General features: G+C 37.2%; 15 protein-coding genes and 1 long non-coding RNA gene across 36 annotated transcripts; 9 read left to right on the top strand and 7 right to left on the bottom strand.

Moving 5' to 3' along the window:
- Positions 1 to 16,024: 16,024 nt before the first annotated feature.
- Positions 16,025 to 40,152, bottom strand: BRMS1L (BRMS1 like transcriptional repressor). Its single transcript, XM_026664485.2, has 10 exons — positions 39,920 to 40,152; positions 34,045 to 34,135; positions 32,735 to 32,862; positions 27,339 to 27,418; positions 24,013 to 24,109; positions 23,027 to 23,110; positions 21,893 to 21,957; positions 20,752 to 20,791; positions 19,950 to 20,076; positions 16,025 to 18,450 (listed from the first exon to the last, which is right to left on the bottom strand). Exons 1-10 carry the CDS (start codon positions 40,053 to 40,055, stop codon positions 18,327 to 18,329), a joined length of 972 nt encoding a protein of 323 aa, XP_026520270.1. The 5' UTR covers positions 40,056 to 40,152; the 3' UTR covers positions 16,025 to 18,326.
- A 4,814-nt stretch (positions 40,153 to 44,966) lies between these two features.
- RALGAPA1 (Ral GTPase activating protein catalytic subunit alpha 1) lies at positions 44,967 to 177,117 on the top strand. 8 transcript variants are annotated; one of them, XR_015746774.1, is made up of 43 exons: positions 44,967 to 45,447; positions 50,906 to 51,016; positions 52,613 to 52,662; positions 54,054 to 54,111; positions 55,109 to 55,152; positions 59,044 to 59,221; positions 60,421 to 60,536; positions 61,326 to 61,464; positions 62,837 to 63,045; positions 63,328 to 63,567; positions 65,149 to 65,340; positions 66,319 to 66,456; positions 69,262 to 69,410; positions 69,648 to 69,777; positions 70,480 to 70,717; positions 72,597 to 72,758; positions 81,401 to 81,541; positions 94,960 to 96,510; positions 98,266 to 98,390; positions 100,556 to 100,772; positions 103,280 to 103,456; positions 105,587 to 105,739; positions 106,812 to 107,005; positions 107,102 to 107,200; positions 107,284 to 107,439; positions 109,988 to 110,116; positions 110,577 to 110,702; positions 113,456 to 113,514; positions 116,601 to 116,709; positions 125,360 to 125,470; positions 129,475 to 129,543; positions 131,665 to 131,799; positions 134,116 to 134,299; positions 137,411 to 138,275; positions 139,477 to 139,548; positions 141,076 to 141,199; positions 142,967 to 143,122; positions 150,980 to 151,138; positions 152,237 to 152,364; positions 164,159 to 164,283; positions 164,823 to 164,853; positions 172,929 to 172,993; positions 175,942 to 177,117. XR_015746774.1 is itself a non-coding variant. In XM_087951841.1 (42 exons), exons 1-41 carry the CDS (start codon positions 45,342 to 45,344, stop codon positions 164,828 to 164,830), a joined length of 6,249 nt encoding a protein of 2,082 aa, XP_087807967.1. In that variant the 5' UTR covers positions 44,967 to 45,341; the 3' UTR covers positions 164,831 to 164,853; positions 175,942 to 177,117. The 8 variants fall into 8 exon arrangements, 7 of the variants coding, with proteins under 7 accessions (XP_087807967.1, XP_087807964.1, XP_087807965.1 ...); XM_087951841.1 differs by lacking the exon at positions 172,929 to 172,993 and having other exon boundaries at positions 94,960 to 95,127; XM_087951838.1 differs by lacking the exon at positions 164,823 to 164,853.
- A 56-nt stretch (positions 177,118 to 177,173) lies between these two features.
- Positions 177,174 to 180,287, bottom strand: INSM2 (INSM transcriptional repressor 2). The gene has a single exon (XM_026664273.2). It carries the CDS (start codon positions 180,238 to 180,240, stop codon positions 178,912 to 178,914), a length of 1,329 nt encoding a protein of 442 aa, XP_026520058.2. The 5' UTR covers positions 180,241 to 180,287; the 3' UTR covers positions 177,174 to 178,911.
- Positions 180,288 to 245,475: 65,188 nt separating this feature from the next.
- NFKBIA (NFKB inhibitor alpha) lies at positions 245,476 to 250,768 on the top strand. Its single transcript, XM_026664491.2, has 6 exons — positions 245,476 to 245,858; positions 246,988 to 247,096; positions 248,095 to 248,305; positions 248,748 to 248,836; positions 248,948 to 249,208; positions 250,047 to 250,768. The coding sequence occupies exons 1-6, from the start codon at positions 245,605 to 245,607 to the stop codon at positions 250,092 to 250,094; spliced, it is 972 nt and encodes a 323-aa protein (XP_026520276.2). The 5' UTR covers positions 245,476 to 245,604; the 3' UTR covers positions 250,095 to 250,768.
- Positions 250,769 to 282,637: 31,869 nt separating this feature from the next.
- Positions 282,638 to 295,090, bottom strand: PSMA6 (proteasome 20S subunit alpha 6). Its single transcript, XM_026664497.2, has 7 exons — positions 294,604 to 295,090; positions 292,879 to 292,973; positions 292,300 to 292,381; positions 291,002 to 291,157; positions 287,917 to 288,095; positions 283,610 to 283,704; positions 282,638 to 282,838 (listed from the first exon to the last, which is right to left on the bottom strand). The coding sequence occupies exons 1-7, from the start codon at positions 294,677 to 294,679 to the stop codon at positions 282,781 to 282,783; spliced, it is 741 nt and encodes a 246-aa protein (XP_026520282.1). The 5' UTR covers positions 294,680 to 295,090; the 3' UTR covers positions 282,638 to 282,780.
- Positions 295,091 to 297,568: 2,478 nt separating this feature from the next.
- PRORP (protein only RNase P catalytic subunit) lies at positions 297,569 to 349,780 on the bottom strand. Of its 3 annotated transcripts, none has more exons than XM_087951824.1 (8): positions 349,567 to 349,780; positions 346,772 to 348,004; positions 345,078 to 345,125; positions 343,773 to 343,905; positions 330,965 to 331,072; positions 299,624 to 299,772; positions 298,183 to 298,378; positions 297,569 to 297,777 (listed from the first exon to the last, which is right to left on the bottom strand). In XM_087951824.1, exons 2-8 carry the CDS (start codon positions 347,728 to 347,730, stop codon positions 297,649 to 297,651), a joined length of 1,722 nt encoding a protein of 573 aa, XP_087807950.1. In that variant the 5' UTR covers positions 347,731 to 348,004; positions 349,567 to 349,780; the 3' UTR covers positions 297,569 to 297,648. The 3 variants fall into 3 exon arrangements, with proteins under 3 accessions (XP_087807950.1, XP_026520278.1, XP_087807949.1); XM_026664493.2 differs by having other exon boundaries at positions 349,655 to 349,780; XM_087951823.1 differs by having other exon boundaries at positions 343,773 to 343,902; positions 349,655 to 349,780.
- A 76-nt stretch (positions 349,781 to 349,856) lies between these two features.
- Positions 349,857 to 378,333, top strand: PPP2R3C (protein phosphatase 2 regulatory subunit B''gamma). Of its 5 annotated transcripts, none has more exons than XM_087951830.1 (13): positions 349,857 to 350,118; positions 353,190 to 353,317; positions 355,466 to 355,570; positions 355,676 to 355,788; positions 357,547 to 357,644; positions 359,185 to 359,255; positions 360,795 to 360,927; positions 362,548 to 362,603; positions 362,690 to 362,765; positions 367,450 to 367,586; positions 368,516 to 368,653; positions 370,269 to 370,328; positions 378,209 to 378,333. In XM_087951830.1, exons 1-13 carry the CDS (start codon positions 350,070 to 350,072, stop codon positions 378,224 to 378,226), a joined length of 1,182 nt encoding a protein of 393 aa, XP_087807956.1. In that variant the 5' UTR covers positions 349,857 to 350,069; the 3' UTR covers positions 378,227 to 378,333. The 5 variants fall into 5 exon arrangements, with proteins under 5 accessions (XP_087807956.1, XP_026520279.1, XP_087807955.1 ...); XM_026664494.2 differs by lacking the exon at positions 378,209 to 378,333 and adding an exon at positions 371,398 to 372,500; XM_087951828.1 differs by lacking the exon at positions 378,209 to 378,333 and adding an exon at positions 371,398 to 372,500 and having other exon boundaries at positions 349,893 to 350,244.
- Positions 372,831 to 384,456, bottom strand: FAM177A1 (family with sequence similarity 177 member A1). 2 transcript variants are annotated; one of them, XM_026664499.2, is made up of 5 exons: positions 384,297 to 384,456; positions 378,285 to 378,461; positions 377,342 to 377,408; positions 375,573 to 375,670; positions 372,831 to 374,451 (listed from the first exon to the last, which is right to left on the bottom strand). In XM_026664499.2, the coding sequence occupies exons 1-5, from the start codon at positions 384,381 to 384,383 to the stop codon at positions 374,239 to 374,241; spliced, it is 642 nt and encodes a 213-aa protein (XP_026520284.1). In that variant the 5' UTR covers positions 384,384 to 384,456; the 3' UTR covers positions 372,831 to 374,238. The 2 variants fall into 2 exon arrangements, with proteins under 2 accessions (XP_026520284.1, XP_026520285.1); XM_026664500.2 differs by having other exon boundaries at positions 377,342 to 377,372.
- A 2,367-nt stretch (positions 384,457 to 386,823) lies between these two features.
- Positions 386,824 to 404,692, bottom strand: SRP54 (signal recognition particle 54). 2 transcript variants are annotated; one of them, XM_087951826.1, is made up of 16 exons: positions 404,542 to 404,692; positions 400,400 to 400,506; positions 399,899 to 399,990; positions 398,481 to 398,565; positions 397,782 to 397,886; positions 397,230 to 397,296; positions 397,089 to 397,146; positions 392,881 to 393,031; positions 391,159 to 391,307; positions 390,709 to 390,809; positions 390,518 to 390,604; positions 390,301 to 390,374; positions 390,101 to 390,209; positions 389,368 to 389,538; positions 387,984 to 388,079; positions 386,824 to 387,265 (listed from the first exon to the last, which is right to left on the bottom strand). In XM_087951826.1, the coding sequence occupies exons 2-16, from the start codon at positions 400,475 to 400,477 to the stop codon at positions 387,174 to 387,176; spliced, it is 1,515 nt and encodes a 504-aa protein (XP_087807952.1). In that variant the 5' UTR covers positions 400,478 to 400,506; positions 404,542 to 404,692; the 3' UTR covers positions 386,824 to 387,173. The 2 variants fall into 2 exon arrangements, with proteins under 2 accessions (XP_087807952.1, XP_087807953.1); XM_087951827.1 differs by lacking the exons at positions 399,899 to 399,990; positions 400,400 to 400,506; positions 404,542 to 404,692 and adding an exon at positions 399,070 to 399,148.
- A 429-nt stretch (positions 404,693 to 405,121) lies between these two features.
- LOC113410081 (uncharacterized) lies at positions 405,122 to 426,598 on the top strand. Of its 3 annotated transcripts, none has more exons than XM_087951832.1 (8): positions 405,122 to 405,682; positions 407,172 to 407,293; positions 417,776 to 417,914; positions 420,202 to 420,323; positions 421,497 to 421,607; positions 424,046 to 424,152; positions 425,646 to 425,736; positions 426,419 to 426,598. In XM_087951832.1, the coding sequence occupies exons 1-8, from the start codon at positions 405,574 to 405,576 to the stop codon at positions 426,530 to 426,532; spliced, it is 915 nt and encodes a 304-aa protein (XP_087807958.1). In that variant the 5' UTR covers positions 405,122 to 405,573; the 3' UTR covers positions 426,533 to 426,598. The 3 variants fall into 3 exon arrangements, with proteins under 3 accessions (XP_087807958.1, XP_087807959.1, XP_026520286.2); XM_026664501.2 differs by having other exon boundaries at positions 405,512 to 405,785; XM_087951833.1 differs by lacking the exon at positions 425,646 to 425,736 and having other exon boundaries at positions 405,505 to 405,785.
- A 3,808-nt stretch (positions 426,599 to 430,406) lies between these two features.
- LOC148133423 (uncharacterized) lies at positions 430,407 to 434,576 on the bottom strand. The gene is made up of 3 exons (XR_015746770.1): positions 434,437 to 434,576; positions 431,887 to 431,945; positions 430,407 to 430,533 (listed from the first exon to the last, which is right to left on the bottom strand). It is a non-coding gene; the product is annotated as an uncharacterized LOC148133423 (long non-coding RNA).
- BAZ1A (bromodomain adjacent to zinc finger domain 1A) lies at positions 434,467 to 486,780 on the top strand. Of its 2 annotated transcripts, XM_087951822.1 has the most exons (27): positions 434,467 to 434,589; positions 441,117 to 441,395; positions 443,193 to 443,336; positions 445,214 to 445,315; positions 446,086 to 446,173; positions 447,537 to 447,668; positions 449,379 to 449,481; positions 450,660 to 450,814; positions 452,026 to 452,121; positions 457,335 to 457,473; positions 459,342 to 459,488; positions 462,545 to 462,640; positions 462,775 to 462,999; positions 463,674 to 463,839; positions 464,205 to 464,315; positions 466,329 to 466,450; positions 469,702 to 470,307; positions 470,912 to 471,075; positions 471,237 to 471,391; positions 474,853 to 475,001; positions 476,846 to 476,920; positions 478,802 to 479,049; positions 479,144 to 479,373; positions 480,464 to 480,924; positions 482,955 to 483,097; positions 484,792 to 484,879; positions 485,514 to 486,780. In XM_087951822.1, the coding sequence occupies exons 1-27, from the start codon at positions 434,477 to 434,479 to the stop codon at positions 485,702 to 485,704; spliced, it is 4,728 nt and encodes a 1,575-aa protein (XP_087807948.1). In that variant the 5' UTR covers positions 434,467 to 434,476; the 3' UTR covers positions 485,705 to 486,780. The 2 variants fall into 2 exon arrangements, with proteins under 2 accessions (XP_087807948.1, XP_026520288.1); XM_026664503.2 differs by lacking the exon at positions 476,846 to 476,920.
- Positions 486,781 to 491,167: 4,387 nt separating this feature from the next.
- On the top strand, positions 491,168 to 497,560 carry CFL2 (cofilin 2). 2 transcript variants are annotated; one of them, XM_026664506.2, is made up of 4 exons: positions 491,168 to 491,670; positions 494,327 to 494,634; positions 494,723 to 494,799; positions 494,994 to 497,560. In XM_026664506.2, exons 1-4 carry the CDS (start codon positions 491,668 to 491,670, stop codon positions 495,104 to 495,106), a joined length of 501 nt encoding a protein of 166 aa, XP_026520291.1. In that variant the 5' UTR covers positions 491,168 to 491,667; the 3' UTR covers positions 495,107 to 497,560. The 2 variants fall into 2 exon arrangements, with proteins under 2 accessions (XP_026520291.1, XP_087807962.1); XM_087951836.1 differs by lacking the exon at positions 491,168 to 491,670 and adding an exon at positions 492,204 to 492,293.
- Positions 497,561 to 509,763: 12,203 nt separating this feature from the next.
- SNX6 (sorting nexin 6) lies at positions 509,764 to 528,973 on the top strand. The gene is made up of 14 exons (XM_026664509.2): positions 509,764 to 509,866; positions 510,009 to 510,056; positions 515,456 to 515,560; positions 516,017 to 516,127; positions 517,708 to 517,829; positions 518,824 to 518,947; positions 521,177 to 521,272; positions 522,397 to 522,502; positions 522,943 to 523,018; positions 523,529 to 523,568; positions 524,200 to 524,286; positions 524,759 to 524,918; positions 525,751 to 525,836; positions 528,287 to 528,973. The coding sequence occupies exons 1-14, from the start codon at positions 509,861 to 509,863 to the stop codon at positions 528,338 to 528,340; spliced, it is 1,221 nt and encodes a 406-aa protein (XP_026520294.1). The 5' UTR covers positions 509,764 to 509,860; the 3' UTR covers positions 528,341 to 528,973.
- Positions 528,974 to 531,472: 2,499 nt separating this feature from the next.
- Positions 531,473 to 543,057, top strand: EAPP (E2F associated phosphoprotein). 2 transcript variants are annotated; one of them, XM_026664510.2, is made up of 6 exons: positions 531,479 to 531,644; positions 532,729 to 532,910; positions 534,126 to 534,224; positions 537,171 to 537,294; positions 541,093 to 541,206; positions 542,354 to 543,057. In XM_026664510.2, the coding sequence occupies exons 1-6, from the start codon at positions 531,571 to 531,573 to the stop codon at positions 542,625 to 542,627; spliced, it is 867 nt and encodes a 288-aa protein (XP_026520295.1). In that variant the 5' UTR covers positions 531,479 to 531,570; the 3' UTR covers positions 542,628 to 543,057. The 2 variants fall into 2 exon arrangements, with proteins under 2 accessions (XP_087807961.1, XP_026520295.1); XM_087951835.1 differs by lacking the exons at positions 541,093 to 541,206; positions 542,354 to 543,057 and adding an exon at positions 538,102 to 539,029 and having other exon boundaries at positions 531,473 to 531,644.
- A 6,741-nt stretch (positions 543,058 to 549,798) lies between these two features.
- Positions 549,799 to 554,229, top strand: SPTSSA (serine palmitoyltransferase small subunit A). Its single transcript, XM_026664511.2, has 2 exons — positions 549,799 to 549,938; positions 553,497 to 554,229. Exons 1-2 carry the CDS (start codon positions 549,836 to 549,838, stop codon positions 553,598 to 553,600), a joined length of 207 nt encoding a protein of 68 aa, XP_026520296.1. The 5' UTR covers positions 549,799 to 549,835; the 3' UTR covers positions 553,601 to 554,229.
- Positions 554,230 to 576,716: the final 22,487 nt, after the last annotated feature.

Here is a 576,716-nt window from a genome sequence, read left to right as displayed (position 1 = left end):
ATATACATAAGTAGCAATAGGGATAAATGTTTAATTCTGAAACAGAATATTTAGCCCATATATTCAAATTCAAATTATAAAATCACAAATGCACAAAGATGGACTTTTCCCACACACACACATAAAAGGTGTCTTTAGTCTAAAGTTTCCAAGCCAGACATACTGTAGATCAGGGGTGTGCAATCTACAGCCTGAGGCCATATGCAGCACTCTAAAATATTGAGTTTGGGCCCCAGAGCTGCCATCAAATTGTATTCCCTACAAGTTCCTTTGTTCCTAGACATGTTGATTTTAGAAACTGGGCGACCATGAGTTCTAGTTCTGTCTTACACATGAAGCCAGCTGGGTGATCTTGGACCAATCATCGTGTCAGACTTAGGAAGCAGGCAATGGCAAACTATTTTCAAAAAATCTTACCAATAAAACTGAAGGGACATGTTCAGGCAGTCACGAGTCAACATTGATTTGAAGGCATCAAAATAAATAAAAATAAAATGATGTCCAGCTGAGTGGCTACACCTAGCAGTTTTGGGTAATCTTATAAAACTAAGCCAGGTAGAACTGAGTTAGCACCTGGATGCGAGATCATGAGGGCTTTAGGCTAGGTTTGAAAGTAAAAAGGAGACTCCCAGAAAAAAAAAATGGCAAACCACTTTCATATAATTGTGGTAAAACCTACATGGATGTGTCCATGAAGTCACCAAGAATAAGCTCAATTTGAAAGGTACTTTTTAACAGCAAAACAGCAGAAATGAAGTTTAGACGAGTTAGTATTCACCCAATGAAGAAAAAAATGCCACCTAAGTGATCTGCATAGTAGGAAAGAAAATAGAGAACTCCCTCTTCTGGCTGTTGGTAATAACTGCTAGGAAAATCCATACACAATCACAATCCATTTATGCCAACTAAAGTTTATGAGTTGAATTATACAAATTTTCAAGCGTCTGAGATTTTTTTTTCTCAAGTTCAAATCCAAGGAAAAACATCAGAGACTGTAGTGATGATTCTAAGCTGCCCAGACATACCTTGAGGTAAGAAGGGAGGTCCATACATTTTATAAACAAATAAATAAACAAACCAATAAATAAATACATTTATTTCAGCCATGTTTGTAGAATTGTAGAAACAATTGAAATTCCTGCCACCCACTCTATACGAGGCTGCCCTCGAAGAGCATTCAGAAACTTCAACTGGTACAGAACATGGCCATGGAGGTAGTAAATAGTGCTGGATAGGTGGCACATATGACACCACTACTACTTGAGCTGCACTGGCTACTGGTGTTTTCAGATTGAATTCAAGGTGTCACCTTTAAAGCCTTACATGACTTGGACTGGGTTACCTTAGTGATGATCTTTTTCAGGGGTGGGATTCTACCAGTTTGCACCAATTCGGTAGAACAGGTTGTTAACATTCTAAGCAGTTCGGAGAACCGGTTGTTAGAAGAAATTACTGGCCTAATCCTGTAAGGAAGGTAGGAAGGAAACATTCTGGTGTTGCTTACAGAAACTGCCTCTCCATTAACCCTTATTACATTCTTGGCAGGACTAGACTTCCTGTCTCAGGAACCTCTCTGGAGTTTTCTTTCCCTCTTTTGCTGGTACTTTGCTTGTGTGGAGTGACCATTCAAAGTTACAATGGCACTGAAAAAAGTGACTGATGACCGTTTTTCACACTTACGACTGCTGCAGCATCCCCACAGTCATGAGAGACCAGGCGAGGAGACATGTGCCTCGATGTGACTGATGTTGAGTTGGCCATGCCTAGCCAGTGACATGACCACCAAGCCATGCCCACCAACTAAGCCACGCCCACAGAACCAGTTGTTAAAAAAATTGAATCCCACATCTGATCTTTTTCCACTCTCTATTCATCGAGTTTGATCCAACAGATTGAGCATGCTGCAGATCCCATCAACCAGAATGTTGACTGGCAGGAACTAGAAGATGGGCCTTCTCTTTTGTAGCCTTTGCTTTGTGGAATATCCTCTCCTCAGAAATGGTCCCAATCCTATTAGTCTTTCCTTAAGGCTTTAAACAGTTGTATATCCAGGCTTGGGGCTCAGAATGTGTTAATGGACACATTACTTGGTTTTACTGTTAGTTGATTAATCACCACAGCTGCTGAATGTATTTAAATTTTGGATGTTTTTGTTCTTTTCACTGTTCTGTTTTTTTTTTTTAGAATTGTAAGTGGCCCAGTGACTTGGCTGAGATGGTCACCTACAGAAATTGAATAAATGAATAATGAATATAAAGATTATATGTCATACTCTTATATGTAAAATATATATATATATATATATGTGTGTGTGTGTGTGTGTGTGTGTGTGTGTGTGTGTGTAAAATTATATATAAAGATCATACTCTTATATGTACCCATTTCATGTATTCACAACTATGTATACACTTATACTTATTATCTTGTAAACAATTGGCAAATCAAATAAATAAATAAATAAATAAAATAAAATAAATTTAGAAAGTACCATAAGTCATCTAGTCTAACAGTACAGTTCTAGCCCAGAACATGCTGGTGGGGGCTTACAGGGGGGGATCAATTACATCAAAATGGGAAGTTAAACCAGGTAATGGAAGACCTTCCCCCTTTTATATGCATAGAATGGCCTTTAAAGGAAAATGAGGTTTCAATTCCTTAATCTTGAGCACCTTTGTGACATCTTTGATATATCCAAGGACACTTTATCTAAGGATTTGTATTCCTAGGAATTCCCCCATATTTCGGGATCACTTTTTGGTTTTCTTCTAATAAGTCAGAAATGGCTCTTCTCTGAGTGGAAAAGTTTATTGTTAAGAACAGGGCATTTCCATGCATAATTGAATTCATTGTAATTAAAACCTGTTTTAATATGTGCATGCGTATATAAGATTCAGGAATACTCTACATGGGGTATAGAGGGTAATCAAACCTATTTTTAGAATATCTAATAATAATGATCAAAATTAACTCAAATTCCAGTCACACAAACCTGCAACACCAATTTCAGTCACAGCACTAATAAGGTATTTCATTAGCATATTAGCAAAAACAGCAAAACAAATTGCCTATCTGTCCATTTTTATTGTGTGATTTACAGTATTTCCTCACTCCAATTTTTGGAATTCCTCCATCCCAAAAAATCCAATTATTTTTATTTTTTCTAAAAACCAAAAAAGGAAAGGAAAATAGAACACGGATCAGCCTAAAACGTTTCTTGATTTTTTAAAAATCAGTAGTAGCTGACAGCTGACACTTTCAGGATTTGATCAATTATATCATAAATGTAGAAGAATCTAAATCTATTCTGTTCTTAGATCATCAATGTAGCCATTACAGTATTTTTCTTTTTTAATTACATACTTGTAACTATAGCAACTATAAACATAATCATTTTCAGTTCTTAAGCTTCAACATGGTGATTTCCTTTCAGCAGAGAGCCGAAGAAATCATCCTTCTTTAGAACTCTGGACATTTTGTTTTCTGAATATCCCTTAATTAGTATGCCATAAGATTAAATCCAGTTACGCATCTTTTGAAACTAGGAAGCTAAATAACCGATGTTGAGCAGATATGGGAAGAGACAAGAAGACATGTGAGCATCTATATCTGTTGGCAGGAATTTGCTGCCATCTTCAGGCATCAGTATAAAACTATCCCCTGCATTAAAACTTCCTGTCAGAAGCAGGGTTTAGTAGACGAAGCTTCTGGAGACACTGAACCTACTTGTAAATGGAAGTTTTTAAAAGCATAAAAACCTAGTGGAGATAAAAAATGAAATAAATCAGGGGTCTTCAAACTTGACAGCTTTAAGATTTGTGGACTTCAACTCCCAGAATTCCTTCTCCAGTCATGTTAGCTCAGGAATTCTGGGAATTGAAGTCCACAAGTCTTAAAGTTGCCAAGTTTGAAGACCCTTGAAGATATTCAGTACCATTCATCTTGCTTTTCATATTTGCTTTTATCATCCTTTTATGTTGCTGTCAACACTTTTTTTTAGCTCCTGCAACAAAAATCCTAAAATCCTAAACCAAATCAGTAAACATTTCACCACATTCTTCTTTCAATGCAGAAGAATTCTCAGAGTATAAATCAATGACTTCAACAAGATTCCATTGCGTATATAGAGTCCTTGCTTGCGTTTCAAATTACATAATGAAAGACTTTGCAGTTCTGTCACTTTTATAGCCATGTGAATTCTTGGCATGCATATACTAAACCTATTGGGATGCCAAATGCCTACCAATAGAAACAAAGATTAGAGGGGCTAAAATCTTGTACATGTAAACACTGCATTAATTCAACTTGTACCCAGTTCATGTAGATATTTTTTAAAAAGTCTAACAGGACACCTGAAGAACTGAGTGTTTACAGCAGTTTGTGGAGGAAACAATAAAGGGGGGAAGAGTCAAAATGTCAGACCTGCAACAATTTCCTAACTGTAACAATACTTCCTATAAAATACTATTGGCTTGGATTTTACTGATGGCATTGGAAAGTGGGAGAAGGAAAGAAGTTTCTGGAAGAAGTTTTACAGCACTTGTGCTGTACCATACCTTACTTGCCTGCTTGTAAAAGCCATCTGATGATTCTTACTTAACTATGGCAACTGGGAATGCCATAGTTGCCATCACTAAGCAATATAGCAATATCAATAGCACTTAGATTTATATACCTCTTCACAATGCTTTATAGCCCTCTCTAAGCAGTTTACAGAGTCAGCCTATTGCCCCCAACAATCTTGGTCCTCGTTTTATCAATCTCAGAAGGATGGAAGGCTGAATCAACCTTGAGATGGTGAGACTCAAACTGCCAAACTGCTGGCAGTCAGCAGAAGTAGCCTGCAGTACTGCATTCTAACCACTGCACCACCATGACTTTTAGGGTTGGGACAATATAGTGACATGAGATCCCACTGTAAAATCAGATCATTTAGCAATGGAAATTCTGCTGCCAATTATCATTGTTAATTGTGGACTACCTTTATAAATTGCAAATATTTGTCAGTAAACTGCCATTCATATTATCTCATACAAGGACTTTTAGTTAATACAGGTAGCCATCTTTTAGAGGCCACAGTTGGGACCAGCAACTCCGTTGTAAAGGGACATGATTGCTAAGTGAACTGTGATTATGCTTATCATCTTATTTCAGCTTTCCTTTGGTTTATAGACTTGAGTAACTTGTAAATTGCAAGGACTGGTCATAAAGTTTCTTTTCATCAACATGATAACTGCAAACAGTCACTATATGAGGCAGTCACTAACCAAGGACTAGAAAATAGGCTAGAAAAATAGGCTAGAAAATTCAACTTTAGGGTAGCAAACTCAACAGTGGCTTTAGTAAAGAACCCTAAAATAACATTTTTATTTTGACCATTATCCAGAACTAAAGATATGCAACATTCTTTTTTGACCCCATCAACTGTAAGTTGCTGGATAATAACATTATGACATTAAATCCTGTGTTGACGTAACATAATGATATAACATAACACAAACATAAGCACATGGTCAGTCAAAAAGGACTCAAATGCCTATACACAAATGTACAATGCATGAGGAATAAACAGGGTGAACTAGAAATTCAAGTACATGATGGCAGATATGATACTGTTGCCATTACGGAAACTTGGTGGGATGAAACCTATGAATGGAATATATAGCTAGAGGGATTTAAATTGTTTAAAGAAAAAAAAAGACCTAATAAACGAAGAGGTAGAGTTGCACTATATGTAAGAAATAACTATATCTCTATAGAATAATAATGAAAACAGTCTTGAATGCATTTGGGTCAAAATAAAAGGGAAAAAGAACGACATTGCTAAAGGTGTCTATTACAGGCCACCCTACCAAACAGAGAAAATAGATGGACTTTTTGCTAGTCAGTTAACTAAGATATGTGGAGAACACATTACAATTGTAATGGGGGACTTTAGCTACCCTAAAGAGCGTCAAATTACAAAAGCCCAGTCTAGCACAATTCCAGTGAAAAAGAAAAATAAGAGATCTCAAAAGAAACCAGCACGGCTGCACAAAAAACACACTGATAAACTGAAAGACACAAAGGACAAGTATAAAAAGTGAAAAGAGGGGCACAGAATATCAGCAAGTAGCCCAAACCTTAAAAGAGGAAGTCAAGAAAGCTAAGGCTCCAAATGAACTATGGCTTGCAACAAAAGTAAAAAAAAAACAAATTAGCTTCTTTCAATATATATAAAAAAGGAAACGGACAAGGAAAAAGGCCAATGATTAGTCCATTAATGGGAGAAAATGGCAAGAAGGTAATAACCAGCAGGGACAAGCATTGCTTAATTTATTTTTTGCATCTGTCTTTACACAAAAGGAAAACAAGTCCAATCTATCAAAAACCATCGTAAAATGCAGATTAAGAATGCAAGTCAAAATAAGCAAGAAAATGTTATGAGAACACCTATCCATTCTAGATGAGTTCAAATCACCAGGACCAGATGAATTACATCCTGTCAAGTGCTGGGGAAATCAGGAGAATCAGGCAATCAAATAAGTTTAAATATTTATTGCAAGCTTAAGCTCTCTACAAGAATCTGAACTACTAACAGTCAAGGGAAATCAGTGGGACTCTTGCTACAGTATTATCTCTAAAGGGGTATACTTGTGTTATTTATTTTTACAGAAAAAAATTAGGCCACATACTTGCACAATGTACTAAAAGTGACTTATAGTAGCTGAGACTGTCACTGAAAGGAGGTGGTAGCATACTCTTTCTTTTTCTAATGTCCTATTTTTTTTTATGGGCATGCTCATTTCTCCCATCCAGGGAGCTGCCAGAGAAGATTCTCCTCTCTTGCAGAGGGTTTCTGAAATTAGACTAAAAGCAACATGAAATTAAGTCAGCACATGAGTTCACACTCAATCTAAAACTTCAGTTTGAAGTAGGTTCACACCATCAAGCATTTCAAGATTTACTGCTTATTGATTAGGAGTAAGCCTGTGAAGAATTGATTGTAAGGAAGCATATTATTCTGCAAACTTGAGACCAAAAGCTTTTTAAAAAGGAACTATTGGGTTTAGATTGCAGAGCAAAAATCATGACAATATCTATATTTTTAATTGATTTAAATCTTCAATTATTTTTCAATTTTCATTGTTCTACTTATACTGTGGAATCAAGGCAAAAATAATGCTGGAAACCATCATTTTGAGCTCAGAGATTTCTAAAGAATGGATGGTCCTCATTTGTTTATTAAGAAAATAGAAGCATGTTTCTTACCTCTGCCGCCTTGAAAATCTATTCCAAATTGTATTGGTGCCAGGACAAAAGCTTCATCTCCCTTTTACACTCCAGGATTTCTTTTTAGTATTTTATTTTTATACATCTCCAGTCCCCTTTAGCAAGGCAACTGGATATTCTGACAACTTTCCTTTGACATTTGAAATGTGTTGGCGAGAACAGCCCGTAAGCATCAATTTTTCAACGTGAATTGCCAATTCCCTGCAGCCACATGGTTCATAAGAAGTGGCAATGTCCTAGCCCTGGATGATCAACGGGAAAAGCAAGAAAACAGCTCAAATCTGAATAATCAGTTGCACTAAATACAAAGTACACAAAGTACTCAGTAAGAGACTAGAACAGGGGTGGGCAAACTTTTTGGCTTGGGGGCCGCATTGACTTTTAAAATTTGACAGACGGGCCGGGTCAGCACAAGATTTTTGGGAATCGCCCCCCTTCCCCCTCTTCTCCTCCTTCCCCTCCCCTCGGAGGCCCCTGAGTCAGGAGTTGCTGCCGCCGGCGCGGCTCCAGCGCGGCTCCAGTCCCGTTGCCTCGGGAAGGGAAAGGCAAAAAGGAAGAGCCGCGGTGGTGCTTTCCAACGGGAGCAGCGGCACCGGAGGCTCAGGCTCAGCGGCTCCTGGTTTTGCCTTTTCCTTCCCAAGGCAACGCGGGACTGGAGCTGCACGAGCTGCGCCGGCGGTAGCAACTCCTGACAGCCCCAGCCGGACACCTGAGTGGAGCCGGGCGAAACTGCCTGTTGCTGCTGCCGGAGCACCGCCGGTCGCCTCCTCCAAGCAGCCCGCCCGCCCACCGGGCTTCCCCTCTGCCGCACGGCTGCGGGGCCAGGCGCGAGCGCCCGCGAGTTAAAGGAAGCCGAAAGTTGCTGGGAAGTTGCTCGGGTGCTGGGAGCAGGCTTTTAAAGTGCCGCCCGAGCAAAGTTTAAGCAGCCCGCCCGCCCGCCGGCGGAACCCTTCCTGCTCCTCGGTGGGAAGACGCTCCAGCCTGCAAACTTTGCCTTTGCAAAGCCCTGGAAGCCACGGAAACCGAGCAACTTCCCAGCAACTTTCGGCTTCGTTTTAACTCGCTGGCGCGCGCGCCTGGTGGAGGGAAGCCCGGAGCCTCCTCCAAGCAGCCTGCCCGCCCGCCCGCCGGGCTTCCCTTCCGCCGCGCGGCTCGGGCCAGGCGCAGCGCCCGAGTTAAAGGAAGCCGAAAGTTGCTGGGAAGTTGCTCGGTGCTGGGAGCAGGCTTTTAAAGTGCCGCCCGAGCAAAGTTTAAGCCTGGAAGCCCCGGAAATCTGAGCAACTTCCCAGCAACTTTCGGCTTCGTTTTAACTCGCGGGCGCTCACACCTCACCCCGAGCCGCACAGCAGCCGCTCCAAGCAGCCCGCCCTGCCCACCGGGCGGAACCCTTCCCGCTCCTCGGCGGGAAGACGCTCCAGCCTGCAAACTTTGCCTTTGCAAAGCCCTGGAAGCCCGGAAAACCGAGCAACTTCCCAGCAACTTTCGGCTTCCTTTTAACTCGCGGGCGCTCATGCCTCGCCCGAGCCGCACGGCGGAGGGAAGCCCGGAGCGCCGCCGGTCGCTCCTCCAAGCAGCCCGCCCGCCCGCCCGCCAGGCTTCCCTCCGCCCGCGTGGCTCGGGGCCAGGCGCGAGCGCCCACGAGTTAAAAAGAAGCGGAAAGTTGCTGGGAAGTTGCTCGGGTGCTGGGAGCAGGCTTTTAAAGTGCCGCCCGAGCAGGACCGCTGAGCCGGAAACGGGGCACCAAGGCAGGGCAAGGCTCCACCAGCAGCGGCCTAGCTTTAGGTGGCTCCAAGCAGCCCACCCCGGGACTCTTGCTACAGTATTATCTCTAAAGGGGTATACTTGTGTTATTTATTTTTTCTTTTCTTTCCTACCCCTAGATCACTCCGCACTGTTTTGCACAGAAAAAAAATTAGGCCACATACTTGCACAATGTACTAAAAGTGACTTATAGTAGCTGAGACTGTCACTGAAAGGAGGTGGTAGCATACTCTTTCTTTTCTAATGTCCTATTTTTTTTTATGGGCATGCTCATTTCTCCCATCCAGGGAGCTGCCAGAGAAGATTCTCCTCTCTTGCAGAGGGTTTCTGAAATTAGACTAAAAGCAACATGAAATTAAGTCAGCACATGAGTTCACACTCAATCTAAAACTTCAGTTTGAAGTAGGTTCACACCATCAAGCATTTCAAGGTTTACTGCTTATTGATTAGGAGTAAGCCTATGAAGAATTGATTGTAAGGAAGCATATTATTCTGCAAACTTGAGACCAAAAGCTTTTTAAAAGGAACTATTGGGTTTAGATTGCAGAGCAAAAATCATGACAATATCTATATTTTTAATTGATTTAAATCTTCAATTATTTTTCAATTTTCATTGTTCTACTTATACCGTGGAATCAAGGCAAAAATAATGCTGGAAACCATCATTTTGAGCTCAGAGATTTCTAAAGAATGGATGGTCCTCATTTGTTTATTAAGAAAATAGAAGCATGTTTCTTACCTCTGCTGCCTTGAAAATCTATTGGTGCCAGGACAAAAGCTTCATCTCCCTTTTACACTCCAGGATTTTTTTTTTTTAGTATTTTATTTTTATACATCTCCAGTCCCCTTTAGCAAGGCAACTGGATATTCTGACAACTTTCCTTTGACATTTGAAATGTGTTGGCGAGAACAGCCCGTAAGCATCAATTTTCAACGTGAATTGCCAATTCCCTGCAGCCACATGGTTCATAAGGAGTGGCAATGTCCTAGCCCTGGATGATCTACCGGAAAAGCAAGAAAACAGCTCAAATCTGAATACTCCATCAGTTGCATTAAATACAAAGTACACAAAGTACTCAGTAAGAGACTAGAAGGTAACACCTTATCTTATTTTTGTTGTAAATCTCCTGTTCCAGCAGGAGGGAGATAATCCGGAAGGATTACAGAAGGAGAAGATGGGCTGCATATTCCCCAATCTAACTGTAAGAGATACAATGTATCCATGGTATATTTGATCCAATTATCCTTTCTCCCCAGTCTCAAGTAATGTCATTATCTTTGGCCCCCTCCCCAAGAAGATTTTGGACTATTGGTGCCAAAATGCATCTTGGCATTTTGGTACCAATAGTCCCAAACTGGATCCTCAACTACAAACAAGCAATCATAAACTGCTCCATTACCCACAAGATATGCTCAAAATACCCCCTGGGTTATATGAACACTATCTGTTCATAGCCCAGAGTGATAGCCATCTTTGAATGGCTTTTGATTTTGGATTACAAGCAGGATTCTTGAGGTAAAGTTGTATAACAGCAATACAAAAGAGTCAGCCTGCCCAGAATTGAATAGCAAATAGCTTTAAATGCCTGTAACTAAACAGTGCACAGTGCACTAAGCATGCTGGATTTTCAAACTTTATGCTTTGCAATTACATTTCAACTAAAAAATTCCTTGGTGGGACTCAGCAGGGTGTTCCAGCTTAAGCAACTTTTCTCACTAATACAAATGAACTTTACAAACAAAGACAGTTGGTTAGACAAACATGGTATAATTAAGTTATTAAGCAGGGTCTTATGCTCAGCTCAATCAATAGATTTAAAAATAGTTCACTTGTCTCCCAGTCTTCTTTTTTTCAGAAAATAATTTGGCTATCCTTCACTCAAACTATTCCTAGCAGTTGCTTAAAATGAGATGTTGCTTAAATAAAATTTCAAATAGTTTCAGTAAAAGTAAATTTTTATATAATGTTCCCTTAACCATTGTGGCTAAAAAGAGCTTAACAAACCAGATAGTTACTAATTCTGAAGATAAACTTAGTCAAAAGAGATAAACAGCACCAGCATGGTAACTGAAGATATACATAAATAGCCCCAACAGGAAAGGAGGAAAAAAAGACACCAAGAAAAAAAGACACCAAGAAAGTAATTTTAGAGGTGGGGGGGAAGAAGATATAGTGGTCAATCTGCCAAAGACTTAATGAGAATAATACTAAATAAAATAAGCACACCAACTTGCTGTCTAATGTTCCGTTTTATTTGTACTCATCTCATGTAATCATAATCATGCTCTAATTATATGTTATCTAATACATGCTTGACAAATAAATAAAAAATAAAATAAAAAAAAAACATTAAGAGATTGTCCTAGACCTTGTACTATGACAGGGCCCAAACCCAAAACCTCATTTCATGGGTCATCCCCATGGCATCAAAAGTATAGCAGTATATAACTATGGAAATATATATCTTCTATCTATGGAAATATATATCTTTTACTCCTTAGAAGTAATAACATCAAAAGTACGTGAGCTCAAGGAATCGCTGCTGATCTGAAAGGGGTTCCTACTGCATACTCTATAGTTTTTTCCAAGTATTGATAAATATGCTATTTATATTTTTAAGATACACACAGTAGGGTATTGTGTGTGTGTTGCCTCAACTCCAACCCAATTTGCACAGGGTAGGGGTGGTGTTGGGCCAGAAAGAGTACAACCTATCCATCCCAACAAATCTCAGGAGGATCTGCTGCTCTTATGTTACACACTTCTAGACTAATAACTGTAGTAATTGTCTCACTACCTTGAGGAGCTGTTCACACTGTATCCTGGCAGTTAAATGAATCTCTGAACCAGGAAAGCGTGAGCATTATCTGCTCTTCAACTAGAGCTATTCATGTAACTCAATAGCTCCCCAATTTAAGAGGCAGGGCTACTTGTTAAGACTCCTGTGGACTATACTGTAACTGAAATGACAGCCAAAATTATTCATCTATAGCAGTGGTTCCCAAAGTGGGCAATACCGCCCCTGGGGGCAGTGGGGATGCCTTAGGGGGCGGTAAAGAGGCAAGGGGGCTGGCAGGGGGGCGCTAAGATGTGGCAGGAGGCATTCGAGGGGCCGGCCCCGCAGGCTCACTGACTGCTGGCCATGAAGCCCATTGACTGTTTCATCGCTTTGTAGCCAGGGCCTCGAATGTGGAACCCGCACGCGGTGAGCCTTGCCAAGCCTGGGGGAGAGGTGGGAGGTGGTGGAAAGAGCGCCTTAAGCTTGCAGGCTGCCCTCTTCGGTGGAAGTGGTGGAGGCATGCCAGAAGGCCCGAAAGCAAAACCCTCCCAAGGCACGCAGTGAAAGGGGTGGATGGTCCATCATTAGGGCCCTCTTCTCCGGAGAACAAGGAGCGCGCAGCTCCCGCCTGGCCTCTGCCTCTCCAGCCAGCCAGGCTAGAGTGCAGGATGCGGGTGGGTGCAGCTGTGGCTCTCCAAGGCGCATGGCTCGGTTCGGTTCGGCTCTACGTGGCTGTCCTGGATCTAGAACCTAGCCTTCCTTTGCAGCCCGATTCTTCCGATTGAGCCCTGCACTTGCTTGCTTGCTTGCTTAGTTTCCAAGCGATCATTCCCTCCGCCTCCGCCGGTCTGGGCTGCTTCCGCATGCCTTCCTCCTCCCGGGCGGAGCATAAAGATGGGCGGAACGCTTCACTGAAGTTGGGAGTCTCTGAGCGTGTGCAGAATACCTCCCCTTGCTTGGCCCGATGGAAGTGGACCTTGGGTTGAAGCAAAGAGGGTGAGGTCGGCTGCATCACTGCCCCGGGGAGGTTGGCATTGCAAAATTGGATGCCAAAGGGAGCTGGAGAAGGGGCAGAGGGGCAGCTGCAGGGGGCTGGAGAAGGGGCAGAGGGGCAGCTGCAGGGGGCTGGAGAAAGGGCAGAGGGGCAGCTGCATTAAGGAGCAGGAATATCTTAGCTATGGTTTATTCATTGACTAAGCCGGAATCAAACAGCATGCTAAACTCTAAACCAGAATGGCTGGGTTGATATATTCAGCCCATGTTTCTCAACCTTGGCAACTTGTGTGGACTTCAATTCCCACTCTGGCTTTGCTCTACTTTCTCAAAGTGCCACTGCTGTTGCATTTGTTCTTTCTGTCTGTCTGTCCGTCCATCCATCCATCCATCCATAAATACAAAAGGTCTGCCTGCCTTTCTGTCTACCTACCTACCTACCTATCTACCAATATAGATCTATCTATCTATCTATCTATCCATCCATCCATCCATCCATCCATCCAAAGTCTGTCTGTCTGCCTGCCTGCCTACCTACCTGCCTGCCTACCTGTCTTCTGTCTACCTACCTACCTACCTACCAATACAGATCTACCTACCTACTTATCCATACATTCATCCAAAAGGTCTGTCTGCCTGCCTGCCTATCTACCTATCTATCTACCAATCTATCTACCGACCTACCTACCTGTCTCTCTCTCTGTCTCTGTCTCTCTCTATCCATCCATCTATCCATGTTCGAAGCACCAGCCCTGCAGGCACATTGGGAAAGTAGAGCAAAGCCAGTCTGGGAGGGAGGGAGGGAGGGAGGGAGAGAGAGAGAGACCTGATGCATCAGATTGAAATGAGGCCTAGTTTAGACTGAGGCCCTTTTCCACATTGAAACATCTTTGCCAGCACATTGAAACATCTTTGGCTTCTATTAAAGGTTTTGTGGACAAAACATGGTCAAGACTATCAGGAAGCTCTCACATTTTGTTGAGGCTTTAAACAGGATCCATTGGACCAGATTCTAAAAATTACTTTTCCCCAATGTATTACACTGCCAATTCTGTAGAAGGCAAAACCAAAATGTACTGGTAAATTACAAGGAGAACACACACACACACACTCCCTTCTCTAAATGCAGTGTCAGCTGGTGGGCCAGGCTTCCATTCTTTGCTGGGTTTGCAGGCACCTTTGTCTGGGGGCAGGGAGGATTAATCAGGGGATTAAACAAGAAGAGAACCTGGATTTGACTTTGGCCATGTCCAGAAGATGGGGAGGAAAAAAAGGATGCAGCTTCCCTTTTGTTTATTAGATCTATGTTCTTTACCGCTCATAGTCGAAACCTATTCTTACCTCCCTCTTCACCTATATTAACTAGACAGGCTATATCCTTGCTGATTAGGAGATAGCAATAATATCAATACTTGTGATAGTCAGATCCATCTAACTACAGACCATCAGTCTTAATATATAACACTATACACTAAGCATTTGAACCAGAACTCCCTAAATAGGATGGCATCTAAGGCAGAATTGGAAAAGAACCACCTTGTAAGCAGGTCACTCAAATCAAATCAAAACTGGCTAATTTAGATGCATGGATATCAACTCTCTGATATCAGCTTCCTCTCCTGATTTTATTCATCCAATGGCTTCCCTCCTAAAACTCGCTATTCCTCCTTGTAAGTGAACCATTTCCGCATCTTTCCTGAATATGACCAACCTTCTGACTTCTGATCCCTACTTTGCCCTTATTTGCTGTGCCCATAAAATTTTCTATGGAATTGCTGACTCAGGACACAAGCCATCCTAACTGGCAGCGAGAAGTCTGCTCTCCAACTTCTCCCTCAAATCACCAGCTTGTTCAACCCAAGTGTTCCTTCTTCTGAACCATTATCCAAAGTCAGCCCTCCTCCTCCCCAAGAAAACCAGCACATTGACAGCTATATCCTATGAACAATCTCTCTATTCTCTCTTGGAACATATCAGGGTGGGCCCCAAAACAAAAAGATCCAGATTCTCTTGGATTTCTCTTCAAATTTGTTACAATTTTTTTGGCAGGAGACATGGAGGTTGGGAGAATTTACAAGTATTTTTCTCTGCTAATCCCTGTATAATATAGCCTGAGTTGGCAAACCCAAGTTTTGCCTGTTAAAGCTTCCAACCTATGTGTTCAAATCGTAAAACAATTACCTCCGTTTGAGGATTTTATATCAGTTTCGTTAGTTTTCGAGCAATTTTCCTTATAACGTATTAATTTCTAACTTCCTTTTTAACAGCTCCCCAAATCTGGAACCAGGTTGATATCTTCCTTATTCTTTGTCTGAATATATTTCCCAGGCCATACATTCTAGTAAGTGAGGTTTTCAATACAAGAGTAGGTCGTAATGATGAAGTCTTCTATGAACATTTCAATGCCCGTCCCGCTAAAGAAGTATTTGAACTGCCGTTTATGTTCAGATCCTTCCAAGTTACAAAATATAACCTAGCTGGCTTTCGTTTGCTACATCTCCTAAACAGGCTTCCCCTCAAATGTTACATGGCTTTGTCCAAAATGATTCCCCCCCAGTCAATATACATTTGGGTGAACTCACAAATTACCCATCAAAGATTTAATAATATCCAGATATATGGCCTCTTGCCTTAAGCATTTTGGTAAGGCTTCTAAATCTGAAAGTGATTGTCTCTCCTCAACTCTCACTTGCAAAGTTAGGAAAGGACTAATTAGGAACCAAGGCCCATTCCAACGCCTGATGGAAGGGGCTTCTTATAGGATCAGATGGAATAGCCCCCTTGGAGGTAGAATATCTTAAAGGTTCACCCAGAGAAAAGAACTGCTTATTTTTAAACCCTCTGTAGCTTAGGGGTATACTCAGGCTAGAAACTAGGAGAGTGTGAATTCTGATATCACCTTAGGGCATGAAGCTACTGTATGATCTTGGGCCAGTTACCAGTCACACTTTCTTTCTTTTCTTTGTGGGGGAAAGGGCTATTAAAACAGCATTCAAAGCTCTCAAAATCCCACTGTTGTTATTATAGGATTCCAGTGGGTTTTCTACATTTAGGCTCATTCAGATTTAACATATTAAAAAAAAATAGCTTGACAGTGACAGACACAAGTGTTGACATACTAAATGCTACACTGCACGGCGTAAGTTTAAAACTTTTACTTTCATGAGAGATTCTTGGATTCAGTTCCATATTTACAGAATAGAAACCACACAGACAGTAGATTTAATTATCTGGATTTTCCATGATGGGTTATTTTATTTATACACTAGGTTAAAAAATACAAATATTTCATCATTACAAAAAAAGCTTTATCAAATTGTGTACATACAGAGGGGTTGTCAAAGCCAACCAGTCATTAATACTTTATATATGTTTGGCTAATATGAGATACACATAGAGTAAGATTACTCCTCTGGGTTAGTTTTCTGCAGACTTTTGGCAATGGTCAAACTGTTTTCCAACATTAGCAAATACATTTTCATAAAAAGTGAGAGCAGTTTTATTGTTTTGAGGCTTAGTAACGGTAACAAAGTAAACTGACAAGCAGGAGAGGTCATAGTTTGTTAACTGGCAACTGGGTCCTATTGCCAGTTACACAGAAGCAAGCAAACATAAGCAGGTAACAAACTCTTTTAAGCAACAATAGGCTAGTCCTCCACAATTCCCTGCCACACTATGCTTGTGGCCTACTTTGGGATGTAGAGTTTGTAACACATTGCAGACAAAATGAGACAGATGTGTTTCCAACCTACAGATGGTACAAAAACAGATGTTGCTGATCCTTCATGCCAGAAACAAAATAAATACATTCCAAGACACACAAAGCCATTCCTGAATAGTGACAGGCACTTTCTGATGAATGAAGGTGATATTCTTCTGATTGCCAAAAATTTGCACAGTAAGGACTTGAAATGAGAGTTGTCAGAATCAAGACCACAGAATTGAGATTTAAGCAACATTTCCCCCCAAGACTTTTTAACACTTAAAAAACAAAACATAAAAATGCTTGCCTGCAGCTGAGTGGCTGATTCATATATAGGCTTCTGGTATTTACATCTTCCAGGGATGACTGTGTTCACATTTCCATTGTAAAAGAAGTTTCAGTTTTCTTTATATAGCTCCCCATTCTCATCATTACAATGTTTGCTGAGATTATTATTAATTTATCCACCCAGCCTCTAGTCAAGACTATAAGAAAGACTGAGACTGCCTATGAACAGTCAGATTTAGCACCAATCTAAGCTGAAGCTTCAAACACTTTTGGCAGTTATTTCCATCAGATAAAGTCCCCCTCCTGAAACTTCAACTTAATGGATTTAAAGTGCACAGAAACCACCAAATAATGTCTTCTCCCCACACCCACAACACCCCCCTTTCTATTGCTTCAAACATGTAAAGCTAGAAGATCTTACCTCCATATTAAATTTTACAAACTCAAACCTTTCTAGAATTTTGAAGCAGCAAACATCACATATTTTTTGCCCAATATACAATTTTGAAAGGTTACACTGTGCTTAACTATAGGTACATTTTATTATAGGACAATATGCAGTATATGCAGCAATACTTTTTGTTATTATTTCATCATTTACTGAATTGGCACTTTTAGCTTGAAGAAAAAGACCATTTAGTACTACAGGGTACAGCGCCATTTGCCTTGAAGCAATGTATTTATGGCTACTTTTTATTTCTGTTATCACAAAGAAACTGGTAACACGAATAAAGTAGCATAAATAGGCAAGCTCTTTGAGACCCTTTTTGTTGTTTTCAATTAATTTAAAAATATTTCACTATCAGACTATATCCATGTAACTCCTAAAAAAGGTAATTTACATTTGCAAGACAAGCAAGACTGCTAAAAAGCAAGAGCAAATGCTAGGCAGCAATGGACTTCACAATTACATGATTTTAGATAACTCTGCTACTGTCAATTTTATACAACTGGTTTTTAGAGTATAACTGTAAAAAGAGAGGTGCCAGTATCAGAGGTGGAGAAGCCAGCAGTTCTAGCTCATAGGAGCAATGGAAAAAGATGCTGGGAGTTGTAGTTCAGCAACATCTGGAAGGCACAGATCCATATGAAGATACAATATCCAGAAAGAATAGGTCCATGCATCCTTTTTTCAATTCCACCACCATCTCTGCAATTAAGCAACTTCAAAATTGGCTCATTGACTGAGTCTTACAAGCTGTTGCAGAAAAAATATATAAATAAAAGTGCCTTGTATCTGTATGCACAATTCTAGCTCATGCATGCACAAAGCTTTACAGGACTGCATGAATCATGAATTCCAGACAATCCAAAGCTATTTTCTGTGTCACGCACTAAACCCCAAATTAGAAACAAAATGTCATGTTCAACATGATAATATGTTACCTATTCTAAAACATCTGCATGAAGATTACCTGTACTACTAAATATACACAGATACAGCCACAAAGATAGATGAGAGCATACAGTAAATACATTTTTCCATCTTATGACACTTCAAGCAGGCTTACACTGTCTGATTAGTTTAATAGTCAGTTGTGATTATGTCTGATGGAATATTTTCCTTTTTGTAGCTGGGAAATATATAGTTTGGATTTGCTTCCATCAGACCTCTTATACCACACTTCATCATGGTTAACTGTTGTGATTGTAGCACTGAAAAGGAAAAGGGAAAAGAGAAATTAGTGTCCCTATACAACTGCACTATAACCTCAACCTGCATGGCAATTTATAAACAGGACTATAATTACTGGTAATAAAACTTACAAGTATTATAGCAAATGTCCGGGAAATGAAGAAAAACTAACAGAATACTGCAATCCTAATGCTAAAAAAAAAACCTCAATAGTACTGCATTGGTTTGAAAATAATTCACTTTTTTAAAACAGCTTTTCTTTGCCAAGAGAAAACATGTATGGATGTTTTCTAGATCTAGATATATAGAGACTAAGTAAATGGGGGAACAGTGATATCCTCAAAGCTGTTATCTGTTTTGTTGCCTATTTATAGAAATTCTGTAATAATAACCTAAGTACAATCATTAGGATTATTTTATTTACAACAATGGCTCAATAAGGCAAAACAGAACAAAACTGGGAATGCTTATTCAGGCATGATATTCCCCTCTGAAAAAAAAATCGGGGCCGGCCAAAAGAGACCCCCCCCACCACGCGCCAAGAAATCGCTGCCCAGCTCCCTTTTCCTGCCGCTCAGCGTGCTCCGCTCGCACCGCCCGGGCTCCGCTCGCACCGCCTGGGCTCCGCTCAGGTATCCGGCTGGGTCTGTCAGGAGTTGCTACCGCCGGCGCGGCTCCAGTCCCGCGTTGCCTCGGGAAGGGAAAGGCAAAACCAGGAGCCGCTGCTGCCATTGCAAAGCGCCGCCGCGGCTCTTTTTTGCCTTTCCCTTCCTGAGGCAACGCGGGACTGGAGCCACGCAGAGCCACGCCAGCGGTAGCAACTCCTGACTCGGGGCCTCTGAGGGGAGGGGAAGGAGGAGAAGAAGGCGGGGAAAGGGGGGGCGATTCCCAAAAAAATCGGAATTCCAATTTTAATCGGAAGAATATCATGTCTGTTATTACATTTCATCTGTATTTCTTTTTCCTTGGGATACATATAAAATGAGACAGAGTTATGTATACCAGAGGAAGACATACTTCATGCAGTTCATGAAGGATATTACATTGAGTTTCAAAGACAGTATGTAAGGCTTACAAGTACAGTTTTTGGAAAGCTAACACAAGGACTATGGTATATCATATGAAGAATATTCTTCCCATTATAAACAGATGAATTGGAAAATAAAATAGGAAAAAAATGGCTGAAGTGAAAATAAAAAAGGCATAGAGTTGCAAGTTTTCCATATTCTATATTCCATCAGGAGCCCTGGTGGCACAGTGTTTAAAATGCAGTATGTATTTAGTAATGCTTCTACACTGTAAACCACTCAAAGAGTGGTACAAAGCATTATGGGCAGTATATAAGCCTAAATGCTATTGCTATTGTGCTCTGGCTGATGCACCTTAAGGATGCTTTACTATAAACTCTTAACCTCACCAGCTGCACAATTGTTATGCCCAAATTAGCTACATATGCCTAAATCACTTAATGGAGGGGGGGATCTTTGAACTGTATTCAATTTATTTTAAAAAGTCATACCTTGTAGGACATTCATCTTTTCTATCAATACATATTGTATGTCCACGTCCATACCATTCCCCATTATAGTAGAGTCTTCCTTCCTCAGATCGTGTGCTGTGTAGATGTTTTTCCAACTTGACAGGTGCTGAAAAGAGGCAGTATAGACAATGCCGATGAAATGAAACAGTTGCTTTAAGAAGTCAACCAATTTATCTCTATTTTACATCCTGTTAATACATGCATGAGTGATTTTACCTTCCGCATTTAAGCAGAAATAGATTATAGATTGTTACTGAAAATGCATCCATAAGAATCATTTTTCTTGAGTCAGCTATGTAATAGTTAGCTTGGGATCTAAACTTTGTCTATTGCTGGCTAAATTTTATTCATTTTAGTACGTTTAAACAGGTTTATTATTTTCTGTATAAACACATTTATTTTATTGATTTGATCTCAGTACCTCCTGCCTCAGATCAACTCTTAAGTTTCCAAAATAACAAAAAATTGATCTCAAATCATCAAGGGCATGAATCAGTTTCCCTTTATTCTCTTTGTATTTGAATCTTACATTCAGCTAGTTGCCAGGAACTGCAGCCTAACTTTTAGAGTGGGAAAGGAAACGGAGTGGGAAGGAAGCCATTGTGGATATTGGTACTCTACAAAGGATTACAGCAGAAGAAAGGGGAACTGATGGCATCATCAGTGTACTCATGGTCACAGTGCCTTTGCTTTTCAGCAGCAGCGGAGTAGAGCATGGTAGTTTCAATTGGCTACTCTATGAATTAACTGCAAAAGAGTAAAGTAAAGTAAGTTGCCTTACGTTCTGCTTTCACTCTATGTGGTCCCAACGTAGCCATTGCCTGAAATTTAAAAGTTTCTATTTTTTTAAAAAAGTCATTCTTTAGCAAGCCATCTTCTAAAGAAATTTCATTTTAAAGAAAAATTTCATGAATTTATCTGTTATCTATTTCACCTGCCTACCTCAGGATATGGGTGATATGATCGAAGAAAATCATGCCAGCTCAGATATCCCCCAGATTAATAAGGTCTGCACCAGATGTTGCAGAACCAGGAAAATCTGATGAAAAGTGGGCTATTGGAATGATGTCATACATGGACAAGATAAGAGAACCTGGAATGCTACTACAACAGTAAACCAAATGAAAGTGGATGATTATGCTAGATCAGGGGTGTCAAACTCAAGGCCTGCAGGCAGGATGCGGCCTGCGGGGTGTTTAAATCTGGCCCACAGGGTTGGTTTGGAAATAGCAAAGGACTGGCCCATGGTGCCCCTGGCAGCCAAAACAGGGTGAGAGGAGGGCACATGAGGGGGGGCCCGCACCCCGTTTTGGCCTGGACGGCCTCCTGCAACACTCTGCCAGCCAAAATGAGGCACGGGAGGCTTGTGTGGTGCCCCTCCACATGCCCCGTTTTGGCTGGCAAAGTGCTGTAGGAGGTTCTGTTCCCCACCACCAGCCAGCCCGAGGAGAACTACAGTGCTGATCCGGCCCTTAAAGAAATCCAGTTTGACACCCTTGTGCTAGATGATTATTTCCTTTCTTGTTTAAAATATAGTACCTTGGTACACACAACTGCTTCAAAACCTGTTGAATGAGAAACTGCTGGGAAGGTCACCGATATAAGAAAAGGTCCATTTCAGCCAAAACAAAGGGTCATGTGGTAAGTCACATGGTTTGTTTGGCATTTTTAGTACTTGTCATGCCTCCTGGAACCAATTAACAATTATTCATGTAAGCTGCCTTGAGTCGCCATGGGCAAGTAGGCGGCAATATAAGTTTTCTAAAGTAAATAAAATAAATAAAATAAAATAAAGTACTGAGGTATTATAGATCTCTCTTCCTACAAAATAGTTACAGGATTATTTGCATAGTCTAAAAATGGACATATAAGTATGATGACTTGTAAATATTTTAAAACTAGCCATTAAAAAATGTACATACCTTCCTTATTGTTGTCCAGTCTTCAAGTATATCAAGATCTTGTAGCATATACACAATATAGGGTCGTTAATATATGTTAAGGAGGTTGTACTTTTTCCAAAATAGATCACATTTTAAAAAAAATCTATGTTTCATCCCCACCAAGTAGATCAGACCAGGAATCAGCTGCATAAGGTTAATACTACTTTCTATAAATTCGTAAATTATTTTCCCACATTTATTTTCAAGCACTGAGATTAAAATGAAAAGGGATGCTTTTCATTGTATAGCATATAGTATTATATCCTTCAAGCTGGAAGGAAAAAAAGCTTGGAAATCTTTTTCTGGAAAAAAAAACTCTGATCCACACATAAATATATAGTCCTAAACCAGGGAAAAGAAATCTGGGATAAGTGTCATCATAACAAGATGTCAGCATCAATCTCTTTATTACTCTATGGATGACAATATTTAGAGGGGTTAATATTATGATACTATGTTACTCACACTAGACATATAGTATAGTAACTACAGTGGTCAAACTTATCCTTAGGCTCTATTAAAATACAATGGTCATGATTTTGTCATAGTCTTCAAACTACCATCCTATGTTTCCCTATGCATGTTTTAGGAAAGGTGACAAATAAGCAACAATATAACTGAACTGACTATACCTAGTAAAGTTATAAAAATGAGAGCTTATTTTGTGTGGTGGTTAAAGTAGCAGGCTAGAAATGAGGAGTCTATGAGTTCTAGTCCCTTCTTAGGCACAAAAGGCAGCTGGGTGACCTTGTTACAATCAATCTCTCTCAGTCTAGGAATAACCAAATGGCAAATGGTTCTGAAATCTTGCCCAAAATCCTTGCAGGGACTAGCCAAGGCAGTCATCAGGAGTCAACAATGATTCAAAGATATTAAGGGGGGGGGGAGTTAAGTTTATAAACATTCTTGATTTGTAACAGAAAGGCACAGAGAGATAGGTTGAATAGTGTTGATGCAAGCAAAAATTAATTTGATTTTCTTTTTCTTTAGCCTTATCTCCTGTTTCATTAATTTTGCTTATTGTGTCTTACTCTTTTTCAATGCTTTGCACAATGTCGTTTATTTTAAAATACAATAGCACAATGAATATTTATGACAGCTGTTAAAGGATATCTGATACAACAACAGGTTTCTTCTTCTCTGGACTAAATAGATCCTTTCTTTTTTTCCTAGATTGAAGTTCATCATTCCATAACTCTAAGAAAGATAAAAAAATGTTGCAATTACACATTTTTAATCCCACACCTCATAAGCTGAGCCCCTCTAAAAAGACAAACTTCTACATTTGGGGGGAGGAAAGCAGATTCATACCTTAAATTGTATTTAAGAAATTATGAGGACTATTTTAAAACAGTAAGACACAAAGTTACCCAAACCACTACAAGTGTGTTTATTTTCTCTTATTCCACCATCACACTTTCTTCCTCTTTTTCACAAACAGCCCGCCTTCAAATAGGTTAGGTGTTCAAAGAATGGTGAATTATCTTTATTCATGCATCCTTTAAATCAGGGTTCTCCAAAGGGTTCTCAACATCAATCCCCAAGATTCGATGAGATTATCCAAGGGGCTGTCATTATTGTTATTGATACTACCATTAGTGAAAGTAGTACTTAATTTCTTTTCATATAATAAATATTTGAATGAAAAAATCTGAAATTTCATGAAAGGGTCAAGAGATTGGGGACCCCTGCTTTAGATTAATTTTAAGTACCACAAGGTATCAGGGAGCAAAATTGAGGCCTCATTAAGAGGCATTTTTCTTAACCTCAGCAAGTTTAAGATGGGTAGACTTCAACATTCAGCATGCTAGCTGGGGAATTCTGGGAATTGATGTCCACCCATCTTAAAGTTGCTGAGGTCAAAAAACAGTGAGCTAGCTAGTTGATCAAATTTTTGATGTAGAATGTACAAGCAGAAGGTAAATCTAAAAAGATAACTTAAGACTTTTAATTCTTCTCAATTTGTTTTGTAGACAAAATAGAAGCTCCAAAGATAAACCAAGTAAGTGCTATAATTCACTGCAATCTTTATTAAATGGATTCTAATTAATTTGGGCAGTGACTTATTCATTCAAGCTTTTAGTTGAACAATAACTTACCTGAGGTAATGTCAATACTATGTCGGTCTTCTTCAAGTCGTCTGATTTTCTCTTCTAGTTCACTCTGAACAGTGTCATACAACAAGAGCTTTTCACTCTGAAAGAAAAAAATTAATAGGTAATTCACAAATGAAAGGTCATCAACAGTTACGTGAAGCAGATAACATCCTCACAAATACTGTAGAGATGTTCTCTTTTCATAGAAATTCCAAGTGTGTATATGTCATAACCAGCATTAAAAGGGATTTTCTTGTCCAAAGTCCTACTCAAATTCCATAAAATAAACAAAATAAAGTAGACCCTGAAATTTTCTAAACCCCATTTATATGCATAAATAATCCAGATGGCAAACTTTTGTATTTATTACACTCATCCAGTTCTGTTTTGCCCAGTAATGATCAGCCTTGCCTCAAGACAGTTTTGGCCACTGCAAGCAGGAATTTGAGATTCATATAAAAGTTCATATAAAATTTAATGCTGATGCACTGGTATTTCTGACATAGTTTGAACAAAAATCCATATGACATGATCAACATTTGGCCTGGGGCTACTTGCCATTGACAAAGCCCTCTGTTTCCATGTTTTAATCTGTGCTGTACATCTTTAAATGATTAGGGACTGTATGAGAGGTAATGTAATGGTATTTGGGGATGATCTTGGGAGACAGAGGGAAGAGCCATAGCCAGGGGAGAAGTTGGATAAGAGGAAGGAATGTGGGCATGGCAAATGTCTCAGGAGGGACTCTCCTTTGTTCCTTGGGCTATAAAGGCAAGGGAAGGGGGGAAATGTATTTTCAGACTTGCAGGCTTCTGCTGATGTAACTTTATAATAAAGTAGAATTAGTTCATCTAGGCGTGCTTTTTATTTATTTTTATTTATTTATTTTTGTCAATTGCTTACAAGATAATAGGTATAAGTTAAAAAAAAACCATAGTTATGAATACATGGATACATATAAGAAAAATAAAAGAAACAATAGGACAGGGACAGTAGGCACGTTGGTGCGCTTATGCATGCCCCCTACAGACCTCTTAGGAAAGGGGTGAGGTCAATAGTAGACAGTCTAAGGTTAAAGTTTTTGGGGTTTGGGGAAAAAAAACACAAGAGTCAGGTAGAGTATTCCAGACATTGACCACTCTGCTGCTGAAGTCGTATTTCCTGCAATCAAGTTTGGTGCAGTTAACCTTGAGTTTGTATCTATTGTGTGCTCTTGTGTTGTTATGGTTGAAGCTGAAGTATTCATTGACAGGTAGGACATTGCAATGTATGATTTTACATACTATACTTAGATCAGACCGAAGGCAGCATAGTTCTAGGTTTTCTAGGTCTAGAATTTCAAGTCTGGTGGCATAAGCTATTCTGCAACGAGTAGAGGAGTGGAGAACTCTTCTTGTGAAATATTTCTGGACTTTCTCAACTGTGTTAATAATAGATACATAATGTGGGTTCCAGACTGATGAGCTGTATTCGAGTATTGGTCTAGCAAATATTTTGTATGCTCTAGTTAGTAGTGTGATATTACCAGAGAAAAAGCTATGTAAGATTAGGTTAACAACTCTTAATGCCTTTTTGGCTATGTAGTTACAGTGGGCTCTAGCACTTAGATCATTAGATATGAGTATTCCAAGGTCCTTTACAGAGCTTGGATCATCAACAAGGTCTTGACTATTCAGCCTGTATTTTATTTTCTGATTTTTTTGCCAATATGTAGGACAGAGCATTTATTTGCTTGACATTCTGATACATAGTCAAGGTCTTTTTGAAGGATAGCAGTATTGCTTCCTTGCAAGGCTCACATTATTTATCAAACTGGCAATAAACTGCGTTCTAACATCTTCCTCACTTATTAGCATCAGATTCTGATTTAGAGGGAGGCTTTAAGCAGTTTCTTGGTTCACTGAAAACAAAAGGTTATGTTATCAAACATTTCAACAAATGTATAAGATCATGGGAAATAAGTGAAATAATGTGACACAATTTGTCCCTGCTCATTTATCCATCAAATGTGCCTGGTCAGCTTCAGCACGTTATTGCAGCCTGATTCAGCACGAGCAGCTGGTTGGCAGTTGAATCGGCCTCAGGGAATACTGCCGATCAGCTGTTCCAGGCGCCGGGGATCACTGCCACTGATCGCCACCTATCACCACCGCCACTGCCACTAGGTAGTGGCCATTGGCAGCGGCAATCCCTGCCACCTGAAATGGGCCAAAAACAGGACTTGTGGAGGCCGAAAACGGAGTGCGCAGAGGCCTAAAATGGGATACGCGGAGGCTGAAAACGGGGAGCAGAGGCCAAAAAAGGCTGAAGGGTGGGGGTGGGCAGGTAGGCGGGGCTTCAGCAATATTCGCTCCATAAGACATTTTCAGCCACTTTTTGGAGACAAAATGACAAAAAGTGTGTCTTATGGAGCAAAAATTACGGTAATTGGGTTTTACCATCATAAATAGAAATACACTAATCTTATAACTGCTCTTGGTGTTTTTGAGAATTATTTTAATACTACAAAAACCATACGTGCTACATAAACAACTTAGGGCGGGTGTGTATAGAATTTACTGTTGGGCTTCATGAAAGCTCAATCCTCTTATAAAACAATGTTTTATTTCATTCATTCATTTCTGCATTTATTCCATTTAATTTCTATAGCCACCCATCTCAGCAAATGACACTCAGCAGCTCACAATTCAGAAACATACAATTAAATTCTTAAAAACAATAAAAACAGTAAAACTATTAAAACACTAAAATATTAGTTATATAGTTGTATAGTTGTAGATATAGCTGTGCGCCTAAACCTTTTAGAAAAAAATAAAATTTCATCCATTACTCTTATCTCATTTAATAGTATTAAATAGTTTATAAACAAATTGAAATAAATAATGTTTTAATGTTTTTTTCTTCCTGAGTATGCAGTTAATATGCCAGATCACAGAAGTGTTTCTTGAAACTAAAACTGCACATAAAATATGCAAAAATGTGGTTCAGATGGTGTTATAAAGCTGATACATATCTTAAAATAGCCTGGGTAAAAGTTATGCAGGATGTATATTAAGTATACAAAAGCTGGAACCATTTGATTCATTATAGGCTTTCAACTTAACTGCAAAAACATAATAAACTTTGATCAAGAATTTCACAAGAGCAATTAGTAAGACTGACAAAGTTGTCAACGTATTTTAAAGCAACCTAACTAACTTTTTTGTAGATGTAAGTATACAATATTTTCAAATTGTTCTTCAACCATATAGCTTAGTAAAGTGAATTTATTACCTCAGAACAAAGTATAATTACAGACAGATTAAAACATTTACAGCTCAAAACAATACCTCACAATGCTGTCGGGAAGCCTGAATTTCACATTCATACTTGTTTTTCACGGATTCCAAGCAGAGTTCTCTGTAGATACCTACAAATAAACATTCATTTAATATTAATAAAAGAGCATCATGGAATGTATTTCCAAGCCATTCTGAAAATTCCCAACAGGCAACTGTGGGACTTACAAAAAAGATTTACATCTTTACATCTCCATTTGTGCAAACCCTAAATTAGTTTTAATCCCAAAGCAATACAATAAATGCCCTGGCTTTACAAGGCTCAAGTGCTGCTTTGAAAATTAAAAATCTAAACATTATCTGTAAGAGTATTTGCTATTTTACAGACAATTTATAGAATTTCAGAACCGGTTGAGTTAATATTAACCTATTATTAGACTTGCCCGATGAACATTAATTCAGACAAGCAAGATGGGCAGCTATTAAAGTTTATAGTCCATTTACTTCTTCCCCCATGTTTTTAAAATTCTAGATCAGTTATACATTTGTTGCATAGCCTAAAAAAGTCAAAATCAAAAGGAAAGTACTGGTGGTAAAAAGTTTGGAGAGTGTGAGCAAGTGGTATATAATGCAATCTTAATTCTAAAAAGCAAGATTCAGAGAGCTTCCTTCCCTCCCTCTCTCCTATCTTTCCTTGAGATAATAATGATCACAATGAAACCAATGCAGATAGATTTCTGACAGCTCTGAAAAGCACCACTGAATGTCTCCAACAACCCTAAAGTGTTTAATCTTTGTCTTCTTTGTTGCTTGCTCGTTTGTTGCTCGCTCTACACTACACTAAGAGCCGTGGTAGCGCAGTGGTTAGAATGCAGTATTGCAAGCTAATTCTGCCCACTGCTAAGTTTGATCCTGATGGGCTCAAGGTTAACTCACCCTTCCATCCTTCCAAGATCAGTAAAACGAGGACCCAGATTGTTGTGGGCAATATGCTGACTCTGTAAACTACTTAGAGAGGGCGGTAAAGCACTATGAAGTGATATATAAGTGCTACTGCTATGCTATTGGAGGAATCACTTCCTTGTAGAAAGCAATTAAGAAATCAGCCATTGATCCCTGCCTGCTATACACCTGGTAGGCAGTAAAAATAAAACAAAACCAATTCACTGGATTTTTTTCTTTCTGAATGAAGAAATAGGAAACAGACCAGATAGAAGGGAAAAAAGGCATTTTCTGTTTGCAGCAAAACAGAATGGACAACAAAAACTAATTTTTTTGAGGGTGTGGATATAGTTTGATGAGAAAAACCTTGGAGTTTCTAGAGCCCACACTAACAGATTTCTCTGCCCAGCCTCTGAGCTGTGATTCAAGAATATATCTTCTTCTCGCATCAACTGTAACAAAATAGTATGTAAAAAGTAATACTTTGTATAAAGTAAAAAAAACTTTATTATGATTTAGCAACAATGTGTAAGCAGATATGTAGCAACCAATAAGATATAAAAATCAATTTCTAGGTAGTCCTTGACTTACAACCACTCATTTAGTGACCGCTTGAAGTTAAAACAGCACTGAAAAAAGTCACACAACAATTTCTCACATTTATGACTGTTGCAGCATTCCTGTGGTCATGTGATCAACATTCAGACGCTTGGCAACTGGAATGTATTTATGATGGTTATTGTGCCACTGGGTCATCTTTTGAGCATCTTTTCAGACAAGCAAAGTCAGTGGGGAAGCCAGATTCACTTAACAACTATGTCACTAACTGAACAGTGATTCACTTAGCAACTGTGGCAAGAACGGTCATAAAATGAGGCATAACTCACTTAACAACAGAAATTTGGGCTCAATTGTCATCATAAGTCGAGGGCTACCTGTAGTGGAGTGCAAAAAATATTTTGCAAATGAATGATCATTAAGGTGGATTCCATCTAGCCTTTCAACATCATCTCAGTTACTGAGTTTCCAAATTCTTGTTTTCCATGCTGGTTTGCAAATAGTTTGTATCTTTGTCCTTTGTATATGAAATATGTGTTGGTTAAGCTGTGTTCTGTTAGTTCCATGAGGTGTTTGGGTGGTTGGTATTTATTTTTGATGATTTCAAGAGTTTCTTTTATCGGGACTTGAGTGAATAGTGAAACCACATCGAAACTTACAAGCAGATCTTTTTGTTCTACGTGTAGATCTTTGATCATTTCCAAGAGGTGGTATGAGTTTTGTACATGTGAAGCTGCTGCTTCAGCATGGGGCTGTAACTGCTTTGCTAGGTATTTGGCTAGGTTTTGTAGTGGTGCTCCTCTGGAGCTGACTATGGGTCTGAGAGGTATGCCTTCTTTGTGTATTTTTGGGAGGCCATATAGTTTGGGGCATCTGGAAGATTTTTCTCTTGGGATGATCGTCTGTTGGATCTCTTTGCTCATGTGGCTGGTTATAATTTTCTTCTTAGTTATTTTTTCCAGATATGTGGTTGGGTCCATGTTTATGGGTTTGTATGTGGAGTCTTGGAGTAGGTCAGTCAATTTTGTTTCGTAGTCTTTTCTATCCATTACTACTGTGGCATTACCTTTATCTGCTGGAAGTATGATTATGCTGCTATCGTTCCTTAAGGCTTGCAGGGCTTTTAGTTCCTCTTTGTGCAACTTGCTTTTGGGTGGTTTGCTTGTGCATAGGATGTTAGTAACTTGGTGTCTTATTCTATCAGCTTCATCTGTATTTAATTTAGTTAGGCTGGATTCTACTGCACATATGATGGATTCTGTGGGGATTTTTTGGGGTGCTATAGCATAATTGAATCCTTTGGTTAGGACATCTGTTTCTGTTTTGGTGAGTTCTCTGTTGGAAACATTATATACTAATTGTTTCAGGTGTTGTGAGTTGTTGGGGGCTTTCTTGTCATGTTCTAATTTCTTTAGTTTCTTCAAGAGTTTGTCATTTTTGTAAGTGGTTTCAGTTTCAGCTCTCCAAGTTGTAAGTTGTTTTATCTTGTCCCAAAGTAGAGGGTGGATTTTGCTGCTCAATTCCAGGTGTAGTGCTAGTAAATCTTTATTTAACTGATCCAATTGGAATCTGTTTCTGAGAAGCTCGTTCCTGAGTAGAGCCATTTCAGTTCTTTTCAAGATACGTTTAGTAGCTGCTGTGCTGTGATGAAATGTTAATTTGAAGCAGGTTGGTGTTGCATTGTTGTCTCTGCAGCTGCATAGGAATTTGAGGTCACATAGTATTCCTGCTCTTTTAACTTCCAGCTTCTCATAGGTTTTGGTCTGGCTGTTTATTTCCTCCCCGTAGAGGTCTGATATTTGTTTTCTTAAGTTTTCGCGCGTACTTACATGTATGGTATTCAGCTTTGTTTGGGTATTTTCCCATGTCATTATAGTTGTGCTTTTAAAGTTGTAGCAACCAAGACATATATGAAGTCCCCTGTGCATCCAAGGCATATATGAAGTCCCCCGTGCATCATGCCCTGCCACATACATTGGACAGACCAATAGAAGAATAAGTACCCACCTGGATGAACACAAAAATGCAGTAAAAAAGCTGGAACACACTTCCTCACTAGTCCAACACATGAAAGCCACAGGTCATAGCATCAACTTCAATGGCACCAAAACCCTAGCCACTTTTGAAAACCCCAGCCACAGAATTATCAGAGAAGCCATAGAGATTGAAAAAAGACCTGAAAGCATGAAGAGATGATTCTACCAGACTGTCAATTATTTGGAAGCCTGCACTCACAAACAAAAAAATCTCCACACCACAAGCCAGGCAAACACCTGGGCACAAACAGATCCCCCCTGATACCTCCAGCTCAGACACAACCCAACCAGGCACCCAGATGAAACCTAGCTTCTTAATAAATGATAGCCGTCCATTTACTCGGAGCCAAGCTGCACTAAAAGCCTCCAGTACAGGAACACAATGTTTCCAGCCAATCAAGACAAAAAAAGCTACAAAACAGACAGAAGATATTAGAAACACCAATCAAGCAGAACACAGGAAACTCCAAGGCCAATAAACACAGACCAAGACTCCCAACCAATCAGGAGGAAGAAAAAAACATTCTGGCACAGCAGTAGGCTAGCCCCAAATTTAAAACTGAAACAGCTGTAAAAGTCTGACTCACAGACGAACACAATACAGAAGCCTGATGATGGCAGATGAGATTCTGCCGAAACATTGCTACAACTTTAAAAGCACAACTATAATGATGTGGGAAAATACCCGAACAAAGCTGAATACCATACATACATACATACATACATACATACATACATATTGTAATGTTTGGCATCTTAACAAATCAGTTTTCTAAAATAGGAATAAACACATAGTGTTTCTTTGATATATTGATTCGAATTATTCTAAACCACAATCTACCCTAATATCTGAAATATTCTGTTTACCACACAGTCTTAAATCATTTAATTATTCTTTAATGATCCAAGATAATAAACCAAGTTTAAACCAAAGTTCATTGTTTTGGACAGAGCAAAAAATTGGTATTTTTAAGCCAGTTTTTAGATACAATACAAAACACTAAAGATGATTTATAAAGTAGTTTTATAACAACACAATCTTAGAGCACCAGATATATTACATCTGAACCAGCCCTCTGAAGACAACAACAGCTATAGAAGCCAATGAAATGGAGGGAAAATATAGACTAGAGATTAATTGCTTTGTATTTATACAACTAGGGAAATAATCATTTTCTTTTCTCCTGATAATTGTGTTTTAATCTGTTATCAAAATCACCCAATTCTGACTGAGACATAGCTGCCATTTTGGAATTTGGAAATATTTGCAATAGCAAGTTCTCATATCTTATCTGGCTGGTATTTTTAAAAAACTGGTTAGCTTCTTCCTTGTCCATTGCCTTATGCAACGTATTTATTGAGGAAGAGATCTGGGGAATTTGTACACCACTTAAAATGTTAATATATATTTATTTGTTTAGATATTTATCTAGTCTAGATAATTTATATAGCTAACAGTAACTTATAGTAACTCTAGGCAGCTTATAGGAAATAAATAATAATAAAATAATAACTCCACTCCATCCCTCCTCGGCAACAACATACTCTCAAAGCAACAATTTAATGGGCTCCATCCCACTCTGTGTTCCCCAGGCCCACTGGTCAAACCACATCTTCAGGGCCTTATAAAAGAGTGTCAGAGAGGAACAATACAACGATGATTGTTTTTGGTGAAAGATTATACACATACATTTATTTGGAAATCAGAATCCTGTCATGAATGACCTTGCACACTACTGTTATTGAAATATGAGGCCAAAAATATACAGTAACAAAAAATTCAACCTCAGTTGTTTTAAATTCAAAGGCTTCTGAAGCCCTGAAACTTTTAATAGCATTTTATTTCTACCATTGCCATGCAGTGATATAGTATACATAACTGAGTGAACAACAACTATTTCATGGACTCACCCGCCACTTTTGTTCGGATTTGCATATTTTCTTGGAGAGCTGCCAGGGGTTCCAAGTATTCTGGTGCCTTTCCCGCAATGACTTCCTGTAGCTTTGCATCCACTTGGCTTAATCTCTCTTTGTAAAGTCTTAATATAATGAAAATAGAGTACATTATATTAAATGCATAGGCATAGAAAAGTGTATATTGATATTTCTAAGATCTTCTCAACTGGCAATGGCATTCCTATGAAGCCGATCAGCCCAGAAGAAATTAGTAAGATTCAAAAACAGACTGAGATATATATTAAATTACAGTCAACTTTTTATTTAGACATTGTTTGGGCTGCATCTGAAAGTGTTCATCCTATTCACTGAATGGGCCTTTTGACAGAAAAGGGGAGCATTAATTGTTATGATTTACTGTCTTTAAGAAGGGGCTAAACTTTCAGAGTAAAATTAGCTAACAGGAGAAAAAAATTAAAAGACATCACCACTACCCTTCTTCAGTAGCAAGGAATGTCTCTTCAGGCAAATTCCATCTTGGGGGATGTCCCATTTGAGGAAGCAACATCTATATTTAAATCAGTGTCTTCCACATTCTTTGAATAAATCTTTTATAAAAGCCTCACATTACTAATATAAAAATATTAAGCAACTTCAGACTCCACAATGAAACATTTTGCAAAGGCAGGCTATGATCATGGAAGCCAGTCCTATTTACAGACAGAATAAGAGTGGACTGCTCTTTATGTGAAGAAGAATGTGGAAATCTTACTTTGCCCAACACATTGGACAACTTCAATTTTCTCATTGCTCAGTCTCTTTCAAAATGAGAGCAAGCAATTGTAAGAAGCAGGATACAATTGATAAGGTAAGAAGAAGCTAACTTCTCTTCCTGCTCTCCATGACAACAAGAACAAAAATGCATGAACAAAAATCACCCATATACAATATGATTGTCATTTCAAACTTCCATATCAGGCAATAAAGTTCTTTATTTCAGCAGCACTTTTTAGAATAGAGAAGGCACAATAACACGCAATGAGCATTAATGAGTAGGATTTTTTTTTCTACCAGAAGTCATTTCAACCTATGGATGAGAGGGGGGAGAGTTCTAACATTTTCTTTGCTTCAGACCCAAGAATGGAATGTTTTTAATTGTAGCAATTCATAAGCAACTGTTTAAAAACTGTTGTTCTGTTGTTACTCAGAGATCTACCAAAAGCTAATGATCATCCTTCTGCCTACTCTGATTTAGATGGATAATTTAAAGTTCGAGACTACAGCTGAATTATCATCTAGGAGTTCTAGAGCATTGGTTTACTTACTGATCTTTAAGATCTGTAAACTGTTTTTCAAGATCAGACATCTCATCTAAGCACTCCATTCTTCTTCTTTCACAATCCTCATCATCCATTTCTGCAATGAAAATTATATATTTTTACAAATATGACTTGTTTGTCTCTTCCAATGTACTTTACAGCTGATATTTTCATTAAGAGTGGCTAAAATTCTAAATCAATTAAGTTAAATAAATTAATGGAATTATTAAATCTTCTGGAAAACAGATATAACATATAAAATTATTTCTCTATTCTTTGATTAATCTTATGAAAGAACTGAACTGATAAGCATTCATTTCATCTTACAGCCAGCTATATTATACAGGTAGCCTTTGACTCAGCTACCATCAGACGTTATACTTACCATCCTGTTCTGAGTTATGACACCCGCACATGCACCCAGGGTCACATGTCCACATTTTGGACACTTGGCAACCAACTCATCTTTTTGCCAGTTTAAACAATGGTAACTTATGGTTCCATAATTTCATAATATAGCTAGTTCTATAAAACAACCTCTGTGCACCTACAACCAACATTTCAATTTGATCTTTAAATTGCATGAAATTGCCATTGCCTTAACTGATAAAGCAACCTCAAACTGTTGCTATTGTAGGCCTATGGTGTCAAACTCACAGCGTCATATGATGCATCAGGACCTTTCCCCCCTTCACTAAACCAGGTGTGGGCATGGCCAGTGCATGATGCATCCAGCCCATGGGCCAAGAGTTTGACAGCCCTAGCCTAGGGCAACAACAAAACTTCACTTACAAATGAAGATCCACAAAAATATTCATTCATGTGTTAGATATTATGTGTCATCCCTAGCAGAAGAGCAGGGAAAACAGATAAAGGAATATTTATTTATGTCATTGTTGCATTCTTCCTTTTCCATCAACACTTCATCATCTCACCTAGATAAAAATATCCACAAACATTTTCTACACAACATCACTTCTTAATTCAGACACCAAGGATCTAAACATGTATATGACTCCAGCTTCCATCAATATGGTAGCACACACTCAATTCAATATATACTATACCAAGTTTGCATATTAGAAAATCAAGTTCACTATCTAAGTAGCACCTTTTAGCCATTCAGGATGTTTAGCATACATTTTCCAATTCCATATTTGTAACCTAATATGCTGGTTTTCCCATACAACAATTGGAAAACTGAGGACAATAAATTTGAGCAACCCATTTAAACTATTCGTAGTTTAGCCAAAATTTGAAATAGAAACCACCTCCTGTTGATTTACATATCACTCAAAACAGTATCTGAAAGTATTTTTTCGATGCTGTTTATGCACTCCCCCTTTCCCTTCTTCAGTTGTAAAAAAGCAATCAGAAGCTCATCTGAATCCTAATCTTCAATTTATACTGAAACAAGTCACAAATACTACAGTATGTTTCATACATACCACTGTATAATTATTTTATTAAACTAGTATTATACTATTTTCTCAAGAATTCAATAGGCCCACAGAATGCTGCCTGTCCAATCAGCATCTCTGTGAGATAGGTTAAGATGAGAAATAATGATTGGACTAAAGACACTCAAATGACCTTTTGGGCACAAGATGGATTTCAACATTTTTCTCTGCACTGAATCAAAGATAGAACATAAAACATGTAGAGAGCAGAAGCAGGTCTTATTCTTGATGCTTTAAAATATGATTTTACAAGTTACTCAATGGCAGCCACCTTCAGCCATCAAGACTAATGGTCTGTGAGTTAATGAAGTCAAAATAATATTTGGGCGGAAATGAGAATTTATTTAAAACCAAGACACTTTGGATAATTTACATTACTTGCAGGACACTAGCACACCATTATCTGGATGTGGAATCTGTGCCAGCTGCTTATTTGAGGAAGTGCTGTTGGCATGATGCCAAAAAGGCTTAGAGTCCAATAATTTGTTGAACAGCCTCCCCTGGTGTATATCAGCCCAGACTTTATGATCTTGAGGAAGTGGGTTAAATAGGTAGAAGAGCTTACACCTAGGCAGCCTACCCTGTTTCTGGGAAATAGAGAGATTGGTACATCAAGAGCAACCCAACCTGTCCATAGTCTTGTCAGATAAGTCTTGTCAAGAGATAAGGGAACTCATCCTCCACTGTCTTTCACTGTCTCTTCTGAAGTCCCTATAATTACTTTGTTAAATTTATATCCCTTCCTTGCCTAAGAGTTCATCCATATTTCTTCTCTCAATCAATCAATGTGTAAGGTAGCTGACAGAAAATCAGACCCAAAATTATATTAGTTTCTTTTAAAATCTTCAATATTTATTGTATATGTTTTGTATGTAATTGTAAGTTTTTTATTTAATGTCTAATGTGCGTCTTATATAGTTTTTAACTGTTTTAAGAGCTTATGTCAATTAAATGGATATTTTCCCTGGACCTTTATTTGAAAATTTAATTTTCGTCTTCTCTATCAAATTTGTGGAGTATTAACAGGTTATACAGTATGTCTTTCTAAGAGAATCAATTTAATATACTCACTAATTTGGGCAGTAAAAGTTCCAATTTGTTTTTCTAAAAAATTAATTCATTTTCTTCCACAATTAAAAATTCGGTTTATCAAGTACATATTAGTTCATTGATTAATAAGTCTTTAAAATATATAATGGAAAAATTGATGTTGAAGGTATTAATGTTAACAATTAGACATTCTAATAATTTTATTGCATTTATCAATTGTTCTTGACGTATTAAAAACCATCCCAGGGTTTTTCAAAAATGTTTTAGACATCAATTTTATTAAGCCCTGTTCCAGATAATTATACCTACTGAGCATACCTAGTTTAATCAGTTAATTTAAGGCATCAATGAAAGTCTTTAGAACCATAGCTTTCTGTTTTGTGAGAATTCAGCCTCCAATTCCAAGGGATCTATGTCTGGCTTGTGGCTGATATCATTATGGGATCTTTTCAGAAAGAAAAATGAAGAAAATGAAGGGGTGAATCATTCTATTTATTATATATATTCCCTTATTTTTCCCTGAAAAATGCTGATCTGAAGTCTTCTAACAATATATAAGATTCTGTATTTAGATGCATCTTCTGTGGTATAAAGTGTTATTCCACTGTAACGACTTTTTTTCAGTGGAATTAATTCAGGGTTTCTCAACCTTGGCAACTTCTGTTGACTTCAATTCCCAGAATTTCTTAGCCATCATTATCTTAAAATTGCCAAGGTTGAGAAACATTGAGTAGACATAGGCCTAAAAGGATTTCCTCCAGCTACTAAGATTAGATGCCACAAAATATTACTTAAGATCTGTTTTCTCAATTAATAAAGATGACCTTGTGACCCAAAGTTTTTTTTTAAAAAAACATTTCCCATTCCAATAGATTGTAATAGATTTTATTCCTATCTGTCTGGATTGACACCAGAATAAAGAGCAGTTAGGAAAAAGAGGGATTTTGGTGCCTCCACACTATTGAAACTGAAGCGGGAGAAATTTGAGAGCATACTATTATACTTTAATAACTCTTAGGAATGCTGGAGAACAATATACACAAACTGTTTTTCACATACAGAGAAGTATAAACATTAAGTGTAACTAAAGACACAATGATTAAACAAGAAACAAAAACCCTAAACTTCCCAAAGTAAGACATGAAAAGCAAGTAAGGAGCCTGATAATTTCTTCAACCAGCAGAAGCATTTCCATGTGTACTTTTTAATATGCTGCCCTGTTTTATGTTGTCCTATTGTTAGCAGCATACAGGGAAACAAATTTTGATTCCTACATTAGTGGAAAAGGATGCATGTCAACATGTTGCAGCACTGGTTAGGCCGAGAATTCAAGGGTTGTAGAGCAGATTGAGAAACTGGGGAAAAAATCACCTTCCAAAGAAGACCATTCATTGCAACCCTTTTACTATTAATAAAAAACCTGTAAAGGTCTATTAAGTGTTGGAAGACATATTCTTCTGGGTTCAGTTTCAAGTGAGGAAAAAGACACTGGAAACATGGAGGCTGTTTAGAGAGATGGTTTAATGGTGGACAGGATCACATGCCTTGGAGCTCCTGAGCAAAAAAGGGAAGGGATGCTGAGAGTCCCTGGATTTTATGCCCTCTCTGGACTTTGAATATGAGCTTGTGTTCTGATTGGTTGTCAGACTCTCTTGGGGCCATGCAGGGGTAACTTGGTAGTCATGAGTCCCAGGCTTGGTTGAGCCTTGCTGAAATGATGATGTAATGAAAGGGCTTTGGGATTCCTATTATGGGTCTGCCTGAAGGAGGTAAATCTTTGTTATGTAGAATAGACTGGCCCAGGCCTTAATGGCCCATTAGCAAAGGTAGAGGGGCTGAGTTTCTGCCTCTCTTGAGTTTCTACTTCTCTTTTAGGGGAAATATTCTGCCCTTTTAATATATCCTAAAATATTTCATTTTTCTAGGAAGGGTGAGTTTTAACTTCCAACCGAAGTCATCAGGAATCAAACTTGATTTTAAAGAAGGATGTAATGGACAGAAAAATCTCTCTGGAATAGAATCTGTGATGTGAATACATTGTGGGTACAAGAAATCCTCAGAATCCTTCCCACCCAAATATATTGACTCATATTGTATTTTAGCTTAATAAAAATAACCAACACTAGATTACAGTAACTAAATAATTGCATTTATTCCTGCAATATCTAAATATATGATATGCCCTGAATATAATTTGATTAAATTTACATTCTACCATTCCTCCAGGACTGGTAGACCCATGTTCTACACTCAGTCATGGAAGCTCACTGGTCCCAGTCCAATATCCTAATACCATAGGATGCCATAGATAAAACACCTATAAAAAAAATTTGAATTTTGTATTTATCAGTGTAAGTTGCTAAAATGGACCAACCATATTCTGAGATGGATCATCATTAAGCTCACTATGCTTTACTTCTAAGTGTCTGAGACACACTTGGTAGAAAAACCCTATGAAGTAAGTTGAGCTTTAGAGCTAGTGACGGAAAGTATTGAATAAAAAGAGAAATACAAGTTTTAAGCTACTGTTCCGCAGTTTGTCTTATGCTTTATTTATTTGTGCACTGAAACCATTATCATTTAACCTTAACCCTAAAGATAGGATAGAAAATGCCCTGTGAACATTTCCCAGACAAACAAATATGGGACATTCCAAAGATTTCGGGAAAGAAAGAAAATAATAATAGTAGAGGCTTCCACAAACTAATAGTCAAGTTATATTGGCACATTCCGTTTCTAGAAGGCAATGGCAATACACAAAATACTTGCTCTTTAAAGGGCAGGAAAAACAGCAAGGCAACAAAACTGCAGCCTTCTTACTAGTTCCATCTTGCAATTTAGTCCATAAAGCCCAAGAATTGTCTGAATGCATTTGTAGCATTCTTTTTTTTTTCTTTCTTTCTCTTTTTTTGGTGCCACACCAAATCAACTCTTTTACACCTTATAGAAATTCCTGTCTCCCTGCCCGTCCCCGGGGTGGTTGGCTGCAGACAATACACCACACCGTAGATTTATTATCCCCGAATGAGGGAGGTGGGAAATTAGAGGCAAAGAAGAGCATTAGCTCTCCCCCAAAGAGCCCGGGAGGAAACTTATTAGGAAAGTGAGGCCACTGCCTTGCCCGCCCAGGTGAGGGGGCGTAAGAAGGCAAGGGGGAAGGGGGCTTTTCTAACAAGTCGCCCGCGGCGAAGGAGTGGGAGGAAATGCCGAAAGGGGCCATAAGGGTTGCAGAAACCGCGGAATCGCCCCGGCACACCGAAAGAGAGGGCGGGGCGGGGCGGGGCCGAGCCCTCCCTTCTGCCCCCATCTAACCCCAAGCGAGGCAGATCCGCTCTAGCATGTGCCGCCCAGGAGCCCTTTCCCCGCTTCACCTGAGCTGTCCCCCTCTTCGGACACGGACGAGCTCTCCGACTCCTCTTCCTCGGAGCTGCTGCCCTCGTTCTCCCCGTAGTCCACCTCCATATCATCGTGATTGTTTTCTTTCTTCTCCCTCGAGTGGACCGGCATCGCGCCCGCTCTCGGCAGACGCCCGGCGTCACCCGCTTGGAGACCCAGGACGGCAGCTTCGCCAGCCCGGCCCTCTAACACGCCGAAGCTCCGCCCCACCGAAACCCCGCCATCCACCTTAGGGCCGCGCCACTCAGCCCGCCTCTCGGTCGCTCATTGGTGGGACGCCCTGCCGGCGGAGCGGGGTTTCGTAGTCGGGCGTGGTGTGTGTGGGGGGGGAGGAGTGTTCTGTGTTGCGGAGGATTTCGGGACATGTAGTCTTTTGAGGGAAGGCTTGTAGATCCGAGTAGGTAGTAGAAGTAGGGCGGGAGAGGGTGGAAGAGAGGCTATCGAAGGGTCTACGTATACATATTTTAAACACAGATTTGGAGCAGCGAGATTAACCCTGTCTTCATCTTGTTTGAAATTAAAAACAAAATTGGTGAGAGGGACATTAGCCGCCGATTGATTTCTCTTCCCAGCGGGAAGCTTTTGGGTACATCCTCCTTCAAGAATTGCTGTATTTAGCTAAAGGAGGGGAAAGAGTACAAGTTGGGGAACGCGTGGGCGAAGGCAGCCTCCACTCCTCCTTTTGCCGTTGAGACGCTCAATTTCTCTGGATTCTGTGGCTGAAAGGATTAAACCCAATAGCGCTCCCAGAGGCCGAAGTGGGTTGCTGCAGCGTCGCCCTTTTGGGTCGACACCCCGTAACATCCCGAGCGAAGGTTTTAAATCACGATTTACCACTGACAATTGGCTGGTTCGTGCCAAACTTTTAAGGCATAAAACCATGTCTCTCTCACGAGATGTGAGACCCAATCTCAAATGCAGAAAATTTGGGGAGGGACTGAGGGATTGTTTTCCGAAGACTCATTAACTCCTATTTTTTTCAGCAAATTGGAAAAGAATACTCAAAATAATTATTTTTCAAATATTGTCATTTTTAGACCGAGTAAATTGATTTTTAAGATGAACTTCACTTCTCAGAATGGTAAAAGATGTTCTTATAAAACAAATACATATTGCAGAATTTAGTGTTTCATTTGATAATCCAGGTATAGGTAGATCTCACTTAACTGCCCTGTTTAGGGACCATTCAAATTACAGTAGTGCTGAAATGACTTATGACCAGTCCTCACATGTACTACTGTCAGAATGTCCCGCTGTCACATGATCACCATATTCTTGAACTGCAATCCACAGCACCCTTGGCTGCAAGGAAAAGAATAGATCTACAATAATTGTAAACAAACATCATTTGTAAAAAATCTTCCATAGCCCATTAAAGTTGGCCTTATAACTGTGGGAAGTATACCCCCCAAAAGGACAATGTCAGAAACCTCACAGCACCAAAAACTTCAAAAAACAGTGCCAAGAAACTCAACTCAGCCCTTCCCCCTTTAAAAAAACCAAGACTCACTAGCTGAAAGAAAAGAAACTCAGAGCAGCCTCCTACAAAAGTAACAAAAGCTGACCACAGAAATACTTAAGTAGTGCCATTAAGGTAAGGGGAATTGACTAAAAATGAACTCTCCAAGGTAAACCTAAACTCCCTTTTTCCTGCCCTCTGACAAGATTACCCCCCCCCCCCAGGAAAGACAAAGTTCTGGGACAGGATTAACCCATTAAGGCAGGAAGACAGGATCCAAGACAATCACTTTAACTAGAGCCACACAATAATAAACCCATCAAACTGCAGGAGCTTTAAAGGGGAATTAAGAATAAAAGGCTCACACTTCCAATCTGCTTGCAACCCAGGAATGTTTGAGCTGTGTTATACCTGCTTTTTGCCTTCCTTCATTAAAGAATCCCACTTTCTGGAAGCTGTTTTGGAATTCAGTTTTTTTTCAGAGTCCATAGTTTTCCCCAGCTGGGAATGAACTCAGGAAAATTTCTTCCAACATAACAAAACTATAATCTTTGTTATTTTTACAAATAACTCAAAGCAGCAGGCATGCTGTCCAATTTCTAACTACTCCAGGTAGCTGACAACAATCAAACAATTAAAATCAATAAAACATTAAAAAGGATAAAAGATGCCAACTTAATGCTAGTACACCATATGAATCAACTCATTTAGAATTGTATTAATATAGCTTACAACTTGAAATGCATTAACAGAAATAAATATGGTAGTTTTGTAGGTTTTTCCATTTAACAACTAAGCTAAGCCAATTTTGGAGGAAAAAGAAGTTATCCCTGCCATAGGGAGACCCCAACTCATTTTTTGTTGGTTTCAGAAGGATTAAAGCTTAAAAGGAGTACATATTGTATAGCCATTTGGGTGGCCACATTCTTTACTGTGATGTGTGTGCTTAGGGCTTTAAATAGGGGGGAATTAGTAGAAGAGGCAATTCAGAAGCAAAAGGAAAGAAATAACCATTTTAGAGAAAGCTGTATTTCTTGTCCTGTATCGATGAGAAATATAATGTATTTATATTCAAACCCCATACATCTTAATCTGAAACTATAAAAAGCGCTACAGCACTATAATTCATTTCTCCAAAAATTATTTATATAATGAATTGAGGTATTTTGAAAGATGTGCTAAGATTACACAAGTGTTCCTAGAGCATTATATGCAAATTTATGAACCAGTGTATGTTACTATTTATTAAAATAAAATAGAAATATTTTAATAAATTACCATCAACCACCTTCAAAACACAAATCTTTTTCTTCTTCTTTACCTAAAAAAACAAACATATTTAGCAATTGTTACCAACAAAGGAGCAGGGCAAGTTCCTTTTAACCAAATGCACATGGCATTGTCAGTCAATAGGTAGAGAAAAGACTACCTAGCTTCCCACCCATACACTGCACCCATACACTGGTTATGGATCATTAGCAGGAACTAAAGGAATTAACATTTTGAGGATGAATGAAAGCAATATGAGAGCCATACAGGTGTCCAAACATAGACATACGTTGTTAACTGTGATGATACAAAAATAATATGCTTGCATGATGCAGATCCCACATTTTTATACTTATATTGTGATGTCAAATACAAGTAGGAAAGTCACCTTGTTTGTGTAGTGGCATTACTGTATGATACATGTCTTGTCACTTGTCTATCCCCAGCAGATGTCAAACTGATTGATAAGTTGTACAGCCAAGTATGCGAGAGAAGTAGCAACAGCATATCAAATAGTGATAGCAAGAATGGTAGGCAACAGGATGTGCCTAAATTGGGCAAAGTGGCAGATAAAGAAAAAAGAAAAAAGTTATTGTATGCAAGTCCCAAGAGGTGGAAAACCAAATTGATATTTGTTTTGCATTCAGATGACATGACAAGCTGCAAAGTTTGGTTAAATAGTAGAATGTCATGCAAATATAGATGAAAACTTGAAAGGGAATGCCTTTAGTCCTGTTGAGTTTTGTGGTTAAGACAAAACTAGAATCTTTTGATTGGGGTGACAAATAGTATAGACAAAACTTCCTCAACTTAAAAGGGTTAGTTATGACAAGAAGATATATAATAGCTAGTCAAATGCAAGACTCCAAACTGAATTAAACTTGGCCAGTATGAGACATAGGAAAACAAGTTTGTTATAGTGATTAAGGCACCAGGCTAGAAATCTTGAGGACTATGACAGCTGGGTGACTTTCAACCAGTCATTTGTGTTATTGACCATCACAGTGTTGTTGTTATGTGGAAAATAGGAGGAAAGTGTTTTAGATATATTCACTGCCTTGAGTTATTCATAAAAACAATAAAGACGGGTAACAAATAAATAATAAGCAATTATTCTTCCCAGGAAAGGAAATTCAAATCTTCACTAAGCAAGATTTGTACATGTCACTATTTGTCATACATAATGGCAAATTTGGTATCAGGAACCACATTTAAACTTTCAGAGTTTAATGAAGCCTGAAAATTGCTCACCCAATTTCTGTCCCCGTTGTAGGAAGATAGAGGACTGATTATACCAGTGCAACAATATGGTTTGCTGCACTATACTGTATCATTTGCTGTGGGGCAGAGAGGATATATACAGTGAATTCTTTTTTTTTTTTTTTTTACATTTTGGTGTTGTTTTTTTAATATCTGACAAGCCACTCTTAAAACAAAGGATCTGCCATATGATTGGAGGTCTATAGACTTGACTTGAACAAGATAAATTAAGTCTGAATACATAATCTGGACCATAAGATGGCAGCAAAGCATTTTTCTGGCTCTTTGCTGCCATCGAGTGGTCGCTTAGATTTTTTTGCAACTCCTGCATGGTATTTTGATCACTGACACATCATTCCGATAATAAAAAATAATCCGTGGTTCAATTTTTTCTTTTTCTGCCAAATTTTACATATTGAATTCCGGAGTCATATATCATTACACATTTGTTAGGCTGTTGTCTAAACTTTTGGACTTCTAAAATAGGCAAAAGTTACATAGAATCATAAACCCATCCCCTCCCACTTGTGATTGTAGGACTGTAACTTTGTTGCTTGTATCCTTACGATTTATATTGACTGTTTCCTAGTATGATTTGATTGTTGATTGTACCCTATGACTATCATTAAGTGTTGTACGTTATGATTCTTGATTCTTTATGAATGTATCTTTTCTTTTATGTATACTGAGAGTATTTATATCAAGACAAATTCCTTGTGTGTCCAATCACACTTAGCCAATAAAGTATTCTATTCTATTTATTAGTGGAGGACCAAAACAGAATTCCAGACTACGCACATCAGTGCTGTATAATAGCTTAATATCCGAGCTACGAGATCGGTCTTCGATGAAATTCCGAAAGAAAACCCCTATTGTCTAAATCAGGTCCCTTCCGCCCCCTCCAAAAAACCCCAAAATCCATAAAGACAAGAGGCACCGGTGACCTAAAAGGCAAGCGACGATTCAGGAGAGTCGTATAAACAAGTCTCCCGATGATGACGACCAAGGAAAGGCGTTGCCATGGGGACCCTCGCATTCGCGCCCGACGGCTGTCGTGAAAGGAGACGAATACTGAGGGCGTAGGGAAAGGAGGAGGAGTAACGCGATGTTGCGCGGGGGGAAAGCCTAAAGCCATTTCCCCCCCCCTTCTCTCCCCAGTCTTGCGTTTCTCTGGGATTGCGCCGGCCGCACCCCCTTTGCTTCGAAGCCTCGAGGCGGCGCCTCGGCTATGTAGGGGAAGCCGAATTGGGGAGGGAGGGAGGGGGGGTGCGGATTTCAAGGCCCGCGGCTCTCTCCTCCCGAGCTTTCCGGGCGGCGGGGAAGGGGGCGGGGGGGCCGCCGGCGGCGATTGGTGCACCAACAGCCCCAAGAACCCGCGACGGCCCGTCCCCGAGCGCTCGGTAGTCGGGATGTTCTCCAAGAAACCGCACGGCGATGTGCGGAAATCCACCCAGAAGGTGCTGGATACCCGCAAGGACCCGCTAACCCGGCTGAAGCACCTGCGCGTGGTTATCGGTGAGGAGGGGGAAAGAAGCGGCCTTAAAGGGCTGAGGTGCGGGACGCAGGGGCTGCTCTGGGTGTCTGTGTAGTCCGAGGGAAAGATCGGGTCCTCTTTTGCGCAGGTGCGCTTTTCCCTCTACACGGCATTTTGCTTCTTTTTGAGGAGAATTGTTTCACCCGACGAGGTGTCAGCAATGCATTGGGATGTGGAAAAGCAGGTGCTTTTTCTCTCTCTCTCCCCCAGATGAGCCCCAAGAAGCTCCAAGTTTTTGTTGGCATGGCAACTGAGGGCAATAAGGGGAGGCCAAAAGCAAGGAAGAGATACCTGAAATGAGCTGAAATCATCTGGGTTGGGGTTGTTGTTTTTTTGTGGCAAGCATAGGCTACCTTGTTTATCTCCCTGTTTATAGGTATGTCGAGATGAGGTAGACTTTGCCCTGCTGCTTCTGAAGCCACAAAATATTTTAGTTTGACTTCCAAGGATGTGCTTTCCTCAACTGGATTTAGGAGCTTTCATTGCTGTGGTTAATGTAGAAGACCCTGTGCAGAAGGTCCTAGTTTGGGAAACTGCTATGCAACTTCTAGCACTGTTGTCTAGAAAGGGCTGCCCTGCTTTCTGATGCTTCAGACATCTAAAAGAGAAAGGGATACTGTTTGATCTGACTTGTTTGGCTTTTGTGTGTAGTTACATTAAATGACCACCTGAGTAGTCCCTTACATTGAAATCTGTGTGTCTTTGTTTCTCTTTGCTGTTCAATCTAATGAACAGTTTACTGCTTTTCTGGTCTCTGTTTCTGACAATTTCCAGAGAGGCTGCTGTGTTATGCAGTTGGGTCAGACAAGAATATTTTGACATCTTAGAGACAAATACATTTACTAAAACTTTGGCTTCAGTGGCATGGAATCTGCTTAATCTTGAGTCTTCTATTTACAGAATCATAGAATTGGTGGGGGGGGGAGTATTGTGACTTTGCCTTATGATAAGGATTTATACACTATAATTATTCTTAATAGATAAGGAATAGGATAAAGTTGCCTCATAAAGCATCTGATTGTTGGTACAAGAAATTAATGCTTCAGATAACTTTTCAGATAAAATGTTTGCCAATGTTATCTGGAGATTCCAGTAGCTGCTGTTAGAATTTTTTGAATGCAAATCATATGATCTGCTATTGAATTATAACATTTCCTGTAATGTTACATGTCATTACCAAAAAAATGAATATATTTTGTTGAAAACCTTCCTTAAAGTAGATTCTTCAATCTCTCCTGACAATTGTTTCAAGCAATAAAACAATCAGATAAAGAATAGGCCTGTCTAAATGTAGTGTTGTCAGTCCAATTAAATTTACATACTATATTATACCATACCATAAACTGAAATGGTTTGGTTTTTATATTTGGTGGTAAAAGTAGAACCTTTACTTACAATAGCATTGCATTCTAAGACTTGATAGACATTAGTGTTTGAATGAAATAGTTTACTGAATTTCCTGTTAACTTTAAACTGTGTTGCTGCAAATTCCACTTTTAAAAAAGAATGCTTTATAAAATGAATATAATTAAAACAATACATGTAGAAATATGTATGTTTTGAGGTCAATAACTAATTCAGTTTTCTCCATGTTAGGACCTTCGTTATGCAGATAAATTAGCACCAAAGTTGAGGAAAATGTGGCCCTTACTCCAGTTTAGGAATGGATATATACCATACTTATTTCCCATGACTTTTAATGCCATTATTTGTATTTTGCATTATATATCTATTTTTACTTATACATATTCTTGAATTAACATTAGTGATACTTTTGTTGTACCTTGTAAACAGCTAAGGCCATTCAGTGTGTGTAAGGTTTACATTTTATAAATAATTAAATAAGAGGCAATATTTTTAACAGAGGTATTCCCTACTGCAAATTTTATTTATAAAGTATACCATTCAGATAAGCCAAATTGCTGTATTAATTTTAATATGCAATCTTATTTATTATATTAGTCATGTAATAATATGTATTATTTATAAAAATCAAACACAAAAAGAATATAGCAGTTAGTAATATCAGATTCCTTTAACATGAGCATTAGATGTATTTCTTTTAGGAAATTGATCACAAAGAAGAGCCACTAATGGAAAAGCTTTCTTTTCCATACCAGTTCTTCAGATTACCATTTGAGATGCTCTGTGCATGGTCTTAAGGAATAGTCATATGGACTAAGGCATTCCTCTAAGTCTTGAAATTTTAAACCAAGTAGACATCATATAGAAGCTTCTCCTGTTTTTTATTTTTAACAAAATCTTCAATATTCTGGTCATCAAGTTTTAATATATAGGTAGTCCTCAGTAACTGCCTCGCTTAGAAACCATTCTTAGTTGTTGATGAGAAAGTAACTTTATTATCAGTCCTTGCATTTATGACCTTCAAAGATCTGTAAAGTAAAAGATAGCTGAAATAAGATCATAACAGTAGCCACATTTTTACTTAGTGACCACTTTGCTTAATAGTAAAGTTGCCATTACTTGTGGTTGCTAAATGAGGACTACGTGTATGTGTACACAGCATCAGGTTAGAACCTGAATGATTGTGAGTTCTAATTTTGCCTTGGGCACAAAACCAGCTGGGTGACCTTGAGCCACTCACTTTTTCTTAGCCCTAGGAAGATGGTAATGACAAACAATTTCTTTAAAACCTTGTCAAGAAAACTGTAGGGATTTGTCCAGATAATCTCCAATTGAAAAAAAAAAGATTTTATGTTGATTGTTTAGTTCCACTTTAGAGTCATGTGTAATTGAGATGGGCAGCTATACAAATGCAATAAATGTATAAATAAGAAACAGTAGAAGCTGGCATAATCTCTGAATGTACAGAATAAAACATGACAGCTCCAAATTTGAATACATACTTGTTATTTATATTTAGTTTAAAGATTCAAAATAAGAAAAACATACATATGACAGGTATATTAGAATGAATTTTAGTTCCTGAGCTCATTTAAAATAATTATTTGATGGAATTTAAAGATATTGCAGTAGAAAAGATTTTGTTCTACAAATTTATGGGGGAAAAAAGTAGTGGAAAACATTTCACAGTGTGCATTCGTATTTGTATTAACATGTATCTTGAGACATTTGTGCTAATATGTATTTTGGCTTACTCTTTAAGAGATTATATGAGGCTTTGTGCTACTAGGAGCATACATTTTAAATCTTCATACAAATGTGCAAGTTTAATTTAAAAAAAAAAACACCTGTCCTGCACTTATATAAAGCCTGTCAGTCATTGATATAATAACTGTGCATTCTATTTTATGAGCTACTTTTAAACAAATCTTAATTTTTGCTTATATACTGTATATAGGTTAAAAAAAGAAACACATGTTCAAAGGCATTTCTTTAATTATAAAAATTCACATTGTCTAAATCATATCTATTTTTTAGGGTAGATTTAATCTGGTAGACACTATATTTGAAATATTTATTAATTTTATATTTAGGTGAGTGTCTTTGGTGCTCAAATATTTATGTTAAAAATACAAATTAACATATTGGATAAAACACTCGATAAATGAAATGTACCCTCAAATTTTGTTCCCATTTAGATGATTACCAAAAAATAATTTTAAAAAATCTAAAAGAGATAGAAAATATAAAAATGCTGTACTGCATAAGAAATAGAAAATATAGTTCTGAAAATGGAAATTCCATAAGACGCTTACAGGAGAAGTTTCTATTCTGTGTTTATTAATTGTGATGTTCCTTTTGTTGAGGAATTAGGTGTTCATGGGTACCACTTTAAAAGCAATCAGGTTAATACAGCAAACATACATTTTAAAACATGCAGAGAATGAAATAAAACTATTTAAGACAGTCCTGCCAAACAATGTTGTCACCTTTTAAATATTAGTAAAGGTAGAGTTTATATAAATTGAGCCATAAGTTTTTGTCATAGAAAATGCCCCGTTTCCATCAATAAATTCTCTTGATGTTGGGGCATATTGTTAACTTGCATCATAAGAAAATAATTTTAGAAATAGGAAATTCTGATTACATTGAATCTACCCTGTTTCTCCAACAATACGGCCTCCCCCAATAGGAAGTCCCAGCATGTTTTATAGGCATGAAATGAAATTAAGCCCCTCGCCCCAAATTAAGACCTATATTAAAACATGCGAAATGGGGGGAAATGGTGGGGGGGCTTGCCGTTAGGAAGTACTTTTGTTGCATACCCGGATATGGTGCTGCCTGCGTTGACCCCGATACGAAGTGCCCCACCAACGCTGAGGTCAACATCCAAGCCATCGCCGCCTGCCCGCCCGAAGATGCATGGGGGGGGGGGAATTAAGTCACCCCCGAAAAGACGGCTTAGCCATTTTTGGGGGGCTCAAAAAAAAATAAGACCCGGCCTTATTATATGAGAAACACGGTAACAGTGAAGGTGAAGGTTTTTAGAAACCTTTATGTCTACACAAGCCTTCTGAATGTAAACAAAGGCTTTTTATAAGTACAGGAAGAGATCTTGTCATCCTCTCCCTAGTCCTTTAATGTAAGTCTTGGCCTATTATTTTGTGGTCATGTTGCTCCATCTCTTTCTTATCTCTTCTTACAGATTCTATTTTCTCAATTAAATCTGTTTTTATCTTTGCTTTTAACATAAACTGTCATAAATAATGATAGCATATGAACCATAGCTTTTGGATGCTTTTTTTCAATCAGGCTCTGTTCTTAGTAATATTGCCAGATAATAGGCGGCAGGAGAGCTTAGAACTGAGGAAATAGCAAATTTTGAGCTGCTACCCAAGTGCCTTTTCTATAGGGATATATAGGATATTTTTAACTTTCTTCTTCCTATCTAGCCCTGGCTGGATCTTGCCCATTTTCAAACACAATCATATTTTCAGTCAGAAGTACATAACTCGGGTCACTGAAAATTTGCTCCCATAATGTGACAGAAAGGGAAATTAAAGTAAAACTATTTAGTTTGTCTTAACCATGCCTGTTTTATCAAGAACACTCTCCATCAAAGGGAAAATGAAATCTTCAGCCAGTCCAAACATGCACCTCAATTATATTGCAGGTTTGGCAAAACAAATGAACTTGAGATTTAAAGTTGTTTTGCCTAGTGCTCTTAAATTAATAGGACTGTAGTGTGTTGCTGTTTTATCTACTAAATAATTACTTGGCACAATAACATATTAGAGTGGTGAGAACATGTGTGATAGTCTATCAGCTTATGATTGCTAATATCTGAAATGGTATGTATTAGCTTATCCGTAGAAGATAAAACTATTTTTGCATAGTTTCCCTAATAAATTAGTTCCTGTTGTCCCATGAAAGCCTTGTTTTATATACTGTTAAAATACACCTTAGCATCTTTATAGATTTGATGATTTCTATTTGTGAAAACTTCATGCATTCAACATTGATTAGCTTGCTTTAAAACATTTTATACATTAACATTATGTCCTTATTTTACAGAGAATTCAGAATCTATTGACCTTAAGCAGTTTTTTGAATTGCATTTTTCACACATATATTACGTGTTTTTTGAAAATTTTGTGACTATTGAAATAAGTCTGAAACAGAAAGGTAAGAACAAAAGTTAACTATATAATCTCCATTTGTAGTCTTGATTTTTGAAATGTATAATTTTTTTGTATAAACAGAATTTATTGAGAAGATTTACCGAAATGTTTCAGTTTACAACTATTTATTGCTATGATTAATCCTACTGATACACATTAACAAGGAACTATTTTATGGCTGTATTAATACATATTAATAAAACATTACTTATGATATGAACTAATGTGATATAAGTGTTGCATTGGTATCATAATGACCAGATTCAGGTTTGTGGTCAGCCATGAAAACTTAATGGATGACTATTAACCATTAACATACTATTAGCTCAGCCTACCTCACGATGATATTGTTGATATAGGGAAAAATAGGAGAGCTGTGTTCTGATTATTGGTTTATCATGCCCTACTTCTATTTTGTACAACTCTAGATAGTATACATAATGCTCTATCCTTTTAACCTTGAACAACTTCTAAAAGAAAGCAGCATATAAATCTTAACAAACTGTGCTCAGTTTTGTAACTGAGCACATTATTGTGGTTTAGCCATCAAAGGTTCTCTCACTCAGTAATTAAAACCTGATAATTTTATTTTTTAAAAACTGATTTGTGAATATCAGTTTGACTTCAGTTTACTTGGTTTCAGTTCCAGTTGTTCAGACAAACAAAAGTTTATTTTTAAACTGGCTTGACTTTCATGTCAGTTTCATTTCAATACAGGTAGTCCTCAACTTATGACCACAGTTGAGTTGCACCCTATTGTATGACTTTTTTTCTGCTTTGTTTTATATATATATTAGCTTATGGGCCATATCAGTGTACAGGTTCAAACACATATTACCAATTTGTTGTTAAGCAAATTACTGCAGTTGTTAAGTGAATCATGCGGTCACTAAGCAAATCTGACTTCCCCCATTGACTTCGTTTGTTGGAAGCAGGCTGGGAAGGTCACAGATGACAATTCCATGACCCCGGGATGCTGCAACCATTATAAATACGTGCCAGTTGCACCTGAATTTTTTATTACATGACCTTGGGGGATGCTGAGACAGCTGTAAATGTGAGCACTGGTCGTAAGTCACTTTTTTCAGTGCCATTGTAACTTTGGATGGTTACTGAGTGTATAAGTTGAGTACTCTCTGTATGAACTTGTTTGATCTATCATTAAAAATTCTTATATCAACAACAGTGGGGGGAAAGAATATTGAAGCAGATGGATGGCAATCAAGAGTTTGCACTTCTTATTTAAAAGCCTAGTCAAAGTTTGTCAACTGAAATGGGTATAGAATTGTATAAACTGAAACTTGATTACAAACTTTATTACAGATATTTTTTATCCATTTGTAGAGATTCTTGCTTTTTCATTTTACCTATGAGGTAGTGGAAAGAACAGCAAGCACCAGAACCTATTTTTGTAGGAGAGGATCAAATGGTTGATATGGATCAGGTCTTGCTGTTCCACCTTTTCCTCTAGATAACTGACAAATCTTACACAGTATATTGTAAGAAAATGTTTTTCTGAATGGAATTCATTATGTCATAGCACTAAGCTTATTTTCATCATTTAATCTAAAGTTGCTGTAACCTACACTTTTCTGTTTAGGTCACAAATCTCAAAGGGAAGAACTAGATGCTATACTTTTTATTTTTGAGGTATGGATATAGAATTATTTCCACTGTATCATGAATATAATTTATTTTTGTGAACTTGTAATATGTTTTCTCAACTTGTAAAAACCCAGAATTTACTCTCTAATAATTCCATGGTTTTTACACTTTAGGTTTTAATTAAGTTCTCTTTCTTTCTCCTCAACATTGACAGAACTCAAATGCCAAACAAAAGAAGGCTGTAGAGAGTGTTATCTTGGAGCATAGTCTAGATCAGTTTAAGACTTGTGGACTTCAACTCCCAGAATTCCTGAGCTAACATGACTGGAGGAGGAATTCTGGGAGTTGAAGTCCACAAGTCTTAAAGCTGTCAAGTTTGAAGACCCCTGGTCTAGACAGTTCTTTTAGGTGAAACAGAAACTTGTGCATTCAAAAATACATCCGATTTACTGCTAATCTTCAAATTTGAACACATGTGAAATTAAATCCTAAGTATTTTATTAAAAATGTGGATATTTGCAAATCAAACCCTCTGTCTTCTATTCATAGGTTTCTTTGTATTACAATAATAATGTGTGTATCATGCGTAGAATTCTATATTCTCATAACTCTAGATAGCATATATACACTTTTTTCCCTGCTTGCAACTTGCTTGAAAAAGTGGAATTTTTATAATTTGAATAATTTGAGTTAAACAATAAATATTGAGTAATAATTTTTGCTTTCAACATATGAAATTATTCAGATTTTTCACAAACGAAAACTCATACTAGTCTGGATTGTCAGTTTGTTTTATCCCCATGGCAGTCATAAATACTTATTGGAGATTGTCAGAGTTTGAGGCCTGAAAGTAGGCAGCTACAATAGATGTATTTGCGCAACATGTTAATATCATTTGTATGCTAATATCCATATTGCCACATATGCCTATATCACAAAATTAATTAGCTATGTCATGGCTAATTAAAGAGCTGAAAAGAATTCATACATCATGACTAAGCATGGGATAAGAGCAAACTGTAATGTGTGCATTCACAATAACCAGAGCAATTTAATGTTTCCTATGAATGCACGTATAAATCTGATCATTCACAAGAGTAGTGCTTTTGTTATATCAAAATATGTATTTTTTAGTTAGTGAAATGGCATTATTAGTTTTTGCAGTTTTTAAGCTGTTCTGTTGAATACTGGGAGGAAAAATTTGTTCAAGTAAAAAAGCTTAATAGAATCTAGAAATAAATCTCTACAATGAAAAGCAGGACATAAATGTCTTAATTGAAATAATAAATATGCAAACTATGGTCTTCAATTAGAGTTTTAGGTGTAGACAGTTATGTATTACATTATTTAATGGGTTTTATTTAATTTTATTACATTGGCTATTTGTTTCCATTCCTAGTGATTATGTCATGATTTGTTTTCATTCTGTTTTATAGAAAATTTTACAACTTCTTCCAGAAAGAATTCACCAGAGATGGCAATTTCACAGTATTGGTATGTATTTGCCTTTGAGTCAGGACTTATTGAATAAGAATTTTTCTGTCCTTGGCTCCTATCTTGAATTTAATGTCAGTGTGATTTAAAAACTTGATTACACTATCATCTTGGCAGGAAAAAGGTTGGCAGTTCTAAGAACTGGAGAGATTTCAGAACGAATGTTCTGAATAATAAATCTTATGTGATTTATTGAAATGATTGTATTCATTAAAGTGATTGAAATGCTAGACATATATTAATCAATATGTAAAGATAAAAGATATTGTCTTAGAGCAAATAATGGGAGCCTGTGACCCTCTAGGTATTATGAACTGCAATCCTAGATTAGGAAAGTTACATGTAACAATAGCTAAAAGGCCATAAATTACCTCTTGATAAGCTTTTATAGGAATGTCTTTTGTAACTAATTGAAATAGGTTAAGAAAGATTCTGTGAGGTCCTTCCTTGGTGTTCTCTCAGCTTGGTTTTTTTTCTTGAAGTTATTTCATTACCAATGCACAGATAATGTTACCTAATTTGATGTATTCTCTTCTATAAGATTGATTCTGTATGAATGGTTATTTATATATGGGTTGTATATCATTTATGTTTATGAATTTAATTCAAATTGCAATCCGAATATTTTATAAAGAATGAACCTGCCGTTGTTATTATTATAATACTGTAATGCCCTTTGTAATGCCCATACAAAGTCTATCAATGCTGCATTTTTTCCTTCACAAAAGATGCATTTTTAAACTGTCAAGAATATACTATTGTGTATATTGTGTTTGTTTGGAAAATAGAGTCATAAAATGATTCAATGGGTAAAAAGGTGATCTTTTGTCACGCCTGGTATATAGCCTATTACCAGTTGGAATTAAGCTCACCAAAAGTAATCTAGAGATTGCCAAGGACTTGTTGAAAAGACTTTATCAAGTCTGACCGAGAACTCTCACAGTTTATCTTAACTGTAAAGGGATGAATATTAACTGTACTGTTTTCTATTTTTCAGGCTTAATTTTAAAGAAATTACTTCACACAGGGAATTCTTTAAAGGTATGCTTAAAATGTTTTAGGTATAAAATCTAAGAACTGGAGACATGGATATTTTTTGAAATACAGCTAATCCATGATTTACAACTATTCATTTAGCAACCATTCCAACTTATTACAACGCTGAAAAAAAGTGACTTGTTGCCATTCCTCACGACTATCATAAAATTCCCATAGTCACATGATCAAAATTCAGATGGTTGGCAACCAGCAGTGTCTTGGGTCATGTGATTGCCATTTGTAACCTTATCAGCTGACTTCTGACAAGCAAAATCAATAGGGGAAGTCAGATTCACTAAATCAGGGGTGTCAAAATCAAGGCCCAGGGGCTTAGATCTGACCCGCGGGTCCGCCCTGGAAACAGTGAAGGACCGGGCCGTGGTGCCTCTGCTGGCAAAAACAAAGCTCGGGGAGGTTGCATGCGGCCCTCCCGAGCTCCATTTTTGTTGGCAGAGGGGTGCAGGAGGCTGTCGCAGATGAAAATGGAGCATGGATGGTCTGTACGCAGCCTCCCTGAGCTCCGTTTTCACTGTCAGAGGGCTGTAGGAAGCCTTTGCAGCAGAAGACGGAGCCTCGAGTGACATCGAGCTGGCACGCCTCCCTCCTCCTCCCGAAATCAAATACAACTCTTATGCAGTCCTCAATGAAATAGAGTTTGACACCCCTGCACTAAATGATTATACAATTCATTTAACAACTACAACGATTCTCTGGTCAATCATGGCAAAAAAGATTGTAATGTGTGACTCACTTAAAAAAACTGCCTTGCTTAGCAATGGAAATTCTGGTTCCAATTCTGGTAGTAAATTGATGACTACTTACAATAAGAACCAGTGGTGGTATTCAGCCGGTTCCCACCGGTTCAGGAGAACCGGTAGCAACAATTTAGCGTGGTCGCCAAACCGGTAGCAACTTCTGGCTGGCCACACCCCTGAACTGGTCACCGCTCACCCCGCCTGCCCGATGCTCGCTCACCCCATCCAACGCTCGCCCCGTCCCACCCAATCACTCCTCACTCCACATTGGGTCCTTGTGGCTTGCCTTTTTAACCTGCCTTCCCACATGGTGCCTGTGCCCCAACTGAGCAGCCCTGATCTTCCTGCTCACAGGTAAGCCTGTGAGTCGCACTAGTCCCCCCACCCCTGGAGCTTGCCTTCCCCTCTCCCACCGTCCTCCAAGCTGGCCGAGGGTCCCCACACCATCACCAGGCTCACTTGGCTGGCTTCGTTGCTGGCATGGCCCCATCCCAGGTGGTGGCGCTGGCTGTGGCCTAGCTAGCTGTTCCTCCCATCCCCGGGCTCACCTGGCAGGACTGGGAGGGTGGGCAGATGTCCCAGGGCTGCACATGATGTGTGCAATTTGCAGCAGCACCAGGACATGGCTCCTGGAGCAGCAGCACAGCTTGTTTTCTTCCTTCTCCCGGGGGATGAGCTGCTTCCAGCCTAGCCTGGCCAGTGGGTGGGCAGGCGGCCAACCCTTGGGGAGTATCTCCACTGCGCTGGGGCTGAGAGGAGCGGCGGAGGTGCCCATGTGCAGCAGCCCCAGTACTTCCACCTGCCCCACCCTCCCAGAATACCACCGCTGCGGCCATTCGCTTTCTTCATTTCATCCCCCTGGACCACCGCCACCACTTTTTCCTTCTCCTGGGGGCGAAAGGAAGAAAAGTGAGGCTGCAGCAGGCTCCGCCCGCCGCCACATGCTCTGGCCACCTCGCTGCCTGCTTCTACCTTCTGGGGGTGAAAGGAAGAAAGGTGTGGCTGCAGCATGCTCTGGCCACCGCCGTTGCCATCGCCACCTGCTTCTTCCTTCTCCCGGGAGAGAAAGGAAGAAAGCGAGTAGCCACAGCAGCTGCATGTGGCAACGGTGGCCAGAGTATGCAGCCGCTATGGCCGCCTGGTTTTTTCATTCCATCGTCCCCTGGGAGAAGGCATAAATCGAGTGGTGGCGGCAGCTGGAGCATGCTGCCTTCTGCCTTCTCCCAGGGGACGGCGGAATGAAGAAAATGCTCCACTCGCCGCCCGCTTTCTGCCTTCTCCTGGGGGATGTGCTGCTTCCAGCCCAGGCTGGCCAGTGGGTGGGTGTTTGGCCCTTGGGAGGCATCTCCGCTGTGTTGGGGTTGAGGGGTGGAAGACGTGCACATGTGCAGCAGCCCCGGTACATCTGCCCACCCTGCCCATCCAGGAATACCGCTGCCGTAGCCATTCGCTTTCTGCCTTCTCCTGGGGGGACGAAATAAAGCGAGTGGCCACGGCATGCTCCAGCCACCGCCACCGCTGCTCATTTTCTGCCTTCTCGCACCATCCCAGTGTGTGTGTGTGTGTGTGTGTGTGTGTGAGAGAGAGAGAGAGAGAGAGAGAGAGAGAGAAAGGTGTGCGTGTGTGAGAGAGAGGGAGGGGTAGGTAATTTACATGCATTCAATGTCTGTAGTCCAGAGCATTTTGCTCTACAAAGGATTGCATTTGGGAAACGTTAAATCAATACTGATTTTCCAGGAGGGATTTGTGAGTAATATGTTAATATTTGCTGGCTCCTGCTTATATTTTCTGTTTAGACTCTTGTTCATGTCTTTGGAAAGACTATTAATGCCAGTACTACAGTAGTTTCTCCCCCTTTAGATCTATAGAGAGAGGGGGGGGGGGGAGGGAGAGAGAGAGAGAGAGAGAGAGAGGGAGGGAGATGTGGCTTCTTGGGCGTGCATTTTGGAGAAGTATGAAGAGAAATGCTAAAAGGGAAATCAGCTTGGGATTAAATTCCAAATGAAATTGGGTCTTCAGGGTAAGGAGACGTGAAGAACTTTGAATTGCAGGTTTCTAAAAAAATTTATTAGGCTATTAATCTCATTTTTTAAATAAGATTTTTAGAAACCTGCAGTTGAAATACTGAAATGGTATAGGGTTTCCCCCAAGGTCCCTTCTAAGCGTTATTCTGTTATTCTAACAACTTTCCCAGGAACTCTAGTCAGATTTTGGCATCCTCAGTTTTCCTGCCTGAGCAGGGGGTTGGACTATAAGACCTCCAAAGTCCCTTTCAACTCTTTTATTCCTCAGCTAAATAGCTAAGAGTCTGAGGATGCCAAAATCGGAGTAGAGGTCCTGGGAAATGTGTCAGAGCAACAGAATAACACTTAGAAAGGACCTTGGGGGGAACCCTATACCATTTCAGAGAAATGATTGTCCAGTCTTTTCTTAAAAACTTCCAGTGATTGAACACCCAGAATGTCTGAAGACAAGCTATTCCACTGGTTAATTGTTCTCACTGTCAGGAAATTTCTCCTTAGTTTTAGGTTGCTTCTCTCTGTGTTCAGTTTCCATCCATTGCTTATTGTTTGCCTTCTGGTGCTTTGGAAAATACATCCCCCCCACTTGCTTCTTTCATCCCCTTAAAGGCCTGTTGCCTATCACACTTGGGCAAAGCATGTGAGCCATTTCCTCCTTTCAGTGGTCCATGAAAGTACATCTGTAGTATGAGATCATAAAGTCAAAAAAAGGTGAACAACGTTTTTACAGAACTGAGGCTGGATATGACAAGGAATGGCTGGGAGGGGAGGAGCCAGGCAAGGCATCCCTTGACGTGAGTGACATTGAGTTGCCCACGCCTACCCAGTCACATGGCCAACAAGCACACCACCCAATCATATCATATCACCAAGCCACGACCATCCAGTCACATGTTCACCAAGCCACACCCACCAAGTAAGCCATGCCCACAGAACCGATAGTAAAAAAATTTGAATCCCATCACTGGTAAGAACTTTGAAAATCTTATTCAAGTTGTCTCATTTAATGTATTGGGAGTATCTCTAATTGTTATTTTAGCACTGGAGTAATACTACTGAAGTATTCAAAGTTATTAAATAAATGTCAAATTTAAACTTTTTTTATTTCGTTATTTAAGATTCGTCGTGAAGGTGTCCGTCTATTCCTCTTATGGTTGCAAGCACTTCAAAATAATTGTAGTAAAGAACAGTTGTGTATGTTTTCTTGTTTAATTCCTGGATTTCCGCCACCACAGTCTGAATATGGTCCTCAGACACTAGATAATCTCATAAACCCTGTTCTAAATGTACAAGAAAGTAAGTATGAAATGTGCATTTCCCCTCCCCCCCCAAAAAAATTTTGTGATGATAGTATAATCCCAAACATATTAACACGTGTAATTCCTAGTTTTTATGATGTTGCACCCTCAGAATTGGTGCTCTATTGCAGTATGTCAGTCGTTATGTAAAGTAAAGGAGTGTATTCCTGTCCCTTCTGAGGGCTGAAACCTCCTCAGTATTCTGGTTCTTTTAAGAAAAAATAAGGACCTCCATGTGTTTCATGTGAACTTTAATTAATGCAAAATATCAACTAGCCAACAGTGACAGGATCATATTATACAGAATACCAGACTCATGTTTGTGCTGTATGATCTGCACAGTTTACTTTTATTTGTTTGCTACTTGGTTTTGATGTAAGCCTGACCATGAACTAACATCAGAAGGCAAATGCCTTCTTATAAATGCACAGAATTTCAGAGGTCAGTTTGTTAAGTGCGGAGGAGAGAGCCTTCACATTGCTTTCAAGTTGTGAATTGTACTTGACTGTACTTACCTCTTGCTTTTAGGAACAGTGTCAGGAGACATGCTATGGTTGGCTTGGTTAACAACAAAATCATTACATTTATCTGAGGCGAGAGAGAGAGACAGAGAGAGACAGAGACAGAGACAGACAGACAGAATTTTTTTCAATATGTACCTCCATCCTTCTGTTGGAACTGAAGTGTGTATGTGAGTGAGTGAGTGTTGTTAATGTTTTGATTGATTCCAAGAATGGAAGGATGGAGGTACATATTAAACAAACAAGCATGAATAGATAATGCTGAATTATGAAATATCTCTCTAATCCAATCCCACAGTCACCCATCAAATATCTGTGCATTGTATACTTTAATTACTCTTAGCTATATTAACTGCTTATTTGAACAGAAAGACAGAACATTACATTAGATAAAATAAGCCTAAGCAAGTAGGACAGCTTTCTCTTTATGTTCCTCAATAAGTGTTATGAAGCATACTATTTCTGATGTTTGTAATCTGTGCATACTTGAGAGAAACTGGGATGGCCCTAATTGTTACAGATTTATAATATACTGAAAATTACGTTTTGTAATTGTCAAAATCATACAATTGAATAATGCTGTATCTAAATAAATTTGATTGTGTGATTATGTATATAAGCTGATAGAAATCAATTTTAGGCTTTTGCCAACTTAATAATATTTATTATTGAACAGCACAAGTGACTGTAGAAGAAATTACTCCACTTGTCCCTCCACAGTCAGGAGATAAAGGACAGGATGATCTGACAAGCTATTTTTTAGAAGCACTTTTAAAATACTTAGTAATTCAGGTAAGTTGGTTATATTGGGGGAGGGATTGGTTTTCCAACATAAACCAAATTAGTAATTGGATAAGATTCAGTTTAATGCAGATATGTTTGTTCTCTAATAAAAGGAGCATATGTTTAGAAGTACTTTTAAGGATTAGGAATTGAAATTTGTTTAAAATTAATAAATTTAATGTATATTATGCACAGTACAATATAAATTCTACAATAACTATTTTTATATTTAATTATTTACTAATCAATCATATTACTTATGTAAATATAGTTTCTTAAAGAGCAATTCTATAAATGAGGAAGGATATCTTTATTTTTTACAATCACTGGTATTAAGATTTCAGGATAATAGTATCCCCCAAAACAGTTTACAAGTTGTATAAACAATTATAAACAAAAGCAATATATATTACAAAAATAAAACTAAACCTTCACAATCCCTCTGACGGGGAAATTGATGGTAGTAATCCTCTTTCCTGCCCCTGGAGTTATCTTTCTGTTTTTTAATTCCTGGAAAAAATGAAATAAAAATCAGAATTTCAACCCCATCACATTGAAAATTCAGTCAAGATGCATCACGCTGAAGAGCTATTACTATATCTTGCTGAAGACCCAGAGATTAAGAAGAAATAAAATCACAAATCTGGTCAGCTTAAAATATGATACTAAAATGCAGAAGGAAACAGATGGAACTGAGCGAAAATAACTATTAATAGCATAGATGATACATTTGAAATATATAATTGCATTATACCTGCTTCTGAAATAGATATAAATAATCCAACATTCATGTTGTAGGTCAAAAGTCTGGAATGGAAGAACAGAGAAAATCAAGAAAGGGGATTTTCATTCTTATTTTCACATTTTAAGAAACATTACTTGCCTTATATTTTCCCAAATATGTGTAAGGAAAACAGCTTGTATAACCCAGTTCTCGGTAAGCATTATTTCAGTGTTTTTAGAAGCATTTTCCTAATTTTAATAGAAATGAAAAACCAATGCCTTACTGATTTGTGTGGCAGGTATCTCATGCAAAATAATATTTTATTAAGTATCACATTCTAAAGGTCAATATTAGCTTGACTTATAAAGAACCACAGGCACCTATCCCATGGTTTTAAGACTGCAGATGGACAAGGAAAGACGCAGCACACAAGTTCCATATTCAGCAAAGAATATTTGAAGAAATTGATTGTGATTAAAAATTTTCTGATTATTTTTAAAAATATTAAAATTAAACGAGAGAGTATTTGCTAAATGCAATTGAAAGAGCTTTCTACTACTGTAAGAAGAAGAAAGGAGACTCATTTCAGGGAAGTGGTTGCACATTGAATGGGTAGTTGCAGAGCTCTGGTTCACAATATTGCATCAGAGGTACAGACTATAGCCCAGTAAGATTTTTGGTGTAATCTTAGAAATCCATGGGCTACTAATGAGTATAGAGTATTCTCTTTAGATCAGTGCAACATTCGTTGTCACTTTTTCCTGTACAGCAGGTGTCATATTTGATTATTGTTGTATGTCCATTAAATCAATAGATTTCCCAAAATTTAACCTTCCCAAATAGAGAAAGATTGGAGAATTAACTCCTTTCTCTATCCTTTCCTCAACAACAGTTAGCATGGCATATCCGACTGGTTTTTCTGCTCTCTAGTTTTATAGTACCTTCTGTCCCTCCTCTCTCTCAACTGCTTTTGTAATCCCAATAAATTAAAATAGAGTAATACTTAGAATATTTGCAGTTGCTTCATTAAGCCTGTTGTCTTTGTAGATCTCTGATGATAAATGGATTGTGATTTTAATCACTGTCTTAAAACATATACAGGAATTACTTTCTGATCCATTGAATTTAATTCTGAGGAAATATAAGACTACTAAATTAAATTAGAAACCCAAAATATTTACTTGGAAATTTGTCATTGATTTCATCTGAATGCAGTCTTAAATGCCTGTATACAATCACAGTTTTCAGCCTTTTATATTATATTTTTCTCACAATATTCAAACTTGACCATACAGTTAAACACATTTATATGCTTTGAAGAAAACAATTAGAGTCACTTTGAGATGGGCGGCTATACAAATTGAATAAATAAATAAAATCATTCATTTGTGTTTCATAGAATAGAAGGATTGGAAGGTTTTTTTTAGAGATCATCTAGCTCAGTCCCTTATCTACTGCAGGATTATGACATGTTTGCATTGAAACCTTTAAATATTAGCCATTATGCATTTTTGATCATATTTAGGTGAATAGCAATCCAAAATTAACTTTGGCTTGATATCTTTTTCATCTTACCATCCTGTAGATATGCCTCAGATGAGACCAAAGCCACATTATATAATTGTGAAGAAAGATGCTGAAACGAACGAAACAGTATATTGCACAAAGGAACCTTTCCTTAAAGCTCGTGTTATTGTCATCCGATGGTTGGTGTCTTTCTGGCTTGAGCCAAAACCTCCTGCAGGACCTCAGATTCCTGGAATGGAAGGGGAAATTGTGCCAAAGAATATTCAGGTAGAAGCAAGAAAGTGATGTGATCAACTTAATAGGAAAAAGCTGGTCCTATTTATTTAATTTTTATTTTCACTTTTTTCCAAATAATTCTAGATGACAAATATGGTCCCTTCTCTTTTATCCTCATAGCAGTCTGTAACGTAGAGTAAGCTGAGTGACTGGTTCAAAGCTTTGCAACTGAAAATAAATGGCTAAAATATCCTTCTTTCTCCCTACCAGACTTCTCCAAAAAAGAAAAAAAGAGACTTATCTTGTTATTTGTCATTTCATTTTTGGTTTCAGAGAGCAGCTGCTACCTTGGCATCCAGAGAAGACAGCAAAAGTGATGCCACTGATAGATCTGATAGAAATCTAGAAACTGAGCAGTCTCATTCTAACACAAGCACACTGACTGAAAGAGAACCTAGTTCCTCTAGCCTTTGCAGTATTGATGAGGAACATCTTACAGACATTGAAATAGTCCGAAAAGTTTTTTCTTCTAAAAGGAGTAATGTTAACTTTCTCACAGAAATATTTCGTCAGGTAAAAAAAAATCCTTTCTTTCTGAAAAGTATTTATGTTTGGATCAATGTTTATCATAAAATCTGTTCTGTGTTTTACATAAGATTCACAAATGTAGATTGATGTCATTTATACCCATAATTAATAGATGGTCAGAGGCAAAAACTCAACTTATAATAGTTTGTATCAGTCTCCCTGAACTGAATACATTAAACATAACAGCACAAAATTTTGAAGCTGTAGACATCCCAGATCAGTGGTTCCCAAACTTTTTCAGTCCACCGCCCCCTTGGTGCTACAAACTCATCCTCTGTGCCCCCCCACCCAGGGGTGGGATTCAAATTTCTGTGGGCGTGGCCTAATTTGAGGGTGAGACTTGCTGGTCACGTGACTGGGTGGGTGTGGCTTGCTGGTCATGTGATGGTGGGCATGCCACCGCTTCCGCATTGGAGGCGCCGGCTCCAGAGCGGTACTAGTCAATGGGTGAACCTGCAGGGCCGCCCGGCGCCTCGAACACGCCCTGCCACCTCAACGCCCACCTGCCTGCTCCCTTGCCTCTTAGCGCCCCCCTAAGGCATCCCACCGCCCCCCAAGGGGCGGTACCGCCCACTTTGGGAACCACTATCCCAGATCATTGAATAAGGATGGCAGTTCTATGCACTCAAATTCATTCAATCTTGCCAGGATTAAGCCAAAGCCTCTTGTCCCCCATTCAGCCCCCTAGCCTCCAAGCACCTCAATAGGGTAGCAGCATTACTTGAACCACGAGAATGGAGATATAGAATTGAATATCATCAGCATACTGATACTTCAATCCATGGTGATGGATGGTCTCACCCAGCAGCTTCATATAAAAGTTAAAAAGGAGTGGAGAAGCTCTGCAGCCTGCCTGAAAAGAGCAGCCGAGGGTTGGATCTCTCATTCCTTATTAACACTTATTGGAACTTGCCTTGGAGAAAGGAGCCAAACCAATGGAAGACTGTGCTTTCCACAGCAAATCCTGTAGGCAGCCAGAAGGTTATTATGTCTGCTAAGATGTCAACAAAAGCAAGGATGGTTGCACTACCACTATTCTCTCACCAGCGATCATCCACAAGTGTGACCAATACTGTTTCTGTCCCATAACCGGACTTGAATCCTGACTAGAAGTCCAGATAATCTGTTTCATCCAGAACCCTCTGAAGGTGCCAACAACCACTTTTCCCACCACCCTCCCTAAAAAGGGGAAGATGGGAAACTGTATGGGAATTGTCCAGTCAAGTGGGATCAAGCAATGGTGTTTTCACCAGCATTATGTTGCTGGTTTCATTATTCCCCCTTCAGATGCCTCTGAGTTCTGCTTTTCTAAGGCATAAATAATAAATTGCTAAACCAGATGGCAGCTTTTGATTTTTGTGCTTCTTTGCTCTTCTGTTTTCTTTCAAAAACAAATTGAGTGACTTTTGAATTTCTAATGAAAATGACATCTTCAGTATGCTGCTATCACTGAAAGAATTCAGTGGCTTTTAAACAGAACACCTTAAATTTAAACCTAAGACTCCTTTAACTGTAATAGGGAGTTTGTTCCATAATCTACCTTATGAGTCTTTTCTCCTTAATTAGGCATTTTTATTGCCAATATGCGAAGCAGCAGCGATGAGGAAAGTGGTTAAAGTATATCAAGAATGGATCCAACAGGAGGAAAAACCATTATTTATGAAAGAACCAGAAGAAATTGTTACATCTTTGAACATAGACAGTGATGAAAACATTGCAGAACATAATTCATCAGAGAAAGGAAAAGAAAGAGAGGAGGTAAAAACATAAGAAATCATTGTTTGATTTCTCTTTTTCCATGTTCATACATTGTAGATGTAAGTAAATATATAAAACATATATAATATGTAAATACTGTATATTAAAAATTGTGAAAACCAAGCTTAAATTACCTAGTGTAACTTGTTCCTGGAAAGAAAGAAAAAACAAAATATAAGATTAATATGTACAATGCAGTTTTTACACTTAACAAGCTCATTTGAAGATTAAGTGAGAAAGAACTACTATGTATTTGGGCACTTGGAAAATGTTTTAAACTAAAACATTATGTTCATGGATTATCTTTCCTCCATATTTTGTAAGTCCCAGAATTGATAATAGCTGTTTTTAAATAAAACCCAGTTCTTCAAGAAGAGGGGAAGGTGCAAATTAGTCTCCAGGGATCTTTAATTCTGTTTACATATGATTGGCCTTGAGATTTTCATGATTCTCTGTAATTAGATATCACACTGTGGTTTATAATAGCAGTACATTATTAAAGTTTGATGATGGTAGTAGCAATGGAGGAATTTTCTCCTAGAAGAAACAATAGAGTTTATTGTGATAAAGTAAAATTGAAAAATGCAGTTCATTTCTTTAATGGTATGAGGTCCTGCTCTTAATTGCAAATATATTTGTACAGTTTATATGGGATAGAGTATAAACAGTGAGGTCAAAGAGAGATGTGATACAAAAAATACAGTGATAATTAGATTATAATTACTGTTCTATAACAAAAGTATTGTTGGTTGCAAATGTAACCCAGCTATTTATCTGAAGGTTTCATTAAAAGAAGCTGACAGTTGTTATGTTGGTACTTTTACTGAATTCTGATAATGTTAAGAGACTAGAAATAATTTCCTAATTTTTTGGCCACTGCTAATCAAAGAGAATTCAGAACAGCAAGAAAATTTAAACTCTGTATGTATCTGTGTATTTCTGTGGATATTTGGAAAGAAATAATTACCTCTGTTTTAGGAAAGTACAGGTAGTTCCTGTCCTATTCGAAATTCAAACTGGACAAGAAATGGTTGTTATCAGGAAGTTCCCTATAAAACATCTGAATTGGACAACCTGGAACAAGGTATACGAGCTGGAATACAAGCAGTACTACAAGTAAGCGCCTATTTCTTTTTTATTTCCTATATAATATTTTCCAGTGTTCTTTTGTTGTGCCTTTTTCAAAAATCTTTCCTGAATATAAATGGATGCAATTTACACTAGAATTAAAATGTTTATTTTGTTTTGTTGTTCTTGCATGTTCTGATGAGATGTGATTATGATGAACACCTAAACTACAGCACAAAGTTTTAAGAAGGCAACACATACAGACTGTTACTTCAGTATGGCATCGGAACATTTCCCCTGCTAAAAATATTATATGAGATCATTAATCAATAGTGCTGACCAAGTACATAATACAGTTTGCAAACCAAAATATTTAACACTTGTATAATGCCTTTAGAGACACGGTGGCTCAGTGGCTAAGACGCTGAGTTTGTGGATCAGAAAGGTCGGCAGTTCGAATCCCTAGTACCGCATAACAAAATGAACTCCAGTTACTTGTCCCAGCTTCTGCCAACCTAGTAGTTCGAAAGCATGGAAAAATGCAAGTAGAAAAATAGGGACCAATTTGGTGGAAAGGTAACAACGTTCTATGCACATTCAGCATTTAGTCAAACCAGCCACTGGACAGTGCTGGCTCTTTGGCTTTGTAACAAATTAGCACCACCCCCTAGAGCCAGAAAAAACTAGAACGTATGTCGTTTACCTTTATAATGCCTTTAATAGGGAAAAAAAAAGCAAGAAAAAAATCAGAACAACCAGATGAAGGACTATGAATAGCATAAAGATGTTATTTATATATGAAGTATAATTGGAAGGATGACAAAAGTATCAGAACCTCCCAAAATATAGGAGTAAGATTTGGAGCAATGAATAAAAAAAAATGTCAGACTTCTTCATCAATTTGTAATAGAAATTATCCATCTAAGGAATTTGTCTCCCTAAGACCAACTTAATAATATTTATTTAAAAATATCATAGCAGCACAAGTGTTAGGAATACAAGTCACCTAACAGGTATTTGGGTTAGAAATATATAAACCAGCATAGACATTTTAAAACTGTATCTTTAAGAAAATGCAAAACTGTAATTAGGTGTGGTTTCTCAAACGGCCATAAGATGGAGCCAGAAACCTGGTTTGTCTTAGTCTGAGTCTCAGAAGAGAGTGTGAGTGTATCTCTTGTTTCCTTCTGTTGGAAAGTATTGCCGTTGCTCCATTTTTCCTAATTAACTGATATTTCTGGATTTGATGTAAGTCTAATACTGAACTGTTTTTTTTTTTTTTGACACTGGACTTTGTTATTGAATTATCCCTGGATTGAAAAACTGACTGATTTACCTGTGAATGACTTTGGACTGCCTATTTTGGACTTTGCTTAACGTTTCTGGAAGTAAAAACCTACATTTACTGTACAGTGTATCTGTGTTCTGTGTGTGTATTATTCAAACACTCTCTCAAATACCGAGCCCTGGCCCAAGGGGGGGCTCGCCGGGGCCCCCCCTGGGGTGAGGGTGGCGGGGGGGGGGGGGGGGGGTGGGGGGCGCCAGCCCCCCCTAGGGGGGGAGAGCCCGGCTTGGTGGGGGGTGGGCCCGGTGGGCGGGCTGGCGGGTGGGGGCGGAAGGCGCCGCACTGGGGGGGGACGGTGGGTCCCTGTGGGTGGGGGGGGGGTGGGGAGGGTCCTTGAGCGGAAGTAGGGCGTGAACCTTGGCCCTGTGTTGCGGCTGGGGGGGGGCGGGGGTCCCCTCCGCCTCCGTGGCGGGAGGGCCTTTTTTTTAGAGGGCCTGGGAAAAGTTCAAGCGTGTTAAGAGAGGCGCGCGGGCCGTGCGGGTGGGGGTGGGAGGGGGGTGGGGGTCCGGTTCCTTTTTTCATTACGTTAATGATTTTACCTTTCTAACCCTGCTTTGCTTGGTCTTGTAGCCTTCAATTGTCCAAAGAAAGGGCAAAAAAAAAAGGGGAAAAAGGGAGGGGGGGGGGGAGAGGGGGTAGTCTTTACTATATAATTGGAGTGGGGGTGTCCCCAGTGTGCAAATAGTATGTCTCCCTGTATGCGCTCTTTCTCCTAACGGGGAATTACCTCAACAACAAGAATTCCAGTTTTACTTTCAAATGAGAAATATGTACCTAAGAAATTGTGTTCTTCCTGACACTTTTTTAATGCAAGGATAATTTTTTCAAGCACGGCAGCCTATATTTGCAAATTGATTTAAAAACACCTGTTAGCCTTATTACTATGAACAGACTTGCACTAAGACAACCACTGCCCTGTAATAAGAATAAACTCCCAAAACTGAGAACCAAGGGAGTATATAAATAAATTCCCAGCATTAGGACAGCTATATTGGACAATTCGGTATAGCATAGAATGCAGAATTAAAAAACAAGGGCCAAATCATAAAATAGACACATAGAGTATCAGTAACCTGGTACAATTTAACAATTGTTTCCCCATACCTATTAAGGAAACAGTACAAATAAACGTCAAAACAATTTAAATAGACAGAAAAGTTATCATCTGTTATCTATATAGTGGCTAGCAATTGGTTGTGAACATTCCATATCTTTGAACCCTGGTGACTTAATGAAAATGTGATATCTCTTAACATACTGAGTTTGAGATCTAGCAATATGTCTTCCAAAATATCGGCACATATTCACTCTCTGTGTTTCAGACAACCATTCTAAGTTTGAAAAATTCTGTTTGATATTTGTTTTGGAAGTGTCTTTTTACTCCTTAAAGAATGCTCAATTAGATTTTATTCAGTTAATCCAGATGAATTGGTTTCCTCATTGTAATCAGTGTGGTAATACTTAGCTGATTTCTTAAGTATAATTGTTTTTATTTCTTTTAATTACAGGTTTTTATAACAAATTCCTCAAATATATTTCTTCTTGAGCCAGCAAATGAAATTAAAAGTTTGTTAGATGAGCATACAGATATGTGTAAACGCATTCTTAATATCTACCGTTACATGGTGGTACAAGTGACAATGGACAAGAAAACTTGGTAAAGTATTTCTGTTTTAATAATATCGTACATGCTTATCTCCCACTTAGTGTAATACTCCCCCAGTCTAAAAATACTGTTAATAAATAATCGTTAGAAGTTGAAAAAGTTGCAGATAATTTACTTCATAGCCCGTATATCTTTATTTTTTGTTTGTTTTTATTTTCTAGAGAGTGCCCCATATTCAGTAATAAAGTTAATTTACTTTAAATAATACTACCTAATCTTGTTTTTCAGGGAACAGATGCTGCTTGTGCTACTCCGAGTAACAGAATCAGTATTGAAAATACCATCTCAAATTTTTCTACAGTATCAAGGAAGAAAGAATTTAACTTTGGCAGGAAGACTTGCTGGTCCTCTTTTTCAGGCAAATTAACACAATTTAATATTTTACTTATTTTAAATATTATAGTAGAGGTCTTTCATTCATTTGTCTCCTTTATGAAATCATTATTTACATTCTTATGTTAGTTTTCAGAGCAGTTTATCTTATTGTCTGAATGCTCAGTGATAAATATTTTTATTTAGAAATAACAGAAATACTAGATGAAATGTATTCATCTTTAAATATTTCTTCTGATTCCTTTTTTTGTCATTAATGCACATTTAAAAGAAATAGAATTACTTAGACTTAGACACATTGTCTTTCAAATTGTCAGAGAGTTCTTTGTGCAGCCATGCTGGTTTCTTTTGAGAGCTGTTATTTTTCTTCTTCATTGGTATTGTGCTAGACTGGGCTTTTATAATCTCACTTTTCAAAATTTCCCAAGCTTCTTGAGTTGTTTTCTCCTTGAAAATTCTCACCCATGGAATCCTTCCCAAGCTCTCTCTAAGTCTTAAAACAAGGAAAACTTAGTACAGAAAGATGTCAGCGACATTTTAGGATGTAGGATGAAGAGAGAGATATGCAAAGAGATAAAAGATTAAACACACTGAAGCTATATTATCAACTCACATCAAAACATTTTTTCACAGCTAATTAACTATGCAGCTTTCATAATTTTAATAAAAATGAATGGTTTCAGTTCTAAAAAATATGTATTTCATCCTTTTATATGTCTTTTTGTAGACTCTTATTGTAGCTTGGATCAAAGCAAATTTAAATGTGTACATTTCCCGAGAACTTTGGGATGACCTTTTAGCAGTATTGTCATCACTGACATATTGGGAAGAGTTGGCCACAGAGTGGTCATTGACTATGGAAACTCTGACAAAAGTATTGGCTAGAAACCTCTACAGCTTGGACCTCAGTGATCTACCACTCGACAAATTAAGTGAGCAGAAACAAAAAAAGCATAAGGGCAAAGGTAAGTGACATAATTCAGTTGTGATTTAATTAAAGTTGAAAAGTTGTGATCCCAAAACAAATGAGTCCAGAGCTACAGAATATGGTACTCCTTTAAAGAAACACTTTTTTTAACGCAATCTGTTACTAATATAAAATAAATATAATAATAGATACCGTATTGTATGTTCCTTTATTTATTTATATAAAAAAATTATTTCTGTAATTCAACTTTTACTCTGCCCCACTCCAAACCAACTCTTGGCAGTTCACAATATAAAAATAAATACAATAAGATCAATAAAAAATACCATAAGGGAAGTGAACAAAATGGCAGATCTAGACCACTAACTTCAAAATATGACAAACACATCTAACAATCCACCCTACCCTAAGATCTGGGATCGCAGCCAGATCTGTAAGGCCTTCTGGAATGCCATTAGGGTGGCAACTGTCTAGATAAAATATATGCAGTTTCATCATTCTGTAATCTACTTTTTAAAAATAAAATAAGTCAGGGCATGTTCCCATTCTTCTGGGAACAGCAAGAGATCAGCATACAGAGTTGAAACAGCAAGAGGAAGTAGTATTTCAGGTTCTGGTCTGGCTTTAAGAAAGTGAAATCCTCATTTAAATCAAAGCCATAATTTTTACACAATGTACAGTTCTATGAAGAAATTGAATCTGCTCCTGTATAAGCACTCTTAGTTGCTATGGAAAGTAATCAAAACATGAAAAAGAGGATTACACTTCGCCGTGGAATGTTTTCTTAAGCAGGAAATACACTGTTAAGACCTCTTGAGTTCTGTATCACTTGTCAGTATGAACCTTTACCACTTGTATAGCCACGTAAACAAGTGTCTCAGTTGCTACTCCACAGGCCAGACTGAGATGCTTGAGTTGGTTTCCCCCGACCCCTTCCCCTCTTCTTTGCTATTGCATACTATAACCAGGAATGAACAGAATCTTCAGTTGAGTTTGGATTATGCAAACATACACTGTGAGAAAGTACAGTTAGTCCTTTAGTGACTGTTCATTTAGTGACTGTTTAGGGTTAAAATGGTTTCGGAAAAGTGACATTTGATCATTTTTCATACTTACAACTGTTACGGCACCCCCATGGTCAAGTGATCAAAATTTAGACACTTGGCAGCCGACTATGATGGCTGCAGTGTCCTAGGGTCATGTGATCCCCTTTTGTAAACTTCTGACAAGCAAAGTCAACGGGGAATCCAGCTTCACTTAGCAACTGTGTGATTAACTTTACAGTTATAGTGATTCATTTAACAACTGTGGCAAAAAAGGTCGTAAAATGGGACAAAGCTCACTTAACAAATGTTTCACTTGACAACATAAATGTTGGGCTCATAAGTCCATGGACTAAGTTGAGGACTATGTGTATATATGCAGTGAGTGTTCAGCTAGGCTGCAGTTTTTACCATTAACAGATTATATGGATATTAAAGTTTTTATAAATTATCAAGACTTAATTTTTTAAACTTTTTTTTAAAAAAAAACTTTTAAAACTTTTGCTCCTGCCTTGTCTCCCTACTTGATGGTCCCCCAAAATCAAAGTTGACTCAAGAGACTGTAGAAGGGGGAAACATTCCTTATGGGATTGCAGTAAGAATACATTCAAATTTGAACTGACAGACAGACATGGCAGATTATATACAGGAGGAGGAGCTTTGCTTATATGTCTGAAATTATGCATATTAATTATGAGGAACTTCTTTTTTCTTATTGAGATAAGTCTTGGCTATAGTTTAACTTTAGTAAATGTGTGATTGAGTCAAAACCATCTGTTAAACTTTTACTATAATAGCATTTTCATTTCTTACAATGTCACTCTAAATTACTATGCATACATAATTCTGGATCTGTGACTGCACCCATATCAGGTATTGGACATGAGTTTCAAAAAGCATCTGTGGACAAGTCATTTTCGAAAGGCTGGAGCCGTGATCAACCTGGGCAGGCCCCAATGAGACAGCGCAGTGCAACAACTACAGGATCTCCAGGAACAGAAAAGGCCAGAAGCATAGTGCGACAGAAAACAGTTGGTATGTTACAGAAAATGTAGATATTGGGGGTGCAAAATTAAAAGAAAAAATAATGGTTAAATACTTCCAACCATACAAAAATGATTTTCTCAATATGTTTTATCTGTATTGTGTTTACATAGTACGTGCATGTTTTAGGGGATTTTATGCTCTGCATTGGATGAAACAGTTCTAACTGCAAAACACAGATTGTTTAACAGATGTATCTAAATATGTAATTGCTATATTCTGGTACTATAAACCAGTATATATGCATCAACTAATAAAGCTGGTATCTCGATCTGACATTTTAAAAATGCCTATTATTTATATGTCTTGAAGGTTCTGAATTTGGTAATATGATTTCAGTTTTTATTTTTCCTTCCTTATAAAGTCTTAGTCTCAGTCACAAGAAACTTTGTGAAAATTTAAATATAAAAACATAAATAACATCAAATATGAAAATAGTTTTTAAAAAACACTGTTTAAAATTACCATAGATTAAAAAAATGTGCAATTAATTGTAGAAGTTACTCAAGGTTTGATTTGTACCATTTTGGAAGAGATGCTAAAAAAAACCTGATTGCTTCCATTTTCTGAATTTGATAAAAAAATCAATGCTATGTTCCCTAATATAAAAAAATCAGGAAAATCTAATCTTAAATAATGCATTTCTATTGTAAGTGTTTTCCAGGTACAGCAGCTCAGTGATATGATCGTCATTGTTCTTACATTCTTATTAATAGTTTTAAGTAACGTAATAGCTTGCAGTAATGTTTATTTTTTACAAAAATAAGAAAATACTAAATCCTGATTCTTTTTGCAAATTGTTAACACATCAAATAGACATATCACAAAGTTAACCAGAAATGTTCTAGCTAATGTTGGAAAACTACAGATACTAGGTTTTAAGAATCATTAAAATAGATTGATGGGAAGCTCAGTTATGAGATATATGCAGGGGTGGGATTCTACCAGTTCGCACCTATTCTCTAGAACCGGTTGTTAACATTATAAGCAGTTCGGAGAACCGGTTGTTAGAAGAAATTACTGGCCTAATCCTGTAAGGAAGGCAGGAAGGAAACATTCTGGTGTTGCTTACAGAAACTGCCTCTCTGTTAACCCTTATTACATTCTTGGCAGGCATTCTCTTCTTCCTGTCTCAGGAACGTCTCTGGAGTTTTTTCCCCCTCCTTTGCTGGTACTTTGCTTGTGTGGAGTGACCATTCAAAGTTACAGTGGCACTGAAAAAAGTGACTTATGTCCATTTTTCACACTTACGACTGTTGCAGCATCCCCACAGTCATGAGAGGCCAGGCGAGGAGATGCGTGCCTTGATGTGAGTGATATTGAGTTGGCCACGCCCAGCCAATAACATGACCACCAAGCCATGTCCACCCAGTCACATGACCACCAAGCCATGCCCACCACCTAAGCCATGCCCACAGAACTGGTTGTTAAAAATTTTGAATCCCACCCCTGGATATATGATATAAGAGTTCTTTTCATGTTCAACATTTCATTTGTAATCAAATTTATTTATCTTATGCTAAGCATTTCACCTGTATTGTACTAAGATAAACAAATCTAATATCAAAATTGCTTACTAGGAAGACACACTTAGAGATTTAAATATTAAATTTCCATTTGTCTTCTTTCTCCCTATAGAGCTATAAGCCATAAAAACTTTGAGGAAATAGTGGCTGGTTAGCAAAGATTCTCTGTCTTTCTAGTCATAAAAGCTAGTGAATACACCAAAGTATAGGGTATCTAGAAAGTTAAGGAAGAAATTACCGTTGTAACTTGCAAGATTATCATAGTATTGTCTTCAAGCCTCAGTTTCAAATTAAAGTATTTGAAATGCCACAGCAGACAGCAGTTTATCTACTAGGCAATTATCATATTTATGTGAGTAAAGACAAGAAAGAAACTTTAAGCTTTAATGAAAGGGAATATATGATAGGGTAGGCCAATAATCTGAGCCACCAGATTGCTTGATAAACTTTGCATGTATCTTGTACATCCCATCTAAGGTCTCTCCAGCTCCTGCCTTGATGCAATCTCCCTTGCATGCGAGTAGTTCAATATCTGGCATCTCAGCATAAGACTGGAAAAGGCTTCACAGCTTCAGTCATTGTAAGCTTAGCCTTTCTTAACTGAATGCACTCAAATGGTTGTAGACTAAAACTTCCAAGGCATGAAGTGAATTCTAATCCAAAACATCCAGAAGGCATCTATTCAGAACAGTTGAATGAACAGAACTAGTTTCCTGGGTTTCTCTTATCAATCACCTTCCATCTTTACCAAACAAAATAGTTTCAAATCCCAAATAGATCTCATTTTATATATTTAATAGCTTATTTTAATTTCAGAAATGACCCCATAATAACTTTTATACAGGGCAGTGTACTGGTATACTTTATGCAATTTATAAATAGGTGTATCCAAATATTCCTTTGTATAAGCATAAAGAAGAAAGATATTCTGAGATTATTTCCTTAATTTTACATACCTAAATTTAAAATATTTGAGTAGCAGTTCTAAGTATAGAAATATATGCCATCTACATATAATTCTACAGCAACAGGTAATATTATTGCATTTAATCTTCATATTAGTTATTAATATCACTGTGGAAACATTTATAGGACTCTGAAAATAATTCAGAAGAGGTGACTCATGCTACATATATGAGAGAAGATTTTTTTTTTCATATCATTAAAGCACCTGAATCTTTTGCAGCATTCATGTGCATTGAACACTATTAGAAATTTATTCCGGGACCACTTGAAATGAAGGGCATATGCAAAGACCCATATGCAGAAACATCTGGGAATAGCTTGTCTGCTTTAACAGTTCAGAGAACGGCTTTCTTTGTGTTCCTACACATTACAAAGTACGTTGTTTACATGCTTTGCATATCCCTATTTAGTCATTCCAACTATAATCTATTTTTCTACAGGCCTAAAGCCAAGTTGCAAAGTAGTTTGTGTCTGTTCTCTAAATATATTGCAATTACTTGATATTATATGTCAGAAATTCTGATTCTGATGCAAACTTATATTGTGTGATTTTCATTCTTTGAGGATTGAAAGAACATTTTGGTATTTTGATACCTTGGAACCCTTACTAGGCAGTGTTCTATCTTCCTTATCACACATAATGATCAGGTGTTCTTCATCTGCAACATCAGTTGTTAGGCTATTATGGACAGGCATAGGATAAATACTTTATAGAGGTCATAAAAGAGTCAAGTTTGATATAAAATCAGATAAAATAATATGCAGATTTTGTGAGGTATACATATGAGTGAAAGAGCTGGAGACAAGTAGGAATGTGGATCAGATATGCCTGTTGTGGAGGTTAAAGTCCTTTAGCTTGCACAGTGCAATGCATTGCAGTCTTCACAATGTTTTAGACTTTTGTTTTAATCTGCATGCTGTAATGAAACATATTTTTTCAGAGATAACTTTTCAAGAAGATTCAAAATAAAGCTGAGAAAAATCCCAAAAGCAATATAGAAACTTGCTTGCATTTATCTGGAAGTCAACCATAGTGTAGAAGGCAAATGCGTTCATTTTTTAAATTTCTAAACTAGCTTTGGGTCAGCAGTAATCCTGTTGTTTACACTCATCAGTTTGTATGCCACTTTCTAACTTTTGAATGTGAGTGAACAACCATAGTTGAATATTGAGGAGAAAATAAAGTATCCCTTGTATCTCTTATTTACATATGAAACGGGAGTAATGGCTGTTTCATCTCATGTGCCACCAGCTAGATAAGGGGTGTTAAACTCAAAGCCCATGGGCCAGATCCAGCCCATGGGGTGCTTCTGTCCCTCAGGGCCAGCCTGGAAAAAGTAAAGGACCGGCCCGGGGTGCCTCAGGAAGCCAACCTGTTTTGGCCAGCAAAGTGCTGCAGGAGACCGTCCAAGCCAAAAGCGGGTTGTGCAGGGGCACATGGGGGGGCACAGCCCCCTTGCCCCGTTTTGCTTGGCAAAGTGTTGCAGGAGGCTGTCCAGGCTGAAAATGGGGCACGTGGTGGCCACACGTTGCCCCCTGTGCCCTGTTTTGGCTGGTAGAGTGCTGCAGGAGGCATCCAGCCTGTCTCCTTTCCCCCTGCCCCCACCCCAGTCAGCCCATGGAGGAAGACTGATCCAGCCCTCGAAGTAATCCAGTTTGATAACCCTGAGCTAGATCTTTTCAGTGTGGGTGTAAGAAATCCAGTTTGATAACCCTGAGCTAGATCTTTTCAGTGTGGATGTAATTTTTTTAAAAAAATCTTGATCCCCCCCCAATCAGTTTCATGGAGTGCACATTTTAGAACCCTTTGCAGTCATTAATAAGATAATACCTTATATATTCATACCATATATTAATAAGGTAATAAAAATAAGCTGTTGTCAATGTTTATCCCACATGCGTTACTTTGAAACCCAGTGGAAGGGAGTTCAACATCTAGCTCTAAAATCAATAAGAGGAAGCAAGCCAGAGAACAAAGGACTGAGTCCTTTCTTTTGTGGAAATATCAATATAACCAAAGGAAAAAATCCATTATGTTCCTTGCATTTTCTTGTACTGTATAGTTGTGTGCAAGAATGATAGTGATTTGATATGGAACTACATTTTCCTAAAAAGTGTTCCTGTTACATAGATCTGAGGAAATCCTTCAGAAAATATAGGCTAATAGCAATACTGTATATGAATATTTCTTACCATGTTATTTATAATTTGGAAAAATAATATATGTCATAACCCTGTTTCCTGTTCCCCCCCCCCCCATACATTCTCAACTTAATGTATGATTCAGAATTGGGCAGTTCATTTTTTGTGATGTTAAGCTTGAACAATTAATGAAACATTGGAAATATTTTTAAATGCTTGATACTATATTATCTTAAAATAGTCCCTTCTTTGAAAAAATAAACACAAAGCATTTAATTTGCATTTTCCACCAGGCAACATAAATAAACAAACAAAGACTTGTTCCAAATTTATCGTTTTAATGTGTTTTGGGAAAGTATTTTTGCAGTTCATTTCTTGAAAAGTTGTGGTCAGCCCAAGAGCAAAATATTTCAGTGGTATAAAATTATCCCAATTCTGCTTAATTCTTATCCCACTGTTAATTTTCCAGTTATTCCTACATCAAGTTACATTTTTAAGATTTCAGGACAATATTATTTAAAACTTACTAGGCAGCATCTTCATTATAACTTTAAATCTGAATAGGATATTCAAAGAGATCTTATGATTTAAAACGTGTTTATATATCAGTAAAAATATTTATTGCTTTGTGACAGGTAGCAATTCAGTTACTCTTTAAGTAATAGCTGATCTATGAATATACTCATATACTCCTGTTTGTATCTTTTCATCCTGGGAACAGATATCAGATGTTTATAATGACTTGTGTTAGCAAAATTGATTTTTGTTACTTTGCTTATTTTGCATCCACTGAACATAGGACAGAATATCTAGAATTATATGAAAATGAAAAGCAATTAACAGACAAATTATGGCAAGACACAGAATCACAATGAAAATATGAAATAAAATGGATAAAGGACAATCATAATTAGAATTCACTCTACAAATCTGTACTAGTACCAAATCTTAATAATATGTCCTCCTTAATTGCCTCCAGTAATCAGAGACAATTTGGTCATTTCAACTTTTTTCCTTCTAGTAGGGAAGGGACTAGAATTATAAATAAAAAAATTGATTACGAGCACCAGTTGGAACATGGGAAGCTTTAACTTTAAGAATGATCGAAACTAAAAATGAGAATGTATAACATGATAAACAAATATAGTAAGGTAAACAAACTTATATTTGTGTTAGTCAGAAAAGATACTTAATCAGACTCCTTCTAATTTTTTGCTTTAGATTTCTATTCAAAAATAGAATGGTACCAGTTTTGTTTTCATCATGCAGAATTTTAGTATCTGGAGTATTAGTCAAAATTCAGTTTGTCAACAAAAATGTAACAAATATGTTAGAAATAGATGACAAATTTAATCTTGAATTTTGTTTCCCCAAGTGTTTGGGAAAAACTTTTTAAAATTTGCATGCGTTTTTGCCCAGTTTGGGAATATAAGGAATCAGCATTTGATTTTTGTCTTTTCCATGAAGGGTCATTCTTTTAAGTATTTGTCTAGCTATGCTACTAAAAATGAACATGAATTTGGGCAAACTCCAGGAGACAGTGAAGAACAGGTGGGCCTGACATGCCCATGGAGTCAAGAAGAGTCGGACATGACTTAATGATTGAACAACAAAACTGCTAAAAGTTGATTCTTATGCACAGTGACAGATGAACCAGGACAGCTATAAACAGCATATAGGACATTTTTAAGGCATGAATTTGGATTTTCAAGTTGTATTTTATAAGTTGTTGAGGATAAGGATTCTGTGAACAAGGTCCCAAACAGCTCCGCTATATTTAGCTTTAAAAAGGTAAATCTTGCTATAAAATGGAACAGATCAGATAACCTTTCATGTATAAGATTTTTGTCATTTTATTTCATACACCCTAATCTGTTGAGGAACCTTATCTTTTGAAACATATTTTAATCCATAATTTTATTTTTGCAATCTATTTTTACAAATTAGACATTTATTGTTAGAAGCAGCTTTTGTTTAAATCTATTTTTAATCAAATAGTCTGTTTACACACAGCTCTTTAGATGAGGTATAAATCTTGTTCGCTTGACTGACATTTTTATGAAATGGAGTGTCCCATTTCAACAGAGAGATCATTCCTGCCAATGCTTATTGACTCTAGTATGCCACTGGAACGTGCCTTGAAGTGAAGTAGATATTTCTAGAACATGGATAATGCCCTTTTCACTTAGATCATTTTTCATTTATTCATTTCCTGAATTTCTGACACTGCATATCTCTCTTTGAAAAGAAAATTTGTTGCCGCTTGAAAGGAATCCTTTAACAAGACTAAATAAAATTGACTTGAGTTTTCTGTTGCAAACCCCTTAGTATTTTTGCAGATCAGGCACAGCCTAAACAAAACCAACTACCCTTAAATCTTAATCTTGATCTTGAAAAACAGCAATTCATTTGCTTTTCTAAAGAACTGAAATTGACAGCAAAAAATAATAATGTATTTAAAAAACAACAAAAAGATTGCCTGATGATTGTAAAACATTAATCCCTTCCTTCCTCCATTCCTCCCTATTTAAAACTCAAATTTTAAATCTTAAAATAGAGTTTAAATCTATTTTAAATGTCATGATACATCATATTGTCCATACAGTTATAGAAAGCAAAATTGGTGTGCAAAACATGCTAAAGAATTTTAATTGAACATGGCATTATACCCATATGTTTAATACAAAGGGAGTCTACGTTAAAGGTGAAACAACATTTTCATCTAAAATATTATGGAAAACATAGACCACTTTACCAAAACCACACTTTTACTATTTTTACTTTACCTTTGGTCAATTTATTTAAAGCTCATTTTGTCCATTTCAGGTTTTTAAATGAATCAAATGTTCAAACTGATATCCATTTTTCTTTAGATGCTCATTGAATTAATATTACAGAAATGAGGAAACTAGTGCAAAGGAAACTAACTGAGTTAGGAAGAGTACGTAATTAGCATTTAAAACACCATGATTAATAATGCAATCTTTTCCAATATGCTTTTTTAAATATCCAAAGCTAAATTAGATTTAACTTAAATAATATATTGTTATGTATTTAATATTTTTCTTTCCATTTCATTAAAAAATGAACTTTAAAAACAATATTTAATTTGCTGTATTGAAGCAAAGAAGTATGGTAATTTAGATCCAAAAAATTAAGCCAAATGTTAGTTGAGATTTCATTTTGTGTTCAAGTGCCCTTTTTGTGTTTTCTTTTCTTTTTGTCTTATGCTTCCATTTACAAGGCGCATCTTGTAATTTGTTATTGTGGCATGCTTTATATTGTAGTGCTTCAACAGAACTTTAGTGTTTGATTTGATGATATCAAATGTCTGTAAATATTTCACTGAAGATTAATATTATTCATTCTTTGAACCAATGAAATGATTCAGAGAATTATTTTTATTGCCAAAGAAAATAATTTTAGGTATAATCACAGGTATTTTTGTATTGCTAAGACTGTCAGAATCATTACCTACAAATTCTGGCATGAAGTAAAAGCACCTGAGATATAGTATGAGAAATAATTATTTAAAAAAATAATCAAAACAGAAAATAAGGGTAGGTATAGGACAATGCTTTCTTCTCTTACATGATGTTTATAATAATATTTTTCAAACCCTGATGGAATGAAAAATAGATCATTTTAAGCTTCAATTGTACACAATTTTTCATGGGACTAAATTTCATTCAGTTTGGGGATTTAGATTGGTCTGTCGGTGTTTTACTTTGAATACTGAAGGTTTTTGTACTTATGAAACTATAAGTGTTACTGTTTGTCTTGCATTGAAAGAAATGAATACAAAAATGTTTTATGTGCCCACTGATTATTTTTTCCTTACAGCTCTGCCAATATCTGCCGTGCTGAAATGTTTTAATTTAATTTTTCTTCCTTTTATCTTTGTTTTCTCTGTTGCTGCTTTTTCTGTGACACAATCTTCCGTTATAGTCACTCTTCTTTTTTTTCCTTCCCTACTTCTTTCTTTTCCTTTTTTTAAAGCCATGAGAAGCCGATCCATTGGTGAATGTGCTCTGCCATCAGCCTATATACGCAGTGCTAAAAGTGCTCCTGTCCTGATCCATACTTCCAAACCCTTCTTGCCTGATATTGTTCTCACTCCCCTTTCTGATGAGCTTTCAGGTAGTGCCACCTCTGCTAATTTCTGCACTCCCTTTCCACTTTTTTAATCCTTCTGCTTTCAAAAATCTGCAAAATCAGTACTTTTTCAAAGTAAAACATTTAGGGGTGGGGAGAAAATAATGGAGATGCAGCTATTTTGTGACATGCTACATTTTTGGCTCATTTTGGTACTGTGAGAAGCTAGCGCTGTGCCAATTGCGATTCAAAATGCAAATTTTCTGCCTCTGCAGCTACATTTTAACATTGTTTTGAGTCAAAGATCTGAAATATTTTTGAAGTAAGTTTTCTTTTTGAACAAAGAAATGAGGAATTTTCTAAATACTGTTTGGTAAACTATAATTGCTGTTTATTATTTTGATTTATTTTCTGACATGGTTTTTGCTTATTATAATTAGGGAAATATGGCAAGAGATGCACAATATTTTTAAACAAGTATGAGTTTTACTAAATATTGTACAAATAACTTTAGAGGAAAATAAGAACTAATTATTTATAGCTGGCTTTTAAAGTAGAGCTTTAAACTGATAATTATTACTGAGGTAATAAATCAATTATCATCTGATGAAATTTTTGATAGTCCCAGTAAAGCCATTTTGTACTAATTTTTAATATATACCTCTGTGTTCTGTGTTAAGTGCTAAATAGTTTTACATGTTTTCACACTGATGATAATTTCTGAAGCAACTCAGATTTATTTCTTAATGCTTCTGAATTGTAAATAGTAGGTGCATTATTCTAATTCAGCTGTACTGAATTATATATTTTTTATTATAGAAAAAGGCAATTTAAATTCTATTTTAGCATTACCAAAATCCCTCCTTGTCTAATTTTAGAGTCTTCTAATTAAAATTCATAAGTAGAGAAGAAATTGGGAGGCTGTGAAGCAAGTATCAGCTTCCAGAATAAACTATATTTCAGTGTGTCTTTGATAATCACATAGATGGCAGTGGACTCTTAAGAAATAAAACTGTACCTTCAGCATAGTGCTTTGTTTAGAGTTGTGCTAACCTGACTAGAAAAAAATAGTTAAAGTGAAAGAAAGAAGCGGCGTTTCAGCCGCTTCTTGGGTGGGGGAGCCGCCTCCGTAACTTCCACGGTTCCCGCCGCGGCTGCCGCTGTTGTTGGAGATGGCGCTGGCGAGAGAGGGACAGCTGCAGCTCGGCCTGGGCACTTGGAATGCAGGAACGGGCTGTGCACTGGGACTTTTGCAAACTTTCAGAGCCCGAGGCTGGAGCACCAAGGGTAAGCACTACGCCCACCCAGCCGTGGTTAAACCAACGCGCCCCAGGTGCCACAAAATCTTTTTTTTCCTGTTGTTATGGGGACAGGGGAAAAGCGGGAGCGACTCAGATGCTGTTGGAGATGGTGCTGGTGTGCGGGGGGGGGGAATTAATTCACCCCCGAAAAGACGTCCTATCTGTTTTTTCGGGGCTCAAAAAAAAAAAAAATAAGGCCCGGCCTTATTTTGTGAGAAACACAGTACTACTGATAGCCATTTTATGTGGATGTTTACAGTAATACCTTAAAATTTCAAATGGATTCATTCACCCAAAATGTTGACTTTGGTATATCAATATTCCAAGTTTAGTAATTCTTGTCATTTGTAAGCATTAAGAGTAGAATTAGTGGGGACAAGCAAAACTGTTTTAGCTGGAATTCTGTATAATATGCATGTTGTCTTCTGAAATATTCCATTCCTATTACGTTTCATTTGTTTTCATCAATTAATATTCATGGGCTTTTTATTCCACTTTTAATTTGTTTTCTGATTTTTTTGATTACTTCTGTAAATTGTTTCTCCAGGTCCACTGATAGTTCTTATGCAATGATCATCCTCTTTGGGCTATATAAGAACTAGGAAAATAAAATTATTAAGGTTTAAGGATAGATCTGAAATTTTAATAGAGTTTCAGAATTCTTTGATATTACTGTAGCATTATTTTCAGAAACATTAAGTTCCTGCAAAAGATATGCCTTTACAAAAAGCACCAGGGCATCCAGGACTTAAAATATAAACAAGGGCTAAAATTAACATGAACCCCATTTGGGGTTAAGTCATGTTATGTCTTAAATATGTCATGTTAAAAAATAAAATAAAATGGAATTTTTCCCTCTCAAATATAGTAAGTCAGTTTTTATCATGGTTATTCAAAGAGAGCACATACTTAAATTCTTAATGATGTCATTGCAAAGAATCGTCTTCAAATCTTGACAAACAACTGCAACAAGGTTAATTTGAAATGTGTGTGTATACACACACACACCCTAATTGGTTAGGAGAAAATTCTATACTCCAAATTATTTTACAGGAAAGAAATAGAGCTATTTTGGTCCGTCAAAAGCAACTTCAATGATGCTATAGATGTGTTTTTAATGCTTATTTATGAATAAACTAGCCTTCAATTTCAATCAGTGGAACTAATTGGGATCAGCAAATGGTTAGATGAGATATTTTGTTTGCAAGTTAAGTGTCCTTTTTGATTTTCTTCTTAAAGCACCCTCTCAAAGGCTCAGCATGGCTACTTCCAGCTAAAGGGAAGTCTTCTGAGTATACTGAGAAAATGTCCAGAGGGGCTCCAAGCAGCCAAGATGACACTTCAAGGGGTTTCATCTGTGGCTACTTTACACCTTCAAGAAATGGATTCAAAGGAGCACTTTGCTCAAAAATAAAACCAGGAAGTCAGATTCTTTTATACTGACCTAGTGTATTTGTAGATTAACATATTGTCATGTTCAGTTTCTTCTATAATCCCATATTTTAAGAATGACATTTCATTCCATAAATGTTTATTGGCTGCAATACAACACAGAGATATTTATATTTTATTTTAGAATATGCAGTGTATGGTAATATTATTCATGACACGAAAATCCCTTTTTCTTGAAACATTCATCAGACCAGCTAATATCTTTAGCCATTTAACAAAGCTGTTCTGTTTAGTGTGTTAAGTTTCTATAGTGGAAAGTAAAGAATATATTTTGACAGACTAAAAAGAGTATTTCAAACCCAAAAAGTTTTGCATATGATCTGTAATACGTTTCTAACACCATAATACCTTATACAAAGAAATGGAGATGTTGTACATAAAAAAGTCTGTCTCCTTTTAAAGACTGCTTCAGATACATAGGGAATTTTTTTACAGACTTTAATTGATCCATTGGGTAGAGTGTTTTCTGAAATTTCTGTGCCTCCCAAAATTTTGTCTGGAGTATTGGAAGAGCCAAATAATAGCCAAATAATTTAGTAGCAGTTGATTCAAGTAGATTGACATATGTTCAAAGAGGACTAATTTCCAGGTTAGGTCCCAAAGGTGCTTTTTCAGGAGGCAATTGGACTTGCTTGTTTTTTCTTTTGAAGTCATTGTGCTTCTCATCCAAGAAGCTTCTTCAGCTGTGACAGGATAGTGAGGAACGGAAGGATTTATATTCCTTGCAGGAATCCTTCCATTCCCCACTATCCTGTCAGAGCTGAAGAAGTTTCTTGGATGAGAAGCACAATGACTTCAAAAGAAAAAACAAGCAAGTCCAATTGCCTCCTGAAAAAGCACCTTTGGGACAACCATGACCTGGATGACTGAGAATCTCTACAGACTTCCAGGTTAGGTATTACAAAGCCTATTTTATCAGTACAGGCAGTTCCCAGGTTAGGAACGTCCAACTTAGGGACAATCTGTACGTATGAACAGGCTGCCTATTCCTAACTTCCTCAAGTGATGAGCCACTGAAGCTACACTATGCTTGTATGAGCCATGCAAGCCATGCATTTTTATATACATTCTGTTTTCAGTGGTTTTCAGCAGTTCATGGAAACATTGTGTGGCTTCAGCAGTTTGTCGGCTTGGGGAAGCAGAATGCTGTCCACAATTTTTAATAATAGACAGTCCATTTGTAAGTACAAATTCTACCTTATGTATAAATTCAAGTTTAAGACAGTTAGAAACAAAACTTATTCTTAACCCAGGGATTGTTTGTATAAAAACTCCTTTTTAAATAGGTAAATGTGTAATTTGTATGACCAACACATCTGCTTTTGCTTGTGTTATTAACTTATTGCTTCAAACGGATTTCTGAATTGTGCTTTCTCAGTAACTGATGTTTTGTAAGTTTATATTAAGCAGCACTGATATAAGTATTGTATACTTATCAATAAATGATTATAAGTTGGATCATCTGATTCCAGTCATCTATTTAAGGTTATTTGTGGGTTTTGCCATCTCTTTTTCATATCTGCTATGCTAATTTCTTCTTAAGTTCTTGAATCATTGTACACTTACAATGCCCTGTAATTTTTACCCTGTGAAAAGAATCAAATTCACTACTACCATTCTATAGAGCCATAATATTTTGCCATTTTCTTACCTGCTGTTTTCTTTCAGCTAATATTGATTATGATTGCAAAAGCTAATGCAAATTTCTTGAGTTACATCGAGTGTGAGCTTACTGTTGCTCATATATCTTTTTCTTTCTTCTCCATTTCAGCTGATTGGCCTTTTTCTTAGAGTCTTTTCTACTGTAAGCAAGTTAAGAGTAGAAGAGGGGAGAGGGAGTCAGCCACTCAGCACTTATATTCATAGAAACATTCTTCAAGCTGCCCCTTGTTGGATTCTACTCCTTGTTCTTTTTGTTTTGTACTGAGTTGGAAAGTTATTCAATTTGCCTTCTTTTAGGATAAAGTAAAGATAGAAAACCCACCTCTAAACAATTAGAATTATTTTCTTGTGGCATGCTCTGCAAATAGTTTGTTCAGAATTTTTGTTTATTTGGTTGTTGTTGCTTTTTGTTTAATCAATCATTTACTAATTAACTCTAGTACAACAGCTGAGAATTTCAGAAATATAATTTTTCAAAATCCTATTGCACGGACCCAAATGCAGAAAAGAATTACTATTAATAATTGAGCTAACACAGCAGTATGCAGTATATTTTTGAACAAATTATGTTTGGCTTTTGAAAATATTTCCAAAGCACTAGTATCATAAAGATCTTATTAGACTTATAATTATAGATAACATCACTAAAATGTCTCATGTGCTCATGAGTGTCTGACTATATCGTTTCTACTTGTCGCAATAAAGATTTTCTGTGTAAACAATAGAGTAGTACAGTAACTTAGATTAAATTTCAAACAGATGTTTCAGTGAATGCTGTGGCATAACCCTAGCCCCTTCCTTAAAGAAACCATACCTTTCCTGAGGGTATGAAGTTGCCCTATATACTTGCCATGTGATCCTAGGAAAAGGTGTAATTACTATACTGTAAGGAGTGGCAAATATATTCGTCTACTCCAGAGCATGTTTTTGAGATGAACCTAAAGCATTTGCCAACTTTAGTAGAGAGGAAGATAGTATGGAAGTAAACACTGCTGGAAAAATAGTATTATTGGAATAATATGTATTGGTAATTGGATGCTGAGACTTAAAGATCCTTATTGTTCTAGGTCTGCTTTCTCTTCTTCTGAAACTTTTGGGTAAATTTATTTGTTCTAGTCTTCAAGAATCAATGTTTGAAGTAATTATTTGATAAAGCATTGAAGTTTTTTTTAATCAAATACAGAAATCTTGATGAAAAAAACCTTTTAGACAATTGTGTATGGAAGAATTGGGAAGCTAATCTCTTGACCTAGGTAATATAGCAAATAGTACTCCAGTACTAAGTAAGGCTGTGGAACACTATGTGTACACTAAGAGAGACCTATGCTGACCCCTTTGAGTGAATGCAACTCCAGAGCTGTTCAAGATGATCTTATTCCATGTCTAAGAATGAAGCAGACTATTTTAGAATGGAACCATTCAATTAACAATAGTTTTTCCATACGAAGCTGGAAATGCTTTAAAGCAGTATTGACAAGAATCATGAAGGTTTAGTCCAAAATCTCATTGCATAAAAGAATTTATGCAACACAGCTACTGGGAACACACAGCTACTTTTAAAAAATAAAGTGACTAAAAGCTAAAGTGACTAAAAGCTTGAACCAAAACAGGGATCTTCCTTTCAAAAGCTTCCATGAAATTAGAGAAATGGTAAGCTGTTTTATAATCAGGAAATTAGGCTGCATAACTAAATATTTTCTATTACAATTAATATTGACTCACCAAAATTACATAGGAGTCTTTTCCAGTCCTATTTGCGATGTCAGGGAGTAAACATGGATTTGCATAAAAATACATGCTATGCCTGTATCCTTCCTGTAACCTTTCCAGTGGGTATTCTTAATAGCAAGTCTCTATGGAAGTAAATATATAGTTGGTCTAAAAGATAGAAGTGTTATACTGTAGGAATATTTATATGTGTCTGTAATCAGTTAAGGGTAAAAAGAGAGAAAGCTAGACAGAACAGAGAAAGACACATACTTTCCCCCTCAGTGATACAGAATTTTGTTATTGAAGCAATGCCTTAATTTATATTGTCTTATACGAGGATGTTAAACAGAATGCTAAGCAATACAACAATCCAGATCAGTAATAATAATTAAAAAATATCTTACCCATACTGATGGCATATAGCTTAGGAATCTCTGTTAATTCAATGATAATAAATGGCTTACTGTAACTCACATTTTTCCATGCCTTTCCTTCTATAGAAATGAGAATAGTACCCTCATTATCTGATAGATCTAATGATGATTTAGCTGATCATAGTTTACTTGTGTATTGTGAGATTTATCAAACTATAAAAGGAGCCCAAGAGCCACTTTGATATAACAATTAAGGTACCAGGCTAGAAACTGGGAGACAGTGAATTCTAGTCTCACTTTAGGCACCGAGCCAGTTGGATAATCCAGTCACTCTCTCTCATCCCTAGGAAGAAGAAGACAATGACAATCCATATTGGAAATCTTGCCAAGAAAACAGCGGGGCTAGTTCAGGCAACCACCATGGGTCAGCAATGACTTGAAGGCACCAAAAAAGAGAAGAGCCTTGTTAAGTCCAGCCAATTAGCCCAACATTTACATACCAGTATATACAGGGAACTCATAAAAATGGTCAGGAGGATATTAATCATTATTCACTGCTTTCCCTAACACTTGTTATTCAAGATACTGTATTGCTGGTTTCAGAGATAATACAAACTGTCAGGAGTAGTCACTCTTGATAGCCTGATCTGTCATGAATGTGTTCGATTCCCTTTCTAAATTGCATTACATAAAAAATGTCTATGGAGATTCTCAGTCACCTAGGTCATGGTTGTCCCAAACGTGCTTGTTTTCAAAAGGCAACTGGACATTCTGGTTTACCAGAAAGTCCAGTTGCCTCTTGAAAAAAAGCACTTTTGGGACATTATATAAAGAAGTACCTCTTATTATGAGTCTTGAATTAGTTTTACTCTCTAAGTCTACATTCTCATACAATGAAAATTTACTCTGTATTTTTCATACCATGCCAAATCTTACATAAACCTGTCATTCTACCTGTTATTTGCTCCAAGCTAAAACCCTTTCTCATAAACTAACTGCTCTAATCTCATCATTTATGGTGGCTTTTTTGCAGGCACTGTAATACTGTAGTCTTCAGGTATGGTGATGCTAATTGTACACAGAACTGCCAAGTGCAGTCTTATAATAATTATATAAAGATGTTAGTCTCTTGAGGTATTATATTTTCAGTTCCTCTTCTAATAATTGTCAGGCCATATACCCAAAGCTAGTAGGAAATCATAATTTTTAAAAGAGCGTGACCTTTTAGAAAAGCAATTAGAAACTGATATAACTATTCTCAAGATTTAACTTGTATAGTTCTTGTTGTCACCCTCTTGAGTTAATACAAGTTGTCCTCAACTTAACAACCACAGTTGAGCTAAAAAATTTCCATTGCTAAGTAAGATATTGTTAAATGAGTTTCCCCTTTCTTGCCACATTTCCTAAGTGTATCATTTGATCATAAACTAATCTGGCTTCCCCATTGATTGTCATAAATACATGCCAGGTGCCAAGTGCCTGGATTTTGATCACATGACCATGGGGATGCTGCAACCGTTATAAATGTGAGAACAGGCCATAAAGTCACTTTTTTCAGTGCTGTGGTAACTTTGAATGGTCACAAATTGTTGTATGTCAAGGACTGTCTGTAAAAACTTAGCTGGTTGCCCATTGACCTTAAGCAATTCAAATACAGTGGGCCATTTTAACCTGGCAATCACTATTTCCACTATCCACTACTTATCTCCAGTTTCAGTCCTTACAATAATTCTAAACAGGAGACATTTTTAAGTTGCCTCAAACCTATTCCTTAATCACTAATTGCCAGCTAGTAGTATATCCTAGTGAGATTTTGTGCAATTATGCATTCATGTTCACTTGTTTTTCATCAAACTACATTTGTCATCTTGAGCCCATTCACTAATTGGAAGTTGTTATTTTAGGAGCTTATTGTAATTTACAGGTCCAGATGATTTATAAATAAATTTAAAACTATTGGTCTCAACAATGATTCCTGGAAGCCCCTCCTTAAGCATCTTTCCATTTTGAAAACTGTCCACTATTTCCTATTGATATCAGTTCTTTGGTTAGTTTTACGTCAATCAGATCCTCTGTCCCATAGCTGCTAGGTTTATTGAGGAGCATTTGTGAGGAATGTTATCAGGTTTTTAAAAAATATACTAAAGATTAAGAAAACAAAAAGTTAATGAGGCAAGAATTACCCTTGCAGAAATCACTCTGCCTCCTTTTCAACAAGAATTAATATATATCTATTTGATTTTTTTTCTTTTAAAAAGTCTGCTTTTTACCAAGCAAAGAAGTGTATAATTATCTGTAGCACCCTTTCATTAATTATCTTTTTTTTAAAGGAGTCATGCTGTCTGTCTTGAAGACAAATGCCAGCTTTTATTGGTATTTGTTCCCAAAACACTGAATCATAGTTGCATAATAGTTAGAATGCAGTACTAACAGCCAGGAGTTCAATCCTGACAGGACTCAGGGTTAGGTTAACTTAGCCTTCCATCTTTCCAAGGTCAGTAAAATGACAACTCAAATTGTTGGGTTTGATATACTGACATTGTAAACCATTCAGAGAGTGCTGTAAAGCACTATGGGGCAAGATATAAGGTTAATTGCTATTGTTATTTTATGTGATGTATATTTTTGTCAGAATGTCAGCAATTTCTCCATTTAGTTGTTTTGAAAATCCTTGTTAATTGTAGTTGTAACATTTCACTTAATTCCCCTTTTGAAAAAAATAAGAACAATTACAGTTAGTATTACTATAGCATTAGATCCTTTTGTCTAATGTTCAACATCCTAGGTTGCTTATCTTTTGAATCTATGTGCTTGCCAGTCTTTTTTAACTGTTTTTATTTCTTTTGATAAGTTTAAGTTATTTTCATTTTTTGGCAAGACTTCTATTTTATAAAGGATTCTTTCTTGCCTCTATATTATACTGATCCTCAGTTAATGGTAAGTTGTTGAACTGGCATGAGGAAGACTAATTTTCAAGTCTATGCTTAGCAACAGAAGCTCACTAGGTAACTGTGGGCCAATCAGTTTTTTTTATCTTAATCTATGTCACGTGAAATGTACTGTATGTATGGTTCACATATTTCTGCAACACACTAATAAGTAGCTTTGGATCATTTCCTCAATGAATAAATGAACAAGTATAATGTGTTAGACTCATTTGTTTAATTGAGTTCTCTTTATCTAGTTTTAGGGCTTGTGTAGAGAATAAATCATATTTTATGTTATATTTATGCAGAAATACCGACAATTCAAAAGGAGTCACAAACTTTTAAGCATCTTTATAAATGTAACAAATAGTTTTTCTGGCTTTGCTTATTAGCCTCACTCATATTCTGTACTTCAAGGCATCTCTCATGGTTTAATGACTATGACTATTATTAAGTGTTGTAACTTAATGATTCTTGACTCTTGACAAATGTCTTTTCTTTTATGTACACTGAGAGCATATGCACCAAGACAAATTCCTTGTGTGTCCAATCACACTTGGCCAATAAAGAATTCTATTAAACTGCATGTTCTGAGAAGCATCTCTACCACCGTAATGTTGAATAATCTCCATGCATTCTAGAGTCTTGACCTTCTTGTCTCCTATTTTCTGGAACTTTACTTTTTTGAACTGAAATTTGACTGTTGCCTTTTTCAAAAATGTCAGTCTATTTCATTGAATGTAATAGTATTTATCATCACTGTTTCTAATTAGTTTCATAACCTTTATGTCCCAAGCCAGGTCCTAGGCACCACTGACAATTTATTTGAAAATAATATACTTTCTAAAATGGTTTCTTGCTATAGCCACAATGATTCTGTGAAAGAGATTGTTCCATTTATGAGTTCTTTTGTAGAACTCTATTCTTTCTTTGACTTACAGAGAAAAAACTGTCTCCAAGATGTTGTTCCTTGTACTTCTATGCAGCTTATATCCTAAGATCATGCGCTGTAGATGATATCTATCTGCGCTTCTATTAATTGAATCAGGAGTCCCCTCCTAGAGGCATATCCTTAATCCAAAATTATATGTCTTCAACCTTCAAGGAATGACTCCCTTTTCTTTCTTGCAGTGATAACCTCTTTTCCTTAGAACTTCATTCTAAGGAGCAGTCACACCTGGAGTAGCATTCCCCTCTGTCCGTTGTGAATCCCTCTTTTCTCAGCTTCTCTGTTCCTCCATTGTCTCCCAGGGCAGTTACTTTGCTCTTCGAAAAAATAAACTTGCTCCTTCTGTCTTCAGAGACAGAAGCTTTTTACAGTGATTGCATACTCATGACTTCTGCCTACCAAGAGGGAGATATTTTTACACGATACAATATATTATGTTTGGATGAGATTTATATGGTTAGGTTTAGTAAGTTGCTTTTTATAATAGGAAAATAGGACTTAGCTATCCTGGTATATTCTCCTTCTGTCAGATTCACTTAGGTGCTCAATCTGTGGATCTTCTTAACTTGTATTTATTCTCCTTTATTATATTTATCTGGCTAGTTTTGAACTACAGTATGCTCTTTTGCTGGGAATCCTTTGGATTTGGGGACTTAAACTTTCTTTTCTGTTCTGTCCCATATTTATACCTGTGGCTAATTCCCCACAATTTCTAGCGACAGTTTAGAAGTAAAGGTGTGTGGAGTTTAAAAGAAAATGTATTGTTTGTAAACTTAATGAGTATCAGAATTCTTATTAGTCAGTGATGATTAAAAGAAACTTGACTTGGCATAATTTGGGGTGGGGGTGTCTATATTATTCTTTCATTAAGAAAGCTAAAGACTCCGCATTGACCTTGGTTCCTCCTGTCACTGTATAGTTATCCTAGCAACAGTACAGAACTGATTTGTTGTTGCTTTTCTTCCAGGAAGGTTTTTTTCTTCCTTCTTAGTCTAACCTGCATCTTTGGAATTCCCCGAGATTCACCCATGCAGGTATTAATCAGGTCTAGGCTTGCTTAATTTTTGAGCTGAGAGGAGATACACAAATGTTACTATTTGCTGAAAATTTCTGCTCATAGTTAATTGTTTTTTAATCCTCTTTTTTGTTCGATTATAGATATAATAAAAAATAAGTTTCTGAAGGGCTTGTGTTTGGAATGAACCTATTTCTCATGATTGAATTTATTTACTATGCATTATAAAATATGATCTGGAATGTATAATTCTTAGCTGGTTCATTTGCTTGATTGCACAACATACAATTTAGGATGTTCCACTAGCGTTGTTTCCACAATATTCAAAAAAATGACATATCTCAAACCACTTAGAACACCTTATGACTTAAATTCTCAGCAGTCACATACTATGTACTGAAGTATTTTAAAGCTGAATAGAATTAATAGTAACTATTAGAACCAAGTTTCCATATTTATACAGTGCTGTCTGCTGCTGCATGAAGAGGAACATTAAACTAGTCCATTCTATGGGGCCATTATTTTACCATTTATGATCTGCATATTCTTGATATAGACTTAGAACTTCTTCCTAGAAAAACTAATCTAATCAAAACCATTGTTACAGTCTAGATCTATCAGTTATATTGTTTAACCTCAGCTGGAAGAATATTAGAGGTGTGAGACCCTAAACATAACATTTATGTTACATAATAAAACAGCCTTGTTCCTGATGAATATTTGTCTATAAATTGATTAAAACAATGATTTGAACATTTACTTAACTTTTTTTAAAAAAATGCATGTCCCATTTTTGGTGAAATACTTAAGATGTCCTACAGCCAGACTAGGGTAATAGTATTAAAGCTAAATATTTGTAAAAATACCAACGCCAAACTAACCAAAAAGTTTAAAAGGAAATAATGAAATGTAGAATTTGAAAACATTGCTGAAATAAAATAACAAAATGATTATCAGAACACTTTATAATATATCTCAACTTATCTCATTGGCCCTTAAAAGCTGCAGACATGCTTCTATGACCAGACATAATGCTTTAAAATTTCTCTCCTGTATTAGATCACCTTGGAAAAAGTTGTAATAGGCAGTTATAATTGTTTTCATTAATCTCTGTGCTGGTCATTAGAGTTAAGCTCCTATGCGGTAAATATTGGCACAGAAAAGTATGAACAACATTGCTTTTGCTGTTCAGTGCTTACTAATTTTCTGTTCGTCTTCATGTATTTTGACTGATCTAAAGCCGCAAACACTAATTCTGTATTAGAAATGCTGATCCCACTTACCTGCAGGGAATAACGAGCTGTCTTGTTAGGATCAAGATACAAATCTTGGATATTGAAAAAGAAAAAAAGAAAAAATTATTATGAAATTAATATAGGGTATAGGTTCAATTTGTTAGGCTTCAGTGAAATGTTGTGTTTATTTACTATTTTTATTAAAAACTAGTTTTTGTATGTTTAGAGGAATATAGGCTGTTTTTGAAGGGTCCGATTAGGGGCTGAAAAGTATTTTGTACGTGCATATTTTTAAGCAAACCTGAGAAGTGGGAGGAAAAATAATAATAATTTAAAGCAATATTTAAAAACAATGTAACCCTTTCATTTTTATATTTGTGCTTTGTATTTCTATTTGTATAGATTTGCAATTAGGACTTTTTGTTTATTTATGTTACCCTATATATAGAGCCATCTAAATTATGACAGACTGTCCATTTTTGCATTGCATTTCCTCTAAATAGGCAAAATAATTAAATATTTGTTTTGAGTCCCTGAATTAAATTGCTATTTAATAATTCATTGGCACAGCCCTAGTTTTAACAGTTTCCAAATCTCCCATTATTTTGCTGTTTATTTCTATGAATGTTAGCATTTTAAAAGTGTCCTGATGCACATTGTATACATTTTGTATATGAATGCAAATGTTTAATGAAACTTCAAAAAAACAGTACTTTATTTTACTTAACAAAGTATTTTGGGAACCTTTTTAAATGCTGTATTATTGTACCGAACAATTAAATAGTAGGAAAATAAAAATATGGATATAATATATACTAAGTGCATACTTTTTCTGCAGACATTGATGATGCTCAAATCCTCCCACGTCCACCTCGCATCAGACATTTTTCACAGAGCGAAGAAACTCCTAGTGAAGTTTTTGATGCACTGAATGAGGAGCAGCCACTTCCAAGAAGTAGCAGCACATCTGATATACTGGAACCATTCACTGTTGAGCGAGTCAAAGGTGCAGTTCCTGTCATAGACGATTCATCCCATCATGCTCCAAGCTTACAGAGTTCCACAGAGGCCTCTTCAATATGTAGATCCACTGAAAGTCACATTACCGATACAAATAGCAGAGAGTCCTCTCTGGAAGTTGGGGATAGTATTTATGATCATCTTTGTCAGTTGGTAGGCCCAGTAGAACTTGCAGATGCAGCCTTTGAACAAAACGAGTATGTTGACCTTGAAGGTGAAGATGATCTTCTTTCCTCTCTGAGAGAATATCTTAAAGAAAAAGAAGAATTTTTCAGTAGCATTGAGATAGATAAGCACGAGTCTTCTTGTCATGAATTTGTTGCAGGAATAAGTAGGAGTGATAACTTGCCATTGGATGAAGTAGAGTGTACAGACCAGACTGTTGCAAGTAGTACTGTTGTTGCAGAAAATATCAATACAGAACTACAATTGGAACAAAATCAAACTGGCTTTATAAGTAATATTGCACCTACACAAGTAGATACTTCTACAAGAAACCAAGCTGATAAGGCTAAACAATTAAATACTGATAAACACACCCAAAATCTGCTTGATCCCAGGTCAAATGTCCCTATTGACAAGGAAAGGAAGAGATACTTGTACAGACAAATTGCCACTGATGTAGATGTATCTGTGGAAACAGTGTTAGCTGAAAAACATAAGAGTGCCCTCTTTAATGAAAAAATAACCAACACAAGTGTTTTGCATGCAAAGAAAATACCACATAAAGCCTTAGTTAACCCTGAAATGCTTCAACTTACAGGCATGAGCAAAGTGACACCAACTAAGAGAAGCATATCCGAAACAGTAACTCATAAGGCTAAAATCATGAAAATAGCAACTAAAAAGCGAAACAGTGTCCATGTTACTTTTAGGCCATCTACTGAATGTGTTCAGTTTTATAATCCTCTAGAAAACAAAGAGGCCCCATGGAAAGCAAGACTGCGTAAACTCAGTGGTTTCAGTAGTGGGATCAATAGCAGCAGCAGCAGCAATACAAGTACAAATACCAGCTCATCCTCTGGGGCTGTGCTGGTCAGACCTGGAATCTATAGGCACCTAGATGCAGTCAGTGCAACGTCTGCTAATAGTAAGCAGAATAAAGAATCAGGAGATGTTCCAGCATTCCCACTGGAGAAGGAAAGTGTTGGAATAAATCAAATGTCTAATCGTAGCCCACCTAAACCATCAAGTCAGGAGTCGGGACAACAGCAGGGCTCCCTGGGTGGTGTGTATAAATCTGTTGTACATGCTCTTTCGAAGCCGAAGGCAAATGTTTCCCCACAGAGGCAGAACAGAGTGCCAGCAGAGGCTCCACTGAGGGATCTGTACAGTCATGTAATGGGCTATTTTGGAAAGAAAGCTGCAGGTGAGCACTAATACTGTGCAGCGCACAAAAGGAGAAAGGCAGCATCAGTTTGGCTTTATGCACCTAAAGCAAGCTGTTACAAAGCAATCAAAAGGCTTTGGGATGATCAGTGCTTTTTCTTGTTTGGTTTTGCATGCGCAATGGCCAGCTGAATTTTCCCCCCTAAGTGTAAACTATAAACATGCAAACTATAAATTACTAATCTTTTTTTAAAAAAACATTTAATGAATCACTTTGCTGCTGAACACTTACGGTAGGGAAGAGGAAGAGACAGTAAATCTGCAAATAGATTGTATCTTTGCCATGCTTTTCCTGGCATACCCTGGAACCCAACCATTTAGATACAATTGGCATATATTTGGTTTCTAATAGAAACTGTAGGTGTGATATCTCTAGTACTTCTCCTTAGTTATCACTTACTCCTTAGTTATCACTTGTATTTGAACTAATTGCAGATGCAATTAGGTTCCTCCTCCTCCTCCTCCTCCTGAAAACAAAAAATTAAAACAGATGTCAACATTTCATGTTTGGATTACTTCATCATAACAGTCCAGTGTGGATTTTGACATTTTATTAGAGCAGTTTCAAAATATGCTTTAGCGCTTTCTTGGTGCATTCACTGAAATGGATGCTCCACTTTCATGGCAACATTTATCACTGCTTTCGTTTTCGGGAATCACAGAAGTGCATAAAGGAACCGTGATAGTTCTTCCTGAGCTAACTGTGAGGCCTCTATGTACTAATAAAAATGGACAAGGCTGGCTGTCGTTCTAATATCACCATCTTAGTTGACATGCTAAATAACTTTTAAAAAAATAATCAGAATTACATTCATTTTCAGCAGTGAGGTAGGATTTTTGTGTTGTTTTTTTTTGGTTTTGGTTTTTTCATACATTGTATGCTGGCATGATTAACAGAATGTTCTATAATGCATCCTGCATTGAGATGTTAATGCCATCTGAGGGCAGTCTTTGTTAGCATATCAACAAATTAGTCTATAACGCAACAAATTATTTCAGATTGATTTATTATATTTAATGCATCTCCTTGTTGAAGATGTTTAACTTGAATATTAGGGATATTTAGAGAGGGTCTTTAAACTTTAATGCCTTGAAACTGTAATATCAAAATCAAATTTGTATTTCAGAGTAGCAACAAATTTACTCTTTTTTGGGAGAGACAACATTTAATTAACAAAAATAAAGCCAAACATTTGAAACCATCAAGGTTAAAATAACAAAATACAACAGGATGAGTAACAGTGTAATAATGCTTTGCAGTCTTGATCAGCAACTATATTCCGTTTTTTAACATTATAATTTTTCATTCTCAGTGCTGTATTTTGAATATGCAGTGAATATAATTCAGTCTACTCTAAATAATGCATATAATGTCAACCTACCTGTTTTCATTAGCACGTATTCTCATAGCTCTAGAGCATTATACATGCAGTGAGATGAAGGAGTGAAGTGAGCATTAACAACTTTAATAGTGCTTATCTGTAAGCTTTCTTGCTTTTTTCAAGGTTACACTGGAGATTGACTAACACTTGCTCAGTGGTGATGGGATGGGATGGTTTAATAGGTGGAAAAGCTGTACTAATTCTTATAACTAAATCTGTTTTTAAAGAACATATTTTAACTGCATGTTCAGTAAATAATTATTTGTATTATCTAACTTATTTTATAATGTTTTAAAAATATTTTGTTTTTGAAAATGTTTTTTTACTATATACAGTCATTTATTTGCTTTTAGCCAATAGGGAGGATATGAGCCAAAAGCAGATCTCTCTTGGTAATGATAATGGCAGTAGTAATGCAAATATTCCTGACCTCATGGATGAGTTTATAGCTGAAAGACTACGCAGTGGTAGCTCTTTGGTAAGCTTTTAGCATTTTCTTTTATCTTAGAGTATCAGATACAATTATGATTATGATTGAGTTGCATAATTAATTTTAAATGCAAATGCTAATGGGCTGGGAAATAAATACGGAAAACTAGAGATCCTGATTCAGGAAAACAAATGTGTTATGATATAATGGAATCTTGATGATGTGATATTCATGATTGACACATAACAATAAAAAGCTGCAACATATGCAAAAGGAACATCCCCACACAAAGAAGGGGGATGTTAAATTGTTCTGCAAAGAAAAGCATGCTTGCATAGAAATTCATGTACCATCAAATGCTATCGAAAGTGTTTGGATTGGAAAAAAGATAGAAATGAAAGTGGTACTATCTTGTGGGTTTATTATAAGCAACCTAGCAGTCAGAAGATACGGATGAAGATTTTTGCCATCAAATGACCAATCTTTCAAATATGGTAGCAATAATAGAGATATTTGATTATCCTTACCTATGATGGGAATCTAATAAGTCAGAGGTCTAACATAGGTTAGGTCTTATTTTCTCTCACTGAGATTTTTATTTATCAGAAGGTAGAGCAAAGAATAAGCTATCCCAAACCTACTCCATATGAACAGGGAGAAATTGATTGCAAAGCACTTTAAAGATGCTTTAGAAAAAGAAAAGAATTGTGTTAATTAATATGTGGCAGCAAACATGGAAAAATAGGAGCCATATAAAGAGGCCAGAATAGATTTATGCAGAACTCTTTAAGATACTGAAGAGAAAGAGAAGTATGAAAAGAGGAACATAGAACTGTTGAAGAATACAAGCTATTATCCCCAAATTGTAGTGATTGTGGGCTAAGTTTTAAATGAACAGGGACTTATGAGAGATACCAAAAGCAAAAAAACAACTAACTATGGATTATATCATAAATAAAAAGAAAATCAAGGATCCTATAAGTCAGTTGTAAGCAGAAAGTGGTGAATTGATTGTGTGATAAGATGGTAGAATCTCTTATCTCCTATTTTGCATCTGTCTTCTCTCAGAAGAGAATGGAATTCTCACTGATCATTTTTCTACCCACTGGAGAAAGGAAGAAATTGAGGCTTAGATACCTCAAACTACGTTAGCTAATTTAAATGAATTCAGACCTGCAATGGATTACATCCTAGAATACGGAAAAGGGCCAGCTGGACTTCTTTTGTTTTTGCTTGAAGATGTTTCATGTCTTATCCAAGAAGCTTCTTTGGATGATAGAGTTACTAGTTAGGATATTGTAAAAATGCCATATACATTATGTACTTGGATGTTAGCAAAGCTTTCAGCAACATGAAAGACAGAAATATAGGATGGCAAAGATCTGGCTTAGCTGAACTACATGTGAACAAGATCTGGGTGTTCTTATTAACCACAGTTGAAACATGAGCCAGCAAAGAGGTGCAGCCTCTAGAAATGGGAAATGCTTCCATGAAGTGCATTAATAGGAGCATAGATTACCTCATGGAATTATGAACGATCCATTTAGACTACCATGTCCACTTCTGGGCTCCATAGTTCAAAAAGGATAGTGATAAATTGAAGAAAATGACAAGGGAACTGGAACCATTTTATTGTTGTGTGCCACCTAGCGTATCCTTTGGGGGGGAAATGGGCAGCTATATAAATCTCATTAATGAATGAATTAACCATTCAGAAGTATCTTGATTGTGTTTAGCCTACAGAAAAGTTGATTGGGGGAAATATGATCATTGTTAACTATTTGAAAGGCTGTTACACAGAACAGCGAGTAGATTTAGATAACACTGCCTCAGACTAGAATAAGAACCTGTGGATTACAATTACAAGGTAGGAAGTTCAGGCTACATGTCAAAAAGAACTTACAGACAGTACAATTATCAGCCAGTGGAACACACTACCATATGTGGAGGTGAGTTCTCCTTTCCAACAGATGCTGGCTAGTTATCTCAGATATGTCTTAGTAGATCCTACACTAAGCAGGGATGGAATAGATGACCCCTGAGGTTCCTTCCAGCTCTATAGGTTTATGAATGAAAGTTCTTGTGGGGATGGCTTGGGATGCCGATGTCATAGTGTGTCAATTTTCCCTTCTTTAAAAACTGATAATTGTAAGATTCTTGTCATTTCTGACTATATTTTTTTCTTAAATTACCTGAAATATTATTTCAATTAGAATGTGGCAAGAAGAGGAAGCAGTCCAGGAAGCTTAGAAGTACCAAAAGATCTTCCTGATATACTGAACAAACAGAATCAAATGCGTCCTGTTGATGATCCCGGTGTACCTTCTGAATGGACATCTCCTGCCAGTGCAGGCAGCAGTGACCTTGTCAGTTCTGACAGCCACTCTGATTCCTTCAGTGCTTTCCAGTATGATGGCCATAAATTTGAAAGCAAGTATATCCTCATTGAATCTTATATACCATTATATAATAAGGAATTTTAAGGAGACATTACAATTGCCATTTGTGGTATCACTTCATGGGTAGGACATCTTTCAATCAAGTGAAAGCTTGTAACTGTGAAATGTGGAGGGGGGCAGAATTATTTTATTTTCTCTGAGACTATCTCCTACATATCTATATTCCTATCACCCATGTTTCTGAAGAATGGCCTCAATCATCCAGAGCAGATGGGTAATATGTAGGATGCTGCAGAGAGGGTAAATTGCTGATAACCATCTTCCCTTTTTCAGGTCATGTAAGTGTTTTCCATCAACGTAGTAATAGATTTGGGTGTAAATCTAAATTTGAATAGGTTAATATTAGTAAATTAATTTTAAAAATCTGGAGTAAAATCCACAAGTAAGACCCTTTTATTAAAATGTATAGTTTCAGAGCAGGAATTTTGGTCTAATAGGTTTATCCTGCATATGGGTAATACACATTTAAACAGATACTTTAAATAGTGTTTTTTGTACTATATGAGTTTATTTGTTTTTCAATAACATTACTGGTAATGTTTCAAGCTACAGGATGCATATGGCATCCAATAAGACTTAGTAAATATTCAGCCAATAGAGAAAATGGTGTGAGCGTGTCCTTGGATATATATATACCTCTCTGAACGAACGCTCTCAGTCAGGAACAGAGATATAGCCCTTATTCTCTCCTGTCTACAACAGCATGAATTCACAATAATGAGTTCCTTGGGCTTATTTCATCAGAACCAATCCTCAAGAATTATCTTAGTTGGGGAAGGTCCTTATTTTTAGATGTACATATCTTAAATATATTCAGCATTTTGTAGTTGAAATGAAGTTCCCTTGAGAAGGTCTTATCTTGGGCCTTCTTTTTTATACTACTCTAAACCAGCGGTCACCAACCAGTGGGCCAAGGACCACTGAGAAAATTTTGGTGGTCTGCAGAGAAATGTCCCCCCCAAAGCAATTAATCCAGACTGCACAGGAACACAAGGCTGTGCCGCCCACATGGCCTGCTCACCCGCTGACCCCCCTTCGGATGAGCACACACCTTATCTTGAATAGAGCCATGCGAGCTAGAACTGGAAGGTAAGACCAATAGTGGCAGAGGGTGGCTTGCTAAGGTTGGTGGGAAAGTCGGTCCCATATTCCAGAGCTGCAGTAGTCACAGGACTGGCCCTTTGGTCATCCCAGAGCAGCTGGCCTGCCATGGTGCACTGGCCTGCCATGGACTGTAGCAGCTGCTCCAGGATGACCAAAGGGCCAGTCCTGTGACTACTGCAGTTCTGGAATATGGGACCGACCAGGGGTGGGATTCAAAAATTTTAACAACCGGTTCTATGGGCATGGCTTAGGTGGTGGGTGTGGCTTAGTGGTCATGTGACTGGGTGGACATGGCCTGGTGGTCATGTTATTGGCTGGGTGTGGCCAACTCAATATCACTCACATCAAGGCACGCATCACCTCGCCTGGCCTCCCATGACTGTGGGGATGCTGCAACAGTCGTAAGCGTGAAAAATGGTCATAAGTCATTTTTTTCAGTGCCTTTTTAACTTTAAATGGTCACTCCACACAAGCAAAGTAACAGCAAAGGAGGGGAAAAAAACTCCAGAGAAGTTCCTGAGACAGGAAGTCTAGTCCTGCTAAGAATGTAATAAGGGTTAACGGAGAGGCAGTTTCTGTAAGCGACACCAGACTGTTTCCTTCCTGCCTTCCTTAAAGGATTAGGCCAGTAATTTCTTCTAACAACCGGTTCTCTGAACTGCTTAGAATGTTAACAACCGGTTCTAGCGAATAGGTGCGAACTGGTAGAATCCCACCCCTGGGACCGACTTTCCCACCAACATCAGCAAGCCACCTTCAGTCAAAATTCATATTAGTGGTCCGCGGGATTTAAAATTATGAGTTTGGTGGTCCCTGAGGTCCAAAAGGTTGGCGACCCCTGCTCTAAACACATCTATCCCCAGTGGCTAAACTTTCACAATCTTGCTTTTACACATAGATAAGCCAACTGCAAGGGAGCCAGTCTGATGTAGTAGTTATGGCACTATGCTAGGAACCAGGAGATTAGGAATCCTAGTGCTCTTTTAGGCACTAAGCCAAATGACATTGGTCCAGTTGCTCTTTTCTCAGTCCTCAGAAGGAGGCGATGACAAAACACTTCAGGAAAAAGAAACCCCGCAAGTAAGAGCACATTACCAGAAAAGTTAGTCCCAGCTTATTGTTTTCCAGGAAAAATAAATGATTTCTAGAACTCAAATGAAACCTTTTTGGTTCCTTTGCCTACTCTTATATATACCATATCTCCAAAAATAGATAACAGTTCTTTGGCAGTTATCCTTAACTGTACATCTTAATAACATTACAGCAAACATAAAACAAAAAGTAGCAATAGATTGTTTCTGTGAAAGCTTCAGTGTTGGCTGTTTTTATAATGGCTGTGTTAGGTCTGAACAATGGCCTTTTTTTATTTTTTAGATTTCAGTTTATGTCCTGAAGGTGGCACAACAACTTCTGCTGAATCTGATACAGGTTCCGGTCCTCAGCAGAGTGCTGAAGAACAAGAAGTGGCTAGTTTGACTACCCTACACATTGACTCTGAGACCAGCAGTCTCAATCAACAAGCACTATCTGCTGAAGCAGCTACAATTACAGGTGAATTGAAGGGTGGGGGGGTACCAAATTGTAGGTGCTTCTATCATCCTCCAATCCCATAGCTATCTCTATTTAGCTTTTAATATATTTTGTTTAACCATTTTCTAGATAGTCATTTTATTACAGCAAAATCAAAACAAATTCCAGAACCCGTTAATGGTAACATATACATTACAATTTTGTGGATTAAAACGCACTTATCAGATGTTTAATGCTACCCCCATGGCAAATTAAGAGTGCCTAAACAGAACGAGAACAGTTTTCTAATCTTGCATATTATTAATTTGATTGAGAATTACTTGGACATGGAGGATACCATTCCAAATGAAGCAAGCTTTTCAGCATCCTGATGAGCTGCTGTAGTTCAGTCTTCCTATAGTCACCTACTCATTGGTAGGTGTATTCTGGTTCACAATTAAAAAAAAAAATACATTTGCAACTCCCATGCCTAGAAAAATAGCCAGATCTTCAAGGGTTTCTGAAAAGTGAACAGAGCTGGGGCCATGTTCATCTCAGTCAGCATGGTGCTCCAGAGCGCAGGCACCAGTATGGAAATGACACGCTTATGTCCTGCTAGATGACAATCCCTGTTTGGTGTGACCAACAATATGTCCCTCCTACCTAACATCATGGGATGAGTAGAATACTATGGGACTAAGACAGTCCCTCAAATACTCCGACCTCATGCCACGTAGGGCTTTATAGGTAGTAATAAGCACTTTCAGTTGAACCCAGAAGCAAATTAGGATGCAGGGTAGATCTTAAAACAAAGGTGCAATATGGGGAGAATGAGGCATATCTATATTTGCCCCTATTGCTGCATTCTGAATTAACTGAAGCTTCCAGATATTTTTCAAGGAAAGCTCAATATAGAGTGCAGTAATCTATTGGAAGGTGGCCAAGCACGAATGATCATATGTACTGCCTCGTGATCAGGAAAGGGTACAATTAAGGAATAGCATAAAGTAAAGCATGCCCTGGCCACAAGTGCTCTTTAAACAAGAGCCCCAAATGCATAAGGACCCACAAATTGCACAGCCATTCTATCTGTGATGGTATATCCCCATCTAGAACTAAGGACCCAGGATTCCCAAAATCCAAAACCACTCCATACGGCTAGGCTTGAGTTGAAATCTGTTTTCCCCACCCAGAACGCCCTCATTCCACTCCATAACCTCCAGGCACTGACAGAAGCATCCGTTGGTTGACCTGGAGCAGAGATATACAGCTGAATATTGTCAGCTTATTGATGACAGCTCGCTCTGTGCCATCAAATGACCTCACTCAAAGGCTTCATATAGATATTAAATAGACATAGCAAGAGTGTTGAGCCCTGAGGCACTCCAATCAAGAGGCTCTGTAAGACAGAATCCTCCCCTTTCCATACCCCCCATCAGTAGTAATTGGAACTGATCTAAGTGGAAGGAGGAGAATCAGCATAATACTATATATCAGCGTCTAACTTTTAGAGACAATACAGAAGAATACAGAAGGCTTCTGATAAGATAAAGAGAATAAGAATTGATGCAATTCCCCATCCCATTCCCACTTAAAGCAGGGAGCAGCCCTAGGACACTCTAAGGTAACAAAATAATAATCTGACCATGGTAGTAGAATAATGGAAATCTTCTCCCAACTTCAGGTCCCACTGAATACTGTTCAAAGAGGAAAACCAGATCCAAAGTATGACCAATACTGTATGTCAGGCCATCAGTTATTTGGATCAGGTCTGAAAATCCCAGGAGCACACCTTCAAGAGGGGAACTCCTCCCTCAACACACATCTTTATCACCCGTGATCTTACTTGAACATTACCATAGTTTTATTTCTTTTGTTCTATATTTCTTTTGTTATTTTGTTTCTATTAATTCTAAGAACTTTAAATGTACAGAAGTATAGAAAACTATCAGTGAAAAGTAAAATATAACTTTTATACTAGCTTAATTAAAATTCGTTAATTCAATATAATGAGTACTATCTTAAGATACTGTATTTTGATAAATATTTATCTTTCATCACTACTAAGTACAGTATTACATCAGTGTTAACAAGCATGTTGATGTGTTTACAAATCAGAATAAATATTATATAACTATTCATTTTATTCTGATAGCTAAAATTCTTTTACAGGTTCCGAAAGTGCTTCGCCAGTTCAGTCTGCTCTTGGATCACGGTCCCAGACTCCATCACCTGCTACTTTGAGTGCAGATCACAATGAACAAAAGGACCTGCAATTGGATGAGAAGCTCCACCACTCTGTTTTACAGACACCGGATGATCTAGGCAATGCCTTAGATAGCAAACTTAAGACTATCTTTTCTTTCATTTCTTTTTTAGTGCAGACTATTTTCAAAAAAACTTGTATTTGGGGCCATTTTTTGAAGTTGTATCAATAATAAAGAGGCCTTTATTCTCTTAAATAAAGCAGATTTTTATTTTTAAGTTAATGATTGACTGAAGCTATCTAACCCATTCATATATCTAATAAGTGTGTAAACTTAAGGTACTTTACAACAGTAGAATTATCTTTCCTATCATGAACTAACTGCCACATGAAAATGTACTTTGCTTACATTGACTGTCCTACTTCTCCAGCTTTCCTCCAGATTAGTGAGGCTAATAAATTGCCTATCCTATGTATGCTAATTTTAGCTAGAATAAACAGGACTATCTGGCCCTAAGGAAGCCTAAAATAGGAAGTTACTATGATTTCTAGGTACTTCTTAGTGGATATAGCCTATAACTTTATATTTGGACATTTCCCAGCTATGCTGCTGCAAAATGTAGAAGGGCAGTAGTTGCAGTGGGCATTAATGTAACATACCGTGGTTCAGGATATAATGCATACAATATGATTTTTGCATCAGATGCATGCCATAATGCACAAAACAGGTTTATATAATATTATGACAAATGAGAATGGAACAGTTAAGGAGAAAGCATGATCCAGTGCTTACGCCTTGGCTTCAAGCTTGTTTTGTAGATAAATGCAATACATTTATTGTAAAAAGTTGGACTACATTTCAGGTGTGCACATAAATGCAGTGCCTTCATTTTTCTGAATTTGTTCTAAGGCTAGCGTTCCATAGAATTCTCAATTTGCTTTTTAAACTCCCTCTACCTCAAAACTCTTTTTGGAGGTAAGAAGAGAGGCTACACTAGGTAAATATTTGGGAAGACAATGCAAAGGAAAAAAATTAGTGTTCCTTTGTCCTTTTGTATTAGGTTAAGCATTACTCCAGTCTAATCTAACAAATACTTGTACAAATTAAATTTCATAGTATATTTCTTTGCTTTGAATCTCTTCACAAAAAAGAACAGCTGCCTGATAATATGTGTTTTTCTCTTCCTATAGAAACCAGTGATTTTCCATCTGAATGTTGTAGTGTGATGGCAGGAGGAACCCTGACTGGCTGGCATGCAGATGTAGCGACTGTAATGTGGAGACGGATGCTAGGAATTTTAGGAGATGTCAATTGCATTATGGACCCTGAAATACATGCTCAGGTTTTTGATTACCTTTGTGAACTCTGGCAAAATCTTGCTAAGGTATGGAGAGAATCTCAATTTGAAAATACTTTAGAAGAATTATTTTGACAATATCTTACTCATATAAATGTTTGTTATACTTTGTAATATTTTCAGATTAGAGATAATCTTGGAATTTCAATTGATAATGTGATATCACCATCTCCACCAGTCTTAATTCCTCCATTGAGAATTCTTACTCCATGGCTTTTTAAGGTAATTTTAATTAACATTTGTTTTTGTTTTTTAAATGATGCAATAGAACTTGTTAATATTTTGACTTTCCTTTTTAATGTTAGGCAACCATGTTGAGTGACAAGTACAAACAAGGCAAATTGCATGCTTATAAGCTCATTTGTAATACAATGAAGCGAAGACAAGATGTTTCTCCAAACAGGGACTTTTTAACTCATTTTTACAATATAATGCATTGTGGACTGCTTCACGTTGATCAGGTAAGGGTTTCTACCTTACCTTACCTTCCTAACAAAAAATCCAATTTCCTTTTTTACGGAATTTACAGGGAGTCATTATCCCTGTAATTAAGGCATCCATAAAAAGTCTTTTTGTTGGTTACGTAATGTTCAAATACTATTTGGCTCCTGCTGCTGAAAATATATTCTACTTCTCCTCCAACTTATTTTTGCAGGTTTATGTTTCAGGGGAAGCTCAGAAAAAATGGATATCTTTTTCAGGATATATCCTTGTCATTTTCTATATTATTTAGGAATCACCAATTTTTTAAACAAATCCTAGATTTGTTTGAGAACACATTTTGGGGGAAAAAACAGTTTAGATTACTTTTTTTGACACTGGACAAGCTGAGGACATTGTCCACTATTATACAGACTTAAACTTGAACATCAGGGCTTTCCCTTGTTCTTCCTACTCAATACATCTGTTTGCATGCTCCAAATCTACTCCACAGTGCTCTCCCAATTTTCTGAAAAGATCTCCAGTTCTTTAGAGAAATGGAAATGAGAAGAGGAATCTATTATACTGGTGGATGGCATCCAATTACCAGACCAAAAAAAATGAAGTTATTTTAGGTGTGCTATTTTGAATTGCATATGTGATTTCTATATCAGAAAAAGAAGTTTGTGTATAAAAGAACTAGATGACGGGGAGAAATACTCTAGACAAATATTCTTATTGATGTTTCATTGTCTATATTAAAGAGTTTTTTAAAACCAAAAATTACATTTAATCGGTTGAGTTGCATCTACAGTGTAAAACAGTAACGCTATAAACAACTTTGTCTGAAAGAACTGCTTTATATTTGTAAAAGTGTTCTAGGCAATCTACTCAGAATTTGACTGACAAATAATTTAGTTATATGTTTTTTTTATCTCGTACATACTGTTTCTATTTCTTGCTAAACAATCTAATTACCATTTTATAACAGTTCTGGTAAAGTTGTACTTTCAGCATAATTGCCAAGAATTTATCATACTGCTGAATAAGATGTCTTCCCAGAAATCTAAGGGTCATTAGCAAAAATGAAACACTGGTTCCTGTAATATTCTTCAGACCTCATCTTGTTTTAAAGAGTTATAGGAGACTTTATATTTCAAAAGTAAATTGTGCTTTTATATATTTTATATAACATGAGATTACATCCCTATTACTAACTAAGCATCATTTGTAGGTAAAGTTTTAAATTTATTTTTGCTATACGTGGTTGGAAAAATGTTGACTTATCCTTAAAATATATTCAGCATCATTAAAATGATTTCATGAACAAAAAAATTAAATTCCAATTTGAGCCTTCTATTTTTTTTTCTTATTTAGTGAATTATATATTTTGAAAGACTATTTTAGTGGGACACCATAATTCTATCTAGGATAAGATGTTGTTGCTTGTTGGAGAACCAAACACAGATTTGTCTAAATTTTAACTGGCAGTTTATCTATTAAAGAGATGGAAAAGTAAACAAATTCTTAGTGACTAAAATCAACGCAGAGCAAGATTTTGGAATCCTAAACCAGCATATGTTGAAAAACATGAGCAAAGGAGATATTAGTTAAGGTGGTAAAATCAATACCACTCAGTGCCAACTATACTTTTAAGGTATTTTTTGCTGGTTTCCAGCATTTTAGTTGATATGGAAGAATGGGTTTATGCTTGGGACCTTGCTTTTTTGCTTAATGTCTGCAGTTTCTTTTAACAAACCCCACAAAAAATGATATAAAATCGGGTCTGGCCACAATGTCTTTTATGACTATAATCACTTACAACCAGAAATCCAGTTCCCATTGTGGTTGCAAGCCAAGAATAGCCATTACGTTGTCAGACTGGCAATACTTGGTTTGTGAGTGTACTTAAGTTGTCCTATGCTTTCTCTATCCTCTAGGACAGGGGTGTCAAACTCATGTCATCACAGCAGCATCACATGACATATCGGCACTTTTTCCCCCTTCGCTAAACTGGGAATGGACGTGGCCAGCATGTGACCCATCCGGCTCACGGGACAGGAGTTTGACAGCCCTGCTCTAGGATGTTTTGTAACCTTTTTTCAATTTCAGTTGATTCCCCCAAATCTGTGATATCTTTGAAAACAAGGCAACTTAAAACAGATCATGAAATTGTATTTAGTGAACCAATAATTATAATTGATCATAATTTGGATGATATACACACAGTCCTCAATGAATGACTGCCTTATTTAGCAGCTGTTCACAGTTACAACAATAATAACATAACTTTGCGACCAGTGTTCATATTTACAACCTTTGCAGGTCTGTAAAGCAAAGAAAACTGAAATAAGACCATGAATGTGTCAGTTTCACTTAGCAACTGCTTCATTTAACAAACAAGTTACCAGTCCCAATTGTGGTCACTAAATGAGGACTATTTATATTAAAGTATGGCTAATGTGAAACATTTTTTTAAAAAAAACTTAAGTTCATTTCATTCTGATACTTGCCTGTATTTTATGTCTAACACATTATCTACAGTTTCCTTGATAGACAGTCTGAATCTTGTGTTTCTTTTCCTCCAAGGACATTGTCAATACAATCATAAAGCACTGTTCTCCACAATTTTTTTCCCTTGGTTTGCCTGGTGCTACCATGCTGATAATGGATTTCATTGTAGCTGCTGGCAGAGTAGCAGCATCGTCTTTTCTCAATGTAAGAAAATATTAATTTTTCTATAACAATAAGAGTTATGGTAAGTTGCAAAGTTTATTAGTTAAAATTCTCCATAGCAAGAAGCTTGTAGCACTATCGGCAATGTAGTATATTATGTAAAAAGTAATTGCATAATGCTTTGATTATAATATGAAATATTCAATATGTACAGCTGATTATGCCTTCTGCAATAAAGTTGCTGAATTATTTTATGAGTTAGGCTGCCTTTTAATTTAAACTGGCAAACAGTTTTTTTTTTTTACAAAACGATGTTTTCTAAAATGAGGTATGCAGTGCAAGATAGATGGAGAGCTAAGAATATTAAACAACGAAGCAGAAGGGACTAGGGGAAGATAATGTAATGAAATTAATATTAAAAGTAAATGCTCTTATTCAACTTTGTTTGTGATTAAATACTAACTCAAATGTTACTAACATCATATTGTTATTTATTACTCAGGCACCAAGAGTAGAAGCACAAGTTCTCTTAGGCTCTCTGGTGTGTTTTCCCAATTTATATTGTGAATTATCAGCATTGCATCCAAACACTCCTGATATTGTTGTGTCTCAGTTTACAGAAGTAAAGGTAGGCTTTGAAATCTGTGTGCTATTTTTATATCTTCTGCAGTATAAATTAACTTTTGTGGCCATGTAGCTACTTAACTATGACACAACAGCATATGAAAAATGCTGCTGGGATACAGGCTATTTATGTTACATTTTCTGGTATATGGTGCCAGTTCTTAAACCAAAATTGAGTAGTCCTTTTCCATTGTCACTTCTCAGAGACCAGTATTTAAAGCACATTCTTTGGATTCAAAGATTTAGCATTAGTAACTGTGACAGCCTAATTCTCTGTAAACCTATCCAGCCCTTTAAAAAAAAAAAACTATATTACTTGTCATTACCAATACAGCAGACAGAACTGCTGGCAGCAAAATCCACAGTTTAAAATATCCATTGAGAGAAAAAGTACTTCCTTCTATCCACCCTCCTTGCATAGTTTCAGAAGATGATATTAAGTTCTAATATTGTATGAGAGAGAAATAAATCCCTCTGAGTTATGTATGGCATGCATTAGTTATATTTATCAAGAACTACTTTTGCTTCAAGCAAAAAAGCCTCAATTTCAGTGGTCTCATAGTGGAGTAAGTTGAAGTCTGTTTTATTAGACTGATTCCACTTATTGTGTTCCTTCAGGATAGGAATAGGATTTTGATTTCCTTTAATCCTGAGCCTTAGGTGGTCAGAGCCAAACATCCTGCTTTCAATTTTCCTAGAATTGGAATAAAGAAAAGAGTCCTGGGCAGAAAAGCTTAGACTTTATCTTCTGGAAATATAGCTTTTTCAAGTTCATCTTCATTGCCATTTGGGAAATGGCTACCGTTTAACATTAATGTCTTGTAGTCCTGTGCAACTAAGAAAAAAGATAATTATGCAGATGCAGTTTGTCAGAATTAGCTAACACCATGGGTCAAGCAATTTCCAGGTATAAGATTGTTAAAGTTAAAGAGGAAAATAGAAAGAATAGGCATCTTTCCTTAATTGTGCTGTTCATTGAAGTTCCCAAACAATGCAGTTGAATCCCTCATGTTTCTTTTAGCTTTTCATCGAGGTCACTTCTCCAGGAAAAAAAAAAGGAAACTAATTGAAATTCCTTTAAAAAAGGTGTCTAGGGTAGGGATTCCCAAACTTTTTGACCCCATGTGCACATTTTGAATTTGTGTAGATGTGGATACTCTTTTAAAATGAATGACATGAGGAGCATAGTCAGTCATAACACATTCATAAATCAGAAAGTATCATTTTTCAGATTGTTTCTAATTGTTTTTAGTTTCTTACCCTGCCGTCCACCACTTTAATGTACCTTTTACTTTTTTAAAATATAAATGAGTATACTTCCACTATAGCCACTATGGGATATTTATATGACCAAAAGGCATTTTTGGATATTATAATGACTGAGGTGGCCTTTCCCCCCCCATCATAACAGTTTTCCATTTTCTTAATTAAAATATATTTTAAAAAACCAAAAGGACAGGTAACTTACACTCTGGTAGGTATCAAGGAACAATTTCTAAGAAATATCATGGAAATTAATTAGCTGCCAAAATAGACATATATATATAGCCCTTCCCCCCCCCTTCCCTCTGTTAGTTTAGTATAGTTGTGAAAAATACATCTGAATATTAAGCAATGGATAGCAATGACTTATTAAATGAAACTAGTTTTATATATCATATTTATTGATCATGTTTCTGCTGTCAGTGTACCAAAATTAAGATTAATCATAAAAAATGTTAGCATTTATTATCTAAAGTTATTTATATGACAATATTGAGTATAGATTATTGTGTTAAAATTATTTAAATAAAATTAAATTAAAATTAAATTATTGTGGTAATTTTTCCCATGCCAGCAGGAATTTGAAGGCTTTACTCTCGTCCTCTTTCTCACTACTAGAGAAGTAATTCCAGAAGTAACTAATTCCAGCTTAAAAGAAAATATTTTAAAATTAGTTTTAAAGAAGAAAGGTATTAGCTTGGGGGGGTATTATATGAGGAAACAAATAGACAGTGAAAGCGTATATAGAGTTTCTCAATTATCCAGGTCATGGTTGTCCCAAAGCTGCTTTTCAAAAGGCAACTGGACTTTGGAGAAACAAAACCACCACTTCACAAACCCATGGCACGATATAGGAGAACACACCCTTGAGGACAAGATTCAGAAGTCCATCTGCATTTGTAAGATAAAAGTCACTCTCTTGAAGGCTGAAAAATCCACATTCTGGAGAGAGAAGACCACTGGTTTGAAAGAGGGATCAAAGAAGCCATCTATGTTAAAATTGAATAGCCCTCTCTCAACTGAGGGGGAGGGATATAATATCTCCCGTCTACAACACAGTCCTTTAAGCAGTCCCACACCCATTTGCACTCTGATTCAGGTGATCCTGAGGATACAGATAAACCCCCAAAGTAGCCTCAATGATCCTCAGAGAGCTAATGACTTTCAGAGTGCTAATGACCAGATGATTGCAAGGAATATAAATCCTTCCATTCTCCACCATTCAGTCAGAACTGAAGAAGCTTCTTGGATGAGAAGCGAATTGTTTTCAAGAAAAAGAACTAAGAAAGTCTAGTTATCTTTTAAAAAGCACTCTTGGGATAGAGAGTGGAAAGTGTATCTGACTGGATGACTCAAATTGTCTGCATACATATCTAGCTGAAAGACTTGAAAATATAAATCAATTTTCCATTTACGATATTTGTAAATTACTGATTTTTTAAATATTGCATTACGTGGTTTAGAGATAACTTATCTTGAATATTTTTACTTTAGGAACTGGTTATCAAAACAATATTAAGTTCTGCAAAGGAGGAGCCATCAGGACCTGCAAGGTATGGATAAACAAGGAATGTTCCAAAGCATTTTGTGAATTGGTTAATTCAGGTACTTGGTTAAATTTTCAAATAATATATCATGAAATATTTTTTAACATTTCTTAAAATTTTAGTAGCAGTAATACACACTTTAAAAGTTGTAGCAGAATATTTAGTGAAGGAAATGCCAATATACAGTGAATATATGTTGGCATTTGCTTTACTAAATATTCTGCTACAATGTTTTAATTTTTGTTTAAATGTATCTGAAATAACCTTTTACAAATAGTAAGCACAATCCATTGAATCAGAACAGCTAGTTTCTCCTTTTAAAGGATTTGTGTAACCATAGGAACAGAACAAATGTTTAGCGTGTTAATGAGAGAACTTGTGACAATATCCTTCACCTGATATGTTGTTTTTTTTTTTACAAATTTTTATTAACTTTTAAAGACATACAAAACATACAAAAATTCAAGACATAAAAACATAAAAAATCTCTTTTCTGAAAGTTGCTTAATCCCGGGTCAAAACTCTTGGTACAGACACACATTCAAATTCATATTCATTTTACATACCATTCCATATCTTATTACATTTTCATTTTTCTATATAGCTTCTCCTTTCTTTTAAGTTTTCTCAATTTTATTTTATTTATCTCCTCTCAATTCAAATCATAATATTTATTCTTTGTCTGTTCTATTTCCAACTATCCGTTTATCTTTCTTCTTAAAAGAAAAAAAAAAAGAAAAACCTTCTCCTGTACACTGATTGGAGTGTGACGCCTATGTCTCTTTCCCCTATATTTATAATACTTGATTTAAAGTACATAACTTACATTGGGATTCTGTCTGGTACATTCTAACATTATACAATATCATCAAAACCAATACAAATCTATTCATTAATATTAATATTTATTCATATCTTAAACAACTAGCACATTTCTTATCAATTAGATCACATATTTCTATGGAGGCACCTATTTGCCATATTAATTCCATCCCCCACATCACATATTATAAATCATTATTACATTACATGTTCCCCTCTCCTTCTTCAAACCTCTCATTTCACGAATAGTTTCACTATTATAACATAGCCTAATCATTGGTATTAACAATCATTTATATCTTTAGACATTTTACACATTTCAATTAATTATCATACCTTTATGGGAACACTTCTTATACTTTCCAAAATTATTCCCCCACATCACCGATCTTAAATCATTATTTCATTAAAGTACTCCCCTCTCTTAACAAAAATTTCACTAAATTATACTAAATATTTATCACATTTTAAATTACATATTATTTCCAATCTTCTATAATTATTTCTAAATACAAATATAAAAATGCAATCTTATGTACCCTTCTAGAATCCCTTTTCCAATAAAATCTATCCATTATCTCTAAAAACTTTTGTTTTTTGCATTTTGCTCCCCACCATTAAAGCTTCTCATTCCTTCCTTTCTCCCTTGCTTCTTCTTCTCCTTATCATCTTTACCCCTTTGTCTCTCCACCTCCCTTTTATCCTGTTTTCCCTCTTTCTGTTGTTTCCTAACACGATATCCTCTTTTCACCTTATTCTTCTCTTTTTGGATTGTTTTCCCAGGTCTTAAAGTCTTCTTCTCCTTTTTCTCCTCCTTCTTTTCTTCTCCAACCAAAGTCACATGTTCTTCAAAAATGGCTTCTTCTTTATCCTGCTCATACGATTTTACATAAGCACAGACCGCCATTTCTATAAACTGAAAAAAGAGTGCCAAAAACATCTTTCCCTTCTTGCTTTTCTCTTTCATATTTTTGATGTATAAGTTCTAGTTCATCCACAACTGATGCCATTGTACAGAGAAATTTTTTTTTAGTCTGAGATAATTCTCATAAAATCCAAAGTCATCAAACAGTCCAATCAGCTGATTCTTTTTAATACTTTCTCTTTTTCTACTTTCTCTTTTTGGGATAAAGTTTGATCACAAAGTTCTCTTTAAAATATATCTTTAGGAAATCTTATTGCTGTTTAATAGCTCTTTAAAATTAGCTCTTTAAAGTTTTAGGCAGTCTTCTCCTTATTTTCAGGTTGCTCCAATTTTTTTTTTTTTTCCTCTCCCCACTCACAGCCAAAAAAAAAATATCTTCTTCTTTTTTTTTCCCCACTTTGAATATTCAGAAATCCTTGCTCCTTCAATATTCATTTACCTCCAGAACAGATTCCCGGATTTCTCTTATGGTTCCACTGCTGTCACGTTAGGGAGGAGAGTGAAAGGCAAGAAAGAAAGAAAAACCTTACTCTTTTGAAATGTTCGCCGCTTGTATCTCTTTCTTGAAACAAAGTATCCTTAGCAGCCTTCGAGGTTACAGGAACTCTCTCTCTTAACTTTATCCCAGTCAGAAGCAACTTCCACAGCTCTTCCCTCTTCCTCCAGCACAAATCTTACCCGGCTGCTGGCTTCTTTGAGCGGCCATTGCCCCCGCCGCTCATCCACCTCAGGAAAAAGGGGTTATTCCGGCTGGAAAGGGGGTCTGCGTTACCCCCAAACCTCTGTCCGGATCCCTCTCTCTTCGACTGCCTCTACAAGGCAGCCATAGCCCCAGACCTATTTAGATCGGGGCACCTTGGCAGCGAACGCGGCAGGGATCGCAGAGGCGCGAATTCCTGCCGCTACCGAAGCTCGCGCAAAACCGGAAGCCCGTTCACCTGATATGTTGATAGATACTTTTCTTGATCAAAGAGTCTTTACTTAAATTGGAAGACATACCAGGGCATAAGATCTAACTGTGTCTATGAAAACATGATATATCACATGCTAAATTTATATTTACAAAGAAATAAAGAGAGCTAAATAGCTTGAAATAAATCTATACTAGTTTCCCTTTATTTCTTTGTCGGTAAATATAAATTTCATACAAAAATAGTTTGTCACAAAAGCAACTGCCTGCGAAGGCTCCTGGATTGGGGCTGAAAGGCAAAAGCAGAAGCAGTATGCTCCATCCCATATTTGGGTAGACCAGGTTGCCCTGATAAAAAACACATATCACAATATTTCACTCCTTGATATTATCAGATATAGTTAGTTTAATATAAATCTGTAACTTGTTTTGTAGATGTGTTGCTATTTGTAGCCTTGGCATTTGGATCTGTGAAGAACTAGTACATGAAACCCATCATCCTCAGATCAAGGAAGCTCTGAATGTAATCTGTGCTTCATTGAAAGTAAGTATGTAATCATTAGAACATGACAACTAAACTGAGATATGACATTGTTTTTATTATTTTTATTCTTTATGGGCAGTTTTTAGTCTATTTTAGGCATATATTTCAAATGTGTAGCCTATTGAAGCTTTTTCATACAGCTTACAACTTCTCACGAACTTAATGCTTTGCAGCCAGAGCCTGTCTACTTTGTTGCCTTCTATGCATGGATGGTATGCTGCAATGTGTGCCCATAACAGCTCAAAAATTTAAGGTTCTGCCAGAACCCAAGTCCTATCGGAGTGGCTTTGCAAACCCTGTTCTCTGCCACTACCATTCTGCCTTGCTGCTTTGTCTCATACGTAGGCAGTGCACCAACAGCTGATAGCTGTGCAAACAGATAGAGGAAACACTGCTGGTGGGATTGTTGTTTGTCTATGCTAGTTGGCACTAATGCATAAATTGGTGATAACTGTGACAACAGACCATCAGAGGTTGAATTCATGGAAGTGGAATATTTTACTGTTTTAAAACAGGCAACCTGTTTGTTTTTACTAACCATCAATAATCCTATTTTAATTAAATTTTAGTTAGTCATAAATAATAATGCATTAATTTAATTGTCTATGGAAATTGTCAGTCAACCAGATCATGGTTGTCCCAAAGATGCTTTTTCAAAAGGTGACTGGACTTTCTTTATTTTTCCTTGAAGACATTTTGCTTCTCATTCAAGAGCTTCTTCACTTCTGAAGAGAACCAGCCTGAGAACTGAAAAAGTTTCTTGGGTGAGAAGCAAAATGTCTTCAATGAAAAACAGTTGCCTTTTGAAAGAGCACCTTTGGAATGTTGATTTAATTATTTTTTTATTAATTAAGAATTAACAAATGTTACTTGCATCTTTGCATATGTATGAATTCAGGCTACTGATCACTGTGTTTTATGTTATGTGACTCTATATATTTGAGTTTGAAATCCTTGATTTAGTCTAAATAACACTTTGCATAAATTGTTGTGCTTTGATAGTTTCAAAAAGTTGAATTTTAAATTAAAAATAGAGCATAATTTTAAAACAGTATCTACAGTGAGAGAAAATAATTGAGATATATCCTCTTTGTACAGTTTGGAAACTCAATGTAAAGCTCAAAAACAGTTTGTGGGAAACAATTCTTGGGATTTATTTGGAACATATATTATTAAACGATCGTTGGTTCATTTTCTAGTGAAGAAATATTAATAAGTATAAATACCAAATGCTTTGTAACTTGTCAGTTTTATTGACAGGCTATGTGCACTGTTAGAATGAAATGGCAGTTGACAAATGAAAATTGCAGGCTTCTAACAGATGAACACACTTTTTGAACTCCAACCCAGGTGTTCTGTCAAAATAGAGGGAGCCTTTATTTCTTCAAGACAGCGTGAAGTCACAACTTTTGTGATTCAATCGTATTGAAAGCCTGGGCAAAAGGATCTAGCCACTCCTATCAACTGCTGCAATTAGCAGCTGGGTTGCACACTGCTCCAAAATAACATGTCTTTTAAGTGGGTAGAAAGCCTTACTATGCTGCAGAAAATATCATTCAAACAATTTTTAAGCAATAGGTGAACTCTGTTGAAATTTGATGCTTGAGAAAACACAAGGTCACATGAATCACTCTGGATTCTTAACTGCAATTTAACCCAAAAGTGATTTTTTTCAAAAGGCAAGTTGACTTTCTGGGGTTTTTTCCCCCTTTGAAAATGTTTCACTTCTCATCCAAGAAGTTTCTTCAGTTCTAATGGTCTGATGGGGAATGGAAGGATTTAAATAAATCCTTATATAAATCCTCCCATTCCTCATCCAGATTGAAAGAAGCACCTTTGAGACAACCATGAATTGAATGATTGAGAATCTCCATAGACAACTACAATTTGAGTTCCTGTATAGAAAATTGTAATAGAAAAGTATATGAGAGCCAGTTTGGTATAGTGGTTAAGGCATCAGGCTAGAAACCAGGTGACTGTGAGGTCTAATGCCACCTTGGGCACAAAGCCATCTGGGTGACTTTGGACCAGTTATTCTCTCTCAGTCCTAGGAAGGAGGCAATGGCAAACCACTTCTGAAAACCCTTGCCAAGAAAACTGCAGGGACTTATCTAGGCAGTTGCCAGGAGTCCAAAACTGACGCCAACCACCAATGCTTTTTTTAATGTACAGTTGACCCCATCCAAAATTAAAGCCTGAGATATGTAAAACCAAGAATGGGAAATTATGGCTGAATTTTCAAAACAGGTTCCAGAAAATATGGGTACTTTTATGATTGAATTACATATATACATTTTATAAATAAATGCTGTTATGCTAGTGATGCATCATATGGAGTTAGCAAACTTGTCTTCTATTAGGATAAATATATAACAATATTTGATAGAATGAAAAAAAATGAGTTTAAACTAATATTTGAAGGGAAAGGATCCCTTGGAACTCTTTAAGCCAGGGCCCCCAACTTGTGGGCCGTGGCTTCTTGGCCACCATGCATACACCTGTGCGCGCATGCACATTTCCCATTCATGCTAACGTTGCTGTGAACGCCGCACGGGCCCTAGTGTCACTGTGAGCGCAACGCAGGTGCTACAGTTGCCATGAGTGCTGCGTGGGCGTACTGTCATTGTGACAGCTGCACGGGCACTACTGTCACCACAAGCATCACGCATGCATTCGAGGCCCTGTTCACACACATGCATGTGTGCATAAAGGTGCCTCCCCACCCAATCTGGGCCGCCAACCCAGAAAGATTGGGGACTCTGCTTTAAGCAGAAACTGAAAATCCATCTAAATTTTTATTCTCAAAAATTCCTATATCAAGCAACAGCTGGATTTTGAAAGCCTAAAAGTCTTCCATTTTATGAATCAAAGGTTCAATTTAGAGTATCCAATTACTCTCAGAACACAGAATGAGCCTTCTTGGGTCCAACCTTAGATATTGTATGTGAAAATATTGAACTAGTTAGTTGCATTTGAGACGCTCCAACCTGAACTGGAGGAAGTAGACCTTTTCACTTCACAGCAACCAATACTTAAAGTGTGTTATCAGTGATTCAGAAGATTACAGCCACACTTTTAAGTAATATGAATTGATTGCTGTTACCTTACTTAAATTTCACAGTTCAGCTATGCCTTGTAAAAAACAATTATTTCTGTCCATTGGCCCTAAATCTTCCTGTGTTTAATTTCAGTGGATGAGCTCAGGTTTTAGCATTATGGGTGAAAAAAGAAAGTGTAGTCTCTCTCCCTTTTATTTATACTAGGCATGATTTTATATGGCTTTGGACCTTCACTTGCTTTTATTCCAAGCTAAATAACCTTAGCTGCTGTAGTATTTCCTCGTAGGGGAAACTACTCCAGCATCCTAATATTTTTGTAACTTTTTCATTCTTTCTAGCTCTGTGTAATTCTATTTAGGATTCAGTGGTACACACTATACCCAGTGACATCGTACCCTGGATTTGTATGAGAATATTATTATTTTTTCATAATGATTATAATTCTATCTCTAATTATTCCAAGCACTGAAATAACCTTTTTAATAGCAGCTACAAAATGAGCTGACATTTCCATTGAGATATCCACAGGGGTGGGATTCTACCAGTTCGCACCTATTTGCTAGAACCGGTTGTTAACATTCTAAGAAGTTCAAGAGAACCGGTTGTTAGAAGAAATTACTAGCCTAATCCTGTAAGGAAGGCAGGAAGGAAACATTCTGGTGTTGCTTACAGAAACTGCCTCTCCGTTAACCCTTATTACATTCTTGGCAGGACTAGACTTCCTGTCTCAGGAACATCTCTGGAGTTTTTTTCCCCTCCTTTGCTGGTACTTTGCTTGTGTGGAGTGACCATTCAAAGTTACAATGGCACTGAAAAAAGTGACTTGTGACCATTTTTCACACTTACAACTGTTGTAGCATCCCCACAGTCATGAGAGGCCAGGTGAGGAGATGCGTGCCTCGATGTGAGTGATATTGAGTTGGCCACACCCAGCCAATAACATGACCACCAAGCCATGTCCACCCAGTCACATGACCACCAAGCCACGCCCACCACCTAAGCCATGCCCACAGAACCGATTGTTAAAAAATTTTAATCCCACCCCTGGATATCCACTATGACTTCCCAGATCTATCACTGCCAGGTCAGATTTATTAATGTACAGGCAACATTTAGGATTTTGTTTGTTTGTTTCTTTTGTAAAATTCCATTTTTTCCCCATTTATTTACATTTAAATGCATTTCCCATTTTTTGTTCCCTTAATTTGCATAGATTCTTGTGGAGGTTTTTTTTAAATCCCTTATTGATTTTATTATCCTGAACAGTTTGGTAAACAATCAGATCATTTATGTACAAGTTACAAATCACTGGTTCCAAAATGCATCCCTGAGGGGCTCAATTTTGCATGTCTCCCCAATATAACAATTATTCATATATTTTTACATTTTATTTCTTGTTTTAATCAGTTTCAGTATCTTCTTAACTAATTCTTGAATCAAAGCATTGGTATTATAATATTGAAATAGCTGCCACCAATAGCATAATAAACCATTGCATTTTTCTCCAGTTGGAGTTTACAAAGAGTCTTAAAGGGAAAAACCATCAGTAGAATGAATTACAATAATCCAAATTCAAGTACTTCCCATTGTAATTATTGCACTGTGATTTATGTGTGTGTGTGTGTGTGTGTGTGTGTTTTCTTAAGTTTTCTTAAGTTTTCACGGGTATCTATATGTATGGTATTCAGCTTTGTTCGGATATTTTCCCACATCGTTATAGTTGTTTTAAAGTTGTAGTGACGTTTCGGCAGAATCTCATCTGCCATCATCAGGCTTCTGTATTGTGTTCGTCTGTGAGTCAGGCTTTCACAACCGTTTCTGTTTTAAATTTGGTGCTAGCCTACTGCTGTGTTAGAATGGTTATTTGGCCCCATGGAAAAGAAAACCTAAACAATTTCCTAACACACCTAAACAGCACACACCCCAAAATCATGGAAACGGAAACAAACAAACAACTACCATTCCTAGATGTACTAATCTACAAAAAAACAGAAGGCACACTAGGACACACCATATACCTGAAGAAAACACACACCAACTGCTACCTCAACGCCCAATCCCACCACCACCCAGCACAGATAAACTCCGTGGCCAAAACACTAATTGCCAGAACCAAACACCTGGCAGAGAAGACACACATAAAGACTGAACTATGCACCCTGACTAAAGTACTGACAGCCAACGGCTTCCACAAAAGCAAAATCACAGGCCTGAACCACAAAAACACACTGAGACATAATGGAGACCTAGAAGATGAACAGACCTATGGAACAGCTGTCCTGCCCTACATAAGAGGTACTACAGAAAAAATCACTAAGGTACTATACAGGCATCACATCAAGACTGCCTTCAAAACAGACAGAAATATAGCAGCCATCCTAAGAAACCTCAAAGATGAAATTGACCTGGAAAACCAAGGCATATATGAAATCCCCTGCGCATCATGCCCTGCCACATACATTGGACAGACCAAAAGAAGAATAAGTACCCACCTGGATGAACACAAAAATGCAGTAAAAAAGCTGGAACACACTTCCTCACTAGTCCAACACATGAAAGCCACAGGTCATAGCATCGAATTCAATGGCACCAAAACCCTAGCCACAATATAAAACCCCAGCTACAGAATTATCAGAGAAGCCATAGAGATTGGAAAAAGACCTGAAAGCATGAATAGGAGAGATGACTCCACCAGATTGTCAATTATGAAAGCCTGCACTCACAAACAAAAAAATCTCCACACCACAAGCCAAGCAAACACCTGGGCACAAACAGTCCCCCGATACCTCCAGCTAAAACACACCCCAACCAGGCACCCAGATGAAACCTAGCTTCCTAATAAATGATAGCCATCAGTTTACTTGAAGCCAAGCTGCACTAAAAGCCTCCAATATAGGAAACACAATGTTGTCAGCCAATCAAGATAAAAAAATGCTACAAAACAGACAGAAGGTATTAGAAACACCAATCAAGCAGAACACAGCAATCTCCAAGACCAATAAACACAGACCAAGACTCCCAACCAATCAGGATGAAGAAAAAACCATTCTGGCATAGCATAGGCTAGCACCAAATTTAAAACAGAAACGGTTGTGAAAGCCTGACTCACAGACGAACACAATAAAGAAGCCTGATGATGGCAGATGAGATTCTGCCAAAACGTCGCTACAACTTTAAAAGCACAACTACAATGACGTGGGAAAATACCCGAACAAAGCTGAATACCATATAGATAGATAGATAGATAGATAGATAGATAGATAGATAGATAGATAGATAGATAGATAGATAGATGATAGACAGACATAAATACATATATACCATACATAAATACTTACATACAGTAAGTACCAGACAGAAACAGATATATATATATATATATATATATATATATATATATATATATATATATATATATATATATATATATATATATATATATATATATATATATATATATATATGGTATTCAGCTGTGTTCGGGTATTTTCCCACATCATTGTAGTTGTGCTTTTAAAGTTTTAGCGACGTTTCGGCAGAATCTCATCTGCCATCATCAGGCTTCAGTATTGTGTTCATCTGGTAGCAACGTGTATATATATGTATGTATGTATATATGTATGTATATGTGGATCTTTGGTTATTTGGGTTTTCTCCCGCGTAAGATTGGAAGTATCTAGGCAACGTTTCGATGAAGTCTCATTCATCATCTTCAGGCTTGTGTCTTCAGCTCTGTGCTTCTCAGAGTGATGTGAGCTTGCAGCTGCTTCTTCCTTTTAACTGCTAGTGGGGGTGTGACTTGATTGGGTGGGGACTTGGCTGTGTTGTGATTGGGTGGGGGTGTGTTCTCATTGGCTCACTGCAAGCTCACATCACTCTGAGAAGCACAGAGCTGAAGACACAAGCCTGAAGATGATGAATGAGACTTCATCGAAACGTTGCCTAGATACTTCCAATCTTACGCGGGAGAAAACCCGAATAACCAAAGATCCACATACAAATACCCGCGAGAACCTCAGAAAACACACATATATACATGTGGGGGGGGGGGTCTAGGTGTGTTTGAGTCTTTTCCCGTGTAAGATTAAGAGTATCTTGGCGACGTTTCGGCAAGGTCCCACTCGCCATCCTCAGGCTGGTGCTTTCGACTTCGTGCCAGTGAAAACATACATACATACGTACATACACACACACACACACACACACACACATGTTTTCGTAGATTTTCACGGGTACAGGTATGCAGATCTTGGCATGTTCGGGTCTTTTCCCGTGTAAGATTGAGAGTATCTTGGTGACGTTTTGGCGATGTCCCACTCGCCATCCTCAGGCTGGTGCTTTCGGCTTCGTGCACTGCTTGCACTGGCATGAAGCCGAAAGCACCAGCCTGAGGATGGCGAATGGGACCTCGCCAAAACGTCACCAAGATACTCTCAATCTTACACGGAAAAGACCAACATGCCAAGACTGTGTGTGTGTGTGTGTGTGTGTGTGTGTGTGTGTGTGTATGTATGTGTGTGTGTATATATATATATATATATATATATATATATATATATATATATATATATATATATATAATTTTATTGTAAATTATAGTAACATTTATTTTGTCATTTATTATTTATTTACATTTGTATGTGCACTGAGAACTTAGGCACCGGAGACAAATTCCTTATGTGTTCAATCATACCTGGCTAATAAAGAATTCTATTCTATTCCAATAGCACTTACATACCACTTCACAGTGTTTTACAGCCCTCACTAAGCGGCTTACAGAATCAGAATATTGCCCCGAACAATCTGGGTCCTCATTTTACTGATCTTAATACATCCTTAAAAAGGATGGAAGGCTGAGTCAACCTTGAGCCAGTGAGAATCGAACTTCCAGCAGTCAGCAGAATTAGCATGCAATACTGTATTCTAATAATGTGCCACCACAGGTCATCCTACTCTGTTCTGTTCTATTATATTTAAATGTTTTCATTAGCTGATTTTTTTTCTTCTACATATCAGGGGTGTGGAACTTTTCTTTTAAGAAGATACCCATGTTAACATAACTAAACCTTTTCTCAGTGTGCATAAATCTCAGATATTTTAGACTTTGCTTACAGTGTATTATTTGTATTCTTTGGGTTTGTGTACCTATCTTAGACTCATAGGCATAATTAATTTCTGTTTAAAGCTGTTCAACAATTGGAGAATAAGTTTGATTCTTACCTGAGCACTTTTTTTTACTCTGAATGTATATTTTTCCTCTCAACAAAAAATAGTAATGAAATGAACCATTTTTGTATAGTAGTTAAGGTGCTATTGTAGTTAAGGAAACTAGAAGACCATGGAAGCTGCCTTAAGCATGAAAGCTGTCTGGGTAATTTTAGGCCAGTCATTCATTCTCTGTCAGCCTCTCCTACCCACCTCACAGAATTGTTGTTGAGGTGGGAAAAGGAGGAAGAATGAGCATTAGGTATCTTCATCACCTTGAATTATTTATAAAACTAATGAAGGTGGGGTAAAAATAAATAAAAAATTTACTCTGTTGCATTACTATATTGCATTTAATAATGTTCTTTTTGTGTTTTTTTTTATAGTTTCCGAATAAAACAGTTGCACATGTGGCTTGCAATATGCTTAATATGCTGGTTCATTACGTACATAGGCTACAATTATATCAGTCTGATTCACCATTAAAAATAATTCAAGTAAGTAAAAGCAAAAGATATATTTGAACATGGATTTTCATGTAATAATACTTAGTAAAATATTTTCAGAGTGGCGAATGGCACATGTGCCATGCAAATTTCACAGTGTAATATTGAAATTCACAGCTTATGGAATATTATGTTTTAATGAGAATTGGTCAAGAAGGTCAGTTCAAATATAGATACTATGAGGAAGAATGAAAACAGGGACTAAAAATGTATATAGCAATATAATAAGTATTTGTGCATGTGTTAGTAAAGTATAATAGCTTTTTAAGGAATCATACATACTTTTCAGTTATTTACCTAAAATCAGAATATATATATATATGGATAAAAGTTTAAGATTCATTTAAAATGAATCAATTAGTTGTGGTCATTTACATTAAGATGTTCAATCTCTTCCATAAGGGAAGCAAAAGGCAGTGTCACAATTGTAAACAAAACAAAAAATATTTGATCTGAAGTAATGAAATTACTGAATTAATGAAAATGGGGAGAACATTTTAATGTTTAACATGAAGTATATGAAGATTATTTTAATATCTTTCAATGTCATTTGAATGTTTTGCCATAACAGTAAAAGCTTTTAAGATGCACCAGTACAAAGCACATATTTTAAAATACATTACACTGACTCACACTGAATCAAGGTGACTGACTTCTGGGTAAATGTGATTAATATCAATTTTTACAGAACTACCGTATATACTCGAGTATAAGCCGAGTTTTTCAGCCCATTTTTGTGCTGAAAAAACCCCCGGCTTATACTCGAGTCAGATTCCCTCTGGAAAAAAAATGGTGTGGAGCTCCGGAGCTAGGCAGGCGCTTCCTGCTTCCGTGTTTCCTTTGCAACTTTTAAGCATGGGGGTAATCGGAAGCAGAAAAGTTCTTGCATGAGGATATATTTTTTTTTTTTAACTGTTTTTAGGAGGGGAAGACCCACCGTCATGTGAGAATGCTCAGACACGAAATCTATCCGCCCGAAAATAAGTGTGTGTGTGGGGGGATTTTAACAGAGGGAAGATGTAGGGAGAAGGCAAAAGCGACGGAAGATCCTTCAGGGGAAACTGAGGGGAGACTCACCCTTGGTCCAGATGAGCCCCCTTCCCGCCCCTAAGGAAGCAGAGGCAGCCAGCAAGGGCAGGCAAGCCCCACTTCACGGACTCCGTCCGTCCTCGCTCCCACCCACCCACCCACCCAAAGCCACGAAGTCCCCCAATCGCGCAGCCCAGAATCGCCCTCCCCTCAGGGGAAGCAACGATGCCCGGTTTTTCCCGAGACAAGAAGCTCCGCCGTGCAATGAAAGTGCCCTGGCTCTGGCTCGCGGGCTCAGAAAACAACGCGAGCCGAGGTGGCTTCGGCTCCGCTCAGCTTCTCCAACATCCGGCGCCGCCCTGTTCTATGTGCCAGGCCCGGCAAGTCCGAGCAGCCAGCGTGTGGAGCAGGGCGGCGCCGGAGATCGTTGGCTGCCTCTTTCGCAGCACGGGAGGCCTCCCGGCTGGCCAGCTGCTCTCCTCCTTCTCTGCCTGTTTGTTCTGTGTGGCCGAGGAGGAGGAGACCGGCCGGCTGGTTGGGGGAGGCTTTCTGCGCCGAGGAGGCGGCTGCTGGTCTCGGCTTTGCTCCGCTTCTCCGATGGTCTGGCGCCGCCATGTTCTTTACTTGGGCAGCGGTGCCCACGGCGGCAACAGGCAGTTCCGCCCGGGCTCCGCTCAGGTGTCCGGCTGGGGCTGTCGGGAGTTGCTGCCGCCGGTGCAGCCCCAGTCCCACGTCGCCTCGGGAAGGGAAAGGCAAAAAGGAACCTGCCGTTGCAAAGAGCTGCCGCAGCTCTTCCTTTTTGCCTTGGGAAGGGTGGGGCAAAACCAGGAGCCGCTGACCCTGAGCCTCCGGTGCCGCTGCTGCCGTTGCAAGCGCTGCCGCGGCTCTTCCTTTTTGCCTTTCCCTTCCCGAGGCGACGCGGGACTGGGGCCGCGCCGGCGGTAGCGACTCCTGACTCAGGGGGCCTCCGAGGGGAGGGGAAGAGAGTGACTCCTGCCTCCTGCTGTCATCATCATCATCTTTTGGGTTAGTGAATCAATTAAACCTTTCATGATAGTGAGATCGTTTCCCAAATTAATTATTTTTATTTTTGAAATTTACCAGTAGCTGCTGCATTTCCCACCCTCGGCTTATACTCGAGTCAATAAGTTTTCCCAGTTTTTTTGTGGTAAAATTAGGTGCCTCGGCTTATATTCGGGTCGACTTATACTCGAGTATATACGGTAATAGCAATAATTCTTGAATACTGATATTTTGACATTATTCAGTTTTATTAGCAGCTTCCAAACAACAACCTAAGACTTTGAAGAGGTTAATTATTTTAAATAATTGCTAAGTAAGATTACAGTGATTATAAAGAACTGAATGAAATAGCTGTTTTGTATTAACAATGCTAAATTAAAACCACAAAGAAAAATTAAATATTCAATAATTAATTTACAAACAAGAATCTATATGACTTAAACACTATAAAAGCTATCTCCATACAACACAAATTTTATTCACCAGATAAAGACAGTTGCACATACAATATGCAAAAATAAAAACAGTATAATTTTTCTTGTTGAGAAAAAAATTAAGCTTAGAAAGATAGACCTATATATTATTAAAACTCTCCTTTAAGCAAAATGGTGCATCATAGGCAACAATTTTTGAACCAAGATACAGATAGTCTTCAACTTATAACAGTTCATTTTGTGACTGTTTCAAGTTACAAGTGACTTGTGACCATTTTTCACACTTATGACCATTGCAGCATCCATAATCAGATGATCAAAGTGCAGCTGTTTGGCAGCTGACCCATATTTATGACAGTTGCAGTGTCCTAGGTTGATGTGATCTCCTTTTGTGACCTTTTGAGAAACAAAATCAATCACTTTACTTAACAACTGTATTGGTAACTTAACAAGTACAGTTATTCATTTAACAACTATGTCAAGAAAGATTGTAAAATGGAGCAAAACTCAATCAATTTCTCACTTAGCAATAAAAATATTAGGCTCAATTTTGGTCATAAGTCAAGGATTACCTGTACCTCAAACAGGCTAACTTATAGAATGTGTCCAAAATCTGGGACCCATGACTCCAATAAAAATGAAATTTGGCAAATGTTATAAAACAGGAGTGTCAAACTCGAATTCATTCAGGATCACATGTCAGGGGCACCTGTGGTGGTCAAGTGCTAAGGCAGGACTTCCCTGAGACCCACTCTCACTCTCATTTTAATCTCCTTCCTTCCTTCTTTCTTTTTCTTCTTTTTCCTTCCCTCTTCATTTTTTTCTTCTTCCTTCCCCTCTTTCCTTATTTTTCATTCCTTGCTCTCTTCCCATCTTTCCTTTTTTTCTTCGTTGTTTTTCCTCTTTCCCTTTCTCCTTTCCTGTCCCTTCTTGCATGCTCAAATGCAAAAGGGGAAACATTTCTCCTTTTGTTTTTAATTTGTTTTGATAGCCCTCTGCCAGCGAAAATGGAGCCCAGGGGAGCCACATGTGCCCCACTGTTTTCCTTGGCAGAGGGCTACAGGAGGCTGTCATGACCGAAAATGGGGCATGGGTGAGCACCCTAAGCTCCTTTTTCACTGGCAGAGGCACCATGGGCCAGTCCTTTGCTGTTTCCAGGCCAGCCCCACGGGCCAGATCTAAGCATCCCGTAGGCCCCATGTGTTTGACACCCCTGTTATAAAACATATCATGACATAAACATTATCATAAAACAGTTATGACATAAGACATAATGTCATGAAACTTGTCCTGCTGGTGTTCGACTGTGCTATACAGTTCAACGTTTGCTATTTTCAAAACAGAAACCTCCCTGAATGTATCCCAGCTATTCTACTGAAGATAGTACACTAGAGGTTTGTCATTGTTGAAGGCATTAAGGAATCTGGTAAAGAAATATTTTTGAAAGGATGGCCCAACAGGTCATTGGTAGTCTAATTTCTTTTTAAAAATATGTTTCATTATCTGTAGGTATTGATAGCTACCATCACTCATCTCTTGCCCAGTACAGAAGCTTCTTCTTATGAGCAAGATAAAAGGGTAAGCAGATTTCTTTTATGTTACTCTATTGCAATGTCTATTTATGACAATGCAAAATCAAAGAAGTACCGATAGTTTGGGTTATAAATGAAACCATGAAGTATGGTGCAAATTGCATACGTAGGCTTCAGCTCCATTGCTCCTGGATGGACAAGGAATTTAGGTCCCTCCTTGTGTGTTGCTTCCTCATGGACATGTTCCTACTCTCACCACTATAAATTCCATTTCACTTACTGATTTACAGATTTTTATCCTGTCATTATTTTTTTATTCAGTCAGCTCAAGGCAGGATACCTCAATAATGCTCCCACATGCTATTCTTCCTGAAACTAGAACCCTGTGAAGCAGGTTGGGCTAAAAGACAAGGACTGGCCCAAAGTCACCCAAGCTCAAATGTACATTAGAAGAGCAAAAGGTCATTTATTTATTTATCTTTTACTAAACAAGAAATCACCAGAGTTGAGTTTCATCATCTACAATTAGAAGATGATTATAGAATATAGTAATACAAAGACTTCAGAACTCACTCTGTAAATTCGGGGTGGTCATGTCAACAGCATTATTAACTGGAATACTGTTAATAGAAGTGTATAAGGCTGCAGAGTCATTGATCTTTGTGAAATATTATAAAATAGATACGTGCAACATAGACACTCAGCCTTTGGTCATGCTGTGTAACAAAAAGTGCCATAAATTGTTACACCGGTTTACCCTGAGAACACTGCTATCGTCTATCCCTTTCCTTTTAGCTCACAGTAGTTGGGCTTCCCTTTCTGATCTCTATAAGATAGAATCAGCAATGTCACCCTATGTGGAAAGAAGAGAAAAATATATGTAAGAAACCAAGTGACACAAGATTCAGGACGCAAGTTACATCACTGCATTATATCATCCATTAAATGTTATTCTTCCATTCTATGCATTATAGCAATTACAAGTTTGTTATTAACACACGTAAAGGAAAAGATAGAGCAACTGAACTAAAATCAGTACAAGTGAATGAATGGAAAGGGTTTCTTCAAAAGGACAAGAAGAAATGATAACCCCTTTTTTCTACCTAGAAGGGCAAAATTGTGCTTCCCAATTTCTGTCCAACACATCCTAGAGAAGAGAACTTTATTTTTCCTGCTAGGTTCATCTTCCACTGACTACAAAGGTATTTCATAGCAGGTTCAATTTCCAATGAGTAACTGATCCAGCAAGGGTCTTTTAATGTGAAACAAATTATTTTCTGTGATATAGGTCCCTTTTATGTTTTAGTTTCATACAAAAGTAGCACAATGACCTGGATCCAAAGCTTGCAGTCTTCAAAAGAAAGTCTGTCTCTATCTATGGAATAGGTGTGATCTACTAGTTTGTGAGAACATAGAAGGAATCTCCTTTGGCAAGTGATCTTTCCCCTTATAGATTCTTATATAGCCAGAACATCTTCTATAAGTTGGAGAGATTTATATGTTAGATTTAAACTCTACTTTACCTCAAGGAGCTTACGGCAGTGAGAAAGGAAAATTGTGTATTGGCACTGCTATTATTACTGTTTGAATGTGACTTCAGGACAGCTCAATAGGAATTCAAGGAGAGTGCAGCATATTGGGCAAAATAACATATCTGACAAGTGGCTCAAAATTGTGGGGTTTCCCATGTTTGCCTTTTTAAAATGCTAAAGCTGTTTAATGTTTTTTTATCCGTAATAGTAAAAATTTTAAAAGTTGACATTAGAATTTCAGTGATTGCTGAGAATGTATACCATAAATGATTATATTAGTCTACTTTGCTTTTTTTATACTGTATGTCTATGTACAACATTTTGCTTAATCATTCTGCTATACATTGGTTACAAATATAGTCCATCTAAAATTATGTCTCTTTGAAGTTCTGTTGGGTTTAACTCTCCTACTGAAACTGAATGAATTCTCTTTTAGTAGGATCAAGCCTTACTTATGTGTTTATGTATTTCTACTATCAAACTGTTGGATAACACATACTGAGCTACAAAGTGCTCCTCTTATGCATTGCTGCTGTAGCATAACCATAAGTTACAGTTAAAAAGGAAGCATGAAAAAGCAAATCAAATAAATTATCCTTCAGGGTTATCTGTAATTTAGAAATCTTTCTATACAGCTGGTGGTATCTCTACTTCTTTGTTTGTTGGACTGGACAATGGCATTGCCACTGCGGACATTATTACAGCCTATTCATCCTGCAGCATCTGAAAATGATAAAACTGAAAAATCTGTTCTTAATTACATATATAAGGTATTGGCTACTCCTTTTACTTTTTGTTTGATTTTTTGAAAAATTTGTCTTTCAATTTTTAAAACTTTTTCTTTTCGCAAATAAGAGAAGAAGCAAAACTGAACAAAGATAGAAGAGTTATTTTCATGTGTATTTTTCCCCCCAGAATTGTAAGAACCGAACAACTTTGATAAGTGCAACATACTTCTCAGTGAATGAGAGGTATTTGCACCCTGTTTCATTCACTTCCACTGATGGCTTTGCTAGCAGATACAGCTAACAAATCCAAATGGTTTTGTCTGAAGCTTGTTTACTGATTGTATAAGTCAGAGAATCCTTATGAAAGGAAAAAGGCAAAATTCCTAATTCATACAAAACACATCATGAGTAGAACCATCTGGATTTCACAGCTGTGCCTGTTGGGAAGAGGAACCAGCAGAAATAATTGGAGAATCTTCTTTATTCCCTGACAAGACAAAATCTGAGCATAGATGGACATTTCTAATCACAATGTAGTTTGGACTATTCTCTGAATAGAAATCGTATATTAAAAATTCAAAAATACAGTGAAAATAGAATAAAATAAATTATTTTGAAACCTTCAGATTTTATAAATAAAAACAAAGAACTAATGCTAACAGAATAAAACAATATTAAATATTAGGACAGATTGAAAATGTTTTGGAAACCAGAAAGGCCTTTGCATGGACCCAAGCAGAATATGGGCATTTATAAACCTTTTTATTGATTTAAAACTTTTACATAGCCACCCATCTTCTAATTAACTCTGGGTGGCTTCCAATCAAAAGTTATAACAGCATATAAAGCCATATTAAAACTATAAAAGTAAACACAGTAAAAATTACAAGCAACAGAAACCTGGTGCCAAGTCAGACTTCTAATCTGCAGTTATCAAATTTTATCCAAAGCTTCATGGAAAAGTAATGTCTTCAGACTTTATAGAAGGCTCAGAGGGTAGAAGCCTACTGAACTTCGTGTGTGTGTGTGTGTGTAGAGTGTTCCATAGGCAGGGGCTGCAATAATAAAGGTGTGCTCCCATCAGATGGCAATATTTAGGGGAAGGCACTAGGAACATGCCCATCCCATCTGGCTAATGTTGCACAGTTAATGGAGTGTTTTCATTGACACCTGGGGAGGCACACTCAAACATCAGTCTCAGATGCAATCTCAATCTAGATCAGGGATGTCAAACTCAAGGCCCACGGGCCGGATCTGGCCTGCAGGGTGCTTAGATCTGTCCCATGGGGCCGGCGTGGAAACAGCAAAGGACTGGCCCGCAGTGCCTCTGCAAGCAAAAATTGAGGGTTCCCCCCCCCATGCCCCATTTTTACTGGCACAGGGCTATCAAAACAAACTAAAAACAAAAGGAGAAATGTTTCCCCTTTTGCATTTGAGCATGCAAGAAGGGACCAGAAAGGAGAAAGAGAATCAGGAAAGACAAAGAAAAAGATGGAAAGAGAGCAAGAAAGGAAAAAATAAGGAAAGAGGGGAAGGAAGAAGAAATTAGAATGAAGAGGGAAGGAAAAAGTAACAGAAGGAAGGGATTATAATGAGAGTGAGGGAGGGTCTCAGAGAAGTCCTGCATTAGTACTTGGCCACCACAGGTGCCGCCAACAGGAGTCCCATGTCATGGCCATGATGGCCATGGCCACACACCCCAAGCCCTCCGAGGTCAAACACAACCCTGATGCGGCCCTCAAATGAAATCGAGTTTGACACCCCTGATCTTGATAAAAACATTGGGGATTTAATTTTTTTAATAACAATTATTTTCCAAACTGAAAAATCCTAAAAAATCAAAACACCAGTAACAAGATTCTTCAGTATCCAGCCATATTCAGTAGCAGTTCATTTTAGAAAGCTACTCTTGGATAGGAGTGTGACAGTCAATTTGGATTGAAGAGATCCAGTTGAAGTCACTAATTGAAACACTAACACTGGATTAACTCAGAATATATTTTTCTTTCTTTCTTAGACCAATGTACCTCATTCAGTTATAATTACAGGAACAAAATGGGAAGTGACCCTCATATATTGCATGAAAGGAAAAGCAGGATGTGAATACATTAATGGATACATTAAATAATAATCACATATCATGAGAACAACACATATCATGAGAAATCAGAATAATATGAAATGATTTTCATCATCTTTTCCTTTGACAAATAAAATTATGTAGTTATATCACAGATTTCAGAAATCTGTGTATTCTAGATGGATTTTATGTCAATCTTCTGAGAAGTATACCTGGTTTCACTTCAGTCTTTCATACTTTTATACATAGATTTTAATACATTTTGGGGTTTTTTAAAGGTTCTTCATGGATGTGTCTATGGATCTCAGTGCTTTAGTAACCTGAAATATTTTCCAATGAGCCTGTCTGATTTAGCGTCTTTGGATTATGATCCTTTTGTGCATTTGGAAAATTTAAAAGAACCAGAACCACTCCATTCACCTGATTCAGAACGGTCTTCTAAACTCCAGCCAGTCACAGAAGGTTTGTTTGCTTTAATTCTTTTTCTGACCAAGTCCCATAAATTTATTATAATAGTTCAGTTAGAGATTATAGGTAGTATCAGTAATTTTGAATAATTACAACTCCTTTTGGTACAATAAGTACATCTTTACAACACGCATCAACTTCATAATGGATTTTTCTCTACCCCAGTAAACAAGTAAAACATTTTTTTAATTTTTATTGCTAGCAAATATATACATATGTTATTTAGCAAGCAATCAGATACAACATGTTTAACTTAGTATGCACTATTTTGTAATTCTTAAAATTTGCTTCATCCTTATGAACTTATTTTTTCAAACTATGATTTAATTTTTTCTCTAAAAATTAAATACCCTGAATTTACTTCAAATAATTTTAATTTAGATTTTTTTTCTTGTATGAAATATCAAATGGTACTAGTGAAAATAAATTTGGGAGACATAGGCTTTCATACTGAGGCTAAATATTCTGTGTAGGATCATTCTCCTCCAATATTAAGCTGTTCCCTTTAGGCTTCCTTAAAGGTATTAAGGACTAGATAAATACAGAACCTTTTTGTAGCAGCTGTGTGCTAACAGCAGGTGATTTTGTGGTCTATAGTGACTCCGTGCTGTTTTTTTTTATGTGGAGAAAATGGCTAATCATTGTGCCCTTGTCTAAGGCATGCTTCATCATTTTCAAGTACTTTTTGGCCAAAGAATTCTGAACACAGAGCTGTCCTCTAATAAGCTCAGTATTGGATTGAATAAATCTGATTTGAGAACTATTGGCAGGAGGAACGGTAATTATTAAATTTACTGAGCAGTGAAGCAAGCTACTGTAGTTGGCTTTTTGTCAAATGGCTGTGGTCTTATTAGTGAAGAGTAATCATCTGTAGGGTCAGAATGAAAGCAGCACCGAAGGATTCATTCCCTCCTAATTACAGTTTCACCTATACATATTATGCAAAGCTAATATTTAAACTAGTTGCCAAGATTAATTTCCTCTACATGTTACATTGCAAGTGTAAAGAATTGTAGCCAGGTTTTGTGCCTTACTGCTTTTGTATGCTGTAATAATGTGTAATTATGGGTTCACAGCAAATACTCTGTGATTTGTTTAATCTGACTATTTGAAAAGACAACCTTGAATAGTTCCTTCCGCCTCTTCTTAAATTAGTATCTATTGGAGAAAACACCAGCATTGCTGTCCTTTATTTGTGCATTTCCACACAGGAGTAAGTTCTGGGTATTTTTTAAAATCCGAAATGAGATTTTTTTTTCCTTTTATTATATTGTCTTAGGTAAGTTAATAACCTATTTTTAAAAGATCCCTGACAGTCCTGGTTGGAGTATATATAGCAACTATTTTGTCAATTTTGGCACTCCTAATAATATTAAAATTTCAGTATTTTTCATTTTCCATAGCAGCTTACAATTCTAAAAGATATGAAGCTGATTGTTGCTGACATAAGTCAGAATGAGTTCATATCAAAAAGCATGACCTAAATTATATTTGGTACACAACAGTGTTAGCATAATTCTTTGATTGTCTTACTTCTCACTTCCTAAGATTCTCCTTTTATTTTAAGACTTGATATGATTCCAAGTTGTTTATGTCAGAAAAGAATGTTGCTATTATTGGCCTACAAAAATAAGTTATCTTGAACATATGGCAATATTATTATTGTTCTCTAAAAAAGATATATTATTTTCAGATTTAAGTCATTTTTTCCAGCAAAACTGGGAAGTATATTAAATGAAGCTTGTGTTGCTTCAGAATGTTTACACTCTGTAAGGAAATATTAAGAACTCTATAAAGCCATTCACTACAATGTTGAAATCCATAGTTTCATAAATATGTCAAGCTCTCAGAATTAATATTAATGAAAAAGAGGGAACTACAGGTCAAGAGCTGGTTCCCGTATGAGGCAACTGCAATTAAAGGTTAGCAGATAATGAATTAGTTACAACAAAAAATATGCTATATAAACTATACTAAAAGAAAAAGGCACTGTGAGGATTAGAAGAATCTCGTAGTCAAGGGAAAAAACATTACATCTAAACCTGAGGGTATCTCTATATCTCTTTCTCTCTGTGTATCTATATTTATATAATAGCTTGAGGCCTATTTTCTGCCCTGAAAACAGCTTTTCTAAAATTTGTAATTAAATCAAATTAAATTAAAGAGTTGTGCTTTTTAATATCTGCCTGTTCGTTTTCAAATCTAAATGAAGACACCATTTGGATTGCTCTATGGCTTCCGGCTTTGGGAATATGCAAGCCTTCTTTAGCAATAAAGATTTGTGCTTATTTGAAAATAGGATTAGAAAAATTATTGTTTTTAATATATTAATAATATTGTAGTTAATTCACAACTGGCTATCATTCCTATCAACTTTTTGAATATTAATTTAAAGCATTATAATTAACTAGGTTCAATAGACAAATTATTAAAGTCTTCTAATGAATAACAGTAGAAATCTATACACATTTATTTAGTGTCTTCGGTAAATTCAGTAAAAATTACTCCCAGCAAAACATATTCAAGATTTCAGATTTCAACCTAACATCAGGACTGTAATTATTTCTTTTCAGTTTTCTTTTCTTGAAAACAAGCAATTTTCTTTGTAACTATTTCCATTGTTAAATATTTTTCAATATATAATTAAAATGAAATTAATTTATTAGAACTGTTAACAGTCGTAATTTTTCTAAGATAGTGTTGTCTATGAGAAAACATCTCTCAGTATCATTTCATCTGTGAAATATCAGTTTTCTTCTTAATGTGCTGACCATGTTTGCTGCTTCTGTCTTTGTTCTGTATTTGCCATAATCTCGACAGTGGCCTTTTCCTTTTCAAGAAATATTAAAATATTTTTACAGTTATTTGTATGTTGAAAGTTGTATTCTCTGTAAAATTGCTTTCGTTATGTTGTTGTTTAATAATTGTTTTTATTTTATTTGAAATGCATATTATCCATAGTTAGCAGTATTTTTCTTACCACACTTTATGAATATGATGTCATGCATCTTTTCAGAGTCCCTTAACATTTAAATAGATAGAAATTACATTTTGAATGCTATCAGTGTAACCTAAAGTATTGAATTTTTTTTGTGTGTTTTTCAGTAAAATCTCATATGCAGCAAGGACTGATCTCTGTGGCAGCTCGTACTGTGATAGCTCATCTGGTAAACCACTTAGGCCATTATCCAATGAGTGGGGGGCCTGCTATGCTAACAAGTCAAGTATGTGAAAATAATGACAATCCTTTCTGTGAGAACCTTGAACTTTCTCCTGAGCTTTTTGAGAACCCCAATCTCCAGTTCTTTGTATTAAATAATACCACATTAGTTTCATGTATACAGATAAGAGCAGAAGAGAACATGCCTGGAGGAGGTTTGTCTGCTGGACTTCTCTCAGCCAATTCAAATGTCCGAATTATAGTGCGGGATCTGTCTGGGAAATATTCTTGGGATTCTGCCATCATGTATGGGCCTCCCCCTCTATGTGGCCTAAGTGAACCAACCACTTTTATGCTTTCACTGCCCCATCAAGAGAAATCAGAAAATGCCTCAGAACCTCCTGCATATACAGAAGAAATGTATGTAAAGGACGGAATTACTCTTCCACTAAAAAGAAGGCTTAGAGACACTGTGCCAACATGGGATACAATAAAGGATGAAGAAGATGCCCTTGATGAGCTTTTGCAATATGTGGGAATCACTAGTCCTGAGTGTTTACAGAGGACAGGTGTGTCTCTCAATATACCTGCTCTTCAACCTATCTGTGTGTCAGAGAAGCAGGAAAATGATGTAATCAATGCAATCCTTAAACAGGACACTGAAGAGAGAGATTTTATTGAAAAGCACTTCAGTGACTTAAATATGAAGGCTATGGAGCAGGATGAACCAATTCCACAAAAGCCCTATTCGGCATTTTACTATTGCAGGTTACTCCTTAGTATTCTTGGAATGAATTCTTGGGATAAAAGGTAAAATGATAATATTATTTGCTCTTAAAGTCAAAATAATTTGGTCTTTTTCAGAACTGAGAGAGATTTTAAGTGACATACATGCTACTACTAAAAACCATAGCAATATATATCTTCTTCTTCGAGGACAGCCTCTCCTCATTTAGCAACTACCTCGGTTAGCAACCACTTGCAAATGAAATAGTAATAAATAGTATAAAAATCATTTTCTGTCCAGTGCATACATTTACAACCAATTTTTTTGGGTCTGAAAAAAATCTTCAGTGTGAAACTGATTAAGGTTTGGTCAATTTCAGGCATCAGGCAAGCTGGACAGAAGGTTTTCATGAACTAATTAAGGTTACATAGTTGTTAACCTGCCACTAGCACTTTTTAGGGAAGTGCTATGCTACCAAGAAAAGCAGCTCAGGAAGAGAGAGGTTGTTTAAGCAATCTCTCCACCCTGAGAGGAGGCAAAAAAAGGGGGGGGAAACTTGTCAGGTATAGGGCACTGTGTAAGAGAACATTATATGAATGAGGCAACAGCAACTAGTGATCTTCAGAGCATCTCTTTTTCTCTCTCTGTCACATGTTCACTTAGCAACCTTTTAACAACAAAGTCACAAATGAATTGCAGTCACTAAATAAGAAAAGGATGTAATGAAATTAAATCCAATTATTCTCTCACTTCTGTACTAAGATTTTCTTAGCCATGAGTGTACATAATGTAAATCAGTACACAACTGTAGGAAGATAGTCATTTTGTTTTGTTTGTATTATGACACATTACAGAAGAGGAACAGCTAAATATATGCCATAATGTATTGATGTATCATCAAAGTCCTATCTACTTCTCACATATGCCTTCCTAGATGCCTCCTAATGTTCACAAATCTCCAGTCCTAATTTGAGATTAGTTTGGTTTAGTGGTTCATGTGCCAAAGGGGAATGTTGTTCAGGCCACCAGGTTAAAGAAGTGGAATGAAGTAAGAATTACAGTAAAGGCAATAATAAGGATTCAGAAGATTACCCAGGATAAAAAATATCTTTGTGTGTATGTATGTATCTGTGTAAATAAAGATCTTTTCATTTTTTCATGAGAAAAGATTTTTCAAAAGGCAAGAAAACTGCAGGAGATATTAATAAATAGAAATGAAAAGGTGTTATTGTTTGCTATTCTACACAGATAATGAAAACATTTTTATTAAATTTCCTTATGTAGGAGAAGCTTTCATCTTCTGAAAAAAAATGAAAAACTACTTCGAGAACTTCGAAATTTGGATTCAAGACAATGGCAAGTTATCTGCTATAAGCAATTTTTATGTGGTCATAAGTTCCTATTTTAAATTGCACTTCAATGTAATTTTTTAAAATAATGTAGATTTCAAGTTGTTATAAGTTCTACCAATTTCTGTGACAAAATGTAAAAATGTATTTAAAAATTACTAAAAAATGTATCTCTTAGTAATTGTCTTTAGCACCAATCTGACAGTGCCTGTAGTTCTGAGTTAATACAATCTTATTTAATTTATTAGAACTCTTATGTTCTAAAAACATAAAACAGCTAATATTAATTCTTAACATTTGAATCATTGTTTAAGCCCTTAGTGCTTTAACAAAATGGAAGTGACTAAATATGAAGTACGGACAGAGTATTTCTGTCAGCTTACAGGTAGTCCTTGACTTACAACCGTTCGTTTAGTAGCCATTCAAAGTTAAGATGGATCCCTTAAAAGTTACTTACAATCTGGTTTCAATATTTCAACATCGCCCCCAAAAAAAAAATCATATAGCTGCATGTTGGGCATTCAGCAACTGGCCAATTTACAGCCATTTGCAGTGTTCTATAATCACATGACTGCGATTTACAATATTTTTGACAGAAACTAGCATTCATTTCCAGTTTCCATAGCAAACAGTGGGCTCGCTTAACAACTACTGCATAAAGAGATAATAAAACCTGGTCAGTCACATGATGACCGCTTTACAACCCTCATGACATATAACCGTAATTGCCAGGGTCAATTACAGTCAAGGGCTACATGTAAATCATTAGTTTTTTTAAAAAGGTCATATTTTAGAAGAACTTTATTTCAATCAGAGAATTGTATTTCTTTATTGGCCATAAGGTCAGATTTTATGAACTGTATAGAGTCTTTAAGCTTATGACTAATCGTAATGAAAGAAATGTATAACTCCATAACTTATGCAAATATTGCTAATATATGTGCGTTCGTATCTTCCGACTAGAACAATTTTAAAGATTATTTTCAGCCATTTCAGGAGAAAATATTGGAGATTGCCAGATTTTGTTGCTGTTTGGGGAAAAAACTTGTTTGTACGAGTGCATTATATTTTCAAATTGCTGAATTACACTCTTCTGTGCCTATGAATTTTAGCATTGACCTATTTCAAGATATAATAGCAAACATGTTTGATTTGAAACAGTTTGTAACCAATTTTGATTACATTTAGAAATCAAGCTAAGATGTGGCCTCCCACATTATTTCCCCCCCAAAAATTGAGAAACTGAAACTTATTTTTGCAATGTTACAAATGTTATATAATTAAAAGTAGTATTTCTATAGTATGATAAAGTACATAATTTTGATTATATATTATGAAGAGAGGTTTTTTTAATGCCTTGGCAGTGATCCTTGCTTTCAGACTATAAATAAATAAGTAAGGAAACATATAAATAAAAGCTGAAATATCTTTCAATTCCCTTCAGAACGAAGGAAATTATATTAGCCTTTCTATATATCCACTATGAGTGATGTCAGAGGATATTCTTATATAATTGCAATCATATGTCTTACAGCCGAGAGACACACAAAATTGCAGTATTTTATGTTGCTGAGGGACAAGAAGATAAACACTCCATCCTGACTAACACTGGAGGAAGCCAAGCATATGAGGATTTTGTAGCAGGTCTTGGTTGGGAGGTACACTTCTATCTCATCCCAATCTAATCAACTCATTTATTTTTTCAAATGTTGTGATGCATTAAATATCAGCATTTATTTAATAATTCATATTAGAAACAATTTAAGATTTCTTTCAGCCTGATAGCTATCATCCTATTTCACAAGCTGCTTATGGAACTTATAAGAGGGTGGCTAACATTCCTATCATGTGTCTGAAGCAGATTTGTTTTGTCATATCAAGAGTCTTTTATCAGCAGAAAAAATAGACATCACTGGGATTTGTGATGCATGTGATTTTCTTAAAAGCCAAGTTCTCTTTGGACGGTGGAAAGAACAGGGACGTGTTAGTTTCATAATTATTTTTACAATACCTGGAGATTATGTTGCAAGTTTTCAGAAACATTTCAATATTTGTGAAATATTGCCAGTTCTATGTTTGGTGATAGGAAGACCAGCTCTGCTTCTTTAGCATCTAGGAACAAGATCAAATCCGAGCTAGCAATAGTTTAGAATTACTCTCTTTAGAAGAACTCCGTTTATTAAAAGGAAATGTTCTTGCTGAAAGATAAATCTTTCCCACTCACAATTCCAGTGTCCACTGCATTGAGCCTAATGTTGGCTACTAAAATTGTCTGAAATGTCATAGTATAGATCAGGGGTGTCAAACTCACCCACTTGCCGGATCCGGCCTGCTGGGTGCTTAAATCTGGCCCAGGGGGCCTGCCTGAAAATAGCAAAGGACTGGCCGGCGGGGGCTTTGGCAGCCAAAAACCAGGTGCAAGGGGACGCACGTGGCCCTCCGCACCCCATTTTCAGCCTGGATGGCCTCCTGAAGCCCTCTGCCAGCCAAAACGGGGCGCAGGTGGGGTGCTACAGAAGGCATCCATGCCATCTCCCTTCCTCCCCCTGCCTGGCCTGCAGAGCAAGATTACAATGCTGATCCGGCCCTCAAAGAAATCCAGTTTGACACCCCTGGTATAGATCATCATTAAACCACCAGTATGAGAGTATAGGTAGTCCTCAACTTAAGACCACAATTAGGCCAAAATTTTCTGTTGCTAAGTGAAACATTTGTTAAGTGAGTTTTGTCCCATTTTATGACCTTTCTTGCCATAAATGAATCACTGCTGTTAGTTAGTAATATGGTTGTTAAGTGAATCTGGCTTCCCCATTGACTTTGCTTGTCAGAAAGTAAGAAGGTGCTGACATGACCCTGAGAGATGCAGCCATCATAAATATGAGCCAGATGCCAAGTGTCTGAATTTTTATCACCTGACCATGGGGAGACCACAACGAACATAAGTGTGAAAAACGGTCATAAATCACTTTATTCAGTGACATAATTGAACGGTTTCTAAATGAACTGTTGTAAGTCGAGGACTACCTGTAATATGCTTGAAAATTATCATTCCAATTGCCACTGGAAATAACAGTAGATGGGATTAATGTAGAACAGCTCACTTTTGGGAGTCTGTGTGCTAGATGTGCCAAATGTGCCATCTAACCACTACAAAGCATGTGCTAGGAAGAATTCTGTGGCAGAGTGAAATTAGTTATACAGATTTAACCAGGTTGGACTAACATGTTTTTAGCTCTGTGAACCCAAAATATTTGTTATCAAACAATCTACTAAATAGTTTTGATTTCGAATGGAGTCAGTAAATATTAATGGCAATGAAAAAGAATACATTTTTATCCCCTTCAGCTGGTATCCTGTAGACCTAGTCCAAAAACATCTAATTTATATTATATAGATATTTATGTTGCAATGGCTTTTTATTTTAGGTGGATCTAACAAATCATTGTGGTTTTATGGGAGGACTACAGAAAAACAAAAGCACTGGATTGACTACTCCATATTTTGCTACCTCTATGGTTGAAGTAATGTTTCATGTATCAACCAGAATGCCTTCTGATTCAGATGACTCCCTAACAAAAAAGGTAGGTATTCCAAAATAAACTTTCACACTCTAATTAATTAGTGTAGTGGTGATTTAAGTTATTGTACTAAAAGCTGAGATTCTCAATCATAAAAGTCACTGATCAACCTTGGGCCACTGACCGTCTCTCTATCAAATCCACCTCGCTGAGTTATTCTGGGAAAACATAGGAAAGGATGCACACTAATAAAGGAAAAACAGGATATTCAGTACATCTAACAACTACAAAGGCTGGTTCATTACATGACTGGAGGCCATTTCAAAGTCCTGCCATTCCAGTATACCCAGCTACCTGGGAAGAGTCACACTGGCAGGAAAGTTTGAAAGGCTTTTTCCTTTCAGGTATTTTTCACTCTTCCGTCACAATTGGTAGTGACCCTGTTTAAAGTGACTGGTTCAGTGTGAATATCAGTAACTGTAGGGCATATGAAAAATATTCTGTGTATCTGACAAATAAAGTCACTTGGTTACACTATTGAGTTGAACTCTTCTAGGCAAATTCTGTTGAGTTGGCCAAACCATTGTCTTGTTAGATGGTGAAGTGTTTCAGTTTGGGAAGCCCTAAGAAGTGGGTTTTACATATTCTTAATACTTTGCTATTATAGTCTGTAATAGTAAAAGGCAACATGAATAATGGGAAGAGTCTTAATGAGCATGTAAAATTATTATGTATTTTTTGTATACAAGCAATCATGTAGTCTCAAAGTGAACTGTGGGGAAAATGACACATGTCTCTGATGATCTATGCTTTAGGTATATCCTCACCCAAGAAATAACCCAAATTTGTTAATGGTTGATAAACAATTTAAAGCAGCTCTTTCCCAAACATTTTGGCCCCAGCTGACTGAAAGTAGGTGGCTGTAATTATGTTTTTTATTGTGATATGTGTGTGTTTTTTGTTTTTGCTTGCATTTATTGTAAACCACCCAGTTCTTCAGATCTGGAATGGGTTATAAAAAGAGTTTCATTTTGCGTTAGATTCATTAACAGGCATGTTAGCATAGGAGAGACTTTCAGAATACTGTAATTCCATAATCTAAAAGTATTGGGGCAGTTAAAAAAATTTTTTCCTGATCCACTTCCAACTTTGATATTTAGACATTGACTTCTGACCAAATAGATAGAGGATGTACACTTTACCATGAACAACCATATCTGAAATACATTATCTAACAATTACATGTATTTGTAGCCAGCATATGTAATCAGCAACTTCAGAGCTTTTATAATAATCTCAAAAATAAATAGCTTTGCACTATTGATATTTCTTTTTCCATTTAAAATCCAATAAATTCCACATTATTGATATAAATTAAGAGAGACTGAATATTTGTCTTATTACAATGAATGGTTAGCTATCATTAGATTTTAAAACCTTCTCTTCTGTACATATATCTTCATATGTTCTAATCCATTCCGCAGACACATTAATGAGCATTTGTAGAAGTGCAATATTGGAAGAAGTGAGGCAGGTTGACCTCAGCATGGAGTTTAATACCCGCAACTGAATTATATCACCAACAGTTAGTACAGAGAAATAGCTATGCCTCTGGCAATTTTCAGATTTGTTCTATGTTCAGTCTCTAATAATTTCCTGTGTTATTATTTAACAGACTTTGTGCTCTAAAAATGTCCACGGATGCCTTAAAAACTCCCATCAAACAGCCATTTTTCTCCTACAATTCAAGGTGCCTATTTATTTAGATGTATAGACTGACAAACCCAGAGGCTCTAAGCAATATTTCATAACCTGAACTCAGCAATTCTGATTGGGAGATGACTGATGTAGCTCAGGCTGAATTAGATGTGTTTCATCTACCTATAGTTAAGATGCCCAGATTCAGGCATCATAGCAAACTGCAGTTAAAACAAACTAAGCAAATACATCAGAGTTTTTCATAGTTGTAGGAGTGAAACATTATCAAACCATGCAGAATTGAAACTCACAATCACTCATTCTCATGAGAACTGCTTATAGCAATAGCACTTAGACTTATATACCGCTTCACAGTGCTTTACAGCTCTCTCTAAGCGGTTTACAAAGTTAGCATATTGCCCCCAATAATTGGGTCATCGCTTGGAAAAGCTCGGGTGTGTTCCACTTCTCAGGTGATTACAGATATCTTGTTAAGGGGACATCATAGCAGCATCTGTTTTTTAGATTTGTGAAATTGTTAGGCTGTTGGTTTAAGCTCCAAGCTTGGCAATTTGATTGCAAACATTTCATCACCATTACTATCTATACTATCAATGCGTTTGAATTGTGAAATTGTCTCCTCTATTAGATATTTGTATAGTTTATTTTGTTCCTGTCTTTGACTTATTTGGCCTCTATCTTTATGTGCATGATGATTTCTGCTAATAGTTGGCAAATCTGAACAAAGAATAAAAAGCTAAGCGATTATTAATAGTTATCTGAGGCAATTAAGACTGCTATCCCTCAGTCTTTGTGCATTTCATTTGAATTTCGATCAGATTTATTTCAATTCTCCATCTGTCTCTAGCTGTTACAGAAACATTCCTCTTCCTTTAAGGCACAAGTGTCAAACTTGCTGCATCACATTGCCGTCACATGATACATCGCGATGTTTTATTCTCTTTGCAGAACTGTGGTGGACGTGGTCTGTGCCTGATGCATCTGGCCTGTGGGCCACCAGTTTGACACCCCTGCTTTAAGGAGTTAGCATTTCTGTTGTTGAAATACTAATTCAATACATATATAGAAAATACTATGTATAGCCAGAGCAAAAGTGGTACTGCGTTGGATTGAAGTGATCTCAAATCATAACTCCACCCCGCAGCAAAACTTGATCTGTATTTGAGCTGCTAGGAAGCATATTTTTGAGCCAGCTGAGGAAAAGAAAGATTCAAATGTGGCTCATCTCATTTCTTTCAGCAAGATCTTAGAAATATTGGAGCCTTTGACATAGAAGTGCATCAACTAAAGGAGTATGATTTTCCTGTAGTGCATTTAAGTGAAACATTGATTTTTTTGTATTCCACATTATGTTATTTAGTTCAGCATGTTTTTAAAAAGAAAACAATATCTTTGCTTCCAATTTGATCTTTTTTTAAAAGTAATCCAATTATTTTTAAAGTTAAAAGTTGAAAAGTTAAATCATAAAATTTGCATCTTTTACTGAGCGAATAAAGAGAACTTTGCCATGAAATTTAGTAGGGAAAAGAAAGAAGAATGTCACAGAAACTGTTCTAAGAAACTCTTGAGTTTAGCTGAAAAAGTAATCTCTTGAATAGCTGCTGATTTCAAGGAGTATATCTTGATTGCTGATTTCTGAGAGTAGCTGATGGAATGACTGCTTCCTGCACTTTTCTTCAAGAAGAAGAAAACATCCAAGAAGCAGAGAGTGCAAGAGTAGTATAAGGCAGCTATGCTCCGGGAAGAGCTCACTGGACAAGTACACGTGGAAATGTAATGGGAGTTTGACCTAAGAATTTAAGGAGCATATCCTTAACTATTTTTTCTTTTAAGTCAGGAGTGTGCTAACCTGAGACACTGAGGGGGGAAAAATAAAGCCTTTATTGGTAGTACCTTCAATAACAAAAATGAAGGTTAAAGGACAGAAGTCTGGTTGGGATGCACTGCTGGTGAGGTGTTCGTGTTTCTGCCTGTGAGCAGCCTTACAACACTAACTTTGCAACAAATATAGCCTAGCAACCTTATAGCAGTGCTTGACAAGTCAGAAGACCAAATGAGTAGTGGCCCTTAAGTAATTGTTTTTTATCAGATTGAACAAAGAAAGCACTATGAGAAGATCTGACAGAGAATGCAACTCTGCATGGTAAAGACAATTAAACAAACTTCATTTGCAAAAATACATGGAAGATATTCTGCACCATGAATTTTGATATTCTGCACTCAAATTTTTATTTCTTCAGGCCCTGATAGATAAAACAGGTTCTGAAATTAAGAGGTGGGGGAGTGTATGGATTGGTTCCTGGATAGATAAGCATTCAAATTACTAATGTTGAACTAAGCCAGTATTTTAGAGTCCCAGTGTCAGAAAAAAGACTGGTCTCCTTACCACCACCACACTATAAATCAGTGAGAAAAAGAAATCGGAAAGTCCCTAAATAATGCAAATGGATATATTTTAGTTCTAATAAAAAATATTCCTTTGCTGGAATATCTCAAAAGAGCTTTTTTCTTCAAAAGGCAATTAAACTGTTTTTTCTTTGAAGAAGAAGAAAACATCCAAGAAGCTTTATCAGTTCTGATAGCGGAGTGGGGATGGAAGGATAGGTATTGACAGTTGAGACTGGATGTTGGGGGAATGGAAGAATTGTACTGTATTTCAGACTGTATTTCAGTCTTCTAGTCATTAGCATTCTCTAAGAGCTGTTGAGGCCACTTGGAAATGTATCTGTGTCCTCAGGGTCACATGAATCAGGGTGCAATTGGTTGTGGAATCTTCTTGGTACTGCTACAAGGGCTGCATTGGAAACGAGATGGATGGTGTCTTATTTCTCTTATTCCCCACCCCACCCCACCCCGCTCAGGGTTGAAGGAGGTGTGTTCCATTCTAACATAGATGAATTCTTTTACCCTTCTTTCAAACCAATGGTCCTCCCTATCCAAAGTGTGAACTTTGCTGTCTTCAAAAGAATGACCTTTGTCTTTTAAATGCAGATGGACCAATTGCATTCTGATTCAGGTGACCCTGAGGGCACAGATAAATCGATAGATAGATAGATAGATAGATGATAGATAGATAGATAGATAGATAGATAGATAGATAGATAGATAGATAGATAGATTTCCATTCAATGCAGTTTAGGCGCCATCCAATTCCAGCTGACTCTGGGTAGCACACAATACAGTATAAAAAAGACCAATACAAATCAAAACAAGATGTTATATATACAGAACAAAATAAAAATAAAAAGATGCCCCCAACAAGCCCCACACACACACCTCAAGACCTGGAAAACATTCAGGACTTCAAAGTTTCCTGGAATGCCAACTGAGTGAGGACCCTGTGGGTTTCAGGGGGGATCTCTACCAAATATCAGGCACCAATTTACATATTGTAGTCCATTATGTAGTTTAAATAGAAATAAATGCAAATTTTACATGCAAAAAAAAAAATAAGTGCATCCTATATTTATCACTATCTCAAATACCTAAAAATTAAAATCAGATGCAGATGATTAGAACATTTTAGAGAAAATCTGGGAGAACATATCTTATTTAATACTTAGACATTTCATTTTCTCTTGGTTTTTGAAGTGTGTGGTACATGCTTAGATCAAAAGAACTCTCTGAAGCTTTCAGGGAAAAAAAGAGTATAAATTCCTATAAGTCTGGAAAGGGATTTTTAAAAATGTCCAAGCAATTGGACATCAATCATTCCATTGTCCACAACATTATCTGTAAATGGAGCTTTCAGACAACCGCCAACTTGCCTGTGACAGGCCATCCCAGCAGGTTCAGTCGGAGAGCAGAACACACAATATGAAAAGAATCCTCTAATGTCATCATGTGACCTACAGAGAGTTCTCACCACTATTGATAGTAAAGCTGTATGAGTCTATCAAAAGAAAGAAACTCTGCACAGGAGATGTCACAGAAGGAAACCTTAACTGTCCTGAAGGAACTTCAGGGGCAAACTAAAATTTGCTCATGCAAACACCAGGACTTCTGGAACATTTGCTTTGGACAGAAAGGCAAATACAAAGTTATTTACTTGCAGGACCAAAAAACATGTTTGACCAAAAAAAAAAAAAAGAAATCTAATACCAATTGTAAAGCATTGTAGTAGAAATGTTATGGCTTGCTTTGCAGCAAAATAGGGCTTGGGCAGTTCATCATAAAATCCACTATGAATTCTTCATTGAGTAAGAGTGTGCCTGAGAATAATGTGAGATCGTCTATCAGAAGATCAAAGTTCAACCGAAAATCTTTCAACCTGGCAGTGATCATCAGCATTCCAGTAAATCCACCAAGGAATGGCTAAAAGGAAACCAAGGGTTTGGGAGTAGCCAGGTCAGAGCTAAATCCCATCATGAGGCTGTATGTAAAGTGATTTGAAACCACTTAAATCATCACACGGCTGAAAATAATCTGGATGGAGGAGTAGGAAAAAATTCTTCCCAGCCAATATTTGAGACTGGTAGACGGTTATAAGGAATGCTTTTTTGCACAGAAGGAAATATGTAATCTAATTTTTTTGTTGAATAAATGATTACAAAGACCATTTTTCATGATTTTTTTTCAATTGCTTTATATACTATTAGAATGAAGAGAAAGGTATTTATTATGTCCACATATATTTTAAAAAAATCAATATGGGGTGTATTTACTTTTTCCTTTAGTTTTTTCCCCCTCATTGTTTTTATTCCTATTCTGTGCTCTGCATATCATTATTTATTTATTTATTTATTTATGAATTATGGGTAGATTTGAATATATTCATTTTGAGAGTACATTTTCCTCTTCCCTTTTTTTTAAAGAAAAAAGGTTAACAATTTAACCAGGATCGGTAAAAAAGTGAAGTGGGTAACAAAAGCAATCCTAAACAAAAGCAGCTAGCTATCAAAAAATGATAATGTCCTCATCTCTTCTCTTGATCAGTGGGTTCTACACATTAGTGATAATTTTGGCAAGAGTTCAAGGGTTAATGTAATAGATAAATAAAAGGAAATTGAGCCCTGCATTATTTCACTTGTCTTCTCTTTCCAAAACTAACTTACTTAATTTTTTTAAAGTAAATACTTGAATTCTTCCTGCCAGTGTTCTTTGCTTTTACTATCGTTTATTACTTCAATTATACTTGGTATCACTTAGAATGATCTGCCATTTGGAAATCTCAGTGTAGCCTGCAGCTTAGTATTAACTCTGGCTGGTATTGTAACATATACAGCATATGACATTAATGTATCAAAATTAAATTTGATCGTCCCTTCTGGTTATATTTATTTCACATTTCTTTTGTATTCAGTTAACGTAAACATATTATGAAAGCTGACACATGATGAGGCTATAAAGGAAGAATGTTTTCAACTATTTCGATTTTTTTTAATGAAATTTCAGATATCTCTGCTTTTCCAGTGCTTGGTTTCTTTTCAGTGCCTTATTAGAAAAGTTGTAACCTGGTGCTGTAACTATAGAAATACTTTTAAATGATCATATTGGTTTATGACAGTTCTGTCTACCAATAATTGCAAAACAAAAACCTTATGTTAAAAAGTTGTTCATTTAAACAGAATTATCAAGTATAAAAAGAAAAGCCATAAAAAATAGTTATTAATAGTAACAGTTGTAGTAGCACCATTATATTGTAGGGATATAGTCTGATAGTTTACTAAGATCATTTCATTTATTTATTTATTCATCTTGTTTATATAGCCACCCATTTCATACATGTGTACAATAAAATAAACAATAAAATAAACATTAAAACTTATAAATAAAATGAACAAAATTAATGTTTCTTAAAAAGACTGGGATATTTGGATATTATGTGCAATGTAGCCATCTTGAATGTTTCTTTAAATTTCTGGGAATTTCTTGATTAATGTATTATATAGGAATTATTATCCCAAAGGTGCTTTCTTTCAAAAGGCAACTAGACTTTCTTGTTTTGCTAGAAGATGTTTTGCTTCTCATCCAAGAAGCTTCTTCAGTTCTGACTGAATGGTGAAGAATTGAAGGATTTATATTCCTTGCATTCATGAAGAACTGAAGAAGTTTCTTGGATGAGAAGCAAAATGTCTTCTAGCAAAGCAAGAAAGTCGAATTGCCTTTTAAAACGTAAGCACCTTTGGGACAACCACGACCTGAACAACGGAGAATCTCCATTGACGTTTAGGAACTACTATGTTATTTCTCTTGTTTCAGCTTAGGCATTTGGGAAATGATGAAGTTCACATTGTCTGGTCAGAGCATACTCGAGACTATCGAAGAGGAATCATTCCTACAGAATTTGGAGATGTACTTATCGTTATATATCCAATGAAAAATTACATGTTCAGTATTCAGATTATGAAAAAGCCTGAGGTATGTTCCAGCTATTCCTGTTTAGCTAAGACATTTAGAAAATGATGTTCACATTGTCTAGTCAAAGCATGTTACGGATTTCAGAAGAAAACATCATTTTTATAGAATTTGAAAATATGCTTATTGCTATATATATCCAGTGAAAAATTGATATACTCAGTATTCAGAGTATGAAAAAAAATAAGACATGCTCTAATGATGTATGCTATTTCCATCGGTAGGAGATGAGGTGTGCTATGCTGGTTGCTGAGTTGAACATCATGAAGAATTCATCTTCAGCACAGATTTCAACAGATCATTTGGGCTATAGAATAATAGCATTAGTATTGTTATTTTTTTTAATTAAAGACCCTTGATCAGAGCATATGTTAGTGGGCTTTCTCTGTTGTAGTATCTGCTGTTTTGTACCATCATCCCTTCTGAAAGTTGTAGCCCTCAACCCACCCACCCTGCACTGTTTAAGAAAGCCTTTAAAACTAGGGTCTGTTTCCAAATCTGTGAGAATGGATTGTAAACTCCTTGTGGGATGTTTTAGTTTTTTATTTAATGGGATTTTTTTTTCCAGAGCTTCCTTTGGATTATATATTCTGTGTTTTACTTGTTTTTATTATTGTAAGTTGTATATTGTATAGTAAGATTTGGATGGCCTTTTATACATGCATAAATTACTATTACCTCTTTTAAACATATCGTTATAGTTTGATATTAATTGAATTTATCAATTAATTGTATGTTAAGATGTCCACAAACTATTTATGTTTTTTCATAAACAATCATATCCCACAGCAAATTTACAGCCTGTATATCATTCTTATATTTTAGCCTTTAAGAGAAATTTTTCATGACATTATTGGGTACATCAGGTTAAGCTTAAAATAAATTTGAATATAAGTAATTATTGAAGCAGGTATTAATATAACGAGAATTCTCTCTTTTTGAAAATGTCAGATGATCACATTGGCATCAAGAAGCAATCTTCTACAGTATTTTAAATAATTTATGATTAATGAGAGGTGGTAAGCATTTGTTAAAGTTGATTGCTAATTGTTGTAGAAACTACTAATTTATTGGCTGAATTTTTCAACTTTTTGAATTCAGGTCCCATTCTTTGGTCCATTGTTTGATGGTGCTATTGTGAATGGAAAAATTCTTCCTATTATGGTTCGAGCAACAGCTATAAATGCAAGCAGAGCTCTGAAATCGCTCATTCCATTATACCAAAATTTGTATCCTTTAACAAAAAGAAAACATTCGGAAGCATATTAACTAATATGATAAACTAATTTGCTTTCAAATAATCATGCCTAGGATTATATCATATGTTTAATTTAACTATATGTTTAGTTAAAACATAAGTGAAGTAAATAAGGATTTATACTGAATCTTCCCTTAATACTATCTCTAGTAGAATAAAATCTTGAAAAGTTTTTTTAAAAAGCTGACATTATGACAACGTGAATATGTTCATTTAAAAAAATAGGATAAAGGTCATACATTATCCATTTCATTTAGAGTGCTTCCACTTATTACCAGTATGGATTTTAAAAAACCCTGTTGCCAAGCCACAGTTCCTATCCATCTGTTCTTGCTGTTGTGAAAAGGTTCAATTTTCAGCAAAACCATGCATTTCACAGAAGGTATGTGAGGTGAAATTTCACAGAAGACATGGATCTTGATTCTTAGTGATAAACCAGCAGGGTTGGCATATGGTTCTGCATGATATGAAGGCTTGGGTTCCTTCGCTTTACTTTTGTGGTGTGGAGCTGATAAAAACTGGCTCTGTATTGTTTCACTGAACACCAATCATAAGCAACAGGAACTGCCCATTTTAACTCACGGTGGGAAGGAAACCCAGGCACAGTTCACAATAGTACTATTGTCATGTTGCAAACTACTCTGAACAGCTTGACAGCTTTTAAAGGAGGGGGAGAGAAGTGTTACTTTTTAAATTGGTGCTCAAAAGAGTGGTGGGAAAAACACTGTGCCGATTTATTAACATTCTTTCTCTATAATATCAGTTTATAATAATAAACAATTGCCTGGTAAGGCTTTTCAAAACTATAGTAATCATCATATATAGGAATGGCAATATAAAAGGTCAGAGGTTATCAAGTCCCTGAGTGGAATAAATTTTAGTGTAAGAATTTCTAATTAAATCTGTGAAGATATACAATCTGCTATAGTCTATACAGATTCATGAGCAAAAATATGATTTAGAACACTTGGAAATCAGTAAATCAGTCTTCCCCATTCTGTTCTTCGTTTTAGTTTCCTTGGTGGTAATTGTAGTTTTACACAGCTTGGGGAACGCTGACCTAAGTAACTAACAACATTTCTTTTAATCCTATAAATCAGATTGTATATTCCTGTTCTTCAAAATTCAGAAAAGAAATTCCATTAGTCTTTAAACAAATATATAGGAAGGCATATTTTAATGTACTGGAAGGGGAAAGGCAAAGAGATTGGCAAGTCTTTTTAATATTTTAGCCTTTAGTATCAGTACTAACTTCAGTGAGACAAGAGAAGTCTAGATTGACAAAATGCATAAAAAGAGAGAGTTTAAAAAGTAGATACTTTGGCAGCAGAAGTCCCAAATAGGACATTTACAGTGTCAAATGTAAAAATGTTGAGTATGAATGAATGGTAAATAATATTCTTTTCTTTGATAATTTAGAATATTTTATTACTTTTTAAGGTATAGAAGAGTTGGGTGATTGTCAGAGTGGCTGTCTACATTCAGATTCAATCAGTTGTCTGCCTTTAGGAACATTCATTTCCCAAAATATCATCTACTGACAGAAATGTGTTAAATTTTTGAGCCATGTATAGGTAATGGCTAGTTACAATTTGCCATTGATATTTATCAGTGTTATAGCATCATTCTGATGAAAAGCATCCACGCCTGTTTGAGATAATTTTTCTACCAGAATTCTGCAAAATGGTTGCTTGAACATTATTGATACCTTTAGTACAACCAGTGCCCCATAGGCTCATCAGATGCTCCTTGATGATACCACATATAAATGATCATTTCAGTAACCATTCACTTCCTGTTATTGTTTCCTATTTATATACACTATGTCTGTTCAGATAAAATATTAATATCCTGGAAAGGTCTTAATTTTACGCTTTTTTCTTAGCCTTCTTTATTATCCATTCTCTCTAAGCCAGATATCCAGTGATCAGGATTGTCTCCTAAGTTTGTAGATACCCTTCTGAGTCAACAGACAGAGCTTTTCATAGCAAAGTTAAGTTGTTATGGCTCTTAAGCAGTCTTTGAACTTGATGGTCATAACATTTTGAAAACATGTCTTATCCCGGTACCTGGGAAGGGTCTGGATGGGGAACAACAGGCTTCAGCTTCCTGGCAAGACTGAATGGCTTTGAGTTTTGGGGCTTTTAGATTCTGAGGCTATGCCATTTTTGGAGCCGAATGGAGTGGCACTGCCTCAGACAGATCCAATGTGCAAACTGGGGGTCCTCCCAGACTTGAAGAGCAGATGGCTATCGTGTCTAGGAGAACCTTAGCACAGCTTCATGTAGTGCACAGTTGCACCTATTCCTGGATTGGGGAGATGTGCTCACTGTCACTCATACTCTAATCACCTCTCATTTGGATTTCTGCAATACGCTATACATGGAGCTGTCCTTGAAGACTATCTGGAAGCTCCAGCTGCTGCAAATTGCAGCAACCTGGACAATTGCATGCCCCTGGAATAATACATGTTACAACTGTTCTCCACAGGATTCAGTGGTTATCAATTTGCTTCCAGATCCAATTCAAGGGGCTATTTTGCCTTTTAAAACATTTAATGACATGGGGTTGGATTATCTGAGGGGGCCACCTCTTCCTGATTACATCTGCTCATCAGTAGAGACATAGACATTTTGTGGATTGAACATTCTGGCACATATTTTACCCTAGAACCTGTTTGACCTTTCTGATCCTGGAGTCAATTTCTTTGTCCAAAAACACATCACTATTACTATCCAAATAAAAACTCCTGACTTCTGATCTTCAAAGTACTTGTTGCATCAAGGCAAGGTGTTTTTTTTAAAGGTAATTGATCATGAAAAGCAGGAGATTTTTGTAGAAGTCTGCTGACTCAGGCTTGTAGGATCAGCTTCATTTTTTACCAGAAGTACATTATTCACCAATTAATTATCATATTTACTCTAATAATTTGTTTAGGCAATCAGACCTGAAAATGATCTACACAAAATTTTACATCCAGTGCAGCCTTTTTGGGTTGATCAGTATAATTTACGATGTGTAGGAAAGTCCAATGTGCTGTTATTATACATGAGTCAGATTGTAGCTGCCTGGCAAATTATAAAACAATTTCAGAGAATCGTTTTTCAGAGAAAAATGATATGCAAGCAGCAAATATAAAGAGCTTCTTGGAATTTCATGGACTTAGCTTGTTTTTAAACAATATCAAATCGGTATGCTGCATATATTTTACAGTTTGTGACATACATGTAACTGTATGCTGAATTGCCAGGTGGTTTTTAGTTAGACTAAGGATACTGGCTGGAGCATGCTTAGAGTAAAATAAGGATGCAGTTGTAAAATGTGCTGAAATTTACAAGTGTTGTGTCTTAGCGGTAAAATGTGACAGGACTGACACGTATTGTATCTTTAACATTAACAGAGAGAGCAGCATGTTACTATATTGGGTGATCTTGTCTCTATCTTACTAAAAATCATTATACAAAAGCAGTGCTTCCCAAACCTGGATAGATTTTACCCAACATTGGATAAAGGTGTTTTTTTCTTTGGATCATGACACACAAAACCATTACCTAGTCGCAATAGGTAATTTTACCTACATTGGGTAAAAAGGGCTTTCTGATAAGTGGTTTTAAGTAATGAAGGAAAATAAATTGAAAACACCGTATTAAAAACTTTGGTTGGTTGAAGGTAGAAAGTGGAGATCAATATTCATGGGCCCATCTGTTGCCAATCATAGCATATGGAAGATAACAGAATAGTAAAGGGACATGATAAATAAATTGAATGAAAACAATATTGTTTATGAAAACAGAAGGTCTCCTATCTTATGGAATGGAACTGATGAGTGCATACATGGAATAAGAGTAAATATTTAATTATGAATGGAAGAGCTAACATTTATGCCAGAAAGTATGTATTGTTGTGGTCAAGATTATTGCAAGTTTCATCAAGTGGGAACATGAAAGCTTGTAGTTGTCACATATTATGCTCCAGTGAATGTGATAAGAGAGTAAGTAAAATGAGTATAAGAAGTTATAAATATTATGAGAATGTAAAAAAAATAGTAAGATTGCTTATGACTGGTGAAACGATAGAGTATGAATCTGAACTGCTTACAGAGTTCTTGTTCAGTATGGACTAAGACTATTTCTGAGCTTGACAATTAAAATAATTGTTGCTTTACCCAAAGAGAACTGAAACAAAAGTGAATGAAGAAATTGCAGGGGGATTAGTTTGTTAAATCTGCCTGAGAAGGTGTTTGGCAGAACTCTTATTGAAGTGGTTCAAGAGTTGATAATGAGTAAAATTTGGGAAATGCAGGGCAGCTTTATGCTTGACCCAGGGTATGCAAATCAGATTTTCGTTCCTGAGCAGGTCATGCCACTTACACATATACAAATGTGTTATAGAAATGGTATAATTGTAGATTTAGAGCAAGTGAATAAGGGAGCGTTTTGCATAAATCATGGAGTTGGGATTGCAGTAAGAGTACTGCAATGTATGCTGGAAATAAAGCATGCAGTGAATAAATGGGATGCTGAGCAATTCATTTACCATTAAGTAAGAGAGGGACATGCAATGTCTATTTAATACATTTTTCAATTAATATATAAGAAATGCTTGTAATGATATTAGAGGTGTATTGTTTGGAAATACCATGAATGTGAGTGCAGCCAATGCCATGTTGTTAGCTGACAATCAGTGTTTTGCAGCAAATGTTAGACCAGGGGTATCAAACGCAAGGCCTGGGGGCTAGATACAGACCGCGGGGTGTTTAGATCTGGCCTGCAAGGCCACACTGGAAACAGAGAAGGACCGGCCCGTGGTGCTTCTGCCAGCGAAAATGGAGCTCGGGAGCTGCACACAGCCCTCCCGAGCTCCATTTTAACTGGCAGAGGATTGCAGGAGGCTATCACAGTCAGAAATGGAGCTTACGAGGGGCACAAGCGGCACTTGGGAGTCTGCTTTTGCTGGCAGAGCACTCAGGCCACCACAGGTGCCCCCAACCTGAGTGATGTTGAGCTAGCCACACCCACCCCGGTCCCCCAAGATCAAACACAACCCTGATGCAGCTTTCAATTAAATCGAGTTTGACACCCCTGTGTTAGATAGATTGTCCAGTACAGTGAGGAGCATGAGTTTAATGTTAATAGATTTAATACAAAGATAGTTATTTGGCAAGGAAAATAAAGCATCTACTTCAAAATGGCAAAAAAGAGCCAATAGATATTTTTCTGATTAATATGCGATCAGATGTAACAAACAAATGTTTGTTTAAAAATCGTGCTTCTGCTCTCATTTGAGAGTTGCGTGTGCCAGGGGAAACAGTAAAGTATATATCATGAAAATTGGTTGTTTAAGAAGGTGGGTAAAAGCAGGGAAGGGAATGAGTGGAGAAAGAGATTGAGTCAAGAATGAAAGGATGTTGTGACTAGTACATTGACATGGATGATTTGGTCATATAGAGATAATGAATGAGTATTGAATTGCAAAGCAGCTGCATGAAGCAAGAGTGAATGAATCAAAAGGATTTGTAAGACCTAGAAAGTAGAAATCTTTGAATGGAACTAGTGAAATCCTCAAAGATGTGAGTTAAAAAAACAAAAAACAGCATATGAAGGAAAACACTATAATTGGTATATATTCATGTGCATAGATGTTTAGATAATAATGCAAAGGTCATATATGGTAATCATATGATTTCCTTAATAACTTACTCTGTTGTTTATTTTAAACTTGTATTAGTATTGTGGTTTAAAATGTTTGTTTAATTTAATTCATTAATTTCTATAGCTATCCAGTTTAACCAAGTGCTTCTGGGCAGTTAACAATTCTAACATTATATAACAATTAAAACAATTTTAAACCATTAAAATAATAAAAACTAAAATAAGTATAAGCAATAGCCATGATGATTAATCAACTAATAGTAAATGTAAAGGAACCCTTAACAGAAGCACCATAGCCAAAATGTTGTGCTTGTTTTAAAATAAAACTAGTACAAAACATTTGTCAATTCGTGCACATACATTTGCGTTTGATTTACCATAATTTTTAGGTAACATTGTGACAAGTTGATCTTAAATATAGTATTCCACAAAGTTTCTCACTTCTCTGTCATTCACATTAAAGTAAATAAGTGTAGGATGGCATAATAATACTTTGAAAAGTAAGTTGGAATTGATGGGATAGCTTTGTATGGGCACAGTTCTGTGATTCTCTTCAGTTTTTTTCAGTTAACATAAAAACAAAGAAAAACCAAGCACTCATGCACTTGATTGATTACAATGTAGAAGAGATCAAACTAGAATTTCTGCTTATATTATTGAGAAAATATATTACTGCTATATTACATAATGGTAATTCATTGAATACCCATTCTTCCGCTTACCACAGGGGTAGATTATATTTAAGTCAAGATTAATGGATAGATTTTGATGTTAAAATCCAGTCTCTTGACCTGCCATTCCCTAGAGGCATATAATGCATTAGCTTAAACCAATATGCAGCTTATCAAAGATATTGTGACACAGTCTTAAATGATGGTTTACTGTGCAAAATTACTGCTTTCTCTGATAATAAAATCACTATTTTGTATTCTTGATCATTGCAATATTAAATAGAAATGTAATCAAATTACTGCACATTTAGATACAGATAGCCCTTAAGTAATTGTGCACTGTAAAATTTCTGTATTTATTTTTCTTCATGAAGTCTGTCAGTGTGCATGTTCAGTAAAATAGGATATTTGGCTTTATTTAGCTGAAGTAAAACTCTGAGAATTACAGAATCACAGGGCTGGAAGGGACCTTGGAGATCTTCTAATCCAACCCCCTGCCTATGGCAGGAGACTTTATATCAAACCGGACAAATGATTGTCCAATTTTTTCTTGAAAACTTCCAGTGATGGTACACTGACTACTCCAGGAGGCAAGCTATTCCATTAGTTAATTGTTCTCACTATCCAGAAGGTTCACCTTTGTTCCAGACTGGATCTCTCTTTAATCAGCTTCCACCCATTGCTTCTTTTCCTGCCCACAGGAGCTTTGGAGAATAAATCAATCCCACACCTCTGTGGCAATGCCTTATGTATTGGAAGACAGCAATCAGGTCACCCCTAATTCTTCTCTTCATTAGAGTAGACATACCTAGTTCGCTTAACTCATATATCTTCTTTTTCCAATTTCAGCTTTTCCCTCCAAAACTTGTAATTCACCAAGATTTTTTCCTTTTATGTTGTTTGTTCTATCTGTTATAGATGATGATGTCCCCTCTGTCTCTTCCCTAGGCCAAGCACAGAGAGTAGAAAGGAATTCAATTCCTCATGGGCTTTAATGGGGCTTGGTTGGGCCCATCTAGGTGAAGAAAGGAAAGAAGGTCACATTTTCCTTGCTAATGAAAAGAGAAATAGCCCCAAGTACTTACATTCTGTTGCCAGAATTTCAGGTATGACCAAGTATTATATAGGCAGTGTTTAGAAGTTGTTTAGCTAATCTCTTCCTGAGAGCTTTCATGCAAATTTGATAATCTTTGAAACAGTTATTATGACTGTGGCTGCTACTAACTATCTTTTATTATCAAGATCAGACCAACTCTGAATAGGATTTAGTATCTATAGCTATTTTGTAACTATTCCACTTATATCAGAATATAAAAGAGGCTTTTGTATAGTAGATATAACCTGCAAGTACATTCACAAAAGCATATCTTTAGTCAAGAAGACTTCATAACAGATTGTTTTTGTAGTTAATGTGTATATATTCTAATAATAGTACGAAATCAGAAGAGTATGGAATACAGTTACATCGACTTTGGCTACCATAATATGGTTTAAAGAAAGTGCTGTTTTGGTCTGTCAACTTTTCTCAAAGGATTAAAGACAAGTTATATAGAATGATCAGGACTGACAGATTTTTCCCCCTTTCTTCTGGAGTAGAAAGGACAATTTGTATTTTGTTACTTTCTGTGCCTTTGTAAGAAAAGATAATGCTATCCTTCAATAGCAGCAGTTCTGATGATGATCTATCTTTGCAACCTCTTTACTCAAACTGCAAGCATTGAAAACAAACTTTGCTTCACTTTTGTCCTCTCTGGATCTATGCACATTATGTATAATAAAATAAACCTTAAAAAGGTTTCATTTGGAGACCTCTGAAACAGGAACATTTTGAAAGCAGGTAGGTGTCTCCACCCTGCTTTTCAAAAAGCATTGTACCCATTCAATCAGACTTTTAAAAACAGCTTGTTTTGATAGCAGGCTGTTCTCCTGTGGGCCTTCAGCCTTTGCTTCCTGGCAGCACCTTTGGTGCGAAAAGAGAGTGCTCAATTGGGAGACTATCAGTGCCAGCATGCATAGAGTGATAAGTTAACACACCACTGGGAATTTCTGGGGCCCACCAAGATACTTCACTTCTAATGTGCTAACAAGCTCATTTTTCTACCTCTTGCCTCTTCAGTTATTTTTTTTCTCAGAAGAGCTTAGAAGTTGAGTGCATCAGGCATAATGAAAAGCTCCGTAGGAGGGAGAAGCAATAACCCAATTTTTCCCTTTTCAGCCAAATAGAAAATTAGTTTCTGGTAATACACAAAGGCCAGTATTTTTTGTGCAAGGGGCACTGCTGTGAATCAAAGGACTCTATTAACTGCAGAAAATTCAGCAGCTGTGAATCTCCCCCAATGGAAAAAGTGCTTTTCAACAAGTTGTGAGATATGTAGTATTATTTAGACTTCAACCATCAGTTTCATCATCTACCACTTATATGCAGCCTCTTAAAAACAGTACTATATTACTCTTCTATGTTAAGGCTTAATCTTGTGTATGTCCCACAACCTAAAAGCTCCAAAACAAGGAGGTGTTCTATTTCTCCTTGTTCTACTACTTATGCTATTAGTTGTGATTATGTCAAGAAAAAATTGATTTGCAGTCTAATTTTATGGAGACAGTTGAGCCAAAGCAACATATAAATATAGTAATCAGGATTATTATTGCCTTTTCTGATTCAGAGCACTTTTCTCTGTGCACATTTTCTATATATAATTAAAGTAATGATCACTGCAGAATCCAGTTAATTATTTAAATATAAAGGTTAAGGTGGAGGGTTCGGTGTTTATTATTCTTTACATTTCCACTTGCAATCATGAAAAAAAAAAATTCTAGTCTGAATATTAGTGATGGAGAAAACCGTAATACCTCAAAAGGAAAAAGTAAGGTTATTTCCCCATTTCTAATAAACCATTTGAAGGAATAACATTTTGCAACTGAGGTAATAAAAGCAAAAATAAAACGGAAATATATGAATAAATGAAGACTATTTTACAGGTAAGTGACGAGAGGAATTACTCATTTGATGCTGGAGAGAGGATAGTGAAGAGATATTCTGCTGTTTTCCTGTGGTGGGTGATTTAAGGATATAAAAAAAATACAGGATTGAAGATACATTGATAAACATCAAGTTGGTTGGCTGTAACTGTAAAATGAATGCAGCCCTGAGGTTGTGGTTTAGGAATGTGTACATTTAGTTTTCGAAGGTCCCAAAGACAAGGAATGAGTTCTGTATTTTGAGATGAAATTTTTAAGAAAAAGCAAGGAAAAATGAAATGATTATCCGTATCAGACATCCTTTGGTTTGCACAAGAATAAGCAATTAAAGCACTCTGTGATTATATTCCAGACACAAAGTAGATGACAATTGTTCATGCATATATGTCACCAGGAAAAGAGAGAGAGGGGCCTATTGAAGTTTGAATATAACGTATGAGTCTTTGCAACAGTTTCTTTTCTTGACTTAAAGATTTAAGAAAAGTGGTTTTGTGTTCTATCAAAAGATCTCAAAATGAACAGGAATGGGATTCTAATATCATTCAGCGGCATATATTAGCATCTAATCATTTCTAGCAAGTAGAATATTTTCCAATGAAAATTCCACTAAGTTGACTTTTCATTTGTTTCACTTGCACATTTTAAAACAGGGCTGCAAATAATTTTGTTTTATTAGGAGAATAAATTTGAGTGATGTTAAGCATCCTTTTGGATAAAAAATAAAATAAAACACAGACTGGCAAAGATTTCCTGATCCAATGAATATAGCAAGACAACTTCTGCAAGTTGCATGAGAACTGATTCTAAGCTCAATAAAGCAGCCTATAACACCAAAGCAGCATGATATTTTTTTTCTTGATAATTGTATGTTGCTGCCTGCTGTTTTACATTTTGACAGCCATTTCCATAGCTGCTTTCATGAACACTAGAAATATTCTCTCTTTTTCTTGCTTTCTCTCTGTTAACAATAAAATCAAGGCCTCTGGAACAAGCAGCCTGGAGAGGGTTCTTCAAAAGCAGTGCTTCAAGGTACCAGCCTCTTGTCAATAATATCAGGAGGAGGAGGCTGTAGGACAAAGGCAAAGAACAACAGTGCTTCTCTTTTGTCATCCTTGGGATGCTTACTTTCTTAATCAGTGCTCAGGGATGCTATCGGATTATTTTTTTTCCTTGTCTCATTTGTTTTCCTTATGCAAAATATTTTAATTTGCATTTATAATTGAAACACATGCTTTCATTCTGGATTAGGGTTTGTAAAGTTTGTTCGTTTTGTTATTTATATTTCAGCTGAAGTCCTGCACTCATCTGCTACTAACGTATGAGTAAATATGTACAGAATTTCAATATCAAATCCTATTTTGAGAGTATGGTGACTTTAAAATAAAACTTTTTAATAAGCTAGGATGGAGGCACCCAAGGTAGTTTGAAAGAGGTTTGGTCAAACTTTTATATGCTATATTTTATCTGAAAACTGCTGTGTAATGCAGAAATACATATATAGCTTGTCAGAATTTGGACAGATTGGATTTGGTCATCTCAACTGATTATAGTGTGCCTCAAGTCATCAATGTGGGATCACTTACCAGAACATTTGTCTGAAAGTTATAGTTACATAAAATCAAATATTGTATTTTCAAAATTGGTGGCTTCTGATTTGTATTACTGAATGTGAAATATAACCCAGCTTTCTGAACCATTTGTTTTATGTAGATGAAAGGCATTACGAGCCGTATTGGTACAGTAGTTAAGGTACTGGCCTAGAAACTAGGAGACTGTGAGTTCTAGTTCCACCTTAGGCATGAAAGCCAGCTAGATGATTTTGGACCAGTCAATCTCTCCCAGCCCAATCCATCTCACAGGGTTGTTGTGTGGAAAATAGGGGGAAGAAGTATTATGTATGTTCACTGCCTTGAGTTACTTACAAAGTAATAAAGCTGGGATTAGAAATCTAATAAATAAACCCCATTACCCTACCAAAGCCATAGGACTTTTGTTGTTATCACTTTCATTATCACATTCTATGACTGTGATCACACTTACTCAAAAGATATGGCTCTGCTCTTCCAAAAGCTTTGAAGTAAGAGTGGTTATAAAACTGTGTGACCATTTAGAAAGAAGTCATGAGAAACTCAGACCTAATTTGAAAATAAAATGCTTATTCAAATATAGAGCTTGAACTAACACATTCAGGATTTAAGTGAATGGAATGATCAGCAGATATTGAGAGACTGTCAATTTTAGTTGGAAAGCCACAAATTAAGCATAGTGTGTCAGAAATCTTAAAACATAATGTTTCTTTTATTTGATCCTTTAGCTTCTGGAGATTGAGAAATAAGCATTTACAGTTCAGTTGTAAAATACTGTGTACATAAATCCATTAAAAGAAAACAACAACATCACTGATTAAGGCTGTGTTTTCTTTGCTTTAAAATGTAAATTCTCCTTAACATTTAAATTCAACAAGCTATGAGGAAAGAGCTCGGTATCTCCAAACAATTATTCAACATCACCTAGATCCTTCAACGTTTGAGGATTATGCATCTCAGGTCTTCTGCCCAGCATCCTGCCACCATTTGCCCCCTGAAACTGGTAAGAATATAATAAAAATAAAGGGCTTTTTGTTAAATGATACCTAAAATGCAGTATTTGCAGGTAACCATGTATGTATATGTGTGTATGCGTGTATGCATCTGTGTGTATATATAGCATCTCAAACAATAAAATTTTATTCTTTCTCTAAAAATTTAAAACTTTTCACTTTATACTCTATAATAGAACTTTTAATATTTATATTATTTGTGAATGTTTCTGAATACTTAAGATTCCTAAATGTAGAGACTGATCCATAAGCCTAATTGATCTACATTGTTTTAAAGAAAAAAATCATTTCTAGTCTTGGTCGTTAGACCAGAAACAATATCAATCACCACCATTATCCTGTTAAAATATGTTACTACATTGTCATTTTCACCAATAAATTACGATACATTTTTGAAATCTTCTATAAAGATACTGCATTTTCAGTTATTAATAAAACAGTAATCACTTAAGAATATGAGTGGCTCTCAAGGCCTATCTGTACAAATAATTTGAATTCCTGATGATTATTTCATTTATTTCCCCTTTAGATCATTAAATATCAGTTCTGTTTATCAGAAGGTAAGACAAAGTGTCTAAAAAAAACCCCTCTGTTTTATTAATCTGTTACTAAAGCACTAAGCTTGTAACCTTGTTGTATGCAAACTTTCCTGACTGCCCTTATTTTTACTATTAAACGAGAGAGAAATTCACACTGTGAAATTTCCACTACATTTTATTCAAGTTTAGTATTTTACTAACTCCAGGTCTGCATGAAACACTAACACTGTGGTTCTGGGATTAAGGTAACTGGAGAGACATCTGTTGAGCAAGTCATTCTTGATTGTGTCTGACCTTTTGTTTCTCAGCATGAACAAATAGCACTGGATGGCAGTGGTGTGACCTGTCCCCTGTCCTGTCTTTCTTGGATGTCAACAGATAGATTATGATTTCAGTAAAGATGAATGATAAGAGAAAAGTCATTTGGTTTTTGGTGATAAAGTTTCATACTGTAATGACGTGAAAGAAATTGAAAACATTGCTACTGTTATTATCATCACCTACTTGCAATAGAGAAAAATCTCAGCAGGTGTTTTTTTTCTGAATACGATAGATGGAAATTTGGTCATCAGTGAAACAGAAGCTTTGAAACCATATTTGGATTTTTATTTAAAATGTAAAGAGTGAAAAATATATGGAATACGAGCATGACCACTCAAAAGAATACTTTATTTATTCTGGTACCGACAGGTTTTAAATGAATAGCGAACAATCAATAGTGAACAATGAAGTGAAAACTGAACAATAAAAGCAGATGTCTGAGTGTAATAAACATCTGAATGAAAAATAAGAATAGTTCTGTAAATAAATATACGTAGAAAAAGGTAAAGAAAAAAAATTAACATTGGAAAATAACTTCTTAAAATAAACACTTTGCTTATGGTCTGGTCAGTAATTATAATACCTAATGTTAAACTTTATCATATAAAACATCTCACTATGCAAGAATAGTGATTGCAGGAATTGACTGCTGTATTTTTTGCATGGAAATAATTTGTGGACCTAGATTTATTTTTCTGTCCTAACATGTCTAAAGCACAAAGCAAACATTCTCCTTGCGATAAAACATTTTATATTCGTGTAAATATCAGTGATTGCTCCAGCTCAATCTGAACCCTGAAGAAGATCAGGGTTCTGATCAATTCAAACAAAATGGGCATGCCCATTTTGCCCCATCTAATTTTGCCCCATTCCCCAATTCAGAATCCTGCATGGAACTCAACAGTCAGCCAGTAATAAATTACATGATCCCATGACTGTTAAGTTTTGTGAGGGCTCATTTATTTATATTGAATGTGAAATATTCTTACTGAAGGTTTCCCTACCATTTAATATAATGCATGGTACAGAGCAAGAAGTAAATGTTTGGAATGACTAATGTAAGCCCCATTGATTTTGGTGGAAGCATGTCTAAATTCATATCTGGTAGAGTAAATTCATGGCTTAATTTATTTCTTTGAGGAATTAATTCCCATCATGCTGAATGAGTGATGTGTTCTAAAAACCTCAGAATTCTGGGAAAAATAGTAACGGTAAAACACAATTAATGAAAGCAGCCATTTAAAATGAATCAGAAAGGTTTCTAAAAGATAAAGTTCATTAACACATCATATACAGACATAATGAATGAATAAATGCCCTGACAGAATACACAAGTATTGCCAGGCAGAAAAAGCAATAGAGTAGATTCAAAGCAGACATTTTAGAAAAAGCTGTTTCCCAGACAGTCTTCATTAAAAAATACCTACTCTTAGTACTTAGTTATCTTATCATCTGAAGGAATTTTGTTCAAGTGATTATGTCAGAGCTTAAGATAGCCATGCATGGGAAGAAGCACTCTTTCAGATATTGTGAAAGATTTTGTGAATTAACACTAACAGTCTAAATTGGAATAAGAAACATGCTGAAAGCCAGAACATAAACTGTACTGTCCTGGATCAGACACCCCCCGGCCCATCTTCTAGTCAGAAACCTGTTTTCACAGTAGCCAACCAACTGCACACTAATCTCAATGAGGCCAGGAACAGTTCCTCATTAAATTAATAATGTGTGCATGTTTGTCACTATTGTGACAAATAAACTTTTCAGCCTCAGATTGTCAGTTCAGGCTCTCAGCCATATCTGATACCTTGTAGTGGACTGAAAAAAAGCACTAATTCATGGAGGATTTGTGCTCAAGTATCTTCTCCAGGTGGATGCATAGATGCTATGTTTATTCATTAATAATGAAGAAAGGAATAAAGGAAATGCCAAACTGCATTACATTCTAAGACAGTGATCCCCAACCTTTTTTATGCCGCGGCCCGGTATCCCCAACCTTTTTTATGGCGCGGCCCGGTACCGGCATCAGCTGGGCACCGCCATCTTGTTTTGATGAAAAAGTGCTTCCGGTGAGCTCACCGCTTTCATCAAAAAGCTCACCGGAAAACAAACTGGCGCGCGCCATCTTGTTTTGATGAAAAGTGCTTCCGGTGAGCTTTCTACCCGAAAAGCTCACTGGAAGCACTTTTTCATCAAAACAAGATGGCGGCGCCCAGCAAACCAGCGGCCCGGTAGGACTTGTTCCACAGACCGGGACCGGTCCTCGGATCCGGTGGTTGGGGACCCCTGTTCTAAGACACATAAAACAGCACATAAATCTCAAGGATGCTTTGGACTATAATTTTCAGGATCTCTGACCATACACTGGTGGAACTATGTTCCAAAAGGTTTCTACTGTCTTCCTCTAATCCTTGCATTCCTGTTTATTCCTTGAAAACCTTCTCTCGAAAATGGTAAGACCCACCTAAACAGTATAAAAGGTGCCTTGGGCAGCTGTATTGAAAAGGAAAAGTTAACATAATGAGAGTCTTGCAGTATCAATAAAAGATTCAGGAGACTCTCCCTAAGACAGTATTTTAAAAATCCTCTCTTGTCCTCTCTAGAAAGGTTCCTTGTGGGATGGGAATTAAAGTTACAGGAAAAGAAAGATTGTTGGGTGTCTGATCTTCTACTTGGCTTTGGAAAGATGAAATTACAAAAAAAACCTAAAAAATATCAGGAAACGGTTTTTTGGAAGGGGTTGGCAAGACAGCAATGATAAACCTGTCTTGTTTACCAAGGATATTTGATATTACATGCACCTGTCCATGTAGCCCACCAGGAATCCACCTCAATTTGAAGGAGATCTTTTACTTCTTTCCTGATTGAATATTCAGACAGTCGCAACAGAATTCTTGTAACTCAAATATTAAACTGATTTAAAATTGATTCAGAAATTCAAGTAATTTCAGATTTATGACCATTTGGAGCAGGTTTAATGAACTAGTTATCATATACATTCCCCATATTACAGAAGAGAAATTAGTGGTTTATAGTAGACACCTCAAAAGTTAAGATAAACAATGTCACCCTTAGTACATCTACCAGAACTAAATCTCTGTATTTAACAAAACTTATTCTTAGGCCAATGCACAGAGGTTTGCAGCTTATCTATCTCCTATAATAAATCTATCTCTTGTAATGAAACTTCCAGATAAAGCATAACGCCTCCTGAATTATTTCTACATTGCTATCAGTGCTAACTTTCCATTTTGATGAGATTGTTTACATGCATAAATGATGTTAGTAAGAGTCCCTGGAGAATGTGAAGCGATTCTAATTGCATATTTAGAAAGAAACACAAAAACAGCCTTGGGTCTTTTCAGCCCCATAATATGTTTAGATGTATCTTCTGTATCATTTGCCAGTTACCTGTTGAATAAATTAAACTACCAAGCCAAAAGTAATTTGATTAGAGGAAGAGAACCTTTTAGCAAAGCTCTATTTTTACGTGTACAAAGTCCCCTCTCACTTCCTAAAATAAAATGCAGTGCTAACATAGGCAATCCAAAAGGTTCTGTTTCTCTTCAATGTAAAATTTATACCAGCCTTCCCCAATCAAGTCCCACAAGATATGATGGCCCTAAGATTTGTTGACCAAAAATTCTGGGAGTTGTAAATGCGAGATTGTGAAGCCTGATTCATTTATGAACGATTACTGAAGTAAGACATGGGTATTAACTTTTATGTTAATTGTAGATACTTTAGAAAAGAAAAATGTTAGGTATTTTTCTGAATATCTAATTTAGGTCTAAAACTTTAGATATTTCATCTATCAGCAAGATACTATATTTCAAGGCAGTTGTATAGTTTGTCAATGAATCCTCTTATTACCATTAATCAAGGAACACAGGAATGTCAAAGACAGCATTTAAATTTAAAGATCTGCATACAGTAAAAGTAACCTGGAAAAGATGCTTCAAGCCCCTTTGCTAGTCATTAAAGCAGACTGGCTTTTGTTACACTTTTATATGAGCCTGGGAAAAAAGTCAAAGTTCTTTAAGAAATATGAACTTTAATGAGTGAATTCCTTAAAACACGCATGCCCTTTTTAAATGGAAAACAGCAAGCTGCTGAGCTGCCGCAGTGTATTATTGTACAATGTATAATTGAAGCACTTCTTCAATGTAACTTATAAAGAGTCTCCAAAGTGCAGTATTCCAAGTCTGTTGTGCTCACCACAAAAAGTTTATTAGAGGAAATAGAATAATTTTTAAAGTATTAGTATTTTACAAGTGAGCATTTACCAACTAATTTTCAAAAATGTTACCCAGCCAGAATAATACCCAGTATGTATATTGATAGAACCAGAATATTGCTGGCTTAAAGTAGGCCTTAGACCACATATAATGTTTAGCCTTTCAGAAGTCCTTTACACTCAATTAATTCTGACTAATTAACTCTTGTCAGGAACAATCTATCCCAGTTGCTAAATGAGATACAGGAAAGACATTATGCAAAAAAAAGGGCTGGGGGGAAGCATGTTTAAATCAAATGGTTTTTTTTTTTAAAAAAAAAACTTTTCCCCTTTGTTCCCAAAGTGACTTTTACATTGGGTTCCAATATATTCTTACAGCAAATGGTTTATGTCTAGCTTTGCTGATCATTGACCTTTTATTTTATTTATTTTGGAAGTGAGCTAGGATCAGATGGAATTCACTGGTTCTGGAGAAAGAAGGAAAAAAGATTTCATTCTGCCTTCTCCAGTTCCTAGCATCACTTTTCATGCTATTCTGGACAAATATCTCACCGTTCATAAGCAAGTGATAGAGGATGCTTTGGACAGAAGATCCAAATGAAGAAACAGGTCTTACCTCTTTCCTTACTTTGGCAGTGGAATTCAGCTAAGCTTATGTCTGAATCTAGTGAAATTTATTTCTGAACTTTATTTTTAATTTATGCTTATCGAGAATTTTACGTAAAACAGAAAAATCCAAAGAAAAAGATAGGAAAGGAAGAAGAAAAAAAGAATGCAAGAAAAGAAAAAAGAATAGAATAGAATCAAATAGAACTTTATTATGGTCTTAAACCAGCAATAGACATCACTATTTACAATATACATAAAAAATACTGACACATTATAATACATTAATAGTGGATAAAAACATCTGTTAAGAAAATACATGTTCTCAAACAGTTAGGGGCACTCCCTGGTTTATATGAGTGGAGAGCCAATAAGTATGTGTGTAAATATCATTTTCCAAAGTTTGTTCTATCTCCAAAAATTTTCACAAATTGACAGCTATAATTCTGTAACCAATTTCTTTCTAGTAGACATTGCAGCAACACAGAATTTTGCCACTGCACGCGTAATAGCTGGGTTTGAATCCTGGAGGGGAAAGTCTACATAAAAATTGTCTGCCTTCCCTGGCAATCTCTCTAGTAAGGGGAGAATATACAATGACCTATAAACTCTGTATAACTCACAGTACAATAAAACATGTGAGATATCTTCAACTTCTCCTTTACCACATATACATACCCGTTCTGCTATTGGTGTTTTCTTATACCTGCCCTGAAGGAGTCCTGATGGGAAAATATTAAATCTGGCTCTGAAGAATGCTATTCTTTGTTTTGGGAAGATCAGATCATTTAGATATCTTGCTGATTCCCATACTCCCTGTTTAATTCTGTCCCTGCTGTGGCGAGCCAACCTATTTAGTTCTTCTTGGAACTCCCATGTCCTTCATTCTATTGATTGCTACTTGCTTTGCTTGGTCAAAGCCTAGGGACATTAAGAATACTGGTGAGAGCCCATAAGAGCCCAGCTTGTGATCTATTGCCCGTTTCCAGGGGGAGGAGTGGTTATCAGTCAGTACTAGAGGGGTCAGTCCCTCTGGGAAGAAATGCATTTTTAGCCAATGAATGATCATCATCTTCCAGGCTCTTACCTGAAGAAAAGAAAGAAAACTAAAGTTATGAAACATTATGATTTCCAACTTTAAAAAGAGTCTTGTTTTGAAGAAATTCAGTGATCATTTGAATGAATTAAAGAGCAAGGTTGTTTTATGTAAAAAGAAGGAACATAAAGTTGGTTTATTTGAGCATTGTTAACATCAGATATGTTATTTTGAACTTGTTGACATCTGGATTGGAAAAGATGTGTATTGGAATTCCTTGTAGTTAAGATGTGGGGAGTTTTATATTTGTTAATAAATATGATTATTTCAGAGCTCCATTTGGACGTCTTGCCTATTCCTGGACTGGAAAAGATGTTTATTGGAGTTGCCTACAAATAAGAGTTGAGTTATCAGATGAGGAGTTTTATATTTGTTAACTAAAAGGAAGTGAAGAAGACAGGAGGTTGCTTTCTCAGTGGGGGTTTTTTTTTTTCTTTTTTTCTTTTTGTTTTCTTGCATTTCTTTTCTTTTTAGTTTGTATTAAGTTTCATTCCCGTATTTAAAACTTTCAATAAAAATACTTTTTTTTAAAAAAAGAAAACTTATGATTTCCAACTTTTTCTCCAACAGATATTGACAACCCCATCATCTCCCCTCCCTCTTATCTCTTCCAGAAATCCCTTCAACCCTATATTAAATTCTCATCCTTTTCTGTCTTTAAATCTGTAAATCTTCATTTCACCCTTCTGTTAGTAAAAAAAAATCTATAAAACTTTTCCAGTCTTAAAAAGAACCCTACTTTTTCCCCCCTGATAAAACAGGTCAGTTTCTCCTAATTATGACAGTTTCTGTCCATTGTGGGAATTTCAATATTCTTCCATCTTTATGCATATAATAATCTTGCTGCTGTTACTATATACAAAATTAATCTTCCATGAGTCTAATTTTTTTTTTGAGTTGACAATATTGGGTAAAACAGAATAGATGACACCTGGGACCAAAGCTACTTATTAATTCACCGTATGTTATGTCTGAATTTTCTACATCATTTCAGATCTTGGCTGGTAGCACCTGAAAGGACATAATGAAAACATTTTATGATATAGGAAATATTTATTTGAACTGTTGGAATGTACTCAACATAAATAGCTGCATTTCTATTTCTTTTTCAACCACCTTCAAGTTAAATAAATGTGAAGAATGATAAAAAGGGGGAATCTTTTAGAAATAAATGGATTGTACTCCATAGGTTTACTTGGCTTCTATTTTCATAAAAGCTAAAAAGTATTGCCAGTTTTGAATTCTTTAGACATGTAAAATGTATCATAACCATATATACTTCCTTTTGCAAGTTGGTGATTTTTAATACCAAATGTTTTTCAGTAAACGTGCTAAAACTACACTTAGCAGAATTTTAGGAAATTTTATTTTTTATGTGAGCTGAAAAAATTGCTTTTAGGGAGGGCTGTTAATATTTCGTTGTTTTATCGATTGCAGAGTATTTTTTAATTTATAAACAGTTTCTAAAACACTAATTTATGTCATAATGGTTGTATCAATGAGGCTGTTGGATCAGAATTATTTTTATAGATTCTTTTTCTTTTTTCTGTTCTTTTTTTTCTTCTTTGTTTTTGTAACCTGTAGTTGGTGAGTATTCTTCTGATTGTTAAGCTGTTGGTTCATTTTTACACATTAATGCATCCCTGTTTAACCTTAGCTTGCATGTTAGCAACATAACAGATTCTAACTTTCTCCTTTCTGTACTCATCTGTAAATGCCCTCCAACCTCTACTGTTCATGTCTCATGTCTCACACCTGTTATCTTTTTTTTTTTATCTTTCTTCCTTTTTCCTTACTTCTGTCCACCTCTCCATCACTTCTTCATTCTCAACAAAGAAAGAAATGGTGTGATATTTCTTCTCCTTCCCAAGCCACCTCTAGAAAGAATTGGCCACTTCAAGGTAAAGGGCTCGGAGGCTTGAATTGGAAGATCTTTCACACTAACTGTGGATGGTAGGCTGTGCAGGGCACCAGCCTTGACTTTTTATGCACCACCCTACCATTTAGAGCAGGGGTTTCCAAGCTTGGAAACTTTAAGCCTGGTGGACTTCAACTCCCAGAATTCCACAGCCAGCTGCTGGCTGGGGAATTCTGGGAGTTGAAGTCCACCAGGCTTAAAGTTGCCAAGATTGGAGACCCCTGATTTAGAGTGCTATGATTCCTTGTAAAATGCGAACAAGATGTCTGAATATTGATGTGTGCTGGGCAGGTGGGGATGAATTTAAAGAAACAAACAAACAAAACTATTCTCCCATGTGGAAGAGGCTTTTTAAGGCAGAATAAATTTTCTTTTACTGGGGCTTTTTATGCTCCGTGCCAAATCAGTTGGAAAATCATGTTTCTTATGGATGACCTTGAAAAGTATTTGGAAATTGAAGCAATTAACTTGCTTTTTGACACACCCCTTGTTTATAATGTTATCAGTTTCCTGTAGATTGTTTTGACTACCAGCTTGTTTCCAAACACAGTTCAAGATAGCAGTTTTTATACGTAAAGATACTAATCTTTTTCCTAAGGAGAAGAGTTTGAGAGACTAAAATATTTGCAAGAGCAATCCTCCCATTATAAATTTCCCATTTCAAATGGCTTAGGAGCTAACCTTCTAACCATCAAACTGAGCAATATTGGTAGGAACACAAGAGAATAAACTGTTTTGGAATATAAAAGTTGAATTACATGTGGGATCATTTCTAGGCCAAAAGATAGCTTATATCTACCCATCTATTGATTGATTAATTGATCAATCTATGTATATGCAGGAAAAAAAGAGAAAAGCTATTTCAGAAAGTACGTGGCCAAAGCACAAACTACAGGTATTCCTTGATTTACAACAGGTCATTTAGTGACCATTCAAAGCTACAAGAGCACTGAAAAAAGTGAGGACCATTTTTCACAGTTACAATCTTTGCAGCATCCTCACGTTCACATGACCAAAATTCAGATATCAGCAACTGGTTCATATATACGATGGTTGCTGTGTTCCAAAGTCATGTGACCTGACAAAGTCAAGGGGGAAGCCAGATTCACTTAACAACATCTCTGACAAGAAGTTTCGTAAAATGAGGCAAAGCAAATGTCACTATATTTTGGGCTCAATTGTGGTCGTAAGTCTGGCCTACCTGTATATATAGCATTTGAATTATTAGGTTAGATTCATGACATTCTGGTTTTAAAAGCAGTTCCTTTCGTGAGGTAGTCAACATGGCTTGCAGCGATCACCTTGCAGTAGTGTTTCAAAATGAAAACAAAAAATGTGCCTTCAGATTTGGAAGGAAGGAAGAACTCTTGAGATTCTCAAAAATATTTTTTTTAAATGGTTTCATAAACATGTATTTTGTAAAATGGAAACACTAAATACATCATTTTAAGGGTGTTTGTGTTTTTCAGAAGAATCTGTCCATTAAATTATAAGGTAACTTCGAGATTTAATATAATTGTCAAATGCAATCCATAGAAATACACCAGGGTGTATTTGCAAAGTGATCTTGTCATAGCATCCACTCATTCTCTGAAAATATAATGCCTAAATCTTAGAAAACTCTTTGCAGTGTAATGCAGCACCAGATCCCTCAATTCCGATACTTTTCATATTAATGAAAGTCTCTTCCACTTGCAAATGGTTTCCTTTTATTTCGTGTCATTTATAATTTGGTCCAAATAGTTCTTGAATTATTTTGCTGTGGTATTATTCTTGGAGAAAAATATTTTTATTTTAAGCTGAATAAAATATAAATATACAAACATAAATCTGAATACTTTATGATGGAGGACCATTAAAATAACTGTAGGGTTTTGGTTTCCTCTTTGACTACACTTTATGTGTAAATGCACATATATAAGGCAGATAATAAAAAAATGGATTTATGGCCACATTCTGTTTTGTAATAAGAATTTTGTTTCTGAGCATTTATTAAGTGCAACATAACCTAGTATTCTATTAATGAATCAGAAAAATATTATGAATAATTTGGATTAGTTGAAGAAAGCCATATTTTATCATCTTTCAAAAACAACATTTTTCACATTTGCAGTGGGAAAATGTAGCATTATTACATAATTATAATTACAGAATTAAATTATAAATAGTAGGATCCGAATATAGGGCTGTGTGCATGTAGTAGCCAACTGATACCTTCAGCATTGATCTCTGCTAATATCAGCCATGTCATCTAATTTCTTTATAAAAAAATATTTGCAGGTAAATGTGACATAATCTGTATGATCTGTTTTGAACTACAGTTTATTTTAAAAGGTACAATAAAGAAAAACCTTTCTTTTTTGGCAAATGGAACCTTAGCAAATGGAACCTTAACTTATAGAAATGATCATATACTGTACATACAATCTGGCCTGTTCTGCATGCCTCTGAATTTTGGCTTTTGCAATAACCGTATTAACCTAACCTATTGCTTCTGCTGTTTGCCTTGGGGCCAATCCAAGGAAAATTGATGTGCTTTTGGGTCAACAATACTACCAAGTCCTGTCAAAATTATCTTGTTCCTTTTACAAAGATAATGAGCCACTTAGTATATTCGGCTAGCATGATTTATTCATACTTCTTTACCATTGAATCTTATAAGAATACATACTGTATGTATAACACCAATTAGATGCCACCCTAGTTTAATTTTTAATAACTTCCCAGTCCTTTATTATTAGTTAGTTTGTTTGAAACTGTCCCCTAGCCACTCATAATCTAAAATAGATGGGTTTGTTAATGTTTCTGACAGATGAGTTGCTGTTGATGGGACAGATCAAAAGAGAAGATGCTGTTTTAGGGCTTGCACTTTGCAAATCTTCTTCTGTAATCAGATGGTTTTAATACGTGAGGTCCTTCTGTTTTCTATAGGGCCCTACCCAGAGACTCAGGCGTCCGAAGTTCCAGCAGCAGCGCAGATGGACAGGTCCGATCTAGCTTTCCCCATTTCTCCACGGACTAGCAAGAGTCGTATGTCCATGAAACTGCGGAGATCCTCTGGCTCAGCCTACAAGACTTAGTGAGGGGCAAAGCCTCCAGCCTCTTTTATCAAGACATAAATCTCTCCTTTATGCTGAATATTGTTCCTTCATTCCTCTGCTCTTATTTTTATTTTAAAGAAACATGAAATTTTAATTCAAAATGAACATATTTTAGCTTTTGTGTTAGAATATTCAGCTTCCTGCTAATCATAGTTTATCAATGCAGAGTATTTCCTGTTTCACTGTTTTGTTTTTATATACTTTTCCTTAAGAGGAAACTAAGACTTTTAACATCTATGATTAATTACTACCCCCCCACCCCCAAAGCTGGAAACTGCAGGCATGTTCCACTCTTATTTATTGTATAACCCTTTCAGAATAATAAAGATGTCATCTTCAAAGGGATGCATGTATACTTTTCAAACTGAGATGTATTTCCAGAGTTCTCTGCAAATATCACTAGAATTCACAGAATTATGTACAGTTATTATATTATAAGAATAAACCAAGTTAACAGAGACTCTTTCTCAGCTCCATTATTCTCATTTACTGTTGGGCAGACTTAACAGCGAGCATTTACTGTTAAGTATCAACAGCTTCCAACTTCCCTGCTAAACATTTGCTTTTCTCTTGGCCCTATTGGCACAATCTTTCTCTTCCAAAAGTTGAGATCATCCCTTGTTATATCTGTATACATATGTACAATCACCTATTTTCAAGCACTTTGCCACTTCAGTCATTTGCTTTCAATCAAGTAATGTGGGGTGGGGGGAGGCTGTGCCCTCATAATAGCAAATATATACACAAATACATTCCACTCCAATTTGTCACTACTACTCAGAAATATTTTCATAATGAAGAAATTCAACTGTGTCGTTTGCCATATTCTGCTTTAACAAAATATAGCATGCCACTGGTACTAACTGCATGTGTAAATATATGTTCCTCACCTGGGCAACTATAGAAATATATATTGATGTATTTGTTCGCCATGTAGTATATACAAATTTGTAATGGTTGAAGAAAAGACATGCTATTTAATAATACAATAAAATTATTCTTACCACTTCGGGTGTTTTTCATTTCATTACAAAAAGTGATTCATGCAAACCTTTTTGGTGCACAAATATCATGAAAAGAATGGCATGGAATGATGATTTAGTTGTTCAAATGGAAAATCTTTTTGATCAGTTTTTTATTTCATTGTCTTGTTCCAAACATAATTTTTTTAATGGTTTTGCTTCATGTAACACATGTTCCGCTTAGAACAGTATTCATAAAGTCACAAAGTACAGCATTTAATGTTGGAAGCAACTAATAATGTTTCCACATTTGCCCCTGCTTAGAGGTTTTTAATATTTTAAGCTAAAATCATTGTCTACTGTTTTAAGCAAATTGTATATTGAAATTATTGTGTATGTAATATGTTGCATTTTTAAAGTTTTAATTGCATTTGAGAAATCTCAAGCAAATGCAGTTAGAGTGAAAAGAAGTTGTATTTTTTCCAGATGTAATGTTTCATTGAATCATACCTGTTGACTAGCATAGCTAAAATATTAATACATTACTGTATAAAAACTAAAACCCAAATTAGAAAATTTTTAAATCTTTAGAAAACTATATTGAACATCCTGCTAGCTTAGTTTCCAAATATTTTGTCAAACAAACTGCAACCTGGAAGCAAAGGAGTTTTAGCTAGAGGTCCAGTTCAATTTGGAAAAACTGATACCTAAATGTTATTCTAAATAGTTGTCGTTTGTATTTTTTTAACATCCAACTGGGAATTTTCCAGTGATATAGTTTCTAATGAAGAGTCCAGGACAAAGAGCTAGAGGTGGTAATTTTACAAAAGCACTTTCATGGATGATGGAGACCCCTGAAAAAGCTAACAACCTTTTGTGTTTATTATAGTTATCTCTACCCAACAGTCAAAATCTTAAAGCAGCCCTCCCATCCCATCTGTGTGTGTGTGTGTGTGTGTTTGTGTCCTTTTTATCATCTATTTTAGTGAGCTTGAAAACTTACACAATATACTCAGAAAGCAAACAAAAATTAATGCTGATTTTAATAACCAGTAATGAGCAACAGCAGACAGAAGGAGCATTTTGTAACAGACATTGACCTGCTATGAATAACTGACTATATATTGTTATATTACAGAACACAACAGAACAGTTACAAAATCTAATTTTTTAAAGCTTAAAAACTGGAGAGACAACTTCCCCTAATTGAATATATAAATCTGACTACTACTTCCCAGTTAAGCTTTAATTAAACAGTGTTGGAATGTACTTAAGCTCTTAGGGACAAGAGTAACCAGAATTAAATATTCACAGTCCCACTTTCCCCAGATGACTTACTCACAGGTAGGCACACAGTTGGTTCTAGGTTTAGCTACAGTATTAAGCACAGCCAGAAAAGTATGTTTCATCTCTCAATGTAATGCCATGTTTTTAGTCCTAAAGCAGAAGGTAGGCTTCTATATGGTAAAGAGTTCACTTATGAAAACAGTTAAAAGAGTTAGGTATGTCACAGAATGTACAGTGCACTCTCATCCCACTATAAGGCAGCAAGGAAAAATTGTCAAAAATAATTGGACTAAAAATATTTGACACAAAATATGGCAATACCTTTTGGTTATGATTTTCCATTGGAATTATACTTTGGAGAGGAGTTTTTGGGGTCACCAAAGGAAAAAGTACAAAGCTTAGGGACAAAGGAAATATCATATAATGCAGTTTCAGACAATGGGAAAATAGTCCGAGCACCTGCTCTGTACAGTCGGGCAAATGCTTAGCCTTAATGTGTGCAATTTCACAGTTCAGTCTGGAGGAAAGGATCAACTCGTTGCCGGACGAGTCTAGCAGCCGGGCCTGACGGACATCTGCAATAGAAGCACCTGCCTGTTCTCCGATGGGTGGCACTTGTTGATGTGTCGGGTAAGGCCGGGCGAGCTGAAGAAAGTCGAGGGACAGTGTTTGCAGGAAAAGATCTGCTGCTCACCATGGTTAAGGCTGCCCTCAGGCTGGCCCAGTGGCAGCAGCAATTCCTCCCGCACCGTGTGCCATACCCGGTGCTTGTCTCGGATGTCCGCCGACGGGAAATGCGCGCCGCACAAATGACAAGAAAAAGCCACCTGTTGCGGGGGTGGGTGAGACGGCGAGGAGTTGCTGGGGAAGCTGGCAATGCCAGCCTGGTGGGTGCCCAGGTGTTTGCGCAGGTATGCCTGGCGCCGGAAAGACTTATGGCAATAAGGGCAAAAGTAGAGCTCGCCAGGAGGAGCTACCAAACCGGAGCCAGGAGTGGCGACAGAGGCGGCGGCAGCTTCGCTGGCCGGACCGAGCTGCGCGGCGCGAGGAGCCGGCTGGTCCCGGCAGCAGGAGCTGTCCGCAGCGCCGTGGTGCTGATCTCGGCCGGGCTCCCCGCGGCTGTTTTCTTTGTCCTGGGTGGGACCGGCAGAGGTGGTCGGGCGCGGCTTGTGCCACCGGCGGTGAGAAGCCAGGTTGGCCGGGCAGCTGAAGATTTTGTGACACTCCGGGCAACGGTATTCGACGCGCACAATGCGGGAGCAACGGTGCTGAGCCAGAGCCAAGGGATCGGCATAGGGTTCCTTGCACAGCTGGCAGACAAATTCACCGAGCAGCGTCGGACGAGCCACGCGGATCCCTTCGCTGCCCGCCTCGGAAGCAGCTTTGATCCGCAACCCCAACACGGGCGATGTGGTCACCTCGTCGGCAAAGCTCAGCTTGCGCACGGCCTTGGGCTTCTTGGCGGGCGTCGCCTTCGCTCGCGGGGGACGCTTGAGCGGGATAGCCGGGCAAAGCGGGGCAGCAGGCAAGGGCAGCGGCACCGGCAAAGGCACCGGAGTGCGCGGAATCAGGGGCAGCTTTTCTGTCAGGGCCAAGGCGGGGCCCAGAGGAGAGGATTCGGCAGATACGGAAGAAGGGACGCAGCGCCTGGGCTCCTCCGCGGCGGGGGCTACGTGGTCCGAGCCTCCCGCATCCCAGATCGCCATCACTGGGGAATTGGGCTGAGGCAGCTGCTGGGGCTGCTGTTGCGGCGCCTCTGGCAAAGGCGTTGCGAGGCGGGGCGCTTCCTCCAGGCGGAGCGCCGAGAGTCCGCCTGCGGGGCGCATCCTATAGGAGCCCCCCGGCCTCCTGCTCCGTTTCACCAGGAACCCCCGCGGCATCTTCCGGGTACACCGGATGGCAGCGCTCCACTTGCACCGGCGCTGCGTGCCCGTCGAGCGTTTATACCCCACGTCCCTCGGGGAGCGAGTGCGTCACCGTTCCCTCGGCCCAAGGCTGCCAATGAGGAAGTTGAGAGGACAAATGTGGAGGGAGGGGAGACGCGAGTTGGAAAAGGCGGGAGAATCTGAGCTTGGAGAGCGCCTGGGCACTTTCCCAATCGGCGCTGGCGGGGGGCGGGGCCGGCAAGGCGAACTGCTTACCTCCGGAGCAAGCAACTGCCTCACCGCCCAGCCGACCCTCACCTGCCCGCTTGTGCTAACCTGACTTTCCACACATTGCACCGGCCCTTCTGGCCCGACCGTCCCAGACAGGCTCCTCTCTCTTTCCAAGCATCCTTGGAATAATTCGGTTCGGCTCGCCCGGGGTTTCCTTCTTCAAAAGCCAAGGCGAAGTAGAGAGAGCCTCGCAGGGCAGCAGACGCTGGCCAGGAGGTTCCAGGTGCTTTGGGCAGAGAATTCAATAAGGCGACGGCACCTTACCTGTAAAACAAAGTTTGGCCCATTCGATAAATAAGTTCCTATAGGGGCTGAAATGACCCCTGAAGGAATGCAGATGTCCCTATCCTCTGCTAAAATGCAAACAATCCAAAGCAAACTAAGCTGAAAGCATCTGGTCCATTTTTCTACCTCAGTAACTCCCCTCGCCCCCCCCCCCCCGCCCCCCCAATATATATAAGTTGTCCTGGGTAATTACATGTATGGTATTCAGCTTTGTTCGGGTATTTTCCCACGTCATTATAGTTGTGCTTTTAAAGTTGTAGCAACGTTTCGGCAGAATCTCATCTCAATACAGAAGCCTGATGATGGCAGATGAGATTCTGCCGAAACATTGCTACAACTTTAAAAGCACAACTATAATGACGTGGGAAAATACCCGAACAAAGCTGAATACCATATATATATATACTGACAAAACACATCCATGACACAATAATTTAACCTCTTCCCATTATCAACCAGACACACAACATGGAAAGATGAAGATTAATGGGCATCTCACCACTGGACTGCAGCAGACTGGGGTGCTCATTAGTTCTAATAATCCAGAACTGGGAGAACTGGCTTGGTAGCTACATTAATTTTTCAGTAAAGGTAGTAATGCATTGTATTTGCATAATGCTATCAAGAGTGCAACGACTTTGCCAGAAACATCAGCATTGTTGTCTCTATTCATGCTGGTTGTGAGGGAAGGATAAGGATAATTTTACACAATAGCCTTAAACTGCTTGTCTCTTGTGCTAATTCCACCTAGAAATAAAACTGGCTTAAGAAATCACTGCTCAGATTTCAAGATTTGGTAATTATGCTGGTCATAAAGTTTGGGCAATCCATTAATTCAGCAAATCGTGTAAGAAAAAAAGATGTTGAGACTCTAGAAAGAGTGCAGAGAAGAGCAACAAAGATGATTGGGGGACTGGAGGCTAAAACATAAAGAAAGGTTGCTGGAATTAGGTATGTCTAGTTCAATGAAAAGAAGGACAAGGGGTGACATGATAGCTGTGTTGCAATATCTCAGGGGCTGCCACAAAGAAGAGGGAGTCAAGCTATTCTCCAAGGTACCTGAAGGCAGGACAAGAAGCAACAGGTGGAAACTAATCAAGGAGAGAAGCAACCCAGAACTAAGGAGAAATTTCCTCACCGCTAGAACAATTAACAGTGGAACAACTTGCCTTCAGAAGTTGTAAACGTTCCAATACTAGAAGTTTTTAAGAAGAGATTGGATTGTCTGAAATGGTATAGGGTTTCCTGCCTGAGCAGAGGTTTGGACTAGAAGATCTCCAAGGTCCCTTCCAAACCTGATATTCTGTTACATTAGCTCACATCAGGAAGAACATAAGCCAGCATTGTTATCAAAGCCTGGTTCCCCATCTTGTGCCAGAGAAAGAAGCATCAATCATTTTACTTATCTGAGTGTATCTTTGAAGACATGTAGTTTTCCTTTGCAGGGGAAACAAATAACATCTACCAATCATAGAATTGTACTGTTGGGAATTTAGAAGCCATACATTCCAATGCTCAGGGCAGGACTTGCTTGCTTATGGCAAACACGACATTAGTCCACCTCTGGATGAGGGGAGTACACTTTATTGTTTTATGATTTCACTATTCCTGGTAGCATTTGAGCTAGGAGGGAAAACTAATTCTTGTCAGTTTCCCAGCAGTTCTTGTGTCTAGTCTGAACAGATATCTTATGCCAGGTTGTGGCTTTACAGGATCCATTAGAAGAATTTCAACATTATAAAAACTCCATTAGATTCTAGTCCAAGAGAATGGGGAGGTTCTTCTACACTGGGAGAAGGGGAAACCTTTGTTGTTGCTGCTGCTGTTGTTATTGTCACTTTTTCATTAAGAGTGCCAGAAAGCAGTTTGGGATTTTCACACTTTCTTGTTGTGCTGATATACACAAGTATATCCAAATACAGGATTCCGCCCCTTTTCTTTCTTGCAGTCTTTTCACCATTACCTCCAAATAGTCACACTGTGATCTTTTGTCCATCCAATATTTCACTACTTTTAAAGCAATTTCTATAGCACTGATTTAAGAAAACAAAAAATTAACCTTTTAGCTTCGTTGTTTCACTAGTTCCACTAGCCTAGGATAAAATGAATATGGAGGATTTAAACAGGGAACTGCAACACAAACCAGCAATGGTAACAGAGATACCACCTACAATGAATTGAGTAAGACAGAGCTTCCAAGGCTATTTTTATCATTAGATGATAGAACTTTTGCTGTGAAGCAAGAAAAGGCAGGGAAAGGTTGCCTTTACAATTGGCTAAGGACAGATTGAGGATGATGTTATATATTCATGTCCTCCAGAATTGGTAAGTAGGTTGCTCTAACTAAAGTTTTGAATGTATAATTAAGCCATTGACTGACATAAATTCTCTAGGTCCACAAGATTGGAGAAGTTACATGGCTAATGGAAGAAGATTTTATCTTACTCTGGAGCTCCTAATGGCATGCCATTGTTACCATGTCCTAAATAACACCAAATAATTACTACCTACCATTGATAGAGCAGGTTTTCTTTGTAAAAAATTTAGCTAATATTTTCTCCAAAATATTTTGAGAACAGTTAAGTATCTGGGATGACTATTTTGTGACTAGTTACCCCTAAAATAGTCACCTGCTGATGATTTCAATATCTTCAATCTAGAAATCAGCTACTAGTCACAAACTTACCACAAGGACCTTCATCTGAAGGAAAAGTATAAAAGTTGCTACCATTTCTTGAAAAAGCAGACTGCTAGAGTTCAGCATCTGATAAGCAATAGGTAGCCACAAACAGCTTTAGCTCAAAACGCTGAAACAAGAAATTTTTGGATGGGTAACTCTATTACTTTCAAATGAATACCTTCAGGACAAGAAAGCAGGAAGATCTGTCTCTCTCCCTCTATCCATTCATCCTTTATGGAGCAGAATAACAAGACAATTAAAGGTAAAGGTTCCCCTCGCACATACATGCTAGTTGTTTCTGCTCTAGGGGGTGGTACTCATCTCCATTACAAAGCCGAAGAGCCAGTTCTGTCTGAAGACATCTCCATGGTCATGTGGCCACCATGACTAAATGCTGAAGGTGCATGGAATGGTGTTACCTTCCCACCAAAGTGGTCCCTATTTTTCTACTTGCATTTTTACATGCTTTCGCACTGCTAGGTTGGCAGAAGCTGGGACAAGTAACGGGAGCTCACTCCGTTACGCGGTGCTAGGGATTCGAACCACCAAACTGCTGACCTTTCTGATCGACAAGCTCAGCGTCTTATCCGCTGAGCCAAGATGATTACAGATGACTGTAAAGAGTTAAAGCCATACGACATATGAATTGAATTTTAGACATTAATACCTTAATAATATACTAACCAACCAATTCTATGATTTATTAGAACACCTGCACAAATATCTTTAAGTTGGCTTGCACCTATATTGAAGGCATTTTATATTATGTCTGTCTATTAATGTGTTTGGAAACAAACCACTTGTTGCAGCAAACTTTTCTGGCCTTGCAAATTATATTTTGCTGTAAATTACTGGCACTGTTTCTGCTGATAGTCTTCATAATCAAACATTTGTAAGCAGACTGTCTCTTCAATCTGTTCAGTTGATGCACTTTACCTGATCTTTCATTAAAGTAATCAAAACACTTGCTGTGCTGCATCTAATGAATGTTGCATGTATGATTAAGTACTTTCATTCATATTGCAAGTTTGATTTAATGTAAACTGCCTTTCAGCCAGCCATCAGCTTAGCTCCTGTGTGAATTCGATTAATTGGCTGAATTCTTCCAGATGTCCATTAAGTATTACAGGAATTTCTATGTGAAAACAGCGGGGACTGTCGAGCAAAGAACTAAACAATCATAGCTTATATTACTGCCATGACTTACAAAAAGCTGGATTCATTTTCATTAATAAAACATCTGTACTCTTGCACAGTTATGCATCAAGATACATTTATTTTATGTGTATGCTTCTTATGATGATCATAAATGATTTGTTAAATAGGAGCCCAGTAGCTCTACAACATAGCACACCAACCAAAAAGCATTTAAAATGAAACCAGGGGAAACAGATATATATATTCATACATAACAATACTTTGAGGACAAATATTTGCACAAGGCTAATATGGCTTAAATATGCTTCTCCTGTTGCTTAGACATCCATCACCCATCTTTCTATTTGAACTTTAAGTAGACCATTCTCAGCCTTTCCATCCATCAACAAGAACTAGGGAAGTTGCAATGGCACTCTTAGAAAGTATCATTTCATACAATTATATTAGACTTTTCATACACATACACAAACATACTTATTTACCAATTTATATGGCTTCCCGTCTCACATAAAGTGACTCTGGGAGATGTACAATAAAACCAACTACTAAAACAGAATATAAAAACCAGTTCAAACAAATAATTAACATGAGTAAAAAAGAAAGATCGAAAGAGATTAATTAAGATGTTATATGTGGTACAACCAGCTTGCAAGCTTTCTGCTGCCAGGGGATCCCCAAGCCTGATAAAAGTGTGTGTGTGTGTGTGTGTGTGTGTGTGTGTGTGTGTGTGTGTAATTGCCTAGACCTCATAGTTTAATGAGCCCCAACATTTAACAATAAGATAGGTTTCAATTATCCCTAACAAAAAACATTGAGGTCTTATTTCTTACCATTGGTTGTGTGCTCTTAAATGGGGTCTTTTTTTTTTTTACTTCTGAAACGAGAAAGTGCCTCAGTATAGTTAAATTGAAACACCACATAAGTGTTTTTCTCTTGTAGATATCAAGAGGAATCATGTTCCCATAGCTACATGAGTTATCAGGTAGACACGGCGTTTAACTAATGACTTTTCAGATGTTTTTGTCAACGTTTACCTTTAGTTAATTCCATTCTGTAATTTTAACTTTTTTAGAAAAGAAGTAAAATTCATTAAAGCCTACACAGCCATTCTAGAATTAAAGAAGGCAGATTTGACCACTTCAATTGTTTCCTAGTATCTGGCCATATAGCAATTTTGCTAATATTTATTTGCAAAAGAATAGCAGGAAAGAGAAGCTTTGGAAAGGATAGAATTGCAGGTTTTAGTCTGATTTCCCATAATTTGTCTTGACTGTTGCACTTCAGATGTGAAAGTCAGAGAGCAGTGCATCTTCCTAGGTCTATTGACTTGAGAACTTCCCTTAGTTAGTAATTTCAATTCTTTGAAGAAGTCAACAAGATAGCTGTCTGGTTGCAGGAAGGAAACAAATTCGGGTAAGAAAATAAACTGATCAGAGTAGGAGCCACTGCTGAAAAATACCTTCTACTGAGACAGAGTTTTGCTAGTCAGCTACATGAGGGATAAGTTGAAAAGATCTGACATGTTATTCTTTTTTAACCACAGATGCCAAACCATTTGTGCTGTTGACTTGTAGTTTAAGGTTTTGCTAAGTGTGGTCTCATTGACAATATCCTAAATGGATATTTTAGTATTCAGAGGCAACCATTAATGTATCTTTTGAGTCTCCTGGTGTTCAAAAAATTGCCCCCAAGTGCCAGTAAAGATACAAATTACTTCGTAGGAGAGAATAATTACCCTACTTAATGTTGAACTGCTTTAATGTACTAATACTTCTGAAAATCCCTATTGATTCATATGATTAATCAATATTTATTGGTTAAGCGGCTACCTCCAATTCACCATATGGCCTAGCATGATATTGTGCAAAACGTTTTAAAAATATTTTTGTCAGTTCCCATTAAGAACATATCACGTTGAGATAGCCGCATGTTATTTTTGTTCAAGATTTGTATTCAAGACTTCCTAGTGTAAACTTCAGTTGCTTTAGAAATTAACTAAAATGAATATTATGATATATTTTTCAAGATACTGACAGTGGTGAGCCTTGAAACTCTAGGTTTCAGACAGGCAGAATAAAGTGAGCCAAGTAAGAGCGCATTGAAAAGTCTGTGTGTGTGTGTGTGTGTGTGTGTGTGTGTGTGTGTGTGTGTGTAAAGGAAACCAGTAGAACAAGGAATCAAAAAGCATCAAGTGACAAGATTAATGATCAGAAAGGTTAGATATAACAAATCAATCTTCCGGGTAATCTGTAAATTGATGTTTTTTGGGTTGCCATATCTGAAATGCAAAACTCTAGATGACAAGCAGGTGTCAACAGAGAGTAACAGAAAGCAATTTCTGTAGCTCAGAATGAATACCTTTAAATATAATAGTAAACCAGGATTCATATCAATGGATTTACAAACAAGCAAACACGGTTTGTTTGACCAATTGATGGCTAATGTCCCCAATATCAGTTGAAATCAAGTCCCACCTTAGCCATAAAAAGCTATCTGGGGGAATTTGAGCTAGCCATTCTCTCTCAGCTCAGCCCACCTCACAGGTTGTTGTGGTGGGAAAAATAAGGGGAGGGAGGTAGATGCATATGTTCGCTGCCTTAAATTATTTGTAAATATAATAAAGGTGGGGTACAAATAAATAAGATAAATAAGATAAATAGAATGGGAATTATAATACCTGATAGGACATCTCTGCTTATATATTTCTAGGAGTTCATAGTACAATCTGAGTGTTCTCTCTGTAGGTAAGAGAGAGCCTTGTGGAGTGAATCTGTTTGTTTTGTTTGTTTGACTGTGGGCATTTGCAACTGTGCTTGTGTTATCCTTTTTAATGGCTTTTGATGTCTGCATTTTGCCTCTTTTTGTGGGAGACAGTTATAGGCCATTTCCCCTGTGTGAGGTCAGTTCATTTCCCCAGTGGGTTTACGGGAGGATTTGTTTGGGAAGTTCTATGGGTTTTCTGAAGGAAATGCAAGCCTTTCCCGAGCCAAACTATTTTGCCTTTTGTGAAATGGAAAATTGGTTGTGTTTTCCTGGAAACAAACCTGTGATTTGGCATTTAGAGGTCAGATCCCTATCGCTTTCTTATGTCCAGGGAGGGTTTAGATGTGAACAGAAGAGTGTTGCCATGGTGATTAAAGAATGAGGAGAGCCTGAAGAAGGAGCCCTGTTCAGCAGCCCTCGCCTTCTTCTATGGGCTGGCAAGAAGTTTGGGATGACATTAGGAATAAGCCAATATGCCAGCCAATAAAGATAATACATTGTTTAATCCAAGCAGAATTTTAAAATCAGTTCTGAGCTTTGGCTTCATAACATAGTTTGTACCAAACCAAAAAAATCACAATTTGCTTCCTGAGATATAACCAAATATTCAATTGAATTACAATTAGGCAAAACAAGTTCCAATTTAGCATTATCTACAAACAAGGCAAGACAGTATAAATGTAGTAGTCAAAGCAGTTAAATTTTCCCTAGATATCATAAAACCATATTCTCTTCTATTAAAACACTAAAATATCCCACTGCATACTTTCTTCCATGTGGACATAAATCAATTAAGGACCATATTTTGGTTACAATTGTTTGCCAACTATGAATCCATCCTATAGTGCAATCATCCATCTAACGTTGTTTAAAAACCTTCCAAGAAGAAGGTTATGGTCTACTTTATCAAATGCTTTGCTGAAGTCTAAGTTCAGTACATCTATAGCATGCTTTGACCCACCAATTTAACATGTTGTTATAGAAAGCAATAGGATTTGACCCCTTTTTAAAGAAATCCATGGTAGCTTTTGTTGTTCACTCTGTTCATTTCTAAATGTTTCTAAACCCACTGCTTGATTCCCTTTTCTAGGACTTTTTGAAGTATTGATGTCAAGTTGATTGGTCTGTTTCTGGATCTCATTTGGTCCCCTCCCCTTTCAAATATTGGATCAATCTTGATTTTTCTGCTTCTTCGGGGCATTTCTCCTGGGCTTCATGATTCCTCTGAAACTTTAGTCAGTGGCTTTGAAATGGCATTCACCAGTTCCTTTAATTCCTGGAATGTTATCCAGATGGTCCAGTACACTTGAATTCATTAAGTGCAAACAGGTGCCCCTCTCACCAATTCTTTATCAATTTTGATCTATATTTCACTTCTGCTCCTCCGAATGCTGCTTCTGACAAGGCAGACTGCTATATTCCATTTCTGAAATGGTGGGTATAATATAGGAATTAAGCAATATAGCCTTGTCATTGTTGCCTGGCACCATCTTGTTATCCTCTCCAAATAATGGATCCACTGTTTCCTTGACTTACCTTTTCTTCTGGACTAATCAAAAAAATGCTTTTGGTTGTTTTGGGCAAATATAGCAAGCTTATCTCATGCTGAAACTTAGCCTTTTCAAACCCTTCTTTTCAGATTGAGGCTATTTCTGTATATTCTATTTTGTTATGTGGCCCTCTTTTCGTTTCTTAAACTTGTCCTTTTTGTTTCTTAGTTTATCAGAGAAGACTTATGCAACCACACCTGTCATGTCCCTTTCTTTGGTACTGATTGTGTTTGGGCCTTAATTATCTCATTTTTCAGAAATTCCTAAGTTTCCTGATCTTTTTTTTTTTTTCATCACAATTTCCATCTATGGGAACCTTCATAATTTTTCTCTTATCTTGTTGAATATGCAGCATTCTGTACTGACTGTGAAGTTAAACTATGTAATTTTTCTTTGCTTTTCTGCTTCATATTCTTGTTCTAGTCACACTGACCATTACCATGATATTCCAATAATATGAGACATGCTGATTAGCAAAGTTGAATGTTATTTCCACTGAACTATAAAAATCTTCCTTTAAAAATGGAAAAAAACTATGAACGAGGAAGCAAATATTAATTGAAAAAAGAAATGACACGCTTATCCTAAAATATCATTCCATTTGAGATTATGTATTTTAGTGACTATATTCAGCTTTTAAAACAGTAGGCTTTTAATGTATGTTTTGAAACACAGATGTTGGTACTGAAAATGTATTTGTATATGAAAAGAAAACAGTAAATCAAAAATATATAGTATAGTATTGTGTACTGCATCAAACTATGATTAACCATTGTATTCACTTAAATGAAAAGTATTTTTTGCAGAATTATTTGTGTTTTTTTAACATAAAAATGCCCACAATGAATTTTTAAAAATAAGTCAAACCAGGCAAGGTAAGCCACGGTAATTTGTAATTTATAACAGTTTTCTATTTCACTGAAAGCAAAGCTACATAAATCACAACTTCTTTTGAAGCCTGAGGTACTGAAAAATTAAATCAGCAGGCCTTGTTATTGATGTTTTTTCTAGCATAAAATGTTTTGAAATCCCTGCCTTTCATATGTCCCTGAGAAATAAAAAGAATTGTGTGATGAATCATTTGAGCTATTAATTCCTTTAACAGATTCCTATCCAACACTTTCTTTCGTTATTATATTGGTCACTATTTGTCCTCTCAACAACCTTTTCTAGATGCTGATTTTAGGTCCCACCTCACATTTTGTAAGTCTCAGCAGTGATTCTTTTTCATACAGAATAGTAATGGGTGGGGTGGGGTGTCAAAAGTGTGTAAATTAATTCCAGCAAGGGCTATGCCGTGATTTCTTTAGATTTTAAGTAACATCAGTCTTCTTACCTCTGTTGTTTAGCAGACTGAAGAAAGGAAAGATTCCTCCACTGATCCACTGTAAAGGAGCTCATTCTCTTGTTATACTAATTCCCTTTTCCTGCTCATGCCATTTGAGCTGTCCCAGGAATTCTGAGTTAAGTGAACATGTTCCTTTTCTTCAAATTCTTGGCACTACGTGGAAAGCTTGAGCAAGAACTGTATTTACTTATTATTTATTAATTTTTGTAGACCCATCTTAACTCAGCGAGCTCCTAATAGTAAACAACAAAAAAATTAAGCTACCCAAATAAATTAAAACAATAATTGAAACATCCACAATTAAATCATATTTTAAGCACAACAATAAATGCAGGAGCAAAACTCAGTATGTCCTAAATTATTCCCTCAACACTCTTCAAAACAGTTGTTTTGATGATTTATAGAAAGCTAAATAGAAGAGACTAATCTCACTTCTGGAAGAAAATTGTTGCACAAAACTGGATCCATCATCAACAACAACAAGCAAACTGTTCCTAGACCTCAAACCACTGCATTCCTCAAAAGCAAGGAACCATATGAATTCTTCCAGAAATCATCTTTCAGGCAGGCTGATTTCAGTCGGAAAGTTGGTCCTTGAAGACACTAGGTAACAATCCTAATTAGGGCTATACAGATTATAGGCTACAACATTTTGAATTGCAACCACAAATCTTTTGATGGTCAATAAAGGACCCGTAATAGTGATTTGTCATTTGTCTCATACCTGCCCACAAATGAACCTACATGTTCTGTACCAACTGCTGTTTCCAAATGGCCCATGTAAAGTACATTGAAGCCATCCAGTATCTTGTGAGAAGGCATTGATTATCACTGTAAGGCCATCCTATTTCAATTAGGGCTACAACAGTGACATCCATCAAAATAAGGCAAATGACCTCGGAGCATAGTTGCCCACCGAGCAGTAGCCATGAGCCCAGAATAGCCCTTTGTTCCTTGCACTTCAGTCCAGAGTCAATGCTGGAGTTGGAAAAGAATTTCTATGTAGAAACAATATCACCAACAGAATTACTTCAGCCTGTTTCATCAGTCCAGACTTCAATAGCCATCCCAAACTAGGCAGAATCTATTGTTATATTAGATTAGCCTGGGATCAGCTAGAGAGATGTAGTTGAGTACAATCAGAATACTGGTGATACTTACCTGAACTAGAAATTACTCTTCCCCAAGTCTTTTACAAGAGAAAGAACAAAACCCTGAAGTCTCACATAAGGACATTGTCTCCAGGTTGACCACCCACCTGCTACAATACCATCTGCAACCATTTCCTCAGAAAAGTTCAGAACCATCGCAAAATAGTGTTTCCAATCCTTAATCTCCATGAGTAGTCCAGAAGAACATCATGCTACTAAATACACCAAGAAATCAGATTGGATCAGGAGAAATGCACCATCCTTGGTTCTGACACAGAACATTGGACCAGAGCAACAAATGCTATTTTCATTTCACACCTAGGACTGAACTGTAACTGAAAAGGGTTTGCATATTTTAATCTAGATAGCTCAAAAAAAGTCATACAGGAAACTTTAAAAATCTACCTATATTATAATTTTTCCAAGAGCCCCACACAGTGTAAAAAGGATAGCAATGAGGTCACTGAATCTTGCAGATTTCTGTGCCTTTGCATTTATCCAGATACTTATGCCATCTGCTGTGGGGGAGGGAAAACTAGGTTGAATGATGTAAGGAATGTTGAATTAATCTGTGCATTAATTTCTGACAAGCTACTAGAATTTATACTTGCTTCACAATCCCAGACTATCTTAAATGAAGTTGATTATATTGATACATTTCAGCTAACTTGTAAGTCAGCTAGGGTTAGGAACAGTACACTCCTCACTAACCCAACGCTCAAGGACGACAATGGAGATATCAATAAAGCTGCAGGTGTTGTAGGCTAGGTATAATTCCCCAAATGAACTGAAAGATTGTGGTGACCATTGTCTGTATAAATGAAAATCCAGCTGGTTGCTTGCTTAGTTTATGTGCATATTGTCAACTCATGAAACTTCCTGACCTGTTCCCAAGTTGCCATAGACAGGGGGATGGGAAATCCCGCCTCACAGCTGCACCGAGGAATTCACACCTCAGCCAAAACAAAACACATCCTAGAAGTCAAGGCCATCTCCATGGAGACCTGTAACGGCAGGAGGGAGTGACCTCTACAGCCCACAAAATTGTTTCTTTGAGGAATGTGACTGGTGCCACACTTTGGGGGGAGGGGGAAACAGGGTCAGAGGCAAGGCGTGAACTGGGTAAAGTCAGAGCTGGCTTCACTTAGGTCATGCCAACATGGCACTCCTAATAAACAACTGGATTTTTTAATGAAAAATGGCTTGAGGCTCCTGAGTTTATTAGGGCATTGGTCGGAACCCTGACATATATAACGGAAGGGCCATAACCTTGTATTACATCTTAGATAGCATATCAACTTCAGCCAAATATGGGCCTTTTCTCAACTGCAAAGTACTAATATTGGAGAGGAATTGATAAGCCGGTGAATAAATAATTATTGAATTGATCAAAAAATATAAGTGCAATCAACCATCCCATCAAAAACATTATGGTTATCATAAAATTATTCCTAACTAGGAAAAAATTAACTTTACTTCAAAAACCATCAATTCATTTAAGTTCATTTCTTCAGAAAGATGAGAGTTTATTAAATTGTAAGTCCACTTCTTCTAAAGCAGCATGGCACCTGGGAATTCTGGAAGTTGAAGTCAACGCATCTTAAAAATGCCAAGTTTGAAAAATACTAATCTAAGGGCTTGTGAAAAATGCAGTATGCTTGGAATATCTAATATATACTTTAAGAAATTAATAAACTCTCACTTTCTTTTCATGGTTCTTAACCAGGACATACATAAGGGTCTTATAATGTGGCCAAAAAAGATTTCAAAACAATCTTGATGCAATCGTTTTGACAGATCTTGGGCAATGCCTACTGGTAATAAGACTCGTGTGTTACGGTAATAAATAGATGAAGATGATGCCTGTATTTTAAAAAAGGCCTTGTAACAGGACAAAACAGAATAGAGTTGGAAGAGACCTTGTAGGTCATCTAGTCCAACTCCCCCCTCAAGCAAGAGACTTGACACCATTTCTGACAGATGGTAGTCCAGTCTCTTCTTGATAATTTCCATTGATGAAGCTCCCACAACTTGTGAAGGCAATTGGTTGATTGTTCTCACTGGAACAGCTTGCCTTCAGAAGTTGTGGGAGCCTTAATTGTCCTATGTAATCATATCTTAATTGATAATGCTAGAAGTAAAATAAGTAACGCACTTAATAACATAATTGTTTTTGACTATTTATTGAATTATACAACTTGGGTGCCCACCCCATTTCATATGTGGGAAAATCACATTGTATATGAGTGGTATTAAAGCAGCAAGGGGATCAGCAAATTGCAAACAAAATATTTATTTATTTATTTATTTATTATTTATTTATTTGATTTGCCAATTGTTTACAAGATAATAAGTATAAGTGTATACATAGTTGTGAATACATGAAATGGGTACATATAAGAAAAATAAAAGAAGAATAAGAGAAACAATAGGACAGGGACGGTAGGCACGTTGGTGCGCTTATGCACGCCCCTACAGACCTCTTAGGAAAGGGGTGAGGTCAATAGTAGACAGTCTAAAGTTAAAGTTTTTGGGGTTTGGGGAAGAAACTACAGAGTCGGGTAGAGTATTCCAGACATTGACCACTCTATTGCTGAAGTCGTATTTCCTGCAATCAAGTTTGGTGCGGTTAACTTTGAGTTTGTATCTATTGTGTGCTCTTGTGTTGTTATGGTTGAAGCTGAAGTATTCATTGACAGGTAGGACATTGTAATGTATGATTTTATATACCATACTTAGATCAGACTGAAGACGGTGTAATTCAAGGTTTTCTAGGTCTAGAATTTCAAGTCTGGTGGCATAAGGTATTCTACAACGAGTAGAGGAGTGGAGAACTCTTTTTGTGAAATATTTCTGGACTTTCTCAATTGTGCTAATATAAGATACGTAATGTGGGTTCCAGACTGATGAACTGTATTCGAGTATTGGTCTAGCAAATGTTTTGTATGCTCTGGTTAGTAGTGTGATATTACCAGAGAAAAAGCTACGTAGGATTAGGTTAACAACTCTTAATGCCTTTTTCGCTATGTAGTTGCAGTGGGCTCTAGCACTTAGGTCATTAGAGGTGAGTATTCCAAGGTCCTTTACAGAGCTTGGGTCATCAACAAGGTCTTGAGTAAGGACTCTCCCTTCCCCACCAATTGGGCTTTTTAGAAACTCTCTGTTGATAGAAACAGGAAGCTTTCTCCTACTCCTCCAAAAGTCAAAACGAAGCAGCACAAAGAGTAGTTTCACAGAGGGACAAGGATTAAATATCCTTTCCATGCAAGCTCCTCTTATGAGGTTTAGGCCAGGAAACATCTCTCCACTGGAACTAAGATAGAATCCCTCCAGTCCAGAGCAATAAAAGAGATACGTGCGATAAATGAGAATTCCTTTTGGATTGTATTACAATGTACCTCAACATGGGAAAGGTTGTAATGGTCAGTTATTATCATTAAGATAGATGATAGATAGATAGATAGATAGATAGATAGATAGATAGATAGATAGATAGATAGATAGATAGATAGATAGATAGATAGATAGATAGATAGATAGATAGATAGATAGATATAGATAGGTAGATAGATAGATAGATAGATAGATAGATAGATAGATAGATAGATAGATAGATAGATAGATAGATAGAGATAGATAGGTAGATAGATAGATAGATAGATAGATAGATAGATAGATAGATAGATAGATAGATGATAGATAGATAGATGATAGATAGATAGATATAGATATAGATATAGATATAGATATGGATATGGATATGGATATGGATATGGATATAGATATGTAAAGGGAATTTATGTGCATCATACCAAAGTTTCCTTAGAAGGGTCATGGTTTTCAGTAAGGGATAAGATCTATAAGCAAAGAAGGGGCCAAGGTTTGTGAAGTACATCCTTCCATTCTCCACCATCCAGCCAGAGCTGAAAAAGTTTTTTGGATGAGAAGCAAAATGTTTTCAAAGAAAAAAAGAAAAACCAGAAAGTCCAGTTGCCTTTTAAAAACAAAACACCTTTGGGACACCTGGATGACTGAGAATCTCCATAGACATTTGTGGAGTACACTCTCTTTTGGGGGTACGATAACAAAATGGAAAGGGTTTTTCAATCAGGGGACAGCAGTTTTCTAAAAACAGGTTGAGAGACAGTTATAATTAATGATTCAAAGATAGTAAAGCACTTAAGGAAGGACAAACATAAATGCTTTTTACCATTGTTAAAAGGAAAAAAAGATTTTATAATAGCAAATTGAAATGAATGATGACAATAAAGCAAATAGAAAAGCTAAAGATTATAATAACAATTTAAAAGAAAATCTGGAGCAGACATTTTAGTAAAATACTCTTAATTGACATCCTAACTGTTGGGAGGTTTCTAAATGCGCTTGGCTAGTGTGATATATTTTATTTAGCCAAAGAACATGATTAAAAGCACATTGTCCTCTAAGCACTGAAATGTGACTTTTGAAAATGTGGCCCATTATCCTTTTCCACTGTTTCTCAAAGAACCAGGCAGGAAACAAGACGTGAGCTGTTCTGGGCCTGAAATGTCTTCTTACATAGCAATTCCAAGGCAATTATGTCAATTTCTCTTAACTATAAATCTATTGATTGCAATTTTATGTGGAGTTCGTGTTAGCATTGGGTTCTTTTCTTTTCTTTTTTGAACCATAACTTCAATCCCATTTGCACTATAGGAAAACTTTTGAACTGGAATCTTTTGCCTCAGTATATTTGATTATATAGCTCAGATAATAGCATTAATTGCATTGACAGCAATGGGAAGATTCTGGCTCAAACACTACGATATTTATCATACACTTTTCATTATGCTGACCACAGGGAATATGAAATCTATAATGGAGTGATCTTTTTAACACATTTTATTTTGGAAATAAACACAGAGGTTGCATATTCAACTATTAGAGATATACTGATCAAGAGGTAATTTGAGCCCCCAAACGTTCGCTTAAAAAGACTGGACAACATTATTGTAAATTAATAGCTTTTTAAACTATGTGCATAGTTTGGCTTATACAAACTGGGGTTTGGGGGTTTGATTTAATACAATAGTATAAATTCATCAAATTTTGGTTTATTAATTGTTCTCTGATTAAACAAATTGTGGCTTTGTACAGTGTGTATATGCAGATTTCATTTAACCTATTTATACCACAGAGTTGAAAGAAAGAAAAAAACATGCAATATTTTATTTATTATTTATTTGTTATTTATCTATTATTTAGATATACTATAATCACGCAGTTCTTCCCCTCAGCAAAGTCTTTTTCTAGTCAGAAATTGCCAAATCTATAATAAAGGTAGTAACACCAAGAGCTTCAGAGATATTAGTCAAGGTGTTTGCCTTTATATTAAAATATGAATAAAGTAGTATATTGAAATAGTTCATAATAAGTTCCTGACACAATTCCATTTTTATGGCTTTTCATTGTTTTACTGTTAAATTTTAGGGAGATAAAAAAGAAAACTGGGTAATTATGTCTCGACAATACAGGTAATCTTTAACCTACAACCACAGTTGAACCCAAAATTTCTGTTGTTAGTGATACATTTGTTAAGTGAGTTTTGCTTCATTTTACAACCTTTCTTGCCATAGTTGTTAAGTGAATCACTGCAGTTGATAAGTTAGTAACCCAGTTGTTAAATGAATCTGGCTTCCCCATTGACTTTGCTTGTGAGGACATCACAAAAGATCACATGACCTTGGAACACAGCCAAGATCATAAATATGGACCGGTTGCCAAGCATCTGAATTTTGATCACATGATCATGGGAATGGTGAAAAGGTTGTAACTGTGAAAAACGGTCATAAGTCACTTTTCTCAATGCCGTTGTAACTATGAACGGTCACTAAGTGAACTGTTGTAAGTCAAGGAGTACCTGTATAGGAATATTTCTGTCAAAAAGAAATATATACAACCCTCTCCGGTTAGTTTACAGGTATTTAGAGCAATAAAATTAGCATATAGTGAAAAAAAACCAATTCCACTGTCAAGAAATAGAAAGGCCACAGCATAAAAGAAAATAAGGATTTACATTGCCATTCTATTGGGTGTTGCATTGCAATATCATACAAAAATTATATATTGCATAATTTTGGATGGTGATGAATTAGGACAGAGTAACCCAGAAGCAATTGATTATTGACTGACTGATTGATTGATTGATTTACCTATGTAAATGTATTTATTTATGAGATTTGTATCCCATCTTCAGGGTCTTCAATAGCCAAAATGGAGACATACATTTTCTAATTAAATAGAATATTCCATTTTAATTTTCCAACTACACAGAGATTTATTTCACTTGCATTGATCCAGTGTCAAGCCCATTGAAGTTGGAAAGCTCAGGAAACAAGAGTCCTTTGGATTACTGGAAACACCTTTATTGCTGGCAGATGTCATGTAAGAGAATCTTGAAAGCCTATTAAAGTCATTCTTCCACACGACATATACCTAGTGTAATTAAGATTAGTTTCTTCCTAATGCTTCTCCTCTCCCCTGGACTCAAGAATCTCATTTGCAGTGACCCTGCTTCCTCCATTATCCCTTTTTGCAGGCACCTCTATGTTCCCAGAGCCTGTGAGCCAACCTACCAAAACAAATATTTGTTTTAACAGATAATTCCAGTGAAATTTCACAGAAAACCTGAAATAATAAAATAATATCATTTGTTTTTAAATAGGATCCCATGGTAGCTGCTTTAGTACTGAGATGCTGTGTTCACGTTTCACATTAAGTCATGGTTTGTGGGTTGCTTGGTGCTCTCTGAGCACTGATGATGTTACCTAGTTTGGTAATGAAATGTTTGGAAGGAAAAAAATAAGCGCTGAAGAACCCACAGTTCATCCCTGAGCTACAACTATTCTCTTCTTACGAGTCATGGTTTGCTGGTTAGCCCATAACTGAGTAAGTTCACACGTCATCCCAGGCTATATACCAAGGCTGTATGTGGGGGTCACAGAAAATAAGACTAGCTATTGAAGTCACTGGGTATCTTTGAGCCACTCACTCTCTCTCTCAGCCCAGGATTGTTAAGGTGAGGGGGGGAAATGGAAACTGTTTCTAATATAAGCTAAATTGAGCTCTTAAAGTAAAGGTGGGATATACAGTAATTATTATAAATAGGCAAACAATATGATATTGATTCTCATAATATCCTATTCCCATAAATTAGCAAGAATATGGACTTGGCCCTCATTCTGCTCACAGATGTTCCTTAAGCAAACTTCAGAAATTCCATCTGGACTTCAGTCAGTGGACAGCAAGGGTGGGCTAGTGCTCAGTCCAGATCATGGTGACCATAGGACAGGATATGTCATTCCATGCAGGAGAAGTAGACTTTGCTAGTTGGCTCCTGCATAGACCAGTCCACCAATGCCTGCCTTTCCCTTCAAAGAATAGTTGTCTCCTCACTCAGTGCTTTTTCTTCGTTTTTCCAGACATTTGCATACATGGTTGCTTTTGCATTCCCTTCTTGTATTGTATTGTATTGTATTGTATTGTATTGTATTGTATTGTATTGTATTGTATTGTATTGCATTGCATTGCATTGCATTGCATTGCATTGCATTGCATTGCATTGCATTATAATATTATTGTTGGTTTGTTACACATATTATTATATTATTGTTACTGTGAGCCTCCTAGAGCAGTCCCAGAGCAAGATAGGCAGCAAATACATTTCACAAATAAATAAATAAGTAAAGTTCTTAGCCACTAACACAGATTTTTTCTTTTCTCTTATGGTAATAGTGTAGTGCTGTGATGCTAGAATCATCAAGAACCTACTATTGTTTCTACTACTCTATATGGCTATATAGACACTTTGCAGCATAAGAAAATAATGGATAGTTCAAGGTTGTAGCAACATTCTTAAATTGAAGCCTCAAGATGCTTATAAATAAAAGGAAAGGAAAGGAAAACTTTCCTCTACTGAGGGCAGGGTATGAAAAAACAAGAGAAAGCCTGGGCAGAAATGGAAAATGTAAGGGTTGAAAGGCACATGAGCTTCTAGGGTTGAGGGTAGTTCATTGACTTAATGGATCATCATTAATCACAAGATCCTGTTACAAAAACAACATCTCTGACTTACAGAGATTATAATACAGGACAAAATGGCTGTACAGGAAGGTATGAGGAGTGCCTTACACTGCAAGCAATAGAAGCTGGAGCTGCTACTAGAAAGGGCAACTCAAGCTGGAAAGTAGCCATTTTAAATTGAAGCTGGAAAACGCAGGCCAGGGTGCAATGGTTTAAGAGTAAGGGGAAGATTACGTCATCTGGACTTGTACCCAGAAAGTGGTGAATAGCCTCTATTGGTGATGAGCCAAATAGAAAGTACAGGTCTGCCCTTAGTATGATGTGTAAATTCAATCTATATCTACTAATTGCTCCTATCCATACAAAATATTAGATCTCTAACTTCTTCACCCCTAATATGTTCAAGTAATATTGCCATTATCATAATCACCATCACCATTGTTGTTATTCAAATGTTATGAGTGAAAATCTAAGGAAAGTTGTAGTAACTTGCCCCAGATCCGTCACTGTGTCTATGGTTTAGATACTATTTGTACCTAAATATACACAGACTCAAAATTGAATATCAAATCAACTACTCATCTTATCTATGTACATCTTTGGGGCAAAAAGAGTATATTGGGAATCTCCAACATTTATTGTGTGCCACACACAAAAGTTTGCTTTTTTTAATTTTAGCTTTTGTTGAGCTTTTGCAAAACTGATACCTTAAACCTTTCAATGTTCACTTTATCCCATACAATTCCCCAAACTCTCTCCCAAATGGGTTCTGAGCCTGCTCAGTTTTGCAGCCCCCAAAGGCTGGTGCCCCCTTTAAATGGATAGAACGTAAGCATCCTAAATGACCTACATGGAGTTCTTATATTTCTTCAAATATCTCCTCTCCAGAAGGAGAGCAAAAAGTGTAGTTCCACCTTTGAAGAGTTAAACCAAAGAGTTAAAGACTCATACATTATCTATGATCACCCAAGCCAATGTATAGGAAGTCTTACTTGCTCTAAGTGCTGTATGAATTGCACTATTATCTGACATAAAGACCTTAAACACCATAAATCACATCAGGGTGCCTCTCCTTCTGGTTGCTGATCCATAATCCCTCAATGCCCAGAGCTTTCAGAAAGTAATCTTTCAACAATGGGATAACTGAGAATTTTGTTCTCCAAAATTGTCAAAATTTGATGTGAGTGGTTTTAGGCACAGCAAGACGCACTTGCATCCAGTTCATAATTTGCAAGGATTCTTAAATTCCAATTTTGCATTGAAGAAAGCAGCTTTTTCTTTAAAAACATACATTCTATCCATCATTTACAAATGTTTTCAGAAATATAAAATGAGCATCTTCACTCTTCTCCATGTAACTAATCAGCTTCCAGAAAAGCAATCAGCTTTCGAGAAAAGAGATTTTAGAAAACTTCATCTTGAAATATTTCAAAGAATGGCTATTTGGTAAATCGTGTCCCATCATCATGTCTTATCATTGGGGCAGAGTGGTTCAGCAACCAGACTATAAAATTCTCAACTGACCTGAGTATTAAACCAATTGTTCAACTCATTGGTCTAGGAATCTAAAATATTGTATGTTTCCAGCTAAAGAATGACATGTAGATTATGATGACTGGGCAGCAAGCAACAAACACTGATGATGTCACCTAGTTGGCTAACAAAACATCTGCAAACAACCAAGCTCGGAGAGCACCAAGGACTCTACTGAGCAATATAGAGATCATGTTTATGATACTTACAATGTTTCAGCCCCTATAATTTGTACTTGCCATATGTTCTGTGAAATGGTTTGTAAGTTGTTTGTTTTAGAAGTAGGAATAATGTCAGCGCTACTTGAACAATGTATTAAAACATAGACTGTCTTGATTTTTTACCCCGACAAGGATTTAGTACTTTATTTGCTTAACAGTATCTATAACATACTGCAATCATCCTGTTTAGAGTAACTTTTCCCCACCAAATCTGGCTGATATGTTGGCAATACATGTCCTGGATTTCCAGACATGGTGAGCAGGGGAATATCAGCTTCCAAGATGGAGAAATGTATATTCAGAATCATCTCTACATTTAATGCATTATCTCATTTTATCAGGACTAAAGCTGAGATATATGTACTGATTTTCAGCAGATGCATTTTTTTCTTACCTAGTCACCAACCAGGGCAGGCATCAGTTCATTGTTTCTGGAGTTTTTGTTCTTGATGCCAGCCAATGTAGAAATGTGCAAGATTATTATTTTTTTTCTACATAATCTATCATTTCAATTTCCCTAATGTGGCTGCCATCTTAATTTCTTTATCATATTTTGCAGACACCCCTGTTGTCTACCCAGTCGTGTAGTACAGCATATCACATTACAATATCGCCATGACATTGATTTACTAAGATTATATTTTGATTGAGATTACAGGCCATCAGTGAATGCTAATATCAATTTTCTACAGGGCAAAATATCGGTAAAGCTCAATATTATTAGTGTACTGATGATACTGAAATCCTGAAGACCAATTATTTCACTCAGCAGTTTCATGTAGATATTAAACAGGAGGGGAGAAACATCAAACCTTGAGATACCCCACAAGTGAGTGGTGCTGTAATCTTTCTTCTCCCATCAATACTAGTGAGACCAATGATTAAGAAAGGAAGTGAGCCACTATTGGTGCCTCCCACTCTGAAGCCCCAGAGTCTATCTAAGATACTGTTGAAAGCCACTGAGAAATCAAGAAGCACAAGGATGGATGCACCTTTCCCATCCTTGCTCCCTCAGAGATCACTGCTAAGTACAACTAGCACTGTCTTCATACTATACCCTTGTTTGAAACCCAACAGAAATAAGTCTAGATAATCCAATTCCTCCAGGATTGTCTGCAATGGGTGTCCACCCCCCTTCTCTATAACCTTCCCCAAAAAGGGAAGATTGGAAATTAAACAATAGTTGTTCAGAATGGGAGCATCCAGAAATGTATTCTTGGCCCAACCCAATGTGGGGAAGAAAGAGTAAAAGGAAAGACTCCTTTGAATGAAGCTGACTCTTAGTTTTCTTGGCAGAAGTAGGGAATCATCACACTGCATTCTTTTAGGATTTATCTATCTATTTGTTTGTTTCCTAGTCTAACATTCAACTTGTCACTTCTGGCTGGTTTCCTGTCTAAGTAATAACCAGATCCAATGCAACTGAGTTTCTTCAAAATCAGCCAAGTTTGGCTAGGTGCTCCTGCTGCTGCTATAAAGGAGCAGTTTTCAAAGTTAACATTTTACATAATGTTGTCATCATGGAATTATTCCACTGGGAGTAATGAACAGCTGTACAAAAGTCAGTGGCTTTGGAAAATTGTAAAGGTGAGCCCCTACAGACTTTTGGCTCCTTGCAGCTCATTTTCCAGGAGGCAAACATGCAGGAGAAAACCAGCAAGCTGTAGAAAGTTACTCATAGAAGGCCCAGCTTTCCTGTTAATTCCACTCAATGTACAATTGACGAGTCTTTCCACATAATGTGGAATTGTATCATCAGTTATTCAAAATTATTTATTAAAAGTCTACATCGCTTCCTCATTAAGAATAAAAATAAAACAAGGGTGCCTCTGAAAGTTGGATCATTTACTCCTCACAAGCAGTTTTCAAAGGAGTTATTTAACAACGTATACTTGTCCATTAGAGCTGTACAAAAATGAGATGCAGGAATTGAGTTAAAAAAAAAAGGATTTCCCATGACCATGAAAAGTTCTTATAGGCAATTGGGAAACCAAGTCCTACAAACCTACTCTCGAGCTGAGACGTTCCATACATCTTCAATAGTCATGAGTATCAACAGATCTGGGTTGCTAAATTCAGGAGTCCCCTAGATCAGGGGTCCCCAACCACCGGTCCAAGGCGGACTGGTACCGGGACCGTGGAACAAGGGGTCCTACCGGTCCTCACCAGCCCAGGAAGACTGTTCAAAGAAGCCAGGGAGCTTTCCTGGCCGCAGCTTCCCAGGCGCCGTCACCCCCGCCGCGTGTCAATCCACAGTGCTCGTCTGCCTGCCGCCGCCTTGTTTTTGGGGGGGCTGCAGAGAAAAGCAGGCGCTCACCGTGGGAACGCGGCGGGCGGGACTTTTTGCATCAAAACACTGCAGATGTGGGGCTGGGGGGCCGCCCAGCTGATGTCGCAGTACCGGACTGGTAACACATCAATGTTACAAAAAGGTTGGGGATACCGGGCCGCGGCGTAAAAAAGGTTGGGGATCACTGCCCTAGATGGTAGCAGAGTGGTGCAGAACATGCTAATGCTTTGCTGCCCTTTTTGTTGCTCTCTAATGAGCCATGGTGGCACAGTGGTTAAAACACAGTATTGCAGGCTAATTCTATCCATAGTCAGGAGCTCAATCCTGATCAAAGTCAAGGTTTACTCGGCCTTCCATCTTTCCAAGGTTGGTAAAATGAGGCCAGATTGTTAGGGGCAATATGCAAATGATGCTTACATTGTAAATTGCCCAGAGAGTGGTGTAAAGCACCGTGAGGTGGTATATAAGCCTAAATACTATTGTTATGCTATTTCTAAATGCTATTAATTGTCTGGGTCTTCGCAAAACTAAGATCTGATCTAGCAGCTCTAAGCGATGCATCTTTTTCAATTGATGTAGCTTGTATGTCAGAATGTCATTAACCATATAACAGTAATCACTCATTCCTATTCATATTATGAAATTGTTATATAATTGGTAGTGGTTAAGCATTTTTCTTGATATCCCTTTAATAGCTCACTCTTACAAACAGTTGAAATCACAAAAGATTGATCTGCATAGCTTTGGTCTAATGGCCATTAATTTGGAAATCCAGTTGAATGCCATGAGGATTTTATATTTTGTATGCATTTATATCTAAGCAAAGTGCAAGATTTATGTTCACCTTTCAACCACCTCACAGGGTAGGTTCTGAATAGACACATTTTGGATCTTGCTGCTCAGTGGTGGCTTTGGAAAATATTCTGCAAATCGTTATAATTCTAAGCCATAGTCAAATCCCATTGTTTGGGGAATAAATGCCATAGTAATGAAGGCTCAGGGCATTTCTATTATTTTAAGAATACAGTGAGTCACCAGCATCCTGCTAAATGTGTCTCTTGGCAACCCAAGATAGAAAGACTGAGAAATAAAAGCCACAAACACTGGAAACGGTCCTTTTGATCCATAACGGGGGAATGTCGTTCAGCTTCTTGCTGCTTCCTCTTCACTCCCCACCTGCCCAGATTCATTTTATGTTCCCAATCCCATCAGAAGGTTAATTGTGTTAACAGGAGTTACTGCCACAGGGGAAGCTGTGTCTGAATGCTGAGCGCAGTTTTAGTTGATAACCTGCAAGTGACTGAAAGGGCACAAAAAGGGACTGATCTGTTCTGAAGAGGCTGTCAGTCACATGGGGGGGAGGGAACGGCGGTGTGGGAGAAACAGCCTTATCTCTCAGGACGCAAGAAAGAAGATAATCTCCAGGGTGCACTTGTTTTAGCTCCCATGTCTCCATCTGCAGGCCTGGCATCTGAGCAAGAGATATGACCCAACGGGCCTTTCATTGGGTGGGAATCATGAACAAACAACTACAGGGCTTGGAATATTTTTGTGCCCTATGCATTATTCATCACTGGCAAATAGGAATTTAATTTAAACAACAGCTACAAGGAAGTAAACCTCCCATAATAACTTGACATTTCAGTCCAAAGAGGGCAAATCTGCACATATAGTTTGTGTTTGTGTGTGTGTGTGGGGGGGGGAATGCAATGATTTGTTTTAGATTTTCTTTCCACATCAGTGGCTCTAGGTCTTCTGTTTGAAGGCATATATAGACAAATCTTGTTTAAATATTTTTTTAAAAGCCTACCCAGATGGTTTAGGAACTGCAAAACTGCTTTTTTAAGTTTTATTCAAAATATATCTGTACTGTGGTGAGAAATATTGTTATCTTGGTTTACATAATGTTTATTTTTAAAGATTTATCAATGGATTTAGGTTTGTGAAATGTCTTCAACATCTTACAAAATCAACGCCCTCTGGAGTGTTTGGGGTAGTCCTGTGTGAGATAATGCAATACTTTAATAATCTTACATGAGAATTAGCATCTGAGCCTTGGCATGATCCAAATGGAAGAACATCAATGGAAGAAAGGGTCTGTTTGCTTTAGCCCTGCCTACCCTGTAGCCTGAAACAGATAAATATCTTCTTTGGCAGAAAGGGATTTATCCACTGCTGCCCTAAACCAACATGTGACTATGATAATACTCTGTTTCTCAAAGTCTTTGTTGCAGTAAAGATTTGCTACCCATAGATTTAATTCACACAAACAATAGACGAGAGAGTAAAATTACATCCTGCTCCTCTATAGAGTATTGTTGAATATAGGAAGGATGAAGCATTCAGAAAGCCTTTTCAAGCTATGTAATGTGCACGTGTAGTTCATTAACAGACCAGATTATACAATTGAATGTTGACTCTTCATAAGGTCTTTCCCAACTATAGGTTATATGTGCTATTATTATCAGAAATAATAAAGGTGCCAGCGTGACTTTTCCTATCCCATTGCTAATTCTATTGTTTGTTCTGATTCACCACTGAAAGGTGCTGTTTGGATTTTAGCATGTGAAGCATGTGCTAAGCAATATGACTGGTTGACTTTTTCAAACATTTGCTGCATTACTCTCATCCCTTTTTCTGTATATCACCAGTGGCACATGGGCTCTTCCCTGTGGCCCTTTGCCTATAGTCCATTCTGTTATAAACTGAATAAAGTTTTTTTTTTTAAACAGATTGGAGTCACAAAGACAGCCGAGTTTCAAGAAAATCTACTGAGAATTTCTTGCTCCCTCCTCCCTTCCCTTCATACAGGAAACAAACGCTCACTTGCAAATTCCTCTGTGTTCTTTTGAGGAGGAAACAGACCATCACCTCAGTGGTTCTTGATATCAGAAGGAGCACAGAATTAAAGCATCTACAGTACCCCCAGCAGAGAAGCTGAACCCGAACAACAGTTCTGATAGACCACCAGCGCAGCACGATTGTCTGATTGTGTTTTGTAGACACAGCAGGATAACAGAGCAGACTGGCTGGGGACTGGAGAGGAAAAGAATACCTGAAATGGGCCATAAATGCCACTCTGATTCCACTTTCTTTTGGATAGCTGACTTCACCTCTAACATAACAGGAGGCAAAACTTAAGAGGTTTTATTTATCTTTCACATATCAGTTTATGGGGGTGGGGGAACACTAACATTGGCTTTAAGTATAATGTTAACCTAAGGCTGTCCCACTCAAGAAAACAGCATTAAGAGGACCCAGAAGAAAAAAAAGATGCTAGGTTTGATTAAAATGGGGGAATTGCTACTGCCAATAAGTAAGAATTCCCTAAACATGACTACTCAAAGTAGGCATGGAATTTTGAGTGAGCACTTTCAGCACATCTGAATAAATCTGGAATACCCAAAACTGCCCATATCTCCAGGTCCAAACCAAACAAGATTTTGCAAGAATAACTACAACAACTCTGAACAAAATAAACTACAACTCTGGACAAAACAAACAAAAATGCTTGTTGACTTGGTAGCAGGATAGGTCAGCTCGAACTATTTGATTTCTGACAGCAGTTAAACAAGAACTGTATGTGCAAAGTGTAAATCCTGCATTTGTTGATTTGTGACATAAAAATCAATGAAACTGTCTGTATCCTCATCTCTTTGGTTTAACTCTCTTGGGTAGATCAGAAGACAGTAATTATATTTCTGCCTGACTAGCAGGGGTAGAAAAAGCTGTTCCATTTTGGATCAAACACCATCCCAGTAGATTACCTCTCTTAACTGCAGCTTATCAACACTTAACAATTGCTTCTGCATTTACCTTTGATAGAACTACCAGAATGTTGTACTCTAATTTCAAAGGAATATCATGAAAGGTTTTGTAGTTTAGTTTCTTCCAGCTTTCAGTATGAATTTTCTTTTTGTTCCAAATTTTGTGCTGGGAGTTATTTAGAGATGTAATGTATAATTATCCACTCACAATTAAAATAAAGCAGAGGGAAACAATTTTTTTTTGTAAAAAAAAATAGTTCTTTAGATTTAGAGCTAAAGGTTATATTTAACCCTCTTATAGCATTGGTTTTTATTTGTTATATGACCAACGTTCCATTTGATTTAATCTGATGGCATTTATAATATCAATAGAACATTATTCCCTACCTTTGTAAGTAACAACTTTAGATAGAGTCTGTTAACGAAGGTAGATCAAGTTATTTAAAGGAGAAGATAAGCTGCTGTTCTAAATTTTCATTTTTGACCCTAAAGTTATTGATAGTTGAATTTTGAATGAGCACTTTCAGCACATTTGAATAAATCTGGAATACCCAAAACTGCCCATCTCCAGGTCCAAACCAAACAAGATTTTGCAAGAACAACTACAACTCTGAATAAAATAAACTACAGCTCTGAACAAAATAAACAAAAATGCTTATTGACTTGGTAGCAGAATAGATCAATTCAAACTATTTGATTCCTGACAGATATCAAGGGCGGGGGGGGAATCACACAAGAATGGATTGCTTTTAAAATATTGTGCGAACAGGAGCAAAACAACAGGCAGCACCAGCTATGTTCTCAATGAAAAGTATTCAACTGGAAAAGATGTGACAACTTAACATCAGTGAAGGCCAGATGCAGTGTATTCATGTGTGGAGGCCCAGGAGAGCTGCTCAGTGAATTCCAGGCCACAAAAGGAAGCTTTAGAAGCAGATTCCCATCATGGACGCCATCTGCCAATTCTCATCCTAGCCTGTGGGAATGCCATGTATTATTCTGTGGATGAATTTTGTTTTAGTCCATTTACAATCATACAGCTTGCATTTCATTTAAACGCTCTGCTAGAGCTGAATAATAATACTGTTTTAATTACATCTTAACTATTGGAGTAGTCATCATAAAAGAATCAATACAGCAACAATACAAAAGGCTGTCCACTTAACATGTTTCTGATGGCACTGAAACATGTATAACTTTAGGTTGTTTACAAATTCTTTACAGAGTTAAACCAAAGTTAAGAATGTCAATAGAACTTAAGGTTTTGTAGCTATGATCTGAGTGTACTCTAAACAAGGAGTCCTTGAAAACCACCTGAAAACTCAACTGGTCTAGAATGCAATGGCCTATATCAGAGATCTCCAAACTTGGCAACTTTAAGACTTGTGGACCAGCTATGCTGGCTGGAGAATTCTGGGAGTTGAAGTCCACAAGTCTTAAAGTTGCCAAGTTTGGAGATCCCTGGCCTATATGCTCACTGGCCTGTCTTGATACTGATTTACAACACTCTTTCAGGTCTTCTGGTGGTTTCCCTTGTATTTCCAAATGCAGTTCAAATTGCTTATGCTTCCTTCCAAGTTGCACATGGCTGGGTCTCAAAGATACTACCTTACCTAAATTGTCTTTGTCTCTTCTCACAACCCAGATGGCCAGAGCTCACCAACCAGGATGTCCAGTTGGAAAAAGCCCAGTGTTGGGTGCTCTCTGTGACAATTCTCTTCTAATTCTCTCCTAATTCTCATGTACATGACTGTTACACACTTTCTCTATAATAAATTTGGATTCCACAAGTAGAATTTACTCTATAAAATACCATAAATATAGTTTCAGAATTACTTCTGGGGAGAATATAATAATACTCTATTGAAGCCACATATAATTCTATCAGTAAAAAACAACTTCTGACAAGATCATTACTCTTTTAGCTGTATCTAAAAATGCTGCATCTACAGGAATGATTGACTCGTACTAACTAATTAAGTTTACTGCTGAGCAGAAATTTGAACTCAGATTTCTAAAGTAAAAAATATATATAACTACATATCAAATTAACCATATCAGACAATGTTTCTCACGTTGCTTTTTTCATTTGTGCAATACCTATAAAAGGGTTTGTTTTATTATTGGAGGGCTGCACAAAATAAAGCTCTTAGAAATATATAATGCTAAATTAGAAAGATGGATCAAATTAACGATGGCCCTCCTCTATGTATTTATTATTTTGTACAATTGAATGTTGCTTTGTTTTTTAACACAGAAAATTTTCCACCTGCCATATTTTACTTAGAACTCCATCCAAGTCTCATTTACTCATGAGAAAAGATTAAACTGAAATATAGTTTCTAGAATGTTGGTGATACAATTATACATCATTAACAAGCATGAAGTTATTTATTTAAAACCTTCCCACATTAATGAAAGTGAATTTTCTTTAAAGATCCATTTTTATACCTTTATTACCATATAACCATGTTACTTTTTTTCTGGAAATGCATGATTATTTTGGTCAAGTGTATTTCAAACAGCACATCAGCTGGGAGGATTAAATTGTAGCTTCACACTGTTGATTTGCCACACATTTGGATTTACTGCATATTCGATCGTCCACACTTTCTCTAGTCTAGTTTTACACTAGACTCCACAGTGTGTTTAATCTGTTTGTCCATAGTATTGCTTTTCTCAAATCAATATAGCAAATCTAATATGGAGTATTCACCAGATCCTCTCCAAGCAGCACAAAACCATCCAGCTTTTTAAGTCATGATGTGAGACATTTTTCTTACTGAGACTTTTTTAAGGGAGAGAGAAAAACAGAACCCAAGAATCTTCTCCCCACACACACATCCTACCTGAGTTGCAAATTGCTTGATTATATGAGAGGTCTATTTCTAGACGACCCCCATGGTGGAGAAATGTTGAGTGCTCTTTAGAGCAGGCTTCACAGTAGCAAAACATAACAAAATAATGTTCATTGTGGACAATATATTACCTTAGAATTAGAAATGCTGTCTTTAGACCATGACTGAACATTAATCCCCTTTAAGTCCCACTGGTTTCACTGAAAGTACTAAGTAAATGCTGAAGCATTTTACATGCTGTTTTATATGCACATATCCGGAAGTAAGTCTTAATTAAACATAATTAAGCAAACCTCTAAATATATATGCACCACACAGAGTCAGTGAAGTCAATGGGATTTAAAATCCCTGTTTTGGCTTGTTTTGGCACTTCATGTCTGAATAATTGTGGTTACATGAGAAGTGAAGCAAAAGTCACTCTTTTCTTCCAATGCAGTGAATGTATACAGGCATATTTGTAAGAGTTGCCCCTTTTCCTTTCTCCTTGTTCTGTGAGAGACCGTTCTACATTTTTGTTCATTTATGGGTGAGAAGCCATGTTTTGTTCTGAAACTTGTTTTCTTTAATTTCTGTTCTGATGCCTCTTCCTTAAATAATGATTACAGAAAAGATGCACTTTTTGTGTGGGTTTTGTTTGTCTGCCCAGTCACAGAGGCATAGGAATTACACATAAGCTATTTCCAGGCAGAAAATGTTCTTGGATCTTTCTCTATAGATGCCAATTAGAAGATTAACGTCTTTTTCCTCCCCCCGCCGCCTTTTCCATTAAATAGTCACACAAAAGCCGAGCTGACAAATTGCTCTCTCCATGGCGTTACACAAAGACAGACAATAGATGATCATCATTTACTATACTCAAATTCTATTAATCAGAGATTAATGAGAACATGTCTACTTGGGGAAAAATTACCAGAGTGTGGGCATATACTCATGTAACATCTGCTCTAGCTTTACCTTTAATGCCATGTCATCTTTTATCATCCTGGAATATTGTTTGCTCCAGAAACATAATTAAGATAATGGGAACCTCCCTTTAACAATAATCTGTCTTCAAGGAAATTAATATTTCTTGGACAATTAAGTTTTTTTCCATAATTAATTATTAGTGAATTGAATATGAAAATTGTAGTTATTATTTTTTTGCAGGAAAAAAGACCACAAAATGTGACAATTATCCTTATTATAAATAAGGGTCAGTATTACTGAAACTTGGAGATATTGATGTAAGAATGAACAGCAAGTTTTGCTTCGGATTCATAAAATTATGATGAATTGTAAGCTTTAATCAAAAAATGAGAATATTTTCTATCCCCCATGGATTTTGCTAGGTACTATGGAATATTTTTGTTATATCTGATGCATATAATATTGTGATACTAAGAAATCATATTTTTCTATTAGTGATCATATTTCTACTATTCACATTTGTCATTGGTTATAATACATTTATTAATAATACTAGTTATAGCATTACCAATAAAATTATTTTTTTCTACATATACTCATTTTAAATATTATCATTGCACAGCTCAGACCTTATTTCACACACACCCCTTTTAAAAAACCATGTTCTGAACAAAAATACATATTTCCCTAGCAATGGAACTGGAGAGGAAATGTAAAAGGAATATATAAAGTAAGTGATCCTAAATCACATCTTTGCCTTTAATACCTGAAATCAAAATTTTGAATTGAAGTAATTAAGGGTTGTTTTTTTTTTTGAGGGGTGGGGGAACCTCCTGATGCTCTCTTGTTAAAATAAACAATAAAGCAATTACCTCTGTAGTCAGCCAATACCTATCTATATGTTTTATGTGCTTTAAATTGGCCTGGTTTCCTAATGGCCAGAATAGATGTTTGTCACTGTTGGAGAGCTATTGTGATTAGTGTGCATAAGGCTAGCTTCCAAGATTAGCCGTGATCTAAATTTGTGATTAAGCCACGATTCAGCACCACATGGATCAGAACAGCTCCCGCAATCCAGCGCAGCCAAGGAGAGAATGGGGAAAAGAGATTGCAAAAAGCTTAATTAATTTTTAATTATTGCTAATTAGAAGTACTCTGCTTTTTTAACATCCTAATGGAGAAAAGCAAGAGTGGTTCCTGTCTTTTCTCTCTCTCTCTTTTTTTTTTTTTTGGTAAAAAAAAAAATAGATTCCGTTAATTAGTTTCTCAATGAGAGATTCACAAGAGGGAGGTCAGGCTTTGGGATGTTTCAAGAATCATAGCCAAATGAATTGAACAGCTCCAGTACATATATCACTAAATTAGAGGTTAATTATGCTGAGCCACCCAAGGGATCCTCTAACCACATATAGAACAATCACTTTTGGCTGAGAAGTATCTAAAAGTAGAGCTTTGGGCATTATGCAAAGCATGTACTGTACTAATGAGCTATAGATGCTTCACAAGCTACAGAAAATAAGGGTTGCACAAAGGGATCCAGCTCTCTCCCACATACTGTTTATTCGCGCCTACCATTTATTTGGAGCAGCAATACTTGATGCTACAGACCTCTTGCCATTATTTCTGACAATCCTTTCAGCAACACCATCAGAACCTGACGAGTGCCTGGCAACAGGCATAGACACAAGCATTACACACTTTACATGCAGTATTTCATATCCCCATGCCCTTTTACATTTCACTTGAGGATGAAGAAATGAACTGGGTACATGTTTACACAGATGCATACATGTACACAGAGACCGGCCACACATAGTACACTAAGACTAATGTTTTCCATATACAGTCCCATTTATTCCAAATTATCATTCTTTTCCTTTTGTCCCAACCTCTCTTTGATTATGGAACTCAGGCAAACATGCATATGTTTCCCAGACCTATTTATTATTCGGCGATAGTTTCTCTATTTGACTTTGCTTTGTTTCTATATAGGATTACGTGTGAACAAAAACAGCCCTTCAGTCTGGTTTCACAGAATGTAATCCCCCAAGTTAACACAGTTTCTTGGTTTGCGCGATACGCTTAACCATAGATTGTAATGTGAGTTGATTCTCACAAGAGGCTAGATTAAATTGTAGTTGGTTTATAATGAGGTGTGTCATAAAAACATTTCTAGAGAGGGATTAGGCAGGGATTTAGATTAAGAACAAACAATTAAAACTGTTGACCAGGTAAAAGTAAAAAATGGCCAAATTTTCAATGCAGCGATTAGATATCACACTTTTTTTTTCATGATAAAATTTGTGGTCTGGCTACCTGAAAATTATAACATTCATTAGATTAATGTTAATTTCACAGTATTTTTTTTCATTTATTTTTCAATCTTTTCACAGATTGAACATAAAACAGATAGGACATAAAACAATATCCACCTAAACATTTCTGTCTTGGTGCAGAAATGAAAAAATCCACTTGAGTAGAAACAAGAGTAGCTAGAAAGCAGGTACTCTCAGCATTTACAACTTTTAAATTACATTTGTAATGTCAATTTAATTTCATAATTTGTTTCCTAGTTAATGTTAAAAGCCACACTGTTACAAATCTCCGAGTTAATTAGAGTGAAATCCACCAAATCAAATTAAATGGCTGGAATCAATAGTGGTTATCCACCAGCCATCCCTTAGGACCATCATGCAATTCTTTTGACATGTATTTCGAACATGTCTTACTTTTATCACCTTCCCCAACTTCAAGTGAGATCAATGTATGTTAATTCACACCTGTTAACTGTAGCATTTTCCCCCTTCACTAACCTTTTAAATTTGACAGTAACATGTGTCAGCAACTGTTTCATCTAGTTTTGGGGGGAAAAGGTAGGAAGATATTTCTCACACATCAGTTTTGAGGATAAAACTTGACAACAAAAAACAGTGCGTAAAATGTCTTTTTCAAATGGCCTTCCACCATATTTTGACTGGAATTAATGTCAAAACTTGTGATATGTATCATTTAAAAGAATATTTATATTAGGATTTGAAGTGGAAGAGTTGACTAGAGAGATCTGGGTGGACTCCACTCTGCTGTTGTTTACAAGAGCTGTGATGATGCAGAAGAGAGAGTGAGGCCCTTCACTTCATTCCACTTGGTCTGTTGTTCCCATCTTTTATTCTTTTATTTGTTTTACTGTAACTTCTTTACTGTGATTGTTGTGAGCCACTCAGATGTGTTGGGAGTTGGGTGACATACAAGTTTAATAAATTATTGTTATTATTTGATTCATATATTTTCAGAAAATAAAAATAAAGCAAGTCATTTTATTTGCCCATCCAAGGCAAAATTGCTTAACTCCAGTTCTAACCTGTTTGACAAAGTTACAAAGAGCTGATTGCTTGCTAATTGAGTTTTTATTGGAGATGTTGAGTAAATAAATTGGAACCTTTCTGTCCTAGTTGAAGCTTGTTGCCAATAGCTCTTTGGAAGTTATACAATTGAACCCTAGAGCAAGAACTATCAGAAACTGATGTCTTCAACAATTGAAAAAAATGTACATATTTGGTTCATTTATGATTAGCCATAAGCTAAAATTTCAAATTGACACAGCACACTAAACTAAGACTGCATAACTTTCAACAATTTGAGGGTCAGAATCTTTTTGTCTCTATGTCAAGGGCTACATTTCAAAAGTGAGCAGGTCTATAGATTATATTTGCCGGAAACTTCAAGTGATTTTTTAAGTGGTGAAATGGATGTCTGAAGAACCTGCAAGGCTTAAGAAACCAATTTTCCTCCTTAATTCTCTCCCTCCCCATCCAGAAATGTTCAAAGAATGGTGCAGTTATTCAGCCCCATACTAATATTTGGGAGTGAAGCATAAAAAAGGAACGGCAGAAGCAATTCTCCTTTATAGGAACTCCTGAACCTTCTGATTATGTGGTTTTCCAAGGGGACTAATGCTTGCCTAATTATAAATTGGTATTAAATCCCTTTCAAACCCTGGGCTGTAAATAAAATAAAAATTAGCTATAGTAATCCACGATATCAAGTGGCAGTTAAGGCAGTCCTCTCTAACCACAATCTTATTTGTGGTCTGGATTTGCACATTATTATTCACCCAAGTGGACCAGACATAAAATTCCGCAAACATCATTCTTTTCAGCCAAGCCTATTCTGAAACTAGCCCTAGCAGCAGCGCAGTTCCATTGGTCGGCTGAGAAACTTTTGGCTTGCTTTTGCCACAGGTTTACATTAAGCCTGAATCTGCTAGATTGTGTCATGTAGATTTGAAGCCCAAGAGGAGCTCCTACTTGAAGACATTTACTGCTGACAAAACAGACATAAAAAGTAGTTGTGGCTGCCATCCTGATTCCACCCTGCCACTTCTCCTGTAAATACTGCTCTCCAGAAAACCTTCTTTCAATTGGCAGCATCAAAACAGGCTTTTAATGAATAATAAATCATCAAGCAAATAATTTAGCTAATTACAAGCAAAAAATTCCAAATTAAGTTGTCTTTGTAATCAGTTTTGTTCCTTTTATCCTTGATCCTTATCATACCTTTAGAACACTAAGCTTATTGACAGAAAACTCTGAAAAATAATTGACCCCTCTATAGGCAGGACATGATTACTAGTAAACAATTAATATAATGTTCTTATCATAATGCCTAATTTTTTAAAAAAAAATATATATGCCACACCAAGGAAGGAAGTTCACTTTCGTAACAACAGAGGCAACTGATTCTTCAAAAACAAAGGTCTCATTGCATATATACCCCATAAGATTTTTCTTTAGAAAAATGTTCTCTAAACATATGCAGTGATGTTTTTCCCTGTTGAGCAATTACAAAGAAATCTCAAGGTACAAAGGAAGATTGTAGAGTTACAATTTTGTAGCTTGATTATACAGTCAAAGAAAACCAGCTGGCTATCGGATAAATTCAGTCTCTTCAGAGCAGATGGGCTACTAGGGTTGTTTGAGGTGTGCTTTTGGTTTTTGTTCTTTTGGGAAGTAGAATTCAGAATATGGAGAGATTTTAGAGAAATAGTTGGCAGCTAAGTCCTGGCCTCATTTGTTTTTCTTAAGTTTGAATCTATGCCAACACTGTAATTTCATTTAATGTATTGAATTTAATGTACTTAATTATTTAAATCAAACACATAAAAGTATTTGATTGAAGTATTGCAAGAAAATACTTCAAACTCTAGGGCTATGATTTTGTATGTAGACTGAAGAATACAATTGAACACCTTTCCTGTACAACAGGAAAAAACATCATTGCATATTGAGAACATTTAAAAGAAATATTACAGGGCAAATATGCAATGAGAACTTGGTTGTTGAAGAATCAATTCTACACATGCTAAGGATTGCACTGTATCTTGTTTCAACCAAGAAATAGTATGAGTCCTTCTATTTTTGCCAGTGTTGCCAATCTCCTAATATCACACCTTCCAGATTTCTGGGATTAATACTTCAATCATCTCTAGCCCATATAATCTAGCTAGCATACAAAGAAGAAGATAGGCTTAGTAAAATAGAGAAAATAGCTATTCTTAGCCCAGTGCTCTCCAGATGTCCTGGATGTTTATTCCAATAATGCTGGGCCAACACAGTCTTTTGCTACGAGGGTTCAGAATTATGAGAATTGAATATCTGTTGGGCACCAGTTTAGAGAAGCTGAATCCAGGAAGGTGGTTGTCATGATCTGGAACAGGGGTGTGAAACTCAATTTCATTGAGGGCCACATCAGGGTTGTGTCTGATCTTGGGTGGGAGTGGCCATGGGTGGTGGTGGCCATGGGGGGGTGGCCATGGGGGATGGCCAGGATGGGCATGGCCAGCTCAATGTCCCTTGTTGAGTCTCTGTTTTCAACCGTGATGGCCTCCTGCAGCCCTCTGCCAGTGAAAATGGAGCGCCTGGCTTCCCCAGGCCTCCGTTTTTGCTGGCAGGGAGCTGCAGGAGGCCATTGCAGCCAAACATGGAGCCCAGGGAGGCCTTGCACAGCCTCCCTGAGCTCTGTTTTTGTTGGCAGAGGCACCCAGGGCCAGTCTTTCACTGTTTCCAGGGTGGCCCCATGGGCCAGTTCTAAGCACCCCTATTCTGCCTGTCCTATACAAATATTGTACAAAAGCAGACAGATCAACTCCACAAAACATCCACACAAAGTCTTTTTTATTGGTTCATGAGGCATCCTGTCAACTCACATTTATGACGAGGTTCTTCTCAATGTCCAATCCTTTGCATATCTGAATTGTGGTGTAGGAAGATAATAAAATCTCAACCCCACAATGACTGAAGCGACTACATGGTATGGTGGCTTCAGGCAAGAGTGAGGGAGCCTCCCCCAACCCAACAAGGGTCAATTTAGTGACCAATCAGGATTACAGATGTGACCGCATGACATGGACTACATTTCCCAGGATGCCTTAACTACATTTACCATGATGCATTCCCTTAAAGGAACAGCTCACAATTCCTAACTAACTATCCCAAATCCCATTAACTCTAAACTGTCTGGACAGCACAACCCCACATGCTGGATCTGCCCCTGGGCCTTGAGTTTGACACCCCTGATCGAGAAAATGAATCATTGAGATCTGTTTTTGTGCACTGTTGGTTCAGTCATTTCTGAGCTTTGATTGATGTGCCAGAAGTATTTGTAGTTTGGCTAACTACCCCAAATTTCCCATTGATTAGTTTGCAAATAGATCCATCTTGTGTGCCAATTGTGCCCTTTCTCAGCTCAATAGACCCTCCTCATAGATACCCATGCCTTGGTCACTTCTTGTTCAGATTTCTGTACTACATTGCAATGGGGCTATGCTTGGATACCACTGAGAAGCCTGCAGCTGGTTCAAAATGTATGTACTCCTTAGTATGCCTATGTAATCCTTCTATTTAATGAATTGTATTGGTTACCAGTTGGGTTACTGATACAACTGGTCTTCTATAAAGCCCTTCCTGCCACCCCTGCCCTCTGCAACAGTATTTTCCCTCAAATCCTCATAGCTCTTGCTGTCCTTCAGGGAGACCAAAAAGATCTCGTTCTTCCAGCACGTCATGGCCTGAGAGGTTTGTGAACTCACTAGAACAGATGGGGTTTAAAAAAAAAACATATATTCTCTGGGTGGTTGCGTGTGTTATCCCAGTTCTTCTTTTATTGTTATATTGTGCTTTTAACCTTTTTTTGCCTCAAAACACATGTCAATTAGACAGCCTCACAGATCAAATCAATAACATAAAGCCCACGATCCAACTTTCTGGGAAATCGGCATGTCTTTCTTTGGTATAAAACTGTTCTGCAATTTATAGTGTAACTTGGTAAAAGTTCTTGGAGCAATAAGAAAAACCAGCAGGACAGATAAAATCACAGTTAAAAATTAGCTTATTCTGTCTGGCGAAATGTCTAGAAAAAGAGTATTCAACTATGTCTAAATAACATCAAAATTAGTGGAACCAAATTCTCTGTGAAAGGACTTTCCATAGGAAATTTGGTGCAACCAAGAATATCATTTCTATGGAGTCATAAAGGGTGGAAGATCTCAAAACAAAAACAAAGCAAAACAAAAAATCAATCTTGTGACCATAGAAAAGAATGTGCATGTTCATTTTAACTTGTTTCCCAAGTTTTAGATGACCACCAGTGTTTTGAATTGTACCAGAAAGTCCTGCAATCATTTTTTCCTGCTCCACATTCTAACCTAAGTTCAAGAAGAAAGTCAAGACTTTTAAAAAATTGCTTCTGCACTTGAGGCACAGTTTAAGAACCTCTTAGACATGTTCTTTGGCATCTGTAGCCCTTTTCACCTTAGCTCAATGAATATTGGTTCCACCATCTCTGAGGTGCAATATTATATTAAAAGGAAAGCATATGAATTTCATCTTTCTCAACATGTCTTACTCACTAGAAACCCTGAGATTTGTAGTCTTTTCATTCTAAGGACACCAGGTTTGGGGAAAGTCCTATGAATTAGCATGGAAATGATTTTAAGGAAGGGAAATAGTAAATGAAGCCAAAGATAAGCAGCAAGTTATAGATTCAGATGCCTTTTTACTGATTAATGCCATGCATGCTCCGAAGACTTCCAAGAATAGAAAGTGGTCTCTATGATGAATGGCAGAGGTTAAGAGGAATTCATTCTTCTGAAGAGCATATATTGTGCAGCAACTGCAGGAAGACAGAGCTGGTGACATCATAGCCAAATACCACATGATTTCACTACTTAATTTACCCCATCCATCGCCTTCCCTCCACTCTTTGCTTGGAAATAAGTCTCAGTGATTTCAGAGAAGCAGATTTCCAAGTAAGCGTGCTTAAGATGAGAACCACACATTTGCACCTTTGAACTAAAAATGCCCAGAAGCTGACTCAGTTACTGATCAGAAGTCTAATTGCCAGAAAATACCAATGCTTGTGTGCAGACTATATGGATAATAGGAAGGCAAGCAACTCCTGCAGGGATTGCTTCATCAGGGGAGGCGGCAGAAGTTCCTGCAGCAACCTGGAAAGTTTGACAAGTCAAAAGTTGGGGCCCTGGTGGCAACTGATCTACATCCATTGATAGATGAATCTACAGGTGCTGCCTTCTAAAATCTGGCTGATTGCCAGAGAGGAGCATCTGCTGAGGAGCTATGGTCAGGTGAGAAAGGATAGAAAAAAATAACAGGAAAGGAGAAAGGCAGGAAAAAAAAGATTGCAATTGGCTGCGAGAATAACTTAGGGGACTGGAGGCTAAAACATACAACAAATGGTTGTAGGAACTGGGCTTGGCTAGTCTAATGAAGAGAAGGACCAGGGGAGACATGATAGCAGTCTTCCAATATTTGAGGGGCTGCCACAGGGAGGAAGGGGTCAAGCTATTTTCTAAAGCACCTGTAGGCCAGACAAGGAACAATGGACAGAAACTGAACAAGGAGAGATTTAGCCTGGAAATAAGGAGAAACTTTCTGACAGTGAGAACAATTAACCAATGGAACAGCTTGCCCTTGGGAATTGTGGGAGCACCATCACTTCAGACTTTCAGGAAGAGATTGGACTGCCATCTGTCAGAAATGGTGTAGGGTCTCCCCCTTGGGTGGGGGGGGTTGGACTAGATGACCTATCAGGTCGCTTCCAACTGTTAACTTTGAGCAATAGGAGGAAGAATAATCACCTAGACCCTATGACACGTGTGAACCTATAGCATGTGTGGCAGAGGTGGCACACAGACCCCTCTCTCTGGGCAAGTGAGCCATTGCCCCAGCTCAGCTCTGTTGCGCATGTGCGTGCCTGCCTCCCGCTGAGCAGCTGGTCTTCAGGTCTCTGCCGTGCATACGCGGGGGAGTACACATGCGGGGGTGCACACGCAGGGGTGATGTGCGCATGTGCAGGGCGTGGGTGCTGTACATGCATGGGGACGCATGTACAAGGTACGTGTGCATTGCATTTTGGGGATGCATACACATGCATGAGCTTTGGGCACTTGGTGCTGAAAAGGTTAACCATCACTGACCAAGACAATGGTCTGATTAGAGAAATTGGAGGTCAAAGCAGGAATGGGGATGGAGAAAGTAGAGTCACAGATTGCCCTTTGACCATTTAAATTGGATATATTTTTTTTTTTTGTTTAGAATTCTGGAACATGTGAACCTTGGAAATAATTTTATTAAATGGGTAAAGGTCTATTTATACCTCTCAGAAAACACAAATAATTGTTAATGGAGAACTAACAAAACCTTCTTGGATTAAAAAGGGACTAGACAAGAATGCCCATTTCCTCCACTGATCTTGAAGTATTGAATAGAGATATAGGACAAGATCAGAAAATTATACAGGTATAGAATTAAAAATAAAGAAACATATAAGTTAAGGCCATTTGTAGATAGCTTGGTGTTAATTTTAGAAGATCCGTTGGAGGGAGTAGAAACATTAATGAGAAAATTAAATTGGATATTAAATTGCTATATTAGCAGGATCAAGACTAAAAATCAGAAAACCAAAACCTATGAAATGAGAAGATTGATGGTGAAAAGTGGATTTAGAACTGAGAAAAAAGCATAAATATTTGGGCATTACTGCGAAAATATGAATTGTATGTTATTTCAAAATTAATGCAAGGACTGAGATTAAGAAAGACATTAAGGAGGGAGAAATTAATTCTCATTCTCATTGTTGAAGAGAATTTCTGTGATTAAAAAATAAGTATTCTGCCCATAATAATGTTTTTATTTCAGACAATACCTATTTCAACAATGAATTTGCTATTTAAATAATGGCAAGAAGACATATCTAAAGTTATTCAGCAAAAAAAAACCAAGAGTTAAATATAAAGTGTTTATAAGGTGTGAAGAAAAGAAGAGGACCGAGCTGACCAGATTTGAAATTATATTTTACTGCTTGTTGTTTTGGTCTGGATGAAAGAATGGATGTTGCTGTGAAACAAGAGACTTTTACCATTTCTAAACGGTTTCTAAATGGTTCGCCATTGCCTCCTTCCTAGGGCTGAGTGTGTCTGACTCTCTAAGGCAGGGATGTCAAACCCACATCGTCACAGCGGTGTCACACATATTGAGATTTTTTTTCCTCCTTCACTAAACCGGGCATGAGCGTGGCCAGCACATGACATATCCAGCCCATGGGCTGGGAGTTTGACAGGCCACCAAGTTGGCTTCAAGCTTATAGCAAAACTAGAACTCACACTCTTCCAGCCTGGTGCTTCTGGGTCTGGATAATATATGAGACTTCCTGTTCCAGATAGATTCTTCCTGTTCAATCTGAATACCTACCAAAGATTCCCTCCTTTTAAGAGATGTAAGGGGAGCGGAACACAGAGGCAGGCGTTCCTGGTGGGGGTTTCCTATATTTCTAGTTGAAAGTCAAAAGACTCCTGGTCAAGTGCCAAGTGTTTGTCCTGTATTTAAAAAAATTCAGATTTAACCCCTGCCATCTCCAGATGGAGATGGAAAAAAAGAATCACGGTTTAACATAATATAAGGATGTTTCCATTGATCTTAACAGTCACACACATTGCTTTTGTCAAAGTAGCACCTTAGGGAGGATTTTTAAGAGCTTTCTAGCTTTAAAAAAGGAGGCTAGATAAAATCTTAAAGAGTGTAGCACATAGGCCCGCATGCATACAAGAATACACACTCCACTACAATAGCAAGAAAACTAATTAGCAGATGACACAGAAAAACAAAAGGAAATATTTCATAAAATACAGAATACATTAACTGAAGCTTTTGCCATATAATACTGAGAGAGCAATTTGCACAGGGAAAGATAATTAGGGAAATGAATGAAGGGCACGAGTATTGAAAATAGGACATTCTGTCTGCAAGGCATGCCCCAGTCATCACAAGCACATCACAAGCACATTGCCGGAGCAGACTACACCCTATAGAAAGCTACATTCTTGCTTCTGACACTGATCAGCCAAATATTCTGACCAGGCATCAGTCTTCTGCTCTTTGAAGAATCACTGCTTCTGAACATGAAGATTGGAATGAAATATCATCCCCAAACTGTTTTTTTTCTTTTTCACATTCTATATTAAAGCCATTGTACGAGGGCTATCCACAAAAAAACGCTATCCACGTTTTGCGATAGAAAAAAAACAAAGTGTAGGGGAAAAAAAATTATTATATACACTTGAAAGTGACACTTAAATACTACTTTTCAACATATTCACCGAACAAATTGAGGCACATCATAGCGGTGAACAAGCTTTGTAATTTCGTTGTCATAAAATTCAGCCGCCTGAGATTTGAGCCAGTCAGTCACGCCCGCCCGCAGTTCCGCGTCGTCGTCAAAGCTCTGTGTTCCAAGCCAGGTCTTCATCCTCGGAAACAAGTGGTAGCCGCTTGGTGCAAGATCGGGGCTGTAGGGCGGATGAGGAAAAATTTCCCACTTGAAAGCATTCAGGACTTCTTGAGTGCGATTTGCTGTGTGTGGTCGGGCATTGTCATGCAAAAACAAAATTTTTGAGCTTAACTTTCCTCTATGCTTGTTCTGAATTGTTTTTCTTAGTTTTTGCAACATTTCACAATACCTCACAGAGTTTATTGTTGCACCATGTTCCAGAAAATCAGTAAGAAGCACACCTTGCCTATCCCAAAAAACAGTTGCCATAATCTTCCTTGCAGAGAACGTTTGCAAACATTTTCTTGGTTTTTATTTATTTATTTATTTATTTATTTATTTATTTATTTATTTATTTATTTATTTGATTTGCCAATTGTTTACAAGATAATAAGTATAAGTGTATACATAGTTGTGAATACATGAAATGGGTACATATAAGAAAAATAAAAGAACAAGAGAAACAATAGGACAGGGACGGTAGGCACGTTGGTGCGCTTATGCACGCCCCCTACAGACCTCTTAGGAAAGGGGTGAGGTCAATAGTAGACAGTCTAAGGTTAAAGTTTGGGGGGAATTTGTGTGCCCCCACTGCATAGACTGCAATTTGGTCTCACTGTTCACATGTTTGACCCAAGTCTCGTCTCCAGTTACGATTCGATCAAGAAATGAATCTCCATCTTTGTCGTAAGAGTACAGAAATGTCAATGATGCGGCCATACGCTGACTCTTGTGGTTTTCTGTCAGGATTTTTGGCAGCCATCTTGCACAAAATTTGTGGTAGCCTAGCTTTTGTGTAACAATTTCATACAACAAACTGCGTGAAATTTGTGGAAAACTAAGCGAAAGTTCCGTTACTGTGAAATGGCGGTTTTCACGAATCTTGTCATCGACTTTCGCGACCAGTTCATCAGTCACAATGCTCGCACGTCCACTCCGCTGTTCATCATGAACGTTAATTCGGCAATTTTTAAACTTAATGCACCATTGGCGCACTCCACCTTCAGTGATGATGTTGTCCCCGTACACTTCACACAGTTGCCGAAAAATTTCAATCGGTTTATGGTTTTTTGCCAATAAAAACCTTATCACTGATCACACCTCACAACTCGCGGGATTTTCAATTGCAGCACACATTTCAAACATTTGCTGTGAAATAACAGGCAACGATACGAACCTCCCACTAGCACGACTAGATGCAGACTGAACGGCGGACACCCAGACCAAAGATGGCCACGCTAGCTCCGCCCCTTCTTGCTACAGATGAAAACGTAATCTATTTTGTGGATAGCCCTCATATGATTTGTTTTTGGTTTTAGCGTACTATGTGTCAGCCCTATTTTAAAATAAACTCCACAGAAGACTAAAGACTATTTTTATTGAGATGGCCTGATTGTGCTCGCCCTGTCCTCTCTTACATAGCTGCCCAAATTAGAATAGTGGAATCATAGAGCTAGAAGGGACCTTGGAGGTCTTCTAGTCCAACCCCCGACCCGCGGTCCATTACTGGGCTTGAGACTTTTGGAACTGGGCTACAGAATTGTGGGCGAGCACACACACATGGGCACATCCCCACTCGTGTGAGTAGTGGGCACACGCGTGCCTACCACCTGCACAAATTGAGCTGCACACACATGCTTTCCTGCCACACACAGAGAACCATCCCCTCTCCTGCCCCCTACATCCGCAAAGCCAAAAAGGCTGGGGAACTCTGTTCTAATCCAACCTCAGGCCCAAGGCAGGAATCCTCATACTATCCCAAACAAACCATTGTCCAATCTTTTCTTGAAAACCTATGGCAATGGAGCACCATCTCACTGTCAGGAAATTCCTCCTTATCGGATTCCTCCTCTGATGAGTTTCCACCCGTTACTTCTTGTCCTCTTCTCAGCTGCTATGACAAATTGATAGTCTCTTCCCTATGACAGCTCTTCAAATATTGGAAGACTGCTATCGTGTCACCTCTAAGCCTTCTTTCTACTAGCCTAACATGCCTAGCAGGGGTGGGATTCTACTGGTTTGCACCTATTTGCTAGAACCAGTTGTTAACATTCTTAGTAGTTCAGAGAACCGGTTGTTAGAAGAAATTACTGGCCTAATCCTGTAAGGAAGGCAGGAAGGAAACATTCTGGTGTTGCTTACAGAAACTGCGTTAACCCTTATTACATTCTTGGCAGGACTAGACTTCCTGTCTCAGGAACATCTCTGGAGTTTTTTTCCCTTCCTTTGCTGGTACTTTGCTTGTGTGGAGTGACCATTCAAAGTTACAATGGCACTGAAAGTGACTTGTGACCATTTTTCACACTTACGACTGTTGCAGCATCCCCACAGTCACGAGAGGCCGGGCGAGGAGATGCGTGCCTTGATGTGAGTGATGTTGAGTTGGCCACACCCAGCCAGTCACATGACCATCAAGCCATTCCTACAATTAAGCCACACCCACAGAACCGGTTGTTAAAAAATTTGAATCCCATCCCTGATACCTAGTTCCCTTAGTCATTCTTCCTATAATTTAGCATCCAGACCTCTTATCATCTGTTGCTCTTTCTAGGGACTCAGCATATTTTTTCTAACATGGTCATCAGAACTGGACACAGTATTCCAAATTTGGGCTAACTAGTTCGGTATAGAGCAGTACCATCATTTCCCATGGTCTTGATACTATCCCTCTATTGATGCCATCTAGAATTGCATTGGCTTTTTTTGCTGACCCATATTTAAGTGGTGGTCCACCAGGATGCCTAGATCCCTCTCATAGGTACTATTGTTGAGCCAGGTACTGCCTATCTTGTACCTGTGCATTTGGTTTTTTTTCTTCCTAAGTGCAGAACCTTACTTTTCTCACCATTGAACTGCATCTTGTTGAATAGGACAGAATGCTCAAGTCTGTCAAGATCCTTCTGAATACTGAGTCTATCTTACATAAAATGTTAGCAATCGCATTGCTTAGTGACAGAAATTCCAGTCCCAATTACCACTGTAACATGAGGAGGACCTACACCTTGATAAAGACATCAATGATATAGTAATAAACTGTCACTCTAACCATGTGCGGTAAAGAATTCTACGGATTAGGTAGTGTGGGCTTCAAAATTTAGTAACCATGATCTCTAGACAAGAGTTTTCCTGATGTTTCACCAGAACTGTGGCTGGCATTTTCAAAGACAAGGTAATCTGCAGAATTCTAGGAGTTGAAATCCACCATTCTTCTTCTCTTCTTCTTCTTTACTTCCTCTTTTACTGCTTTGGGTGTGGAAGGAGATACAAACTTGTGATCCTTGCTCTTCTGGTGGCCTCAACCATTGTTAATTGATGTTGTTGTAGTGTGTCTTTGATGTTGTATTTCCATCTTATTCTGGGTCTGACTCCTGTACTATGATCTTCTCCAGCCTCTACAGGTGAGCAAACCATTTTATTTGCTGTTTTTGTGTTTAGTCCTATGCCAATTCTTTCTCTTATGGTCTCATTTCTGATTCTATATCTTCTGGTCGCTCCAACTTCTTCTCAAACTTCTCTTTTCCACACATCTTAAAACTTGCCAACTTTGAAAAACACTACTGTAGAAGTCCTCTCCTGCTGCAATACCTACATTGGTGGATTGTTTGTCTTACAGGCTGGCAACCTGATGAAGGCAAAGGGCAGCAAAACAAGAAGACTGTTGATATACATAAATAATCACAATAACAACACTTGGCAGGAAAAGGCATGATGGGGTGAAAATGATTTTATGGTAGTCTAATTTTCTGCCAACTGAAGGTTGGGAAGATAGTACTAAACTCAGCAATGGGGGAAAAGCTCAGTAGATGAGATAGGATCTGATGGAATGCATATGGCAACTACTCTGGATGTCAAGTATGTATTTGTAAGGAGTTGCTCTGTGTGGGAAAGACTCTGAGATAAGCTGAGCATTAGAGAGGCTAGGAAATAAATGCACATCTTTCAAGTGTTCACCACAAGACCATCACATCCTTAATAAAAATTTCACTTGCAGTCCTTGAAATGAATCATTCAGTAAAAGCAATTAGCAGTGGAAGGGCACTAGACACTTGTAATTATCTAAATGCTTTCCCATTATCCAAGTGTGGGGATAAATCTCCACAATTAAATTTGTTGGTGAATGCTAATTGCAATCTAGCGAATAACATGTAGTTTCATTTGATTAGGTAAGATAATTCGACTGGGTCACAATTAGATTGTGGAAAACAGCTTACATTTATTTTATTTTATTTTTAATTTTTTTAAAAAAAGATTTTGATCACAGGGAAAATTAATTGTGACATGGAGACACCTGAAAAATAGACCTATTTCAGCGGCAAGAGGTATTGCTGGCTAAATCCAGTGATGTTCCAGGATGAGCATATGTATTAGTGACATCTGGTGTGCTGTGAGGGAATTACAACAATAATATTTGTCACTGGTTTTTCCCCCCACAAATAAATGCCATCTATTTAACAGGCAAGCAACTCAGAAGCCTGCAAAATTATGACCCATAAAATAATTCTACTACAAAGGGTAAGTCAGTGACTATTAGAACTATTCTTTAGATTTTAGACTCTAAAATGCCCTATATCTGTGTTTTTCAGACTTGGCATCTTTAAGATGTGTGGATTTCAATCCCACAGCCAGCATACAATGCTTGAAAACCAGTAGCGGGATCCTACTTTAGTCGCTGCTAGTTTGGTGGATGATCGCGCTTGCTTGCATGCGTGCACATCTCTAACGTACGTGCACCTAACAAGCCAATCAGCTGAGAGGATGAAGGAACAAAAAGTTAGGAGCGACCCTCCTACCCTTCCATGTGCTTTTCCGTCTTTTATCCTCTCAGATGACTGTCGGCTTTTTTTCCATCTTTTATCCTCTCAGCTTACTGTCGGCTTTTTTTCCCCTTTCAGCTGATCAGAGGCCTTTTTTTTTTTTTTTTAACTAACGGTTCACATAAACTGGGCCAACCAGTAGTATACCATCCAGAAGTGGTATTCAGCCAGTTCTGACCGGTTCTGGAGAACTGGTAGCAGAAATTTCTAGTAGTTTGGAGATACCACCTCTGACTGGCCCCGCCCCCATCTATTCTCTGCCTCCCGAGTCCCAGCTGATTGGCTGGGTCTTCTTTTGTTGCCCTGCACAGAAGAATGGAGCTGGAAAGCAGGTTAGCGGGGTGGGGAGGCAATGGGATTTTGCAGTAACCTTCCCCTGCCATGACCACCTAGCCACACCCACAGAACCAATAGTAAAAAAAATTGAATACCACCACTGATACCACCACTGTTGAAAACACTGTTCTATATTATTATTACTATCAGTATCACGTCCATCATCTTCCAAGCATTTTTGAGACTTCCAATATCTATGGAGAACATTCCAAACCTATCATGTATAATTATAGATGTCTATAATTACCTTTATAGCTAATTATACCGATAGATTTATAATTATAGATTTAGCCATGTAAATAAAATTGGTTGCAAGTTCCTGACTGTCATCCTAGGGAGTCCAGCCATCAACTGCATAGTTCATTGGATGCACATCTGGGTGTCATAAGCAAAGTTCTCCAAACAACAGATGGTACTTTTCCACAAGGCTGTGGGCTGGAATCTAGTTCTGGACCGCATGCATTAAGAAAAATTCAGAAAAACTGGACAAGGTTGAAAAAGAAGTCAGTGAAGATTGTCATAGGACTATAAACTGGGTCTTAGAAAGAAAAATCGAAGAAGTTCCACATATTTAATTTTGACAAAAGCAGCTGAGAGAAGAACTATAACAGCACCTTTCAAAACTTGAAAGAATATCACACAGAAGATGAAAATGACTTATTTTATCCTATTCTAGAGCACAGGATGCAGAATATGGATCTAAACTAAGGGCAACTAGGTCTGGACTGAAAAAAATGTGGACAATCATTAGGTACAGTAGTAATAATGAGATATTATATATCAGAAAAAAACTTGATACTGCAGTAAGACCAGTTTCCCAATGGAATCAATTAATTACATAGGTTAATGTGAGTTCACATAGAGCCTAGACAGCTGTATGATTCGGATGCTTTAATCTGAAGTCTTTCACCAGGCAAGGAATGGGACTCAATAGGGTAAGTGGCCCCTTCCAATTCTATTACGTTCCCTTTTACATTATTAAGCAGTCAGTACTTATTGCAATGTTAGAACACTGGTTTTGTATGCAAATAATCACGATGATTATGATGGTTTAATTACTATGCACGCTGCTAATAATGTGTAAGTAGCAATGTAAAACATTTAATGAAAAATTGAATGATGGTAGTTGTCTAATGATAGTCCTTGCTTATCGGTTCCTATCTGAAGGAGTAATTTGCAGAATGCAAAAAGAATCACTTGCTAGCCACATCATTCTTATCCTGCCAGCTTTAGATATCATTTGCCTTGCTCACACCTATAGAAAGGATGCAGTCAATGGACAGAACTTTTGAAGGAGCATAATAATGTAAGTTTGGGAAATTGGTGATTCAAAATTTATTTATCAGATCTTGATCAGTGCTCCTAAAGGTGGTTTTGGTTTTATGAAAGCATCTACTGATACCCTTGGTATGTTTCAAAATGGTGGTTGGCTGGAGATTAGTATTTAATTTTGGAATCCCACCCGCATCACCCAATTTAAAAAAAATTAAAGAGATTTCGTGCATTCCAAAACAAAATACCAAGCACTGGCAAATCTCCACATTTTTTTGTTTCCTACAAAATCATGTACAGTATTCCATGAAGTGAACTTAGGAGCACGATTTAAAAGTTTTTAAAAATGGATGACTGATAGTGAGAACTTCAAACTTTTATTTACTAAAGAGGGAGACCTAAAGAACCCCAACATAGTACTTTAAATTATAGCATAAATGGAGGTCTGATGAAAAGGTTCTCATGAATATATTTTTATTTCATTTTATTAAATATACTTTTTGGCACCTGGCTAAAATTATTTTGGCAGTAACATTAAAACAAAAAGTCAAAATGACACATACAGTATCACAATAATCTTATGTATCTCAAAGGCGCTTTTACAAAAGGCAACGGGACATTGTTTTTCTTTGAAGTTGTTTCGCTTCTCATCCAGGAAGCTTCTTCAGCTCTGACTGGATGGTGGGGAATGGAAGGATTATCTTATGTATAGTAAAAAACATGGCTGCAATTACTAAATATGAAAGATCAGAAATCAAGTTCCAAACATTCAGTGTAATCAAACCGCCTTATGTGAAACACCAATCAGAAGAATGTTTGGTGCACCTCTGAGCTAGAATCTCAGAGGAGAAAAGACGTTACAGAAAATAATTGCCCTCAAGACCACGTTGCCTGAATTAGTAATTAAGCTCCCTGCCTGCATATTGGCTGAGCCTAACCCCATGGAGGTTAAAGTACTCCTTAAAGTACAGCTAGGTTATATAGCTCCATGTGATTCCCTGAATAAGACCATAATCTGGTGATGCTATAGTTAGAATGCATATTGCAGGCTAACTCCACCTACAGCTTGGAGTTCAATGTCACAGGGCTTGAGGCTGGCTCAGCCTTCCATCTTTCCAAGGTCAGTAAAATGAGGACCAAAATCGTTGGGGGCAATATGCTGATTCTGTAAATCGCTGCATGGGCTGTAAAGCACTGTGAGGCGGTATATAAATCTAAGTACTATTGCTACAACCTATCAGTAAAGGAAGTAATGACCAGGGAAAAGGTGTTACATTGTAATACCAGTAATTGTTTTATCTTGCTAACACAGGGGTCCCCAACCACCGGGCCCCGGACCAGTACCGGTCCGTGGATCATTTTGTACCGGGCCGCAAAGAATGAATAATCGTGATTAAAATATATATAACAATATGTTTTTGCTTCCGGGTGTCTTATTTTGAAAGACAACCACTTCCGCCCTCGCCTAACTTCCGCGCTTGACTCTTTGGCGCGTATTTATCCTGCACCAGCAATGCAAGCTAGCCCTCGCAAAATGAGCCAGAAACAGAGTTCACTGGAGAGATTTTTTTGGAAAGGGTAAACGAGACAACGATGAGACAGCAGAAGGGTCACAGACTGCCTGCAAAAAGAAAGCTGCATTTAAAAGAAAATACCAAGATTCCTACCTGAGTTACGGGTTCATCGCAACAGGTGATTCAGGTTATTGGAACCTTCACGCCCCTACCCGGTCCTTGAAAAAGTGTTTCTGCGTGAAACTGGTCCCTGGTACAAAAAAAGGTTGGGGACCACTGTGCTAACATATCTAATTTTGACAGCTGTAACTTCTAAATTGTTTTCAGAGGCAGTCCTGTGTAGAAGGTACTCTAAATCAGTATCCACCCCCCGGCCGGTAGTCAGGTCAGCGTGGTCCGCATCAGCTGGCCTTCTTTTTGGTGGCGTGTTTTGTGAATGGCCGGAGGACTTGTTCTGGGGTGCGACGTGGGGACCCTGTAAATGTAGGGAGTTAGGTCAACGGTCCCTAACCTTTCTGGTTTGGGGGCCCGGTATTTGGAGTGGGGAGGATATTTCCTTGCGGGAGTGGGAGACAGGTACAGTTCCATTTATGCTTGAAAGAGCAGTCAGCTGCTGCTCGTGTGAAAGGAGCCTCACGTGTGAGTGTGAGACAACCACCACTCACACAAGGGAGCCTCATGCCCAAAGACAAGCAGCCACTGTTCGCATGAGGGGAGCTTCGCGCCCGAGAGGAAGACAGCTGCTACTTGTGCAAGACCTTTTCACACACATGTACGCTCACCCTCCACCTGCGTGGCCTGGTTCCAAACAGACCACCTCCTGGTAGTGGCCACGGCCCAGGGTTGGGGGCACTGAGTTAGGTGATAGTCATGAACGATCGCTATTTGTGAAAGAGAAAGTGAATCTAAAAGTTAACCAGAAATAAAGCATGAATATGGGTATTAACAAAAAGATTGGGAGGGAAAAAAATATGTCTTCTTAGTTTCAACTTGGTACTGTCCAATTTTTTTAACATTCAACTTCAGCAATTGGACCAAAGGCAAAGAATGATAGGAGTTGGAGTATAAGATATCTGATGAATATAAAAGAACTATCTTCTAATCTGCAAGGCACAGCCCTTAAATGTATCTAACAAGTAACTTTGAACGGTCATTAAATGAACTGTTATAAGTCGAGGACTACCTGCATGCTTGAAAAAAGAATTCCCATTGATTACTTCACTTAACAATCACAACTAGGATTGGCAATTCCATCACTAAGCAACACAGTTGTTAAGTGGGGTATGTCATGTGATAGCAACTTGAGGTTTCACTACCTGCTTCTTCATTGAGACTTTCCAGCGTTTTCATGGTGAAGCATGCACATTATTTTGGATGCTGCAGCAGTCAATAAATACGCATCAGTTTCAAAGCACCTGGATTTCCATCACGTGGCCATGGGAATCCTGCCACCGCCATTAAGTGCAAGGATGGGTCGTAAAGGTACTTTTTTTTGGCACTGTTGTAATTTTGAACAATTGCTAAACAGGGGAGCTGTTAATGGAAGTCTGTCTACAGTGACTTTAAAATGCAAATCGCTGAAATCATTCTTTATGACACGGGTGTCAAACTCACAGCATCACGTTGCTGTCACGTGATTTTTTTTTCCTTTCGCGGAGCTGGGGTGGGCATGGCCTGCGTGTGACGCATTAGGCTCACGGGCTGCCACCCGCTTTATGAGATGAAAATTTAAATATTGCATCAAGATTTTCCAACATGGTGTCCTTCGTCCCTACATTCCATCGTCATCCCTATCCCTTCTCCTATGGGAGGTCAGCTAGGGCAGTAGTGAAAGTGAAGAGTTCAATGGACCTGGAAAGATTGGGCTATCCTATGTCTGACTATCTGCCTATATCTGTATTGTTTTGCCCTCTGCCATCCCATAATATATTATGAAGACATGAAAAAGGCTGGTAAAGCTGCATCTTTCCTTTTCCTGTCTTTCACGACCTGCTCAGCCCTGAAGATTACAGGGAAGGACAGAGTTAACAGACCTCCAAAGGGACAATTAGGTGACTCTCCAGGCAGGAACAGCTGGAGTAAATTAGAAGGAAACTCTTATCACTCTTGGTAGCTCCTTCTGTTAAGAGTGGAAAATCAAGAAATTTGTTCTCTAATTCTTTTGTTCATAGAAGTGGCACGAGAACGTTTCATCTTCCCACGCAGCCTCTTTTTGGTGTTCCAGGATCCAGACTGCTTTTAAATTCTCTTTCAGCTGCAATTAGGTAGTCTGAGTCAATACAGAGATAGGCTTTCTCTGGATCGACTGTATTAAAAGCCGAGGGATTTTTTTTAAAGGGGCAGATATTGCAGTTTATTTGATTTTTGTTGTTGTTCTGAAGCTACTGCCTCAAGCACAAATCCTAATTTCTACTTTAAATTAAGAATGTTCAAAGTGGAAGCCTTATTGTCATTACAGGTACCTGTGGGTAAATGAGAATGGAAAGTCCAGTGGCTGCACTACTCTAGATTGTAAATACCTGCCAAAAAATCAACATGATGTATTACTAGTAGTATTACTGAAGCTGCAAATGGCTGGGTTAGCACAATGACTAAGAAATGACTAACAAACCACATTCTGATTTTAAAAAAAGCAATATATTTTATATGTTATTAGATATGAAATATCTTTCATTTACTTCTATTTTATTTTTTTTATTCTTTCATTTCTTTATTGCCTTTGTAAGATTAAGACTACAGTCTCTGTGTTGCAAAAATCTGAGCATTCACTACATGGCAGCAAAAAATAAAGAAATAAAGGAACACTCAGAATCTACACTGCCATATAGTGATCAAAATAATTTTTGCACCCCAAATGCAATAACCCTTTTAAAACCTCCACATGCGTTTGCACACAAATAAAGCACCAATACAATACTTTTGCCAAGTTGCAATCCTACTTGCAGGTAGAGAAGAGATGGGAGATTATTAACATTACTGTTGTACAAATTATGCTGAGGTCATGAGAAAGACCTCCCTTAGAAGAGAAAAAAATGGGTTGAAATAAGACTAGACTTTAGATAGAAAAAAGAGAATAGAGAATGGGAGGAAGAATGCCTCATAGCTAGAACCCTGGAGAGAAAGGGACTTGGGAATGGAAGAAGTTGGTTGATACAAAATCTGCAGGCATTTAAATAAATGCTGTATAGATAGATGGCAGAACTTATTGGAACTGCTGATGAAACTGTATTCTACAGAGCCCAAAGGCACCATGAGAACCCGATGGGATTAAGTGAGAGACTAAGAGCAAAAAAAAAAAAAATCACTTGAACACAACAAAATTTTAATCTCTAGAGTAGGGGTGTCAAACTCTAGGCCCGTGGGGCTGCCTTGGAAATAGTGAAGGACGGACCCACACTGCCTCCCGGGCTCTGTTTTCACTGGCAGAGAGGGTAGCAGGAGGTTGTCTCAGCCGAAAACGGAGCTCGGTAACCCGTTTTTGCTGGCAGAGTACTCAGCCTACCACAGGCACCCCCAATATGAGTGACATTAAGCTGGCCACACCCACCCAAACACAACCCTGATGCAGCCCTCAATGAAATCAAGTTTGATAGCCCTGCTGTACAGTTTTTCTTCTTGATCAAGACTTCCAGGAATTTTTAATTTATTATTTTGTTTTTACTAATAAGTTTGAAAACCCTCTTTCTGGATCAGTATTTCTCTAACATATTAACTTTAAGACATGTGAATTTCAATTTCCAGCATTCCCAGCTGAAGGGAAAAGATTCTGGGAAGTTAAGTCCAGGTCTTAAAGTGTGGTAACATATTTTATTGATCATTTTCTGTAAGTCCTTTGTACAACTATTAGCATAGATCTAGGGATATGCAGGCATTCTTGGTGGGGGTAGGAGTACCTTTGCAATGAATGTCTCATCCTGTTTTGATCTGCAAGTTTAGAAGGAACAGGAAAATAGGTAAAAGTTCAAGGTACACAGTTGTGCTTTCTCATGGGACTTTCCAGACTTTCCCATGGGACTTTCCGTGGCTGTATGATCTCATCCTAGTAAGGTAACATCTGGGACTTTCCAAGATTGTATGTTCTCATGCTGGTGAGGTAATTCTGTAGAGGTCATTGTTTTCTGAATGCATACTGTACTTTTGCTTACTTTTTCCTCAATAAATACTGCTACCTGAGTTCACTCAGGGCTGGCATTTTCTCAGACATTTTCCCTGTGTCTCATTTCGAATGTCAGACCACCACAAATGGTGACCCGACGTGATAGCTTGGAAGGCTATACGTTTCCGCATCCTATACTCATCGTCGCGGACGTCGACTGGGCCCTCATCTTCTTCGCTGGACGAAGATAGATTCTTTTCGTGAGTATGGGGAGATCTCTCGAAGGCTCAGAAAGAGCACATCAGGGAATTGAGAGGGATCATTGGGAATAGTTTTGGGTTTGGAGTTGGCAGTAGGGGTTGTGCTGTAGGAAAGAAAGAAATTGAGGACTTATTACAGTATGTTTGGAAAAATATTAAGTCATATCCGGAGGGAGGTAGTATTAAAGTAGAGTCCTGGAAAAAGATAGGGAAATTTTGCACGAGGAACCTCGTGCCCCTTCTTCAATTTTGTTAACCTGGAGGGTGATTATGGATGCGTTAGCTACTTATGAACAACCGCTCCTAGCACCCCCGAAGAAGGTTTGCCGCCTTACCATGCGGTACGTTTGTTGCCGCCGACGGCACCTCCAGATAAATCTGGGGGACTGTCCAGCGCTAGAAATACTTTGTCAGAGGATAAGAGTTTACCTTTAAGGGTTCAGGTGGATGCAGTTACTGCAGCTATTCAAGAAGCAAAGAATAGAGGGAATTATCAGGAGATGATTTGGTGGAGTTTGGAGTAGAAATTCAACTTAATCCAGTAGAAATTGTCATGGACGCTGCGTTGAATCCAGCAGCGGGAGTGGAAGCCTTTACCTCTCAGGTTTTTGAAGGAAGTTAAGCAAGCAGCAAAGGAATATGGTGTTAGATCGCCATATACTCAGGCATTGTTAGAAGCAGTTGGTTATGGAAATAGAATGATTCCGGCTGACTGGAAAGCTCTGTTGAATATGATTTTAACTCCAGCTCAATATTTGGTGTTAGATCAGAAATGGAGACAGCTGGCAGTCCAGAGGGGAACAGCAAATATTACCCCAGATCAGCTTTACGGAGCTGGTAATTATACAACAGTGGAACAACAGAGAGATGGTATGCCTGAGGAGGGGTTCGTTCTTCTCCCACAATTAATTTTTCAAGCCGTAGGGGCTCTCCCTGATGGCGAAGGTGGTGAGAAGACCTTTACTAACATCAAACAAGGGAACAATGAACCCTATGAAAATTTCATTAGCAGACTGAAATTGGCTATTGAAAGACAAATTGATAATCAATTCGCCCAGAAAGAGTTGCTTTTGAAGTTAGCAGTAGAACAAGCTAACACAGATTGCAGAAAGATCTTAAATCCACTTGTAGCAAGTGGAGAGCGAGAAATCGCGGATTTGATTAATGCATGTAGGAAGGTTGGGAGTCAGTCTTTTAACATGGAAACTTTAGCTCTGGCTTTACAAGCAGGACATGCTCAAAAGGGGAATTGTTTCAATTGTGGGAAGCCTGGACATTTTAAAGCGCAATGTCGGGCTCCTGGAGGAGGTCAAAGTCAGCAAAATAAGAGATCAATGGGACAGGGTGTTCGTCCTAAATCAGTGTGCCCAAAATGTAAGAAAGGCTACCATTGGGCAAATCAGTGCAGATTTCATTCTGAAGGAAAAAACTAGGAAGCAGGGATCAGGGCATTCTCCCTACTCTAAAGAGTGAAGTAATGTCCGAAGGGTTGGAGCCACCAGAGAGAGGTAGGGATAAGATATGGTTGCCAGCTACTAAAGGTTCAGCAGGACTTGATCTTCCATTAGCCGAGGATTTGGAATTGGGGTATCCGCATGTGGTTTGTTTAGGATCAACGGATTTCTATGGACCGTTGCCTCCGGCTTCTGTGGGTCTTCTTCTTCCTAGATCATCGGCTCATAGGCGTCAATTGTTTGTGGTTCCTGGGGTTATTGATTCAGATTATGAGGGTCAGATCAAAATTCAGGTTCATTCACCTGTTCTTCAATCTTTGAAAAAAGGGGATTGTTTTGCACAGCTTATAGTTTTGCCATCTATGTCTTTGGGAGAGTCAGATAGAATTCGTCAGGGTGGATTTGGATCTACAGATATGTTTAATGAGTCTAGTGTGTTTTCCATCATGCAAAATGTCAAGGCTGATCAGAAACCAAAATTAACTCTTTTGGTTGAAGGTAGAAAGTTCATTGGGATGCTGGACACTGGAGCAGATGTCTCGGTGATTAGCGAAAGTGAGTGGCCTAGGGAGTGGCCGACGGATCCTACACCGTCCGTTCGAGGAGTCGGAGGACTTCAGGACGCACGGGTTAGTAGGAGGATTCTTTCTGTCAAAACAGAGCAGGGAGGTGCTATTGCACATTTCCAACCAATTGTTCTGCGCCTTCACGTTAACTTGTGGGGCAGAGATTTGATGCAACAGTTTGATACAAAGGTTGTCATTCATGATGACTGAACACCCACCTGTGGAGTTATTAAAATTAAAACTACTCCAACAGGAGCCAGTGTGGATAGACCAATGGCCTTTGACTAGTGAGAAATTAGTTCATTTACATGAATTGGTTCAACAACAATTAGAAAAGTTCTACAGGGCAAGCTATTGTAGAACGTCATAATGCCACGCTCAAGACCATGTTAACTAAATTAAATAAAAAGGAGGGAAGCTCCTGGGGCTTCCGCGATTCAAGATCAATTAAATCTAGCTTTATATACTTTAAATTTTTTAAATTTGTCTGGTAATCTGCCCTGCGAGTGCGGCCAGCAGGCATTTTTCTTCTCCTTCTACAGATGCGGTGAGACCTCGGGTGTTGGTGCGGTTCCTTCCGGATCCAGCATGGGTTCCTGCTGAGCTGATAACGTGGGGACGTGGTTATGCAGCAGTTGAACATCTTGGTCAAATTCGTTGGGTTCCTGGTCGGTGCGTTCGACCTGATCATTCGCAGGCATCTGTGAAGGAAGTTTCGGAGGAGCAGGATGGCGTACCTGTGGTTCCTGATTCTCTTGATGCCGATAGCTCGGACGCGGCGCTGTGAAGACTGGGAAAAGATGACTGCTTATCTGAGGTTACCAACTTGTATGCAGCAGATTCCTTTGGGGAACCGGACTAAATTAATCTGCAAACAGCGGTATCCTTTGATTTTTTCCAGCATATTGGTCCTGGCATAAGGATCAAGACATTCTTTACTCGGGACCTGATAAGGATATTATATCTTCAGCCTGTGCAACAACTCTGATCCTGTTTAATGTTTCTGTTTCAGACTATGGACACAAATTTCCCGAGGTCTTATCCCACCTTTGGGAGTTGCTATGAACTATAGGGATATTCATATTTTAAATAATTTTACTGTAGCTATGTTTAATGATACTATCAGAAACTTTAAGATGATTAATGCAGAAATGTCTGAAATTCGTAAAGTTACTTTGCAAAATCGATATGCTTTAGATATTATGTTAGCTGCCAAAGGAGGAGTTTGTGCTTTAATTCATTCGCATTGCTGTGTTTTTATACATAATTATGAGCCAAACATTACAAAGACTGTTCAGGACATGGAAGCTCGTATTGCTCAGCATCAATCTGGAGCCGATGGGTTTAATGCATCATTCTGGGACAGTCTGTGGTCCTGGCTTCCTGATGGGTCATGGTTTCGCTCCTTATTGCAAGGGGTTGTTATTATTATTGCTATATGTATCTTATTATGTTGTTTTATTCAATGTATTCCTAATCTATTACAAATGTGTACCTCAGCCTTCTGGCGTGCGGGACCAGGTCGTGAGGGAACTGTGTACTATGCCACTAAAACACCCCCCATCTTTGAATAAATAAAAAAGGAGGGAATGTGGTAACATATTTTATTGATCATTTTCTGTAAGTCCTTTGTACAACTATTAGCATAGATCTAGGGATATGCAGGCATTCTTGGTGGGGGTAGGAGTACCTTTGCAATGAATGTCTCATCCTGTTTTGATCTGCAAGTTTAGAAGGAACAGGAAAATAGGTAAAAGTTCAAGGTACACAGTTGTGCTTTCTCATGGGACTTTCCCATGGGACTTTCCGTGGCTGTATGATCTCATCCTAGTAAAGTAACATCTGGGACTTTCCAAGATTGTATGTTCTCATGCTGGTGAGGTAATTCTGTAGAGGTCATTGTTTTCTGAATGCATACTGTACTTTTGTTTTACTTTTTCTCAATAAATACTGCTACCTGAGTTCACTCAGGGCTGGCATTTTCTCAGACATTTTCCCTGTGTCTCATTTCGAATGTCAGACCACCACATTAAAGTTGCCACGTTTGATAAATACTGTTCTAGATCAGGGCTGTCAAAGTCGCAGCCCGCAGGCCACATGCGTTACATGCTGGCCATGTCCACACCCGGTTTAGCAAAGGGGGGAAAAGGTCACAATACATCACATGACAGCACGAGTTTGATACCCCTGTTCTAGATAATCCATTTCCTCTAGGACAGGGGTGGGCAAACTACGGCCCGCGGGCCACATCCGGCCCGTTGGTCTGTCCAATCCGGCCCGCCCCTGAAAAAAATCGCTGGGCGTGGCGTATTGCCCTGCGCCGCGTGGCCCCCAAAGCTGCAAAACAGTGCAGAACGCTCTCGGGGTAAGAAAGAAAAGAAGAACTTTGCAAAGACCTCGGCTGGGAGTTCAAAATCACCTTCGAGTGCGACCTCTCCGAAGGTGAGTCCCCGCCAATCCCCCCTTTTTTTCCAGGGCTTCCAGGCTTAAACTTTGCAAAGGCAAAGTTTGCAGGCGGGAGCGTCTTCCCGCCGAGGAGCGGGAAGGGTTCCGCCCAGCGGGCGGGCTGCTTGGAGCGGGCTGCTTGGAGCCACCTAAAGCTAGGCCGCTGCTGGTGGAGCCTTGCCCTGCCTTGGTGCCCCGTTTCCCGGCTCGGCGGTCCTGCTCAGGCGGCACTTTAAAAGCCTGCTCCCAGCACCTGAGCAACTTCCCAGTAACTTGCGGCTTCCTTTTTCCTCACGGGCGCTCGCGCCTGGCCCCGAGCCCCGCGGCGGAGGGGAAACCCGGAGCGCTGCCGGGTCGCCTCCTCCAAGCAGCCCGTCCGCCCACCGGGCGGAACCCTTCCCGCTCCTCGGCGGGAAGACGCTCCCGCCTGCAAACTTTGCCTGTGCAAAGTTTAAGCCTGGAAGCCCTGGAAACCCAAGCAACTTCCCAGCAACTTGCGGCATCCTTTTAACTCGCAGGCGCTCACGCCTGGCCCCGAGCCGCGCGATGGAGGGGAACCCGGCGGGCGGGCAGGCTGCTTGGAGGAGGCGACCTGGCGGCGCTCCAGGCTTCCCCTCTGCCGCGCGACTTGGGGCCAGGCGCGAGCGCCCACGAGTTAAAAGGAAGCCGAAAGTTGCTGGGAAGTTGCTCGGGTGCTGGGAGCAGGCTTTTAAAGTGCCGCCCGAGCAGGACCGCCGAGCCGGGAAATGGGGCACCAAGGCAGGGCAAGGCTCCACCAGCAGCGGCCTAGCTTTAGGTGGGCTTGGATGCCCCTGAGCGCGGTTTGCTGTTTGTTCTCTCCTGGGACTCGCGTTTGGAAAGCGTGGAAAGTAGTAGCAGGAGCAGCCGCGGTGTTACTTTTTCTTATATATATAATATAATATATAATATAATATAATATAATATAATATTATATTATAATTATATATATATATATATATATATATATATATATATATATATATATATATATATATATATATATAAGTTTTCGGGTACTACATGTATGGTGTTCGGCTTGGTTGGTATTTTCCCACGTCATTGTAGTTCTTTAAAGTTGTAGCAACGTTCAGCAGAATCTCATCTGCCATCATCAGGCTTCTGTATTGTGTCCGTCTGTGGGTCAGACTTTACAGTGGTTTCAGATTTAAATTTGGGGCAGCCTATTGCTGTGCCAGAATGGTTTTTCTTCATCCTGATTGGTTGGGAGTCTTGGTCTGTGTTTATTGGTCTCGGAGTTTGCTGTGTTCTGCTTGATGGGTGTCTCTGATATCTTCTGTCTGTTTTTGGCTCTTTTGTATCTTGATTGGCTGGCAGCATTGTGTTACTTTAATGGAGGCCTTTAGTGCAGCTTGGCTTCGGGTAAATGGACGGCTATCATTAGTTAGGAAGCTGGGTTTCATCTGGGTGCCTGGTTGGGGTGTGTTTGAGCTGGAGGTATCAGGGGGATCTGTTTGTGCCCAGGTGTTTGCCTGGCTTGTGGTGTGGAGATTTTTGTTTGTGAGTGCAGGCTTCCAAATGATTGACAGCCTGGTGGAATCATCTCTTCTGTTCATGCTTTCTGGTCTTTTTTTCAATCTCTATGGCTTCTCTGATGACTCTGTGGCTAGGGTTTTCCATAGTGGCCAGGGTTTTGGTGCCATTGAAGTTGATGCTATGACCTGTAGCTTCCATGTGTTGGACTAGTGAGGAAGTGTGTTCCAGCTTTTGACTGCATTTTTGTGTTCATCCAGGCGGGTACTTATTCTTCTATTGGTCTGTCCAATGTATGTGGCCGGGCATGATGCACAGGGGACTTCGTATACGCCTTGGTTTTCCAGGTCAATTTTATCTTTGGGGTTGCTAAGGATGGCTGCTATTTTTCTGTCTGTTTTGAAGGCAGTCCTGATGTGATGTCTGTGTAGTACCTTACTAATTTTGTCTGTAGTACCTCTTATGTAGGGCAGGACAGCTGTTCCATAGGTCTATAAATAAATAATTATAAAGGGCCCATTATAAAATGCAGCAAATTATAAGAATATTTTATTTATTTATATATACATATATACATATATACATATATACATACACACACACACACACACACACACATATATATATATATATATATATAGATAGATAGATATAGATATAGATATATATATAGATAGATAGATAGATATAGATATATAGATATAGATATATATAAATAAATAAATAAATAAATATATTCTTATATATAATTTGCTGCATTTTATAATGGACCCTTTATAATGCCCTTTAATAAAATTGGTTCGGCCCTCGAATGCAGATCTGATTTTCCATGTGGCCCCCGACAAAAATTAATTGCCCACCCCTGCTCTAGGATCATCTGTAGCTGATCTCCATTCAGTTTTTCAAAAAAGATTAGAGACCAGAAGAAAAATTTGAAAAGTCAAATCAAGAGATGATTTCTTCAAGACGGGGCTCACTACTGTCTCTTTCAGATATGGAGCCAAAACACCTCTGCCAAACTCACATTAACTAACATTATTACTCCTAAAACCAGGTGCACAAACCCTGCCTGGTAATGCAGGATTTGGATCTAGCCTGCAGGTGGCAGACTTACGTTACAGAGAACCCCAGCTTCCACCTTGCTCATCTCACTTGATCTTTCAAGAAAATGCTTAGAATCATCCCTACACCTAAAGGTTCCTTCTTATCCCCACCCAACCTTTCTAAGTGTGCAGGTCATCGTGAATATGCTGGACTCTGCAGATCCAGTGAACCTGACGTAGATTTTCCCCATCTTATCACTGATCAATAAGACTCCTTTCTAAGTGAAAAATCATGTTCAGTTGAGATGCAGTTTAAGGAGGAGCAAATCAAGTAACATGATCAGCAAAATATGTCCATGAGGCCACTAAGCACTGACTTCAAGCTGAAGGAGACTGTTTTGGTGTTTCATTTCCTCTCTGTCAGGATTCCGGCAGTGACTCCAATTAAATCATGAGCCTCGAGCCACACTCCCAAAACTAAAAAAGATTTATTTGAAGGTAACATTCTACATCCGGCATTTACCTGGGCATAGCCAACTCTGAGATACATAATTCACTGTCACCCTTGATCCTGCTTTTCCCTCCACCCCTCTGGGTGTATCACCCAACGAAAAACGTCCATAGCCGAGAGTCATCAATCATGCTCTCCAGTTTTTGTGAGGCAGAAGCTTCAGTCAAATAATCAGTCTCTGAAGAAAATATGAATGGATTCCACACTGCTGCCTGCTCTTTGAAACTCCCCCCCCCTTCTTTCTGTTGTCAACTATAAAACGTGTATACAAAATGTTTTATGAGTTGACACTCTCTTTTGATCTTCCATTTTTAAATGTGCAGAATGAAAATACGGGCTGGAAAATATCGCAGCAATTCTTTGCCTTTCAGAATTATTACGCTTAGTGTTAATCAACAAGACACAAGAGTTATATAAAGCTCCTTCATATATATCTTCATGTTTCTGAATAGAGCCCAGATTTTTATATTTACAGGCACGGCTCTCACGTATCAAGCATGTTAAGTCCCATCAAGCATGACATTTTGCCTCTCAGCAGCATTCTTTCTACTTTATTTCCAGCCAAAATTCTTGCTTTCCTTTGAGGCTTGGAAGTTATTCAGGGTACATTACCTATCAAATAAAGAATGCAATAAAAGAAGCCTCTAGCAAAGATGAACCACAGGTTAAAATGTTTACCTGAGTGTAGCTCAGTTGGGATCAGTCAGTTAATTGCATAGCTGCACACCAATAGCACTTAGACTTATATAGTGCTTTACAGCTCTAAGCTGTTTAAAGTCAGCATATTGCCCCCAACAATGTGGGCCCTCATTTTACTGACCTCAGAAGGCTGAGTCAATCCTGACATGATCAGAATTGAACTCCTGGCAGTGGGCAGAGTTACCCTGCAATACTGCATTTTAACTACTGCACCACCACAGCTCCTTTCTCCATAAGAGAAAATGAGTGGCTTATTTCTTATCATAAATCGCTAAAATGCCAGCTGACAGCAAGAGAAAGTTCTTACAATATGAAGCGCTGTGGAGAAGAGGATTTTCAGCAAACCCAACTTGCCTACTGCTTTTTGACATGAGCCTTTTTAATAAGTGCCCAACTCCCATTTTTATGGAACTCTTGAGGGTTGCACAGGTGATTTGGACAATATTTCTGCAGGGCTCAAGTGAAGAAGGTATGCAAGCTTTTATCCTGACAACTGGCTGGAGGCACATATAAAAAGCAGGGAAAGAAGAGAAATATTCTAATCCAGAATCCTCCTTTTTGATGTAGAGTGTGTTGAAAAGATTGAAGATTTTGTTTTGTTTTGTTTTTTCTCAATCCAACAAAACATTAGAAAGAAATTATGTAAAGAAGGGTTGGGAGAAAAACATTCCCTTCCAAAAAAAAATTTCTCTGAATCCCTCTGAATCCCTGTGGGCAGGGACTGGAACACTGCTGATTCATTTTAAGACCAGTTACCTCCTTTGACCCAGGACAGTTTGAGCAACCTCGCTTGTTCCTTTCAATGCACACAATTAGGCATCTATTATGTGGAACCCAAGAGGAAAGCAGAAAGACTCACATGCACACACATTTCTTCCTGGTATGGAAGAAAATTCTGATGTCTTCCTTAACTACTGCTAGTAAACAGGTTGGACAGAACTTAGGAACCCAAGCTTTGGGGCTTTGAACTCCACACATCTTAAGCTTGAGAAACACTGTTTTAGTCAACTCCACTAGGTGGCATTGCATTGCAGCCATTTTAAATTGAGACCAGCTGCCTTCATTCAGGCAGAGTCTCTCTCCCCACCCCCACCCCGCCCCCCTTTAAAAAGAGATCACCCTGTCATTACATTGAAACTGGGCATTTCACAGTGCTAAGATCTCAAAAGGCAAGTCAGCACCTGACCGACCCAGCCTCCCTTCCAAATGCACTTCTAACCTTTTAGGGTGAGGGTTTAGTTCAGGAGTATGTTTTGCGTTCCCAAATGCATGCCAACTTTTTTTAAACAACCATGGTTGTTTTTTTCAAAACACAACCTACGTTCTTCTTGCATTTTGTAGGGCAAAATAATACGAAGTTTGGGGCAACTTCTGGAGACAATTGCAGGAAATTAGCCTTCCACTAGAATGCATTTCTGCCCGCCTTGCAGCTGTTGTTAGAGACGAAGGAAGGCGCGAGAATTGGGCAACTTTCAAACGTGAGCAAAAACTCCTATGTGCAAACGTAAGAAAACCTGGGGTCGTGAAAGAGAACAGCGATTTCCGTTAATGTACAGCTTGAGATTCCCCTTCCTTCCCCTGCAAGAACGGCTTTGCAATGCAAAAGGAATTTCCCCACTCTCCGCCCTGCTGGAGTGACCCAGCATCTTTCCCAAACCGAAAAGAAATGGGGATTCCCAAAAGAGGGGAGTTTTGAGGAATTGCAAGCTTTTGCTCACCCTCACCTCAACCCGTGCAAATCCGCAAGGAATCGCACACAGAGGAAAGGCAAGAAGCGCAGAAAAGCACGGAGGAAGGCCTCAATCACGTCGAGTTGTACAATCAAAAGAACTTTCCCTTCTGTAGTAAAAAAGGAGGGAAAAAATTCCAGAGAATGACCGAGGGAGGGAATTCCTCAGCCAGGACACCCTTTGCTCCGCCACAGCAGCCTTTTCAAGCAGGTCCAGACTAGTTTGAAGCCTCGCCTTCCACTTGGCTGGGAAATTCCCAGCCGCCCAAGCTCCGCCCCGCAGAAAAAATCCCCTTTGCCGAAGCTCTATAGGCAAGCGCTGCCTCCGCCCGCCAGAATCTCCCGAGAGAAGTTTGCAACTACTACTAGTCGAAGCGGAGAGCGCGAGCGCCGGACTGAAAGCCTTTTGCGCGCACTCGGCCAAGGTCATGCTGAGTCCCAGTACTTTGGATTACCCGATGGATTTTACGATGGACGTGCACCCCCGGGAAGTGTTAAAGAAGGACAGGCAGCTCAGCCTGATCCAGGACGACAGACACGACAGCGGCTTAGGCTCCATGAAAGACGACGACTACGAAAACCTCGTCCGGGAATTGGAAGATATTCGACTCCAGCCTGTGGAAGCCGACCCGGGGGCCTTAGCCCAGGCGTGGAAGCAGCAAGTGACTGAAGATGGAGACACGTAAGTCTTGGGGTGCGGGTTGCAAATGCGGGCCGGGCAGGGGATATGGGGTCGGTGGAAAGCGAGAGCCCTCTTTTCTCGGTTCGCGTTGCTGTTAGATTCCGTGCATAGTGCAAAAAGTGCATCCCGTGGGTGGTTCACACTTGACGGCCGCAAATCTAAGCCTGCCTTGGGTGAGGGGAGAAAGCGAAGTGGAAAGCGGCGTAAAGGGGTACTTCTGAGTGGCGGTGGACGAGATTCGGCTCAAGTTAAAGTGGTTCTTTGATCTTCCTCGCCGCCGCCACTTCAGATTTCAAAGTCCATTTTAGAAACGTAGCGGGGTGGGGGTGGGGGCGGGAAATCGTCAAAGAAAAGGCTGGGCGAGGGGACTTTGTAAGCCACGGGCGGCTGATGGGCAATCGTAGATGAAATGGGATCCCTTGAGAATATATGTATACCCCGTGGAAAGTAAACGGATGTGGGTGTAATTGTTTGGTTGGTGGGTTCGGAAGGCAGGCAGCCGAGTATCTGAGCGCCGGCGCCTTTAATTTAAAAAAATAATAATAATTTCAAACCTAGGTTGACATCCGAGCCGTTGTAGTCCGAATCACCTTTTGGGGTTTCCTGTCATTGCATCGGGATTGGGGGGAAGGGAGTTGAATTTCCGCGTTGATCCTTCGAAACGAAGGAAGCGGAGGGGCGTTGGGAAGAATGGTTCCTTTGATGCCCCCTCCTTTTTTTTTTTTTTTGGTTAGTTACCTAAAAGGAAAAAAAAAAAAAATCCCGGGGTTTTTTGCAAAACTGGGTTTTCCCCTCCCACGTCGCATGCTTGTACTTGGCAGGTGGCCAGGTTGTGGAACTTGGTGTACTGGCGGTGAGAGGGAGGAGCCTTCGCAAGGCGCCGGGCGGGGTGCTGGGTTGAAGTGCGCTGGAAAGTCCCTGGCGCCTTGCCCGGAACATTCAGCTCCTCCACGGAAAATACCAGGCTGCAGCAACGCGCGGCCCTGAAAACCCCAGGCTTTCGAAATCGCCTTCTTTCCCCTATGACTCCAGCAGGCACGTAGCCCACGTGATGAAGAGAACTAACTTATTCTGGAATATTTTTTTTTTGGCTCATCGTTGGGTTTTTCCCACTGTTTTCCTATTGCAGATTTCTCCATCTGGCTATTATTCATGAAGAAAAATCCTTAAGTTTGGAAATCGTTCACCAAGCAGGACGGGATGGGGCTTTCTTGAATTTCCAGAACAATCTCAACCAGGTACTTTCTTCTTTGCATTTTTAATTTTTGCTTGACCTGGGAGGGGTCAGACATGGTGCTGTAAGCCAGGGGTCTCCAACCATGGCAACTTTAAGCCTAGAGGACTTCAACTCCCAGAATTCCCCAGGCTTACAGTTGCCATGGTTGGAGACCCCTGGCTTCTAGGCAACATGGAGACAGTTTCAAATACACTTTTAAAACAATAGATGAAAGAAAGGCACATTAACAGAAAATCGTGCAAAATAGTATAAATACAAAATTACATCTTATCTTATTGAGTGTCAAAGAGCAAATATATTTTCTTAAACTTGTTTGCCCATTGCCGAGAATAATTTATTTAAGAATATTTAAGGGTCCTTGGATTTTACTAGCCTGACTTAGAAGTAGCTTTCGATGGTTGGTGGCAAAAATGATTATTGGCCTGAGGGCTCCAGCTTTTCTTGCACCACAAATGTCATATTTTCACAAACATTTGGAAAGAAAGGCTTTCAAAAGCAAGGAAGTAGGACACCAGTTGGGTTCATCAGATGTGACTTAGTATGATCCCAGCCAATTCTCAAAATACTAGAGAATTCATTCCATGACCCAAAAAAAACATTGAGAAATATTTTAGGTTCCTTTTCTCAGTCATGCAAGTTCACTGGAAAACTTTAGCCAATCACTGTTTCCCCAATTTCACCCATTCTACAAAATTTTCTGACAAAAAGTGCAAGAGTAACATGCAGGCTGCCTTCACTTCCTGGAGAAAAGACAGTCTGTAAATCTAGTGAATAAAATAAAGTTGCAATTTTTAAAAAGACTTCTTTAAAACTGCTGATCCTGAATCCATATACACATGCATGTTCAGGATCAACAGACACACACGTGCACACACACACACAGAGTGGGAGTAGGATTCATTAACGGAAATAAATAAAGGATTGTATGGCAACATGCATAGCAAAGATTGTGTTGTTTTTCTAACAGATTGCCTTATTTTGTCACTTATCCTTTTGTAGACTCCACTCCATTTGGCGGCAATCACAGATCAGCCTGAAATTGCGGAGTCTCTTCTGAAAGCAGGCTGTGATGCAGAAATCAGAGATTTCCGAGGAAACACACCGTTGCACATTGCTTGTGAACAAGGGTCCCTCAGAGGAGTTAATGTTCTTATACAGTATTGCCAGAAGCCCCAGCTCCATTCTCTCCTACAGTCAGCGAACTACAGCGGTAAGTGCAAACATTGGCTGGATGGTTCACTGCGGCATCATACTGTTGCCTTTTGATTTGCAGTGTTGGCTTGCGTTCTCTTTGAAAGTTATTGTAACAAGTATCTGTAAAGTAAGAATTGCATAGTTCCTCTTGCCTCTGGCAAAATGAGTCCCCTTCAGGTTGTTGAGATCACAGTCTGTGCCAGTTAAAAATGCTGAGAATTTCCCTTTGGGACAGGTTCATGTAAAGCATTAGAGGCACAAATGAAGTTTTCTCTCTTGGAATAATAGCATTCAAAGAATAATTTATAATTAAGCCCGTATCAAACTACTTCATTCAGACAACCTATGCTAAATACTGAATAGATTATAATATGTATGATTTTCAAAATCACAGCTAATACCTTGGAGCAATTCTTCATCACAGAAAATAATATTTTTCTCTCACCTGTACTTAACAGGTCACACGTGTCTCCACCTGGCTTCTATTCAAGGATACCTGGCCATCGTAGAACGTCTTCTGTCCTTGGGAGCAGATGTCAATGCTCAGGTAGGTTTCTGTCGGGGGGGAAACTAAGCAGACCGTCCCATTATTTGGAAAGTAACTCTGATGCCTTTTCCATTGCTAACTATATGTTCCCTTTTGTTTTTCACTAAACAGGAGCCATGCAATGGTAGAACTGCTTTGCATTTGGCTGTAGATTTGCAGAACGAAGGATTGGTCTCCCTTCTGTTGAAGCATGGAGCAGATGTGAATAAAGTAACCTACCAGGGCTATTCTCCCTACCAGCTCACATGGGGAAGAAATAACTCCTTCATACAGGAACAGTTGAGACAATTTACCACACTGGATTTGCAGATGCTACCAGAAAGTGACGATGAAGAAAGCTGTGAATCAGAATTGGAATATAAGGAAGATGAAGTAAGTTGGTGTTCTTTCTGTACAGCTAAATTCCCCTATAATTTTCATATTTTTCTATGAGGCAAGAAGTATGAAAATGCATTGTCCATTAATAGATTAGAATTGCCTTCAGTTCCTTAAATCACTTTACTAGGCAATTAATTTACAATCTGTAAAGTAACCTTTGGATACAGAAAAATGTAGAAAATTTTCTGATTCAGTGCACTTGCATCAAGTAAATTGCTATATTAAATTTCTTTTTAAAATGCACATAAATGAGATATTGACAAAAATATTTTGCACGCAATATTGTATTGCTAGTGACCCCGCAGAAGGTACTGATGACACAGATTATGATGCATGCATGCATGCATGCACTCACACACACGGTCCTATGATCACATATTGGGCACTTGGCAATCTGTCCAAATTTAAGGCCATTCGCAGCATCATGTGACCATGATTTATATTTTTTCCTGTGTTTTGCTTCAATTTCCAGCAAACTACCCATTGCAGACAGTGGGTTTGCTTACCAATTGCTGCAAAACAGGTAATAAAATCAGGCGCAGACACATGATTGCTTGTTTCATGATCAACTTAACAACTGTTAATTCCAGGCTCAATTACTGTTGTAAGTTGAGGACTACCAAGACCTTCAAAAGCTGAGATCAGAGCTTTTTAATCACTGTTATCCTTAGATTTCAGGAAATTACATTGATGCAAAATATGATGCTAACTTTCTTGTGTGCATTCAGTGAAAGTTAATGGTACATTGTTTTGTGCATTGCGGAAGAAGCATTTTAAACCCATCTTTAAAGGAATCCGTAAACTGATTTTTTTAAAAATTTCCCTTGTCTAGCTTCTCTATGACGACTGCATTATTGGCGGGCGGCACGTGTCTTGTTAGAGGAGGAGGAGGATTGTTAAAAGACTGCAAGTACAACCGTATGAACAGTTACAGAACTATAGTAGTCATGGTGAAAACAGCAAGATGCCAAAAGTGGTCGAGTTCAGATATCCTTGTGTGACATTGGTGTAGTAGATATCAGCATGGTCTCAGAAGAATTGAGAACTGCAGTGAACTACCTCTGTGTTCACTCTACACTCTACAATGGGACTGGCTAGATCCATCATCTCTTGTGACTTTTTGGAAGACATTCCATATATTTCTGCTTGACTGATAACCTGTTCCAAGGACTGAGAGTAGGAACTCTTCGTTATGAATAGAAGAATTTTGGCAATCCTCAGATTGATTGGTTGATCGTTTAGTAAAAGGATAGGAATGATGTACAACAGGGGTGTCAAACTCAAGGCCCGCGGGGTGCTTAATTCTGGCCCATGTGGCTTGCTTGGAAATAGCAAAAGAGTTTTGGCTGGCAAAGTGTTGCAGGACGCCGTCCAGGCTGAGAATGGGTTGCAGGGGGATCCGGCCCTTGAAGAAATCCAGTTTGATATCCTTGACATGCAGGCTGTCTATTGCAAGCCCTATACTTTGTAATATGTATATCATGTATACTTTGTAAATTTTGTGAATAGTTTTCTTACTTGTGAGATGCATATTTATTAAAAAAATGAAAAATGGTTCTGGCTCTGATTCTCTTTTGCTGAAAAAAAAATTCACTTCAAATGAAATCAAGCAGACTGATGAAACTCAATTCATTTATGTATACTATTTCCCTATGGAAGGTTTTTTTTAAAGGTAAAAGTCCCTGCAGATGTTACTGCATTGCAGGCTATAGGAGCAGTGCTCATCTCCATTTCAAGATCATTTAAGCCAGTGGTTCCCAAAGTGGGCAGTACTGCCATTGGGGTGGTGGTGGGATGCCTTGGGGGGCCGCTAAGAGGCAAGGGGGCTGGCGGGGGTGCTAAGAGGCAGCAGGGGGTGTTCAAGCTGCCTGCCCTGCAGGCTCACCCATTGACAGTTGCACTGCTCTGGAGCTGGCACCTTGAACGCCCCCCTGCTGCCTCTTAGCATCCCCAAGGGGGCTGGCAGAGGGGTGCTAAAAGGCGGAAGAGGGCCGTTCGAGACGCCGGCCCTGTAGGCCCATTGATGTACCGCACGAGCCAGCGCCTCGAATGTGGCAGCATGTTGGGAAAAGCCGCCCCCACCACTTTCCCAAAGTGCCACCACTGTCGCATTGTCCGTCTGTCTGTCCATCCATCCAAAAGGTCTGCCTGCCTGCCTACCTACCTACCACCATGCCTGTCTTTCTGTCTGCCTACCTACATACCTTTCTACCAATATATCTACCTACCTACCTATCTATCCATACATTCATCCAAAAGGTCTGTCTGTCTGCCTGCCTGCCTACCTACCTATCCATCCATACATTCATCCAAAAGGTCTGCCTGTCTGCCTACCTACCTACCTACCAATATATCTACCTATCTACCTACCTATCCATCCAAAAGGTCTGTCTGTCTTCCTGCCTGCTTGCCTTCCTGCCTACCTATCTACCTACTACCTACCCATACATTCATCCAAAAGGTCTGCCTGCCTACCTGCCTACCTACCTACCTACTTACCTATATCTATCTACCAATATATCTATTTACTTACCTGTCTATCTAGCCATCCAACCATCCATGTTCGAAGTGCCGGCCCCGCAGGCACATGGGAAAGTAGAGCAAAGCCAGTCTGGGAGGGAGGGGGAGAGAGAGAGAGAGAGAGAGAGAAAGCAGATGCATCAGATTGAAATGAGGCCTGGTTTAGACTGAGGCCCTTTTCCACATTGAAACATCTTTGCGAACACATTGAAACCTCTGGCTTCTATTAAAGGTTTTGTGGATGAAACATGATCAAGACTATCAGGAAGCTCTCACATTTTGTTGAGGCTTTAAACAGGATCCATTGGACCAGACCTCTACCCTAAAAAATTACTTTTCCCCAATGTATTACAGTGCCAATTCTGTAGAAGGCAAAACCAAAATGTACTGGTAAATTACAAGGAGAACACACACACACACACACCTTTCTAACCCTGCTGGAGCAGGTGATTGGACTAGAATAGATATCATCTTTCTCCTCCCTCCTTCCCTCCCTCCTTCCCCCCTTCTTTATTTCTTCTTTCTGTCCCTTCCATCCCCCTTCTTTGTCCCCTTTTCTTTCTTTCCCTTTTCTCTTTCCTCTCTTTCTCTTTTCTCTCTCTCTCTTTCCCTCTCTCAGGCTCACCCCATTGACTTGGTGCACTGCTCTGCTCGGACTTGCTTGGGCTGGTCCTTCCAGTGCAGCGGGCTCAATAGGGTGGACCTGCGGGGCCGGCACCTAGAACACGGCAGTGGCGGCACGTTTGAAAAGTAGAGCAAAGCCAGAGTTCGGTAATTTTTGCTGCAAAGAATCACAAAAGCTTCTGGGTTGTGCACAAGAAGGGACGCACTTGTCAATGCAATTCAGCAACATAAAATAAAGAAATACAAATAAAAATCAACAAAAATTGGCAAAGCATCTCTGATTAGATTTTATTTACTACCAGAATCTAATCAGAAATGTTTTGCCAATTCTAGTCCAATGACCTGCTCCAGCAGGGTTGGAAGGGAGTGTGTGTGTATGTGGTTTCATGGCTGTCAAAACTCCAAAAACAGGTCAACTGGAAAGGCCAGTCATAAATTAGAACACTTGCTAAACAACCGGCCATTAAGTGAGGACCACTTGTATTTGGTTTGCCAGTCATCTGGCCACGTCCACCAAATCACATGACCACCAAACAACACCTACCATGTCACGTGACCAGCAAGCCATGCCCTCAAATTAGGCCACGCCCACAGAAATTTGAATCCCCACCCTGGGTGGAGGGCACTGAGGATGAATTTGTAGCACCAAGGGGGTGGTGGACTGAAAAAGTTTGGGAACCACTGATTTAAGCACTGCTGTCTGAAGACATTTCCTCACTCATGGCTACATGACATCACAGAGCACTGTTACCTTCCTGCCGAAGTGGTACTTATGTATTCATATTTGCATGCTTTCTGTTGCATTGTGGGAAAAGAGACTCGAGACCCAGTTGACTTTTTCTCTTTTTATTTTTTTTCTAGTAACCGCACGCGGAGAAACCGCGGCAGCCTTTTTTATAGCCGGCTGCTCGTGGCTCGTGGCCAGTGACGGCTCTTTAAATCTCCCGCCGCCACGGACCAACCTATCATAGGTAAGTATGCAAATATATAACACTTTCGAATCGTATGTTCGCAGGAGCTGAGGCGAGGACAAGCTGCTCACACCTTTGGTGCTCAGGTCTCGAACCTGGGCTGCCAGCTTTCCAAATGACAAGCTCAGTGTCTTAACTAGTCAGCACCACGCCACCCCCTCCCTATAGAAGGGAATCAATTATTCCAGGTAGAGATTGGAGGAGGGACGGGTCACTATGAATACAGGTGTAGTTCTTGACTTACAACTAATCACTTAGTGACCAAAGTTATGACAGACCTCCCCCAAGATTACTTACTACCCAGCTTGGATGATAGCCCCCCCACGGGTCATATGATAGGTGTTCAGCAACTGGTCTGCATTTACAGCGATTTGCAGTATCCCACAGTCACATGACTATTTTAAAACGTTTTTGTGGGAAATTGGCATTTCCAGTTTTCAGCAAAAGCAGCCCATTGTGAACAAAGGGTTCACTTTAATGACCATTGCAAAAAAAAAAGGATAAAATCACATTGAGTTACACACTTTACAATTATCACAACTTTATGATCATAATGGATGTCAGCATTCCAGAAAAATCCAACTCCAATTAAAAACTCCAAGACAGGCATTTTCTCAAAGTTTTGTTTTATTAGAGTAGTTATACTGGCACATCTGGGAAAACCCGAACCTGAAAGTTCCGGGTCTTCCTCCAATAAGTAAAAAATTACAAATCCATCCCCTGCACCCATCATTCCATCACACGCCCCAATCACCATCCATTCCAACTTGAGACATCCCTTCTACTACTACTCAGCCAGGTGCAGGAATAACATGACCTTGACTTTAAAGAAGAACGCTATTATGTGTAACCACGTATGCTCCATGAAATCCCCCCTCCTCTAAAACCAGGATATACACCTTCAGGGCTGAATCTGCACAGTTGATTCTATTGCTCCCTGATCTGCATGTGGCTCAATCAGGTTCTCAAATACTGTATAAGTAAAAATGCTTGCGCATTATACCAGTCATATTGAACGACAAAACACATGCTGGATGAATATAGTGTGTGAATGAAATAATAGTCGTCATGTAGCTCTTTGGGCTAAGCAACCAAGTTGACTATGATATCTATAGCCAATCATGATAACTGAAAACGCAAATGATCTGCAAGATTCTCTAGCACTGAGAATCAAGAAGTCCAGTGGGGAGAAAAAAGTGGACTTCAATTAAATATAAAGGACCAAACTAATGACAAAAGGAACAACAACCGGTGTTAGAAATGACAATAAAATTCTGAACAGGTGGATAGCTTTTGCCTTTTAAGAACAATTATTAATAGTAAAAGAACTAGCAGTCAAGAACGACACCACAGACTGGCACTTAGTAGTTTAGCATTAAAGTCTTTGAAAAAGATAGATAAATCCCTACAAAAATCAGAATTATGCAGGAATATTCCCCCCCTCCCACCTTGTGACTCTCTAAGGCAGGGGTCCCCAAAATCTATCTTTCATTTCCTTAGAGCAGAGGTCTCCAAACTTGACAACTTTAAGACTTGTGGACTTCAACTCCCAGAATTCTCCAGCCAGCTATGCTGGGAGTTGAAGTCCACAAGTCTTAAAGTTGTCAAGTTTGGAGACCTCTGCTCTAAGGAAATGAAAGATAGATTTTGAAAAAGCAAGACAGAAAAATTGTTGATGCTTCTGAACTCGGGTGTTGGAAAAAACTCTTGAGATTACCATGATAGCCAAGAAAACAAATAAATGGATCATAGAGCAAATCAATTTAGTTCTCACTCAAAGCACAAATGATCAAGCTCACACTATCACATTTGGCTACATTATGCTAAGATCTAGTTTCCTTGAGAAATCCATAATGCCAGGAAAGGTGGAAAGAAAGAGAGAAAAGAGGATGATCAGCAACTTGACCCGTAATCAAGTACGTAGATGGACTTGATTACAGCAATATTGGGTGGGCTCTTAGGAGACCTGAAGGATCTGGTGGGGACAGATTATTCTGAGAAGGTCTGTCTACACGGTCACTAAGAGTCTGCACCAACTCGACAGCATATTATCAGTCAGCCTGGTGATGAAAGCTTAGAAACTTTCCTGGGACTTTTGTCAACTTCATTCCAAAGCACAAGAAGAGACCATGCCTGTACATCATGTTAATATGACACTTGGTCATGTCTGAAGTTTCAGTGGGTTAATTACCTCTGATTTTCTGAGTAGAAAAAAAATGGTAGGCACTTATATTGAATAATTGTTCTTGCAGGCATACAGCAAATTAATACTGTCTTGAGTCACCGCATGCAGTTAGTACTAATAACCAATTTCACTAGTTTATCTTTTATGCCACACATTTTGCTTACTATGTTTAACTTTCTTACAAATTATATACTCAACTTTCTTAATTATACTATAGAATTTCCCTGTTCACTTCAATAATGGATCCTTCTCTATGTAGGATGAACAGATGGAGAGTTTAGATCTTATTAAGTTAATATCTTGGTTTCTTTCACTACACACTGTCACTGCAACTTTTATAAAATATATAATCAGAGTTTCTATCTAGTATGATTTTTCAAATGAATGCTTAATCCAAAACCATCATATGTGGAACATTTGCCCTGTATTGCCTTTTTATAGTTCTGAGTAAGGTCCTTGAACCTTAGCCATCATAGTTTTGAAAGAAGGAAACTCAAATCAGGAGATATCAGTCCTTGCTGCCTTGCATTCGAAGTTGCTTCTTTGGAAATTATTATAGATGGTGTCATACTGAGTCAGGGTTATTCCCATTCCTTCCATGCATTTGTCAGCATGATCAAAGGTCATGCTTTAAAACTTCCTGGTAGTATGAAAAAAAGTGTGGTATTCATAATGTAGTCTGCAGTTTAAATTTGAATTCAGTCTTAGAAAAAAAAAACCTGCACTTTTATTTTATAAAGAGTTAATTGTTTCACTATTGCATAAATGAGTTGATTTGCACTTATTGACTGGAAGAAATAGTGTCACTGAATGAGCATGTAAAGGAATACGGATTAAGCATATTATGCTAAAAGTTCCAGAAAGACCGGCAGAAAAAGTTACTTGGGTAATTTTCAAAAAATTGTAACTGGTAGATGTTTTTTCCTTAAAAATAAAATTAAGGAACTTGTAATTAATCATCTTCACCTATCAAACACCCTGTTTATCTCACAGTAAAATCATGTCCCTTTCATACACAGTTTCTGAATAACTTACAATGCATATTCAAAGACATAAGTAGTGGAAATTTGTTTTAAAAAACTATTTTTATATATTATCAAAATTGAGATTCATCTGCAGACAGTATCTCTTCTTTCATAACGAAATGAAAATGAGCTATTTTGAAAATTATCCAAATACCACAAAAGCAATTCAAGAAGTACCTGATTTTTTTTTAATGATTTCATAAGCCTTGCATGAGCAATATTAAGAAAGAAGGCATTTAAAGATTTGGAATCTGGATTATTTCTTCATTCTACTTCTGAATAATCTTTTCCATATTCATTAATTATCTCAAAATAGCTTTCAGCTATGATCAAGAACCTAATAAGCAAACACGGATTATTTGTTCTGGGCACCTTGCCCTGATATGATTGTTTTGATTTGATAGAAAAGCTTTTAAAATCATTTGAAATATGTTATCGCTATTCAAAGGAGAAGGAATACTAGTTTTGGTCTGGCTCTGCTCCTGTTAGAACAGGTATAAAGCCAATTACTTTATATTAAAATTCCTAGCATAGTTTATAACTGACCATGCTGGCTCTACTGTGGAAACTTTAGTTCAACACTGCTGGACTCCCACCGGTTCTCCATATATAAATCACTAAAGAAATAGATTCAGAGACACACATTGCCGTTCCCACAACATTGTGATAGTCCCAAATGGGGGATGATTGTGTGGTAACAAGCCTCTTCTAGTCATGAGGGCTAGTGTGCAATTAAGCTGGGTTAAAACAGTCATGCATTGTTTGGGGACTCATTATGGACAAGAGGAATTACTCTCTGAAAATAATTACCTTTTATTTATGGGTGGTGTGTGAATTAGTTGATGGATTTAGTCTGTCCCTGTTCCTTTTCCTCTCATAGAGAATTGCATACTTTAAGAATATAAAAGTCTCATGTTTCTCCCCATTGAAAGTAGGTATCCCACAGGGTTAATTTGAATTCCACTTAATTTTTTTTGGACCTTCTGCCACTTATTTTATCTCCCGCGTCTGTCAGTATCACATAACTACTGAATAAACTCGATCTTCAGTAGGCCACATCTTCTCCCAGGTTATTGGCTCAGTTCTTTAAACTAGTAGTAGCTCATGATCAAAGACAATCTAATATGTTGGAGAACAGCTATTTTCAACAGTAGTGGCCAAGGAAGCTGGATGGATGGGTGGCACTTATAATTTTTAACAAAAGCCAACAAAAAGAAAGGGAAAAATCCATAGTGAACAAACAAGAGCTTGTGCTGCTAGAAAGACAAGCGGGATATTATCTATTCCTCTTCTATTGAGTGAAAGCTGAGTTGGTATGGTAGAAGTGTGTACAGCTCAGAGAAACCATGTGCTTAGAAAAGTCACATTTCTTCAGTGATTCGGCAACAGCAACAGAAGGGTAATCTTCCAATCAACTTCTCTTACCTATTCAGATAAACATGTTTGATTGGAGGGCTTACTATAGCCCCAGGTGAGTTTATACAAGGTATGTTTAGCTCCCAAAATATGATTGATTGGAGCGTTCATATAATATGCTTTTGGCCTTAAACACCTGGTCATAACCAAATTCTTCTGTGCCTATTCTTAGTGCAAATGTGGAGGAGAGAAAATACTTCGGTACAAGTTTTTCCCAACTGAATGTCTTCCTAGTATCTTTGTTTATACTTTGTATAATTCCAGCCAGCATGGTCATAATGATAGCAACTGGGAGTTATATTCAACCCATTTGGGTGGCAGGTTGGAACAGCTGTTTTAGATGATGATGATGATGATGATAATAATAATAATAATAATAATAACAACAACAACAACAACAATAATAGCATTTTCCATTCCTACTAGAACCTGAAAAATGCATGATTTATAATTGCCATGACTGAAGTGGGCCCAAAAGTCCCATCAATATGGAAAGTTAAACAGGAAGTAGGTAGATATGATCAGCTGCTTTAGATATGTGGAAATCCCCTTGGCCATCTGCTCAAGGTTCAGACTAATAAATCTTATCCAACTGCAGCCATGCTTACTCTGAGGTAGAGCTGTATGACATCCCATTCAGACAACCCAGTTTCAACGTTGCAGGCATAGGCAGTGGTTGTCATGAGTTTCCTGTTCCAATGACAGCAGCATTTTGTCTCTCTGCATGGTTTCTCTCCATGATAAAAAAACTTTGTGGAATTATTCCCACAAAGTATGAAAGTGTTGGTAAGGATGGATTGGCCATGTACCTGCATGGATACAGAGAATCTTATTTGGATCCTGACTTGCCAGTCGAGGAATCTTAAAGCTCAACTAATGCCTTTCTGTCTCCACGTGATCATTCAAAATCTTACTCCCATTTGTTATTATCAGGGAAACTTACAAAATACACTTGTTTGGGCACACATACACACACACACACACACACATGCACAAACCAATATATGTTCTAAACAAAATGGAAGTTCTGTGCAAAACTTTTTTTACAGGTGTCAACATGGTTAATATTCATTCATTCATTCATTGTATTCATTCTTTTACCATATTGTGTTTCTTCATTGTTTAACAGCCTGTTATTTAACTAATACAACTTAGAAAAATGTAGCTTCTTATTTTCAAGAACAATACCATGAATAAAGATGTTCCAGATGCTAAATGGAGCCTGGTGACAGTAGGGGAAACAAGGGAATTATATAGCAAAATCATGGAGTGGCAGGACATTTTCTTTAAAAAAAATCTGATTTGGCAATGCTTTGCCTGCTGTACAATTTTGTTCAAAGCTGAAAAAAGAGGAATAATTCATAGTTGGCAGTGTGTACTGGTTATAGTTGAGGAAAGTGGGCGTTGAACCCAATTAAAAGGGAGCTGAAGGCTATAGTAAGGCAAATGATGAGCTGAATACAAGTAACGTGGATATTTCACTCAGCAAATCCCCCAAATTATTCTGCATAAGTTCCCAGGTAATTTATAATTTTAGCTAAATACTTTTATTTAAAGTAAATAAAAATGAAGATAAAATCACTTAACAGTCCATAATTTTCTTCCTGTTTGTCTCATCCTTCATTGCCCTCCACAGTGTCTTCCCAATCTGATTTCTTCTTTTTGTCCTTCTTTTTGGGTGTATAACTCCAACCAATCCACCATATCCTCTTTTTATTAGATTTACTTTCAACTGTTTTTAATCCTCCCTCTTACTATTTGTTCCTCTCCTCTGCAATTGCAAAGAAATTGTCCTTTCTTCTTCCATTCTCCAGGCAAAATACTTCAAAGCAAAGTGTTACCTTCCAGTTGCTTCTATTTTGATTCCCAAGAAGTTTTGGGATCAAACAGCATCATTCAGAAGCAAAATATGGCAGGAATCAATGCATCTTGATTCTGAGAAGTTTTCAAAATATCAACATTTTAAGAATTAAAACATAGGGGGACATCCTAGCACTTCATTGGCACAGAGAAGGATGCTTGGAGATGCAGACATTGCAGGAGGCTTTTTAACACCAGTACATTCATATCTCTATTTTGCTGTTGGATAATTAACATTGGTTGTTTCAGACCCTTTTCCTTTTGAATCTGTCATTTCTTTTCTAATAGGAATTGGACAAAATTACTTATTAGGAGATAAACTCTGTAACTGATGTCTATTGATGGTGTATTTGGTACACTCTTGAGTCAAACTGCATGTGATTATTTTTTAAGGACATTTGTATCTCAATTTATAATTAGTATCATCAAGAAACCAGGCAAAATTGCTTTAAAATGCATACCAAATTTTCAAATGTAATCTTAAATCAGGGGTGGGGAACTATGGCCCCTTTATGACTTGTGGACTTCAACTCCCAGAATTCCTGTGTCAGAATGGTTTGAAGCCAGCATGAGTTGAAGTCCAGAAATGATAAAAGGGCCATAGTTCCCCACCTCCATCTTAAATAAATCCAAAGTCAACTTATTGATGTTCCTCCTGAAATAGTTTCTCTCTGCGCTTATACATATTCTGCATTCAGAGCTTTATTCTGGAAATGTGCCCACCTTGTGTTTCAGAAGCTATATGAGTGTACAAATGTATCCATTCACTGAATAGAAAAGAAAAACAATAATATCAGGAAACTTCTAAGTGATCGTGGAGAGATGGAAATATGCTGTTGTAGTGTGATGGGATGTGGGTGGAATGAAAAAGCTGGTATAACTTTGGTAAATCTAATTTGCTGATAAAAGACTTTCAAATCTGTCGCTGTCCCACTCTTGGCTACTTTTTTTCCATGTGTATAAAAACATGATTTATATTCTTTAAAAAGAGATGATAATGAATGAATGAATGAATGAATGAATGAATGAATGAATTCTTTATTGGCCAAGTGTGATTAGACACACAAGGAATTTGTCTTGGTGCATATGCTCTGAGTGTACATAAAAAGAAAAGATACATTAGTCAAGAATCATAAGGTACAACACTTAATATAGCTATAGGGTACAAATAGGCAATCAAATCATACTAGGAAACAGTCAATATAAATCATAAGGATTCAAGCAACAAAGTTATAATCATACAGTCACACATGTGAGGGGATGGGTGATAGGAGTGATGAGGAGATTAATAGTGGTAGTAATGCAGACTTAGTAAATAGTTGGACAATATTGTGGGAATTATTTGTTTAGCAGAGTGATGGCGTTCAGGAAAAAACTGTTCTTGTGTCTAGTTGTTCTGGTGTTCAGTGCTCTATAGCGTCGTTTAGGGTAAGAGTTGAAATAGTTTATGTCCAGGATGTGAGGGGTCTGTAAATATTTTCACAGCTCTCTTTTTGACTCATGCAGTATACAGGACCTCAGGGGAAGAAGAGGAATGAATGTACAGTTAGTTGAATATCCATGTAGATAAGTGTAAAGGCAGAAATATAAAGAGAAGCAAAGGAGATGATGCCCTCAGACTAGATGTACAGAGAGTACAAGTCCCATAAATGCCTGCTACCATGCTGGTTGGAAATTTGAGAGGTGTATTCCCAACTTTTTTGGAGGATACTTTGTTCAGTTTATAGTCACCCATCTCACACACAAGACTCTGGGTGACTCTTTCAATTATATAACAGAAAGCAACAATTACAAATAAACATCTAGAATAGGGCTGTCAAACTCCCGGCCCATGGGCCAGAGGCGTCACATGCTGGCCATGCCCACACCCAGTTTAGCGAAGGGGGCAAAAGTCCCAATATGTTAAGTGATGCCACCATGACGATATGAGTTTGACACCCTTGATCTAGAATAAAAAGCTTAAAGCAATTAAAGCCATAAAATATAATCCACAGGTGAGTACATCCCATGCATTACTAATAGTATAACCAAATCACATGCTGCATACCTCCGCTGAATCTCCAGGCACACTGGCAAAGCCATGTCTTCCGAGACTTCTGAAAGATCATCAGGGCCAATGGCAATCTAACCATGGGACAGACTGAGCAAGATTAGCGTAACCCATTATTCTGTGGTTAAGTCCACCCTGTCTATCATTTGCATTCAGCCAGAGAGCAAAAATAGGCCCACACTGCTTGAGGAAAAAAATATTTTGCAAGTCTTTTAATGGTATATTTGTACGTATTTAGATCAGTAGCCTTATTGTAGGACTATTGGGTCCTACCCTTGGGTCCAGATCCTGAGGACAAAATTTTGAAAGTAAGGAATTTCTCCATTCACCCACTCAGCAACCTATTTGCCTCTTCAGCTTAATGAACTGTTAAATAGCAGGGAATATATTACATGCTATGTCAGAAGAAAAACTCTTGATAGAATTGTAAAGGAAAACTTTAGTATTTTTAAACAAATTTAGAAAAAATTAGTCACCCAATCTTACTCCTGAATCATTAATGCAACGTTATCCCATCTGAGTTTAAGTCTGGAATTTTATTGGAACACAATAGAGCCTTTTGACTTTAGCACTTGGACAGGACATTTTGCTGAGAAAAACAGAGGCCAAAACTATTAACACATGACTCCCACTGCCATGCTTTTCAGTCTATCTACAGTCCAAGGGACAAGGGCAAGACAAGTGTAAGCATTTGTAGTCATAGTGCAAAGGACCAGAGATGCACAAGCAAACACTGTCCTAATGCAAAAGCAAATGGTGGGGGGGGGGGGAGAGGGGGAGAGAGAGAAAGAAAGAGAAGAATAACAGGGATTGCCAAACAATTAGAGTATTTGTCTTCTTGCAACAAAGCATAATCTGATTACAGCTGATTTTCAAAGCAACAGGGTGTTTTCAAGGAGTAGCAGCAGGAACTTTATCAGATTCACCAGCAATCTAAAACCAATGGGATGTCAGTGTTTCTAACATAGATGTTTGTGTGGTTTAGAATATTATGATTGCTGTTAAAAAAAAAATCAAGTTTCTGATGGTGTGTGCTATACCCTCTGCACCAATCAAACAGGTGCTAAGGGGAACTCAAGACACAAAACAGGTTACGTAGAAAACAAACACAGGGTCAGTCAAAAAGGACAAATGCACAAAGAATGAGGAATAAACAGGGTGAACTAGAAATCCAAGTACATGAGGACAGATATGACATTGTTGCCATTACAGAAACTTGGTGGGATGAAACCCATGAATGGAATATACAGCCAGAGGGATTTAAATTGTTTGAAAGAAACCAATCTAATAAAAGAAGAGATGGAGTTGTAAATTTTTAGTAGTATTTTAATTTTTAATAATGATTTTTGTAATCATTATTTTATATATTTGTTGTTTTATTCGATTGCTGTACATTGTGCAGAATCACTTTTTATGAGACAGGCAATCATATAAATGTGATAGACAGACAGACAGACAGACAGACAAATAGACAGATAAGCAAGCTCTGTTATTCCCTCCCTCCTGTTGTTCAGCACTATTTGTTCTTCTAATTGTGAATTTCATTTGTCAAAAACAAGGTTATGATAGGAAAATGATAAGCCAATATTCAAATGGATTTGCTATGCCAATAATTTAGTATCTACATTTTTCTTTGCCTGCTCACTATAGCATTAAATCACAGTAAACAGAGTGTTGGACGAAATATCCAGATCCAGTTCCAAGCTGTGACAAAGTAACTGGAAACAAAATGGAGGCTGGAGGCTGATTGGAAAGAAAAGTTTCATTTATTGATGAAACAGAACCACCAACCACATGTGATTCTGGACAGCTGACAAAATGGAGTTGAGAGTTGGTGGGTTTTATACCTTCTTTGAGCTTTGTATTTGAGCTTCCCATTCCTGTGCAAGAACATGTTCTTTAATATTCTATTGGCTGTCATCAGATTCCCATAGGGTCATGTAGGAGTTATGTAGAGGTCATAGCTGGTTTTATAGGCAAAAAAGGAAATGTAAATCCTAGGTATTTGTCTGAGCTAATTTGGTTGAAGTTTGGACTGCTCTGGGGGTAGTGCAATGAAGGGGCTTTGGACTGCTCTGGCCTGCTTTTAATCCTACCATTCTGTCTTTGTTTCAAAATATCCTGTCTTGAATGGATAACTAAATCTGCATTTCTAAAAGGTGGCCTCCTCAGTTTCTGCTTGGGGGCAGGGAGACTGCGACTGGTTTCTGAATAGGCTGGCCCAATCTTTCTTAATGGGCACAAAATATCTGCTGGGCCCTATTAAGAAAGACTGAGTCTGCTTCCTGCCTCTAAAAACATGTTTCTCCATTTCTCATTTAGGGAAATATAATATTCTGCCTTTTTAAAATATTCCTCAAAATATTTCATTCTTCGGGGGGGGGGGGCCTTCGCACAGGAGCAATCCCTCAAGTCTTGATTTAAACTAGTGTAATTCATAAACTTTTCTATTTCTGGATATTATCCCACAGATGTCTTCAACTTTAACATTCCATGATTCTCTTGAGTTTTTTGGAACAGCTTAACCTGCTGGTGGTAAGTTTGTGAGAGCTTCTAAGTTATACAGTTTCATCAGGCAATTTGAAACCTGCATAATAAAGCCTTTTATACGGCTACTTAAACCCAAATCACTCAGTATTGTTTCTTAGTCATTTTCTTTTCTTTTCTTTTCTTTTCTAAACCTGTAGGACAGATATTTCTGCTAAAGGGTAAGTAATTAGAAAATGCCAGCTAAGTTTGTGGGCAAATGGCTCAGGGCAAAATGGTTTCTTTTTAAAGAAAAGCTTGACCACAGGAAAAAGTGGCTTGGCTGCTTTACAACCAGCTGCAATGCTCTTGAAAAAACTTGAAAAGGGCTCTCTGGAAAACAGCCCATTTATTTAATCTTAAAATGTAGGCTACTTCTGAATATACAGTGGATTCTTCTGGAAAGGCCATGCCTGGGGTCACCAGCACAGACCTCTGAATATTCAATCTAACAAGAAAAGAGACTGCATGTTGAAAGATTGGGGTCTTGCAACACTGTTAAATAGCCAGCAGAACTTTTCAGGATTCTACTCAGAAAACCATTCTTTCTGACTGGTTTTCATATTTACCCAAAAGGAAATATTTATATACACAGTCCCTGGTTTTCTTAATTGGCCAAGTGTGATTAGATACACAAGGAATTTGTCTTTGGTGCATATGTTCTCAGTGTACATAAAGAAAAAATAAAATACATTCATCAAGAATCATAATACACAACACTTAGTGATAGTCATAGGTTACTAATAAGCAATCAAATCATACTAGGAAACAAATAAAACAATATAAATTGTAAAGATACAAGCAGCACAGTTATAGTCATAAGTGGGAAGAGTTAAGTAACAGGAAGGATGAGAAGAAGAAGAGTAATACAGTCTTACTAAGTAGTTTGACAATGTTGTGGGAATTACCGTATTTATCGGCGTATAACACGCACAGGCGTATAACACGCATCTTCATTTTAAGAGGGAAATTTCACCCCCACTCCCACCCAGCGTGGCGCTTCAATCCACAGTGTCCCATTCTGCCTGCCTGCCTGCCTGCCTTAGTTTCTGGTTGTTTGGGAGCAGCTTCGGCTGAGAATAATAACTATTCGCCTCTTTTACTCAGCCGAAGCTGTTCCGATTCAACCATTAACGAAGGCAGGCAGGCAGGCAGAACGGAGCACTGCGGGCAGGCGGGCGGGCGGACGGGGTGGGGAGAAACGGGCGCGGCGACAGGAAAAGCCCCCGCTTCTTTGAAGCAGTTTCTTCCTGTGCTGGTGGAGGAGCGAGAGAGCGACTGAGAGAGCTGACCCAGAGAGAAGGACAGGCTTCAGTTGCTTCCTCCCTCCCCTTCTTTCATTTGTGTCCTTGATCCCCGATCCCAGCAGCATTCACCGAAGGCTTCTTAACATTATATCGGCGTATAACACGCATACATCATTTGCCCCCTATTTTCAGGGGGAAAAAAGTGCGTGTTATACGCCGATAAATACGGTAGTTGTTTAACAGAATGATAGCATGGGGGAAAAACTGCCCTTGTGTCTAGTTATTCTGGTGTGCAGTGCCCTATAAAATACTGTAGAACAATACAGAATAAAAGTGATTAGAGCATTATAACTCATTGAAGCTGAGATCCCGATTCATAAGATATGGGTGAATTGTAGTTGCACCTACTCTATTGGTCAATAAGAACATAATTTACTGTGACTTGGAAGTAAAAAATGTGGGTTTTGCTCCTTATCCATTTTAGAAGTTTAAAGCTGCAATTAAAATAAAATATAGTTCTTGCCTTTGGCATAGGATGTTTGAATAGCACTCACAAAGAATCACTAATGAAAGGAAATACTGGAAGTATTGTTTCATGCAAGTGGAATTAGCTTTGGATTATCATAGGAGATAAAATTTCACTTACAAAACCTATATTATTACCTGAAAGCACTTATATCTTTATGAGGCAAAGAGGCTGTAACTATTTTTATCTCATATATTAGGGAAAGCAAGGGTTTGAAGTCAATAACATTGACATTGAGACCATTAACTAATTTTGAAGATAATTTTTAGCTCCTGGGACCAGATCATTGGAGGTGATGTAGAATAGGCTATTTGGGTCTTTGATTGGTTGAAATTTAACATGAAACCTGATATTTTGTGTTTAAGGAAAGGATTGCCTTCTTTGTATTTACATTATTGAAATGATTGTGTTTGGATAAGGCAGGATAGGACCTCCACAAACTAAAAAATATAGCTAAAGGCAAAGACATAATCAGTCTAAGTGTCCATCACTTGGTAATTCATAAATTATTATAGATGGTCTTCACTAAATGAACGTTCATTCAGCAACCATTCATATTTACGATGGCACAATGAGTGGTATTTATGTCTGATTCTCAGTTTCTAGAAATTTCTAGATCTTTAAATAACCAGGAAGACAGTTATTGCAGCTTGAGGACATGTTGATAAAAAAGTTAGCAAGGCATGTTGAAATCACAATGAGTGGTACGTGTAAATGAGCCCATAATATGGTTTATTTGACATCACCTTGTCAGTAGATATGAGAAGGTTGTGTTTCCAGATAAGTGACTGAGAATGACTTTTATTTCCTCTTGATTCATAAGAAATGTCTATTCAGTAAAGTGCAGCCTCATTCTGTCCAGTCTTCAGGGAGAAAAAGTTGTATTGTTACACAGGCACAAAGGTTTCAGCTGAGGGGAGGACTGGACATGAATCACCCTTAGATATCAAAAGGAAATGCAGATTAATAATGTTCAAATGCGCAAATGCCTTCCTGCTTCCTTCCCATACACTGGGCTGAAAAGGCCTTTTTATCAGAGTTCACACGCTTTTCCAGAACTTGTAGAATTTATAATATGTATTTGTAACTCTTGAATTATAATGTTGAGCATCACATATTAGTCATTTCTTCATAACTGAGCATTGATTTTGCTATTAATAAAAGGGGGAAATTATTCACCATGTTTGCACGAGGCTTTCAGTGAAATCAGTAGATATTCTCACATCACATAAGACACTGATGAGAATCCCCTTGAAAAGAAATCCTAATGGCTCCAGGAGGTTAAAACGCTATATTATCCTTTTTCCCACAGTACTATTGTTGTATGAGTGGCAAGTTTTTCAAGTTCCAATTTTAGAGTGTTGTTTAATTTGAAACCCACCCACCCCCAATTAGACTACTGTATTCTTTTTTAAAAATGAACTACTAAAGTTTAATGACATCCATAAATGATTTTATCAGGCTGACTTTAGTTAAAAATAAAAAGTCCAGTGGGTTTTGTATCATTTCCACTTCCCCCCATGTAATGGAGTGGGGGGGGAAACCAGATCCGCACACCCTATTGTGACTTGCATTTGAAATTCCCCGCAATTTAAAAACAAGTTTCAATTTGAAGGTGTGCTATCTGAGAACAGCAAACTCCTCTGCAGCTGTGAGAACTTCAGCTACTAAGAAAGGTATTTTCAGCTTCTGCATAGAAATCGTCTCCTGAACAATAAGTACCACTGAGTTTACTCTTAGGCATGTGGATGCAACACAGCAAGACTTCCTTCTGTACAGAAGAGACATAGCCCACTGAGTTCATCTATACAGGTAGTCCTCAACTTACAACAGTTCATTTAGTGACCATTCAAAGTTACAACGTCACTTAAAAGTTATGAGTGCATTTCACAGTTATGACCTTTGCAGCATCCCCCTGGTCACGTGATAAAAATGCAGATCCTTGGTAACTGGTTCATGTTTGTGATCATTCCTGTGCCCAGGGGTCATGTGATCATCTTTTGTCACCTTCTGACAAGCAAAATTAATGGGGAAGCCAGATTCACTTCACAACCATGTTACTGACTTAACAACTGCAGTGATTCATTTAACAACTGTGGCAAAAAGGTTGTAAAATGGGGCAAAACTCATTTAACAAATGTCTCACTTAACAACAGAAATGTTGGGCTCAGTTGTGGTCATAAGTCGAGGACTACCTGTATATTCTTATTGGGGAGAGAAGGAGAAAGGGGAGAGAGGGAGAGAGAAAGAGAGAGAAAATGTGTCTGGACTAATGTGTTTGAGGAGCAATGTACATGGACCTATAGGATACAACTTAGTCATACTATTTTACTAGGATGAAGTAGTGCTGGATGATCTCAGGAAATGCTGTGCTTGACTTAGGCATTTCTGAAAGATGCTACATGTATGCCTATGCATTCTTGGAATCATATTTTGCCTTTCAAATCTGAATCTCTGTAATAATCCACCTACAGGGATGTTGATGAATGGCAACTTCTAAGACCTTGATAATTGGCCGCATTTGCTGATGCTCTGGGGGGTTGTTGTTCAACAATATCTAAAGGCTCAGAACTCCCATATAGGCAGAGTTCATGTATTGTGATACATAATGAATGGTTTTAATTCAGTGAATTAACTAATTCCCCATGACTGGTTAACATATCCTATGAATTGAAGGCTATAAGAGCTGGGGTGCAAAAATGTGGACACTGAAAAGTACCAAGGAATTTGACCTTATGTATCTCTTTGCTGTCATCCAGTGGTCATCTATCCCCATTTTGGGAGGCCAGATTTAATAGACCAAACTAAAACGAAGGAAATCCTATGGCTACGTGAAAGGTTAAACTAACCTTATAGGAAAGTTTGGAACAACAAGCAGTCTTAATGCTGAACACAGAGATGTATGCAGGGATGGGATTCAAATTTTTTAACAACCGGTTCTGTGGGCGTGGCTAGGTGGGTGTGACCATGTGACTGGGTGGGTGTGGGTTTTTTGCAGCGCACAACCCCCCCCTTTTTTGCCTTCTAGGCGTCAGGGAAGCCTCCAGGGGGGCGTTTTTGCTCCCAGAAAGCTTCCCTGGGGCCCAGGAAGGAAAAAAAGGAGCGTGGGGGGGAGCTACGCCCCCCTCCATTTTTTGCCTTCCTAGGCCTCAGGGAAGCATCCTGGGCGAAGCAGTAAAATAGTGAGGGGAATCCCAGCACAGCTGATCATAGGAACAGCTGATCGTTGGGAGGGGGAAAAAAAGAAATACCTTAAGGAGTGACTGGGCAGGCAAGAACGCAGTCAGCGATGTCGGGCATGCACGCGATGTTGTACATGCGTGATAAGGACTGACCGGGCAGGGAGGAGAGGGGCGGGCAGAGAAGGCGGGGCCAGCCAGGGGCATGATTTTCCAGTTCTCCGAACTAAGCAGAATCATAACAACCGATTCTATAGAACCGGTCCGAACTGGTAGAATCCCACCCCTGGATGTACATGTATATGTAAGTGTGTGTGTGCATGTGTATATTCCGAATGTTGAGTGAGAAGAGTATCTTTTGTGCCTATTCTGAAGAACACTGCTGATCCACTCAGCCATGTCTAACAAGTTGATGTCTCAACTTTTGGCATTTCACAGTGCTGCTGCTAAACAAACACTTTTTAACTTGCAAAACTTGGCCCTAGAGTCTAGACTTTCTAGACATGAGGTACATTTCCTGCCATTGTGCTATGTCTTCGAAGCTCTGCATACCTCTCATACCAAATACTTGTTTGTCTTTAAAGGGGAACTTTGTTTTGCATGAAGAAACCAGGAAACTGAACTGGTCCTTGTGATGTGGTGCAAATGGTGTCCCTCCCCATGTGACGCCCAAGAGCTGATCAAAGAAAACGTTGCCGGCATAAACAACTTTTAAACATAACCACTCCAGACTGTGACATTAAATACACTTTTGGGGGGTAGTTTTCTACACCCTCCAAAGGACTGAAGGAGCTGCACAGAATTTAGGAATGGGAAAGTCATCCTTTAAAATAACAGAGCACTGTTTTCGCTGTTTTCATTCATTTACATGAGTGAAGATGAACATAGAAAAAGGACATGAAATTCCTTTCATTTTTATTATATAATGCAGTGAAAACATAAAGACAGCCAGATAATGAGCTGTTTTCTATATCCAATCTTTCAACTCCTCAAAATGCACTGTTTTATATTTTGTCTTCTTCTACCCTCCCCGCCCCAATTGTCAAATGAATAGAATTGAACTAGTATTGTTAACTACATCATTTTATCACTGCTTGGGTTGAAGAGATGCCAAGGGACCTATCAATTGCAAAATGGGCTGAGCAGCCTAGCTGCACTTGCGTGACTCTTCCACTCCAAGTCTTGCCCTGATGAGATGATCAGTGAAGCATCTCCTTTCTTTTGACTATTTATAATACTGAAACTTCTTCTGGCTGATTTTCATATTTAACAAAATCTTGGAATTGGTCACACATCTCTAGTTACTCTCTCTTTTCTGTATAAATGGTCCAAATTAAGATAGTCAGAATTAGCCTGGCATCCTACTCAGTTGGCTGCTTATTAACTGAACCATAATTGATTGTGTCAAATTCTTCAAAGATACATCACCTTCAGAGCTCAGCTTATCTTTTTTAATGTTATTGTAGTACTATATGTCAGGAAGAACAGGCATGGCTACTGCTTGTTTCCTTGCCTTCATCATGCTTTTTCTGTTAGTCATTCAGTTATTATACAAACAAACATCCCCAAGCAACAAGATCAGTGGCATAACACTTTGGTTAGTGAGCATAGCCATCATCTACTGCTTGACTACAACTTCTAGCATCCTCTATCAGCATAGCCAGCAATGATCCAGAGTCACTTGATAGTGACATGGGTGGCATATAAATTTAATAAATAAACTAAAAGAGGGAGACTGGAAGCAATATCTGGTAGGCTGTTGGGTCTTCTCTGTGTACCACTGAATTACCTAACAGTTGCAGAGCTTCCTCTTGGCTCAATTTAACATTCTTTCAGATGTTATGCTACAGCAGGGGTGTCAAATTGGCGGCCCGCAGGCTGGAAGAATCACATGCAGGCCACATCCACCCCAGCTCCACAAAGGGGAAAAAAACATCATGATATGTCATGTGATGTCAAGGTGATGCCGCAAGGTTGACACCTGTGTGCTATGGCTTTTATAAGCAATGTAATTATTTTGGTGGCTCAGGGATGGTTGAAACAATTATGAGGGCTTTGGTGTACTTTTATTTGTATTGACAGAATTGGTAACATTGATAGCCTATTATGCCCCATCATGTAGATTTTCTGCTATAACATATAGGGTACATCAGCAACAAAATGATGGGCATACTAGATAAACAGATAATCTACTTCCCTCTCCACTGTAGTTTAGATTGTAATTTGTTTCTATGTCATCATCTACTTTATTATATCTTGATATTGTTTGTAGGGTGTCCTGTTTCTGGAAGCGATTTAATTTACTGATGTCTCTCATGTAGGAGAACATCAAACTGAGCTGAGGAGAAATCCAGCATTGTTTCAAAAGGGATTAAAAAGATTGTTGTTTGTGCACCAACCTCCTTACTAGAACAGCTTGAGTCTATGATTAGCTTGGCAATGGAGTTCTCCAAGTATATGGCCAAGAGGACTTCAATCTGCTATCCTTAGATATAGACTTATAGGTGTTTCAGGATTAAATGGTCACCATGACAATCATAAGATAACCAGCATTAGAGCCTTGTTTAAAAAGTTGGGCTATAAGGATTACTATTTAACCAGGCTATCACAAGTGCTTGATGGACCTTAGTGGGTTTCAGAGGGACCTTGGAGTTGTTCCTAGGGCTTGCTTATAAAGTCGGATGATGCTTTAGTCACTGCTTGGAATGAGAGGGCAACAGTGGCCTTGGATCAGATCACATCATGGATCATGTTCTTGGATCCCAGCGGAGTTCCCTAAATTCAGAGGAACACTGAAGAATGAAGCAGCATAAGAGATACCAAGAACACTGCTGGAGAATGCTAGCCAACTATTTTTAGTTCTCTTTTGTGTTGAATGGTGGGAATTCTTATTGTAATAGTTCAAGGGAAGACTCTAATTTAAATATTATATTTACACTTTTCTATTGGTATCTGAAGGAAGACTGGGAAACATGTTATCTCTGTGTTGTCAGCATCCTGAGATTGACAAAAATGAAGATGAATGCAAGTCAGCCTCAAACTGCTTTTAAAGAATTGGGAATGGAAATGATCACAGTGCGGAAACTCTCGAAGTATATTAAATTTCAGTTCAACTGACTATCTCTCAGCAGCTACAATACAACTATTGCTGCTTCCTGCATTTAATTGCTGGGTATTTCTTCGACCCTCTTGTTTACAAGAGGAGGAACTGTGATCTTCATTGGAACACTGCCAACGCATTCCTTAATATGATTTTAAAAGTATCTGCCAAACCCAAACAAGTGTAATTAGCATGCTGGTTACTCTGAAGGGTATTTTCAAGACTATCAGGTTCTGTGTATATTATCAGATTTGGCAAAAGGTATGAAGACAAGCTGGATTAGCTATTTAATTCCTATGCCTACTTTTTATCCTGTAAAACAGAATTAATAACTTGTTGGATTCCAGAATGTTTATGAAATATTTCTAGTCACTGTAGAAGTAAAGGCATCTTGGCTTATGCTGGCAAAAAAACGCCCAGAAATGTGAGAGCACCTTTTCCAATTAACAACTTTTATTATTAAAATAAAACTTGTATAAGTTTCCATGAGCTGCATCCAATAAAGTGAGCTATATCTCACAAAAGCAGATTTAACAGATAATCAGAGTTGGAAGGGAACTTGTAGGTCATCTAGTCCAACCCCCCGCCCAAATGGGAGACCCTACACCCTTTCTGACAAATGGCAGTCCAATATCTTCTTGAAAGTCTCAAGTGATGGCACTCCCACAACTACCGAGGGCAAACTGTTCCATTGGTTCATTGTTCTCACTGTCAGAAGTTTCTCCTTATTTCCAGGTTAAATCTCTCCTTGTTCAGTTTCCATCCATTATTCCTTGTCTGGCCTACAGGTGCATTAGAAAATAGCTGGACCCCCTCCTCCCTGTGGCAGCCCTTCAAATATTGGAAGACCATGTTTCCCCTGGTCCTTCTCCATTTATTGTCAATTTAATAAAAATAAATCAGTTTCGTAAAATCACTGAAGATTTGAAAGTTGAAATGATTATTTGGCATACGTACAAAAGAGAAACATGCTGTCTGTAGACTGTAGTCATTCTACCCTGATATGGACTGGAAAATGCTTTAAAGATGAACAGCCTTGTATCGGCTATTAATATCAATCCTAAGATGCTAAATTCACAGATGCTAAAGCTGCTTAACTGTAACAATTGTTAATGGTGCAGAAGCAGAACAAGGCTTTCATGTGTTGAATAACTTTATTATATGCGAAAGAAGTAAGTTAATGGGCCATATATTCATCTTAACAACCCTAAAAGTAATAGGCAAGCTTTTGACTAACTGAGATGCAGAACCTTTTGTTAACTATTGGAACTGGCAACATAGTTTAGCAATAGATTTCAGAATTCCTCTCAAAACTCTTAAAGAATCATCAGAGAATATGTTTTCTCCATAGAACCATTTTAGCAAAAATACACCATCAATATATTTAAAAGTTCAACCTATTTTCTAATTTTACCTACAGTATTTCAAATCTGTGATTTTGCTTTAAAAATAAATGTTGATGCACTTTAAAATACATACTTTATGGAATAGAATAGAATTCTTTATTGGACAAGTGTGATTCGACACACAAGAAATTTGTTTCTCGTGCGTAAGCTCTCAATGTACATACAACAAAAGTGATAAGCAACAAAGTTATAGTCATAAGAAGATAAGGACATAGGTAATAGGGAAGATGAGAATAATGATGGTAATACTCCCTTTTAAGATAGTTTGACAGTGTTGTGGGAATTAGTTGTTTAGCAGAGTGATGGCATTGGGGGAAAAAACTGTCCCTGTCCTGATGTGCAGTGCCCTATAGCATCATTTTGAAGGTGGAAGTTGAAACTATTTATGTCCAGGATGCAATGGGTCGGTAGATATTTTCACAGTGTGATACCCTTTTTCTGGCTCGTATAGTATGCAGCTCGTCAACGGAAGCCAGATTGGTAGCAATTGTTTTTTCTGCAGTCTTAATTATCCATTGAAGTCTGTGTCTGTCCTGTTGGGTTGCAGAGCCAAACCAGACAGTTACAGAGGTGCAGATGACAGACTCAATAATTCCTCTGTAGAACTGTATCAGCAGCTCCTTGGGCAGTTTGAGCTTTCTGAGTTGGCGCAGAAAGAACATTCTTTGTTGTGCTTTTTTGATGACATTTTTTGATGTTAGATGTCCATGTCCAATGCTTTATTCTTAATTTACATATACTCTTAAAATCTCTTGTGAAGAAATCTCCCTGTGTATTTGTAGAAAGTACAAGCTTTTATTGACGTTTGAGGAAAATAGTCATGAGGATTCATTGCATTGATTAGCCAAACTTCATAAGAAAAGATGAGGATTTCTTATTACTATATTACTAAAGTTCAGCAGTGTGATAATAAACTATGGAGAAATCATACAGGGAACAGTATGTATGAAGTAGAACTTTGCATTGCCTTAGGGAGACCTTGTTACCATGTAATTCACTCCCCTCTCAGGTAACCTTCTTGGGAAATGACAAAGCAGAGGAAAAAAGACTGAGTGGAAAAAGCTCTAGAAAAGGTACTTAGAGAACAGCCATGGCTCATAATAACATACTTGAAATCATTTGCTTATTGAAAAATGCATCATCTGTATGAAAATCATGCAGATGCTTAAGACTACATCCTCCCTTATCTCAAAGCTAGGAAAAATAAGCATTGTCTGTGTACTTCCCTATCTGCCCTCCAGACATTGCTTATTTTTCCTGGCTTTGAGATTAATATTTTGTTTGAAAGATGGACTAAAAATATAATAGGCTAAATGGATGGTAAGCTAACAGGATATGGGGAATCTTTTTATCTTTGCTTGGCAGCTGGCTTACAAGCAGTGGATTTCCTGGTATTTGAGTATAAAAGATTTTGCTTTACTTATCATTTACTCCTTTTAACTGTAGAGATTATAGAATTTGGATCTAGTATCTGAATCGACTAGTTGGTTACTTAAGTTGATGGATTCCTACCAGTATTGTTACTCTCGTGTTGTGTTTATACCCAAAGATTTGCTCTTCGAAGCACAGGCCAAGGAAACATTGCCCAGTCGCATATAGAGAATCCTTGAACACCACTTGTGTCCTTTTTTAGATTGGACGACATTATGCCGTACATTAGGCTGTTCCCATCTCTCTCTCTCTCTCTCTCTCTCTCTCTCTCTCTCTCTCTCTCTCTTAAACTGGCATTTAAAAGGGTATTGCCTCTGACGGCATAATATTATCAAGGAAACCTCCTTCTATTTTCTCTTTGCAGGAAACAGCCCACCACAGTCCCTCCATCACCCAGGAGTTTACCCTTCTCTATCAATACTCTCCCCCACCACCACCTTGTCTGCTCTTGGTGAGAACTAGGCCTTTGCTGAAACCGGGGAAACCCAGAAGATTGCTTCCTTCCTCCTTTTCAGTTGTGATTCTTGAGGAAAGGCAGTACATTTTTTACATTATAGCAAATAAATTTTTCTGCAGGCAAAAGTTCATTATATTTCCTCTTTGGCCCTGCAGTTGTTCCTGCTTGGGTTTGGGGGCAAAATTCTTTCACCAAGGGGGACAAATTAGACATTTTTGTGAGGGGCTGTCAACAAGAAGCGGCTGATAATTAGGCAATGTTGAATTAGCGAATGAGCCACATGTGCTGCTGGTGGTGTCTTACTTAATAAGCAACAAGCAGTTTTAAACTAAAGACTCCGAATGCCCCTCATTAACATCAACAAGCAACACAATTTGAAACTCCTATATGTAAATAGACTTGAGCTACATGGACATGCAAATCTTGATTAATATATGTAAGTTCCACAAACAGGAATTAACCTGTCTGATTTGTGATGCTACAATTCAGTTTCTTATAACAAGGGTCTGTGATGCTGAGATGGACAGCTATATAAATTTGCTAAATAAGTCAGTAAAAGCAAAAGAGAATGGTCTTGTGAGTCTAGTACTAAAAGAGCTGAGTTGCAATAGTAACAAGAGCTCACTCTGATGTCAGAAACTGTTCACTTGTTTTCTGATCCAGGAGGCTACAGCTCAAAATGAGAAGCTAATGGATATAGTCAGATTTGACAGAAAGGAAGCAAATCAACACTTTCAGCCAGAACCAAATAGCTCATCTCCCAAATTTGTGCAGATGGAAAGAGCGGATGTTTATTTGCAAGGCTTTATACATGTGTCCGTATATAGTCTTTTAAACTACCAAGATAATCTTTTTAAGCATTTCATCCAGAACTACATTTTTCAGTGGCACATATATCATACATACATATATCATATAGGGTTATCAGCTTCTAGCATCATTAGAAGACAAGTGAGATGAAAAAGTTGAGATGATATGCATTTTTCCTGTTTTACCTCAGAAAGGAGTATAGGAGTCTACATGCATTTTCTAACACCCGATACTTATCCACTCTTCTCTGGATTTGCTCCCTATTCAATCTTTTTCTTGCTTTTCTTATCAAGGAACAGAAAATCAACTATACAATGTCCTTGTCAAGCACAGGAAAAACAGAAGTCCAGGCAGTTTAAATGAATATAAAGGTTTAGTGCAAGCTTATCCTCTCTAAAAGAATCTGAATTAGTAATGGTCAAAACAAATAGGTGGTAAATAAGAGTGCAATGGAATTCAAGGTAGGCTGAACTTAGATCTCTTGTGGGAGTGAAGGGACTTGAAGCTGATGACATAATTGATCCTCCCTCTGGCTCAGTCCTCTTAACCTGCTTAACTCTGAGTTTATAGTTGCATCACATGTGGAAAATATCAGTTTGAAGGAGGTTGCATTAAATCATGATGGAAGATGGAATCCCTCATGCATCAGTGTTGGAACCAGTTCTTATTAACTGGTTCATAAATCTTGACTAATAGCAATCTGTAACTTACCAAAATGTTTGGAATCACAGCAGATAGTGCAATCATGCCATCCACTCAGTGTCCAGAAATTGTAAAAAAAGACAAATTTCATGCTAAGAATGATTTTTAAAAAATGACTGAAAATAAAACAGCCAACTTTGTAGTAGAAATCTACGGCACATTCATGTTTGGAATGCTATGCATAGTTCTTGCAATTTAAAAAAAATCTAATAAAGTGGAAAAATGGGCTAAAGAACCAATCAAAATGATGCATGGCACAAAAATGATCAAAGAAAAGTTTCTCTCTCGCACACAAAACACTAGGACCAGAGGTCTTCCAAGAAAGTTGATTAGAAAAAGATTTAAAACAAGCAAAAGTATTTCTTCAATTGTGCACAATTAACCTGTGGAATGAATTCATTACTACAAGACATGATAATACTTGCTAACTCAGTTTTCAAACTGTTTGGATAAATTATGGAGAACAGGTCTATCAAGAAGTATTAGTCTTGAAAAGTCACAATTACATGCAGATTTTGGAACAGCATATCTCCAAACACCAGTTGCAACAGAACAGCAGTAGAAAGGTCCCTACCCTACCCCCTAAAATTGACAGCTTGTCAATTTTAACACAGATAGCCTCTCTAACTCCTTTTTCAAACCAGTGGTCCTCCCTATCTCCAACTCCTGCTTGGAAATAACTCAAAAGAGAATCTGTTTGAAACCAATGCTTGAGTAAGATGGCCCTTGGCCTGATTCAGCAGAGCCATTTTGGGTACTTTAGAGGGAGAGATTATTCAATAAACTATGGTAAAAGAGAGAGGAAGAACTAAGAGACAGCTTATTTCCTTTTTCTTGCAATTCTGGATTTGACTGTCAGTCCAAAACAGCAAGCATATCCTCTTAGTTCTCTGTGAGCCTGTAAAATGAAGGATGGTGTAATAACTTACAAAAAAACTTTGCATATTGTCCATTGGCCCAACTGACCTGACCAAAATCGCTCCAGGAAGCATTACATTTAAACTTGGTTCACACAGCAATATAAGCAATAATGGGGTTTGTATGATTTCAACTCTGCATATTTTCCAATTTGTCACTGTAGCTTCTAAAACATACCCTTTGCTTAGCTTTTTGTGCACATTCAGCTAGTTATGAATTTAGTAAACCACGGTTAAATAAAACATGGCTGAGCACAATACACAAGCCAAATCTATCCAAAATGAAACCTGATTACAAATGAAACCTATTGTCTATGCCAAATAAGCAATGCAGCAATTTATTATAACATGAATAGAATTTGACTACATTTAAAGATGAACTTCAGAAGTGTGTGTCACAAATCATTTTGGACCTATCAAATATTAAGTTATTAGACTTCAGTTAAGCACCATTTGAAAGAGCACATATAAAGAACATTAATTAATTAGTAGGATGTAGCAACACCTTTACATTTTGATTTTTCTTTACTTACATTGCAGAATTAATGCTATCACTCCATAATAATCTGGATCTTCACTAAGTTTTCTATATCTTCTTCTAACAAGCTTTTTCCCGCAGGTGCAGGGTCCACTTTTCGAGTGATTGAACGGCATTTTGCACTGTCAGCTGCATCTCCAGGGCACAGGCCTTCGGCTTGAATATCTTTGTTGATGATGTCTTGCCATCTCTGTTTTGGATGCCCGTGAGGTCACTGGCCATTGACTTCTAGTTGGTAGATTGTCTTGGCAACAGTGGAAGGTGCTACTCTTGGGACACGTCCATGCCAGCGAAGTCGGCCTTCTCTCATTTACTCTATAATTGGTGCCACACCAAAATATTGTTGAATGGTGTTGTTTGTAATTTGGTCAAGAAGGTTCTCAACTAAGATTTCTATATGCCATAAATGAAAACTTAGCGTCTTGTGATTTGTTCTGATCAAGGAAAGACAGTGTCAGGAATAGTATTTTCTGCTGTTTACTTTACTGAAACATCTAGAAGTAGGACTGCAGAGGATCTGCAAAGATTACAACATATACAAGGAAACTATAAAGTAACAGTACACGATCACAAGCATCTTTAATCCATCAGCTGTAACAACACTACAATGCACTTGGAAAACTAAATATGGATACAAATATTGAAACTTTCCTTTTTTCAAAACTTTTTTACTTAAAAACCTGGACAAGTGAAATTTCAAATCCTGTTCAACAATTTCTTTAAAACTGGCCTGTGTACTTTGTTTGAATTTGACTCCAATAGTATATTCTAAACGCACGATTATGATTTTGAGCACAGTTTGAAATACAGGAAATGCTTGTTAAATGATACTCCTAAAATGATACTCCAGTAATGCATTAATTAGTCTTAATCATAGATACTGCTGTTTAACAAGAGAACCAAAATACAGAAAAGGATCCAGCAGCCTGTGCCATAGCTTGGTTCTAAGAAAATTATTTCCTCAGCCAGCCTCCTCAACCTTCTTCTCAAAATACTGCTGTGCCATTGGTAGGCATTTATTTTCCCATAACTTAGAAAAAGAACATTGCTTAGTACAGATTTAAAGGCAACTGAGCTGATCAGTCAGCTTAAGGTGAACAGTTTTTATCCCTACAGTCATCAAACTACATAGCAGATAAACTGGTTGAGCCACAGTAATAACATTTAATTGTTGTTTGTAAATCTGAATAATTAACCAAGCCAAAGCTGAGAAATGTAGACCTATTTTTTTTTCAGCCTTTAATATTGCTATTACATTCCTGGTCTATTCCAGGCTGCTCTATTAGGAGTTTCCCATCCTAAAAAAAATAAGAATATACGTACAATGATTTTGAGCTGTCATACGAACATTGCAGATTAAGAACAGGAAAGAGGAAGAGATAGGGCATTAGCATTTCACAGTATGTTATGAACCATATCTATTTTCAAAAGAATAAAAGTGCCATTTTTTTCAGAGAGGCATTGGACTTCAAAACTCCCTACAAGTTTTATCGAAGCACCACATCCCACTTATACCTTCTGGCTGAAAAAGGTTGAGGATCCCCGTAAAACAGCCTTCCTAAACTGTTTAGGAAGGAACACTCTTGTGTTTGGCTATGCTGGTAGAAATACCGGAATTAGCAGACCCACTGTATCAGTGTAACAGTCAAGTGGACAAGCTCTAAATTTTCTTGAATTTGGCACGTAGCTATATTATTGCAGGAGACAAAATTTGTGTGCACTTGGTGAAAGACACCCTCTTTTTAAGAGCTATTGCTGTTTAGTTTTCATATGCTTTTTTTCCACATTGCCTTTGCTGAAGTGAAGCTGATCAATTGCCCAATTACCAGATTTTTCCATATAAATGTAGAAATAGCCCCCCCCCCCCCAAGACAATTCTAAAGTTACCCTGGAGCTATAGAGCATTCACTAGAAATATTTGTCTGAGCACATCCATATATCTTGTAATCAGGTTTCTCAGAGACAGGCTTTTAGTTGACAAGTTGTGGTATTTGTTCAGCTTCCTGTCAGCCAAGCGTGGTTATTACATCATAGTTTTAAACATTCAAAAGCAACTATATTCTATAAATTTATACCAGATTTTAAAACTTCATTTGAAAAGGCATATAAAAAATAATGTCTTTATTTGGGCCAATGTATATATATATACTACAGCAAGTTATATATTGCTTCAGAAAGCTGCAACATCAAAATAAAATGTTTCTCTAACAATAATATGCAATAGCTTTACTTCCCACTTGAAGCAAATTTGTACCTTTTTCACATTCAAATCCGCTGTGGAAGTTTGCAAGTGCTCTAAAGCATTCCTCAACCTTTCCACCTTGGTGGCACGGCCTGGTGCAAGGGTGTGGGGCAGATGCACATGCACACACAAAATTGGTGTTCGCACCCTCCTCACACATGCACCCTCCACTCGCATGGAGCCCCACTTGCATATGCACCCTCCACTTGTGCACTTCTACTCCCGCGCGAACCTCCACTCAAGCCAGTGTTTGCGTGCAAAGTTCCATTTGTGCATGAGCACAAGTGCCCACCTCTCACGAGTGGGGCTTCACAAGTTTGCCCATCATTTGCACAGCCTGGTTTCTAACAGACTCTGGCCTGCTAGTGGGCTACAGCCCAGGGGTTGGGGACTCCTGCTCTAAACTATGCTTGAGGGCATACAGAGGGAGCCATCATCTCTTTTTCCCTGCTGTTGAGGTCTTAACCAATCATTTTTGGAGTTTATTATTTCATGTTTAATAAGGTTTAGGAATTTAGTGAAGCTTTGTAAAATCATCTGAAGAATTCATTTGAGTCTTTTATGCTGCAAGATTAGGATGGTGATTTAAAACTTGAAAAGTGTGCATTTGTTGCTATATAAAAACTGCAAAGGTATGCTGGATTCTTGAAATACAAGAGTCAGGTATTATCCAAGTTAGTTTCAGCAGAAATGAAAACTCACCACCACATAAAATAAAAAACTTAACGAGTTTTGCTTAAGATATGAACTAGGTTAAAACAATAGCTACTTTTAACATTTCATGGAGTTTTTATTGTATTTTTGTATGTTGTTTTAAAAGTCTTGCCAATTGAGAATGTTTTTTAAAAAAGCTGATCAAGCAGCAGTTGTAATATAAGCAATTTTAATTGCAACTTGAAGTCATCCCAACATCTGGTAAAATCTTAATGGAAAACAGCTTAGTTTCTCCTTCCCTCTCTGAACCTGCTTTTCTGGTATTTTAACTGATGAAGAGATCTTTCATATGTTATAACTAAAGTTATTGCAAAGACTGGCAGACTGGCTAGAGCACTACTGAAGCAGACATGTACCACATCTGAGATGGGTGAAAGACAAATTAACCTAATAAATTATACACTCAAGTTGGATTTTGAAATCATTCCTATGGTTCTTTTAACACACTCCGAATTTTAACATTCGGAAACTCATGGAGCCCAAGGAAAGTACATCTAGGAGTGTACAAAATGTGTGTTTCAAATGTAACATTTTGTATACCCCAATTTCCTTCTCAAAAACATATACATGAACACAGCTTGGCAAATATTACATCTTTTTTCAGTTCAATTGGATTTCAATTATATTGTATTCATCTCTGAAATTTCAATTATATTGTATTCATCACTAAAAAATACAGTAAATGAAGCTAGTGCTCTACTATCCAGAAAATTATAATTATCCAGAAAATAAGATCAGTGGGCCTATCTGCTCACATATACACAAGATCAACATAGAATTTTTTTGCTGTGTTTCCAAAAGCAGTAAGGGATCCTTTATTAGTATGCTGTGGATACTGAATTTTTGGAAGACTTTAAAACGGGTGATACTCCATTCTCAAAGGAATTTATTTTCATATATAAAGAATAAAAGTTATAGATTGAGTCACAGCATCATTGACATATAACTTTAATATCAAATAATAAGAGAACAAACCATTCCAAACCCTCACTTTATTTATTCAAAGTAAAGAAGTACATCAAATACAGAGCATTGTTTTCATCCCATAATTCAGAACCACCCATTTGTATTCACCAGACATTCTGCCTTGTAATCACAGAATGAGCAATTTTAAACAAAGTTAATCTCTCTCTGCTAGAGCGACAAGGTGCGTATCAATTTCTGCTTCTGAAAGAATCCTAGAAAGAAGGGAAAAACAATGGAAATTTTTATTTTTTACCTCAAATAATCACATTATTTAAAAAAGAAAAAAACATTTGTACAGGTTTAACTACCCATTTTAAAACTAAACTCTGGACAATCTCTGAATAAAGCACAATATATAATCAATAAAAACTAGAGAATTATAACTTCTTAGAACTTGTAAGGGGAAACATTTAAGGGAAGGGATGTGAAGCATGTCTGTCCTACCCAATATGGTGGGATGAGCAAATAACTTCAAGGATTTTCAGCACAATTAAACCAAATGAATGCAAATGAATTTTACAAAGTGTCTATAAACGTGTCTATGTGAGTGATTTTTGAGTTCCACATGTTGGAATATTTGGGTTCTGTCTATGCTAGTCTATAGGCAAAGTGTAAAATATGTACTGTGTACATTACTAAAGTTGATCTATGCTAACCTGTGCCTAGTATCTCCAGCATTATGTTAAGAAAGAAATCATATCTTCCTTGCCAATGCAATGCTGTGACATTAATTGATGCTGTGCAATTCCCTTCGGATTCCAAAGGTTTATAATTAATTTTTCCTTGGCAGTTGTAGTGGCATATGCTAATATCAGACATATTTAAGTGCATGTATTTAGATACCGTGTTACATAATAAACTGACCATATACTAGTGCCAGCATATAGGTAAGAGAGAGCACACCTATGTATTTTTTAAAACAAAAATTAAGATAGCTAAAATCAACCTATCCAACAAGAAAAAAAAAATCAATTTCACATTACCTGAATTTTGGATTATCAACTGTAACAACACCTACTTCTATTTCAGATGGTTTGAAGTCAATGGACAAAACAGTAGAAAGACAGGTAACTGCAGTCTATAAGTAAAACATAAAACAAATTTGATCAGAAATATTTTTAGTACTGGTTGATGTAAAATCTGGTTTTTATTTTAGATATTTGTTAATCTTTGTACCTTCATAGGCAGAGCCCATTTATAGATATTTGAAATGCAAAATTCTAGCAGCTTTGAAAAGGAAAACAACTGAGTTTTCCTTTCTTACTAAGGCTTTATAGAGTGGTATTAGTATCTCATTTGATCTTGATTGTATCCTTCTGTTAATGCAATTTAGGATTGCATTAGCTTTTTTGGCGGCGGCTGCACACTGCTGGCTCATATTTAGCTGGTTGTCCACTAAGACTCCAAGATCCCTCTCACTAACAGTTACTGCTATTGAGCCTGGTTTCACCCAGTCTATATCTGTACTTTTGGTTTTTCTTGCCTAAGTGTTTTGTCTACATTGAATTTCATTTTGTTAGATACAGCCCAGTGTTCTAGTCCACTGGTTGCCAAACGGTGGTCCGTGGCCCACTGGTGGTCTGCAGAGAAATGTCACCCCCAGAGCACCCCCAAAGCAATTAATCCAGGCTGCGTGGGAACACAAGGCTGCACTGCCCACATGGCCCGTGGGAACCCTCCTCGCCCACTTACTCTTTACCTAGCAAACTTGCCTGCTAAATTGCTATTTTTCCTCCCCCCAACTCCGACCATCAGCTGTTCTGCTGTGCTGGGAGATTTAGATTAGCTAGAAAACAGGAAATCATTGGATTTCTTGCTTTCTAGCTAATCTTCGGCTCTGCTTTTAAGCCTAACGTTTCTTAGGACTGAAGCAGTGCAGACTAAGTTTAGCCGATGGCAGAAACACAGATTTCTAAGTGAATCTGTGATTCTGTGAGCAACTCAATCTGCCTGCCTGCTTTGCCTGATTTTGGGTAAAAGTTGCTCTTTTTTAAAATAAAAAATTCAATATTTATATAAATATTTATAATATTTACATACAAGTCATGCCCAGCCAGTCACATGACCAACAAGTGACACAAATTAGGCCACGCCAAAGAACTGGTTGAATCCCACACCTGCCTCTGTGTGTGTGTATGAGAGAGAGAGGGAGAGAGGTTAGATCAGATCTCTCTCTCTCTCACCAATGTCAGCAAGCCACCGTCAGTCAACATTCATATTAGTGGTCCCTGGGATTTAAAATTATGAGTTTGGTGGTCCCTGAGATCCAAAAGGTTGGCCCTGTTCTAATCTGTCAAGATCCAAGATCTGGATCTTGAGCCTATCTTCTTGGATGTTAGCTATTCCTGCCAGCTTAGTATCATCTGCAAAGTTGGTAAGTTCCCCTTCTATTCCCTCATCTAAGTCATTAATGAAGATATTGAAGACTACTGGGCCTAAGACAGAACCTTGTGGCACCCCACTGCTTACTTCCCTCCATGTAGACTTAGACCCATTAAGGACGGTTTGTCAGCCAGTTGCGAATCCATCTAGTGGTGGTGCAATCTATTTCTCTTTTTTTCTAGCTTACTAAGAAGTAGGTTGTGGTCTACTTTGTTGAATGCCTTGCTGAAATCTAAGTACATTATGTCCACAGTATTTCGCTGGTCTACTAATTTAGTCTCTATGTTGAAGAATAAAATAAGATTGGTTTGGCATGATCTGGTTTTAACAAACCCGTGCTGACTGCTAGTTATTATTTACTTGTTTCTAGATGTTGGCAGATCTGTTTTTTTTAATTATCTTTTCCAGTATCTTCACGGGCATTATTCTCCTCCATAGGCCAGCAGGGGGGGGGGGAGAGGAGAGGAGATGGGATGGATGCCTCCTGCAGCATCCTGCCAGCCAAAATGGGGTCTGGGGGACAAAGGACCGCCTGTGGTGCCTCTTGGCTGCCAGAGGCACCGCGGGCGGTCCTTTGCTATTTCCAGACTGGCCCCACAGGCCACATTTAAGCACCCTGCGAGCTGGATCCGGCCCACAAGCCTTGAGTTTAACACCTCTGACCTAGATGCAATACTAGGAACAACATGCTCCAGAAATTATGTGGAACTAAATGGGGTGCTTCAGCTGCCACCTTGAGGTCATAAGCATTAAGGTTAGTCTACTCTACAGCTGAATACTGTGCCTCCATATGGCTTAACAGCTGCCATACTAGTAAGTTAGATGCCAGACTCAGTGACACCGTGAGAATTTATAAGTGGATGTATTAAAACCATTCCAACTTGCTGGCTTCCTGTTCTGAGCCACATAACACTGCCAGTTTTACAAAGGTAAGATGCCTAGACTAAGCGAATACAGAAAAATTATGAACAACTCACTTCTACCAGTAAATGCGAACTTCCTCGTTTATTAGCCGGAAGATTCAAATCCAGGAAACCCACCCTGGCACTTGCACATCTGCTCAAGAAATACTGACTCCCAAAGGAAAGCCAAATGGGTGGCTGAACGCCCAGGCATAAGAAGACATATAAATGACCCCACCCCCAAAAAATGCCAGGCTTTGAACTACCATGTCAGCAATGGACAATCCTTTAATACAGGGGTCTCCAAACTTGGCAACTTTAAGACTTATGGACTTCAACTCCCAGAATTCTATGCTGGCTGGAGAATTCTGGGAATTGAAGTCCACAAGTCTTAAAAGTTGCCAAGTTTGGAGACCTCTGCTTTAATAGGATTTGCACCTCAAATGGCATCTGCTGGGATTCTCTGTATAAGTGAGACATAGTATCCTCCCCTCAACGTGACTGTGGATCCCACATCTAACTGTAGATCACATCATGACCAGCTGTAAGGGGAGGGTATATACTGGTTTAGTATCTGATTTTAATGTAACAATGCTGCGCTTGAATGGTTAGATGATCTAGTCCAGGGGTGTCCAACCTTGACAACTTTAAGACTTGTGGACTTCAACTCCACAAGCTTTGCTGGCTGAGGAATTCTGGGAGTTGAAGTCCACAAGTCTTAAAGTTGCCAAAGTTGGACACCCCTGATCTAGTCATTGGTATTTGAACATAGATCTTTTTAATTATTTATATTTTGTGTTTTACTAATCTAGGTGAAATGTTAATATATATGCTAGTCCATGTATGATATGCCATACACTAAATAAATAAATCCAATGCTCCCTACCAGATTCCACAAGAAAACTCAATGAGGAAGCTGGTAGGATATCGGAAAATGCTCCTCTCCCGCTGCTTTTGAGCCTGCCCTTGGTCATTCTTTCTCTGTTTAGGTAAGGAAAACCTCTGAAACTAACCAGGCAATGGTTGTCTAGTACAATCCTACACGCTATACAAATCATTCAGATGACCAGCCAGCAATATAATTTTATCTGTACATATATTCACACAGCCAATCAAATGGATTTCTAACATCGTAACGGATGTTTATTTATATATCACACTTAACCGCCTGTTATTTATTTATAATAATTTTCCTACTGCATGCTCCTTGACCCATCCTGCACCCTTCCATGCTGATCCACACAGCAACTCTTACGCACTTTCCCTGTCCAAAACGGTGTCTCTTACACACCTCTTGCACCCTCCCCGTCCAGCACCTTTCTTCCTCTTACTGCTGAGGTGCACTTAGCCAAGGCAGCTGATGATCTTCCATGAGGCCTCTGTGCAGCCTCATGAGCTTTGGGGAGGTTGTACAAAGGAAGCTAAAAGGGCAGAATTGGGGGACAGGTACGTGGGTGGGGGGAACTGAAGCACACACTATGCTAGTAATTGTGGACAGGCTGCCAAGCACCTGAATTTTGATCCTGCGACAATGAGGGCACTGCGACAGCCATAACTTAATTCATTCGGTGCCATTGTAACTTAAAATGGTCGCTGAATGAATGCTCATTAGGTGAGGACTAAAAGTATTCCATTAATTAATTCATAACTGACATTACCATAACTGTTTTAAAGGAAAGCTCTGCCAAGAAAGACAACAGTATTTATCGCAAGAAATGATAAGGGTTATTCATCTGCCTGTGTATTCAACTGGGTTTGATGATGTGTAATTCTAGCACCATGCTGTAGAAAGATGAAATGCCAGTTGGGATGCACTTCAGGGTTTTTAGAATAGAAAATACTCATGAGAATAAATCACATAAGCAAATTTTACTCTAATCATACCAGTTAGAAGACAACATCTTATATAGTGATCGTGACCACACTGAAGCAAACAGGGTATTCATCACAAACCTTCCACGAGATTGCAACCGATTAAGCCTAAGCATCCTATTCTAGGGGCTTACCTCCACTGTCTGTTCAAATGTCCAGTCCAATTTTTTCTTCACTTTCTTTTCAAGAAAGCTAGTTGATTCTGTTTGTTTGACCCCTGCAGCTGTGGCCTTAAACCCACAGTAATATCCGGCTGGATCACACTTGTATACTTGAGGATTGTTTTCTTCATCAATTCCAATCATAATCATGCCTTTAAGGAAATAATAATACTGGATAATTATTGTATTTATTTAAATACATATGGCATGCCATATCAACATTGTGATTCTGAACAGTTAACAGCAGCTAACAAATCATTAAGTATGAAAAAAGCTTTCTTATTTTTTTCAAAGAAGTTAGTTCTAATCAAGATTTTTTATATACCCTTTATTTGCATGCATGAATAGACTCCAGCCTTTGTTGGAGTATGGCAACTCTGGTGTAGCTCACTTCTTCCCAAATTTGAAAGTGCAGGCAGGTTAGAATTATTGGAACAGGTGTACAGCGATTATTGCCATTCCTAGTTTGAGAATTGGAAGGAAGATTAGAAGCCTAGCAACCAAAAATACTCTTAATAATCAAGAACTTTGTTTGCAAATGCCAAGTTCAACCTTTTCCTGCCCAACAATACATGCTCCCCTCCTTTCCTTCCTTAGAGAAAAACAGACCAGCATTGTTTCATTTTCCTAATAATTCTATTGGCAATGTTTTCATCTTCTTCAGCTCTCAGTAGCTTTATGGTCCAGTGACAAGAACACTTATGGTCCAGTGACAAGAACAATATCAATATTTCAATCTGATTAATACTAAAAATTCATATAAAGGCAAATTGTTTTCTTTCTGTCAGACTTCAACATCCTGAATAAGAGCAGATCTTTTCCTCATATTAAAATGATATGTAAAATATATTCTATTTTTAAACATCTTCATTTGTAAAATCAGTTTTTTTGGATTTGGAAAAATGTATGCAAAAGTTTGCTGAAAGACCTAAAGCCAGTTTAGTCTAATGGGAAAGTCAATTTGGTCTAGTGGTCAAGGCATCAGGCTAGGAACCGGGAGATCCTGAGCTCTAGTGTTACCTTGGCCCTGAAAGCCAGCAGGGTGAGTCTGGCCAGTATCTCTCTCACAGGGTTGTTGTTGTTGTGGGGAAAATAGGAGGAAGAAGGATAATAAGATTTATTTGCCACCCTGATTTATTTATAAAAATAATATAATAAATGTGGGATATAAATAAATAAAAATAGTTCAAAATAACATATTGGTTAACATATTATACTTAGTCCTATTTTAAAGCAAATCCTTGGTATTAATGGAATTTCTATAAATTTGAAGATTGCTTGACTTCTACAATTTCTTATAATTCAGTTGACAGAATTCTAATTCCTAGTCCAATTCTCTTTTTTTCAATTCTCTGTTCAAAGTGGAACAACACAACAGAGCTTAAAATCAATTCGTGAAGACTTACCTAAGACTTAATTTCATGCTTTTCAATGTATCACTTAACAACTAGACAGCTATGTATCACTAGAAAGCTATGTATCCCATAAAACATGCTGTATTTTAAATATTTATACCTAACTATTTTAAATAACCAAGTGTCTGACTAAATGTTGCACAATCAAGAATCTTAGGAAGTACTGCATCCAGGCAAAACTAGGAAAATGATAGCCGACAAGTCCTACTGCTGACACAGCTGAGTCTATTAGTAAACTCAGCATTCTTGACATAAGATGATGCATTTTTAAACATGTTTCATCAGCTCATATGGTAAAATCATTTTACTATCTTTTAGATTAACAGTGAACAGATGCCATTTCCAATGTTGTCATCCAAATACAACTAAAATTTAACTAAAGAAACTCATTGCATTAAAATGTATATAGGTCAGCGTTTTAGGGCAAAATACATTAAAAAGCCAAGCATGTTATTCAAAGGAACAGTAAACATTTATCTCATTTGATGTATATATTTTTAATTTGGGTAATATAATCAGGGATCTAACCCAAAAAGAGTGGTATAACAAAAATTAAACTTGAAAGATGCATCCAGATCCATTAATGGAAACATTTTAAAATGGAATAAGTCTATAAAGCTTTTGTATGAGAATTCACTCTTTACTTTCAGATGGTTGGGATGAAATAAACCAGAAGGAAGCATATTCATTTGAAAGCAGCATTAATATTTGTCAAGTAAGCTTCTCTAGAAACTTGAACTGATGACATACATCGCTGCTGTTATGAAATAAACTAAGAAAGAAAATAAGTAAGATTGTGCAATTTCCAATTAATATTGCTGCTGAATTGTGTGGGATAAGTTATAAGTACGCAATCTGATGTCTTCTAGATGTTTTTGACAATAACTTCTATAATTTCAAAGCATAGACCCGTGATGGCGAACATATGGCATGTGTGCCACAGGTGGCACGCAGAGCCATTTGTGCTGGCACGCGAGCTACAGGCAAACTTACTTCATTGCGCATGTGCGCGCCTCACAGCTGATTCTTGGCTGGTTTGAGGCCTTTTTTGGCCTCCCAAAGACTTGAGGAAGGCTTCAGCAGGCTTCTACAAGCTTTGTAGGCTGAAATCTAGTCCCGTTTCATCACTTCTGGTATTTTCAGAAAAACAGGAAGTGATTAAACGGGGCTAGATTTTGACCTACAAAGCTTGTAGAAGCCTGCAGAAGCCTCCGGGAGGCCAAAAAAGGCCTTAAACTGGCCGAAAATCAGCTGTGAGGTGCAGTCTAGGTAAGGGGGGTGGCGGTGGTGATTGCGCGTGCATGTGTAGGTGACGTGGGGGTGTGTGCATTGCCTTCTGGGTGCTGGCATGCGAGTATGCAAGTGCGCGCACAATTTTTGGCACAGGAGCCCCAAAAGGTTAGCCACCACTGGCATAGACCACACTAATTAAGCTACATAGAAAGAGTAAACGGGGGAAAAGAGGGAAAGCAGCAGATTGCTCCCTGTGTGTTCAATAGAATACTAGCATTTATCCTAATATTACAAAATAAATTTTATATATGCCGAAATATTTTGTGGAGATCAGTTGTTGATAAGATTTCCTAGCTTCATTACACATCAGCTTCCAACAATTTATTACTTTCAGTTTTATTTATACTTACAGCAACCAAGAGGTCTCATTTCAGCATTCTGTGTATAGACCTGAGAAATATCTGCAATTCTTTTACATAGCATATCCACTGGAATCTCATAGCCGTATTTGTACTTCCAGTTAGCAGCCTCATAGCGGGCTCGCTGCACCTGGGATCTACTGTCTGCTGTTGTAGAAATAAAAGGTCCAAAGTCATTCTCATATGCCTTGTAGCAGTATAAATGCAAGGGGAAAGTACTTAAATCCAAATAAAAGCCTTTTTAAAACTCTTATATTCCTAATAATATACAGGTGGCGCTCAACTTACAACCATTTGTTTAATGACCATTCGAAGTTACAATGGCATTGAAAAAAGTGACTGACTGTTTTCACACTTATGGCAACTACAGCATTCCCACAATCACATGATCAAAATTCAGACCCTTGGCAATTGGGATGTATTTACTACAGTTGCAGGGTCAGCTTTTGCGATCTTTGGACAGCAAAGTCAATGGGGAAGCCAGATTCACTTTTCAACACAGGGAGGTCAGGGAAAGTGAGCAAGGATGTGAAGAGATACAATGCAGGTTAGAGAAGGTGTGCAAGGAGTGTGGTATGGGTCAGTAATGGTGAGAGAGAGTGTAAAAGAACCAGTGTGGGTCAAGGAGGGTGCAAGAAAGTACACAGGGAGAAAAAGTCAGGGAGGGTGCAATGATGGACTGTGAAGGGTGCACCACATATATGTGGGTGTATTAGTGAGGCACCACAAGGCCAAGAAGGGTACATGAGTGGCTGTGGCATGAGCACAGAGGGGCTGGGGAAGGTGCAAGGTAACCTTCCCTGCTGGCTTCCCCTTTGATTTTCTGGGGAAGCTGTCAAGGGAGATTCCAAATGGATAACATATGTGGGGTGCTGCAGCCGGTCTTAAGTATGAAGTGATTACCAAATGCTCAGATTATGATCATGTGATCATGGGGTTGCCAGGATGGCTGGAACTCTTGAGGACCGGTCATAATAACTATTTGTTCAGCATCATCACAATTGCATATGGTTGCTGAACAAATGCCCATAGGTTGAGATTTACCTGTAGCCGAAGACATAGCCCTCCAAATCTGAAATATTATTATTCTACCCTTTTCCCTTTCCAGGCACTTTAATAAGTATGGATGAGATTAAAAATTAGTACCATCATCTAATGCCATTTCTAAAAATGCCTTCAGATGATATTGTTGATTATGTAATATTAAAGTATTATTTAAAACAAAAATAAAGTGAGATACTTCACTTCTGTACAACCTATTTACTATTTGATTTGTCTTACGTTTGTACCTGTCATTCCGGTCATTACACATCCAATATTTTCAGTTATTCTGAATAAGTGAGTCACTGTGTTCGAATCCAGTAGCTTGTCCTAAAGAATAAAACAAAACACAATTTTCACAAATTTTATCAGATTTTTTTAACTCCCATCTCTCTCATAGATAGTGAGATATACATCGTTACCATGGAATAAAGTTTCTTTTTTACTTCAACAGGGAAAAATATATAATTCGTGTCATATATAGGACATTTGAAGTTTGAGAACACACACATTTACTTAAAAAAATTCTTAAGAATATTATTGACTGCAGTGACTATAATCATAATTTCATTTTATCACAACAATTTTCAATGTTATTTTTTGAACTAAGCATTATGGAAAATCTACGACTCTCCAAGTAAAATATTCTTCCCTAACTTCAAAGCCTGGATCTTCCATCACTCTACAAAATTCCAATGCTCTTCATTAGTAAGATCAAAGCACAGAAGAATTAAAAACCAAGAAACAACAAAAATACAAGTCAGCCATACATGTAGTCAAGGTTTACCCATACAGTCATGTTATAGGTTTTGCTAATAAATACTTACAGGTACTTTTTTCTGTGTGACAACAACTGCACAGTCCTTTCCACGAACAGCTACTGATGTAAGTCCACCCTGGTTTATGGCCTTGAATGCATATTCTAATGATACATTGAACACAGATTTTACTAACAGTACTTGTAACAATGACAGCATCAGATACAAACCTTCATTAAAAGCAGATAGTTCACATCCACAACCATGTTTTAGACTAGCATCCCTCAACCTTTTGGGCACCAGGGATTGGTTCTATGGAGGGCATTTTTTTCACAGACTGGGAAGGGCGTGATTTTAAACCTGTCTGGATCTCACGTATGCATGGATGGGGTTTCACTCACTTGTGCAGCCTGGTTCCTGCTTGCTTGCGTGGCCTGTGAGTTGTACTACTTAAAAGTGATGCTACTGTAATTTTTTTATTTGAAATATCCAAATAGCTATAATTGAGCTGTGGTGGCGCAGTGGTTAGAATGCAATATTGCAGGCTAATTCAGCTCACTGCCAGTTCAATCATGACTGGCTAGAGGTTGATTCAGCCTTCCAAGGTCGGTAAAATGAGGACCTAGATCAGGGGTGTCCAACCTTGGCAACTTTAAGACTTGTGGACTTCAACTCCCAGAATTCCTCAGCCAGCTTTGCTGGCTGAGGAATTCTGGGAGTTGAAGTCCACAAGTCTTAAAGTTGCCAAGGTTGGACACCCCTGACCTAGATTGTTGGGGGCAATATGTTGATTCTGAAAGCCGTTTAGAGAGGGCTGTAAAACACTGTGAAGTGGTATATAAGTCTAAGAGCTATTGCTATTTAGAGTCTTTATATTCTGTATTTACATTTTGTCTGTACTATCAGGTACCAAACTGAGTCTCATACAGAAGTATGACTCGAGCATAATGTAAGAACTACAGCGTGCAAAATACGGTAGAAATGTAACCAGGCCCACGTACTATTTGGGTAAAATCTAACATGTGGAATCAATAAATCATAAGCGTCATAACACATCACAAAAGCATACACCTCCTCATGCCAATATATTCTGAATTTTTGCCCTCTCTCCACACTGCCATAGTTCAAGGTCATAAAACGACTCACAAGTCAATTAAATGCCAGAGGAAAAGCAGGCTAATCAGCCTTTAACTGGGTGGCCTTTGAATGTTCCCCCACTTCCCAGAACGTGCAGCAAATGTTGCAGAGGGCTGGGAATTATGTAAACTGGAGGAAAATGCATCTGAAAAGGCAGCTCTTTGAGCTTTGATCCCGACAATACCGAGTTATGACACAAAGTCAGCATTGAGAAGAAAAAGCCACAAAGCGGTAAACTTTCGCAAGGCGGGGAAAGTAATACCTTTCAAGGCTCAGATTTTTTCCCCCCCCCCTTCCCCATCAACTAGCCGTCGGGGGCGCGTCCTCGCTTTCCCGGGTCGTTTTGTTTCGCTTTCGCTTTCTCGCAATGACAAAGCTTTTCGCTGCCGACCACGGCTCATCTTTTCAAGCCCGCCTAATCATTTACGCCGAAGAAAACCCCAAGAGCGCCTTAGATACACATGTGTAAGCAGGTGAACGGCTTGCAAGCGACCGCGATTGCAACAGACGCCTCCTTGGGACGCTCAAGGCTCCCCTGTTTCTTTACCGGCGCCCCACTTCTGGCAAAGAAAGAAGCCGGAGGCGTCATTAACATGCAGGGAAAGAAAAGCGGCGTCCCTGCGCATCGTGACGGGGCGGTTTTTGCCACTCACTTACCTACTTGATATAGGCGCCCTTCGGGGGAAAAGATTGTAATATGCCGGTCAAAGCCGGCGCTGGAGCCTCGAGACATGGTCGCGGAGAAAAAGCAAACCAAGCGGCAACAGTGGGGGAAACTGCCCGCAGACACAGCATGCGAAAAGGTTCCTACTTTCAGCGGCTGGGCGGGGGGGAGGTGTAGGGTGAGAACGAGTGAGATCGGAGTACTTCCGGGGCTACATGGCTATGCGCAGGCGCAAAGAGGAGCCTTTCCCCCCCCCACTCTCCCAGAAGCGGAGGAACTACTACTTTGGTTTCCTAAATTCGTTTGTTTGTTCCTTAGTCACGGTTACTTCAAGGCGCAGACGCGGAAGCAACGATAATCACGCCGTCCCCACACGTGAAATCAAATGCCGCTTGGCTGCCGCACATGCGCTTTTTAAGAGTTCGGTGCAAGAGCGTAAAAGGCCCTTTTTGACAAGGCGGGGCGCGGGCGGGGTTGGAAGGGTGGTGGTTCTCGCGAGAAATTTCGATAGCTCCGTTTTGTATTGGTGAATTGGTGTTTTCGGGACGCTTTTGGAAACCCAGCACCCAGAGACTGTGCTTCGTTACTGGGGTTGTTGCCCACCATCTTTCTTTCAAGGCTTCTAACAAGCTTTTTTCAAAATGAGTTTCAAAATGAAGCCGGGCACGATGTAATTGGATGGCGTAGGACAGAGGTCTCCAAACTTGGCAACTTTAAAACTTGTGGACTTCAACTCCCAGAATTCCTCAGCCAGCTAGCTGGCTGAGGAATTCTGGGAGTTGAAGTCCACAAGTTTTAAAGTTGCCAAGTTTGGAGACCCCGGCACAGGAGGAATTGTCAGAACTTACCTGTATAGACTAAGTAAAAGAAATCAGAAGAGTCAGAAGACAATCACAAACTGCTGCCAAAGAAGGAGAACTGTGTTGCTCTGTGAAAGGGAAAGAAATCAGGGCATCTGGTACCACCTTTTCCAACGAACAGATTGAGTAAAAGGTGTAATCTTTCATGAATTGCAGCAAATGAGTTGATCCGTTTGTCTGTACAGGTAGTCCTCGGGTTATGACAATTGAGCCCAAACTTTTTGTTGCTAAGTGAGACATTTGTTAAGTGAATTTTGCCCCATTTTAATGACTTTTCTTGCCAGAGTTATTAAGTGAAACACTGCAGTTGTTAAATTAGTATCGCAATTAAGTGAAGATGGTTTCCCCATTGTCTTTGCTGGTCAGAAGGTTGCAAAAGGTGATCCCATGACCCCAGGACACTGCAGAGATCATAAATGTGAGTCAGTTGCCACGCGTTTGAATTTTGATCATGTAACAATGGGATTGCTGTATGCGGTCATAAGTATGAAAAATGGTTGTAAGCAGGGGTGGGATTCTACTGGTTTGGACTGGTTCAAGCAAACCAGATGTTAAACCAAACCAATATTTCCAAACCAATATTTCAACTGACTGGCTGCCCTGCCCATCCTGCTCCCAGGAATCTCCACGCAATACAGGTAAGTGCAGGGTCCACATGGAGGCTCTGGGAGGGGGAGGGGAAACGGGCCTTCCAGAAATGGGCCCTTTTCCAGCTTCCGGAGGGCCTCCAGAGCCCGGGGGAGGCGGTTTTCACCCTCCCAGAGGCTTGGGAGAGGCCTCCAGACCCTTGGAAGGGTGAAAAACAGCTCTCCCGGAAGTAGTGGGAGTCGCAAAACGGGCCTGTTTCTGGCTTCCGGAGGGCCTCCAGAGCCTGGAGGAGACCGTTTTCACCCTCCCAGAGGCCCAAGGGAGGCCTCTGGATCCTTGTGAGGGTGAAAATGGCCTCCCCCAGGCTCTGGAGGCCCACCGGAAGCTGGAAACAGGAAGCTCTGGTAGGCCACACCCACCATAACCACGCCCCCCCAGCAACCAGGCAGCAAACCGATTGCTGGGATTTTTGAATCCCAAATGAACTGTTGTAAGTTGAGATCTACCCGTATCAATTGTTTCCAAAGTTGTCACTTGTCACAATTTGTATGATTTGGGTGATAAACAAATTTAAAATAAAAATCAGCCACCATTTTTTCTCAATTTTACATTTTTTTTACTATTATATCATAGTCTAAAAAAAACATTGAACACATTTTTGCTGTTATTTGTGGAAAAATATAATTGCTTAAAAATAAAACAAGCTACAATTTTATTTAGAACTGCAACTGTTGAAATCAGTATTAACTGAAAGTTCTTTTATTCTAAATGTACTTTCATTTTATGTACCTCATTCATTTACTATATAGATTATGCTTAATACTTGCTAATGTAGGCTGACTAGGTGGAAATAATTTGAAGGATAATACATACTGTAATCAAAAATTCCAGTACTGAAGAGGATAATAATACATCCATAACTGGGAAGGGAGGGGAAAACCTACTGCCACTTCAGTTTCTGGTGTACAAATTTTGAATCAGTCTTCTTTCAAATGTGAATTCCAGAGGCAGTTACATTTTAGTAAATTTCTACCTGTACTTAATTGTTTTCATGGTATCTCTATTCTTGAAGCTGTATAATCTGGACATTCTATAAAAGAACTGGCTGTTTCTCAGTCATCCTTCCAATATTTCATGCCCTTCCTTCCCTCCCTGTTTTTCTACTTATGTCAGCAAAGTTTATCGCTACCCACAAAACTGAGAATTTTGGAGCACATGAATAGTAAAATTCTAAAACAAACATAATTGTTTCTCATAAGATGAGCTATATGGTACCAAGACGCCCATCTGGAAAGGAGAAACATAAGAAAAATAGTTACTGATGAAGAGCAGAGAAATAAGAATATACAATCCATAAGCCACCCAAAAAGCAATTGGTTTAAACCACAATTACATTTATCAATTATAAAGAACAGTTGCATCACAATTTTCAATATTTGTAGAATTAAGTATTGTTTGTAACGCAGCGATTCATTTAAGTCCAGGTCTGTTGTCTTAGAAAATGAATACATTTTAACTTGTTTGTTTGAAATTTATTTGAAATAAAGGTGCCATGCATACATTTTTCACTTTGAACAAAAAAAGCATCTTTTATTTCTTCTGAAGACAGAGCCACTTTCCTGGAATTTCAAAAGAAGCTCTATTGGACAAGTTGTCATCATAGGGAATGTGCCATGTGTTACCATCAGTCTGCACAATTGTATCATAAGGCAAAGCATCCTGTTAAATAATAAAAGACAGGACTGCATTATATATTTTGCACAATATTAAGATTTTATAATATATTTTAAACTAAAGATAGGAAACTTGGTATCCTCCAGTAATGAACTGTGAGAACATCTAAACTGAACCAGGTTTGCCCCCCCCATCTCTATACTTTAAACCTTTTATGTAAGATTACAAACAAGAGCACTGATAAAAGTGGTTTCTTGTAACGGCATGCAATCCAAAAACAATTCTTCAGTAAACTAATGTATGAATATTAAACATTACAAATTATGCTGAGGATATTTTATTGGAAAAAACCATTTGGGTTTTCTTTACAAAGACTACACCCCTCCTTTGATTTATCACTCATGCTAGATAATTATTAAACAAAAATAGCACTAATAGGTGCAACAATACCTCAAATGTTAATATCTTTCCTGGTATGTAGCTTGACACCACCATCTGATGTCCACGTTGCCATTTAAAAAACAAGCGACGAGTAACACTATCAGAAAGAACAGCTTTGTGATCCCGTAATAGATCTCTAGTTACTATCATACAGTGACCACCTGAGTGAAAAGTGGCATACAGCAGAAATGGATCGTCTTTAGACCTATTTTTTTAAAAAAAAGCCAAACAGAAATATTATGTACACCATTGCAGTTTGCACAGTAAAGTACTATAGAACTGATTCAAATGATTATTTCAAGATTCTAGCTATGAGGCATTTAACTTGTTTGAACTTAGCATTATGTCCATCTCATAGCTATTTATTTACTTATATGAATACATATACTGATATACTTACAATTTATATGTACAACATATGAGCTAGCTAGGTAATAGCATTCAATATTTAGATCATCAAAGTAATAATATAAAAATTTAGACCAAGCCTGCATACTTCGTCACCAGGGAACATTTTTAATTTTTACTAAATAATTCTCCAAGTGAAGTATTTTCTTTCCTGGTTTATCTAAGGTTTACCTAAGATTTGTTCTAAAAGTTGATGATAGAATATGTGTAGCTATATTATATTAATAAACAGCAATTTACAGGTTTTACCTAAAGATAGATAATTACATTTCCTATCAGTTCAAAGAAATAAACGGAGGTATTTGTTCAGCATTGAAATGTACGTCAACTTTTTTTGTTTTAAACTGAAAACTTCCATTTGATAAGAAATTTATTAAATTGCATTTAAATAGATATTAAAATGAGACCAGTTACAAGATACTGTGTCATATTCATTTTTTCTGTTGGAGGTATAAAAATTTGAGGAATTTCATAGATCCATATAATTGTTTATGTGATTAGTTGATATATTTTTGGAACAGTTTGTTTTTAATCAGTAGATTTATGGAAAATATTTAAATGTTAAAGATGTTAACATCATCTATGTGTTTCTATTTTTTTTTTTTTGTTGGTTTGGTTTCTATTAATTCCTTTAAGTTTAAATTTTATTCTTAACAGTGGGGGAGAAGGTTGGATATATACTTATTTTATCAATTTTTTCTTGTAATTTGTAAATAAAAATACATATAGGTTGTGGGTTTTAATTGTCTGGTTCATTATCATATTCAAAGATAATTAGGAATGCAAAGCTGTTGACTGTGGTAAACAAGGCATGCATTGTTGTGGATGAAATAACTTGAGCGAAAAGATTGCGTTTATCTTTTATGGAAAAATATTACACAATTGCAAAATGAAATAAAATATATCAAGAATATATAGCATTCATATATGAAATACAGTATATTATTTTTGTTGTTAAATTAAGTCTCAATACTTATGTTGCAACCAGGAACTAATGCAAATATTTCTAAAGATTATACTTTCTAAAAATCAAATAACATACATATTATCAGTAAAGAAGAAGTCTGCTTTCTTCTGCATGGCATCCATGTCGCTTTTTTTCCATTGAAATGAATGTTTCAGCATGTGTCTACGGCCGAGAACAAGTAATCGATGATACTTCTGTGCTAGGTAGAAGACCACATCCAGCAACTATGCAGAGAGGAAAGGAATGTTTTAAAATGTGGATCTTGTTCATTCTTTACTTTCTAGATTAGAATCATAAGTATGATTCCTATAGATTTGTCTTTATGAAGAACTAAAAAAATAAAAATTTGTTAAAATATTGGTTTTAGAAAAATCTAGCTTGAAAATAGAGAAGGTTTCTCAATACACCCATATTCTGAGTGGCTTTTCTTCTTTTTATAGTCACTATTATAACTTACTAGCTTACTTGAGAAAAAGTGGAAATAAGATCACACTGAAACTGTAACATCTGCAGATTTGCCAAGATGTGAAGCACAGCAGGAAAAAGAGATCTAACAAGAAGGCAAGGAAATAAATTTCTTTCATGGCATAAAGTTAAGTATCTGAGGAGTTCTTTTGGACAATGAACTTATTCCATGTCAGAAAGAAATTTTGAATTAACTTAAGCTTTGTGTATTCTTGCAACAATTCAGCTTCCTGATCTTGCCTTCCTGAAATATTAAACACTGTGTCTGTACAATATATATGTATCTTAATCACAATGATCCAATTTACAGAGTCTTCTGGGATCAACATGAAATCTTAACCACTGAGTTCCAGAACATGCTAGGGAAAAAGTAATTTGTTATTTTGTAGTTCATTATGTTGCATAATTCCAGCTAATGCATATAATTCCAGCTAATTCCAGCTAATGCATAATGAATGCTGTTGATATAATTTACTTGGACTTCAGTAAGGTATTTGATAAAATAGACCATAGCCTACCGTACTACTAGATAAAGTAGAAAAATGTGGGTTAGACAGCATCACCACCAGATGGATTTGTAACTGGCTGACCAACTACATTCAACATGTAGTCCCCAATGAACTGCATCTACATGGAGGGAAATGTGCAGTAGAGTACCCCAAGGCTCTGATTTAGGCCCAGTACTCTTCAACAGCTTCATCAATGACTTGGACAAGGGGATAGATGGGGAACTCATCAAATCTGCAGACGACACCAAGCTGGCAGGAATAGCCAGAAGATAGGCTTAAGATACAGAAGAATCTTGACAGGCTTGAACATTGGGCACTAACAAAATGGAATTCAATTGTGAAAAAAGTAAGGTTCTACATTTAGGCAAGAAAAATCAAATGCACAGGGTACAGTATATGTGGTACCTTGCTCAACAGTAGTAACTGTGAGAGGGATCTCAGAGTCCTAGTGGAAACCATTTAAATATGAGCCAGCAGTGTGCAGCAGCTGCCAAAAAAGCCAACACAATTCTAGGCTGCATAAACAGAGGGATAGAATCAAGATCACATGAAGTGTTAATACCACTTTGTAATGCCTTGGTAAGGCCAAACTTGGAATACTGCATGCAGTTTTGGTCGCCACAATGTAAAAAGGTGTTGAGACTCTAGAAAGAGTACAGAGAAGAGGAACAAAGATGATTAGGGGACTGGAAGCTAAAACATGAAAAATGGTTGCAGGAACTGGATATGTCTAGTCTAATGAAAAGAAGGACTGGGGAGACATGATAGCAGTGTTCCAATATCTCAGAGGTTGCCACAAAGAAGAGGGAGTCGAGCTATTCTCCAAGCACCCGAAGGCAGGACAAGAAGCAATGGGTGGAAACTAATCAAGGAGAGAAGCAACCTAGAACTAAGAAGAAATTTCCTGACAGTTTGGACAATTAATTAGTGGAACAACTTGCCTCCAGAAGTTGTGAATGCTCCAACACTGGAAGTTTTTAAAAAGATGCTGGATTGCCTTTGTCTGAAGTGGTGTAGGGTTTCCTGCCTAGACAGGGGTTGGACTAAAAGACCTCCAAGGTCCCTTCCAACTCTGTTATTCTATTCTATTCTATTCTATTCTATTCTATTCTATTCTATTCTATTCTATTCTATAGCCCCAAACCTAAGACATAACAAAATCCTCTAGAGCACATGACTTTTGCACTGTTTTAAGAAGAATTCTTTCTTTAAATTGGATTGCTTAACCCAGCTGTTTAGCCTGTCTGCATAATTAAATTGGTATTAAAAGCAATAACCCTGATGAGAGAAATCTAAGATAATCCCACCTAAACCACAAAGGGAATAATAAAAATATTATTAGAAAAGAGTTCTATTTGCCATATGCTTGCATAATAAATATCCCATATGTTTGTACAAAAATGATCCATAGATAAGAGGTACTTTTATTTGAGTAGAAGGTGTATTGTTTAGTTTTAGCATTTCTTTCTCTTCATGTATCTTTTAAGTTTCTTTCATCTACCATTTTAAAAAAAAGATTTAGGGAGAGTCTTTCTATTTTGCTTTATTGTTTTCTGTGCTGTGTAGTCCAGTTTATTGTCTACAATTCCATTAAAATCTCCCATCATAACTATATTAACATAGTCCAGTTCAACTATTTTCATATGTAATTTTTTATAGAATTCTTCTTGTTTGTCACTCGGGGCATAGATTGCAATCAGGAGTGTTTTCGTATTATTGTCCATTATTTCCACCATTAATATTCTTCCGTCATCAGTATAAATCAATTTCGCTGAGATGGTCTCTTTAATATATAAAACCACTCCTCTTTTCTTACATTGTGTCAAGGAAGTGAATATTTTCCCTAATTTTGGCTGTATCAACAATTGTTCATATTGTTTTTTAATATGTACTTCTAGGCAGATTATATCAAATTTTAATTTCTCTAATTTATGAAAAAATTTCCTTCTTTTAGCAGCCAAATTAAGTCCATTTATATTCATTGTAATCATTTTTTTTCTCTTCCATGATTATGCTTTGTAGTTAGGTTTGACAGCTCTCGTGGATCTTGGTTCACGTTGTTCTTTGGCTTCCTCCTTTACACCTACTGCACCTTCTTCTTTTTCAGTCGTCATTTGGGAATCCTCTTGGAATTCAATTAGTGAAATTTCTTTTTCTGCCTCTTCCTCCCCTCTGAAAAATTCTGTGTAAAATGATTCAGCTTTCTCAATTGAGTCAATTCTATATCTCTGTTCTTGCCATGTAAACATTAAACTTTCTGGAATCAGCCATCTATAATTCACCTCTTTTTTAAGTAACAATTTGGTCAAGAATCGGTATTCTCTTCTCATCTCTCTCACTCTTCTGGGTACTTGTTTCAAGACCACAATCTCCTTATATTTGTATTTCAATGTTTTCTCTCTTGCCACTTGCAATATTTGCGTTTTAATGGCTTTCTTTGTAAATCTGATGTGAACTTCTCTTGGTAAGCTATTTCTCATCGCATATCTTGTAAAGACTCGATAAACCTCATCTATTCCATCCATCATCTTCTCTTCAGTTATTTCCAAAGCTTCAGCCAATATTTCTATCATTATCTCAGCTAGATTTTGTCCTTTTTCTTCCTCTATGTTTTGGAATCTAAAATAAAATTCTGATCTGTCCATCTCCCATCTCAGCATACCACTTTTATCTTGTTCAACCACAGTTAATCTGTTATCAATGTCTCCAATCTTCTTGTCTCTTTGTTTATCTTCTTCTTAAATTTTTTGGAGTCTCTCATCATACTTCATCATCATTTGTTGAATGTTCTCCACTTTTTCATCGGTTTCCCCTGTTCTTTGTTCAATGTTCTCTATTCTCTTTTCAATATTCTCTGATCTTGTTTGAATATTTTGAATTCCTTGCATAATCATCTGCAGGGTCACTTTTTCTTGTTCTTTTTCTTGCTTTAATATTGTCTGTATTGAACGTTATCCTCCAGGTGGTGGAGAGGAAGAAGTGGAAGTTGAAGAACCAGGAGCTGTTAATTTCCTACTCATTTTGAGGAGTTCAAGATCTTCGGGTTCTTCTAGACCTTAATCCAGTTGTAAAATAACCACTTGCAGTTCCAAATAAAAATAGTAGGAAAAAAGTAGGAGAATAGTAAGAAAAGAGAAGCCAAATAGTAATAATAATAGAAAAAGAAGAAAAAATTTCTTCAGGTTCTTGTATACCTTAATCCAATCGGTTGGTTAGATGACAGTAAAAATTCAAAAATGATGGAAAAGACCATAATCACACCATGAACACACACAAAAAAGAAAAAGTTGTAAAATCCTAAAAAAGGTGAAAAAGTGAAGAAAAAGGCTAAAAAAGAAAAGAAAAATTCTTCAGGTTCTTCAACACCTTAATCCAATTAAGAGGTCTCAAATATAAAAGTATGCATAAAAATAAACCAAAAAAGAGAAAAAGAAAAAAAACACCAATATGGAAGGTAGATGGAAAGACAAAAATACCAAGGGAAAGCGAAGAAAAAGGCTACTCCCTTAAAAAGAAAAGGAAGGGAAGCATTAATACTAAAGCTTTTTCTTTAAAATAAAAAACAAACGTAGAAATTTAACTTCCAAAGACAAGAAAAAAAAGAAAACAAAGACAAATTCCAGAGAGCCAAAAATCCAAATAGCTATTGCAAAAAAAAAGTAAACTGATGAGGAGGGGTAGCACAACTTAAAAAGAATAAGAAGAGCACACTGCACTTTGTTTAATTATCCAAGGCTCTTGTTATAACTCTCTTCTCCAAAGACTTATCACTTTTCTTTTCCTAAGCTTCAACACCAGACTGCAGGTGTTGATAGAAACCCAGAAGAGCAGCTGTAATAATACTCTGCTGTGCTCTTCCCTCTATCTTATCAAGCAGGCAATGTCCTTGAAACAAAGTGTCAGTTCTTTCCCAGCTTTGTCTGGTCAAAAGAAAAATAGAGTATTTCCAAGCCTCTAGTTGGCAGTGTTACAAAGTTTCTTTAGCTTTCACTCTCCCCCTCCTTTTCCAAGCAAAATATAATAAGAATTAATTTAAAAAAGAAAAGAAAAAGATATTTAAAAAATAACTAAAAGGGAGTCTCTGGCTTAGAATATTATAAAATCAAAAAGGAGAGAAGAAGCATATATAAAAAGAAGAAGAAAAAAACCCAGTCCAGTTTCAAAATATAAGATCGTGTGTAGAAAATCCAGCAATGAGAAAAAAAAAATACTTTGACATTCCTGTTTAAAATCGCCACTTAATCACTTCTGTCAAAACTTTTACAGATTCTTTCTTTCCTTTAGGGTGTCCTTTCAAGTCTTAAAGTAAAAAAAAAGTTCTCACCAAACCGGCACACTCTCTCTTTCCGTTCTCTTTCGTTTCAGAGCTGTCCCAACTTCAGCAGCTTTAATGGCTGCCTCTTTGCCACTGGCAAAAAGAGCTTCTCCTGGATCTACCAGGGACTTTGCGATATCCCTGGGATCGACAGGATGCGCTCTTTACATTCACCGTCTCTTTGGGACGGTTTAGATCCACTTGGACCGTCCAGGAGCAAAGATACCGGCAGCGATCTCAGACCTCCGAGATCGCATGCCGTATCATCACGACGCCAGCTCCGCCCTCCCATTGTTCCAAAAGAGGAGACTGATCCATTACAAATCAAGAATTATAGACCTATCTCCCTACTAAACGCAGATTATAAAATCTTTTCTTCAATATTGGCAGAAAGACTTAAAAAATATTTAAATAATTTTATCCATCCTGACCAAAATGGATTTCTGCCAAAGAGACAAATCAAAGACAATATGAGAGTAATCTTTGGAATACTACGAGGCACATCCCGAAAAACAAATGGCTTTGATATTTCTAGATGCACAGAAGGCATTTGATAATGTGAATTGGCGATTTATGTTATTACTGCTCGAACAGATGGGCTTTGCTAGAAAATTTATTCAAGCAATAGAAGCTATCTATCATAAGCAGACGGCAAAGGTAATGATAGAGGGAGAACTGACAGAATCTATCGATATAAGAAAAGGAACAAGACAAAGGTGCCCACTATCACCTTTGTTGTTTGTGTTAACTTTGGAAGTGCTAAACAGAAATATTAGAGATGAAAAGAATATAAAAGGGATGAAAATTAAAAAGGAAGAATTTAAGATGCAAGCATTTGCAGATGATCTGGTTTTTATTTTAGAAGACCCACTAGAAACAGCATCAAAATTGATAGAAAAGATAGAGACATATGGAAAGGTGGCTGGTTTGAAAATAAATAAAGATAAGACAAAGATCTTGACAAAGAATATGCTATCAAGACAAAAGGAAGAACTGGCAGACCTACTGAAAATTCAGGTCACGAATAAGATCAAGTACTTGGGGATATACTTGACAGCAAGATGCAGTACACTAAAAGAGAATAATTATATCAAACTTAAACAGCAGATAGCGCTAGATTTGGCAAAATGGGAAAATTTACCGTGTTTCTCCAACAATACGGCCTCCACCAATAGGAAGCCCCAGCATGATTTATTGGCATAAAATCAAATTAAGCCCCTCCCCCCAAATTAAGGCCCATATTAAACATGCGAAATGGGGGAAATGGCGAGGGGGCTTGCCGTTTGGAAGTACTTTGTTGCATGCCCGGATATGGTGCTGCCTGCGTTGGTGGAGCACTTCATATCGGGAGACCTTCCGCCACCGTTAATTTCCCTTCTCCCTTGCTGCCGTGGCGTTACAGCAACGCCGCGGCGTTTGGCGCAGCCACGTGCAGCCAGTCAGGGCTCCTCCCTGCAACCGGAGCCCTGAGGAGACATTTAGCCAGGCGCTCCTGTGGCTGCCTTCCCTTTGCCTTCGATGGTAAAGTGAATTATTTTAAAAACCTCCGCTCATCCTATCAGGGCCGTGCGAGCTGAGCAGAGCCGGAAAGCAAGCCGCGGGTGTTTCCTGGTTCTGCCCAGCCCGTGCGGCTCTGCCGCGGCCCTGGCGGGATGAGCGGAGGTTTTAAAATAATTCACTTTACCTTCTAAGGCAAAGGGAAGCGACCACAAGAGCGCCTGAAGCTAAGCTATACCAACAACAAAGGCAAATCCTCAAGGTGGGCTGGAGGGAGGTGGCTACGTGCCCCGGGCTGCTTCAATGCAAGGTCCTGACTTGCAGCATCCTCCCTCTCCGACTGCAAAACTCGTGTGCCGCCAAACGCTCCGGCGAGGCGAACTCTTTCATACATAGAGAGAGGGAAAGGCGCCGGCGTGCTCCGAGAGGCTGGCTCTTTACTCTAGCCGAGGCTGACAGGAAGTGCCTCCAGGGCCGTGGCAGGCAAGCCGCGGGTGTTTCCTGGTTCTCCCCAGCGGCGGCTCTGCCACGGCCCTGGCGGGACAGAGCGGAGGCCGGCGGGGAGGCACTCGTTGCCTTGGTGACATTTCGGGTGCCTCCGCCGCCTCCTCACCATCGCAGGTGGCGGTGGCGGCGGCAAGCGGCGGCGCTTCGCTGAGGAAAGAAGACAGCGCAGCCACCTTGCTTGCTTTCCCACCTGCCCGCCCCAGATGGCCTCAGGAGTGGCGGCAGTGGCAGCAGAGCGCACACTCCTGCCGGCGAAGGGAGGAGGCGAGAAAGAAGAGAAGGGAGTGCGGCAGCAGCGGCTGTCATAGTATCGTCTCATAGCGGGGCAAGGCTGGCAAGCTGAGGTGGCCGCACCAGAGAGCGTCACTGCCGACCCCTTTTCTCTAGCTGATTCTGATTGAATCTCTATCCGCTCCTTTATCCTCACGACGGGGTTGGCAGTGACGCTCTCTGGTGCGGCCACCTCAGCTTGCCAGCCTTGCCCGCTATGAGACGATACTGTGACAGCCGCTGCTGCCGCACTCCCTTCTCTTTCCTCGCCTCTCCTCCCTTCGCCGGCAGGGAGTGTGCGCGCCTGCTGCCACTGCCGCCGCTCCTGAGGCCATCTGGGGCGGGCAGGTGGGAAAGCAAGCAAGGTGGCTGCGCTGTCTTCTTTTTCCTCAGCGGCCGCCGCTGCCGCCGCCACCGCCACCTGCGATGGGCGGAGGCGGCGGAGGCACCAAATGTCACCAAGGCAACGAGTGCCTCCCCCCGGCCCTCCGCTCATCCCGCCAGGGCCGTGGCAGAGCCGCGCTGGGGAGAACCAGGAAACACCCGCGGCTTGCCTGCCACGGCCTTGGAGGCACTTCCTGTCAGCCTCGGCTAGAAAAAGAGCCAGCCTCTCGAGCACGCCAGCGCTTTCCCTCTCTCTCTATGTATGAAAGAGCTCACCTCGCTCGGGCGTTTGGCGAAGCACACGAGTTTTGCAGTCGGAGAGGGAGGAGGCGGCGGCGAAAAGGACGTGGCGGCAACGGCAGGATGCTGCAAGTCAGGACCTTGCATTGAAGCAGCCCGGGGCACGTAGCCACCTCCTCCAGCCCACCTTGAGGATTTGCCTTTGTAAGGCCCGGCCTTATTATGTGAGAAACACGGTACAACTTTCATTAATAGGGAGAATATCAACAATCAAGATGAATATATTACCCAGAATTTTATATTTGTTTCAAACAATTCCAATTAGGCTTGGAAAAGACTACTTTGAAGATTTAAATAAAATTGTGTTGAAATATATATCGCAAGGTAAGAAAGCGAGAATAAAGTTAAAACTTTTGCAAGATGCTAGAATAAGAGGAGGATTTGGTTTGCCTAATTGGGAGTTGTATTACCAAGCTACAAATTTGATGTGGGTTAAGGAATAGATAACATTAAGAAATACTAGATTGTTGACATTAGAAGGACATGACCTGTTGTTGGGGTGGCATGCTTTTTTATGGTATAAAGCAGTGGTTCCCAACCTTTTTTTCGCCCCGCACTCCTAAAGAAATTTCACTCGAACCTCGCACCCCTTGAAATAAATAATAAATAAAAATGCCAACATATAGCCAATATCCTATTATTTACCTGGACTTTTCTCGCACCCCCTGGAATATCGTCTCGCACCCCCAGGGGGTGTGAGCACCCCAGGTTGGGAACCCCTGGTATAAAGGAACTAAAACACAGGGGTACTTTAGAAGACATTATATACGGGAGTCTCTGTGGTTAAATTGGGAGAAGATTAAAAGACAATGTTATTTGAAAATTCCAGTCTGGCTATCGACTATTGAAGCATTTTCTTATCCTAAAATATACAAAAAGGAACAAACAGTTAGATATGGTGAAATATTGAATGAAAAGGGTGAACTTAAATTTATACAAAAACTAGAGGAACAATGTATAAAGATGAATTGGTTTTCATATGTGCAAATACATTCAAGGTATGATAAAGATTCTAAAACAGAAGGTTTCTATGATAAACTGACTGACTTAGATAAGATTTTGACAGGTACTGATGAAAAGGTGATTAAAAAATTGTATGGACATTTATTAGAAATTAAACTAGAAGAAGAACAAGTCAAAGAAACTATGATTGCTTGGGGGAAGAATTTTGGATATGGGATTGATCTAGAGAAATGGCAAAAATTGTGGTTTCAAAATTATAAAATGACAATGTCAACAGCATATAAAGAAAATTTGTATAAGATGTTTTACAGGTGGCACTTTCCCCTGACAAGAATAGCAAGAATGTTCAAGAATAAATCCGAAAAATGTTGGAAATGTCATCAGATACCTGGCTCATATTACCATATGTGGTGGACTTGTGAGGATGCTAAAAAATACTGGACTAAAATCCACATGTGGTTGGAAAAAATGACAAAAATGCATATAGATTTGAAACCAGAGATATTTTTATTGGGAATTTTACCTGAAATATATAGTAAAGACTTGAAATACTTGATTGTAAATGTATTAACAGTGGCTAGGATTGTATTTGTTAAAAACTGGAAAAATGAGAAAATACCATCACAGGAGGAAATCATTAAGAAAATATTGGAATGTGCTGAAATGAGTAGATTGACATTTGAAATTAGAGAACAAGATGATAAACAATTTTATAAAATTTGGGATCTATTCTATCAATGGTTAGACAATAAAATATAGTAATGAAATAGGTAGACTTTTAGAAAATAATAAATATATAAAGATGGATTCTTTTCTTATTATATTTACAAAATGATTCTAGGATAGATCTAGGATGATAATACGAATTGTCATAAAACAAATTAAGTAAAATATGATCATTTTGGAAAAGTATAGTCAAATGATTAATAATGATATTAATGTATTTAATATATTGATCGAAAATATGAGATTATATACAATGTAATTATAATTGAAGACTATGAAATGGAAGCACAAAACAATCTGTAAACCAACTGGCACACTGTATGTACATATATGGAAGATGATTTGATGTTTTTATGTTTTGTTTGTTTATGTTTGTTCTAAAAACCAATTTAATTGTTTTTTTTAAAAAAAGTACTTTTGTTTTAGGTATTTTAAAAATATATTAGTCTGTTTCTGGTAATAGTTTGCTCTTTTATTTAAAGTTTGGATATTATTATGATGGACTATACTTAGTTATAGGAGAATTTCCTATTTGGTTTCCTATGCATAACTGCTTCTTAGCAAACAAGACACTATTTTTAGACATCAGAAAAATGGCAAATGGTTTTAACTGTGAAAATGAAATCTAATATTTTCTGTAATGGCACTGAGGCAGATTAAAGTTTGTGACAAACATAGAACTTTGGAGATTCAGTACATTTGGAAAGATTGGTGAATGCAAAAGATGATTGTGGGAAATATGGATTGCCTCCTGCTCTTCCTATTGTTTTTGAGATCAGTGTTGGTTTCATCTTTACTTGTAGTGACAGTGGAAGCTGAATGGATATAGAGCCATTTCTTGCAACTGCAAGAACCCAAGTAAAACAGCTTAAAGCAGGAGTGTCCAACCTTGGCAACTTTAAAACATGTGGACTTCAACTCCCAGAAATCCCCAATGAGCATGAGTAGCTGGGGAATTCTGGGAGTTGAAGTCCTCAGGTCTTAAAGTTTCCAAGGTTGCACACCCATGCCTTAAAGTATTATGTTTTATAGGCACTGCATTGGAGAACAAAGTGGTTTCCTTCACTCTTTGGTCACAGTCTCTCAAAATACTTAGAAGTAAGGCAGGAATTCCATTTTATCATTTTTAATGTTTTAAAATAATAATAATTTGATATTACTGTTTGTATGCCATCCAGAGTCACTTGTTTTTAGAGATGGGAGACTACATAAATTTAAAATAAATAAATAAATTCTCAAAAACAGTTTTGCGAACAATGACTGTTAACATTGTTGGATGGGTGGTATATATGACAAATTAAAATGGAAGGAATAGCAGATGCTCTCACCAAATTATAAATGTGATTCAAGATACTAATACTGTATAGATGAGAAATGGCTTAATTATATCCCAAAATAGATTGAGGACTAGACATACATAGTTTGAACACTAGGTGTACAGATGTATACCTGGGCATAAAGCTATGTACTTGTTTATATCTCTGACAGCAATGGCAATGTAGCTTCAAATACCTCCGCAATTAATTAGAATGTAGCAGCTGACCATATGAAATCAAAAGTGCACAGAATTACTATATAAATCAGGAATACTACTCCAACATCTCACTTCCAGTCATAGGGAATAAATTGCAAAATAATACAGTACACATAAGTCATACTTTTAAAAGGTCAGAGGGGTTTTTGTACATGCCTTCCTTCTCAGATCATATAAAGATTTCTCAGATGGGAATTCCCTCAATAGTGTCGTAAGAAGGCACAAAGAAATTATGACTCAAGCAAACAGCTAAACACCTGCTATAGCTTTGTCATAGTTAAGGAAATCACTTTCAGGTGAATTTACCTTTCCTGGTATGAGAAGTACTCACAATATTTCATCCTTATAAGGGCTGGCGGTGGAATGTTTGAAACGCTTCATTGATTCATTTTGTGCTTCTATAAAGTATCAATTCACTTCACCACTGTGTGAATAATTGTAAGAATGGATCCAAGAGGAAAATATGAGCCCTATGACCTGGAATAGTTTTTCCATCTCTTTAGGAAACTAGAACAAGCTCCTGGAGTTTAATATATTGCCATGCTACCATGGAGCAATGCTACCATGGAATCTTAAAGAGATAAAAATGTAAAACTGAAGCAACAAAACCAAAAGATACCTGTCTTTAAGATGCCAAGACACAAAAAACATGCCATAATGAATTATCTTTATTTACGTGTGTTCTTCTGAAGAAAAAATATATTTAATATATTTCTGTGCTGCTTTCCACAGTTCTCTCTAAAGACTTAGATTTGTTTTCTTTAACTTCAACGAACCATTATGTATTTCTAATCTTATTGCCGTAAGATATGTTTTTCTTTGATTTCCATTTAAGCAGGAATAATTTGTTTTGAAAAATTACTGAAACTGTTTTCCCTCAATATGAAAAGGATGCCACAACACATGAAGTATTCAGCAGAAATTAACCTTGTAGAACAAGGAAAATATCTCTTGCATCACCACTGACAATATTGTTCTTTACAGAAATAAATACCATTACATTCTGATCAGGTGTAAAGCATAATACTGTTTCTCACAAACCATTTGTAGAAACAGGACAAACGTAAAGTAATGGACCATTACTGCATAAGGGAAAAAAAAACCCGGTCAGTTTAACAACCACTGGAAAAGGGGAAACAGATTTAAAGGATGGTGATCATTTTTGAGCATGGAGTTGATGAATGTGTGTGTGTGTGTGTGAAATGAAGGTACAAGTTTAGTAAAGAGGGAAGGCAAAATAACCAAATTGGAAAGGACCTTGGAGATCTTTTAGTTCAACCCCCTGCTCAGACTCGAAACTCTATGCCAGGGGTGTCCAACCTTGGCAACTTGAAGACTTGTGGACTTCAACTCCCAGAATTCCTCAGCCAGCTTTGCTGGCTGAGGAATTCTGGGAGTTGAAGTCCACAAGTCTTCAAGTTGCCAAGGTTGGACACCCCTGCTCTATGCCATGTCAGACAAATGGTTGTCCTATTTCTTCTTAAAAACTTCCAGTACTGGAGTATTCACAAGTTCTGGAGGCAAGTTGTTCCACTGATTAATGGTTCTAACTATCATAAAAATTCTCCTTAGTTTTAGGTTGCTTTTCTCTGATTAGTTTCTTGCTTCTTGTCCTGCCCTTCAGGTGCTTTGGAGAATAGCTTGTCTCCCTTCTCCTTTGTGGCAGCCCCTGGGATATTGGAACACTGCTATCATGTCACCATAATTCTTCTTTTTATTAAACTAGACATACCCAATTCCAGTAATTGTTCTTTTCTTTTCAGCCTCCAGTCTCCTAATCATCTTTGTTGCTCTTCTCTGTACTCTTGCTAGAGTCTCAACATCTTTTTTACATCGTGGCAACCAAAATGGAACGAAGTATTCCCAGTGTGGTCTTACCCCAAGGCATTATAAAGCAGTATTAACACATCACATGATCTTGATTCGATTCTTCTGTTAATGCAGCCTAGGACTGCATTGGCTGTTTTCTCAGCTGCAGCACAATGCTGGCTCATATATAAGTGATTGTCCACCAGGACTCCAAGATCAGAGCAGAGTAGAGTAAATTTAAAATAAATGACTTGGGATGTAACTGAAGTGAATGCTGGAAGGTGTGTTTTCAAGATCAGCATGAAACTGACAGGAATATTTTAAAGAATAGTACTGAAATGTTACTATTCAAGGAGAAGGACATAAAAAAGAAAAGTTGCATGCTTCAAGAATCTTGGCAATGGTTAAATATGGTAAAACATGGATTGGAGCAGGTTATTTAATATGTGTGTGAAGATTGTACCTATGTCTGATACACAGATAGGAAGAATGGTGGTACTGTTCCCTCTACCCGAGGAAATAAGAGAAAATATAAAAACTGTTGGGAGTTTATTAAGTATACTTGAGAAGGTGCTGGGCAGCATTCTGATCAAAAGAGTTGACAGTGAACAAACTTTGGAGAGTACAGGGCAGATGTTTGCTTCTTTGCACATATATGAATGTGAAAAAGAAAACCTATTGTATATCTCCTAATTTAGAGCAATTATATGACAAAATGAATGGGTTTGAATTGTGGAATGTTTGAATGAGGTAGTTTTACATTTACTCAGCAAAGACTTTCAAATAACAGCTCATTCCATTCCAGTTTGAACGGTAAGGGTGGAAAAGGGATGTGGTCCTTTTTGAAAAAAACTGCACAGGTAAAATTTTCTTTGTAAGACTGAAACTTAATTTAAGTTACAAATCTGTGTCAGACATGAGTAGATTCATTTTCCATTGTGTGGGTTTTAAAACGTTCCAAAAATACTCACACTGTATATAGGTTAGTAAACATGAAACTGGGAGAAAGAGCAATGACAGATTGGATCTGGGCTTCCAGAGTGTGAAGCCAAAAGATTTAATGAAATTTCTAAAAAAGTACGGTACAGAAGTTAAAAATATATACATTTTCAGTTGTGATACTCCCATTCAGTTGCAAAAAATCACATATCTCATTGACCACCAATCTATCAGGCCAAAACAAACCACGAAGGAAACTACCATTTTATATCGCAAAGCCTCTTCTTTACAATCTATGATTACTTTCTTAGTTGCTGCAAATTGAGTTATCCTTCCAGCCTCCTGGGTCCCTCACACATGAAGTGCTTTCCCCTCCAAATGCTTTTTAGTCTCTAACAACAAAAACTTCAACCCAGATTTAACTTCCAAGGCCTGAAATGACCTCTTTTATAACTCCTCCTCCTCCGCGGAGCACAATGTCCCAATGAATTTAACTTTCCTTTTAACGGACTCGGGATTTTCCCTCTAGTAGCTGGATGTTCTGATCTAAATTACATAGGAGAGGCAAGAATGAAGAGGCAGAATGGAACTTTTCTATAATATGGGCCATTCAGTTTTGTTTTCTCCCCTGCAGACTATCCTCAGAGGATCAAATTAACTTTTCTTGACCAGGGTCCAAGGCTTAAATTTTGTGTGCTTTACAGAAGGTCAGAAACCAGTATTTAAATAATTTTGCACAAAACGTTACAAGTATAACATAAATACTGTTAATTAGAACCAAAATATTTTGTTCAATATACAATGTAAAATCAAACTACAAACCAAAAATAAAATAAGTGTTAAAGTTCTTTGTATATGCTGAACTGTTAATTATTAACTGTTACTGTTACTATTAAATACTTTTAAACATAACACACAAGCAAATAAACATAGCTACTAATGGAATTAAGAGCAGTAGAGATTTGTGACAACAGGGACATACTCCTTTTAGCTACATCCTCAGATGCCCATTTTACAGCTGTAATGAAATCACAAGATGAAAGTAACAATTATTACATTAATTGGGAACATTTCACCATCAGAATGCCTTAAAGCAAACATTTGATCTTATTGAAAATTACATTTGGCAGGTGACATTATCCACAAACTATGGAAAATTGAAACAATCCAGTTCATTAGTGAGTCTAGGAAAAATTAAGTTGCCCATACTCATAATGCTATACATCTAGTCAGAATCATGTACAAAATGCAACTGAATGGGCAAAACTCACTGAACTTGAAGGAAATTGAAATTAGCGAATGCATATTTATTCTGAAGAACTCCAACTGAGTTCAGGGAAATTCCCATTTAGTTTATTAAATGTTTGGTCTAATGTTCCACAATCATGAAGTTATCAGAATATATAAATAGTGGCCAAATCAGCAATATTGACAAACCCCTCCCCATTTAAAATTGAAAAAAAGCAGCAATTGAAACCCAAAAAATTCTTAATAAAGTCTCTTTGATTTCAGCAACTCTAAAATAGTGGAGTTGGCTGGCATTTTACAGATGCAACAGTATAAAACAATAATTTTGTTTCCTCACTGTTATACCATACACTAAGCTTATATTTCAGTGTGTTTACATGTTGGTCATGTTTGCTTCTTTTGCTCCAAGGGTCTTTTTATCTAGTACATTTCTCAGAGTTCCTCAGTAAACCAAGAGATCCCTTGGGATCTGCTAAAGGGGAGAGACTGCTCAGGAGCAATCCTACCAAGCATTTGGGCTGCCTCTATTGTCCAGAGTTTCACCAGATGCCAAACAAACTGTCCTTCAATTGTTGGGAAATTTTAATCTTATCTCAGTCTTCAGAGAAGGATGTCTTGTCACAAAAGAAAAAAATAAGGAAAAGGTTTATTATCCAAGTAGAAAGGAATCAGGTTGACTTCTCATCTACTCTTTGTTTTTACAAACATGATTGTACAGTACACTCATATACAATAATATACAACTACAAATTCTATCTTTTTAGGTCAAATTTTATACATAGGTGTCAAGCTTAGGTGGGGGAATGGGAAGAACAAGTTTTAGCAGTACCTTTGATACTTAGATAATGAATTAATTGCTAAGTTTGGAAACTAAGAGACCATGAGTTCTAGTCCCACTTTAGGTCCAAAGCCAACTGGGAGATGTTGGGCCAATCACTCCCTCTCTCTCAACGTTCAGAAGCAGACAGGCAATGGCAAAGCACTTCTGAAATCTTGCTATGAAAACTGCAAGGACATATGTCATTAGAAGTGAAGACTGACTTGAAGGCACCCCCGTCCCAAAAAACCTTTGAAATGAAAGGAAATTAGTACAGTAACAACCACGATTTGTGCTTGTACCTGAATTTTAATCTACTGGGTTCCATGAGGTTCAGTCTCCCCAAAATTAGTACATTACAGGATTACAGCCTAATACTAGATTTTTCTTATATAAATCCTTCTGAGCAAAAGTCAGTTAATACCATACATTAGTATAATCAGATTAATTTTCCAATAGTCAGACTTGATTTGGATCATTTGCTTTGTGTAAGGGAAAAATGAAATTTCCTTTCCTCATTTTAAACCTGCATAAATTTCATCAGATGTTCTCCAGTCTAAGTACTAAACCAAACGAGAAAATACACTTCCCATTTGCATTTTCTAAGGTATAGTTCTCATGGTTTTATATACAACTCCAAAACTCCTGATTCTGTTTTAAAACCTGTTTTGTATCATGTCCAGTCTGTCATTGTCTCTGCCCTTTATCAGTGGGGATGGAAAGATTCCTTGTGTTGTGACTTTGGTGCTGAAATGCAAAGTATTAAACATATTGTGCTTCTAGGAGGCTTGCAGTAAGCTTGAAAAAAATCCAAAGTTTTTTTGGGAGGAGATATAAGCAGGTGGAGGAGAGTTATAGTGCTCTTGCTGTTGGTTGTATCAGGGTAGATGGACCATCAAATGACAAAATTTTCATCACGACAGATGGGGTGCTGATCAGAACTTCTGGCATAGGACATAAACCCCTTCCTTTAGCACTGTCATAATGTCAAATAGTCATAGCTTGAGAATTATCTGTATTTTATAAATATTAACCAATCTTCCCTTATCCACTCAGCATTAGGGCCAAATAAATTCCATATCTGGATGCAGCTCAATCCTCATATAACTTTATGTGTGTACTGTAAGTTATGTAATTATTATATTTGCATATGCAATTTATGTAATTATTATATTTAAAATACAAATATCTATTAAATACTGTATATTCCAACATAAAACTAGTTTATTTTACTCCGAAGCTGTACAATAAATTGTATCTTATAACACTACTAGTTTATTCCACAGATGACTAAAATAGCAAGCTGTATTCATTAGGCCGGTTTTGCACTATTGGAAAACATTTATAATTACCGTGTTTATCGGCGTATAACACGCACAGGCGTATAACACGCATCTTCATTTTAAGAGGAAATTTCAGGAAAAAAAATTAAAAAAATTCTGCCTGCCTGCCTTAGTTTCTGGTTGTTTGGGAGCAGCTTCGGCTGAGAATAATAACTATTCGCCTCTTTTACTCAGCCGAAGCTGTTCCGATTCAACCATTAACGAAGGCAGGCAGGCAGGCAGAACGAGCACTGCGGGTGGGCGGGCGGACGGGATGGGGGTGGGGGAGAAACGCGGCGCTTCAGGGAAGCTGCGGCGACAGGAAAAGCCCCCCGCTTCTTTGAAGCAGTTTCTTCCTGTGCTGGTGGAGGAGCGAGAGGCGACTGAGAGAGCTGACCCAGAGAGAAGGACAGGCTTGGTTGCTTCCTCCCTCCCCTTCTTTCATTTGTGTCCTTGATCCCGATCCCAGCAGCATTCACCGAAGGCTTCTTAACATTATATCGGTGTATAACACGCATACATCATTTGCCCCCTATTTTCAGGGGGAAAAAGTGCGTGTTATACGCCCGATAAATCTGAACATACAGAATTTCCTGCAATACCTCATAAAATACTCTGCATCTTACTCTCTAGTGTTCAGAAAGACTGCAATCACCAGGAACATAAGAGGAAGAAATGCCAACATATGTAGATCGGCTTTGTACTAGGACAAAATCACAATTAAGATTCTGAATACCAAAAAATGCAACCAATCTGCATTTCAATAAAGCATCTGAAGTACATGATGAAGTGAGAATCACCACACAGAGTGGGGGGAGATGAGGAATAGTGAATTATCTACAACAGGGGTCCCCAACCACCGGTCCGCGGACCGTGCCGGTCCGTGGAACAAGTCCTACCGGGCAGCTGGTTTGCTGGGCGCGCCATCTTGTTTTGATGAAAAAGTGCTTCCGGTGAGCTTTTCTGGGTAGAAAGCTCACCGGGCCACTTTTTCATCAAAAGCAGATGGCGGCGCCCAGCATACGGTACTGGGCGTGCCATAAAAAAGGTTGGGGATACCGGGCCGTGGCATAAAAAAGGTTGGGGACCCCTGATCTACAACATTTCCAGTGGAAGATTTAACTAGTTAGAAAGTCTTGCAGCAATCAACTATGTGACATTTTACGGCTAGAAACCAAAGGGAAGGAAATAGGAGGATGTTGATGAAATGTGTGAATGTTAAGAAGAGAGTATTGCTTAAATATAAAAGAATGTAGATATGCTGAATGAATTCAGCAACCTTTCCATCTCAAAGAATACCAGTCTAAATAAATATTGCAAGTAAAAAATCAGATTACTTGAGTACTGCCATAGCTCCTCAGAAAGAACATGACTCCGCATATGACTCCTGACCTTAAAGATTAGCAAAAAAAGGTTTTGCTCCATATTTTCAGCAAATCTATTGATCCTTCTATTCTAAAGGTAAATTATTGGGGAAACAATTACTCCGCCTTTCAAATAAATATAGTAATTGAATACTTTTTCATATCTGATTTAAGACTAATCTTGAGCACAAGAAAGAGAAGAAAACAAACTGGATATCAGAACATACTAGAAATTGCCAAGAGAAGTGAAGCCATGGCCAAGAAAGGCAGAAATTTTAGCAAGAAACTTAATGAAGAGTTTCAGATAAGTTAATGAAGCAATGTTACAACCCAGAGGATGGAAACTGTTAGGGTTTTGGAGATTAACCCCTAGAAGAGTATTGCAGCAGTAGTCAAACCAGGCAACCAAAACGAGAGTGGAAGGGCCCCAGAGTATACACACACTGAACACAAACACTGTTTGTAGTTTAAATAGTTTTTAATCCAGTTAGAGTTTAAGCATTGTCATTCAGTCCATTAAGTCATTCACAGTATTTCCATCCAGTAAGACTCACTATTATAGTCCAAGTTAAGAGTCTTGCAATATCTTTATCAGCCGATAAAGATATCTTCTCCTCCTCCGGTTTCACTCTCCAGAGAAACAAACGCTGGATATTCAGTAGAATTACGCAGTAAATCAGCAAACAGTAGCAAACAATAACAGTTCAGTCACAGGCACTCACAGTCAGTAATCACAGTTAGTCGCAGCAGCACAGTTACAGCCAGCTACAGTTACAGACAGTTACAGCCAGAGACAGACAGTAAACTCACAGTAAGCTTTCCTGCTTCTAATGCTTCCTTATATTGTAACTTCTAGCCGCACCCTTAATCGGCTAATTGCCTGCTGCATTGTGCTTAAAGTGATAAGCACTTAAACCATGATATCTAAGTTTTATATATTTATTCACCCAAACTATATTTGGTATCAATGTTATACCTAACATACTCCCCTTTTGGGTGAAATAAATATATAATACCTTTACAATCTTATCCCATATTTTCACAACTCTCCTGGTGCTTACTGGCACCTTGGGCTTTAGTAAAATTATCAGCTAAATTGTCCTCCGACATACAGTACTCTAGCTGAATCATCTTACTTCTTACAGATTGTCTCACGTTTAGGTATCTTAGATCTGTATGCTTGCTCCTTGTTTTTACTCCAATATTTGTGGCCATTTGAATTGCTGCCTGATTATCTTCATGTATAATTATAGGATAATCTACAGTTATACCTATATCAATTAACATTTGTTTATACATTATTAACTCTGTACATAACAATGATAAACAGGAGAATTCTGCCTCCATAGTAGACAAACTTATATGCTGTTGTCTAATTGACTTCCAGCCTATTAATGTATTACCCAGCATTATGGCTGTTCCTGAAGTCGACTTTCTAGTGTCTCTTTCTGATGCAAAGCTAGCATCTGCATAAGCACTCAAAATTAAATCACCCTTTGGTTCTAAATACAATGAATAATTCATTGTCTTTTTAAGATATCTTAATATCCTCTTAGCTGCAATCCAGTGTCTTTCGCATGGTGCAGAATTGAATCTAGCCAACTGATTCACACAGTACGATATATCTGGTCTAGACCAATTACTAATATAACTCAAACTACCAATTAAAGATTGATAAATCACCTTATCAAACTCAGGACTTTGTCCATCAGTGTTGCTAAACTCCTGACTCATTGGAGTCTTAGCTGGCTTACAAAGCTCCATCTTGTAATCTTTTAGCAATTTGCTTATCTTATCTTCCTGAGATATCTTAAAACCTTTCCTTGTTTTCTTTATATTCAAACCGAGATACTTCTTTATCTCCCCTAATTGCTTGATCTTTATTCTCTTTCTTAATGATGCTATTATTTTATTTGCTTCATCATTAGTTTCAGTTATCAAAGCAATATCATCTGTGAATAGTAATAATAATGATACTTTCCCATTTGTCTCCCTCTTAAACAGACATGGATCGGCTAAACCAGCTTTAAATCCTATATTGTCTAGTTCCTTTACAATATACTGGTTCCATTCATAGCCTGATTGTTTAAGACCATAGAGACTTTTCTTTAACAACCAACAATCATTATTATCCTTATTTTCACTTTTAATACCAACAGGTTTTTTTCATATAAATAGTATGTTTTAATGGGCGTGCAAGTAAGCAGTTTCCACATCTAGATGGTTAACTATATAGTTTTTACTAGCTGCCCACACTAAAGCTGCTCTCAAGGTTGCTGCCTTAAGACTAGGTGCAAACACCTCGTCGTAGTCATTAGCATTCTGCCTAAAACCTTGGGCTACTAACCTTGCCTTATGGATTAAATTACCATCCTTATCTGTTTTTACCTTAAATATCCATTTGCAGCCAATGGATTTCTTTCCTACAGGTAATTTGGCATTTTCATACACCTTCATATCACTTAATGAATTCAGTTCCTTATTCATTGCTGCATACCATCTTTCTTTTTCCTTATTAGGATACTTTTTAATTTCTTCTACAGAATTAGGAACTTGATTAATCTGGCACACTGTGTTAGCCTGGTACCTATCAGGCGGTCTAGATACACGTGTAGTTCTTCTGGGAATTACAGGGCTTACAGGAGGACTTTGTTGAACTACTTCCTGTTCATCTTCCTCATCCTGTTCATCTATTGAATCTGTTTCTTCCTTTATGGGCACTATTTCATCCTGTATTTGTCTCTTTACTTTATTTTTAAAGTTACAGGGATAACTAATGGGATTTCTATAGGATTCAATAATTACATCTTTATTGGCATCCTGTTCTAATTTCTCCCATCCTTCATGTTCTAGAAATTGGGCACTAGCACTACATAACACTTTAGATGTGCCTTTCTCCCAAAATCTATATGCCCTATGGTTTGCCTGATAACCAACGAAGAAAATCTTTTAGCTCTATGTTGCCCTTTTTTTCTGAGTTGTGCAGGAATATGCACCCATGCTGGTGCACCAAATGTGTGCAGGTAACTTAGATCAGGTTTCCTGCCATGCCATCTGGTGAATGGTATTTCACCTGTTGTTGTATTAACAACGTTGTTCAATATGTTATTAGCACACATTGTAGCCTCCCCACAAAGAATCAGGTAACCCAGAATCATTTAACATTGTTCTAACCATTGCCTGTAGTGTTTGGCCTCTTCTTTCAATAAAAGCATTATGTTCTGGTCTGTATGGAGCAGACTTCTTATGCTCTATTCCAGCTATCTTAAGTCTGTTCTGGAATTTGTTATTAATAAATTCCGTGCCATTATCTGTCACCAGGGTTATCAGTTGTCGTTTAGACTTTCTTTCAGCAAACCTAAGCCAATTGAAAAAATGTTGATATGTTTCAGTTTTGCTTTTCATTAAATAGCAAAACCCATATCTAGAATAATGGTCCATAATGCTCAGTATATATCTAGCACCCCCATACTGGGTTTCTTTGGACCTATTATGTCTGCAAATACTACTTCTAAAGGTTCTTTTGTTTTGAAACCATTTAGCCTATTTGCAGGCAATACCTTGCTCTTATCTTCACAGCAAACATTACAACGCAAATATTTATCACAAGGTTTTAACCTTATTCCTTCAGATAACTCAACTGTACGTTTTAGCATTTTAAAATTTACATGCCCCAAACGCCTATGCAATAAATGGATACATTCATCATGAGGCTTTATATTATTAAATACAGTTTGAGCCTCCCCTTTCTTACTATTATCTAAGACATATAATGTTCCATTTAAAGCTGCAGTTACCCTTTTGTTATCTTTTTCAATTATGCAATTATTATCCTTAAAAGTAATTACATAACCTAATTTATCTAATACCCTTACTGAAAACAAATTAAACTTTAGTTGCGGTACATACAACATTTTTATATCCTGGTTTATGTACGGACAACGTGCAAAACCTTGACCTTTTGCTTTCAGGTTCCAGCCATTTGCAAGTGATATATGTTGAGAACTTGTAGACATTTTTATAAATTTTGTCTTATCTCTTGTGATGCAGTGGGATGCGCCACTGTCAACCACCCATAAATTATTCTTCACATCAGAGTTGCTAAACGTGGCTAGTTCAAATGCTTTCTTTGGCTTTTTTACATTCTGGCTTTTTCTCTTTTTGCAGAACTTTGCCAAATGTCCTCTGCCTCCACAATTAAAACACTTTTTAATTGTGTATGCCGTTGAAGATAAATTCTCTTCTTCCAGGTGCTTTACTTTGCTTTGCTGGTTTCTTTCAAGCTTTGAAGATAATTTCTCTTCTTTCTTATCTTCTCTCAGCTCGTCACGCTCATGCCTTCTTCTGGCTTCTTCTAGTAGCCTGCCTGTAATCTCGGTTAATGAGAGACTTTCTTTTGGCAATACTTCCAACGAAGTCACATAGTCATCATAGCTTTGATCTAATGAAGATAATATTATGTAGACTTGTTGCAGTTCATTAAATATAAGCTCTTTTTCTTGCAAATCTTGAAAAATGCTCTTCATACAGTTTAAATGAACTAACATATCTCCATTCCTCTGAAGATGCGTTCAAAAAAGCTTCCGTGTAAGATTTATATGTGCTCCTACACTGTCCCGAACATAAATCTTCCTGAGGTTCTCCCAGCAGTTTGCAGCATTTTCTTCTCCACGAATATGGACAAGCTGCTGATCACAGAGAGTCAGTCCTATGATGCATAAAGCCTGCTCATTCTTCAGTTTAAAGTCTTGTAACTTTTCATTATCATCATCATTAGCAGGATCCCAGCTACTCACATCTGGTGGGTTTGCTATAATGTCCCACAAACCTTCTCTGCGTAGAAGTAAACTACATTTCATTGACCATGAAACATAGTTTGTTCCATCCAGCCTGGATATCATGGACAGTTGTGACAAATTTACTTGTGCCATTACTCTTCAGATATTTTGACTATTTTAAACTAATTAAAACAGTTTGTTTTTACAGTAATGTGCAACTCACACCAACTCTCTCTGCTATATCCTGGTTAGTTAGACTATGCTGCTGGGCCCATAACCAATGTTAGGGTTTTGGAGATTAACCCCTAGAAGAGTATTGCAGCAGTAGTCAAACCAGGCAACCAAAGCAGAGGGAAGGGCCCCAGAGTATACACACACTGAACACAAACACTGTTTGTAGTTTAAATAGTTTTTAATCCAGTTAGAGTTTAAGCATTGTCATTCAGTCCATTAAGTCATTCACAGTATTTCCATCCAGTAAGACTCACTATTATAGTCCAAGTTAAGAGTCCTTGCAATATCTTTATCAGCCGATAAAGATATCTTCTCCTCCTCCGGTTTCACTCTCCAGAGAAACAAACGCTGGATATTCAGTAGAATTACGCAGTAAATCAGCAAACAGTAGCAAACAATAACAGTTCAGTCACAGGCACTCACAGTCAGTAATCACAGTTAGTCGCAGCAGCACACAGTTACAGCCAGCTACAGTTACAGACAGTTACAGCCAGAGACAGACAGTAAACTCACAGTAAGCTTTCCTGCTTCTAATGCTTCCTTATATTGTAACTTCTAGCCGCACCCTTAATCGGCTAATTGCCTGCTGCATTGTGCTTAAAGTGATAAGCACTTAAACCATGATATCTAAGTTTTATATATTTATTCACCCAAACTATATTTGGTATCAATGTTATACCTAACAGAAACAGGTATGGAAAAATGAGGAAAGTCTTCCAAATATATCTGAATTTCAAAGCTTTATTGCCAGAATTATTGTCACTAAGTGATGTGGTCATGTGATGTTGCACTTTAAACTTGCATCACTTAGTAATGGCAATCCTGCTCCCAATTGCCATTGTAATCTGAGGATTATACGTAATGACTTTTGGTGTCTACATGGACACTTCTATATGGTTTTCTTAGCATCAATGCAGAAATGATTTACTCTACCCTTTTTTCAGTTTTTTAATCCACAGTCCTGGGATTTCCTAGTACAGACCAACTCATCTTTTCTAAAATGCTGCCACCTACTGAACATATAAAGTCTACTCAATTAATGTGTCCAATGCATGAGTAGCAAACTAGATTAAAATGATATCCATCAACATTTTCAAAGTTGAGTTATAACCGCATTTGAGAAACCACATTTCTCAACTTATTTCCTGGTTTTATCTTTAAAGCTCTCTTTAAAACACAAGGTAACAGGTTGCTATGGGAACATTGGTTCTACAACTGCTCTAATGACAATAACAAAGACAATTTCTGAGCATTTTCAATTCATAAATACTATAATGATGCTTCCAGTCATATAGAACTGCTAATGTGAAAGAAAACATAAACTCCAATTTGAAAGAGACTTCCGGCCCTAAATACTTGATATTACACCAAAAAAATCTAACACAAATAAGCAATCCATATTAAATAATTATTTACACTAAGGCACCATTATATACTCTGGAGAAGATAGAAGCTTCATACAAAGTTTGCACTCAGTATCAAATCTATACAGTTTATCCAGAGCTACATACATCTGGAATTTTCCCCAAGAAGTGAAGACAAGGCTTATATTTACATATTAAATAACTATGGCCTTTCTCTATAAACATCACCGTTTTCTATTAATTTTCAGAAATAATTAAAGGCTTTTCAAATTTACAGATTATTTTCTCCTTGAATTAAAGACAATTCAAGAATGCAAAATCAACACAAAATCAAAGGAAACTTTGGCCAGAAATTTATTTTAAAATATTATTTTAATTAAAAATGTAAATATAAAGCTGTCATGCTGCAAAGCAACAGCACTGTCTACCCTCAAGTGCTTTTTCAAAAAGCACCATTGGTCTCACCATGACCTGGATGACTGAGAATCTCCATAGCCAGCACTGTCTACCACATTTCTTTGCAGGAATACCTTTGGCCCCACAAAGGTCCCACTGGGATGGAAAACAGCACACTGGAGAGGAAGCTTTTCTTTGAACTGGATATTTTATGACTGGCTATGCCCATTATGGGGGGAAAAAAAATCCAAATGTGCTTCCTGGCCACAAATGACACCTATTCCTATTTATCAAAATCCACTTTCTTTCCTCCATGTCAGGGGTGTCAAACTCGCATCGTCACGGCGGCATCATGTGACGTATCGGGACTTTTCCCCCCTTCGCTAAATTGGGCAAGGGTGGGGCCAGCACGTGACGCACTTGACCCACAGGCCACAAGTTTGACACCCCTGCTCCATATCCTCATTCAAACTTACTTTTTTTTCCCTCCTAAAATCCTTCCAGGATTTTTGGAGAAAATCCTTTCAGTTTTATTGTTAGTAATGAAAGGCTGCTGCAGGATTATGGGATGATACAAAATAGAAGGAAATTCCCAACTTGCTGAGCTAAAGATTAATTTGTAAAAGATGTAGAAGAAAATGCCTCATCTGAGAAGGAAAAGAAATAGAGACTTTTTTTTTTTTTGCAGCGCATGAGTCATTTTTTAAAATTCCCTGATCCAACCAGGAAGAAACTTGCTCTGTACAAGTGAGAACACAGTTTGGTTGCTGTAGCAGCCAACTAAACATTGAGCAATTGAGTTTGTTCTTTTCTAAGAATTTAGCAGAGTCTTTCCAATATTGCAAAAAAGGTGCAGAACAGCATCTGCTTCCTCATATGAAAGTGTTCTTTATGAAAACTTCTGAGAATGAGTGGATAAGTTCTCCCAAACTGGCACTCTGTGTTAGCTATCCCTCTTCATATTAGTGTATTCTCTTTTTATCATATAGACAAAGGGTGTCAAACTTGTGGCCCGCGGGCCAGATGTATCACACACTGGCCATGCCCTCCCCGTTTTAGCGGAAGGAAAAAAAAAGCCGTGATACATCACGTGACATGCCGCAAGTTTGACACCCCTGACATAGACCCAAGGCTCTGCAGCTTCCGCCTGTCCCTTTTCTTGCAGCTAAACTCATTCCTGGTCTCGGAGCCCTTCTAAGAAGGGAACAAGAAACTGAAGGACAGAAATTTCTATTCCCCTCTGCTCACTTAACAGAACAACAGAACAGAATAACACAGTTGCAAGACACTTTATAAGTCTTCTAGACCAAGCCTCTGCTCAGGCAGGAAACCCTACACCATTTCAGACAAATGAGCGTCCAATCTCTTCTTAAAAACCGCAAGTGTTGTTTGTACCTCAAACACATTCTCTCTACTTCAAAAGCCACCTGTGCCAGCAGCAGAACGGAGTGACAAAATGTATTTTTCCAGTTTGCCCTACCTTTGGCTCCCCAACAGAGAGCTGCCATTTTCCTTGACTACCAGTCTGTGAAACCACAAGGAAGACATTTAAGTTTATCCAAGCTGGGGGGCGGAGGGGGGGGGGATGCCTTCTTTTCTTTAATCTCCTCTTCTCAATAAGCTACTGCTGCATTGGCAGACGTTTCATTAGGCTCAGTAAAAAATCTTGTTCCCCCGAAGGTATTTAATTTTGTAAATTTTTTAAATTGCTTTTATTAATTGCATACCAAAAAGAAAGAAAAAATAAATGAAGTTATCAAGAAAAAAAGGCAAAAGCATGTAAACATACACTCGTGGATATGTGTAACATATTCAAAACCTCTACATAAGCATTTCAGTAATGTTTTCATTTTTGGAAATTTCATTACCATCATCCATAGCTAATTTATATCATGGACCCATCATTGGAGCCATCCATTTAGCCTTCCAGTGTTGAAAATAAAGCCTTTTAATTATCAGTAGGCCAGAAAATCCATTTTTATTGTCCATCCAACAGGAATATACTTCAAAAAATATGAAACTTTGAGAATATCTCGTCACAACTGATTTAATGCATATAACATCTTCCTTCCAAAAAGAAACAATTATAACAGACCATTCAAGCATGTGAAATTAATGATGTATTAATCTCACTGCACTGCCAACAACATGGCAGTTTACCCAAGCCATTTCTATATAAGCTCAAAAGAACCCTACAAATCCAAAATAATATTTCTTGTGGAATTAGATAGAATCCAAGACCTAGGTAACAATTCAGTAACTTGCTTAAGATTCTGCTATGAGCAGGAAAACAGTGACATGACACAGCTAAATTGGTCTTTTGAAGACAGGCAGTACACAGAACTAAAGGACCATGTATTTGTCTGATTCAGAATTTAAAATCTATAGAGCAGGGGTGTCAAACTTAATTTCATTGAGGGCTGCATCAGAGCTGTAATTGACCTTGGGACGCTGGGTGGGCATGGCTGGCTTGACGCCAGCCACAGGGAGTGGCAGACCGGGTGGGTGTGGCCATCTGGGTATGGCCAGCTTGACACCACTGTCCAAACTGCTGGCATGTTTCCTCTTTGCATTGGGTAGACCGAGCCGAAGCCACACTGGCCCGATGTTTCCTCTTTGCATTGGGTAGACCGAGCCGAAGCCACACTGGCCCGATGTTTCCTCTTTGCATTGGGTACAAATATGATCTGGCAACATTATTTTCCTCTCGTATTCCCATATGAAGTTTCAATCACATCCTGAACCTATGTGTAAGATAGCCTTGAGCCATCCTTAGTTATACCAGTGTTAATGTAGTGTTTTCCCATAAAGCATGAATAAAATTGCAAGATTGGTAAAATTTGCTATTTTTAGTCAGGTTAACCCATAGTGGGTTTGATTCAAAGAGCAGAACAAAATTACTGACCAAGTCAGATTGATAGGCTCATGTTTCCTCCCCTTTGCTCCCTGATCAGCCTATCTGTCATCATTCTGCTGTTGTTTCCCTAAAAAACTGGATGTAACAACACAATGCTGATAAATTCTCAGAATTGCACAATAGGATTACACTGCTTAATCAGCAGTATTACAATTGGTTTCATTTATGGCCTTTATTGGTTTAGAAGTTTGAAAATATGAAACAGTAACCCATTCCCCTCACGTTGATGCAACAGAATGGAGGAATCTCAAGCTAAAAATGCTTTTGCACCTTCAATCTATTTTGTGTGTTGGATTCTTTCTTTTTTTCGGGGGGAGGTGGGTTCAGTCTGTGATACAATGGGAACTGTAGGAGAAAGGAAACAGGAGGAAGCCTAAACATGGAGAGTTCTACAGCTGGACCTGCCCCATTCCTGCTGCAGTATCATGATTGCCGGATGTTTTCCCAACTGCTGGTCATGAGCAGGAGGAGGAGAGCAAAGCCAGAGGAATCAACCAAGCACTTTATTTAATGCTGGGTTTGCAAAATCAGGATAACATCAATTAGCAGTGAGTCAAAACAGATGCAATAGAGGCAGGAGAGGAATCAGCAACAGGAAACACAGATTTCTTTAATTCAGTCATGATGATGATTTTAAATAATATGCTACTAAATTTAAGTCTCACAAGGTGGCAACATCAGGCTAAAACCTTGTCCAGTCTCAGAAATAAACAGTATCATCCTCATTAGTACCTGGATGGAAGACTTCCAAGGAATATCGGGGCTCTAGACTAAATTGGGTATCTATCTATCTATCTATCTATCTATCTATCTATCTATCTATCTATCTATCTATCTATCTATCTATCTATCTATCTACCTACCTACCTACCTACCTACCTACCTACCTACCTAGTATTTTGTGTATGTGTGTGTATGTATAATATATGGTGTAAATATAATCACATAATAAATAGCTTAATGGATCACACACACACCCCAATTCTGGAATCATCATCAAGAAATTAGATGGACATGAACTCAAATTGTAGGGAGATTTGACCTTACCAGACTAAACAAGGCCAGGACCAATCACTACAAAAGTCTATCTGAACAGCAAGAGGAAAAAGCGAGTAAAGATCAATTCAAAACTTCCTTTAATGCTTGAAACTCCCAATCCTGAAAGAGCCATTACCTTACAGTCCAGTGTAATAATACCCAGAAAGCTATTTAGCTAGACTTTTTCTTCTGCACCATGAAGAGTCACTACCAGCTGTCTCAAGGAAGGAATCTCTGAAATTGTTGGATTTTTCTTTCTAAAAACATTATTTATCATAATGTTTATTCATATTTATTATTTATCATAAAGTATTACTTGCAAACTGCTTTGAAGATGTTGAACAACAGGCTATTAAAATGTTTAGAACCAAAAAAATTAAGTGTAAAATAGATGAACAAAAGACTAGCTGTTCATGTGAGCTAGTGAGATAAAAGTGAATAGCTTTTACTTTTATTTTAGAGTACCCAATGAAAAAGAAAGAAAGATAGATGGGGGAAACAACTGCATTCAGAGTAACACAAAACATGAAAGAAAAGCAGTCTTAAGAGTAAGAAGTCTCAATTCCAGCACATTTGTCTCCCCTGTGAGGGTGTTATAAAGTTTTCAGCCAATATTCCTTTCACATTGCAGCTTTACTCACCTTGTTAACAGAACTGTTGCTTAGAACCAGAGGTCCCCGAACTTGGCAACTTTAAGACTTGTGGACTTCAACTCCCAGAATTCTTAAAAGTCTTAAAGTTGCCAAGTTTGGGGACCCCTGGCTTAGACAGTCCATTTCTCATTAAAGGCCTACATATTAGGATTTGAATGTTCTCTTGAGAAATATGGCAATAGCTTCTTGGTATATTTTTCTACATTTTTAAAAAATGAATTTAACTCTGAAACTGTTTATCAGAGCAGCATATACAGCATATCTGGAGATGCATAATGCCCTAATTAGAAAGGGACATCTAAAAGGCCACTGTGAGTATTCATGCTATCTGGTGGACAAAACTGCTGATATTCTATCAGTTGGGTTCCAATTGGGTAGGTCCAGATGAATTGTTTGGTGTTATTGATGTTATCTGGAGGAGCTTGATTCTCTGAGTCCTGAGGAACTGGTCCTCTGAACTGTGTGAGATCCAGGTCTCTCCTGGATTGTCAAGATAGCTTGTGGTTAGATCCTTGTAATAGTGTCAGCAACTCGAAGAGAAGGCATTTTATCTCCATCTGTGAAGCAGCCAGTAACGTGCCTCTTTCTCAAGAGATCATCATTGAACCCTTCCATTCTGGACAGTTATTGTCCCATATCTAACTTTCCCTTTATGGGGAAGGTTACTGAGAAAAAAGTCAGACAGCAGTTGCATAGGGACTTGGAGGAAGTATATTATCTAGACCTGTTTCAGTTAGATTTCAGACCAGGGTTAGTACAATATTGAGAGACTATTGAGTCATGCTTGCTGATAACATTTGACAGAACCAGGATGAGAGTGATGTGTTCATTTTTGTGCTCCATCTTTTTAAACACACACACACAAAACTGAGCATAAAATACCAGCCATTATTAAAAGTTCCCAAGCGTGTTATGAGGAAAAAAACTATTCCCTGGTTTGGGGAAAAATATATCCACCTAAAAGAGTTTCTCTTTTCTCTACTTAATTTCTACTTTAAGCAATGAAGTGCAGATGTAGATATTTAAAACAACAACACATACAATTTCTTAAAACAAATAGTACTTACAGTTTTAGATGAAGGATTCCGAAGGGTTGTCTTGGCAACATTGAGGCCATCAATTACAACATCAAAAGGGGGATGTTCATTCATAAATCTTTGAAAACGTTCTAATTCCTAAAACCAGAGTTTATAAGGTAAATAAAAATAATATATCTTATAGTAATATATCTTATAGTAATCTCCTATAATAGAATTATGTAGAATAGCCTCTAGACAAGATGGGCAGCACATACATCCAATAAATAAATAAATATTCCCAAATTAGAAATATGATTGACACATGAAATATTTTCCATATACAAGTTGTACAAAATGTAACTTACAAAAGCAATAAATGTTTGTCACAAATATTTAGGGTAGAATATCACTAATATAACATGCAATTTTGGTTTTTTTTAAAAAAAATAAAGAAAAATGTTGATACTGATATACAAGCTAGTTAGAATATGCCATCAATTGATTCACATCTAATTAAATTTATAGAATCAGGTTTTACTGTTATGGGCAGCTAGGGCAGCCAAGGTATAGTCTCTTCTTCTATAGCCATGGTTTTTAATTTAGGCATATCCTGGAGGTAATGGAGCAATTTGTAATTGATTGTAAGTCAAAGGTTCAATTTGGTTCTGCCACTGCCCAGAGGTTTGTGTAAAACAATTTGAGTCCGGGGTTTTTTGTGGGGGTAATGACATTATTTAAGACTGAGAAAAGGGGTAATTGGGTCCAACAATTTAAGAACCACTGCAGTATAGAAGGAAAAATCAATTGTCCAAACAAACGCACAGGAGAAAAGGTGAAAGAAACTTCATACAGCTTACAGGCAGGAAGAATTACAGGCCATGATTATGGAAGAAAGTGCACACATTTCCACTAGAGTCATCTCTACAGCAGCTGTGCATAAACACACATATGTAGAAATAACCTGAAAAAGCTTCTGAAGTAGCAAGCATTCCAGTGCTTTTAGAACAGAGTTTAACAATTCCCTTTTCTAACCTTTGCATTTATTTACTATCTTACATATTTGATTTTGTTTTGTTTTTTATTCACATCTCCTCTTTAAGTTTTTATGAGAAATCCTGATCTAACTTCATTTCAGAAATTTTCCACTGAATCCCTAAGCTTGACTTCCAAATTTGTCGTTATTTTAGCTTCAGCTCCAGCACATTCTCTTCCCACATTTCTCTCTGCATAAAGGCTTTCTTTTCCAATACTTATTTGCTCACTGGAGATTGCCTGTTTACATTTTTCACATTCTTTTTACATTTTTTATATTCTTACCCTGGGAATATCTAGCTACTAATAAATCCCTGATAGGAATAAAACTGAATGGAATTGCAACCAATTTTCTCCCAACTAGAAAAATGGGTGTTCCTGGAATGGGCAAGGATGCATTGTAAGGGGACGAGGGAAAGATTCTCATAAACAAACACACAATCCAGGTTTCCCATATACAAGAGCCAGTCTTCTCAAAACAAACATTTTGTCTACAGAAAAATCACGTTCCTAAAAATACGCCAAACGACATAGGCACTTTCAGATAGAACTAGTTACAAAGCCAGCGTGATTTCTTTGTCATCAAGCTGAAATATGTCTTCAAGATTAGACGGTATAAAAGGAAAAGGAAAAGATCTCAGTGTTGGTGAGATAAACAACCAAACAGAGTATCTGAGGTGGGTAGAGACAACAGGAGCTTCCATTCCTTTAAATGGCTCTGCCATGGTAGTGAGTTTGACGTTGATCCTTCCGTTTCCTAGTTCTCAAACCTGCTCCTGAGAAGGGGCAGGCATCCGGAGCACGTGTGGGCAATCTCCAATTCTAGTTGAGTTTACTTTATTGTCATTGCACCTCGTACAACGAAATTAAATGCAATCTTCAGTGTACATTATAATTATAAAAATAAAACACAAACACCCATCCTTCAAATTCTGTGCAATTGAATTGAAAACCCGATTGTCAGCTTTTTGCCTAATATGTCTTCCAAAGCTGACACGGATATTGCATTAATATTGCACTATACAGTAGAATATTGTTACTGCCTTGTGGTAGAAGCTGTTCCTCAGCCTATTTGTCCTTCTTTTTATTATCCTGTACAGTCTGCCAGATGGTAATAGTTTAAAAAATAAAAAAGGGTGGCAGGATGAGATGGATCTTTAAGAATCTATCTATCCTTGTGAGATTTCAAAGAACCCCTCTATTCAGTGGTTCTTTGGTTTCTCCACTCTCCTGAAGACATGTATAACTCACAATGCCGCCATTGGAAGTCACTAAGGAACTTTTGGTTTTGATTAGGATTGGGATTTACAAAATTATCCAAAACATTATAACGTTTAAAATATTAAAGAAGACCTTTAAAAAGGGGGGCCAGAAATTAGTAGTCACAATATTAGCAATAAAATCTGCTTCTAAGGATAGACTATGTCTAAAGGAGGTTAATAAAGGAATGATAAATGTGTATCAAATCTTGCTTGATGCAGAAATAGTAGAACCAAAAATACTGAATAAAAAAGTATGGATTACAAGACAGAAAAAGGCATTTAAAGTGGAAATACAAGTGAGAGGCCAAGAGAATAACCCAGATAAGGACTCTGCTGAATATATAAAAGAAGCTGGTTAAAGTTTTAAAGATGAAAGGTAATGGATAAACCCAGGGAATGGATAATGTCTTTTTATTGAATTTACAAAAAAGGCTTGTTAAAGTCTCGAATAAGCCTTTGTGATGGGACAAACAAGAATTGAAGAATCCTATGACAATATTTGAACAAATTAAATATTAACATTTTCAGAAGTAAAAGGAAGAAATATAAATTGGTTTATTTGATCAAGTTTAAAATAAGACTTTTTTTTATCAATACAGGCAACCTTTTGCAGATCTTTTGCAAAGACCATGATTGAAAAACTGATGTCTCATGGATGGCATATAGGAAGCAGAGATATATGTTTTTGACATTATAAGAGGTGAAGAACTACCAAATTAGTTTGCGCTTGTGATGAAGATTGGAAGTCATTTCTTTATATCTTTATTTTCTTTTTATTTACTTGTTCTTTCTTTTCTTTAATTTTTCTTTCCTTGCCTTTTTTTCTTTTTTCGAGTTTGTGTTCGTATTACTGCAATTAAAATAAAAAAAACTGATCTCTGTTGTGAGGTTTTGAGATAAGGAGAAGCATTTAAATCAAGTCTATATTTTTAACGTGTTAACAATCCCTGACCATAAGTATCTTTGATGAGAAACTTTGCCAACAAATGACTTTATTTCAAAAACCTTCCTTTCTTTGCAAGTTTAGTTATTTTTCTGGATTACTGTTTCTACCAATTTGCTCTGAATGGATAGAGACCTCCTGATCAGTTTTTGTGGCATGACAAGTACTTTCCTTACAAAGAACTGGGTAATGTTTTATTTACATTCTAACAGAGCAAAATACCCTTACATAAAACTAATAAAATTAACACTTTCAAAAAGTGCATACAATTTGATGACTGTGGTTTGTCAGAATAAACAAATGAAACCAAGTTGCATATTTCTTTCCTAGGCAAATTTCTCCTATACCAATTCTTTTGCAAGTAGCCTGGAAAAATTGGTTGAGCAAATACTGAAAATATCAAGGGGAATTCTAGCAATTGTCTTATTTCTCTGTAGAGTGGAGACAATAGGGGTTTTGTTACTCCAGCAGCAACCATATCTAAAAGGGGTAGAGCTCTGATTGAATAATATTTTTGGATTCACCATTGGAGCACTTATTAGCTTGCAGTTAAGTTTTTCACATTTTGTAGATTTCTGACCTCCTAAAGTGACAAAGGAATCTGTACGATTCCTTAACTAGTTCTGGTAGAATGGAGGTAAATTCTGAGCTGTGCTCTATCTTTGCATATGAAATCTATCAAGCTTCACAAAGCCAAAACTTTGTAATAACCCATTCCCTACTCTGTTTGGAAAAATCAATATGCAGGTTGTCCACAGGAGTGCCCAACTCCCAGGCCGTGGCCCACTATTGGGCCGTGGCCTATTTGAAACCGGGCTGCTGGAGAGATGGGCAAAATCACATGCGTGAAGCTCCACTTGTGAGAGCGGAGGTCACTTGTGTTCACGAAACTCCATTCATGCAAATGGAGCTTCGCCCGCAAGCGCCCTCTGCTCTTATGAGTGGAGCTTTGAGCAGAGCACAAGCACTGTCTGCTTAAGCAACCCCCCTTGTGGGAGTGGAGCTTTGCGCATGAGCACAAAAGTTTGCACAAGGAGAGCTTCACAAGCACTCTCTGCTGATGCGCAAAGCTCCATTTATGCAAGTGGAAGACATGCACGCCCATCACTTGCACGCTGTGTGCACCTGCGCCTGCCACTCACACACACCTGCAACGGGCTGGGCCGCCAAGCTGGAAAGGTTGGGGACCAATGGTTTAACAAATCTATGCAGAAGCTCCACAAAATCTGCACCCCACTCTCCAAGAATTATAACGTACAGCTGAAACCCTGGGTTTATAGCATTTTCTTTTTTTCAATGAACCAAGATCAGTATTGATGAAGGAGACCACCTGGGTTATGGTCATGTTTTCTTGAACTCTGTGGTTGAATTTGGTGTTAGGTTTTACTATAGGGTAGTGATGGCGAACCTTTTTGTTGCGGTGTGCCAATAACACACACCGGCACCCACAATGCAATGCGCCCCGCTCCGCCTTGCGCATGCATGTGCAACACCCCCGCCCCACCCCCTTACCTGCACTGAGCATGCGCGTGCCTCACATCTGATTTTCGGCCTGTTTGAGGCCGTTTTCGCCCTCCTGGAGGCTTCAGCCTCTGCAGCCTCGAAAGGCCGAAAAATGGGCCTTCCGGAAATACCGGAAGTGCCCATTTTCAGCCTTCAGAAGGCCTCTGGAGCCTGGGAGAGGCCGTTTTTGCCCTCCTGGAGGTTCAAGGGAGGCCTTGAGGTTCAAGGGAAGCCACTTTGGCACTTCTAGTATTTCTGGAAGGCCCGTTTTTCAGCCTCCCAAGGCTGCAGAGGCTTCTCTCGAGCCTCCGGGAGGGCAAAAATGGCCTCAAACAGGCTGAAAATCAGATGGGAGGCACGCACATGCACAGTGCAGGTAAGTTTGGCTGGGGCTCACGTGCTCACACAAATGACGTGCCATAGGTTCGCCATTACAGATATAAGGTGTTAGTGTTACACTGACAGTCTATCATAATTATCTTCTACCTATAAACCCTTATTCTAAACCGAAAAGCCTAAAGATAATGTAGTTTTCCCCACAAGGGAGCTGCCGCAGCCAACAATCAATCACTTTTCTGGACTTTTTAACATTATATATATTTTTTTTATTAAGGTATGAGAACTAAACAAGTGCTTTAAACATGGTCTCATCATAATTTGTATAAAGACATTATTATACTGGCAGTTTTTTTTTTTCCATTCACTTAATAATGATTCCAAACACCACATTTTTCTTCTTTACAGCAGCAGCCCACTGAGTTGACATTTTAATTTGGCTGTCTAGCGTGACTTCCAGACTATTTTCCTGATCAGTCTGTGCCAGCTTAGATCCCATTAATGGACAGCTCCAATTTTTTGTGCCAATATGCACCACTTGTTTACACTGAAGCAAATTCATTCTATTGAAAGCAGCCTATTGGAGCTCATCACAATCCCTTTATTTGCAATCCAATTTAATATCCCATTTTCCATAGTAACCAACTAGATATCCCTGGTAGCTTATAATGGACTTTTTCTGCTCCCCCCCCCCAAATAACTGCTAAAATCAAGCTGCCTTCAGACCTACAGGTACACTTACAGACACCATGACCGGGATCCATAAATAAATTTTAGCATTTTTTTAAATTATTAGATTTACGAGTTAGTGAGTTAACATTAATACATTAAAAGGTCATTTGTACTAAGGTACCACATGCAAGTGAAAAAGGTGGAGGGTAGAGACTTTCAGAAAAAGGTTTTTTTCCCTAAGAAAAACTCAAATTACTTAGATTGTAATTACTTTCCATTAAAATAATGTTTGATTTTAACAATTAAATGATGAGGGGAGAGAAAGAAGGGAAATAAGAAGCAAATTAATGATTTGCTGAATTGTCACTACACTTCTGTCACCAATAAATCCCTGCTAAGTGATAATTAATTCTTATTAAAAGAAATTTCCTCTGTGATGAGAAAAGTAGTAATTGAGATGAGTGAATAGAGCAGTAAATTCAGTGGTATCCGATATACAATAGAATTTTGAACCTACATCAATAATAGCAAGATGACACTGTATGGTGAGGTCAGCAATGAGGTCTCAGGGCCCAAGCTTCAAACTATTTGTCAACAGGACTCAGTAGAAGTCAGAAGAAAAAGTCTCTAGATCTACTAAAAGCAGATGGTACAAGCTATCTTTATGAGAAAAGGAAGTTTACAAATGACACCTATGGATGTGCTAAATAGCTAAATAGAGATTATTTAGCTCAGATTTTCATCCATTAAATAAGAAAATATTAGTATAATAGTTTACATTAAGAAACTGTAATGGAAGAGATGTGCCACATGCATATGGTCATGTGCCAGAGTAGAACTTAAATAGATTAGAACATAGAATGAGGTAAGGATCATAAAAATTATCTGGGAAAAAACACGTAAACTCCAATTAATTTATGTACCAGATTGAAGTTTAGAGAGTTGAGGTAAGGCAGCAAACAAGCAGCTATAAGTAACAAAGACAGAGCCCAGTAATGCCTACACCCACTGGCAGGTATAGGATTTCAAACAATGCTGGAAAGAACTGAAGAATTCTAAAGGCTGTATTCAGGATGAATCAGAACAATGAAACTATAGGTGTGTCCTCATGAGCAATACATGGAAATCTTAAGCAGGACTAAAGTTACTTAACTGTTCTAATACATAAGACTAGTGAAGACAAAGGTTGAAGATTGAGGTGATGATTCTTATATTACCACCTTTTCTCAATCTACAAGAAGGATTATAAGCATTTTTGAATGACCTATCTCACAGGGACTCTCGATTGGCCATCAGCCCTTAGGTTTATTTGCAGATGGTTGCATTTGTTAAATACTTATATCTCTCTGGGAAAGTCCCCTTGTAAGTATTGGTGGAAAGCAGCACGCACCCACTTTTCAAATTCAAATAGTAATAGAGGATGTAATAATTGCATCTATTCATTCCCATTAGTTCCACAAACTCTCCAACTGGGCTTTTTTTCAGATGGAAATGGAAGCACAAGTCAAAGGTGTTCTGATAATATGCAAATTGTGGGATGTTGCATCTAATACAACTAAACATAAACACATAATCGGATTACAAAGGAGCTCAAACACAGTTGACACATATTTGTTCACTTATCAAGACCTTATCTTGTACAGGAACAGGAACATTGAATACATTTAATTCAATGTATTATAATTGCATTATAATCTAATTGTTCACATTTATGCTCTTCTTTGCAATTTGACATTAGTATACTAGGCATCCATCCACATATATACATAAATGCATGCGATCATACAAGTTATTCTTTAGTCAGTATTGAATGTTTATGCATTTGTTCTACACACAGTTCAAAAATCTAAATTACAATGTATCTGAAAACCAGGAGTTTTTCAGTACTGTAGCAATATACTGATTATTGAACTCTTTAGGCAGGTTCAGCTGCCAGTTTAGGCACTGATCAAGACCATCATTGGAGGAGGCATCTTTCTCCTTCTGAGCAGTAGCATAATTCTTGGTAACATTTAAAACCTGATACAGTGAAAAATTAATCACTTTTCAAATCTTGCAGTTGCCAGGAGATCCCTCCCCCTCCAAATTTGTGTAATTTATTTATGAATAAAATCAACGATTCACTCTACACTTTCCTCTGCACTTTGGCTGGATAAGTCAAAGTGACCAGACAAAACAGAATTCAAATTATGCTAATTCTCTGCAGGACTGAAACCTGTAACAAGCAGATTTATTATTTTAGGAAACTTTTCTTGCATTAAAAATGACTTTTTACATTTTTTTTCTGTATTACCTGAAACTCTGCATAAAGCAACAGACCTGGCCATGATACTACAGGGAAGCAAATTCAGGACCACTGCTTCAGGGGTGGGATCTGACAGGGTTAACTACTGGTTCGGTGATTTACGAGGTTCAGTGATTTACGATGTGCTTCCCTTCATGGGCGTGCCTGTAAATCATCATCAGCTTGCTGCCTGGACAGCTGAGCAGTGCTGCGTGTGTGCAGAGAAGCAGCGTTTGAAAAAGCACTTTTTTCCTGCTTTTTCAACCGCACCTGTGCCTCGCACGGCAGCTGAGGTTGAAAAAGCAGGAAATAAAGGTCAGGTAAGAGCCCGGGCGGGCGGGTAGGCCAAAACATCAGCAGACATAGAACCGGTTCTATGTCTGCTGCTCTTCAGAGCTACCAGTTCTACAGAGCTGGACAGAACTGGTAGAATCCCACCCCTGCATTGCTTCCATCCATCAACCAGATGTTACTAGCTTTCTACATGATCATTAGACCAATTATCTCATCTTTAATCCAAAGATGTAGATTGTTAATGTTGTGGTTGTTAAGTGAACCCATTATTTGCTATAGGGTGGGTTTTGCCAGAAAGTGGAAGTAAACACCAGTTTCAGGAAAAAATGTCATAAACTGCAGTCATTTGACTGCTGTAAATGTGGGGCAGTTGCTGAGTACCCTAAAGTGCAATGTGTGTGTGTGTGGGGGGGGGCAGTCAGAATTTCAAAACCAGATTGTAAGAAGCTTTTTTGAGGGGTGGGTATTGTAACTTAGTTGTAATTAAGCAATTCATCAAAAGTCAATGACTACTCATAACATGGTGTGGTGACTCAGCTAACATACTGGGAGTATATTATCCTCATCCCAATTGTGGTCATAATGTGAGGATTACCTGCATGAGTAGTGTTCTTTCAGAACAGAAGTATTGCGTTTTTTCTTTCAATATTTCCACCTCACAAATCTATAAGCCATAAATTTAATTTCTATATTAATCTTAATAACATTTATATCATAATCGTCAGCAAAACAGAGAGTATCACCAGTAATTCATTTATACTAAATTGCACTCTAATTTCCAACATAACCATAAAGAATGGCAGGTGCTTTTTTTTATGAGTCATTGTGACTTCATAGGAAATAGCATGTGTATATATCCGCCTGATCACAAATGCAGATTACTCTAATAGGTAGAAAAAAATAGAGACTCACTTCCATTGTGATGTCTACACAATTATAAAATAAGTAAAACCTACAAATAGTCAAAAGTTATTTCGACCATGATAGAAAAATAACATTTTTCTTTAGCTAAAAAAACAGGAGGTCCTTTTAATGCTGTTGCATAATTTTTTAGTACCTCTATAAAAACAGGTTAGCAGATAAAAGCTTTTGGCCTGTTTGGCCTCTCCACAGCTACAAAAGAGGCAGTTAAATGAAGTGAGCAAGTCCCAAGCCTCAAAGCTTTATGTCGATCTGAATCAATGTTTGCAGCTCCTAGAGTGTTTCTTACAACTGCTAGAAACTGATGAAAATTTTGAGGAAAGGAAAGACAAAAATCTGAATAACAACAACAACAAAAATCTAAAATAGGCTGGACAGAGTTAAAAACAAAGAAATACGCCACAAAACTAGGAGAATAAAAATCCCCTCTAATCTCCCTTACATGCCATCTTAGTATACTGCCCTGCTTGCTGCACTCCTTGGTAATACAAACGTATTGTTAACCCTTGTCACTAAAAATTTCCCGCACTCTTTTGGGGTTTCTTGTGTTGTTGTCTTGTTATTCAATCATAAAATGATGAAATGTCTTTGAGTTTAATGTTAGCATTAGTAACATTTTCATTGGTTATTTTGAAACATAAAGTATCTTCTACAATCAGCAGAAACCTCTATTCTTAGAGGCTATGTGTTCATGTAACCAGTAAAACTGAGATAAAGGGCTATCAATGAATGGCTCATACAAATTTCTGCAAATTTGACGCTCTCTACATTTTTAGTAAGCATAATAATCAGTAGTGTCAAACTATTAAAAAGGTTCTATATTCTAGCTTTTAGTATTGGAAAGTAACAAATATTGTTTACTTAATTAAAAATTAACTTAGCAACATGCAGACTTCTAAAAATATCACTACAGAATTGTCCAATCAGTATATGTAACTATGTAAAATTTTAGATGAGTCAGTAACAAATAAACACTAAAATGTTTTGTACAAAAAAAATCAAGGAAAGCATTCGCTGAAAGGATGTAACACATATCTGATTTCCTTTCCTTAACTGATTGAAAAAAACTATTAGCCATAGATGGAATCTCCCTAAACACCCAACACATATCCAAATAAAAAAAATATTATCAAACCAATGGTTTCAGCTGTTCCCACAATTCCTTCCAGAAAAAAAACCCAGCTGTGTGTAAAATACCCAAACATTTCCAACCCTGAGCAATTCCTGAATGTTGCTGCTTAACCGACTTAGCAAACCATTAGCATTTGCTATCATTACTGGCTGAAAAACAACTTTGTTGAGTCAAAGCAACCACTCACATGATCCAGCAGATGAGTTCCAGCAATGGTCAGAATCAGAAAGTTAACAGAACATCCTCATAGCTGACTACTGCCTCCAAACATGAAAAGCACTTTTAAACATGGAAACTTAGCAATCACTATCAATGGAAAGATCTATCCTCCCCATAAAGTTCTCTAAACCTGCATTAAAGACAAGTTTGCAATCACCATATCGTGCACCAATACAATTCATGTTTATTACATCGATTAAAATGTTTTGATATCAGCTGTTCAAAAACTACTGATTTTCACATTCAGTGAGCAATCTGTAAACTGAGAAATGCCTTTCTTTATCTTTCCCAAAAAGATTTTACACTATGTATAGGCAACCCTTCTACCTGGATACCCAGCAGTGGGACCAGGGGCAGCTACTGACACAGCCATCAAACTCTGAAAAGAGCGCAGCCGGTTCCTTAAATATCACAGCATCCAAATATTTTTATTTTATTTTATTTTATTTTATTTTATTTTATTATTTATTTTATTTTATTTTATTTTATTTTATTATATATATCGGGTATTTTCCCACGTTATAGCAGTTGTGCTTTTAAAATTGTAGCTATAACATGGGAAAATACCCGAACAAAGCTGAATGCCATACATGTAAGTACCCGCGAAAACTTAAGAAAACAAATATATATATATATATGCTCTTACTTAGCAGTTAAATAAAATCAAAATATTTATTTGGAGGCAACATATGGGGAGATAGCTTTCAGACACTGGTCTTGTTATTAATATACAAGATACAACAAAGCCAAAACAAACCTCAGATCCAAGATACAATACCACCATCTAGTGGCCATTTTTCTCTCCTACCATACATGCAATATAATAGGGTGTGTAGATCCTTTGAAAATACTTTTCAGCACATAAGTATCTCTGTCTCTGAAAACTATTCAGGACAGAGATACTTATGTGCTGAAAAGCATTTGTACTTTAAAAGCAATCATGTCCTTCTCTGGACTTGCCCCGCTGCTTTGCAAATCATTTTTGGATGTCTCTGTAAGCATATACAATTATAAAGCCACTTTGCGTGTGGCTTGTCACATCTGTAAGCAAGTCAGTTATATCAGTGGTCCCCAACCTTTTTTGTACCAGGGACCGGTTTCAAGCAGAAAATTTTTGCAAGGACCGGGGGGGAGAGAAGAGAAGGAGGCTTGTTCTCTCGCTGCTCCACCAGCCCAGGAAGAAACTGCTTCAAAGAAGCGGGGGCTTTTCCTGTTGCCGCAGCTATTCCGAGCGCCCGTTTCTCCCCCACCCCACCCGCCCGCGCACTGCTCAGCTTCAATCCACAGTGTCCCGTTCTGCCTGCCTGCCTGCCTGCCTTAGTTTCTGGTTGTTTGGGAGCAGCTTCGGCTGAGAATAATAACTATTCGCCTCTTTTACTCAGCCGAAGCTGTTCCGATTCAACCATTAACGAAGGCAGGCAGGCAGGCAGGCAGAACGGAGCACTGGGTTGAACCCAGCGCGTGCGTGCGTGCGGCGGGCGGGGTGGGGTGAAACGGGCGCTTGGAGGCGCTGCGGCGACAGGAAAAGCCCCCGCTTCTTTGAAGCAGTTTCTTCCTGGGCTGGTGGAGGAGCGAGAGAGCGACTGAGAGAGCTGACCCAGAGAGAAGGACAGGCTTCGGTTGCTTCCTCCCTCCCCTTCTTTCATTTGTGTCCTTGATCCCCGATCCCAGCAGCATTCACCGAAGGTGAAGAAAGCCGCCATTTTTTTTAAAAAAAATTCTTTGCAGCCCGGTAGAGAGTGCTCCACGGCCCGGTACCGGTCCGCGGCCCGGTGGTTGAGGACCCCTGAGTTATATGACTTAAATTATAACTACTTAAAGAAAGATCTTAAAAATGTCATGTCACTAATAAAAGCAGCAAAATCAATTATTTATTTATTTAACTTACATACCGCTCGACTCTCAACTACCCTGGGCAGCTCACAACGTTCAAAGTAATTAAAATAAAGTCAATACAACGTAACAGATAAAGGTAAAAGGTGGCATGTACGATGATGCATAGGGTCTCATTCTTTCTTACTTTAAAGACCTGGGTGATTAGCCAAGTCTTCACATTCAGAAGGCAAGTGTTGCTATAGAGAAGATATACTTCCAGGGTCTCAATAGATGACACCAAAGGAACCCAGAGTGTACCAACCCTGCAGGATCGAATTGGCCAGGCAAATGTTATGGCAACCAGGCCCTGTGCCACGTAGTGCAATATTATAGTGTTACAGAAAAATATAATCAATATAAAAAGAACTTTAATTAAGACTCACCTGGGGAGATGTATTTCGAAATACATCAGTGCCTTCAATCACATCCCTTTTTATTTTTTCCTTGACATTGATGTATTCTTCTTCACTCAGATTAATATCTTCCAAAAAGTGACCACAAGATGGACACTGCCTGCTACAGTAACAATGACATCATATAATGAAATGATTTCATTATCTATTTATAAAATATTAGCATCTTAAATATATTTTTCCTTATTATATAACTTAAGCCTCATTATGTTTTCCTTTAGGCTGGTAGTACAAGATGTCCAAAAAATCTACATATGCAAGCTCAACTGAATCAGTCTATTGAATTAGCAACCATTTTTGTTAGCTTTGTTATAGCATGCTGGTTTCTGAAACAATTCCTTTGCAGACAGCACAGAAATGAAGTTAACTATGCTACTGGCAGGTTTGCAAAACAAGTATCTGGTAATATTCTGATGGCTTATTTACAAGGCTTGATTGACTATTTGGATAGAAAAATATTTAAATATTTATTAAATATTAAGTAAACTTTCAGAGTTATGTGAAAAAGCTTCAAACAGGTCATTTCAACATAAACCTAAATGAATCAAAAGTTTATGCATTCTTTAGTTCCTTTTTTTCCAGCATAGTCACAAAGAAGACATGAAACCTAAGTAGCAATAGGACAAACTGTATTAAACTGTATTTAATATTAATTAGGATTTATTGGAACCTGTCACTCAGAAATCCATGATCTGGCTTTTTTCAATTTATCATAATTAAAGTTTAACTACACTTTACACTTTGTTCAGAACACAAAAGAAACAAAAATATTTTAATCTGTTCTTGGTTGTGACAAATTAAGAGAGAGCAGAGTAATTTAAAGAGCCTGCACGAAGCTCAGATTCTACTGGAGCAATCTTATTTTTATGGTCAGGGAATGGGGGGAAATTCTCAATCCTATCAATCATTTAACTACATAAATCTTTATAGATTTTCTAATATTTGGAAACCCTCATGTATACCCTCAGCCACAGAAGTTCCTCTGGTAACAGTGAGGTACTATTTCTCATCCCAACCTATCTCACAGATATTCTTCCTGCAACTATAAGCTTGTTTTGAGCTTCTACAAGAAATATATGAATAAATAAAGAGGATATTCAGGCATTGCACTGCACTCTTAAGGCAGATTTCCTATGAATTTTAACATACTTTTGCAAAATTATTAGAAAAAAAGCCTAGAATTATATAACCCTTGAGCGGAACATGAAAATCTTTCTGTTCTATTTGAAGAATTTAAGCTAAACATGAGACAGAACTTTAAAGAAATATATTTACCTGTTATTCATGCTTGTTAAACTTCCTTTCCAGTTTTCCCCTGGAATACTATTAAAATGGATAAAAATTAGAATCCATTTACAATAATTTAAACACATGGAAAAGAAGCATTTCCTGCTATTAGATCCAAATGAAAGCATCAATAATGAACTGGATTTATATTTAAACACAAGCTTTTTCTTAACATATAACAGGCTACATCAGTCATATATAGAATTAAAGTGTAACTGCAAATCTATGCAGTTACATACACCTAAACCCCATTATTTAAGAGTATACCGGTATTACTTCCAATCTAGCTGACAGGGTTTTGTTAGGAGCTAACAATTCACAAGCAGGGACACAGAGAATATAAACTAGCAATTCTTATAAGCAAGTGTAGGAAAATCAGTTGATCTGAATCCGAAGAAAATAAAGGCTTAGAATCTGCATGGATCAGGGACTGTTACTTCCTGAATTACAATAAAGGAAGTGTTCTAATTGTATTGATTCTCTGGAAGTTGCAGGAAGTTTCTGTCTGCTTTGACGGAGCTTGGCAATAACTATTCAATTAAAATTAAATATAAAATATTGCAGCATTTCCCTGTTTCAGTAATCATTTAATATATACTAGCGCCTCGGTGGCCCAGTGGTTAGAGTGCTGTACTGCAGGCCACTTCTGCTGACTATTGGCTGCCTGCAATTTGGCAGTTCAAATCCCACCAGGCTCATGGGTGACTCAATCTTCCATCCTTTCGAGGTGGGTAAAATGAGGACCCAGATTGTTGGGGACAATATGCTGACTCTGTAAACCGCTTAGAGAGGGCACTATAAAGTGGTATATATGACTAAGTGCTATTGTTATATACTACGTTCAAAGAAAATGTTGCATTACAACTTATACTTCCCTATTCAATTTTTTGTAAATGTGTTAAGTTTCTTTAAAAATAGCAGCTTCGACAATGACATTTTTTGATGTGGAAATTCAATAGTAAGACTGCTTAATTATCTCATTGACTAGATTTACATATCACACTATACTATAAGCAATCTACCATATAAGCCATAATATGATTTTCCTATTTGTAGTTAAGTTCCATTTATAAACGAAGATTTATAAAATGATTTACGACTGAGTAAGCTGAACAAACAAGAAAATTGTTGCTTAATGAATATTCCATGGCTAAGCAACTGAAACTCAGTCTGATGTATAAACCCAACCATTGGCTTAAGAGATAATAAACTTCTAAGCAAAATAACAGCATATTCGTAGGATGAGGAGTTTGCATATCATGTAGAGCAAAGGTGTCAAACTCAATCGTGTCATGTGATGTATCACAATGCTGTTTGCCTTTGCAGAGCCTGAGCATGAAGCATCTGACCTGTGGTCGCCAGTTTGATGGGCCTGATGTAGAGCATCATCTGGCTTTGAGTTTTTTACTTATATGTACACAATAGCTGAAGTTTGTAAATAACAATTAATTGCTGTTCATATGAATTAGGTATTACTCATTAAACCAATCTTGAATATATAACACAGGTGGCTTATAGCAATGTGTGCAAACTTCCCATATATTTGATAGTTACATATGTTTCTCATCAACTTTTACAACATAAGCAGATTATTTACTAATCAGTATTTAAAGTGAGAATAATTTTATGCAACTTTCATCTAAAATATGAAGAACAACTAATACTGGACAAGCTTTATTTACCTTTCAAACCACTGCTTTATGCTCAGCATGAGAGATTCGTCAGGATAAATTTGATGATTTCTTAAGTAGTAGAGGATATCAGTACATTTGTTTTTCAAATGGTCATCCTTCACAGGCTGGCAAAAGTCGAAGAAAAGCTTTATTGTTGTCAAAGGAGGAGTCAGATTTTCAGCTACCATCTCATGAAACAACTCAAATGCAAGGTTTCTTTCTTGGTTGAGTAGCGCACCTTCAATGCAGTCTCCATAATTTTGTTTTGAATGGAATGAGACTTTTTTTACTTTTTCCAGTAGTACCAAGGTCTCTTTCCAGTGTGGGGAATCACTCAAGCCTTTGATGAGCAAAGAATAAGCTGATGCTTCTAAAGATTTATATTTGGCTTTCATAATATTATAGATGTCATAAATCTCTTCTATGTCCTTATGAAAAACACATATAGCCAAGTACATCACCAAATAATTATATTCAATGTCTCCATCACGTTTAGCCATTGCAACCAGCAAGGATTTAGCCACATCTACTGGGCTATGATTAGCTATCATGCTCTCAAACATAACATTTTCAAAATTTTTAAAGTGTTGATATTCTTCTTTTAATTTCTCCCATTCCTTGGCACTCAAAGGTGTATCCGGAGGAGAGACTATGTTCAAAGGACTAGAAGAATCATTTGCAACTGCATTATTTGTATTGCATATTGCCCTCATCTTGGATGATCCAGCAGCAAATGCACTGAAAGGCTTTGGGGAAAATCTATTTTTACCAGTTTTTTTCTTCATCATACTGCTATCTTTTATTTTCATTTCTGGATAAAATGTTTTAGAATCTATCGACTCTGCCCATCTACACAGGGTAGTAGAAGTAAAACGCCTATACACAGCTGTGAAGTTTTGCTTTGTTGACACAGGGAGGAATGTTAAGGTCTGCAAAACCCAATTTCTTATTGGGAGGAAAAAACCCATAATACTGAATAATTAAAACTGAACTTTTTTTTTAAAAAAAAGAACCAGTTTGTAATAAATATATGAAAAATAAGGAAACTGACAGATTGTCTGAAAATCTGGAATCATAAATGATTGATGTTACTAATACATTTATCTCATTAAACCAAATCCATGCTTATCATCCTCAGAAGAAAATCAACTAGAAGGCCAATTCGAAATGAGAACTACTTTTCCTTCATTTGTTAAAATGCTTGACAAAAGCATATTTCTGAAGTTCCTTCATTCGTGGTACCTGCACACAAGAAAGTCAAGCAAAACGATGTGAGATTTTCATTCAGGTCAGGCTGCATGAAAACAGATCATATTTCCTTAAACTGACAAAGATAAACTATAAACTGGACTAAGTAAGAATGGTGATATCTCATTTACCCAATCAGACTCAGTTTTCAGTACTTATAACCATCTTATAGACAACTAACTCTGTAACTAGCCCTAAAATTGAAACTTGCAGGGATGCCATGGATCAAGAATCTGATTTTGCTTATAGAACCTGTTACTTAAATAGGTATATTCAACAGCATAAGGCTGCCCAGCAAAGGTATAAAAGAAACAATCCAGGTGGCTGTATTGTCTGTTCCAACCACCTTTTTTTTAAAGTTAGCATTAGAATAATTAAGTATCTTTATTGTAGTCAGAGACCAGTATTATTTTGTATTGGTCTTTAACTACAATAAAGACACTTATTTATTAACTTAATAGTTTAAAATCGGTCAAATACATATGCATACATATGACATAGCAGAATTTAACTACACTTAGGCTAACAGAGTCATGGATAACTGAGAGTAAAATAAGTAAAATTAATCAGAATGACCAGGGATTTATGTTGTGGGCCAGCATAAAATGGGCAGTGCTGTATAAATTAACTATTTATATAATGTATATAAATCTATGTGTAATAAAATACATTTAACAGTTTTAATAGCCTGTTCACCACACTAGCAAAACCTTAATCCAAACTGGATGCCTTTATTACTCCCTTCTAAAACTGCAAGGCATCAAAGAATGCCCTCCTAAACAAAGGGACTGTAAGTTGCTTTAGGCAGTTAGATGGTCAGGAACATATCCTTGGAAAGAGACATGAGATGTAATGGGACATTAATATTTTTAATCTGCTGCCTGAGGGCCACACAAGATGAACTTCAGTTGCTTATTGAAAAAGGTAAAGCAGATTTGACCATCATGCCTTAAAATTAAACTGATTTCCATTGGGGTGTTGTTGTTTTTAGCAGACTTTCTTTCTTCTGAAACTCTTTACTCTGAGATCTATAATAGAAGACCTGGTGGCTAAACTGCTCAGCCATTAACTGTACTTGTTCCGAGTCTTGATTTCAAAAGTCTGAAGGACACAATGGGGTTCCACACATTATAATGGTTAAATGGTGATGTACCTGTAGTCTCCCTTTCCTTTCTCCCCTCAACCCTACAGATTTGAGCTCTACATTAGTTCAGTCACTCCACACATCTGTTAGCTGCAGCTCGCTAAAGCTTACGCATTATAATCCCGTTAATTAATCTTAAAAAGATGCTAGATAGATCAGATTTCGGGCTAGCATAGAGTAAATTGGCTCTCTTCCTACAACGTCCCTTCTTAAATAAATAATCTACCTCAGGGGTCTCCAACCTTGGCAACTTTTAAGACTTGTGGACTTCAACTCCCAGAATTCCACAAGTTGGAATCCACAAGTCTTAAAAGTTGCCAAGGTTGGAGACCCCTGATCTACCTTGTAAGCTTGCTTGCCATATTTGGCAGACCCCGGGAGCTCCCAGAACAGACAGTTCAGCCCAAATTACCAAAGGCATCGGTTCAACTCTTGCCATCTAAAGCTCTCGAGAGGCACCGCATGCTATACGAAGCGTAGTTTATATTAAAGCGTCTTACACAGGCAGGTTAAAACAGGACCAACTTAGTCCGGGCGATGAAGACGATCAGGTCAAAAAAGCCGCAGCTACCTTAATATACGGGAACCACGCGCATTACTTTTTCCGGAAATTTCCTCCTCCAATCGAAGCCCTCTCCTCTGATTGGCAGATTGACGCACGTGATGACTATGCAGGCGATGAGGAGAGATCCAATAGCCGGCAAGCAGCAGCCATCTTGATTAAGCCCCTTTCCCCCCTACTTTCCGGTTTCTACCTGTACGTTATACAGTAGTTCCTTTTTTTCTTTTGCTTATCTTTACACTGGAGGGAGGAGAAGGAGGAGGAATTATATTTCCCCGGATGTTGCCGTTAGAGACGACGGTTAGGGCTGGGGGGAGGCGTCGTACTTGACTGAGGCGGGAACATCACAGACGATGGACTGGAAGCAGGCGCTGAAAAGCCGGCTGGGCGTCAGTACCGACCGTGAGTCGAAGAGGGACCTTTTTTTTTTTAATTATCCCGGTGGCGCGTGACTGGGGAGTGTCTGTTAAACGGGGAGGGGCTGAACGAAGACCTGCCAGCCTTGCGCTCCTCTAGCTTTGCCTTGAGGTAAAGTGCTACCCGCGTTGTCTCGGAATCTGAGGGAGAATAGAAAGGCTTTTTGTAGCCTTATGCGGGTTTTTGGTTTTTTTTTTGGCTCCGTGATTCACAGCAGCATCATACTATCCTATTGTGAATAAGATTTAGTTTACTTCACTGGCCTCTGTCTGCCCTAGTAAGGACAAGATAGATAGAAAGCCCCCTGTGAGGTAGGCGATTAGGTTGAGCTGTAATGGTCCTGTCATAGCAATAGCATGACATATAATATGAGAGGGCTGTAAAGCCAAGAGAGGGCTGTAAAGTACTGTGAAGTGGTATATAAGTCATATATATATATACAGATGAACACTATACAGAATCTTGATGATGCCAGATGAGATTCTGCAGAAACGTTGCTACAACTTTAAAAGCACAACTACAATGACGTGGGAAAATACCCGAACAAAGCTGAATGCCATACATGTAAGTACCGGCGAAAACTTAAGAAAACATTATATAGATAGATAGATGATAGATAGATAGATAGATAGATAGATAGATAGATAGATAGATAGATAGATAGATAGATCTTTGGTTATTCGGGTTTTCTCCCGCGTAAGATTGGAAGTATCTAGGCAACGTTTGATGAAGTCTCATTCATCATCTTCAGGCTTGTGTCTTCGGCTCTGTGCTTCTCAGAGTGAGAAGCACAGAGCCGAAGACACAAGCCTGAAGATGATGAATGAGACTTCATCGAAACGTTGCCTAGATACTTCCAATCTTACGCGGAGAAAACCCGAATAACCAAAGATCCACATACAAATACCCGCGAGAACCTCAGAAATATAGATATAGATAGACTTATATACCGCTTCACAGTACTTTACAGCCCTCTCTTGCCTCAAAGAAGAGGGAGTCAAGCTATTCTCCAATGCATGTGAAGGAAGGACAAGAAGCAGTGGATGGAAACTAATCAAGGAGAGAAGCAACCTGGAATTAAGGAAAAATTGCCTGGCAGAACAATTAACAACTTGCCTTCAGAAGTTGTGGGTGCTCCAACAGTAGAAGTTTTTAAGAAGAGATTGGACAACCATTTGTCTGAAATGGTATAGGTTATTTGCTTCAGCAGGGGATGGGCTAGAGCAGTGGTCGCCAACCGGTGGGCCATGAGAAAATTTTGGTGGGCCACAGAGAAATCTCACCCCAAGAGCACCTCCCCCCCAAAGGAATTAATCCAGGCTGCACAGAAACACAAGTGCCTGTGCTGCCCACATGGCCTGCGGGAGCCCTCCCCGCCTACTCACTCCTTACCCGGTAAACTTGCCTGCTAAATTTCTATTTTTCCTTTTTCCAACCATCATCTGTTCTCTGTGCTGGGAGATTTAGATTAGCTAGGAAGCAGAAAATGGTTGGATTTCTTGCTTTCCAGCTAGTCTTTAGATTTTCGGCTCTGCTTTTAAGTACAGCCAGACCTCCCTTAGGACTGAAGTTTTGCTTGCAAGCAAATTCAGTGCAGACTCACGGCAAGCAAATTTGAGAGACTGAGCTAGCCAATGGCAGGTAGATAGATAGATAGATAGATCATTGAATGATTCTGTAAGCAACTCAATCTGCCTGCTTTGCCTGATTTTGGGTATAAGTTGCTCTTTTTTTTATAAAAAAAATCAATATTTACATGCATGGTGTGTTGTGAATTAATTTTATGAGTTTGCGAGCAAATTTTATGTGACAGACTGAGCTAGCTGATGGCAGATAGATTTCTGAATGAATCTGTGATTCTGTGAGCAACTCAATCTGCCTGCCTGCTTTGCCTGATTTTGGGTAAAAGTTGTTCTTTAATAAAAAAAAGTTCAATAGTTATATAAATATTTATAATATTTACGTACAAGCCATGCCCAGCCAGTCACATGACCACCAAGCCACACCCACAAATTAGGCCACACCCACAGAACCAGTTAGTGGTCCCTGGGATCTAAAATTATGAGTTTGGTGGTCCCTGGGGTCCAAAAGGTTGGCGACCCTCTGGGCTAGAAGGTCTCCAAGGTCTCTACAGTTCTGTTATTCCATTAAATTCAGTCATTACTTAAAAGGCAGAGGATCTGTTGGCATAACTCACTCAAATACGGCAAGCAGTGGAAAAAATTGTGTGCTTCATTGATTATAGAAAGACCTTTGATTGTGTTGATCACATCAATTTCAGAAAAATGAGAATTCCAGAATATCTCATTGTCCTCATGAGAAACTTACACACCTGTCAGGAAGCCACAATACAAACAGAACAGACTGGCTCCAGGTTGACAAAGGACTGCAACAAAGTTGCATCTTCCCTCCTTATTTATTAAACTTATATGTTGAATATATATTAAGGGAAGTTGGATTGGAAGATGATGTGGTTTTAAAATTGGAGAAACATTAATTACCTCTACTATCTGATGACATTGATCCTGATAGTTGAAAATGTAAACGATTTGCAAAAAGGTAATAAAACCTAAGGAACACAGGGGAAAAATGGGATTAAAATTAAAGACCAAATTAGTTACAACAAGTAGCCTTATAATTGACAGTGAAAATATTGAAATGGTAGATAGCTTCTTGTCTTTTAGGATTAACCATCAGCAGCAAAGCAACAAGAGGACTGGTCACTTAGCAACTATTTGAAGTTCTATCGACCTGCCCCCTCAGGCCCCATTTTGACGTTAACGGCCATTGCAATCATTCACTTTTATGACCACAAGGACACTGCAGCACCCGCCTCCCATCTCTCACCCCACCAGGTTCCCCTAGTTCCTCCCACAGGTCTCGTATGCTGTTAGCATAAAAGGATTTTATGGAGATTTCTTTATTCTTTCATAGAATAAATATATTTCCAATCAGTACATGGGATTCAAATCAAAATTGTTTTTCACATAGAAATTTGTTTTACAAAGTAGGCTATATAAATGAAAGGTAATTATACTCTGTTTTGTGTTATTTAGCTAAAAGGAGCGACCAAGAAGTGAAGGATGAAGAGATGGAGTTGTTTACAAAATACTACCTGGAATGGAAAGGAGGAAGAAAAAGTGCCAGTACCTCTTATGTGAACATACCACGATTTTATTACAGGGTAGGTTTTCAGTGTTGCTCTCGGCAAGGTCTTTAAAATACACACAGTTTTTATGGTTAAACAAGTTAATTAAGAATAAGCCTCCAAGGATCATTAAAATTATATAAAATCTAGAGTACTATTTCAGCTGGTCTCAGATTTTTAAAACTTCAGATATTTAAAAACTGCAAGATTAAGTTGGATGTTTTGATACAAATAGTCAAAATATATCAAAGAAATTTCAACTTCTTGAAAAGCAAGATACTAGAACAATATCATTTTTTTACACAAAACTATTTTTAAAACTGATTTCTGTAGATACAGAATTATCTACAATGTTAGACACAACTGTTTTTTTTTTACTAGGAAGAGAATTAGTTCTATTGACTGGGAGTGGAATCAGGATTGAAACTCCACGTCAACAAAAATAATACATTAATTCTATTAACTTGTATCATATCTAGTAAAATTGTAATAGTATTGCACATACAGGTTTGTGATATATTGTGTAAATTTAAGGATCCAATTCAAGGTGTTGGTTATTTACTTATAAAGCCCTTTATGATATGGGACCAGGGCATCACCTCAAAGGGACTAGCTCACCCTATTGGTTCCAATGGAAAGGGCCTAATTTGGATCCCATGTGCCAAAGAATTTTTGTCTCGCAGTGTCCAGAAGTCCTTTTTCTACTGTGGCCCCTGTCCGCTGGAATATTCTCCCATTAGAAGTGAAGACTATCCTACATTATTTGGCCTGGGCTGCTACATTGGGTATGGTTAAATGGGTAGAGAAGATCCCTACCCCAGACTGCTCATCATCTTGGTTTTTAGCTTTTCTTTAATTCCTCTAATTTTGTCTTTTAAGACTTTTTTCACTTTTTGTTATATTTTAAGCCACCCACAGTCATTATATCAGTGAGACGCATGGCATAAATAAGTAGGTAAATAAAGTGTGTTAACACTTTCATCTTTCATTATCTGAAACAGTACTACTGTTCAGTGAAACCTCATTTTAATGAACTAATTCAAAGAAATCTGGTCCAAAGTTTATCCATAAGCACAACCAGTGAAGTTCATTATGAACCCTGAACTGAAACCTGACTTTCAAGGGTCCAGATAATTTATTCCTTTTGAGTTCGGACCTACAAAGCACAAATTGGAGACCAGTCTAACTGTTAATATAGTTAGATCAAGGGAATGCTTCTTGTGCAGAAGGTGCAACTAGATTGTTTAAGTGGTAATGGATGACTCCATTCAGGTGTTGATTCCTGCTTGAATCCAAGCTAATGCTACTTACATAAGAGGCCTTAACTAGCCATAGGTGTTACTAATACAAGTAGAAGGTGGTGATGGTGATGGTAAAGAAGACCTATCTGTCTTTAGGACACTCAGGATCAAACTGTTAGTTCATTTCACAGGACAAAGCCCTAGTCCCTTCTATTGTTATTCTCCAGTTACCAACTCCATTAAAATAATTTATCCACCAAATTATTTATCAGAGGCTAGAGAGATCAGCATGGAATTCCTGTTTGACCAGATAAGAAGGAATGAAGGCCTTGAACATGACATGTGAATAGCAATGTTAATTTAGTAACAGCCTCATAAGAGAATTGCACATGGCAAGCTGAAACATTTGGCTAAAAAATAAGTTGCAAGACAAATGAAACAGTGGAGAACTCGGGTTTTTTGGGGGAAAGAATGGATGCCAGCCTTATTTATTTGAGTTATAAGTTTAGACTCTTAGGTATACTTTTATGGAAGTGGTAATACCCAACTTCCTATTTAGTTTCTTTTATCTCTACATTTTTACTTTTTAACACCCTCTGTTTGTTTTTCAGTAAAAAAAACTTTTATTATAAAGGGGGTTTATTGGATTATAGAAAGAAATTGAGGCAATTGTTAACATGCATGGAAGAAGCTAAGTACTATCAATTGCCAATGATTCTTTGTTGTTCATTAGTAATAATGGATAAGGAGGCAAGGGAAAAGACAGCCAAAGATAGAAAGAAAGAAAGAAAGAAAGAAAGAAAGAAAGAAAGAAAGAAAGAAAGAAAGAAAGAAAGAAAGAAAGAAAGAATCAGTGTATTTCAAGAAATCTTGTAGCACAAATAACATTTATGTAAACAAGTTTCAAAATGTACTACAAATTACAATTCTTTTCTTTTTTTAGCTGCCAGCAGAAGATGAAATATTGTTACAAAAATTAAGAGAAGAATCTCGAGCAGTCTTTTTGCAGAGAAAAAGTAGAGAATTGCTAGACAATGAAGAACTACAGGTATGAAAAAAAATGAAAATATGACTTAATTTCAGATCACTGTTTTAAAAACTTTACTATCCACTAAGTGGTATTTCTCTCATCATTTTAAATCTCCTTTTTAAGAATTTGTGGTTTCTTTTGGATGAACATCAGACACCACCTATGATGGGGGATGAAGCAATGATTAATTATGAAAACTTCTTGAAAGTTGGTGAAAAAGCTGGATCCAAGTGCAAGTAAGACCTTTATTTCGAAAGTTACAGGGGCTTGATTTGCCTAGTGTTTTCGTTACACCTAGGTCAATATTCAGATCTGAGATTGGATGGAGGAAGGGAAAATGTATTGAATGTTTATTAATGAATAGAAGACAAAAGTACATGTGAATGCTGACTGAAGCTTCTTCAGCAGAACTCTGCTAAAAAGGTGAACAATTTAAGTGATTATAAATATTAGTTGTTGAATGTCATGAAGTTTTATGATGAAAGGAAAGCATGCATTAGAATATACAAGATAATAATGAATGGTTTGGTTGAGCATTCTGGATTACCTTATATATTAATGGATACATGTTTAAGGAGCATTTATAATAATGTTTATTGTGTGTTTGTCATGATTGTGCATGTACTTGTACTCAGCCAATATTTGTTAGCTGAGAATTTGAATACAGGTAGTCCTTGGTTTACTACAGCAGTTAGGATTAGAATTTCCATCTAAGCAATGCAATTATAAAGTGTGGTACCATGTGATCACTTCACTTAATAATGGCTATCCCTGAAGTCCCCATTGTCATATAAGTGAAAATTGTGGTTTATTAAGCAAGTGTCTCCCCGGAAGTTCCTGCCAGTTTCTAACAACCAAAGTCAGTTGGAAAGGTGGTAGGAAGTTGAAAATCTCAGGTGATTCACAGGCAGATAAGTGGCTGCTACAGGGTGAGAGAAGAAGCAGAGAGATCCACAGGTGGCTGAGAAGACACAACACAAGCATGGTGGCTTCGGATGGCTGCTAACAGGCGAATAAGGGTGGGAGAGGGTGCATGAGTGGCTGGGAAGACACTGAAGTCAAGCCATGCTCAGGCAATGTATATGATGGTGCACAGGCAGTAGACAGGCACTATTTGACCACAGAAAGACTTGTGGAGAACATGTGAGTGATGGGGCAGTGCAAGCTCAGCAAGGCTGGAGAGTCTGGTGGCACAGTGGTTAAGAGTGTAGTATTGCAGGCTAACTCTCTCCACAGTCTGGAGTTTGACCCTGAGACTGTCAGGATCAAGTTGGTAAAATGAACACCAAAATTGTTGGGGGAAATATGATGACTCTGTAAACTGCTTAGAGAGGGCTATAAAGCACCGGGAAGTGAACTATAAGTCTAAGTGCTATTACTATTGCTAAGCTTTGGGGACAGTGTGCAAAGGTGCCTGGGTAGAGAAGACTTACTCAAGCAACTTGCAACTTTGCTGATTTCCTTCCTTGTGGGAAGCCAACAGGGAAGGTTACAGATTGTGATCATGTGAGGGACACTATAACCATCACAAGTGCAAGGCAGTTGCTAAGCATCCAGATTGTGACCATGTGACCACAGGAGTAATGGGATAGCCAGAACTTGAGGACTGGTCATGACTGCTAGTCATTCACTGTTGTCATAATTTGAATGGTTGCTAAATACAAGGGCTACTTGTAATTAGCCGTGAATATTTGATAGATTGTATTATCTATTTAGAAAAATGGATTTGAATATTTATCAAAGATAGGAAAATAGGATGAACAATTTCAAGTTACATAAATTGTGAGAAAAAAATGTAAAAAGTACAGATAGATGGTTCTAAGAAGTTAAATGTGTTGATAAATTTTCCCCTCAAGTTGTATCAGAATATCAGAAATACATTCAGAATACAAATTTCTGTTACTTTATTTATTCCATTATTTATTACATAACTGACATTCAATCTGCAAAGACATTAATCCTCAAAATTTCAGTACTAAATTTATGTTTTACAGGCAATTCTTCACAGCTAAAATTTTTGCTAAATTACTTCATAATGATCCCTATGGAAGAATATCTATCATGCAGTTTTTCAATTATGTAATGAGAAAAGGTGAGTCCTGTTGATCTATTGTAACAAGATCTATAATAATGATTATATTATTAGATTCTATAACGTAGAAGTGATTTGGAACTGCATTCTGTTTTAAACTGTGTGGAGAACCATTTTCCTAAAAGTGGGTGTGAATTGGATGAGTAGACCAAAATGAGTGGTAATCAGTATTGTCCATGTTTTTTCTATTTTAATCATAATCTAATATAATCATTACATTTATCATAATTATTAATCACATCATTATCTTATTATATTTCATTATTATCACTGCTAACTTGATACTGTTGTTCATTCACTAGGCTATTATTATAATAGCAAATTATAGTGACTATTTACACTTTCACTTTATTATTTATAATCCAATTAAATGTTGGAAAAAGATGATGATGACAGAAGCCAGCAAAAAAAAAAAATTGAATACAGGCTTGGTATGGGTAGAAGCTACAAGGAAAAATTCCAGAAAAAATATATCTCTGAGGACACATTAGAATGGGTCATTCTAAGTCCTCTCTTCTTACCTGCTCATGTGACCTAGGACAGAGTATATGCAATCTCCTTTTGCTTACTGGTAGAATATACATGCAAACATACTCAGAACCAACAAGAGAAGCGTAGAAACCCACCAACAAATACAACAGAGCTGTAGTTTCTTTTCTCTTGTCAGAAAATGTACGTGTGCCAGTGAGTTTCATGCATCAAATAATTAAATCTGCTTCTTTCAGCTGTTTCATGCTTTTTTTTTCTCCTACCCAATGGGTTAGGTTAGCATTATCAATGGTTGATAGCTGAGGGAGATGGATGCTTCCGAAATTTGAAAAATAAGTAAATAAATAAAGCTACTCTGCAATTATATGTACCCATGCCAGAATCACAACAATTGCTTAGTAAAAATCAATTATGACCTTAGTAGATAAAAAAAAATCAGATGTAGGATAGACATAAAAAAACAAAAGCCAAAAACATAAGAAGATCCCTCTTATGACTACTAAGAATGAAAAGATTGGAAGGTATTCTAAAACCTTCCATACTCTTCTTATCTTGCCTCATACATCTTCCAGTGATGAGAGTAATACTTCATATAGGACTAATTTTCTGTTTACAGATTGAGTTAAATTAACTGTAGTTTGTTGTACAGATCACAATGATAGGCTTGCATGTAATATATAACAACAAAATTATAATTTGTGAACCAGTCTTTTGAGTAACTTAAATATCTTAAGGAAAGTCAGGATGCTCATCAGTTAAGCACAGCAGAAATCATAGTGGCTCTCAGGAGATTTGTAAATTAAAACATAAGAATGCCAGATAATATTCAGTTCTCTGCAACTATATATACATACGGTATTTGAATTTGTAGAATTTGCTTTAACAGATTTTTGACTTTTTATTTGTAATTAATTTAAATAGGAAGTACCTAGTTTGCTGTTGTTGGAATACCTGTGAATGCCAATATCTATCTTATGTTCTTTCAATTTCTTACTATATCTTATTTTACTTGTATGGAAATCCATTGGGTATTTTTTAATCTGTTTCACAGTATGGCTGTACCAGACAAGAATAGGTCTCAGTTTATATGATGTGGCTGGACAAGGTTACCTCAGAGAATCAGTAAGTGAGGAATAATAATTAGTATAGTTATCTAATGTAACTGAAATGATTTCTGTTGTCTATCTTCATTCAAAAAGAGCAGTTAAAGGGAACATATTTAATAATCAGCTGTTTATATATAATCAAAAAGATTTCGAGTAAGCCATCAGGAGTACTGTAATTGTGACAGTATAAATTTGATTAACAAATAAAATCATATTGTAATATAATTGTTTATGGGAGAGTATTGTTCACATAGCATTAATTAATTTTTTTGTAATTAATTTATTTTTCTTATATGTATCCATTTATTCATAACTATGTTTTTACTTATACCTATTATCTTGTAAGCAATTGACAAAAATTATAGCCTGATATTTGTAATATGTGACCACTCTGCATTCCATTGACTGTAGAGTTAACTTAGCTTTTTTTGAACCAAACAGGATAACACTGCACTACAGCTCTCACAAATGGAGTCCTATATTGCCAGATATTTTTTACAATTACAAGTAGTCCTCAACTAACAACTACAATCAAATCCAAAGTTTCTGTTGCTAAGCGACACACTTGTTAATTGAGCTTTGCCCAATTTTATGACATTTCTCCTTGCAGTTGTTAAGTTTTTAACATGGCTGTTAAGTGAATCTGGCTTCCCCATTGACTTTGTGTTTGTCAGAAGGTCACAAAAGGTAATCAAATGACCCTGGGACACTGCAACTATCATAAACATGAACCAGTTGCCAAATGTCCATATCTTCATCACATGACCATAGGGATGCTGCAATGGTTGTAAGTTGAAAAAGGGTCTTAAGTCACTTTTTTCAGTGCCGCTGTAACTTCAATAGAGGGTCAATAGAAGACCATAAAGAGATGTTGCCAGGGGTGAGATTCTACCAGTTCGCACCTATTCGCTAGAACCGGTTGTTAACATTTGAAGCAGTTCGGAGAACTGGTTTTTTAGAAGAAATTACTGGCCTATTCCTATAAGGAAGGCAAGAAGGAAACATTCTGGTGTTGCTTACAGAAACTGCCTCTCCGTTAACCCTTATTATATTCTTGGCAGGACTAGACTTCCTGTCTCAGGAACGTCTTAGGAGTTTTTTTCCCCTCCTTTGCTGGTACTTGTGTGGAGTGACCATTCAAAGTTACAATGGCACTGAAAAAAGTGACTTATGACCATTTTTCACACTTACGACTGTTGCAGCATCCCCACAGTCATGAGAGGCCAGGCGAGGAGATGCGTGCCTTGATGTGAGTGATATTGAGTTGGCCACACCCAGCCAATAACATGATCACCAAGCCATGTCCACCCAGTCACATGACCACCAAGCCACGCCCACCAACTAAGCCATGCCAACAGAACCGGTTGTTAAAAAAATTGAATCCCACCCCTGGATGTTGCCAACCCTTCTTTAAATACAGAAACTATAAAAATACTTAAGGAAAAAAAAGTTCAGTCTGTTCCTTCTATAAACTATAGAACAAATGTAAAAAATTAAGATTTAATCATAATGACATCTGTGGTATAAATACACATTTTCTTGTTTAATTTTCTAGGATTTAGAAAATTATATTTTGGAACTCATTCCTACTTTGCCACAGTTGGATGGTTTAGAAAAATCCTTTTATTCATTTTATGTATGCACTGCTGTCAGAAAATTTTTCTTCTTTTTAGATCCTCTCAGAACTGGTAGGTTTAAATTACTCCTTTTAAAAAAAATTCAAATTCAGTAACATAATCCAAACTATACGCCTGTTTTGAATATATTATGGTTTGATATGATCCAGTCACCTTTCTTTTCTTCTATAACTATTAAGAAATAATTAAAAGATTGTTGTTAAGATTGCTGTTCAGTGATTAATTTTAAATCTAATTAATAATGCTAGATTGAAACTATCTTGCTTCAATAAATCATGATTATTGAAACTATGAAGACTAACTCGATTTCTCCAGATTAAGGCATTATTCTATTAAGGCACTATAGTAAAAATTGGAAACATAAGCTTCCAGTTTTTCTTGGCTGTATTAAGGTGTTCCTAATGAAATGAAGGCTCATAAATCTGAAAACCTATATCATTCGTAGGAAGAAAAATTTGATACTAATTTAGTTTTTGACTAAAACTTTCAACCAGGAATGGATTTATTTTAGTTAATTAGTCATGTATATTTTTGGTCTGATGAATGTTGTAGCAATATACCGGTAACAGCTAAATCATCATTGTCGGTTGAATTTATGCAGATCACAATTATGTTTTTCGTGTGTTAAAGCTGTCATTGATAAATGAAAATTTCCTTGTTCACATTTTTGTATTACCTTTGAGATGGCAAATTATAAATTGATGATGATGTTTGTGGGAAATAGTTGGACTGTTGTGCCTTCAGTACAGATATTTACAAGAATTTGATATGACACCCAAGCCTTCAGTTTTACCATTTGCTATCACAATAGCAGCTGTTTCACTTAGGAATGAGCTCTGCATGCAGACAGAGCTTGCTCTCTTATTGAAGTAAATGAAAATGAAAAAGTAAATGAAAAAGTAGTTATTTGCATAGGAATTGACTGGTTCAGGTTACACTGGCATAAACAGCATTTATAACTAGCAATGGAATAAACTATATTCAAGACAGTTCCTTCATCTGTGATACCTACTTGCAGTAGTTTTGACTCTGTAGATAATAGTAACATATGAAATTGTAATTGCTGTATTAATCCTTCAAGTAGGTCTCATTGGCATCTTTGTCCTAATTTCAGCAGCAATTCTGACTTATCCAAATATAACCATAGGTGTTCCCCATTCTGTTCAACACCTTTAGAAATAAAGAAACTGCATTAAAATTGGATAGACATTTACTATTCCCCTACCCCAGAAATCTAGTGGTGAATGGAATTATTTCCCCTCTGCTTAATGCATTGGAGGAATAATAGAGAATGCTTTAAAAGGAAACAGACATTAAAAATGAATAAACTAAATAAATTTTACCAATATTAGGGGCTCTTAATAATGAAAACAACATAATTTATTTCAATGACATAAATATTTTTCTTTCTTGTTAAAAATAAATATTTTGGTAAATATAATACATAGAAATATATTTTTATAGTATTTTAATCAATGTGAAGTGTCAATTATTTATTTATAACATTAATGTTAAAACATTTCTGCTTTTTCACAACCTGAACTAATAGGTCAAAATTTGATTTTTTTTCTTTTGAATTCCTTTCAGCATAATTTGGATGTTACCTTGCTTAAACCTAAAAATATCACAATCATTAACTAGTGAAAGAAGCATTATTTTTTTCTTTTCCAGGGAAAATAAAAATACAGGATATTTTAGCCTGCAGCTTCCTTGATGACTTATTAGAGGTAGACATTTTTAAAATATATTTTTGACTTTTGACTTGTCCTTTACATTTGTTGATAGTTAACTTAATATTTCCTTATCCATTCAGTTACGTGATGAAGAACTTTCTAAAGAAAGTCAAGAAACAAATTGGTTTTCTGCTCCTTCTGCTTTGAGGGTTTATGGTATGTTGCATGCATAAATAATTTTGGACTACATTTTTTACATGTACTTTCCATTTACATGGCACAAAGAAGGGCCTCATAAATTACTAGTACTAATACTATTTACATTAGAATTAATGGTCGTTATTGTACCAAAACCGATGTAGTTAGCGGGAAAAATAGACAATTTCATCCATTTCCCAGAAGTTCTGATTTTTACTACATTTGTACCTTGCTCAGCCTTCTGCTACTACTATTTATCTTTGGGAATGAGCCCTATTCTGAAATTTTTTCCCCTTGACATACAGATTGATATATATCCTTTTCCATGATTTAAATACTACATTGAGAGTGAAGATTCATTCTACAAGCTTGTGGGTTTATTTCCAAATATTTTGTTACCAGACTCAGCAACATTTTCAGCAGAGTTTAGGGGATATTAGTGTCACCCCTAAACTCTGCTAAAGATGTTACCCAACCTGGTAATGAAACGTTTGAAAACCAACCTACAAGTTTGGAAAATGAACCGTGACCCTCATCCAACACCCGAGCTACAGATATTTGCCACTATTGCAAAAATAACATTCTAAGTAGAACATTTATTTTAATTACAAAAATTATCTCCAACAATAACAGTTGTACTTTTTCCTATCTTAACATATCTTTTTAAACTTAATTCCACATCCTAATATAATTATTTTGAAATAACATACTGTACAAATTTGTCAGTGATTTTCAAATATTTTACCTTCTTTTTTCAATCTTAAAACCTGCTTTATTCATCAATTATTTGATCTTATATTTTCATATTTTTAACATTTTTCTTCTGTTTAGTAATCTTAGAACCTGGTAATGCATCAAACTCTTTTAATGTAACCATTGATGATGCAAAATTCTTTAAAGAATCATCCAAAACCAATACCAGTTCATCAACAAAAGCCCTTAACTTATAAGTCTCTTTTTTTAGTTTTTACATTCACATTCCCACAATTTTGACCTGTTTATTTATTTATATCCTTCCTTTACTTTTTTTTACAAATAACTTAAGATAGCGAACATATCCAACACATCTTCCTCTTCCTATTTCCCCCACAACAACAGAAAGCATTTGCTCCATTTATATTCCATATTAAACATTTCTAATCCATAATCAGGCCAGAAGTTTAGAAAAGTTAATACCAGTAGCAACTTACTCAGTATCATTCTTTTCTAATTTCCAATACATCCGTTGTAATTTTTGTTCAGTTTCTCTCTTTTCATGGAGCAGCCAGGAGTCCTTGAATTCTATCTACACTCACGACTGTGGTGCAGTCTGTCTGAACAGTCTGGTCAGCCATCCTTATTTCTTAATCACTTTTAGAAATAATTTATCTGCAGGATGCCAAGGGCTGAGCAGCACCTTTCCCTCACTAGGCAAAGATAAGATTATTTTCTGTGAGTTAAACCTCTCAGGATTGTAAAGTGAAAAGAAACTTAGAAGATTTAAAGATTCAAGAATTTTCTGTGAAAAACTTTAAGAAGACTTAAGAAAGTGTTTAAATTGATAAAAGGGTCAGTTACTTTCTTATTTTTGTATTTTTCTCACTTTTGTCTTTATGCCAAACACTTTTGTCATTTTTGTCAAATTTGAACTAAGCTACTTAAAGAAATCAGACCTTTGTAGAAATCCTAGCTTTTTCTTTATTGTTAAAGAATGCATCTAGCTGTCAGTTTCTACAAAACAAAAGGTATGCTTCAGGTAGTCATCTGTAGTCCTCAATTTATTGTTATTTATTTATTTATTTGATTTGTCAATCGCTTACAAGATACAGGTATAAGAATAAACATAGTTTTGAATACATGAGATAGATACTTATAAGAAAAATAAAAAGAAACAATAGGACAGGGACGGTAGGCACGATTGGTGCGCTTATGCACACCCCCTACAGGCCTCTTAGGAAGGGGGTGAGGTCAATAGTAGACAGTCTAAGGTTAAAGTTTTTGGGGTTTGGGGAAGAAACCACAGAGTCAGGTAGACCATTCCAAACATTGACCACTCTGTTGCTGAAGTCGTATTTTCTGCAGTTAAGTTTGGTGCAGTTAACCTTGAGTTTGTATCTATTGTGTGCTCTTGTATTGTTATGATTGAAGCTGAAGTATTCATTTGCAGGTAGGACATTGCAATGTATGATTTTATATACTATATTTAGATCGGACTGGAGGTGGCATAGTTCTAGGTTTTCTAGGTCTAGAGTTTCAAGTCTGGTGGCATAAGGTATTCTGCAATGAGTAGAGGAGTGGAGAACTCTCCTTGTGAAATATTTCTGGACTTTTTCAATTGTGTTAATACCAGATACATGATATGGGTTCCAGACTGATGAGCTGTATTCGCATATTGGTCTAGCAAATGTTTTGTATGCTCTAGTTAGTAGTGTAATATTACCAGAGAAGAAGCTATATAGGATTAGATTAACAACTCTTAATGCCTTTTTGGCTATGTAGTTACAGTGGGCTCTAGCACTTAGATCATTAGAGATGAGTACTCCAAGGTCCTTGACAGAGTTTGGATCCTCAACAAGGTCTTGACTATTTCGCTTGTATTTTATTTTCTAATTTTTTTTTTGCCAATATGTAAGACAGAGCATTTATTTGTTGAGATTTGAAGTTGCCATTTGTTTGACCATTCTGATACATAGTCACGGTCTTTTTGGAGGGTAGTCTTTTTGTCTGTGGTGTTGAATAGCTTTACATCATCAGCGAAGAGAACGCAGTTGCTCTTAATATGATCACAGAGGTCATTTATGTAGAGTATGAAGAGAGTTGGTCCTAGAACACTGCCTTGGGGGACACCACTATTGACAGGTACAGAATTTGATAGGACGCTCCCAATTTTGACCATTTGTTGTCTGTTTGACAGGAATCCTTCTATCCAGTTATGTAGGTGTCCAGAGATACCATAAGATTTTAGTTTTAGGAGTAGTTTGTCGTGTACCACTGAATCAAAGGCTTTACAGAAGTCTATGTAGATTGCGTCTATTGCTTTGCCCTGATCAAGTTGTGTAGTCCATATGTTTTTGCAGTGTAAGAGTTGCAGATTACAGGATAGTTTTTTTCTGAAACCAAATTGTTTATTAGAGAGTAGGTTGTTTGTCTCTAAGTGGAGGATAATGGATTGGTTAATAATTGATTCCATGACTTTACAAGTGACACAGCATAAAGAGATTGGTCTGTAATTTTCAACGAGGCTGGGGTCTCCCTTTTTGAAGATGGGGATGACTGTGGCTTGCGACCATAGTTTTGGTAAGGAGCTGGTCCTGAAAGATTTTTCAAAGATTATGCTTAGAGGTTCGGCTATGGCAGTGGATAGCTTTTTAAAGAAGTATGCACATATTCAGTCCGGTCCAATAGATAGGGATGATTTTAGATTGCGCAGTGCTTTTTCAACAATGTCTTCTGTAAAATCGATATGTATTAGATCATTGTAGTTGTCTGTGGTTCGACTAGGAAGTACTAAGCTTGATCCATTGCTGTTTACAAACACAGCCAAATAATGTGTTAGAGGTTTGCTTTGATGGTGTCATCGTTGCAGTCTTTGCCATTAGGTCCTTTCAGGGGTGGCATGGACCTTGAGTCTTTTAGTTTGTTGTTTACAAAATTGTAGAAAGCACGAGTGGAATTTGTGCGTAGAAGGTTTTCCTCTTGTTTAATGTGATAATTAGTGCATTCAGTTTTTATCTGGTGGCATAGATTTTTGTATCGGCTTTTGAAGTTGGCAACATGACCAGATTTATTTTTTCGCCAAAGTGATCTCTTTTTGGATTGATCTCTTATTGTTATGGGTAATCTGTTTTTCCTGGTTTTGGGAGTTGTTATTGGTACATATAGTTTGATGCCTCTTTTGATTTCTAGTAAGAATATGTTGTAATGGTCTTTAGTCTCCTTTTATTTTATAATCCCCAAAGAAGGGATAGGCTGCTTTCAACTCAGCTCCTAAGCTAGTTGAAAAATCTTCCATTTCTGAAATTTATTCATTAGGAGTAGCCAACTGGAATGCTTTTGGGTTATCTCATGACTTCTTTTTGGTCCAGGGAGATTTTGCAGAGGCACATCCATCTTCCAGCCTGTGGTGGCTTCTCTACTTTCCTTTGAATATGTCAGCCTGACATAATTCCTTACCAGAAATTTTTATATAGTAATCTAATAAACCTTGAGGTTATGTCCACCAAACCTACTGTTAATTTTTCTTTGGATGCTATTGGTTCTACTTTGCATAAGTATAAACAAATCTTAATGGGAAGACTACCTGAATAGCTTAATGAGGGCTGAACATATTCAGTGAGTGCAAATAACCAGAGCAGATTAAAATGTGGTTGTACATAGAACATCTTGGAATGTAGCTTCTTGAACAGAACACAGCTTGCTGGCTAGGAGCTCTCACTGATAAATACCAGTGCTCCTACACCTTTTGTTTTATTACATGGGTTTCTAACATTCATTACAGATCTTTATAAACTTGTCAAAACAAAAATTCCTTTTCAGTTCATGTGTTGGAAATTAGAGGTTTTTTTACTCTAGAAACTAAAATGTTATGGCACATATGTTTATACTATGAAATTTGTATAATAAGCAAGTTGTATTCATCTTTTCTCATTTTCTTTAACTGTAAAATGGTACAGAAAATGCATTTCTCCCTTTCATATTTCCCCCCTTTTCCCATCCTCGGCAGGCCAATACTTGAATCTTGACAAAGATCACAACGGCATGCTTAGCAAAGAAGAATTGTCTCGATATGGAACAGGGACATTAACCAACATCTTTTTGGATCGGGTCTTCCAGGAGTGTCTGACCTATGATGGAGAAATGGTATCCCCCTCATAGATAGCAGTAGTATACTGTGTTTCGTGAAGGAATGCTTGTTTTTTAATTGATCTGTCGTTTCTAAGATTGTAACGTAAAATGCATATTAACTAAATAGAATGAAAGAAACATTCACATTTCACTGGCAGCTGAAACCCACACATGGTATTTTTCATAACTGACTTTGCATTCTTAATGAGAAGAAGAAATCTCATTGTGAAGAGAGGACAGTGAGTTCTTCATTATTTCTCTTTTTCTGCCAAAACCAGGAACAGTGAACAATTTATAATCTGAAAGTAACCGGCATTAATACACAAGCATAATGTGTCTAAAGTAGAATATAGAATTTCCTTTTAATATATACTATACTTTTCATTTTCTAGATGGAGTTTTGGACTTGGATTCTTATTAACTCCAGGAGCACATCTTATAGAGAATGATTGTGACATACAACATGCTTTTTAGGACTTTTAAAATTGTATTCACTTTCTGCTAGAAAATTTATTCTAAGCTCATACGAGACTAGAATCTGGTAGAAACTGCAGAATCAATCATTGCCATTAACATTGATTCTTAAATGCTAAAAAAAGTATAGCAAGTTTCCTAATCAGTTTTTAAAAATTGTTCTAACTTAATAACTCTTTACTTTCATCAATGGAATGACAAATAGCAATAGATTAATCTACTATTTCTTTAATTTGAATTCTGAGAAGCTCCCTTGTAGCATTGATAGAAATCTATGTGGATGTTGCTTAGCCAGTTAAGAAAGCCATTTTCTGTTCACTTTTTCCCCCTTCAATGGCCACTTCTATTTCATGCTGACTTTCACTAAAAAGTAACTGCTCTCCTACAAGGAAATAGTCATCAATTATGGTTTGCTTGTAAAATCAATTTTAAAAGAGGACTATAATAAACATGATTGCATCTGCTTTTAGGACTATAAGACGTACTTGGACTTTGTACTTGCATTAGAAAACAGAAAGGAACCTGCAGCTTTGCAGTATATTTTCAAATTGCTTGATATAGAGAACAAAGGATACCTGAATGTCTTTTCCCTTAATTATTTTTTTAGGGTAAGTCCCTTTTTGTAAAGGTAGGTCATTCTTTTGTACATGTGTTGTTGTAACCATTGTGCCTTTGCTTAGAAACCAGCTGGTGATTATTTTAAAGTACCTCTATTTATTACAAGGCTTTTGTCAAAATACAAACATTTAAAATTTTACATTTAAAAAAATCAGAATTATTTTCAGAATATCTTACATTATAGTACTGTATTGCTGTGCTTGTAATTAAATATGAGTTTTTCTAAAAAATTAATAAGCACAACTTCTTTTTTGAGGAAAGAATTTCTAATAACCTCTAATGGTTAACAGAATATTTTTCTAGCTACTGCCATGATAGAAGAGCTTAAATTACTGTCTAATTATATGTTAGCTTTTAGTGTAAATTTAAATTGCCCTGTCTTATTTTACTTGACTGGGAAATAATTCAGATTAATTTTTTTTTTTACAGATGATGCTTATTAATCCCAGCAAAATAAATACTTCACAAATTACACTGATTGAATCAACAGTTTTACAGAGATCTATCAGTGTAAATATTAAGATTGGAAATATCCTAGCCTTCACAAGATCAATATAAATGTTAGTTGACTTAATCTTGTTTATAGGAAACAGAATATTCCTAATTAATAAGCAATCCTTTTGGAAATGGTGATAATTCACCATTAAATTGTTAAATTCACAACATATTAATACATTTTAAGATTCAAGTAATTAAGCAACATTATTTGTAAAATCTATCCCACCCCACCAATCCCCCCCCCCCCCAGCATGTCACCTAATATTGTTCCTTCAATTTGGTGACAACTAAAAAAATACATTATGAATGATCCAAGAATAGGCTAATTCAGTCAAAGATTTTTACTATCACGTCCCCCAAACCCTGGAACCTTTTCAAAGCCTTTATAATAAATGCTCTGCAGGTTTAAACTACATCAGGAACTGTGGGTTTTTAGCAGCATGAAGCAGATTAATTCCTCTGTAATAAATAACACTTTGGCCCTTCATCTTCCAATTATTTTTTTTGCCAGCATACACATAATAGTTAGGCTGAAAATTTGAAGCTAAAAGCTTATTTTAACAATGAGACATGCTGCTCTAAGTTTTTTTTTTTTTTAATGGACTAAGAATTGGGAATGATTGCAAATAGATTGAGCAGATGGTCAGTCTTTTTTTCTCTTGGTAAAATTGATCACATATTTTATAGTGTAAGACCTGAATGTAACCCATGCTGTTCCTGAAAGGTGTTAGATAAAGCTATCACAGATCCACAGCTTTCCAAATAATTAATACTGGCCAGAATCATTAATTATATGCTTTGAATTCCAAGTTCATTCTGTTGTGTTTTGAGTTAAATCTCTTGGTAGTGGGACATTTAGGTCCCTTAAATATTATGAACAGATTGATATTAGCTTACTATATATATAATATTGTAAAATATTGTGTCGGATGGTCAAGTCAATGTTAATTGTCATCACAATTACTGTAGTATTTTGCACCTGTATATCTTTGCACTTTTGCATCTTTGCAAAATTGCCCAACCATTGCAATTCTAATTAAGCTTACTTCATTATGTACATCCTCATTTTTAAAATGTTATTCATCTCCTTAATTTCTGTCCTTGTAGGCTATTCAAGAACAAATGAAAATCCATGGACAAGATCCAGTTTCTTTTCAAGATGTGAAGGTTAGAATTCTGCTCAAACTGTATTTGTGTGCAATACTTACTGAACTTACTTTTGAAGAACTTCTCTGATAATCAGCAATATGGTTACATACACTGTATACTGGAATATGCATATCTTATTTTTATATAGATTTGATTTTATTGCACAAGCACAAATAATTTTCTTGGGATTCCATTGTGGCTATATTTGTTCGAATTACAATGTTTTTAAAAAACAGTATGAACTTATACTACTATTTAAGGTAATTATTTATTTAAATTTATTATAGTTTCCCACTCCCATAGATTCTGGGCAGCTTACAAATACAAATGAAAAATAGTGAAAACCATTAAAAATATAACCACATAGGTTAAGGGACCTGGAGCATACCAACTCTGCCAGAAACATACAGGGAAGCAGAAATTACTGGAGAAGGTGGTTCCTCAGATATCCAGGCCTCCTGCCATAAAGGGCTTTGTAGGTAACAACAAGCACCTTGAATTGCACTCAGAAACCAACTGGCAACCAATGCAGTTCACACACCAGTGAGGATAATAAGCATACAAAGAGGTGCCTGTTACTGCTTCCACAGTTTCATTTTGTAACACTTGTAGCTTCTGGATTGTCGTCAAGGGAAGACTCATGTAGAGTGCACTGTAGTAATCCAGTTGAGTGCAGAATAGAACAGTGTAATCACCTCCACATAAAGGCTGAATTACTTTTATTGAGATTAGCTCAATAAGATTTATTGAGATTTGCAAATCTGGTTATGTCATACCTCTTATCACTTATACTTTTAATGAATTAAGGCATTTACCTAAGAAGCTTTCAACTGTTATCTCAATGGTCTGCAGTTAAAAAATTATCTCGTCACCTTGTAAATGCAGCTTATGTATTTCCATCCACAGCTTCCTTATTTATTGCATATTAGTACACATTGTATTTGTGCTATGTAATCTTCTATTGTTCGTAAGAACAAAAAGGTATAAGAAGGGAACATTTAGTTTAAATAAATAACTTTTTTTATGGGCGTATAAGCTTATACCATGAGACTTTTATAGGTAAATTGTTAAATTTTATTTTTTCTAGGATGAAATCTTTGATATGGTAAAACCTAAGGATCCTTACAAGATTTCACTTCAAGATTTAATCAATAGTAGTCAAGGAGACACAGTCACCAGTATTTTAATTGATCTTAATGGCTTTTGGACTTATGAAAACAGAGAAGTTCTTGTGGCCAGTGATAATGACAGTACAACAGATCTTCTTGATACATGATTTAACAGTAATAGATTGTATTATTGGAGATATGCCCAACTGATACAGTGACTGCTTGAGGCTGAATAGCAAATTCACTGCACATTTCACTGAAGAGTCCATCTAACTCCAGATGGACATCTTTTTTAAAAAAAAAATGAAATGAACCTCACTTGAATTTTTTTTAAAAAAATGCTTACTAAGACCTCTTATTAAATGTTAAAAAGAGCTGTTGGTAAATTATTGTTTATTTAAATCATTTCTGAACCTATAGTAGCAAGCCATACTGCATTTAATCAAGTTATATCTTTTAGAAAATTTCTAAAATAGTTCAGTTTTGTACTGTTGAATGATCTTTGTTAAAACAAAATCCAAAATCTGTGTGTAATTAGAAACGTTCAACTTAATTCTGGAAATTAACAAGTAAATAGTACCTCCCAGCTGGCCATATTGATAAAATCAAATAACACTGTCATTTCCATAGAAGACTAATATATTAAGCAGCTATGTGTATAAGTCAGTCTCCCCCAACCAGTTGTCATTCAGAAGCGTTGAACTTAGTTGTAGCAATATGGCTCTTTATCTCTTTAGATCCCATGTTAAAGAATGTTGGTATAAAATTCCAAAATTACAAATCATGGTAAGTTAAAATGCTTGATAATAATCAGGTATATATTGTCATTTTACCTGTATTGGGTGCAGTTTTTTAAACTAGGTTTTGAGCTTATTACATTCTAACTAAAATTTGGTTTCCCTAAGCTTTAAGGATGAGTGACACAATAAATCTAAGACTGGGTAAAGCGCTGTTATGAAATGTAAAATGATGGTGCATAAATAAGCTAGGAGAATGAGTATGGCATGTTTTACAAACACACTGGAAGCCTTGAGTATCTAAATATGTAATAGCAATAAATAGAATTCATTTTTAAAAAAAAGATTTGTCTTGTTAATTTATGCAACTGATTAAATCCTGCTAAACTCAATGCAGATTAATCTTGTAATCAGTTCCTTAGGAAGAACATTATGGCACTGGTTTTGCTCCAAATATTAGATATCTAACATCAATTGTCAGTCCTGTAACAACACCCATGAACTCAATTGTCATTATAATTATATTAAATATACATTTTAATGCATTTACAAGAAAAGAAACATCTCATTTGCAAATTCTGAAAAAATATTAAAAAGTAAGGCACAATGATTAGAAAACCCATAACAAACCCTTCTCTATTCATTATTGTAGGAACATTTCTGACTAGCCAAAATTAGAGCAAGGTAATCAGTTTATTAACTACATTGCCTTAGAGGTTTTTATATCCTGTACAGTGATTTGAATAATTACGTTACACATTTTATAGCCAACAACTGTATCATTTTGTAATCCAAAATGAATGCATATATTGAGAGAAAACTCTCCAAACGTTTTAAAAAATACCAAATAAGCAATTTACTAGATGAGATTTCTCCAGATCACATGACAATGAAGGCAAAAGGATATATTATCTATCTTTGCCATTTTCATGTATTCTGTTAGTACTATATAATGTATTGCAGTTTCTTTTAAATTTCTAAATTTCCAGTTAAATTTATACAAATGTATATGTTTAAGAAGAGACTCAAGGGGCAATGTAAACTACTGAAGTCATTACATCCAAAAAGTGCTTAGGGAGCAGAACAACTTTGCTGAATACATCCCGTTATGCCACATGCACACAATCCATTCAGCTGTGATCTCTATAAATTTCACGTTGCAGATGTTTTATGGATTGTCCTACAGAAAATTTCCATTTACAGTAGATTTTCAGTGTTTCTTAGGATGAAGAACAGGTTTTTAGTTTGAAAATTCACAATTGTCATAATAGGTGGTTCTTCCTGTTAAAAATACATATTTCTGAGACATTAAATTTTACATGTGATTGACTTCAGTTTTTAAGGTCAAAATAGTGATAGGTACATATATGAAACTATGAACATATAGTACTAATAATTCATCATACTTCACAAACAGCACATTCATTTAAAATTTTGCTCAGTGTTTACATTCAACAATAATTCATCTAATATTGATATAGACTAAGCATCAACTCTTTGGAATAGTGGAATTCTTTTCTATCAGATTTTGTAAAGCCTGAGATTTAATATCAACCAACTGATACTCTAGATCTTTCTTTGTCAGACCTTATCCTTTATCAATTTTTAGATAAATTTTAAGAGCATTATTTACTTTAGCAAATATTAACAAAACCACATGAATTAGATGACTGCTGGACATTCATATAAACATGTGCAGCTGTGCAATTAGACTAAATCACAAAGGTATTTATTTTCCAGTTAGTTTAAAATTTTCACCTAGCTTTCAGTAAGTAACATTATCAAAACAAAAGACTTTTCAACAAAAAGAAGCATAGTTATCAGTCCATAACTATCATGAAGGCACCAGGTGTTCAGGAAAGACCTTTTACTTCTGCATAGAAAGATCAAAATAGAACCCATTTATTTCCATTTTATAATAGGTGAAATAAATATATTGGTCTTTATTAGACAGAGATGGACTGAAGAAACTAATATTAATAACTCTCATGGCCATATTTTAAAATAAATTACATGCCATTAAACATGCAAAAAAGGACCAACAAATGTTTGACAATTCAAGAAATGTTACTATACGTCATTCTAAGCAGACACTACAGCAAAATCTCGTTTACTTTCTACAACAGACTGATCCTCTGCTTCACTTTCAAAGTTGAGATTCATAAATGTACTACAGGCTGTATCCCTTGGCTGGGCTGTCTGAATAGCCATTCCTTCTTGGCTCTGCTTCTGTTGTTCTTGAAACCTCCTTTCTGCTTGCTCTGACAATTTGTTTTCTTCCTCCTCTTCTTCCTCCTAAAAGAAACAATATATTTTACAACATGTTACTTCTCAACAAGCTTTAATCCTATCAAATACTTTAAAATATGCATCATGTTGCAATCTATTGTAAATGCTCTTTCAAAAAATGCCCAGAATTCTAGGTCAGAAAATGTGTCTGAAGCTAGGCTGCTAATTGATGATACAAGATACAGAATTCATATGGGGCCTCACTGAATGAATCTATCTGGTTCAGATCTGTAGGAGAAAATGCATCTGCCATTGAAAAAAACTGTACTTCTGGCACATAGGAAGAAATGCTCCTACTCTAGGAAACATCTTCCTGCAGGAATTCCATTTTACGCCCTCTCCTTCATTGTGCCTTTAACTTTGAAATGTTTTCAGTATTCATTTTATTATAAATGTTAAATTAATATGCATTTTCCTTTTGATTTTAAACTGTTACTAGCTACTCTTGAGTGTTTATCAAAGCAGAAAGGTAGGTACAAATGAAATAAAACAATATTGGAACACTTTCACGGTTCAACCAAAAACATTCCAATATTGAATGAAATGATAATACAACTGTCATGGTTGTTAGCAGAAACACAGACAACATCGAAAGTGTCTCTAAAATAGCATCTGCGCAAACCATTCTGGGTTTAAAATAGCTGTTTATACCTGTTCAATAGCTGTGGGTCATACCCAAACTAAGCATACAACTAAATATTCTAAGCATAAGTGTTTGGAGGGGAAGTAAGAATAGGAAAAAGCAATGATTACTGAGAATGGGGGGAGAGGTTGAGAAGAAAGGGAAATTATTGCAAAGATGGGTGTTGGGCGAGCCAGTGAGCTCTGCCACACTGAGCATTCCTAGCAACAGCTAAATGGATGGAGGAGAATGAAAAAGGATGGGAGGGGGAGCAGATAAATGGAACATGCTTGCATTTATATCTGCTGCAGGAAAAGAAACCAGCCTTGCCCTACTTGCTCAATAAATCCTCCATGATGCCTGGGAATTTTGTTTCATTTCTGTTTTGAAACAAACATCATCTGTGTACGTCCCTACTGTGAAGCAATTAAATTAATAGTTCCATTTACAGAAAAACATTTTGCAATATCTATGCTGTTAAAAGGATTTTTTTAAAAAAGCATACCTCTTTTTTCATTCTGTAGTATTCATCTATGGCATATTGGTATTTTGGTGTACTGATGCCCAAAACAGAGGCTATCTTTTCACCAAGGAAGTCACACACTGAATAAATGAAATAAATGTGTTACGAATGCTCCAGATTAATTCTTGAACATAGTTTCAATCAACACTCAGAGATCACTTTTACAATGAGAGAACTTTTTTAGACAAATACACAAATTCAAACATTTTATGAGCAAATTATAGTCATTCTCACAACATGATAGCCATGGTGGGAATTATTAGCCATAAAATACCACTTTGGCAGAATGTGAGACACTTAATTATCCAGGATACAACTATGTCTTTTTTCAGGGCAGATGGCACATTTCCAAAGGAAACTGGATTGCAGCTACTACTATTTTTGTCTCTTATGAATGTGTATGCTGCTTTTATGATGCCCTGAGGCATTCCCTTAAATTTGGGGAAAATAAACATTTTGTGACTACTGAAATACTTTTAAAAATCTTTTTCACCATCCAAAAAGTGCAGAAAGTTATGTACTAAGATCTCCAGAGTAGGCAAGGGCACACACATTTCAACCCATTTTGGAGAGTTGAAAGGAGTGAGATTTTAAGAGGCAACAGGTGTATATTAAGGCTCAGCCACTCAAAAAATAACATGTTAAATCAATGTAAATAATAAAATGAAATAATACAGTGGTTATCAAACACTCTCCACAAGCTCCCTGAAAAATGCAGTTTTTCCTCAGCTTCCAAAATGCAAGAATAAAAAGGTCCAACCTAGGTAGAGGCTATTCCACAGTTCTATAACTGAAAAGTAATATTTTCTGGCCTTCTTTAAAAATAGGGCATCGTTGGCAGTTTCTCTCAGAAAACTCGGGCCAAATGTAGTTGGATCAGATGACCCCGAGGACACAGATAAACCTCCAAGTGGCCTCAACAACTCTCAGAAAGAATGCAAATGACTAGCTGTCTGCAACGAGTATAAATCCTTCCATTCCTCACCATTTAGTCAGAGCTGAAGACACTTCTTGGATGAGAAGTGAAACGTCTTCAAAGAAAAACAAAGTCCAGTTGCCTCTTGGAAAAAAGCACCTTTGGGACAACAATGACCTGGGTGACTAAGAATTAAGAAATTCTGACCTTGGGATTTTGTTTTTGAGTATCAGATCTGAATGCAATACACCTCATAAACCTTTTACCCAAAAAGTGGGAATCAGAACTTATTCCTGATCTAGTGCAAATTATCCAATGAACTTTTAGAATAACCTGATTTTACTTCCATCTTTCTCAATTTCAATCAATTAAAGAAGCAAAGCAGAAGGCATATGTATAGGAACTAAAGGGTAAATTTCTCTGAAATGTTTTTTCACACCAATGTACAATTTACTCATGCCAATTTATGATGAACAGTAGGCACTGAAAAGTGCAGACTGAAAGGTTTTTGTTTTATAATCTGCTTCAATTTATTCCATGAAGACAAATCGTATTGAATGCCAATTTTAAACTTCAGTGAACACTGAATAGGCCTGGTGACTAAGGAAATTAGTGTTTTCAGAACTTCCTGAATGTCTTCTCTTGGCTAAAGAACAAAATTTAACAGTGCATGGCATTATTTCATCAATATTATTTCCCTTCCAAGAAACATTGTTCAAGGACATCATTCAATCTCCCATGAATTTATACTACTATTACATTGGCTGACCTATGTCATTGGATTCTTATCAAGTTATTGTCTGTGTATGCACACGGAGACTGAACAAGCTCATACCTGAGAGTGTTGATGTGGCTACTCTTAGCATCTGAAACCACACATAAGGGCCCCATGTTAGTGTTGCCTGCAATGAAGAGTTAAATTGTTTATGCTACAAATTTTAAGAGAATTCCACTGTACTTCTTTCATTAATATCCCATGTTATCCTAGTATTAGCAGTATTCAGATTCCCATCTTAGCATCAATTAAATGCTGACATTTCCTGAATCAAGAAATATGGATCTTAAAAGGAAATCATATTCATATTCAAATCATTCACACTTGATAATGAGCATCAATTTCTACAAGGTGTTCCTGTCTTAATATATTTTGATTTTCTTCTGTTTTCATATGTTTCATACTGTTCTAGAGCAGTATTCCCAAACCTTTCCAAATTGGGAGGAGGGGGAAGAGGGAATGGTTTTGTGCGAGGGGCAGGCTCACACAAGTGGGGCTGAGAGCGCCGGTGTCCGCCGCTCGTGTGAGTTGAGTTGAGTTGCATGCACGCTCATACAGCCCAGTTGTAAATAGGCCACAGCCTGGTAGTGAGCCATGGCCCACAGGTTGGGGACTCCTGTTCCAGAGTGGCGAACCAGAGAAGTTATTCAGAGGTAAGTAGGAGAAAGCTATTACACAACATTCAGCTGTGAATGTTGCCCCATTTATGATTTTTGCCAGAGTTGTTAAATGAATCACTGCAATTATTGAATTAGTAACATGGTTGTTAAGGGAATCTGGCCATCCTACTGACTTTGCTTGTCAGGTCGCAAAAGGTGATCACATGACCCCAGGATACTGCAACCTTCATAAAAATGAGTGGAGGGAAGTCACTCTTACTCCCACTGCTTTATTGCTCACCCTTGGTCATTCTGTTTCTCTGTTTAGGTAAGGAAATATCTCTGAAACAATGACTGAATGGGGCATGAATTGTCTAGTTTGAAATATACTTAGAAACACCCACTGGATCAACAGAAGGCAATAGGTCTTTTTTCTCTTGCTGCTCGTCATCTTCGTCTGTACTATATTCTTCCATGGTTTCACCACTTGCAAAATGGATAACTCTTCTTGGAATTTTCTTCTTTTTTCCCATGACACCAAGTTCCACATTCTCAAAACCTCTGTCTCCATTTGTATTAAGCTGTAATAGATATTACAGTATATATTGAGTCAATTTTTGTCAGCAATGGCATATCATATCATTCATGGCTTGAAGACAGAAAAAGGTTCATTTTTTAAAGTGTAATTTTATTTTTGAAGTTGATTTAATTTTCTAGAGTAAACAACATTGTGTAGGATTTCACATTGCCATAGACTGCTAAATGCCAACCAAAATTACAATTGGTTAATGCACTTTTGAGAATATTTTCAGGGAGTGTTTGTGTACTTCACAATATTACTGTGCATTAAATTATTTTTATTTTGAATTTAATGTTAATCAATTTAGTACTGCTAGAATTATAATTAAACATTTTGGTCAAGGCTACCTAGTAATTTCTGACTAAATTGGAATTCAAATTAGGGATTGTAGAAGTCATAAGATACTTTATTGAAATTTGGCAGTTTAAAATCCAAGCTATGAGAAAAACTATATAAAACTTTCCTTTTATATAAATTATAAGCAAAAGCTGCAATTTTTATATCTGGTACGATCAGAGATTCAAATACTTTGCAATTTCAGAGAGACATTGCTTTCAGCATCAATCCTACTATCTTCAATGTTTTCCCTGGTCTCCAAAATAACGGGTAATTAGAAAACCAGATGTTGCAATTTTAAAAGGGAATTTAAATATATTGGCTGCTGTTAACCAGCATTCTATTAAAAACTGAAAAAGATAAACCATCATAAAGATTATGACAAGAATAAAGGAAGATAGTAAAATTTAAACTATGCTCCCAAAGAGAAAAAATAAAAATGTTGAGGTTAGTTAAACATACTATAGCAATGCAATACTTATTGGATTACACAACACAAATTATCTGGCATCTGAAAACTATGGATAATAGACAAATGCATCCAAAATATATGTAAAGCATGCTTTTTTTAGTTTTAAAAGTCACTTCTAATACATCCATTATATGTACAGCAACTGTTGACACCCCTTTGCCAGGTTTGCGCAATTAGCTGAAAGTCGAAACTGGTCTTCATTTAATAATTGAGCAGGTTGATTTGTAACGGATCTGCTTACAGAGTTACAAGAAATCAAAACAGTGAGTGTAAATAATACAATATCAAGGTAGCAGAAAAAATCTGTCCATCTGTGTTACATACATAAGCAATATTTATAAATATATTTATATGAAAAACTGGTACTACTAATGAATTCATTTAACATAGTAAGTGATCACATACAGTACATTAAAGTCTAAGGATTTCTAGATCTTCAGGCTTTGTAAATCAAGATTCAACTATATAATTTGTTTAAGCCTATGCACCTAGCTGCTAGCTAATGGAAAATACATATTTACTACTGGTTCTATTTTAAGGCCTAGTTATTGGCCTTAAACTAGGCCTTAAGTTGTTGGCAAATTAGTACAATCTTGTTCTCTATAGCATAAAATAAAGAAGTTCCAGAATATAAAAAGTTATTTAGATGTTTGAAAATATGGCATTAAAAAAACCTGCCATATTACAATTCTAAGACTATACCACAACATATTGCCAACTTTTTATGAAAAGGTGCATAAGTAACAATCATAGAACAACTTTCTATGTATGTTGCAATGTATTAGAAAGCAGACTGTTATTATTAAGCAACACTGCAATAGTAACAATAATAACTTCCCCCAGATTACTCTCCATGATAATCCATACTGATACATTCATATTCATCATGCTGTTCTATTTTGAGATAGGTAATGTTGGTTGGGCACAGCATAAAATGATAAGCAGTAAGAAAAATGATAAGCAGTAAGCAAAAAAAATGAAGGTGGGATATAAGAGAGAGAGAAAAGTAATTATATCTAGTCATGCCAGCATCATTTCTTGCATCTCTCTATATCTTTCTATAAAAAAACTATCTTTGTTTCTCCTGTATGCATATACTAATTCTGACACTACCTTTTGTTCTTTAAACTTCTTATTTTTCTCTCTGGAAGGCTTCATTAAATCCAACCAATCTTTATTTTAAAGTCTTTCCCTCCCACTCAATCAATTTATTCTTCCTTGATACTTGTCCTGTGACTTGATCTTTGTTTATTCTCTCTGTATGATCAGGCAATTTCAGCACACTTTTGTACCAATCACTTATTTTTTCTTCATTTTACTGTTTCTTATACACACAATATACAGTATATTCACGGTTCCTGAAGGCTGGCTTGAATGAGTGACAACTGGCTTCACCCTGGTAAGACAGAGTGGCTATAGCAGGGGTGGGCAAACTACGGCCTGTGGGCCACATCCAGCCCGTTGGTCTTTTTAATCCAGCCCACCGAAGATTGGGGCGCCCGTTGGAGCACCCAAGCGGGAGCCAGGAAACAACAGATCCGGGTCGGACGACGGCTTGGCGGCTGAGCGGGCGGCCAACAGCAGAGGGGAACAGAGGACAGTCCACCTGCCGTCCGGCGGGAGAGACTCACCAGCTGCCCTTCGAGGAGCTGGTGCGTGCCCAGGCAACAGGGGAACCCCACTGGCAACCGCGGAGCAGCGGGCAGGCGCGGGTGACTACGGGTGGGGACAGACTGACGGAATCTTTCGCTGTCAGTCCGGACCGTTGGAGAGAATTGCGCTCGGATTTCCACAATTCCCACCCTTCGTGGACTGGGCTCCGTTTCCAGCCATGAACAGTTTTGCGAGAGCGTCCACTTGACCATGCTAACCATGAAAACACGCGGGGTTTACGCCAGGGGTGCTTACTAGGGAGAAAGCCTCTCGATCGCTGTTCAAGGTAGGGTCTGACTGACTTGACGGGGTGGATTTTGCGGTTTCTGCATTGACACCCCCCCAAGCCTTTTCAAAGCATCTCAACTACAGTGCCCATGATCCCCAGCAAGAAGAGTTTGGGATAATGGGATAAAGTTAGGCATGCTTGGAAAGTACCCTAGAGCAAAGGCCTGCTTGACATTCTTATAGGACCTATAAGAAAAAAGGACCTTTTTTCTGTTTATGTTTGATATGTACTGTTAACAAATGCAGTTTTTTATATGTATCGTATCTTGTGCTGACCCGGCCCGTCTGTCAAATTTTAAAAGTCAATGAGGCCCCCGAGCCAAAAAGTTTGCACACCCCTGGGCTATAGGTATGCAGAGCCTCAGGATCTAGAGGCTTATTACTTTTGGATGGGCTTGCATTACCCCAGACAGATCCTGAGTTCAACTTGGGGACTCTCCTAGATTTATGACTCCTGCTCAAAGAACAGGTGGCAGTCATGATTAGGAGTGCCTTTGTACAACTTCGTGTTGTGTGCCAACGGTGCCCTTTTCTGGATTGTGAGGCCCTGTGTTCACTCACTAATGCCTTCATCATCTCCTGCTTAGATTATTGTAGCACACTCTTCATGGAGTACTCTTGAAGAGAATTTGAAAACTGCAATTGGTCCAGAATGCTGCGGTGCATACAGTTTTGGAATCTCCTAGGGTAGCGCATGTAACATCACTGTTATATGAGTTGCAATGGCTGCCAATCTGCTTCCAAGTGCAATTCAAGGTGCTGGTTATCACCTTTAAAGCCCTCTACAGCATAGGTCCAATATATCTGCAGAAGAAGAACCATCTTTCCCCAATGGGATTGGCCTATCCCATTCATGCTGGCAGAAGGATCCCAACTGAGGATCCCATTAGCCAAGGAATTTTGGTTGGTGGGATCCAAGAGAAGAGCCTTTTCTGCCACACTCCTGCCCTTGGAATATCTTGTCCCAGGAGGTGAAATCCACCCCCTCTTTTTTAGCCTTCAGGAAAAGCCTTAGAACTTGGCTATGCTGGTTTGCATGGAGTCCTGAAGCAGATGTTGTTGGCTGGAGGTGGTTGTGCAGCAATAGAGAAAGCACCACCACATGTCTCTTCCAAACTCTAATAGTTTGATTTTTTTTATAATTTATAGTTTGATTTTTTTTTTACAATTTTAATGTTTTTATACATTTTCTCATCCTCAAGAAATGTTCTACCAAAGTACACAAATTCATCTATTTGTTCTAATCAGTTCCTCAAGGAGAGAGATTCCAGAAAAGAGCAAGAGATGTACATGGGTAATGCTAGTTCTTTCTGGCCAACTCTTCCTCCCCCACCTCCTCTTCTATCTGTTGGATGACAAATTTTGGGAAGCTCCCTAAATTTGTATTATTTTATACAAAATACTTTGATACCTGTGAGGCAATCTATATGGTACTATAACTCTCTTCTATGTAAACTTTAACTGTGTGAAATGGTGTGCAATACAGCAAAACGTTTTGTACCTCAATTGAGTACAAAATGCATCCAAACTCCAAGGCAAATGGCTCCAATGGAATTGAAATTTGGCAAATTATATACAACATTTTATGAATAAAATTATCATAAAGCATTTCCTGTAGTCAGCTCCTGTTGTTTGACAATGCTATACAGTTCAACATACAAGTGAACATATTTTCAAGGCAGATACATATCTGAATATCTCCCTGAATTTTTCTCCCTAATGCAGTGAAAGCAATGCATTAGTAACTCTGCTATTGTTGAAGACACTGAGGAATCTGATAAGAAATGATGACCCAAGAAGTCACAGGTTGTCTGGTCAATTATAAATGTAGGATGCAAAACAGAGGATGCAATTATAATAAACATTTACTACAGCAAACGAACTTCCAAAAATTACAAGATTCCCCCATGGACTGACAAGCAAGATTTCTCACTTGATCACAACATAGAGAAAGTCCTCAACTTATGACCTCAACTGGGCCCAAAATTTCTGTTGCTAAGCAAGGCAGTTGTTACTTGAGCTTCCCTATTTTATGACTTTTTTGCACTCTTGTAAAGTATATCACTGCAGTCATTAAGTGAATCTAGCTTTCCCCCATTGACTTTGTCATAAGTTGGTTGGGAAGGTTACAAATGGTAATCACATAACTCTAGGACAGTGTAACTGTCATAAATACGTGCCAAATGCCTGAATGTGACCATGGGAATGCTGCAACAATCCTGTGAAAACAGATAAACCCCCAAGTGTTTCAATGACCCTCTAAAAGGATGCAAATGACCAGCTGTCTGTAAGCAATAGAAATCCTCCCATTCCTAGCTATCCTGTCAGAGCTGAAGAAGCGTCTTGGATGAGAAGCAAAATGTCTTCAAAGAAAAAACAAGAAAGTCCAATTGCCTCCCGAAAAAAGCACCTTTGGGATAACCATGACCTGTCCTGGATGAATGAGGATCTCTACAGAATCCTGTGGAAACCAACCATGTCACCTTTTTTTCAGCACCACTGTAACTTCTAACAGTCACTAAATGAATGGTGGTGTACTTTCTTACAGAAGAGATTAGTATTGGAAACTGAAAAAAGAACACCTGGAAGCATCAGGATAATTTGGAAGCAGCAGATCTTTCACAAATGAACTGCTAAATATCAAGCACGCACACACAGCTTATGTTTAGAAGCTTGGGTTATTTCTTTTTAAGCACCTTCACTTCCTTAAGCATTCCTGACCTGGAACCACAAAACGGCTCCCCAAAAATGCCTGCCTGCCATGCAACGCTGCACAACCATCCTATATACCCGTCTCCTCCCGCCTTGGGTCCTTCTCCAAGCGTGCTGAGCTACAGCTCCCCACCAACAGATGACCGGGGCTGTAGATACTTCAACATTTAACACATCTGGAAGGCAGAAGATCAATCGGGGCTCATTTTGCCGCGGTCCCAAAGCAGGGAGGATACCGCTCAGACAAGGGACAGAAAAGGTAGCTTCACCTCCCTCGCCCCTCCTCCCAGGAAAGGTTGAGGCGTGGCGGACGAGCCAGGAAGGAAAGGACCAGGGATCCGGCACGGGTAGAGGGAAATGGAAAGGGACACTCACCTGTTCCTGATCCATGGCGTAAGCAGCGGCGGCGGCGGCGGCGACAGGGGCGCAGTATAAGGAAAGAGCAGAGAGCCCCTGCTCCATAGTCCCCCCCTCCTGTTTCCGTCTGAGAGATCTTCCCCGCGACGATCGCGCCAGGCAGGCCAAGCCCTCCTCCGGGGCGGAGGCCCTGGGAAATGAGCTCACAGAGGCCGTTTCCCCACCCACCCACCCCCACACTCCCTCCGGTCACACCCCCATCTTGGTGGTTGCTAGGATACCTCGTAGAACTCGCTCTCTCTCTCTCTCTCAGGTGCTCTGGCGACAGGTCGCGTCTGTCGGGCCAGAGGAGGTGGGCCCGCGCCGCTTGGTGACCGAGGGTGAAATCCGGGCCTTCGTTCGGTGAAAGCACGACGAGACACGTGACTGCCCTCCCCCCGTTGGAACGTCGTACTGTAGCTATAAACCAGCTTCAGAAACTTTTCCGACGTGCACCAAGACACGGTGCAAATATCTCGACATCTTTTCCCTCCCCCTCCCCTTCATTTAAGGCATTAAGAGTTGTTAACCTAATCCTACCTAGCTTTTTCTCAGGTAATAGCACACTACTAACTACTAGAGCATACAAAACATTTTGCTAGACCAATACTCGAATACAGCTCATCAGTCTGGAACCCACATTACGTATCTGATATTAACACAGTTGAGAAAGTCCAGAAATATTTCACAAGAAGAGTTCTCCACTCCTCTACTCGTTGTAGAATACCTTATGCCACCAGACTTGAAATTCTAGACCTAGAAAACCTTGAATTACACTGTCTTCGGTCTGATCTAAGTATGGTGTATAAAATCATACATTGCAATGATTTACCTGTCAATGAATACTTCAGCTTCAACCCTAACAACACAAGAGCACACAATAGATACAAACTCAAGGTTAATCGCACCAAACTTGATTGCAGGAAATACGACTTCAGCAATAGAGTGGTCAATGTCTGGAATACTCTACCTGACTCTGTGGTTTCTTCCCCAAACCCCAAAAACTTTAACCTTAGACTGTCTACTACTGACCTCACCCCTTTCCTAAGAGGTCTGTAGGGGGCGTGCATAAGCGCACCAACGTGACTACCGTCCCTGTCCTACTGTTTCTTTTTCTTATATGTACCCATTTCATGTATTCATAACTATGTACCTATTATCTTGTGATTGACAAATCAAAATAAATAAAAATAAATAAATAAAATAAAAAGGTTGCCGTCATCTTTCATCAGCCCGCACTTGAGACGGCTTCAACCAATTTTAAAGAGTGCCAAGCATGACTGCTTCAAGGCTAGTAATGGTCTTAAAGCAAACCCTAAGAAGTGAAATTGCCATTTCCTATTGGCCATTTTAAGTTACTGTGGACACTCCTGGATGCTGTCTTCACTTCTGCAATGGAACAGTCCACATTTTTTTGAACTCCAGATCTTCTCTGGCATAGATACTAATAACCAGAATTTGTATCTTTCAACTGGCTGCTTGCCATGAAACCATCGGATGTCTAGACTAGAAGTGAGATGTTACCTAGTGTGGCTAATGAAATCTCTGCAAGTAAACAACCAAGCTCAGAGTGCACCAAGGACGCCTCATGTGTTACAGATTTGGATTTGAAAACCTCTGCTTAAAACTGCTGGATTAAACAATTCTTTCACTATGCAGCACCTCCCAATCTCACTTCTTTCTACTGATCTTTACCAGCTTGCAAAGAATATTTGAATATGTTGGATTTCTAGAAACAAAATAATTAAAAGAATGTTCTATGTTTTGTAATATAAAATCCAGTTAAGTCATACATATTTCCATACTCAAGACACAAACCTTTGGAAATGGGAAAACCAAATGGATACAAATACAGGGCAGTCTGTATGTTAACCACAATTTTGTTTCCCTTTAGAAAACATGTGGGTACAATATCACATCCAGCCCATATTGAATAGAACAAAGTAGTATGCCTGTTAGCCACATGTGATAAGATGTAAACATACCAATTACATTGTTGGACTTTTGCAATTTGCTAAATCAAATCAATACTATGAATTAGCATTTTGTTAATCCAGCTGGTATTGATTTTGAGGAAAGCCAAACAGCATTCTAAATTTACATCAAAGGATTTAGTCAAAGTTGTGTTCAAATGTTTTTGTTTTCTATATGGATGTGGTATTTTTATTGTGTGTGGATGTAAAGAAGAAGAAAGAATTTGACATAAACACAGCTATCATAATTTACCCTGGAAGTTAAACCTGAAGGTATAATTTATCTGAATACCCCCTGCAACAAATTTATAAAAAGAACATTTGCTGGAGACATTGGCTCTTCCAAATTACCTGATAGCAAACTATCAGGAAATAAAACATATCATTTTATTATTGCTACCCAAACTTACCTCAAAGGAGGTTAAAACTGGGAAGATTGAAATTCATTCTTGAAGCACATGGTCAACAATATATAAACACTTCCTTGCAACAGACTTATTTCTAAAATCTGTTGTAAGCACAAACATCAGCTCTTAAATTTACAACCAGGTAAGTTTATTTTACAATATATTTGTGACAAACTGGTATTGACCAAAGATCTGAATTGTTTACAAATATAACAGTTGCCATTTGAAACAATTAAAAAGTTCCTCTAAATATTAAATTTATACATGATTTACTTTTAAACAGGTCCAAGAAAATATTAAAACTGAAACAATAAACTGAAGTCAAACTAGAACCACTTTCTAGACCTAAAGACTGGAAAGTCTCCAAATTGTATCATGCTCCATTAAAGTTCTTCACAGCAGAAAAGGAGCTCTCATTCTTTTTAGAAATACTCCAGCAAATAATGGTCAATCAAGTCAGTTTATTAAGGCCGCCTTTACATGTTATTGAATCCCATCATGCCTTTTATATTTCCAGCAGCACCCTGTTGAAACTGGCGCATCATTGACTGCAATCCTGCCATGCCACCTGTAATGAAATATTAAACTTAAATGTAGGCACCATTAAAATTTTGGGCTAGCCTTTTATATTTTTTATTTTAACATTCATATAAAAACGGTAGCTTTTGTAAAGAACTAAAAAAACTAGGTCCATGCACCCCAAATTATTTTTCTACTGCTTCTTAAATATCAATCATTCATGTCGCATTCAATATCTCAATTCAAAAACAATTGCAAAGAACATTTAGTGGAACAATGAAGTGCCCATGCAAACTAAAATGCATAAAGGTTTCTAGAGGTTTCAAGAGGTTGATAAACTCTTGTACATTTTTTGAATCCCAGACATTATGATACATAAAATGAAATAGGGGAAAAAAAGAAACCACTTTAAAAAGTAGATATGGTACATATTAAGAAAATAGAGAAAAATAAATGAAACCATAACTGGTGGGGGGGGGATGTTTGTATCTAGCTCTCAAATAATCTAGTTGTTATAAGATCTCAAAGTAATGCATAATATCAAGGCAATCTTAGTTTAATTTATTTTCTGAAAAATGTTGATTTTTTTTTTCCATTCCAGCATACTAAAATGTACTGCACCATAAATATAATTTTGTCATTGCAAAATGGCTGAGTTCAGTCTCCGAGACATATAGATGGTAGTCTTTAAATATTTTATTAAACTGTTAGGAAGCAGTACCTTTCCAATCCACTCTTGCAGCAAGAAAATAAAAAATATAATTTACCCATATGATGAAGAACTCTAGGATCCATCATCTTTGCCATCTGTTGGTTCAGTTTTGCCATCTGGGATGGATTTACATTCTTTGACATATCACCTCCTTAAAACAAAGAAAAAGTAGAGAGGAGAGAAGAGAAAAAGAACAGTAATGAAGTATTTCAAATAGCCCAAAGCACACACCCTGCTAGGGAGAAGTTTTCTGAAAAGGAGCTCCAGCACAACGTTGAAAGCTCGGATGACTAAACCTCTGATCATGGTGACCAACCCAGACTGGATCCTACAATATTATCCTGGGACATGTATACAGTATTCGCCTTCATTAATATGTTAAATTAATGAAAATTCTCTTAAGCCTCTTCCAATTGATATCTGGCAGCGAAGCATTTTAAACATTCTGTAGGATTAAAATCAGGCTCACGGTCTGAGTGATTGCTAGAGAAAGCAGTTCACACAAGTGATGTACACAAATATTGCAGCATTTCACGTGTTTAATGTCAATAATGATAGTTTTCTGCAGAAATGTCATAAATGTATGAAAATACTTTTCTTTCTGCAACAAATTTGGGCAGATTAGCTGTCCTTGTTATTTCTAGAACTAACTCTACATTTCCACTAAATATGTTAAGAGCTTTTCAAAAGATAACTTATACGTACCAAATTTTAATACAGTTACAAATTATAAATTAATTTCTAGAATTTATGGGCTACATCCATAAATGACTTATGTAGTAAGTCTCTTTTTCCTTTCCATGTGCCTCTTGGTTAACCAATTTTTATTACGGTCACGGACCAGCATTACATGAATCTGCCCTGTGTAGGATAATTCAATCTTTTGGGGTAGATATGTGACAAGTCCTGAGGGACAGTAACAAAGAAGACATTTGTTCCACCACTAAATGCTGCTTTTCAGCAGATGGATAAGTTCTATGAGTCTAGTATTAAGCAACTGAGTCAATCCAGAATGCCCAATACAAGTAGTCCTCTACTTACAACCACAACCAAGCCTAAAATTTATGTTGCTAAGCAAGACAGTTGTTAAATGAGTTTCGTTCCATTGTATGACCTTTCTTGCCACATTGGTTCAATGAATCACTTCAGTTGTTAAGTTAATAACATGGTTGTTAAGTGAATCTGGCTTCCCCATTGACTGCTGGTCAGAAGGTCGCAAAAGGTGATCACATGATCCTGGGACATTGCAACTGTTATAAATATGAACCAGTTGCTAAGCATCCAAATTTAGATCATGCGGCTGCAATGGTCATAAGTGTGAAAAACGGCCATGTCACTTTTTTCAGTGCTGTAACTTTGAACTCAACAAATGATTGTAAGTCAAGAACTATCTGTATATGCAGGTATAGTAGATATTCAAAATATGCATTGATTCTTACCTTTAAAAAGTCCTTTAATGCCTCCCATCTTTTTTACCATTTGTGCAAATTTTGTGTACTGCGTCAGGAGTTCTTGAACGTCTCTAGTTGAAACACCAGAACCTCTTGCTACTCTTTGGATTCTTCCTGGTTGCTTACTGAAAACTTTGGCTCCATCTGTACTATCTAGTTCTATAATTAAGAGAAGCCATGGATAATAGTGTTAAAAAGTCAAGATGTCAATTTACAGATTTTCTAAAAAATACAAAATTTACAGATTTTCTAAAAAATATAAAATTTCTCTCAAAATTCTGTACCTGATTGGTACTGTTTTATACCTTATATAAGCTATAAACCATTTTTAGAAATGAAGCAAATATTACAGATCAATATAATTAACAAGTTTGTAATTAAATCTGCTGAAGAATCTATATCTTCTGTTTGAAGAAAGTTAAAGCATCGGTTGGGATTTAATTTGTATTAGTGAAGTGCCTAATAATGAAAGATGGGGTATCAGATAAAACTGATACCCTATTCCTTTTCTGCAGAAGCAAGTCTATACACAGGTTGGTTCCCCCCAATAAGCGAAGGAAGCCTTCTAAGCCATAGAAGGGAAAATCTGAATCCTGTTCAATGTTTAAATCATAATGAATCGCAAAATGAAAAATATACAAATATATATGTTTTGGATTTTTCATTATTCTGACAACAGCATAAACAAGTTTCAACCGTTCAGTTATGCTAGAAATATTACCTTGATCATTCATACTGTCCATTATTGTCATCAGTTTTTTTAGCCGTGCCATTGATTCCTGTTCATTGCCTTTACTCATGAAATCTGTTCCAAAACCAGGTATCATACCCTGTAATAATTTCAAAAAAAGTGTTAAAAGTCACTTCAAAGTGAATATTAATGCATTGTGGTTTTTAGGTAACTAATCTTATTATAGTTACCAATATTTGACTGAAGGGCCCCATTTTCATGATGTTTTGGAACTGTTCATACATATCCCTCAATGTGAATTGACCTGAGTGGTTAAAACATTAAATTGTAATTATTAAACTTGTACATTGTAAATCAGATGGTTCATCCCATCTTTCAAAACAAAATGGACAAGACAATTAAACTGCCAAACACTGCTATATTATCAAAGTTTGGGGCATCGCTTACCATGTTTTAGTTTCTCAATGAGAGCCTCATTGTCATCTAATTTCAACTCATTGACTTTATCTATCAATCCTTCAATATCTCCCATGCCTGTAATATAAAATATATTTCTTTAACAACTGAAGCGAGCCAGTACAACTCAGAAAAAAAAAATTAAATTTAGCAATTAATTTTTTTCAGTGAGCAATACATACCAAGAAGTTTACTGATAAAAGGCTGCGTTTTAAAAGGTTCAAAATCATCTATATGTTCGCCAGTTCCAATAAAAATGATTGGACTTTTAGTTGCAGCAACTCTGTAGTGAAACACAGGTTTATACTTTTGTATCTTGTCCTCAAAAGGAAACATTTAAGAAAGGAATAGCATATACCTCTTGTGCATTAAGCTTTTGAAATTTGAAGTATTTGCTCAACCCTGATAGTTTAAAAACTCAGTTTTTCCTCCCTCTATCAACAAAATACAGCAAGCGGTGAAGAGACAATAATTCTTCGTGCTTCAGTTTCCTGAAAAAAGCAAAGCTAAAAGAGCTGAAAACTCTTATCATATGCAAGATCAACTCTGTCTTTTCAGAACTCTTTATTTTATGCAGCTGTTTATAAGCATCACAATGTTGCTGGGCCCATTATTAAGTAAAAACTACTTACGCACTCAATGCTCCACCTCCCTTGGCATGGCCATCAAGTTTTGTCACAATTACAGAAGCAACATCAACTTTATCTTTGAAAGCCTTTGCTTGAGCTTCACAGGCTTGACCAATAGAGGCATCCATCACATATACTATATTATCTGGTTGCTGGAAGCAATGACACAAACAAAGGGAAACAGAAATTAGGAGCTCTTATCCTTGCTCCACTTCAAAGTTGTAATAAACTGTAGGGCATGTTAAACATCTAACAGTGGTATACTCGTTTCATTCAGAGAAATGACAATGATTTGCGTCATGAAAATGCACATTTGTTCTAAATTTCAATGATTTCAATGTAATGATCAAATCTCAAGCAAATCTCATTTGGGAAGCACTTTCCATGTAGTAAATAAATCCAATATTCAATCCTTTGTGTCTTCAGGTGTGGGGAGAGGAACTCCTTGCCTCCATCCTGGAGAGCTACTGCCAGTTGTTGTAGGTGATTTGACCTAAATAAAACATTTATCTAATTCAAATTTTGGTTCTATTTTTAATTTTTAGAAACATGGAAATCCTACTTCGTGTTTGTATGTTCATAGTATATTTTACTCTACAGGCAGTTCTTGCTTATAGACCTTGGCTGTCAAACTTGTGGCCCATAGTCCAGATGTGTCACTCTCTGGCTATGGCCATGCCCGGTTTAGCGAAGGGGGGGAAAGTCACGATACATCATGTGATGCCGCCATGAGTTTGACACCACTGTTACAGACAAATCGCTTAGTGACTGACTGTTCAAAATTACAATGGATCTCAAAAAGGTATTACAACCCAGATTCAAAGTTCTAATGTCTACTGTCCTCTCACAGTTACATGATCACATTTTGGACACTCAGCAACAATTTGTGGCTGTTTGCATCATCCTGCAGTCAGGTGACTACAATTTACAACATTTTTTTTTTTTTGCCAGAAACTGGTGATTACTTCTGGTAAACACCAATTTGTGAACAATGGGTTTGCTTAACCACCATGGCATTCACTTAATGACCACTGCAACAACATGCCACAAAATTGGGATGGTTACACAATGACCCACTTAATGATCACCTTCCCCCTGCAATTTCAGGCTCAATTGCAGTGATAAGTCAAGTACTATATACATTAGCAGTTTTCATACATTTATAGTAGCATCAGTATAACGAGTTCTGTGTTAGCCTTTGAAGAGTGGCCATTTTGAATGAGTTAGTTTCTTTACAACTGTTCCAAATTCAAATAGAAATGAAATGTTGTTAATCCTTTGCACCCATTTTGTAGTCCCACTGAATGCAGACGATGAGTTGGGTAGCATATATATTTAGTCATTAATTAGTTGGATATGCTTATAAACAAAATGCATTATATGCATATTTTACATCTGATATATACTGAAGATCTTAGTATATAATCTTAGAACAGGAAATGATTCTATAATTTCCTGATAAAAGAATAATTGAAAATACATTTCCAGTTCAATAGCCTGTTGGCCATATCCAAATGGACTTTCATTCGTGTATCAAGATTTCTTTTCTCCATTCCACACCATCCCAAATTTGCTCCAAAAAACCATTATTTTTCTAGAGCAGATTTGTGAGGCATGCTGGCAAATGTTCAGCAACAGATACTATATTTGCTTACCATTCAGGAAGCATTGTAGTTTGTAAATTCTAGAATAACTTTCATTCAGCATTATCTAAACAAAACTTACTATGGCATTAGCAACTTGTAACATTTCTTCAAACAAAGAGTCTTCCTGCTTGTGACGACCACTTGTATCAACTATTATTATTTCAAAGTTTTCATTCTTAAATTTGTCTACTCCTTCTGAAGCAATAATTACAGGATCCATCTCTGTGTAACTAGTTAAAAGAAAAATGCATACTTAAAGTAATATGAAGTTATAAAATTACTCAGAAGCAGGTGATGAGCTACATAATGGGGAAAACACGTTTTATCACTACAGGTAAGGAAGGGGAGATCCATCATGTTGTGGTCGGAGATCAGATAGCTTAGACTAGTGAGGATGAACCTTTTGGGCATCGAGTGCCCAAAGTACGCACGCCAGCCCAAAATGCAAGGTGCCCCCCATGCATGCACCCACTCCCGTGCATGAATCTGCACCCCCGTGCATGTGCCCCACCCCAACACATGCAGAGACCCAAAGATCAGCTAGTTAGTGGGAGGTGCATGCATGCATGGTGGAGCTGAGCTGGGGTGATGGCGCACATGCCCACAAAGAGAGCTCTGCGTGTCACCTCTGGCATGCATGCCAAAGGTTCGCCACCACTGGCTTAAGTTCATTGTACCAGTCAAGAATTACCAAGGAACATGTTCTGAATCAGTGATCCCCAACCTTTTTGACGCCGCGGCCCGGTACCGGCATCAGCTGGGCGCCGCGGCCCGGTACGGCATCAACTGGGCGCCGCCATCTTTTTGATGAAAAAGATGGCGTCGATGCGCGCTCCTCGGTGAGCTTTTTCGGTAGAAAGCCATTTCTACCCGGAAAAGATCACCGAAGCTGCGCCGCCATCTTTTTGATGAAAAAGTGCTTCCGGTGAGCTTTCTACCCGAAAAGCTCACCGGAAGCACTTTTTACCAAAAAGATGGCGGCGCCAGCAACCAGCGGCCCGGTAAGACTTGTTCCGCGGACCGGGACCGGTCCGCGGACCGGCGGTTGGGGACCCCTGTTCTGAATGCCCCACTAGTTACCTCTATCTCTACTGTTATTTCTGTTAATAAGCTGATAATCAAGACTAATTTAATTAAATGAAGAATTCCAATAAATTTCATTGATTATTTTACAATTTTTTACCACATAAATCAACATGTATTTATGGCTGGGTGGACATAGCCAGTTCAACGTCACTCATATCGGGAGTGCTTATGGTGACCCGAGCACTCTGCCAGAGAAAATGGAACTCAGGAGGGCCATGCGCAGCCCTCCTGAGCTCTGTTTTTGCTGGCAGAGGCACCACTGGCCGGTCCTTTGCTGTTTCCAGGGTGGCCCCATGGGCCAGATCTAAGCATCCTGAGTTTGACACCCCTGTATTAGAATGTCCTGTTTCAAGCATAAGACTGAAGTTCTGAGCGTGAAATGGGGTAATTTCAAGCTCAAAAATTTTTCAAACCATTTTGAGAATGCTCAAACAAACCTGCACAAGTTTAGAATGATTATGTTTTGTGGAATTACATCTTTGAAACAGTTTGAAATCAAACATCCCTGCATTATGGTAGTAAGAAAGGATTTGACGAGCTTCCAGTTTGCAGGGCTTTGGTGGCAGGCAGGAATCCGCAATCGTGCACGGTTTCTGCCTGGGCTTGCCGCTGGAGCGTCCTGAGCCAGCTGGCTTCAGGGCTAAGCCACCCCGTAGAGGTGGTGAAGAGGGGGGAGATTCCAGCAGGGTCGAGGAAAGCCGCATCTTTCCTCCCCAGCTGGCTAAACTCCCTTTCCTGAAGGCGGTAAGAGCGGCGGTCAGAAATGGCCGCCTCAAAGAAGCCTTCATCCGGAAAAGAAAGTGCAGGAGGAAGTTAAGAAGTGAAAGCTTTGGGTGACCGGGGTAAGAAGCAACAAATAAGGTATCCTGGAATTTAAATTTTTTCAAAGATACATCACTCCCAAAGAAGATTCGGAAGCAGTGAATGAAAGTGAAAAGGGAAAGTTTTTGTTTTTTTTTCACTCTCCTTCCTTACGTTGACAGCGAAGAGAGATGAATGAGAAATCGGAAAAATCCGCTTTGGCATCAACAGGTAATTAAACTGGAAAATCAAATGCCAAGGGGACAATAAAGATTTCTGAACATTAAAAAAAAATTATTTTTGCTGTAAGTGGGAAGAGAGAGGAAAAGAATAAGAGCAGGATTTGGAAGGAGAAGACTGCCTGGAATCCAAAAGAATCTAAAGTTAAATGTTAATAAGACTTCTAAAAGATACATTTTAACTGGAACTTTGTAACTAAATAGTAACCCCAGGAAGAGAAAGTGAAAAAAAGAAGAAAGTGTTAAAAGAAACAGCTTGTGTGTGTTTGGATTGCTTGGTGACCTTGGGACTTCTGGAAATTATATTTGAATGATTAAAAACACTTGGGTGGTTGTTAAAAAAAATCTTTTTACAATGGCATCACTTGTGGATGAACTGAAAATGGAATTTAAAAAATATAAAGAAGAGGAACAAGAAGGGAAGGGCTCTCTTGGCTCCATTTTTCAATTTTTAGAAATGGCGATTTGTACCTACGAGAAACTACAAGAAAAGACCGTGCAACAAGAAGATTGGGACAAAGAAGAAGCCATCTTTAATGAACAAGTAATTTTAGCTGGGGAAGAAAGGGGAAAGGGGGGAAAGAGAATGGAGAATTTAAGATCTAAAAAAACAACCAAAAAAGGGAAAAATAAGGTGAAAAGTGGATATAATGTTAGAAAGCAACAGAAAAGGGGAATACAGAAGAGGGAAATGGAGGTGGAGAGACAAGGGGGTAAAAAGGGCAGAGAGAAGAAGCAAGGGAGGAAGGAAGGGAAGAGAAGCTACAAAGGTGTGGAGCAAGATGTAAAGAAACAGGACTTATTCAGAGATAATGGATAAAAATTTAACGGAAAAAGCGATTCTGCAAAGGTACATAAGATTGTATGGTTATATTTGTATTAGAAATAATGTTAGAAAATTGGAAACAACATATGATTAAAAAGTGGGATAAAATACTCAGTGTAATTCAGTGAAACTTTTGTGAACAAAATAAATGAAATGAAATAAATGAGAGAATTGAATTAGGAAGGAATGGGAACATTTTAATTACACAATGTTTTAAAATATAAGTGAAGTTGGGGGGGAGGGGAGTAACTATGGAAAGTTTATAAGTGTTCCCATAGAAGCATGATACCTATTTGAAAAGTAATGTGTAAAATGTTTAAGATTTAAATGAATATTAATATTAACGATAGAATTGAATTGGTATGGATTGTTGTTATAATTATATTATATACTTATAATTTTTTCTCTTTTTAAAATATAGTGTATAGCTTTAGAATGTACTAAGCAGAATCCGAATGGAAGTTATGTATTATATTAAGTGTTATAAATTTAGGGGAAAGATATAAAGGCGTCATACTCCAATCAGTGATTACAGGAGAAATTTTGTTTAATGAGAAAAGATAATAGACAGCTGAAACAGGACAAAGAATATAAGTATAATGATCCGAATTGAAATGAAATAAATAAATAAAATAAAATTAAGAAAGTTAAAAGAGGGGAGAAGCTATATAGAAAATGTAGAATGGTAATAAGATATGGAATGGTATATAAAAATGAGCATGAAATTGAATTTGTGTCTGTACGAAGAGATGTAACCCGGGATCAAGCTGCTTTCAAAAAAAATGTTTTATGTTTTTATGTTTTGTTTGTTCATGTTTGTTTTTAAAAATCAATAAAAAAAATTTTTTTTAAAAAAAGAAAGGATTTGACAATAAAACTGAGTTTTGCTCTTTTGAAACAATATATCAAATGATTTTTTTTGTATTTTTTTCATAGACAAGCAGATATTGGATATTTTTCAAATTATAAATGTTCACTGTTTGCTTCTTTAACTAAATAATTTAACTCCAAAATGTCTGATATATATTGGTACACAGACAAGCACATACACAAATTTAAGAATGCTTCACATAAATATGGAATATGATCTCCATTCCTTATTCCATAAAAACTGCTGAGCTTGATAAACAGAGGTATTTTGAACTGTGATATACACAAATTAATTTCAGTTTAAGACACTTTGCTATAAAACTTTTTGAAGATCTCTGATAAATATTAACCAAGACAATATCACAATGAAGTTCTAGCTTTATCCAACTCTGTCTATGTAGTGAACTTCTACAGAGACTATCTCAAAACTAGATAATGTTTATATTTATTAGGTATTATACATACCTCCCATAAAATGGAATTCTTGCTTTTGTGGCATTCTGTTTTAACTGATCAAAAGCACCTAGAGAATACAAATATTTTTAGCCATCTAGGACATACGCATCGATCAAAAATGAAGTAACTAAAAGTAATTAAACAATGTACCTGCTCTGTAAGTGTCTGCACATATCAAACATGTCTTCCAGCCTTTCTTTTGGTAATAATATGCCAACTGTTAATTTAAACAAAAACAATACATAATCTGACAAGCTATTATTAAAAACACTTTGTTTTCATTCATTTGAAGTTGCATATACAAAGAATGAAGTATCTATCCTCTATTAGCTTCTTTAAGGTACAGCCAATTACAGAACTATAGATCTATTCTGTTTACTACCAACTATTTATTGTTCTCATGCTCTACCATGGTCCTTTTATCTTGTCAACTTTGCCAACTTGTAATACAAGCAAAGTTTTTGTATTTTATTAAAAACATCTAATAAATTATAGATATCTGGATTACAAAAGTCTTTCAGTAAAATCTGACATATTTATTACACATGGCCAATGAACCATGTAGAAGCTCGTCTGCATCATCAGCTATATATCATACTGAATTGGAAATCATATAGTTCATAATATTTTCAAATTTAAAAAGAATAGCTTTGTAAGGAGATAACAAAAATGTAATGTGGACCACAGTGGAATACATGATACCTTTGAGCACGAGGTTGTTTTGCCACTTCCTTGCAAGCCAACAAACATGATGATATTTTGTTTTCCTTTTGTGGGTGTCCAAGCTTTGACTCCAGGATCTACAAGCTGTAAGATAAAATGCATCATAATTTCCAGAATCACAAAATATTTACAAAATCTTCGGGTTTTGTTTTGCATATTTTATATTGCGTATTTTCCAGTATCACTTTTTCTGCTCAGTTCCGAAAGTCAGAAATCAAGGTTATATTATCCTACTTTCTGCTTCAATAACATACAACCAGAGAGCAATGGAATAATGAACACCTCTGCCCCATAGGACACTTCCAGTCCTTCACGCTCCTCAATATTATATTGCTGCTAATGGCAATTGCAGTGCCTTTAAGATTCAAAATAGATTGCCTTCTTTCTTCTCCTCTTTGTCTTTAATAATTTCCGTAAAAGAGATACAAAGATGCCAATACTGTGTAACATTGACCAGAAGAAGCCAATCTGAGGAAACAACAGTTCAATAGCAAGCCTTATTAATATTACGCATACCCTATAATTGCAACAGATTCACTTTAAAATGGCCATGCATTTTCACATCGATTATGAGATTGATAAGAGGGCTTGGCTGGATATTCAATTAAGAGAATAAGAATGCCTAGAAAGTTTGCCTGTATTACAGCTATAGGTTAGAAGCCAATACCTTAATTTTACCTTAACAAGTTCTTTAAAGACGGCATGTTGGATCATTTTTCTTTTGTTGAGTCCAGAAGCCATTTCTTCAAGGTCAATAGCAGATCTATGTATGGAAAAAGGAGAACATTATTAAAAGATGACTTCAATGCCCCACTGAACTAATGTAAGTTATGTTCCACTATTATATTGAGGATCTGGGGTAGGTACTCAATATAGAGTAAACTATGCCCTTCCTTAAAAATCCCTGAATATTTATTTTATTATTTCATATGATGGTAATTTTTGTCAAATAGGGACAAAAATGTTCCCTCAAATCAAAATCAGTTTCTGATCACTACAAAATCCATGTAATTTTATGGCAACAATACAGAATTGGTTGGCTACTGCTTCTTCCAGCAGGGATTTCAACTTCCTACTGTAGCCTACAATTCTAGAGTTTTCTGACAACCTCTCATCCCAGTTTCTCTAGTTTTTGGTATAATTCGACCAATGTTTTCTAAACTTAACAACTTTAAGATGTGTGGACTTCAACTTCCAAAATTCTTTAGCCAGCATCCTTTTCATTTTTTCAGTTTAAGCATTATTGCTTAAGTGAATCTCACTGTACTTTGTATTCCAGCTTCCTGTTTATTTTTCCTCCAGAAGATTGGCCCAATGTACAACGAATCTTATCTCGTCTTCTTTCTCAAGGAAGCATTCTGATTTTTAATGTTAGTTTTAGATACTACTGTTAACCTTCTTGAAATTTCATATGTACTGTTTTGCAACATGTAGAAAACATTAGAAAAAATATACAGGTAGACCTCACAATAGTACATTTAATGACTGTTTAAAGTTACAACACATAGAACAAAGTGATTTATGACCAATTTTCACCATTTTTTAGACCATTGCAGTATCTTCATGGTCATGTGATAAAATTCAGACACTTAGAAACTGACTCATATTTATGAAGGTTGCAGTGTCCCGGTGTCATGTGATCACTATTTGCAACCTTCTGACAAGCAAAGTCAATGGGAAAGCCTTAATAATCAACTTGGCAACTACAGTGATTCACTTAACAACTCTAGCAACAAAGGGGGCAAATTAATTTAATAAATGTCTTGCTTAGCAATAGAAATTTTGGACTCAATTGCGGTTGTAAGTCGAAAACTACCTGTACAGTAAATAAAAAAACAATTGTTCAGCTGAACATAATTATTTTATATAAAATTGTATCTACATAAAATTATATAAAATTAAATAACAGTTATTTAAATAACATAGCTATTTAATTTATATAAAATTGAACTTATTAGTCACAGCAATTCAAAACTTTACATGTCCCCCCTTTTAGAGTGGTAACACTAGCAAAATAACACTAACAATATAAATAAACTTAACACTTCGACATAAAGATAAAACAACATTATTCTTACTTGGCTTGGTTCACTTACTTGACATTTTCTCTTAGTTGTTTCACCAGCTTAATGTTGACATCAGCTTCCAATAATGCCGTACAAACTTCTTTTAGCATAGCATTTAAAACCTGAATGGGCAGAAGGACAATACAAAAAATGTTTCTATGCAATTTATCTATAATTTAATGTTCACAATTTATCTTTCCAACGAACATTTTAGATTAATATTTACTGGTTGAAAAATAATATAGAAAACGATGAAATTTCATATGGTTGAGCATGGTAGATATAGAGGATTGAGAAATAGATAAAAATTTAAAAAGAAATTAATGAATAAGAAATAATATGAATATCCCTACTATAACTACTACTTAGCAAATGGCACCAATTCACTGAATTTTGTCCATTGAATTTCACATGATGATATATGGAATCCTTACTTTATTACTTTAATATAGGGGTCTTTTTTATCAAACCCAAACTATTTTTTTTCTATGTATCTGCCTTTATTGTATCTCATATGGAAAATTTACCTACCTCTTCATTGATAATGGTAGCATTGCTCAGGGAGCGTAATGCTGAGGTAATTTTTCTCCCAAGATCTGCTAAAACCATCTTGACAATAGATTATGCTCAAATACGACCTGTGAAAAGACATAATATTGCTGAAATTATTCTTCACAAGCTAGTTTATCCTTCATATAATAATAATATAATAATATAATAATCAGTAATTAGTAGAGAGACAATTGTTCACTAAGTCTGTTCTGAAATTTCAAGGCTCACTTTTCCAGTCCCCCAAAATTTTATGGTGTGTTAGGAGACTGGAACAGTGATTTTTGAGACTTCAGTCCCCAAACATTCCATAAAATCATAACAGAACCTCGCATCAGTGCTTCAGATAACAGATAACAGAAAATCAGAGTTGGAAGGGACCTTGTAGGTCATCTAGTCCAACCCCCCTCGCCTAAGCGGGAGATCCTACACTATTTCTGACAAATGGCAGTCCAATCTCTTCTTGAAGGTCTCAAATAGGCTTCTATTCCAGAGAAAGGCATAATGAACCTTGTACTCTCAATTTTACAACCCTGGAGATCCACCCATGTTCTAGGTATGGCACTCCGATTCTGTTTCATTGGGAATGTTAGAAGAAGTACAGATCATCATCATCATCATCTTCATCATCATTGCCATCGTCCCATCTTTCATTCAACCAGCTGGATTCATCTCTTGTTAAAAGCTTTTCAATAAAAAAGAGCCCCATTCTTTTGAGGACTAAAATAAATGTAAGTTAATATAAACTAAGATTGCAATTGTATTTTAATGAATTTATTATCTGTATTAGAAATATGTATTTAGATTTAATATTGGCCCTATTCAATCAGTGGGGAGGGGGAGATACTATATATGTTTTATATATATATATATATATATATATATATATATATATATATATATATATATATATATATATATATATATATATATATATACACACACATACACACACACATATACATATGTATGTATGTATGTATGTATGTATGTAAGTGTATATATATATATATATATATATATATATATATATATATATATATGTGTGTGAATGTGTGTGTGTGTGTGTGTGTGTATATGTATATATATATGATCTTTGGTTATTTGGGTTTCTCCAACTTTAAATTGAAGTATCTTGGCAATGACGTTCGGAAAATCTCATTCATCATCTTCAGGCTTGTGTCTTGCTTTGTGCTTCTCGAAAACATATATATATATATATATATATATTCCTATATATATACTATATATATATATATATATATATATATATATGGCTGTGTTCATGATTGGTTGGGGGTACATATACATATACTCACATACACACATACGATAAGCATACAAGCCGATAGACACAAGCACACACACATGACTATATACATATACATATACATATATGGATCAAGATATTTCAATTTTCTCCGAGAAATTGAAGTAAACAAATCCACATACAAATACCCGAAGTCTCATTCATACATCATAGGCATACATACATACATACATACATACATGTGATACTATGCACACACACACATCCTTTTACACAGCTAGAGACAGAGAGAGATTGAGTGCAAGCTATAAACAAACAGATTACAAGGCTGGGGTTGGCTGCAAGCTCACATTACTCCGAGAAGCACAAAGGCTCTAGAGATAAAGAAACCACTGCAATAATTTTCTATGGAACATATAGAAAATATCATTATTCAAGCATGAAACCTTAAAAAGAAGAGGACACATCAGCCATAGCCCTTCTTCCAAGGTTGCCACATAGTTATCTATATTTCCAAGAGCAAGACTGGAAATTAAAATAGTGCTCAGTAGAGGCTATCTCATAAAACACAATTATTGAAAATATAGAAACCTAATTGTTTTCCACCATTGCTTGGTTCTGTCTTCTGATTTGTAGAAATATAGCAAATATAACCCTTCCTGATCCTGTAAAATGCTCTGAAAATATACCATAGGAATTTATTACAGGAAATCAAAACTGCTTGCATTCTGACAGCCACAGAAAAGCACCATATAGTGCACATAATTGAGATTCTGTCTCCTTTTACAAACCATAAAGTCTCCTTGAGCAGGATGGGTGGCAAACAAATTTAATACAATGCTCTATTCTTGTTAATATAACATGTCATGAGTACCATGAATTATGACTTCTCAGAACTAAAGTAATCCAATAGTAACTATATAATAACAATTTTCATCTCCAATATAAGAAATTGATGCTACAACTTGCACTGTTGGCAATTTAAGAGGTAGACTACATTGGTTAAATTGGCAGCTTTTCCTTCTAGTTTCAAAATTAACTTATCTATTTTATATATTTATTCAACTTATATGGCTGCCCAGGCAATCCAGTAAATAAACTGGCCTTCAGCTGTTAAGAGCTTTAATCAGCACTTTAAATTGCACTCAGAAGCTTACTGGGAATCAGTGCAGTTTGTATTGCTTTAATATGATTCCCACCACCCACTGTAGTTCTGAAGTGCAGTTATTGGAGAATCTCTTTCCATCCTCAGTAAGAAAACAATGGAGAACATGTCAAATTTGGTTAAAATAATTTGACAGCAATATATGTCAGTTTAAAGGGAAGTAAAGTTCCCATTTCATCAGAGTTTGTAATTCCAAATACGTAATCCAGCATTTGTTGATCATATTTTTGGGGGAAGAAAGTAACTACCTCCATGGGTTATTTGTCATAATAATATTTATGACTTTATAGCCTGTTAACTGATACCCTTTTAATACCTGCAAACTTTCATTAAACAAATATGAGGTTGCTCATCTAGCTGAATAATTAATCATTAGAATTCCTTAATTAACTGGAAAAGACTAGAAGGAACTATAGAGAAAAAAATGAAATCAGAATAACTAAATTTCAGCTATAATTCTGTAACACTTTTAATTAATAGGCTTCAATGCAAGCAAGCATTCTTACAATTGCACTGCTAATTATATCAAGCAATATGTGGAAGGGAACCTGTTCTATTTGCAATCTGTTTAGTTTAGTTTGTCATTGCACCTCATACAATGAAATCAAACACCATCTTCAGTGCACATCATGACCATGACCATGACCATGACCATGAAAATAAATACAAACACACATCCTTCACCCTCCACACATTGAACCGAAAACCCCCGACACAGCACCAATACTGGTGAATACAGCAGAATTCAAAAGAGCTACTGCCCTGGGAAAGCAGCTGTTTTTCTGCCTATTTGTCCTTGTTTTTATTATTCTGTACCACCTGCCAGACACTATTTACTGTTACTATTTTGTGAGCTGCTTTAGGAGATGAGATATAGTTTAAATTCCTATTTTACTCATTTACAGGATAATTTAAACTAGCCACACATATAACAATAAACAATTTCAGATCATCTGCATTGTTGCTCTAATAATCTCTTGACCAAACTGCCTGAATTCAACAATTAGGATGGAACAATTTGACCGTGTGACAGCAATTTGTTTAAAAAAACTAGAATCTGTACAAGAAAATATATATATAACTTATATAACTTATAAAACACAAATATTGGATGCGTCTGAACAGAAATCATAATAAGCAAGTAAAACTCAAATTGCCTATAATTGCACAAACATTGAAATTTAATCTCGGTTTAGCATACCCTGTGCAGTGCAATCCCAAGCCGTGTACTTATGGTATATCCCACTATATTATACACGACCAAAAAAAGTAATTGGATAAATCATGGTTAAGACGGTATGTGAACATAGCCAGTATACTGAATAACAGCCCAGACCAGTTTCTGATCATCAGTTTAGACACAAATATAAAAGGGGAGAATATTCATTTTTTTTTTAAAGGACTACTATATACCCGGCTGTCGTAAGAAAAGCATCCAGATTACTTGATGGGCACCGAGGATTTCAATTACCCCCTGAAGAGGCTTCAACTAGTGCAACTTGTGGCATCACTGCAAAAGCAGGACCTGCATTTTTAACTTCACGGGATAGCAGCACCTGTGCTTCCCCTCCGCCCAAAGCTTTGAAATGTGTACCTATGCAAAGGGGTAACCTGAAACAGTCTGGAGGGGTCTCACATTTGCGGACTCGGGTTACCGAAAAGCGACCAGCCTTCCAACGGAAACCTTACCGAGAAACGAAGCGGCGGCCTAATTTGGCCCCGCTCTGAAAGCCACACAACAGTCCGGGTCGACTTAGGGGGTCCCTCAGAAAGCCGCTAAACCAGACCCGACACCAGGAATTGGCATCCAGACAACTAGGAAGAGTGTCACGTCACCACTAAACAAATCAGCTAGTTATCATCCTTCCCCCTAAGACAAACTCTGCTTCCGGGTCATCTGTGAGAAACGTCCCCTTTGAGGAAGGAGTAAAATATATACAGATGTACAAAAAGGAAGAGGTGCGCGTTGGCTTCAGCTTCCGAGTACACGTCTCTTAGTTGAAAACGGTTGTAACTGTATATCCGTATAAATCAGGGACCCCCAAACTTGACAACTTTTAAGACTTGTGAACTTCAACTCCCAGAATTCCCAGCTGGGAGTTGAAGTCCACAAATCTTAAAGTTGCCAAACTTGGAGACAGTCTATATTTTGTTGAAGCGTTTTGCAAAAACGGTTTATATCTATCTGGATCAAGCAGTGCCTCCCAGTAATTTTAAGATAGGTGGACTTCAACTCCCAGAATTCCCCAGCCAAGTTGGGTAATTGTGGGAAGTGAAGTTCACCTATCTTAAAACAGCTGCAGTTGAGAAACGTTGTCCAAAACATAAGGAGGAAAAGGAGTAAGGACTGTTGAAGTCAAGGAGCCAATTTCTGTCTAAATTACATAAACTTCCGCAAAACTATGTTTCTGACCCAGATTCATAGGGATGATTTAAAAAAAAATCTTTTAGCATAATTTAAAGGTTAACATTCAACTTGCTAAGTTTGGCTCTTTTTTTTTTTTGCCAGAGGCAATCTGCACCGCGAGGTAGAACCAATGATAAATAAATCAACATCGTTCGGAATCATTACGCCAAGAGCTGCATTCAAAACCAGCAAAATTATTCATCGCCACACAAAACGAGGCTCGGACGCGGCTCTTTAAAACAAAAGAGGAGGAATAGCAGGAAGTTCCGAGAAGACTCATCCTATTCATAATCCCCGGAGCAAGGGAAAAAATAATGGCAACGACTCCTGCGCATGCGTTCAAGGCCGAACGGTACGCGTCTGGCTTATCTAGGCGTAAGGAGAAAGTTGATCGAGTTGCGCTTGCGCGGTACCTTCGACCAGGTAAGGATGGACTTTCCTTCGGCTCGCCAAGCTGTGCTGGACGTAATAAAGGGTGCGCGCGCGGGGGAGTTGCCTCGCCTGCTGCACTGGCTGAGAACAACTAGTAAGCGGAGTTTCTTCTTATGCGTCTTATCCTCCCCCCCCCAACACTTGAAATAGTATAACGTGGGGTTGCCAGACAGTAACATGTACTTTTTGGGGGGGATGTGCCTTTCCATCTTTCCCCCCATCTTTCCCCCTCTCTTCTATACGCAGAACGTTTATTTGCTTTATACTTCGCTTATCTGCCCGTTTTTATCATTGCTTTTGTTGACTCTGTTACAGGTCTGTTGACTTGGGGAAACCGCATGGAGAAGGGGTTGTTTAATCGCACCAAACATGCTGAATCAAATTAATTGGGCATTTGGTTCAATGTATTGTATTCCTCAGTGACTCTGGGAAACCCAGAAGTAAGATACGGCATCCTATATTTCTCCAGTAAGAATACATGGAAGCTGTGTTGCTTTTGAAATTCGTTTTGACATAGGCATTATGATGGATTGCCCTTAAGAGTAAGAGTACACACATGTCCCACTGGGTTGGTTCACTTTGCATCTGGTTGCTTGGTATAAAATTTGTTCTCTCTGGAAAAGCCATCTAACCTTTGCTATATCTCCTGGCAAAAAACAATTAGAGTATATATGTATTAAGATAATTGTTTATGTTACAATCTTTGGGCATAAATGAACATTCACTAGATATCAATTGGGGGGCATTGTTGGTAGTGAATTTTGAATTTCTATTTTTTTTTATTTTGCAATATTGTGTAATGGATTTTGGAGGTGTCCTTCAAGGATCAGTCTTGGAGACTGTTTTTGTTGTTCCTTGGATTCCTGATCAACATTTCTAACATCACTGATATACTGACTATCAATCTTGATGGCAAAGCATGATCAGCTCAGTGGTGGGATTCAAAATTTTTTACTACCGGTTCTGTGGCCATGGCTTCTTGGGCATGGCAGGGGAAAGATACTGTAAAATCTCCAGGCAGAGGTGGTACTTGCCGGTTCTCTGAACTACTCCAAATTTCCGCTACCAGTTCTCCAGAACTGGTGAGAACCTGCTGAATACCACCTCTGGATCAGCTGTAATGAAACATTTTATCAGCATTTCCCTTTAATTGCCTAATGCTGAATATGAATAAAACTGAGACTGTCCTGTTTTGGCCTGATTGTCATTCCAGTCCATTACTGAGTCTTCCCCCTGTTTGTCTTAAAGGCTACTGTATTCCCCCCTAGTTTCTTCTTCTAGACCTTGCATTCTTGATTGATAACTAACTGGCTTCATGCCTGTTTACTGATTGTACAACTAGTGCCATTAATTTTCTTTTGATGAATGTTTGTAGAATCTGTACTTCTAGGAATCTGCTCATTCAGCAGCCAAGTTAAATAAAGCTATTGCCTTGAGTTTCACATGATCACTGCAAACTGTGTTTTCCCTATTTTTGCAGACGACTTTGATGAATTTACATGCAATAATGATGATATCATTCTCAGAAGTATTGCTGAAGATATTCGACATCGTTTGCCTGTTGGAGCAGTGCTCAATTCAGAGCATAATGCTCTTCAAAAAGTAGGTTTTGCTATTTAGCCTTCCCATAAATGTTGACAAGGGGTTTTATAATTAGAATTTTTATAAAGCCATCAATACTCATGGCTTTGTTGGCTTTTTTGTTGATGTAGTCCAGAGTCTCCAAATCCTGGCAATTTTAAGACTTGTGGATTTTAACGCTCTGCTGGCTGGAGAATTCTGGGAATTGAAGTCCACAAGTCTTAAAGTTGCCAAGTTTTTTGATGTAGTCCAACAGAAGGAAGAACGGAGACCTTTGATGTAGTCCAACAGAAGGAAGAACATAATTCAAGGTTTAAAGTAAACATTTGGGCAGTAATATCTCTAGGAATTATTCATTATAACTATACCAAGATTATTTTTAAATTAAAATAAAAAACATTTTCTTGATTGGCCTTATCTTTAAAGTTCAGTGTTCTTCATTGGTAAAATAAAAGTATCAATATATTGCTTGTAATTAGATACTATATTGCTTCAATTGTATTGTATAGATAAGGTGTTAGAATGTTATAGTATATTGATATACATATCTGTATACTGTATGTCTCGATAGATTTGGACATATTCCAAATGCATAATCGAATGCTCAGCTGATTGCCTTTATCCCAGGGATAGTCTTACCATTAGACAGTGTAAAGCAGTCTTCTCAAGTGGATTGTTATTGGGATGCAGCAAGATTAGAATATCTTGGAGGAAAAAGCTATGTCCCATATCCTGCTCTTAAGTTAGCCTGCTGCCTCAAGGTACATGAATAGAATAGAATAGAATACTTTATTGGCCAAGTGTGATTGGACACACAAGGAATTTGTCTTGGTGTAAATACTCTCAGTATACATAAAGAAAAGGTACATTCGTTAAGAATCAAGAATCATAACGTACAACACTTAATGATAGTCATAGGGTACAATCAAGAATCAAATCATACTAGGAAACAATCAAGTGGGAGGGGATGGGTGATAAGGAGTGATGAGAAGATTAACAGTAATAGTTAATAATAGTGTACACTTTGTAAATAGTTGAACAGTGTTGAGGGAATTATTTGTTTAGCAGAGTGATGGCTTTCGGGGAAAAACTGTTCTTGTGTCTAGTTGTTCTGGTGTGCAGTGCTCTATAGCATTGTTTTAAGGGAAGGAGTTGAAACAGTTTATGTCCGGGATGTGAGGGGTCTGTAAATATTTTCACAGCCCTCTTTGACTCGTGCAGTATACAGGTCCTCGATTGAAGGCAGGTGGGTAGTAATTGTTTTTTCTGCAGTCCTAATTATCCTCTGAAGTCTGTGTCTATCCTGTTGGGTTGCAGAACCAAACCAGACAGTTATAGAGGTGCAGATGATAGACTCAATAATTCCTCTGTAGAATTGTATCAGCAGCTCCTTGGGCAGTTTGAGCTTTCTGAGTTGGCGCAGAAAGAACATTCTTTGTTGTGCTTTTTTGATGACATTTTTGATGTTAGGTGTCCATTTTAGGTCATGTGATATAGTAGAACCTAGAAATTTGAAGGTCTCTACTGTTGATACTGTGTTGTCTAGTATTGTAAGAGGTGATAGTATGGGAGGGTTTCTTCTAAATCTACCACCATTTCTATGGTTTTGAGTGTGTTCAGTTCCAGATTGTTCTGGTTACACCACGAGGCAAGTTGTATAACGTCCTGTCTGTATGCAGATTCATCGTTGTCTCGAATGAGACCAATCACTGTTGTGTCATCAGCAAACTTCAGTATTTTAACAGATGGATCATTTGAGATGCAGTCATTGGTATATAGGGAGAAGAGAAGTGGAGAAAGCACACAGCCTTGGGGGCCCCCAGTGCTGATTGTACAGGTATCGGATGTGATTCTGCCTAGCTTCACCTGCTGCTTCCTGTCTGTTAGGAAGCTTATGATCCACTTACAAGTGTGTTCAGGTACCGCTAGTTGGTTTAATTTACTTAGAAGAGTGTCTGGAATGATGGTATTGAATGCTGAACTGAAGTCTACAAAGAGGACCCTTATGTAGGTATTTGGAGATTCAAGGTGTTGTAGGATGTAATGCAGAGCCATGTTAACAGCATCATCTGTCGATCTATTTGCTCAGTATGCAAACTGCATGGGATCTAACAGCGGATCCATGATGGTTTTCAGATGGGACAGCACAAGCCTTTCAAAGATTTTCATAACTACAGATGTTCGAGCAACTGGTCTGTAGTCATTCAGTTCCTTGATGGAGGGCTTCTTTGGCACTGGGATGATGGTAGAACGTTTGAAGCAGGAAGGAACATAGCACATCTCTAGTGATCTATTGGAGATTCAGGTGAAGATGGGGGCCAGTTGGTCAGCACAGACTTTTAAGCAAGAAGGAGTTATCTTATCTGGCCCTGGTGCTTTTCCTGGCTTCTATCTGTGTAATAGATCTTGCACTTCTTTTTCTGTGATCACCAGAGGTTGTGAGCCCAATGGATTGGGGCCAGTTGTAGGAGGCTTGGCTGTTGTTGGTGTGTTTGAGATGTGGGTTGTGGAGATAGGTGGCTGTACTTTCTTTTCAAACCTGCAGTAAAACACATTCAGGTCATCTGCTAGTTGTTGATTTCCTTCTGCCTGGGAAGGAGGTTTGCTGAAGCCGGTGATGTTTTTAAGAGTTTTCCACATGTTTGCTGGTTCATTTGTTGAGAATTGATTCTTTAACTTTTCAGAGTAGCTTCTTTTTGCTGCTCTGATCTCTCTTGTGAAATATGTTTCTGGCCTGGTTGTATAGCATTCTGTCACCTTTTCTGTAGGCTTCCTCTTTGGAACGACATAGCTGCTCAAGTTTAGCTGTGAACCAAGGTTTATTGTTACTATATATTTGCAGGTTCCTTGTTGGTACACATAAGTCTTTGCAGAAGCTAACATGATGTTACAGTATCTGTGAGCTCATGTAGGTCTGCAGAGGCATCTTCAAAAACATTCCAATCAGTGCAATCAAGGCAGGCCTGGAGTTTCAGCTGTGCCTCATCCGACTAAGTCTTCACTGATTTAATTGTTGGTTTAATGGTTTTAAGTCTTTGTCTGTAGGCAGGTACAAGATGAATCATGCAGTGGTCAGAGTGACAAACAGCTGCTCGTGGTAAAGACCTATAAGCATCTTTTACTGTTGTGTAGCAGTGGTCTAAAGTATTTTTGCCTCTGGTGGGACAATTTACATGCTGGAAATATTTTGGGAGCTCTTTCCTTAAATTTGCTTGATTGAAATCTCCTAAAATGATAGGAAGGGAACCTGGGTGTTTGGCTTCAGCCTCCATAATTTGATCAGCAAGAGTTTGTAATGCCTTGTTTACACAGGCTTGTGGAGGAACATATACAGCTATTAGGAGAAATGAGGAGAACTCACGTGGAGAGTAAAATGGCTTGCAGTTGATGTGTAAAGACTCTTAAGTTTTCATCACAAAATAAACAATTAGGAGCAGCATCTTTTTCTTTTTTTTCTAAATCTGGTGAACATCTGGATTCTACTAAAATGGAAAATGTGGAGGGCGGAACTGGGGTTGCGACGATACGGCATGCGATCTTGGAGGTCTGAGATCGCTGCCGATATCTTTGCTTCTGGATGGTCCTATCGGATCTAAACCATCCCGAAGAGACAGTGAAAGTGAAGAGTGCATCCTGTCGATCCCAGGGATACCGCAAAGTCCCTGGTAGATCCAGGAGAAGCTCTTCTTGCCAGCGGCAAAGAGGCAGCCATTAAAGCTGCTGAAGTTGGGACAGCTCCAAAACGAAAGAGAACAGAAAGAGAGAGTGTGAGCGATGTTATTTCTTGTAAAATTTAAATTCCAGGGTACCTTAGTTATTGCTTTTTAAACTTAGCCCGGTCAGCCAAAACTTTCACTTCTTATCTTCCTCCTGCACGTTCTTTTCCGGTTGAGTTCTTCTTTGAGGTGGCCATTTCTGATCACCGCTCCTACCGCCTTCGGGAAAGGGAGTAATGGCCAGCTGAGGAGGAGAGATGCGGCTCTCCTCGACCCTGCTGGCAATCTCCCCCCTCTTCACCACCTCTACGGGGTGGCTTAGCCCTGAAACCAGCCGGCTTGGGGCGCTCCAGCGGCGAGCCCAGGCAGAAACCGTGCACGATCGCGGATTCCTGTCTGTCACTGAAGCCCTTCAAACCGGAACCACAATAAAGATTTCTGGACATCAAACCCTTTTTCTTCTATAAGCAGGAAGGGAGAGAAAAAGAATAAGGGCAGGATCTGGAAGAGGGAGGAGACTGCCTGGACTTTAAAAGAATCTAAAGTAAAATTTCAATAAGACTTCTAAAAGATACATTTTAACTGAAACTTTGCAACTAAATAGTAACCCCAGGAAGAGAAAGTGGGGAAAAAAAGAAAGAGCAAAAAGAAACAGCTTGTGTGTATTTGGATTACTTGGTGACTTTTGGATTTTTGGTTATTATATTTGAATGACTAAAATCAATCGGGTGATTGTTTAAAAATTTCTACAATGGCATTACTTTTGGATGAATTGAAAATTAAACTTAAAAAGTACAAAGAAGATGCACAAGAAGGGAAGGGTTCTTTTGGCTTCGTTTTTCAATTCTTAGAAATGGAGATTTGGAACTATGAGAAACAACAAGAAAAGACTGCAAAACAAGAAGACTGGGACAAAGAAGCCATCTTTAATGAACAAGTAACTCTACGTGGGGAAGAAAAAGGAAAGGGGGGGAAAGAGGATGGAGAATTTAAGACTTAAAAAAACAACCAAAGAAAAGAAAAATAATTCAAAAAATAAACATAATACTGGAAAGCAACAGAAAAGGGGAATACAGAAGAGGGAAATAGAGGTAGAGAGACAAAGGGGTAAAAAGGGGAGAGAGAAGAAGAGAGGGAAGAAGGAAAGGAAAAGAAGTTACAAAGGTCCGGAGCAAGATATAAAGAAACAGGACCTATTTAGAGATAATGGGTGAAAATCTAACTGAAAGGGGGATTCAGTAAAGGTACATGAGATTGTGTTGTAAAATTTTAATAGAAATAACTTTAGAAAATTGGAAACAACATATGATTAGAATGAGGGATAGAATGGTTAGTGTAACTTAGTGAAATGTTTGTGAATAAAGTAAATGAAATAAAATAAATGAGAAAATTGAATTAGGAAGGAATGGGAACACTTTAATTAGTCAATGTTTTATAAAATGTAAGTGAAGGGGGGGGAATTGACTATGGAAAGTTTATAATTGTTCCCATAGAAGTATGATATTTAATTGAAAAGTAACGTGAAAAATGTTAAGACTTTAATGAATATGAATATTAATGATAGAATTGAATTGGAATGGAATGTTGTTTTAATTATATACATTTATAATCTTTTCTTTTTTTTAAGAATACTGTGTGTAGTTTAAGAATGTACCAAGCATAATCCGAATGGAAGTTATGTATTATATTGAGTGTTATAACTTTAGGGGAAAGATATAAAGGCGTCATACTCCAATCAGTAACTACAGGAGAAATTTTGTTTAATGAGAAAAGATAATAGACAATTGAAACAGGACAGACAAAAAATATAATGATTTGAATTGAGATGAAATAAATAAAATAAAATTGAGGAAATTAAAAGAGGGGAGAAGCCATGTAGAAAATGTAAAATTGTAATAAGATATGGAATAGAATATAAAAATGAGCACGAACCTGAATTTGTGTCTGTACGAAGAAATGTAACCCGGGATTGTGCTGCTTTCAAAAAAAAAATGTTTTATGTTTTTATGTTTTGTTCATGTTTGTTTTTAAAAATCAATAAAAAAAATTTTTTTAAAAAAAGAAAGAGAGTGTGCCGGTTCGGTGAGAACTTTTTCTTTATTCTAAGATCTGAAAGGACACCCTAAGGAAAAGAAAGAATCTGTAAAAGTTTTGACAGAAGTGATTAAGCGGCGATTTTAAACAGGAATGTCAAAGTAATGTTTTTTTCTCATTGCTGGATTTTCTATACATGATCTTATATTTTGAAACTGGACTGGTTTTTTCTTTTCCATCTATTTTTTTTCTCCTTTTTGATTTTGTAACATTTTAGGCTAGAGACTCCCTTTTAGTTATTTCTTTTTTTAAAATATCTTTTTCTTTTTTTTATTAATTCTTATTATATTTTGCTTGGAAAAGGAGGGGGAAAGTGAAAGCAAAGAAACTTTGTAACACTGCCAACTAGAGGCTTGGAAATATTCTATTTCTCTTGTGACCAGACAAAGCTGAGAAAGAAAGAAGTGAGACTTTTTTTCAAGGACATTGCCTGTTTGATAAGATAGAGGGAAAAGCATGGGAAAGTATTATTGCAGGTGCTCTTCTGGGTTTCTATCAACAGCTGGAGTCTGGTGTTGAAGTTTATAGAAAAAGAAAAGGTGATAAGTTTCTGGAGAAGAGTGTTATAACAAGAGCCTTGGATAACTAAACAAAGTGCAGTGTGTTCTCTTGATTTTTCCTAAGCTGTGCTACCCCTCAACAGTTTACTTTTTGAAATAGCTATTTGGATCTTTAGTTCTTTGGAACTTGTCTTTGCTTTTTTTTTTTTTTTGCTTTGGAAGTTAAATTTTTACATTTGCTTTTTATTTTAAAAGAAAAGTTTTAGTATTAATGATTCCCTTCCTTTTCTTTTTAAGGGAGTAGCCTTTTTCTTCTTTTTCTCTTTCTGCCTTTCTGGTACTTTTGTTTTTTCATCTACCTCCAATACTGTTTTTTTCTTTTTTATCTTCCTGGCTTTTTCTTTTTCTTTTTCTCTTATGCAGCCTTTTATATTTGAGACCTCTTAATTGGATTAAGGTGTTGAAGAACCTGAAGAATTTTTCCTTTTTCTTTAGCTTTTTATTTCTCAGTTTTTCATCTTTTTTAGGATTTTACAACTTTTTCTCTTTTGTGTATGTTTATAGTTTTTCCTTCATTTTTGAATTTTCATTGTTATCTAACTAATCCATTGGATTAAGGCATATAAGAACCTGAAGAAATTCTTTTTTCTTTTTTTATTATTATTACTATTTGGCTTCTTTTTCCCTACTATTTTTAAATAAAATTGTGTTGAAATATATATGGCAAGGTAAGAAAGTGAGAATAAAGTTAAAACTTTTGCAAGATGCTAGAATAAGAGGAGGATTTGGTTTGCCTAATTGGGAGTTGTATTACCAAGCTACAAATTTGATGTGGGTTAAGGAATGGATAACATTAAGAAATACTAGGTTGTTGACATTAGAAGGACATGATCTGTTCTTGGGGTGGCATGCTTTTTTATGGTATAAAGGAACTAAAACACAGGGGTACTTTAGAAGACATTATATACGAGAGTCTCTGTGGTTAAACTGGGAGAAGATTAAAAGACAATGTTATTTAAAAATTCCAGTCTGGCTATCGACTATTGAAGCATTTTCTTATCCTATAATATACAAAAAGGAACAAACAGTTAGATATGGTGAAATATTGAATGAAAAGGGTGAACTTAAATCTATACAAAAACTAGAGGAACAAGGTATAAAAATGAATTGGTTTTCATATGCGCAAATACATTCAAGGTATGATAAAGATTCTAAAACAGAAGGTTTCTATGATAAACTGACTGATTTAGATAAGATTTTGACAGGTACTGATGAAAAGGTGATTAAAAAATTGTATGGATATTTATTAGAAATTAAACTAGAAGAAGAACAAGTTAAAGAAACTATGATTGCTTGGGGGAAGAATTTTCAATATGGGATCGATTTAGAGAAATGGCAAAAATTGTGGTCTCAAAATTATAAAATGACAATGTCAACAGCATATAAAGAAAATTTGTATAAGATGTTTTACAGGTGGCATTTCCCCCCGACAAGAATAGCAAGAATGTTCAAGAATAAATCCAAAAAATGTTGGAAATGTCATCAGACACTTGGCTTATATTACCATATGGGGTGGATTTGTGTGGATGCTAAAAAATACTGGACTTAAATCCACACGTGATTGGAAAAAATGACAAAAAAACCATATAGATTTGAAACCAGAGATATTTTTATTGGGAATTTTACCTGAAATATATAGTAAAGACTTGAAATACCTGATTGTAAATGTATTAACAGCGGCTAGGATTGTATTTGCTAAAAACTGGAAAAATGAGAAAACACCATCACAGGAGAAAATCATTAAGAAAATATTGGAATGTGCTGAAGTGAGCAGATTGACATTTGAAATTAGAGAACAGGATGATAAACAATTTTATAAAATTTGGGATCTATTCTATCAATGGTTAGACAATAAAGTATAGTAACAAAATATGTAGACTTTTAGAAAATACTAAATATATAAAGATGTATTCTTTCCTTATTATATCTACAAAATGTTTTTAGGATAGATTTGGGATGATAATATGAATTGTCACAAAACAAATTAAGTAAAATATGATTATTTCCTAAAGCATGAATGAATAAAAGTATAGTCAAATGTTTGATTAATAATGATACCAATGTATTTAATATTGGATTGAAAATACGAGAACATATACAATGTAATTGTAATTGAAGACTACGAAATGGAAGCACAAAACAATTTGTAAACCAACCGGCACACTGTATGTACATATATGGAGATGGCCTGATGTTTTTATGGTTTGTTTGTTTATGTTTGTTTTAAAAACCAATAAAAATTAAAAAAAATAAAAAATAAAAACAATAAAAAATAAAAAAAATGGAAAATGTTGTGGATGAATATGTTATGTTATGGATGAATATGTTATTTTTTTTACTTCGCTTGTATAGAAGTGTCTGATTTTTTTTATATAGAAAACTGGATTGGAAGCTGTTAATTTCTATCAACAAATGTCTCATTGATATGATGAATAAGAAGTAGTTTGTTGTCAATTGAAGATACCATAGGCAAATTAGGAAATTCTGTTTCTGTTTCTTGGATTCTTTTGATATAAAAGGGAGGAGGTTTCACTTCACTAGAGGACTAGCGAGCAGGTATCTTTTCCACTTGGAATCAACTCTTAGGAGTGTTCATCCTTTTCAGGAGCTATTTCAAACTGGAAGAAAAGCTGTGACTCTATGCACAATTGTCTCCTGTGATGATCCATGTAAGCCACAGGATGAAATGTTTCTTAATTTGTGAAGACTTACCAGGTATTAGAGCAGATCTTTCTCAACTCAGCAGTAAGAACTATAGCAGAGTTTCTCAATCTTGGCAACTTTAAGATGTATGGACTTCAACTCCCAAAATTCCCTAACCATTCGTCTTGCTGGCTGAGGAATTCTGGGAGTTGAAGTTCACACATCTTATTGGAAGTCCATAAGCAAGTAGTATCAGTGGTTGCCCCATCCTTATGGAATAGTCTTCCTGAAAGATCGAGGCCAGGATGTCAAATTGGATTTCTCTGAGGGCCGGATCAGCATTGTCATTCTCCTCTGCAGGCTGGCCGGGAGAGGGAGATAGGATGGACGCCTCTTGCAACACCCTGCCAGCCAAAACAGGGGACTGGGGGGGCTGCATGAGGCCCTCCTGCCCCCCCTGTTTTGGCCTGGACAGCCTGCAGCACTCTGTTGGTCAAAATGAGGTACGGGGGGCATGTGAGGCCCCCCCATGCCCCATTTTTGGCCTGGACAGCCTCCTGTAGCATCCTGCTGGCTAAAACAGAGTGTGCCCTGTGACCAGTTTTGGCTGCCAGAGGCACTGTGGACTGGTCCTTTGCTATTTCCAGGCTGGCCCTGTGGACCAAATTTAAGCACCCTGCGGGCCAGATTCGGATTCCGCCTGCAGGCCTTGAGTTTGACACCCCTGATCAAGGCAGTCCCCTAATTAAATTTTAGGTGGGCAATGAAGGCTGGTTCTGCTAAATGTTTGGGATTTAAATTGCTTGCTAACTAGACCGTTCTTCTAGTGCCGTGATGGCGAGCTTATGGTACGTGTGCCAGAGATGGCACACAGAGGCCTGTCTGTGGGCACGCGCGCCGTCGCCAGCTGCTCTTCTGGTTTTTGGCTGCTAACATGCACGCTGTCCAGGTAGTCTTCACAAGCACCGAAGTGCCAGAAAACAGCCCAAAAAACAGCCTGAAAATGGCTCAAGAAATGGCCTGAAAACGGCCTGGAAAACAGCCTTAAAAACGGCAAAACATAGCCAACAAACAGGCATGTATGCGCCGGCCAGCTGGTCTTCGGGTTTCTGGCACTTCGGTGCACGCACATACACATGCATGCATGCATGCGCGTTCCGGTTTGGGCACTCGGTACCAAAAAGGTTCGCCATCACTGTTCTAGTGTGATGGAGAATTTTTTTTTTAATTATGTGTGATCTGGATTTTTCCATTTTGGTCTTTTTAACTTGATTTTATGGAATTCTTTTGTACGTTTGTGGTGGTTAATTTTTCCATTTCAACTCTATGCATTTGTGATTGTGAACTACTAGAGTCATTCAGATATGATGGATTATAACTTCTATAAATAAATAACAGAGAAAATGTATGATTATTGAATTTCAATGGTATATAAGCTGATGTGGACAAAAATGTCACATATTTATCAAGTGTACCTTTTCTTTCTTTAGCTTCATGAACAGGCAGTACCCACCATTCATGTTGATGCTTTCCTTTATGATGATGACTGTGTTGACTCTTTATGTGAAGAAGGAAAGATGAGCAGAAATTATTGTCTAGCATGTGGCTCTCATCAGACAGCACCATTAGGTAAGCAGTTATGTATTGTATTTTTTTTTTAATCAAACTACAGCACTAGTACAGGAATGTTCCCTTCCTGTACATCAAGCCAATCATTTTGGGCTGGAGTTTGAGTGCTTATATAACATAAATATTATGAGGTCTTGCTTGTTTAAAAAATAGTTCCTATGACAGCTGAGCCATGCACAAAGCATCTTTTGATTACAAGGCAGCTGATGAAGTTGCTTCTCAATAAACAAGTACTTCTCACTCTCCAGAAAGCTTTGTAGCAATTTATTGTAAAAATATTGCATATTTTTAATCATGTAGTAAAAAGGCACTACATCTCTTTTATTTCCTTCGAATGCTGAAAGACTATGCGATATGTTTTTACCTTATGATTTGCACGAATTCAATTATGTTTTAGGTTCTCAGTATAAAATCTAAAAGAGAGTGTGGTCACTATGACACAAATCCCAATAAGTGCCAAAGGCAATATCAGTGGGTACATTAGTACCTGCATGTGCTAAGATACATGTTCATGATTCAATGACTAAAGAGATTCTCAGCCGTTCAGGTCATGGTTGTCCCAAAGGTGCTTATTCAAAAGGCAATTGGACCTTCTGGTTTTTCTTTTCTGGTTTGAAGCTGAAGAAACTTCTTGGATGAAAAGCGAAACGTCTTCAAAGAAAAAGCAGAAAAGAAAAGCAGAAAATCTGGCTGTTTCTTGAAAAAGCTTTGGGTCATGATCCAGTGTTTGTTCCTAAATCAAGGATGCAGCTTCTCATCAGTGTTCAGTCGTACTTGAGTGAATTCCCGTAAGTTCTGGAAGTGTCTACCAATTATTAATTTATAAGAAATTCACAATCTTAAAATTAATTAGGATATTTGGGAATGGAGGAAATTCTTGGGGAGTGCATCATAAGGGATAGTGATACTTTCCTTTTCCTTCTGCATTAAGTATATTCAGTCTAAAATCTATATTGCATGTGGTTCAGTCTTCATTCTTTAAAAAAGTAAATAAACATATTGATTATGCTTTAGGACTGGTTTTTTCACTGAACTCAGGGAATTTATTGCTCTTGCTATTGTTATGGTGTTATTTTTGTATTTTTTGTATGTTTTATTAGTTTATTTTACCAGATCTGGAGGTTGCCTTCGATGAAAGATTATTATGTATGTTCACTGCCTTGGGTTACTTTTAAGGTAATAAAGGTGGGATAAAGTCTAATAAATAAAGTCCTCTCCATATTTATAGGGTATGAAATTATACGTTCAGAAATATTTATATATGTACTACACAACTTTTGCTTAAGTAATAATGTTTTAATGCTTGCAAATTGCCACAAAGACAGTGCCCTTCAGAAGCCATTAGTATTACATTCATTTATTTTTATGTTTCAGATATAAATAAAAGTTTTAGCAGTTCAAAGTAGTTTACATTAAAATATTAGAGAAGTATATATTAAAATCATATAAGCACTTTGAAAATTACTTAGAACTGTTTTGGATCTGACTTGAGTTCAATTCAGGTAAAGTCTCCACTTTTATTAAAACAACATCTTTCTTCAGACTTTCACATAAGCCTGGAAAGAAATTTGCATCTGCTTTAAGAAGACAACTCTCTAAATATGATGCAACTTTTTAAAGTTTGGGATGAAAAAAGATAAACTGCTTTCATAAACAGCAGAAAAATATCATGTATGTAATCCAAAAAATTTTTCCAAAATATTTTCAAATATGCCTTTTTTTCTGAATGATTATGAATTAAGAAATTGTGGTGATAATCTATTTTCAAATGTCCAAATGACAGGTTAATTAGTTCCCAGAATTGTTAGATATGAACATGTTGCAATCTGGAATGTTTTTCAGAGTCAGCATGCTAAATCTTGTTATGTTCACTTAATACAATGCAAGGAGAGAAAAAAATAAAATCCAGGCTTTGCCATCAGCATGATGGTCCCCAAAATAGAATGAGCAAAGATGCTGTCTTTGCAAGATTCTAGCTACTCAAAGAACCATCTTCATAATGTATTCCATTTAAATGCATATAGATTGTTCAGTTTTCAACTGTATCTGTATGATGCTAGTAGATGCTAAACAGATCCATATACTAGATATGGCAAATCCCTTTCAGGTCACATGTAGCCATTACTTTTTCAAAATTGCAGCAGAAATGTATAATATTCAAATTAGGCTTGGCAATATTTTTATCACTGCCCAAATCGAAAATTTAATCCAAGTTCTTATAATCTTGTGTTTCATGCTGGATGCTAACCATGGCTGCAACGTGCTTTGTTTTATTGTTGTTTCCCAGAATTCATTTCCCATTCTTTTTCCCTCGTGGAACTGAAGTTCCTGTACCAGGAAGTATTGCCTGACCTGACAGGGAAGGTTCTGGTTGACGTGGGCTCCAGGCTTGGAGCAGTCCTGTTTGGGGTAAAAACTACACCAGAAATTGGTTGACAATGTCTGTGCTCCCCCCCTCTCTCCTTTTGCTGGTAGTCACTGTTTTATGTTGTACAATATTACTTAAGCAAGTTTTTGGTTGCTATTTTTTGAATCTTAATTTGTTATTGACTTGATAGGGTTTTTTTTCACGGATTTGTTCTTATGTATTATTTTGACATTTGATTACTGATATTACTCAAGTTGAATATAATTTTTGGAATGCAAAAGTTGAGACATATATCCTTTTATTACAGGAATCAGCATATTATAGTCATAGTATAATTAAAGACACAAATAAGTTCAGAAATAACAGGCTGTAGTCATCAAGCTCTACCCTTGAAAATAAAGGATGCTGGCCTTATCCTTTGCATGCTTTTAGAATTAACTAATCTTTTGTTCAAAGGTGATATTTCTGCTCCTGGCAAGAAACTATTTTTAGTAAGTAGATGCAGAATCAGCCTTCACATTTATCCTAAAATAGAAAGTATAATTATTGTTTACATGATTCAAAAATAATAACCTTTTACAGGTTGAAAAACAGAATATTCTGGTTTAAAACTAAGCATTCTTCAAGCTGAGTTTGATTTCTCTTGACTACATAAATATGTTCATGCAGTCTTCTCACAAGCTGCAGAGAAGTGGCTTGTAATTGCAGACTTCTGGGATGTTTCTTCTCCCCCCACCTCCCCAATTTTCCAGTCTAGCACAGAGTCCTGTTATTCCTTGGAGTCGCAACATTATAAAGTTTACATGCCCCTGGACTCGAAGTGATTGTGCTTAATTCTGCTGAAAATTATTTTAAAAAATATGTATTTCTAATTGAGACAGAATATTAATAGTGCCTAATTACTTTTATTTAAACTGAAAGGTCAATTCAATTAAACCAAAGCAAATTTAGGGCCTAGCTGGAACCTATCTTCTTTTTAGGGTCTGGCTCCAGCAAAGCATTCACAACATGGATATTGCCTTTGTTCCCCCCAAAAAATAGGCATTTCCTGGGCTGTCATGTGAACGAATATTTAGCATAGTTGTCTATAATAGGGCCTGCACACATTTTGAAAGTAAATTCCTATAGATAAGCAAAAATCAGATGCCCGCTACAGTTCAACTCTGTATTCCAATCCACTTTAGCAACATCTGTTTTTCTACTTCTTATTTTAGGCCTACTATTATAGTTCAGCATCCCAGATCAATGGAGTTGAAATGAATGGAGATTTTTGCCAGTTGCAGGAAGCTATCATTTCAAAGTATCGACTTGATGACAGAATAAAGGTGAACTAATACATTTGATTTCTTGGTTTATGTATGGAAAGGCTGCAGGTTAGCATAATGCTTTTTATTAGAAATGCAATATTGAAGAAATCTTGTAGCTATCCAAATCTTTTGTCTACCTAAGTTCTTGGAAGGACAATTCCTGTACAGTAAAGAAAACACCCAGCATTTTTTTAATTTTCAGGTGCTACACTTCCCATGTATTGGCTTATCATTCTGATAATTCTGTAAGGAAGCAAGTTTCCACACTACTGTACATTCTTATGTCAGTGTTGCAGATATGGAATTGAGGAGAAATTGAAGCCAAGAATGAACAACTTCCTTAACATTCATGGCCAAGATGAGAAATTTCTGATTCCTACCTAAATTCTTATCTATAATTTGATACCATCTCATATGAATATAGAAGTATGGATTTTGATATTTTGCAATAACTTTAATCTTACAACCTTCCTTATAAGAACATTAAGTGAGCGTGTTGGGTTGAGGCAGTACTGGAGAGCCAAGCTCAGCAAGAGTACTTCTACCATATCCCTGAAGTGCTTTGGGGTATATGCATTGTACTAAAGGAATACCAAGTAATCAGTGGTGGGATTCAATTTTTTTTACTACCAGTTCTGTGGGCATGGCTTGGTTGGCGTGGTGTGGCTTGGTGAGCGTGGCTTGGTGCAGTGGTCGGCAACCGGTGGGCCACGGCCCACTGGTGAGCCGTGTGAAAATTTTGGTGGGCCGCAGAGAAATCTCACCCCAAGAGCACCCCCCCAAAGGAATTAATTCAGGCTGCGCAGAAACACAAGTGCCTGTGTCGCCCACATGGCCTGCGGGAACCCTCCCTGCCTACTCACTCCTTACCCGGTAAACTTGCCTGCTAAATTTCTATTTTCCTTTTTCCGACCATCATCTGTTCTCTATGCCGGGAGATTTAGATTAGCTAGGAAGCAGAAAATGGTTGGATTTCTTTCTTTCCAGCGAGTCTTTAGATCTTCAGCTCTGCTGTTAAGTACAGCCGAACCTCCCTTAGGACTGAAGTTTTACTTGCAAGCAAATTCAGTGCAGACTCACGGAAAGCAAATTTGAGAGACTGAGCTAGCCGATAGCAGATAGACAGACAGATAGATAGATAGATCATTGAATGATTCTGTGAGCAACTCAATCCGCCTGCTTTGCCTGATTTTGGGTAAAAGTTGCTCTTTTTTAATAAAAAAAATCAATATTTATATGCATGGGGTGTTGTGAGTTAATTTTGTAAGTTTGCTTGCTAGCAAATTTTATGAGTTTGCTTGTGAGCAAATTTTATGTGACAGACTGAGCTAGCCGATGGCAGATAGATCTCTGAATGAATCTGTGATTCTGTGAGCAACTCAATCTGCCTGCCTGCTTTGCCTGATTTTGGGTAAAAGTTGTTTTATAAAAAAAATTCAATATTTATATAAATATATTTACATACAAGCCATGCCCAGCCAGTCACATGACCACCAAGCCACACCCACAAATTAGGCCACACCCACAGAACCAGTTAGTGGTCCCTGGGATCTAAAATTATGAGTTTGGTGGTCCCTGAGGTCCAAAAGGTTGGCGACCCCTGGCTTGGTGGGCATGGCAGGGGAAGGATATGTTGCAAAATCTCCATTCCCACCTGACTCCAGGGGGAAGGATACTGCAAAATCCCATTTCCCCCCCCACCCCACTAACCTGCTTTCCAGCTTCTTTTTCCTGCCCAGGTCAACCAAAGACCCAGCCCATCAGCTGGGACTTGGGGGCGGGACCAGTCAGAGGCGGTATTTGCTGTTTCTCCGAACTACTCAAAATTTCCACAACCGGTTCTCCAGAACTGGTCAGAACCTGCTGAATACCACCTCTGCAAGCAATGAAATAGCAGCAGGTTCCATTTTAAACAATGTTCATAATATGGTTATCTTGGAAGCAAAGTACAGGCTTAGTTCAGCTACTTGAGAAGCAGACAAGAAGTTCCCTCATCACTTCAACTTCAACAGATTTGTTTTACTAAGCATAGGCTAACAGAGAGACAGACACTGGGTCTGTGTACAGAGAGACCTTTCTTATTATCTGTGTCTTACCATTTTCCTTATTGACAAAACACTCCCAAGTTAAAGAAACAGGGAATCTCCAACAAGCAGACTTCATTTCTCTGGTCACCTTCAGTTCTGTTTCATACTTATGCCACGGTGTATCTCACAGCTTGCTTACTACATAATTTTTAATTTCTTTATAATACAATGATAAGATTAATCACAATCTGTGATATTGGAACAATTATTTTCTAATGGATTGATCAAGAGATGAGTCATGTGTAGTGATGTAAGACTAATAGAAGGATCAGAACTAGATGGTTTTCCTTAATTGGAAAATTTTTTAACAATCTTAAATATTATCACATGGTTTTTCATTTGAACCTCTGAAAAATCATTTCTCTTTAGGTAATTAATGCAGATATTTGTACTCAAGCTTCACTTCTTCAAAATGCAGACATTGTTGTAATGAATAATGTCTTTGAATATTTCCTTGACAGATCAGAACAGGCTAGGTAAGTTCTCTTTGTTCTGGAAATTTCTAGAAACACTGTCTAACACCCAACCAATTATGCATATGTTATTGTTCTTTAAAATCCAAGCCAGTATATAAAAATATAATTGTGAAAACTGCTATATATTCCTTTGTGCTTTTTCGGGATGCAAAAACATTCCAATTAAAGACAGCTGAATAAAAAAGCTTGTGAAACCTATCATTTCCCTCTTGCTAAGGCTAAAACTGGAAACTTAGACACATGCCGAATCCAATTATTTTATTTATTTTTTTATTAAATTTGTAATTTATTAAATTTCTCTCTACCAAGTGAAACTACAGTAGTTTGGGCAAAATGAAAATCTGTCAAAGATCAGCTTGCCTTTTAAAATACATTTTGAAAGCATTCTCATGATTGATGAACCTCAACAGCATGAAACATGATTTTCATGCTGTGGGTAGTTGTAGTGTAAATTATGTAAGGTTACCTGCTGTTTCAATGTGCTTGATTTATTTTATTTGCTCTATTATACAAAAATAAATATTTTAAAAGACATCAAACAGAAAAAGAAAAGAAAATGAGAAGAGATTAAAATAGTTTATCAGTGTGGAAATAGGAAATAGGTCACATGTATAGTTTTAACAAAGGAAATGGAAAAAGGTTAAATTAACCAACATGATACACTTCAATCACCATCAACCATATTAAGTAACAATTCTTGAAGAGATGATCCAAATACACCTGAAAGATTGAGAAAAGCTTCCATTCTTTTACTGAAAATTTCTGAACTAACTTGCTGATATAGTGAAAAAAATGTTCCAAGCCATAATTCATTTCAAAGTATCATTAGATGAATGATCCTCACCATTTTTTTCAATAAAGAGAATAGGGAGCATTATTTAACATAACATTTTATAGAAAAAAAATATGAATAAAACTTTTAAGGTTATTCCAAGTGTTCTGTAAAATAATGTGCTATGTCTAACATTACATGACCTGCATCTACTTGCTATGCTACCACTCCCATATCGGATGCAGTGCCACCAAAGATCCCCTATTCCTCCCAAATAGATCTGAAATTCTGTATATGGGGAAATAAAGAAGAATTTGTTCATTGTCAAATGCTGCCCCATTAGTGGAATAACACAGTTCGATAGAATCCTGTATCTTTACCAAACAGGGAGATCCCTCTTTATTACCATAAAGTGCTTGTATAATTTCATACTACAAAATAAATCTGTAGATGTGTAAGAAATAGAATCCAGTACAAGTTCCAACTTGATTATCTGGTTCCCAATAAGCTATGATATTCTAGCAGGTTAAGTTACTGTTCCCATATTATTCAGCCTGTATAGGTCTTTTCTTTTTCAGTCAGGTCAGGCAAAGTCTTTCAAACATTTAGAAACTGCCCATTTCCCTCACAGAACAACTGTTGGGTGGTATCTTGAATTGTTTCATTTGGCATAATTTTGGGGGAGCTGCTTGATAAGAAATTTATTTTGTTTTACTCCTAGAGCATGGAAAATCATAAGTCAAAATGTAAGAAAACCAGGGTCTTTATTAGTGACTGTCCCAAACCTTGAAAAGTCTCTCTCAGAGCTTCAGGTATAAAGAGCTATTTTTCAAACTATTTATATGGCAAGATTTTCCTTGTGTGTGTTTTAGGTAAATCATGAATTATTGTTGCTGAATCATGTTCTATTGATAAATATTTGCACACTTTTTTCTGTTTTGGAAGTGACTTCATTACAATGAATTTAGGAGATTGATCATGGGAGATGCTTTGTGATTGTGCCATCTGACTTAATCTTTCACACGTTTGCAACTCAGTAAACAATTTCAGCAGGGAGAAAAATGAAAAGAGCAATCTTTTTCAACACTCCAGAAATCTCAAACTTTAATTGGTAGGAAAATCAAGGGAATTATTTTATCAGAATTGGGAAAAGCACATTTCTAAAACTTTCTAAAATTTCCTCCCTGAAACTTATTCACCACAGAAAGCTGATATTGTCACTTAAAAAATTATTATTCTCTGTGATTAGAATATATTTCTAAATTTTATTGGAAATCTCACTTGTATTTTCTTCTCCTTTTTAACTGATTTGCTTATACAGAAACACATCATTGTAAGATATAGAAGTATATTTATGTAGGTATTACCTAGTCACATTTTGCAAAAAATGAGATATCTCATTTCTAGATGTTATTTTGCTTACGTACCTTAAGCAGTTCTGAGATTTATGTATTATTTTATGTATTGTAGTGAATTGTTTTAATTTCTTTTCAGGTGGACATTCAGCTCAGCCAGTGGGTAGAAGCAGTACCAGTGCAATATGATGGATTCTTAGAAGATGCTGATAGAGAAGCACTTGAAAAAATTTATTTGTACAGAATTCTATAGCATACAAAATATGTACATTCTCATCAAGTGCTTTTTAAATAAAAAAGAACATTTTAAAGAAAGAAATAATGTTGCAGTTTGTTAAACTTTGTGTTAAAATCTGCCTTTGAAAATAATATAGAAAATCAGAGATGTATTTTTGATTAAATAAACATGAAGGCATTAAAAAATTCTCCTTGGTTTATTTCTAGTGAGAATGCTAATTAAAGAACTGCAAATGCTGTATTTGCCATACATTATAACATCTTGTTCCTTCTCTGGACTAGTTTCATTTATATTTTTTCTTTGCACAAACATTTTTGTGGGACATCAGTCATACAATTGTTCCAGGGCTTATTTTTTGGCTACATGAGGTACATGTTTTCTGTAGAACATGCATCTTTGATTAATTTCTGAACTGCGCCTAATTTTAAATACCAGTTTGCCAAAACCAGTGCGAACCAGCAGCCAACCTCTGCCCTAACCTACCAGAAAAAAAGAACATGCTGCTAGTGATAAATAGTTTCTATTGATTAATCATTTCTTCTTAATTATGACTATATACTTTTATAAATAAATCATTTCTTTGGCTTAATCAAAACAAAGGAGAGGTAAAAACTCCTGCCCAATGATTGTCGTTCAAGCTATATATAATAATATATTTCTTGAAATCCTTATTTCTTTTTATTTTATACATTGTTTTTCTTTACGATCTATCCATTCGTACCATTTGTCCCAGATCCGATAATATTCTGCATCATCTTTCTTTTTTAATTTCAATGTAAGCTTTTCCATTTCCGCACATTGGTATATTTTCTGAATGACAAAATATAGAGGTGGTACTTTGGGGTTTTTCCAGTAGTATGCCAGTGAAATTCATGTCACTGTTAAGATATGGATAATTAAGTATCTTACTCTGAGTGGGTAATCCCTTTTGCATATGCCCAGGAGAAACAATTCCGGTTTCCACTCCAATCTATCCTGGATTATCTCTTCTATCCATACTTTAATCCTAATCCAAAATTTCTTAATTTCTGGACATTTCCACCAGAGATGGAAGAAAGTACCATTATTTCCCTTACATTTCCAACAGGTTGGATTTACTGTTGGGTACATTTTTGCCAATCTAGAGGGTGCCAGATGCCATCTATATAACATTTTGTATACATTTTCTTTATAGGATACTGATTTTGTTAATGTAAAGTTCTTATAATCTCCCGATCATCTAAATTTATATTATAACCATTTTTTTCCCAAGCTATCATCACTTCTTTCACAATTTCCTCGGCTAGATCAAATTCTATTAAATAATTATATAGTTTGGATATCATATTTTTTTCTTGGCCCAGGAGGATTTTATCCAATTGTGTATTTTTTTATTTTTAATCCAAATTCTTTTGCATCTCTGTCATATCTCATAGCTACTTGAAGACCACCGATCAATAGATAGTCCTTGGGCTTCTCATTCATAAATCAATTTATGTTTCCTTTCCTTATTTAGTATTTGATGGTATTTAAGTTTTTTACTAATGTCCATTGTATTGGGATGGAACATTGCCTCCACTGTTGATAACCATGTTGGGATTTTAGTATAGTGGTTATTCCTAATACCTGACCAAGTTTTTAGCAGAGATTTTCGAAGGGTATGCCTCTGGAAATATGTGTGGCTTTTAAAATTCGGATTCCACAAAAAGGCATGCCACCCTATTTGCAGGTCGTGACCTTCTAATATTAAAACTCTTTTATTTTCCATTTTAATCCAGTCTTTTATCCAAACTAATGACGCCCCTTTATAATTGGTCTCCCAGGCAGGAAGTCCAAAGCCACCTCTGGTTTTATTATCTTATAAATAACACTTTTTAATTCTTGCTTTTTTACCAGCCCAAATAAATTTCATAGTAATCTTATCCAAATCTTTAAAGAATTTTTTATCTAATTGTATAGGGATTGTTTGAAATAAATATAATAATTTAAGTAGGACATTCATCTTGATAGTGGCAATTCTGCCTAGTAATGAAATTTGCATTTTATTCCAATTTTCCAGATTTCTACTAATTTGTTGTAGCAATTTTGTATAATTATCTTCCTGCAGAGTTGAAGTTTTGGATCTTAACCAAATGCCTAAATATTTGATCTTATAATTTGTAATCCCATTATTCTAATTCTTTTTGTTTGTTTTCTGTTAGGTTTTTAACTAACATTTTAGTCTTTTCTTTGTTAATTTTCAACCCTGCTAATTTGCTAAATTTATCTATTTCCCTTAGTAATATTGGTCCTGAGTCAATTGGGTCTTCTATAATAAATATCATGTCGTCTGCAAATGCCTGTAATTTGTATTCTTGGCTTTTAATCTTTGTTCCTTTAATTTCTTTGTTTAATCTAATTCTATCCAGTAATGTTTCTAGTACTGTTATAAAAAGCAGAGGTGACAATAGGCATCCCTGCCTGACCTCTTTCTTTATCTCAAATGAATTAGTAAAATCGCCATTTATCATTACCCTAGCCTTTTGTGTGGAATAAATTGAATTTAGTATTTTTACAAAGTTATCCCCAAATTCCATCAAGTTAATCTGCTTTTTCATAAAATCCCAACTGAGGTTATCAAAAGCCTTTTGCGCATCCAGGAAAATCATGTCAAGTTGACTTCCTGGATGCAATTCATAATACTCTAATATATCAATTATGATTCTTGTATTATATCTGATTTGTCTCACGGGGAGAAATCCATTTTGGTCTGGGTGAATCCTATCGTTAAGAATTTTCTTCAGTCTTTCTGCCATCAATCTATAATCTTTCAGGGCTTCTATTTTCACTATCATCACAGAAAATTGTTTCCATGGTGACTTTGTCATAAAAGATTGAAATTTTAAATGCAAGTACCATATATATTTTCAACAATAGATTTTCTTCTTTGCATTTTCCTCCATGTTCAGACCTTGCTTAATTTTGGATCAACCAAACATGAACCATCAGTTGTGACAGGAATTAACTTACCAACTTGTTATATTATGGGTTGACAGTGATTAGTCTGAAGTCATCCAGATGACTTTCATGACTAAGGCAGGACTTGAACTCTAACTACTAGACAAAACTGGTTGTCCATTGCCAGCAATAGCTGAATTGTAAGTCGCCCAGAATCATTCCTTGAGATGATAGATAGATAGATAGATAGATAGATAGATAGATAGATAGATAGATAGATAGATAGATAGATATAGATTTTTCCAAGTCCAGAGCACCACAATTGTCCCTCCAGTTTGGTTTGACTAAAGTTGAATGAGCTCTATAGAACTGTATCAGCAACTCTTGCGACAGTCTGAACTTTCTGAGTTGATGCAGGAAGAGAATTCTTTGTTGGGCCTTTTTAATGATGGTTTTAATGATAGGTGTCCATTTCAAATCCTGGGAGACAATAGAATCCAGAAATTTGAAGGTCCCTACTGTTGATACTGTTATCTAATATAGTAAGACGTGGTAGAATAGGAGGGCTCCTCCTAAAATCCACTCATTTCTACAGCTTTAAGCATGTTCAGCTCCAGATTGTTCCGGCTGCACCACGGGGCCAGTTGTGCAACCTCCCGACTACATGCAAGCTCATCACCGTCTTGAATGAAATCAATGACTATTGTATCATCAGGATAGGTTTTTTTTTACTCTTTTGTAATATACATGTTACAATCACAAAAGATATACATTCTTTAAGAAATGACAAAAATATATTGATAAATGAAATCAGTCCATATTTTTATTAGCCATCATATAAAACAAAACACATCTCAAATACCGTATAGTTTTATTTAATAGATTGTAATGAAGTCTACTGTACTTCAAGAGCTATTTAGAAGTTACCACTAGATGGCATTCAGTATCTTTGGTTAAGGATAATTTATAAAGGTAGCCCTAACCTTTGTTGAATTTTTGTCTCAATTAAGTTTTTGTTTGGGTAAACCCAAGCCTCCCTTAAAGCAGGTACTAATCATTTGTTGAGTATCCACCAATAAATATTGTGCTTCATTGCAAACCTGTGGTGGAAAAACAATTGTCCTTTAGTTTAACTAGAATACAAACATATTAATTCATAGTGACAAATCCACAGAGAATAAAACATTCAAAATACACATTCACACTTTGATTTAACCATTGTTTATTGAATAAATTAAACTGGCTGGTTTACCTAATTGTCATAATTCATGGTTTGCCACCCTAAAGGCAGGGGCCAACAACAGATAAGTCCAAACCAAGAGAATCAATTATGGATTTGTAAGATATATATGTCAGGGAAATGATACCACAAAAGTGCTATTACATTTGTATCCAGTTTCTGGGGTTGCCTTTGTCAAGCAAAAGGAAAAAAACAAGGCAGGCAGAAGAGCTATTGAAGTCATCAGGCTCATCCTCCTGGTAACAGCAGAAATCAAATTGAAGCATCTCTGAATTGGCTATCCAATTTATTGGATAAAATTTAGTTATCAATGAGGATCTCATACAATTGAGACTTTGCTCTACTGTCACCTATTTTTGAAGTGTAGCTTCTCCATATTCCCTTTAAGGCCAAATGCAACTCTCAGCTGAAAATATGTATGTACTCCTGTCCTACCTAGTATGAAAACAAAATCTTTCACGCTATATTCTTCAGAATGGTGGTATTTTGTGAAACAGTAATAGGTTTTTCAAACAGAAGAACAGTAATTAAAAGAAGCCTCTGTCCTCTTTTCCAATGCATAAGCATAAATACATTTTGGAAATTAGAGATCACATTTTTAATTCATTAAAAACTGAAGATTAAAAGGTGTCCCACAAATGAAAAGTGAAACTTAACTCTGTATTAAAATGCTCCTTAAATATACAGACAATATGTATAAATTGTTCAATAATATGTTGGTAGAAACCACCATAGAAAGTATTTCCTCAGCTAAGAAAAAACATGAAAAATGTCCATGGAAAAATCTCATAATATTCAGATCCAAACTGAACCAATGTTAAGTATGAGGTGTCAAAATATGGATATCAAATGCAACAGTATTCGTTACTTATCAGGTGGAAGTAGTTTCCATACTATAATCCACTTTTCTTGTTGTATTTATACCCTGAATTACTTTTCCCAAAAAAATCTCTTTGCTCATCTCTCTAACTCTATGCCATAAAGCACTTTTAGACATTTTCTCATACTGTTATCTGAGGTAGGAAACTACGTAGATTATTTCAGAAAAAATAAAATTCTGTTTTATAACAAAAATATACTGTTTCATATTTTCTTATTTTACATTATTTATATTTCATCCTTCCAAGAAACTGAGAGAGTACATTTTAATCTCACAACATTTTTAGGCATTAGTTAGGAAGACAGACTAGGATCTATCAATAGAACTACTTACAGAGCCACAGTGGAAAAACAAAGAAGATTGTGCAATTCTGAAATCCATCTTCCTCATACCTATGGAGTGGAGTATATTTGTAAATATCAAGCTAAACAACGAATTATTACTACTATCTCAAACAACATCTAATCAAACTGAGTGTAGTCAACTGATTAATACATTTAACAAGATAATAAACCAGGACCCAAAAGTCTGTGATTGTGACTTTTGACTAACAGCTCATTTACTTTAAAACTCACTGAAATGGTAGCCTTTTTATGGTGATGCAGAGTGCTATCTAATTAACTAATTAATTTTTAGTTTTAAATTGCTAAAGGAAGCATTCTATAATGGACCATGCTATTATTCCAAGTTGCAAAGATAGCTTTCATTTTTTCCTATGTTGTTAAACAGGTTTTTATTACAAGTGTTTCTCTCATGGATTAACAACCAGTCTTTTTATAAAACTTGTTGTGGAACTTATCATAATTTTTGACATCAATGAAAATTCTGAGTTCTAGAACCTAGCAGTAAAGGAACATTTTTTGCAAATAGTGAACAAATGATTGGGACATGAATGCTACTTTGGGAATAATAATGCCTATCAGTAGCAGTATAATAATACAATCTATTTACGTATTTTTCAAATTTATTTTTAATGGTAAATAAAAACTTAATTCTAAATAGTTTATGAAGAAACAAATTTCCCGAGAAAATTCTACTACCTGGAAAAGCTAAATAACATGAAACAATTTTTAAAAAACTTTCTGATTTATTGGATCAGATCTAGAGACTTAATCTCAAATTCAACAATAATACAGGATTTAGTAGCTACTAAAATGCTTAGAATAGTAGCTAAACTGTCTTAAATTAAGAGACATAGGTTATCACATAGGATGATAGTTTTAGGTACCTATGTTAGTATTATTTAGAATATATGAGTTTAAAATACAGGTTATATATAATTATAGCACATATCGTGCAGAAAAATTATGAAAATATGGTTTTAAAATAGCTGTCCTTTGTATAATAAATATTACTAGAAGTTGCTCAATTTTAATTTTTGATAGAACTTTAGTTAGCCGTATCAAAGGTGTCTTTATTTCTTCACCTGTTATCTCCTTCCATGTAAAGTTTAGAATACCTAGATATTAAAAAGTTTAAAAGACAATCTGAAATGGGGGAGAGTGACTTTGGAGACTGTGGCTGTGTTTTAATTGACCTATTAAAATATTGCTATGAAATAATGAGTGTAGTCATAATTAGCCTGATGTAACTTTGCACTGGTTTGCTTAACAGGTTTAGTGACCAGACCACTTGGATGTATTTACATAAGATGTTAAACCAAGACTAGCAACCCACATCAAGGTTAGTGCAATGTGTTACCCAACTAGTATAAAATTGGGGAGAAAGTCTTACACGATTCTGATAGTGATTCAGCAGATTAAGGACTTGGTCCTATTGTTACTTTTTTTTTTTTTTTTTAAAATAACATATACCATTTTAAGCATCCAAATATATTTACCACGAAACTAACAAGCCAACTTGACTCTTGGGTATTAAGGTTAATGAACTGGGCATAAATTAGGCCTCTAAAAGCCTCAGCGCATGGCCCGGATCTTTTGGGCTGTTAATTTAAAAATGGAGGATGAGCACTTCATCTATTAATTAATAATGTAGCTCTCTGTCTTCCTGTGTGTCACAGGCTGGAAAGGCGGTGATCGGCCAATAATAATATAGGAGAAAGAAGTCGAAAGCTCCTCCCTGCTGCTCTTCCTTGTTGAGAGCTGAAGTAGATCAAAAACTTCCGCGGAGCCGGAAAAGAAACAGTAAAAAGGATCAAGAAAGAGGGAGGAAAAAAAAGGGGGTGAGCCTCATTAATTATCAATCATGCCGGAGGGGCAATCGTATTACTAAATCAGGTAGGAGAAGGTGGTACAACTCTCCCCGGAGGGTCAATCTGCTCAAACAGACCGACCAGGGGAGTCTGCCAAAGGCTCTTGTCCTGACAGGAGGAAGCTCGCCAAGCCACCTCTCTCACCTGGAGGGGATCCCTCATTCAACATTCAAAGGGGGGGACGAGGAGGGGGCGAGTTCCCAAATGAGACGGGCTAGAAAGGCGATAAACGACCAAAGGTCTCTTCCCGGTCGGCTTCGCGGGGGGTGGAGAGGGAAAGGGGAATTTGGCCCAAGCCTGCCTAGGTCAGGGCGGGGACCCCACCCTCCCAAGACCGCCGGCGTTGCTTTGGGGTGGAGGGAATTCCCGGGTCAAGAGAGCACGTTATGGAGAGCGAGGAGGAGGAGGAGGAGGGAGCCGCGGCCGCCGCCGCCGGCGGAGCCGCCGCCTGTTCGGCGTCATGGCCCCATTGTGAGGCGGCGCAGGGGAGGGGAAGCGGGGGAGGAAAGGAAGGATCCGCTCTCGCTCTCCCACACGCGCGCACGCACAACAGAACCCGCTCAGGACCCGGCCAGAAAGCAGCGTGTCAAACGCTCACAAAAGAGCCCGCCTGCGGCCGCCGCGACGACCCCAACCACCCCCCCCCCTCGGGGCTCCTCGCCTTTCTTTACCGCCTGCCTCTCGCCTCCTTTTAGAAACGGGAGCCGGGGGATGCCGCTTCTACACAGAAAGCCCTTCGTGAGGGAGAAACCTCCGGCTGACCTCCGGCCCGACGAACACGTCTTCCACTGCAGGGTCACCAACGAGATCTTCAGGGACTACGAGTAAGAGACAGCTCCCCTCCCTTCCCCTCCCCATGGGCTCTGGCGGGCTGGTTTGAACGGGAAAGCGCGGCTGCAAATGGCTGACACCCGGCCGGAGAAGGGAATCCCCCTGTGAAGAAGCGGGGAAACCCCTTGAGCTCCTGTCTTCTCCGGGCGAGAGGGGAGGGCTCTTTGGGCTGGGTGACCTCCGGCCTCTAACTGACCCATCCTTAAGCTCCCCCCGGGTACCCTTCCTCCTCAGGACGACCGGGGCTACGGAAAGTTTTGTTGGTCCACCGGTCCGACCCTGGCGTTTGTGGGTATCCCGAACCCTCGTTGCGTGTAGGCGCGACTTGCACTAGGCCTTGGAGTACCTCTGGGCGGGCTGGCGGGCGGGCGCGCGCGCGTATTTATGCTTTTGCTTCTGTTTGTGGAAGTAACACGGGAAACTTGACTGAACTTGGGCGGGGGGAGAGAGAGAGAGAAGCAACGGCCAGCAGCCGGCGGTATAAAGCCGGATTTGGGTCGTCAGGGGCTGCTGGACGGCTGCTCGTAATCGCCTCATTGAGTATTGTTTTCTCAACAGCTGGGCTTCCGAAAAACAAACGTGCCGCTGTCTCCGTCCCTAAACGAATCTCTTTGAGGTTTGAGTTCCAAACCCCGTTTACAAGTACTTTCCCTGCTCGAGTGGTCTTTAATGGCACATCTTAGTGACCTCGTTTTTATCCCCTGAAGAAAAATCAAAATACTTAAAACCCCGAAAGACTCACACCCCAATTCATAGCCAATCTAGGTCACCCCCCTTCGCTTAGTTTGCCAGGTTCCTTTTTCTCTTGGAAGTGGAGTCAGTACCTGTTTTGACAAGATAGTATTGTGATAAGCCATTTTTCCCCCTTAAGAATTTGCAATATCTGACACACTTCAGTGAACTTACTTTAGAAAAATCTAAATAATTCTGTTTTTCAGTTGTAGATGTTAAAAGCATGTATAATTTGTAATAATGTTAGTATTGTAAATTTTATTCAAAAATGATTTTCATCCTATTGACCTCACAGGGCTAATGCATAATGTTATTGCCTCTCATTTTCTAAAAATCAAACTTGTTAGATTAGTATTTCAGTATTTAAAATATTTTGAGATGTCATTTTGAGAATAAAAAGTTAATTTTAAGCTATACAAATATGAAAAATACTGAGCATGTCCCTTGAATTGGGAGATGCTATTATTTTATGTCTTTTATTAAGAATAATGTAAATGGTAACAAAAGAACCCACTGTTTTCATTGATAACCATCATGTAGCAGCTCAAGACAACTAGGTTAGCATTGCCATAAAAGAACAAATATCTAAAATTATTGGATGGACAGAATTTAAAAAACTATTCTGAATGATAAAATATTTTTGTTTTTTAAAAGCATTTTTTCCATGTAAGGCGTGTGAAATAATCTAACCACTTAATTCATCCATTTATGGTTTTTTGAGGAAAATATGCATGTAATGTTTAGAGGGCTTCTTCTTCAACATTAGGAAAGTATCCGTATATTTTTTTCTACAGCTTTGCCATAGGACTTTAGCAGCAGAGCATGTAATTGTTTATCCATTTAGATATGCTACCAAGATAATTTCTATAGGATTCAGCTGAATCTGTTAGCAACCAGATAAATATATATTAAAAGACATATATGATACATTATGAAGGATGAACTTTATTAGAAATGAAGCTTGGCTGAAGTAGCTGCATAAGATAAGGCTTTGTTTTTCTTATTTATAAAAAGGTTTTCAACTTCTGGATAGCATCTGTAATGACCTTGTTGGTTGAATCAGACTATTTTTGCATGTTTGATGCAAGGGGTGAATCTTCCATGATTGTAACTAGTGGTTTCTATGCTAGATAATACTGTTATGGAGCCATGTTTATGCTGCTGAAGGCCACAAAATAAGTATCCCTTAATTCTGAAAGTTGTGAGAGGAAAACTAGAGCTGAAACTCTTGGAGCATGGACCTTTGTCAAAATTTGGTCTTCTTTAAACCACTGAGTACAAATCATATGTGTGTGTATGCTTCATTCATGTCTGTAATAAAGGGTTTAACATAGCTAAGTCATGTCTGAGTCTTCTGCCAACTAAGCCTGTTCCTGAATAGGGAGTCCAGAGAACTGCTGCTGACTTATCACAGTAACTCTGAAAAAAGGGATAAGGAGTTATAAAACATATGACCATCTCAAATCATATGATGCATTGATACCTCTTTGAGCCCTAGCATTATCTGGGCTGCTCTGAATAGTAGGAAAGTATAAGACTTTGTACATAGAAAAAAATCAAGTTTTTTCTGTCTCTCTCTTGCTCTATATGTTTGTGTATGTGTGCATGAGCGTGTATGTGTATAAAACATTTGTATAGCTGCCTATCTTAAACCTAAGTCTATGCTGCTTACAATTAAAAGATAATGTACAGAACAATAAGCACACAAGAACCAGTAAAACCAAACAGACAAACCTGGCACTAAAACCACACTTTCTTGATGTCACTCACTATTTTCTTACCTCATCCTATCCAAATACTTGAGGGAAGAACCTCAAGTCTTAAGTGGTCTCCTGAAAGTTAAAAGAGTTGGCAGTCTATTGGATCTCATGGAGGAGAGTGTTCTATAGGGCAGGAGTTGCAGTGGAGAAAACACACTTCACAAGCCCCAAAGATAGCAATATTGAAGGATAAGAATCTGGAGCATGCCCACCCATCAGTTGTGGTTGGATGAACAGATATCCTTAAGGATTAAAATTATAACTGAATTTTAATGAAAGCTGTTGGATAGGTAATTTTTCTCGATACATACTAGGTCAGTTAATGGGAAGAAAGATACTTTTAGGATTTAAACATGGATGAGCAATACCAACAATATTTTTTAAATATCTGGCTAAATGAAAGAGCTAATATGAATGTTTCTCAAAGGTTTTTTTTAGATTTGGCTCTCCCATATAATATTAGGTAGACTAATGGTTTAATAGCATACAGCACTTATTTCCACAAATATGTTCTATTCAATTACTTTTCAATTTAGAATGAGTGTATCTGAGATAAGGTGTTCATATCAAGAATTTGGTGGTTTCTTGAAGAAGACAGAATGATTCTATGGAAGATATTGGAGATGACAAGTTGACTCGATCTATTTCCAGAACAACCTTGCTTCTGTTCCAAAACAATTATCGAACCCATTTACTCAACTAGGAATCCATTAAATTATATTTTAACTTTGGGTTGGATGATAGTGTTAGGAAACTTGAAATTGTGATTTTTCCTTAATGGATTATTACCTTTTTTGTTTATGTCACTTAATATCTACAGCAGAATTTTGTCAGTCAATCTGCTCCAAGAAATTAATAAATCCAGATTGTTCCTTAATAACTCTTGATTTGCCACTTAATAGGAATATGATCTTCGTTATTCTTGAATGTGTGTCATCCTAGCAGTTTTTTACCCTTTGGGAAAATTGGTCTCTAATCTGCATTACTTCACCATGCTAAATTTCTACTCTCCATTGAATCAATCACGTTTACTTTTAATAAGAAAGGATGATTCCCTATACTGTATAAATCAAATCATAATTTGACTATGAGTTTTATTTGGAAGAAGGTTTTCATAATTATAACAGCCAGACTTTAGAGGGGAAATCTAAGAAGGCTTCTTCCCACCCACCCCCGAAACTAACAACTTTCCAATGTTAGGTGAAAACGTTTCACTCCTGGGAGTTATTGCTTTAATTCTCCTGGTTTATTTCTTTCTGAATATAATTTTGCTCATATTTTCTGTATTGCTTATTGGTGATTTCTATTTTTATTTTTTCCTGGTTAAAAAGGTTACAGATATGGGAATGGAAATATGTGAATGGAAATATATGTGGGAAAAGTACAATAAAATTAATAACCTTAGGAAAATGCTGGGCAGCATAAACAATTTAATAAATAAAAATAAAATTTGAACTAAATATACAAAACTATTTGTGGGCGATATGTCATATGATTATTCATTAAATCAAGATAATTGTTGAATAAGGAAGCACAATGTGATAATCTAATTTCATGCTCAGGCAAAGTTGAAGTTCAGACAGTTAAATTTTTGATTAATATATTGGTTTCAATTTATTTACTGTATATTATATATCATTATTTTGAAGTTGAAGGTTCAAGCTGAAGTATTTCAAGCACATATCAATAAACTACAGTGATTCTAAAACAGTGTGTTTTTAAAATCAGGCAAACACTGACTGTTCAATTGAATGCAAATATTTGTTGAGAATTGTTTTTAGATTGTGTGTGTGTGTGTGTGTGTGTGTGTGTGTGTGTGTTTATAGGCAAAATAAGCTCATTTTCTGTCCAGCTATTCCATGGTATTATTTGGTCTCCATCTTTTAGTTTTCTGTTATTACTGAATTTCTGAAATTTCCATATTTACCCATCAATATCTAATCAAATAATTTTTTTTGAAAAATTGTTAAGGGCTATTATGGCAATCAGGGAAATGAAAACATTTCAATATCTCATTTTTAAAAATGTTAGAAGTTTTAATAACAGTCCTTTCTGTGCCTGTCCTCTGCCAACCCCATGTGAAATATTCTCATTTGCTCATTTGTTTTCAAGGGAGAAAACAGGAAGAGGAAGTGTCCTCTTAGCTTTAAGAGTAAAGATATAAAAGGAACAAGCCAGCAAAAAAAATGTTTTAGGGGAGGGAGAAAAAGTATTAGAACAAAATTTGTTGAATTATTTTATTCTGATTTCTTTTTTGATTGTTGTGAGTTGCCCATAGTTGTTGCCACTTGAACAACGCATAGGCTTAATAATAAAAAAAGAATGTCCAAATTGGTAAATAACATAGTCATGATAAAAAGTTTTGAAGATGGATACTTTGCGCCATTCCCCAAGGTGTAGAAGTCTTTGGGGAATGGAGCAATTGCCCCCTGCAGCCCAACACTCTCCAGGATCGGGTGCAAACCACTTACCTTCAGCCGGTGTTCCTTTCCCATTGGCAGGCTCTGGGTTGAAGTGGCTTTGGAGAATGCTCTTCCCCAGCCTCTGCAGCCTCCAAAATAGTGCAAATGAACTCCCTGTTCTGGTGTGATTTTCTGAGACTCTGGAGGCCATGAGAGAGCATACCCCCATTCTCATATGGCCTCTGCAACCTCTGAAAACCATACAAGAACAGGAGTGCTTTTGAGAATACAGGTAGTCCTCAATTATGACTACAATAGAGCTCAAAATTTCTGTTGCTAAGTGAATCATTTGTTAAGTGAATTTTGCCCCATTTTACAACTTTTCTTGCCATAGCTGTTAAGTGAATCACTACAGTTGGTAAATTAGTAACATGGTTGTTAAATGAAACTGGTTTCTTCATTAGCTTCGCTTGTCAGAAGGTCGCAAAAGGTGATCACATGACCCCAGGACACTGCAACCGTCATAAATATGAGTCAGTTGCCGAGCATCTGAATTTTGATCACGTGACCATGGGGATACTGTAATGATCATAAGCTTAAAAAATTGTCTTACTTTTTTCAGTGATGATGATGTAACTTTGAATGGTCACTCAGTGAACTGTTGTAAGTCAAGGACTACCTGTAGTTGTTGTCAGGAATTGGTGTACACTGACATGTCACCCAAAATCTTATGTCATGCCACCTTTGACGTGCATGTCATAGGTTCACTGTCACTGATATATCTTCATGGTACTGAAAAACAATTGTTTGGGGGATTTAAGAATTTAGGCTGAGATGCAGCTAACTTAGAATTAATATCTGTCGTGGAGTTGTTATAGATTTATTGGACAATGCTCTTTAAGATGGGGCAGACAGCTTCTGTTTTTTGAGGATACTGAGGGCCACAATCCAAAAATGCACCTACTTAGATAGTAAATGTACAGTTGCAATCAGATCCTAATTGAGGTATTGTGAAGCTTTCAGAGACCTGCTGTGAGAAGTTTGTCATGCACTTTGAAGACAAAGGCACCTACTTCAAAACTATGATGTTCTAATCTGATTGTGTAGAATCAGTTGCAGTTGATAGGGAGATTATAGGAGTGTCTGGAGAAACAAAGTTAACTACTAGCTTATTTGATCTTTGTTCATCATAGGCCGTTAGCTCTCTAAAATTAATTGATCAAATGAATTTAGAAAATAATGCTTAAATTACAAGAGAGAACTATTCCCACTGCCTTGAATTTTTCTCTTCCTATTTGAGAACTTTATAACTGTTAACCAATATTGATTTTTTTTTCTTTTTTGGGCGGAGTCTTGGGGAAGTAGTGGTTTGGTCCTGGAGAGTTTCAGTGATTCAGCATTAGGCAGGTTATCTTGGATGAGTTGTGCAACATTTTACAGCGAATTTGCATGCATAGCCTTTTATAGTTATGGCTTTGTGTATCAATAGTTTGGGGTTACATGCTATTTAGCAATGTTACTTCGGATGGTAGATTAGCAGAACTTTAAAATACTCAGTTTTAATTATATCTTGGTGAAGAGTAACTTATATTTTATCTTTAATTTTTGCTGGTTTTGTTTTTGCAGTGAATTTTTTGAAAGAACAATTCTTTGCAATAGTCTTGTCTGGAGTTGTGCTATCACAGGCAAATCTGGACTTACCTATCAAGAAGCACTAGAATCGGAAAGGAAAGCCAGACAAAATATCCAAAACTTTCCAGAACCTCTCATTGTTCCAGTCTTATACTTAGTTACCCTCACTCAGCGTTCACGACTTCATGAAGTTTGTGATGATATCTTTGCTTATATCAAAAACCGTTATTTTGTTGGTGAACTTGTTGAAGTACTTAGGAATAATGGTGAAAGGTAAGCATATTTCATTTGTGCTACTTTGAATATGTATGTATGTATATGTATACATATACGTATATGTATATGTATATAGGCTGAGGCCAACTGTTGATTTAAGAATTTTTCATTACTTAAATTGCTAGAAAGTGAGTTTAAACACCAAATATTTTATGACTCTTTTGGGTGGTTCTTTCATTGGGAAAAGTTCGTTTGTGTCCCAGTTATACAAACATTCTGTTTGTTTATAATAAATAAATTATATATCTAAATCAGGTTACACTATCTGCAGTTGTAGGGCTATATAGGTAGTCCTTGCAGAATATTCACTCATTCAGCAACTATTCAATATTATAGCAATGCTTAATAAGGGGAATTTATAATGGGTTCTTGTAATTGCGACTGTTGCAATGCCCCATGATCATATGATTATAGTTTGCGCACTTGGGAGTCCGCTCACAGTTACATGGTAGCATCCTCTGGTCACCCAGTCACCATTTGTGACCTTCGCTGCCTGCTTCTTACAAGCAAAGTCAATGGAGAATTGGACGGAAGTCACAAATGGTGATCATGTGACTTTGAGATACTGTAACAGTGCAGGAGTTCCCTAATGATGGCAATTGAGACTGCCATAACTGCCATTGTATGTTGGTGGGATCACGTGAGATTGTGTCTTACAACTGCATTGCTCAGAGACAGAGTTCCCAGTCCCAACTACTGTCAGTAAGTGAGAACTACCAAAATGTGACTCTTGGTTGTAGTTTCTATAGACTGTCTAGTAGTTGTTAGTTAGAATTATTTAATTTAACATAATATATTACAAATAATAATACCAATTCTGTTTAATTAATTTAAATATAAATTTGGTAATTATCTTGGATCTACCAGTTTATTTTCTGTTATTCATCATTCTTATACATCAAAAGACTAGTGCAGCACTCTCTTGAATATGTTCTTTATGTTTTTGTTTTCTGTTCCCAACTGTATGGAGGCTGTTGCCTTTGTATCTTCACTCTCCTTATTACAATTAGGAAATTTAAAGAATGCTTTAACTCTCTTGTTCACTCTGTGGACTAATTTATCCCTCTTTTTCTTAATGGGATATTGTCTATGTTAATGCTATCTCTCATCATGCTAATCAAATTATTCCTGTACCAGAATTTGGAAATGCAGTTATGGTTTATATCAGGAACTTAAGGCCTACATTTCAACAATTAGAAATAAACACAATATAATAACCTACTGATCAAATCAAAATTTATCATTCAAACTCTAATAAGCCACAAGGGTTTTCTATGATTCATAACAGATCTTCCATAATCAGATTATAATAGATTATGTACTATTGATACAGAAGCCATTTAAAAATTCACTAGACATTAGCCATGACTTGTTGGGTCACTGTTTCAAAAATCCTTACTAATCAGAGTAAAAGAATTACCATGGCTGGGCAAAATATTCAGCGGGAGCCATTTCTAATTTCATGTCAGAAACCTGACAGTGAGCATTGGAACTCTTTGTTCCTCCCTTTCTCCCTCCTTTCCTCTCTTGCTTCCTTCCCTGCCTCCCTTTTTGCTTCCTTCCTGCCTCCTTCTCTGCCTTCCTTCCTCTATTCTTTCCCCCACCCTCCTTTCTCTTTCCTTCCCTCCCTCCCTCCCTCCCTTTTCCTTCCTTCCTCTTTTCCTTCCTGTGAATGTTCTCTGTCACCATCTTTATTGAAACAGGCAGTATTTTGTTAATACAGGATAACAATAATTATCTCTCACCTGCAATAAGATAGACCCCTTTTAATTGAATATTCTTTTTTTTCTCCAGATTGCACTGTAAAATTTTGGAAATCAAAGCACCAGTACATCAGAATGGAATTGCTAATGGCCATGCCAAAGGTGTTGATGGAGTCACCATTATCATTAGCGATAGTGATGATTCAGATTTAGATACCAGTTCTGCACAAAATGGGTAAAAACTTGTTTTATATTCAGAAGATAATGAATATAGAAAGGGCTACAACTAAACTAAACTAACCACTATTTTTTAAAGAAAACTTCTTCATATAACTCTATATACATATCACAATGTTTCAAAAGAAATGTGGTTTAAATTAGTATTTCAAAGCTTAAAATAGTACAAAATAAGATGTAGCATTTAGCGTAGCATTTAGACTTCTATATACTATATTCTATATTACAGTGCTTTATAGCCCTCTCTAAGCGGTTTACAGAGTCAACATATTGCCCCCAACAATCTGGGTCCTCATTTTACTGACCTTGGAAGGTTGGAAGGCTGAGTCAACCTTGAGCCTGGTGAGATTCAAACTGCCAAATTGCAGTCAGCTGGCAGTCAGCAGAAGTAGCCTGCATTACTGCATTCTGACCACTGTGCTACGGCGACTCATATATTAAAAATTCCAAAAAAAACCTCCAAGTGAAAAAAATGAACACACACAGGGTACATTTGTACATACATACATATATAGACAATATGATTTTAAATCTATCAACCTTGTCCATATGGAATTATTTTGATCGTTTTTTTCCATTTTCTCAGTTAAAAAAAAGTTTTAGAAACAAAAAATACATACTTTCAATCCAGGAATTTAAATCTAGGTTAGTAGCTTCGTTCTAACAAAGCAAAAACATGTTTTGCCTGTGCTTCAACTTGATAAATTCAAAAATAATTCATAAGATGATATATTTTAAGTTGTCACTATTTTATTTATTTATATGTACAATTTATCTACAACCTGAAATTAACTAGACTCTAAGCAGGAATGTAAAATATCAAGCACATACCAAAAAATTATAAATTTATGCATTCGATGTCAGCATTTCCTGACTGAAGACTGACTATGGACAGCTTTATAATATATCATGCTATTTTACAAAAACAAGATTTAAAAACCAATACACAGTAAGTAATGAACAACATAGGGAATGTCACTAAATAACATAGGAAAATATATACAAAACAGATCCAAGGGGGCCATCCATCCTAGATCATGGCTTGGGAGAAGATAATCCAGAACACCATCAAGGTTGGAGTTATATTGGGCAGAATCTAATTTCAATAGATAGGTTCTGCTTCGTAGGTCCAAATAGATGATGCAATGCAAGAGACCTAAGGCATGCCCACTTCATTGAGCCTCTACTGGCCATGCAGAAACCAGAAGAGAAAGGCAGTTCCTGAGGCAGTCTGACCCTATGCCATGTAGATTGTTATGGGGGTAACCAGCCCCTTGGATAGCACATGGAAGCGTATTGGCAACCAGTGTAGCTTGTGAAATGGGTATAAAGTGGGTATACTAAAGCTGAGTCCCACTTCCTGCATGTTTACTTGCAATGTAATTACATTCTGGCAAGTTGAAGTTTCTGACTGGTCTTCAAGGGTAGCCCATGTAGGATACATTGCAGTAGTTGAATCATGAGATCAGAAAGGTGTGGATGTCTCTTTGGAAGGGCAACCGTGTACCAGATGGAAATGTGCAATTATCTAATTGATAATGTAATTTAGTTATTGAATATTTAATTATACTTGGTGTATAATTCAATATCAAATTCAAACTTCTAAACTTTATTGTTTTTTGCTGAGAAAGTTGATATTCAAAAGTTATTGGGCAATCTATGTTATATGTTTCTATTTGCATTTTGTGGAACAAACATGTAATGGGCATGGTTTGGTTTGCTATGTTTGTACAGAACACAAGCAAATGCATGCAGTTTAAACCTCATTCTTTACTGAAATGTTAATTTCACATGACTGAGAATATGGTTGTATGGTTTTTTGCCTCAAAAATTTAAATAATTTACATTGTAAACAGTAACCGTTTTAATTTTTAGGAATGAAAAAGCCATAACTGATCCTTTTTTGTACAAGTATAAAGTGAAGCCTTTAAAGAAACAACTATATGAGTCTGTTACAGTGAAAGCATCACAGATATGGTAAGCTATACTGGTTATTACCCTATAGTTGCTATCCAGCTGGCAGAAATGAGAGTGGAGGACAAGGCACATCCTCTTTAAAGATGCCATTTTCTCTATATAGTTCTTTTTAAAGAAACCTTTTGAAAGAAACCTTGCAGAAAAAGGAAACAAGCTTTTTCTTCCCTCTTTTGTTGATTTGTTCCTGTACTGAATCAAAATCCGGATCATAAATTATTGGTAACAAAATGTTTCGAATATTAAGTTTCTTAAAAATTATTGAAAGGCAAACTGCTAGCATATCTTATATTTCCATTTTTTTTCTGGGCGCCAAATCAAATGAATGGTGATTCTACCCCAATGATTTTTAGTATAAAAAGTGTGCTCAGAAAAAGTGACAATAAGCTACATATGTTTGTGCATCAGGGAAAGGGAGAGGGAGATAAAGAGAGAGAATGGTCATAAAGAGATTAAAAGAAAATGCATGTTTCAGGAAATTATTTTTTAATTGGCCATCCTACCCTTCCTTGTGATTCTGTGATAGGCCCTTAAAATTTAGAATATATACACTGACTCAAAAGGCATAGAATTCATGGACAGTATTACTATTCTGTGATTGCAATTTTAATGAAAATTCTGTATATTTTTGTTAAACATCACAAGGGTGTTCATTTTATTTTTTTTATAATTTTTTTATAAATTAAAATTGTCAGAAGTTATTTAAACTGTAATTTTTGTATATTAATTTCATTGTTAATGGTAAGACTTAACTATTCTTTTTTTTCCCACAGTCGAAGAAGGCATATTTTTTCTTATGACAGATTAAAGCTTTTTTTAAAACAACACTGTGAATCACATGATGGCATTATTAAAATTAAGGTAATCAAAGCAATTAAACTTTAAGATAGTGAATGAAAATATATGCTTCATATATTACAATGAATTTATCTCAAATTGTCAGTGTTTTGAATATGCTTGCCTATATTAAATTGGTCAATTTTACTAAAAGAATGACCTTATATTTCCTTAAAATTATATTTGTTAGGAAGTATTTAGCTCTTAATAGGCTTTATTTACAACATTACAATGAAGATTGTCCTTTATCAACTATCGTAGTAAACTCTGTGCAGTTTTACTTTTTTCCATGAATCTTAGTATATTATAAACATTTTTTATTTTTATATGTTTGATATTTTAAGATTATCAAATATATATAAAGATTTCAACATTTCCTTGGAGAGTTATGCCTAGACATATTTATTGTCTGAGATAAATCATTATTTCTCTGTGTCTTTGCTACAACAGATTGCTAGCAATAATAAATGTTAATGCATGATAAAAAAATACTTTGATAGATGAAGAATGATAATCACCTTTCATATATGTTGTTTTAATGTTATACATATTGGATTTCATAATTTATAGAGTTAAGACCGTGGCAAATTTTTTGTAATAAGATATTTGGGCATGATATCACATGAAAGCCACTTTAAAAAGTTGTTGGTCAATGCTATAAAAAATAAAAGAGGGAAGAATTTTTATTTTTGTTACAAATATAGCTAGTCCTTGACTTACAACCACAATAAGGATTGGAATTTTAGTCCATTATTGCAGTTGTATGTCAAGCCACCCATGTTATCAGGCTCAATTCATTTGTCCATTTTTTTCAGTGCCAAATCCCACTATAGTAAGTAAATCATGCACTTGTTAAGTGAATTACATAGGCTAATCCATTCCCCCAAATAGGCATTTTTTGCTGGAAACCTAAGGCAAATCTAATGATATGCCAACTAGATGTCACTACCAGTCATAAATGCAAACCTGTTGCCAAGAACCCAAAATGTGGTCATGTCACCATGGGGCACATGCAGCACAACATTTTATGATGGCTAGAAGTGCTTTATGGGCCATTAAGCACCCATTGTAACTTAAAATGGTTGTTAAATACCAGTCATAAGTCCAGGACTATCTGTAATTGATATTTCTATTTGACCTTATTTGTCTACACAAATAAAGACTATTTGGAATAGCCAAACAATGTTTGTTCTCCTTTCTTGATACTTCAGAATAGCTGTGATTCTCTCTTATTTGGTTTGTTCCAGTTGTAGGCACCTCATTCCAACAGTTGTAGGCACCTCATTCCAAAAAAAGTTTATTTCTAGTCCTTCTTAAACACTCACTGATTTATCACTTGTACATAACATACCTGTTGACTCTTGTTTCCTCACATTTCTTTCCCAAGGCAATATCAATTGCAAAATACAAGATAGCAGAACGGACTTTTTTCTATCTCTTTCCTGATAATCCACCCACTTTTATGTTCAATTCTTCAAGTAAACAAAAAAGATCTTCAAAGTTGACATCTGATGATCATGTAAGTCAGACAATAACCTTCTGCAACTATTCATCTATCAGCAAGCAGGCTATAATGCATTCAGCATTTGATGGGCTTATAAAGGGATGCTAGAAATGTAATTTATTTATATGGTCATCCTCAAATCTACATTAAAATCTCTTCAAAAGTAATGAAATAAATACATAACACAATATCTATTAACTTTCCTACAAATTTCATTCTTTTCCAGCCATTTCCAACCTGGTCCCCTTAAAATATATTTGATTGTACAACTCCTATCAATTCCAGTCACTATACACGATGGTCATGAGAGCTTATATAGAGGCTTTATTGAAACACGGCTGGAGTGCATTAGGTTAGGGAATGCCCAGTACCACCAACTTTATCTGCATTTCATATACTTAAAACACAATTGGTACAAGATGTTCTATTGCTGGCACACTACTCCAGTCTTGATTGCCAGAACGAGTAATTCCTTTTCCATGATATGCTGGAAATGTAAGAGACAGATTGGATCCTTCTTCCATTTGTGGTGGCAACATTGCAAAGTTCAAAAATACTGGAAAATAAAATTTGAAAGTTCTATCCCATTTTATTTTGAGATATTTTTATTAAATTTCATTAAACTTTTTATTCAAAATAAACTGGAATGGCATATGTTAACAGCTGCATGGATTTTATATGCTCGTCATTGGAAAATATCTTTAATCCCCTATGTGGTAGAATGGCTAACCAAATTGTGGGACTAAGCTTCAGTGTCTAAAAAAACCTTTTTTTAAAATATGAAAAGTAAATCTGATGCAGAGTTCAGTTTTCTTTAGAAATCATTTAGACTACATTTGTATATAGAACTGTGCCAAATCCAAAATTTAATTTTAGAGTTTATATTTTGATTTGACATATAATCTACATATAATGTACAATGTTTTCTAAATATATTGATAATCTGTACACTTTTTTCCTTTCTCCTATTGACTCCAGTTGTATTAACTAAGTATTTTTAAGGTTTAATAGAGACGTGTGATTAGAAATTGGATAGGAAATGTCTTATAGTATTTTAAGCTTTTAAGAATATATTAGAATATATCATCCATATTATATTTTAGATTTGTTGTTTATCCAACTGTATTTTATTGTTCATATTGAAGTTCTTTAATAAAGCGTGCCATCTATTTTTATATGATTTTAAATTTGTATTAATATTTTTTCATTTAATCTTTGAAACTGAGAAGAAGTGGGGGGGTGCTATCCTTGTAGGTAGTTTAGGTGGTTTTCAGGCTTGTAGGTAGTTCAACCTAGGTTTCCCAGATATAGGCAGAACAAACGGAGAACCAATTAGTATTAATATTTTCATATAGAGCCAGTTTGGTCTAGTGGTTAAGGCAGTAGGCTAGAAAGTAGGAGACCATGAGTTCTGGTCTCACCTTAGCTATGAAAAGACTACTGTGTGACCTTGGGCCAGTTACTCTCTCAGCCCAACTCACCTCACAGGTTGTTGTGAAGATAATAGGAGGAGGAAGGTTATTTGTAAAAATAATAAAGTTGGAAAATAAACAGAAAGGGGGATAGGGTTAAATCTAATCTTGTTGTCATTTCTCAAAAAATCCCTTTGACTTTGCAAAACATTTCATTTTGGTTACAAATAGAACAAATCTTCTCTTGTAAAGTTCTTGAAATACTCAGATTTTGAATATTTTTCTACTTTACGAAGTTTACGTTTGTTCCTAGGAAGATAAAGATGCTGAAGAACACTTCAGTCCTAGAAATCTAAGCAACACAGCAAAAGAAAGGGTAAAACTCCAAAAAGAAAAAGAGCATATGAGAAACAGCGGTAAGTTCAATCAGTGATTGTAATTGGGGGTGGGCCTGAAATTTGTTCATGTGACAAGAGTGCTACAACAGCTGGAACTTCGAGGAGCAGTTTGTTCAGCATTGTTGTAACCTCACTGACCAAATGATCGTTAAGCAAGGAGTACCTGTAAAGCAAAACCAAATTCCTGCAGCCTTCCAACTTGATAACAAATGGAATTCTCTAATTTCATCTTCTCCCAGTAGAGATTGTTTTAAACAAGGAATATGAGCCATGTTTGCGCAGGAGTTAAATGCAGTATTACAGGCTAATTCTGCTGACTGCCGATTGCCAGCAGTTCGAATTTCACCAGCTCAAGGTTGACTCAGCCTTCCATCTTTTGGAGGTTGGTAAATTGGGGACAATAGGCTGACTCTGTAAACTGCTTAGAGAAAGCTTATATACTGTAAAGCATAAGTATATAAGTCTAAGTGTTATTACTATCTTTGAAAGTACGGTATCTTGGATGGTGATCTCTATTGCACAAAATTTCATTATACTCCTTCCATCTTTGATCATCTTTGAATTAGTTACTCTCTGTTCTTTAACTTTCAACCAATTCTTTAGCATTCAGCAGTGCAAGATTGAAACCCCCTTCTGAATTCATATACAGTATTTGTAAAATACTTTTCTGAGGTTTTTTGTGTCTGTTTCTATCTTTAGTATCTTTACAGATACTGCAATATCACTTTTTGTTTCTTGTAAGAACTGCCTGAAATGCTTTAACTTCCTTATTGAGATCTCGCCTTTTCTGTAGATTTGGCATTTTAAAATTTCCATGATATATTCTGATATCCAATTTTCTTTCTTCTCTTTCTTAATCTTTGGCAATATCTTTTCACATTCGTCCTTAACAAGTTATTTAAGTTTGTTTCATAGTTCCTCTGGATCCCAATGAATAAGATTCAGGACTTCAACACAATTGTTGTTTTCTTCTTCAAAATAGTAGTATATGGTTAAGGTCTTATCACAGAATGTGCTTGGTTGTGTCCTGAACCTGTGAGAATTTTTCCTTTTAACATTTGTTTTGAATTGTATTAATTTAATGCTCAATTTGTTGATTTAAAAAATTATAAAATACTTTTTGTTCAATACCTTATCTTGATGTATCTATAAAATATAGCTCTAATTCTAATTCACCAGTATATATTTTGAAATAGAAAAATCAAAAAGGGAGAAAGAAAATGCTATGAGATTCAAGAGAAAAGAGAAACAAGACAAAGAAAAAAGAAAAGAAGAATTAAAGAAGCTTGTGGAAGAAGAAAGACTAAAGAAAAAAGAAGAGAAGGAGCGACTGAAAATAGAAAAGGAAAAGGCATGACATTTTTATTAACCCTAGATTTGAAGTGGTGGTGACAATCACATTTGTAGAATCACATTCTCCAATTAGAGATTAGTAGCTTTATTGGTATTTTCTAATTGGAATTGTTAAGACTTGACACCTTTAGAGAAAGAACAAGTGTTATGGATTTTTTTGAGATAAATGACATTGTGGGATAAAAGGTTTTTGCAAACTACTTCATACTTATCGTGTTTTCCCAAAAATAATACCTACCCAGAAAATAAGCCCTTGTCTGATTTTTAAGCGTGTGCCTAATATAAGCCATATCCCAAAAATAAGCCCTAGTGAAGTGGGAGTGGCCAGCAGAGGAGGCGGCGAGAACATGCGGTCCAACAGTGTCCGGCAGCAACTTCAGCCCACCAACTTTCAGCTTTTCCATGGCCTGTGCAGCGGGTCTGGATCACCCGCTTTGCCCCTCCCTCCGTGCCTCCATCTGCTGCTTGGACAGGGAATCAATGCACCTGCACTGCGCAGGCTGCGCAGCCCCAGAGTGCACTGACCAAGGGACCAGTGGGCTGCAGCTGTGGCCAGATACCAGATACCGCTTCTTATGTGTGTGCCAGGGTTTGGGGTGCCCAGCCAGGCTCATCACCCTGAAATTGTGTTTCCCCGAAAATAAGCCCTAGTGCTTATTTTGGAGCCCCCCAAAATATAAGACCGGGTCTTATTTTGGGGAAAACATGGTAAGTAGCAAATGTTTTGGGCAGCTTCTTCCCTGAAAGATGATAACATGTCCTAAACTAACTGCTGATGTCATTTAATTTTGCTATTTTTTAGTTACATTTGTAGTTTTAATTTTCAAAATATAATATTGACAGGTGGACTAGGTAACAAATAATTTATATTTCAATCAGAAACTTAAGATTTTCTGTGTGACAATTAAAACTTGTATAAGAGCATTTTCATTTGTAGCTTTTAATTAATTCCTACAATAAAAATCTGGAAAAAATGTGCCTTTAAATACTGAAGTTCTAGGAGACTTTGTCAAAACAAAAGAACACTCTATTAAAAAACAGGATTTATGTTACAATATGCGGTAAATTTAATGGTATCCTAAATATTTGAGATATAAAGACTCTTCTTCTAATCTTTCATATTAATTTTGCATTTAATAATTAAAATGAAATTAGTAAGAAAGTGAAGTGAGGAAACCATTTCCTGATCAAATTTCTATGTAATTAAAGGAAAGAGAAAAACTACGTGAGGAAAAAAAGAAATATCTGGAACATCTAAAACAGTGGAGTAAGCGCAGAGAAGACATGGAATGTGATGATCTTAAGGTAATGTAAAATGGGAAATTGATAACTGTTCTGTAACCTGTATCAGCCTATGCTAATTATGTGTTTAATTTCAAAACTTGGACCTAGCATGTTAAACATAGAATGTTAAAAATCGCATGCCCGTGGTACATGTTTTGAAAATACATCCATTTCTTCATTCTAGTCATGAGAAGGGCAGAATTTTTTGGGGGTTCAAGTTTGCATTCCTTCTTTATTCCATGGTGAACAGAATTAAAGCAAGGAGGTATAGCTAAGACCAAAGGCAACTCCTTTTTCTGCTACTCCTTTTTCCATTTTCCTAAGGACCAGGGTAAATAATTGTTATCTATGGTCTGAACGCATTCTTTGCAAGACATAAGGGGAAAGTTGATATTATACTAAGTTTTAATAAGAGTATTTATAATGTTGGCGAGGTAACTTGTTTCAGGTAGTCCTTACAAAAGTACAGTAATTGGGACTGGAATTTCCATTACTAAGCAACACAGTCATGAAGCATGATATCATATGACCACATCACTTTGTAACGGAATTTTCAGCATTTCCAGTTGTGATTGTTAAGTGAAAACATCATGTGATAGCCACTTGTGATTGCCTGCCAGCTTACCTATTGGTTAATTGTCAGAATCTTGCAAAGATTATCACAAATGACAATCAGATGACCGTGGAGATGCTGCAATGAAAGTAATTAACAAGAACAGTCATAACTAAAGCTCATTCAGCATTGTTGTTAGTTCGAATAGTTGTTGAACAAGTGGTCATTAATAAACAAGGACCACATGTAGTTCCATACATCCGGTATGTTACCTTGCAAGCAGAAGTGCTTTTTGACCAGGAAAGACAATGATTAGTGCCTATAGCTTACCAGCAGAAAGTATCTGTGTGGAGGGAAGAATATCTCTGATGCAGCAAAGTGTTAAACAGGACTCTTGGGGATAAGGAATCGTATTATATACATGTGACAGTGAAACAGTAGATGATAGACTTTATTTGTCTGCTGTTATATAACGTTTTGTTTGTCCCTGCTCCTTTATGGTTTCCCCAGTACATTCTGCCCACTTGCTGCTTCCCCATTTCTGCACTAAACTGTAGAGTTTCCTACTTGCTTCCTTAATATCTCTACCACTTTCCTGCTTCATCTGGGCCCTTTCTCTGTTCCCTCTTCTTTTTTTATAATCCACCTGTGCTTTATATTCCTCAACTATACTTCAAGGTCCATCTGCTCTGATGTCTCCTATATGTTAGTGCTCTCTACTGGTTGAAGAAAAGAATAGCATACAGTTCCGTTTCTTGATTGTAATTTTTTGAGCCAAGTTACAATATTGCTTTTATAATTCACTTCAATAAAATAAAAATAAAATAAGTAAGAAATAAAAGTTCTTTTACTTCTGCTCTGTAGACATTGACATGCTTTGCAAAACTTAGCCTATCACTAGAGACCTTGGAAGTTATTTATTCTTGTAGTAGAGGGTATTGATGCAGATCAATGTGTTTGAATTCTCATCTGTATTACAGTACAGAGCCATATTATAAAATATCAATTATCTAAAGTTCCTGAAACCAATATTTGTTTGTAATTTGTCAGTGTGTGTCCAACACAGGAAGAGAGAAAAGATTGAATTTTAAATTTAATTTAATTATGGCATTTGGTTTCTATGTTTGTAATATGTAAATGCTGCTCATTTACGCATTTTCTATGTTTTATTTCACAGCTGGGCATTCATTTTGTCAGGGTCACCATTTTTTCCTCCCATGGAAGTGAATAGAAAATTCAAATATCAGTAGTAGCATTACTATGGATTAAAGGATGCTAGGTCACTTTGTAAATTGGGAATGAGCATCCTGCACCCTCATGAAGAATGAAATTCATGAGGCTGCACAATATCTCATTTGTTATCTTCAAGATCCCCAAGTATAGATAGGATTCTGAAATTTTATGTAGGTTTCTGCTAAGCGGAGTGTAAGATATATTGAATTTTTTTAGACTTAAGACATTCATGTTTACCTATTAACTTCTCCGTATCAGACTGCCTTTCCATTTTGCCTCTTAACCTTCCTTCTATGTAAAGCAGGTTGAAAATTTCAATTTCAAAGTATCAGCTAATTTTGTAATTTCTCTGGGCCTTTATGGTTTCAAGGTGGAATATGCTTCCCAGTCCAAAAATGTTTGCCTATCATAATATAAGTGATATCTTTTCCTGTGTCATCTTTCTCTGTGATTTTTCTGTTTCAATCTCAGTGTTAAAAAAAAACCCTAGGAGAAATGCTTCTTTTTATTTAAAAAATACTAATATTAAGTGAGCAAGAAATGCCAACCCAATGCAAAGGGGAAAAGAAGTTTTTAAAAATCTTCCTAGCCTTGAAAATTCACAGGAATAATAAAGAGTTGTAACCTAGGGGGGGTGGGGGTGGGGTTGACAGTTCTGGAAACTAATGTTCTGTAATACATAACATACAGGGGGAAAATAAAAAGTAATCAAAATGAAATAAAATATAAATCAAGATAATAATCCATGATACATGGCTAAAGCTAGTCATAACAGGCGCTCTCCCAGCCAAAATAGGCTTATTTACCATCCTGGCCTCCTGCAGTCTTCATTGTTCTTCAGTAGAGTTTGATTTACTTGAACTTTGTATAGAGAAGTTTGTTACAATGGGCAGGCATGTCAGTAGAGAAGGTAGGCCCCATTAGATGACAAAGCCTTGGAGGCAGGATCTGTGTGTAGCCTAGGGCAGGGGTCACCAACCTTTTGGGCCCCAGGGACCACCAAACTCATAATTTTAAATCCCGCGGACCAGAGACCCTGGGAAAATCCCCCAAAAAGTCTGCAGGAAAATTCCCCACCCCATTTTCCTACCGATCGACCATTCTTTATTTGGGATTGCAGGATACCATCTCCAGCTCTGTTCTCAGGGAGAGGGGGGTGGGAGGGAGGGAGGGAGACAGACAGACAGGCACTTTTGGCTTCATGCAAGGAAGCAGCAGAAGTCTTTCTTTCTCTCCCCCAAACTCTGCCAGAAATGAGTCTTTGTGAAACTTGTCGCACTGGCGCAGCCTCTTGGAGCAGAATGCCTTTCAGGATCCCAAAGACTAATTTCTGGCAGAGTTTGGGGGAGAAAAAGAAAGATTTTTTGCTGCTTTCCTTGTGTGCAGCCAAAAGCAGAGAAGAAAGAAGCAGAAAGAAGCAGCCCGGTGGCCAGGCGAGGCACGTGGGGTGAGTGGAGCAAGTTTCCCCCCCTCCCCTCACTACCTTGTGTTGTTTGCAATGCAAGCGAAGCAAGACTTGTGTTCCCGTGGGCCATATGGGCGGCGCAGCCTTGTGTTCCTGCGCAGCCTGGATTAGTTAGTTTACTTTATTGTCATTGCACCTCGTACAATGAAATCAAACACCATCTTCAGTGCACATCATGACCATGAAAATAAACACAAACACACATCCTTCAAAATCCACATTAATTGCTGGGGGGGGGGGCTTCGAGGGTGAGATTTCTCTGCGGCCCACCAAAATTTTCTCGCGGACCACCAGTGGTCCCTGACCCACTGGTTGGCGATCACTGGTCTAGAGGATAGGTGGGAAAAGTAGACATAGGCAGTCCTACAAATTAACATGGCCCTGTGCCATGTAGGACTTTATAAGTCAGCGGTCGCCAACCGGTGGGCCTTGAGAAAATTTTGGTGGGCCGCAGAGAAATCTCACCCCCAGAGCACCCCCCCCAAAGCAATTAATCCAGGCTGTGCAGAAACACAAGGCTGTGCCGCCCACATGGCCCGCAGGAACGCTCCCTGCCCAGTCACTCCTTTCCCGGCAACCTTGCCTGCTAAAATTGCTATTTTTCCTTTTTCAACCATCATCTGTTCTGCTGTGCTGGGAGATTTAGATTAGCTAGGAAGCAGGAAATGGTTGGGTTTCTTGCTTTCTAGCTAGTCTTTAGATCTTCGGCTCTGCTTCCCTTAGGACTGAAGGTTTGCTTGCAAGCAAATTTGAGAGATTGAGCTAGTCGATGGCAGATAGATTGATCACTGAATGATTCTGTGAGCAACTCAATCTGCCTGCTTTGCCTGATTATGGGTAAAAATTGCTTTTTTAAAAAAAATATTTACATACGTGGTGTGTTGTGAGTTAATTTTGTGAGTTTGCTTGCTAGCAAATTTTATGTGACAGACTGAGCTAGCCAATGGCAGATAGATCTCTAAATGAATCTGTGATTCTATGAGCAACTCAATCTGCCTGCCTGCTTTGCCTGATTTTGGGTAAAAGTTGCTCTTTTTTATAAAAAATTCAATATTTATATAAATATTTATAATATTTGCATACAAGCCATGCCCAGCCAGTCACATGACCACCAAGCCACACCCACAAATTAGGCCATGCCCACATAACCGGTTAGTGGTCCCTGGGATCTAAAATTATGAGTTTGGTGGTCCCTGAGGTCCAAAAGATTGGCAACCCCTGTTATAAGTGATGCTTTGAATTGCATTCAAGGTCTACTGAGAGCTAGTGCAGTTTGCGAAGTTGTAGCAATACATGGATATACCAAAGTAGTGGGGGGGTATGTTTATTATGGTGACCAAGGCCAGCAAAGTATGTCCATTGCTTCTCATAGTTCTGCATTTGGGGCCCATTGCAGCTTCAAGATATTGGTAGTTTTCAAAGGCAGCCTCATGTAGAATGCATTGAAGAAATCCAACCATGAGGTGGCCAAGGAGCGATTGACTATGATTAGAGCCTTCAATCCAGAAACAATTCAATTAGCTCAAGAGATAAGAGTTGCACAAATGCCATCTCATCCATGGCTGCCATCTGATATTCATCTACACATAATAAATATTCAAGTTTCTTATGGGAAACAATTCTGACGATTAAAAGCAAAGAGCCTGAAACTAGATAAACCTTATAACAAAACAAGGGAGAAGTGAAAACTGTTACTTGTGACAAAAGAGAATCATTTAACTCCATTACACGAGGTAGATAAGAGAAAAAGATTCAAAAATTAAAACTTTGATGTCACTATAAATACTGTAGAACTCAAATTTAATATATAGCAGTCATGGGGGTTCTTTTCATTAACTTTTGTAGTATAAACATTACTTCTAGTTCTTACTCCCGCCTTAACCATGAAAGCCACCTGGGTAACTTTAGGCCAGTCACTTGTCCTTGACCCATCCACCACAGTGTTGTGCAGAAAAAAAAGCTGACATTTCATCTGTTTTTCAGGAACTTCCAGTTCCAACTCCAGTGAAAACCAGACTACCTCCAGAAATCTTTGGTGATGCTGTAATGGTTTTGGAGTTCCTCCATGCATTTGGGGAACTATTTGATCTTCAAGATGAATTTCCTGATGGGGTGACTTTAGGCAAGTTTTTCTTTTCTTGGATTTTGTTTTGAATTAAGGTATATACTATGTTTCTGATATCTAGACATTTATAAACAATTTATAAAGTCTCAAAGTTTTACTTACATTTAAAGCAAATTCTCATATGTGAGTTGGCTATCTGTTTGAAAAATATGTTTCTTCAGTGTACATCAGATTATATGTAAAAATATTCCTTTGAACAGAACATATAATGCTATTTGATAGGTTGATGAAGATTCTTGTCATCCAGGAAGAGTTGTCCGGAAATTGACTCAACTGGTATTTTTGGCTTGAAACATTTTGCTGCTTATCCAAATCACTTCTTCAGTCTGAGCAAGTTGGTTAGGGGGAACCCCATATGTGTCCTCCAGAGCAGTTCCATTTTTTACCTAATCTGAATAGGAGATGGGCAGGCAGAGAGTCATTAAGAATGATTATTCAGTTTGGTTTCAGAGGAGTGAAGGAATCAATTTATGCCAAAGTCCTTCCCTTAATACAGTGGTCCCCAACCTTTTTTGTACCAGGGACCAGTTTCAAGCACAAACACTTTTTCAAGGACTGGGGGGAGAATCCGAGTTTGGTGGTTTGCTTGCAGACGTTTCATTACCTGACTAGGTAACATCTGATTTTTTACCTAGTCGGGTAATAAAACGTCTGCCAGCAAACCACCAAGTTCAGGGAGCGCCTCGGCCCTGCCTCCCCAGCCCCATCCCTCAGGTGTCTCCCTCCCTCCCTCAGGTGTCTGCCTTGTTCCTCTCTCAGTCGCTCTCTCGCTGCTCCACCAGCCCAGGAAGAAACTGCTTCAAAGAAGCCGGGGGTGGTGGCTTTTCCTGCCGCAGCTCCTCCAAGCGCCCGTTTACCCCCACCCCGCCCGCCGCGGTTCAACCCAGTGCTCCGTTCTGCCTGCCTGCCTGCCTGCCTTCGTTTCGGAGCAGCTTCGGCTGATAAAAAGAGGCGAATAGTTATTATTCTCAGCCGAAGCTGCTCCGAAATGAAGAAGGCAGGCAGGCAGGCAGAACGGAGCACTGAATTGAACCGCGGGCGGGCGGGGTGGGGGTAAACGGGCGCTTCAGAGGAGCTGCGGCGACAGGAAAAGCCACACACACACCGGCTTCTTTGAAGCAGTTTCTTCCTGGGCTGGTGGAGCAGCAAGAGAGCGACTGAGAGAGGAACGAGGCGGGAGGAAACCGAAGCTGCTGAGCCAGAGAGCAGGACAGGCTTCAGTTGCTTCCTCCCTCCCCTTCTTTCATTTGTGTCCTTGATCCCCGATCCCAGCAGCATTCACCGAAGGCGAAGAAAGCCACCATTTTTTTTTAATTTTTTTTTTTTTGCGGCCTGGTACAGAGTGCTCCACGGACCGGGACCGGTCCGCGGCCCGGTGGTTGAGGACCCCTGCCTTAATAGAAATGGAGGCCTGTCCCTCATTTTTTATGCTCCTCTTGCATTGGTCCGCATGATTCTTAATGGCTCTCTTTCCTTGCTAAAAAGAAATATGAACATGTCACTAATTGTAAACACTTTTTTCTCCATTTAGTAGATTAATTTGAAGTGAATAGGGAGGACAGCTCTGATCCCGTTTGGACATCTAGTTATTTCCCACCTGGTGTTTTATTCGATCCATCCTTTATTATATGGATGTTACTTAACAGTCCAGTGAGATCTTCTCTTTCATTTACCTAAGTGCCCCTTTTCAATTCAATATGGGAATGCACCTGAACATTTTAACCAGTTGGATTCTGCATGTCTAAAATTACACATTAGAGAATAAAATAAAATTTCTCAAGCTAAGATTCAGATCTAACTGCATCTTTTAAGCTTTTGTACTTGGATGTTGCAGAGAAACTAAATCTTTGTTTTATTATTTACAGAAGTTTTAGAAGAAGCTCTTGTAGGAAATGACAGTGAAGGCCCGCTTTGTGAATTATTGTTTTTTTTCCTGACTGCCATTTTTCAAGCTATGGCTGAAGAAGAAGAAGAAGTTGCCAAAGATCAAATAGCAGATGCTGAGACCAAAGGTCAGATCAACTATATTTTTAAAGAACAACTTTCATACTAATCTGCATTCATAGCAATATTTTCTTTCAGTTAACTTTGTTATACAACTGGAGAGAAAAGACAATGTTTTAGAGACAAGCTGCAGTGATGATCCAGATGTATTTCTACTTTTGTGTTTCTTAAAAAGGCAGAGATTCCATTTATTGTATTCAAGCTTGAAATTCAAGCTGGTATGTTTTTCCAAAGATTCAAAATTGTGTTTGCTTATTTTAATTTTAAAACAATGTCAGCAGTAGAGGCTTCTTTTATTGAATTTCTGCAGATGTGGTCTTCTTCATCTTGGTGAGGTAAATAACCTGTAGTAAAGTAGTTTCCAGTGTTACTACAAATTGCTAAAATTGATCATGTGACCATAATGGCATTGCGAACAGCCATAAATTTAAGGTCCAGTCATGACTATCATTCACTCAGTGCTGTTACAACTTTTGCTGAAGGATTGGTTGTTAAGGAAGAAAGGACTGCCTGCCTGTATGCCACCTCTAGCGCAAACCAAAACTGCCTTGGAAGACAATGCCCAGTAACTGAAGGGAAGAAATATGCACACAACAGTCTTTTAAAAGTAGCTAGTGGTTATTAGTCAGATAACAGGCCCTGATTATATAATTTTCAGCGAGACAGGCATTGTAGAAAATGTACATGGTAATATTTGTATTGAGAGAACACTGCTTTAAAAGTAGAACTGAAGACAATTTAAGATAGCTGTGATAGACTAGGAATAAAACTAAAGCTACCTCCAGAAGACATGTCCTCTGAAAAATAGGGCATTTTTCTGGACAGCTATCTGGAGATACAGGTATATGGAATCCAGCATTGAGCAGAGAATTTAACTCCTTCTAATTCTGTCATTCTTTATTCTGGGAAATTTTCTGTATTCTGTTTTAATAGTGCAGAGGCAGGCAAAGAGGAGTGATACATAGCTTTGCCATATTATGTGGCTGAATGATTTCTTTTAGAAAGCACCAGAGTATGTGAGGAAGCCCCTACTGTAGTATTGCTCAAAGTTCACTAGGCTTTTTAAAGAATAAAATTGTGAGGATAAATACTTCATATTAATAGTGTTTTCCAAAAGAAAATGTAGCCTCCCAAGTCCTGCATATTTTTTTTCCACAAGAATAACTATCTCTAAACAGATTAGTATTACCTATGGGTACAAAATTCCCAAAACTGATTTCAGACAAATTAATGGTAGAATTTTTCTGTTTTTCTGGATTAAAATATTGTATTAATTATTATTTCATTATTATTATGGATATTAATTGTCAAGTCAGAAATGAATACTTTTATAAGATTGTGGTGTACAAAAACAGATAGAATTGGATAACATCCGCATTAATAATACCATCTCCAAAATAGTACCTTTTAGAGAAATATATAATAGGAGAAATTCCTTCAGTGGAATACTTTGCAAATAATGAAACATTGCTAATCCCAGCTCAACCAGCTTTTCCTAAAGAGTGATAGAATTAACAGAGACTCATTCCACATATTTTCTTCCTAGCGAAGGCAACCAAAACTATAGCATCCATAAAACTGAATTTTAGATGGCACTTCATCTAAAGATCAAGAATCAAGAATGGTATGCTAGGCACTGGCCAAAAATTACTCAGCATGAAATAATTCAAGCAGAGCTTTTTACACAAATCACGAGATAGAACCGCAAGATAGAACAAATCTGTTTTACATGTACAGGTAATCCTCGACTTATAATAGTTTGTTTAATGACCGTTCAAAGTTACAACATCACTGAAAAATGTGACTTATAACCGTTTATCACAGTTACAACCTCTTAATTGTGATCAAAATTCAGATGCTTGGCAACTGGTTCATACTTATGACCGTTGCTGTGTCCCAGGGTCACGTGATCCTCTTTTGTGACTTTCTGACAAGCAAAGCCAATGGGGAAGCCAGATTCACTTTACAACCAGGTTATTAACTTATCAACTTCAGTAACTCACTCAACTGTGGCAAGAAATGTTGTAAAATGGGGCAACTTAACAAACGTCTCACTTAACAACAGAAATGTTGGGGTCAGTTATGGTGTAAGTCAAGGACTACCTGTATTTTAGTTCTCTGATTCTCTCTCAGTTCTTTTATAAGGTGAAAATGAAGAGATCAAAGTAGATATATCTTATTTTCTGGGTATCTTGTCTGTATGTACAGCATTACAAATTGAAAATAGTTCGCTCTGAAAATCAGACATATTTACAAACATTTGATCTACTCAAATTATGGCATTCAAGTTAGAATAGATACTAGTAATTTAATCTGTAAAAAGATTATGTAAAGTAGTTATAATGGTTTGTACTGTATTTCATTTGATTAGGCTGTTTACACATGAATAAAAATTAAACTGAAGTATTTATATACAGCTATTGTGTAAGGAAGATTACATTCAATTTTATTTGGCAAGGGTAACTCAGTTCTATTTTGTGGAGATTTAAGTTCTCTTTGTAGGCTATCATTCAGTGTTAACAGTTGAAAAGATAAACAAGTATTTCACCAACAGGAAATGTATTAAGTTTTGCTTCCTGCAGAAGCAAAGCCAAATACATTTAGTTTTAATACCTGCAGAAGAAAGAGGAGAGTAGTTCACTTGCAATTGCTTATAAAGAGATTGTACTTGCATGTTAATTCAAAACACCTGATGCTGCTTTAGAGGGTGTTTAATTGGATATGTTTTGCCAACTATATGGTAGATCAGCATTGACTGCTGCCTATTTATCTCTATTTATTTGGCAGTAGTTAACAATTATAAGTAATGGAGTGATAGTTTGTGTTAAAAATCTTTGCATGAGTGTGTTTGTAATCTTGCAGTCCAATTGTGTGCAAGAAACTTTTCATGAATGTTGCATGTTTTCTCCAGCTGTTTGCCAATACTACATTCTTTGTTGCATTGCAACTTACCTGAATATTGAATTTAAATGTTTCTGCATTGCTTAACTTGGCTTGCTAGCTTACTTGCGCTCCATACAGAAATGTTAATTTACACTAGAATAAAGTCTTTATTTCCTTAAAGATTTAACAGAGGCTTTGGATGAAGATGCAGACCCCACAAAATCTGCACTATCTGCAGTTGCAACTTTGGCAGCTGCTTGGCCCCAGTTACATCAGGGTATGTGTGGGTTTCTTTTTTTTCCCTTTTTTTGGCTACTTTGTTGTTGTATTTTTCAAAAGTATAATTTACATAATTTGCTTAAGCATTTTTAGAAGTCAAATAGACTAACTTGATTTTATTGTTAACCATAGGTTGTCATTTGAAAAACCTGGATCTTGATAGCTGCACTCTTTCTGAGATTCTCAGGCTTCATATTCTAGCATCAGGTGCAGATGTAACGTCAGCAAATGCTAAATATCGCTACCAGAAGCGAGGAGGATTTGATACTACAGATGATGCTTGCATGGAGCTAAGATTGAGTAATCCTGGATTGTTGAAAAAACTCTCATGTACTTCAGTATATGATTTATCATCAGGTAATAGAGCCAAACCAGTTTATTATGCTCTGTCAAGCTTAACTAAACAAATTTGCAGGAGTATTTTGAGGGACAGTCATATTCATTAACTTTTTAGTTGTGAGGATACCATGCTGAAATTTACAATCAGTATTAATATACTGATTTATAAGAATAATGAAAATGGCTTTGTAAGAATAATGAAAATGGTTTGGCTATTTTAAAACTATAGTTCAGAATTATGGTTTTAACTTTATGGAAGTTGTTCCAGTACTTAAAATCTTTAATGTCTGATCAAAGGAATTATTTTATATATAAATAGCTGGATATTCCTAATAGGATTTTGAGCTATGTTTATTTTGTTTAAAAGTTTGAGATCTTTTCCAGAAGTACCTTTGAAGGTCCCTTCAGTTTCAGTTTTCTATCTAGTGTATTGCATTAGTTTTTTGGCTTTTATTTACACACACAACACACACAATGGATGGATTGATTTAATTTAAACAGTATATTGGAGTTGTTAATAATGTGTCTGGGTGGGACTGATCCATGAAATCTAATAATTATATGTACAATACATTTATTTTATCCTAACAGTGTCTATATGTTTTGGTGATAATCATTTCTGTTTTAAAATGTCAAATCTAATTTTTTATGAGGCCAACTGACAATGAAATATCTTTTTACATATATATCAGCTGAAAAAATGAGGATTCTTCATGCTCTTTGTGGAAAACTTCTAACTCTTGTTTCTACTCGAGACTTCATTGAAGACTCTGTTGATATATTGCGACAAACCAAACAAGAATTCAGAGAATTAAAAGCAGAACAGCATCGCAGAGAAAGAGAAGCTGCAGCAGCAAAGTGAGTTCAAACCTGACCAAGAGAAAGCAAAATTGTAACTTAGAAAGCTATTTTTCTGCAAAATGTTGATAGGGCAACCTATGGTAATTATAGTACTTTTTATAATAGTTTGCCATTTGGTTTAATGCTAAGATTAGCTTAGTTTACTTTTCTTTATTTCAAACAGTTTATAATGTCAGTATTTCTGATATAAAATTTAGTTATGTGCTGATATTTCTATAGATTTTAGCGTGTTCAAATGCATTTAAGAATACAGAGTATTTTGGAATTTCTGATGTTCCACAGTAGGAAAATTGTGCTCAGAGGAAATATTCAAAAATAAGGTATGTTGAGAGTAATAAATTAATTATGCCATGTAACTTCAGAATCCGCAGAAAAAAAGAAGAAAGATTGAAAGGGCAGGAACAAAAGATGAAAGAGAAACATGAGAAACTGAAAGAAATAGAGAAAACTCCTGCAGTTGAACTGTCTATTAGGTATGATCAATTGTTATTTAAGGTTCATATGTCACAATGCTACTGCTTAACTGAATGCTTTCATATGCTTTTCTTAATTTTCAACCAGACCCTTTTTTATTTTTTAGAAAACCTCATACTTGCTTGTTTCTTATTTAAACTTTCTCTTTTAACAAAGGATGCAATAATTAAAGCTCTAAATTTTAAAGCATTTTTATATTAAAAAATAGACATCATTTTTATTTTTTCTTATACAGGTAATCTTAGTCATTTGTTTAGTGACCGTTCAAATTTACAATAGTACTAAAAGAAGTGTCTTAGGACTGTTTTTTCAGCCAACCGTTGCAGCATCCCCACAATCAATGTGATCAATTTTTGGGATGCTTGGCAACTGGTTCATATTTATGACAGCTGCATTGTCCTGGCATCATGTCATCATCTTTTGCAATCTTCTGACAAACAAGGTTAATGGGGAAGCTAGATTCACTTTGCCATGTTACTAATTTAACAACTGCAGTGATGCACTTTACACCTGTGACAAGAAAGATCATAAAAATGGAGAAAAAGTCACTTAACTGTCTCACTTAGCAACAGAAATTTTGGGCTTAATTATGGTTGTAAGTTGAGGACTACCTGTAACAAAATTTATAAAAACATAATTCAACCCAAAATAGCAAAAATCAATTGAATTTAATGTAAATTTCATGAGTCCTAGGTTTAAAATATTTAGTGCACATCATACATTATTTTAACATCTAATTTATTTCTTTGTTTTATTTTTTTGTTAAGAGTTTTTTTTCACAGAGGTCTATGGAAGAAAAGAATACTGCTTTTCCAACCTTTGGATAAACCAGAAAATCTAAAATTCCTCTAAGCTTGATTTTTTGATATTAGCTTTCTTATTCAAATCATGTTCAAATATGTCTGGTGCTCAATCAAACAACAATGCTGCATAGATTGTATACTAATTTATGAATAGAAATGCCTGAAGATTTATTTGAAATTAGCAGATAAATTTACCTTTGTTGCAGTAGTACTATCACACTTGCTTTTAGCAAACTTCAAAGAAGTTGCTTCTGCACTATATGCCTTCTTAGCTATAAGTAATAACAGTTCCTAAGAAGCTTCTGATATTTTGGCTGATAAACAGCTGCAGCAGAATTGGATGCTATGTATTTCAGTTTTTGAACTTTATATTCACAGATTCCTTGGGCTTGCTTTCAAATACTCTTGTTTTTTGTATTGTGTCATTCAATAACAAAAAGATATGAACACATAAGACTTGTTAAGATCTGAATGACATTTTACAGACATTTGAATAAGCAATTGACAGTAAAGTCGTAATAGAGTATTGATTGTATTTTCTTAACTATGGCCATCTTAGTCTTATTAAAACATATACATGTTAAATTTATAAATAAATGTAATAATTAAAAAATTAAAAATAAATTTAACAGATGCGAGTTGTTTTACAGAAACTGGTATTGATGCTTACTATTGTTACCGTCTTATATATTCTTACTCCATTGCAAATCAAAACTCAACAGTCCTGATCATTCCCAAATTGCCATAAGTGTGCCTGAAATACTAACAATATTCTACCACTTTCTATAACAAACTATAATTTTCTTTTTAAAAAGATTACATTCTCATGCTTCCTCCAACTAGACATTTCTTCGTATTTGTATAACCCAGGGTATCAGGAGTCCTGGTTTGGCGATCCTTGACCTCTCCAGGATTAGTATAAACTTAGCTTTCCAATTATTTTCAAGTCCTTTTCAAATTACTTTAATCATACTGTTTATATTCAAAGGATGATACACCATAACAGTTATTTTAAGTATATCTTCAAACTATAGGTGCAACATTCTTTAGTCATTGCAAAACGTTCTTTCCTTAGAAATCTATTCCCAGAGAATAGCAGCACATTTCTCCCCTTTTGATATCGACATAGGTGGGACAATCAAATGTTGTTGTATTATATCTACCTTTCTTTGAACCTGGGTTTTTTCCTGTCCATTTTTATGTCTATAGTATCAGTGATGAAGATCGAGAAGAGCTTGATACAAGTACAGAAAGCAAGGGGATTGAAACAAAGGAGCAAGAAGTAGATACCATGACAGATGAAGAAGATAACTCCTCACCTAATAAAAAAAGTATTTGTTAAACTTTGATTTATATTGACTCAAACTTAATTTTTAAGGTTGCTATTGGAATGAAAGAGTATGATTGGAACTTCTGCATTGCTTCCTTTTTCACCAAATCAGCTTGGATTATTTATGAGTCAGTTATTATGTTGATCAACTTTGATACTTAGGGCTACTCACCATTTTATTTCATTACTAAGTTACTTTTTGGTGGTGTTATGCTTTTGTCTAAAACTAAAAAAACTTTTCATATGTAAAATATGCATACTCTTGAATAATTTTATATAATAGACTATATTCTTGTTTTTATACTTCTACTGTGTCATCACTTTTCTTTCCTCTGATTATTATCTGACTTACTTCATTATCTGAAATTGTATGACTCATATAATTGCATTGATTTCTAAGGCAGGACAGTATACAATATTAGAAAAAAAGTAAAGTTGTATACTTTACTGTAATTGATAATTCCATTAGAAAGAGGATGTTATTCTTTGTGTGTTAGTGTACTGCAGTTCCTAGCTCTATTCCAGTGGTGTTTTGAGGGGGAAAAAGATGGGAAGGAATTTTATGTTGTTCCATGGAAGACAAGATAAAATGCAATTACTGCTAGTTTTTAAGTTATGACCATTTGTTTAACAACAGTTCAAAATTATGACAGCCTTGGAAAAAATAATTTATTCTCACTTATGATTATGTACCACTCCCTTGTCACATGGTTGTAATTTAGCATCTGGTAACCCTCTTGCATTAAATGATAACTACTTGTAGCATCATGTGATCACATGATTTCAATTCATGACCTTTTTTGCTGATTTCTAGCAAAAACACTCACTGTGGAAGCTGGATTCCACATGTTTAAGAACCAAGATGTTTCAATTAATGACTGTAAAAATTATTGTAAAATTGAGTCTTAATTCAATTTGGAAAGACCACAATGGAAAGTCTGGTCCCAGTTGTAGTAAGTTGAGAACTACCTGTAAAAGGACTACATTTTACTTGTACACTGCCCAGAGTTCCTCTGTGAAGGAGATGGTCAGTTTCTAAATTTAATAAATAAATACAGCTGCTAATCAGTCTTAGTTTAGAGCCACATTGCAAAAAACCTCTTCATATAAAATACCTTTACAAGTTGTCTCCAAAACAAATGTCTGTTCTTCTCAACAGAATGTTGGACGTAAATTATATAAAGATGCTCAGGGCTCTGTATTTTGTTGTTGTTGTTAGTCGCGAAGTCGTGTCCAACCCATCACGACCCCATGGACAATGTTCCTCCAGGTCTTCCTGTCTTCTACCATCTCCTGGAGTCCATTTAAGCTCACACCAACTGCTTCAGTGCCTTCAATCGTTCCCAGCATTAGGCTCTTCTCCAGTGAGTCCTTTCTTCTCATTAGATGGCCAAAGAATTTGAGTTTCATCTTCAAGGTCTGGCCTTCTAAAGATCAGTCAGAGTTGATCTCTAGGACTGACCGGTTGATGGCCTTGCAGTCCATGGGACTCGCAGGAGTCTTCTCCAGCACCATAGTTCAAAGGCCTCAATTCTTGTTAGACGCTCAGCCTTGTTAGATTTTGCAGCAGAAATCCAGAAAGCACACACAGATGACTCATTCAGCAGGATTCATTAACTTCTTTATATACATAATAACACTTGAAGTAAAGTTTACAATACCAACAGTAGATTCTTCCAACGTGATCAAGGTTACAGGCAAAACACAAGCAGCCGCTTCAGAGCTCAGAGCAGAGTAGTTTCAGTTTCAGAGTTGAGAGCACAGAGCAGAGACATGGCCAGATTCCTTCCAGTCTCAGCACCCAATTCAGCTCCCATTGGTTGACTTTGTTACCCATGTCTCTGCCAGTTCATGAATATTCTGACAAGCCTTCCTTATGGTCCAACTTTCACAGCCATACATTGCAACTGGGAAAACCATAGCCTTGACTATACGCACTTTTGTTGGTGGGTGATGTCTCTGCTTTTTAGTATGCTGTCTAGGTTTACCATAGCTTTCCTCTACAACAAGCATCTTTTAATTTCTTGGCTGTAGTCCCCATCTGTGGTGATCTTGGAGCCCAGGAAAATAAAATCTGTCACTACCTCCATTTCTTCCCCATCTATTTGCCAGGAATTGAGAGGGCTGAATGCCATGATCTTAGTTTTCTTAATGTTGATGAGTTTCAAGCCAACTTTTGCACTCTCCTCCTTCACCCGCATCAAGAGGCTTTTTAGCTCCTCTTCACTTGCTGCTGTTAAGAGTGGTATCATCTGCATATCTGAGGTTGTTCTCCTGGCAATCTTAATTCCAATTTGTGATTCATCTCGCCCTGCCTTTCTCATGATGTGCTCTGCATATAAGTTAAATAGGCAAGGCAATAGTATACAGCCTTGTCGAACTCCTTTCTCAATTTTGAACCAGTGGTTTCATGTCCAGTTCTCACTGTTGCTTCTTGATCTGCATATAGGTTTCTGAAGAGACAAATAAGATGGTCTGGTATTCCCGTCTCTTTAAGAACTTGTCACAATTTGTTGTGATCCACACAATCAAAGGCTTTAGCATAGTCAATGAAGCAGAAGCAGATGTTTTTCTGGAACTCCCTAGCTTTCTCCATGATCCAGCATATGTTGGCAATTTGATCTCTAGTTCCTTTGCCTCTTCAAAATCCTGCCTATACTTCTGGTAGTTCTCGGTCCACATACTGCTGGAGCCTAGCTTGTAGGATTTTGAGCATGACTTGCTAGCAAGTGAAATGAGTGCAATGGTGTGGTAGTTTGAACATTCTTTTGGTATATACATTTGCCTATCAATAGAATAAGTATCTGAAAACAAACTGAATGGAATGAGATTTTATTTGGTGGGAGAGCTAGCAAAAGAAATACTTGGTTGTAAATGGGCTGGCTCCAGCTAGGAGCTACAGAGAAAAAAAAGTGTCCCTAGTGTGGCTTTATGAGAGAAGCCAATGGGCAATGACCTAGTATGTTATTCATTTCTCCAGTCTAAGCTCCAACATTTTTCTTTCTTTGTCATTTAACCCAGAACTGAGTTGTAATTAAGGGGTTGGAGAGAATGTCAGTAGTCATTTTCTATACTTTCTCTGCCGCTTTCAGCAGCACACTAAAAGGAATATTATAAATATAGAATTTAAGTTGGATATTTTGCATGAAATGTTTGCGGGGGGGTTATAATGTGTAAAAAATACAGATGATTTTTAATTAAGCTGCTTGTCCTGTGGCCATATCTGTAATTTTTCTTGTCAACTGCTTCTAGGGCAAGGAGGACAGAATGGCTTTAAAGATTTTACAAGACCACTGGGGACTACTGATGATAAATGTGAACTGCTCACTGCAGAAGAAGAGGCAGCTTTAAAGCAGGAGCAACAAAATAAAGAAAAGGAACTCATAGAAAAGATTCAGAAAGCTACAGTTTGTACCAATATTTCTTCTTTGGGCCGTGATCGCTTATATCGACGCTATTGGCTCTTTTCATCAGTTCCAGGACTATTTGTGGAAGAAGACTATTCTGGTCTTACAGAAGACATGCTGGTGCCTCGGCCATCTTCATTTCATAATGTACAGGCTCATATTTCAGAAAAATCTCAGATAGTCATTAAAACTGGAGAGTCTTTGACAGCAGAATCTACCTCCAAAACTTGCCAAGATTTGGAAACTAGTACTATTGTAAATGTAGCACAACCAATACAAAAGCCGAATAAGTGGTGCTTTTACAGTTCTCAGGAACAGTTTGACCAACTCCTAGAAGCTCTCAATTCCCGAGGATATAGGGAAAGTGCCTTGAAAGACGTTCTTTTACAGGAAAAATCCAGAATATGTGAACAATTTAGTAGTTTTCCTATTGAAAAATTCTATATTTCAGGTAAACATTCTAGATGTTTATGATTGAAGGCTTTATGGTTATTTAGTTTATATCATGTAGAATTTGTTCTTGTCCCAACAGTTGAGACAATTTGAGTTTAAATGAATCACAGTTTGTTTATGCAGTGCTATCAATATAGTCCATGAATTTTGCAATATGCTCTTTAACCAAACATTTAAAAAATATTACTAGGCCTATATAAAACATTCCATACTTTGCAAAGATTTTGCTACATACTAGATTTTGTTTATATTTCACTAGGCTCAAAAACTCTAGATGACTAACATCCAACTGAAATCTTATAACATAACCACCTGAACAGAAATGTAACCAATAATATAAAAATAAGAAATATCAAAAACAATCTTAAGTTGTGACTGTTAACTTTTGAATGCTCTCTCAAAGAATCGATTCTTTGTTGCTGGGCAGAAAGTGTGGGCTATTTACCCATTTCAGTGAACAGTATATTCCAATGGGACAGAGCAGCATTGTTATTGCAAAATATTACAGTATTAATACAAAATAATTAAATGATATTTATCACAATAATAAAAGATTAATGGTCAAGTAGGAAGGTATTTTGTATAATCTCTTCATGTTACAGAAAAAACACAGAATGAAGCCAAGCTACAGTTTGGACGTGGAAAAATGCAGAATGGCTGTGATATGGTTCAAAAATCTGCAGAAAAGCAACTTGAATTAAGGCTTAGAGACTTCCTCTTAGACATTGAAGATAGAATTTTCCAAGGAACATTGGGCTCCATTAAGGTATTTCACTCCTTAATTTTTATGGAGAATGGTATATTATGAAATTGCTGAACTCTTTCAAAGCACTACTTTTATTTGCTTGAAAACGCAAATGCAATTTAAAATACTAGTTAGGTTTTTCTGTATGACAGATACCTAAATCAATATAATTGAACTTACAGGTAATGGACAGATACAGTTGGAGAGCAGCCTTAGAAAATGGGCAGTATGAATTTCTAAATGAAGAAAATAAAGAAAACGGTGTAATAAAACCTGTCAATGAAAATGTAGAAGAGATGGAAATAGATAACCAAGTAAGAATTCTTGCAAAAGACAGGTAACAGTTCTTGTCTAGATATTTTATTTTTTTAATTAATATTTGAATGGATAGATTGCATTTCATCTCCACCCACCCATTTCATTGAAGTATATAATCCTGCAATCTTAGAAAATGTTGATAATCAGTCAGTATTCTCTGGATTTCTTTAAAAAAATAGTTTGTGCATATAATAGAGAAAGCCTAAACACATTGGGAAAAGTATTTTGTTGTTAATTTGCACAATATTGATTTGTCAATTTTTGCACAATATCAAACTTCGTATATACATTTTATGAAATTGCAATTCTTAATAAACAACACCAAAAGTAATTAAAAGAGATGTGCAAAGGCACCACTAGATAGAAGAGGACAGAAAATTTAATAAGCCAGGATTGTATAAATGATTTAATATATGATCTGAGGGAAAGGGTAGCCTTCCCCCCACCATTTTTTTAAAGAACAAATTCTGATTTTTATAACAAAAGTGAACCAGCATCTAAATTTAAAAGTAAGACTGTTAAACTCCCACCACCATTTAAGCTTGGCTATTTATAGAAGAAAATGGCTTGCCTGCAACTATTTCTCCTTTCTTTTGTTTGCTTAAAAATAAAAGAGCTATAGCTTAATGGTATACCACAAATATTTTTTGCAGAAGTTCTTAAGCTAAATCACTGGAAATTGCAAATAAGATTCTTGTCTTAAACATCGGAGAGCAAAATCATCAATCATTAAGATATTGGCCAGTGTTCTGACTTAATATAAGACAGCTTTTGTAGGTGATGACATGACACTGTGTCATTCAGTAATCACATTTCTGAACACAGTAAATACAGTGGAGGGGGTGGATCTTTTTTTAGAAGCATATTTTTGAATATAATAACAAACATTTAACATAGCCCTAGTAATGATTGTGTGAAGCATGTGAAGATGGCCTTGATGCGTTTTGAGCTTCATTGCTTTTTTGCAGACATTTTGTTACCCAACTAGGTAACATATTCAGTGCTAAAAGGGAATTGGTTTTGCTCTCTGTTTATATACAGTAATTTACTCTCTTAGAGTTGTTGGGCGCGATGTTGTTTTCTCCTTGGTAGTTGTTTGACTAGGTGGGTTTTTATTGCTTGTTTGTCTGAGTCGGTACTACTTGATTTGAGTATTGTTTGCAGCTTGATTGTCTGGTGTTAATCCTGGTGTTATATCTGGGTGTTGATTGCTGACAAGGAGGTATCCTAGCGTTTTTTTCCCAAGTTTTTTTTTTATTTCAATCTACACATACACAACAATACATTAACAGTGTGGCATCAATATATTATATATTTTAGTATAGGCAAACTTAATAATACCAATCATATCTCTTAATACACATATTCACATTAAATCAAAATTCTTCCTTATTTTTAGCATTTCAATACTCTCTCCTAGTGTCAACCACCATATCAGTTAGACATACCTAGTAATTTCATTATTCAATTTCCTCCTCATTTTTTTTTTAAATAAAAAATTCTCATTTGGCAAGCAGTATAGTTCCAGGTTTCACATCTCAGTACAAACATGACCATATTTACCTATTCATTTTGTTTGTTCATTTTCATATCACATTAACCTTATTAGTATTAAATATTAAACTTATCCAATTCCAATTCATATTATAACTTTTCATTTTTCTTAGAATATTCTCATATCTTATTTTACAATGTTATTTGAAATTCTCTTCTCATTTCTATGTTCATTTCCCATATTATCTTTTTCTGTCATATTTGCAATTTTATCAATCCTTATTTTATTAATTCAAAATTGTCCCCACCTTTAATCTACCTTAATACCATCTCCCTATTTACTATATCACACACACACACATACACACACACACACCAGAATCTGCATTACATTTGCTCAATCACCTTATAATTCATCTATACATTACAAAAATATTAATCTAATCAATTAATTATAGCAACTGATATTAATCTTTCCATAATGGTTCTCATTTCATCATCTCCACTTTTCTTATACATAATTAATCATCAATTAATATGTGATTCACACCCCACTTGCTACTTCTCTCCAGCACAGTCTTAGTTTCCTGGGCTGTTCTTCGTCTTCGTGGTGGCCATTTTAAGACTACCGCTACTGCTTGCCTTTGGAATGGGTTTTTCCTGTCAGGGAGGGGAGTTGCGGCTCCCCTCACCCTTCCAGACGATTCCCCCTTTCTTCAGCACTCCACCAGGGTGGTTCTGGTCCCCATTGGGACCCTCCAGCAAGTTAGCTCAACGCAAAACCGCGCACTAATCGCAGATTCCGCTCCGACGATGAGCAAACCGGAAGTCGAGGTGTCCTAGTGTTTTTGTTTCCTTTTTTAGCTTTTTTATTGTCTTTTATGAATGGTGTGTAAATGTTGTTTATGTACCCATTCATTACTGATTTCTGTTAGGTGCCAAGTTTCTAAGAATTCCCTAGCAGTTTTTGGATTTAGCTTGGGTTAAGATGCTCACAGTTTCCAATTGAAACTATGATTAAGTATATCCATATGTTGGCCAGTGGTCATTATAATTAATTAATTGCTAACTAAACTGTACAATTATCTGTAGAGACATAAGATAAACAACTTTGTGAAACTTTCATAATTAAAAGAGAAATTATGAATTTTAACAGCATTAAAAATGGATGTGCTGGAATCTTGATATTACCAAGTTTTGAATATAGCACTACATTGCATTTGATGGCATATAAGACATGACAAGGTTATACTTTTTCAAAACTTTCTGAGAAAGGGAATGTAGTTTTAAGTAGCTATTTTTAGTTACTTTATAAACACTATCTGAACCAGATAATTCTGATGTCATTTTTTATGAATTGCGCAAAACACATTGGTACTGCTTTATTGCCTGCTTTTAGAATATAAATATGGCTTTTATGTTTGTATGTTTATTAATACACCACCCAGAGTCTCTCTGTGAGAGAGATGGGTAGTTTATAAATGTGATAAATGAATTTCAGCAGCTGTATTCTGTTCAAACAAGGTTTTTAAAGTTGATTTATGTGTAAATGCTTCTTAATAAAGTATTTATTGCAGTGTTATAAGTTATACTCAGTAGAAGGCAAATTAGTGAATTCTCATCCTGATCATTCTTATTCCTTGGATCTTGCCAGGTGGGTGAGATGAAGGGGGGAAGAGGCTGCAGGCAATATTTCTCTGTTGCAGCCTGTTCCTGGATTTACTTTGCCATTCTCATTGTTTACAGCAATGAACACTTAAAGACAGTTGTTTCACAGGACCTCTGGGAATGAATAATCACTATTATGCTTACTGTTTTTATAGTTACTTGTGCTTTTCCTGGTCTTTATGTTTTTATTCTGATTTTATGTTATAACCTATCAGGATTATTTTTGTTGAATCCGGCAATATGTAAACACAATGAATAAATAGCAAATACAATAATAGATACTTTTAAGTTATTGATCAATTTTAAACTTTATTTTAGATTGATAGGATTAAAACCTGAATCTCGAAGTACTACTTCAACTAATACGAGTACTCCACAGCCTATGAATAATACTGTACATTATTTGGCATTGGCATTGCTTCAGATACAGCAAGGAATTGAACGCAGATTTCTCAAAGCCCCACTTGGTAAGTGTCTACTTCCGGAACACTATTGATTTATGAAGGAAAAAGTAATCTGGATCAAACAAATGTGTTAACAGATTCCACAGCAGATATATTAAACAATTTATTAAAATTGGGAATATGTAAGGAAGTTGGAGTTTTAAAATTGTCACTGTACTTTAGAGACAAATGACTTGACCACGTGTGCAGAGGTCATTCATGAAATTAGTAAAAGGGGAACTCCAAACAAGCTCTACTTCTGTTCTTTTCATCTAGGTCCGCAGAAGTAGATTTACAGAGAATCTTCAGGAAAACTGGTCAAATAGATTATCTTAAAAGGGATTTGAAAACCCCTGTAATAAATAGGAACAATAATGAATCACACTTGAAGCTTCTTCTTGTTCAATTGCTAATTCATGACCCCATGGACCATAGCATGCCAGGCTCCCCTGTCCTCCCCATCTCCCAGAATTTACCTAAATTCATGTTCATTTCCTTGATGACACTATCTAATCATCTCACCTTTCGTCTGCTTCTCCTTTTGCCTTCAGTCTTTCAGTTTGTAGCATCTTCTCATAATTGCTAATCATAAACAAAAGTAAAAATACTTTCACCTTAATTTGATTTAATCTACTCAGTTTAGCTTAATATAACAATCACATATGAGGACAGGCTCTGGTGCAAAACTCTAGATATTCTACTAGGAAATACTGTACTGTATATAGAATTCTCCATTCCTACAGACCAGGGGTCTCCAACCTTGACAACCTTAAGGCTTGTGGATTTCAACTCCCAGAATTCCCCAGTAATTCCCTCAGCAACAACTATAGTGACATATGTCCCATTAACTCTATATCCTCTCCCTTTTACAAGCAAACACATTTAATATGGAATTTGTCTTCTAGCAAAATGACCAAAACTTGTTCAAATTAACCAAAACCCTTCTCTCCAGTGGGTGGGGCAATGAAGCTAATGTGCTGCACAGTGTCAATTTCTTGTCCCTCTAAATCAGGGGTTTGAAACTCGCAGCCCGCAGGCCAGATGCGTCACATGCCTGGTTTGCCAAGGAAAAAAGTTGCAATACATCATGTGATAATGCTGTGACAAAGCGAGTTTGACACCCCTGTTCTAAAGGAATAATGCTCAGGCATCAAAAGTCTGTCTTTTGTTTTTAGAGAGGATCACTCACCTGTCACCCAATTGCTGCCATGAAATTATGGAACCTTGTTATAGCTGCAAATTCTGGGACAAATTTATAAGCCAAAAGTAGGTCCTCCACACTCACCTTCTAGAAGAATCGAAGGCTATTCTGAAAAATTAGGGAACCAAGGCTACTGGAAAAAATAGTAATGTTAGCCTGTAATTATATGCCTTGTGTCTACTAATACAATTTCTACGTCTCTGTAGTTTGATAAATTTTAAAAAAGAAGATAACCACTAGACATTGAAAAATACTTGAAACAGTGTGGAATGGAACTCCTTCAAATGTCCCATTTTAGGTGTCCCAAAGGTGCTTTTTCAAAAGGCAACTTGGCTTTCTTTGTTTTGCTTGAAGACATTTCGCTTCTCACCCAAAAAGCTTGTTGGATGGGAAGCAAAATATCTTCAAACAAAACAAAGAATGTTCAGTTGCCTTTTGAAAAAGCCCTTTTTGGAAACCATGACTTGGATGACAAAATCTCCACAAACATTTTGGTAATAAACATTGCTACAGTGAAAGACAAAGTCAATTTTTAGCCACACTCTTATATTTCTCCTCTCCACCCCAATAGTCCTGGTTCCTATAGCAGTGTAATCTTATTTTTGGAAAAATAGGCTATGCTAGTGAAAGGTTCTCTTCTGTTTCCAAATGAACTTGAAATAACTAGGTGATGCAGAAGAAAATAAAAGAGACCAAAAAGGTGATAAAAGGAGGAAGAGAGAAGATGATCAGAGTAAATATGGTAAACAATAGATTTTCTTCCATTTAGAAAATTGCTCAAAATGATAATTAAATATTAAATATTTTTCCAAGGCATTGCTTTCCACAAAGTGCATGGCAGTTATCCAGCTTTATAACTAAGGCAATGGGACAAGCTGGAATTGCCTTCTCCAAAAACAAATATGTCTGGTATTACTAGGGTAAAAGTTCTGATAAACATAGCCAAACAATAAGGCCAAACAAAATATCTTTATCTGGTCTAGCGGCATGACAACTCTGTATTAATGCCCAAAATTAATGACACCTTAAAGGGCAGTGACCAAATTGAAGCTAACCAGAAAAAAAAGCTACAATTCCCTTTGGATATAGCAGTTTGATGATCAAATAGGAACATGATTATTTCAAAAAAGTGAACTTATATCCAAAGGGAATTGTAGCTTTCTTTTCTGGTTAGCTTCAATTTGGTCACTGCCCTTTAAGGTGTCATTAATTTTGGGCATTAATGCAGAGTTGTCATGCCACTAGACCAGATTAAGATATTTTGTTTGGCCTTATTGTAGCAACTCAGTGCATTTTAAATAAATTGTGGAAGAATGAACCCTGGCTAGTTTTTTATCTTCCGACAAACTCGCATTTGAAACCTTTTTGCCCTCATTGATTAGTTTTTCATATGTGAAAAATTTATGTGCAGATGAATTATTTATTTAATTCTTTTGACATTACAAGAAAGAAAAGATACATTCTAGTTAAATAGTAACTGGTAATTCTTGAAGGTGAATTTGATTATGTGCAGATGAATTAATATTTTGAATTGTAGGGAGTCAGTAAAAGCAGGTTAATCTGATCTCCTGATATAGATGAATCATTGGAGCAAAAGTAGTACAGTATCTGTGTGGGTATTTAAAAAGATTAGGATATTTTTAGTTTGTGCTACTGAAGAGGACTATTGCAAACAAAAGCCATTGGGGTAAATTTACAAATTTTATTAATCTGTTTTTCACATTTAAGACACCAGATAACTGTGTTATGTCCACCTAATTATTGTAAGACGTCTGCCCAGTGTACACTTTCATAAAACCATAGGGATCATTTATATTATATTGTAATTTTATAGATTATTTTAAAAATAGTTTGTTTGGGTATTTTCCCACGTCATTATAGTTGTGCTTTTAAAGTTGTAGCAACGTTTCGGCAGAATCTCATCTGCCATCATCAGGCTTCTGTATTGGTTGTAGCAACGTTTCAGCAGAATCTCATCTGCCATCATCAGGCTTCTGTATTGGTTGTAGCAACGTTTCGGCAGAATCTCATCTGCCATCATCAGGCTTCTGTATTGGTTGTAGCAACGTTTCGCAGAATCTCATCTGCCATCATCAGGCTTCTGTATTGGTTGAGCGTTTGGCAGATCTCATCTGCATCATCAGGCTTCTGTATTGAAGCCTGATGATGGCAGATGAGATTCTGCCAAACGCTACAACTTTAAAAGCACAACTATACGTGGGAAAATACCCGAACAAAGGAAAATACCCGAACAAAGCTGAATACCATGCATACATACATACATACATACATACATACATACATATCTCCCCTATTGTCTGAATCTGATCATTAACCAGTTTCTAATATCTCATTTATAAGATGTACCATAATTGAGTTTAGCTTTTGATGTTTTCTAAAACCTTTTGGAGCATTAAATGTTCCTATCTATCAAATGACTCCATTTAGTTCACTTAACACTGCAAAAAAGAGACTATATTAAAATTTACAAAAATGAGTGTATTGCTTTTAAACAAGGTTGGTTATTCTGCATATTTTTGTGCTATACAAATAGTACTAAAACACAGGTAATTCACTGCATAATCAATAATAGCATGATATTATTTGTTTTCTTTATTCGAAGATGGCAGTGATGGTGGCCGTTCACACAAAACAGTCTTGGATCGCTGGAGAGAATCACTCCTTTCTTCTGCTAGCCTCTCTCAGATCTTTCTTCATCTCTCAACACTGGAGCGAAGTGTAATCTGGTCTAAGTCTATTTTAAATACTCGGTGCAAAATGTGTAGAAAGAAAGGAGATGCTGAGAGCATGGTGCTTTGCGATGGTTGTGATCGAGGCTATCATATCTACTGTATAAGACCAAAGCTTAAGGTAATTTGAAGTATTTTCTTTAGAAGGTTAAAAAATCTTTCTGATTTTAACTAGCAAAAAAAATTTTTAGTAATACATTCTGGCTCTCTTTGAGGCTGTTCCTGATGGAGACTGGTTTTGTCCGGAATGTCGACCTAAGCAGCGCTCTAGGCGACTTTCATCCAGACAGAGACCTTCTGTGGAAAGCGATGAAGAGACTATAGAAGAAATTAAAGAAGAAGATGAAACTAATTGTGAGGAAATTGGGCAAAGTGAAGATGATTATGAAGAGGAAGAAGAGGATGAGAATATTGATAATTCTGATTCTCAAGAAGATGAAAAAGGGTAAATAAAAAACTAAGTTAGAAATGGGCAGAAGCTGCATACAGACTTCCAGTATTCTCTAGTTTTTTTTCCTAGGGATACAAATCTTGGAGACATAAGCAAGAGAGCACATGTGTATATTAGTTTAACAGAGTGACTACAAACAAGCCCATGAGAAAGTAGTAATAATTGTGCATTGGGATATCTGCAATGAATACTATTTGCTTACAGGCAAGCACTGGAAATTCCATTTCCAATAGACAAATGGAAAATGAAGATGCTAAAGTGCTCTGGGATTTTAGAATTCAAACAAACAAGCATCTGCCACATAACACCACAGGTTTAACAATTGTCAGTAAGAAAGACAAAACTCTAGACAGTGGATGTGGCAGTACCTGGAGACAGCAGAATACAAGAACTGATAAAATTGCAGTATACTTGAATAAAGTAGCTACCCATCTATCTGTTCATAGGTTTAGCCTTTGGTTTCAACATTTAGCCAGAGAGATGGATTACTGCTGATTGCACATTCTTCTAGATCAAGAGTTGTGATGAAGATCTGTATCGTAATTGAATGTTCTCTACCTGACAGTGCTAGCATGCCAGAGACAGCTTGTAATTCATCATATTCCAGAAAACACCAAATTACAGTAGTCCATTATGCTGCACTTCAGGCTATTTCTTGTAGATTTGTTTAAAATTTTCAGTTAGTTAAAAAATGGTGACTAGAACTACTAACTAGAAAAATATCTTGCTAGATTTTAAACTTTTTCATTGACTATTGCTTATCATATTTAAACTCCTGTATTAATTGAGACCAGGCTATATAAAGAAATGCTAATATCCATTTTGGAATGTCCTTGTGCTAACATTACCATCTTTGATCATTTAATCAAGCGCATCATTTGTGCACTTTAAAATCAGAAGTAATAACATAGATGATTCTAGAATGAAATTTCTCCAGTGCAATGTCCCATTTGTATATACACTTAAGAAATCTGACTGAATGTATCTTACTTTTTCCATTAAGTGCTGAATTCACAAGTTTGAAGAATAAAACAGAATAAAAAATATTTGTCACAAACATTTATAACTCTCTAATTTCTTACAGCTTATCCAAATTGGGGAACTCTCAAGTAAAATTTACTTTAAGAACAAGAGCACCAAAGCTTGCTAGTAATCAGCTGAGTACTGGAAGATACAACTCTCGCAGTCAGCAGAATACACCTAAGCAAATTGGCTCTTCATATAAAGGTCTTGGAAAGAATATTAGAAAAACAAAATCTGCTCCTCCATCAGTGACAAAAACATTACGACTTAGCAGTCGTATTACTCGCCATAAGCAAGAGATGCTGAAGGCAGATGCGTTTGTAGAGTTGACCAGCCATCGAAGGCAACGTAGAGGAATGAAGACAACAGACACTGTTCAAGATAGTAGTTCTTCTGGTTCTCTTGGCTTCAGAATTATTGAGGAAATGAATTTAAGGAAAGAGAAAAGCTCTCCAATTTCAGTAGAAAAAAAATCACAAGATACAGACCCCCCCAGAAGGGGTAGGAAACGTCAGTCTACAGGTACCTCAAATCTTTAAAATAAAATTGACTGCCAGAATAAACTCAGTTCATATTTAGTGTCACTTGGTTGCTTAGTTGCCTGCAATTTGGCAGTTCAAATCCCACCAGGCTCAAGGTTGACTCAGCCTTCCATCCTTCCAAGATGGGTAAAATGAGGACCCAGATTGTTGGGGGCAATATGTTGACTCTGTAAAACTGCTTAGAGTGGGATGTAAAGCACTATAAAGAGGTATATAAGTCTTATTGCTATTGCTAGTGAAGTAATCCAATGCTAACAATGGAGGGCATTTAATGGGTGAAATTGCAAGCATAAAATTATTTGTGGCAATACTGAAGAAATACTGCTTTCTTACTTAGATTTGCGGCAACTTGAATAGAAGGATGAGAATTCTTAACCAAATCATTTCAACTGAGATTATTTTCATTTTTTTATACTTATTGACTAGCCAGCTTTATAATATTCAACATAATATATTGAAAGTAAACACGAATCAGGATCAGACAATGCTTGGAATAGCAGTTATAGTTGAAAATGCCTAAATAAAATATTGTTCATTGGTGACATGAGTTTCTCTCAGGTTGGGCAATTGATAATACTTGTATGATGACATCATTGTGATTTGCTGCAGACTCCATTGATTGGTGAAACTATCTTTGTGAAAAGAGTAAGCTGTATTTGCATCGATGTTTGTGAATGTATAACAAACGGGTTGAATTGAAATAACTTAGCACAAGTGCCAGTATAACTACCGTATATACTCGAGTATAAGTCGACCCGAATATAAGCCGAGGCACCTAATTTTACACAAAAAACTGGGAAAACTTATTGACTCGAGTATAAGCCGAGGGTGGGAAATGCAGCAGCTACTGGTAAATTTCAAAAATAAAAATAATTAATTTGGGAAACGATCTCACTATCATGAAAGGTTTAATTGATTCACTAACCCAAAGAAGAAGATGATGATGACAGCGGGAGGCAGGAGTCACTCTCTTCCCCTCCTCGGAGGCCCCCTGAGTCAGGAGTCACTACCGCCGGCGCGGCCCCAGTCCCGCCGCCTCGGGAAGGGAAAGGCAAAGCGCTTTTGCCTTTCCCTTCCCGGCTGGGGCTGTTGGGAGTCGCTGTCGCCGGAGGCCGCGACTCCACACCATTTTTTTTCAGAGGGAATCTGACTCGAGTATAAGCCGGGGATTTTTTCAGCACAAAAAATGGGCTGAAAAACTAGGCTTATACTCGAGTATATACAGTATCTGTTTCCCGATCATGTTTTTCTTCATAAAATGGAATGAGCCAGGCTCAGAACAATTTATTTCTACTTATACAGTATGGAATTGTAAAAAGTACTTCTTCCTTCTTGTGTTCCAATTTTGGTAAGATGGAGTCTAGTTGTGGCATGGGAGATTATTTGGCAAATGAAGTCTCTTAATTCACCTTATTTGGCTGAAACACATGGGAGTTATATCTGCCATTTTGGAAGCAAGTTTTAAATGAAAACTATATAACCATCCATAGCCACTCATTCAGTAACCACTCATTCAGCAACTGTTTTAAGTTACGACATGCTAAATGAGGGGGTTTTTTTAATCATCCTTATAATTCGGCTTTCGCAGTGTCCCTGTGATCATGCAATTACAATTTGAGCATTTGAGAACCAACTCACAATTATGACAGCTTAGTGTTCCATGGTAATGTGATTACCATTTTCAATCATCACTATTGGCTTTTGACAAGCAAAGTCAATGGGGAAGCCAATAGGAGGTTGCAAATAGTGATCACATGATCACAGGAACTGCGCACACAGAATTCATCTAATAACTGGAACTGCTGCAACTGCTGTTATAAATTATGTGATGTTACATTTAACGATTGCATCGCTCAGTGACAAAGTTGCCATTCCTAATTACCATAGTTAAGCAAAAACTACCTGTACTCCAAAGACCTGAACAAGTTTATAATGGTGGATATATTAAAATTTCTCTACTTTCTCTACATTTGTCTTTTTTTATGTCCATGTGTGATCCTATTATTCCAGGACCTCCTCAAGCGCCACTGAATCGGAGGACTTCAGGTCGTCAGGGTGGAGTACATGAATTATCTGCTTTTGAGCAGCTTGTTGTAGAACTGGTGCGACATGATGATAGTTGGCCTTTTATGAAATTGGTTTCCAAAATACAGGTAACTAATAATTTCAAAGTACTAAAATAATTAACTTGAATGTACCGCTATATTTATTGCAAATAATTGCGAGGAAAAATGACAATTGTAAATTAAATCTGATCTTCATAAATAAGTTATACTGAGAAAGAAAATTGCAAACAAATAAAAATAATAAATAATAGGCCACACGTAGATAAAATTAAACTTTGTAAATTTTTTGACTAACATAATAATGTGCAAAATTCAAGTTATAGAAATATTCAAATTACACTTTGGAATTTTCTCCTTCATCGAGACTTGCCAATGCAAATACTTTTGTAAATAGATGGTAGTGTTATGATAAGAAGTAGAGAATGCATAATTATAAAAAAAATGTTGGTGCTTCTCAGAGAACTTAACTGTAATGGACCAGAAATAATTATGTGAAATAACAATCCATAATGTTTCTTTAAACAAGACGAAGAGAGAGAAAATAGAAGTTACAATAAAGTTTCAGCAGAGGGCAGTGTGTACCTGAGTTGTCCAGGCTCCGTGTTAATTCAGTTGGTATTAGGTGGGAGTAGAGAATATCAGAGCAATAAAGTAGATTGGAAAGTTTAAAAACTTTCCAGACAGAGGCAATGGCAAACCACTTCCATATTATTGCCAGGGAACCCCAGATGAAAATATCTAGGAAGTCAAAAGTTAAATTTGAAGGAATTTTCACTTTTAAGTGTCATTACATGTGCTATTTGATAAATTAGAAATATGCTATTAGTTTATATAATCAGTAACAAGGTAGCTTTGATGGGTAGTATGGATACAGAACTAATTAACATGTAGTGTTATTAAAATCAACTAAATAATATTGCTAATGCTCACTCTCACCAAAACAGCTGAATTTGATGGTTTTAAAAAAGCAAACTGGGATTAGGCCTTGTTAGTGCTTGGTTGAGAAATATTCTTTAAGACCCCTAGAATATTACACACCTTGGTCTTGAGATGGTTTTGGTTGGTTGACCATTCCTGGGGAGGTTAACACTGATGTTGAATTGCCTTCATTTGCACATCATCTGCCAGACGGTGGAGTTGTAGAGTCCAAATTTTTAGAAAGTTTTATAATCTTTTCCAACCTGCTGAGCATCTACCATTATTTTTAAGAAGTCCTCAGAAATCTTTTTTGTTCAAGACACACTTTCATATATCTGCGTTGAGATTAGACCTTAAGAGTGAATACCCAGGATTCTGTTCTTTAGGAAGGATCTCCCACACTCAAAAGTTCATTGGCATCTCATTGATTGAAACACCTGATTAATTTCCCCTTCAAATGAACTGATAATCCTAGAGGTTCACATATTTTTGCCACGTACAAATATGTAATTTTGAGTCCTTTTCCTCAATGAATAATGAACAAATATACTGTATTTGCTTAATTGGGTTCTCTCTATGTACTTTTAGGATGTGTGGAGAAGAGATGTTTTAGATCATGTTTAGATCGAAATATTAAAAATTCAAATGGGTTCACAAACTTTGTGTTTAAGCACTTTGTGTTAAGATATAATTCTCTTCCTCACAATCTGAAAACTGACTTATGTCAAATATATTTATATGGATTTCATTCTTCATACCAAACAAGCAGGACCAGTTGCTTGGAAGCAAAGGACTTGCTAGGAATGAAATTGTTTTGTATGAAATTGTCCCTTAATTTCTTTGATTTACTTTACAATATACAGGTACCAGACTACTACGATATAATAAAAAAGCCCATCGCTTTAAACATAATCCGTGAAAAAGTGAACAAATGTGAATATAAAGTAGCCTGTAAGTAATGTTGACTAAATCATTTAACAATGTTTAAAACAGTTTAATTTAAATAACCAGAGGCTTTTGGATAATGAATATAGAAAATAACACTGGAATAGGGACCACCAGTGCAATAGTTTCTACAGCATTTGGCTTACATTACAGGTGATGATGTTAGAATACTATATACTAGAGTTCTGCTGTGCTACAGATTCAAAAGGAAAAGTATGCTTTCAAGTGCAGAATTACTCCTTATGCTAGCAGCTACCTTAAGCAGCTGCATTTTTTTCCTTGGGTCATGTGAGGCTGGAGTATATTTTCCCTTTTGATTCAGAAACACGGCATTCTCCTGGGACATGCCTATCTAAACACAATTAATATTTAAATAAAATATTAGAATGTATTTTCTCTGTCACATTTATATACCTTATGTGGTCTCCCTTTACAACTCCAATTTGAGAGGTTCCTTGGGGTGGGAGAGCTGCTGGCAATAAGAATGATATTCAGGTTAAAAAAAAAAACAGGTCTCTGGTCCTTAACCACTATATTGGATTAGCTTTCATAGAAGCAATTGCAATTTTATAGATAAATTCCTTGTTTAGAAATCTTTGCTTTTAGGACTATAAAGGCATATTTATATTTTTCCTTGCAGCGGAATTCATTGAAGATGTTGAACTGATGTTTTCAAACTGCTTTGAATATAATGCTCGTAATACAAGCGAAGCAAAAGCTGGAACAAGACTTCAGGCATTTTTTCATGTTCAGGCTCAAAAACTTGGACTTCCGGTTGCATCAGGTTACATGAACCATGTTGCTCCAGCAGCCAAAAAGTCACGCATCTAACTTCTTTTTACATCTTAAGAAGAACTTCTTAGGACTTAAATTAGAAGAAGCCTTTATATTTTCATAGAAAATGAAACACTTAAATCATGCAGCCATAGAAAGCAATAACATCTGCCACACCTTGGAAGTGTAGCCTGCACTATATTCTCAATTTATTAAGCACTCAGGAAAATGTAGGAAAGGTTCCCTTTTCTAGTTTTGTTCAGTGTCTAATAATTTTGATATGTATTGAATACAGTACTGATTTATAGTAGCTTTGGTATTTTAAAGACCATTTTTGTCCAAATGCTTTTTTTTTTCAGCACCAGCTATTCTTATATTGTTTAGAGAACAATATTTTCTTAGACTGTAGACTGTGGCATAGTTTTGTAAGAATTCTACCTTGGCTATAATCATAATATGCAATACGTACAGTAGAACGAATGAAATACATGAAGTCATTGCACACCAGTTTTTGACACTAAGTGAATGAGTACAATTTTATATATTTTAAATTACTGTGCCAGTGCTGTTTGGAAAAATTTAATCTGACTTTATTAAGTAAGATATTTATTTAGCTTACAAATAATTTGTGTATTTGTTTTTTATTTATAAAATATTTACTTTCAAATTAAAAAAAAATCCTTAACTTTGTTTTCATGGTGTTTTGTTTAGACTTTTAATAATTGACCTCTTTTTATCTTGGGAGTTCTTCCAACAAAACAGTAACTTGCCAAACTCTATATTCATTTGTACAATTTTGGTAAAAAATGAAAAAAAAACACAAGTATTTTTTACATGTACTAGTGAACAAACCCCTTTGTGAAACTAATTTCTATGGGTAGATTTGTCCCTACCGGTAGTTAGCCTCAGGTAAGTGGTGTGATAGCGTAACATCAGATGATTGCAAATCATCAGCAGTACTACTCTGCATACTACATGTCATGCTTTTTAACGTGCAGCTTCAAAACAGCTGCCTAATTATTTTTCTAAAAGTTTGTCAATTTAGTAAATATTTTTCTTCAAATATTGTTCAATGATTTTTTAAAATGTCTAGTAATTTACAAAAGTCAGAATTAAAGTTACTGATTTACTTACTTTTGTCTCAGCATTGTGTATCATTTTCAAATTTGTTCAGCTTACAAGAAGACACAATTTGCAAGGAATTTTAATGATGGACAACGCAAACTGTTTGCATCATTTCTTGTTCACTCACTTCTGATTCTTCATAACAGACATAATTTTGTCAGGATTGTCTATTAGTAAAGACTTGATGGCACATAATCCAACCCATCCTCCCTTGTTTCATTGTATTCTTGAAAGTTGATCCTTGTGTCATCGCTCTTGATATCTGACCATCTTGCCCTTTGTCAGCATTTTTTATAATTGGCTTCAGTCATCAGGATTTTCTCCAGCAAATCTTGGTTTTGTATTATTTAATTTAAACATGTACACTTTACTTTGTTCTTAGTGCTTTGACACAGGATTCTGTTTTTACTTCATCTATTATTGGTTCCTGTTAATCGTAAAATTTCTTCACTAAGTAACTGGTGGCCCACTAAATCCTTGTTTTTAGAAGTGTGACTTTCTAGGTTTTCTTTTTTCTTTTGTGCATTTACTAGTTTCATTCTATGGATTGTTGAAGTGTGAATCACAAAAACTGTAGGATAAGAGCAACTATTATGTAGTTTGAGTATTTTCAGCATTTTCATTTTTTGTTACTGGAATATAAATTGATCTTTCCTGTCTTGGCCATTACTGTGCTTTCCATATCTGTTTTATGAATCACAAATAGTTTCATAAATACCATGTACGGGTAACCATGTACAGGTAACTCTTAAAGTTATGGCAGACACACACCCCTCCCTCAAAAGCTTCTTACAATCTGGTTTCAAAGTTGTGGCTGCTGCAGCAGCTTTACAGTCACATGCACAAATTTTGGGTAGATTCACATTTATGAATGACCATTTACCTATCTCTCCCTTCTTACCATCTGTAGAGTTCTGGAGCTATCATTGGGGAAGAAGAGTAGGCCACTCCACCCCTCTGCCATATGGGTCCAGCCCTAAGTAGGCACCATGAATACATTCAGGCCAGTCCAAAAATGGTGCCTGCTTCTGGGACAGAGCCATGGGGCTGGGGATGCTGAGGAGGGGAGAAGCTGGCTCTCTCCGTGAAGACTCCGGAGTATAAGGGTGGGATGGGGGGGGGATATAATCCAATCAAGCAATTTCTAGTCTCCCCAGAGATTGGACCTCCAAAAAAACAGGGAGCAGGGAAACAGGTTTACATCAGGGCTCAGATAAAGGACCTCCAATCTTTCCCTTCTCACATTTTTTAATATATGGAGATTTAAGATTATCTACTTTTAAATAATATGAAATATTATTTGAAATAAGATGTTACAATATGTTGTTATGTGGTCTAGATTTTATTACAACCAATTTAATTATAAGCTTAAGAACTTTAACTTTATAAATCATTTTTCTCTTAGGTTTTTCCTTATATCCTATTTTATTAATTTTTATGCCGCCCTTCTAAGGTGATTCTGGGCAGCTTGTAGGTTATACAACAAGTAAAATAGTTAAAAGATTAAAACAACACAAAATTAAAATATTATTAAGAATTATACAGGTAGCCCTCAACTTACAAGTTCATTTAGTGACTAGTTACAATGGAACTAAAAAAATGACTTAGGACCATTCTTCAGTTGCAACCTTTGTAGCAACCTCATGATCATGTGATCAAAATTCAGATACTTGGCAGCTGGTGCATACTTCTGACCATTGCTGTGTCCCAATATCATGTGATCACCTGCAACCCTTTGACAAGCAAAGTCAATGGGGAGGACCGAGTCTAACTTACCAACTGGACTGTTTCACTTATCACCTATGGCAAGAAAGGTCAAAAAATGAGGCAAAACTCACTTAACCAATGTCTCATAACAGAAATTGTGAGCTTAATCGTGGTTGTAAGTTGAGGACCACCTATACTAAATTGAAGAGACCTAAGTGCCGGGTTGAACAGGGATAATGTCTTAGCCCAGCAGCCACCTCCAGCAGTGAGCACCCCACCCCAGGGCTCCAGGCCAGCTGATAAAGTCAGGTTTTGATACCCTTCTGGAAGGCCAAAAGGGAGGGAGCAGTTCTTACCTGCAGTGGTAGAATGTTCCACAGGGATGGAGCCAGAAAAGGCTCTTTTCCTTGACCCCTCCTGCTTCAATTTCTTAGGAGACAAGAATCCATAGCAGGCCTCTTCCACTGGCACAAGAACGGTAGGCTCATCCTATCAGGGAGAGATGGCTCCTCAGATTTATCTTAATCACTATAATAAATACAGGGTTTTTTTTCTTTTTCTTCACTACATAACCAGTATCTTCTTTCTTGTTATATAAAATCTTTTGTTTCATTATTTTAAGTTGAAAGAAAATGAAAAAATATATGGACATGTTTAATTTAAAAGGAAAATTTTCTCATATGACATAAATGGTATAAGGTATGAATGTTTACCTAATTAAATGTTTTTGCCCCTGAAATTAGTTTTGAATCTTGGCATTGACCAATCAGCTATTGATTCTGGACCCTCTTTCGACTGGAAGAATTAGATTGGTCTATTTTCAGAGCTCTGCATTAGAATTCCCAAACTATTATAACTCAAACTTATATATAATTCTTTGTAACTGAAAATAATCTCTGGTAGAAAAATTAACAAAATATATATCTATGGCGATTCTCAATCATCCAGGTCACGATTGTCCCAAAGGTGCTTTTTCCAAAAGGCAACTGGACTGAAGAACTGAAGTTTCTTGGATGAGAAGCAAAATGTTTTCAAAGATAAACCTAAGAAAGTCCAGTTGCCTTTTGGAAAAAGCACCTTTGGAATAGCAGAATGTATATTTCATTAAAAAGCAATCACCTGCTTCATGTCATTCAATATAGAACTTCAACTTATAGTTTCAATAAATGCTACTTTTCACACAAATCTCAGTGTCATCTATCTTTCCCATATTTAAAAACAAGGTCTAATCCTAGAACTAAATTCCACAGTACAATGATATTTTATTTCAGTTAATGATGAATATTTGTATAACATTGTATCCTATGTTTTTAACATCTATTTGGCCAACTTTGAGCAATCTTAAAAGTTCTTAAGCTGACTTCAACATTAAATATATTAATAGTCATTCTTAAAATAATGTAAATCTGGTTGTAACCAATGTCAAACTGTAAAACTATATTTTTCAAGTTACGTCCATTGAAACAGTATTCTAACACTTCTTGATAATTCTTTACATTCATTTATAATTTACAGTAAGATACTGATTTTCCATATAAAAATGTTGAGAATATTTTTCTGTGTCGGATGCCTAAAAACAATACTGAAAATAACATTCACACTTGGTAGCCAAGTGCATGATATGACAATTCTCAAAATATTAGAACAGATGCTTTATTATCTTCTCACACTGACACAGAGGAACTTTTGATTGACTTTTTCATCAAGAATGCATTTATTACTAAATTGTTCTTGTTTGTGGAGAAGGAAGTAGGCTCTGTCACTCACGTTCAACTCCACTTAACCTTGCTGTGAAAATCATTCCTCTCACAGCCTCCCCCTTTCATCAGCTTTGTTATTCAACTGCTTCTACAGCGTAATTCTCAAGACCCCCATGAGCTCCTGATAGTCACTGCATGACTCTGAATCACCAATTAGCCAAACACATGTTGTGTGAAGTCAGCAACTGGTTAGTGAATCCAGGAAAATTAATTAAATAAACTATAGTAAAATTAACCATGGGTAAGCATGCCCAGGAGGGTTGTTCAGCAAATGAGTCTCACACGCTACTACACTTATATGGTTCAGGACACCTTGCAGCTTCTTCCATGTTGTCTTGAATTTTGGTATTCTTCTTTAGCTGGGCCAGGCACCCCACTCCTGATCTAGGGACCTGTAAAAACCTTATAAATTGGTCTTGGGTCTTTCCCATGGAAGTAGCGGAGTTACTACACTGTATACCCTCAAACACAAACGCTACTGCCCGCGAAACACGAACAGCTCGTTCCCATTCGGCTCTTTCTCCAGTTCCCACTCTTCACTCTCCTTTTTATATCAGGCGGCGGCGGCCCCTCGGCTGCGACAGATTCGTCCTGGGTTCATTTTTGGCCGCTTCCTTGGCCTAACAAGGCGGTCCAACCTCAGCAGGTGCGCTCAGAGAAGCTCGGCCAGGAAGCGGCGCCAGGAGCAACTGCTCTGCAGCCGCCATCGCCGCCTCCTCTCAGCCATCTCTTCCAGGACCCAGCGCCGAGGCTCCAAGAGCAGAGAGCCCTTGCAGTCAGTCACACAAACACAGCCCAGCCCGTCGCAGGACGGGACGGCCGAGAGCGGCGGTGGCCGCTATCCGCGGGGCGGGCCGAAAGTGCGACAGGACCCGTCTCACCTGCCGCGCCCCGCGCAACCGAAAAGCGCAAGGGCAGCTGAGCAAGCCGCAGAGTGGGCTGCAAGGCAACGCCGCCAACGCCGCCGCCAACGCCTCATCCGTGCTCCGGTGCTGGCCCGCTGGACGGCGGAGGGATGGCGTCGGCCAAAAGAGGGCGAAGGAGGAGAGGATGCCCTCCTGGGATGTAGTGCGGAGCAGCAGGGATTCCTTCCCCCTGAGGAAGCCCGAGGCGGACCCCGTTCTCCCCCTCACCCCCGAAGCGCCCTTCTGGTGAAGTTCTCACGTCAAAAAAGGAGGGGAGCCCTCAGTCTTTTCCCCCTCCCCATTTTGGCTTCTCCGCAGGGCTGGGCAGGGCCTGGAGCACGTGGTGAGGGAAGGCGAAGCCCATGTGACCGGCCTCCCTCTCCCCTCGAACCCCCCGCCGATCGCCTCTCTTCTGCCCGCCTGCCTTCTCCGTGGTGGGCTCCGTAGCGCCAGTCCGACTCCGCTCCCTCGGCACAAGCGGCCATCACCCCCATCCCCCGCGCCGCCACCCAGCCCGGGCACCATGGTAAGAGCGCGGAGCAACCTGCCGCGCCTGAGCGCTCGGCGCTCGGACTCCGCCGGAATGACTGGACCAGGCTCCCGAGGGCGAGAGGGGCGAAGCGAGCCCCGTGGCGGCGCCTGGCAGCCATTTTAGTCTAATTTTAGCCTAGGTTGAGGGGGTGGCGGCGGACGACCCCCCAGCGCAGGCCGCGGGGGAAGCTGGGGGGCGCCGGGGGCGGTGGACAGGGCTCTCGGCCGTCCCCGAGAGAAGGGAAAAGGGAGCGCCGGTGAAGGAGGCTTTGCCCCTCGATGGCTCCTGTCGTGGTCTTGAAGAAATGCTCTCTCCCCCGATCGAAACGCTTTCGCGGAGAGACGCGGAAAAATACCCGGGAGCGACGCGATTCGTGCTGGTTTCCTTCCCGTTTAGGTACAGCGGGGAAGGTTTTTCTCTCAAATAGCAGCAGCATTTGGCCCTTTGGAGTCACGGGACGGGACCCAAATAACGGGACTGGCTTCTCCCCTCACCGACTTGCCTTGCCTTCTAGATAGAGGACGGGGGCAGAAGAAACGCAGTGGGGCGGATAGGATGAAACCGAACCCCCTGATTGCCCGGAAAGGATTCGTTTCATTCGCTTTCCCTTTTTATTGGCGTGTAATGCGGGAAATAAAAAAGGGCGGGTTGACTTTATCCACTCTTTTTCTTTTTGGGTAGATTTGGGAGAAGAGATGAATATTCCCTCTTCTAATAGGATACCTGAGGGAGAACGGACGAAACAAAATGACTTGGGCTCCCCCCCCCCCGTCCCCCCTCCCAAAAAAGAGAGAGAAACGAACATTTTCTGTGCTTTCGTCTCCCCTTTTTGGTGGGAAAATATACGTCTATAAGATCCTTTGTATGACTTCCATCTTATAAACGGCATGTCTACTGGCACATTATGTGTGATAAGATGCAGCTTTTTTTTTTTTGCCTAACTGGGGGAAAAAAAGCTGTTTCTTAACTGGAAGGCAGGTGTGATGGAATGACGCATAGCTGGGTTTTCCCCTCTCCGTGGTGGCACTAGCTTATTTGCTTCTGGATGAAGAACATGGGATAAAACCATTCTTTTCCTTTGTTAGATGATCTTAATTAATCAGAATGTTGGGGCAGAAGCACCCCCTCATTGGGAAAGCTGAGTACAGTAGTATATACCATTCACCACGTATGGATTGCTTATATTTCAGGAGTTATTCAAACGTGTGTGTGTGTGGGGGGTCATCTTTACTCTTTTAATCTATTCTAGATAACACTGCCCATTAGAGCCTGCCCCTGCCAGTATGTGACTGAAAATCCAACAGAATGGCAGGAATGTCCTGATTGTATTTGAATGACATTATTATACAGCTGTTCCTGTTGGTGCTAGATAGTATGTGTACACAAAAGGCTCGATTTTCTTTCTGACAGTAGAGAAGGAAAATGGGAAAGGTTCTCATTCTGTAAAAGAGAACACTGAGATAACTATTATATTTTGTTTACAAAATAATGCTTGGTGTGGCTATAAGTGAATAACTGAATTGTTTTTGTGCAATAAAACATCAACTAAAAACATATAACCACACATCTCTTTGTGTGTTAAAGACAAACATGAATAAATACCAGCTTGAGTTTGTGCTGTTTGACGGGTGCACTCATGGATCCCTAGTAGTGTGATGTAGGGGTTAAAGTGATAAAATAAAATCTGGACCACAAAAGCTCTTTAGGTTTCTTTGAAGCACTTTATTTTTCAGATGGTTCCCCCACTCCAGCCCCCAGGAGAGAGAAATCTCTAGGAAAAACTGGAGAAGGGAAGTGCTATGTGTTCCTTGCTGTTTCTCAAGAAAAGGTGTAAATCTAAAGCCTAATTTCTGGGCAGGGACTTGTTTACATGAAAATAAGGTTTCTGCAAGTATAGTTTGACTTATTTCTCACATTTTGGGGTATTCTTTATATATTAAACTTGTGCTGTGTGGGTTGCTGTCCACTAGGCTCATTCCAGCATAATATTTAATATTAAATATAATTCAGAAAATTTCATATATCTTTCCTGCAAATTTTGCATCCTCATTTCATTCTCTGCAATTGAATGAAAGCTGGAAAAAATATTTATGGCTTTAAATAACTGCGACTTTAAGAAACACCTCCTCTTAGTCAGATGGTGTGAGTTACATTCTTTTAGGCATGGCTCGTGCAAGCTTTAATGAGCTTCAGTGTAACTGTACATTCTGTACTTGGTTATTTCATCCTGTAGTGATTTCAGTGAAGTATATACAGAATACTATTAACTAAAATTTAAGGACATAACATAAATCCTGATACAATACAAGATACATTTATTCTGCCTCCTGAACAGAACTAGAATATTCAGGTATTATAGCATTGGGGGCAAAGCCTGTATAATATTAGGACCATTTTCTGGATATTAACATTTCTTTGAATTTGATAGGAATTAATCATAAATAACTGCACATAACATTAGCAAATATTACACTTCAAAGAGTGTTCAAAATTTTTCAAATTTCACTGGGGACCAAGTTACAAGATTCTCACAGCTTGATTCTATGCATATCTCCCTTGAGGTAAATATTACTGAATTCAATAGGGCTACTATTAGTATGTCTTCAGATTCAGTTTATATTAACAAATATTATTTCAATTTGTTTTATAGGCTTCTGGGGTAACAGTGAATGATGAAGTTATCAAGGTTTTCAATGATATGAAAGTACGGAAATCGTCAACATCAGAAGAAATTAAAAAAAGAAAGAAAGCAGTTCTTTTCTGTTTAAGTGCTGACAAGAAGCAAATAATTGTAGAAGAAGCAAAGCAGATATTAGTTGGTGACATTGGTGTCACAGTCGAGGACCCTTATGTAGCCTTTGTGAAGCTGTTACCACTGAATGATTGCCGATATGCTTTGTATGATGCAACATATGAAACAAAGGAATCTAAAAAGGAAGATCTAGTATTTATATTCTGGTGTGTAAGTCAAAGGATTACTGTTAAAAACACAGTTGACTTTCCAAGGTTTAGAGCTGAATTAACCAATTTCTCCTCTTCTCTGCAGGGCCCCAGAAAATGCCCCTTTAAAATCAAAGATGATCTACGCAAGCTCTAAAGATGCCATAAAAAAGAAATTTACAGGTATGAGTAGAAAACATGTCATAAGACAGTTTTGAATTTAGTAGCAGTTGAATTCAGACTAATCCTTCTTAAATTTCTGCTCAAGGAAGCAGACAAATTTCTATATATTCATTATTTTTCAAAACTTTATTTAAAAAATGCCACTAAAATACAAAACAAAACAAAACATATGTATTTTCATTTGTGTTTTCCAGGTATTAAGCACGAATGGCAGGTAAATGGTTATGAAGATATTAAAGATCGTTCAACACTGGGAGATAAACTAGGAGGCAATGTGGTAGTTTCACTTGAAGGAAAACCCTTATAAAAGGACAGGCACGTGCCATCTGGAGCTTCCATTTTTGCAGCTTATTCAGTTGGAATAATACTAATTCTTTTTTTGGCCCCATCTTCCCAGAATCCAAATACCTAAAGGAGATATCATTAACAGTCTACAAATGACCATCATTAGACTATTTTTTAAACCTGGTAGTTTTATGTAGAATCCATGGAATGCCTTCCATATATTTTAGCCCAAACCGTAGGCATTTCTTGCAAATGTGTACAATGAATGTGATAGTTGATGTGGATAGTCTAGCCAAGCAAAAAGAAAAGGTTTAAGTTAATTGATTGCCTTTAAACTCTTGTCCAATGATCACATGAGACTCTATTCAGTTTTACTTTACAGTTGCACTTGCAATTCCATGAGGTTCTTGTGCATTCAGACACCTCACATGCCTTTATAAGCCTATTTTTTGTGACATGGCAGCACCTAACACTATGCATTTTAAGCACTTTTTGTAATATGTTTGATTTCTTCTTCCATCTCCCTAGAATGCCAATTAATTTATGGAATTGTGTCATCAGTCTGTTGTATCTTGGTCCTCATTTCTGTTAAATGAACTAACTGTAATTGTGCCTTTTTGTTGTCCCCCCCCTCTGAAATATATGCTACTGAACAAGAGTAGGAATTGTTTACCATGCAGATCTTGCAACCTATATATATTTTGTGAAGCATAATTCATAATGGCAATTTCTATATAAAGGAACTGTAAATGAAATTCTGATTTTGAAATCAAATATCAAATCACCACGCTGCAATAAAACCTGTAGTTTATTACAGAATACCCCTTTGTTTTCATGGGAAAATATACAAACATATACAAATGCATTTTGTATTACTTCCCATCCCTCTAGTATATATTCCACTTCAATCACTAATCTATTACATTGTGATTTTGCTCTTACAATGATTTGAATATGCAACCTTCCTTCCCAAATCTATGATTGCTTTAATATGTTTCATTATTAGGAAACAATTAGTCCAGCAACTTGTCCTGTTTCAGAAACTTACAATAAAAATTATTAGCTAACCTAGAGTGTTATTTCAAGTTACTTTCCCCAGTTTTTGTGTTATAGTATTTCATGTTCTACTTTTTTGTTTAGTCATAGCGCAGCTGTTTTCCAGTTAACTTTTGTACAAATAGGTCTGAAAGCTTTTGCTGCTACTGAGTCTTGCATCAGGAACATTTGGCTAAAAGCCAGACACTACACTCCATATAGAGAATTTGATCTGCTCTGTACGAGCAGTCCTCCGTTAGCCAAAGCTATTTATGGCGAACACATGCTTTTGTATCTTGTCATCGGTTCTCCACAAATGGCAAAACTGGACAGGGTTCTATTGGTATGCCTAAAGGAACTTTGTTAGGCAGCCAATTGCTGTTGAAGTGTGCATACCACTAGAAGGAATGTATTCATCAAAGGACAAAAATTTAAAACAGTTGCAATTTCTTAACAGAAAATGCCAGAGAACACAAATAAAATTTAATCAGATTTAAAATTGTTTTAAGACCCTTTGAGGGAAGAAATAAAATAAGTGGATGACAAATATTACTCAGTTCTACAGATTGTTACTATGGAACTCAGACTATTTCAGGCTTTCAGCTGTCTCCAGCTTATTGCCAGTGAAATGTATATCTTTTAGAGTACTTACTTTATGGTAGCATTCAAGCTATGCACACTATTGACAGATTGTAACAGTTTTGTAGCAAAAAGAAACTTAACTTATTTATAGGAGACTAATAAGAATTAAGTTTATGAAACATTTCTTGGATATATTATGATGTGCACTTAAAAAGTTCTGGCTGGTATAAAAACCTACTTTTGTTCAGTCCTTACCTAAGCCTGCAATTTCAAATGTTTTAAAATGAATGTTAATTTTAAAAAAACTGTCTAGTTTGCAACGTTTATCCCATATCCAGTATAAAGCACTATTTTAACTCATTGAATATCTTCTACAAGTAATATACCGCTGCCTATTATGTAAAATGGATCTCTTCGCTCTTCAGAACTGAATATTGAAGAGAACATAAACATTTGACTCAAATTATGTATTCACTTAAAAGTTCACACCAATTTATGTAAAACCAGAATTGATTTATGTGTATCTAATATGAAACCCTCCATAATTCAAATTTTGTTTACAACTGAAAAACAGTGCTGAGATTGACTTCAGTGCTTTAACTTGCTTTTTAAAATGCTGCTACCAATCTACTGCTTGGACAATAAAACAAATGAAAGACGGCTGGCACATGTTCCCCAGGGTTCATCAGCTGCTGTTTTCTGTCATACAAAAAGATGAAGGCTTCATTGTGACTTAAACATTGAAGAAAACTTCACAATCTGAGCATCTTGCATGCTTCCCATCACTGGTGGGCATTAGGAATTTGCTTCAGTTATTTTACGGATAAAGAAATGTTAAATAAAAGTTTTCATGACTGTACTGAAAGTCTCTGCAGATACTGTATTTTTTCTTTTAAAAACCTTGAAAATGAACAGGTTTGGCTTAAATATTGAATACACAATAATAGAACATGTGGATTGATATAAAATGAAACAGAAAATTGCAAAACATGAAAAATAGATTCAGAAACTAAGAATGACTTTGGTAATAACCTTCAATAATGCCTTTAAGTTGATGTCAGATGCTGTTTGTTCTTCTGACATAATGGATCTTAATTTAAACTGCCAGTTTTCCTTAGCTGAAGGTTTTTCCCATTTTAGGCGACAGTTCTGATCCCATTAATGTGGGGGGTATGGCTCATTGAAATCAACAGTGATTTTCAGGTAGCTCTTGTGTTATTAGATACAAATCAAAGCAATCCAGTTTTGAGTAATGTGTAATCCTATCAAAGTAGTTAGAGGCTTGATTATAAAGGATCCAGTTAAAATTGGATACTAACATGCTAGAAAGCAAGAGTGCTGGATAAAGAAGAAATATGAAAACATAATGAAGCAAATATGAAAGTTTATAATTTTTTGCTCAGAATTGTTGTGATTTTTTTGGCTCTCTCTAAACATATGGCTTTTCTCTCATTATTGATATTAGAATAAAATGAGAATTCTTTTAATATCAATAAATGTCAGGAAGGAGGATATAAAGAGCACTGATGTGTTAAAATAAGTGTTTTTTGTTTCATTTACTGATTGATTGATCACTAATATTTACACTGTAAGCTCTCCTTTGACTACTGGTAGTAATACTTATATTAATTTTACCCTAATTCCCATACTGTTTCAATTATCTGCTTTGTTGATATACTTAAGAAAAGGGAACAGAGTAAATACTCGCCCTTTTACAGGTAGTCCTTGACTTACAACAGTTCATTTACTGACCATTTGAAGTTACAATGGAACTGAAAAAGTGATTTATGACTGTTTTTCACACAACCGATGCAACATTCCTATGGTCATGTGGTCAAAATTCAGGCACTTGGCAGCTGACTCACATTTATGATAGTTGCAGTGTTGTGGAGTCATCTGATCACCTTTTGCAACTTACTGACAAGCAAAGTCAATGGGGAAGCCAGGTTAATTTAACAACTGTGTTATTAACAACTACAGTTATTTGCTTAACAACGGTGGCAAGAAAGGTCTTAAAATGGGGCAAAACTTACCAAATGTCTCATTTAAAAGAAGTTTTGGCCTCAATTGTGGTTGTAATTTGAGGACTACCTGTGTATTATACACTCAAATAATCTTGATCTCCATCATTCTGTGAATGGGTAGCTCTGCTTATTTTTTTATATAGAGTGGTTTTCTATGAAGGCAAATGCAACAGACAGTAAGCTATTTTTCTTCTCTATATAATTTTCTATAGTAATCTCTATCAGCTCTATTGTTTTCTCTGATGGATGACCTGTATACAAAGTAATTGTGCCACAAAAGTACATATATGCAATGGTTTTTTAAATGATGAAATTTTACACAAGTAAAACTAATAGTTTTTTGGTTGAAGAAAACAGCAATGTATAGTTGTTTCACCCCAGCTTGAAAGAAGCAGAAACAGTGCATATGATTGGGATGATGGATATGAAGTAACTACACATTTAGCCAATTATAAGAAAACATATATTCACCTATTTTTCTTTTTAATAATTGCACATTTTATGAGAAATCATACAAACTAAATTGTGGGTAATAATCTAATTATTGTAAGTGAAAATATTTCCCATATAATATTCCATTATTGTTTGGACCAGTATCGTCAGTTTCTTAAGAAATTCTGTAAATATCAACATGATTTAGTCAGTGAGTATTTGAAAAATGGATAAAGAAACAAAACTGTTTGTACAAACAAGGATGTACACTTTTTATTGCAAATAAGATTGAACTATTGGATTTATCAATTACCTGTGTGCAAGAATGAAAGTAGGACACACTAGAAACTATCATTTGCAAAAAAAAAAAGATACAATTTCTACTTTTAAAATTAACTAGTATTAATACGATGAGTCTGGTTTTGGCTTGAAGTAAATGTATATCATCTACACTTCCAGTAATACAAAATCTTATAGCTTAAACTGGTATCACTTTTTCATTCTAAAATTTTGCTGAAGATTTGGTCTGATTACATAATTGATATCAAATTTTCCAACGGAGTTTAATGACTTTGCTGTATGGATTCATTTAAGTTTCACACAGATACTAATTATCAGGGAGCTGTGTTTGGTTTCCTCATAAATTTGTTCAGAAAAATATAAAATATTATTATGGTTCATCACACAACCAGATGTTCAGATTAGATTAGATATTTTTATCCACCTATTGAGTCCTTCCCAAAGACCTACAATAGGCAGATATTGATGTTTGATGATGCTGAAGATACTGTCGTAGTATGTAAGGTGTTCCAGGTGAACCTGCCTTTTGCAGTTGACTGATGGTGATTTTGTCAATGGCAATGGTGTTATTTTGGTTCATTGTACAGCCAGCCAGATGCTCAGACTGGACTTGGCAAAATGAAAGCAAACATACTGGTAGTACCAATATAGAAAGGGTGCAATCCCAGAACATCTGGATCTCCCCTTGAACAGTATTAGCATTGACAAAATCATCATATATCAATTGCAAAAGCCAACATCGAACAGCTTACATTCTGCAATAATACTTTTTGCACCATCAAACATCTAAATAATGCCATTTAAAAATGTAGTACAGTATCTCAAAGCAACTTAAACATTTCCCATTCTATATGCTTGTTGAATAAATGGAAGTTTATATGGTTACTTCTTGACTATTTGTTTAATGACCATTTGAAGTTACAATGGTATTGAAAAAAAATGACTTACAAACAATCCTTGCATTTAAACCATCATAGCAATTCAAACTGGCAAATGGCTTGTATTTATGACAGTTGCAGCATCCCAGGATTGGGTGATTGCCATTTGTGACCTTCCCAGAGGGCCTCTTGACAACCAAAATCAATGGGGAAAATCAGAATTGCTTAACACCTATAGCAAAAAAGATTACAGAACTGGTGTGACTCAATGACTGCATCACTTTGTGATGGAAGTACTGGTTCCAATTGGAGGACTACCTCGTATTTGCAAATGCTGAAGCATGTTTCATTGCTTTTGTTTTGTGCCTTCAAATCAGGGTGGAATTCTGATCACTGCCTGGTTTAATCTCTATAGTTTTCTTGGCAATATTTCAGAAATGGTTTCCTATTACCTCCATTCTAGGGCTGATAGAATGATTGGCCCATTGTCGTGCAGCTGACTTTTGTGCCTAAGATGGGACTAGAATTCAAGGTCTTCTGGTTCTAGCCCAGTGCCTTAACCAGTACACCAAACTGACTAATTTTACCACCTTAGCAATACCATTTCAAGCAATTTTACCACCTTAGCAATGTCATTTAATGATGGAGGAGGCATGTTTGTTGCAAAGTATTTGACCTTTTTTTAAAGTAAAAACTAGTACTTCAAATTGTGTTGATCAATGAAGAAATATACTTTCAGCTACAGTATATATCCTAGTAAACAATCTGGCTATCTTAGTCTGAATGAAGTGGTTTAGACCCTGAGAACATGGGCATAAAAATGTTTTTGACTATTACTTTCACTAAACAATGAAACAAGAATTAGTGAAAAGTTTTCATTGGCATGAAATAATCTAGTTTTATGGATTTAGCTCCATGCTGTTCTCCATTCTAATTAAGTCCTTTGTTCATAGCAAAACTATATCAACATCCATTTATTTAAAGCTTCTGTGGTGTGAAGATCTTCCAATACTTTTATTAAATGTAATTGTAACCAGTACAGTATTCTAAATGTGGCTGTGCCACAGTTCAAAATGACATTGGCAATTATAGTTTTAGGGCTGTATCAAACATCTTGCTGGCCGAAGGAAGTTTCCCATCCAGACTTTGTGAGACTCTGGGTGGCTCAAAATTCAGACACATATAATTAAAATCTTTAAAATCTTTTAAAACAATAAAAACATTAAAAACACTAAAAAGCATTAAAACATCTAATTTGAATATATGCACAGCAAGACATCTGGCCTCTCAACAATATAGCCAGGAGATGGGGCCCTTGGCACACGTAGATAGCCAGGTCTTTAAAGCTTTACGGAAGGCTAACAGGGTTGGGGCCATTGTAATTTCTCAAGGTTATTAAGACTTTTTAGGGTTTTCTTCACAGCTGGGCTGTGGCGGGGGAGGAATCATAATTTACAATGTTATATGTACAAAAGAAAATGACTTTACTAATGAGACTGTTCATTGATGTTGCCTGAATTGGTACTAGCATTAATATTATAGGCATAGCACCATCTACTGACAACAAAATACTTTGCAACTTATGATGTATAAAATAATTATTTCCATAGTATTTATAGAACCTTGGTAAGTAACAAAATAACTTAGCTCATGATTTCTATAATTATTATCATTTATGTGAGGGCAACCTTAAGTTTCATTTATTTAAAATGCTCACAAAGTAAAATGAAGCTCCAGAATTTTATTTCCTGAACAAAATGGAAATGTGCAAATTATTGTTAGCTGTGTCTACACAGCAGGTGGCAATATATAGCTGATTTTGGCTGATCTCATAAAAGCAAAAGTGAAAACATGGTTTGTATATGGATGGAAGAAAGTCCCAGAGCAATAGGCGAGATAGGAAAATTGACAAAAACATCATGAAAAAAGGTAGCAGCAAACTAGAATAGAATAAAATAATAGAGCTGGAAGGAACCTTGGAGATCTTCGAGTCCAAACTCCTCCTCAGGCAGGAAACCCTATACCGTTTCAGTCAAATGGTTGTCCAATCTCTTCTTTAAAACTTCCAGTGTTAGAGCATTCATAACTTTTGGAAGCAAGTTGCTCCACTGATCATTATAACTGTCAGGAAATGGTGTGTGCTTGTGTGCATGTATGTGTGCGGTGTGCGTGCTGGGAATTTGTCTATTGTTGGCTGTCACATGATTAATTTTTATTGAAATCTGTGCATACTAGTACGATAAATTTCTTTATACAATGGGAGTTTTCAATCAGCATTTGAAGGCCTAGCCCAGGGGTCTGCAACCTTAAACACTCAAAGAGCCATTTGGACCCATTTTCCACAGAAAACAAAACACTAGGAGCCACAAAACGTGGGTGGGCATGGCCAACTCGACATCACTCATTCTCGCCCAGTCACATAAACCTGCCCAGTCACGCCTACCCAGGTTTTGTGGCTCCTAGTATTTTCTTTTATTTGGGAAACAGGTATCTCTGTCTCTCTGTCTCATCTCATCTCTTTCTCCCTCTCATCTCATCTCTTTCTCCCTCTCATCTCTCTCTTTCTCACTCTTTGTCTCTCTGTCTTTCTCTTTCTCCCACTGTCATCTCTCTCTCTCCCTCCCTCTCCCTCCCTCCCTCCCTCCCTCCCTCTCATCTCTCTCTCTCTCTCTCTCTTTCTCTCGTGGTGTGTGTGTGTTCCCACTTGAACCATTTCTAAAACAGGTGACGGTTATTGTTTGTATTTTTGCTGATGTTCTTTTTTCTTCTTTGGGTGCTTTTTACCATATGATTTAAATCAAGAGTCATTTCAGGATCCCAGATAAATCAGCTGTCGGGCAGGCAGCGCGTGTACATGCACAGTGGGGGGCTCTTCTGGGCGACCTCTCGTGTGCCAGCAGAAGTGGCTCTGTGTGCCACTTCCGGCACATGTGCCATAGGTTCGCCATCACGGCCCTAGGAGGAGGAGGAGATGCTGTCTCCCCCATTGTGAAGCGCACTAATTTTAAGTGTGCTGCGCAAGGTGCTACAAGAGCAGCGAATAGGCCATGGAGGCAGCAAGAGCAGTGGCGTCTGCCGCAGCTGGGCTGGGCCAGTGTCTTGGGGTGGAGAGCAAGTCGCACATCTCCTCAAGCGACCGAGGTGCGCGCAGCACCAACAAGGGCTGGAAGAAGAGGCAAGCACAGGGGTGCTTCGCTACCGCTCTGGAATATAGAGCAAGTCTCCATCCACCATCATCGTCCTTATCTTCTTAGCCCAGGCTAGGAGTGACTGGGAGGGGAGGGCGAGGCCAACCAGTGGCCAGCCAGTGGTGGGTTCAGCTGACAGGGAGCAGCAGCAGGGGGACGAACAAGCCGCATGTGGCTCCAGAGCCGAGAATTGCTGATACCCGGCCTAGCCAGTTAGAAACAACATAAGACATTAGTGCAGTTCAAATAATTAGCTAGAGATTTGGCAACATCTTCAGTCCAGCAGAAACAATTTTATTTATTCATTATTCATTCAGTCATTCATTCATCACACTTCTAAACTGTCCATCTCAAAGAAGATAATGCCTGTGCATTTAGAATATTGTTTAATCCCAGGCAATTAAATTAATTGAATAAACTGTAGTTGTACCTGAATTGAGGTCTTTGAACTATGGTGCTGGAGAAGATTCCTGCGAGTCCCTTGGACTGCAAGGTGATTAAATCGGTCAGTCCCAGAGATCAACCCTGACTGCTCTTTAGAAGGCCAGATCCTGAAGATGAAACTCAAATACTTTGGCCACTTAATGAGAAGGAAGGACTCACTGGAGAAGAGTCTAATGCTGGGGATGATTGAGGGCAAAAGAAGAAGGGGACGACAGAGAATGAGGTGGCTGGATGGAGTCACTGAAGCAGTTGGCATGAGCTTAAATGGACTCCGGGGGATGATAGAAGACAGAAAAGCCTGGCGGAACATTGTCCTTGGGGTAGCGAAGGGGCAGACATGGTTTCGCGACTAACAACAACAACCAAGAGTTGATATGTTGGTCAGGACCATACTAGGAAACATCATTCATGCAATTTGCTGCAAATGTACAACTGCATTCAGACACTGCATTCGTATAACTACTGTAAACGTATAACTCTGAATGTATCCTCATACAGCACTTGTCAAAGCATTCCAGAGTGCTTTCCTCACACTCCTTTCTGAAAAATGTTGCTGGTTTGATGCAAAAATATGTTGGGGACCCACAACATGATTATTCCAGAGTCCCATATGAAGCCTGAATGTTCTGCTTTGCATAAACATTCAATTATTTAAGAGATTACTGGTTATCACGAACGTTGAGAAACCCTGTTCTAATACAAATATCACTAGGCATACATACACTGACAAATGGTGGTCTAAAAAGCAGATTTTCAAGGTTTATTATTACTGATTAAAAACAAAAACAGCAACTTGGTACAAACTACACTATTCATATTTATTATAAGAGCATCACGAACAGTTTAATGTAAACCAGAATGCATTTTCAAAGCCCTCATATTTCAGGATTTCATGGATACTGTACCATCCTAATAGAGCTGAAGAAGCTTCTTGGATGAGAAGCGAATATCTTCAAAGAAAAACCAGAAAATCCAGTTGCCTCTTGAAAAAAGTACCTTTGGGATAACCATGACCTGGATGATTGAGAATCTCCATAGACATCCTAATACTGGATTAGGCTATTTTTAGAAGACAACTTCCAGACACATTTAGAAGACAACACATTTAATAAAGTATAGAACATGAAAGAAGGTGGATAGAAAACATTCTCATAATAGATTCACAGTCATCCAGTAAAGCTGACTGGTAGCAGATTCAGACTGGAACTTTTCACTTGGACTGTAATTAAATTATGCAATTTGCTTCTTCTAGATGTAAAAACAGCAACCAGATAGGAATGCTATAAAACTTGCCTTTAATGAGTCAAAAATAAGGACCGACAGTGTACAGAAGAGGTGGAATGGGGATCAACTATGGAGATAACAAAAGTTACGCTAACATTATTTTGTGCCAAAGCACGGGTGGATGGGTGGCATTTTAGCACAATAGAGGGGAAAGGCTAATGTTATACTTTTGTTTCATGCATGCCACACATTCTCTTTTTCAGGCTATGCCAGCTGATCTTTAGGGCTGCCTTGCATAATAATACTTTTTGTGCAATCATATGGAATATAAGGTTGAAGGAGGAGATAAAACTAAAGCCTGGGTATATTTAAAAGGATTTTATAGCCATGTTCTCAAATATTATTTCATTAGTTTTCTTCACAACAAAGGCCAGAAATTATTAAAGGTTTGTTTAATGAGCAAACCAAATCTTAACTCATGAACTTTGAACACCTGATTTTGTCAATAACATTGTGTGAGTTTTACTGTCAGGATTGTGGTTTAAAAATTCATTATTCCATGAATGTTGTAACAGCAAATTCTTTTTTGCTTCGTAGCCTGACCAACATTTTGGCTTATATTCAGAACTACCTTGGAAATGAAATATTTCCTGTTAGCCATGTAGAGAATCAAACCTCCAAAACGCTGAGACTGTGTACCATGTAACTGATACGTGCAACAAAAACAAAATTTGTTCCAGAATTCCTTGGTATTTTCCAGGGAAAGCTGTCTCCTTTAAACTGAATAGTAATCAGAGACTTGTTGCAGAATATGTGAATCTTTGCATGTTTTCCTCTTGATAATAAAGAAAGGGAGAAAGAAATCAACAAAGGCTTTATGGAAGAATCACATTTTATTTGCAGATACCACCCCATAAAAGGACTAAATGTACATGATTTCAGTTGAACAAATACAAGCAGGCCTTTTAAAGGGAATTGTTTCACTTCTTTCTAATTCTGAACAGAATTGGACACATTTTGCAGTCATAGTTGCTATCAAATTTCAGGAAACGGAAGTTTTGAGGAAATGGGTTTATTGTCTCCTAACCCCCCCATTTTGTCACAAATTAATCAACCATATTTTTATTTATTCTGTTATGCAAACAACAGCTGTGTAGTTAAATTGTAGTGCATTGTACAATCCTATGTTTTATTAAATAACACAGGTAAGAACCTTATATGAACCTAGCCACAAAATACTGGATTTTTGAGTTTGGATTTTTAAGATTACTTTTCTATGTAATTTGCTTTATTGGTGTTCCTATTCTTTTATTTTTTTAATGATAGCATGTATTGTATATACTAATAAAATATTGTTGCAAAATATATGTATATATTGAAATAATTATGTAAGCCACCTTACTTTTTTTAAAAAAACCATAGGATATTCAATGATACACACTATTGTACCATAAAAGGTATCATTCATATTTATTTTGTTGTACTGTAAAGCAGGCCTAATTATCAGCCCACAGTGTAGCTCTTTCCCTTGAATCTATGCTGCTCCTAGGAAAAGTCCAAAAACTCCATGCAAAAGTGATACTACAAGAGCCGTGGTGGTGCAGTGGTTAGAATGCAGTACTGCAGACTACTTCTGCTGACTACCGGCTGCCTGCAATTTGGCAGTTCGAATCTCACCAGGCTCAAGGTTGACTCAGCCTTCCATCCTTCCGAGGTTGGTAAAATGAGGACCCAGATTGTTGGGGGCAATATGCTGACTCTGTAAACCACTTAGAGAGGTTCATTAGAGGAAGCAGTGAGTGGCTATATGGGGTTTTGGGAAAGAGAAACCACAAAACCTAAGGAATAGATTTTGAAATAAAAACTGCTCCACTGAAGAACATCCCTACTCTACCCACTAGAATAAATGAATGGAGTTCCACTTTCCTCTCAGCAAGTCTTGTTTTATCACCATTGTCAGTGCCTGCACTACAACTCCCACAAGTTCAGAAGCTTTCCACAAGGACCTGGACCAGATGATCTGAATAACCCCTGCCAGCAACAAGCTTCTACCCTAAGAAACTTTAACAGTAGACAGACTGTGACAATTGGAGCAGAGTCCTTGGGAGACATGGGATAGGGGAAAAACCAAAACAGCCAGCTGCTTCTGAGCAAATGTGCCAAATATAACCTATATATCACTATGTTCAGACTTGCAAACAAGTACTGTACAAAACTCGCTAGATACATCTCAGATCCAAACACTCACGCTTAACTGTGTCATAGTGTATCAGTGTGATCTTAAAGATGTCACCATCATTTAAGGCAGGGGTCCCCAAACTTGGCAACTTTAAGACTTGTGGACTTCAACTCCCAGAATTCCTCAGCCAGCATAGCTTTCCATATTTTTGGAATTCCTTACATTACAAATCCTTATGGTGCCCCCTTCCTATTTAAGAAGACAGTGAAGGCCAGTGTCTTTTAGGGCTTTTAATTCTTATCTTTATTGAATGCTGGTATGTGCTTTATTTATTTATGTATGCATAGCTTTTATTGTTTTAATGCACTGGGAGCTTTATGGAGAGTTATGGTCTAACTCTAAAAGAATGGTAAAATAAATGAGAACTTAATGCAATAAGAAAAATCCTAAATAGTACTGCAATTACAGGAACAGGCTCTAAATTTGAAAGGCCTCTTCTCATATCGGATGGTGTTCCTGAGGAGGCTAACATAAAAAAGAGAAAAATAGATCAGAGTCTACAAGAGCAAAAGTGATCCTGAGAGAACCTGATTATATCCCGGAAAGCTGAACAGTTTCCTCTACACTCCTGACATGGTGCTAATCTGGGACACTGTGGGGATTTATATTGTGACCAATCAACAGTTGGTCATTCATTGTATAATATAGGAAAACAGCTTAACCTCAGTGTAAAGGCAGACAGAAATTAGAGCCTGCACAAGGTAGGAGGATGTGCAAGGATTCTAATATCTGTCTAAGGCAGGTGGGCAAACTACGGCCCGCGGGCCACATCCGGCCCGTTGGTCTGTCCAATGCGGCCCGCCCTGAAAAAAAATCGCAGCCATTGGTCTGTCCAATCCGGCCCGCCTTGAAAAAAAATCGCTGGGTGTGGCGTATTGCCCTGTGCCGCGTGGCCCCAAAGCTGCAAAACAGTGCGGAGCGATCTAGGGTAGGAAAGAAAAGAAATTTGCAAAGGCCCCAGCTGGGAGTTCAAATCACCTTCGAGTGCGACCTCCCGAAGGTGAGTCCCGCCGATCCCCTTTTTTTCCGGTGCTTCCAGGCTTAAACTTTGCAAAGGCAAAGCTTGCAGGCTGGAGCGTCTTCCCGCAATGCGGGACTGGAGCCGCGCCGGCGGTAGCAACTCCTGACTCAGGGGGCCTCCGAGGGGAGGAAGGAGGAGAAGACGGGGGGAAGGGGGCGATTCCCAAAAAATCTTGTGCTGACCCGGCCCGTCTGTCAAATTTTAAAAGTCAATGCGGCCCCCGAGCCAAAAAGTTTGCCCACCCCTGGTCTAAGGACACTGCTTATTGATGACAAACTTGGTTTGACCCTAGGCTGTACAAATAAATGTGCATGGGAGAACATTTGTCTGAAGAAAAAGTATGTTTCTTTACTACAGAAGTAGGCCTTGAGTTACTACCACAACGGAGCCCAAAATTTATGTTGCTAAGTAAAATATTTGTTAAGTGAGCTTGTCTCATTTTACGACTTGCTACAGTTGTTATTTTGGATTGCCCATTGGCTTTGCTTGTCAGAAGGTCACAAAAGATGATCACATGACTCTGGGATATTGCAACCTCATAAATATGAATCACTTGCCAAGTATTGAATTTTGATCATGTGATCATGGGGATGCTGCAACAGTCATAAGTGTGAAAAATGGTCATAAGTCATTTCTTTGCAGTGCTGTTGTAACTTTCAGTAAATGAAATGTAAGTCGAGGACTACCTGTACTCTATCCTAAGCATACTATAGTGGATTGAGTAAAAAAACTACACTCCTGCAACGAACCTATCTACTCTTCACCAACCCTTCCCCCTCTAGCTATTTTCTCTGAAGCGAGCCCAATAATGGGATTATAGCAATTTTCAAGGATTCTGCTACGATTGAAACACATGATTTGGTCTCGAGTCTTAATATGTCTCTGAAAAGCGTAAGGCGACTGCAGCAGCGGCGTCGGAACGAACTAGCCGCGGCAGTGTTTTTTCCCCCCCACCCGTATCCCTTGTCGCCTCCTCTGCCCTCCCGACCCCTCCGTTAATACACATCCAATACGCCACGCAAACCCCGAGTGGGATTCGGACCCGAGCTCCACAGCCCCTTTTCGGAAGGGAATGGTCATTTGCTTTAATTGGGGGGGGTCTCCTTTGGGTGCCACAACTTCCAGACATTTGTAGTTCAACTCCTGCAAAGTACGAGTCCGCAACGCCGCTGTTCATCAAGCGCGACGCCCCCCCCGGCTAAACAAACAACCTTCCCTCACGCGCCTTCTGAGGAAAGCCAGCCCGCTCCCCGGGAAAGGCGGCGCCGCAGCTGTAAAGCTCGCCCGAAGGCCCCGCCCTCGCCCTCTTCTGGGAGCCGCCTTAATCCCGCCTCTTCGCTCTGGGCGGGTCGGACTGGTGGGTTAGGCCGGCGCTCGCGAGGCCGAAGGGAAGGGCTGGGAGAGCAGCCATGATGGTAGGTGCTCGGGGAGCTGTGGGCAAGGAGGGCTGGCCGGTTCGCCACTAACCTCTGTGTCGCTTTCTCCTCTCTCCCTTCCTTTCCTCTCGGGGATGCCTCTGGACACCTCGTGCTCCGCCACCGCCTTTGCTCGGGACAGGAAGGCTCGGACGATGGCCCAGATTTCCTTTCCGAGGAGGACCGAGGAGTAAGTGCTGCCTTTGCAGGTGGGGGAGGGGAGGAGGTTGTCCCCAGCTGGAAGCGGGCAGTTTCATTTAGCCGCGGGGCCGGGGGTGGGGGGGTAGATGGGTCGGCGTGTGGGGGTCCCTAGCTCCCTCGGGGCAGCCAGGCGGTGAGCAGCGGCGGCGGCGAGAAAGGGCCTTTCCCTGGGCAGCCTCGTCTGGCGGAACCAGGAACGGAACCAGCGGCCGGTGCTCTGGGCCCACTTTTGATTTGTCAAATAATCCCTGGCTGCTTATCCAGTTCTGGGGAGTTTTTCTTTAAGGTTTGTAAAGTTAGGCTAAAAATTAATAACTACTGTTATTAATAACCATCGAGAAAGGCTGTAATTGCCTCAAGGGCAACCGGAATGCTCGCTTCGGAATATGGTTTGCTGCGAGAATGTAAATGCGTCTGCAATTCTAAGGGTTAATAGCGACTTCGTTGGGTTTTGGTCAGTTTCGTAAAATAAGCTCGTGTAATTTACCAGAAATCGCAGATCACGGTTAAGAGGCATATGTAGTAAACGTCTTCCCATAACGTGCTAAAGCAAAAGATATTTAACCTGATGCTTTCCTTCATACATTAGACTAAAGCATAATGTAATTTGTTTGATTTTGGTTTAGGCATATGTACCCTGGTTTTTGGTTTAAACATTAATTTAGCTATAGCCCTAGCGTAGCTCCTTAATTTCCCAACGACACTGCGAAATATTAAATGCATAGTGAGTTCTTTTCTTTCCCATTTTATCCTTGCAATAATCCTGCAAATTATGTTGGGTGAAAGTTATTGTTTCTCCAGACCAGTTTGACTAATTAAGATTTGGGAGTTATACCTTGGTTTGACTCCTCTTCTTTTTAAAATAATAGGACGGGGGGGGGGGGGGGGGGGGGCGGGCCTTACAGGTGGGTCTTAAGGGGGTGGTGTTAATGGGAGGGGTTAAAGGTTTGGAGTTTTGGGGTTTTTTGGGGGGTTTAGTAGTTAGGGTGGGGTATTGCACCCTCTACCTTTCTTTTGGTGTGTTTTTCTTTTACCCACTAATTTTTGGTGTTTTTTTTTTTGGTATTCTTTTTTGGTTATTTTTCCGTTTGTTTCCTTCTTTTACCATTTCTTTGAAGTTATAAGGATATATTGTGTGGTGTTCATTGCAAGAGTCATAGAGACAGTGATAGGTAGTCAAATATTTTAGAAACTTTAAAGAGAAAATTATAGAAAGAAATATCAAGTAGAACTAGGCTAGCAACTAGTTAAGCTGAATTTTTGCCTTAAAATAATCAACTAGGCAAAAATGGGCTCTTTACAGTGATAATTCTTAATTTCCCCATTTGCTATAAGATTCTGATTTTCAGAAATGCAGAAGTTAGTGGATTGCAGGTGATTGGCAGTAGATTAGCCTGGGTTCCTGATTCCCAATTGTTGTACAAGCACTACATGAAAATGATAGTCTGTCCTAAATTATAATTCTGAAATGAGAGGTTTCTTTGAAGAACCCAATTGTATTTGACTGTTTTTTAAAAATAATTCAATGTGAATTAGGGTACATCTTTTATATAGCTTCCAAACAATGGAATTAAATTTAAATTTAATTCTGATTGAAAAAGTAATACTGGAAGTTCAAAAGTGAACACACCTGTGGAATGGAAAAACCACATTGTCTACTTGGTTATTTTCACCAGTTCTGTTTTCTCTTAAGCTTGGAACAATTACGGTAATACTATACTTTGGAGAAGATTGTGGATTGATGTCAAGTTATCTATTATAGACATAACATTAGAGTTTTTACTTGCAAAGGCATAGCAATGATATTTATGTGATTTCTAAACAGGGATGTAAATATATAATTTAATATGTGGTTTAGAATATATGTTCCACTAAAATTGTGTAGTAATTAGCCCTGAAGTACAAAGGTTTTTCCAGTGAGATATATTTATAATATAGATGGTAATCTATTTTCTATATGCTTGGATGAGGTTGTGCTATTTTAGAGTGGTTTGAACCAATAGATGATTATGCTGCAATCCCATGCATATGTATCTCATGGCAAGACAATCTGAATTCAGTAAAATAGTGTAATTTGTGAATAAAATTGTACTTAACAACATAAATCATATTGTCTACATTTTTCTCAATACTAGTTTCTGCATAATGTAAGCAGTGCCTTATCTGGTTGGGGTAGCTGAATTAACTACATATTTGAATTAACCCATAGGGCTGTTCTTTTCAACATAGCTTTCTGTTCAAGACAGTTGGGGACACAATTACAGTTAACTGTCATCTTGAAAAAGGGCAATGGTACCATGGCAAAAATGCTGTGAGATCAGTTTGTCCTGAACAATTCAACAATTTGATGAAAAATTCTGAACATATCAGAAGGTGTTTTATAGGGAAATCATGAGATGAATGCTGGAGCCAACCTCCTTCAATTTGAATGCCCTTCAGAATTGTTAAGTAAAATTCCTACTCGCCAATCAGTGGCTGTAAATTCTGGAAACTGAAGCCTATCATATATGAAGAATACCATGTTGAGGCTGGCATGGATTATTTATCTCTAATCTTGTTGCTAGAATGTAACTAGAGCTCTGAATTAAATAATTGTTTGTTTTATACATAGTGATAGAAATACTTGACTGATTTACAGTACTACTGTACATTATATTTGTTATCATTTTGAGAACCTGATCACAACTCGTGGGAGTTGTCTCTCTAACTTCCTGATTTTTTTCTACTGCCAGTAGAAAATAAGTGCAATACTTGAGTACTATAATCTTTTTCCTCTATGTGCATTGATAGGTTTTTCAAAGTGGCTTTCATATTGCTATTCTAATATTGTTATAAAATGTTCAATATCTGAGCAATTGATTAAATACTCTTGAAGACAGAGTTCTACTATTTAGAGTGGTGCTTTCTGTTTCTTGCCAACTGATCCTAAGCAGTATTTTTTTAAAAAGAATGCTTTGTACCAAGTAAACATTAGGTTACTATCACCCCAGCTGACAAAAATAAATTCCCTTGTGAAATGCTTTGTTGGAAAGTTATAAGGTAAATACAGGTTACAAATTACAAGTTATAAATGTAATAGAGCCTGCCAGTTACATTCGTAACCCAAGAATTTGTTTGAATCACGTTAAATGAATGTGATCACTCCCTGCTTTTCGCAGCAGGCCATCCAAGTCCTCCCCAATCCATTGAGATACTTCATGCTCCCATGGGGTCCCCAAAATTGCTTCCCCTCCCATCATGCCCCACTGGGTCTTCATAAACTGGGCCTAGTTTGCTAGCATCCCAGATTCCACTTACTCCTCCTCACCCCATTTTCCATGGCTTACTTTTTGAAGATCTCCTGAGCTCCAGAAGAGACTGGCCCACGGGCAGAGAAGCCAAAGTGTTTTATTCAGAAGATGGCGAAGCTATAAAAACATAAAATATAAAGAAAACATTTTCACCAGCTTCTGAGTAAAAGACTTTAGCTTGGGACCATGTGGCCAGCAGGCATCTGGTAGCAGAAAAGGCCTGGGCAGAGCCACAGCAGCCTCCTGCTTCAGGACAGCTTCAGGAATTGAAGCAGCAACAGCAGCCAATCAACGAGGAGCTTGTTTCCTTCGTCTCATTGGGCTGAACTGCAAGCCCCTTGTTGATTGGCTGCCATGCTCCAAACCCTGTAGCTGCTCATTCAAACTAGCCAGTTAGCAGCAAGCAGGAGGCTGCTCTATGCCGGCCAGACTGGGCCCAAACTAAGCCTGCAGGCCCTCATGGCAGAGAAGCCAGTCAGATGGGGAAAGCAATTTCCCTTACATCTCACATTCTTACAGCTTCACGGGCTTCTGAATAAAAGACTTTGGCTTCTCTGCCACGTGGGCCAGCCTCTTCTGCAGCTATTTGAAAAGTAAGTACAGTAAGTATGGGGAGGCCCGCAGAAGGCTGAACGGAGCCTCGGAGGGCTGGATCGCTACCATGGAGGCTCCATTTCAGCCAGCAACGGGCCGGGGGAGGCCTCTGCATGCCTGAATGGGGCTTCTGAGGGGCGAATTGGCCCCTCAGAAGCTCCATTTTGGCTGGCAACATTCAGGAAAAAATGTTGCAGATCCTCTGTAGTTATTCATAAGGGCGAACAGCTGCCATAGTGCTGCAAGATTTGTAGTTTCGGCCCTTGTTTGGAAACTGTAGGGAGTGCTGATCGCATAACTTCAAAACAGTCTCTAAGGGATTACCTGTATTTTGTTGCACTGGTGCACATTGAGAATAATAGATAAAACATGGTTGCTTGATCAGAAAACTGTTTCACATAGTGTAAAACTGCTTTCCCAACCTTTTTCCTTCATTATCTGAAACTGCTAATAAAGTTTTATCAAACTTAAGGATAAGTTGTGATTTCCTTCCTTTAGCACTCTCGTAACTTTGAACAGTTGTTGAACGAATAGTTGTATCTTGAAAACTACCTGTATTATAAAACAATATCATTGAATAATCCTCATGCAATTTCAACAAATTACCATTGTAATTTCAATTTTTATCTTAATATGAATTCTTTGGGAGATTTTAAAATGTATTTTAGTATATTTAAAATAGTAATCTTTAAGTCACTTTAAATGTCTTGTTGTGATGGGTAATTGTGTATTGCTACTCAAAGAAAAATAACTTACTCAGTTTTGGCTAATTTGGGAAACATTGGTATAAAACATCAAGCCTGATTAATAGCATTATTTTTAAAGGAAAAAATTATTAGTGTTTACTGAAAAGCTTGGACAAAATAATAGATATATTTGCATATATGTGCAGTGCAAAGTTCTATGTGTTAATTAAAAATTGCAGGAGTTTGGAACTTTTACCAGTAGTATAAGTTTGAATGGAAAAAAAGAAAAAAGCCAAGGTTCTAATTCTAGAATTTTTAAGTAAAAGCTTAAGTTCCACTCTAATTTTGTGTCAAGCAAAAGGAATAGAAATATACGAAATTTACATTGCTGCCAGTAGATAAATTTTATTTAATAAAAATCTTTCCATTGAACAATATTAATTCATAATTAAATCAGGTGTTTTAAATTTGCGATTTACGGTAACTTCTTTTAAAAAGGTTCCTAAATTCTGTTATAGTCAGTATCAAGGAAATACTGAATCATTTCAAATCAGCAAGTAATTTTGAGTTAATTATAAATGGTTTAAAAAACTCTTAATGGAATTCAAATTTTATATCAGAGGGAATGATAGCAGTAACATAAATCAGCATATATTTATAAATAAAATTTATGCTGATCTGTGTTACTGCTTCCATTCATTCTAGTCTGTAGTGTTTCACAGTGTCTAATGTGATTGTTTCTAAGCTAAAGTACAATAAAAATCCAATACATTCTAATAACCTTTTATGTCCCTTATTAATTAATTTCCTCTTTTCAGCTTAGAGCTGTTACTGTAGATCTGCAAACTGATGCTGCTTTGCAAGTGGACATTTCAGATGCTCTTAGTGAAAGGGACAAAGTCAAATTCACTGTTCATACAAAGGTAATCCTTGACATTGCTTTTATTTATACTATAATTAATTTTTAAAAAGGTAAATAAAGCTTACTCTGTATATAAATATTTTTGTGACTATCTTGTAGCTTTTAGTAGGATTTAACTAAAATTTAAAATGTCCTAATGCATGATTAGGTTGATAATACACTTTTCCTCTGCGAAAATATGTAATATACAGTATATATAAAAGATTTACTATGCTGTGGGATAGCATAGTGGATATCCATAGTGGATATCAAACCTGCTCCTAGGTTGCCCCCCCCCCCCCAATAGTTGCTTCATTATTTTTTGCTTTGAATTCCCTATTTCTGAATCTTTTGTGGTTGAGGTATAATCCTATAGTACTTTAGTACTCTGTACTTTACTCTGAAGAGATATTTGTGTTGTTTTTGTATTAACATGAGGGAAAGCACATTATTTCATTCATTCTATTTTGTTTTGCAGAGTTCTTTACCAAACTTTAAACAAAATGAATTTTCAGTTGTCAGACAACATGAAGAGTTTATCTGGCTTCATGATTCCTTTGTTGAGAATGAAGATTATGCAGGCTACATTGTAAGTAATTTTTTTTCCAAAGAACTGTAAGAAGAGGATCTGACAGTGGCAAATGTTGCTCCCGTACTTCCTGTTGAAGACCACAGAATGTTTCATAAAAATTTATTCTTCTGAAAATGAAACCAGATGCTTGAAAGAATTCCAGGATGCAGTTCTTACTTTAATTTCCTACTTGCTGCATCAGCCTTTTTGCTGCTTAACCCAGGATCTTTCCATGTCTTAATATTTCACATATGATTTGCAAGCGATACAAACAACAAACTCTGTGTACTTGAAGCATCCAGTTGATTACTTTTATTGCTGCAATAAAAGTGAAGAGATACTTAGAGATTCTGAAATAATGCTCTTTGAAAAGGGCAAAACTGATTATTAGGCTATGGACTTTTTTTGAAGTGGAAGTATGCAGGAACAAATAAAATTACTGCAAAAGTAGGGATATGAAATGTATTCCCTGTATTAAAATGGAAATTGATTTAATATGAAGGAAAAGTAGGATGCTTTTTGAATGCACTACTAATAGAAGTGATTTCTAGTCTTAGAGAATCATGCTTAATTATTTAAAGAATTGAACGTTTTTGAAAATAATTTTAAAAAATAGTTAATTAAGAATATTTTAACTTAGCAGCACATTTGTAAATTCTTTAATTGGAATATAAATTCAATTGTATCTATTTGTTTTTATTTCTACAGTTAAATATTTCCTTTAGCAGTATTTCCTGTTGATTTAGCTGTAGTAGGCAAATTTACTTTGTCTTTCTTTTTTAAACCAAAATAATAAATTATACTGCTGTTAATTCCTGATCAATAAGGCAAATAGTTAAGGGTGATTGATCTGAGGGTATATTGCTAAGAAAGTTTGCCATGAGGGATATTAGGGGTGTTATTTCTTGAAAATTATTTTCCCAGAATAAAAGTACATCTGCTGTTGCAATGAGGAAGGCCTGACGACTAATAAAGCCAAATGAGGAAGATGACACATATTCCTGAGTCTAGTCTTGATCAGTTGTTCACCACTGCACAGTTTAATGGAAGGATAATGTTACACATTTTATAGTGCTTTTTCAGTGACATCACTGAAGAAAAAAGTTCCATTACAAATTGTTAGCTATATTTGTAATTTTATATATTGCCAATAACCACTGAATGGCTAGTGTTTAAATCTCAATGACTTTTTAAAAAGATACTTGAATCTAAACTTTCCAGTAATATTTAATTTTTAGATGCTATTATTTAGAAATGCTTTAAAGAATTTCTGATTTAAAATGACCCATACTGATTTATGACAGATGCAGCATATATTTTAAAATATGCCCTTTTCATAATATCATGAACTCCATAAGCATAATTGGAATAGGAAACATCTTATCTTGAACTATTATTGAAAGATAATATTTAAATAATTTAAAACAATGCTCAAGCAGATTGCATGAATAAATTGTTGTAGTAAGATTGATTTTTGACTTAATGAAGTGGACAGTATAAGGCAAGAGGTTTGTGTTAATGTTCTTACGCAGTATGCTTATCCAAAGAGTTTTCACTATACAAGAGTTAAAAATAAACCTGATCAACTCATTTGACAGATACCACCAGCACCACCGAGGCCTGACTTTGATGCTTCAAGAGAAAAATTGCAGAAGCTTGGTGAAGGGGAAGGATCCATGACTAAGGAAGAATTTACTAAGATGAAGCAAGAATTAGAAGCGTATGTGCATATTTTTTTTATATTTCCAACTCAAGTCTTTCTAGAAGTTTCAGGCATAATGGCATATTTGCTTATGACAGCTGAATATCTTGCTTGTATTAAAATAATGGAAGATTTGACTGATTGAAATTCACAAACTATCTATAATGGACTGAGAATGCAAATTACTTCCTTCTAAAAGATCAATGTCCTATTTTGTATATAACAGGCAAAATGAAATGAAATGTATATGCGTTTTTAATTTCTACATACATGATTATGACAGTCACTTTAAGGTAGTTAATCTAACATGTTTTGCTTGCTTGGTGCATCTTTTAAAGGCATCTTTTAGTTTAATCTAGCTCTGCCTTTTCCAGCTTGCTTGCTTTCTAGGTATGTGGACTTCCTCTTACAAGAATATCTGTCAGTATAATCTTTTCTGAGAATTCTAGAGGTTTTGCTCTCTGATAGGCAACCATATTAAAGAAGGTTGAGCTAGATTAATGCTAGTTGTATCGTGCCATTTCTTTCATTGATACTGCTTTTGACTTCTTTCACCTCTAAGTATTTTGTTTATGAAGGTAATTTGGGGGATATGAAACCAGCTTCCGCCATTGTTAGAATAAGGAAGAAAATGATATTTGGTCATTAATCGGACCACATATCTCTTATAGGGGAGAGTTGTGGAGGTCCTGGAAAGAGGAAAAATTGACAGAAATCACCTCATTCTGCTGAGTAATATCTTCTGTCAGCAAAAGGACAATACTTGGATATTCTGAATTTTTACTCTCAGCTGTTAGAGAATGGCAAGAGCTTAGGAGAAGATAATTTTTCTTTAGTTTCTCTATAAAGAATTGGTGGTCTTTCTATTAGTTTGTTCGAAATTCCTCTTTAGTTTGATTAATTTTAATTTTTTTTTTCTTTTAATGAAGTGTAATTAACTGCAGCATTTTGTTTTTAAATCTATTGTTTTCATGCAGAAACACTTTTACAAAATATTACTTTTCATATTTAGAGAATACTTGGCAATCTTCAAAAAGACAGTAGCTATGCATGAAGTCTTCTTATGCCGTGTAGCTGCTCATCCCATTTTGAGAAAGGATTTAAATTTCCATGTCTTCTTGGAATATAATCAGGATGTGAGTACTGAAATACATCATAAAAACATCTGTGCTTATCCAGAAAACAATAAATTCATAATATTGAACAATTGTAGAGCATTGTATTCATTTAAGAATTAGGTGCTTTTTGTTAAATAAAATCCAATATAAGGTATAGAAATAAATTCTTTTTAAAATATGTGAACATGATGGCTAAAATTAGCATCTAAAAACAAGTCTTCACAAAGAAAGAACAGCATGATCTCTGCAGTAAAACTCTTGTTTCATTTAATAGATTAAAAAAAAATGGTGCAGAGGATATGGCAGTTCTAAAAATTGTTGGGTATGTTCCTTACAGAGACCAAACTTTGATAAGGATAACGGGAACCATGTTCTTAGGAATCAAAGAGGTTAAAATGCAAAAGATGAAGAGATATAAAACATTGGCAGCTCTTCCAGTAAAGAGCATCAAGAAGGAAGCTCCCTGAGGAAGTAGAGAAATTCTTAACAATAAAATTGGAAATGTGTAGGATTCATTTATTTTTCATATTAATTCAAGGTTAATGTGGGAGCAAAAATGGTTTCTCAAGTTGGGAGAACTAGTAATAAAATAGCAAGTGAAAGCTGGCATAAATATGGGATGCCATTAGGGGTGGGAATTTCTAACTTTGTATTTTCCAGGTAAAGGATTTTGAGGTGTTGGTAATTGTGTGAAAATGATAAAACAGAAAATGCCTCTTGGGGTCATATGAAGAAATTGAAATGCAGTTGATCTTCATTATTCAGGATTCCAATAAAATAAAAAAAACTCCCCAAACCAATACTCGCACTACTTTTACATTATTTGTGAACATGCACAGACTGGGGAAAAATCTGCATGTCCCCAGCTGAAGATCAGTATTCACTAATTCAATGTTTTGGCAACTATGTAGAACACAACTACCATGAATAACAAGATTTGACTATAGATGGGTAATGAAATGAACATTTCTATTGAAGTCATTTCAAAGGATATTGTAGTAATGAACCTTTACAGAAACCAACAGCCAGATGATAGGACTGAAGCATTTTATATGCATTACTATTCTGAAGTAGGACTTGCTAGAAGTTTAACATATGCACAATCAAGAGAATCTTAATAAAATCTTTCTTTCCCAAATTCTAGAACTTGGGATCATCCAGTAACATTGATTAGCAATTAATTCAGGCTAAAGTGCTGCTTCACCGGTGTTAATTCAAAATTTGAGACTTTGAGGGTTGCTATTATTGAATATGGTGACAGCTAATAGTTTCTAAAAATAGGATTACATAGATTAATGATTGCTGGTCAGTGTAGTCAGTCATAGGAGAATGCAGTTGTCTTTGTATGCTGGTACTGGGATTTTCAGAAACATCTTTTTAGCCATGGAGAAGTAAAATGTTTGATCAACCTTCCATGATTGCTACAGAAGCCTAGGAATCCACAAATAGATGGTTGGATGCTAATTTTGGAGGAGGCTACACTAGATAGACCGTAGTCCATCAATAATGATGATTTTAAAAAGCAGTCATATATTTTAAAAAGTACAATGTTTTATATAATACATATTTTTCATTGAAATATTTCAACTATCTAGAAAAATACGTGCTTACTAAAAATAATCAAAATGCAATACAAGTAAAGTATTTAACATGAACTTAAAAACCATGTTACTTCTCTGGCCTAGTCATCTACTGAAATAAATGTCCTATTTACTTGGATGTAGCATTAATAATAATTTTTAAATACCCAGTTTTTTACTCCTAGCAAATTACAAGTATTAGAACAAAACATTGACACAGAAAAACCTGAAATAAATGCAATATAGCAGAAAATTAGAATAGACGTACAAATATTGAAAAAAATAGTGTGTTGTGGTTAAAGTGATGAATTGGGGACATTAAGTCCATCCCCAATCATGTAAGTAACTCACTGATTTACTTTGAGCTAGTCATTCTTTTACCAGCTCAGCCTACTCACAAATTGTGGTGGGGTAAAATGAAGGGAGCTAGCCAGTTAAATTACCTTGAGCTCTTGGAAGAAATTTGATACATTAGAAATGCATCTAATAAATAAGAAAGTAAGCACATCAAAATTCATTGTAACTGGTAGCGAATGAAATTTTACTGTACAAAGGTAGAAATGAAAATGATACTGACAACATTCTAGCTTATCTTTAGTGAGAACTGCTTTGAGTTAATAACATCTCTGAAAAAGTAAACTTACATTATGATTTTTTTTTATTTCAGTTGAGTGTACGGGGAAAAAATAAGAAAGAGAAACTTGAAGACTTTTTTAAAAGCATGGTTAAGTCTGCTGATGGTGTCATTGTTTCAGGAGTAAAGGTGATCTTTTTAAAGCCATTGTATCATTTCTGAGTATTGTTCAAAGATATGAATTTAAATAATTTGCAATAGAGGAATATATCTCAAGTAATTTACAGAAAAATGTTGTATACAAAGAGTAGCTCTTTCCAAAACACCATTGATTTTCAATCTATCTAGTGTTAAGAATTTCGGGGGGACTTTGCTTGGGACTCTTGCAGCACTGCATCTTTTTAGCTTTCCTGAAGGAATTGAAACTTGCTCTCTCTCCTTCTGGATATAGAAATTGTAGGATGATTCTTATGGTCTGTTTACTCCCTTGGACTGCTGCAGAGATGAGGAGTAAATATGTAGCATTTTTCCATATGAGATCTCTCCATCTAATCTTGAAATGCTTGCCAAAGTAATCATAATTTCAGAATGTTCTCATACCTGCATTCTCAGTCTAAGGTTCTCTAACTTTGACAGGTCATTGGAAATACTTTAAAGACTTAGTATGGGCAATCTCACACAAGTGGTATGTTCAGTGACAAAGTACTAATACATTAAAAGTTGTTCGCCACCATTTCCTCTAGCCTTCTATGCAAGTGAGTACACGACTCCTATAAGACAAAATAGATTCTTGCTGTCCATGTTTTTAGATGTGAAACTCGGGATATGCAGAAAAGGAGATTTTTTTTTCATATTTATATCATATTTATATAAATATGTAATACTCATTATGAAATACATCATTACATAGCTTGGTGGATTAAAATCTTTTTTGCTTCTTTCCCCAACTTGATGTCTTTCAGATGGGCTGAAAATTTCAAGGTGTCAGGTTATGCTGGAGAACAATTTTGAACACTGATCCCATTTTACCAGAATTGTTGTGTCTTATGTTATTTATCTGAACTTTAGAAAAAGAAATGACCTAGAAATATTTTATATCAGTATATTGAAATGCTACTATAGTAGAATTACTGGGTTTTTATGAGTGTTAAAACTGGGAATTTACTAAGCATCACTGTAATTATGGATATGTAACTGCTGTTTCTACAATTGATCTGTTTATCTTGAGGCAGTTGCATTTTAACTTATTCAATGAAAACAAATTGCTTCTCTTCAAATTATTCTGCTTACTTTTGATGTGTCTTGGCATGCAGGATGTAGATGATTTTTTTGAACATGAACGAACATTCCTTGTAGAATATCACAACCGTGTCAAGGATTCCTCTCTCAAATCTGATAAAATGACAAGATCCCACAAAAGTAAGTTGCCTGCTGATACCTAGAAAGTATTTAGAGGGCATTAGGATAAATACCATTAAGTTGTAAGATATTATTTGTTTGTAGATTCCATTTTATGGGATAAATCTGTAATATATGACAAGGATAAATGGTATTTTGGAAAAATAGAATATTTAATTATGACTAAGATCAAATATGGAGGCAAAATCTGTTTTGTTCTTTTTTATCTGTGTTTGCAGAATTTTCTGATGTTAAACAGATACTGCCTGAACTTTTGCTTATATCTTCCAAATAAGTTTTGAGATTTAAGACAGGCGTGACTTTAAAGAAGATGGAATTCCTAGGAATATGAATCACATGGCTGCTCTCAAAATTGTGGATGTACTTCATACACAAATATGATTAATATAGAAAATCTAACAATATGAAATGAATTTAATGCCACATCTTTTTTTTTTCAGATGTTGCAGACGACTACAATAGAATTGGTTCTTCATTATATACATTGGGAACACAGGACTCCACAGATATATGCAAGTAAGTCTCTTTTAAAACATACATAACTTAAAAAATTATAGCACATAATTTTTAATGTTTTTAAATTGATGTGTATATCATGTGGCAAACACAGATGATCACAGAATGAAAAGCACTGCTGTCTAGATGGCACATTGTTGCCCATTTGAAGTTTGTCAAATGACCAGGATATTCCAGCAGGCTTAGAAGGGGCCATGGTCTTCAAATTATGAAGTGCACTGGATGACATTGGCTTATATTGGGTGGTTTCTGCCTATTATTTAGAGCTATATTAAAGAAAAATTGGGGCAGATAAATAACAGTGTATGCCATTTTGAAGATTTAGGAAAGGGATAAACATGAAGGAAGTTACTTCGATAACTATTGAACGCTAATACGATTCAGTAGTTTCTCTGTATACTTGATAATGTTGTTCACCAGGCAATTATTGACATGGAATGATATTCACCATAAATTATGAACAAAATTATGACTAGAAAACTGTTTACTATATTTACTTTTCATTTACAGATTTTTCCTGAAAGTATCTGAATTGTTTGATAAAACAAGGGTATGTATTATGAAAGACTGCAAGATTTCAATTTGTTTGACTCATGGGCTTTTCAGATTTTGGTATTTTTCTCTGGTTTGGGGTCCTATGACATTTTACTATTATTCAGTATTACTTATGATTCCAAAATGTCTCCTGTCCAAATCTCTAAAAACATTACTTAATTAACTAACCAACACAGACTGTACCAACAAAAATACAAATAAAATAAAGACTACAAACTTCTACAAAATACTGCCTACTTTCAGTTTGATCAGAAGAACATCCATGGGATTACCATTCTCAGTATTTTAGGAAATAGCCTGTCCTCTTTATCCTCATTGTGCATAGTGTTATACACCTCAATCATGTCTCCTTTTATTCAACTCTTTAGACTCTTTTAGACTAAAAAGCCCAAATGTCTTTCTGATAGGGAAACTCCTTGCTCATCTTAGTTGCCTTCTCTGAACCTCCTCTGAACTTCCTTTAGCTCTACTATATACTGTTTGAGTTGGGGAGACCAGGCATTTTAAGATGTAGACAATAGCTTTCTGCTTTTAATAATAAAGTAGGAGCATATAATTGGGACACTATAAATGAAGATGGTTTGTACTACCTAAAATATTATTTCTGATTTGCTTTTCTTGTTTAGAAAGTAGAGGCCCGTGTGTCTGCTGATGAAGATCTTAAACTCTCAGATCTTCTAAAATACTACCTAAGAGAATCACAAGCTGCAAAGGTGAACTGAATTTCTGTTTGGAAAAGTATCTTGTAAATTTGATGTTGTAATAGAATAACAGCCTGACAATATTCAGAAAGTAGAATTCAACGGAACTAATATTGGATGTGCTAAAATAGTGTTTAGATGCTCCCATTCACTGGTTTGTACTAAGCAATATTTGTTATAGGGAAATGAAACAAGCATAGTGGAAACAGAAGTATTCTTCCATTCTAGTTACTTTTTTTAAAAGACAGGATGATTGATTCTTTCAGTTGGTTACTTCAGTAATTACTTGTTTTCTGATATAGTTCCCCTTAAAATGAGCTTTCATTTTATTGATAGGAAAAAGTTATTTAGTTTTGTAAAATGACTATCTTAATAATAGATAGAGTAAAAATACTATTTGGAGTAACATTGAATCATCCTTTAAAGTATTCTTTGCAAAGTTAATACACACAATTGGATTTTATTCCTTTTTTATTTATTATAGGACCTTCTGTATAGAAGATCAAGGTCATTGGTGGATTATGAAAATGCTAACAAGGCACTGGACAAAGCAAGAGCCAAGAACAAAGATGTATTGCAAGCTGAAAATACCCAGCAGCTTTGCTGTCATAAATTTGAAAAAATATCTGAATCAGCAAAACAAGGTACTGAAATAGTCTTGAAAATTGTCAAATTTTACAATACATTAATTTCCAGAAGAGTAAGTCCTATGGTACCTTAAGGCTAACAAGTTAATTATGGTGTAATCTATTGTGGACTACAGTACAATTCATCAGATTTTTCAGTCTTCTGAAATACAAGAATATACAAATAGCATATCATGAATGGACTGAAATCCACAAAAGATTATACTTTGTTAACATTTAAGATTCTGTAATATATGGAGATTTTTTTTAAAAAAAAATGCACTTAATACCTGGAAAATAAGTATTGTTCATTAGTTCATATTTATTCCTATAAGAAAATGCTTTTATATAGAATACATGTGTTAAATTGTCCTTATAATCAGAAATTGTAATGCTGATTGATATGTTTAACAATATTAAAGCGCTTAGAAAGGTAATGAAATCAATTTAGAGTCACTGAATGTTTAACCAGATTACCTGCCGGAAACTCACCCTTTTAATCTGAGTTCCTTCTCAATAGAATAGAAGACTGGTAGGCAACTGTAGCTAGAGAATCTAAACCAATTAAAATCATAGTAAGTTTTTATCCTAGACTCCAAATATGACGAAGATTATGGATTCTAATACTGTTAAAATTTTTATCTGTTACACAAAACAGTGATGACTTCATGATTTAATTATATAAAATCACTTGGCTAGATTCAATGCTTTTCGATCTAACAGTATTGGACTTGATATATCGGGCTTATTAAAAGAGCTGCTGGATCAAACTTTGTTTGGATCTAAGCAGATTTTTCTTTAAATGTTACATTTTTATGACTGAAATGACAAATCTTTTCATTTCCCACAGAACTTATAGATTTTAAAACTAGAAGAGTTGCTGCATTCCGGAAGAATTTAGTTGAACTGGCAGAATTGGAACTGAAACATGCAAAGGTTATTGTTTTCTTTTTTATTATAATTTAAATATTGTGCACTTTAGAAGCCAAAACCAATACACAATATGTGTTAATTTAAAAATTGAGATTGAAATTACATAGAGTGATACATAGATTGTAGCCTTTTTAAGACAAATGATGAACAATCTCAATTTGAATTAATATTTCAGGATTACCTCTAATACATAATATTTATTTCTGAATCAATTTTGATAATTGAAGCAGCAAGTAATAAATTACAAGTTCGCATCCTTTTTCTATTTTCCAACTCATTAACTATAAGTACCTTTTTTAAAAAAGGAAGATGGGGATGAGGCTTTCATAGCAGCAGTGAGGTACTTTGGATAGATGTTTTAGTGAAAAGAAGTAAGAGATCATGTTACGTCTCTTTAGACAATTTTGTTTAGAGCAGGTTATTAGTTTATTATAATTATTTTTCAGAAATCTCTTTTGTAAATCCAAAAACAAGTTCTTGCCCAGTTCCTTCTGTATCATTTTGTCACCTTTTTTTATCTTTGTATCGTGTGTTTTCATTCTATACCTGTCTTATAACCCTCAATTTCTCCCCCCCCAATATTTCTCTATGAACTAATATTTGTATCCCCTCTTCATCCTGTCTATCCATATATTCTTTCATAGTTTTGTCTGCTACATATTTCATTTCTTCTTTATAATCTTAAAAATACATTTTCAGGTACAGAGATAATTGCTGTCAGATTGGGTATAAATTTCTTTCCCAATTCTTAAAAAAATCTTTTAAAATGTCTCAAATGTCATATCTTTATTTCTCATTTTGCAGATTTCACTTTTCTTTTTCTTGCCTGAAACTTTAATTCCCTCGAATGGTCCATTTATATATTCATGAAATTTCAAATTTCATTACTGTTTTGTTTTCAACTTTTCACCAATGATCTTTCTGGTAGAATAAACAGTGTGCATTCCAATGGAAATGTTTTGTTAACTAATTTTTTCTCAAAACTTTAGCAAAAGTCTTAATATTCCAAAATTTTTGATCCATTTAAATTTTTCTTAAATACTAATGCAGTCTTTTTGCCATTTGTTTTATATTTTTAAAGTTATTTAAGCTTCTAAATTTCAAGTTTTTAATGTTTCTTTTCTTAAAACAATCTTTGAAATCTCAGGGTCAGCTTTAATTGAACTAGCATATAAGCCTAATAAATAAAAATAACTACAGTCAGACTTCCCCAGCCTGGGTATTCTTCTGCTGTGTGGGTTTTAATTATCACAATTCCTAAAATAATATGACAATTGCTGAGAATCTGGCAGACACTAATCAAACAATGTATTGAAATCATTGGAGTACTCAGAAAATGACGGCAGTAAATTAGGTTTTTAGTCTTGTACATTTTAATATTTACATATAATTGGTAAATTGAGTTATAAGTGTTGAATTTATGTTTTATTATATATTGTAATTGCTTTCAGTTGCACTTTAGCTGAACATACAGGTACAGATAATCAGAGTTGGAAGGGACCTTATAGGTCATCTAGTCCAACCCCCCGCCCAAGCGGGAGACCCTACACCATTTCTGACAAATGGCAGTCCAATCTCTTCTTGAACGTCTCAACTGATGGCGCTCCCACAACTTCCGAGGGCAAGCTGTTCCATTGGTTGATTGTTCTCACTGTCAGAAAGTTTCTCCTTATTTCCAGGTTAAATCTCTTCTTGTTCAGTTTCCATCCATTATTCCTTGTCTGGCCTACAGGTGCTTTAGAAAATAGCTTGACCCCCTCCTCCCTGTGGCAGCCCCTCAAATATTGGAAGACTGCTATCATGTCTCCCCTGGTCCTTCTATTTACTAGACTAGCCAAGCCCAGTTCCTGCAACCGTTCATTGTATGTTTTAGCCTCCAGTCCCCTAATCATCCTGGTTGCTCTTCTCTGTACTTTTTCTAGAGTCTCAACATCTTTTTTATAATGTGGTGACCAAAACTGGATGCAGTACTCTAGGTGTGGTCTTACTAAGGCTTTATAGAGTGGTAATAGTACTTCCCTTGATCTTGACTGTATCCCTCTGTTAATACAACAGGATTGCATTAGCTGCTGGCTCATATTTAGCTGGTTGTCCACTAAGACTCCAAGATCTCTCTCACAGTTACTGCTATTGAGCGTGGTTTCACCCAGTCTATATGTGTCCTTTTGGTTTTTCTTGCCTAAGTGTAGGACTTTATTTTTCTCTATATTGAATTTCATTTTCTATATTGAATTTCATTTTTTTTTGCCAGTGTTAGTAATGGGTAACTCTAAGAGCAGTTTATGAACGTCTAGAATTACTAAATCCCAGTACGATTTGTACTGAAACTGGATTATATAAAATACTGTCTTGTCAGTTCACTTATAATGATGTACGTCTTTAATAATATTACTAGTTTGAGATAGGAAGAAATCACAAATTAACAGTGACCTCTGTTTTTTTCATCCCTACAGGGCAATTTACAGCTGTTGCAGAGCTGTCTGGCGGTGCTTAATGGTGATACATAAACTAGAATCTGTCATCCTGTTAATAAGGGCTGCCTTCCACTGGAGTTTACGACTTTGAGTTAATATTTACAACTTGGTGTATTTGGTGACAAAGGATACACAAACACGTTCCTTTTTTCCAAAAACAAAAAAACACATAAACGTATCAGAATAATTCCAAATTATATGAAGCAACAATATATTTGCTACATACAAATATTCACGTTAATTTAATCACTGTACACTCTTATTGTCCAAGAAACCAAATGTTCTGAGTCTTTCTTTTGTGAGAATAGCCAATAGAATTACGTTTTTGTTTAAAGCTAGTGTTAAATATTGCTGTCATTCTTATTTTTACTATCTTTGTAATGTCTGAAGCTGATTTGAAACATATGGTTTCAAATCAATTAAATATTGCCACTAGGTGTTTGGATAATGTTACCGTAAAGCATTGTATTGGTTATTTCGCATATTGTTATCAAGCATCTTAACTTTTTCAAATAACATTTCCTAGAAATTTTGGAGCAAACTTTATGTAATCTTTATAATACAACCTCAGAAAAAAAAGCAAATGCATTAGTATATTTGCCTTAACTTGTAGACTAATCCCAATTACTGTAAAATAAACAGCGCAATCATTGAATTTTTCTAAAACCACAAGTCATTGTATCATTGTAATTGTTAAGTCTGGTAATCTGATAATTGTCTCCACTTTATACTCATTAATTATGCTTGTTTTTAAATAAATACTTGATTCCCTACTACTATATATACATTGAGACACATGTTTAGTGCATCATACAGAATACAGGATTGGAAAAGGCAATTTGGGATCTTCAGTCCAGTTTCCTGCTCAGAGGAGGAATCCAAATTAAAGCATCCCACACAGGTTTTAGTTACCACTTGAATATATTCAATGAAATAGAGCCCACCAACTGGCTCTAATTACTGGGTAATTAATTTCTGTCAATCTATTTTTTTAGGAAGCATTTTTTTTTCTAACATTCAATTAGAATTTGCCTTTCTACAATTGCTTGTTCTGTATTTTATACCTTGGAATGAGGAAACACAGGACTTGACATCTTTCATTTCCTCCCTTACTTGTTTTTTAAGATTAAATATTTCCCAGTTCTTTCACTCTCTTCATATGGCATAATTTCTGGTCCATTGATCCTGTTCCAATTTTTTTAAGTGTAATGTCCAGAACTGGACACTGTTTCAGGTAAGGTCTGATCACAATATAGAGTAGTTCATGACTACTCTATGAACCACTTTAAATCATTATTTGCCATGATTTGGAAATTTCTGTTGACACATGTAAAATTGAATTTGCCTTCTTTGGAATGTCATCACATTGCTGACTAATAGGAAAACTTTTATAAGAGGAATTTGCTTAGAAGTTAACTAGGCAGTTACTCAATTCTTATTTTGGTTCAACCTTCTTCAATAGCATTATTTGCCAGTAAAAAACTGAAGAATTCAGAGAATGATTGGGCTAAATATTAGTAGAAACATGATAAAAAAAATATTTGGAAACTAAATCATTATGAAATAGGATACTGAAGCAACTAATGGTCTGGTCAAATGTTTCATGTATCTAAGAAATTGGAACTCGCAGAGTGACTGAAAAAGAACTTATCCTCCCCGTCTTCAAAAAGAAAAGGAAAATTCATCAAACTTCAGAAGTACTATTTATAGAAATAAGACTGGAGGGAAAAAGACGTGAATGAGATTAACATTTTAAACAGGATTTCTAAATCTAGACTTTGAAGTATGTTGTGTATGTATCTTAGAATTAATAGTACTATGTGTTGCTAAACTCCCTTGTAGTTATACAACATTTCCCATGCTGTATAATCTTTAAAAGTACTGAGGCTTAAAGCCTAGAAAAATAGCTCATTTCCCATTGTGCACCAGTGGTTATCAGTTAACTACAGGCATGGAGGGTTGCAAGAGCAGACCTATCTTGAAAACAGAAGCTTGATTTTCTTACATCCAGCATGTAAAAAACTCACCCGTGAGCCATGGTGGCACAGTGGTTAGAATGCAGTACTGCAGGCTAGTGCTGCTGGCTGCTGGCAGTTCCAAGTCTCACTGTCTCAAGATTTACTCAGTCTTCCTTCTGAGGTCAGTAAAATGAGAACCCAGATTGGGGCAATATGTTCACTATAAATCACTTAGGGTTCACTATAAATCACTTAGGGCTGTAAAGCACTGTGAAGTGATATATATGCCTAAGTGCTATTGCTATCCAGCACCCTGCCATATCCAATTAAATAATCAGAAAATGGTGGGAAATCGGAGTCCACAAATCTTTAAAATGCTGAGCTTTAGAAACACTGGTATGGTGTAATATATGGCAGCTTTATGTTATATGTTACAGCATCTTAACTGGTAGAATAGAGAGGCTACAATATTTTGAAACAGTGACAAGGAAAATGCCTCAATATAATTTTAAATTAAAATATTGATTATTCTGTACCTAAAGAGTTAAAGAAAACCTATCAGCCTATCAGAATTGTAAGTCTTAGTAGACAAACCTGTATCAGGTGACATTTGAAAGACTCCTAATGAATCCAAAACACTTTCCTGTTATAAATGGGAAGTTTTCCCTGTTCAGTCACAGTCTGATCACTCCAGATTTTAATAGGGGAGAACCTTCTGCAAGTGTGGAGGTTTTTTTCCCTCTTTTTTTCCTTTCGAGCGAAGGCAGATTGGGCATTTTGGAAAATTCACGTCGCTTTAATTGGCTGCTTTTTCCTTTTTGTCGTGTTTTTCCAAAACCAGGTTGTCCCAAAAATGCTTTTTCAAGAGGCAACTGAACTTTCTTGTTTTTTTCTTTGAAGATGTGCAAGGAATATAAATCCTTCCATTCCCACCATCCAGCTGAAGAAGCTTCTTGGAATGAGAAGCGAAACGTCTTCAAAGAAAAAAACCAATCCAATTGCCTCTTGAAAAAGCACCTTTGGGGCAACCACAACCTGGATAACTGAGAATCCCCATAGACACTGCCAAGATCAGGAATTCTGAATTGCAAATCCGGATGAGCACCAGATATAGGCGCAGAGAGGCAGATGCGGGCGCATGACTTTGAAACCGGAACGAAACATTTTCCGGATTTCTATGCGGACTCGGGAATTGGTGGGACCAACCCCAGGCTTAGCGGAACAGGAAGTGACGGACAAGGCGTTTTGTGCTAGTTGGGGGGGAACGAATTGACCAGGATTGTTTACTACAACGGAGTGGCCGGCATGAGTTATCTGCGGGAAGAAGATGATCCTTATGTGGTCGAGGAGCCGAGCGACGAGGACCCAGCGGAGAGCAGGTCTTTTGGGTTTGGGAAGGCAGCTGGCAATATCTTTTCGTTTTCTTACGTCTTTGTGGGGTTGGGATGTTTCGCGATCGTCAGCCGAAGGCGAAACTATTCCCTTTTAATTAGTTACTGTCGAGAGATCATTAGTTACTTTTCTGAGATCAGGTGAAAGAGCTGTGTGTTGCAACCTGCCGCTTTCTATATTTTGCATTAAAAAAACAAAAAACTTTGAGATCTTCACGGTTTCCTTTCCGACGTTATATCTTAAAGAGCTTTGTAAATTTTGATTTTGAGAATTGTTCTTGCTTTGTTTTTCACCAAGAAATTAACAAGCTGTTCCTAGCCTGTGTTTTGTACAGTGGTTTGTAATGTGTTTTGAGTATTACCCATACTAGAAAACCTGTGCTCTTTTCGGTCATTGTTTCAGAAACATTTCTTTTACCTGAATAGAGAAACAGAATGACAGAATGGAGCAACTTTAGACTTCCTGCACCTTGGCAGGGAGCCTTTTAAACCTTCCTCCCTCTTTCCCTTCTTACCTCTTCCCAGCAGGCAGGTAAATAGCTGAGGCTGGGTGGGAGAGAGATGGCAGACTATCTGGAAAACTGCCATGGAACATTGAAAATGAAGGTCATGCCACCACAGAGGCATCCAGTAGCCCTGAAGCAGGAATATCGTTCCCAATTTTCATGACCTCATAAATAATCAGTCCTGGATTTTGGACACATTCTGAAAGTTATCCCATTTGAGATACCTTGGTTTAAAATTGTTGCTGTATTATGCACAGTTTTGCCCAGTTAAAGTTCATGACAATGAGAGTTTTAGCAATGTATAGATTGAAATATAATGCTGTTATGAAAGGACAGACATAAATTTACTTAAGAGTTGCTTTTCATAAATGTTCTTTAAATAATTATTCGAGGTGAGGTGAACCTTTAAACTCACATTTGCTCCTGCTAGCTGATGCTTCTAGCCAATTGCTAATTAAAAAGTTACTTAGAAATATCTTCTTTAAGTAATGTTAAACAAGGACTACCTGTGTGATATTCATTTTGAAATAATGATCTCTAATATCTCGTCATCTACACCACTGTAGTTCTGAAGATGAAGTGGATGTGCTTTTACATGGCACCCCAGAGCAGAAGCGTAAACTGATACGGGAGTGTCTCACAGGAGAAAGTGAATCTTCTAGTGATGATGAATTCCAAAAGGAAATGGAAGCTGAACTTAGCTCCACCATTAAAAATATGGAAGGCCAGTGGAAGTCACAACTTCCAGGTAAACGTTTTTCCAAAATTTAAAAATATGAATGGGTTTTTCAGGTCTTTTCAACCCTGATTAGTTTTGAGAGATCAGCTAATTTCAGCTAATTTCACCTATTTGCTGTAACCATGAGGAGATACTCAACTCTTAAGTATTGAGGAATATGAAGACTGGATAATGGAAATATAATCCTGAGCCCTGTTGTGCTACAAAAATAACAACCAAAATATATCAATGTGCTCATTTTTTAAAATGCTATGCAATTACAAAATGTGAACAGGGCAACAGGACTCGAGTATATTTCCATATCTGTCTCTTCACATTTTCCATCAATAAATGTAGAGAATGTTAATAAAGTTGCTAATATCAATTTATACTGTAATAACACAGCTACATTTAAAATTTTAAACAACAGAAATCCAATTCAGGCAACTATACTTTGGAGATTGAAAAATAATTTGCTGTGTGTGTTATTTTTGTGTCAAGGCACTCAAAGCATTTGAGGCAGATTCAGGCCTGCTTAAAATTTTAAGTCCAGAAGATACAAGGTTTTTCATATTCACTGAGAAATCAATTTAATTTGTGCAATTACAGAATCATTGTAATGACAGGCCAGGATATTGACATTGAATCAAATAGTTTCTCCTTTGAATAATTAACTAACAATGCAATCCAATCCTGGGATTTATTTTTTGAGTGTATTTTGTATAGGACTACATTATAGGTAGTTTGAATAAGCATATTCTTCCAACATAATCACTCACAGCCTTATTGGCAGGCTGATCATCTCTGGGGGGTTTTGAGAGATGTTGAAATAAATACATCGTTCATTAAACTATTGCTTAAAAAGGAACGATTATTAATGAACATCTTGGAATGGCTATCTGCATGGGATTAAAGGAGAGTTAGAACAATTTATGAAGAATAAGACCATCTATATTTGTAGTGCAACACTGATTATATATTACCTCCTGGATTAGAAATTGGTACCAATTGCTGAGACAGACAGGGTGTTTGGATCCATGTTCTGCTTGTAGGCTCCTGTAGGTATTTGGTTGATTACTGTGAAAGCAGAATGCTAATTGGGCTGAGTACAGTTGATCTTGTATGTAAAGAATGTAAAGAAACACAAAAGCAATTACAGTTGCATGGAATTTCAGTGTATAAATAGGAAAATACATATTTGCATATGTAGGGTGATCTCATAATTGTATGTTTTTTGTGACTTAGGTGATGCTTCTGTTGCTGGGCAGTCTGGAACTGTCTCCACTTCTAAGTATTATGATGACATTTATTTTGATTCCGATTCAGATGATGAAGATGTAGCAGGTAAATAACCAATAATTTTATAGCCTGTCCAAAAACATAAACAGTAAAATTCCTTTGTCTTCCAAATATAGAATAAGCTCTCAAAATCTGAAGTGCTAGTTATATTTTGTTTGCTAATTTTAAAAAATTGAAATGAAATGAAATGAACACATATACATCTCCATGCAAATTTAGTATACAATTCTATGGATGCCACTTATTTATTAATTACATATATACATTGCCCATCTCACTATCCAAAAAGAAATGGTGAAAGCAGGTGATTTTTTTGTGTTGAGTAGGGCTACTAATGTGTTTATCTTTCCTTAAGGATTGCAGTATTATCTTTAATCTATTAATTTGATCTGCACAAAAGTTGAATGTGTATTTCCCCCTTCCCCCTCCAATACACACTTACAAGCCATTGGAAAATGGCATTGCTTTTCAGCCTGTGAAAGTTGATTCTAGTTTTGTCTATTTTTTGACAACAATGGTAAATTAATACTGTGAATATATATTATTTATTTATTTATTAAGCACATTCATGACTTCCCATCTTAACCAATATATTCTGGATGATGAAGATGAACATATTATAAGCCACCTAAAGTCACTTTGGATGGTGAGATGGGTGGTATATAGATGTGATAAATAAATAAAAACACAATGACCAGACACAAGCAAATTGAAAATCTAATTCAAGTCACTCTTAACATTTTTCTTAACAATACAAAACAAAACACACATGTACCAAACTTATAGCATACATGTACCAAACTTATAACTGAGATGCTACATTTGTAATTGTAACTTTCAAGTAGTTTTCAAGGACTATTTGAATGCCCTATCTAGAATGCATTGTACTAATCCATACATGGGGCGCCCAAGTATTAGCAAGAGCAATTGCACTTGGACTTATATACTGCTTTACAGCCCTCTCTAAGCAGTTTTAGAGTCAGCATATTGCCCCCAACAATTTGGATCCTCATTTTACTCACCCCAAAAGGATGGAAGGCTGAGTCAACCTTGAGCCTGGTGGGCTTTGAACTGCCAAATTGCAGACAGCCGGTAGTCAGCAGAAGTGGCCTGCAGTACTGCACTCTAACCATTGCACCACCTAGGTCTGTGACCTCAGTACTTGAGAAAGAACTCTTAGTCCGAAAATGGTATATCAAATTAATCTGTGCAAAGGTCCTACAGGCCACAGCTGCCATCTGTGAAGCAGGAATTGCAAGTTCAGAAGGACTCCCAGAGTATGCATCAGCTTTGATCAGAGAGTGTAACTCCATTAAGAACCAGTGATGGAGAATCACCAGCTATTTGACCATATCCACTTAGTCCCCCAACCACATCCAAAAAGCTTCAAGCAATGAGATATGACTTTGACATAACTTGTTCAGTCAGGTATTGAAATATACAGCTGAGTCACATTAAAATATTGATGAGCTTTCGATGAATGACTTTGTTCAACCATTGAATAGGGTGGCAACAGCATCAAACCATACAGTACCCTACAGTCGAGGGCTTTCGACTCTTTAAAACGGAGTCAAATATATATGTAAAACACATAATTGATAAAATGCTCAATAATCATCAAAAGACAGGAAAGTTGTTTGAGATTCTTTTAAATTGCAGCTAAGAAACAATGTCTATCAGTACTATTTATTAATCTGCTCTTTCAAGTTATCTAGGTTTAAAAATATAATACAAGGAAACTATTAAAATTGGTAGCTATGTTTGACTTGAAGTGTAAATGTAAAACTTTGCTATCTCCTTTTATACATGAAATGGGAAAGTATGAGCTTGAGATTTGTGGCAGCTGTTTATTATTACATTTCAGTGCTCACCTGAGGGCCATCAGCAGTAAAGAACTATATACTGGGGATTTTCTGTGCCTGGCATAGAAATCAAATGGGTTGCTAGAGAAAGATAGTTGCTCTTTTTTGACAGTACAGTAAAGTATGTATGTGAGGTACACTGTATAAACTCTAAAACAAAAAATGTCAATCATTAAATCATACGAGTTAAGATAGATTTGGAAAAATTCATGGAGTGGCAGGTGGCCATGCTCTCTTGGCAATATTGTTAGGTCTGTTAGGAGAGGTGTCAGTCATGAGGGAGTTTTATCTGGCAGGACTCCTTCTGTTGTGGTATCCAAGCTCTGGAATATCAATCCCCTGGAGATCAGACTCATCATCTAAACCTTGCTGGCTTTTCACGGAGCCTTGAAGACCTGTTTGGTTTTTTTTTTCTGTTAATTTTTAAGCACTTGTTATGTTCTTTTTTTTATAATGTACACCTCTTTGTGTTTTGTTCCTTTTTTGTTATTTTAAAAGCAATAACAATATATAATTAAAAAAGCTTTTAAAATCTGGTTTTGCCATTGAGCCTGGGATCCTTATATTATGGGTGATCCTGTTTCTTCGTAGTATCTGTATTGATAGTGGATGTTTGTTATATGTTATTGCCTGGCTGCTATTTTATGTTGCATATAGTTTTAGCTTATTTGTGTGTGTGTGTGTGTGTGTGTGTGTGTGTGTGTTTAATTGTTAGCTACCCAGAGTCATTCAATTTAAATGAACAACAATATAAAAAAACTTCTGCATATCAGTCCTTGGAAAATAAATAGGTAGACTGTTGCTGTGATGGTTTTTGGCTTCTCAAGCTGCCAGACCATTGAGGTCTTTCCTCTAATCTGTCAAGTTATTTTATTAAGTTCTTCAAGTAGCTACAAAAGAACCCATTCGTAGCACTTATATCAGTTTTTACAAGGCTAGTAATTGTTAATCATTTATTTAGATGTCAAGGCTGATCTTAAAACATATTTAAGTCTGACAGAATCGGTATCCATTAATCATTAATTAATGTTAATTAATTAATGTTAATGTTAATTCAACAGGGGCTTCAGTTTTTGAGTTACACATTTTATGTCATGACTACAAATATAATCTGTCTCAAACATGACAGGTTCTGCAGAAACCAGAAAAAAAAGAAAACATCACCAACGACGAATTCCAACTAATGATGAGTTATTTTATGATCCAGAAGAAGACGATAGAGATCAGGAATGGGTAGATATGATGAGAAGGAGGTAAGAAGAATGGTGAAACTTTACTCTGTGACTAAAGCCAAAGCTAGTTTATATTAAGAACTCAGAGCTTTAAAGTTCTGCACTTAACTAGATTCTGCCTTTAAATTTAGACACCACCTAAAGTTTCCTGAATATGGTGGAATATAAATTGATACAATCAATCAATCAATCACATTTTTATGCAGTTTATGCAGTCCACATATCATCTTATTGCCGTAACACTGCCTTCCTTTCTGAATCCCCAAGATTAATTATTGAGACTTCTAAGACTATATCATAGAATCTTTTATTCCTGTCAGTATTTTATGTCACTGCAAATTTCATTATCTATCTTTTTTTTTCTTAGCATGAAGTCTTAATTTTACTTAAGGATGTTTAGATTAGTTTGTGTGCCACCAAGTCGTTTTAAACTCCTAGTGACCATATGGATCAGTGGTTCCCAAAGTGGGCGGTACCGCCCCCTGGGGAGCGGTGGGATGACTTATGGGGGCGATGAGGCAAGTGGGGTGGCAGAGGAGTACTGGAGGTGGGCCCCTCGCAGGGCGCAATTCTGCCTGGGGCTCTGTCAGCCGCCAGTCAGCTGAGCACTTCCTGTTCCGGCCCAACTTGCCCCATCATGTCCTGCACCTGCGCGTACCGTACGCTGGCAGCCACGCTAAGCCTCGTGTGCTGTTCTGTTTTGCCTGGCTTGGCAAACTTTCCCTATTTTTTAAAATAAAAAAGCAGGTTTCTACTATCCCCTCCCCCACCCCCACCCGCAACTGTAACATTTTTCAAATCAGATGTTGTAAGTATTCTGATTTTCAGAGCAGAAATGGCAGAAGCAGAAAAATCAAAGAGGAAATGTAGACAATATAGTGTGGAATATCTGAAGTATGGATTTATACCAGCACCATCAAACCAGCATCTGCCACAGTGCCTACTATGTGAAAAAGTATTTTCTAATGAGGCAATGAAGCCTTCCAAACTGAACAAACATTTGAAGAAGGCACATCCTGACAAGGCAGACAAGAACCTAACTTTTTTTCAATCATTTTGTGACAAATTTCAAAAGTGCCCAATACTGTCACACATGTTTTACAATGCTTCCCAACAAAACACTGATGGTTTGCGTGCATCATACAACATTTCATTGCTGATTGCTAAGTCTGTAAAGCCACATACTATTGGTGAAGAACTCGTCCTACCAGCCATTAGTGAGGTTCTGAGTACTGTTTTGCGTAAGTCACCATATGAGTAAGACAATTCCTCTCAGCAATAATTCAGTGCAAAGACGCATAGATGAAATGGCTGAGAATGTGGAAGATGTCTTGTGCAGCATACTACAGACAACAGACTTTGCATTACAGCTGGATGAATCAACTTTGCCAAGCAATGACTCTTTGGTTCTTATGTGCACTTTATTAAAGACAAAAGTTTGACTCGAGTTGTTATTTGCGAGGCAACTAAAAACAGATTCTAAAGGGGAGTCAATATTTCATGTTGTTGAGCAGTTTTTCAATGACAAGGAAATTCCACTTACCAACATACTTGCTTGTACAACTGATGGAGCACCATCAATGACTGGTCGCTACCATGTGTGTGTTGCTTACTTGAAAAAAGCAGTGCCAAATGTCTTTACCATTCACTGTGTCATTCATTGCCAACATCTGGTTACAAAAAACCTCACTGATCACTTGCACAAGTCATTACACACTGTCATTACTGCAGTGAACAAAATTAAAGTACATGCTCTAAATGATCGACTTTTCCTAGAGCTCTGTGTTGAGAATGATGAAGATTTTGGTCGTTTGCTGCTTCATATAGAAGTTTGTTGGCTATCAAAAGGCAACTGTGAGAACGCTTTTACAATCTTTCTGACACTGTTGTGGAGTTTTTTGAAGACAAGAATTCTTTACTCAGTGATGAACTCAAAGAGATCAGGCATGACATTGCTTATTTATCAGAACTGTTTGCAAAGTTCAGTGAAGTGAATTTGCAGTTGCAAGGGAATGAAATCAATCTTATTAAGGCCAAATCTGTCATCTCTATGTTTATTTCAAAGTTAACTCTATTCAAGCCAATATAGGCCGTCACGAGCTATACCAATTTCCAAGCTTGTCTGAGCTAGAAGAGAAAGGTGGGATACAAGATGATGATCTGCAAGTTTTTTGTGACCATTTGGGCATGCTGCATAAAGATATGTCTGAGCAATATCAGGATCTTCTTTTGATGGAAATTCCAGATTGGGTGATAAATCCATTTTCAGATATTGAGGAAGATGGGGTAGTGGAGGAACAACTAATAGAGCTGCAGAATGAAATTGAGCTGAAGCGAAAGTTTTAAGAAATCGTACTAAGAGTTTTGGTTACAGAGGAAATTTCTGATCGCTATCCTGCACTATGAACAGTGGTTTAAGAAGCTCCTTGTTGCATTTCCAACATCATATTTAGTGGAACGTGGTTTCAGTGTGGTCATCCAACTTCTCTCCAAGCAAAGAAATTGACTCCAGATTGCTGAATGTGGTGATTTAAGACTCCTGTTAAGTGACTTAAAACCAGACATTGGGAAACTGGTATCACTTCATCAAGCCTATCCATCACATTAAGAATTTCCTGAACAGTGAAGTAGTTACTAAATTTTACTGAGTTTACTAAGTTACTAGTTACTAAGGTTCTTGATAAATGACTATCAGACTTTGAAAACTTGGTATCACTGGATCATGTTCAACAATTTTGTTGAATTAACATGAACTAAAAAGATTTTTAAATTGGATTTTGAATAAATGTGCAATTGTTACAGTTTTGAATTTTATTGTTACTATCTTCCTTAGTGGGTTGTGCAATCCGCTATTCCGAATAATGCTATTTATAGGGGGAGGGGCACTGAGGATGAGTTTGTAGCACCAAGGGGGCAGTGGACTGAAAAAGTTTGGGAACCACTGATATAGATATTCTTCATTGTAGTCTATCTCTAACCTATTTCAAGTCTCCCCATGGTGCATTCATCATTTCACCAAATCTATCCACCTGCTGTTAGCATTTTTTAAAAAAAATTTGGAATAAATTATGATAAGAGTTTTACATATTTCTGATTTCCTGCCATTGTTGTAATTTTATGTTTAATTATTGGTACATCAAATAGCCTCTGGTAACTCCTTTCTGCACATTCAATTGGGGAAAGATATGCCAGTTGGAATATTTTGAGCTAATTTAAGGCAGGAAGACATTTGATTTGCATTGCTGGATTTTCTAGTAATCATACAAATGTACATATAATAAAGTTGCATTGAAATACATGTACTAGAGAGAATGTAAAGAATCAGATAATCTTGAACTTAGATCTGACTCCCCTACATGCAGTTAAATAAGAAGTGGTTGTTTTTTGGGGGGGGTGGGGGAGGGGAGGGATTGTGTAAATACCAACCATCCAATAATTATATAAGAGTTCTCTAGTTCTGCCGGTATGGGTCTAATGACATTAAGCACATTCTTCAGGGTGACATCTGTTTATGTTCCTGGAGTGATGTGGGATTGTCCTGTTGGGTTTTTCATGTCAATTTGTTCCTGCTTGCATTAAATACGAATAATATGGGTAATCAGGGAGAAATAAGAATTTGTGTAAACCCTGTATCAAAAGGATGGTAGAGGACGGTGAAGCCATTTCATTTTGGGTGTGATATTTATATAGTTAGGACTAAGAACATTGAACATTGAAATATCACCCACCATTTCTACTAGTTTTTTGGGACGCATCATTTCAATAAAGATTGCTACACTAATAATGATGTTTCTTTACTTTTGTGCTTTCTTACTGTAGCTATCATAATATAAAAAAAGTTCGATCACAAGAAAAACTTCCTGCCATTCCCAACAGTGATGCTATTTTGAACTGTCCTGCTTGTATGACAACATTATGCCTTGATTGTCAAAGGTAATTATTTGAACTCTGCATAATATAAACTAGTATTTATTTATGTGGTTAGGTTAATAGTTTAATTTTCAATTTAGTTTCCAAAGGTATTTACCTTGCATGTCCTCAAAAAATAAATAAATAGGGACTTAGTATATATAGTCCTTGACTTACAACCACAATTAAGTCCTAACTTCCTGCTGCTAAGCAAGACAGTTAAATGAGCTATGTCCCTTTTTTTTTTTTTTTGCTACAGTTAAGCGAAATCACTGCAGCTGTTAAGCGAATCTGGCTTCTCTCATTGATTTTACTTGTTGAAAGTCAACCAGGAAGGTTACAAATGGTGATCATCTGATCTCGGGACAGTGCAGCTGTCATAAATACATGCCACTTTGCCAATTTCCTAGATATTTATCACATGACCAGGGGGATGCTGGAAGGGTAGTAAGTAGGAAAACTGGTCATAAGTCACTTTTCCCAGTGTCGTCATAATGTTGAACAGTCATTAAATGAATGGTCCTAAGTCAAGGATTACCTGCACATAGTTTTTCATCATAAGTTTGTCAGTAGTGAAAATATGAACAATGGAAATTAATAATTTCTTTACCAGTACATTTAGAAGTATAAACATATCCAGACCAATATTTGTTGTGTGATGAAAGTTTCCATTCTTCATATGCAGCCTGCCCTGAGTCTGCTGTCGTGGATTCTCCCATCTTATATAGCACACTAGGAGGAGGAATCAGTTTCACTGGTGAATATACTTCTGCCAGTTCACTGATGCTGTTTGCAATAGATTGAGTAAATAGTAGGCAATTATTATCTAAGATGGCTCACATCAATATAGCAAGTCTTTCCCTGTCTTAAAGTTACAAATTAAAAACAAATAACATATACAGTGTAGAGAAGGGAGATTCATTGTTTTTGAAGTTCAGAATAAAATGGTAATATGAGCTATACAGATAGTCCTTGAGTTATAGCTGTAATAGAGCCTGCAGGTTACAGATGCAAGTCATGATGATTGTTCAGTGAGGTGCTCATGTGTGGATCAATAACTGGAGCACAGAGGGCCTTAGGTTGCATTCAATATTTAAAGGGTTATCAATTTTGAAATATTTAATCAGTCAAGGTCACTATGTTTTTCCTTCTCCCCTGCTGTTCTTTTTAGGCATGAATTATACAAAACTCAATACAGAGCAATGTTTGTGATGAACTGCACAGTTGTCAAAGAAGAAATTTTGAAATACAAATACCCACTGAAAAAGAAGACAAAGAAAGGACACAAGAAAATTAAGCAGAGTAGTGAATCAACTATTGGCTCAGAAAGCCAGGAAGAAGAGATATATCACCCAGTAAAATGTACTGAATGTTCAACAGAAGTGGCTGCATTAGATAAGGATGAAGTCTTTCATTTTTTCAATGTATTGGCAAGCCATTGCTAAGATGCACTATTTTACATCCTTTAAGATTATATTAAAATTTCAAAGTGAAAGATGATTTAATCTAAGACCCCTTTTGTATTCTCAAAAACTCTGCTTGAGCCCCCTAATCTGAAATGGAGATTATGCTATCTGTGTTCTTCTCTGTAAAGACAAAACAAGGGAACTTTTATGTACATGTCGAACAGTTTTATTCTGTTAAGTAGAATCAAAACAGTTCTGAGTTAAAGAGATATCAGTCAATGTTTATACTTTATTTAATGGCTGATTTATAAAAAAATAATCATAATTTCAACATTGAACAGTCCATGATTAATTCTCTTTAATTATGATCCAGTATATATTTTCCTGCCTACTATTTTGTATTATTCCTGAATTATGTGCTGTCTGTATTAAAGTGGATCTATTATTAAAGGAGATGGAATGTTGAGGTAATCAGCCAATAATTTTCTCATAATATAACACTGCTTCTAAACCTAATTACATGTACAGTCACTATAATATCTTCTGGAAAATTCTTTGCATACTATGTTCTTTGATTATACATAGGTTAAAATGATTACAGACGGCATAATTTTACAAGCCTATCAATTAAGAGATTAAAAAATAATACATCGTTCAAGTTAATAAAAGTGTGACTTGGAGCCCAGCCAGCAGCATACTATAGTCAAAGAACCTACATAAAAGTGTTGAGTTCAGGAAGAACCTCCAAAATTAAGACAATTTTAACCAATTTGAAGAGGCATAAAGAGAAATGTAGAAACACTTGTTATAACATAGTCACAGTTTTGAAGGTTTTCTGCTATAGTTAAAAGAAAGTGAGATTTATAAAACAGTATTCTTACATATGTGGACTATGAAGCAGTGCCTTTTGCTTAGGTATCATTTCACTTGGGAATGGAGAAATAAATCACCATTGCAACTGATGCACAGAAAACTGGGGAAACAAAGGAGCCAGACTTCCTTTGATTAACATGTTGTTTGTTATGATTGACAAAAGGAAGTTGTTCAGGATGTGTTCACATCTGTGGTGACGTTCCTCGTGGAAATATTTTTTTCATCTGTCCCATTGTTTTACAAAACTCAATTCAAATGGGAGGAATTAATGAGTGATGTTTGTACAATCTTACTTTGGGGAGATCAGGACTTGACTTCGACAAGAAATTATAGACCTACATAATTAATCTATGTACTACTAAAATTCTCAACTTTAACCTTTAACTGGACCGAATGGTGCATTATAGTGTAAAATTATTTTAACCAAGGTACCTCAAATGGGATAATTTACAGAATACTGAAATCCATCACTATTGAAGGAATCAAATTTGGGAAAGGAGTGACTGCTTCAGTGCTGCCATTACACTGTTGCAGTCATGTGATCCCCATTTTCAACCTTCTTTGCAAGCTTCCTAGTAACATCACTCAAAACTAGTCATGCACACCCCTAACTACCTCCGTTTCAACCACAACTGGCCTTAAATGCAAGATACTCAATGCAAGAAGCCTTGTAAATAAAGTACCTGAATTTCTCCTCTTACTAAATACGGCTAAATTCGACATTATATTTGTCTGTGAAACATGGCTCAACACATCTCTCCCTGACTCCATTACCACAGTAAGAGACTATAATGTTTACCGATCAGATCGTGAAATCTGTAGAGGAGGTGGTGTTGCTATCTTCTATAAAAAGTCCCTACATCTAAAAAACATCCAAGTTACCCAGGAGCTTGCTATTTCTGAGACCATCATCTGTGAACTGTCCTTAAATATCACATTTCTGTTCTTACTATGTTACAGAGCCCCTGATTCCATGCAAACAAGCTAAATACACTACTAACATGGGCAGCATCCTGCCCACATGCTTTTATCTTTCTTCGTGACTTCAATCTACCTCATATTAACTGGACCCTTAACAAATGTACAACTGAACCCACACATGCAACCTTCTACAATGCAGTAACAAATCTGGGACTAGAATAACGAGTAACCAACAACACTAGACTTAACAACTGCCTCGATCTCATCTTCTGCAATAGTTTGAATTCAATTTACAGAATACAAATTAAAGAACCCCTTTCCAACAGTGACCACGATTGACTTTTGTCTCAACATACGTCCACACAAAAATCATCACAACGACGGAATCTCCAATTATAACTTCAAAAAAGGCAACTATGATCTTATAAACGATCTCTCATCCCTTGATTGGCAATTTCTATTCTCTGGATGCAATACTGTAGAAGACAATTACAACATATTTTTACTTGAAGTCAAAAGAGTCATCAAACTATATGTACCATTAACAACTCCCAAAACCAGAAAAAAACAAATTACCCAAAACAATAAGGAAGCTTCAATCCAAAAAGAAATCACTTTGGCGGAAAAACAAATCTGGTCATGTTGCCAACTTCAAAAGCCGATACAAAAATTTATGCCACCAGATAAAAACTGAATGCACCAATTATCACATTAAACAAGAAGAAAACCTATGCACCAATTCCACCCGCACTTTCTACAATTTTGTAAACAACAAACTAAAAGACTCAAGGTGTATCCCACCCCTGAAAGGACCTAATGGTAAAGACTGCAACGATGACACTTTAACACATTCTTTGGCTCAGTATTTGTAAACAGCAATGGATCATGCCCAGTATTTCCTAGTCGAACCACAGACAACTACAATGATCTAATACATATTGATTTTACAGAAGACAATGTTAAAAAAGCACTACGCAATCTAAAACCATCTCTTATCTATTGGACTGGACGGAATATGTGCCTACTTCTTCAAAAATCTATCCACTGCCATAGCTGAACCTCTAAGCATAAACTTTGAAAAATCATTCAGGACCAGCTCCTTGCCAAACCTATGGTCACTAGCCACAGTCATCCCCATTTTCAAAAAGGGAGACCCCAGCCTCGTTGAAAATTACAGACCAATCTCCTTATGCTGTGTCACCTGTAAAGTCATGGAATCAATTATTAACCAATCCATCATCCTCCACTTAGAAACAAACAACCTACTCTCTAATGAACAATTTGGTTTTAGGAAAAAACTATCATGTAATCTGCAACTCTTACACTGCAAAAACATATGGACTACACAACTCGATCAGGGCAAAGCAATAGATGCACTCTACATAGATTTCTGTAAAGCCTTTGATTCAGTGGTACACGACAAACTACTCCTAAAACTAAAATCTTACGGTATCTCTGGACACCTGCATAACTGGATAGAAGCATTCCTGACAAACAGACAACAGATGGTCAAAATTGGGAGCGTCCTATCAAATTCTGTACCTGTCAACAGTGGTATCCCCCAAGGCAGTGTTCTAGGACCAACTCTTTTCATACTCTACATAAATGACCTCTGTGATCATATCAAGAGCAACTGCGTTCTCTTCACTGATGATGTAAAGCCACAGACAATACTGCTACCCTTCAAAAAGACCTTGACTATGTATCAGAATGGTCAAACAAATGGCAAGTTCAAATCTCAACAAATAAATGCTCTGTCTTACATATTGGCAAAAAATATATATCAGAAAATAAAACACAGGCTGAATAGTCAAGACCTTGTTGATGATCCAAGCTCTGTCAAGGATCTTGGAGTACTCATCTCAAATGACCTAAGTGCTAGAGCCCACTGTAACTACATAGCCAAAAAGGCGTTAAGAGTTGTTAACCTAATCTTACGTAGCTTTTTCTCTGGTAATATTACACTACTAACTAGAGCATACAAAACATTTGCTAGACCAATACTTGAATACAGCTCATCAGTCTGGAAGTGACATTATGTATCTGATATTAACACAGTTGAGAAAGTCCAGAAATATTTCACAAGAAGAGTTCTCCATTCCTCTACTCGTTGCAGAATATCTTATGTCACCAGACTCGAAATTCTAGACCTAGAAAACCTAGAACTACGTCGCCTTCGGTCCGATCTAAGTATAGTATATAAAATCATACATTGCAATGTCCTACCAGTCAATGAATACTTCAGCTTCAACCATAACAACACAAGAGCAAACAATAGATACAAACTCAAGGTTAATCGCATCAAACTTGATTTCAGGAAATATGACTTCAGCAACAGAGTGGTCAATGTCTGGAATACTCTACCTAACTCTGTGGTTTTTTCCCCAAACCCCAAAAACTTTAACCTTAGACTGTCTATTATTGACCTCACCCTTTCCTAAGAGGTCTGTAGGGGGCGTGCATAAGCACACCAATGTGCCTACTGTCCCTGTCCTATTGTTTCTTTTATTTTTTTAATTTTTCTTATATGTATCCATGTATTCATAGCTATGTTTTTACTTATACCTATTATCTTGTAAGCAATTGACAAAAATAAAATAAATAAAATAAATAATTCATGGAACCCCTCCCTTCCTCCATCTCTAGTTGTGTTTTTTCATTTGCTAATGATAAACTTTGTTCATCTCCAGATTTCTGCCTTTAACCACAGTATAAGCTTTAAGGCTTTACCCACAATGAAAGAGGATGGTGGAATGTGCTGAGAAGGCCAAATTGACAGCTTTAATTAGAGATAAGACATTGATTGGAAACCTATTGACTTTTTGTGTGAAACAAAAAAAATGAAATTGCATTTTTGATTATTAGAAAAAATAGGTTATGGAAAAAATGTAAGCAATACCGCAACCATAGAGAAAGAATTGATTTACATTTTACTTATATTGTAACTGATGTAGATGAAAATTGGAAGTCATTTCTTTATAATTTTTTTCTTTCTTTTCTGTACTTTTAGCTTGTTCTTTATTTCCTACCTTTTTCTTTTTTGTTCATTTTCATTAGTTTTTGAAATAAAGGTATTTCAAATAAATATTGGAAATGCAAATGTAAAGAAGGAACTTTTTATCACTTATGGTGGACATCTGATAAAGAAAAGAAATATTGGAGTAGGATTCACATCTTAATACAGAAGATTCTCAAAGTAAATATAAAGATAAAACCAGAAACAACTTCTGGGTTTAATGGAAAAAGACTTTGAAAAAGATTTAGAACTTTGATATTATATATGTTGACGGCAGCAAGATTATTTTACACACAAAAATGAAAAGACACTTCGATTCCTACAATGAATGAATGGTTGCAAAAATTGATGGAGTTAGCAGAAATGGCCAAATTGACTACTTTGATCAAAGAAAAAAATACAATTACTTTTGTTTCTACTTGGAAATTGCTTTTGGACTTTGCGCTCGATATGAAAAAAATGATTTTGGGTTTTATCAATTAGATAGGCTTGTTATAGAAATGGCTAATTAATATTATATAAAAGTAAAAAGTTGAGGTTTGATGCTATTATCTTATTGTACCGCACCAAAGGGAGTCAGAAGTCAATGCCTTTTCTTTTTTCTCTTTGCCTTATATTTTCTCCTTTCCCTCCTTATTTCCCTACTATTTTCTTTTGTATTCTTTTATATTATAAAATAAAGACAACATGAAAAAGAAAACAATTAATTGAAGGATGGTATTAAATAGTGAAGATTTGAGAAAAATGAATGTAACTTGGAGTTGTAGTAAAATTCTTATTCTTGGTGTTATCTCAATAGGGTGTATACCCTTCTGTTGTGGCTCCGGGCTTGGATTCAGCTCCTGTGGCTGATATGAGTTCAAGTGAGGAGGACATGGCAGAAAAATATGAGCCGGCATGGCTCAGTGATTGGAATAGTAACCAGGATGAGGAGATGGATGTGACAAAGGAAGACAGACCTGATGTATTAGAATTGTCAGGACCTTTGACCTCCTCTGGTTCCTTATCTGATCAACAGCCGGGAATGGCTGACAGGGAAGTTTTGAGAGAGTCTTCTAGTGGAGATGAGAATTTGGAAAATTTGTGGTTAAATGTAAGGAACAGAAGACGATTAAGGAGGCAAACCCAGTTAGAATGAAGGAGGAGGGCGAGTCAATAATTAAGGAAATTAGCACGTTGCCTCAATGAGTATAAAAGGACACAGCTGGGCTGGTAAAATTTGCCAGGAACAAAGTGACTTATTGCGTGAAGAAGTTACAGCAGAAGCTCTGAGGCTTGAGATTTTTTGCCAGGACTAGTTTGCGGAACAGAGCAAAGATTGTTGCTGTGGATTGTGATTTATGACAGCCGTTATCTTGTGAGACTTCTTTCAGTTTCATTTACTTTTGAAACGGCTGCTTTCTGTTTTGCTCGCTTGAATTTTGAAGGGGAGTCATAACACACTTCAATTGCATATTTTTCCTTATGGCACTGTTGATTATTCCCCCCCTCATTTTTACATGTTTTGAATAAAAAATACTACCAGCTAAAAACATGAAAACGTAGACAAACGTTTGTTGCAAAATGAATCCATAATTAATAAAGCTCTTTCTTGTTGCTCTGGCCTGCCAGATTAGCAGCACCTAATTTTTCACTAGTTTCTTAATCCCACCTTTACTATTTAAAAAACAATAATTTAAGGCAGGAACATACCTAATGCTCTCTCCTCCTCAGTTTCCCCCCAAAGCCCTAGAAATATGTTGTGTGGAAAGAGAAACTAACAAAAGCCACCCAGCTGCCTTTCATAACTCCAAATGACAGGAGGAAAAATGCGTGTTTGTCGAACGGGAAACAACCCTTAGTTTTTTAAACTTTAAATAAAACGTTCCCCGTTCAGGAAGCGATATTGTAGTAAAATAAGACAGGAAGCTGGCCCTGGGGAGTTCTTAGGTTCACCTGCCCCACAGAGTTGTGAGCACAAAAGAGGAAAAAACACATTTATGTTGAAGGGCAAATTAAAGTATAGTTTCAATAAACCTATATGGTCAGGTCTTCTTGTGGTAGGGCCAAACTTTCTTTTCTTTGGGGATAAATTAAAAGCGCCCTACGCGACTATGAACTGGACTCCCTCCCCCTCAAGCTAGCGCTCCCGCTAGTCCACGGCAGGCGCGGGCCTTCGGGGAAAAACCCCGCCGCGCCGCCTCAAAGACAGCAAGCGGAGTCCTACTTTTCCCGGCCGGCTGAGAAAGTGCGTCGTTTCCTCCCTATTGCGAAACTTGGCGCATGGATTCCCGCCTCTTAGGCGTGGCTCGGCCAGGCAAAGGACAAGAATGGGCCGTCGGGAAGCGCCTCAGCCAATCCGCGAACAAACTGGGCGTCACAAGCGCCCTCTTTCTCGTCCTCAGCTCAGCGGTGTGTTTCACTGGCGCGCTGTTACGTACCGAAACCTGCCGGGGAAATGGCGCTCAGCTCGGCCTGGAAGCGAATGTCGTGGCTTTATTACCAGTATCTGCTGGTGACGGCTCTTTACATGCTGGAGCCCTGGGAGCGGACGGTGTTCAGTATCCTTTACTCGCTGACTTTATTGTCGTCCCAGTCTGAGAAATTCCTGGATCCGTCGGGAAAGTTCCCGTTTAAGCCAAATGCAGGTTGCCGTGGCCGGTTTGGGCTCGGACGAGCGGATGGGAATGGGTGGCAGCGGGCGGCCTTGGGATCTTGCTTTAGCTGGGCCACCCCTAGGCGGGAGGCGAGAAAGCTGCCCTGTATGTGTGCCACTGTCTTGGAGAGGTTTCGCCCGCTGCGGAGTGGAAGTTCTCCATAGAAGGCAGAAAACCACTGTCGCGTAAATTAACTGCTTCCGTTCACTGCTCTATTTCCAGCCTTTACTCGTTTTTAAGACGTTGCTGCTATCTGAATACTCGCCTTGTACTTTGTTTGACCTCAAAGGTTTTTGGTTAAAGTGCTACTTCAACAACAACGCAGTTAAGGATGCCTTGCTCAGGCTGGGTACGAAAATAGAAATGTTTGTGCTGTGATTTGGTTTGGAAGGGAATAAAGCCCAGAGATGGAAATTAATGTCTGATTCTATTTCAGAGCTGCCATCTTAATCTTATACTTTAGGAAGAAGGTTGTGGCTAAGCTTAATGTGCTTTCAGACATATTTTAACCTATCATTTTTATTTTCATACCCCACCTTGAAAAGACTTTGCTCTTTAGTGCCTAGTATTTTACTTCTAAAGACAATGTCTGGATTTGCACTGTTCAGTTTCCTCAATTTAGGCATTTAGTATTTGGCAGTTAAAAAGGAGGCACAAAGTAGAAATTGAAGCCATATTTTCTCCCTTTTCTTAACTATGGAGGATATATTATCTGTTAAAGGAGATATTCTCACTGGGTGACAATCAAATAGGTAGTTTTCTGTCTATTTACAGGATTGTTGTGGAGATAGATATATTCAGTTTTGATATCAATAAAGTTATTCAATCAGGATTCATTTAAAAAAAACTTTATTTCAAACTTACATGGTTTTGTGGCAATTTCAAACTATCATCCTATTTTAGAGTCTAAAAACATGTAACAGATTTCTGCTGCCAGTGCAGTCCTTTGTATTTATCGTGAAGGAGCAGACATCTTTCAGAATTTCTTGATTTTCTTGCCAGCCCTCAGAACATTCCTTAATTTAGTTTTCTTTTACTGCCGAATTGTTAGCAAATGCTCCAGAATAATTAATTATAATGTTAAAAACAATATTTTAATTATTTGACCAAAATCTTTAAAGGCAGAAGTTACACAATATACACTTCAACATTTTGCAATTGATAGGATAACCAAAGCTCTGCAGCCAGTTGGTATAGTGGTATGTTAACAGTTGAATAGGACTGGGGGGAATTAGATTCATGTAGTTCTTTAGCTGTGGAAGTTCATTTAGTGACCGTTTGAAGTTAAAATAGCATTGAAAAAAGTGACATCATTTTTCTCATGACTGTTGCAGCAGCCCAATAATCACGTGATCAAATTTCGGATACTTGGCAACTGGTTCATATTTATGATGGTTGCAGTGTCCCAGGGTTATGTGATCATCTTTTGCAACCTTCTGACAGATCAGTGTGGAAGACATATTCTTAACAACTATGTTACTAAACAGCTGCAACAATTCACTTAAAATCTGTGGCAAGAAAGATCATAAAATGGGGCACAACTCACCAGTTGTCTTAGAATAGAAATTTTGGGATCAATTGTCATAAGTAGAGGATGCAGACTTCACAGAGTATTTCTCGGGTAGGTGTGTGTGGAAACATTGTAAGAGGAAGTGCTATGTATGCCACCTTCAGCGGCTGTAGGAAAGGTGGGTTATTTAATAATAAATTGTGCTTTTTAGTGAAATCATAGTAGATGTGATTTATAATAATTTATAATAGTTCTTTGATGCCTACCCATTAAACATATATATATATATATATATATATATATATATATATATATATATGTATGTATGTATGTATGTATGTATGTATGTATGTGTATGTATGTATGTATGTATGTATGTATGTATGTATATATATATATATATATATATATATATATATATATATATATATATATATATATATATATATATATATTAATGTAGGAGATAAAATCTTTGTTTATAAATTAGTATGCTAATAATGATTTACATTAATATATATGTTTATATGTGCTGAAAAAATCTGGTATAATCATTTTTATAAATTCTTTTTTGTTTTGTTTTTTTATCTCCTCCATGTACTATTCTGTTCTTAGCCTTGGAATGAACATAGTACTTGGTTGGCTTTCCATCCAGAAACAATTCCTCCTTTCAGAAGAATACCTCTTTAAAATGGTGCTTGCCACCTGCTAATATTTAATATCTATGTTGCTAAATAAGTAATTAGGACCCCTGTATAGAATTCTTAGTTCTTGCAAATGATCCTTTCTCTTATTTTCTATGATCTCCCATGGAGAAAGTGAGTAAATCTTGCAGAGAAACTAACAACAATGCTTCAACAATGCTTTTTTGTTTCTATCTAAGTTACTGTTTATACTGCAAGATAGTCTTGTTTGAAATGTATCTTGTGACATATATGCCTTGCTATCATAATTCCCTCAGATCTGGGTAACAGTAGTATAACTCCTTCTATTTGCTAATTGTATTTTTTATGTAATATTGCTAGCTCAGTTTCTCATAGAATACCATTTGTACTGTTCTCTACAATGTACTTACATTGTGGCTTTTGTTACAAATGTGCTGAGCACTGCGTAAACAGAAATATATTTTGCAGCTCCAGCATTTCTTCCCTAAGCTCTCAGAACAGATTTTGAGGGAGAGGAGGTGTGGATCTTTTCCAATTATGTTAAAGAAAACTGTCCTAGCGATAGAAAATTGGAATTGGATCCCACCTCCTAGTCTTTGGAATTATTATTTTTTGGTCAGAACTGACAATTAATTGTTCAGCTTGATTTGTCCTGTTGAGAAGCAATATCCATTTCCTCTTCATGGACTCGATGCAATACAACGTTTCTCCATTCTTTACAAAACATTTCAAGATTTCATAGAAGACTCCTGCTTTCTCCCCTTCGTACAGAATTCTTCCTGAAAGAGAATAAGAAGAGAATTGCCTCTCTTCTGACATTTGAAATAGTATGTCCTAATTGCTACTGTTGTTTAAACACATTCTATAATCCACATCAGTTTATGCAGTCTCTGCATCCATATATTCCCATCAGTTTATTGCTTGATTGCTATTAGTGAAGAAGTTATGCTGAGCCTGAATTTAAGCAATGATCTGAGATAATAAATGTGCTAAATTTGCTTCTGAGAGCCGGTTTTTAGTCTCTTACAAATGTCTGATTATTATCACTTTTCCTTTCTGTCAAAGTTGCAAAAGCTCTTACCTTGAAGATTTGCAGTGAGAAGTTGAACAGTTATTTGTTGATTAAGACTTTTTTTGATAGTTGTACAGTCTCTGTACTAAAAACCATTTAACTTCATAGGATTTTGGTAAATAATAAGAATGCATGTTAAAACATTTTTACTATATCATTGAGATGTTGGTAATCCGTTTTTGCAGACTTTTATGCTTTCCTTTACTCTCATTCAGATTCTATGTTGATTTCTATTATTGGAATGGCACTTTACACTGGCTATGTTTTCATGCCTCAACATATAATGGCCATCTTGCATTATTTTGAAATTATGCAGTGAAGAATCTCAGAAAGAAGCCACTTAGAAGTGAAGATTAGACTGCTAAGAAAACTGATTACTTACAACTTAAGGAATCCTACAGATGGCAAGATGAGCACCAATTGATGATTGTGGCAGCCACTGGGGCACATGGAGATGCAAATGCATTTTATTTATGTATAAGATTCCCTTGTATATTTTGTCTATTAATACTGTGATTGTTTGTACCTTTGATATCAGTATTTTCTTAACTTTGTGACTGTCTTAGTATTACACTATAAAAGCTTTTCCTAATGTAACTTTAGGTACATTTTGCCTTCTATTTTTTAATCAACAACTTACCTTATTCAGTGGAGCTTGAAGCTTTTGCTATTGTATACTTATGTCCATCTGGGTATATTTCTAGTAGAACATTTTGTAAGGAAGTGTTTAGATTCATGTATAAATGTGGATATACTCATAAAACTTTCTTATAAAACTTACTCCAGTGCTTGAGTTGCTCTCTGAATTGTTTAAAACTGTGGTGTAGCTCTCTTTTGCTTTAACAATAAATGGAAAGCTTTTCTTTGTACTTGGAGAAAAACATCAAAACTTACTATTGTATATATACAACAATATGAAATATAAGAAAGTACTGGATTTGTTCTTTATCTGCATATGAAATGTTTATTTCATGCATGTTATTTGGAATTTTATGACAGCACTTTAATGCTGCTATTATAACTTCTAACTAACTTAACTAACTAACTAACTAACTAACTAACATTATATATATATATAAAAGACAGACTATGGGTGTTGACTATAGTGTAATCATGTCTGTATTCTGAACCCTCTCGATGGTTTTCAAACTTGTGAATATTTAAATCACATCACCAAAATATGAAGTTTGGTATGAATTTGATTTAAAATATGCAGCAGTAAGGAGTTGCCTACTGGTCTTAAAAGTTTTCTTAGTTTTTATAGCATTTTTCAGATTTGTATTTTGGACTTTAGGATGGAATTTTTTAAGGCGATTTTATGTTATTTTCCAGGGGCAAAAAATATAAAAACAGCATTGATACCTAATATGTGTCCTTAATTTTAGAAGAACACATGGGTAAACATCTTTTAGAAATGGACAATGCTATAGAAATTTATCAACACTTTTTAAAGAAAAACTGGGTAGACCAGATACCATAAGATGGCAGGTGAAAGAACCAATTTAGAATTTGAATGTTCAGGTCTCAGTTTTGAACTTTAGACAAGTTCTTGCCTTTAATTTCTCTCCCCAGTTTCTTATATTGGTTATATTGATTTGCAGGATCATCAGAATAACTATTTAGATGGTTTAACTATATTAAATACTCAACATCAGAGATTCCTCAAGGTTTTGAGGGTGCATTGAATGGCACTTTCACAAAGTCATTGTTTGGGGTATTACTGTTTTACAGAATGACTGTCATGGGCAAGCATAATCAATTGCCAATCAGTTTACCAATTCAGAAACTCGTTACCCACTTGACCCACTCCCGCCTTCTATATGATGCTCCATTTTTAAACAAGTTTAATTTTCTGTCTTTGATTAAATGTGCACATTTCCAAACAGCACTTATTTGTGGACAGCTAGGATTTCATTTCCTAAGAAATCTTACAGTGCTAAAAGACATCATTGGAATAAATTTGTAAGTCTGAGAAAGGAGTCTGACGGACAACGGGAAATGTCTGGGCACACTGACAGCCTAAGCGCCACACTGGAAACCCTAGCACTATGCAAATTATATAATCTCATTAAAATCATCCACTTAAATTATTCTTTGTTCAAGGTTGCATCTCTAATAAGATTCCATCTGTTACTTCTTGTCTTGCCCACAGGTGGTTTGGAGAATAGGCTGTTCCTCCCTTCTTTATGACAGCCCCTAAAATATTGGAAGACTGTTATCATGTCACCCCTACTCCTCTTTGTTAGCCTAGATACACCCAGTTTCTGCAACTGTTCGTAAGTTTTAGTTTCCAGTCATCGAATCATAGTTGTTGCTCTTCTCCGCACTCTTTCTAGAGTCTCAATATCTTCTTTGTATCTTGTGATCAAAATTGGATGCAATATTCCAAGTGTGGTCTTACTAAAGCAGTATATAATGGAACTAATACTTCACGTGACCCTTCTACTTTTAACAGTATTGGACCCAAAAGTCATAATGGAAGAGGAACAATTCTCTTTAAGATATGTATCAGCCCTGGAGCCATTTTGGAAGCATCTTCAGGGCTGCTACAGCAAGGCTGGTTGGAGCTGTGGGATCGTGAGGGAGGAGATAGAGATAGCTGGGGATGTGTAGCCAAAACTACATTCTTTCCTGTAGGAGCCAAGGATGTCCTACCAGGTGTTGGAGAGGTGTGGAGCAAAGCCGGTAAAGATGGAGGATGCGACCTGGTTGGGCCATGTGACGGATGTGTGACCTGGGGGAAAGAACTTTGGCATTTGATTTAGGTGCAGAAAACCTCGGGTCCTTCAAAATCAGGTTTTCCCTAGATGTGCCAATATGACATGCCTAATCAATGCTTTTGAGGAATATGCCTGCCTTGGAGTATTGATTCCGTTGGAGGTGTTATCTGGAACCCTGACAATACACAAATAATGTATCTAAAGAGTGATCAGGGTTATCTTTTTAAATTGGAGTATAAGAGATCTGGAGTTACTACATGGAAATTACAAATTGGCTTGAATAAATAAGACAAAAATTTTGAGAGAAGAGAAAAATATAACAGAAGAAAACAGCAGTTAGATTAGAACTTTATGGAACTTAACGATAAAAATACAAAATTTGATTATTTGGTTATGATTAAATAATAAGTTGTTACTTCTAATAGTTATCTTGACTGGATAGTGGTTTTTTGGAGAAAATGTTCAAATGGGTCTAATGGATTTGTTTGCAATATCAATGTTATTTTTGTTTTGTAAATAAGGAGTTAGTATTCCTTCTAACGTTTATAAAATAGCTTTTAAAAAGTGGCAAAATAACCTTAATATACACTGCTCAAAAAATAAAGGGAACACTTAAACAACACAATGTAACTCCAAGTGAAATCAAACTGTCCACTTAGGTAGCAACACTGATTGACAATCAATTTCACATGCTGTTGTGCAAATGGAATAGACAAGAGGTGGAAAGCATAGGCAGTTAGCAAGACATCCCCAATAAAGGAGTGGTTCTGCATGTGGTGACCACAGACCACTTCTCAGTTCCTATGCTTTCTGGCTGATGGTTTGGTCACTTTTGAATGCTGGCGGTGCTTTCACTCTAGTGGTAGCATGAGACGGAGTCTACAACCCACACAAGTGGCTCAGGTAGTGCAGCTCATCCAGGATGGCACATCAATGCGAGCTGTGGCAAGAAGGTTTGCTGTGTCTGTCAGCGTAGTGTCCAAAGCATGGAGATACTACCAGGAGACAGGCCAGTCCATCAGGAGATGTGGAGGAGGCTGTAGGAGGGCAACAACCCAGCATCAGGACCGCTACCTGCGCCTTTGTGCAAGGAGGGACAGGAGGAGCACTGCCAGAGCCCTGCAAAATGACCTCCAGTGGGCCACAAATCTGCATGTGGCTGCTCAAACGGCCAGAAACAGACTCCATGAGGGTGGTATGAGGGCCCGACGTTCACAGGTGGGGGATGTGCTTACAGCCCAACACCGTGCAGGACGTTTGGCATTTGCCAGAGAACACCAAGATTGACAATTTCACCACTGGCACCCTGTGCTCTTCACAGATGAAAGCAGGTTCACACTGAGCACATGTGACAGACGTGACAGGATCTGGAGATGCTGTGGAGAACGTTCTGCCTGCAACATCCTCCAGCATGACCGGTTTGGCAGTGGGTCAGTAATGGTGTGGGATGGCATTTCTTTAGGGGGCCGCACAGCCCTCCATGTGCTCGCCAGAAGTAGCCTGACTGCCATTAGGTACCGAGATGAGATCCTCAGACTCCTTGTGAGACCATATGCTGGTGCGGTTGGCCCTGGGTTCCTCCTAATGCAAGACAATGCGAGACCTCATGTGGCTGGAGTGTGTCAGCACTCCTTCAAGATGAAGGCATTGATGCTATGGACTGGCTCACCCGTTCCCCAGACCTGAATCCAATTGAGCACATCTGGGACATGTCTCGCTCCATCCACCAACACCATGTTGCACCACAGACTGTCCAGGAGTTGGGGGATGCTTTAGTCCAGGTGTGGGAGGAGATCCCTCAGGAGACCATCCGCCACCTCATCAGGAGCATGCCCAGGCATTGTACGGAGGTCATACAGGCACGTGGAGGCCACACACATTACTGAGCCTCATTTTGACTTGTTTTAAGGACATTACATCAAAGTTGGATCAGCCTGTAGTGTTTTTTTCCACTTTAATTTTGAGTGTAACTCCAAATCCAGACCTCCATGGATTGCTAAACTTGATTTCCATTGATAATTTTTGTGTGATTTTGTTGTCAGCACATTCAACTATGTAATGAACAACGTATTTAATACAAATATTTCATTCATTCAGATCTAGGATTTCTTATTTTTGTGTTCCCTTTATTTTTTTGAGCAGTGTAGCAAATTGGGTTTTTATTTTAAAGAAAACAACATATTGTGAGAGGTGAAGATTGATTTGTCACAGCTGTAGCTCAATTCACTGTCCAATACAATAGAAACAATTGGTTTTTAAAAAGTATTTTAAGTATTGATTTAGATTATGAAAATTTGGTAAGAATATGCATAGGATTATTTATAGTATTTGTATTGTATTTTCTGGACATTACTGATTGAAAAAGGGGCACAGGTTCTTTTTCTTTTTTGATACTCAACTTATGTTTCCATATACTTAAAAATGTTGAGCTACTTTGGAGAGGAAAGCATTGAAATGGACCAGCATATCACAAAACTGTGAAGTAATCTGGAAAGGTGAAAAGAAACAATCTAGAAGCAGCTGTGGTAAATCACTTTCACGTTGTCACCAGAGGAATACCATTGATATACCCATGTACTCTTTTAGAAATTTGACTTGGGAGACTTTATTTGTAAATAATTTATCACCAATATAACTGAAACAAATTACAAGAACAATCTAAAAAAGAACTTTTGATAGCATAAAGGACTAGAGCTTAAAAAATTCTAAACTTAGAAAGTTTATAAAATAATTTTGTGTCTATACTGTACTACATAATGCTCATACAGTGAGCAGAGAACAAATTTCACAGAAAGGATAACTTCAAAGAGTTTTACATTTTACAAGCTCCTATCGCCTTCCAACACCATCTCTAATTTCTCATCTAAAAGCTTCAAAGTTTCCTCTGAATGTTAGCTATTCTAATCAAAACTGGTTTTATAACCCAACTTCTCCCTGCTGTATAGTAATGTTTTAAATGTCTTGATTAAGTTGAGACATCAAACATCCAAATCCTGTTCCTAGATTCAGAATGGAAAAGTAGGTAATCTCTATGAAACATAAAATTCAAAAATTTTGTCCACTTCAATAGCTATATATATAAAGTCCAGAATTCCTTATGCAATGACATATCACACACACACACCTCCATGGAAATAAATCCTATTCAACTTACCACTTACAAAAGTTATATATTTGAAATCTTTGTGCTGGACTTCCTCAACTCTTTAAGTACATGAGTACTTAAAGAGTACTCGTACCTTTTTGTTTTTTGTTTTTATTACTAAAAGATAAACCATTTACCAGCTTTACGAGATTTTTTTCCTATCCGACATCACACCAAATGCCACTGGAAGAATCATTTTAAACATTATCCAAACATTTCACAAACTGAAAAATTATATGAGACCACAGCTCTATCCACCATATAGACAATACTGCTATAAACTAGACTGCGATGTGGATGATCACTAATGCACTCTCTTTTGCCATTTTGTCACCCTCCAGAGTTTTATAATCTGGTTCTGTACCTCTAGCTCTGAACTAGGAGCTAAATAATAATACTGGAATGTATGAATGACCCTGGGGAAAGATGGGAAGAGATATTGCCTAGGAATCAATCAGACAAGAAGGTCTGACAGCAGCCCACATATACTTAGTGGTGAAACAAACTTAGGAAAGGCCCACTCTAACTGACAAAATAGTTTAAAGTGAAGAGAAGTTTGTGCAAGATTCTATTAATGTAGCCTTACAAAAAAGGTAGAAGTTTATGCCTTCACATGTGCAAGATTCTGTTAATGTAGCCTTTTCTTGTCTGGTTTACTTGGGAGAGAGCAATATACTGACTCTGTAAACTGCTTAGAGAGTGTAAAGCACTATGAAGTGGTATATAAATCTAAGTGCTATTGTTATAAACTGCCCTAATCCCCACCCAACTCCAAATGCAATTGCAGTGAGATTTTTTTGTTTGTTTCTGGATGTGGAGGAGTGAAGATCAGTTCTTTGTTTAGAAAACTGAATGAAGATTTTGTCCAACCCAGTTTCTTACAATATATGTTCAGCATATTGGTTGAATAGGTAGAGAGAGTAACCTTATTTCATCCTTTGCTGACCTGGAGACAGTCTATTTGGAGTCTTACCTGGAACCAGTCAACTAGGAAACTATGGGCAAACTAAATTTAAAAATCAGAGGTAGTATTCAGCAGGTTCTGACCAGTTCTGGAGAACCGGTAGCGGAAATTTTGAGTAGTTTGGAGAACTGGCAAATACCACCTCTGACGGGACATTTTGCAGTATCCTTCCCCTGTCACACCCACCAAGCCACACCCACAAAACCGGTAGTAAAAAAATTTGAATCCCGCCACTGCTATAGAGCCCTGTTGGCTTGTCATTTTTACATAGTTTATCTTCCGTAAGCGAATTCTTAGTAGGTTTTTACTAGGATCAATGGAGTTTTTACAAATTAAATGTGCTAAAGCTTATATTACAAACATTTTCATATATCCTTATGTGGGATGAAGGTCTTGGGCTAAAAGGAAATGAAGCCTGGAATCCAGCAAGGCAGACAAGTAATAGCGTTTTACTACAGCTGAAGACATCTGTTTAACTAGCTTTACTCCCATTGAATGCTGAACCCTCAGTGCACTATTCTATAATTCACTTCAGCTGCAATGTCTTTGAAAGGTCATAATAGCAGCAGCAGTAGCAGCAGCAGCCTTTGTATAAAATTGGCAGGGTCTGCTGAAAAGCAGCAGGAGTAGTTTGTGCTAGAGAAATGAGTGGAGAGTTATCTAGAGGGACCTTTAAAGGCCCCTGAAGAGTTATTTCAAACAATTTCTTACTCTGAAAAGGAAAACTGCCAAGAGATTTAAAAAAGGGAGCTTTGCGGGGAGGGGGGGCGGAGATCATATACTTCACATGTAAAGAGTTCCAGCCTCAGCAAATAATATTTCTATGCAGTGGTGAGAAAAAGACTTCTGCTTGAAATCCTGGAGCAGTTCTATTGCCACTCAGTAAAGATAATATCAGGGGTGGGATTCTACCAGCTCGCATCTATTCGCTAGAAATGGTTGTTAACATTCTAAGCAGTCCGGAGAACCGGTTGTTAGAAGAAATTAATGGCCTAATCCTGTAAGGAAGGCAGGAAGAAAACATTCTGGTGTTGCTTACAGAAACTGCCTGTCCATTTACCCTTATTACATTCTTGGCAGGACTAGACTTCCTGTCTCAGGAACCTCTCTGGAGTTTTTTTCCCCTCCTTTGCTGGTTCTTTGCTTGTGTGGAGTGACCATTCAAAGTTTCAATGGCACTGAAAAAAGTGACTTATATTTTTCACACTTACGACTGTTGCAGCATCCCCACAGTCATGAGAGGCCAGGAGAGGAGATGCATGCCTCGATGTGAGTGATATTGAGTTGGCCACACCCAGCCATGACCACCAAGCCATGTCCACCCAGTCACATGATCACCAAGCCACGCTCACCACCTAAGCCACGCCCACAGAACCGGTTGTTAAAAATTTGAATCCCACCCCTGGATAATACTGACCTAGAAAGAGAATTGGTGTGGATGGTAAGCTACCTTTTGGCTCTTTAAAGACTCTTTGCACACACACACACGCCAGCTGAGTAATGGTTAGTGATTCTGAAAGGAAATTATAATTTCTGGGGGGGGGAAAAACTACAGTGTCACACAGATTGTTTATTCACATGATACTGGTTAGAGCAACATAGCCACCTTCCAGGTTTCTGGACTTTTTAACTTCCTGGATGTTTGGCAGTAGTTCTGCTGATAAGAGGGATTCCAGGAGTTGAAATCCACATAGCTGGAGAGTGTCATTGCCTTGTACTACTGAAGAAAAAGGAGATAAAAATAGTAGTAATAAAAAAAAACCAGATTCTATACCTATAATCTTTACCTATAAAAGGATGACATAAGTTTCTCAATATATTCCCCAAAGAATACATTGCACCTTTATGTATTTTTCATTTATCCACTCATGATTTATGAAATGAATAAATGAAAATGTGGTCACTATCAAAATAAAGAAGTTTGGCAGATGATTGCAGTGCATCACAAACCTGTAATAATAGTTGTATTACAGTAAACCAAGGAAACTGTAGGAAATGTGCATTTTATAAACAATCATTATTCCTGTTTCAAAAAGAGCCGGCTTTGTGCACATTCTCACTTCTTGCTTAGTCTTGCTTAATTAAGACACACTTCTAACCATTTCTAAGAAACACATCCTCCTAATGTGACCTCCATCTTATCCCCAGCCAGACTCTCAAATCTCAATCAACCTAAAACTGGGTTTAGTAGTTCCATGTTGGAAGTGGTGCTTTCCTCTTTTCCCAATACAAACTTGCTCATGCATTGTCATGCAGACCATCTAAGGTGCTTTAAGTCTAAAGATGATGCAGTCAGGAACGTGGATATGCCCACTTCCAACTAGCCTGAGAAGTTTGCAGTGAAAATGCCTCCTCCCTGCATCACTGCTCAGTGAGCTGCCATGGCCATGTTAGCTTTGGCTGGGAGAGATACAGAATATCTGTTCCCCCACCCACCCCAACTTCTCACTGAACTATGGAACTCCCAGAAGATCAGTTGTTTCTGTTAGCCTGGGATCTTGGTATTGTATATGTAGGATATTATGTGAGTATGTCTGCATGCACACATGTACTAGGGAAAGTGTGAAGTAGGGAAAGTGTGTGACATGTACATACATAGGTATAGGATTGGGGCTGTAAGAATTTAACTTCTATGTACTCCAGAGAAAAAGCCCAGAGATGGGCAACCTCTTCAAAGGTACTCTGTTACTGTGAAGTACATTGGAGTCCACAGGCAAAGGCATGCCAGGGAGTAATGCTGAAAAAGATGATGTAATCAGGACAAGAAAAGTAAATTATATTAAAGAGTCTTTTTAAAAAAGGATACAGAAAAATGATAGCATTACCATGATTTTAACCATACTCCTGGGCTTTTGAACAATATCGCATTACTGAATTTCAGGTGGTGGAGGATGCCTGTGTCCTCCAGAGGTGCCTACTTTGAGGATAAAAGAGTTCCAGCCCTAAGGAAGACTTGACAAATTTTGTACAGGTAGTCTTTGACTTCCAACAGTTCATTTAGTGACCGTTCAAAGTTACAATGGCACTGAAAAAAAGAGACTTATGACTGTTTTTTAAACTTACGATGGTTGCAGCATCCCTATGGTCACGTGATCAAAATTTAGATTCTTGATAACTGGCATGTGTTTGTGATGGTTGCATAGTGTCCTGCGTCATGCGACCTTCCGGCAAGCAAAGTCAATGAGGAAGGAACTGAAGGGATTCACTTAACAGCTGTGGCAAGAAAGGTTATAAAATGGGGCAAAACTCACTTAACAGTAGTCTCACTTAGCAACAGAAATTTTGGACTCAATTGTGGTTTTAAGTCAACAACTACCTGTTAGCTTAGTCTTAAAATGGGGATTTCCCCAGCTAAATGTATTGATGTAGGGCCGGGGTGTCAAACTCGCGGCCTGTGAGCTGGATGCATCACACGCTGGCCATGCCCATCTCCGGTTTACTGAAGGGGGAAAAGTTGCAATACATCACGTGACGATGACGTGATGCCGCAAGTTTGACACCCCTCAGGTAGGGGATTCATGCATACCCTTTGAGAATGTGTTCTACTATTAAGAATTAATCTCATGTACTCTCATGGTTCTGTCATACAGCAAAATAGACAAGATTTGTCTTGACGGCAAACATCTTCTCTTGCCTGATCCAGCCTTGTCATCCTCCTAAGTTCTAAGAAACTTTTCTGACCTTTAAAAATAATATTTTTCTTTGACATTTACAATCTTCCGCTCCCTTTTAGTTTAATCCAACACTTTAACTACAACTCCTGCAGCTCAAAAATCTAAAAATAAGCGTGCTCACAGACAGACAGTATTTGCTGAACTTAAATGATCCAATTTAAAGGGCTGCCTGCTGGTAGCCCATCATCCCTTTCAGTCAAATATACCTTTTAGCCACAAGTGATCGGAATTTGGAAAGTACTTTGGCCATATTTCATCCAAAGATTCATTGAGTTACAACTCTTATCCAACCCTCTTTGCTAGAATCCAATTCATTATGGATGGACAGCTTCAAATCATAGCCCAGTATGCCTGGCTGCAGGTGAAATTATAAGGACACACTTTTCAACTTGCTATAAACAGATCAACGAAGGGAAGTTCATGTCATAGGCCATAGCAGTAATCTTACACCACAACTTCTGCCAAAAGCTGTGCTGCACAACCACCTATACAATTGGCAGGCTAGCTATTGAATAGGATCCTATGTAAGTATTACCAAAGACTATTACTAAGGACTCAGGGCTGCTCATTGTGGTTTTGTGTCAATTATCAGGAGGTTGGGTTTTTGTTTGAGACAGATACAACCTTCTTGACCTTTCCTTTCAACTTATTTCAGCAATTTTTAGAAGTGTCCACTCTTGAGGTTAAATATGTACCTGTTCAACATCCATGGCAATAAATTAAATGGTATATCTGCCATCCCTGATTCTAGTCAGTTTACCCTGCTCACATCACACCATGAACATGGGGTTGGACTAGAAGACATCCAAGGTCCCTTCTAGAATTCTATTCTATTCTATTCTATTCTATTCTATTCTATTCTATTCTATTCTATTCTATTCTATTCTATTCTATTCTATTCTATTCTATTCTATTCCATTCTATCCTATCCCATCCCATCCCATCCCATCCCATCCCATCCCATCCTATCCTATCCTATCCTATTCTAATTAAGATTCACTGTTTCTGCACACATTCATGCTTTCTGTTCAAAGAAAGCCCTTCCCTACCTCATTACAGGCTTATTATGCATCTCCATTCCATTCCATTCATACTCTACTCTTTTATCCCCATTCCCATCCAATTCAAATACTGCAGTTTGTGCTGTTTTCTGCTTTTCCTAGAATTGCTATTCAGAGTTACCAATAGCCTATTGGTTCTTCCCCATTCCTTCAGGTTACTGTTGTAGCCAATATACGAGGCACCTTCTTTATAAAGAAGTGTTGGATTCTCTCGTGACCCAGAATCTTGCAGCATTAACACAGAAACACTAAGTTGACATCCCTTCTCAAAATATATACGCCATGTTCATTTTTAGCTGTCCGGAAAATAAGTAACATCACCAACTGAGTATGTAGGTTGATTCAGAAATGAGGGAATCAAGTTATAGAAGTAGGAGTAACTTAGTCTATTCTAAAACCAAGTATTTGCTGTAAATAACTATGTATGTGGATTGGATGAAAAATAATGCCCTCATTTCCACCCCTATAATTTTAGCATTAATAGGGATATTTGAATAAATGAAGCAGGAACATAATCCTCAAAATCAATTCTTTTGTTCTTTTGGATTTATTTCTCCACATAATCATTAGCATTTACTACACATTTTGTTAACAGTGGGCAAGCTTCTTAAAGCAATGACAAAAAATTGCATACCTATTTCTATTCAAACAGTCCTTTTTACCTCTTTATTGAATCAAATAGATGATCATGAAGATATTCTTCCAGGTTCTGGAAAACGTAAAAGTCACCAGATTTGGGCTGTATGATGGATGGAACGAAACAATGAGATCCAACTTCACAATGGCCTCTTGAGTGGCTCCTAAGGTATGAAGTCTATCACTGTCACATTGCAGCAAAATTTTCTTCCTGTGCTTCTGAACTCTGCTTAATTATTGTTTCCTCATTTTAAGCTTTGGAATGTTGTACTCTAAGCTGATAACAGTGCCAAGTTAAAAGACATTCAGGTGAATAACTATTTGCATCCCCCAAAGAATAACTACAAGTTTTCCTGCTGAAGGCTGTGGGTTTCCCCCCACCCTTCAGGTAAAACCTTAGAATTTAGAATAGAATAGATCTGGAAGGGACCTTAGAGGTCTTCTAGTCCAGCCCCCTGCTCAAGTAGGAGAACCTATACTATTTCAGATAAGTGACTTTTTAGCTTCTTAAAAACCTCCAGTGACGGAATACCCACGATTTTGAAGGCAAGCTGTTCCACTGGTTAATTGTCCTCACTGTTAGGACATTTCTCCACCTTATGATGCTATTTAATGGACTGATACTTTGTTTTCAGGTAATGATGAGACCATCTTCTCCCCCCCCCACAATGTTCTGAAGAATGTTCTCATTTTCATTCTTGTAGTGTGACCGACACATTTCTATGAAATGCCAAGTTCGATGGCAATTTCCATTTGCATGATCTGCCACTTTGCTCAATTTTTCCTTTATCAGTTAATCAATCCTTCTCATGCAAAACTTTCTGGTTGATGTCACAAGTTGTCCACTGCATTTGGCCATCAATATCAGTTGGAGCAGGGGTGTCAAATTTACACCCTGTGGGCCAAATGCACTCCCAAGCCCACACCATGACGCCACAAGTTTGATACCACTGAGTTGGAGGGACTCCTTCAATTGTAAAAAGTTCAATCACAGTGCATTGGTTAGTATTCATTGTTGGCTTCCATTTCATGAACAGTAGCAATTTAACCTTTTCTCATAGCAAGTTTCTACTGAGAAAAATTGGGTGAGGGGGACACACACCAAATATTCAAGAACTCATGAGAGCTTCTAGCACACCATTGCTATCATCTTTGGGAAACGTATAATATTGGAAGCATTATTTTTCATTCAGTCCTTGTAATATTGATCTGACCTTTCTTTTAAAGAGATCCAACATGATATGCATGTGCCCTCATTTATTCTAATAAGAATTTTATCAGAAAGCTGGGTCAAAATCAGATATGTCTAAAATAATGATACATTTTGGGCAGCCTTACTGGACATATAAAGTTCTATATGTGTATGATAAACATGAAGAAATACATAAGCATTGGTGATACACTATTTGCTATTCTTTCTCAGTTTTTGCTCCCTGTGCCCGTTGTTTCTTGATTCCATCAGATTTCCTATTGTCATAATAAAGCAATAGGATTTTGTAGGCAGATGAGTCACACCCAAAGTACAATTTTTGTAGTAACTAGGTTCCACAAGAACTAGAGAAAAGTGAATACTAATGGAATATACCTGAGTCATTTCCGAAGATCCATGGATATTTCTATTAATAAAATATACATACGGATGATCTAGAAATGATATCTTTCTTTGTAAATGCATATTATAATTGTATCGAACTTTAGAGACATTTGATGGAATGAATAGGAAATATTTGGTGGATATGAATGCAATGTTATTCTTGTATCCAACACTAGATGACACCGTATTGTCAAATATGTTAGCAAACAAGAATCTGTAGTATGGCCTTTATTTTTTTAATCTTAATCAATTGCTATGCAGGTCATATAATAACACTTCTATATATGGGCATTTAAACATAACAAATATCTAAAAATGCAAATTTGTTTATCCTAGAGATGGATAAGAGAATTAGTACTCTTTTTTTCCTTGTCCTGGTGGAAGAAATGATTGACAGGAAGGATAATGGGTATGAGTTGGGGATTCTATGAATGCAATAGTCAGCATGTAGGCAGGATCTTGCTAATGTCCAGCATAGGACTAGGCTAGCCTACTGGGGCTAAAACTCTCTAAAGCAGGCCTCTTGAATATGCATTAAAAACAGCAATAAATTAAGGAGTGATGGTTCAATAAACTTGAAAGGAAGACGAATGAGTAGAAGAAAGATTGACAGCAAAGCCAGGATGAAATGATGGGTGGAGTTAGCATGTCTGTTGAGAAACAGTGAGTTAAGGAGGATCCCAGATAATTAGCTGAGTTGGATAACTGATATCTGTGGCTGGTTAACGAGAATACAGAAACTAGAAGCAGAGACAATTAATGGATTAGAAGATAGGGTGGAAGGCTAGTGAGATCAGAAACATCCAGCATCTTATTAAAGGTTGTTTATTGTTCTCTGTCAGATAAGAACCTAAGAATAGTCCTGCTGGATCAGGCAACTGCTGCCTATCTTAATCCTACAGTGATCAACTTAATGCTGCTTGGGTACTCATGGTAGGAAATGAAGACATACTTCTGCTTGCTATTATTACCCTGCCACAATTTAGAGGCATGCTGCACCCAGCCCATTGGGAATGCTAAATTCTCAAACCTTCCGATAGATTTTTTTTTCTGTCCATGAATTTATCCAGTCTTCCTAGAGCCATGAAAGTAGGTAGCGATCACCATGATTTGTCCCAATGAATTGTATATGTTAATTGTGTCTAATGCAAAGAAGTGTTTTCTTTCCTCTATTCCAGAAGTATCAAACTCAAGGCCTGGGGGCCAGATCCAGCCTGCAGGGTGTTTAGAAACAGCAAAGGACCAACCTGTGCTGCCTCTGCCAGCAAAAATGGAGCTCGGAAAGGCCGTGCACTCGGTTTTCGCTGGCAGAGGGTTGCAGCAGGCCAAAAACAGAACTCATGAGGGTTCTGCCCTAACCAAAAACAGAGCTCATGAGGGCCACATATGGGCCCCCACAAGCTCATTTTTTGCTTACAGAGGGTTGCAGGAGGCTGTCCCAGCCAAAAACGGAACTTGGGAGTCCATTTTCACTGGCAGAGCGCTCAAGCCACCAGAGGTGTTCCCCAACACAAGTGATATCAAGCTGGCCAGGAGTTTGACACTCCTTCTCTATTCCAAAGCCTTACAATCAACTTCTTTGGTGCTAGAACTTGAGAAAGGGGAAAAAACCTCTGTTTTCTTTCTCCATCTGTACATGTAATACACCTTGATCATGTTCCATATTAGTAGCTTTTCTCCCCAAGCTATAGAGTCCCAGATATTCTCACTGGGAAGAGGTCCAGGGTGCCAATCTTTTTTTTATTGTTTTCATTTCCAGTATTTCCAGTTTGTTATGTATTTCTCAAAGGTAATACAGATAGAGCATTATCTGACATTAAAATGTTACATAAATAAATATATTTTCAAATTTTAATGGAGCTCTGTCTAACCAGATGAAAAAAATTATCCAGATCAGTTTCCTGGTTTAATATTTGTTCTTCTCCTTTAAGGAATGAGTCATCCATCTGATCTGTGGTATTACATTTAAATTCCCTTCAAATTAATTTCATAGACTTCCATGGCAGCTTGTTCTTGTTTTACAACTTCATTAGAACATGCTCTGTCAATTTTATCTGGCATTTGATCCATTCTGTCCAAAAACCTGACTGAAAGATATTCGAAGGTTTGCACTAAGGATTTCTGTTCTATTTTTTTTATCTTCTGGCTCTAGCGTCCAGCTTTCAAATCTCTTATCATTAAAAAAATATATGAAAGCAACCTCAATTTTCCAATGAGAGAATATCTTCTAAATAATTCAAAACTATAATTCCAAATCCCTCTGGCTCCTTAATCTGTTATTAACTTTCAAAAATCCACATATTAAGCACTTTTTGCTGCATTGTCCCCCCCCAAAAATCATATATTTTAAAAACCTTAAAAATCAAATGTACACCCTCATCTTTTAAGGAAGCAGAAACTCATGAATACAATAAAACCTGGCCAGTGTGAAAGGTCTTAATCTTTCTAATATGCAAAAAATTTTTAAAAAATAAAGTGATTCAGATATAAGACTATTTGAAAACAGGCCGCGTGAGCGATAGGCAAACACATGAAGCTTCACTTGCACAAGCAGCGGGCAAGCGAAAACACGTGTATGAAGCTCCACTTGTGTGGGTGGAGAGCCTCTTGAATAAGAGGAGAATGCTTATGCTCATGTGCGAAGTTCCATTTACATGGATGGAGTTTCATGTGCAAGTACCCTCCCTTATAATGGGTTTATAATGGAGCTGTGTATGCATGTGTGTCTGCCACTCATATGCCCCCCTGCTTCCAGGCCAAGCCACCAAGCTGGAAAGGTTGGGGACCACTGATCTAGGTCCATGGCCATTATGATGGCCATACATTCCAAGCCACCTCAGGCTCCACTCCTACAGAAGGCAGACTGGAGAATCATAAGTTGCCAAACCAGAAATGGATTCAAGGAGCTCAGGCAGGGAAATTTCTATGCAACAGGGAGGCTGATGCAACAGCAACAGACCCAACTGACCCCTAGAGACCATCTTAAGAAATCAAACCTCACATCTCACAACCTATGAGGCACAAGAGATTCCTAGATAAAATTACTATACTCCTACCCCTGCTTCTTGGCTGTCTTGGCTGATGCCACACCTGAAACCCAGGTGATGCCACACCTGAAAGCCAAGTCTTGGCTGATGCCACACCTGAAACCCAGCTGGACATAAATCTAAAAGGGCTACCCCTCTTCCAAAGACAACCAGTTCTTGGTGATACATGCCACATCAACTTTCTCATCAATGATTAATTCACTAATGAGGTAGGCCTTATTACAGACTGACCATGCATTTTAGAAGCAGCAGCTAAAAGCCTGGGTTGCTGAAGTTCTGCTGACAAGAGTATTAAAGCTGAGACCAAGGAGCTACAATGCAAAACAGGTGTAAAGTATCCTTTATTCCTTGAGAACAGCCTATTTTGTGGAGAGAGAGAGAAAGAGAGAGCACAAACAAACAGCCCCATCTGTCTTCCATCATCCTGGCCAGCATTTACCCAGCAAATTTTTAACAGATTCTATTCCTCCAGTTGTTCTGAGAAAATATTAGGATTGCATTTAGAAAGAACATGAAAATGAAAGGCATGTTGAGGTTCATGATGTATTCTGAATGAGTCAGACAAGACCTAAAATAAGAAAAATAAAAGGAGACTTCCACTAATGTTTCATATCTAGAAAAATTGTTTGCAAAATTAAGATGACAACACAAAGAACTTAAATTTATATTTCACTTTCCGCAGTCCTATTTGTATAAGATTTAGCAAACTAGATGTAAAATTGCATTTGAAATGGAATCTTTTCTAGTGACTTATTTTTTAGTTAAGTATGGTATACACCTCCTTAATGCAATACACATGTTTGGAGAAAGATAGTTTGTGGTGGTTTGGGGAACAAAAAGTGATGAATTATGAAGAAGTAAAGAGGAAAATAATTTCAGGAGGTAATGGATGATCTCTGATTAATCAAGGCAGTTGCAAGAAAGTGCCAAAAGCATAACTGAAGTAGAACTAAATATCTGATTGTAATTAAAACTTTAGCCTTCTAATGGCGCCATGAAAGATATTTTAATAAACGTGAAATGCACTTTCTAAATGGCACGCTAACTTTTAATGACTTGGGTGTTTTGTTTGATTAGTAACCTGGACTGTTAAATTAAAGCCAACTGCAAGTGCATGATAAAATATTGATGGTTTCAGGCAAATGAATTGGGGGAGTTATGCTTGACAGATTTTTTTTTTTGTATCATTAAGGATTTTAACTGGTGGAAAATATATATTGCTAGTGCTTAAATATAGTTAAAGAGGATCCAGCCATTTATTTGCCCTAGTTTTAATTTTACAGTAATAATGGGAGGAAAATCTGAATTATTCACAGATGGCTGGTCAAGAGGGGTCACTTAATTTAAAAAGTGTTAGTTTAATTACACCTGTTTCTCATTTCCTGGGTAGATAATTAAATATTCAGACATATTTGGTTATTTCTTTTTCTTAAGAATGCCTGAAGCTTTTTAAATAGAGAAGTTTTTACTGTAAAAAGTTGAATCTAGTTGGTTGAAAAAAATATTGTTATTATAGAAAATGTGGTGATCACCAGAGAAAATTAGGATATTCCCTTATATTTCTTCCCCATCAAAATCTTGGTAATTCTAGAATTATACTTGATCAAATTTGAGGTCACTGCTTGAGGTGTCTTAAGGTAGCCTTCCCAATCTCATGGATGACAGACCTGTTTGACAACAACTTCTACAACTCCCAGCCAATAAGGCCACTGAGTTATAGAAGAATAATTTAATATGCTATTATAGTAAGGGAGTTCATTTTACTAATGGTAAATCTGACATATTGAAAACAGCATGGGGAGGTAGAAATCATTTTCCTAGACTATCAACTTCATTATCCTCTAGGATTATTATCACACTAAAAGCAGAGGGCCATGTGAGAGGAGTATTAAAGGGAATGCTGATACCAGTATTTTTCACCTACAAGCAAAGATATTGAACTTATCACTCTTTATCACTATAAAATGGAAATCCAAACTCTAAAATGTAAAGCTAGGCATTGGGCATTTTATATTGTTCTAGGGTTCTAAAAACGACACCAACAGCAAATATACAGTAGCTAGACTATTCTATTTCTTGCCATTACTTCAGGCTTTCTAATTTTTTCTCAAATCAGTGCTAAGTAACACAATATGGTCCTTATATTATTTTACATATTATTACTTGGGGGAAGGAAATCTTTGCTTATTCAAATAGCTACAGCTACAGATCTATAGATCGATATATCTATATATCAGTGGTCTGTATTTAGTGAATTTAAGTTTCCAAACGACCATTGCAAGGTAATCGATGATAAATTGATAATTCTTTTGTTGGAATGTAAAGAATCCCACATATGAATAAAAAGCTGTGATGTACTTCAGAAGTACTGCTTTTGAAAATATTTACCCACATACCCTACTTTTCAGATTACATTGTAGTGTGTTGTGGAATAAGTTCAATCTTTTTTTTCCTCAAGCAGTTTGCTATGGAACTAAGAGATATGGTGGTGATATTTTAATGTAGTTAGTTGGCCAGAGTCACTATGTGTGTTAGGTGGCAATATAAATTTGTTTAATAAATATTAATTATGGGGATTTTAACTCTGTTGACAATTGACACCTTTTCCCACAGATAATATTTGTAAATATCTCATAATAAAAAAGAACAAAGAGTAGCAACATTAGCCCCCACTAAAAAGAGAAATAGAACAAAATAGACACTTAAAAAATTTCATCAGATGCGCAACCATTGAAGACGATAATGTCCTTGACAAGAAAACTAACAAAGCATTTGCTAAATGATCTTTTATTATCATTGTTATTATTAATTATTGTTACTAAAATTCTGAAGGTACAGTCTTTGCAAAGATAAAAATATTGGAAAGATGGGTGTTAGTAAGCAGTGAGCCATGTAGCCTGCAGGCAGTAATATAAAGTGAATAAATACTGTAACAAAGCTTCAAAGCCTCCTAACAGATAACCATTCTATGTGCAAGAAAAAATGATAGCTCTCAGCAATACTCATGTTTCTACAGTCACCCGTCCATTTTTATATAACCACAAGAATGATTAAAGACTTCTGTGATTTCCTTTATTGAAGACAAACACTACAAGCAGTGGCTCTGTTCCTCTTGATGAGATAGCGTGGTGTTTCTTAACTGGTCATGGAGGGGAATGTGATAAATTCACTGTGAAAATGGTTATCCTTATAGTGTGTTTATAAAACAATGTGTATGGATGACGCTCATGTGCCAACATTTTAATAGTGCTAATTACATTATCCTACAAGCAAAGTAAAACTTGCATGCACATTTTGTATTTCCCGGTGGTTTTCTTGGCTCAAACAAATGCCATCTTTCCCCCTGCTGATTTGGCTCTATGCCTAGCAATATTCCTCACCCAAATTTGCTTTATTATTTATTAACTGCAGGCATTTCATTGATTGATTATTCAATAAAGTGGATTGATTGTAGAAGTGGTTGTGAGCAGATGCTGAGAAGGATGATAAGACACTGTAAATCTTATTAATAAAGTTAGATGTTAGGTAGGGTCAGGTTTCTTACAATTGTAGCATTATTTTCATCATGACTTTAAAATGCCTTACGGTGAATGTTGAGTATAGTAAATGTTGATTTTTCTACCCTTGGAGTAAGTTCAACTGTTCATTCGTTTTATTTGTTATATTTTTATTGTGGTTAGACCATACCCCAGCAGGTGGCTTGTTATGAATATTTTTGTTTCTTTGTTATAGCAAGGATGGCTTGAAAGAAAGAATAAAAGAAAACAGAAAAAAATGAGTCTTGATTTGAAGAGGTGAAAGAGAAAATCATTAAACAACTGGATTTGGGGAATGCAGTCCACATAAGACTACCATGCCTGAGAAAACTTTTCTCTGATCGGCTTCAGCCTTTCCTCCAGAGTTGGTAGCATTTTCAGGAGATTCTCCATTAAAGCTCTGAATATAGGTTGGTGATTCTTCACAATCTTTGGGTTCATACATGGATCATTAAGGATAAACAGCTAATTGAAATGAGTCCCAAATCAAACTGGGGGTGTGTACATGCCAGCTGAGCAGAGGTGGTATTCGCAGGTTCTGACCAGATCTGGAGAACTGGTAGTGGAAGTTTTGAGTAGTTTGGAGAACTAGCAAATACCACCTCTGACTGGAGTTTTTACAGTACCCATCCCCTGCCACGCCCACCAAGCCACACCCACAGAACCTGTAGTAAAAAAAAATTGAATCCCACCACTGCAGCTGAGCAATTCCGAGAGTGAACAATACTGATCTGGAGTTTATCAAGAGATGGAAAAAGCAAAGGCATAAAAGATCGAGGTTAAATAGGTAGGGGCTTAGGCAAAGAGCAAAAAATAAAGTCCAGCATAAGGTTGAAAAGTTTGAGGTTTTGAAGAGAGTAATACTGTGGAGTCTTTGATATTCTTTGAGCTTGGTTGTTTCCTTGCAGACATTTCATTACTCAATTAGGTAATGTCATCAATGCTGGAAGTGGGTGGGCTTTGCTTTTTGATTTTATATATAAATGGTTTGCCCTGTCAGTGTTGGTGGGAGTGTTCTTGATGATTCCTTAATTAGGCTGTTGTTTACTGTTTGATTGTTAGTCAGAGTTGGTAATTTTTTGATTGGAGTGGAGAGTTCATTTGGTTGTTGGTCTAGTCTGATTCTTGATATTGCTCTCTGCTGTTCTGGTTGTTGATTGCTGGCAAGGAGATAGTTTGCATCTTTGTTTCCATTTCAGCTTGATTGTCTCTTTTGAATGATATGTAGATGCTGATTATCTCTATGTGCCTGTTGATGGCGGATTTTTCTGAGTGCCAGGCTTCCATGAATTCTTTAGCATTTTGGACTTAACTTGGTCTAAGTCATTATTGGACAGCCATCAATTATTCCTATTTATCTTACTGTGATAAAATGTTAGCATGCATCTCTCTCTTTTGCAAGCTCTTTCTCTCGACACTAAAAGATCTATACAAAACTGGATCTACCCTTTCTCCTCTGTTTTGATGACATGCATGTTTGAGAGGTAGCAATGTTTTGTTTTCTGACAATGGTTTGTATAGCCCTTCTCCCAATTTTCTTTTTGAACCCTTGTCTTTTAGACAGCTTCTTCATGATGCTGTTTTTTGTTGCCTGATAGCCTAACCAATAGCTTATTACCTATTTTCTCATCTTTGTTTCTCATGAAGAGTGGAAGAATCTCTGGAGAAAGATGTCTGGCAACTGATAAATGCTCACAAAAATGTAATTGTACCGATACATTTTAATAATATTAATAATTTTATCTTCAGTCTGACAGTTTAATAAAAAATAGGATTTGGAAATCAATACATTGGCTTTCCTTAATTATTCTCTTACATAAAACATCATTCATTTATCATAATCTTCCTTTTGGTAGAATCAATGTTCTCTATACTTTTTTGTATATGAAAAAGCTATTAAGACAGCAGTGAAAAAATTATTTCCTTAACTCTAGAGGGCAGTGCAATACAATGAAATCTGATTTTTGTACAGTTTAACCACTGCCACAACAAAGGCCTAATTCTATTTGTGCTTAAGAAAATTGCTGTGGCAACTATAGGATAAGATGCAGTTTGCTTTTCTTTCATGATTGACTGTTGTGTTGAAAATTTTCATCCCGTCACTGGAAATTATTCATGTGTTGTGAAATGTGCGTTGAATGAGGGCCTAACCCATCTGACTGCCATTGGTCAACACTAGTTTCTATTTTTTAAAAACAACAACAACAAAACTTTCATTTCCCCATTCCCTGGGAATGACAGAATAATGCATAAGAAGTATGGAGGGAAACTGATTAAGAAGAGATTGGACAACCATTTGTCTGAAATGTACAGGGTTTCCTGCTTGAGCAGGGAGTTGGACTAGATGACCTCCAAGGTCCCTTCCAACTCTGTCATTCTTATTTTGAATGTATGAGATATGTGTAAACTTTGGTGATTAGGGAATGAAACATTTTAGAGAACCCTGGACCATGGCTTTTTTGTCTGTAATGCTATATCCAGGATAACTTGAACATAATTTACTGTTGGAAACTATCACATTATCCCCAAATTAACATAGCCTAACAGGTTCTCTAACAGAAACATGTTCTGGAAAGATATGGAACATTTCATTTCTATTTTTGTATATATCTAGGTGATATGGGAGATGGTAGAGGTCAGGAAGGCCTGGAGGAACATTGTCCATGGGATCACGCTGGGTTGTCATGACTTTGTGACTAACAACAACAACAAAGGTGATATAAAACACATTTTTCTTTATATTACCAGTAAAACATGTCAAAAGGTGCCACTATAACATATAGGGTTATAAAGAAGTTATTTATATAACACTTTGTGTACTTTCTGGTTTTTTTTTTTATCCAGAGAATCAGGATATATAAAAACAAATTCAGGCTTATAACTTTTATTGTTCATTTTTGGAGCTAATATTATGCTTGCACTAATATTAATTATCCAACTCAAAGTCCAGTTGGCCAGGCTAAATGAATTTTAGAAGAATCCAGCTGACACACTCGTCATGCAAGGTACCTCATATTATGTATTGGCTGTGAACCGCTATTGTTTCTATCACTGCTAA

The sequence above is a fragment of the Notechis scutatus genome, chromosome 1, assembly GCF_049901735.1.
Source record: "Notechis scutatus isolate UNSWTSFEM ecotype Mainland chromosome 1, rNotScu1.2, whole genome shotgun sequence".
Taxonomy (NCBI): Eukaryota; Metazoa; Chordata; class Lepidosauria; order Squamata; family Elapidae; genus Notechis; species Notechis scutatus.
This window is presented reverse-complemented; position numbering and strand designations above follow the sequence as displayed.

Excerpts from the sequence above, each read along its gene's own strand:
- SNX6 (XM_026664509.2), top strand. Across the intron at positions 524,919-525,750 it reads ATCTGAATCAGCAAAACAAG|AACTTATAGATTTTAAAACT; the intron begins GTACTGAAATAG and ends CATTTCCCACAG. Across the intron at positions 525,837-528,286 it reads TGGAACTGAAACATGCAAAG|GGCAATTTACAGCTGTTGCA; the intron begins GTTATTGTTTTC and ends TCATCCCTACAG.
- PRORP (XM_087951824.1), bottom strand. The coding sequence starts at position 347,730 with ATGGGTTTTTTCCTCCCAATAAGAAATTGGGTTTTGCAGACCTTAACA. Across the intron at positions 345,126-346,771 it reads ATAAAGCAGTGGTTTGAAAG|TATTCCAGGGGAAAACTGGA; the intron begins GTAAATAAAGCT and ends CCATTTTAATAG. Across the intron at positions 298,379-299,623 it reads TTCTTCTTTACTGATAATAT|GTCTAAAGACGATCCATTTC; the intron begins GTATGTTATTTG and ends TTAAAAAAATAG.
- LOC113410081 (XM_026664501.2), top strand. The coding sequence starts at position 405,593 with ATGCGTTCAAGGCCGAACGGTACGCGTCTGGCTTATCTAGGCGTAAGG. Across the intron at positions 407,294-417,775 it reads AGCATAATGCTCTTCAAAAA|CTTCATGAACAGGCAGTACC; the intron begins GTAGGTTTTGCT and ends TTCTTTCTTTAG. Across the intron at positions 420,324-421,496 it reads TTGGAGCAGTCCTGTTTGGG|GCCTACTATTATAGTTCAGC; the intron begins GTAAAAACTACA and ends TTCTTATTTTAG.
- SRP54 (XM_087951826.1), bottom strand. The coding sequence starts at position 400,477 with ATGGTTTTAGCAGATCTTGGGAGAAAAATTACCTCAGCATTACGCTCC. Across the intron at positions 399,991-400,399 it reads CTACCATTATCAATGAAGAG|GTTTTAAATGCTATGCTAAA; the intron begins GTAGGTAAATTT and ends CTGCCCATTCAG. Across the intron at positions 390,210-390,300 it reads GGCCCTTCAGTCAAATATTG|GGTATGATACCTGGTTTTGG; the intron begins GTAACTATAATA and ends AAATTATTACAG.
- NFKBIA (XM_026664491.2), top strand. The coding sequence starts at position 245,605 with ATGCTGAGTCCCAGTACTTTGGATTACCCGATGGATTTTACGATGGAC. Across the intron at positions 245,859-246,987 it reads GTGACTGAAGATGGAGACAC|ATTTCTCCATCTGGCTATTA; the intron begins GTAAGTCTTGGG and ends TTCCTATTGCAG. Across the intron at positions 249,209-250,046 it reads TGGAATATAAGGAAGATGAA|CTTCTCTATGACGACTGCAT; the intron begins GTAAGTTGGTGT and ends TCCCTTGTCTAG.
- INSM2 (XM_026664273.2), bottom strand. The coding sequence starts at position 180,240 with ATGCCGCGGGGGTTCCTGGTGAAACGGAGCAGGAGGCCGGGGGGCTCC.
- SPTSSA (XM_026664511.2), top strand. The coding sequence starts at position 549,836 with ATGGCGCTCAGCTCGGCCTGGAAGCGAATGTCGTGGCTTTATTACCAG. Across the intron at positions 549,939-553,496 it reads CTGGGAGCGGACGGTGTTCA|ATTCTATGTTGATTTCTATT; the intron begins GTATCCTTTACT and ends ACTCTCATTCAG.
- PPP2R3C (XM_026664494.2), top strand. The coding sequence starts at position 350,070 with ATGGACTGGAAGCAGGCGCTGAAAAGCCGGCTGGGCGTCAGTACCGAC. Across the intron at positions 353,318-355,465 it reads TACCACGATTTTATTACAGG|CTGCCAGCAGAAGATGAAAT; the intron begins GTAGGTTTTCAG and ends TTCTTTTTTTAG. Across the intron at positions 362,604-362,689 it reads TCCTTGATGACTTATTAGAG|TTACGTGATGAAGAACTTTC; the intron begins GTAGACATTTTT and ends TTATCCATTCAG.
- RALGAPA1 (XM_087951837.1), top strand. The coding sequence starts at position 45,342 with ATGTTCTCCAAGAAACCGCACGGCGATGTGCGGAAATCCACCCAGAAG. Across the intron at positions 63,568-65,148 it reads TCACAGAAATATTTCGTCAG|GCATTTTTATTGCCAATATG; the intron begins GTAAAAAAAAAT and ends CTCCTTAATTAG. Across the intron at positions 164,284-175,941 it reads CCATTTGCCCCCTGAAACTG|GGCCCTACCCAGAGACTCAG; the intron begins GTAAGAATATAA and ends TGTTTTCTATAG.
- FAM177A1 (XM_026664499.2), bottom strand. The coding sequence starts at position 384,383 with ATGGAGCAGGGGCTCTCTGCTCTTTCCTTATACTGCGCCCCTGTCGCC. Across the intron at positions 378,462-384,296 it reads ACGCCATGGATCAGGAACAG|CTTAATACAAATGGAGACAG; the intron begins GTGAGTGTCCCT and ends TATCTATTACAG. Across the intron at positions 374,452-375,572 it reads ACTACAGAATGAAAAAAGAG|GAGGAAGAAGAGGAGGAAGA; the intron begins GTATGCTTTTTT and ends TGTTTCTTTTAG.
- PSMA6 (XM_026664497.2), bottom strand. The coding sequence starts at position 294,679 with ATGTCTCGAGGCTCCAGCGCCGGCTTTGACCGGCATATTACAATCTTT. Across the intron at positions 292,974-294,603 it reads AGGGCGCCTATATCAAGTAG|AATATGCATTCAAGGCCATA; the intron begins GTAAGTGAGTGG and ends ATGTATCATTAG. Across the intron at positions 283,705-287,916 it reads CATTTGAACAGACAGTGGAG|ACTGCAGTTACCTGTCTTTC; the intron begins GTAAGCCCCTAG and ends TTTTACTTATAG.
- BAZ1A (XM_087951822.1), top strand. The coding sequence starts at position 434,477 with ATGCCGCTTCTACACAGAAAGCCCTTCGTGAGGGAGAAACCTCCGGCT. Across the intron at positions 434,590-441,116 it reads GAGATCTTCAGGGACTACGA|TGAATTTTTTGAAAGAACAA; the intron begins GTAAGAGACAGC and ends TTGTTTTTGCAG. Across the intron at positions 476,921-478,801 it reads AGATGATCAGAGTAAATATG|ATGGCAGTGATGGTGGCCGT; the intron begins GTAAACAATAGA and ends CTTTATTCGAAG.
- EAPP (XM_087951835.1), top strand. The coding sequence starts at position 531,571 with ATGAGTTATCTGCGGGAAGAAGATGATCCTTATGTGGTCGAGGAGCCG. Across the intron at positions 531,645-532,728 it reads GAGGACCCAGCGGAGAGCAG|TTCTGAAGATGAAGTGGATG; the intron begins GTCTTTTGGGTT and ends ACACCACTGTAG. Across the intron at positions 534,225-537,170 it reads AGATGATGAAGATGTAGCAG|GTTCTGCAGAAACCAGAAAA; the intron begins GTAAATAACCAA and ends CAAACATGACAG.
- BRMS1L (XM_026664485.2), bottom strand. The coding sequence starts at position 40,055 with ATGCCGGTCCACTCGAGGGAGAAGAAAGAAAACAATCACGATGATATG. Across the intron at positions 27,419-32,734 it reads AATCCGAACAAAAGTGGCGG|GTATCTACAGAGAACTCTGC; the intron begins GTGAGTCCATGA and ends GTTTATTTGTAG. Across the intron at positions 18,451-19,949 it reads AAAGATGAATGTCCTACAAG|TGCTACAATCACAACAGTTA; the intron begins GTATGACTTTTT and ends TTTCCTTTTCAG.
- CFL2 (XM_026664506.2), top strand. Across the intron at positions 494,635-494,722 it reads GATCTAGTATTTATATTCTG|GGCCCCAGAAAATGCCCCTT; the intron begins GTGTGTAAGTCA and ends TCTTCTCTGCAG. Across the intron at positions 494,800-494,993 it reads CATAAAAAAGAAATTTACAG|GTATTAAGCACGAATGGCAG; the intron begins GTATGAGTAGAA and ends TGTGTTTTCCAG.